This window comes from Anguilla anguilla, chromosome 11 (assembly GCF_013347855.1).
Source record: "Anguilla anguilla isolate fAngAng1 chromosome 11, fAngAng1.pri, whole genome shotgun sequence".
Lineage (NCBI taxonomy): Eukaryota > Metazoa > Chordata > Actinopteri > Anguilliformes > Anguillidae > Anguilla > Anguilla anguilla.
The window spans coordinates 33,152,236-33,728,951 of record NC_049211.1 but is presented as its reverse complement, the minus strand read 5'-3'; the positions used below and the strand labels follow the sequence as shown (position 1 = coordinate 33,728,951).

The 576,716-nt window shown below is 45.8% G+C and overlaps 12 protein-coding genes and 1 non-coding gene across 32 annotated transcripts in view; 5 read left to right on the top strand and 8 right to left on the bottom strand.

Moving 5' to 3' along the window:
• The window catches only part of plxna1a (plexin A1a), a gene marked incomplete at its 5' end in the record, with an annotated part of 177,351 nt that extends 157,513 nt beyond the window's left edge, over positions 1-19,838 (bottom strand). Inside the window, one exon of the mRNA XM_035382246.1 lies at positions 18,657-19,838. Within this exon, the coding sequence (XP_035238137.1) occupies positions 18,657-19,838 (1,182 nt within the window). The remainder of the gene's footprint in view (positions 1-18,656) is intronic.
• Positions 19,839-97,210: 77,372 nt separating this feature from the next.
• Positions 97,211-166,305, bottom strand: LOC118208421 (MICOS complex subunit mic25a-like). Of its 4 annotated transcripts, XM_035383079.1 has the most exons (10): positions 166,214-166,305; positions 165,930-166,040; positions 162,441-162,531; positions 161,945-162,104; positions 161,226-161,370; positions 144,135-144,155; positions 140,377-140,460; positions 128,571-128,641; positions 114,959-115,094; positions 97,211-97,852 (listed from the first exon to the last, which is right to left on the bottom strand). In XM_035383079.1, the coding sequence occupies exons 2-10, from the start codon at positions 165,984-165,986 to the stop codon at positions 97,829-97,831; spliced, it is 789 nt and encodes a 262-aa protein (XP_035238970.1). In that variant the 5' UTR covers positions 165,987-166,040; positions 166,214-166,305; the 3' UTR covers positions 97,211-97,828. The 4 variants fall into 4 exon arrangements, with proteins under 4 accessions (XP_035238970.1, XP_035238971.1, XP_035238968.1 ...); XM_035383080.1 differs by lacking the exon at positions 166,214-166,305 and having other exon boundaries at positions 165,930-166,164; XM_035383077.1 differs by lacking the exons at positions 165,930-166,040; positions 166,214-166,305 and adding an exon at positions 164,942-165,236.
• Positions 112,183-112,256, top strand: trnai-aau. The gene has a single exon. It is a non-coding gene; the product is annotated as a tRNA-Ile (tRNA).
• Positions 166,306-171,534: 5,229 nt separating the features above from the next.
• Positions 171,535-175,318, bottom strand: LOC118207581 (E3 ubiquitin/ISG15 ligase TRIM25-like). 2 transcript variants are annotated; one of them, XM_035381320.1, is made up of 2 exons: positions 172,901-175,318; positions 171,535-172,867 (listed from the first exon to the last, which is right to left on the bottom strand). In XM_035381320.1, the coding sequence occupies exon 1, from the start codon at positions 174,788-174,790 to the stop codon at positions 173,012-173,014; it is 1,779 nt and encodes a 592-aa protein (XP_035237211.1). In that variant the 5' UTR covers positions 174,791-175,318; the 3' UTR covers positions 171,535-172,867; positions 172,901-173,011. The 2 variants fall into 2 exon arrangements, with proteins under 2 accessions (XP_035237211.1, XP_035237212.1); XM_035381321.1 differs by having other exon boundaries at positions 171,535-173,170; positions 173,210-175,318.
• Positions 175,319-177,963: 2,645 nt separating this feature from the next.
• On the top strand, positions 177,964-185,631 carry LOC118208547 (myosin regulatory light polypeptide 9). The gene is made up of 4 exons (XM_035383327.1): positions 177,964-178,101; positions 182,212-182,414; positions 182,992-183,153; positions 184,053-185,631. Exons 2-4 carry the CDS (start codon positions 182,231-182,233, stop codon positions 184,226-184,228), a joined length of 522 nt encoding a protein of 173 aa, XP_035239218.1. The 5' UTR covers positions 177,964-178,101; positions 182,212-182,230; the 3' UTR covers positions 184,229-185,631.
• A 554-nt stretch (positions 185,632-186,185) lies between these two features.
• Positions 186,186-193,125, bottom strand: LOC118207354 (homeobox protein TGIF2-like). The gene is made up of 3 exons (XM_035380840.1): positions 192,759-193,125; positions 190,596-190,837; positions 186,186-189,283 (listed from the first exon to the last, which is right to left on the bottom strand). Exons 1-3 carry the CDS (start codon positions 192,775-192,777, stop codon positions 188,510-188,512), a joined length of 1,035 nt encoding a protein of 344 aa, XP_035236731.1. The 5' UTR covers positions 192,778-193,125; the 3' UTR covers positions 186,186-188,509.
• Positions 193,126-202,617: 9,492 nt separating this feature from the next.
• dlgap4a (discs, large (Drosophila) homolog-associated protein 4a) lies at positions 202,618-355,059 on the bottom strand. Of its 6 annotated transcripts, none has more exons than XM_035383191.1 (14): positions 354,710-355,059; positions 311,854-311,935; positions 253,653-253,722; positions 238,334-239,693; positions 235,687-235,910; positions 234,305-234,391; positions 233,566-233,728; positions 230,327-230,570; positions 212,502-212,884; positions 211,926-212,014; positions 211,090-211,514; positions 206,258-206,349; positions 204,993-205,145; positions 202,618-204,720 (listed from the first exon to the last, which is right to left on the bottom strand). In XM_035383191.1, exons 4-14 carry the CDS (start codon positions 239,579-239,581, stop codon positions 204,493-204,495), a joined length of 3,336 nt encoding a protein of 1,111 aa, XP_035239082.1. In that variant the 5' UTR covers positions 239,582-239,693; positions 253,653-253,722; positions 311,854-311,935; positions 354,710-355,059; the 3' UTR covers positions 202,618-204,492. The 6 variants fall into 6 exon arrangements, with proteins under 6 accessions (XP_035239082.1, XP_035239081.1, XP_035239084.1 ...); XM_035383190.1 differs by having other exon boundaries at positions 311,868-311,935; XM_035383193.1 differs by having other exon boundaries at positions 238,346-239,693; positions 311,868-311,935.
• A 72,814-nt stretch (positions 355,060-427,873) lies between these two features.
• On the top strand, positions 427,874-465,547 carry si:dkey-65j6.2 (pleckstrin homology domain-containing family G member 4B). 2 transcript variants are annotated; one of them, XM_035383039.1, is made up of 25 exons: positions 427,874-428,383; positions 444,637-444,834; positions 446,759-448,103; positions 448,730-448,933; positions 449,483-449,606; positions 450,190-450,283; positions 450,736-450,822; positions 451,196-451,312; positions 451,486-451,584; positions 452,335-452,483; positions 453,519-453,657; positions 454,429-454,551; positions 454,787-454,978; positions 455,721-456,364; positions 456,798-457,058; positions 457,248-457,497; positions 457,895-457,984; positions 459,170-459,394; positions 459,772-459,942; positions 460,248-460,425; positions 460,583-460,699; positions 461,300-461,539; positions 461,878-462,101; positions 462,535-462,597; positions 462,891-465,547. In XM_035383039.1, exons 1-24 carry the CDS (start codon positions 428,381-428,383, stop codon positions 462,574-462,576), a joined length of 5,316 nt encoding a protein of 1,771 aa, XP_035238930.1. In that variant the 5' UTR covers positions 427,874-428,380; the 3' UTR covers positions 462,577-462,597; positions 462,891-465,547. The 2 variants fall into 2 exon arrangements, with proteins under 2 accessions (XP_035238930.1, XP_035238929.1); XM_035383038.1 differs by having other exon boundaries at positions 459,167-459,394.
• A 4,276-nt stretch (positions 465,548-469,823) lies between these two features.
• tgm2a (transglutaminase 2, C polypeptide A) lies at positions 469,824-481,866 on the top strand. The gene is made up of 13 exons (XM_035381407.1): positions 469,824-469,978; positions 471,284-471,463; positions 472,837-473,064; positions 473,585-473,703; positions 475,676-475,804; positions 476,670-476,847; positions 477,409-477,538; positions 477,679-477,782; positions 478,279-478,521; positions 479,129-479,404; positions 480,069-480,229; positions 480,499-480,635; positions 481,230-481,866. The coding sequence occupies exons 1-13, from the start codon at positions 469,969-469,971 to the stop codon at positions 481,375-481,377; spliced, it is 2,043 nt and encodes a 680-aa protein (XP_035237298.1). The 5' UTR covers positions 469,824-469,968; the 3' UTR covers positions 481,378-481,866.
• An 11,609-nt stretch (positions 481,867-493,475) lies between these two features.
• On the bottom strand, positions 493,476-505,100 carry rprd1b (regulation of nuclear pre-mRNA domain containing 1B). Of its 6 annotated transcripts, none has more exons than XM_035381412.1 (8): positions 505,020-505,100; positions 503,634-503,947; positions 503,280-503,409; positions 501,350-501,507; positions 500,089-500,219; positions 496,158-496,284; positions 495,376-495,551; positions 493,476-494,818 (listed from the first exon to the last, which is right to left on the bottom strand). In XM_035381412.1, exons 2-8 carry the CDS (start codon positions 503,782-503,784, stop codon positions 494,669-494,671), a joined length of 1,023 nt encoding a protein of 340 aa, XP_035237303.1. In that variant the 5' UTR covers positions 503,785-503,947; positions 505,020-505,100; the 3' UTR covers positions 493,476-494,668. The 6 variants fall into 6 exon arrangements, with proteins under 6 accessions (XP_035237303.1, XP_035237301.1, XP_035237299.1 ...); XM_035381410.1 differs by having other exon boundaries at positions 504,915-505,056; XM_035381408.1 differs by having other exon boundaries at positions 504,910-505,046.
• tti1 (TELO2 interacting protein 1) lies at positions 505,078-517,496 on the top strand. The gene is made up of 8 exons (XM_035381406.1): positions 505,078-505,194; positions 505,633-507,939; positions 509,165-509,344; positions 510,918-511,066; positions 511,989-512,129; positions 513,166-513,370; positions 515,172-515,259; positions 515,907-517,496. Exons 2-8 carry the CDS (start codon positions 505,662-505,664, stop codon positions 516,088-516,090), a joined length of 3,225 nt encoding a protein of 1,074 aa, XP_035237297.1. The 5' UTR covers positions 505,078-505,194; positions 505,633-505,661; the 3' UTR covers positions 516,091-517,496.
• A 2,841-nt stretch (positions 517,497-520,337) lies between these two features.
• On the bottom strand, positions 520,338-564,858 carry LOC118207294 (V-set and transmembrane domain-containing protein 2-like protein). Of its 3 annotated transcripts, XM_035380718.1 has the most exons (5): positions 564,726-564,858; positions 563,413-563,825; positions 533,058-533,227; positions 530,361-530,405; positions 520,338-521,612 (listed from the first exon to the last, which is right to left on the bottom strand). In XM_035380718.1, the coding sequence occupies exons 2-5, from the start codon at positions 563,570-563,572 to the stop codon at positions 521,289-521,291; spliced, it is 699 nt and encodes a 232-aa protein (XP_035236609.1). In that variant the 5' UTR covers positions 563,573-563,825; positions 564,726-564,858; the 3' UTR covers positions 520,338-521,288. The 3 variants fall into 3 exon arrangements, with proteins under 3 accessions (XP_035236609.1, XP_035236610.1, XP_035236611.1); XM_035380719.1 differs by lacking the exon at positions 564,726-564,858 and having other exon boundaries at positions 563,455-563,825; XM_035380720.1 differs by lacking the exon at positions 564,726-564,858 and having other exon boundaries at positions 563,753-563,825.
• An 8,962-nt stretch (positions 564,859-573,820) lies between these two features.
• ctnnbl1 (catenin, beta like 1) overlaps positions 573,821-576,716 on the bottom strand; it is an 82,652-nt gene continuing 79,756 nt past the window's right edge. For all 3 annotated transcript variants that reach the window (XM_035383238.1, XM_035383239.1, XM_035383241.1), the window contains one exon: positions 573,821-574,107. In XM_035383238.1, coding sequence (XP_035239129.1) covers positions 574,019-574,107 — 89 coding nt within the window. In that variant the 3' untranslated portion in view covers positions 573,821-574,018. The remainder of the gene's footprint in view (positions 574,108-576,716) is intronic.

Here is a 576,716-nt window from a genome sequence, read left to right as displayed (position 1 = left end):
AGCAAGCGGGGGGCTGGAGGGGAGACTGAAGGGTGTGCGTTCAGCAGGAGCGGGGTTGCTGGGGGCTTTGTGTCCGTAGAGCAACCGTAATCCACGCCTCTCGCTCCAGTTGCGCTGTTTTTATTTATTTTAATTTTTTTTTTTTTACAAAAATGTAATACATCGTAACAAAATGGCAACAGCAGCAGCCAGCCACCCCTTTATGAGTTTCCACCAGTGATCCATACAGAGTGTGGCAGGATCAAAATTAAACTAAAAAATACAGACAGAACTCTGTTTAAAGACCGCAGCCAAAAATAAGGAATAAGGGAAAGTGTCATTAGCAACGTGCTCTTTAACACACAGCACACGTCAGCATGGCACTCAGCCCTCTGCAAACACTATAAACGTCACAAAAGGGGGAATTTACTAAAGACATCAAATAAATGCGTTCGAGGATAATGGAAAACAACAGAAAACAAACAATTGACTCTTAATATATGTGTCAAAATGGCGCAGTAATGGTGCAGGGAAGTGAGGCTGTGTATGTATGCCTTTAATAAAAAGCCTTTTAGTGTCTCACAGGACAGGCAAGAGGGCAGAACAGAGGAACTGAGCTCCCGAAAAGTCTCGCTGCCACTACGGGGAACGTAGCCCCGCCCGCTGACGCCCCTCCCCCCCCCCCGCCCCGCGCGTCCACACCAAGGTGCCTCGGACGAGGGACAGCCTCTCCCGATTGGAGGAGCTAGCGGAGCTGAGAGAGCAAGTGCAGGCTAACATCGCCAAACCAGCACAGGCACGGTGCTCCTTAAAGAGCAGCTGAGCAACGTTAAGGGCCAGCTGAGCAACGTTAAGGGCCAGCTGAGCAACGTTAAGGGCCAGCTGAGCAACGTTAAGGACCAGCTGAGAAACGTTAAGGCCCAGCTGAGCAACGTTAAGGCCCAGCTGAGCAACGTTAAGGCCCAGCTGAGCAACGTTAAGGGCCAGCTGAGCAACGTTAAGGGCCAGCTGAGCAACGTTAAGGGCCAGCTGAGCAACGTTAAGGGCCAGCTGAGCAACGTTAAGGACCAGCTGAGAAACGTTAAGGCCCAGCTGAGCAACGTTAAGGACCAGCTGAGCAACGTTAAGGCCCAGCTGAGGACACCGGTGCAGGAGCTGAAAGAGGAAAAGGAGCTCCTGTCCCAGGACAGAAGGGCACTGAAAAGAGAACCAGCAGAGGTGAAAGACGAGGCAAGGTGAGAGCTGGTGAGGCTCAGAGGGAGACGCATCAGAGAAACATTATAATAGAGACTCTAAGAGACACACTCTCTCCACGGCCACCCGAATCCCCCTAACAGACAGCACCCCCATTCCACACCCAGCCACCCCCCAATCCCTCTCACACAGAATACCCCTAGTCCACACCCAGCCCAACTCCCCGAGACAAACAGCCAGACTGTTACAGAGCACTGCTGCCCCTCCCTCTGACCCCTACAGCACCACTCACACACACAGACACCGCTGTTCTCATCGACCCCAATGGAAACTTTCTTCAAGAGCACAATCTCTTCCCAGGACGGGGGGCTACAAAAAACTCAGTGTCTGCAAAACACAGGACGAACGCATTCCGAACTCTCTGACCCGCACACCTGCCCACGTAACAATTCACACCGGCGCCGACGACCTCAGATCCGAGCAGGAGGGAGCAGGAGGGCTGGTGTGCAGAGCAGGAGAGCGGGCCACTGACTCCAAAAGCATCCTTTCTGTTCTACTGCCCTGCAAGGACAGCCATGTGGCCACCATCCAGAGAGAAAACGTGGACGCCTCCAGAGGATGTGCACTCCAGCCTAATGTGCACTTGGCTCAGCATTCCTCCATCTTGCCCCAGGACCTCTATGAGCACATACACCCAAACAAGCACGCAGTGAGCCAGTCTGGCTGAACACTGAAAGATGTAGCTAGCGCTTAGCAGGCACATTCACTCGTTGAAGGAACACAGAGGAGAGCCCACAAGCTACCACACACCGATCAGGACCCCACCCGCCCACAGAGGTTTCCTGAGACCCCGCCCTCCACCAGGACACCAAGCACGCCAGCACAGCCAAACCAGAGCAGAGCACCATCCACCTCCACCCAGACCAGCTCAGCATCCACCTCCAACCAGACCAAACAACTCCACCGCAGTCACTGACAAAAAACTGAGAACTACTTTGATGAGGTACAGACTCAGAGAGCACCACCTAGCCACAGAGACCGGCCGCCACAATAACAATCATGGCTGCCGGAAGATAAATGATTGTGCCAAAAACACAAAGATAACAAAACTGAAACAGTGAAACACTTCCTGATGGAATGTGCCAAATTCAACCAAATTCGCAATCAATTTCACCACAAAATTATCCAAAAATGTCCCCAATTTCTTAAACTTTTATTTTAACTAATCCACAATCTAGCATCCATATTACAGAAAAAGTTTTACTTTGTAACCTCTGCGTTGGCAACACAAGTGCCCGTATTTGTCATGCCAATAAAGCACTTCAAAATGAGAATTTTAAATTTGATAGGGAGACAGAGAGTGAAAAAGAGAGATGAGGGGAGAGGGAGAGAGAGATAAATGGGGGGAGAAAGGAAGAGAAAGAGGGTGAGAGCTCTCCGGGGCTTGCGAAAGCCAATGAGATGCGACAGAGTGACCAATGAAGACGTATGACAGAGTCAATAAGAACTGCACCTGAGAGCGCCAATCGGATGCGTACCTGAGGGCCAATGAGACGCACATGTGAGAGAGGCGATGAGACATGCGACAGAGAGCCAATAAGACGCTTGAGTGAGAGAGCCAATCAGACTCGTGCATCAGCTTCCTCCTCCTCCTGTCACACTCCTGTCCTTTGTTCCATGCCCCTCCTAAAAACACAGCCCCAATCACTGCAGAGGGAACCCTGCATCCCCGTAGAACAGGAAGTGAAGCGCTAATGGTTCAGGGCAAGCGGGGAATTCCCCCAATCAGCTTCTGCTGAACCAGGTCTCCCTTCCAATCTTATCTCGACAATCGTGTCAAACAGCACTTGAGCTGCATATCAAAGGTTAAACTTGATACTCTCCTTTGAAGTACTCGACTGCTTGAGAAAACACCTGCCATTTTAAATGGGCGATGTACTTACAGCATGCAAACTTAAAACACACATAGCGTATTAGCTGTCCAGGACGATAAGCGAAGCATGTAAATAAATAATGAAATTTAATGTGAAGGATTGCATACACAATGCACTCAGGGCGGTGGTGGTGGTGGTGGTGGGGGGGGGAGGGGGGGGGGAGGGTGGTGGTTAACTCTGGCCTGCCCATCATTCTCTAAAACCCTCTCATTCATCGGGGGCCAAAGGTAATCCGCTCTCTCGCGTATCGCAACACCTACAGCGGCCTTCAGATAAGCCGCGTGCGCCGAAACCGGGTCACGGCAGACCCCGGGGTCCGCGGCTTACGCTCGGCGCTTGGGAAACGACGAGCGGCGGCGGCTTCTCACAGAACCGCTACCGAAGAAGCCGAAAAGGCAGCTCCCTCACTGAGCCCCCGGTCGCTAACGGTCGCTAACGGGAGCTAGCGGGGAGGCAGTCTCAGGCTGTAAATGTATGCGCGGCCTGCGATAAGAGGCGGCCGCTGGTGAAAGTGCGATGGCTCGTGTTTACCGATCGCTCGCCGCGCGGTGAAAGATTAACCAGGGCCAGGCACAGCACCGGGCCCCGCCGACAGGACTCTGCGAAGAGGGAACTGTGTCAGCGTGTCAGGCGGCTTATCTCCTCTCTCTCTCCGCTCCGCCTCATCCCCTCTCTCTCTCTCTCTCCCTTTCGCTTTCCGTCCCTCTCTCCGCGTCAGCGCCGAAAGAGATTTTCTGTTTTAACCGCCACCATCGTTCATTTCATCCATCCTGTGGGTTTGCACACGGGGGGGGGGGGGGGGGGGGGGGGGGTAGGTGGGAATTCACTTCACAGACCGGCCAAAACACAAGCAGCAAATAGCCATTGGGGGAGCAGGGGGGCACATTGTGGGGGGTTAGACAGAGCACCCCCACAATGTGCTCAGGTGTGTGCTGAACAAACACTAACCGCATAAAAGTGTTTCTTTGTGACACTACTCACCCCCATTATTGACCAGTATGAGACCTGTGTGTGTATGTGTGAGTGAGTGAGTGAGTGCGTGTGTGTAAGGGACATCCTGTGCCAAGGAAATGCTACTGGGTAAGGGGCAGTGTTACCCCTATCCCCCCCCCCCACCCCCACCCCTGAGGTAATCATTCCCAATGGGCATGTGGAGCGTGTCAGAGGAACACCACAGGAAGGTTCTGGAAGGGTTCATGGCTCTTTGGCGCTGTACAGGAGCATGCAGCCTGCCTCTGGCCCCAGTACCCAGAGCAGCCTGAGGCCCAGACCAGAGCCACAGCACTGACATGCAGGCCCAGCCGGTCACCCACAGGGGAACGATGAGACCACTTTCACAAATTACAGTGTGTGTGTGTTAAGGCTGAACGATTTATCGATTTCAAATCGAAATCGCTATTTGAAACAATGCGATTAGCAAATCGCAAAGGCTGCGATGTAAGGCAGTTTTATACTTCTGCGTAGCACGCGTAAAAATGGGTCTGCGTAGGGGTTGTGCGGACTGTGCGACATGCGCAACGTTAAATAGACGGCTAAAAGCGCTTTTGTCGGGTGAATGTCTTCGTCGCAACAAGTTACATCTAGCTGAGCATTTTTGTGGTCACTGGTGCAGTATTTAGTAGGAAATACGAATGAAGGTATTTTCTTTAGAACTATAACCGTCAGTAACGAAATCTAATCACGTGGCCTGCGCAGCCTGTGCAACATGCCGCACAAGTATGGGTGATCCGCCCGTTCGCGAGCGCCGCAAACTAGGCAAACTATGCAGACTGCGCAGAAGTATAAAACAGCCCTAGGATACGCGTTATGCAGCGCGTCTGACACTGTCGTGTCAACGGTTTCACAAATTCATGCCGTCCTCCTTGTGTGACACTCATGCTCACCAATCAGAAGTGCCGTGCTCCTCGTGTGACACTCATGCTCACCAATCAGAAGTGCCGTGCTCCTCGTGTACCAGTCATGCTCACCAATCAGAAGTGGCCCAAGGTGACTGCGCATACGCCCACCAACAACAAATACAAGAAAACGTTACATTCGTGGTACGGGAAATGGCCTTCGCTGAGTCAGAAGCACTTGAGAAAGCACCACAGGCAGCTATATGAAGAGTGTACGGCCAAAAGGTCAAGTGAAAGTAGTGATGCTCTAGCCCAGTCTAGTAAACAGACTGCTATTTCAGAGTCGTTTTGCGACTGTTACTCCGTATGAAGACGGCTCGCGAAGGCACCGTGAGGTAGCGAACGCCATAACGCACTACCTCGCTAAAGACACGGTTTCAGAAACTCCTCCGAACGCTGGATAAAAGATTCCCTCCCGCACATCCTTCAGTCAAGCTGCCCTCCCAGAACTGTACGCGGAACGTAGGAAAAAAAAGTTGAGACGGAGCTGAGAAACGCGGAGTATTACGCCACGACAACCGGTTTGTGGTCAAGCAGGACGACCGAGCCGCACCGGAGTATCAACGCACACTTCATAAATGATGACTTTCAGCTGAAGAGTCGCGGCCTGCGAACGGCATACTTTCCCGTTGACCACGCGGGAGAGAATATTGCCCATGGACTAAGAGAGTGTTTGTCCAGCTGGTGTCTGAAAGAAGAGGGCCAGGCGTGCATCACCACTGATAATGGATCAAACATTATCAAAGCTGTGGAACTAAATCAATGGACCAGGCTTCAGTGTTTTGGCCACAGGCTGCATCTTGCGATTGGTAAGTGTAGGCCCTTCTCTCTCTCTCTCTCTCTCTCCCTGTCTGTGTGTGTGTGTTTAGTTATGTTTGCTTGTTGTCTTCAGTGTTGTTTTCGCCCTTTTGTCTTTTAGATATTATTGTTTGAAAGCACTTTGAGATGCATTGTTTGTATTATAAGTTGTATATAAATATCAATTATCATTATTATTTAATGTATTATTATTACAATTATTATTATTAATAATAATAACCTGCTTTACGATTTATTTGTTTTACTTATTGTTGTTGATTGTATTGCTTTCTGTGAAGCACTTTTGTGCTCTTGCTAGAAAAGTGCTATGCAAGTAAAGTTTATCATTATTATTGTTATTGTTGTTATTGCATTTTCAGTCTGAAAAATGCAATACTGTACCTTACACAATGAATGTTTTGGTTCATTTCTTTTTCCTTTTTCAGAAAATGCTGTGAAAGATGACGCAAGAGTAAATCAGGAAACGGGACTTTGTAAACAGTTGGTTGGCCATTTGTTGCACAGTTGGAAAATGAAGACCACCCTGAGTGAGGCACAGCAAGAGTTAAATCTGCCAGAGCACTCGTTGATTCTCGTTGTTCTATGCCAATTAAACAAATGTTATAAATACATGTTGCAAGCAATTCATATCTAAGTTCTCATCCTTGCATTAGAATATAGAGCAGTTAATATTTTGATGGTATATCATGTGGTAATGCTCCATCACGTTTTAAATCTATAACACAGTGAATATTGAACTGAAGCTTGACTTAAAAAAATTATATCGCAATCGCAATATCTGTCAGAAAAATCGCAATTATATATTTTCCCCAAATCGTTCAGCCCTAGTGTGTGTGCGTGTCTGTTTGTGTGCGTGTGTCTGCATGTGTGTGTGTGCGCATGCGTGTGTGTCTCTGTGTCTGTGGGGGGTAATGGGCAGGGGGTGACTGAGCAGGGAGTCTCTCCATGCAGGGGGAGATAAACACACTCTCCTGTTTGTTCCTGGTTGGACTGTAATGCTGGTAATGGGGGGGCACCTCCCGGATGTCCTGTCTGTCTACCTGCTTGGCCCAGCTTGGAGGCAGGACCTAAAATTCGGGGGGGGGGGGCATAGTGTTTGCATATCATCTAAAGCTAGTCAGCACAGATTGCTGGTTCCATATATAGTTTGGTTGCAGAAGCACTGAATGTCTGAGGTGAGCAGAATGCTGGTATCCTGGCCACTAGGGGGCTTGTGCAAAGGGGTTGATTATTGTTTGGTCTCTACTTGCAGACTGCCCTGGTCAATGCAAACCACAAATTTTTTAATTGGTTCAAGTCCGGAGACAGATGGCAAAACAGTAATTTTGTGGTCAGTAAACAGTTTCTTGGTTGATTTTGAGGTATGCGTGGGATCTTTGTCTCATGGAAATAGCCATTTGCAGCCAAGTTTAAGTTTCCTGGTTGGGGTAACAACACAAAACTGAAAGAACAATATTTTTTGCAGTAGGTAAGATGCCTTTTGAACATTAGCATTCTTCTGATGTCAATCTTTTTATTCTCATCAGATCATGAAACCCTAATCCAATGAAAGTTCAGCACCGGCTGACCACAGAGCCCCCCCCCCCCCCCCCCCCCCCCCCCCCCCCCCAACCTGCAGTCTACACACACACACACACACACACACACACACAGCTGACTGAAGAGAAATGAAGACACACATTCCACACAGGCAGAAACACTCGTTCTGTTCGAATACACCAGAGGGGATGTCAAAAGGCTGGTTTTTGGTTCTGCTGAGTGTTCTCAGTAAATCAGGAAAAATACTCCTGATTTGTGTGTGCGTGTGTCTTTGTGTGTGTGTATGCGACTATGCTGTGTGTTTTCTGTGGGTACAGGGGCCCCAAGTCCTGTGTGCTTTCTGTGGGTACAGGGGCCCCAGGTCCTGTGCTTTCCAGACCTACATCTGCGCCACCACCCAAATGTGCACAGAAAGCCGGCGTACCACTGTTACCACAGATATTATAAAATAACTAGATCCCCAAGTCCATATTCATAACACTGAAAGCTCTGTCTGCCTTCCACCGAGGCCAAAGCATTTCACCTGCATCTTCTGAAAATTCATTAGGGGTGCTTGGCCAAGTAGCAGTACAGTCTCAGCAAAAGTTCAGAAGCACCGGACATTCCCCTTACAAACTAGTTCTGAAGAAAAGAAAATGGCAGGATGGACGGCGATAACCATCTGGCCCGAATATAACATCTGCCACTTGAAATACTCATCTGTACAAACAGACGATGCTATGTGACATATGCGAATGGTTAATATGCCAGACGTCCAGCGGCACACGTGGATCACGCGTCAATCATACGACACCCAAGCGTGCGCGTGGCACTGCAGCAACACTTGGCTAAAACAGTCCAGCATTCCGAGCTCCGGCATTCCGAGCCACGCCCGCTGCCCCCTGAACACTGTCCAGATGGCACATCAGAAGGACGCTGACATGAGGAGGGAGGTGTTGAATATTTTACAGGCATAACAGTACGGAGGGTCATTTGGCCCCGCTCGCCATTCAGATTCAGGCAGGACGGGCCCAATTCAGCATTCAGATTCAGGCAGGATGGGCCCAATTCAGCATTCAGATTCAGGTAGGACGGGCCCAATTCAGCATTCAGATTCAGGTAGGACGGGCCCAATTCAGCATTCAGATTCAGGTAGGACGGGCCCAATTCAGCATTCAGACTCAGGCAGGAGGGGCCCAATTCAGCATTCAGATTCAGGCAGGAGGGGCCCAATTCAGCATTCAGACTCAGGTAGGACAGGCCTAACTAGGTGAGGAGTGGACATGTCTGTAGGAATATTGCGGGAACAGTTTAGACTGCTTTTGACTGTAATCAGTCAGAGCTTCAGTGAAGACACATTTTAGCCAATCAGTGGCAGGCTAGCAGTCACCTGCTGATGCATTATTTAATTACATTTCTTTTCCTTTCTTTCTTTCTTTCCTTTTTCTTTAATGCATCTCTGTTCTGCATTATTTGTAATGTGTATTGGGACCATGCAGCATGGTGATTCTGCACTTTAAATAAAAATTGATTGATTGATTGATTATGGGTGACCATCAGAGGTCCAGGGCTTAATACGCATACTGGTGAGTTGGACAAGGTACAGGCAACCAGCGATACCAAGGACGGGGGGAGTAAAAAGTAAAAAAAAGTAAAATAAGTTGAAAAAAGGGGCTAGCAAGGGAGCAGGGGTCGCCCCCGCCTCCTTTGCGTCACAAAGGAACGCCCGCCGTCATGACGACGCAAATCTCGCCCCACGCGCGGTAAAGCCATCGCCGATAGGGATGGAAAGGCGACCGTAACTGGCATAATCTGGAACCGCGCAGACGGAGCTAATCCACTTACAGCGAGGCCTTTATTCTCTGTGTTTTTAGGGCTGACCGTCAGGGCCCGTCGCGGTTCGAGGAGGCCGAAACGCTCCTTCCTACGCCGTTATTTAAATAATTCACCCGCTCCGGGGGTCACGAGATGCGACCGTGTCGCCAGAAGGAGAGAGGCGACTCATTATTTGCCGTTTATTACCATGCGAAAAAAAAGCCCTTCAAGTGCTTCGCCGCCGGCGGCCTGAGGGGGTGTTGTCGTGGCAACAGGCCAACGCAGGGCGGAGTCGACCCTGTTGAGCTCGGGGGGAGAGGGGGCCCTTGACCGCCTCCACCGCCGCTCGGCTGAGGGTCAGACCCAAATCAGGCTCTTTCCGCGACACCGCCACTCCCACTTCCCAGAATGCACCGTGGAGGGCCACCGCGAAAAACTCCACTCAAAGTACAAGTGCTGTGGACTACACTTTACTTTGAGGGCCTATTTTCAGAATGGGAAATCTTGTTATTTTACTTGAATTAACCAGTATTTCTTTGTTTACTAATCTATTGATCCATTCATTAATTTTTTTTTACCTTCATTCAATCGGTCAGGTAAGGCTGAGAACAAGTTAATAACAGGCTGGCAACATGGAATCATTCACCACGTCAACCTGACAGACAACTTAGAAGATGCGGCCCAACAGGTTGTTAAAAACACAAGACAATACGAGGGAAAAAAAAAAGAAAACATATTTGTAGTACAGCATCACCAAAACACAACAATGCAGCATGTAAACTTCCAACAGGACGAACCCACAACTTACCCAAGAGCCCAACCCCTACCTTTGTTAAGGAGCTACGCAAGCAGACTGATAATTACTTTGCTACTCACCGTACGTACGCACCCAAATATATTAAGAATGACTAATCAGTCAGTAAGCATAAATATTTCAGGAATTTAAGAGTGAAATAACTGCTTTGAAATTGTGACGGCTTTAATATACCTTTGTTTTAATGATCAGTTGTAACCAGCAATAATTAAAACTGTCAAGAATTAATTGACTTGAACGGTAACAAAGTTTACAAAAGCAAGTTTGAAGTCACTTTTTCCAAGTTTTATATATGCTAAAAGTCAATCTCCTTTACAGATACTTTTTTAAAAAATGCACCAGTATTGACTCCGTGAGCAGCACATCCAGATAAAATGTGACTGCTCAGCTGAGAAGAAGGGCTGAAACACGTCTTCAGATTTTGTGACTGCTCTGAGTTCATCTGGGTTTGTTTTACCAATTTGCTTTGTTGCAGTTCTGTAGTCACTGAAGTCACAGCCAATGCTGAGAAGATTGGACACACTGAGAAGATTGAGTTCCATCAGTTTCTCTTTTTTGTTTCAATTTTATTTTTTTTCTCGCCATACTGTAACACTGGACACTGTATTCCCGCCAAGTGCAGACAAATGTTCGCGACGCGTGCCAAGAAGGCCCTCCAACTGCCGCATGTGTCCAGGAAGTGAGCCGCTGGAAAACTCTGCTCTCCACATGGGTGGAGAATTCTCCCTGAAACGGTTCCACAAAACAAGATGGATGACCAGGAGGACATTTTTTTCCTGTTCAATCGTTCCTAAATTTCCTCACTTTTTCGGTTCAATCATTCCTAAAGTTCTGCACTTTCTCTGTTTAATTGTTCCTAAAGTTGTGCAATTTTTCTTGGTCAATTGTCCCTAAAGTGTATGTTTTAATGTTTCAGCGATATCGAAACATTAATCACCGTCAAGATATGCGAGTAGCTGGATATGTGTGTGATGGATTAGCTACACAATTCCATCACTGCAAATTAGGCTGTGACAGCACACGTTGGATAACAGAGTGTGATACTTCATGGAGACAGCAGGGGGCACTCTGCCAGACACCTGAATCTTCAATCCACTTAAAACTACTAGGAGAAAACACACACTATTTCAGGACTTTGAAGAGGCCTATCCTGGGTTATAGGGTTATAAACGCTGCACAGGCCACTCCAGACACACTATGAATACATTTCTCAGAGAGCCTGGAGAAGCACAACCTCAAAGACAGATGTCGTTAAAGACAGACTTAGCACAGACTCTGGCCAGCTGCTAGTACGTGCGCCTGCAAGCGCATGGTGCCTTTGCAACTAGCCTGTGCACACCCCCTCCCACCCCCACCCCCCCCAGCGCCTCGGTGACATCCCATACTGATGAGTCTGAGATAGATTAATGCTGCCTGGATGCACCGCATTGCGCTCAATGGGAAACGGCAAACCCTGCTGATAAATAACTGCACACCTCCACTTCCCCCCCCACCTCCAGGCATCAATAAATAATTACACTGACGATTAGCTTGTTAGCATCAAACCCGCCTCATTAGGGGCTGGCAAGATCCCCACACCGCCTGCAGAAGGTTAGAGGTGGGCTTTTTTTTTTTTTTTTTGTTTGGCTCCACCCCATATCCAGCTTGCCATTATTGATTCAAAATCGCATTCGCTGGATAAACAAAAATGGCTACAATTAAAATTGCTCAGCCTACCGCCAGCACCCGTCAGGATAGCGGCACTCGCAGTAATGCTATAAAGGTATCCTCCACAAGGACAAAAGCAATTATTCAAAATGTACATCACTTCTCAAAGTGTTTAGGGTGAACCTCGGCATTGTATAACCGACACGAAGGTCACTGTTGTGAGACCTCTGGAAAGAGACAAAAGGGCGCCACTTCCAAAACGCCCCCTCGAGACTTCCCCCGGAGGAAGAGCGGATGGCAGGGAGAGATGTCCGATTCATATTTCCCATTTTTCATTATTGCCCTCCGAAGCGGAATTCTACCTTCGCCGTCCAATTCGACACTTGGGCAGAAAATGCAGGTTCAGAAACAGCGACCGGTACAAATCAACAGTGAGACACACAGAAAGAACACTGTGGAAACTCATAACTGACTTACTGCAGTTTTGTGGATCTGTATATGTATACGGGCTGGGCCATGAATTCTATTAATATAATATCTACTGGAATAAAGCTAAAACTGAACCCAGGATCTCAGAAACCACCACACCTACTACCCAAACGCTCTTTTATCACCAAAGCTGTTTTGCGAGAGCAGCTTCGTGTCACCGGTGAAGACACCTGCCCTTGCCCGTAATGACACAACTCTGAAACATCAGGAGCGAGGAGGACAACGGCGTCTGACGCTGCGGGGGAAAACCTTAAAAGGCCCGTCGGCGATCGCCGGCAATCAAGATCACGCCACGGCCTCATCAGCAACCGCCACGAAGGGGGGGACGGGGTCAACAACCAGGACGCTCTGAGCGTGCGCTTCAGACCCCGTACATTCCAACACAAATGATGTGCAGAGCAAAGCCTGTCAGCATTGCCAACCCTGCCACAGCCAATCATGTTTAAATAACACCAGGTTAAAACCTAGTATATGGCTGGACCTAACACACGTGATCCGGCAGGCCAATGGTGTGTAACTTCATAACTCGGCCGACCAATGGTGTAACTTCATCACTCAGTCACTCAGTCACAGACATTCGTGTTTGTAGGGCTGGCCCCGCTGTTGCGGTCCAGCCAAAAACATCAGTGAAAGGCGACACGCTGTACTCGGAGTCGGACTGGCGTTTCGCCGCCCGCGTTAAGCCCACTCCGTAACCCGTGGCGCTCGACAAAAAACAGCACGTGACGAGACGGGCGAAACCGGGCATGGAAAAAGCCGCGAATCACTCCCGCTATCGCGATTCAGTCGGAGCAGTTTTAATCCGGCAGCGTCTTTGCTTTGTACTGGCTTCTCTGGCAGCTGGAAAAAAATGGATCTTCTTAACAGATTAAGAGTGAAATCTCCAAACTGTGGGAAAATGAGGAGGCTCCCTCCTCCTCCTTCGCCTCCGACTCCTCCTACTCCTGACTGGTAGATAAGCTCGCGCCCCCCCCCCCCCCCCCCCCCCCCGAAGAGCCAAACCCTGATAAACACTAATAAACACCCCACGCAGATTACCCGAGCCACAGAGGTCCATTGTTTCCCTTTTGTTTTCTTTTTCTCTCTGTTGATTCTTTAATGAAATGAGCCACCACGTGTGTGCTCATCGGTACAGGAAACGGAGAAACCACGTACTCACCGGCTGAATCAACACTGCGCCAGTCGGGGGAACGCTCTAAACCGGTGGGAACCAGTCCTGTTCCCGGTGATCTACCGTCCGGTACGTTTTCATTCCAACCCTGACAAAGCACATTTCAAATCGACAGCTAAAGACCTTGTTGAGCCGTTAATTGGTTGAGTCAGGTGTACCAAACTGAAATGCAAACCGACAGGACGGTGGATCTCCAGGAACAGGTTACCGCCGGTCTAAACTGACGGAAGACTAAAATTTGAAGTTCTGAACCAATCCCCCGTAGGTCCTGGAACTCCTTCGAAATTCACCCCGCAACAACATCGGCAAAAGCGTGCGAGCAAAAAGAGTGGGCTGCATGTGGCAAAAAGAGTGGGCTGCATGTGGCAAAAAGAGTGGGCTGCATGTGGCAAAAAGAGTGGGCTGCATGTGGCAAAAAGAGCGGGCTGCATGTGGCAAAAAGAGTGGGCTGCATGTGGCAAAAAGAGTGGGCTGCATGTGGCAAAAAGAGTGGGCTGCATGTGGCAAAAAGAGTGGGCTGCATGTGGCAAAAAGAGTGGGCTGCATGTGGCAAAAAGAATGGGCTGCATGTGGCAAAAAGAGCGGGCTGCATGTGGCAAAAAGAGCGGGCTGCATGTGGCAAAAAGAGCGGGCTGCATGTGGCAAAAAGAGTGGGCTGCATGTGGCAAAAAGAGCGGGCTGCATGTGGCAAAAAGAATGGGCTGCATGTGACAAAAAGAGTGGGCTGCATGTGGCAAAAAGAGTGGGCTGCATGTGGCAAAAATAGTGGGCTGCATGTGGCAAAAAGAGCGGGCTGCATGTGGCAAAAAGAATGGGCTGCATGTGGCAAAAAGAGTGGGCTGCATCTGGCAAAAAGAATGGGCTGCATGTGGCAAAAAGAGTGGGCTGCATGTGGCAAAAAGAGTGGGCTGCATGTGGCAAAAAGAGCGGGCTGCATGTGGCAAAAAGAGTGGGCTGCATGTGGCAAAAAGAGTGGGCTGCATGTGGCAAAAAGAGTGGGCTGCCTGTGGCAAAAAGAGTGGGCTGCATGTGGCAAAAAGAGCGGGCTGCATGTGGCAAAAAGAGTGGGCTGCATGTGGCAAAAAGAGTGGGCTGCATGTGGCAAAAAGAGCGGGCTGCATGTGGCAAAAAGAGTGGGCTGCATGTGGCCACACTGCTCCGAGGTTAACGAGAACCGTTTAATGACTGTTAAGCAGCCATTAAAGAAGAATAGCGGTGGCGAGGCTGTGGTTGTTGTTTATTGTTAGATTACATCTTCAATCACTCCGGAGAGCTCTGAATGGCTAATGAGGCTAATGTTAATGTCGACACGGGTTTGGCACGAAGAGCGCATTGATTTGCCTCAACAGAAGCAGAGCTGACCAGGAACGAGACCCACGCTGCCCCAAACCGGCCAATCCTAGGAAAGAGCTTGGTACCAGGTTGGGATGGTAACAGGAATGATGGTAGAGTAGTGGCTAGAGGACTGGACGTACTGCTGCAGGACTGCCAGTTCGAATACAAACAGCACTTTTACCGAAAGTCAACTCAGCCAATCAGCGATTTGGTTTGGTAAAATGATGATCTGTACACGGTGATTATAGATATATACTCATCATAAGCTATGCAAGTCATGCTGGACAAAGATATTATTGTCCTGGACATACAATACAAATAACATCCTGCCATCAGCCAAACGATCCTCCTATTCATTATATTAACCAGCAATGCATCTATACAGTCATCAAAGTATCAGTCTATTCATTCAGTCATCCATCTCTCAGTCTATTCATGAATCTGATTACCATCTATCTCACTATCCCCTGATTTATTTATAGATATCTATCTATCTATCTATCTATCTTTTATCTGTCTAAATAACCCTGCGTACATCTGTCTGTCTGTCTGTCTGTCTGTCCATATGTCCGTCCAGGATCTGTGCGGTCGCTTCCCAATTTCTGAACCAAAGAAGCCTCTGTGAGCAGCGTAAGAGCTCAATAATGTTGGATTTTACCAACCAGTCACTTCCCCACTACTTCCCAACGCTCCGGAACATTCACCTGTCTCGCGCCCATACCACAGCCCACCCTGTGTCCGACTGAAGTCCCGCCCACCCCGTCTGGCACACCCCACGGCCTGTCTGAGGAGGGGGCAAACAGCCGCACCTCATTTAAAGATCTTCAAAAGAGCGCAATCCAGCAGGGCGACACGCTGTACTCGGAGTCGGACTGGCGTTTCGCCGCCCGCGTTAAGCCCACTCCGAAGGGTAAAGGAACCCAGGGGAAAGTGTTTGGTTTGGCCAGCAATAAGCAATTCAGCTTCCCACTGGGCTGTTATCTTTCCATGACTCACCAACCAAAACTTTCTCCGAGTTTCTCCTGAAAAGCTTTACAATTAGTTTGAGACAAAGCATTGCACGTTCAAAAACAATTGTTCATTTAAAAAAATATATTTATTCCCCCCCCCCCCCCCCCCCCTCACCAGGAACCTCCTCCCCGTGACCTTTAAATGGTGCTGATATTCAAACCCACCGACGGTCATTCTGCTGCGGAGAGCTCTCTGAGGTTTGACTGGGAATGCTTTGGGGACCACAAATATGTCCGCCCCCGGGTTGACACCGCACCGCCAAGTCACGAGCTCTGGATAAAAACGCAATTACACAACTCCCCCGACCCCCTCTTCCACCTCCTTACCAACTGATCCAGGAACAATAATCCTCTCTTGTTAGTTCTGTTCCCTACCTCTTTTTGCCTTTCTTAGAGCTAATCTGATCTAAATCCCATCTACCCTAATCCCGTCCTCTTTGGGATGCCCGGACCCTGCAGGAGTGGGTCGATCGTTACTGGGGTACCCCTGTTCCCCTAAAGCATTGCGTACGGGGAGAGAGAACCGGTCACAGAATGAGCATGCGATGAAACGGTAACTGTTTTCAACACACAATGGACAGCAGTCATTTCATTGGTGCAAATCATTGATTGACAGCACACAGGGTGCATGGTGCCAATAAGGGCTGCAGGTCCACAGAGAGGGGAGGGATGTTCCACACTTCCACAGATGTCACACAGACCTGTCCTGCACCTCAAAAAAGGGGCCCATCCAAATGCTCTGGGTCTGCAGGGTGGGGGTGGGGGGGGGGGCGTGGCTTGTTGCCTTAGGAACGCGTAACTGTAATAATGAAGCAGTTGGCAGAGGCATATCGGGGGATCAGCGGACTCCGACAGCAGCGGGTTTACGGTTTCCTCACTGCGCCGGCACGTGCGCCATCATCACAGCTGTCGTCACGGTTATCGTCGTCAACGGGGATCTCCCGGGGGGTTCGTCAGTGACGCGTCACCCGCCACGCTGATATTTACCGAGGATTTCGAACGCGACACGAGCCAAAACCCGCCGAACGCTGCAGCTCGCGAAAAGAAGAGGGGGGGGGATGAGAGAGGAAGGAGAAAGAAAAAACAAAAAAACGACCGTTTATCCGGTCGGACCGGTCGGGCCAGGTCTGGGGCGCTCCTTTCCCTGAAGGGAAAGAACACATCCTGCCGCGGTTGAAGTGTGGCAGGGGGAGGGGCGGGGGGGGATAATGACAGCTATGGGGGCAATTTGGGGCAGAGGCCCCGGTTACCCAAGTAACTGTAACCGTACGGATATTCCCCAGCAAAGCAGCTGATTTTAACGCGATTGGCCAAATCTGGCCGGGCTTCCTCCGTTGCCACGGCACCGTGACGGCGCAAAGCAATTAAACAGCCGGACGAAACAGACAAAAGTAGTCGTGTCGCGGCCGGGGGGGGGGGGGGTTAAAACGGGATTATTTAACGCTCGCGACCCCGGCCCCCAGACCCCCAGGCAGCACGCCGCGGCTGGCGGCGCTCTTTCCTTAGCGGCCTGTTCGCCGTTTCCCGCTAACCGACAATTCGCAGGCAGCGCCGGCCGCTGCCCTCCTGTGTCCCAGAGGGACCCCTCCCCCCCCACCGCCCCCAGAACAAAAGAAGAAATCACTCAATTACCAGGCGAAGCGTCACTCTGACCTGCAAATTAAAACACCACGCGCACTGCGTCGGCTTGGCTGCGTCGGCACACCGCGTCCGCACCACCGCCAACTGCAGCGCGCCGCGGGGACTTCCGCCCACACCAATAACTCCGATGTGAAAGCGGCAGATTAAACGCGGCATGCTGGGAGAGCAGAGCGGAGAGGAGCGGAGGATTGTGGGAAGGCTTGGGGGTGTAAACGGGGCAGGTAGAGAGACCGTGTGAAACGCAGCCTGAAAGCCTGAACGCGGCGTTAATAAATCCCAGCCATCGGCGATTTATTAACACCCAAAATTTACCAGCACATCCACCCCGCTCTTACACCTGAGCACTGTCCAGCCAACACTCCCCGAGGGCCCCCGACACAGCCGAAACCACAGCATCGAGACTCTGCCAGTCAATTAACGCTGGGGGGGGGGGGGAGAGAGTAAACTCAGTGACAGTTCATAAATCCCTGGGACTTAGGTAATGATGTTCCCCTGTCTGAGAGAACACAAGGACAGAAAGACTATAATCCAGCAGACTAATGCCAAGTCACATCATCACTGCCCAGCTCCTCTCCCACACTCCTGTTTCTATACATCTCCCCTAAAACCCTCTGTACTCCTCTCTCTACTCTACTCATCTCCCCTACTCCTCTCTAATCCACTCCACTCATCCCTCACACTCCTGTTTCTATACATCTCCCCTAAAACCCTCTATACTCCTCTCTCTCTCTACTCATCTCCCCTACTCCTCTCTAATCCACTCCACTCATCCCTCACACTCCTGTTTCTATACATCTCCCCTAAAACCCTCTGTACTCCTCTGTCTACTCTATACATCTCCCTAGTCCTCTCTCTAATCCACTCCACTCTTCTCTCACAATCCTGTTTCTACACATCTCCCCTACAACCCTCTATACTCCTCTCTCTCTCTACTCATCTCCCCTACTCCTCTCTAATCCACTCCACTCATCCCTCACACTCCTGTTTCTATATATCTTCCTTAAAACCCTCTGTACTCCTCTCCTTACTCTACTCACCTCCCCTACTCCTCTCTCTACACTCATCACCCTTACTCCTCTCTCTGCTCCACTCTACTCACCTTCCACACTCCTGTTTCTCCATCTCCCCTACTAATCTCTACACTCATCTCTCTACTCTACTTATCTCCTCAACTCCTGTTTCTACACATCTCCCCTATTCCACACTCCTCTCTCCACTCTCCTCATCTCATCTTTACTTCACTCCTCTCTCTACCCATCTCCCTGCTCCTCTCTCCAATCTACTGATCTCCCCAACTCCTCTCTCTACTATCCTCATCTCCCCAACCCGTCTGCCAATTTAGAAAAAGTTGGGGGTCAGAGAGGGTACATTTTGCCCCTAGCCGGGCGGACTCACCGAGTTGATGCAGGCCAGCTCCTTGTTGAGCAGCCAGGGCAGGGAGAGCTTGCCCTCGCCCCTGTAGCAGGACTGGATGCGCTCCTTGATCTTCTCCTTGATTCGCCGCAGGGTGAACAGGCAGAGGGCCGACTCCTTGGGCGGCTTGGCCCGGTTCTTCTGGCCCTGCGAGAAGACGGTGAAGAGCACGTCCTCCTCCTCCGAGATCCCGAGCGAAGCCGCCAGCTGCCGGCCGGGCCGGCTGAGGAAGGCGTCCTGGACCAGGCGGTACTCCACGCCGTCCTTGGTGCAGCCGATGGGGAACTCCACGTAGGAGTAGAACTTGGGGTCGTCCACGCAGAGGCGCACGATCTTGGAGGTGAAGAACTGCTCGCTGCTGGCGTCGGGCGAGGTCAGCTGCGTGTCCAGCTGCAGGGTCAGGTAGTAGACGAACTGCTCGCTGCTGAAGCTGTAGACGTAGTAGATGTCGAAGGCCGGGAACTTGGAGAGCGTGTCCGAGGGGATCTTGAGCTGCGAGGAGACGAACTCGTCCTGGTAGACGAAGCTGAACATGTCGGCGTTCTCCTCGTTGGCCATCAGCTTGCGGCTGGACAGGGTGGGGAAGTACTCGGACTTGCCGTCGATGGGCGTGCCCACGAAGAGCTTGCTGCCGCGGCCGTCGGCGCCCTGGATCAGGACGCCGGACATGGTGCCCGACTCGCGGACGCTGGAGAGGTAGTGCTCCTTGCGGTGGTGGGGCTCGCCCAGCTTGAAGAGGTCGTCCAGCCGCAGGAACTGGCAGATGCCCTGCGAGGTGCTGCCGCAGGCCAGCAGCCGGTTCTGCCCATAGTCCACCAGCAGCAGCTTGTTGACGTTGTCGGTCAGGGCCAGGTCGTGGGGGCACGACTGCACCCCGGGGGGCGGGTAGCACTTCTCGTTGTCCTGCACGGGGCCCGTCACGTGGCCCCGCAGCTGGGTCAGGTTGCTGGACAGCTTGAAGATCCAGTTGACCGCGCCCACGTAGACGTCGCCCGTCTTCTCGTGGACCACCAGGTGGGTGAGGCCGCCCTCGGTCGGGGAGAAGGTCCGGAGCGGTGCGGTCGAGGCGGTCGCGGTCACGGCGAGCGACAGGGACAGGGACAGGGACAGCGCCAGCGCGGCCAGCAGCGTCCCCGGGAGCGACGGGCACGCCGGTCGAGGTAGCCGCCGGAGCGGCCGCATGGTCGCGGCGCTCGGGGGCTCGGCGGCTACGGGCGGACGGGCGGGCGGCGGACGCGCTCTCCTTTCCGGGCCTGCTCCGCCCTCAGGGCCTGCTGCGGTCACGTCGGAACGGAGGAGAGGGGGGAGACGGCTCACTGACCCGACGTCCTTCGCTCGGCTGTCTTCTATACCATCCTCCAGAGTGCCAAGGCTGGTAGCCCTGCAGGGGAGGGTTGGAGGGGGGGGAGGGAGGGGTGCAGAGAGAAAAGCATTATTAGCCTTGGATGCTGCATCTCCTATTGATTACGCATCGGGGCTTAAAAGCTTCGCGCCATCTGCCAAACACGACGGTGTGGGTGAAGGAGCCGCAACACATTAATAACAACAGATTAGAATGGGGCCTGGAGGGGCGTCCCACTCAACGTTTAATGATCGGGAGATGTTTCAAGCAGGGCTCGTCGTAACGGACCGACGCGCGTACACAGGACACCCTGCCCTTACAGACCTCCGCTCCTCTCCATCGTTTCCAGAGCCGCGGAGGGGACGCTGAGAGAGAAAGAGAGAGAGAGAGATAGAGAGAGGGAGAGAGGGAGAGAGGGAGAGAGAGAGAGGGAGAGAGAGAGAGAGAGAGAGATGCCTAACTCAGACAGTCTCGGCTACTTCCTCTGGCTAATTAGCAGCGCGTTTCCTTCGGAGTGTGTAACTTCACTGAGGCGTGAACCTCCGGCCTCTGGGGACCCACAATAACAAACAAATAAATAAATAAATCGGCTCAAGGCCCCCCGGGCCCCGCCCAGGACCGCTCAGGAGGTGCCCGGAAGATCGCGGCTGTAATCTCAGCTTTGGCCACGCCTGCTCCTTTAAACTCCTGACTCGCGGCGAGGCCGGCCGCCATCGATGCGCCGACGCTCACAGGCGCTGTTGAAAGACATCGCAGTTCTAAATGAGAGCGCTCGGATGGAGATCGATGTCGTTGCAGAGAGGCCGCCCGGTCCGGGCAGGAAATGTGCCAGCCAGTGGTGGCGGTAATCTCTCTCCCCCCAGACATCCTAAATAATGCCACGAACACTCGCCAGACCCAAAAGCTCCCTCAGTTACACCCGGCGAGCCAAGATGGCCGCTACACGGCACTCCAGGTAACTGAATATATACACACAAATGTGGCTGTTTGTCTCTACGCAACTCCCGTAAGTGTGCCGTTACCTTGGGACAAAGAAAGGCTTTTTTTTTGGTAATAAAACAAACTTAATTAAAACTGTATGCAACGTAATGTTCAAGTTGTGCCGGAAATATAATAAAAGGAATATTATTAATAAAATAAGTCGATGGTATCTTTCAACTTTCTGACTTAACTGGGACAAAAACTGGCTGGTGGCACCATTTAAAAAGCAATTCATATTGGACAGAAATGGTTTCACAAAAAAAAAAAGAAAATACAAAAACAGCTTATGAAAGCAGCTTTTGTATAAAAAAAAAAATTAAAAAAAAAAACTGTTCCTCATAGGAAAAACCAGGAACCAGGAATTTTACAAAACTGAGGGATAGGGAGTTGGGGAAAATAGAGAAATGCGAGAGATAGAAAGCGAGGGAGTGCAAGAGAGAGAGAGATAGAGTATGGCTGGACAATGTACCGCAGCAACACCACTTATCTATTGGGTGTTGAGAAAACAGCCACTCAGCAGCAAGGCCTGGCAGCTTCCAATACGATTGACAAAAACACATCACATGATCACACGGAAGCTGTACGGCCTTGCTACGGATCGGCTGTCTTATAAACAACCAATGGTGATGTTTTTTTTTTTTCCAGGAACATTTCACATGGCCTTGGGCATTTGGATTTTTACTTCAGCATCAGGTAGGCCTAATTAAAGACGACTAAAAGAAAAACAATACACCATACGTTGGTGATGACCGTTACTGCATTAAATAATAATTGTGTGTGGGGTGTGTTGGGGGGTGACGTACGGGCATAGCCAAAGATGGCCAGCCACCATAGTAATGAACTCAGTTTGAAGTAATATCCCCTCCTCACGACACACTATACCGGCATACATATCTGAACAGTTGGTTCGCTAGGGGGAGAACTGCGGGGTGTGATGAATTGCACTAATCACAGCACTACCAGTTTCATACAGCAACATGTCTGAGATTGTCTGCTAAATGCGGTTGGCAAATGTAATATCGCAACTGGTAGTTGTTAGACCAGTGAGTAATGAAAACCAATAACAGTTTACAAGACGTAGACGAAAAGGAACCTCAGTTTTCCAAAGAAGGAAGAAAGAAATAAAAATAAATCTTGGTTAAAAAAAAATATATATATATATGTTCACATTCCTGAGACTTTTTCAATTGCATTTCTGTTCCTTGTGATATGAAAAAATAAAAAACTGAGTGGATATTAGCACGTGTGCCTCCACGGGCTGCCCTGGTCCTGCTCAAGCCGTCTGAGGGTGTACACTGCCAGTGGAGAATCATCTACAGCCCCAACACACTACAGCCTTAACACACTGTAGCTCCAACACACTGCAGCACCAACACACTACCACCCCAACACACTGCAGTCCTAACATACTACCACCCCAACACACTACAGCCTTAACACACTGCAGCTCCAACACACTGCAGCCTGAACACACTGCAGCACCAACACACTGCAGCCTGAACACACTGCAGCTCCAACACACTGTAGCACCAACAACCTACCACCCAAACACACTGCAGTCCTAACATACTACCACCTCAACACACTGCAGCCCCAATACACTACCACCCCAACACACTGCAACCTTAACACACTGCAGCCCCAACACACTACAGCCTGAACACACTGCAGCACCAACACACTACCACCCCAACACACTGCAGCCCTAACATACTACCACCCCAACACACTACAGCCTCAACACACTACCACCCCAGCACATTGCAACCCCAACACACTGCAGCCCCAATACACTACCACCCCAGCACATTGCAACCCCAACACACTGCAGCCCCAATGCACTGCAAAACAAATATACTACCACCCCAACACATTGCAGCCCCAACACACTACCACCCCAACACACTGCAGCCCCAATGCACTGCAACCCAAATACACTACCACGCCAACACATTGCAGCCCTAACATACTATTACCCCAACACACTGCCACCCCAACACATTGCAGCCCAAATAAACTACCACCCGAACACACTACCATCCCAACACACTGTAGCCCCAACATACTGCAGCCTAAACACTGCCATGTCTTGGTTCAACATGCATGTCCACACACACAAATACACACACACTCACGAATATAAGGGTATGTAAATGCACAAAGATACACGCACACAAGCGCACACAGGGACTCTCCGTGATTAAAGCCTATGGAAGGGCGGCCCTTGTGCTCTGGACATGCAGTTAGAGCCGGCTGTAAATGCAGCAGCACACACCTGAGACAAACAGAGCCCGAGTACTCAGCCGAGCCGGCTCTGTGTAAACACCTCCACTCTGCAGCGGCTACGCGACTGCGCTACAGCGCGGCGCGTTTGCATACGGCCGCAGGGCAGCGCGGAGGCAGCAATTCAGCAATTCGAGGAAAACACGCCAGTCACATGCAGCCCGGGAAACGGGCTGAGAAACTTACTATGTCACCTCTGCCTGAGACTGCCTGTATACCCGCGCGCACGCACGCACGCGCACACACACACACACACACACACACATACACACACACACACACACAAACACACACACACACATACACACACACACACACACACACACACACACTCACATACACACACACACACGCACGCACGCACGCACGCACGCACGCACACACGCACACACGCACACACACACACACACACACACACGCACGCACGCACGCACGCACGCACACACGCACACACGCGCACACACACACATACACACACACACACACGCACGCACGCACGCACGCACACACATACACACATACACAGACACAGACACGCACACACACACACACACACACAGCACTGACTGTAACTGCCAAAAATGCAGTGAAGTCAATAAAAAGCTGAAATGATGTTACTTGGGACTTGAATTGCAAAATGTTGCATCTTGTCAGACATAATTTATTTTGAAGAAACATGAACCTCTAAGTCGTGAACAGCCTCCTCCCTCATCCCCGTCCAGCACCCCCCCACCGCTACAAATGCAGACACATATTGACCCCACCCACTGCCCCAAGCCAAAAACCATCAGCCCACAGGAAACCGTCAGGACTGTATGTACGTCCTGGGCATAGTCAAGGTTCAGCGGTGAAACTGAACAGCAGGCCTCACACAAGCACCTATTGGCCTACCAAGTCACGGCCCGCAACCTTTACCAAACATGCCACACTGAAGAAAAGAGGGAGAGAGTGAGGGGGGGGGAGGGAAAGACTATGTTTCTATGGTCTGGAACAGACTCTCTCTCTCCCTGGAGCTCGGATATTTGTCCACAGAAGCGGCGCAGGGTTAGCCAGGCCGAGAGCTGAGGTTACAAGCGTGCCCCTTCACCTCCAGCGGAGACGCCGGCCGTTTCCAGGGCCAACGGCCGCGGCGACCCGGGGTCAGAGGTCGGGTGGGCGCCATTTTTACAGCAGGCCGGGGAAAAAAGCAACGCTGCAGCGCTCGCTACAGCGAAACGGACCAGAGCAGCGAAATAAACAACGCAAAATAAAAACCAAAGCTGAACCGGAAGAGCCGAGGCCGCTACGTTCGAACAGAGCTCCGACGACGTTTCAGCGAATTAATCCTGCCAAAAAAAGCCATAAAGCCACACATTTATTTTGTTTTAAGAGAGAATAAAAAAAAGAGAAGAAAATCTCAGGACGGGCAAATAAATAAACGGGACAGAGGAGCGGCGAAGGAAAGAGCGGAGAGAGATTTAGCGAGCCGGGCGGGTTGGCAGTCCTCCCCGGCGTGCCAACCTCTCTTTACAAACAAGCTCTTCCTTATAATGGGGCTGGGGGGCTGGGGGGGGGGGTCGCTGTGTGATAAAAGCAAAGCAGAGCCGGTCTGTCTGCACTCGGAGAGCCTCAGCAAGACGCCTTTACCGACAGCAGAGGTTTATTAGCACAGGGCAGCTAGCGACTGGGTACACTGAGCGCTAGCTCGGGGGGGTGGGCTGAACCAGAGCTGACACAGAGTTTTGGGGAAGAAACTGCTGGCATGATAGGGAAAGAGCATGTGCCAGTGAGGAGGGGGGTGGGGGGGGGGGAGCCGAATGCCATCTGAAGTGCCGCTCTGACCACGGGTCCCCGTGACCTCGCGCGACCCATGGCAGACCCAGGACAGCTGTCCCCGTCTGGCCGGATATTCAGGCCACAGCCGTCTGGCTCTGAGTTTTCCGGGGATGAGCTGCATTAGCCGGAGAGGAGTGCTGTGATGTTACCGTCCCCCTGCAGTGTAGCCAGCCTGGGGGGGAGGTGAGGGGGTATCAGAGAACTGCAGAACACCCTCCAAACAGGTGTCTCCCCCCTTGCACCAGCTATGAATGACTAAGCTTAGGGTTGTAACTAGGCAGCTGTTTCGTAGGTGACTTAGGTGCATTAACTGTCTTAACGACTACTTGTATTTTTTCCATAGATTGCGTGGTTGCTGTTCTCGTTGTTAGTGTTAATTAGTTTAACCATCAGGGTCCAAGTTGAACTATGCGGTTGTTCCCTGCACTTGGACCGGTACTTCTCTCTATGGGTTTCGTCATACTTGTTCCTGGTTATGGTTATACACTTTGTTGTACGTCGCTCTGGATAAGAGCGTCTGCCAAATGCCTGTAATGTAATGTAATGTATGACCGAGGTCCAGGCTAGTCCCTGTTCTTTATGACATCACAGGAGGGGTGGGTCTGTAGTCCCACTGCTCCAATCACAAAACCAAAAAACAAACGGATTAGGGAAGAGAAGCTCTTCCCTAAGTATGCACGCCGCGTGCGTCTTGTATACGGAGTCCAATAAATGATCATTTTCTCCATTAGGCCTCTCCCTTTAATAGCGGTTCAAATTTATGGTTCTGAAGCCTGTACTTCAATATGCACCTTATTTATAGCAACATGCTCACGCACACAAAATCTCTGATTAACCTCTGTGTGACTGACCCATAATCCCTGGGTGACCCAGGTCATCTTAACCTAATCCTCCATGTGGAGGTCCTGCTGGAACTGGAGATATGGACGCTAGCTAGCTCCGTTTTCACATTTCCATTTCCACGTCTCACCCTCAGAAACTGAAACCGGCGCCGCCCCCTTTCCGTCACGCAGCCGAGTCAGCCAATCAGCTTCAGGAACGGAAAGCGGCTCGGCTCCGCCCCCTTTTCCCGCTATCATCTTCCCGTTAGCGCGCGAGGCTGCCTTCTCAACTTGGCGAAACCGGGAACTTGGGGAAGGCCACGAGTCATTAGCGAACGCGTCTTTACGGCGACTCATCGAGTTTGGCGGCGGCGGCGGTTTTTGGCAGGGGGGCCCGCGCCGCGTTTAGCCGCCAGGACGCTGTCGCCGAAACTTCGGGGCCCGCGCTTAAAGTCCATAAAACTTTGTGCGCGGCGCGGAGCTGCTGCGCAGAGAGACGCGGCGCCGTTATAAATCCAGCGCGCGCGGAGCGGACGCTTCGAGGGGAACGCCGTTAACGCTAAATCACCCGCTCCTTTCACTCCGCCGTAAACGGGCGCGGTCGCTCCCCCTGTCCCAATCGCCGCGGGAACAGCGCTCCTGCTGGCGCGTCCGCGGGGCGACGCCCGGGGGAGGGGTCCTTGGCCGCGTTGCGCTCCGCGTCTCCTTAAAACACCTCGAGAGAGAGAGAGAGAGAGAGAGAGAGAGAGAGCATCTGGAAGGAAGAGAGTGTGTCTGGCCCGTGTGTGTGCGTGTGCACATGTCTGTGTGCGCGTGTGTGTGCGTGTGTGTGCACGCATGCACGTTTGTGTGTGTGTGTGTGTGTGTGTGAGAGACAGAGAGAGAGACTAGGTCAAACACCGGCGCATACACAAGCAATCGTGGACCATGTCTGCACGCTCAAGAAAAAAACGCTTTCCAAAGAGTGCGTTCAGAAGCGTCACCGACAAACGACAAAACCCCTTAGAAAAACACTGACTCCTGTTTTCTTCCAGTAGATGATCGCAGAAGCATGCTAAAAATGCTAATTCAGCGAGGTTTCCTGCAAGACAGTGGTCTTCTCTGGCCAGGTGCACCCAGATTTCACCCTAATTCAGCGAAGGGCTATGTTTTGGGGTTTCTGACAGCACTGTCTGGTCTCGTCTAGTCAGGTCTGAATTGGACAGGCCCGGTGAAATCTCCAGAATTGACTGGGGATCGGCACGGCACTGGCCTGGTTGGGTAAATCTCTCAATATGTGGCAGTTACGACGTTCAGTCAGCAGGGAAAAGGAAAGCCAGCACGACAGTCACAGCCAACAGGACTGGCTTCTCCGCTCCATTCTGGGGTTTTGATATTTAATCAGCGTGATTAATGATTTGACGTGATATTCTGGAGAAGCCGTGAGCCGCAGCTGTGGGCTGCACACGCGTGGTGGGTGAGACTGTGTTACTGTGATCCAGGGTGGGAGTGAGCCAGCGTTAGTCTGCATGCAGCTGCTTAGGAAATGAAGACAGTGATCGGCTGGAGAAAAAACAGAAAATGGGACCAACGAAACAATGGAGATGTGTACCCCTGCTTTACCATTTGAATGGCTGAGCCCTTCTTAGACTGTACCCCAAAACCGCACTGCTGAGCACTTCTCAGACCTTACCCCAAAACCGCACTTCTGAACCCTTAACATACTGTACCCCAAAACTGCACTGTCAAGTCAATCTCACACCATACCCCAAAAGTGCACTGCTGAGCCCATCTCATACCGTACCCCCAAAACCGCACAGTCAAGCCGTTCTCATACCATACCCAACAAGACCAGGTCAAAACCTAGCATATGGCTGGACCTCTCCGGCCGACCAATGGTGTAACTTCATAACTCGGCCGACCAATGGTCTCTCTCACACATTTGCGTTTGTAGGGCTGGCCCCGCTGTTGCGGTCCAGCAAAAATCCACACTGCTAAGCCCTTCTCATACTGTACCCCAAAACCACACTGCTAAGCCCTTCTCATACTGTACCCCAAAACCACACTGCTAAGCCCTTCTCATACTGTACCCCAAAACCACACTGCTAAGCCCTTCTCATACTGTACCCCAAAACCACACTGCTAAGCCCATCTCATTCTGTACCCCAAAACCACACTGCTAAGCCCTTCTCATACTGTACCCCAAAACCACACTGCTAAGCCCTTCTCATACTGTACCCCAAAACCACACTGCTAAGCCCTTCTGATACTGTACCCCAAAACCACACTGCTAAGCCCTTCTCATACTGTACCCCAAAACCACACTGCTAAGCCCATCTCATTCTGTACCCCAAAACCACACTGCTAAGCCCTTCTCATACTGTACCCCAAAACCACACTGCTAAGCCCTTCTCATACTGTACCCCAAAACCACACTGCTAAGCCCTTCTCATACTGTACCCCAAAACCACACTGCTAAGCCCTTCTCATTCTGTACCCCAGGTCCCACCACTTGAGGGAGGTGGTACAGCAGGGTCATTTTCTTGAACACAGTAATTACAGCACAGCTTCGGCTATCCGGGCTAAATTATGCAGTAGAACACTGGGTGTCTCGGGCCTGCTGGATGTGGACTGAAAGACTCAGCTGTTCTCTGCTCTGTGGTCCCCCTCTTTAAACATGGTGGAGAGGCTGGAGTTAAAACTCCCACTGCTGAAGACCTCACACACAGGAACTGCATATCTGTGTGAGTGTGTGTATGAGTGTGTGTGAGTGTGTGTGTGTGTACATGTGAGTGTGTGAATGTGAGTGTGAGTGTGTGTATGTGTGTGTGTAGACTCCTTGAATAGAAGCCCTTGCTCAGGCTCTCCTGCTCTAGAATAACTGCACACATTCCAGCTCCATCACATCACATCATGTAGCACCACACGCTCCACTGATGCACAAACTTACAGAGCGAGAGAGTGAGAGAGGCTGTGTGTGTGTGTGTGTGTGTGAGAGAGAGCACAAGAGAAAGAGAGAGAGAGAGAGAGAGAGAGAGAGAGAGCTTGCATGACCACATTCTCTTCAGAAAGTAAGACACAGGAAACATTGGGTAGCACTGCTATGGAAAAGAGCTTGTTTTATTTATGTGAGCCAAGATAGCTAATACCATACGTTGTAACTTGGCCTCATTTTGATATCAATATTTTTAAACCACATGCCAAGATTTTGCAGGTTTTAATTAATGACTGAGACAATGATTTGTATGTGTGAGTAGCTTACCATTGTTGTATGTTGAAAACATTTTTGTTGAGATATAATTTCTTTATGTACTGTGTTTGTTATAAGTAATATACTGTACCTTTATGAACCATAAGATAATTAACTTCAAAGAAAGATATGCATACTCACACACGTATGCAAACACATACATTCTAGCTCAAAGAAACACATAGGTGTGGAGTCAGTCATTATTCCTTAATTTGTCATATTTTTATATGGATTACGGTAAGTGTTTCTAATGGGTTACTGAATACGTGATAGACCTACTAATTGTTTGTATGTCGGTAGACGAAGTCTAAGCCTAGCTAACATTAATTTAGAAATTTGGAGTTTGCAAAGCAGTTACAGTAGCATAGTTAAAAAGTAGTTAACACGGGAAACATCACAGCGGTCAATTTGACCGTTGTCCCTTTAAGAATGATGTCATTAAATCCATACGGCTCCCCCTTCATGACTTGTCCTAAAAATATGTATTGAACATTCTGATATAATCTGAATATCAATATTGCATAAGGAAATAAAGTTATAAACACTTACCTAAATGGCCATGAACGGTCAAATTGACTGTCATTCATCTTGCCTGTATGATTGATCATTTTGATTGATACGTGTAACGTTGGCGTGAAATGACTTCAATAGTACCAAGGCACCATTATAAAAATGTTTCGTTTTAACGAGGGTATAATCAAAATCCGAATGAAACCCATCCCTAGTCATGAAATTATATTATGTGGGGTCTGCAAGTTAAATGATAGATTTCAGAAATATTAGTTTCCCCACAAAGATTGTACAGCTGCAAAAGCAAAGTCCAATGGGGAGAATTATTGATTGTGGGACAGGAGCATTTGCGATGACAAAATAGGCAGGAAAGAAGAAACAACCCAAGTTTGGGGCTTTATTGTGTGAACGTGTGAAGTCGTATCTGAAGTCTGTGTGTTTACACGAGGACAGAAGTTAATGTTCTTACGGGCAGAGAGTCTGTGGTCATTGTAGTTTTTTTTCCAAGGAAAACCTGAAAAGTTCCAAACTCTTGGTGTAGTATAAGTATGGGGCATGCCCTGACAAGCTGGAACTTACAAAACTGCCATCCCATCCCTACAGACTACTAATAAAAACAAGTGACAGATGAATGCCACAGATATATCTCAGTTTCTGTTCACAGAAGATCATTCTGAACAGAATAGGCAGGCGAACCACCCGCCGAAATAATACAGGGACAACTGTATTACTGTTACGTTAGTTTGTCTTTAAAACAGCAGATATTTCACTGAATGGGTTTAATAGTTTTAGCGGCAATGTAAATCCTACCGATAAAACACAGTTCAAGAGTGATAGTTTTTTTAAGATAACTTAGGGAAACGTCTTCAGCGATATAGCTCAGTTGTATGACCCCAAAATAGTGTTAGAATGGAACCACGATTTATCAGTTAAAAATTTAATTGCTGTTTTCAGTAAAACTCAGAAACAATTCTGTTAGCCAAGTTAAATAGCAAGCTGTATTTCCCATTGATATGGCAGTGCTACTCTGAGTTAAAAAAGCAACTTAAAACTGGAAGAACCTGACACAGATGTTTACCAGGGAGAAGAAGGCCTATAGCTATGGCACACGAGCAATTTCTGACGGTGTTTTTTTAATAATACACAAAGCCATATCAAGCAAGGACAGCGATAGTGTTTATCCATTTCTGCAATAAATATTCAAACCAAATCACAATGCAGCTCCAATATCTTTCATTAGCAATAGATTGTGCAAGAATTGTTAAAAGGACAGATTTTAAAAGTATTTATTTTAAAAAAAAAACTGCACCAGAAGGTTTTAAGTAAGAACGTCACAACCTTTTACATGCCTTATCCGTAAATGTTGCTGCTTTTGTTCACACTGGGGCGATGACAGAAAATTTCCATAAATCTGACTAAGTACAGACAAGAAAAATTGGATGAACATCTTTTTTTTTTTTTAAATATGTTTTTTGGGTTTTTCCTTTATTTGACAGGACAGTGTAGAGAGACAGGAAGAATTAGGAGGAGAGAGAGGGAGAGACATGCGACAACGGTCGACGGTCGGATTCGAACCGCTGACGTTGCGGCTCGCACGGCGCATGTGGTGGTTAGCGCTCTACGGGCTGCACCACTAGAGGCCCCTTGGATGAACATCTTAAATGGAAAATCAACTCCAGCTTTGTTCACACAGACACCTGGCGGGAAATTTAAGGCTAAACACGCGTGTGTCTGCAAGCCGGGGCTTCATATTCGCGCGTTTGATTTTAGACACGGGTGCGCTCACTAACAAAACAGAGTCAGCGTGATTGACAAACTGGTGACCAATCAAATTTCCCTGGGGGCAAGTGCCACCATATGCCCCCCCCCCCCCCCGGACAGCCCCTATGTGTGTGTGTGTGTGTGTATGTGTGTATGTGTATGTGCGAGAGAGAAACAGAGGAAGAGAGGGAGAGGGGGGGAGAGAGAGAGAGAGAGACTGTGAGAAAAAGCATGCTTCTGCATATGTTTGCATCTCTGAAAGAACGCTGGCAGCCTCAGACTTCGAACAACACAGCTCAGTACACTTCAAGAGAAAAGCACACAAGGGCACCGCACCACCGCAGACCAGAGGAAAGGAGCTCTGCTCGGCCCTGTGCTTCACACCCAAAACCACAGCCACTTCCACCGCCTCTCCCTCTTCCCTCTCTAAAATAATGTCTCTCTAACTCTCACAACACCTGTAAATCTAATTCAGGCTATGGTATTTTATGGTTTCAGCTCACATTTCCATGGTTTTAGGTTTCTCTTCTTATGTCATGACGTGGACACAGTCTGTATGTATTCAGGATTAGTATTTTGGTACGTAGTTAGCATAGCGACCTCACAGCGGTCCGTTAGAGGCCTTACATACACTTGCTGGCCTGGAAATGTTGTTAGCCAGACCTGGCACTGCTGTTCCTATTAATCAGGTGAATGCACTTACATTGTTTGACCCCAGGAAGAACATCTGCTAAATGAATGTAATGTTATAGCTGTCTGTCGCTCTCGCTCGCACACACAGCCACACACATGCACACATAAACACACACACTAGTCTCAGCACCTCCTTAACACCCTCAAAGCCGGAGGAGGATGTGGTTGGGGGCTAATGGCCAGGGAAGGGGAGACGTGGGGCTTCCCAAACTTTCCGGCGCCCTAGCCCATTTCAGTGATGAACATATTTTCTGGATGCCAACTCTCATGGAAACGCAGGTACGCCAGCCAACACGGTGCTAGGCCAAAAATCTGTGGGAGCGTTTTCTTTTTCAAAAACACACTCGGGAACCATCTACGCACCTTCCGCAGATCACCTCACATGACTAACCACCGTTTTTTTCCAGGGAGGGGAGCAGGGGCCGTTTTAATTGACGGTGTCAAATATCTAGTTTATAGATTATTGCCTTTGAGAAACAGACAATGTAAATTTGATCATAGTCCAGGCAGTGTTGATTAAGTATCTTGCTCTGTTTGACCAAAGGGATGCTCTCCCTCTCTCTCTCTCTCTCTCTCTCTCTCCCTCTCTCTCTCTCTATCCTTGCTCTCCCTTCTCCAAACATCAATGGAAATGTCCCTGGGGGCAATTAAGAGTCATGCAAATGCATACAAACCTGGGGTGTGTCCTGGAATTCTCTCTCCTATGACAGTTTTATCACTTCATTATTTACTTTATTTTATTACTTTATTACCTTATTCCTGGAGAAAACACAGAACACGCAAACTACTGGGGACCAGAGACCCAGCGTGACCACAGAATGCCACAAGGACCACAGTACTTTCTGTTTCTAAACGCAATCTGTGATATTTAAAGGGAATCATTGATTGGAAATCTTAATGTCTATATAGATAATGGTTGAGGCCGACGGATCGATATTTTTTAGAAGCGGTTCCAGTTTTAAGCAGAAACCAACGTGGTGCGTTACATGGAAAATATTTCGCCTGAAGGTAGAGATTACTACTGGCTGGAAAAAAATTATTTGTCTACAAACACCTCTGTTGTTAGAAGCAAAAGTAAATATTTTTTGAGGTACTGAATAGCTAAGCTGGATTACCTTCTAACATATTCACGTTTGTATCGGGGAAACCATGAATCTTTTGATGATAATATCATAGTGCTGCTTACCCCTGCTTCCAACAACAAAAGGCAACTTTAGGTAAAAAAGAGAAGCCAGTCCTCATCTGACCCTTTCCCACACCTCATCAGGGTGTCCCCTCTCTGCTACATGAAATGTGGGCCCCCCTTTTATTGGCTGATAATTTTTAACGTCAGCCAGTTAACATCCGTTGCGGTGGACATCCGGAGGCTGATATCTGCGGTTGCCATCTGGGGAATCTGAACCTTCTATCTGGCCTGGTGTTTCTTGGTGTTTTTAGTGTGTGCGCAGGATCTTGATTGTACAGCTAATCAGGCATTTTTACATTTTTACGTTTTTATTTAATCCTTCATTTAACCAGGGAAGGTCCACTGAGGAAATGTTTCGAGGATGCCCTGGGAGGAACGGTTGCAAGAGGAGAGTCAGAGAGAGAGAACGGGGTAAAGCAGTGGAGCAGTTGGTTGGGTTAAGGGGCTTGAACCCGCAACTCCACAGCTGCCAGTTGAACACCTTTCCACTAGACTACCCTGCCACCCCAAATACCTGTTTTTTTTTTTGAATATTCAGCAGTCTCGGTATCTAAACTTTGGTCTTGGGTGCTTGGGACTATCTTGGGAGAAACACGCTGTGGTTTGGTATTTTCTTTCATTCCTTTCTTTTGTCACTGTAACCCATCCATGTGTGCGACACACATCGTTTAAAGTACCTAAGTCTTCTGATTAGACAATGAATAATTTGTAGTGACTTAAATCTCTTCATTTTAATCTGGTTAGTGGTATATTTTGATAAAGGTTGCTCTGCCTATCAACCAATTTGGCGATTTAACTGATAATTGATATCTATGAGAATAATTACCTAATTAAATTAAATAAATATATTTTATACGTCGGTCGCGTGAGAGATTTAACCGTCGGTGCACTTGTGTTCGGTATTCAGTGTGCCAAACGGTAAACGAGGGTGTGAGCCATGAAAACTGCGGGATTCGGAACACAAACGCGTTTTACTCGATCCTCCCTCCCCCCGAACAGCGATCTGGCGGCCCCAGAAGGCCTCGCGTCACGCCGCTGACCTTTCTCCGACAGGCGCGCGCCTCCTCCCACCCGTGTCTGTGCGAACACAATTACGCCCGGGCTAATGAGCAGCCTGCGCGGACGAAGCGCTATAAGGCCCCGCTTCCGCTTAGCATTTCAATTTCCTTAAAGGCTACATTTGCATCTTTAATATAAATGATATGCCTAATTAAAATGCAGATGGCTGCTCCATTAGCATTTGTCGGGGGGAGAAAAAAAAAAGAAAAAAAGAAATCAAAACCATTTTCCTTCCAAATACGAAGATGAACTCACATTTTAATTTGCGTGCCTAATTCCATTAAGAGCTGTACAGAAGCATGGAAAAGGTGCAAATGACCAACCGCGGCCATAAAATATGAGATTCAGGATCACTGGACTATAAAGGGATTCTCGGGCATTAAAGCAATGTAAAAAATCAGAAGCTTATCTCATCAGAGCCTCGTCTCATCTGAAACCCGATTAGCTCTTCATCGCTTAACTCCATGCGATCATATTACCACGCCTCAGCCCTGTACAAAATAAATCACTGGTGGGGACGAGGTCAAAGGGCACCCCATGGATTAGGCTGCTTACCTCACATGCACAGGCGTGGCGAAAACTGTGAGATGAATACGTACTGGCCGTTACCCAACTGCAGGGTGAGGAGAAAGGCTGCTGAGCACCGACTGAGCAGGCAAACCCTCTGATTGGCCATTCTTAGCGCATACATTATCTCAGTTTAGAGCATGGTTGTTCCCAGGGCTGGGAGGTGCTTCACAGAGTGGGAGGGGACTCATATAGGGGGAGGACCCTTTCAGAGTGGAAGGGGACTCTCAGGAGTGAAGGCGTGAAGTCGAATGTTTGGAAGTGTTTTGCATGGTGGGAGGTGCATACAAACAGGGGGAGGAGCTTCCAAAACTGGGACGGGGGTCAGGAGAGAGAGAATAGACGGTATTCAGATAAACAATGCGCATACACCAGGAGGAGCTACTTTTCAATATCTCAATGCACACCATCACACATCACTAATAACTGTACTATTAACCTCCCCGCTACAACGCAATCTGTCTGTGCCTCAGTCATTTAATTAAATTTGTCTTTTCCCCCTCCTAAGTTTCCCACAGTGAGATTTCTCCAGAGGGACGGGCTTCTGTGTGGGGAGGCAGAGTAAACAGGCAAGCAGCTCCATAGTTACAGGGCCCTTTCCTCGGTACCGGGGAGGGGGGGGGGGGGGGGGGGGGGGGGGGCAGCTAAGTACTGACACAACAAGTCCAGCCGGAAACGGGAATAAAACAAGGGAGTCTATTAAACGTGTGCACTCAATGATTGTGTACACACACACACAAAGACACAGGCACGTGCATGCATGCATGCACACACACACACAGCCGCACACATGCGCACAGACACACATACACACCAAGTGGGGGGGGGGGGGCTGCGTGGGAACAGAGGGGGCTGGGTCAGGCAGACTGGGGAATGGTGGGGTGGGGCCTTCCCCCAGAGCCTGGACCATACAATGCAGCTGGAGAAAGCATTTACCAAGACCCCACACAGAGCAAAACTAAAGCACAGCTACAACAGCAAGTACAGCTACAGTTATAGATACAACAATTACAGCCATAGCTATAGCAACAACAACTACAGCTACAGCTACAAAAACAACTAAAGCTACAACTATGACCACACCTACAGTACAGCTAAAACTACAACTACAGCTACAGTGACAACTACTACTACAACTACAACTATATCAACAGCAAGAACTACAGCTACAGCTCAACTACAGCTACACCTACAAGTGGGTATCTGGTGTGCCACACTAGGACAGCGGCCCTGGCGGGAGATAGACCACCTGGGAACAGGCTAAATCAGCACTGGATTTCCACTACAGATAACAGCAGCCTGCCTGATCCTCACTTTACCATTCACCCCCAACAATACAAACACACCAAGGGACTATCAGCATATAGACACACCGAGTGTAAGTCAACATATAGACACGCCAAGGGAGTGACAACATATAAGCACACCAAGGGTCTGTCAATATGTCTATACACATGCACATGCACAGGTACTCACACAAGCACACAAGACCATACACATGTACACACATGCACTTCAGCCCATGTACACAGAAAATGTACACACGCGTACACGTAAACGCATACGCACACGAATAGCCTGTCTTTATACCCGGCAGGCAAAACTTGATGCGATTCCACCGAACCCCCATCATCGTGTTATTGTCCCTTTCCTTAATCTCCGCTCGAGGCAAACTAGAAAACACACACCTCGTCTGACTCCCAAAAACTCTTAAACCAATAAGGGCCCTCTAAAGCTGGCAGCCGTCTGAGCGTTTAATTAAACATTCCACCAGCTCTCACCGTCCTGCCCGCACGTCACCAGAGCTCAGCTGCGCAACGTCGCGTCGAGACACGCGAGCGAAATTCTGAGGAGGCCGCCGTAGTTCCCCAGGGGGTCTCCAGGGAGGCCTCTCCACTCGGGGCGTGCCGAAAATTCCACGTGCGCGAATTTAAAAAGGAAACGCGCACCTCGCTGGTCCGTGCGCTCTCCACGCGATTCCCACAACTACGGGAATCCCGAACCGCCGTGCCGGCGATGAGGTACGCACTGCTGCAAAACGCCGTGGGAGCGCAGCCGCTTAGCAGACGCTCGCTTCCAGAAAGGCTCGCGGCGTCTGAGATCATGACTGCATCCACCTGCGTAACATGAACAACAGTGCCAGTACCTGGCGATCAACCAGCGAGCGTAAATACAGCATCGCCAAAGGCCGACGGAACCACGACGCAAACTGTGAAACGTACAGACCGCACCGCTGACAGTGCGTTAAAAACACCCACCACGGTCTGAGCCGGGAGCTGGGTCTACCGGGGTTTGTCCTCATCTGTGACTCGTGTTAGATTCCACTTCACAAACCCTAGTGTGGGGAGTAAATATGAACGATCCAATCACTGAAGCCACCAGACTGCGCGTTTGCATTCGATTGTGAGTCAAAGACAGGGCCTGAGTCCAGGCCTGGATTCTGAGTTGTGAGTCAGACGTGTTGAATGAGTCCAGGCCTGGATTCTGAGTTGTGAGTCAGACGTGTTGAATGAGTCCAGGCCAGTGCCTTGTGCTTGTAGTTGCCAGACCTACACTACCTTCTATATCTGTATCAGAGATCCTGCAAAATGTTTTTCTTTTATTTTATTTGTCATACAGCAATAGAACAGACCCCTGGGAATATACATTTCATTTAAAACGTTGAAATGCACTGCTGTTAAGATGCAACACAGCATCAGCAAAAAGAACTGAAACTAAAGTTTATTCACTGTGAAGTGAAAATCAAGGGTCAGACATGAATCATTTCAACTTGACTCTGGGGGTCACCAATCTTCAACTGGAGGTTTGCTTGAGAGTTTGACAAAGCAGGGCAGGGGTGAGTTCTTGTACCTCTCTAACAAAGCCAACACAAACTGCCAAATGAAATCACAGTGCATTAGTTTGGCTGACGCACTGATCCGGAGTGACTTACACAGATTAAATACAGGTTTAAATAGTCCTTTTACATTTTACTGAAGAAATTCTAATTAAGCACCAAGACTGAGGGGCGTAACAGCAGTGCTCCGAGCTTGGAATAAAACCTGCAACCTCTCAGGTACAAGCCAAGTTCCCTGCCCTCGATACAACCCCGCCGCCCCGCCAGCAGCAGCAGCGGCGGCTCAGAGCGGGACCCGCCACGCCGGCGCACGGCAGGAAGTCCGCGCGCGGCTGCAGGGAGGAAGCGAAAGCGGAGGGCTGGCGCCGCACCGAGCCGACTGCGCCGGATCGACCGCATTCCAGGGGCCGGGAGGGTGGGGGCGGGGGAACGGGGCGACCGGCGGTGTGACGCCAAACCGCCACACGATGACGTAACGCTTCAGCATCGCGAGCCGGGATTACCGCCCGATACCGCCGCCGGGGTTTGCACCGCTAAAACGACAGACAGAGCCGCGTGGAATGGAGATGCACTGAGTGTTAAGCAACAGGGCCGGGGGTGTGTTGAGCAACATGGCCGGGGGCGTGTTCAGCAATGTGGCCGGGGGTGTACTCAGTACAGGGCAATGTGGCCGGGGGTGTATTCAGTACAGGGCAATGTGGCCGGGGGGTGCGTTCAGTACAGGGCCGGGGGTGTGTAACTGTGGGGAAGGCACAGTCAGCCAGAGGTCACAGCCGTGGCGGTGCGTTGCCATTCCATACAGAACGACTCCAGGAAACTTCCTGTTTGACGAGTAGACGTGTCAAACAGGAGCGAAGCAGGCCTGCCTGAAACAGGGCACGAGGAAACAGTATAATTATGACACGGCACCGAAACGCCCATGATCTGCAAGGGATGAGCCCTATCAAGTTTAACTGCGCAGCTAAATTTTACTGTGTGTAAGAAGCACATCGTTTGGTCTGAGGAACCAGAGGCAAAGCTGTGCGTGTGTGTCTTAGAGACCCTCCTGTGCGGCTGAGTGTGGAAATGTCTTAGGACAACGGTGTCCCAGAATATCGCCCAGGCAGGGGCTCAACATCTCCCCCCCCCCGGGGTGGTTTAATAGAAGCGCACCTCGATGAAGAGTACACAGTGCGCTTACACCCACAGTGTCAGTTACACCCACAGCCTCAGTTACACCATGAAAAAATAAATTTTGGATTTCGTTACACGCTCGGACATGTGGTCCAGAGGTCCAGGAGGGGGGGGGGGGGTACAGAGCAGACTTTCCTTCCACCAGCGGTCATTTTTGTTCCACCAGTGAGAAGAAATACCTGACCCCTGACCCCTGACCTCACACCCCTGACTCCTCCCGCAGGGCCGGAGCAGTCAAGGCCCCCGATTTACAGATGGTGAGCTAATCACTTCCAGAGCGAGCTGCTCCACACACCCGCCCCCACCCCTGCCCCCGCCCACAACCCCAGGGGCAGGAGAACACTTCAAAGCTGGGCTGTGAAATCAGGCAGCTGGTTATCAGTCCATTCACAGAAACAGAACTGTGATGTGCTCCTCTCTCTCTCTCTCTCCACTCCCTCTCTCTCTCTCTCTGTCTCTCTCTCTCTACCTCTCTCTCTCTCTCTCTCTCTCTCCACTCCCTCTCTCTCCCTCTCTCTCCCTCCCTCTCCCTCTCCCTCTCTCTTCTCTCTCTCTCTCTCCACTCTCTCTCTCTCTCTCTCCTCTCCTCTCCCTCTCTCTCTCCCTCTCTCCCTCTCTCTCTCCCTCTCTTTCTCTCTCTCCCTCCCTGTCCGAGTTAGAGACGAGGAGAGAAAAACAGTGAGAAGAGAGAGGGAGAACATCACAGGATGAGAATTAATGAAAGCGTCACTCATTGACTTGTTCTTTGAGTAATCTGCCGAGTCGGCATATCGGTAATCTTCATATTATAACCTGTTACGGGAAACTGTGACCTTTTTCAGAAAAACAACGGAGTCATATTTACACTGCTACTCCCCCAGCAGAACTGGAAGCCAACACAATTTCAAATGAGTCAATTCAGGAAATGAATAATCACTTAATACGCGTAGTGTTCATCTGATGTCATTTCCTGGGCTGTGCACAAGCCTGCTCTCCAAACTTAAGTGCGGTCAGGTTGACCGTGGACCCCGGCATTCACTGAGCTCCGCAGACCTGGTCGGATTATGGCCTGTGTGGAAATATGACCGGAGAAGGAGGGGCTTCAGTCCCGGTGAGATTCACTAACCGTGCTCGCTGTCCAGCGCGGTCAGGCAGTTAGGACCGGGTGGGGGGGGCGGGCTCAATCCGGTCACCGTGGTTACCGGTCCTGCCACCCGCTGCCCCGTGCTTCCTGACGACCCTGCAGCTGGGGTGTCAAACTCACGGCGGGAAGCTGGGCGCGCTGGCTTTTATTCCAAACAATTACTCCCGGCTTAATTGAGCCAATTAGCGCATTAGCCACGTAAAGCTACAAGGATGCAACCACCTCAAAGCGCACTGCTGGAGTCAAGCGCAAGTACTCTGCGGTGCAAAAAAACAAAAAAAAAAAGCCAAATGAGGTAAAGGATTAGGACAATTACTAAATTATGAGCAGGAGTTTGAGCAGATTCAAAGCCATGCGAGTACTCTCTCACACGCACATGCAAGCACACACACTCACACACTCATCCACGCTCACTCTCTTGCACACGCACACACACATTCTCTCGTGTACGCACATACACCTTCCCACACATACACACTCCACACACACTCTGTGCACTGCACACACTCTCTCTTGCGCACACTCCCTCTCACACACTCTCTCTTGCACAACACACAGGGAATCAAGCAAGTTTGACATCCCTACCCCGTAGCAAGAAAAAAAAAACAAGAAAAACTGTCAAAATAAAAGCTAAAAAAAGCACTCGCTCGAAAGCGCTATCGAGGTCGTGAGTCACAGCGAACCAGCCCGCAGCTAGGACACAAACAGACGAGAACACTTTCCGTCCCACAATGCACTGGGCTACGCAGCCTTGTGTCGCGCCCTGTGCCGCTGTCTGCAGCCGACCCACCGGGGCCCGCGCAGCTCTCTGACACGCCTGCCAAGCCAAAGCGTGCCAACAACAATTAATCTGCAGTCTCTGCCATACCTGTGACACCAGGTACCGGCCGCTCGTGCCAGCACAAGAGAGCTGGGCCGACTTCAGGGCAACCCAGGCCATTACTGAACAGAGGAGGAGGAGGAGTAGTAGCAGTAGTAATTACTTATATTGATGGCGCTGTTGTTATTAATAATAACAATAATAATAATAATAATAATAATAATAATAATAATAATAATAATGACTATTTCTTTACTTCTTCTGCAGGTGCACAAACACTAATGAAATCAAAGTCACACACCAGGATGAAGAAATGTGTCCGTGGGGCGACATAGCTCAGGAGGTAAGACCGATTGTCTGGCATTCGGAGGGTTGCCGGTTCAAACCCCGCCCTGGGCGTGTCGAAGTGTCCTTGAGCAAGACACCTAACCCCTAACTGCTCTGGCGAATGAGAGGCATCAATTGTAAAGCGCTTTGGATAAAAGCGCTATATAAATGCAGTCCATTTACCATTTACCATTTACCATTTACCGTGGCAACAGCTGCAGTTACGGATGAAGCAGGTGGATTCAAACCCTGACAGCAGGGGGCAGCACGGAGGAAGGCCCCACCCATGAGGCTGTTGGCAGTCATACGATAATAGTTTATTATCGTTGTGGGTTTTTTTCATTTAGCCCTAGCGAAAATTACCTTTCGTGGAAGAAATGCGAATTAGGGCCCCAAGCGAAGCCTTTTAAATCATCTCAGATAGATGGGGAAGAGAAGGAAATGGAAGGAGAGGGTAAAAGAAGAGAGAGATAGAGGGGGGGGGGGGGGAAAGAGCGCAGGTGTAAAGATTTCCTCCAGCGTGTGTGGCGAGCTGTGGAATAAGCATTTCACCCAGTGGACAGATCAATACGCTCGCTCAAGGCCTTTAATGGGGTATTAACGATGAGATTATTTCCTCCTTTTTCACCGTGTTAAACAGAACCGCTGGAGGGGGCTCACTGGACCCGCATGGGAGTGGAGGGCTGGGGCGAACCCCCCAAAAGGAAGACGAGCGTGCTAACGCTGGAGGGGGGGGGGGCGGAGCCAGCGTGGCGTGGGCGGTACCTACGCGGCCCCCGCTTCCTGCCGCGCTGTCGGCTTCGCAGGCGGCCACCTGCCTCGAGCCCCGCCCCCTGACCCGCATCAGCCTGACGGACAGCCGAGACAGGGGCCCTGCGGATTATTTAAAGGACCTGTGGCGAGCACAGTGGAAGGCTAGGGCCTATCACAATCGCCCATTTTAACTCTTCATTTCAGACCACAGTTAACCAGAAAACAACCGTACAACAAACTTCTTAAAGGTCAGGGACATCCCACACCTCCTAACTACTCAAAGCCAATGTCCACGCACGCCGGTTCTCACACAGCTAGTAAAACTGATCGATTAGCCAGTTTTCACAGGTACGTCACGCAAGCTCACACACGAAAGCGTGACGCAAAAAACCGCCAAAACGCTGAGCGCCGTACACACTCCGCGCCGGCAGCACAGCCGCGCTTCCGGTAAAGCGGGCGGGAGAGCGAGCGGCTGTTTCCTCTGACACGCTGAGAGGGGGGGCGGGAGGAGAGCAGGGCGGGGCGGGAGGTGTACGTTCGTTACTGAAAACAGGGAGCGTGCGAATGAGCGCGTAGGCCCGCACGCGACCGCACGCGGCCGCTCACAGAGCAGAGGGGGCGGCGGCGCTGCGCTTGTTAGCGATGCCGCCCATGTGCGGTTAAGCCCAGCACAAACGCATTTGGCATGGGAGGGGGGGGGGGGGGGGGGGGGGGGGGAAGATAAGTCAATGTTGGCCTGTCTGAAACTGTTCTGCTCTGCGATCTGTCTTCTTCCAGACCGGCTTCACACGGAACAGCGCAGTGACCGGCGGCGACAGCTAAAACAGATTTCCACCGCTTTACACAGACGGGGTGAGCAACCGAAGAGGGGAGGGCCTTAGACAGACGCTGAAAGCCTGGCTGAGCACCTCCGCAGGGAAACACCAACAGCACCTGACCGCCCCGTCGATTCGCTCCTCATAAGGCGCTCCTCAGATTAGGTTCCGCTCGCGAAAGTGCCGAGCCGGGTCTTAGTGAGGTCAGAGGTCAAAGGCCAAAACGCTAAACCCAGGAATGGATCCCTGCGATTGGTCCTTTCGTGGTCACGTGACCTTGTCGATGCCCTTGTTCAGGGTGGCGTCCGGGTGGCTCTGGAGCCCTAATGGCGGCTCAGCGCAGTCGCAGTCGCCATTAGAGCTGCTCGGCGGGGGCCGGTGCCTGGAGGAAACTCCCCGGCGGTCGGCTCAGCGGGCCAAGAGAAACAGCGGCCTGGCAGATAAGTCACCTTTCTGAAAACACTGTAGAGAGGAGACGGGCTCTGGCTTCAACCCAGCGCTATAAATATGATGGGGGGGGGGAGAGAGAGAGAGAGAGCGCAGGAGAGAGAAAGTGAGAGAGAATGCTAGACAGAGGAAGAAAAAGTGTGAGAGAAAGTGGAAGATAGACGGCACACCAGAGAGAGGAGGCTCGAGGGAGAGAGGTCTGCAGAGCATCACAGGGAAACACGCACAGAGGGGGAGAGGGGGAGAGAGAGAGAGAGAGAGAGCAGGCACCCACTGCTCCAAGCCAAACTGCTCTCAGCAGACATGTCCATCTCCTGTGTGAGCAGTATATCCAACATACACACACTCAAACACATACGCACACTCACACACACACACAAATACACACACAAACACACTCAGACAGAAACACTCGTTCAATCTCACAGACACACACACACAAAAACACATTCACAAACAAACACAAGCACACACTCAGACAGAAACACTCGTTCAATCTCACACACACACACACACACACACACAAAAACACATTCACAAACAAACACAAGCACACACAGACAGAAACACTCACTCGAACACACGCACACACACACACTCGCTCAGATGGACACACACACACACAGATACCCACACTTGCTCAGATGGACACACACGCGCGCGCCAGACCCAAACTCCCCCACCCCCCACAGCACATGAGCTCCCCCACTGCCCCACGGGAATCCGGACGCCCCGTCCAAACAGCAGTGCAATCCCACAATGCCTCCAGCCTGCCCATCACACCGGCTACAGCCAATCAGAGAGCCACTCTCCGCCACCCCAATAACCATGAATTGCACTGTACAAAGCATGAAACTATTACTGCATGAGTCAAGGGACAGGAATTGTCATTACAGTTACAGCACACAAGCCTTCTTTAATGTAATGACAACAGACCAGGGGTAAAAAGCAGGTCTCTACCTTCACTGGCTTCTGTGACCCCCCCCCCCCGCCCGCCCATTTTAGCTCAGTCCCCTTTAAGAACTGTGAAGCAGCAGACAAAAATAACATTCAAATGTTTATTTGCAGGCATTCTACAGAGCAGGAACCTCCTAACAAAAACCATTCCCACACCCCCTCCTTTGGCTGCACCTCCACAGGCAGTTTAGGGAGCATGTTGGGTAAGAGTGTGTGTGTGGGTGTGTGTGTGCATTCGCGCAGGTGAGAAAGAGCGAGAAGGAAAACCAGTCCTCCAGGTTTAGAAAAAAAAAAACTACAAAACACTGCTGTCTGAACTTAAAGGAAAATGTTGGATCGGAGGCTTTTCTCCTCGTTTTCAGGTTATAGACTCGACAAAAGCGGTGAAACCTGATATTGTTAATAAGATACAGAGACACAAAACTGAAGAATACTGTTTCTGGAGTGCTTTATATTCTATGCAGTGGCTGCTTAAACTTTTAAATAAATGTCAATGACTCGCCGGCATGAGCCGAAAAACAAAACACAATTAGGAGGCCTTGACTTGACCAGGGGGTGCAATCTGCGCTAATTAAGAGCAGCGGAACTGGCCGAGACACGTGCGCCGACTGGGGGGAGGCCGGGGCGCGCAGAGAAAACGGAAATGCCAGAGAATAAATGTGTCTGGCAGGTTGAAAACATCTGCCAATCTGGCGAGGTTCGAAAAAATTGGTCAAACGCTACCTCCAACTTACTCGCGACACATACACGGCTGCGCGCAAACCGCAAAAAAAAAAACTATATATTTTTTTAAAACGCTTAAATAAATGTGCAGACCAGCTCAGAACTGGCGCGCAGCTCTTCTCTAACAGTGTTCATGTACACCATAGGTATTCCAGGCACGTAGAAGATCGGCTATTTAAGGATTTATTTATTCTTATTATTTTATTTTCCATTACAAAAAAACATTAAACAATTTTAAGGTTGTGCAATCAGTTAAGTGTAAGGGGGCAAGTACTTGTTTACATAACTTATATGGGTGTTTGATAACTTTTTTCAATAAATAAATAAATTCAATCATATTTTAAAATGTGTTTTGTTTACTCAGTTTCCCTTTGTGTAATACTACATTAGCCCAAAGATCAGAAACCATTCACTGTGACAAATACGCAATAACAGACGAAATCAGGAAGGGGGCAAATACTTTTTCACAGCACTGTATGTCAAAAGTTGAACCGAAGGTTGCCAGACTGGGAGAAAGTTCTCCAGAAGTATTTCGAGTATTTCTCCAACGTGCAAATAGTCATGCAAGTCAATAACAGATGGGGGATTTCATGAGGAACGAGATAAGTCTTTTATTGGAGCCAACTGAAAAAGGAGGGCTGTGAAGGAATATTCGCGCATTTATTTTATTTTATTTAATCGCAGGAATGTCGCAATCTTGCCAATATCACAATCTGAAATCGTGGCCACTTATTCAAGTATTATGCAAACTAAGCCAAAAGCGTTAGAAATGTATTGGCATCCACTGCCAGGCAGGCCAGATTTGTGACAAAAAGGAGAGCGGGCCAGACATTCCCAAATATTTAAAGAGGGGTGTGGAGGCACGGTGCCGTCAGCTGAATGAACATGACGTTCGGTCCGGCACAGCACACAAACTCCCAACAATGCGAGCTTGACTTCATGAAAAGCCTATTTAAACCTCGTGCTGTGAGCTCCGTGTCTGGAATTCCACTGGTGGACGGTCTGCGTTTCCTGCATGAATACTCTTTATTGTGACACCTGGAAGAGGAATTTGTCAGCGCCGGCGATGCCACTTCGCTCGCGCTCGCGCTCCCACTCCCATAAACACACACGCGCGCAGTGGAGAGACTGTGACTCGCAGTGAATTAATACGCTCACCTTTACGTGTGTGGCATTGAGATCCTCAGCTAAGACAGTGTTGTGGTATCATTACCGTCAATCCGTGCCGTCTCACTGAAGCCTGCGCAGCTTTTCACCGAAATTCGGGGGGAGGGGGGGGGGGGGGGGCTGAATTCGCCAAGAGAAAGCCAAATAAACTGCTCTCGCGGCCGGACGGTGATAAAATGTTTCGTGCATGCCGCCATGCCCGACTAACCAGGCGTCTGGCACAGAAATTATTCTTCTATCACTACCCATACACAGCAAAACACCACATCAAAAGCGATACGTCATCCTACAACTACTAGTAGCCTATTATTATTATTATTATTATTATTATTATTATTACACTAATAAAAGTATTCAGGACAGTTTTTTATAGAGAAGATCTCCTCTACCAATGTTTGTCGTGACCCAACTAAAACTGGCTTATATGTGGACGCAAACATTGTGTAGAATAAAAGATCACAGAGAGAGGACACAGTATCGCTGCTACGAGCCGGTTTAACAGAGCTCCTGTGAATACAATCTGCGCGGAATGCCGCGCGAGGGACGGAAGTGCAGGCAATTAAGTCTAAATACTGGCTCTTTCTAAGTCTCACTTTAAAAGATTGTATCACCGGCGTCTCTGCGAATTGGCTGCATGCTCTTTGTGTTCCGGTACCTTTAATGGGCTGTGGAATAGCGCGATGCCTCCAGCTGCCTGGATTCAGAAATACAGGAGTTCATTAAAAATACATATTCAAATCAAGCCATCCCCAGGTGATGGGCTGAACGCTAAAGACCCCAAAACTTTGCAACTACTACCCCCTCTTCTTCACGAGATGCATTTCGCGGCGTACGGAACAATGCCAAAGGCACTGGAAGCAATATTCATCCAACTATGTGGATGATGCCATTGCAGCAAACAAGCCGCAAACATAAAACAGCAGGCCAACGTCGCATCACCGAAGTAAATATGTAGCCGTGCATTGAACGGGAAAGCGTTATCCTAATAAATGGCAAAGTGTGTTCTTGTCTAGATCATAAATGAACAGAGAACGCTTCTCTACCATCCCGACAGTCGAAGCGCGCGCACAGCCACTCGCTGACAAACGATTCTAACAACTCAAGTCATTATATTTATTTAAGCAGGCAACTTGATTCCGTGTAGAAGTAGGCTATCGTTTGTTTAGCGAGGCAGCGTATTCGCCATGGATGTCATTAAGGCGAAGATCCCTCCCACGGGGAAGGAAGCAATTCCATTCGCAATTTAATCAATTAGATTTACAATATTACAACTTTAAAAACAAGACCCCCTGCGTGGATGATGTGAGCTGCCTGTTAAATGAAATGAAATCGCGAGTGCAGTAAACACACCCACTGACACATCCACATGCACAGCCCACGAGCCGCGTCCGAACATACCGTACTACTGCAATACGGAATTCGAATTCCCACGACTCTAGCTGAAAACGGGCATTTCTTCGTAAGGGCGGTTAAATAATTGTAGCCAGACAAAAAGTAACACGGGCACGGGTTTAAAAACAGTGTCGTGGCTAATCGTTTAACACAAATTGGGGCATCGATTTTCACCAAGACATTCCGAGGAGTCCAGAGAGACATAAACAATTTAGAAAAATAATAGTCTGCTTATTAAAAAGAAGCACTTATGCGATTACAGCGTAGGCTATAACCCGAGCGCATAACACTATGTACGAATAATTTCCATGTATGCAATCGGCTACGTGAGACTACATAAAATCCATATTTTGCTATGATAAATAATTTCTAGAACACAGAATTTCAACAGATTTGATTTCTCTGACAAATGACGACAATTTTCCGAGCACTGGAATTTTATGCAAAGACGTTCGTTCTCAGTCCACACCTCAACCCCCCCCTACCAAACCACTTAAGGTATAAAAAATAATGGCATGATGTAAAAATGAACAACTACAATAAGATACGCAAAATGTGGACTAAACATTTTTTTTTAATTACCAAACCTAGAAAAAATAATTACTTGTAATTGATGAAAATATTTCCGAGGGCATTAAACACGAAACACGAACACACTCCTTATTTGGGTATGTTAAGGAGGTTTAATGTATATACGTCTTATGTATTAAAGAAAGCTTCAGAGATTCTTGGCTGGTCATGAACACCGGTTAAGAAATTAAACTAGCTCACATTCCATTCCACGTAGAGAACAGTGCACCCCGAACACAACATTTTCAAAGCAAGAAACCGCAGCTTACATGCTTTTATAGTGTTTCCGAAAATACAAGGATGGCCAGCTACATTTCAACTGAATGCAGACATTTTCTAAACTTAAAGCCGCAAATTGAGAGAGCTCAGCTTGCAAGATCTTCGCCCCTCAACGCACACTTCGGCCGCTCCGGAGCAAAAATAAAAATGTTGAAACCACAGCTTAAAAGATTAAGAAAAACAGTTGGGAGGCAGACACCCGGCGGAAAGGGAAGTCTTGGAGTGGATGAAAAAAATCTCCGATAACAAAACTATGCACTTTCAAATAAAACATTTCAATACACGGAGTGACGACAGACAGGCCACTGGTTACTTACGGGTAAAAGCAATCCTCGGGTTTGATATCCTTGCCATAGTTACATTCCCAAACTTGAAAACATTTCCACTCGTGTGCCTGTACTCACTAGCTTACCGCTCCGTTTCACTGTGTCGAGCTCCTTAGCATGAATGGAGTGGAATGCAGCTCGCGCTTCCAATGGCAAATCAGCCTCGTTCTGAGACGAGAGTGTGGGGAATGCGCTGTGCGGATGTAGTGTCTCCTCTAACGGATAGGGGGTGCCGCTGTTCACGGCGGTGGCCAGGAGAAAGGTGGCTTTGGTCTTCTTAAAAGGGAAATGGCGAAGCGCTGATAAATGCACCTATAATATGTATCCAGAACCGCCAAAAGTAAATTGTCCGCAATACTAGATAACGATGCGCTATCTTTCTACTATTAGTAGTAGCTTATTATTATTATTATTATTAGTAGTAGTAATAATAATAAGAATAAGAATAATAAGAATAATTATTATTATTGTTATTTATTATTATTATTATTATTATTATTATTATTATTATTATTATAACAATAATAATGGTGCAATTGAATTTGACTTAATTTAGAATAGCTACGTTATTAGAGTTATTTTCTGGTTTTGTGTTGAGACAAGTATAAAAATATAGCATCTACCAGAAATAACAACTACCACAACCCTTGTCCGAAATACTAAAAAACCATTTGTTCAAAAGAGGATATTCTCCTTTAGATTTGAAGATTACAGTGTTAGTTAATGTTATCAAGTATATTCTACTCGTGAAAATTTGTGTAAAAAAAGTTAAGTTTATGCTGACAAAATGAAAAGGCACGAGAAGTGTACAGACGTCTGCCCATCTGGGTTTGATTATTAGTGTCCATCGAAATGTTAGGGAGATGGTGACCGTGGCGTTTGCGGTCTGCGCTGAGGCAACCGGCAGCGATGCTTGCGGTAACTGTCCTCAGCATTCCACTTAAAAGGGCAAGACGGCTTCCGCGCGTGTTCGGCAGCAGGTTCTAGCCGGTGGATGCCTTTAAACGGCGTTAGTGTGCCAATTCGTTACCCGCTTCACAATACCCATTTTACTGAAAAAGGTAAATGTTAAGAATTAAGAGTAATATTAATGACAGCAAAAACAAATAGCCTAATCTGCAATTAGAAGTGGCACAGTAAATAAGATGAGAATGTTCTGGGAAGAAAAACACACAAATTATTATTCACAAGGCAAATCTTTTCGTTGACAAATGTAGTATGCCAAAGTACCATTGTCATATACTGTTGCGCAGTGTTATACTGATGCCCGAGTTGGCCTTAAGAAATATGACTTAGCCCCGCTATGGCTGATGACAGGAGCGCACTGAGTGCCGGCACGTCTCGCTTATTGGCGCTTGCAAAGCTGGCACTGGGCGAGCGTTCAGCTGAACCTCGACGTTACTTAGGTTGGAAGTTCAAGCGTCATCCCTGAACGAACGCAGCGGACTAAAATAGACACCATTTGCCCCCTCCAAATATGTTTTGAAACGTAAGTCCAGTGTTTATCGTGGTGAAATTCTAGCCTTCAGATATGGAAATTTAATTTTTAGTTTTCCTTTTTTATCGTTATAGACAGTTGTCTGGTTTTGTTTATTTTAATCTACTCTGTTGTCGCCCCGAGGACAAAAATAAGTGTCCGCATTACAAAAGAACAGTTTCAGTTTTCTCTAACCCACATGCGTGAACCACAAACTTCAGACACATGGCTGTAATGAGATTTATATTTAACGGGTAACATGTTGCGCAGCCAGCTGAGGTTTATCAGACCGCTGTCTGCCAAGGCCTGGCTGATAGATCTCTGGTACCTCATTACCTTCCCTCAAGAGACAGACAGTATCCTGTGTAATTCTACCAAGGACGTCAGACATTTTAATAAATGTGAATGCAGCCACAGACATAATTAGGCGGAACATGTTCAGCTCGTTACCACTTTACAAACCGTATTCATTCATTCATTCATCAAATCATGCATTCATTCATCCATGTATTTACTTGTTGTTAGACCCGTTTCATGCTTTAACGACGTTTTGGTTCCTAGGCACATTGCAAAATAACATCGCACACCAAAACGGCGATTCAGAACATTCAAATGTCAGCGCTGGTGCTGTGGGCGCCAGAGGATGTAGTGAACTCGCTTAATCTCCCACGCCTGCTCTCCGCTCCGTGTGGTCAAATCACATGACAGCCAAACAGCTGTGCACGTCCCTCTGCGCATTTTTGCCACAAGCTCACATTCTGCAAAAGCGTCACGCGTCAAGACTCAAGAGACAAAAGTTGCGGAGAAACGTTAGAGGAGCGCTGGGTGTCGTGTCGTCTCTCTGATCACAGAAACAGCGGGAAACGGCAGTAATGTAATGCAGACGACTCCCCTCACGTCGACCCAAAAGCCCCCTACTGGCGGCTTGATGACACAACCAAAGCAGTGGCAGCATTATTCATATCTATACAGTTCCAAGCATGTCAAGGATCGCGCGGTTCTCAAACTTCAGGCAACCCAACAGCACTATGTTGCATGTCGATATTCAAAATGTTTTCCAGTTTTATTTTATTTTTTTAATGAAACATGCAGAGTAATATGTAAAGTACACCTCAGAAAAAAATTCAGGTTGTTTCAAAAGCAATGGAGAGGAACTCATGCTACCTGTATCTCCTAACAGAATGACAAACAAAGTTAGCAAACCTGTGCCAGTGGGGAATCCCCACCCCACACACCCCACCCAGCTCCACCCCACACACCCCACCCAGCTCCACCCCAGGACAGAGGTACATCTTGGTTGTATAGAGGAACAGACAGGGCAGTCCTGTCTACCAGTGATGGGGGGTTGGGGATCATGGGGGGGGGGGGAGCTTAGTGAGATGCATGCACATATTCATATTTTCTTCTTTTTAATCAGACAAAGTCTTTATATAAACAAAGAAGATCAGTCGTGCTTATTTCTCTTTCTTTCTAATTAGGAACGCAGGACAGCTCTGAGCTGTGTGAGTTTCTGCGGGGGCTATGCAGGTTACACCACAGATTACCGCAACATGAAAGGCAAGGCATAATTGGACGTGGGTTTGAGAACATCTTTAATCAGACCTCAATTAATAACGGACTAATCATTTACGACTTTGAGGAGGGCACTTAAGGAAATTCGTTATGACCTCCCAGATCGCACACACAGTGCAAACCGATCCGGAGTGAGACTCAGAGACCTCACGGTGAGATAAATTTCAGTTTAATCAAACCATCAAACTCTCATTAGACTGAAAGACATAAGCTACCATAAAACCATAAATTATAAAAAGGTTGTATTTCATGAGACCCAACCAAGCAGGACGTGTGTGCCCAGATCAAAGATCACAACTGCCTTTCATACAGTACAGTAAGCGACTGGGTCGTATCATATAGGGGGAGTTCAGAAATGGCTCAGCGTCACAGATTACTGAGACACTTCTAAAACTTCTCAAACCAATCACAGGCCTACTAGGGTATATGTAATCACAGACCTACTACATATGTATCAGTAACTAAACAGTATTACATATTTCAGCTTAATCAAAGCTTAATCATTAATAAACTAATAGCTCATTTGTATAATAATTTAATCTCATTAATGGTTAACTAATCATCAATTAACATTATTTCTGATTTCTTCCACAATTTTCCACTTCAGCACCAGCTCCTGGTGAACATAAAGAACCTTGTGCTGTGTAAATAAAGATCTAAGTTAAACGCTGCTACCAATATGCAACAATACAGCTAATGTAATCAGGGATAACATGCATTCTTTTTTCATTATTGAGTCAAAATTGCATTCGATGGTTTTTTAATTTAGGTAATTTGCATAAGACATTTCTACTTCTCACTTTAATTAAATTTAAGTGTTTAAAATATTAGTAAGTGCTTTTCCACCTCTTAATTAAGGATCAGCATGTATAGTATTTGGGCAATTAAAGATGTGAAATAATTAATAGTCATAATTAAAATGTATATTATTTATGCTGATGCCGAATTAGATAAAGTACGGTCACTACCTGATTGAAACTGTAAACCAACAATCACAAGTGAAATGTTATCGCCTGTTTTGTTGTGTTTATTGTCTATTTCTTTAGTGTCTAAATTAAGTCAGGCTTTGTTAATGAGAAAGAATGTATGTATAGCATTTTCAGTGTGCAGTATAATGCAATGCTAAAATAAAAATGTGGGAGCATGCCTCGTTGGCCCTATCTCCATAGTTTTTTTTCTTTTCTTTTTTTTACCAAAATCCTCAGCAAAGTCTTGGAAATCATGGAAATCTTCAAAAGAGATAGTTACACAAATCAGCTACACGCATGAACTACCTACCTTCGGTCCGGAAACTCTTGTTGCAGCCAACCATTGGTCAGCCTTAACAACCACATCCTCATTCTCAATCAGTCATATAATCACACCACTACGTTTTCATAATCAACCAAATGCATACTCACACGACTACATGTTCTCATACTCAACCTAGCACATGCATGCATCACTAACGAAGCACATTTTTTAAAGAAACAGTCAGACCTCTCAGGTTCTGCTGATAGCCCGTGCTGCTTTTTTCATTGCTACGCTTGCTGCAGCTCATAGAATTTTGCTCACCCTCCACCACCCCAGCTTCCACCTGTTGCTTGAATCTGCTAGTAGGTTCTGGGGGAGGGGTTGCTATTTCTCCCATTTAGTGGGGGATATGCATCATGATCCCTGTTTGATAGGTCACTGCACTAGGTAGCTGTTTGTAGGTGACTTAGTTAATGCACCTGTCTTAAAATACTGCTTGTATTTTTTGCATAGACTGCCTTGTTGCTGTTCTCGTTTGTGTTAGTGTTAATCAGTTTAACCTACAGGGTCCAAGCTGAACTATGCGGTTGTTCCCTGCACTTGGACCGGTACTTCTCTCTAGGGGTTTCGTCATACTTGTTCCTGGTTATGGTTATACACTTTGTTGTACGTCGCTCTGGATAAGAGCGTCTGACAAATGCCTGTAATGTAATGTAATGTCCGCTCGTGCGTGCAGAGACGTACTTAAAGAAGATCCATTCAGCGGCAAACCAAGAATAATTACTTCGCATATTCATGAATACATTTAATTTAAATATGTGAGTTGTCCTGACTGAACTATATTATTCTGAGCTGACCTGAGATCTGAGATGGTGATTTTACAGGTTCTATGTCTCTCTCAAATCTGAAATACATGCTCATGTGCTTGCAGGACATGTGACTGGAGGTTTAGAAATGAACGCCTTCTCTCGATTTTTTTTATGGGTGTGGAATCCAGGAAGCAGTAGGGCTTGTTTGTTGTTTTTTAATATTATTCTGTATCTCACTAATGTACAGACAGCTTCTTGCTCTGATACATTATTAAACACAAAAATAATACCAAACAGAGGAACGACTTTTAGCAGCGGTGCACAATGAAAGACAGAATAGAAATTTCATTTCTGTGTTTCTGTTTCTGTGACTACCGTTCCCAGACCAGGGGGAGGTTTGGCCATTCGGGGTGGTTTCCCAGAGGCTAGCCATGGTCAAGGCGTACCTGGAGCCGTACCTACCAGAAGGAAAGTTCCGGAGTCCCTTCGTTTGAGGACGTTTGAGGTCCCGGCTGTGGTTCGCATTACCACAGCTTTACACTTGCGGGGACCCCCACACAGACATGCAGCTACGTCGCTCGGGAGAGGAATGACTCGAGATGAGGACACAGAATTAGCAGATGAAATAGTCTGGCATCCTCAGACATATGTGGCCCATGGCATATTCCTTACAAATCCACGCTCCTCTTCTGGTGCATAGTTTATAGGTTGCCATGGAAACAGCGCAATGCCCACCCACCTGCCCCCAACTCCCACCCTCTCTGTACACACACGTACACACACTCTCTCCCTCTCTCTCTCTCACACACACACACACACACACGCACCAGCCGCTTTTCCTGTGCATAGAAGGTAAGAGCTCTGTACAAGACTGAATTCAGAATTCACAGATAGCAACTGCAGTTCAGAATCCATGGAAACGCATTCAGCCAAACACGTATGCAGACAAAAGAAATACACATACAGCACACGCAAATCACAGTGCATATTTATACCTGGCGCAGACCAACCAATCACAGCTCAAGTGAGAGCTCCTTTCTCACATGAAACATTAATTAGACTCCATTCTCTGCAGTTAGCTCTTCTTCCTCACCATATACTCTGTTCACACCATTCTCAACACCATGCTCAGAAACGAATTATAAAATAACATTTTTACATAAAAAAAGCATTAAGGTATGACATCAATATATTAGCAAAATTTATCAAATTCAGTTTAGAATGAAGATGGGACAAAAATAGGACATGTTCAATAGTAACAAATATATTACTGCCCCTGATGCAGCAGAAACGTAAACGCCTGCGCCTATGACCTCAGACGCCTGTGCCTATGACCTCAGATTCCTGCTCCTATGACCTCAGACACCTGCTCCTATGACCTCAGAATCCTGCTCCTATGACCTCAGACACCTGCTCCTATGACCTCAGATTCCTGCTCCTATGACCTCAGAATCCTGCTCCTATGACCTCAGATCCCTGCTCCTATGACCTCAGACACCTGCTCCTATGACCTCAGGCGCCTGTGACTATGACCTCAGACACCTGCTCCGATGACCTTAGAACCTAGTTCCTATGTCATGAGCGGTGTTAGCGTCAGTGCACACCGCTGCGTAAGCTTCAGAGCGGGGAGCGGTTCACTCTGAGGAGACGCAGCCCAGCGTGAAGCCGGTTTGGCTGCTTGGTTTGCATCTCTTCACGTGGAGAAGCACCTGGACATTTCATTTTTCACACTGTTCTTCCATCAAAAGAGGCACGGATTGAAGAGGAATCTGGAAGACGGAGAAAACAGTGGAGTACACAAGAAATGTCACGTTTTCGTTTTTTTTTGTTCCCAACAAAAATTGTGATTGATGTCACAGAAATCCGTTTTCTCCTCTCCTCCAAATGAGTCTTTCATGTAGTTTAACCAGGCTCCTGTTGTCAGCTCCGCAGATGAGGAGCCGCGGGTATCATAAAGTCGGGCGCTCCCAGGGGGAGTTTATGTTAAACAGAGCTTTAGTTTCTGCGTGTGGTAATTACACAGCAGCATGTACTGAGGTCTGTGTTTTCACCCAGAAGTGCAGCTTCACACAAACTCCTTGTGTTTTCACATCAGCAGATGTTGCTCCACATGTTCACCCAGCGTTGAAAGAACACCTGGAGTTGCGGGTTTCGACCGGGGTTCGTGGTTCACGAAGCTCACAGCAATGTGAGCTGTCAATCATAGACTGTTTTGGAACGCTCTAAAAACTGTGCTCCCCATAGGAAAAGCATTTAGCTCAAATCATAGAGTCTCTGACCACTCAGGTTCTGAAATGTCACTCTCCCATCACTAGTTATTACCTTAAAACACACTTAAAACCCTGGGCTTTTTATAAGAATAACCCCTGTCTTAAATCAACCCCATAACCTCCAAAACTATATGCAGTGCATACACGGTTTGAAGCTTGAAATAAAGAGTACGTTTATACGAAGAAAATGACTCAGGACATATTCATTCTGAAAACTACAAATAAATCAAAATATCAATTTGAATTTTCTTTATTTTGCATCAGTAATTCCATGTACTTCCGATACTGGATGCAACCAGATTTATTTTCCAAGTGTACCCCAAGATGTATACAACTCCAGGAGAAAAGTTTGGAGTGGATTGAAAAACATGTGTTTTCACAAATGCGGGCCCAAGTGTCCCCAAAACCTCTCCAAATAACACCAAACCTGTCCAAATTGGAATATGGTGCATATCTTTTTTCCCCAGCCATATTCCATTTCCAAAAGCCAATTCTATTGAGTGTGGTTCCCTCTGGAATCCCACAAAACAAATATTATTCATTTACCAATTCTCTCTTTTTAGCTAAGCCCTGTATTTCAGTCAAAAGGTGTCCTTTTGGAGAGTTACTATGTACAACATGTTCATAATGTTTACTTACCACACATTAAATTCACTTAGAAACAATCAAGCCATTTGGTTTTCCTTGCTGTGCACTCTGACCAGCTATCAGGTCGCTGTAAGTCAGGATTCTAAGTAGGAAGCAGGCTGCTGTAATTTGCATATACAGTACAAACAGTGGCTGTATTCAATGAGGCAGAGCCTCCCAGAACCCATTTAATCAGTTATCAAAGCTTTCAAAGGAATTTCACCGGGAAGTATGAAGTGAGGGAACTTATGTCACCAACGGCCTCACATGCAGACACACACACACACACACACACACACACGTGTGCAGCCTGTGCTCTCGACAGTAACAATTGATTTGCCTGTGTTGACCTCTCACCTTAGACCTGTCCACTGTGGTAAAAACATGCCAGGAGTTTCCTCCCACTGGCCTACCTCATAACATCAAAGAGGTAAACAAGCCTCCCTATCATTACAGGGCGAGAGCCTACAAGGAAGAAAATTAGATTAAAAAAAAAAAAAAAAAATCTAATAATAAACTATTTACAATAATATGGTTCCCTTTATCACTGTCACACTGTCCTGTATGCAAGCATTTGATGATAAACAAAGGTACAATAAACAATCAAAAAAGTGTGCGCTAAGCTTCAACTTCTGTGCTATGTGAAGAAAGTATCTCATTACGCAATAGAATTGTTTAGCCAAAATTTCAACAGAAGAATATGAGACTGCAAGGTTACCGTAACATATACGGGGTTACCCAGCCAAGGCAAAAGTCACGACGAATATACCATAGAGTGGGTCAATTTTTTAAGTAGTAGGTTGCATTCGGGTAATTTTCTTAGCACTCAATGTCTAATTGAGATAATTTTTTTCACTGTTTGTAGGGTAAGTTGCTTTTTTAGAAAAATGGAGCTTTGGCATAATAGTAATTTTAAAGTGCTCTTGAGAATGCTTTCAGCTGAACGGAAATAATGCCTTGACTTTTTCTAGCATATGTACTGAGTGGGCTGGTTTATTGTCTCAGAGGAGTATTTCGGTGATGTCAATAGCATCACTGGTATTACCAGTTGCTTGACTTGTTGCACAGTTATTGGATTATAAAATACCACAATTATCAAAGTGGGCTGTCAATTTCAGTCCTCCTTTTGGTAAAGGGACTGCCTTGTTATTTATTTTTTATCTCTAATGGTTTTACCTATCAAGACGGGGTTTTTTGCATCAAAGTGTGAGTCTAAGCTTTACAACTATATACAGGTTACAGCACTGCACCCAGAATCAATGTCAGATAAAAGCAAGAATTTGAGCGATTGTTATTGTTAATAATAATTCACAATAATATCTAATTTCATGGCCAATGGGCTTCAAGGATTCCTGACGCGTCGTGGTTTTGCCCGAAATAATTAACTGGGCCCCGAGCTGCAAGCCGACTCCTCTGCTAACGATGGAGACCACAGCTCCAGAACCGCAAACTAGGTGGGCCGTGCCAAAACTCACCCCACAGGGCCTCGCTTTACAACCCCCCCCCCCCCCCCCCCCCACTCGCCCCGTCGCCTCCCCGCCCCCTCGAGCCCCGGCTCGATAATCGAGGCTCCGCTACGCGGACGGCGCGTTACCGCGGCGAGTAACCGCCTTCCCGCCCTGCCTCGCTGCATGCCGCCCGTTAGCCAATCACAGGTCTGAGTCTCGCCACAGCGGGGGGCGCCTACATGGGTGCCCCCGGCCCCTTGACGGCGGGTTTGTCGCTGGTGCCCATTCCACCGCGACGCATCACCCGTTTACTACTGCAGAGATGGCAACACTCAAAATCGTGCAGTACCCTCCTGCTGCCACGCTATAAATTATGTAGGTCTGACAATGGTACTGATATTATTATTACATGCTACCTGATGACAGCATGCAGGATGGGTCTATGCATGGCTCCAGTCAGGGTGGCATGAGAGGAACCGAATGACCAATGTCACTGCTAAAAGCATTCAGGCAGGTGTGGGCTGCACAGTTCATTTGCGCTGGATTAATAATCTGGCACAGTGGCAGATTATTAATCTACAACAAGAGTTGTGTTCACTCACAGACCTTTCAATTTCACCGTTCATGCTGCTTTTGTTCAAACCTCTGGACGACGTGTTTATTTTTAAATCAATATTCGAGTACGATTTCACTTTTTCCCCCAATTAGAAACAGTTTGCGTTTGTAGGCCTGTTTCTTGGCAAAATGTTAAGTGCTCAAGTGAGATCCAACACCCCCAGGGATTTGGAATCAGGGCTTTGACTGACACCTGGGGGTGGGGGGGGGGGGTCCCTCTATCTTCCATCCAATTCACCCAATCAATGCCTCCAATTAATTAAGGCCTTCGCAGGAACAAAGACCACAAATCTCAGGGGCCCCCCCCAACGGACGCAAGCGGACTGCGGAGCGATTTACTACACCTCCCAAAATTACCCATGAATGACATCACCTTGACCTTTGCACTCTAGCTGTCAATCACTGCGCATTGACCTGCTTACCTCACTGTGACAGCAGTCCTGAGATGTCTGTGGGGCGCAGTCTCCTGCGGGGTCCGGTGGCCTCGGGGAACCCCCAAAGCAAAGCGGGCCCAGACAGGCCAAAGCTGGCCAGGGGGGACAGAAGCGTTCTAAAGGAGGTCAAACGCGAGCCAGGAGGGCCATGACTGGGCAGGCGGGCGTCCGTATCTGAAGTTCTACAGCGGTCGAGCGGTGTTCTGAGGAGAAAAGTGAGCAAGGGCTTGACGGGGACGTTGGAGGATTAATTACAAGCCTCAGTGGCTTCTGAAAGGAAACAAAAGAATCGACTCAGACCCTCCACACCAGTCTCCGCCCATCCCCCAACCACACAGAGAGAACTGCAGCACTTCTCCTGGCCTCCTCGTTTAATTATATTACTCCCAGCTGCATATTTCAAGTGCCCGGGTTCGAATGCCATTGCCATTGAGGCATTTTTTTGAAGCACTGGCTTCCAATGGCTTTTACTCAAATGCGACAAACTGCAGTCTCATGCAAAACAAGCCCATTACATCAGAGGTCCATCGCCATTTCTCACTGGAGGTTTATAAGCATACTGCGGTGTATTAAATAACGGAATATGTTCTGTTTCGGAAAAAAAAACAATGATATATGTCTATTTTTAAAAGGTATGCAATGCAATATCTGAAAGCGATTATCATATGTATATTCACACACATTTTATTGTGCTGCAATGCCTTGAAAAAATATATATACAAAAAAGACCCAAAATAAATAACTATATATATATACACCTCCCATAGGTGTTCAATTGGGTTGAGAACTGATGACTGCAAAGGCCATATGCCATTAGCATATGATTCATATCATTCTTCATACTCATCAAACCATTCAGTGACCCCTCGTGCCCTGTGGATGGGGGCGTCGTCATCCTGGAAGAGACCACTCCCATCAGGATAGAAACGTTTCATTACAAGATAAAGGTGATCACTCAGAATAACTTTGTATTGATTTGCAGTGACCCTTCCCTCTAAGTGGACAAGTGGACCCAAACCTTGCCAGAAAAATGTCGAGAATATGGTGAAGGATGATTCGTCTGACCACTTTTTCCCACATCTCTGTAGACCTGTGCCTAGGGTTTTTGCACCACTGAACTCTCAAATGTGCATTTGTCTTTGTAATGAGGGGTTTATGCACTGCAACCTCACAATAACAACCCTCTCTATATAGTTGTCGACGGACTGTTCTTGCTGACACAGTCTGATCACCTCCTGCATCAACATTCTTGGTTAACTGAGGAAGAGTTGCTCTTGTAATTTTTCCTAACATATTGTACTAATGTACAAGCGTCACGGTCATTGAAAATGCACGTTCGACCACAATTTCCCATAGTTAACTGACGTCTTTCCCTTAGATCTAAATGCAGATGCCACTTCGATCACTGTTCCTATTGAAAGAGTAGCCAGTTGAGCAGTCTTTGTGATTGAAGCTCGTGCCATCTGTGCCCCAATAATGAATTGTCTTTCAAAGTCACAGATCTTTTCCTCTTGCCATCTTGATCCAAAATCGAGGTCAACTCGGCCTGCTCATCATTTCTATGTATGCCACAGAGCATGATTGAATGTTAATTGCTTAATTGTATCATTGTACCATAACACCTGTATGGAAGCACCTGCATTCATTATGTTTCTCCACTCATTTATTTAGGTTGTTCCTTTAATTTGTCACCCATCCATATATATATATATACTATATTCCCTGTAGGGGTTAAACTCTATTTGCGCTGCAGATTTAACATCTGTGTGTATGTTGTGTATGTGTGTGTGTGTGTGTGTGTGTGTATGTGTATGTGTGTGTCGGGGGCAGGCAGGGGGAGTGATGAATTATTATTAACTGAATGAGGATAAAAACACAGAGACTATGGGGGAGCTGGAGACAAAGCAATCGACTAGACTACTCAGCACGGCCTTCAAATCCCGCCCAGGGCGTAAATATTAAACACGGTAAACACTTTTCTTTCTGGGAGGTCATTCAAAGGAAATTGCAGCCCGTGCGAATCAGAATAATAACTCCGCTAATGGTTTAAAAAAAGAAACCTCAATCACCGGTATTAGAATAATAATATTGCTAATCATTGAAAGAAAAACAAACTCAATTTTATTCCATTCCAGGTGACCGGAATTAAAATAGCAGACAGAGTTCTGGAAGGTTGAAGGTTGACCGCTGTTTAATCAGATACCACCAACATCCCCCCCCCCCCCCCCCCCCCCCCCCCCCCCGCCACCCTTCCCCTGGATAAATAAGCAAGAACAGCTCTATCCCCCCCGATCCACTCCCTTTATTCATTTACGGGTTCCACGACAGCCCTCCTAACCCCACACCTTTCAGCGTTCTCAATAAACGCGTGCGGAAATTTGCATGTAGCGCATTGATTTCTACTGCTGACCGGGTGCACGCATTAATCCATGGACTGGTGAGCCGGTGAACCTCAATGGAGGTTCCTTGAGTTCACTCTCTCTCGTTTTTCTTCCCACACCAGAGCCTTTATTTATTTATTTATTTATTTATTTACACATCTCCCCGTGGCGGACGAGTGGCGAGCCGTGGCCAGAGAACATCCCTGCTCGTCGGCTTAACTGAGCGAACTTGCCGTTGCCTTCATCCATTTCTTCTCTCTGGAGCTCCAGCAGCTACGATGATCTGGTAAGTTCGACCCCCACCCCCACCCCCCCCCCCCCCCATTCCCACCGCCCCAGAGCTTATTAGCCTACCCACACTCCACCTCTAGCCGTTCGCCGTTAGCGCGTGCTGCTAATCGCGGCCTTGGCGGTGGAAGCCGGCGAAAGGAGAGTTTCTCGGGCCAGCAGGCGAGAAGCTCTGCAGGAGGTAAACCTCCAGAGGGCACCTTGCGTAAGGCCGGTGCTACGACAACATGGTTTCCACGGAAAAGCGTCCGTTGACACACATTAACGAATATTAATTCGCGCAGGACACATTACCTACGCTATGTAAATTACATTGTCTCAGTGTAGCGTTGACACAGTTTTAGCCGTTAGCCGCGTTAGCCGTTTCCTGTAACATCTGCACTCTTTGAGCGCGGCGTTCACGGCGTACGCTGCGTCGGCGGTGTTTGACACAGTTCAGCGTTAATGTGTCGTGCCCGCGTTCCGCAGGCTTCTCCAGCCCCAGCTGTGGCTCACACTTTAGGGAACTCAAACAGTTCCCTCGTTAGTACTTATCCTCAACCGCCCCGCCCCACCCCCCCGCTTCCGATCACCAATGTGCCAGCACAGGGCCCTCTCTCTCTCCTCTTCACATCCCCTGACACACTCCACCTCTTCTGCCATTCACATACACTCACTACCTTTCTCTCTCCCCCTCTCCCACTCTCTCTCTACCTTCTGTCAAATGTCAGCTTCCCCTTTTTCTTGTATTTGAGAGACAGAGAGAGGAGGAAAGAGAAAAGAAGAAACGGGGGTCCTTTCTCCAGCACATAGAAATTGAGAGGGCAATAATATGTAAACAATACGTAAATTCCAGTTTGACCCTTCAGCTAATCAGGAAATGAAACCACTTCATTTGTTTTCTAGAAAATGTGTTCCACATGTCACTTTGGCTTGCCCAATCATAAAATTCACCAGTTCTACTGTATTTTAGGCAATACATAAAAATAATCATCATCACTCCAGCTGTGCAGTAGCTTCCTCTCTGCTTCAGGGAACAGCACAGGCGGGGGGGGGGGGGGGGGGCGTCAGGGATGGGACGCCCTCTTAAAACCCATCCCTGCTGGGGCTGGACAGAAAGTCTCACCCAGAAGGCAGGGCATTCTATGTCAGGAACTGTCCTGAAACCCCCCCCGCGGTCAGAACTTCCTCAATCCCCTTCCGGCACGAGGAGGAAGACAGCCCTTCGCACGCCACAGAAACCGCTCGCACATTCCCACCGACCAAACTCCGAAAGACAGAAACAAGAACAGAAACAGAGAGAGAGAGAGAGAGAGAGAAACTGAGAGAAGGTCAGGCCAAGGGGGTGGGGGAGGGGTGGGGTTCGGTAGATGCTAGCTGTCAGCGTCAGCCTAATAGAAAATGGCTGTGCTGTCTCCCATCTCATTTTAAATGTAGTTCTAGTTGGACAGGTTTTAAAGTTGCATGCCCTCCGTAAAGAGCAAGCCGTTTATGGTCTACAGTTTCTCTCTCTCACACCACATAGTATGATGGAACCTAAATGGCTTATTTCTTTTTGGGGTTCCTTCAAGTCCTCCTCCACGTAGTAGTGGGAATTTCAAGGTGGAATATAAACTTCACATAGATAAACATCCTTGTTGTTTTCTAATATACTTGGGACTTTTTTTATCCAAATGTAGTTTTTTTTTTTTTTTTTTTTTACTTTTATGACTGGTGAGATGTAATCTTTGTGTTCGCCTAGATACCACCTCTGCCATTCTTAACATGGGCATATTTTCACATTATCAATACATACATGATATATGATTATTTGGACAATTAGAATGGACATAATTGGATATGTTTTTGATTCCATGTTTCGTTTAAAATAATTATATTTTTTGTATTTTTACGCTATTTACAAAATCAGGATTTGTCCATTTTAAACTGTAAATTGAAGAGTACAAGCCCTGAATGTTCCAGCTACTAACAGCGAAGGATCCAATTTTCTTAGCTTTAAGGGAAAAGTGTTTCACAAAGAAGCAACTGATTTTTAATTGAACATATGATATATCAACCATTGTTATTTGGTAATGATGCACTAGTATTTAGTTAGTATATTGGTTGCATTATAGCTAATGTTCCTTCAACTCAGTATTTTATTACAGATTAAAGTAATCAGGTCTCTTATCTGATTTGTGTTCAGTTGAGCAGCTGGGGGCATCACTGTCCTAGCAGATACAGTTGCATGGCTGTCTCTGTGGAATGATGTTGATGTGATTGATGTTGCTGTCACCAGGTATCATATTCCTGAGGAACCTGGAGCGGCGGGGTGTGTGTGGTAAGCTGGGTCTGGTGCCTCTTGGAAGGCTTGGGCCCCTGTGGGGGACTCTTTGAGTGTGGTGGGGGTTCCTGGGGAGCTCAGCCTGACTGTTTGTGCTCTTGGTCCTGGTATGAGCGGTAGGGGTGTTCTGGTCTAAGGCTGCGTCCTCAATGTTCCTCACAAACAGCCTCACACCCCTCGGGTTGGGATGCAGTCAAGTAGAGAGATGCTGGTGGACAGATCTGCCCATGAAGTGCCACATGTACATTTGGTAATTGTACTCATTTTTTGATGCCAAATTTCAATAGCTGGTGAACCTTCCCACCCCTCCACTGGCCTAATGGAAAGGCTAGGTTGGGGGGGGGGTGCCTAAAAATGCATAAAATAAATCTGTTTGGGGGGCGGGGTAGAAATAAATAATTTTGAAAAAATGTTGAAATTCCTTACCGTTGACTGTTTGACTGACAGGTGAATCATCTTTGTCCTACATCTGTATGTAACGCCTCAGTGGTTGCCATTAATTGAAATGCAATTGCTGGGGAATTTGAGGGGAGCTCTCCATCTAAACCACATCAGACCAATTGAGCGAGAATGGCGACACTTACTGAAGGGAGTGTGCGGGAGAACAACCACGACAGCAACGCGGAGGAGGACACAGTGATTATTTCTCATTTTTCTATAACTCTGAGAAACCGATGCACTGCCATTCATTTGAGTCATAATTTACCTGTGGAGAGTCTGGACCGTGCGAATGAGCCCGTGGGTCAGGAAGTTGCGGATTTCGGACCGGGGGCTGCGGTTCGAGCCAGACTTCCAGGGGCCTCGGAGAGACATGGAGGTTTAAGGAGGTGGCCCATTTAAGGAGGTGGCCCGTTTGGGGAACGGGCCGGCAGGTGTAATCCGATCTGATGTGGGGCTGCGTCGCATGCTAGCTCGTGGGGTGTGCTTCCACTCTTTGCCCCTGAGCTGTAAGATTAGATGCACTGACTGCAGTCCCTTCTGTGTGAGACTCGTACAGATTTTGTTTCCCATAGAAAAACTGCATGGAACAGCTCAGAGAGAAAGGTGCTCAGCATGCCTCGGCTTGTGCGTGTGCGATGTCGAGCTGGAGAAATGCTTTTTCGCAAAAATAGTTCAGAGAAAGACTAACGCCCAATTTCCAGTTTTATGGATTGGTTTGGAGGCTGCTTAGTCATTTTCTAAGAGCAGTCCTCATTCAGGATTGAATTGGAACCCTGCCCTTCTGAAAACCTCTTCAGTCCTTTCAGTCCTCCATCTGACAAGCAACAATTACGTTATCGCTATTGGCAACGCTGTTCACCTGCTGATATTTGCATCCTCTCATCCAGAAATAATGCTGCACTGCATTCATCTTTTCAGCAACTCATCCATTCACAATGATCCATTCATCCTTTCACCTGCTTAACCACTCACAACACTCATTCACCCTTTCACCTATTCACTGCACTCCATTAATAATTTCACCCACTCACACATTCACAACACCCTATTCTCACATTCTCCCATTCACAATGCCTTAGTCATCCATTCACCCATTCACAAATCCCCATTCGTCCCTACACCCAGTTACCCATTCACAACACTCCATTCACCTTTTCACCCACTCATTCAGAGCCCTGAAATACCTTGTGAAGACGCCTATTTTCAAAAATATAAAATTAATTGATGGTTGACCCTTGTTCAGGAAACATTCAGATATATAGTTTAAAAAAAGATGTTACCTTTATTTAACCAGGTAGGTCAACTGACAATTCAGAAAACGTTGTGGTGAACTGGGGAATCGCAGTGGGCGGGGAGAGTGCAGGATTCAGGAGCCAATCCGGTGCAAGCCCTTCACCTGCCCAGCGCTCACCCGGAGAGTGAAAGGAGGGTGTCTCGGGCGGTGCAAGGGGCAGGTGGGGGTGTGCGGCCGTGGCGAGAGAGGGCCCGGGGTGTGGCTTAAATTCTGTATGTGGCTTAAATTCTGCAGCGCCCTCACATTCATTAGGACCGGAGCCGCTGTTCTTTATTCATAAAAAAACACGGAGTGGAGAGGCATCCGAGTATGAAATTCACATTCTATCCCCCAGCATTCCCTGCTCCCTATCGCACTGTGCAGCCCTGCTGGGCTCATAACAGCGATTGCGAGTGCCAACAGTGGCCTGGGTGTGGAGGAGGTGGGGGGGGGGGGGGGGAGTTGGGGTGGGGGTTTGGTCAGAGAGCCACTATTGAGGTCACATCATGGGTCACAAACAGTTATATTCACAGAGTCACAGTGCAGTCCACAGTGTTGCTGACTCCACGTACCGACGGCTAACTGATAAAGCAGGTCAGTCACCGCTCGGCAGCTTGGGAAAATGCCAGAGCCTTGGTGGGTGTAGAACAGACTTTAGATGAGTTTTTAACCGTCGGCTGAAGCCTGGCTGGGTAAAGCATGCGGTGTTGTGCTCCCGAACTCATGCCTAACTGCTGCCCCCTACCTGATTCGGCCCCAGTTTAAGTGCTCGGGTGTGATTCTCCACCCAGTTCTGGTCTTCATTTTCAAAAGTTCAGGCAGCCAGACTTCAAACAATTCAACCTCTGTACCTTTGCCTAATCCTATGAAGTGGATATGTTTCCATCGCCCACGATTTTCAAGGCCATCGCGGTGTTCAGAAAGGAACAGCATTTGTTTCTCAATGGTCTTCAGCCGGCCGTTCAAGGGAACAGTAGCGACTCAGGCTTCCTCGATTCTGCCCACCGCTTCATTTGGCCTACACATCCACCGACAATGTTCACTTCCAGGCTACAAGCTTGAATTGCTTCAGTCAGGGGGCTCAAGCTTGTCATCAACAGTTTTACTCAATGCCCTTTTCTGCAATGCTCTGGAGAAAGCAAAATCCAATCCTTCTCAGATCACATGCCCGCCTCCGTGTTCAAGGAAGTGAGAGTGGGAGAAAAACAGGAAGCACTTCCTACCCTAAATCTATTTATTTTTTTCTTCTAATTCTGAGAAATTGGTCACATTAAGGGGGGGGCGAGAGCACTCGAAGTTTAGCACGGCGCTAAACCGGAGAATAAAACAGGCTTCTCACGCACCGGGCGACTGCCTCTGAATACAATGGTGCTAATCCATAATCCTTCGGGCCTGATCCCTATTAGTGATAAATAAGCGGATGCACAAAGGGGCAGCCATAGATTAGGCTATTACGCAGAAAAATACTCGGTGTTACATTCGTTCTAACGGAGGTTATTTGAGTCTAGTAGGGACAAAGTGCATTCAATTAGAGTTTAAAGAACTCGGCCTGAATTGATTTTACACTGAGCATTTTCTATGTATCATTCAAAAGTATCAAACCTGGTCACGTGGGACCATAAACCGAGGAAGCATCTAGAAAAAAAAGGATCATCTGGTGCAAAACGGATAAATCTGATTTCTAAAAGTGTGAAATGACGTGATGCTGCATGACCTCTTGACACAACGTTCCAAGAGAATTCTTAGACTGAAATAATGCAGCGTTATGCTACCTATCCTGGCCGTGTCTCTCCAGCAAGAGCCCGAAGCTGGAGTTGATCACCTGTGGCTTTGCATGGCAGAATTTAGGCCTCTTTTGGTTCCGTGTATTGTGAGCTGTTGTGTGAAGAATTTACTGCTAGATTACCATGTATGTATTGTTGACTGAATGAATTAGTGCATGAATACATTTCAATGAGTTCATATACTTTTTCATATTTGGAAAGACCTTTTCGTACCTCTTCACCTGTCTCATCGCCTTGACGACTTCCGTCAGCACGGGAGAGTGTGGAGGCTTTTCACATGATAGTCCTCTTCAAGAGCAGCGCGGGTGTTGAATGAGAGGAGTAGCCACAGCTGGGGCAGGCAGACTGCAGGTGTCGAATCGACCAGGAGAGGCGCCCTTGAGCAATATCCTCTCCTGAGACCTGGCAGAAAAAAGTTTAAGCATTTTGTTTGTCTGGGATGACAAAATCATGTTGCAGTGAAAATATTTTCAAAAATATCATTGATTTTATTTATGTCGATTGTCCCTTGCAGTGTTGCTTTCAACATATTAGAATATAGGCAATATAGAGACCAGAGAATTATGGCCCCTACAGGTGACAAAAATGATTTGCTAGGTCATAAGAAGATATTACAAAGACACACCCTCTGGCTGATTCGCTGCCTGACTGGCCGATGCTACCGCCAATCATTTCTGGTTATGTGAGGCCACTGGCCGCTGGAGCTCTCATCAGGCCTGCATGTGATATAAGATTATGCTGAGACACAGCGAAACCCAAAGTTTTTCTTACTTCTTTTTTTTTTTTTTTGTGGAAATTTGGCAACTGATGTGGGGCTGAGCATCTCCAGTTCCCACTTCAATTTGAAATTACCCATCTTCTGCACTGGCGCAGGCACATTCATGCTGCGAACCCCACTGCCAATTCAGAAGTGTAGACAGTTCGGCTCCGAAACAAGTGGTGTCGCCAGCTGCTTCTTTTAACACCACAGACTACAGCTAAGCTTGCACAGAGTGGAGTCAGAGGAAGACCAGTCGTATGTGGCTTTAAATTGCAGTCCGCGAGCATCAGGTCGACCAGCGGGGGTCGCTAGATTGCAATGCACCTATCTGACTGATTTCTGCCATTCCCTAGGCAAGGCAATCACCAATTGTGCATCTCACTTTGGAGTAACCAGCACAGGCACGGTCCAATTTCGATCTGTGGTTATGAGGCTCATCCATGCACCATAGTGCCTTAACTGAATGACCCACCCAGCAGCCTGAAATGTAGTGCATTAGGATAAGTCATTCACAAGCCCCATAATGGGTGCTATTCATGATGGTAATTTCATTGGCTCAGTCACCATGATCAGCAAGCCTCAAGTCTTGCTAGCAGGACGGGGGATTGTACACATTGTTAATTCAACACTGAAACTGCTCAGTAGAGCTCAGAAGAGATCAGTGTAAAATGTATTCTATCTGAGTTGGTTTAACAGCCATTTTGTTTTCGAATCACTCCTCAAATCTTCAGGCAACAAAAACCACAGATTTACGTGGCGAGGTTCCAAGAGGTTCACATATCAACACACAAACTAGCCCGGAGATGAGTTTCCACGCGTGGGACGACCCTCGCAAGGGCTTCGTATCGCCCAATCTGAATCAGCCTTGTTAGCGTGTGGCTGCCATGCCGGCTGGCGTGCGTTCTGTGCGCTGTCTCGCCCCGCGGCCGGACGGCAGCCGCCACCGCCGCCGCCGCCGCCGATCTAATTAGCGAAGCGAGCGCCCGCCGCTGGCCGCCCGCCCGCCACGCGCCAGGAGCCTTAACGGATCGCCACGGTTGCTACACGAGCCAAGGCCGCGGGAGAGTGGGTCTCATCCGTCCGCATATCATTAAAAGGCCGCTGATATAGGCTGTTTAAGTCAAACAGAGTTTTTGATTGGCTCTGATGTCATTGTTCTGCTGGTTTGAGGTCGTCCTGTTTGTTTGAATGCCCCACCCCCCACCCCCCGTCCCCCAAACCCCCACAATCACTCACCTAGTCCCACGCCATCTCAGCTGGCAGGGTGCGGCTGGCACTGAACTCTTTTGACAAGCCACTTCCATGTGGTGGGGACTGTTTAACAGGCTGGGGCAGGATCTGGCACATTTGGGCATTTGTTAGTGATTTTTTGGGTATTTCTGGATGTGGATCCAGTTCTAATCACACATGCCATCTAAAAAAAAACAGAATTTGATCACACACCATCCCAATAAAAACAGAATGTGATCATACACACATCATCCAAATAAAGACAGAATGTGATCACATACCCACAGCCCAATAAATGCAGAATCTGATCACATACACTACCTACTAAATACAGAATTTGATCATACATGTTATCCCAATAAAGACATGTCTTGATCACACACACCATTCTCCTAAAGACATCATTAGATTACACACGTTGCAGAACACACATACTGAAGACATCATTTGACCACACATGACATCCCACAAAAGCCATCACATGATCATGCACCATCTGGATAAAGACATCAGTTCATCACACACGGCACCACTAAAGACGGTCTTATCACACACATGACCCTCTAATGACATCATCAGACGACTCGCGCTGTCCCCCTAAAGGCATCGTCTGACCATACGCTATCATCTACCCTGGTCTTACACATCTTACAATATGGCCGCCTAGTGGATCTTGTAATGCCTGAACGTGGCAGGTTAGGAAGATTGACAGCTGACTGACATTAATGGCTTCATCTGCACCCTCTGCAATGCAACTGCTTTTTCTATGGCCTTCCCCACGTCTGTGAAGGATATGCTAACGGCCCACGTCACCAGGAATTAGCCACACTGCTAACGCAATTAGAGATTTCAACTGCGTCCTCTTCTGCACATGAACATGGGCTCCATTTATCTCGCTCAGCTCTGACCCAGACAGAACAAAAACGTATCATCTGAGTTGCCCTGGGTCTTATGGCTGGCTTCCCCACACTGGCTGTATTTTGTCAAACAAAGCCTAACAGTTTCCAGGGTTAAAAGTAGGTCGTAAAAGAGCAGCTGACTTTACTGGCGCTGCCCGCAAATTCTGCAGAGGCTAGGATCCTTCAGCTCGTAAAAAAATCCAGAAATGCTTCTTTTTTAATTTCACTTTTTTTATTATTTGCCCTGTGGTTCCATTAAATTCAAGGTGAGGACTTTTGCCGGCAGTTTTCCAGGAGAAAGAGAGGAAAGCTGTCGAGCCGAGACAGAAGGCTCCCCTCCACGATCGTACCGGCCCTCGGACTCCACCGCCCTGGGGTCAGAGGTCAAAGGGTTTTAAGGAGGGGCAGCGGTCACAGTAAAAGTAAACCACGAGTCTCCGTGCCGATAAAAACCATCGCACGAGGGACGGGATTCGCCTGCCAGGACAGCAGCTGACACCAGCTGTTCAATTCATTCATTTTTATATTGGCATTTGATATTTTATATTTATACAGAATACGGACTTTAAAAATGAGCCTTTCTCCAAGATAAAGACGAAGATGCGTATCATCAGAGACTACCATACTGAGCTTTTTTTTTTTCATTCAATAAACTTCCACTTGCCTACAAATCATTCCTCTCAAATTCTGGAAGGTGCTGATTAATTTTTTTTTTTCCGGAAGGAGAGAGCGAGATTTCCCAGTGGTAATTTAAAGACTGGCAGGCGTATGACGACTCGGGGCCATAAAGGAAAAACCCTCGCTGATTAACAGAGCTTCCAGAGGGTTGGGGGGGGGCGAGGGGAGGGGGGGGAGGCGGGGGCACAGCATCGGAGGGGGGTCCCGTACCTGCACACCCACCACAAGCACAGCAGAACAAACTCAGCTTCGCCATTTGGCCTCCACTCTAGAGCAGCCTTCTGAATGTTGTTTCACACTGCGGATGCCTGCTGACCTCTGCGCTCGCATTAGCACAGTGTAAGTACTGTGCTCTTAAGCATAATTGTTAGGCGTTACAGTATGTCACACAACGCCATTAAATGTATTCATTTTAGCACCGTTTTGATTCCCATTTGCTGTAATTGACTGTTATATGCGTATTACAGTTGCTTCTCTTGGTCTTGTTGCTTTTGTGTTTAATGTAGCATAAAATGTGCCACTAAAAGCCATTACTCCATATTGGCCGTGTAGCCTTCCCTATAAGAGCATCAGCCAAATAGACGAGTTGGTAAATAAATTAAAGGACGAAAGCAGATAAATATACACTAGTGGGGTTAATCATGGACACTGCACTGTAGGTTCTGTGCAGACAGGCTTTAGCTATGTCTCTGAGCTGAGAGAGAGATCAGCCACCCCAACAACCGCACCAGAGATGGGGCACCTGGTGAAGATCTCCAGCTAGTGTTTCTGCACCCGCACCAGGGATGGGGCACCTGGAGAAGATCTCCAGCTAGAGTTTCTGCACCCGCACTAGGGATGGGCCACCTGGTGAAGATCTCCAGCTAGCGTTTCTGCACCCGCACTAGGGATGGGGCACCTGGTGAAGATCTCCAGCTAGCGTTTCTGCACCCGCACCAGGGATGGGGCACCTGGAGAAGATCTCCAGCTAGAGTTTCTGCACCCGCACTAGGGATGGGGTACCTGGAGAAGATCTCCAGCTAGAGTTTCTGCACCCGCACTAGGGATGGGGTACCTGGAGAAGATCTCCAGCTAGCGTTTCTGCACCCGCACCAGGGATGGGGCACCTGGAGAAGATCTCCAGCTAGAGTTTCTGCACCCGCACTAGGGATGGGGCACCTGGAGAAGATCTTGAGTTAGCGTTTCTGCACCCGCACTAGGGATGGGCCACCTGGAGAAGATCTTGAGTTAGCGGTTCTACACCAGCACTAGGGATGGGGTACCTGGAGAAGATCTTGAGTTAGCGGTTCTACACCAGCACCAGGGATGGGGTACCTGGAGAAGATCTTGAGTTAGCGGTTCTACACCAGCACCAGGGATGGGCCACCTGGAGAAGATCTTGAGTTAGCGGTTCTACACCAGCACCAGGGATGGGGTACCTGGAGAAGATCTTGAGTTAGCGGTTCTACACCAGCACCAGGGATGGGGTACCTGGAGAAGAGTAGCGGTGCTGTACACTGCTTTAGATCCTGATCATCGCTCGATGAGCTAAAAGCACTCGGGGTCAAGGGTGAAGGAGGAATAATCAGCAACCGGAGAGCATCTACCCCATGCGAGAGCTCAGCCAGAAACAGGATTGCATCCTGGGTATCCATCAGGGTATTCACAAGTTCCTCATTTCATCCTCATAAAGTCATAAACACGAGGAGTGTCATTTCATTATGACAAAGTACAGAGTACTGAATTTTTATTAAAAATATAAATTTCCATTTGTCATGGAAAAACAGAAATTAATTCTGTACTGTCTGATGGTACTTACGGAAATAAAAAGAACACAGTGCACACAAGAATTGATTTATATTCCTACCTACACATGCATTAAATATACAGATCAAGTAATTGGATTTATAGCTGAGGGGTCTAGTTGTATCATTGAGAAAGTCATTTCCCCTGTGTAGCTTCAACGAAAACCAGGGTTTTCCTATTGATAGCATCTAATGTATACAATATAAGTCACTCCCAATGGATGGTGTCAGCAAAAAATGACCTTGATACAGTAAAATAGCATAAGCAAACACATGTTCTAACATATTCTGTGAGTTCTGACTTCAGATTGAATAAGAAGTAATGTGGGTATTTTGGGCGTAGAATGCAAGCTTCCGGAAGATTCCCCCCCACAGCGCTGTGGGGGCCACGCTGTACGGCCGACAGGACAGCGCTGCCGAGGCACTGGGGGAAAGAACGATAACGTTTCTGAGCATGACCGCACCGCTGGCTTCCCTCCACCGGACATTTCTGGAATACCTGACCGGCACGGGCTGTAGCGAGGTACCTGGAGGTCGCGGTCGGCCGTTGGTGCCAAGGAACCGGGAACCGGCATCCACAAACCAAGAGCCTGCTGATTCTCCACATATGGCCACAACCTTGAGCTATTAAAAGGATAATCACATAACCAAGAATGATCCATTACCATTTCATTGTGACACGGCACAAGCGGCGTTCCACCCACCCGCTCAAAAGTGCTCCAATCCAGCTCGGGCTCCTTCCTTACTCTTAATGAATGCTGCGTGTTGCTAAGTGACAGGGAGAATAATGCAAATCAAAGTGGCTTAATCTATTAGCCTGTCGAGAGATTTGTCCGCAGATGTGGATTTTCCACGGGTTTTTGGATTTTTTTTATTTTTTTTATTAAGCTCACGATTGAGTCCAAGCTTTAGAGCCTGGACCTTGCCACACGTACACTTCACAACTGGCTTACCCCAAGAAATGATTCATTGGGTTCGCACGGCTAATAAGCTTACGGGAAGAGAACAGCTTCTCCGCGACAGCAGAGAGCGTAAAAAAAGCCCACAGCTGTAATCCCCTTAAACGCCCAACCCAGCAGAACAAGGGATTGATTTTGCGTTTGCAACTCGGAGGGGAACGCAATCACACTTTCTGAAGATTCAAAGATTATTTGAAATCATTTTTCAAAAGCAAAAACCTAAAAGGACTCTGCAGGACATGCTTGGAAGTCACGTAACTTGTCCACACTGTTAAATAAGGTAGACCGAAGATGGTTAGTGAATTTTAAACGTTATAGACGCCATTTTTCCTACTTCCTTTTTAGCGGTGCCTGTGGGTGCTGTGAAAGCAGCACCTGGGGTCCGAAGTTTCTGTGAGAGGAGAGCAGATGCCGAGCAAATTGAGAGGCTGCCTTTCGGACCCCCAGCGGCAGGCCAACAACGCCCTAGTTTGACTTTTTTAAGTGCCAATTTTCACGGAAGAATAATAACACCAGCACTGCGGACACATGGACTTAACTTGGTTAACTGTTTCCACACTTTCTACCAGACCGTATTTCTGGGTTTGTGAGAGAGAGAAGCCGACCTTTGAACACGCACACACACACACACACCCGCACTCACACACACAAGCACACACGCACACACACACTCGCACTCTCACACCCACACAGACACGTACACACACACCCGCACACACACCTGCACACAATCCTACCAAGGAGCTCGAATACCCTCAGCATCCCTGGTCATGTGACGCCCCGCCCCCCTCCCCCACCAGTCCTTTGATTGTCCGGGATGACCATCCCCTCGCCAGCTGTCACTCACAGCCCATTAAGGGGTCGGAAGGGTCCCTCTGGGGTCCTGCGTCCCTCATTTGGGCAGCCATTCTCCCTCTGTCCTGAAAAGCCCTGTCCTGGAAGGGACCTTGAGCTAGCCTTAAAAAATACAGTAAAAAAGCTGTGCACTAGCCACAGACTGCGCTGGACTGGTCTGAGCTGCATTGGGCTGGACTGTACCGGTAGGGTTGACAAATTCAGAACTAATCCAAACACGGGGCAGATTAAAACTTGATTGCAAAGCAGGGGGACGGAGGAGGGGTTCTGTCGTAACCGTTCGCGGACCGGGGTGGGGAGGGTTGGGTTGTGCACTGTCGGAACTGATCATGGACTGGGGGGTGGTCCAGAAAAAAAAGTCTGCACCACAAACCGGACCTGTACAAATAATATGAAAACTGAACATTCCGGTTTAAATCTGGGAACCTGGCAACCCTACGTACTGGACCAAGCTAGACTCTGAAGGGGGCAGGGGGTGACAGGTGACCAACCAACCAGAACCAGAGGGCATGCAGGGATCTTTGACGGTCAGGCTCGGTGTCGAGAGATAATGAGTGGGCGTGGCCAGAAGGAGGAGAGCGCGACGCCACGGGTTCACGGCGTCGATCAGGTCAGTGTCCGTCACAGTCTCGCCGTGGCAACAGAGGTGACCTTTGACCTTTTAGGCGGTGCCAGCTCGCTGCGGAAATGATTGTCAGCGCCAGTGAGAGTGACAGGCGCTGCTGGGAGCTCAGGGCCAAAGGGACAAATAAACGAGCGTGAGAGCGGGAGAGAGAGAGAGAGAGGGAGAGGGGGAAGTGAGAGAGAACCATGGGCCTGAGGGCATCTGTGGTGTCTGTGTGTTTGTAGATGACTATTACAGTCTTCACATCAGGCACAATGCGCTCTGTGTGCTACACCGCATCACCCCCTCCCCCCTCCCCCCGCCACCCCCCCTCCCCCACTCCGTACACCAGGCCCCCACCTGAATACGCCTCCCTGACACTCTCCCACCCACCCTGACAGGAAATACAGTATATTTTCATTTTACTTTCTTTCATGAATTACACCCACCAGCATCTGAAACAGGCCCGCTGTAACACAATGGCAGGGTTTTCCCTCTTAAACCCGAGAAGGATTCCCATGAAAACAGAGGCAGGGCTCAATCTTCTGCCTTTTACCCGGCTCTCCTCCGGCCAGGAAGCTGCTCCACTGAACCCCTCGCACACAACGATTCGGCAAGAGCCAGGAATGAGAGGCAAATTACGGGTTACTAAAGGAGCAGTTTTGATATAGTTTTATTTCAGAGAGCTCAGGTTCATGCATGCCTGTTATCAGTCCATTCCAAGAGTAAAGTACTGGAACGTTTCATAATATCAAGACAAAAATAATGGTTTGAGACGAAGAACTGTAATTTTATTTTTGCCACCGCAACGCAAGCATCAATTTGGGATTGTTTGTTAAATGCGCTTGACTGTCTTTGCATTTTGGGGGCGTGTGTGTGCGTGTCTGTGCGTGTGTGTGTGTGTGTGTTTGTGTTTGTGTGTGTATGTGCGTGCATGTGTGTGTGTGCATGTGTACATGTGTTGACCAAAGCAAATTCCTTGTATGTGTAAATGTACTTGGCAATAAAATACGATTCTGATTCTGAAGTGTGCGTGCATGTGTGTGTGTATGTGCATGTGTGTTTGCGCGTGTGTGTGTGCGCATGCATGAGTCTGTGTGTATGTTTGTGTTTGTGTGTGCTCGTATGTGCGTGCGTGTGTTTTGCTGTAGTGTACGTTGTAATGTGAGTGATGCTGTGGTATATGTTTGCCTGTGTGTGACTGAGGTACATGCTGGTCTGCTTTAGCCATGCGGCTGCTGGTTCAAACTTGCGGTTGAGTAACCCCGGGTGAGACAGACCACCGCGAGCTCGCCCGACCCTCCAAGCGGCCATCTCAATGACTCAGGGCACCAGTGAATCACCACCCCCCCACCCCCCCCCCCCCGCCACCCCACACTATAAATAGCACAGTCGCAACAGCGGACCATCTGAATGTAAATCACAGACCCCGTCTCCCTGGCTCCACACACACACAGTCTGACAGGCGTTCTCCACACCAGATACACACGCAAGCGCAAAGGTGGCGGAGAAGCCACGCGGGACGGATGGCGGCTCGGGGGGGTGGGGGGGAGGGAGGCGTCTCAGGCGAATCACCCCGAGTGGTTGTGGGCGGATAAACGGGAGCCGAGCGTGAGGTACACACCAGTGTGAGGGAAAGGGCGCCTGACAGGCGAGTAAATAAGAGCAATGCCGTTTACCGCGAGCGGGAGCCCCAGAGGGGTGTGTTGGGGGGGTGGGTGCGGCTCGGGGATCGGGACCGAGCCTTGCCAGCCAGGACCGGAGAGAGGGGGGTCACCTGAGATGACCCCGATTCGACAGGCAAGAACAGATTTAGCGTTCGGTTGAACGGAGCTGACTGACAGAGGCTAGCATTTTGCACGCCACACGTTCACACAGCTGGAGGTTTACTGAAGCAAGTACCAGGTCAGATATCCAGCGCGAGCGTTACCATGGCAATGCCCCACCAGCGATATGAACCCGCAACCAATGGATTACAAATTCCTTCAGGTCATCGTTACATGCACCTGCTGTAGATGATGTAAGCTCAATAATTAAATCTTCAACCTTCAACCTGTGACCTGACCGATGGTATTCAAACTGCCTCTTCGACCCCTGAAAAAATGTAATAATCCTGTCACCTTACATAGGTCTACATTAATGTTAGTTCATCCAGAGCAGTTTACAGTTAACAAAGAGAACAGTGTATCCACCAGGATTATGTGAGCAACAGTACAGTACCTGCCTAACAGCATTCCCTGATCAGCGAGTTTTAGTGCAACATCATTAAAGCACTAAATGAAAGTTCATTTAAAAACTTACAACCCATTCAAAATTCATAAATCACACAGCTCATATCCATATAAATCCATAAAACATGTTATCATAATTCTAAAGTAAATCCAACATGACTTCTTCAGTTTATGTTGGGTGGAATGTGGTCTCTGCAAAGATACCTACGGAAAGATTTATATGTATGGGCCTTATTCCACCGAACATTAAAAAGGTCATCTTGGATTAATGCACTGGTGTGTGCGTGTGTGTTTCTATGTGTGTGTGTTTGTGCGTGTGTGAGAGATGCAGAGAGAGTGTATGCTTGTGTGTATGAGAGAAAGAATGTGAATTTGTTTATATGTGCACGTGTGTGTGTGCGTGTCTGTGTGTGTACATTGTGTGTGAATGTGTGTGTTGGTGTGTGTGAATGTGTGTGCTGGTGTGCGTGTGTGTGTGCATATGGTGGGAAATGCAGATTATTCTCCTTTTTATGAAGCTGTTACAGCAGTAAAACCACCTGAGAATCGAACCTGCAACCTCCGCATTCCTTCAGCACCACCGCTCCCTGTGATCAAACATCGCGCGTCCGTCAGTTCCGCACGATCAGGCCCGGGACTTTACACTCAGAGATCCGCCTCGCTCCCCGCAGGCGGCTTCCGAAAGGCTGTATCGGCTAGCAGCGTTAGCGCCACCTGGGCTGCCTTTGTCACTGCAGACGGTGACTGGTTGTGGTGCCGTTTGCCACAGTCGTTCGGCCAACGTGGGTTAGCAAACAGACAGGGTTAGTGAGTGAAATCGCAGCATGCGTGTGTGTGTGTGTGTGTGTGTGTGTGTGCTCAATGCCCCAGCATGCCACAAAGGGCTCACTTGTACAGTTGTTATTCACAAAGTAGGACAGCAGCAGCAGAAGTAGCCATTTCAGGGCACGTTCAGCCATGTGACAGACAGCACTTGGAGCATTATGTTTCTCTGTTTGCACTCTGGCTCTCGCTCTCTCTCTCTCTGTCACCCTCTCCTTCCCTCTTTTTCTCTCTCTCCCTCTCACTGCTCTCTTTCACTTTTCGCCTTTCTCTCTCGGAATACTGCGCCAGCTGACTCTCTAAAAATCCAACAGATTTTTAAAAAACTACATTTACAGAACAAACGCGAAGAGGAACAGCTGCCCCGTCCGCAGGAGATGAACGCAAACAGAAACATCGACCGAAGGAGGTGACTCCCACTGTCGCCGGGGCGACAGAAGTGACGGAGAGGGGGTGGTGAGCGATGTGTCACAACTACACAGGGAGGCGTGCATGCGACCTCCAGGTCAGGAAAGAGACAGTTGTGCCCGTCGCCATGGTAGCCCAACCTCAGGGTACGACACTGCCATCTATTGGCAGAGATCTATTTTGCCATCTATTTTCATCACTAGATCCTGCAGATTCTTCTGTCCATCCATTATTCATGCATATTTGCATAGCAGAGACACTAATACAGAGTGCCTAAAGAATCGTGCCATTTTGTTCTTACATTAATTATTGTAATAGATTGGGGTTGTTAACATATTATCCATTTCTACAGCCGGATATGTACTGCCTTGCTTAAGTACTGTACTCGATATAAGTATAAGTACTGAACTCAATAGGAGTGCTGCAAGTACTGTACTCAGTGTAAGGACTGTAATTAGTCAATGCTGGGATGCTACAACCTCAGCTGGGGCTCCAGGCTATAAGCAGTACATAGCTACTTTAGTAGACATTACTGGAGGATTCACACCCTCCCCCAGTGCTACTGTTAAGGTTCTGACCCCGTGACCTTCTCCAGTTTGGCTGCTCACTTGTGTTTGGTACCTGGGTACCCTGTGGAGTACAGTAACCTGCTGAGCACTGTACCCTGAGCACTACCCACATGGAGAAGTGTCATTTGCGGTCCGCTGTGTTTTATTGATATCTGATTGGATCCTGAGGCCTGTGAGTAACTTTGGTGCACTGTTTCGCAGGATCGCACCACCATATTTCGGGGGCCCGCTGACAGAAGGAAAGACAGACAGGTCTAAGAAACAACGGAAATAATGCAAACAGCTTATTTTTACCCCGAGCATCTATCTACCAGGTATTTCCCCTGCCACAGCTGTCGTCAAGGAAACAGCCTCTCCCGAAGCTGTCAATGCTGCCGGTCCCTTTGAAAATGCGCTTTTATTTTTTTGTCAGCTTGAAAAAAGGAGATGTAAATAGAAGATTGCTTTTCTAAACATCGCAGCGCTGAGTCACAGGAGCGTCCTGCGTCCCGTGGCGCCTTCCTGGAGAGCAGCTGGAAGTGAAGCAGCTCGGCGGGAAGATGGCGGAATTACGCGGTCAATACCGGGGAACAAAGGACGCTGTAGGGGACAATGGGATGGGGGGTTGGGGGGACGGCTCCCTCGCTGAAAACATACCAGACACACCTATCCTAACCCTGATGACCCCCCGATTGTGTCTGACCAATCAGGTCCCACATCCACTTACTACTGTGTCTGACCAATCAGGGCCCATTCCCATCTACACTGATGCCTGTGTCTGACCAATCAGAACCCAGACCCACTTGCACTGACCCATGTGTCTGACAAATCAGGACCCAGGCCACTTACACTGATCCATGTGTTTGACCAATCAGGACCCAGACCCACTTACACTGATCCTTGTGTCTGACCAATCGGGAACTAGTCCCTCTAATACTTACCTGTGTATCTGAGCAATAGGGATTTAGTCTTACCAACACCACTTCCTGCAACAGACAAATTATTACCCAAATTACTTATCTCCCGTACTGCGACCTCAGTCTCTGACCAATCAGGACAGAGTCCCACTTAGCTCTTTCAAAAGGACCGGCCAATCAGTTCATGGGCTGGTGTGCAAGTGCACTGATATGGTAGATACAGCACAGAACTAGTGCATGCTGAATACAGGAGAGGCACAGAAGGCACCATCCACTGTAAGGCAACATAAGTGCGTTTATTTAGGAAAATCTAATCTGAGGAGCGCACTGAATCACTCAACGGAGGGATCTGACCCCGGGCACGAGAACACGATCTCACACAGAGTGCCTGTTCCTCTCGCTCCTCTTCGTGTAATTCAGTCAGAAGTGTTTCATTTAAAAATAAAAACATCTCCGAGCGCACCCAAATGAAATAACCCAGTTATGCACAATAAGCGGGAGTCGCTACATTATTTATACGCTCAGCATGCAGGCACTGAGACCCAGAGGGACTCTCTCAGCTCACGGCTTCTGCATTAACCATTTATACAGCCCGGGTACTTTAACTGGTGGGGGGGGGGGGGTTCGGTCCCTTTAAGCCCCGCCCGTTGCAGTAAGGCGGGCGTAGAAGGCGACAGGGCGGAGAACGATGTAAGACCAGGAAGGTCAGAACAGAGCGCCGCTGGAAGTGGCTGACCTTACTCGAGGCTTAGAGGAGCACTGCGATGCTAACGCCGCTAATGCGAATGCTAACGCCGCTACTGCGGCGTCTTGGAAGAGGCGGAGACTAGCGAGACTTGATTGACAGCTGAACGCAGGATGTGTGGGGAGATCACTGCAACGTGGCTGCAAAGCCAGGGCGACAACGGGGTGGAGGGACAGCGTCTGTGGTCGCCCAGGTTACAGGTTTAACCAAATACATCACTCCTCTCTCTGCTGCTAGCAATTACACACATGCACATACACACACTGACTGGCTCTCTCTGCAATAAGTACTCACACACATACACACACTGACTGGCTCTCTCTGCTGTAAGTACTTATGCACATACACACACTGACTGTCTCTCCCTGCTGTAAGTACTTACATACATACACACACACTGACTGAATCTCTCTGCTGTAAGTACTTACATACATACACACACTGACTGTCTCTCCCTGCTGTAAGTACTTACATACATACACACACACTGACTGTCTCTCCCTGCTGTAAGTACTTACATACATACACACACACTGACTGAATCTCTCTGCTGTAAGTACTTACATACATACACACACTGACTGTCTCTCCCTGCTGTAAGTACTTACGCACATACACACACTGACTGTCTCTCCCTGCTGTAAGTACTTACGCACATACACACACTGACTGTCTCTCCCTGCTGTAAGTACTTACGCACATACACACACTGACTGAATCTCTCTGCTGTAAGTACTCACACACATACACACTGACTGGCTCTCTCTGCTGTAAGTACTTACACACATACACACACTGACTGCATCACTCTGCTTTACGTACTTACACACATACACACACTGACTGCATCTCTCTGCTCTAAGTACTTATGCACACAGACACTGTGCGGTAAGCAGTCACAGACACAGACTGGCTGTCTCTCTCTGCTGTAAGTACTTACGCACACAGACACTGTGCGGTAAGCAGTCACAGACACAGACTGGCCCAGCACATGTGGGCTGAGTGGTAATTGCAGCCACAGAGAAATTGCTCTCCAGGGCTTTTCCACGCTTGGTTGGGCCGGCAGGCAGCAGCAGGGCTGTACAGAAATGAGCAGAAATAAGCTGTGTGAGCTGATGGTGGAGGAGCGGGGGAATGCATGTGCCTGAGACACACACACACACACACACACACACACACTCACACACACATGCAGACACACACACACACACACACACACACACACACACACACAGACGCACACACACACACACACACACACACAGACGCACACACACTCACACTCACACACACAACACACACACACACACACACACACACAGACGCACACACACTCACACACACATGCAGACACACACACACTCACATGCACACACACACACACGCATGCAGACACACACATGCATGCAGACACACACAAGCACACACGCACACACCTAGACACATACGCACACGCACACACACACACATTCAGGCACACACACACTCACATGAACACACACACACACGCATGCAGACACACACACGCACACACCTAGACGCATACGCACACACACACACATTCAGGCACACACACACTCACATGAACACACACACACACACGCATGCAGACACACACACGCACATACTCATGCACACACACACATGCATATGCACACAAACACATGCCCACTCACACACACATGCATGCAGACACACACACACGCACACTCAAACACACACACACACCACCGTACAAAGCATTCACAGGCCGAAACTAAAAACAATAATAACTTTATATACTCATTTCACTCAGTACTAGCTGTTATTAAGCACATTTACCCATAGCTGCTTTATTAAGCAGTAATGACACATTCGTAAAGGTGTTATGTATGATTGATGAAGCCTGACCCTTCATTCTCAGCTCGAGGTGTTAGAAGGCAGCAAGTAGGAATTACTGCACAGCTAGCCAGTGCCCTCTCAGGGCCCTGGTCTCAGAGCAGTCACTGTACCGGGTCAGAAGGACAATAAAACATATAAAGAGAATAAAATTTTGATTTCCAATACAGTGGATGGCAGGGGGTCCAGGCTTATCTGAAAAGGTCTGGTGTGGGACGCAGGCTCTTGTTCTGGAGCAGCACTACATTAAACATTACATCACACCTGAGCTACACTACATTACACCACATTAAACTAATCAAGGTCTGGACTGAGCACCGTGGTTAGTAATTACTGTAGCAAATTCAGCGGCCTTAGAGCTGGGCTAGAGCAAAGGTGCGCATTAACCATGGAAGTACACTCCCATACCTCCTTATGACCTGTGCAGTGCCTGTGTTACTCCGTGCTGTGCTGTTTATGCTTTGTGCAGTGCCTGTGTTGCTCTGTGCTGTGCTCTCTATTCTCTGTGTAGTGCCTGTGTTACTCTCTATAGCCTGACAGCCAGGCTCTGCTTTGTTCTCCATCATAGCTTATACTCTGCCGGTGTCGGCATCCACGGGTGCTCTCACAAGCCTGCCTACGGACCCTCTCCAAAAATACTGTTCCAGTCTGCTAGGGAAACAGGAACAGGACAGTGGTGTTGCTCATGGGAGGCTTGGTTTTGGGGTCCCTGTGGTGTTTGACGAGAGAGAGGCTAAGCAGCGTTCGAGGGATTTGTTTCGCTCGGTCGATCGGTGAGGCAGGAACCGGAGCGATCCAAACACACAGCGTGTGAGGGAGGTGTGTACGGGTGGGTGGGGGTAGGTGTTGGTTGTGTACTGTAACAGCCTGAGTGAGAGTGTAGCCACTGTGCTGCTTCACCGGTGTTGCAGGTGGTTGGCTGGTCGGTATGCGCTCCAGATCGTACCTGGGCCGGCCCTCCAGGCCCGGGGTGTGATTGGCCGAAGCCAAGGCTGGAGAGGGTAAGCTTGTCCGTGTCACCAGCCCCACCGCTCGCCGGCGCAGCCCTCTGGTCGATCTGCGTCGGGAGCGAGATTTGGCTGCGCAGTTGGGAACTTCGCGTCGGAGGTCACGTCGAGGGGACACTGCTGAGGGGTACGGGCGAACGTTTTTAAGAAATGTGACAAAAAAGTCAAACCTGGGTCAAAACCGCGAAAACTAACGAGAAGAGAAACTGCGAATCAGCATGTGTGAAAGTGCAGGAGACGTGGCTCGGCTACACCTGGCAGGAGATGAAAGCGAGGCTGTGGCTCTTTATTAATTAAGCGCACCTGGTCACCCCCCCCACCCCATTCCACCCCTCTGGTTCAGGAGCCTCTATTTAATCTCCCTATTCGCTGAGCCGGGTCGAGGCCGCGGAGAGCGCCGCGGCAACCAAAGATTTTCCCTCCTTTTTCATCTCTGATCTGGCAAGAGGTGGAAGGGAGTGGGGGGGCGAGGGACCAATGGAGAGCCCGGTATTTAGAAAGAAAAATAGGCTCTTTGATGGAAATTGAATCCGGAAAGGGGGAGGTCAGGCGACGGCAGGAACAGGAAATATTCCGATAAAAATCCTGGATGATGGAAGCATTAAAACAGGAGGTGGGGAGTAACGGGAGGAGGAAGAGGAGATGAAAAAAACGCCAGAAGAAAGAACAAGGCTGCCCAGAAATAAAAGAGGGAGAAACGGGAGAATCAGAGATAAGGTGACCGGGTAATCCTGGCTACTGGGCGGATGTGTGTGCATGTGCGTGTGTCTGTGTGTGTGTGTGTGTAGGTGGGGGTGTGTGAGTGTGTGTGTGTATATGTAGGTGTGTGTGTGAGTGTGCATGTGTGGGGAGATGTGTGTGAATTTGTGTGTGTGTGGGGTGTGTGTATGTGTGTGTGTGCATGTATGTGAGGGGGTGTGAGTATGTGTGGATGTGTGGGGGGGGTGTGTGTGTGTGTGTGTGTGTGTCTGTGTGTGTGTGTGCGTGCGTGCGTGCGTGTGTCTGTGTGTGCATGCGTGCGTGCGTGCGTGTGTCTGTGTGTGTGTGTGTGTACGTGTGTGTGCGTGTGTGTGTGTGTGTTTCTGTGTGTGTATGTACGTGTGTGTGTGTGTGTGTGTAGGTTTATATTTTAGGCATTTAGTGGACGCCCTTATTTGGCGTGACATTCACAGCTTACATTCATTTAGTAGCCGTTTCCACAGCTGGGTATTTTACTGAAGCACTTCAGTACTTTGCTCAAGGGCACCATGGCTGTGCCCCAGCTGTGCAGATTACAGCCTGGGAGTCACCCAACTGAACCAAGCTACCTAAGCAATACGATATACCGCTGCACTGTGTGTGTGTGTGTGTGTGTGTGTGTGTGTGTATGTGTATGCGTATGTGTGTGTGTGTGTTTGTGTGTGTGTGGTGTGTGATGTGTGTGTGTGTGATAGTGTGTGCATGTGTGTGTGTGTGTGTGTGTGTGTGTGTGTATGTGTATGCGTATGTGTGTGTGTGTGTGTGTGTGTGTGTGTGTTCGTGTGTGTGGTGTGTGGTGTGCGTGCATTAATATCCGTGTGCCGCTCATGTTCCTCTAGGACAGGGACAGTGGAGGATCGTGTCCAGACCCGTGTCTGTGGGCGGTAATGACATTACGGAATGTGGAATTCCTCTATCCGGAAGGTGTAATGTTATAAGAGAGGCGTGCTCTGCTCTGAAGATTATCCAGCTATGCCCAGGGGCCCGGGGCCAGTTTTCGCTAATCTGATAGAAAAAGGACAGAACCCTCAACAGCGGGGGCCTGATTTGGGGGGGGGGGGGCAAAGACAGGACTCCACCGGGCAGGGTGAGGTGGGGCGGCTGCCAGGCCCAGAAAGGGTCTGTTTAACCTAGATGGGTCACGCTGGAGACATGGAGGTCATCGTCTTTTCCGGAGCAGAGTTTGGGTTTAGGGAACGGGCTCTCTGTGAAGTGACAGAGTCCTGGCAGGCAAACAGATGGGCCGCTCAGCCACGACGAAGCAGGGCTAATTACCCGCACCATGTGACCCGAGACGGCGAACGCAACAGGGCCGGCAGCGCCGGCGTACGCGCACCTTGGGCGATGGCGGCCGGGCGGCGAAACGTCACGCGCTGCGGACAAAGTGAGCGACCCCGCTCCCGGGGACATCGCCCCCTGGTGTTCGTATCGGGGAAGAGCAGGGAGTACAGCTGCAGAAAACAGCAGCAGGCCAGTCCTCCCGCCATTGCGCTTCAGGACAGAGAGGTGACGGAGGAAGAGGGGGGAAAAAAGGAAAAAAGTGAGATTTTAAAAACAAAAAACAGAAATATGGGAAAGAAATAAGTCTAAAAATAATTCTAAGAAAAGCAGAGATCCTTTAGCAAAGTACGCTCTCATGCCAGACGCTAATCAAAACTATCGAGTGTGGGTCCAGGGGATGTTTTGCTCGCTTGTTATTTGCCGGGCCTGAAATTGAATCCCCGGCAGGAAAAGCTTTTAAACGGCACCGATTGCATTCGCTTCCCCGGGATTAAGATCCAATTATCATATAGAACGGTCGCTCCACTTGTCGACGGGCTCGGGTGTGCCCTCGCTAAAATATGCGTCTCTACGGCCTTTCCGGCTCCCCCCCCGCCGTGGCCTCTGTGATTTCGGAAAAGGGGCCGTCCCGTCCAGAGTGTCTTGTCCTCCGTCTGACGGGTTTCTCTTTGTTTTTTGACTGATTCACAAGGCGGCCCGTTCTCTGCATCCTCTCCGGCGGCTGAGCCGCGCGTTGTTAGCGTAACACAGCCGCGCTGCGCCTTTAGCTACCAGAGGAGGCGCTCTCGTGTGATGAGACAAGCCCACAGCCTGAAATATGCGCTACTACTCCTAGCCATGGTCAGCGCCGGCTGGGCCCAGGTTTCATTTCCAGGTCAAGGTGCACGTTTCTGCAGAGCTTCTGCTGGGTTTTCCACCTTGCAGGCCTTCTTAAGATGCTGATGACGACGATAGCGAAGCACCGCATTTATGTAGCCGTACTCTTGATTTCAAAACACTTTACAGGGAAGGATCTTCCACGCCCTCCATTTTGACGAGCAGCCCCCTGAGGCGCGGCGGCCATTTTGTGCCGAAATGCTCGTTGCTCCTCAGGCGACCTGTGCGGGCGCATCGCTCATTCGAACTGTCCGACTCTCGTCACGGCGCCCGTCCCGTCTGCGGCTCGGAAGACCGATGGAACGAGCGCGGCAACAACGCGTGTAATTTCCTGCGTCGATTTGCTAATGAACATAATGACGCTTAGTCACGCTTGCTCCGTAACTCCCCCTCCCAAATCTCCCCCCACCCGCTTCTTGACCGAGGATGAACCGAGCCCTAATGCAATTAGCCTCCTGAAAGTTACAGTTCCGAATTAGCACAGATCGTAATGGGCCCGAAATTGAATTAGCGGGAAACTAGGCGGGGGGTGTTGTGGGGCGGGGGGGGGGGGGGGGGGGGGGGGGGCACGTGAGCGGGAGCCGGGGTGCGCTTTAATGAGGCTCATTGTGGGGCCTCTCTTTCAGCGAGGAGGCTTAGAGCGCGGGGAGAGGGGATAAAGCCCGCTTAGATCCGTTTACTCCGTCGGAAAAAACACTCTACGCACACAAAGCCGCTCGGAGCGGGCCTACTGGGGGAACTGGGGGGGGGGGGGGGGGGGATTTCAGCTGCTAATCCAAACCCCCCCATACACATCCACACCCCCCACACCCCCCAACCCACTCGATGCTCGGCCTGCTCTTACCGCACAAAGGCGGTTCTCACGCTGGCTGCCGTGGTCCTGGTCGGGGAGCCTCGGGTCTGACCTGTCACTCAGTGACGATCACCGTGGAGATCAGAACTGGGTCAGTGGGACTCGAAAGGAGGAGCACACCTCTGACTCCTAAAAGCACTAAACTGAGAGAGGCCTTTTAGGCCCCGCCTTCATCAGCCTCCATCCAATAAGGATGGTGTAACGAGGCCGGTGTGAATCTGCACTTTTTAAAAGTAAAGCTCGTCTCGCATCCGTGTTCATTAAACGACCAGCCGTCCTTTCTGCAGCCCCACCCCTCACAGCCCCGCCTGCCACGGCTTGTCCCGCGGCCCCGCCCTTTTATAAACCGCAGTAATGATTACCGCCAGCTTTGGGCTCTCCTGTGAATCGCCTGTTACTTTGTCCCCGCCTGAATTTCTCCAACCGACAGGAGCCGGCTCTTTAAAGAGCCACTTCCGGCCTAAAAGCCGTCACGATGGCGCCAATTACTCAGGCGTAGCGACTGAAATAACTGACAAAGGAAGAGTGAGTCTGTCGCTCGGTTTTGCGTCCGGAGGCGACCGTTTGCTCGTGAGCCACGCCGCCGCCGCCGCTGTCGCCGCCGGTGATCGAGCCCGACGCGGGATCGCTGAGGACGCGTTCGGACGCGACGGCGTCATTTTCGAACCCGACGCCTCTCCGGCTCATCCGTTCAGGCTCCGGTTTCCCTGGCAACCCCCCGACGAGGCCTCGCTCCGTACGATTTCGCTCGCGTAAACACCCAAAAAAAAAATTCCCCGGGTTTTTGTGTGTGATCACTTATGTGTGATAACTAACTGGCAGTACTTGCGCTCCAGCGAAAAAAGGATTCAAGAAACTACTATAGCCTAACTATATAATACAACAATAATCTCCATTTATTTAAAACGTACGATAATGAATATAAGAGTTAAACTGAATGTGTTTCCCCACTGTGGATTTTGATTACCAGCCTATAGCAACCCCAGGCAATAGTGATTTAATAATGAAGGAACAGACAAACATCTATAGTTAAACATCTACAAAAAGCTATTCAACAAATTACACTCTGAAAAGTAAAATCTTTAAAATGCTATTTTGAGAGATATACTAAAGGTTAGAAAGATTTCCTGTGACATAAAGTTGGCCAAATTGCTTTGGGTTATTCGGGCTTAAATTCAGTTTGTCTGGAAGTCCCGCCCGCAGGAACAACAACATCAAGCCCGGTTGCCTATTTTCTCGACTCTGGCAGGGAGGGAAAGACCGAGGTTTAATGGAGCGGAGAGTTTGCACCGCAGACGCCATCAGATCCACGCTCGGCCGCATAATCGATTTTAAACACGACGAGACTGAGCAAACACCTGCGCGGCGGCTGTGACAAGCCGCGCGGGGCGCCGCTAGCACTCACCGCTAACCGGGCGAGCGGCTCCGCTAACCGTTCCGCTAGCGGCGACGGTAAACAGCCAATTAGCGGATTGCTGAATCACGAGTTCAGGTCCGAGAAACTCCACGTCGCGTAATGACAAAGTTTACTGTTCTGGCGCTGTGCGTTGCCGCGGCGTTCCGTGATGGGTTCTGATTACTCTCGGCCCGTTTCGCTTGGCCGAGCCCCCATTCCCCGGCGGGACAGAGCCATCGACGGGGGCGTTCCCGGTAGTTCCACATGGCACTCCGGGACCCCCAACTCCCCCCATTTTTGTAAAGGAGGGCAGACAGTCTGGCTTCATTCAGAAAGGGAAAAAGCAGGGAGGGCTACACAGGGTCAATGCAGCGGAATTTTCTACACAGAGCGCCGCGGCTAAGAAAGAGACTCCGCCCTCTTCGCCAAAGTGGGCTCCCCAAAACGTCCGGAGCCGGAACGGGAGGAGCTTGGATAAAGAAAATAAAGCGATGAAATAAAACGTAACAGACCAGTGCGGTCTTACCGCGACCCGTCCCGCCGAATCTCAGGTTACCGTCCTTAATTACGACTCGTTTGCGACCCCTGAATTACCGCGGTTGCCGCCGGCGATCTCACACGCGCACGCGGCGGGGCGGGACGGGGCGGGGCTGGCTCCGGCGTTCCGAGCCGGGATGTCCGCGTGACCGATCCGCCCTGCGGTCGACGGCGACACCGGAGGCCGGCCGATGACGGACAGCGGAACCCTCGGAGGGGTCGAGGACGCGATGACAAATGACTCCTCTCCGCTTCTCGCCGCCGCGCTCCATCACCGCCGCCGCCGACAGGGCTCCCGAGCTCATATCTCTGCCCACGCCGTTATGAGTCTGTCAGGCTTTATTGTCTTGTGACGGAGCAGTTATTGTGTTAACCTCTGACCACACCCCCCCCCCCCCCCCCACCCCCTCCCCACCCTTGTGGAACTCAAAACTGGAACGTCTTTAAACAACCCCATCAAAGCAGGACCGCTGTGCAAAATGTTCCTTCATCGCTTGAACGTGGCCTTCAATCGTACCGCTTCATGACCGTTCTTCGCCACAAAACATGCTTTTCTCTAAACCCTGAGCTTGTCCTCTTTCGCCTGTTTCCTTTTCTTTTGAATCATTTGTTTAACAATCAAATGGCTTGTCCCCACAAGAGTGGAACCTTTTTTCCAAATCCTGAGCTTGGTTATAAAAATCTGACCCTCCAATCACAAATCCACCTCATTCTTTCAACTGGTCTGAAGGGGATATTAATATAGACTGTATGTCCTGAGCGTCCTGGTTCTCAGCTGATCCTCTCCTGAGCACAACGGTGTGAAGAAAAACCATCGTCTGTCTTTTGAATATTCAAATCCAAGAGAGAAATTTAGGTTCCACTGTGCTGTTAACTCATTCTGAGGTCATTGGTGCCATGGTTGTAGTAGAGTCGGTATAAATGTAACAGTTTCTGGCTGTGTTACATGTGTTATGTGCTACATTTATACTGGCTCTCCCCTACTGATGAGACTCATTTAAGTCACTATCTGTATAGGGCCACTGTAGCGAGGTGACAAGCTATCAGTCCATAGAGGAGTTATGGGAAAAATGGATACTGGAGCTCTGTAGAGGGCAACATGAAAGGGGTCGAGCTGGCAGACATTCCTCTGACCTTCTTTACATTACAATCACTCGGCAGACGCTCCTATGCAGAACGACATACAGTGGAGAACATTAGTGTTTCTCTCAGGAATACAAACACGTGGAATCACCAAGAAGGCACAGAGGCCCATTTATAATATGTCTTAACCTAACAAGCAACGGCTCATACTGTAACACAAGAAAGTACCACTAGACAGATATTTACATAGGTACACCTATAACCGTAATAATAAGGAAATCCATAGAAAGAAAGAAAATAAAAAGAAAATAGAAAGAAAGAAAGAAAGAAAGAAAAAGAAGAGCATCAACACTACGATCTTTACTTAACTCTAGTATGTTTCTTCTGCACCTCTGCACCTTGAACTAATGCACTTGTTGTACGTCGCTCTGGATAAGAGCGTCTGCTAAATGCCTGTAATGTAATGTAATGTAATATAAAAAGGGGAGCCAGGGAGCAATCTGCATAGGCGAGTCTTCAGTCTTTGTAAGAAGACAGGCAGGGTTTCTATCGTCCTGTACTGCAGTGTTTTTACAGGTTATGCAGAAAAAAGAAAAAACTTCATTTTTTTAAATTTTGCTTTGCGAGGTCCATCATTCTATCCATCACAATGAGTCCAACTCCAAGGTGGTGTTTCAGAGCAGCTAACCCGTCATCACGGCTAACGATTGCATTCCACATTCACCGCGAACAAACGCACTTGTTCCACTGGCCCATGCTTTCAATAATGTTTACGTGTGCGGTATCTTCCGTGAAGAGGGGCAGCAGAGGAAACAAACGCTTTAATGAAGCAGTCGACTTAATCAGAGGTTGGCTCTGCCAGACTCGTCCCACAAGATAATTGGTCTTCCAAGCGAGGGATCAGGACTCTAATCAACTCATATTCTTATTGATTTCGATGGATTTTTATGAACTTGTAATATACGTATGACTTATTAACTTTTAAAAACTCTCCAACCGAAGGTAAAATGTTTCAAAAACGAATTTACTAACAATGCTCGCTGCCCAAAATAAATGAATAATTTAAGGATATTGGATCACGGCTCTATAGCACGCTATAAAGAAACCCTCTCATAATTTCAGCTTCAACGGTAAAAATCTATACGCTATTAAATCAGTTTTAGCACTTAATTTGAGCGAAACATAAATCTTTAACCTTCCTTTGAATCCGCGAATATTTATTAGGTGAGAAAACTGAATTGTGTGAAGAACGCTGAGCTGTCATTACCTGACCTGAATACGGTTTATGGCAATGAACCGGGTCAGTGTTTGCAGATAGACCCATGAAACGGGGTCTGGTTCTGTGTTTACAGGTAGAGTCATGAACCAGGTCAGGCTCTGTGTTTGCAGGTAGAGTCATGAACCAGGTCAGGCTCTGTGTTTGCAGGTAGAGTCATGAACCAGGTCAGGCTCTGTGTTTGCAGGTAGAGTCATGAACCAGGTCTGGCTCTGTGTTTACAGGTAGAGTCATGAACCAGGTCTGGCTCTGTGTTTACAGATAGACTCCTGACCTGGGTCAGTGTTTACAGGTAGACTCCTGACCTGGGTCTGGCTCTGTGTTTACAGGTAGACTCCTGACCTGGGTCAGTGTTTACAGGTAGACTCCTGACCTGGGTCTGGCTCTGTGTTTACAGGTAGACTCCTGACCTGGGTCAGTGTTTACAGGTAGACCCATGTAGGGGTCTAGCTCTGTGTCTACAGGTAGACTCCTGACCTGGGTCTGGCTCTGTGTTTACAGGTAGACTCCTGACCTGGGTCAGTGTTTACAGGTAGACCCATGAACTGAGGTCTGGCTCTGTGTTTACAGGTAGACCCATGACCGGGGCCTGGTGCTGCAGTAACATGTAGACGCACGTGACCCTTGTACACCCAAACCAGCTGTCACAGGCGAGGTAAAGACAAGCACAGCAGTGATGCGTCTCTATCCCAGCATGCCATGCTGGTTATTGGCGGGGTTCCAGCTGAAGGCAGCGAGTCGCTGAAACAGTGTCCGTTCATCTAAGAGACACTGATCCCAGCGCCCTCCACCTCTGACCACACGCACAGTGCACACACACACACACACACACTCACACACTCACACAAACGCGGAATCCTTACCCTGAACTTTATAATGAAGACGAACAGGATCGTTCAGCACGTCCTGGCTAATTGTGTCCATAGAATATAGTGAGAATCTATGACTGTGTCAGAGTGGAGCTCCAGAGATCCAATTTTCTCTTACTCCGCTACCAGTCCTCGTAATTTACCCCGCGCATTAATAACTCTGTCTGAATTAATACTGTCTAGTCAGGGCAGAATTTTTATGCTGAACTCATCTGCACCTGTGTCCTCTCGTTCTGTTGATAGAACCTTCTTAATCCCTGTAGGGATTTAAATATTGCAATGAAGGGTGACGCCCCTTTTAACCTTTTTTTATTGAGACTGTGGAGATTACATGCCTTAATTCACTCTTCCTATGTCACCCGCTCAAGCGCAGAGACCCATCTCTTATCCCTTGTGTTATTTCTACAGCTTCTACTGCAGGGATCTCAAACACCAGTCCTGCAGGGCCACAGTGACTGCAGGTTTAACTTCGGTCCTGCAGGGCCACAGTGTCTGCAGGTTTAACTTCGGTCCTGCAGGGCCACAGTGACTGCAGGTTTAACTTCGGTCCTGGAGGGCCACAGTGTCTGCAGGTTTAACTCCAGTCCTGGAGGGCCACAGTGTCTGCAGGTTTAACTCCAGTACAGGAGGGCCGCAGTGTCTGCAGGTTTAACTCCAGTCCTGGAGGGCCGCAGTGTTTGCAGGTTTAGCTCCAGTCCTGCAGGGCCACAGTGTCTGCAGGTTTAACTCCAGTCCTGGAGGGCCGCAGTGTCTGCAGGTTTAACTCCAGTCCTGGAGGGCCGCAGTGCCTGCGGGTTTAACTCCAGTCCTGGAGGGCCGCAGTGTCTGCAGGTTTAGCTCCAGTCCTGGAGGGCCGCAGTGTCTGCAGGTTTAACTCCAGTCCTGGAGGGCTGTAGTGTCTGCAGGTTTAACTCCAGTCCTGGAGGGCTGCAGTGGCTGCAGGTTTAACTCCAGTGCTGGGTGGCCACAGCATCTGCAGATTTAACTCCAGTCCTGGCAGGGGCGCTGTGTCTGCAGTTTAACTCCAGTCCTTAAGAGGGCATTCCATCCATCCAAACCAGCTTAGTGCATTTGTTCATTCACATGCTGATTGTAAACAACGAAGGCTGACGTCCTTCCGCCATCGCATGATTGGCAAGAGCAAATAAATTTAACTCCAGCCTAAAACAGAATCCTATTTCAGCTCACGTCCAAAAAAAAAAATTCTTCCACACGTTCCTCTCGCAGTTTTAGTGCTCTCCAGAAACATCAGATTACGGGATGACTAAGCCGCATGTTCTGCTGCCTGCCATTTCAGCCCCAGCGTTTGATAAGCCCGCCCCCCCCCCCTCCGCCCCCCCGCCCCCCCACCCCCACCCCTCGCAGCCTCAGAGGGGCTCACGTCCTGTGAGACTACAGGCCCCGCTCTTCATGCTGCCTGAAAGCAATAATCGAGGCTGTGCGATAAGCGGGCAGGAAGCGGGGATTGTGATTGGTTATCCCCGCAGGGCAGGAGCTCAAACGCCAGGGAGAGTGTTTATCTGACTGGAAAAGCACCTCAGCTTAGAGGAGGGGGCGGAGCCTAACCCTCCGGTCTGTTCCGCGCGGCGTAGCATTGGAAACTCAGAAAAGCACCTTAGCTTAGAGGAGGGGGCGGAGCCTAACCCCTCCGGTCTGTTCCGCGCGGCGTAGCGTTTGAGATGCAGAAAAGCACCTTAGCTTAGAGGAGGGGGCGGAGCCTAACCCCTCCGGTCTGTTCCGCGCGGCGTAGCGTTTGAGATGCAGAAAAGCACCTCAGCTTAGAGGAGGGGGCGGAGCCTAACGCTCCGGTCTGTTCCGCGCGGCGTAGCGTTTGAGATGCAGAAAAGCACCTCAGCTTAGAGGAGGGGGCGGAGCCTAACGCTCCGGTCTGTTCCGCGCGGCGTAGCGTTTGAGATGCAGAAAAGCACCTCAGCTTAGAGGAGGGGGCGGAGCCTAACGCTCCGGTCTGTTCCGCGCGGCGTAGCGTTTGAGATGCAGAAAAGCACCTCAGCTTAGAGGAGGGGGCGGAGCCTAACCCTCCGGTCTGTTCGGTGCAGCGTAGCGTTTGAGATGCAGAAAAGCACCTCAGCTGTGGAGGGGGCGGAGCCTAACCCTCCGGTCTGTTCGGTGCAGCGTAGCGTTTGAGATGCAGAAAAGCACCTTAGCTTAGAGGAGGGGGCGGAGCCTAACCCTCCGGTCTGTTCCGCGCGGCGTAGCATTGGAAATGCAGAAAAGCACCTTAGCTTAGAGGAGGGGGCGGAGCCTAACCCTCCGGTCTGTTCTGCGCGGCGTAGCATTGGAAATGCAGAAAAGCACCTCAGCTTAGAGGAGGGGGCGGAGCCTAACCCTCCGGTCTGTTCGATGCAGCGTAGCGTTTGAGATGCAGAAAAGCACCTCAGCTTAGAGGAGGGGGCGGAGCCTAACCCTCCGGTCTGTTCGGTGCAGCGTAGCGTTTGAGATGCAGAAAAGCACCTCAGCTTAGAGGAGGGGGCGGAGCCTAACCCTCCGGTCTGTTCGGTGCAGCGTAGCGTTTGAGATGCAGAAAAGCACCTCAGCTTAGAGGAGGGGGCGGAGCCTAACCCTCCGGTCTGTTCGGTGCAGCGTAGCGTTTGAGATGCAGAAAAGCACCTCAGCTTAGAGGAGGGGGCGGAGCCTAACCCTCCGGTCTGTTCGGTGCAGCGTAGCGTTTGAGATGCAGAAAAGCACCTCAGCTTAGAGGAGGGGGCGGAGCCTAACCCTCCGGTCTGTTCCGCGCGGCGTAGCATTGGAAACTCAGAAAAGCACCTTAGCTTAGAGGAGGGGGCGGAGCCTAACCCCTCCGGTCTGTTCCGCGCGGCGTAGCGTTTGAGATGCAGAAAAGCACCTTAGCTTAGAGGAGGGGGCGGAGCCTAACCCCTCCGGTCTGTTCCGCGCGGCGTAGCGTTTGAGATGCAGAAAAGCACCTCAGCTTAGAGGAGGGGGCGGAGCCTAACGCTCCGGTCTGTTCCGCGCGGCGTAGCGTTTGAGATGCAGAAAAGCACCTCAGCTTAGAGGAGGGGGCGGAGCCTAACCCTCCGGTCTGTTCGGTGCAGCGTAGCGTTTGAGATGCAGAAAAGCACCTCAGCTTAGAGGAGGGGGCGGAGCCTAACCCCTCCGGTCTGTTCCGCGCGGCGTAGCATTGGAAATGCAGAAAAGCACCTTAGCTTAGAGGAGGGGGCGGAGCCTAACCCTCCGGGCTGTTCGGCGCGGCGTAGCGTTTGAGATGCAGAAAAGCACCTTAGCTTAGAGGAGGGGGCGGAGCCTAACCCCTCCGGTCTGTTCCGCGCGGCGTAGCGTTTGAGATGCAGAAAAGCACCTCAGCTTAGAGGAGGGGGCGGAGCCTAACCCTCCGGTCTGTTCTGCGCGGCGTAGCATTGGAAATGCAGAAAAGCACCTCAGCTTAGAGGAGGGGGCGGAGCCTAACCCTCCGGTCTGTTCGGTGCAGCGTAGCGTTTGAGATGCAGAAAAGCACCTCGGCTGAGGAGGGGGCGGAGCCTAATGCTCTAGTCTGTTCCGCGCGGCGTAGCATTGGAAATGCAGAAAAGCACCTTAGCTTAGAGGAGGGGGCGGAGCCTAACCCCTCCGGTCTGTTCGGCGCGGCGTAGCGTTTGAGATGCAGAAAAGCACCTCGGCTGAGGAGGGGGCGGAGCCTAACCCCTCCGGTCTGTTCGGTGCAGCGTAGCGTTTGAGATGCAGAAAAGCACCTCGGCTGAGCAGGGGGCGGAGCCTAACCCCTCCGGTCTGTTCCGCGCGGCGTAGCGTTTGAGATGCAGAAAAGCACCTCAGCTGAGGAGGGGGCGGAGCCTAATGCTCTAGTCTGTTCGGTGCAGCGTAGCGTTTGAGACGCAGAAAAGCACCTCGGCTGAGGAGGGGGCGGAGCCTAACCCTCTAGTCAGTTTGACGCACAGCTTCTCTGAGAATATTTGTGAGGGTTACCTCCTGAGAAAGTTCTGCCGCACCTTTAAACCAGTGCCATGCGTTCCCACGGCAACACGCGCTGTCGGGACAGGTGATGGATTTGGCTGGAGTTAATTCCATTTTGACTCTGTCAATTCAGAACAATGAACTTAAATTCAATTAATTTGCTGACAAATCTCCACGTAACACAACGGCCATTTTAACACACTAAATAAAATTCAGATTACAACACAGCATATCATTAAAAAAAAAGAAAAAAAGAAAAAAAAAGTGACCTATAGATTCTGGTTCCGCGCATGTGTGCATTTAACAGGGATGTTGAAGTTTGAAGTGCCGGGTGCATCTCTGTACAGAGAGAATCTCTACCTAAACGCGTGCTTTTCCGACAAGCGTGCGCACCTCAGGTTCGTGAGAACGTTCGCAGCCAGGGCTGAAAGACAGACACGGCAGACGGTGGTGAAAGAGACCCTCAGGAGGGAGCTTTATTGCCGTTACGAGTACAATGCAGCCTTAGGGTTATACCGTTATACAGGAGCGCGCGGTCAGGGGAGACAGAGTGCAAGGCGTCAGAGCGCAAATCGCGTGCGAATCGGTCAGGAAATCCCACAGAGAAAGCCTTTAGGGGCGTGTGTGAGCTAGCCCGTGCCTTCTGATCCACGTGCATCATTTGGCTATTTTTATATCCCGCGAATGTTTACGCTATGTGGGAAACGCACTGTCAAAATAAAGGTTCATGAAAGCAACGATCGTGTGAAATTAAACAGTTTTTTTGTGGATTTCTGTCGGCCCTTGACCGCGTGCCCCTGATTTCGGGAGTTCAGGGTGTCTCTCCTGAGTTCAGCGGCAGAAGCTTCCGGGGTGAACCCAGGACCGGCGGTCGGTCGTCTTCGGCCCGCTGGTCCGCGCGGGCGCGCTCCGTAGTGTGACTCTTAAGAAATGAAGCAGGATAAATACGTTAAAACCATACGGGGAAGGCACGCCGCTTTTCGACCGTCGTCCCGCGGTCCCCCGGTTAAGAAAAGGTTGGCGGTCGCGGTCGCGGCTGAGCGGGTGGACAGCGGGGCGGCTCTCCGCCTCAGCCGTGGTTCACCAGCAGGTTCTGCAAGGGAAGGAAGAAGAAAAAAAAAAAACAAGCGGTTATTACCCATGATTCCCTGCAAAAACTCATTCCCACAATTCCCCGATATACCCTCAGGTTAAATATTTGCTTAGCTCGAAGCTTTAATAAGGGAGAGGCTATTTTTAACTAAGCTAGTGCTAACTCAATATAAAAGCTGTATTTGAACATGCCAAAGACACATAACATTAATGAAAGTGCTGAACGGAAAGCACCGAACACATATACTCTCTCTCTCACATACACACACCTGCGCCCACACACACATTTAAAAACCTTTAATTTAAGTTTTAATGAAGTTGCACAAAGGATGTAAAAAATTCGAAATGCGTTAGCTGGTTGAGTTACATTTTCAGATGCTGAGAAGCTGTTTTCCGATAACTCCAATCTAGAGTCGCAATTGGAGGCATGGATTTCTCTGTGCCAATCAGAAGTCCTCCCAAGCTCTGTTTGAACTTGAAAATCTCTTCATCAGCCACCTCACGTACTTCCTGCTGGGCGCGCCAATCAGCTTACAGCGCTCTGACCCCACTCCGGTTCACCTTGTCAATCACTTTCTCCACAGCGTCCTTAGCTGGGCACAGCTTACATAACTCTTTTACTGACTATCTGTTTCTGCAGGTTTGGGTGGGTGGTGGGGGGGGGGCACTTTTGGGGCACGAGGTAAGAACTTTGTTCAAGGATGCATCGGTGTTGCCTCGTCTGGGACTTGACCTCGCAACCCCCTGGTTGCGAGCCAGCTCCCCGCCTTTATCCTGTCTAAATTGCATGCGGGTTAGAGGCAGAGGTTCTCGAGGAGCCCGAAAAAAGAAAAGAAAGTGAAGAAAGGAAAAATTAAAGGAACAAATCCTAAAAGAATGTTCGTCGGGCTCCATGGAACGCGTGCGGGTGAGCTGTTCCCCGTTATCGCCGAATCCGGATCCAGCCGGTGCCGACGGCCCTGCCGGATGAATCCGGACCCTGCCGGCGGTCCCAGCCCCGCCAGGCTGAACAAAACGCGTCACCTCAGCTCACCTACTGCCAAACCCTAAGGGCCTGATTTACTAAGACCTTTAGCATGTGCAAACCCTTTTAGCACAAACAAAACTAATAACAGAACCAATGATTGGTGCAAAGCTAAGACCTTGACCAATCATTGGTCACCTTACTGATATTTCATGTGCTAAAAGCTTTTGCACATGTTAGTCTTAGTAAAGCCCCAACTGTTTTTCATGGCTTCACCAGCACAACCTATGCTACCTCTAAAACTGCATCCCCAAACTTTCTACTTGAAGCACTACATTCTCAGCCTCCATCTTCCACCTACTGTGGAAATTCACAGTAGAGCAAGAGAGAGGCGTGCAGACATTATCCCGACCTACAAGTGACCAGTTAAAATAAGCTCCCATTCACAGGGATAAGGATCTCTTACTTACACATTCACATATTCTGAGGAGCGCGGACAGCTCAGAGCTAGCATCGCTAATGCCTAGAGTGATCATAAACGCGGTCACGTCAAAGACCGATCGACGTCAGGCCGGTCAGGGCCGGTTCGGTCCGGTCTGAAGCCGCGCCGTCTTCGGCCTCCGCCGCGAAGCCGGCCGCTGGCATCTGGCCGGCGGGCCGCGCGGGTCCGTCGGGACCTCCGGGGGTAAATAATTATCTTTGGCTCGGCGCCGTGCCGCCGCTAAGCCAGGGCAGGGCAGCAGAGCCCGCCGCCGCCCACTGCAGAACAGGAAACCGCGACGAGGCGACAGGGACGCTAAGCTAACGCTGCAGCTAACCGCTGCCCTCGCGCGGACCAGCCAATCAGAAGAGGATTCATTCGCAGGTCTGACACCAACAGTGTCATTTAACAGAAATTTCCCACTATGTGTTTGAAAAAAAAAAAAAAACCTTTGATTACGCAGCAGGCAGTTCCTGAAACAAGCGATTCTTTTTTCCTCACTATCTTACTTTAATAATGAGAAACGTGTGATAATATCTGTAGACAACGGACCGGCTTCTGCATTGCTTCCACAGTCTTACACCAAACTTTTAAAAATAAACCTAAAAGACTCATGCTGGAGGCAGTGTGGTGCTCTGACATCAACCTAAAGTGAAGTTCAGGCATACAGAAATCTGCAGAAGGATTTTCAGATCTATTTAAGATGGAAAGACAAACTGTACACAGTTTCAGAATGGTCTGCATATGTGTGTGTCCATGTTTCTATGCACGTGCAAATGTGTGCAGGACACGTATGTGCGTGTGTATGTGTGCCTGCATACATACGTGCATGTAATGTGTGGGATGTTTGTGTACGTACGTATTCTCCACACAAGAGCGCTGACTCATTATTCAAATTTACCTGCTCGCTGCTGGTGGCTGCGAACACCAATCACAGCCCAGGAGATTGAAGTCTTTACCAAACTAATGTGAGCTGTTTCCCGGCACCCAAATCGGAGCTATCTGTTTAATCTGGGCTCTCGCGCGCCGGATCTGATTACAGCTGAATCAGCCGTTGTCTGAGGCTCTTAATAAACACACCGTCCAGAGGTGCCAAGGCCCTGCCTCCCAACTCAATTAAGATGAAGAAACGCAGTGTCCACTCATCAGCGAGCTGCGTGTGTGTGTGTGTGTGTGTGTGTGTGTGTGTGCGCGCGCGTGTGTGTGTGTGTGTGTGTGTGTGTGGGTAGGTGTGTATGTGTGTGTCTGTGTGTGTGCGTGTGTGTGTGTGTGTTGGTAGGTGTGTATGTGCGTGTGTGTGTGTGTTGTGTGTGGGTGTCTGTGTGTGTGCGTGTGTGTGTGTATGTGTGTGGGTGTCTGTGTGTGTGTGTGGGTGTCTGTGTGTGTGTGTGGGGGGGGGGTCTCTGGGTGTGTGTGTGCGTGTGTGGGTGTATGTACGCGTGTATAGTATGCATTTATGTGTATGTGTGTTGTATGTACAGTATGTGTTTTATATGTTTTTGAGTGCATGCATTTATGTGTATGTGTGTTGTATGTACAGTATGTGTTTTATATGTTTTTGAGTGCATGCATTTATGTGGGTGTGTGTTGTATGTGCTTGCGTGCGTGTGTGTTTGTATATGTATGTTTCATGTGCTCGTGTGTGTGCATGTGCGTGATGCAGTTGGAAGAGGAGTCCTTGCACGTCTCTCATACACAAGCAAAAACAGTCTCACAAACAGTAACATTGTCATGCACACACACACACACACACACATGCACATACAGACACACAAATGTTCAACTTCAACATTCATTGCCTCTCCATTACAAACACGCAGTACTTTTTCACCCATTTAAACACAGTAACACACACAGAATGTGTTCACACATTCAGACGCAACAGTGAGAAACTGTACAAAAACAACAAAAAAAGCTATTTTAAAAAGCTGCAATGTCAGGAACATACAGTACTCAGAAGAATAACGTGTAGAGAGATACCATGGTAACGCATCGGTCCTCAAGGTGAAAGAACGAGGGGGGGGGTGGGGGGGGGCGGGAAGGGGGGGGGGGGGAGGTGGAAGAAGCAAAACTCTGATATTGAGACCAAGAGCTCCCTGTGTAGCTTTTTTCCCATAACAAAATCTTAGAAGACTGCAGCCCTGCAACGGATTGGCGGCCTGTCCAGGGGGTATTCCTGCCTCTTGCCCAATGCACCCTGGGATAGGCTCCAGCACCCCCCTTGTACCTGCCCAGGATAAGCGGGTATGGATAATGGATGGATGGATGGACAGTGGACTGCATCTCACCCGCTCACCAACGCAGGATGCGGTGTGAGACAGACACAGAACAGGTGCGAAGAATGGCAATTTCCCAGAGCGGCGATTTACCGAAACAGTGATTTACCACAGCGCAGATTTTTATCAGAATGGCAATTTACCAAAACAGCAATTTGCCGGAAGGGCGATTTACCAGAATGGCAATTTACCAGGTGATTTACCAGAACTGAGATTTACCAGAACAGCAATTTACCAGAAATGAGATTTGCCAGAACGCCAACTTGTCAGAACACAGGCCCTCCCGCAGCTCCATGTCCCAATTAACTAATGAAAACATTTTCCAAGGCTGCTGTGCTCTTTACAAAATATGAGCGTAAAGCTATAAAGCAGTCATCCACAGAAGCTGAGATAGCAGGCTGCCCGTACAGAGCCCAGGATGAAGGGCTTAACCTGGGCTCAGGAAGGCTGGGCTGAGTACAGAACAGACAGGATTAAAGGGACTGGTACTGCCTCCATGTCTCCAGACCAGCTGCTACCAGAATCTACCTGTGAGGTTTTTTATTTTATTTTAATTTTTTTACCTCAACTGTAGGTTTTCTTGAGGATTCAGGCTCAGTTTTGCACAATGTTTCTCATCTCCTGTTTTTCTGGTAAGGTTCTTTTACTCTTTTTTTCTGTAAAAAGTGATCTACAAATAATGAAACTGAATTGAGTACACAAATTACATTGGCATGGCAAGGTATGCCATCTGCCAAGCTACGGCTTGGCGGATCACGCCCTATACCTATTACAACAATGAGTTTGGCACTCTTCAGGGTTCCCTACGGAAATGACTACAATGACCACAGATTCTCAGCCTTTAAGAGCATTCATTTCTGTACCTTCTGATCTCATGTAAAGACCTCAGATTTCAGATACAACTTCACATGTCCACATTTAATGGCGGGCCTAGATTTGTCATGCTTTAATTAATGACACTGCTTTGCGTGCGTAACCTGGCATCGTTTGGATGTTGAAACCATGTTTTTGTTGAGATATCATTTCGTTTTGTACTGTAATTGATAATTAACTATAATGTAAGGTTTATGAGTAAACTTTAGTATGATTGCTTCAACAATTGTTTATCTGTTACCAGATGAACAAGATTAAGAGCTGTAGCATCTTAAAATTTTACCAGTAAAACCTTACGACATTACAACCTAATGGATTTTGTAGACTATCAAATAGTGGCACCGCTGAGGAATCGCTTATAACACATTGCTTATAACCCATTGCTTATAACCTGCCATTCACACACATTCCACACTACATCCACATTCAGGCTTTGAGCAGATGCTCTTATTCAGAGTGACTATGAGTGCACACAAATGGGTTTAGACAAGGAAGAGCTGGTGCCAAGTCATTAGGCTCACAACCGATAGTACCCATTAATACATCGCTTACTCAGAAGTAATAAACACATCAACCTACAACATAACATTAAGTGGCACACAGGTGCAAGAGGGAGACTGAGAATGTAGTGGCAAAAGGGTTTGAGGATACAGCTAAAGCCAAGGGCTAGTAAAGTCATGTTAAACAGTTCACCAATAGGACACTTGTGCGGGTTAATTAATGTTCATCTTATTGGCTACAGTACATATTGGTTTCCGATACTGCTGGAAGTGGTGAGGGTCAGCTATAAGAGGTCATCGTCCCTGTAGCCAAATAAACCCCCATGCCCCAGTGCAGTGACAGGGACACTGTGCTTTAGGAGACACCGTCTTTCAGATGAGACGTGAAACCTGTGTGGTCATCAATGATCCCACGGCACTTTCTACAAGGGTCATCATCCTCCATTTTAATTGGCTGATATGAGTTGAGTGTGCTGCTGCTGCTGTGGTGGTTGAGGAGATTTTCCCCCTTATCACTGAAAAACACGCTATATAAATGAAAGGAATTACTATCATCATTATTATTATTATTATTGTACTCACCCAAATGTGCCATAACCAATCAAACTTTGATTAGATAATAAGCCAATGGATTTTTTTGGGTAATAAACCAATAGATTCAATTAGCCAATACAGCAATGAATTTGATTAGTTAATAAACCTATGGGTTTGATTAGCTAATAACCCAAAGGTCAGGTAATTAACTACTAACGAATCATGATCTCATGTAAGTGAGATCAAACCCGAACGATTTTACTCCGCTCATCCACTGACCTATACTATAATGCTGGCTAACACTTTTTCGAACCAATCATATCGCAGGATTTTTAACAGGATGCCAATGACACATACTGTAACCTTGTAGAGCTGATAGTGATGGAGAGTCTGGGCTGAAAGAGGGAATCTGGTTTAGCATGTTTCTCTCACGAATTCAGATCTGATTCATCACACTGCATTTGGATTTAGCAATTCAACAGACATTTTACATATGAAACTTGTGTAAAATTGATATTTTCTAAAGCAATTCAGACCAAGCTCATTCATCATGGGTACAAGAGCTGTGTCCCACCTGGGATTCAAACCAGCAACCAGCCCAGTTCTCGAACCTCTATGCTACACTGCCACCTTGTTTTTTGGTCTTTGTTCCCGTCGGGCTGGGTGGGTTTTGGTTCTGTTCTGACCGGATTCTGGCACAATCATTTGGGCCCCAACGTTCCAATAAAGGCAGGGCAGCCATCTTCCATCACCACCCGCCACGTCGCTAAGAGACAAGCCCAGACTCCAATAGCGAACTTGCACATACTGGCTGTGAAATTGCTCTGAATGGCGTTAATGAGTAGAAGCAGCAGGGGGCGATGTGGTAGATTAGGATTTCACAGCAAGGGCACTCATATCCCCTTAGACATGCACAGTCAGGCGTTACAGTGCAGTGGGAAGGATAGCGTATTAAAAAAGCATCACGTGAATGTATTTGGTAAATATTTTCTCTGTTGCGTGCGGCGTTGTCTGGGAGACGCGGAGAGCAGAAGTGTGGAGGATGGCGGTGCGGCGGCCCACCGAGGCCTCGCGGGGCAGACGACGTTTGGCCCGAGCCCAGGGTTCCGTGAGCTGAGCGGGTCTCGTATGCCGTCGAACACTGCGTCCAGAGAGATTTTTTTTGGGGGGGGGGGGGGCAGGGGTGGAAAGAGCTGTCAGCCACGAGTATCTAGCACTGGTGGAACATGCCTGCCCTTTGACCTTCTGATCAGCACCAGAGAGAGAGAGGGGAGGGAGGAGAGCCGGGAGGGGGACGTGGGCACTCGGCATTCTGGGATACGGACCCCAGCCACAGCTCTGAAGCAGAAAACAGCCAGTGCTGTTACAGAACGTGATAAAGATGAATAAACTGTTTCAGTGCACACGCCGTTTCTTAAGATTACCATGGTGATAGCTGAGCGAGCCGGACTGTGTTTGTGAAGAAGAAAATAAACGGGTTCAGTAAATATTGATTCAAAGTTAAGAATAAAATGCTGTTGGAATCCAGGCCTTTGTGCACAGAATCTCCCATCTATGGCACTATTCTCCTCTTTCAGAACCATGGACAGCGTGTGCTGCAGAGAATGACACTTTTCTGCATTGCATTTGAAAAATATAATATTGATAATTATAACAATAATAGTACTACAGGTACTACAGGAAAGCCAATGACTATTTTACAACCTACAGTCCACACAGTACTACAGGAGAGCCAGTGACTATTTTACACCCTGTAGTCCACACAGTACTACAGGAGAGCCAGTGACTATTTTACAACCTACAGTCCACACAGTACTACAGGAGAGCCAGTGGCTATTTTACACACTACAGTCCACACAGTACTACAGGAGAGCCAGTGACTATTTTACACCCTGTAGTCCACACAGTACTACAGGAGAGCCAGTGACTATTTTACACCCTGTAGTCCACGCAGTATTACAGGAGAGCCAGTGACTATTTTACACCCTGTAGTCCACACAGTACTACAGGAGAGCCAGTGACTATTTTACACCCTTGTTGGCAGCGGTTACTCTAGAAACACTTGCCAAATGAAACTCACACGACCGCTGGCAGGACAAAAGCAATTATGAGCCATCACCGCAGACACAGTGAGCTGATGTCCGAGCCCAGACTCAGGTCCGTAGGCCCTGCTGCACTGACGGGAAGAGGCTTTGTTTAGCACACAGCTACATTACGCAGCCCCTGAAACTGGGCTGGTTTTTAACACCACACAGTGCTGTAGTCATCTAGGTTAAACACGCTGTTCAGGGGCACGACACCTGGACCCCACCTCAGGGTGGAGCAACCGGACTCCACACCGAACTCGTTTCATTTACTGCCTCAGTGACCCAGAACGCGTTCCCTGCCCCCGTCCGAGCTTTAAAGGGGTCTCAACCCAGGACACTGACCGCTGCAGGGGTCGCGTTTCGGACAGATAAACATCTCGGCCGATTTTGAGTCAGGTTGCCTGGACAGTCTCTTAATGGCGAATGATACTGTACTGTAGGCCGTCACATGTCGTAACACACAGAGCTTATCCATCTGCAGTCAGACACGAGCGTGACTCTTCACCGGTAGAGCACGCAGTCGTTCCTAAAGGAATGAATTAAGCACTCACAATGGATCTGGTAACCAAGGCCAAGCATTTTTATCCGCCATCACAAAGCTTCTGCGCTGGAATGTCCGTCACAGGTTTCTGTTCTTCGCCTCGTGGACGAACGGCATTCAGACAGCGATTCCGCAGGTCATATTTTCATACCTTTTGTATATTACTCCTGAAGTCAATAGCGACAAAAAAAAAAACCGGCTGCTTTTAAAGGAGGATATTCAAATGTTTGCATTCAAATCGCTCAGAACTTTCTTAACAAAATATAAAGAAAGCATTTTTCGCCCAAGATTGTGAGGAGAGGTCACGCGAAGCGCGTCGGACGGACGTAAGCGCCGGTATGCGACACGGTCGCTAGCGCCCGGCGTTAGCGCTCTTTCAGACGGAACCGCGCGACGCAAACGGAACGAACCCAACAGGAAGTAAATGGTAAATGGTAAATGGTAAATGGACTGCATTTATATAGCGCTTTTATCCAAAGCGCTTTACAATTGATGCCTCTCATTCGCCAGAGCTGTTAGGGGTTAGGTGTCTTGCTCAAGGACACTTCGACATGCCCAGGGCGGGGTTTGAACCGGCAACCCTCCGACTGCCAGACAATCGGTCTTACCTCCTGAGCTATGTCGGAAGTAAAACCGCCGCGGCGGTCGGGCTGTTTTCGACGCGGCGGTGCGGGTCCCGAGAGCCGGCTCCGCGGAGGACCCTTCGGAGCTGGTTTGAGCCGACGTTTACGTGCATTCTGGGAAACGTTACCGTGGGAGCGTTACTCCGAGCCAGACGTGGCACGCTTACACACACGCTACGGAAAAACAGCCCCGTTTACTCAAACGGCCTGGGACTAGCTGACTGCCTTTAACCGTTTGAGTACTGGAAGGTCTTCACCTTTTCAGTTAAGCCCTTTTTAATGCCTGTAATTACGTTATAATGACTTATTCCATTTTTGACGATGAGACCGCTAATTAGACTGTACTAATTAATATATTAAAACCGCAGTCATAATTTACACTGGAGCTGCATCTGTGAAATGTTGATTAGAGCGTCACTGTCAAATAAAAATGTTAAAAAAATGTAACCGCCACACACAAACAGCACAGTTTTTCAGTGGAGGTGACATGGGTTTTTCTCCATCCCATTGAAGGCACCTTTCTGTATCACACCTGGGTACCCCAACATTACCAGTCCCTACTCTATCCCCAGCGCCTGCTCTGCTTGAGTCACTGTTTGCATGACGGAAAGGGGGGGGGGACTCTGTATTGCTGCACATCCCCCAGAATCCCTTGCATGTTTCTGACCAGGAGAGGGGGGGGGCTAACCCACACACCATACTATTCATCCCCAACCCCCTCCCCTTCCCCCAAAAAGGAGCCCGGATGAAAAAGAGCACCATAAATATAATCAAAGGAATTTATGAGTTCATAAAAAATAAGTGTTTGAAACGCCGGGGCTGGGAAATGTGCTTACAGGCAGCGCTCGACTTAAAACTGCAATTCTCTCACAAAGAGTGATAGATTCTGAACGTGTCCTTCATGGATAGATTAGCACCCTGTACAAAGGGGAGAGAGGGAGGGGGAGAGGGGGAGAGAGAGAGAGAGAGAGTGTGCGAGAAAGAATCGGAGAGAGAGAGAGAGAGAGCGAGTGTTAGAGAGAATTAGGGAGAGAGAGAGAGAGAGAGCGAGTGGTAGAGAGAATTAGGAAGAGAGAGAGGAGGAAGGCAGAGAGAGAATATATTAAATCAGGAGTTGTGTTTATTCTCTGCGCTGTTCTGTGATGTTGGGAGAGGATGTGTGAACAGTGACCTCGACGCACACACGTCCTGTATGGAGCTCCAGGGCAGAGGAGGAGAGAGATGACTGGCTTTCATTCACACCCGGGAGCTAACAAGCTTTAGAAAGTATCAGCGATGAGCCAATCTCGCACTCTCTTAATAAGTCTGAGGAAGGAAATCATTGAACTTCTCAGCAAACGTCCTTCATCAGGGGACTGGCTTAAGGCGAAAAATCCAACACACACAAAGGGGGCCCCGGAACCAAGTTTGAGGACCCCTGTTCAAGGTCAAAGGATCCCGAGAGGCCAAGATGGGGTAGCTTCACTTAAAAATGACCACCGCCCCCTCCCAATCCCTCTGGGCCCGACCCCAGCAGCAGGGGGGGGAGGCGATGAACATCTTAGAACATCGGGGGGCCCATCGCCGGGCCAGCAGCCGGCTGAGAAGCCGCGGACCGGTGGAGTCAGCCGATCGGCCCGGCGCCGGCCCGCCGCCGGCATGCCTCCGTCCCCAGAGAGGCTAATCTCTCAGGGCCAAACGACCACGAACGTTTAAATAATCCCCCCGACCGTGACGGGGGGACAGAGCGCAGAGACTGAACTTTTAAAAAATCCTATTAAAGTCGTGCTAGAGCACGGTCCCAAAGACCCCGCTAATTACATCCTTTTATATTTACTTATTTTTCTGAATTAAGGGGGGGAAGTGTGCACAGGACAGACAGGGGGCAGCAGAAGAACGCGCTCAGTGCCGGAAGGTTCTCGGATTTCGCGGCCTGCGGTCACCGGGCTCTGAAACTCCAGAGGGGATCAGGCGCTGACGTGCGATAGGCTCCCTGGCACGGCTCTAGGGCTCCCCTAGTGGACGCGGGAGAAAGAGCGGGAGTTCTTGTGCTGCTGGCCACAGCCAACTTTGAATTCACACTTGGTTCAGCAGAGGATATCCCACCTGTCACCTTCCTGTATCTATCTCTCATAAGCCCCACTCCAGCAAAAATCCCTCCCTGAACAATGACACCTAGAACAAGCACAGCCCTGGGCAGCTATGTGTATGTGTAGAGTTTAGATAGAATAGTATCAGCCATTTACAGCATATAAAGAGCTGTTAATTCAGCTGCTGTCTGGAACAGGGGGCATGTTATGCACACCCAACTGACTGAATAAGTGACTGGTTGATTGATTTATTGATTTATTGACTGACTGATTGATTGCTTGATTTATCGATTGACTGACTGACAGGAAAAATGACCATGCTGAACGTCCCTATCCCTGGTGACGGAAGTCAAACACCTGCGTTTGGGGAATAAAGATGTAACAAGCGATGGGCTTGGAGTCGTACCCATGTTCTGGCCCTTCTCGCTGACCGCGGTGCATGGGTGGGACGTCCTGGATCGGAAAGCGTGCCGCTCGTAAAGATCCCCAAAACGCGTCTGAGGACGATACACCCCCAGCCCACCAAGCCAGCTCTGAACCCACAGCTGCGGCTACTGAACCAGAGCACAGAGGCTAGCGCTCACACAGTAAAAACATACGTGAGTGCATAACAGGGATGTAGTTTGCTGGGGTGTGAGCCTGAACACAAACACGGGCTAGAGAAACCCCAACATCGTCCACGGGTAATCACCTGTGACTCTGTTCGTTCCTCTCTCGCTCCCTCCCTCTCTCTCGCCCAGCACCTCCTTCTCTCGCTCCCTCCCTCTCTCTCACCCAGCACCTCCTTCTCTCGCTCCCTCTCTCTCGCCCAGCACCTCCTTCTCTCGCTCCCTCCCTCCCTCTCTCTCACCCAGCACCTCCTTCTCTCGCCCCCTCCCTCCCTCTCTCTCACCCATCACCTCCTTCTCTCGCCCCCTCCCTCCCTCTCTCTCACCCAGCACCTCCTTCTCTCGCTCCCTCCCTCCCTCTCTCTCTCTCACCCGGCACCTCCTTCTCTCGCTCGCTCCCTCCCTCTCTCTCACCCAGCACCTCCTTCTCTCTCTCCCTCCCTCTCTCTCTCTCACCCAGCACCTCCTTCTCTCGCTCCCTCCCTCCCTCTCTCTCACCCAGCACCTCCTTCTCTCGCTCCCCCCCTCTCGCCCAGCACCTCCTTCTCTCGCTCCCCCCCTCTCGCCCAGCACCTCCTTCTCTCGCTCCCTCCCTCTCTCTCACCCAGCACAGTGACACTTTCAGAAAAATGGGGGCGGACTGTTTGCTGCTAGACCTCAAAGCACATAAACACTAGGAGAAAAAGGGGAGAGAGAGCGAGGGAGAGGGAGAGGGAGAAGGAAGGAGGGAGAGATAGAGAGACAAAGTGAAACAGAAACAGATAAGAATGTTCAGACCAGAAGAAATTATTAGTCAAATTTGCAGCTCATTTCGGCTAAAACATAGCTAAGAAAAGTAAATGTTAACTTTTGTCATTATCACGATTTTTATTTATTTATTCAGAGCTTATTCCCCCCACACAATACTAATCTTCACCTTATTTTTCATTTCCATTACATTTTATAAGTTATCTTATCCAGCACCGCTCCAGTGATGTCATGTGCTGTTATTACTTGTTAGGCTCACAAAAATGCAGAGCAAAAAAAATATGGTGCCAGTGAAGTCCAACTGAAATTCAACAGAGGTAGGGAGGAGCTGCAGGAGAGAGATGAATGGAGCGGGACAGAAAAGAGAGAGGAGACAGGGAGGAATAAAGGAGCACTGAAAGGAAGAGGGGCAGAAAGGAAGAGACGGAAAGCGAGCGAAAGGTAGAGATAGAGAACAGAGGGGGCTGGTGAAAGTTAAAAATTAAAAAATGGGAATAGTCCGTGAAAGGCAGAGAGAGAAACAGAGAGAGAAAGAGGGAGAGACAGAGAGAGATGCAGGGTAAAGAGACAGAGAGAAGGAAAGAGGGAGAGGGAGAGAAGGGAAACAGAGACAGACAGGGAGAGAGAGATAGGAGAGAGAGAAAGAGTGTCTGAAAGGGAGGAAGAGGAATGGAAAGAAAGAGTGTGTTTGAAAGGGAGGAGGAGGGAGGGAAGAAAAGCGTGTGTTTGAAAGGGAGGAGGAGGGAGGGAAGGAAAGAGTCTGTTTGAAAGGGAGGAAGAGGAATGGAAAGAAAGAGTGTGTTTGAAAGGGAGGAGGAGGGAGGGAAGGAAAGAGTGTGTTTGAAAGGGAGGAGGAGGGAGGGAAGGAAAAAGTGTGTTTGAAAGGGAGGAAGAGGAATGGAAAGAAAGAGTGTTTTTGAAAGGGAGGAGGAGGGAGGGAAGGAAAGAGTGTGTTTGAAAGGGAGGAGGAGGGAGGGAAGGAAAGAGTGTTTTTGAAAGGGAGGAGGAGGAATGGAAAGAAAGAGTGTGTTTGAAAGGGAGGAGGAGGAAAGAGAGGGAAAGAGAGGGAAAGAGGCAGGGAGACGCCCAGGTGAGGAGAGGTAATTACTGCTCTCTGACAGGCTGGCTGAACGGCGCTGCCGTGGAGACGGGCGGAACGCTGCCGCCGTGGCGACAGACAGAAGACTCTCATTCTTCTTCATTAGCTCTGACTGATGAGGGACTCGTCTCCCATCCCTCCATCTCTGTTCCCTCCCTTCTCTCAGCCCTGTACATACATCTCCCCGTCTCCCTCTGTGTGTGTGTGTGTGTGTGTGTGTGTGTGTGTGTGCGGGTATGAGTGGGTGTCTGTGTCTGTGTGAGTGTGTATGTGTGTGTGCGGGTGTGAGTGCATGTGTGTATGTGTGTGTGTGTGTGAGTGAGTGCGTGTGCGTGTATGTGTGTGTATGAGTGTGTCTGTGAGTGTGTGTCTGTATGAGTGTGTATGTGTGTGTGCGTGTGCAGGTGTGAGTGTGTGTGTGTGTATTTCTGTGTATGAGTGTGTGTCTGTGTGCGTGAGTGTGTGTGTGTGTGTATATGCCTGCAAATTCGTATAGAAATGCTCCAACATGAAGTATAACGTCTTCCCAGAAGAGAAGAGATGTTATAGCAGCAAAGGGTGGAGCAACTCCATATTAATGCCCATAATATTGGATGAGATGTTGGATGTCAGGCGTCCACATACTTCTGGCCATGTATTTCTCAGGTGTTCTATGAGGTATGAGAATCCTAGGTTTTCCCACCTGAGTTTATTCAATAACAAAGTTCCTGCTCCCTGAGCTGAAACGGACTCCTGGGGACCCAGATGTTAAATGAGCACTAAAATGACTCTCCAGCATGTGTCTGTCCCCACCAGCAATTTGGCAGGAGAAGGGCTCCAAACCCGGAAATACTTCCCTTATTTTATTTGTGTTCGGCTCCTTGGTCCTCGCCTGACCTGGAAATCATTTGAGCTCCTCCATCTTTAAAGACGTTCCTAACGTGCACACCGGCCGGTTAGCTCAGTTGGTTAGAGCGTGGTGCTAATAACGCCAAAGTCGCGGGTTCGATCCCCGTACGGGCCACTGTTTTTGCATGGCTTACAGGGCAGTACAGTTTAACCTCTTCGTTCGCATGCCAAATCTGGCCGATCTTTGCCCATTTAGGGGGTACCCTATTTAAAGCTTTATAACTCCAGAAGCGAACACCACAGAGACTTGAAAAATAGCTTAAACAAAAGAAGACATTTACAATACTAACTTAGATTATTTCTTCCCAAATTATGAATATAAACTGAACTACCACAAATGAAATTGTCTAGGCAAAAAATCTAAAATGAATTTGCTCTTTGTTAGTAAGCAATAAAACACTGAGAGATTGCATATATACAGGCAAAACCGCAGATTTTTCACTGAACAAAGACAGACCCTGCCCCCCCACCAATGTCTCCACAGACACACACCTGAACAGCTTTGCTAGATTTTCACCAGATTGAGGATTCTTTAGTATTCAGCCCTTCACTTTGACCAATTACGATTCAGACAGGTGTTTTATCTCTTATTTTCATTTTATGCAGTACACAAGACTTTTACATTTATTTCAGCGATAAAATGAAAGTGCGATGCGATGCTGAGCCAATAATGAAAAAGTGTAATGGCTGTGCGCTTGGCTTTGGAAGCAGACCGCAGAGCGGTGAGACTGAGCGTCAGCGCGGGTGACATTCAGGGGGCCCCTGGGATCTGAACCCCGCAGCGTGGAGGAGCGTGGGGCTTTAAGGCTTTAAGCAGCTGCCTTCCCTTTTTAAAGCGTTTCTCCAGCCGAACCTGGCTGGGGTGATGCTACAGGACCCCGGCGCTGCTGAATTTCCAGTGATAAAGGCGTCAGGTGCTCTTCAGCTGCTGGCGAATGAGAGGAGGCTCACAAAATGGATACAAGCAAACGTGAGTGACTGAATATGCAATGTGTGTGTGTGTGTGTGCATGTGTGTGCATTTGTGTGTGTACGTTTGTGTGTGTGAGTGTGTATGTATGTGTATTTGAGTAAGTGTGTGTGTGTGTGTGTGTGTGTGTGTGTTTATGTGTGAGTGTGGGCGTGTGCGTGAGTGTGTGTGTGTCTATGTGTGTGTGTGTGTGTGTGTTTGTATGTGTGTGTGTGTGTGTGTGTGTGTTTGTATTTGTGTAAGTGTGTATGTGTAAGGGTGGGTGTGCGCGTGAGTGCGTGTGTGTATGTGTGTGTGTGTGTGTGTGTGTGTTTCTGTGTGAGTGTGGGCGTGCCCGTGAGTGTGTGTGTGTCTATGTGTGTGTGTGTTTGTATTTGTGTAAGTGTGTGTGTGTGTGTGTGAGTGTGGGCGTGCGCGTGAGTGTGTTTGTGTGTACACACACAGCGATGGTATCAGTGTAAATGGCCAGTATTTGTACATCTGGACAGTAGCAGGTTAGGGCAGATATGCTGAAAAGTAAAAATAATTACTTAGATGTCTTTGGTAGATAACACTGAAGGACAACAAACTCATTTTAACTTTCGGCAAAAAAAAAAAAAAAAAACTTTTCTAAAATGAAGCTGAAGATGTAAGCTGAGGTAAACTGAGGTCATTACTGAAACGGATCATGGAAAGCATCGTTTTACACGGAAGTGTCCAGTGCTCCTATCAGCCGTACATCCCCTTTCAACGCCTGTTTACTCCAAAACCAAAATGGCTGCTTTATCTCTCATTATCTCACCATGGCTAATATATTCAGCAGAGCTTCACTGAAGCGTCTGTCCTTAATTAGTTTGTTTTTGGTGGATTTGGCGAGGTGACCGGTATTCACAAAAGTTTGTTTTCACACTCCAAATACCATTTGAAAAAAGCTATAATTGGGAGGACATCCATGCTTATTTTTCTGAGAAAACCCGGCAACAGCGTATTTCATAGAAAGACAACTGCCTGGAGACAGCAAACAATGTCGTCTGACGCGATAATATTGAGCGACATATCAAACCTAATTTTGAAGACACTTTTTTGGATTTTAGGCGCTTTCTCTTTTACGTTCGGCGTGCAAGTTTTTGTGTTTGCGTCATCACATTTGAATACTTTTACTTTTTTGGAATACAGGATTGTTGCACCTGACACCATCAGTGGAAAATAGCATGTAGAGGAGTAATTATAAAATGCAAACACACTGAATCCACATTGCTACAAAAATGCCACCGTGAAAAGGATTGACACTTCAAAAACTGGAATACTGGATCTTAATTTTTTTGCTGAAAAGTTATTTCCTAAAATCAGCAGCACTGGCAGCTGTGGTGATGGGCTTTCTGGAGTGAGTTTTATGGCACACCTAGCAGGAGTAGTCGTGTTTCGGCTGATGCAGCCAACTTTGATGGCAGAAAGCAAACCAGGACTGCAGTTCACAACTGGCTGCACTCCTCTGTGCGATGCCATTTGCCATGGCAATGTGGGCGGGGATTATATACCCCTGCGCAATGCCATTGGCCATGGCAATGTGGGCAGGAACTATACACCTCTGTGTGAAGCCATTGGCCGGGGCAATGTGGGCGGGAACTATACACCTCTGAGTGAGGCCATTGGCCGTAGCAATGTGGGCAGGATTGTACTCCCCTGTACAATGCCATTGGCCGTGGCTATGTGGGCGGGCCTGTGTCCCTTCGTGTGAAGCCATTGGCTGTGGCTATGTAGGCGGGGCCTGTGCCCCTCTGTGCGAAGCCATTGGCCGTGGCTATGTGGGCGGGGCCCGTGCCCCTCTGTGTGAAGCCATTGGCTCGTGGCCATGGGGGCGGGGCTCACCTTCTTGGCAGCGTCGATGCACTGCATGTACTCCTTGGCCAGGTCGGAGCAGCGCAGGGTCTGGTCGCGGTTGTCACGGTAGCACTGCAGGATCTGGCCCTGCAGCGTGGGGCAGGCGGGCGCTGTGCTGCGTGGCCTGGAGGAGCGGAGAGGAGACGACATCATCGTCAGGTCACACCACAGCAAAGCTAAACAAACCCAACACAAAACTATCAAACGGTCAAAAAGCCAGAACCAATGATACACATCATCATGTATCGTAATTAAAAGTACATTTTATGGCACACCAAGCAGGAGTACATTACATTACATTACAGGCATTTGGCAGACGCTCTTATCCAGAGCGACGTACAACAAAGTGTATAACCATAACCAGGAACAAGTATGACGAAAACCCTAGAGAAGTACCGGTCCAAGTGCAGGGAGTAGGTGTGTTTCGGCCGATCCAACCTTAGCAACGATGCTTTTAGCATTGACGGGTGGGCTGACCGTAATGGAGTTACAGGCTACGTGACAGTAACACGTTCCTCCGTGAACGGATGGGAAATGAACACAGCCGGGCTGCAAACGTGCAGCACAGATGAAAGACACATGATGACCTCACTGCTCGTACTGGATCCATCGCTGAAGAGTGCACACTTGAAGTGAGGCATGTAAAGAAGTGACAGACCTACAACTCATTTGTTAAACCAATTGTCGGTGCTTTACGTTTCCATTTATTTAATGTCGGTTTTGTATTTAAATTGAGATCAGATTATTTTTTCCCCATCTGTGAAACGCATTGCTGCATTATTGTCCAATTAAATCTCACAATGAATCAGTGGTGCAATGTTAATGAAAAATAATAAGCTTTGTCTCCAAATTAAGACATTGCAGGCCATTTTCTTTCACGGGGGCTTTGTTCCACATTCCGACACTTTCATTTCATTCATCAGAAACGTCGGTTGTGCGTTTATTGACTTTGAGACAATAGGCTACTACAGTAAATGGATTACATGCAACAGCCTATCCGCTTATTAAAAGCCTGTCACAGGCAAAAGCCTACGAGCTTATTGAACGTTATTGTTTTGGCTGCGGTCCGTCCTGCTGGCGCATGCTTTTACGGCCTATCGCGTTACGCGTTTTAAAAACAGGACGTCTGACTTTATCGACTGGGTCCTGCCATTAACGGATCGATGAAGGTAATTGAAAGCGTTCGTCCCTGGTGCAGATCGACACAAGCGTTCAGTGCCGCCCGTTCCCGGAGCTCCTACCCAACGAGCACAGGACAGACGAGGGTACCTTTCCCACACCGGACCTCGTTGGTTTTTCTGCACGCGGCTCATGCTCGCCGCTTCCAAAAACGCGACGCCATCCGTTGACGTCAATTCACAGCCAATCAGACGAATCGAAGGTACCGCCCGTCTTCGGAGCTCCGGGAGCATTTCATCTCAGGGGGGAATTTGTTTGTGTAACGCGGTCAGCGTTGAGAGCGACGCCTCTCGTCTTCCTGCCACCGCCCGAGGAAAAAAAGTTTCCGGAAGTCTCCGCTGCTCCAAATCGAATTCCAGAGGTGGAGCGAGCAAAAGAAGACCATCCCCTTTAACCCCACCGCTTCCCCCGAAAGAACATTCCACACGCCACTCGACAGGAATCACGCAAAACATCTGCTTCGACTTTTTGCTTTGACTGCCTTTGATCGGTGCAACTGAACTGTTTGCATTAGGATATTATGGAGCCTTAGGTCCTGTGTCTGTGGAAGCTATGCAACACATGCGACAAGAGACAGAGAGAGAGAGAGAGAAAGAGAGAGAGACAGAGACAGAGAGAGAGAGACAGAGAGAGAGAGAGAATACTCTCAATGTATTGGCAGCACAATACATTGCCACTTGCCACAAACTGAGGGACAGGGAGTAACATTGACACCAGAAAAGTAATATTATTATAGTTAATTGACACTTTGTATGCGTTATGTTCTAGATGTAGAATTTTATTTCTGTGGATTGTCTGGATTTTATATTTTTTCTGTTTATCGTAGTTAAATTGTTATTGCCTGTCTGTCATATTTGTCATGTGAGTGAATGCTTTGGCAATGTAAGTGTACCCTTACCATGCCAATAAAGCTTATTGAATTGAATTGAATTGAATTGAATTGACAGAGAGAGAGAGAGAGAGAGAGAGAGAGAGAGAGAGAGAGAGAGAGAGAGAGAGAGAGAGAGAGAGAGAGAGAGAGAGAGAGAGAGAGAGAGGGAACAAACTTCAATCCACTCTTGTTAAAGGTACGATAAACAATGTTTATCCGGCTTTTTTTTAATTTATTTTTTTTAAATCAAGCGAAGCTCCATTTAATTATCCTCAGAGAGAGAGAGAGAGGGGGGGAGCAGAGCAAGCCGTGTTCTCTGCGCTGGCTGATAACAAACTGCCCTTCCGTGTCACAACTGCCCCCCCGTCACTGCGAGGAAAAGGCCTCCGATGATCGCAGGAGCGGCTGAGCAGAAACGGGCCAAAGGTCTTCAGTAAAAATCTAATGTATCGGTGGAGCTTCTGACTGGCCTGGAGGGGGGGCGGGGAGGGGGGGGCTCAGGCACGGATTTTCGGCTGAAGCCTGTAACAGTAATTGTGTGGAACGCTCAGAGATGAAGGGTCTAATTAACACCATTTCTCCGTTAAGCTCCACCCCTCCCCAAAAAAAAAAACCCAAACAGGCAACTGAACACAACCAGACTTCTGAAACTCAACTCAGATCTGAAAATGGAACGAAGGAAGGTCATCGGCAGGACCAGGCACCACGCTCCTGCAGCAGAACAGCCTGGTTCGCTGTCGATTCAGCTACAGTGCCACGAAAATGTATCTGACCCTTTCCTTCATTTCCTCTATTACTGCATATTTGTCACATTGAATGGTCTCAGATCTTTAGTCAAAGGGAAACTGAATAAAAAAGTTATGAAACACCCATATCACCCATGTAAAAAAGTAGGCCTAATTCCCCCCTTAGTAATTCACCCAACCAATTGATCAAATTGAACTGACAATTAGATTCAGCCAATTGAACACAGCCATGGCGCTCTACCAAAAAGGGTAGTTTAACCTCAGCGGATGAGGAGGGGGAACTGTCAGTCAGTGGAAAAAGACAGAGCCCCAGTTTCAGTATCCCTACATAAGGTCTGCTTTCATAAACCTCACGATTAGCCAGTAGCTCGCATGATCAGGAACTTGACTGGCATCCGGGTGCACTGTGGGAGAACTTCAGAGCAGGGTGTAGCATCTATAGTTCATTTTCTGTCTATACTACATTAATATCTCATTTGGCATAAGAGCCTTCTTTGAGGGAAAAACAACACCTGATAGTCTGTACACAAGGTGGGAGAGGTGTGTTTTCAGACGGTTGCTGTGCTCAGAGTTTGGGAACAGGGTGCACTGTGAGTCTGTGACCCATAGAAGCACTAGCTGGCGCTGCATGCTCAAGGGCGAACCTCGCTCCCTCCCTCCCTCCCTGTGTTCCTGTCCCTCCCTCCCTCCCTCCCTGTGTTCCTGTCCCTTCCTCCCTCCCTCCCTCCCTGTGTTCCTGTCCCTTCCTCCCTCCCTCTCTGTGTTCCTGTCCCTTTCTCCCTCCCTCCCTGTGTTCCTGTCTGAAGCAAAGAGCCTACAATGTGACACATTAACTCTGCCAGAAGTTTAGCCCTGTGTACCACACTGTAGCCAATATTACTTTCAAACAGACAACATTAGTCGCATGCCGAGCGAGTAGCATTAACTCGTATCCAGATGTATCCACGCTTTTCTTCATAAAGATTTAACGGTTTCCACTGTGTTCCCCACAGCTTGGGGTACTGTGGGGGGGGGGGATGTGGTGTGGTGTGATGTATCTGTGAAGGTCCGAAGACCCGTTTTCATTAAAACCGCACTTCCGTTAATATAATTCGGCGTGCCTTCGTCGAGGGAAAGTTCAAACTTTGAGTCTGCGAGAAAGATGAGCGCGGAAGAGGTGCAAGATAACAGGACCTGTGTTGATGGAGCACACGGAAGCTGGATGCGCGCCTAGAATAAGATTTCTCTTCATACACTCGGCGCGTTCTGCATAATTGCTCTCCTCAGCATAGCTACAGGCACCTATTACTCGCCATAAAAAAAAAAATGAGAGATGTTAAACCAGCCAAAAGAAATGCTACATGAGCTTAGCCACGGGACAAAGGTATAATCACAGTCCTCTATGAAAACACTAGTAGCTGATGTTTGAATAAAGCCAATAAAATTCCCCCCCGAAGGGCATATATGCTAAATTAATGTTTATCCAACAGGACAGGACCCTCAGCTTAATGTGAACTCCAGTTCCCTTGAATGAGCACGCTGCGCCCGTCTATGGGTTCTGCAGGCGCTGCTTCTAAATAAACTCCACATCCCACCACTAGTCTTGGAGGAGAGATCTTTTTTTTTTTTCTGAAGAATGGGTTTTCCTTCAGATTGCTCACAGACTCACAGACCCCCGACAGACAGGAACTGAGTCACGTTTTTGAAAGTTTAAACCCCTGCAGGTAGTCTGATGGAGACGAACTTGTGGTCCTAGAGCAGACCTGGGTCAAGTACGTATTTGCTTTGTATTCAAATACCTTTCTGTGCTCTATTGGTCTTGCCTGGTGTAATTTTTGAGAGTATTACATTGGTTCCAATACACCAGAAAAGATCAGTAAAGCGTAGAAAAGTATTTGAATCCAAAACAAATACCTATTTGACCCAGGTCTTGGTCCCAGAAACAGGTGATACAGCTGAAAATCTTTGGCAAAAAAAGGAAAAACAGTTTAACGTTTAACAACGCGAAAGCAGGGGGGGGGCTTAAACGAAGCTGATTGGCAGCGTTTCCATGGGCACCCCTGCTCCGCCCACCCGTCTGAAGACAGTGATGGCGGTCATCTTGGATGGCGGTTTTGCTGCTCGGCTCTGGCATTTCCTCGTCTGACCGGGCGGGGCCTTCTCTCTCCACTCACCTGTGAGCGGAGCGTTTCCATGCCCACAACCGTCACCTGGGTGACGTCAGGGGTCAAAGAGGTCGGCGCCTCCCAACAGCACCCATAATTCACCCTGCCTCAGCCTCCACTGGGGTGGAGTGCAACGGGACAAGCTTCACACCTTTTTGAACGTCTTTAGGAACGATATAAGATCTTTTTTTACTTTTACCACAGGCAGTTACATTCTTTTTTTACGTACGATCTGGTTATACAGCTGGATATGTAACTGAAACCTACTCAAGGGGACGAGCTGTGCACAAGCTGGGAATCAAACCCGCAACTACCAAGCAGTGCGCCATGCATGTACAGGCATGTATGCAAGTATGACAAACAGTAACTTGTTGGTAGTATCCTAGGGTAAACAAAACTTTCTTAAAAGTAATTTTGCTCTTCTGTAGTTAGTTAGAAATGTATGCTCTGTTTCTGTGATGGGGACAGGAGACCTAAGCCCTTCACAGATTAGACCTTAGGCTGAGGTCCTGACTCACCATTTTAATAATAACAATCCTAATAACCAAAGTAGATTTTCTTGTTGACCAGTAAATTAGAATCTTGCCAACCGTATCCACAGAGAGCAAATACCTCTCGGAAAAACCACTGACTGGAGCTGCCATAACTTCAGAGCGCAACTATCTGCAGAGAGAGACCGCGCTCCAGGAAAACTCTCAACTCGCATCCGAACTCGCCGCAGCCGTCCGCAAACGTGAAACGTACTAAAAAGTACCAAAAAAAAAGCAAACCCGTAATCTAGAGCAGAGGAGTCCTCAGGAGACGCAGGGAGTGGAAAAACACACAGACGCCACAGGGACAGGGGCTGCGGGCGATAAGGACACGTACGCTAATCCACGCCGCGGCGTGACTACGGCTGAGGGGCGGAGAGGGGGGGGGGGGGGACGCCGCTGATGAGCTACGGCACGGCTGAGCGAGCGCGCTCTCCGCTTCCCGCCGCGGTTATTACGGCGGGAGGGGCCGGGCGCCCGCCGCCCGCGAGGGAGCGCCGTCAAGCGACGCCTCCTGCCGGCCTGCCGATAAACGTGGGATTTCAGAAAGCCCCAGACCCAGGGCCCCGTCTTTTACGATGAACGCCTCCCCACGGGGGAAAAAGGGCAGGAAGTATGCAGAACTGAAGAAGGAGAAGCAAGGCTGCGAGCGGGCCGGGGTCGGCCGGCCGTGGGCCTTTCTGGAAGGTTCTGTCGGACTGGAACATAGCTGTTGGTCTGAGGGTTTGACCTACCGCTGGTCATTTTGGGACAAGCCCCCGTGCCCCACACAGCCCCCCGTGCCTGAGACACCCCCACCCCCCCCCCCCCCCCAAACCCGGAAACAGCCCCAGTGACCGCCACCGTGTGACGACTTCCTGTAGCTTCCGGAAGATCCAGGGTGCATCTACCCATAACGGGGAGAGAAAAGTTCCGTTTTCTTCTTATTATTTTTCTCCAGTTAAAAATGACAAATATACTTCAATGGCATAAGTACACAAAGCCCTTATAATGGCAGGACAGACAGAACAATATCTCAAGGAGAATTATCAGTGCCCTGCACAATCCAAGGACAGCGCTTCTGCTTTGGTTCAGCGCCCTTCCAGAGAACAGGACTGGAATTCTGAGATAACCCTGCTAACGTTTCCACAGCCAAAGAGTAACATCGCCAACTGCTGAAACAGTAGCTAACAGTAACCCTGCTAACGTTTCCACAGCTAGAGTAACATAGCCAAGCACTGAAACAGTAGCTGGCAGTAACCCTGCTAACGTGTCCACAGCTAGAGTAAAATAGCCAACTGCTGAAACAGTAGCTAACAGTAACCCTGCTAACGTTTCCACAGCCAAAGAGTAACATCGCCAACTGCTGAAACAGTAGCTAACAGTAACCCTGCTAACGTTTCCACAGCTAGAGTAACATCGCCAAGCACTGAAACAGTAGCTAACAGTAACCCTGCTAACGTTTCCACAGCCAAAGAGTAACATCGCCAAGCACTGAAACAGTAGCTGGCAGTAACCCTGCTAACGTGTCCACAGCTAGAGTAAAATAGCCAACTGCTGAAACAGTAGCTAACAGTAACCCTGCTAACGTTTCCACAGCCAAAGAGTAACATCGCCAAGCACTGAAACAGTAGCTAACAGTAACCCTGCTAACGTTTCCACAGCCAAAGAGTAACATCGCCAAGCACTGAAACAGTAGCTAACAGTAACCCTGCTAACGTATCCACAGCTAGAGTAAAATAGCCAACTACTGAAACAGTAGCTAACAGTAACCCTGCTAACGTTTCCACAGCCAAAGAGTAACATCGCCAAGCACTGAAACAGTAGCTAACAGTAACCCTGCTAACGTTTCTCCAGTCAAAGAGTAACATAGCCAACTGCTGAAACAGTAGCTAACAGTAACCCTGCAAACGTTTCAATGACCAAAGAGTAACAATGCCAAGCGCTGAGAAAGTAGCTAACTTTACTGTTTCGGTTTTGGTTTTCAAACGTGACATCAGTTACGAAGACTCATTTTTCTACACGATGTAGATATGAGTTTTGAATTAAGCATGCAACAGGTTAAAAATTAAAATCTGGGGGATAGGTGCACCTTATATGTGAAAGGTGTATAATTCAGTTGACTTGCTTGCTCCAACGTGTAGTGCAAATAAATAATGAACTGCTGTTTGTCTGAAGGTGTGGTGGCAGGACTAGAGACGTGGCACGGGCTGGTACTATAACACAATGAAGAGAAACAAGGAAATCTGCAACAAACAAAAATATTTCTACTTTGACGGGCGCTGATAGGTACTTGCTTATTCCCTCCTGCACTTAGCATATAACTCCCGCTCCCAGCAAAGTCCCTGAGAAAGCACGCAAGTCGAGACAAACGGCGGCTCAACTTATAATTGGCTCCTCGTCCGCAAAAGAAGTCCACACAAATCAGGCGGTCAGCCGAAACAGCTCAAGGTCCGAAAAACAAATCCGCACCGCTCGCCAAGGTCTCCGACGTTTTCCCTGCGCGCTCTTTCCTTTTGGCCGCTTGAAAAACGTGGACCGGCTCCAGACAACCAGGGAATGGAGCCATGGGCACTGAACATACTGTACTACCCCCCCCCCCCCTCCTCTGGCCCTGTTACAAAGAGCTTTGTGTGTACACAGCACAGCAAGGTCCACTTGCTCTATTTGCAGGGCAAAAGGTTACATATTCAAATCAGGTTGAATTTGTCAGTGGAAAAAGTTCAATTATCTCAAGAGAACAGAATTCCTTTCCCTTCAGGTTTGTATTTTTGAAGGCCTCAGTTCAGTCAGCACTAGTTCTTTAACCTTGACTCACGACAAAATGCAAGTGAAATGTTTTTCCCCTCACGCACACAGTTGGTCGATTTCATTTTGATTTTTAAAGAAAAGAAACGAATGAAATACAAATAAAATAGCAATTTTATAGCGAGTTAAAATGAAAGGAAACGAGTTGACTGAATTCTGGTATGAGTCAGAGGTAACTCCAGAGAAGACAGCTATGCTGTGTTCACGGCAAAATCCGAGCAGCTTCAAAGAGCTTCAGGAGTGGAACTCTGTGGGACCGGCGTCTGGCGTCGTGGGAAATGCAGAGAGACGCATCTCGACGCTCGGCTTTACAGCGCGCGGCGTCCTCCCTGACAGCTCGGCGCGCTCCGGTAACCCCCATCAGAAAGCTCCGAGGGTCAGGATTTAGGTAGGGGAGAGAGAGTTCCGTGTCCGTCGGCCATCTTGCTTTCAGTGCAGACTTCGCCGCACCTTGTTTTGTGGGCGGGGCCAAACAACACATAGATCTGCCACAGCAAAGCTCAGCCTCATTCCAGACCCATTCCATTTAAAAACCTTCCATAGCCGATTTAAAATTATAAGTGCTAATTAGGATGACAAAGACTGAACAGAGCTGGACTCTGAAGACCAGAGCTGGGCACTGAAGACCAGAGCTGGGCACTGAAGACCAGAGCTGGACTCTGAAGACCAGAGCTGGGCACTGAAGACCACAGCTGGGCACTGAAGACCAGAGCTGGACTCTGAAGACCAGAGCTGGACTCTGAAGACCAGAGCTGGGCACTGAAGACCACAGCTGGGCACTGAAGACCAGAGCTGGGCACTGAAGACCAGAGCTGTGCACTGAAGACCAGAGCTGTGCACTGAAGACCAGAGCTGGGCACTGAAGACCAGAGCTGTGCACTGAAGACCAGAGCTGTGCACTGAAGACCAAAGCTGGGCACTGAAGACCAGAGCTGGGCACTGAAGACCAAAGCTGGGCACTGAAGACCAGAGCTGTGCACTGAAGACCAAAGCTGGGCACTGAAGACCAGAGCTGGGCACTGAAGACCAAAGCTGGGCACTGAAGACCAGAGCTGGGCACTGAAGACCAAAGTTTGGCAATGAAGACCAGAGCTGGGCACCAAAAGACTAGACCTGGGCACTGAAGACCAGAGCTATGCACTGTGCCGTTCCTGAGGCTTTTCCAGGTGAACCGTGGCTCCGCCAACACCTGGTGTTATTTGGCCCCACCCACAGGCTTCCCGTTCCTGTTATTTTTTCATTTTTACAGGAAATTACACCCGGAATCTCTGTCCCTCAGCCCTCACTGCCCTACATACTTATATACACGAGCTGGCTAAGACAGTCTGTTTTACTGGCTGGTTTAATACCTCAGGCTATAATCAGCAGAACCACTCCAACCATTTCCTCTGATAGATTCCCCATTACCTCCCTATTACCATTTAACCTATCTTTAACTTTTGACACCAGGCCAGTGAATGGAGGATGGGAGTTTTTATTTTACTTCACTTGCTGATTTTGTGAGAGGGTTAATGCTCAGTCTTCCCCAGGCTATCCTATTTCCTGCTTTTCTGTAAAGCCTTTATGTGACATCATCTCTGTAAAAAGACTTCAATGGCCCTATAGGAATCATTTTGAACTGAGCGTGTCCCAGAAGGGTGACTCCCAGTGGCAGAGGGAGGTATTGCGGGGCTCCTGTATAAAGCTCTTAGCAGGCAGCAGGGCCGCCCTGCTCGGCTCGCTGGCCTGAGTTTGGCCTCAGACTCCCCGCTGGGGCCGCTCCACCGCCTCAGCCGCGTAAGAGCCTTTGCCGTAATCTCCTCAGCCTGCAGCCGGGCAGAGCAGCCGGAGTCAGAGCGCTGAGCAGCGAGCTCCCGCTTCAAACGTTCACCAGAGTGCGGTGTGACATCAGCCTAAAACATCACCCACTCCACCCCGCCTTCACCCCCCCCCCCCCCACGCCTCCTTATCCCTGAGGCCAGAGGAGGGCAGGCTGCAGCCACCCCGCCTAACCCCGCCCTTTTTTAGAAATGCGATGGACGCAGGGATAATAATGTTAAGCAAACGTTCAGCGCTCTGTACCTAAGAGCCTGAAAGACGCTACGCTGATGCCGGCGATTACGGAGGGGGGTAGGGGCGAGGTTAAGGGTTCGAGCTGAGTGGGGGGGGGGGGGGGGGGGGGGTCAGGGAGAGCGCACTTACCACACCGGGTCCCGAATTTCCGGCAGCTTCATCATGTGTGAGCGCCTCGCCATGTTGCCCTTCCTCCCCCCCCCCCCCCCCAGCCCCCCCGCCCGCGGGCCACGGAGCGCTAGCAGGATTAGCGCTGTAATCCGCGCTCAGCATGAGTAAGCGCAGGGCTTCCTCTGGCGCGGCTCGGAGGGGCAGGAACGTGTTAAAACCCTGCCGTTCCGGTCGGGTCCCCCGCCATAACAAGGCCCTCTACACGCCATCACCAGAGCGTGAGAAACCCCCTCAGACACACCAAACAGCACAAGCGTCTGAGTGCCGAGGAACCTGGTGCTCACCTGCTTACCTTACACCTGGTGCTACTGGAGCGAGATTCATTTAATGCTATCTCAGTTATCTGACTCCAAAAATAACGTTTTAACCTTTTCCTCTGTGCTGACAGTTGAGCATAAGAGGAGATTGCAAGTGATCTGCCAGTAGAGTTTCCCTATACGGCTCACTATCTATCGTAAGCTGTAGAAGCGTACGTGCCTCTGGTGTGTGTAGTCTGCGTAGATACGGTAGTGTATCTTGCTACGGCACTAGCGTATAGGCGAGTGACTACGGGGTACAGATATCCTCACTTCTATGCCCATGTTAAGACCCTGAAACTGTCAAAAAGGAATGCCAGGTTAAAGTGAATGCAGTCTATTTAACAGTATGTGTAATGACAATAATAAACGGATGAAACAGAGTGTGTGTAGTGAGATGGCTATATGCATATGCGTGGGAGGTCATATTGACGAGGTTCCTCAGAGCATTGTACTCTTCCCCTTATATATTCAAAGCAAAACACGTCATCAAATGAAGACACAAATGCAAAACATGAGTACACTGTATTATTATGGAGAAGCTTTACATTACGCCAGTCCATTAGGATGTTTTGCAACTGAGCACTGTCTTTTTATCAGACCCTGCTGACTCCCTGTCAACTCAGTAAACACAGTCTGTTTCCCTTTAGGCCCACTTCTGTACACCGCCATACAAGAGCATCCTCCTGCTTCTGATTGGCTACACAATCGCCAGCATTCCCCGCCCATTTCGGTCAGTCAGCAGGTGTTTTGTTGCCAATGCTATCTTGGAGGAAGGAAGGTTACATCATTCCAGACCCCACCCTCCACCTTTCAGCCAATAGGGTTTTGTTTTTTTTTGTTTTTTTACACTCTGGTCATGTGACATGCCACCGATTCCCAATCACACATCACGCAGCCCCGCCTCAGCAGAGAATGCTACACTCAGCGTTCAGCGAGATGCTTCAGTGAGGGGGAGGAGAGTTTGCAGCAAAAGCCATCTTTTAACGCGGATTAATTATACACTCCTTAATTAAACACCTTTTACATTCCAGGACAATACACTAGAGAACGTTTATTCTGAATAGGCCAGAAAAATAAACTGAGAGAGAGAGAGAGAGAGAGAGAGAGAGAGAGAGATATTTATTTTCCAAAGATATTATCTCCTGAATAACAATTCCACAGAAGAAATGGTAATATCTATGATTATTAGGTTTGGGACAAGTGAAAGGGTGGTTCTGAGGTAAGAGTGTGTGTGTGTGTGTGTGTGTGTGTGTGTTTGCATGTGCTAGAGCGTGTCTGTGTGGGCATGTATTACTATCTTTGTGAGAACTTTCTATTGTGTTGGTTTACTTTCCATCTTTGATTATTATGTAACTAGATTTGTATGTCTCCTTTTTTACTGTTAAATAAAGGAGAATCAAAGGTCTTTGTGAGAACCAAATGTCCCCACAAGGATAGGAAGATGAGGAAAATTACGCAAGGTGGGGACCTTTTGCTGGTCCCCACAAGTTCAAGAGGCTGTTTTAGGGTTAGGACTTAGGGTTAGGGGTAGGGTTACAATTAGGTTAAGGTTAGGGTTAAGGTTAAGCATGTAGTGGTCGGGGTTAGGGTTAGGGTTAGAGGTTACGGAATGAATGTAAGTCAATGGGAAGTCCTCACAAGTACAGCAATACGAACATGCGTGTGTGTTTGTGTGCGTACGTATGTTTGTGTGTCTGTGTGTGTGTCTACAGATGCATGTGGGTGCATGAGTGTGTGTGTGTGTGTGTATGTTTGTGCATGTGTTTGGGGGGATGGGGGGTCACTCTGGGGAATTATATCCACAAACCCCACACTGACTGAACGAACCAGGTCAAAATGTTCTTATGAGAGACATACTGGGCTTTACCTGCCCAGAGCCTCTCACCCTTTATTCTGAACGATTAGAACATTCCGACATGCAAATCTGATTGGTTGATTGTTTTATTATTACCAATGCAGAGCCATGAATTGCCACACCTGGTTTACTAATAATTTGCAATAATTTATTAATAATTTCGAATAATTTCCTTCTGTCAAACACTACTTCCTCACCCTGGTGAAAGGGGCTGACCCTGTCACGCGTCAGTCTTTCCGGGTCAATAAACATCCAGGAAGGGAGAGATCTCCCCTTTTAACCTCACGTTTATACATTTCGCGCCCTATCTCAAAAGCAAACGAATCTCCGCCCCTCTACTGCCCGGGAAACAGGGGGGGGGGGGGGGGGGGGGGGGGGAGGGGTTTCAGAGGGCCGTCCTGGCGCTGCCAAGCACGCCGATACTCGCCCGCCAAATTTAAGCGGGGTTTCACCCCGTGAGCATCGCTCTGAAGCGGTTTTTTTTTCTTGTGTCCGTGTTTTATGTATCGAGTGAAAAAATAGCTATATAGATTTTTTTTTCCCTATGGTAGATTTTCGAGGGGAAATGAAGTCACAGTTAGTCTATTACCATAGTTACCCAGATGGCTGATGGTACGCGCCGAGCTCTGGAAACAGCTAGCGTGTCAACGATGACGACAAGCGGCTTCTCTGGAGGTTACCGTGACGAAAGCCATTCTTCTCAGCGAGCACGTGAGCCGGCGCCGAGCTCAGACGCGAACGATCCAACCGAAATAAACAAAAACAAAAAAAAACTCTGCTGGCACAGACGCGAGTCTCCGCTCCCAGAACAGTGTGTAATTAGAGGAGAGATTCATTTGCAAACAGATTCGGCGGCACAATCGCACTCCCCCCCCCCCCCCCCCCCCCACCCCCCCTCCCCCCACAGGGACGCGCGGATTCACCGCAGATCGGGGGGGGGGGGGGGGGATCGGCGTCGGTTCTTACTTCACGCGCGCCTCCATCCTGTTGGCGGCCTCCCGAAACTGCTCGCGCGCCTGTTTGTAGTACTCCAGGTTCTGAAATGCAGGAAATAAAAACATTCAAATAAAAACCAGAGGAAAGAACGCCTGGAAGACTAGAACAAAAGGCGGAATGAGTGTTGTAGAACACAATGAGTCCTCCATAAGTGCTCTAGAACGGAATGGGTAGATACTGAAATTAAATGGTATACATACAGTATTTAACTGGTTTACATTAGGATATTAAGTTATTAACATTAAGTGGTAAACACAGAGTTTCCCATCAAGTATATTTACATTTGTACCTTTGGGAAAACTAATGCCCTGCCCGAAGAGCTGTTGGAAGGCCACAAGGGGGCACTCTTCCCCCTGCCCCAAAAAGTACTGCAATGCCCCAGCACAGTGGCGGTGACACTGTGCTTTAGAAGGTGTTGCCTGACAAGATGTTAAACCAAGGTCCTGACTTGCTCTGCTCATTATAGAGACATTTTTCAGAAGAGTAGGAGTGTTAACCCAGTGTCCTGACAAAATACCCATTAAAACTGTCCATCGAACCATCCTCCCTGCATCTGATTGGCTGCACATTCCCCTGCATTCCCTGACCCTTTATATTTCCCTGGTTGTGACTGCAAGAGAAATTAATTCTCAGACAGTTCCGGAGTTAAGCTATCTGGCGAAAGAAGGGGAAAAAATCATTCATTAAATGTTGTGAGCAATGTTACAGCACCAAGAATGTCTAGGGAACTGGGGGGGTCTATTCATACATATACGTATAGTGTAGACAACAGGCATCTCCTCATCCACGTAATCCCTTCCCATGAGCCACACCTCCAGCAGGGGGGTTTGGGGGGGGGGGGGGACTGTCATTAACAGGTAGACCATCACACACAAGTAAATGAAAAATATTCATTGAGTAAGGTGGAAAAAACAGAGCTTCATTTTTCAGTTTGACTATCATTCCGCTTACTGTTCTAAATGGTATTCTATTGTACCATGCATGGTAATGTCAGGCGAGAGGAACAGCTGTTTGTACGCCCTGTAATTCACAAGCAACACCGCTGACCCAGCGCTTCTCGACCCAACGCTAAGATACAGGTAGATTGGTAAACTACACGTCCCTTCTCGAAAGAGAAGAAAAGTTTTCTTCCTTTTTTCCTGGTTTAGAAACCATAATCTTCAGATCGTTGCTTTTTGACCGAACATTCACTGAAAAACACTTCACACAACCCGCACAGAGACAACAGATGTTGCCGTTGCTCGTCTGTTGAAAAAAAAAACAAAACGTTCTGGCGTATTAATGCCTAGGTAGCAGAAAGCTATTTTCTTTTTTCTGCTCTTCTGTAGGAGCGCAATTGTAGACCTAATCTCTTTCCTACACAGCTAAATGCTCCACTAAAGATTTTTTTTTTTTAAACGAGAAGGAGAATTTGTGGGTTTCTGCGCTTCTGAATCGTCTGAGTTTTTTAAAAATTTAGTTTTGTTTACCGGTGTCAAAGCCATTCAGACACGACACGTGTCACCAAGCCGCACGCGGGCGCGAAGGAACGCTCCGGACGCGTTCTCACGAAGCCGCCGAGCGCCGCGACGGCAGCCTGCCTAGCAACGGACCCGTCGACCGGGGCGGCGAGCCAGAGAGGACAGGCCTGGGAGAGCGGGGGCCCGTTAAAAAACGTTGCCGCGCTGAGGCGGAGAGATAGAGTCAGCCCTCCGGGGGAATTACCTTCTTCTGCGGCAATCTCTCCCAGAGATCAGGCCCCGATCTCTGGAGACGAGCTCCCGGCTGAAATGCTAAGGGTCCGGGCGTAGAGCAAAGGGGGAGAAAAAAAAACGTTAAAAAAACAGGCTGCGGTTGTATCGGTGATAAGCGCAGGGCTGACAGCCAGCCTGATAGGGGGGACGTTTATCCTGTAGCGGCCAATGGGGAGGCAGGGCTGATGCCGCACGGATACGGTTCGGTTACGCCTGGTTTACTGAGGAGCGGGCTGCAGGCCTGGCGACCCGGCCTGACCTGCCGGGCCAGCGGCGAGCGTGGTGCATCGCCTCCTCCTACAGGACTGAGAGGGGGCTCAGCTCATTCGACAGAGGCAACACAGCGGACTGCGGAAGGCTGACCGATTTCCACTGTCTAACTTACATAAAAATTTAACACGCTACACACAACCATTCAACTTCCATTCATTTGACAGATACTCTTATCCAGAGCAAATTACAATCCAACCAATGAGTCTGTAAATGAATTTATGGATGTTAACAGTACTATCGTGTTGCCCGCTGTTCGATTTCAGTGTCGTAAACACACAAATACTGGATTAACGAGGCTACTTCTTATTAATTCTTTTTAACAACCGCGGGAGAGAGATCAACAACCAATCCTGGCGCAGACGAGGTTGAGTCAACTGCACAATCAACTGCATTAATAGATCAATTAAGGAGTGAGTAAACACAAAAAACCAGCAGCCCCCACAGAGGAATGTTTTTCTTAGCTACGGCGGACAGCTCATTAAGTTGCTGGTTAGTAAATTAAGTGATTAGTTTGCCAGTGAGATGATTAAAGTGCTTAGCTGCACACTGGTGTGGTACACGATGAGGAGTTAGCAAAAGCATAAAAACAGTTTTAACGCGCTCAAACGTTTGAATGCAGCCGAGGGTTCCCAAACGCAGCAGCAGCGGACCCGACTGCTTGGATCGATGCGTTATTAAACCTGTCAAAAAAGATCTCACGACCAGAAACGGCCACTTTGGCATGTTACAGACTAAACGGCCTCCTCTGCGCGTTACGGAATTAATTTGTCCAGGCAGCTTAAACGAAACAGGTGCATTTCCACCACCTGCTTCATTTAAATTTTTCAGACATGAAAAATTTACTCCGGCAAAGAAAGTTCTGCGGAGTTGCGCTGAAGGAAAAAAAAAAAAAAACAGACCGGAGAGACAAGAGGGGGTGGCGGAGAGGAGGTGTAAGAAACGCCGCCTCGCTCGCTATCGCCACGGTAGCAGACCCTCTGCCACGCCCCACCCCCCCACCCCCACCTCGGCCGCTGGGCTACGCAGCCCAGGCCGCGCGGGTGGGTGAGTTTTTCAGGCGCGCGAGAGCACGCCTGTCTGCGAGGAGAGAAATAAACACAGCTCTAAACGAAGCCCGAGTGCACACATCAGCACAATGCGGGGGCATCGTGGGAAATTAGCTAAATGTTCACTTTGCAGTTACACAGGAAGTTTCTCTTCACAAAGGAAGCTATTAATGACTGGAATATCTAACGAGAGCTCTCGGCCCTCTGGGAGCTGGCTGCCAGGCTTGGCACAGTGCTGGGAGCGCTCTAGACAGAGGGAAATATTCTATGGTCTAGACAGGCTGAGCACAACGCTTCCACATCCAAACATTCCCATGCTACTGTATGTTGCCTTATAAGGGAACCTCACAGCAGAATACTTTCAGTGATTCAATTTGCCCAGTGATAATATGGTTAAAAAAAAGCACCCATTTCAAAACCCTGTATATTTGTCGCTCAAATTGGATGATGCTTTTCGCATCACTGGGAAAGCCGCGCCCATTCTCAATCTCAGAGCCAACAAAATGCATTTGAATAACACGGGAAGTACTAATATATAGGCAACCACAACTAAGGAAAATGATTTTAAACTTTCGAGGTTAAAGTAGAACGTGCAAGTGAGGAGTGAACTTAGTAAGAACATAAGCTAGTTCATGTCAAGCAAGCAACAGCGAACAGAACTCTCTCACCCCTTTCCTGGGAAGTTTAGTAAAACCACAAGTAAGCCGAAAGAAAAGATCTCTAGCATGTTTGCCAGCCAGCTAGCTAATGCTAGACGCAAAAACATAACCCGACAACATCCCAGAAGGTTCCGGAGCCGGAGCGGAGCGGGCCAATCATGCGTGAGCAGTGACGCTACTGGGCGGAGTCAGCTGAAGCTCTGCAGACCTTCACCTCTCTCTTTCCATCTCTCTCTCCATTTCTCTATATCACTCTCTCTCCCTTTCTCCCACTCATTTTCTCTCACCTTCTCCCTCAAGCACTTTCTCTCATACTTTGTTTCCCAGCATCACTATCCCCCTCTCAATTTTACTTGTTCTCTCCTCCCTCTGTGGTTCCCCCTCTCACTCTCTTTCTTACTCAAGCTCCAAGTCAAAATGAAAAATATTGTATTTGCGCAAGTAAACCTGTGTTGCCGAAGCGCTGAACAAATAAATCATTTTCTCTCTTTCTCTCCCCTATTTCCTATCTCCACACCCCCCTCCCCCCCCCCCCCCCCCACTCTCCGCACGCCTGCCAAGCAGCGATGCTGACTCTGATCTCGGCGCAGTTTCCACAGGCCGTTAATCCCAGTGATATCTCAGCCGCCTTCCGAAAAAAAAAAAAAAACTCCCTCCGAACTCTCGCTCGCTCCCTCACTTTTCACTCTCTTTCCCTCCCTCCCTCCCTCTCTCTCGCTCTTTTTCGCACTCGCAGATTCAGACGAAAGTTCTGATCCAAACACGGCGTATCTGCGCGAAACTCAACTCGTTTCGCGAGGACCGTTTACAGGCGGATCTTTCTCTCTCCGTCATCGCAGGAAAATGAGAAAGTGGCGCGCGTTAATTGCCTGATCCTCGAAACGCAGGATCAGACAAAGAGCGCAACCTCGCCGACACCCTATTTCCGCTGACAGAGTCTAAATTCGCTTCCGAACTTCCGCGGGAAGTCACCGACGCAGCAGAAATGTCGCGTACAGTACGAGGAAGAGAAAAAAAACCTGCGCCGTATTTGCAGTATTTTAATTATAATAATTCCCGTACCCCTCCAAGGAGACAGTGTGCGCTCCATAGAGTGAATAACTATCCACCATGTTCCCCGGTCCCCAATTTCCCAGTACAACACTTTCTGTGATCCCTCTCTGCTTACCCTCTGTCTGAATAAAGTGGAAAAAACACATCTGGGGGGGGGGGGTGGGCTGTCTGCTAAAAGAGAAAATGCATTTTTACCCCTCTCAAATCCAGTACCTGCAGTTCAAGTGGCAATTACACCCCCCCAACCCCCACCCCCCACCCCCACTGCCTCATGTACTCGCCCGAAAATTAATAGCCAAAGAAGGGGGTGGTGGCGTGTGGAGGGGGTGGGGGCGACAAAATCAAAATGCATTCACTTCCCTTTCACCCCCCCCTCTATAATGGTGACGCTGTCACTCTGCCTGCGTTTGTGTGGATAAACCGCACGCGATTCCCGCGCTGGTGGCTCGCTACACCAGGACGCCTGCGAGGCCTTCTGGGGGATTATCATCTCTGACGCACGCGCAAGTGCTTCAAACGAGATTCGCCAAAAAAAAAAAAAAAGAGAAGGAAAAAGACGGGGAAAACATAAAAAGAAAAACTACCGGCGGAAAAGTAAGGAAAGAAAAGCGAGAGTGTGAACTGTAGAATGCAGCAGCACGCTGCGGGGACCGCACCTGTGAACTAGTGGGGACCGCACCTGTGAACTAGACGACCGGTAAACTACAAAAACCCTAAAACTGCTGACGGGTGGGCTACGCCACGGCCTCCCTTGGCTTCTGCTCTGCACCTCAGTCGGAAACAGTCCCAGGACGCGAGCAGCTTGTGTTGTTTTCTTTTAAAGGCGAGCCCTCCTTCAGTGTTCTACTTTACTCAGACCAGGGGAAAGTGCAGAGGGTCACAGACAGAGGAGGGATCACAGCTCAGAAGCTATGCTATGGTAGGGGATCGAACCCCTGGCCGTGTGGGGGGGACTGGTGTATAACGTGAGAGCTGGATGCCCTGTGGGCTGTGCCGACACATCTCGCCAGGATCTTCCTCGCTTTCACTTTTGCCGAAACTGAACACTGAACATGGGTGTAACATTGGAAACAAAGCAGCAAACGGTTAAACAAAAAACTAAGTTCCAGAACAAACAAATATAAGAAATGAGTTTGCCATGACGTCCTCCTTCGGTCTGGGTCAGCTTGGGTTCTAAACACGCAGCATCATCGCCTATCAAAGCTTGACCGTGATGGGCGACCATCTTCATCATCCCTTCAGCAAATGGCGGATTCTGGTAATGAGTCAGCGCAACTAATAACCGAATAAACGAATGCAAGGAGACGGGGAGACGGTTCGGCCGAGGGGAACACAACTCTTATCAAGTCAGCGCACCTCCTACGGTGCCAATTTGCCGAAGAGAACGAGCGACCGAAAATAAATAATAAAACGATTTCAAAAGCCAACGGGGGCTAATTTGGGCTCCGCGGAACTGGCCGCGCCGGGCGCGAAACGGTTTCCCTCCGAAAAGACGGGAGGAGATGAAAAGCGTCCGTTGGGGCGAGGCGGCCGCCTTTCCTCCAGCTAACGAATCACGCGGGCGGACAGCGGGCGGGAGCTCTCCCCGGCATTAACTAGCGGAGTTGGTTCCTCGCTGGAACTCGCACAACAAACAAGAAAAAAAAAAAAAAAAAAGGCCGTTGGAAGTCTCTCCCAGTGACGGGGAAAGGGCTGGGGAAAGAGAGCAGGCTCTGTCGCTCCCTCGTTCTCTCTATCTCTCTCTCTCCTTCTTTCCCTGCCCCGCCATTAATTAGATGACAATGCAGAGGGGGGAGGGGGGATTTATCACACTGGAAGGCAGCCAAAAGGTTGGATTTGCTCTGAAAATAAGGTGTTTGATATTCATCATGCAAATGGCACTTTCTAACAAACAGGGGAAGAAGCAGACAAAGAGAGAGTGAGAGAATGTGAGAACACCTGAGACAAAAAGAGAGAGAGAGAGATTGATTAGCATTATGAGGGGGCTTGAAGTACCCCATAAGGTGAGGGAGAGGCCAGCTCCTAGCACAGCTGCAGCCACTGAGAAGAGGATTGTGGGAAAACTGAATTCCAGGCTGTGCCCTCCTGTAATGCCCTGCACCCGTATTTAAATAACCATTTTAAACGCTGCAACACTGCAGGAAACACTACCCCCAATGCACACCAGCCGGAGCCATTCCGGGTCTTACAAGCAGGATAACTTCTTTCATTAAACGAGCCCTTTATTTAACCGGTATCTATTCTCGGAGATATTAAATCTCCTTTATAAGAGAAATCTCGCCAAGAGGGCAGCGCTCAATCAATTACAAGTGACAGCGCAACTATCAATCAAAACTAAATGGCGTGCACAACGTTGATGAAAAGTTCCACTGCAAGAAAAATGAAGAAGATGAGAGCACGTAATTAAAAGCGCTAGCAAGCAGCCCTGCTACCATCTTGTGCTCGGTCCTCTATCCTTCTCCTAGTCAAGAGCAGGAGTGCTGCTTCAAATATATTGCGAATGTTATTTATGCCAAACTGGCCTGCGCGCTCCATATTTTGGAGAATGATTTCATCACCGGCGGTGAACGGGCCGGTTCCACGTGTCCGCCCATTTAATCGAACGAGCAGATCCCCCAGGACCGCGGTCCCGTTCTGCCGGAAGATTAGTGCTTCCAACATGAAGTATGGTCAGATCCTCAATCAGCGATCTGTCTGCCGCGACTCCGTAAAACTCGGATGATGTCGCTCCTCAGCCAAGTTTCCCTGTGTGAAGGCAGTGCTGAACTGATTCGGCAGGGCCCAGTTTGTGAGACCTACGAACATTTCCTTTAGTCTGTGTGAGCGTTTCCTTTAGAGACCGTGTCTGTATGAGCGTTTCCTTTAGAGACCGTGTCTGTATGAGCGTTTCCTTTAGAGACCGTGTCTGTGTGAGCGTTTCCTTTAGAGAGCGTGTCTGTATGAGCGTTTCCTTTAGAGACTGTGTCTGTATGAGCGTTTCCTTTAGAGAGCGTGTCTGTATGAGCGTTTCCTTTAGAGACTGTGTCTGTATGAGCGTTTCCTTTAGAGAGCGTGTCTGTGTGAGCGTTTCCTTTAGAGAGCGTGTCTGTATGAGCGTTTCCTTTAGAGAGCGTGTCTGTGTGAGCGTTTCCTTTAGAGAGCGTGTCTGTGTGAGCGTTTCCTTTAGAGAGCGTGTCTGTATGAGCGTTTCCTTTAGAGAGCGTGTCTGTGTGAGCGTTTCCTTTAGAGAGCGTGTCTGTGTGAGCGTTTCCTTTAGAGAGCGTGTCTGTGTGAGAGTTTCCTTTAGAGAGCGTGTCTGTGTGAGAGTTTCCTTTAGAGAGCGTGTCTGTGTGAGCGTTTCCTTTAGAGAGCGTGTCTGTGTGAGAGTTTCCTTTAGAGAGCGTGTCTGTGTGAGCGTTTCCTTTAGAGAGCGTGTCTGTGTGAGCGTTTCCTTTAGAGACCGTGTCTGTGTGAGAGTTTCCTTTAGAGACCGTGTCTGTGTGAGCGTTTCCTTTAGAGAGCGTGTCTGTGTGAGCGTTTCCTTTAGAGACTGTGTCTGTGTGAGCGTTTCCTTTAGAGAGCGTGTCTGTGTGAGCGTTTCCTTTAGAGAGCGTGTCTGTGTGAGAGTTTCCTTTAGAGAGCGTGTCTGTGTGAGCGTTTCCTTTAGAGAGCGTGTCTGTATGAGCGTTTCCTTTAGAGAGCGTGTCTGTGTGAGCGTTTCCTTTAGAGAGCGTGTCTGTGTGAGCGTTTCCTTTAGAGACTGTGTCTGTGTGAGCGTTTCCTTTAGAGAGCGTGTCTGTGTGAGCGTTTCCTTTAGAGAGCATGTCTGTATGAGCGTTTCCTTTAGAGAGCGTGTCTGTGTGAGCGTTTCCTTTAGAGAGCGTGTCTGTGTGAGCGTTTCCTTTAGAGAGCGTGACTGTATGAGCGTTTCCTTTAGAGAGCGTGTCTGTGTGAGAGTTTCCTTTAGAGACCGTGTCTGTGAGAGTTTCCTTTAGAGACCATGTCTGTGTGAGAGTTTCCTTTAGAGACCGTGTCTGTATGAGCGTTTCCTTTAGAGACCGTGTCTGTGTGAGAGTTTCCTTTAGAGACCGTGTCTGTGAGAGTTTCCTTTAGAGACCATGTCTGTATGGTGTTTCTCAAACTCCCCTTCCCTCACTCCCTCACCCCAAAAAACCTTAGATGGAAAACCAAAATCACAAATCTCAGAGAGCGTGTTCCAACTTCGTTTAGCAGGTGTTCTGCTTCTGACCCGTTTCACTGCACTCTTACCTGCATAGCCCCCCCACCCCCCAGCTTTATCATCTGTTTAATGTCCTTTTCCACTGATGGGGGTCAATCGAGGTTTAAACCCTCCCTCCTTCTCCCGCAGTCCAAATATACTTCAACTTTATGGCCCCCGAGCCCCCCCCGCCCCGGCCTTCTCCATCATCCCGAGTTTGACTGCGGGAACGAACTGGGGCTCTCACAGCCGCACTTCTCTTAAGCACCAACTTACCTGGCAACAGAAAGACCGCATTATCTGCATCGACTCATCAACCGTTTTACTGCTTCCTGTGAAGCTTTTTAAATCCACTGTGCCAGAAAGAACTCTTGTGCTCGAACCGAACAGCGAGGGAAATAAGAATCATCAATTTCAATACCTCACACGTCAGATGTAATCAGGAATAAGTTAGTAGGGACGGGATCCTATCACTGGCTGGAACACGGTGAGGTCTGTAGGGTGTAAAACAGTCCCTGGCTCTCCTGTAGTACAGTGTGGACTGTAGGGTGTAAAATAGTCCCTGGCTCTCCTGTAGTACTGTGTGGTGTGTACTGTGTAAAACAGTCACTGGCTCTCCTGTAGTACTGTGTGGTGTGTACTGTGTAAAGTAGTCACTGGCTCTCCTGTAGTACTGTGTGGCCTGTAGGGTGTAGAACACTCATAATGGGCACACACCTCTGCTGTAGGTGTTGGTAGCATGGGGCGTCTCGAGAGGCACTGAAGCTCCAGAATCACAAAACACGCTTCTCCACCCCCCCAGTCTAGAGAGAGACTGAAGGTCCTCACGCCATCAACTTCACCCGCTTCTCATTTTATTCACGTCTTTGCACCCGGTCCCTAATCCCCACTGCCTCGGCTTTTACGGAGAGAGACTGAAGGTCCCTACACCGACGGGTTTAACCGCTTCTCATTTTATTCACCTCTTTACACCCGGTCCCTAATCCCCGCTGACTCGGCTTTTACGGAGAGAGACTGAAGGTCCTCACACCGACGGGTTTAACCGCTTCTCATTTTATTCACCTCTTTGCACCCGGTCCCTAATCCCCGCTGACTCGGCTTTTACGGAGAGAGACTGAAGGTCCTCACACCGACGGGTTTAACCGCTTCTCATTTTATTCACCTCTTTACACCCGGTCCCTAATCCCCGCTGACTCGGCTTTTACGGAGAGAGACTGAAGGTCCCTACACCGACGGGTTTAACCGCTTCTCATTTTATTCACCTCTTTACACCCGGTCCCTAATCCCCGCTGACTCTGCTTTTACGGAGAGAGACTGAAGGTCCTCACACCGACGGCTTTAACCGCTTCTCATTTTATTCACTGCTTTTTATTTACTTCTCCTCACACCACAACGTTCACCTCCCAGAAATGTGAAGGACAGCTAGGGGGACGGGTAGGGAAAAGAAAGCTCGGAATCATAAAGCTGGAAAAGCACCTCGTAATGTTTTTTTTGGAACGCTGCCTTTTCGGGTTGACCTTAAAAGAGAGAGCGTGTGGCCCTATTCTGCTGGGTGGCTCATCCCTGTTAAGGCGTGTTTCGAGCGCGCGGGCGGGCGGGCGGGCAGGCCCCGTGGTCTGATGTCGAATTTGGGCCGTGCCAGCAGGCAGCCCCGCGGGGTGACGGGCGTCTGGCTCTAGCGTGTGATGCTTCTGGTCGGCTCGAGGCGGCAGTGTCTCGCTTGCGCGTGTGCGACCCCTGCTGGCCGGGTGGCTGCTCGCAAGTCGGCCCGCTGCGATGCGTGCGGAGCGACTTCCTCTCTAGCCAATCACTGCGCAAGCTCCTCCAGCACCACGTGCGATAAGTAGAGGCTGACATCACCCGCTCCGGAGCACATAGGAACTGGAGAGGGTAGGAGTGGCCAGGCTGTGAAGCCCAGGAAGTAACAAAGGAAACAGCCTCTACTGCGCATTCCGAGGACAAAAGAGCTTGCTGCCCATTGAATTCAATGTAGAAATCCAAGGGGATTTAACAACCAAAGAAAACCGTTCATCGGTCAATTTTTGGCGATCACAAATTTCATTATGTGCAGCAGTTTCTAGAACAGTGGCTGTTTTGGTCCAGAAGTCCCGTGAAAATATTCATTAAAACGCGCATATTTTATTACATCGTTTATATTTTTCAACCTGCTTTTCATACGAAACGTAACGATCGTCAATCGAGTTTCAAAATGCCATCGAGGACGTTTTATTTTGCCTTCAAAAAGTCTGATATTCCCCATTCACTTTAATGGGGGCTCCAGTGTTTTGCCCTCAACACGCGCAGTACAGGCTTACTTCCGAGACTTCACAAGCTCAGGTTAGCTGAAGGCACGGTCGCCTGTTAAATATGCATGTCTGTGATCCGTTCCTCTGAGCTGACAGCGGAGGCTGCAGGAATGAGCACTGATGAATATGAATGTGACTGGGCCTTCCAGATAGGGGAGAAGAGAGAGAAAAAAAAGAAAAAAACAAGAGCAAGTGCAATTCAGCATCATCACTGCCCCCTCGTTAATATTAGCCTAGTGGGCGGAGTCCTGTGTGGGCATGTCCAATGTAGCCATTTATCCTCTGAGACTAGCGCTTTGCTGGGGGTGATAAATGCATGCGGAAGAATGCCGCTGCTGCAAAGGGCAGAGAGCAGGGTTTTTAAGTACTGAAAGGCTTCAAGGGTCTTAAAGGGATCTGGCCAGAGTGAGCTAGCCAGGTCAGTGCAACTGTAACATGGAGGAAAGGGTCAACACACAGACACGCGCATGAGCGAGTTTTCTTTATCGTGTAAGGAGGCACATCTTACCTTCTTTTCCAGCTCGGTCAGCTTCTCCCTATAAAAAGCCTCCTGCTTCTTAAGCTCCGCCTCTTTCCTCTCCAGCTGCTTCCCCTGCCAACGACAGAACGGTCACATCCATCAGAACGGTCACATCTATCAGAACGGTCACATCTATCAGAACGGTCAGATTCATCAGAACAGTCACATCTGTCAGTGTGGCTTCCGAAAAGGGAAAAATAAAGAAAAGAATAAAAAAAGGAAAAAAGGTTGAAAAATAAAATCATCCATCAATGGGAGACCTTTAAAAAATCACTGAAACAAAATCAGTGTTTAGCCTTTGCCCACCACAACATGAGCACAAACCAAAGTGTAATGGTTATGATTTCTGGGGAGGAAAATCTTTAGACTATAGCAGCCATGTTTCCTGAATATTTATGCTAAATGTATTCCCATAAAACCTTCACCAACTATTTTCACACCTTTATTAATGCGTTATAACATATTTTAGAATATTCCTAAAAATTGCTATGCTTATTACTAAGGATGAAATCACACGTGCAGAATAATGGTATTCCCATATGTGATATAACAGATTTAACATCGAGCTCAGCCTAAAGTCCTGCACAAATGCTTATGAATGAAAGACATTATGCTATGATAATAAAGGTGTTATATTTGCTTTGTTAAGACTTTAAAAAGCCTTTCACTAACTCAGAACACCTTACAATGCAGGAATATGCATAATGCAAATAAACAAAATGTGAACAAGTAATGGACAAGAAAACAAATAAATAAACATGTTTAAACAGTACACAGCACAGCAACAGGAGTAAAATCAATAAAATATGAATGGAACATAAAAAATAAAATAGACAACAAAAAGTAAGCTTTCATTTGTCTTAAAACGTAAAAATTTGCTGTGGACACACTGATCGAAAAAGTTGAATCTTATTTTTTACTGAGTAATTGCGCATTCATGTTTATCCAGAAAACCCTGCATTCCAGGTAATTTACAAACCTATCAATAGCTGATCACAGGATATCTATTATTTTACATGTGATGTGACTGATTGCATGTATGTATGACTGAATTCCTGCGTCTAACTGCAAAACGAGTTCACCTGTGGCAATTAAGCCCATTTAAATCCCGGTCCAAGGCTGTAAGGAGTAACCTTTAGAGTCACTTCTGTCTGTTTGCAGGTTGACAACTGTTCAAAATAAACAGTATTTTTGAGGGAAAAAAACTATTTTTATGCATGACAGTGTACCATTTTTTTAAAAACCTAGGAAATATCAGAGACCACAGAGTAGCGTTTACAAGTGGGGCAGTGGGGTGGTAAAGGACAGATGAAATCGGTGCATGTCCAAGGCTGCTAAAAGCTCTTATAAGGAAGGGTGTTTGAAAACGAGCCCTGTCCCCTCAGGAGCGAACTTTGACCTTCTGAGCTGATTGGAGGTGTAAATCAGCTGACCTGCCCTGAGTGAGATGAAGCACCGGGTCAGTTAGACACAGAGCGAAAGCCCTGTTTAAAACAGCAGGGCTCTGGATTGGCACCTCGATCGCTACGGAAAGGGTGCAAAGTGAAAGAAAAAACTTTCGGGACATACTCTTTACACACTTTTAAAAAGGAGCCCAGAGTCCTGCGTTTGAAAATGGCTGCTCGTCCGACTGCTGCTGGAAAAAGTTAACAGAACACGTTCGTAGTGATGAGACAGGCAAATTTAGGCAGGCCCGCAAATTAAAAAAAAATAAAACGGAGAATTGAACTCAGAAGACTGGAAGGCCAAGAGAAAAAAAACTGGGATGTGTGTGAGAGCCCTATGGTGTGAGAGCCCCCTGCAGGCCGATAGGGGAACAACACGTAGTAAAAAAATGGCCGAACCAAACAACAGGTGTTTTTACCTCATGCAATTCGGTGGGGCTAAAGGTTAATGAAACTGTCCAGAAGAATCACAGGACCAGACTGAAAGGAGGGCTGAGGAAGAGTGGAGAAACACCACAGCCCTCCACACAGCTCTCTTTCCCTAATATGTCATTTCGTCTTGGTATTTAGCAGACACTCTTAACCTCTTAACACGCTTAGTGAGGCCATTCAGGTTGAGCACCTTGTGTGCAAGGGTACTACAGCAGTGCCCCAGCTGGGAGTCGCACCTGCGATCTCTCAGTAACAAGCCCAATTCCTCACCATCAGACTGCACTGCTGCCACATGCGTTCATGAAAACGCTTCCTTAAAGGGTGGCGGCCAGGTATTGCAGCCTGGGCCTGAGGAAGTGCCACACGCCCACACCCTGGAGTGCTTGAGAATGAGCCTCAGGTGTGTTGGGCTGCAGGCGAGTCCATTATAATCTGAGGCCCTAAAGATGTCACCTGGTTCGAGAGATGCCAGTGAACCCCTGCATCAGCCACAGAGGAGCAGCAATGCTCTCCTTCACTCTCTCCACACGCTGTCCCCACAAGAAACCTTTCCTGACCTCACAAGCAGCCAGCATCAGACAAAAAAATGTGTGAACTGATGGGCAAAAGGGCTAAATATCAAAATAAAACTGAGCTGCCCCTGACATAACCAACCCCGCCCACAGGCACACCTCCATGGCTATGGCGACGGGCGGAGCGAGGTTCGACCTAGCGCAGGTGGGGAGGGGAACCCCAGATGAGTCCTAACGTGTGCCAGACCCCCTCCAGAACCCCGGTACATCCTTTCATCCTCACTCAAATAAAGGGGTGACCCAGACGGGTCCCGGGTTCGAGCCTGCAGAACTGGCAGCAGGCTGTGGGCTGCTGCTGCTGCAGTGCTGGTGACACACACAGCTCATCTCTCAGTCTGTCTGAGCAGAGTCACAGGGCGACGCCACAACGCCAGCCAGGGAATAAGAGCTCAGGAGTACTGCCATCCACAGAGAAGCTGTGACACACGCGTACGCACACGCACACACACACACACACACACACACACACACACATACACACACACATACACACACGCGCACACACACACACATACACACATATACATGCACACACATACACACACATGCACACACACACACACATGCACACACACACATGTGCACACACACAAGCACACACCTACACACACACACACACATACATGCACACCCATACACACACATACACACACGTGCACACACATAAGCACACACGCGCACACACACACACATCTACACACAGAGACACACACACACGCACATGTGCACACAGTCATACACACATCCACAGACATGCACACACACACAAATACATACACGCACACACATAACAAACACCACTAATGTATATAAAATAAGCAATAAAATATAACGGTATTTGCATGCATGCAGAATTGTGCTTGCGAGACAAGCATCAACCACTAACATGGGGAAAAGCATCGAGACGGAGGGAAACAGAGACGGGGGAGAGAGAGAGAGTGAAGTATACAAGCACAGAGTGAGGAAGAGCGAAGGAGAGGGAGAGAGAGCAGCAGGTACACAATGACGGAAAAAAGCAGCCCCTAAATTACATACAAATGTAATCATCCTCTTTCTTCCGAGGCCCTGTCTTTTGCCGGCTAAGAGAATAACCTCAATCGGCACGCAGATGATGTGCAATTTTCCGGCTGAATACCCCTCAAAGCGACAGGAAGCTCCGGCTCGCTCGCTCCCGCTCTCCGGTTTTACCGCACGGCCAAAACATGACATTTGAATATAATAATAATAAAAAAAAAGAAAGAGAAGAGGAAAAAAAAAAAAAGGAAGTGAAGATTAACAGCAAACAGGTGCGGCTTACCCATTCGTCCAGTTCGGCAGGCTGCGGAGGAGGAGGAGGAGGGGAGAGAGGGAGGGGGGGGAGGAGAGAAAAGGAGGTGAAGAGTGTCGTGAGGAAAGGAAGAAGAGAAAAAGTGATTAATTGAGTCTGGCTCCGAACGCCGCCTCGGAACGGGGGTGTGATGAGAGAGAGATTATGGGACTGGAATTATTTCTCATAATTAAAGGGACAGCTACCAACCCCCCCCCCCCCCCCACACCCCCCACCCCAGAAACATAAATGAAGGGTTGTGCTTTTATCTTCACCAAAAGCCGAGCGCGTCCTGTCAGCTCCGCTAGTCTTGCTGCTAGCCAGAGGCCGAATGAAACCGCTCGGACTGAAGGCCCAGAGACCGCAGTAGAGGGCAGGAAAAAAAAAGAATCACCTGTACAGGAAGGACGCGGGCGTTCCGAACAGTCGCCTGCTTTGCTCGACGGCCACGTAAAAACCCTACAGCTGTAAGCCGGCAGCCAGTAAGCCGATCTCACTTAACACGGACGCGTGTCTAACATCACATTTCCTCTAAAGATCGGAAACCGTTCAGTGAGACAAATGTGCAATGAAATAGGAAATCGGGAAAGGGGGCACACGCGCTTTTTCACGACGCGGTATCCGAAGCCGGTCGGCTTCCGTGTTAAAAGTGGCTCCCGTCAAAGAGCACCTCGGGTCAGCTCGTTCGCTGTGCGCGCCGTCATTCAGAAAGGCTTCCCGTGGAGTTTTTCCGATTGCCCGCCTGTGAAATCGCCCCGTCTGTGTTTGTATATTCGGAGAGAAGAGAGAGAGCGGGAGAAGAAAAGAGGACTGAGAACGGGAATGATTAACATTCGGCTGCGTGACGTGGACGTTTCGCACCAGAGCCCGCCGGCTTCTCACCAAAAACCGGTGAACTTTAAAGAGCCCGTTTACGCACGGCCGGCCGGCCCGAAAGTTTCGCCTTCCCACAATGCCGCAGCAGGTGCTTTCCGCGGCAGCTGATGATGTGTCAGTAATGACTTGGGTCGTGTGCTGCGGGCGATTCACGCCTCTACAGGACTTCAGAAATGCTCTGCGTGTGACTGGTGCCCTCCACAGTCTCTGTGACTCACACAGTATCACAGGTGTGACTGAGGCCCTCCACAGTCTCTGTGACTCACACAGCATCACAGGTGTGACTGAGGCCCTCCACAGTCTCTGTGACTCACACAGTATCACAGGTATGACTCTACAGGCTCTGTACATGATATGATCTAGTAGCCATCATTCGCCCACATCTACCTCCAACAGCCAAGCAGCGAATTACCGCCATAAGTCAGCCCAGCGCCCGCGTCCTTGGAGCGCAAAATTAGCGCCGTTTCCACACACACATAAAAGCGGAGCAGCGGCCCCATTATTCTAGCATTCCCAGGACCGGCGCAGTGATATACGCTGCAGGCACATGCCGACGGCGCGTCTGAATTAGGCGGTCGCTTCGCTCGTGTCAACATGAGAGTCTGCATCACATCAGAGCAGATGTGCTGCGGTCCTCACGTACTGCAGTAATCTAGACTATGCGTGTCCCCTGTCTTTCTCATACATGCTCTCTCTCGCAATATCACTCTCTCTATCTCTTACACAAACACACACCAGAACGACAAGACATTACCCTCTCCGACCAAACTCACAGTGCCTCCTCCTGGAATCAATGATGCAAATTGCACTCCATGCAAAATAAGGATACATTCAAATCTTTGAAGACACATTATTGGGAGGGAGAGGGGGTTGGACAGGGCTCATCGTGGGCACCTGTCTAAGGGAACAGGGATTCGCGTAACGTGCCGTCTGAAAGTGGACAGGGCGACATGGTGAACAGGAAGTGAAGAACGCTTACTTTCAAAATCGGAAGGCTTGTTAGAGGGCGTGGTGAACAACGAGATGGGGTGGGGCTTCCCAACAGCCCCGCCCTCAAAACTGCAGGCAGAATACAGAACTCCCCTCCCCCTTTCAGCGTTTTCACATTTTTCTCTCAAATGAACAACCGTCCGATTTGCAGATACAAATTTCAGACAAAAAAAATGAAATATCACAGCTGGGGCATGTATCACCTGATACAGTAATGGCCTTGGATCACATTGCCCACATGGAGCAGCACCACAGGGGTCTGGGGTTATAACTGGAAGGTTATGGTTTGAATCCTGGGATGGCACAGTGGGGGTTTTTCCCCCTCCCTATAGAAATGCGATGTACGGCACTGTAAATATCTCCTCTCCCAGCCAAATATCACGATAAATATCCGAATGTCTGAAAAAGGTAGAAATTTGCATACCTATATATTTGTGCTGCTTCCTGTTTTACGATCTTGACAATATATTGTATTTCAATATACCGCAGTACCTTCCCTTCTTTAGTTTTTTTTAAAGGAGAGCAGGACAGCCTGCCCACCCTTTGCATTTTATTATTTTTATGGAGTAGGCTATAAGTAGAAAGCAGAGAAGGTAACAGACAGAGAAAGGCACCAGGGCAAAGAATCGAACCCCTGGCCGTGCGCGCGACTCCTACAGGGTCTGAGAGTGCGCTGCCCTACGGACTGCACCACACATCCCGCCACGCACGTTGGCTTTTGGTCAGGACTATGCGTCCTTTATTTAACACTACAGAATTACCCATAAAGTCCACGATTCCCACTCTTCATGTCCAGTATAGCGCTGTGTCCAGCTGTCTCTTCAGGTCTCAACCAAAGTTTGAAGGGATTCTCCAAAGCCTTCACAGATTGTGTGACGTCTTGTGTGACACCGAGAGAGTACTGCACACACAGCTGTTTAACATGTATGTAATTTCCCACAGTCCCACTATTGTGGGAACTGTTGTAAAGAAGAACAAAAGCGTTTGTTTCTTCCATGTTCCCCACAAAAAAACTCAAAAACCTACCAAATTAACATCTTGAGTGTGGTGTTAAAATGCCAGCAAGCACTACCGGGCTTCACGGCTTGCAAGGACACCAGGCCGTGATTAGAAAACTCCACAGGGGTCATATTACACTCTCTAACTGCACAAACTCGACGTCCAAACACATAAATTCTGCCTAGCCTCGCTACTGAAACAACATTATCTCTAGCGTGTGTCCAAGTGTACTGTTTCTGAGGCCCATGGACATGCCTCCAGACATCACACAATTCACGAGTCTCAATAATCTCACAAACCATTCTGCGGCACGGTGCCTTTGGCTCTGGGTGATTCCTATCCAGAGTGTCCTGTGCTGTACAACTAAACTCACCAGCAACATTAAAAAAACATCATCAGTGCTACAATCAGCTAACACGTCATTCAGTTTATTTAGAAATAACATTACTTATTCGGGCATAGACATCAAGAAGAACTATTTTGCTACCACCTTCAAAAGTCTATCGCCCACCATCTCTACTCTATCATATGACGGAGCTGAGAGGGCCTTTGAAATCAAATTATCCACGTCTGCGCCGTGGAGCTCATGTGGCAAAGAAATACATCACTGTCCCATTCACGAATAACTTTAAATTTGGAAAATAATCTATAACCCTTTAGACTTTTTGTTGCTTTCAGAAAAGCTCTAATTTGTTCAACACTGCACCCACCTTAATCCTAGCCCCACTGGCTGTACAGGAATCAGAGCCACAGCCGACCACCGGAGAAACTGGCTCCTCCCCCTAATCTCCCACTCCCACTGGTGATTGGTCCACTTTTTTGTTTTTGCACCACGTCTGCTTGTACGCCTGTTTTCGGGTCCCAACAGCGGGTACTTTAAAATTCACCCCGTCGTCTACAGAGACACCACCCTCGGCTTCACCTGTAACAGTATTACCTGTCATTGACCCTCCTACTTTTTTGTTGATTCGCCTCCTCTTCCTCTACCATTTCTTCCCTAAAACCCATCATGACTTCTCAGATGAATCATAGCCAGGCTCTCCATTGCTCCCCTGCCAACCATCAGCACTTCCCCGGTTTCCCTCTGACGATTCCCCGCAGTGCCCGACGTCGAGGCTCCTAAATATGACGGCTCTGGTGTTCCTGTAGCCGATCGGTTGTTATCCGTTGGTTCCTTGCACAGGCAGGATCGGGCTAGCTGACCATCCACTATGCTCTTCAAGCTATCAGAAGTCGCATACACAGCATAGTCAAAATAATCTATCCTAGAATTAGACGACATAGCAAAGTGATCTGTGTCGTTGTTCAGAATCACGTGCACGTCTTCTAAAAGACAGGGCATGTTTTAGGCTACGTGCGGGGACTGAAAACCACCTGGCAGTGCTTTAGGACACTGCCGTTGTACCCTTGAGCAAGGTGCTTAACCTGCATTGCTTCAGTACATATCCAGCTGTATAAATGGATACAATGTAAATGCTGTGTAAAATGTTGTGCATGTCACTCTGGATAAGAGCGTCTGCTAAATGCTTGTAATGTAATGTAACTAATTTTCCATGCTGAGACAAAACCTGCGTTAAAGTATTTATTTCATTTGTTACCGTCGGCGGCATATTTGACAGAGCAATCCGTCTCGCTGGATTGATGAGAGCAAGCACCACGATAAAAGTATCTTTAATAACTATGCCGTGTTCGACAACGGCGTTTACTCTGTCAATGCTATCAACAAACATCACAAAGCCCTTATTTATTCTGGATGCTAACTTCATGTACGTGTGCTACAGCTACTGTACACTCCTCTACTGAACGAGGCGCACACGGGGGAGGGGCTACGAGGCCTTCCCTGCCATGTCAACTTTGCTGCCCTCTTAAATGCTCCCCACTACTTTTAACAGCGCTGGAATAGTAAAGCACAGAAGAGAATGGCAGAGTTTTAGAAACTCCACCGGGACGAAGTGAAGGAAAGCTCGTAAAGATGTCCTGCTCCAGCCACTCACTCACACACCCAGAGAGAGAGAGAGAGAGGGAGAGAGAGAGAGAGAGAGAGAGAGAGAGAGAGAGAGAGAGAGAGAGAGAGAGAGAGAGAGAGAGAGAGAGAGAGAGAGAGAGAGAGAGAGAGAGAGAGAGAGAGAGAGAGAGAGAGAGAGAGAGAGAGAGAGCCTTTAATTGCGTTTCCAAATGTGATGCCATCTGTCACACAAGAAGTTCCTTGACAGAAGAATAAAGTTATTCAAGTCAGAATTGAATTGAGGGAAATTTGGAGGATTAAAAGTTGTTTAAAAATCAACTTCAGAATTGAGGGAAAGGGCACACACTGCGTAAATGAACGCTGGCAGATTAAATTTAAACTCAAGTTTAAATTTCAGGCTGTGAGCAGTGGGCTCTGGTCACCAAGCACAAATAAATCATTTAGCACTATATAAATATGCAACAGAGGTACACATTCTGGCAGCTGATTTTTAACTATTCTCCTTTGAAAACAGCACTCTTTTCTGAAAGCATTTAGCATTCTTCAGCGTTCAACCCAAAAACGCATAAGTGAACAGATCAACTGTTGGATGGAATGACGACTAGAATAAGTCAACGGGTCCAGACGGTATATTGACAGAGATCAGTCACGGTTTTCCGACAGTTCAACCAATACATAGATGCAGCTCCAGATTAATAGTGTACAAGCCCTCTCCTAGATGGGCAAATGAAATATAAATCGTTGAGTAACTGGTATGTACATATACTGTACACACATAAATACCCACACACACACACACACACATATATAGATCGATCAGCAGACATACCGACAGAGCGAGATAAACATAAAACATAAAACAGAGAGAGGCAGCAGCATTAATTAAAGTGGCTAATGGGATATATCCACACACAGACTGCACACATGCCTATGCGTTGAGTACTGACTAAGCTTAGGGTTGTAACTAGGCAGCTGTTTCGTAGGTGACTTAGGTGCATTAATGTCTTAACGACTACTTGTATTCTTTCCATAGATTGCGTTGTTGCCGTTCTCGTTGTTAGTGTTAATCAGTTTAACCATCAGGGTCCAAGTTGAACTATGCGGTTGTTCCCTGCACTTGGACCGGTACTTCTCTCTAGGGGTTTCGTCATACTTGTTCCTGGTTATGGTTATACACTTTGTTGTACGTCCCTCTGGATAAGAGCGTCTGCCAAATGCCTGTAATGTAATGTACTGAGAGCAGTCTGCCATGTGATCATGTGATCTGATCCCGCATTCTGCGCTTCCCTGGATTTCGCACACGCTCTGTGTTTACCTAGCGCCTGTCTCCAGCACGCATGGAGTCACAGGCTAACGCTAACACAGGAGCTGCAAACAGGACCACCTGCCCCCCCAACCCTACCCCCACCCCCACCCCAAAAATCTAACGCCTCTCTTCAACGCACACAGAGCCACAGGCTAACGCTAACACAGGAGCTGCAAACTGGACCACCTGCCACTCCCCCCCCCCCCCCTTCAAAATCTACCACCTCTCTTCAGCACACACAGAGCCACAGGCTAATGCTAACACAGGAGCAGCAAACACGACCACCTGTCTGTGGGGAGAGTAGGGGCACCCCACCCCCAAATAATGCAAGCGAATAAACTACAATCTCTAAACCAGACCAGACACGGGTCCGAGCCCCTCATCCCCACCACATCCAAATCAGAGCAGCAGGACTGTCCGGCGCACACAGGCGGCAGGAGCTGCTCTCGCCTGGCGAGGCAGGGGGCGCCCTGTCAAACTAAACCCCCCCTCCCCGAGGAGACTCCACGCTACAGCTACGCTCTTACTCAGCGCTCGTCACTTTCACAACTCAGAACGATCCCCGGCCGGCCTCCAGCGAGAAGGCGCCGCCGCGCGTAACCTTAGAAACGAGCTGGGAATAATGAAGGTGAACGGATGCGTTTATACGCCGTATCTCGGGGCAACCGGAGAAACCCGGGCGCCATTTTCTTTTTTGCGCTCTCGATTCCGTTTGACTCCCGCACACCTGAAGAGCCGGGATTAGCGTGGAGAGCGCCCCCCGAGGATGAGATCCGCGCGCCGCGGTCAGCAGGCTCGTCAGCAATTACCGCCACCCCGGCCGCCGCGGGGGGCTTAACGGCTTTGCACGCGGACGCGCAGCTAGCGATAAGACGCCGCCGCGTCCGCGGAGACGCTCTCCGTTTCGCCGTCCGGATTACGCGCGCTGGGGCTCCCGCGAGACCGGGGGGGGGGGAGGAGGCGGCCTGTCTGAGGAGCGGCGAGCCGGGCGGGGCACTGATGCCCCCACGGCTGCGCGCCATGACTCGGCCGCCAGGGCATGGCGGTCACGGGGGAGCGGGGCAGTGACCTCACGCGCACGCTGTGTGTGTACGCCCATTCCTGACCCCCTCTGGGCCCGCCCACTCACCCCCCGCCCCCCCCCCACTGCAAACCCATACACTGTGTGTGTATCCCCCGTCCTCACTCTCCCTGGGCCCGCCCACTCCCCCCCGCCCACTCACCCCCCGCCCCCTCCCACTGCAAACCCATACACTGTGTGTGTATCCCCCGTCCTCACTGTCCCTGGGCCCGCCCACTCACCCCCCCCCCCTCCACTGCAAACCCATACACTGTGTGTGTATCCCCTGTCCTCACTCTCCCTGGGCCCACTCACTCTCCCCTACTCACCCCCCCCCCCCCACCGTGGACCCACAACCCTGAGAGGACGGCTTTGGCCAGCTCCGCGCCGCTCTCCTGCGCACAGTTCCGTAATCTGTCACACATGACAGCTGACAGCGGGAAGGTAAGTCCGGGGTGGGGGGGGCGGGACCCCGGCTGCTAAACAGCCCTCCGCTCCTCATAATTGATTTCATTTTAACCTTGACGGCGACGCGATCTATATTCATCTGCCCGAGTGTCATTCTCCGGTGTGCAGCAGTGCGTCTCTCTGTCTTTCTCTCTCTCTCTCTCTCTCTCGCTTTCTGTCTCTCACTCTCTCTCTCTCTCTCCCTCCCTCTCTGTCTCTCTCACTCTCTCTCTCTCTCTCTCTCACTCTCTCTCTCTCTCTCCCTCCCTCTCTGTCTCTCTCACTCTCTCACTCTCTCTCTCTCTCTCTCTCTCTCTCTCTCTCGCTTTCTGTCTCTCACTCTCTCTCTTTCGCAGGGCGCTTGCGGCTCCATGATTCCACCAGGTGGGAAACAAGGAAGACCAGTGTCTGAAAACGTACTGACTGGTGTCGGGCAGGGTACAAACAAATGAAAGGCAGATCTGACGCTACAAAGGCATGCCTGACGCTACACTACAAAGACAGGTCTGATGCTACAAAGACAGGTCTGACGCTACAAAGGCAGGTCTGACGCTACAAACGCAGGTCTGACGCTATAAAAAGCTGGTCTGATGCTACAAAGGCAGGTCTGACGCTACAAAGGCAGGTCTGACGCTACAAACGCAGGTCTGACGCTATAAAAAGCTGGTCTGATGCTACAAAGACAGGTCTGACGCTACAAAGGCAGGTCTGACGCTACAAAGGCAGGTCTGACACTACACTACAAAGGCAGGTCTGACGCTACAAAGGCAGGTCTGACGCTGCAAAGACAGGTCTGACGCTACAAAGGCAGGTCTGACGCTACACTACAAAGGCAGGTCTGGCGCTACAAAGACAGGTCTGATGCTACAAAGACAGGTCTGACGCTACAAAGGCAGGTCTGACGCTACAAAGACAGGTCTGACGCTGCAAAGACAGGTCTGACGCTGCAAAGACAGGTCTGACGCTTCAAAGGCAGGTCTGACGCTACAAACGCAAGTCTGACACTACAAAGGCAGATCTGACGCTACAAACGCAGATCTGACGCTACAAACGCAGGTCTGACGCTACGAAGGCAGATCTGACGCTACGAAGGCAGGTCTGACGCTACACTACAAAGGCAGGTCTGACGCTACAAAGGCAGATCTGATGCTACAAAAGCAGGTCTGATGCTACAAAACTGTATTAGTTTTGCTTAAAGAAATATGGCAGCAACTTTTTGGGACTTCTGCCTTTCACCAAAACCATCTGTGTATAAGGATTGTTTACTCTGCTGCGCAATGAAACATTTAGCGAGCAGACAGCATAATTAAATTCTTTCATTAGGCAAAAACGATAACGCACATCCAAAGAAAAAGACAGGATTACTGTACAAATCAACACAAACGCAGCTCTTTGGAACGTATTCATAAGTGAAATTGGTGAAATGTATAGAAATGCATTACGAAGAGCTGCATGTGGACCTGTTATAAGATTGTATTTGTGTTTAGATTGCTGTCTGATGGCCACTATTATTTAACACCTATTAAGATAAAGTAAAAGATCAAAACTGCATTCCAGGTGCTTATTATTCAAGGCCTATTTGGATGCTCTCTTCCCCCCCACTGTTTTATATGTGGCTATATATTTAGTTATTGTGCAATAAAAGAAGAGAAATTACTGCAATATATTTAAATATAATACATTGTCAAGATCGTAAAAGCTAAAGCAACACACACACACACTCACACATATATATATATATATAGGTAAATTCAAATTATCACCTCTTTCAGACTATTTATTATAGTATTTAGCTGGAAGTGTGTAAATATTTACAGCACTGTATGTATCGTTTCTATCGGGAGGGATACAACTGCCAGTACTATTCCAGGATTCAAACCTGCAACCTGCTGGATATAAACCTGGTCCCCCATTTAAGGCCCCAGGCCTCCATTTAAGCCCCCGGGCCTCCATTTAAGCCCCCGGTCCCCCATTTGAAACAGGGCTTCTCTGAGGCCTGCTGGGTGCGCTGTCAGTCATACTGAGTTACTGGGCGGAGTCATTCGCTCTCCCGTTGGCCCAGAAGGAGCTTAACGAGCTCTGGGTGGCCGAGCTCCGCCGTTGGTTAATAAGACGCGAGCGCGCTCACCTGAGGAGCAGCTGGAGAGGGAGCTGGGACCAGGGACCAGGACGCAGTGTGCAACTCGCAATAGCACAGCGGGCCAGCTGCTCTGCACCCCACTGTGACCGCTATAGCAGCAAGCACTCGGGCCAAAGGCAAAGACCAATTTAGATGTCTGGGACAAGGGAATATTTTTGTGACCTATTAAATAATGTTTCAATTACATCACACCCAGGCTGTGAGTTTGCTGGTTTGAATTGGATAGGGATCGGATTGATCGATTCAAGATAATGGGCTGACCAGCGAGTCGCATTCTCTTTCTGCCATCTGGTGTCCAAAAGAAGGAACTGCAGCTTGGTCTTTTCCCTGTCTCCCAGCGCTCAATCTGTCCGATTCAGGTAATCTATGAGAAACCCACATCCCCCATGTTCTAAATTAATATAGGTCCACAAAACTTGAGCTCACAAGCATTAACAAATAAATACACCACAAAGAAGAAGAACACTAACTTAAAATCTCACGGATTCCTAATTACTCTGCTAGAGGGGAAAAGTGTTGCTCAGCACAGTACATCGTAAATCCTCTACTGCATGTACTTATACCAATAAGCATGCTCATTATAATTACATACGTGCCAATAATACGTGATAAATAATTAAGACTTTAATTGTGACTGCGTTGAACAGCCACCGGTGGGTAATGTAAATGCTCTAATGAATCCCTGGCAGGGACATTAACGCTGGTGAATACGTTATCACTGTGTCTGCGGGCCACATAGGAAAAGCCTTAATGCCTTTCTGAAGGGGAAGAAAATTCCTTTGCTCTTTTCTCCTCTGCCCTCCTGTCCATTAGACAGTTTGGGGGAAATAAACTGGAACCATGGGGGGGGGGTTGGAAGGTGGGGGAAAAGAGCGGGTCGAGCAGAGAGACGGGTTTGGGTGTCCGCACGGTGAGGGCGAGGTGAGAGAACGGGGTGAGAGGGTTAGGGACAGGTGAGGGTCAGAGGGTTAGGGACAGGTAAGGGTGAGAGCGTTAGGATTAGGGACAAGTAAGGGGTGGAAGGGAACTTCAGACTGAGCAATGCTGAGATCTCACAACATGTCAGAACTCTGAGATGCACTACTCACCAAAACTAAGCACTGATAAATCACAGCATAAAATACTCGTTTTTTTTTCAAGCCTAGAAATCACAGGGTTCTAACTGCAGACATGACAGATTTGAAATGCTTAGGTTTCCCAGTCTCACATTATTGGACCGTTTACTCTAAATCATTGCAATATCAGGCGTTTAATCTCAAAGTGACACAACAAACAGTTTTCCCACATCAATAACAATTTTTTAAAGAACTTTTTGAAAACACGTCATTGGAAGTTGAAGGTCACATTGCAGCAGAGGTGCGGAGTAGAATGTTGACTCATTCCATGTCCATGAATTTCTTGACAGTAACTTTTTTTATCCACTGATAAAAAAAAAAAGGTTAACTCAACACAGCGCGTTGACCAGCTCGCCAGCAACCACAATGTTGTTTAAATATGATGACGTCATTCAGCCGCTAGAACACTCTGTGTCTGTCTGCCTGTCTGTCCAAAGCAAAACTAACACCGCCTTATGTCCACTCAAAGCCAAAACTGTTCTGAGTAGAAACCTGTAGCTGTGGTTATGGGGCCAGATACGTAATCTATCAGAGGGGCCCTGAAACGCCAGGCAGCTGGAGTCACAACACAAGGTCTGATTTCACACACACACACACACACACACACACACACACACACACACAAAAGAGCCAGTATTTACGAGACAGGAAGATAGTACAGTATCATATATTATTTCTGTAAAAGCAGCCCAAAGCTCCTGAACTGAACAGAAACCCTGTCACACAGCAGTCTCCACTTGTGGTGGAGAGGCGAAGGCAAACCTCATGATTACAGAAGCTGCATCACACAAATGCACATAAATGTACACATGCACACAAACACGTACACAAACGTGCATCTTACAGAACTGAAAAAAAAAAAACACTTTAATTCGCTGACATCGATGAGTCATGGACATGAACCCCTCCCACTTTCCAATGCCTATCACGGACATGTTGTCAGGATGGGAAGCGGGGGCGGGCCTCTGGCTGTAGCAACAGCGACCAGGAGGGGGTGACTGGGGTGGGGGTCGGCCAAAGGGGTACAGGGGGGAGGGGGGGGGGGGGGTGCCAGGGATCTCACGTATCTCTGTTAATCACACACTAGAGAGACTCTGGGTGTTAAACGACAATTACCCCTCCACACAGCCCCCCCTGCCCCCCATTCCCTGCCACGGAGTTCCCGTTAGCGCCCGGCGCGCGCCGCGGGTCAGATAAGGCGGCGCTGGCGCGGCTCGCCGAGGGGACATGCTGAGAGAGGGGCTGTGGGTGAATCTACACCCCGCAGAGAGAACACTCCCCGGGTACAATTTACCTCTCACGCACCTGAGATAACAGAAACCCCAGGGGAACAGAGAACAGAAATCACTATCAGAGAGGGGGGGAGGGGGGAGAGGGAGAGAGAGAGAGAGACAGAGTGAGAGATGGGGGAGAGAGAGAGAGAGAGACAGAGTGAGAGATGGGGGGAGAGAGAGAGAGAGACAGAGAAAAGGGGCGAGAGAGGGGGAGAGAGAGAGTACCACTGTACAGATAAACGGTAGTGTGTCACCAGCTCCACGTGTAAACGTTATAATCACAATTAACTAAATGTAATTATGTTACAATAACAGTTAACTTTCAATAGTTCATATATATTTATATTTTCTATAATTCTTTTCATTCCGTTTAAATTTTGTTTTTATATATAATGCTTAGGCATTAATAATATTTAATAAAGCAAATTGAATTGAGATGGAGCGAAAGAGAGAGACAGAGAGAGAGAAAGGAGAGAGAGGGCAGAGAGAGATTGATAAAGGCAGAGAGAGGGGGAGAGAGAATGAGAGAGAGAGAGAGAGAGATAGAGAAGGGGGTGCTTGCATATGTCAGAACGTTCATATGTCAGAGACAGAGCGAGTTCAACATCTGAGAATCAAGTGGAAGGCTAGAGTGTGTTACTGCGAGACTGATGATAGTGTTTGGGTACTACAGAGTAGACACTCTCAACCAAAGTGTCTCAAAAAAGGGCACACATAAATATTCAGGCAAAGATCAGACGCAACGGCAAGCCATCAGTGTGAAAGCCAATTACGGCAGTCAGCAAACAAACCCGCAGCATAACTTCAAGTGCCGTAGGAGGTGCAGGAGGGTGATCGAGGACGCAGTGATTCAGGTGGAAAGCGTTGGTTGTGGCGTAAGGTGCGCCCAGTAAACCCATAATTAACGCGCGGCGTTCAGCGTTATTGGGGCCGCGTTAGTCGCTGGTGTGTTTTCAGCGTTGGGCAGTGACTCTGCAGTCCTGACTCCAGTGGGGGGGGGGGGGGGGTCGTTCCCCCACAGTCTTCTTCAGGGGAAGCACAGACCGGTAACGCACGCCTTATCGGATAATGAATGGGCCCTTTACACCCAGGCTCCCTGGAACACCGCGCGTTCCATCAGCGCCGAACTTTGGGAAACGGGGGCCCGACAGGCGGGCCGCAGACAACAAAACGGCAGCAGCATCAAAGAGAAAATATTTTAAAAAATACTGAAAATATTCAAATCGGCGAAAGACTGAAATTAGCATATTTAAAGCGACGGCGGCGGGTTTGCGGGGTTAAAGAAGAAGCGGGGCCCGAAACAAATTCCAACCGGTTTTCCGGCGGCCCCGGCCCCGGCCCCAGTCCCGCTCCCTCGAGCGCGGCACTTAAAACATCCAGCTGGGCGAGGAGATAAACGCGCGAGAGGCGGAACCGCGGAAGCCGCCGCGGATAAGGGCGTCGGGGCGCCGGAGAGGCTGCGCGACGCCGTTTAACGCGCCGTTACATATTTGTCAGGTCACGATTTTTAAGCGAGCGAGGGATTACCAAGAGTCCCGCGTGCGGGGCGTCTTATCTGCGCCGAAAAAGCCTCCGCGCAGGAAAATTAAAACGATCTTCTGGAGGTAGGCGCAGCGGTCCGGGGCAGAAAACCCGGTTATGCTATTAAAGGGCGATTCGGTGAAGGAATATAGAGCAGTTAAAGGAGCAGCGGGCTGCGTTTCCTGGCTGCGGCTGCGGGGGACTGCGCTTCTTTAATCGAATCAGATTCCCTCCTCTGAAACGCGCGCGTGCTGTGAGATTAGGGAACCCGAAGCAGACTCGGGGTTATTCACGGAGCTTTTCAGCGATCACAAGCCTATCAGGAGGGAGCGTTTACTGTAAACAGGGCGATTATTTTCCCAAGAACATGCGCGCACACACATACATGCACAAAATACACACACACACACACACACACACACAGACACACGAACACACACACACAACACACACACACGCGCACATGCAGGCGCCCTCACGCACAGGCATGCACGCACACACACGCATGTACGTACGTGCGCACACACACAAGCGCATTCTCACACACACATACACAGGCACATACAGGTTCTCACACTCACACACATACACACACGTTTGCACAAAAACAAAGGTATTAGCCTATGTCAAATTTTCTTATTTCTCAGGCTGTGGTTGAAGGGAAGAGTGGAAGGATTGTCAGTTAGGTTTCAGGTCATCCTTGTCATTACAAAATTACTGAATGGCATTACTAAGACATGAATATAACAAAAACCCACCAAAAAAAACTTGAGTTCCTAGTTCCTAAGGTGGCATTCAAACTCCTCTGGAACTAAAATCAGTTCATTTCAAGGTTTTTTCTTTCTCCAAACGAGTACGTGTGCCCTCTAAATTCAGTTTGAATGGGAGATCTGAAAGCTTTTACCAAACCAGGCAGCAGAAAATGACTCTGGAGTTCATTTGTTCTCAGGGGTCCCGGGTCAGTTCAAAAGAGTAGAGGACTGCTTTTTAGCTGGATAGAAAGCAATTTGCTCCTGTCTGCTAAAATTGAAGTAAAATTGGATGTTAAAGGTGCAATAAGTAAGTTTGGAGAAATGAGGGAGAGAGAGAGAAAAAAAAAACGTTCCACCCCCATCCCACCCACCCCCCCTCCTAAGCGCTTCCTCCCAAGCCCCGCCCTCCAAACACATACATGCGCTCTGCCTGAGTACTGGAGAGAGTACAAGAGCGCAAAAGCGTTGGAAAGAAAAGTATGGAGAATGCAGCGCATCATATCTCAAAAATAAAACGCGTAATGTCATCACGATGAGCGTAAACGATGAACATGGCAGCAGTTTTTATCTGCAGCTATGGACAATTGGCAGTCAATAAATGCAGACACCAGCGTTCTTGTTAAGTTCTCAACAGGCTGTTCTTCGTTAAACTGCCTAGCTCGTGCTTTAGATTGATATCCGCAGTCATCATATTCAGAGCTGCTTGTCCGTTTCGCCCTGCATCTCAAACCAATGCACTGGCATCACAGTCGAGGAGAATGCACTTTCAGCCACAGTGGCCCCTAACTGATCATGTCTTTCCATCAGGCTTCTATGCCAACATCGCCTTAGCCGCTGGCCCTCAGGAAGCATCAGCAAGTTCAGCAGTCTCAGTCACTGAAGCTCCTGCTGAACGTGCACCAACCACCCCTCCATCACAGTCACTGAGATCTCTTTTTCTAGCCACGGCAGCCAAAATAATGGGAAACTCTGCCTGCCAGCATTTTAATACACACCCACGAGCATGCTGGGAGGTTAACTGTAATTAACTCCGGAGCCACCCTGTGCGGAAGAACTTGTGCTCAGCATAGTTTGCATCACTCATTCAAATCTTTCCATTCATTTCAGCAGTCATCTGTACCTTAATTCTAATTAAGGTAGCTTTGTTCTTGTTCGTATAAATCAGTTTAATATTCAATAGGGTACGTTGACAAGCTGTCAATAGGATGTGCACTTCTTCCACTTGTTGTCTTTCTTGAACTTACAGTGAACTGTTTACTATTGAACTGTATACTGTCCCCCTCTAGGGAATTACTGCATTTCTATCCTGCTGTGTCTGTGTCTGTCTGCACTTGTGTCTGCATTGTAAGGCTCTGGATGTCTGCTAAATACCAGTAAAGGAAAGGTGGCAACATCGTCACCAATGCACTACCCACAAATTTCACAATGTGAAAACTGCAGACTCAGCAGAATTAGCCTTATGAGGACCCAAACTAGCCAGGATTGTGCGACAAAATGAATGACAAACAGGTTTGAACTCCAGCATATGCTGAAGATGTGAAAAGAGAGTCATTTTAATTTCCACAGACAGAAAAGGCTTCTAACTCAGCCATAACTTGGCTCATAGCCCGAGTCAGGTGTTCTCCTGAGATGCACCTACACATCACAAAATAATGTACAATCTTCTGACGTGAACGTATAGACATCTGCTGGGTCACATAAGCAACCTGAATATCTTTTTATGTTCGTTTTTGGATGTTTGCATGCAGTGAAAGCAGCAGTCCAGCTCTATGCACTCTAAACGCTCACATAACTCATGAAAATGCACTTATATTATGTCACTACCGTGCAGCGTCTCAATTAAGACCTACATGTAATACAGTGAGCTCCATAATGTTTGGGACAAAGGCCTTTTTTTTTGATTTAGCACTGCACTCCACAATTTTAGGTTTGTAGTCAAACAATTCACGCGTGGTTAAGGTGCACATTCTCAGCTTTCATTTAAGGCTGGTTTCACCGTGTAGAAATTACAGCACATTTTATCCATGCTTTAGGTAAGCCTAAAGATTGGCCTATATTTCTCAGCCTCACACTGGGCTGGGTTCCTTGATACAACTTTGGTCTGCATGTAGACAAACACCAGTAACAGACTCCAAAGGCAACCAAGAGCCTAGAATAAAGGCTAGATACTGAAAGCTCTCTCATACCTGTAGTCAGGAAACAATTGATCTCACCTAATCAAAAACACCTGCGAGGTAATTTGTCCCAAACATTATGGTACCCTGCATAAAAAGTGCCGTAATTTCTACATGATGAAAAAAATGTATAAAATATACCCTTTAATAAAGCCCGGGTATGTGCACTTTAACCACAGAATTGTTTGATGACAAATCTAATATTGTGGAGTAGAGTCAAATCAAGAAAAAATGAGTTTTTGTCCCAAACATTACGAAGCTCACTATATATTCAATTCAAACCCCCCATATATCTACATCACACTACTGAGCTCACAGAGAAAAACACTTTTTTATGTGATACTGAAGACATGAAAGCATACAAGAATATGAAATCACACAGAATGCATAAACATCCCGATCCTCCAGGACCATGATGCTTTGCTGGCCGTGAGAGCGCTGTGTGTACTGTGAGGAACTCACCAGGTTTTTGGCCCTCTCTGCCTCGGTGTGTGTGACTCCCCGTTCCCTCCTCAAGGCCTTTCTCAGGTCCTCCCGCGCAGCCTCCCTCTCCCGCCGTGTGATCCGGACCAGCTCCTCCCTCATGATGGCCTGCTCCCGCTCGTACCTGAGAGAGAGAGGGAGGGAATAAGCACCCTTACCAGAGAGACACTACTGACCACCCGCACTACAGACACACTACTGACCACCCTCACTACAGACACACTACTGACCACCCTCACCAGAGAGACACTACTGACCACCCGCACTACAGAGACACTACTGACCAGCCACACTACAGACACACTACTGACCACCCGCACTACAGACACACTACTGACCACCCTCACTACAGACACACTACTGACCACCCGCACTACAGACACACTATTGACCACCCGCACTACAGACACACTACTGACCACCCTCACTACAGACACACTACTGACCACCCCACAGTACAGACACACTACTGACAACCCTCACTACAGACACACTACTGAGCACCTTTACTATAGACACACTACTTAGCACCCTCACTACAGGCACACTACTAACCACCCTCACTAAAGACACACTACTGACCACCCTCACTACTGACACGCTACTGACCATCCTCACCAGAGACACTACTAACCAAGGGGGGAGAGAAGGGGGGTGGAAACGGAGGGGGGGGGGGGGTTGGATGGTGCGGGACCCACCTCCTCCGTAGTTCCTCCTGCACCTCAGCCACAGAGGGCCGTGGTGGTTCAGAAGGTAGTGGTGATTCAGAGGGTCGCAGGGGTTCAGAGGGTCGCGGGGGTTCAGATGGTTGTAGTGGTGGAGAAGGCCGTGGCGGATCAGGGGTCACGGGTTTCAGAACTGCAAACAGCACCATCCATTAAACCCCCGTGTACAGACCACTGTTCATGTTCAATATCTGCATGTACAGGTACAAGCCTGCATTGTGCCCTAGTCCAGTCATATTGAACACGGGAGGAAGAAGAATCTAAAACGAATCAGGTTTATCATTACTTGCTTCATTTTTGCTCCAAACCTCACTTGTAATTAACTCTTTAAATTGCTGAGCAAGGAAGCTCAGTCATCTAACTGTAACTGCTATGCAAATGAACAGAATGATAAGCAGAGAAAAGTCAAAGGGGTGGGGGGGGGGGGGGGGAGAGGGAGCACGAGGGGGCGTGCGCTTGTGAGTCGTACCAGGCTCCTCCCTGTGGCTGTCGCCGGGCGGCGGCCTGACGTCCGCCTCCCGCGTCGCTCCCCGCATCCTCTGGAGGACTTCCTCCGAGAGCTGAAAAGAGACGGGGGGCGGAGATGAGCCTGGTCCAATGGCGCGTCCGCGTCGGCGCTCGGATCAGCGGCCGGGCGTAACGCTTCACAGCGATTGGCCCGAGCGACACCACGGCCACTCCCTCTCTGAACCAGGCAGCAGTGCACGAGGGCCAAGCAAAGACATTTTCACCATCCTGTCCACAGCCAGGAGCGTACGGGTCCTACTCAGAATCCAGTCTTACAAAAAAGAAGGCTGAGTTAAGGTCTATTCCAACATATCAGGGGGAAAAAAAGGGGTGGGTCAATAAAAGCCTGATTTTGTATTGAGTTGTGGAAAAATTCTCTGATGTGTACAGTCTTATGTCAACTTCCATTCCAAAATATGCACTTTGCTAGTTTCTTAAAAATATATATAAATCTCAAAATTGCATCAAATATCCTTTCTCCACAGGAAGTTTGTTTGTGGAAAATTAAAATCTGAGATGTCAAGGGAATTATTAAAATTCAGAAGGATTGTCCCTGTAGGGTAAGGGTATTGGTCTTTTACAACAGGTCAACTTTTGATAAAAGGAACACTTGTCATCATCTATAAACACAAAGAAACAAATATAAAGAAGGTGCACATATGCACATAATATAGTCTTGGAAATGTCCAAGGATACTTCCAATATGTTGAAAAATGTGCTGGTATTTTAAGCAAGTATATGCAATTAAAGTCATCTTTCAGTGGATATTGAAAATAGACCTTTGAGCTCCGCCACTTCCCAGATCAATATTACACTGCTAAAGCAACCAGCAGCACACAATCAATACTCACACCAAACAATGCATGACCAGCCATCAAGTCTAACAGGCCTACACTAAAAAAATAACATAAATAACATAAACCTGAACATGTGTTATTGGAGAGCATGGGTTTTACACAGCCGGCCTGTCCATTAGGCCATACAGGCAACTGACTAGGGCCCTGCCGTGGTTAAGGGGCCCCGGTGGGGTCTTGGTTATTTATTAAAACGTATTATTTATTCTTTTGGGGCCCATTTTCAAGACTCAGGGACCAGCTCCGGTTTCACAGTGAGAATGAATAAATCGCGTCAAGCAGGCTACAGCTCTCATGTGTAAGATTACATTTAAAGTATCAGTAGCCTACTGTATATAGGGACATATAAATCATTACCTAATCTTGGTCTGGTTAGCGCTTTGGGTTTGGTCTGTCAAAGGGGTTTTCTTTTTTAAAAATATACCCTCAAAAATTTAATTAAATTAGGTTTTTAATATTTTGGCCCACGGGTCATTGCTAAGATTCTGGTATTCACCACTAAGCGCAAAATCTGCCGTATGCCAGTTCATTAATCAGGTTTGTTTAATGAGTAGCCTACTTGTAGTCTGTTTGGTCACACTGTAAATATATACACAAATATATACTGTATACGCCTATTTACATCACCGCGCGTTTCCCTCTGCACTTGCAACCGACAGCGCTTTTAAAGACCATCACGTTAATTTGTTGCAACAGTAGTCACTGGCCTTGCAAGAATTCCATCTGACGGCAGAACATGTAACGTTCATGTAACAAGTCGTAGAAATTAAACGGCTATATGAATCACATAATGCTTATGTGCGGTACAAAACATTGCTCATGTATCTTCTATAGGGAACACACTTACAGCACAACATAGATTTTGATAAATAAATATAATCTCTTTAAAAAAGACACGTCTAACCAGCTAAGTGAAATAGGAAAACCCCAGGGCGCCCGACAGGTGCCTACTTTTACGGCTCACGTGTTTGACTGTCGAGGCGCGAGATTCGTTTCATCCTGGATGTTCCCTTCCGTACCTTGAACATTGAAGCTACCTATCTTACTGCCTTTCTTATGAACAATTATCAATGCATATATAATGCCTATATAAATTGTAATTATGTGCACGCATCATTAACCATTTGCGGAGAGGTCGTGCCGGTTACCCATAGAATCCTAAACATCCACTAAGAAGGAGACAGTGGTCGTATGACGCGAGCCGTGGTAAGCTACTCAGTGCTTTAACGGCGAGCTGAATGGGCCTTGTATTCTCATGACAAACGGCCGTTTTCCTACCCTTGTCTATCAATAAAATGCATCATGTCAGTTGCACAGCTCACTAGACGTGTAGCTAAATACGCCACACGTCCTCATACAATGCTTTATGTCGTACCTCGCCCAGTTCAAATGAGGTCACGGAAATGTTACTCATAGTCACAGTTTTGCATGTAGCCAAACGGCAAACTTGACTCATCTAGCTGGAAATAAAAGCACACCGCTATGAACACGTTCAGTGGTATAGAGCAAGCGATAATTCATGCACGGCCATTTGCACAAGACGAATTGTTTAAACTTGTTCAAAATCAGCTCCCTGGTTTGACAGCCAGCTATCTCGCTAACCAGCTACCTTAACTCCATGCAGAACCCGGACATTGTCCTCCTCATCAACAGCGAAAGACACTTTCCTGGTGCTCTCAGTGCCCCCCATCCTGCGCACAAATCTGCGTCCACAATATGAACTGTCTGGATTAGACAGCTATTTGAGAGAAGCACGGCGTTGTTTTCCTAGTTAATTGATAACGTATTCCGCACTACTCGCAGCGGCTCGATAACGTCACGCCGTACAAATGAAATGTCAGTCTGGAGAATACTGTATTCTCAAAGCGTATAGGTCGATAAAATGATACGATGTAACCCAATTGAACTGTACCCTGTAGCGTATGCGATTGAGGAGGCTGCTGGGAGGTGTAGTCCACAGTTTACGTCATTAATCGTACAACAATCAGCTGTATTCCACACACTGCTTCGCCTACATTTAACAAAATTTTGTTTTTTTCTGGTTATGGTTGTTTTTCAAAAGTGAGATGCGAATAAACACCATTGTTTAATTTTACAGAGCAATCTGTTTTACATCACTTACTAAAGCGACATCAGAAAAAGTAGACACGCTGTGTTTCTCCTCTTGATGCAGAAGAACCGAGTTACGCCACACGAGGGAGGTATTTTCTAACTAATTCAATACACAGGCAAGAGCCGAAACGTTTGTCACGTTTTCTTACATTTACTCAACTTATTTCTAAACTGATTTTAAGACGTTCACATCCACATGCCCATAGCACTCTATACCACGCAAGTAATTACAATAACATTACAGTTGCAGTAACATTCAGCATTTTTTTAAATTTTTAAATGAATAAATATAGCTAGTCACTTGGGTGTTCAAAATAAATATATAATAAAATTGCACAGAAAACATAATTATGCCTGCTGACCATTTTAAACAAAAATGATTCCACAAAAGCAGACAGATCATACCGGGAAGAAGAAAATAAAGTTTAAGGTACAAAAAAAAATTAAATTATGTGGCATGGTGGTGCAGTGGGTATCACTGTCACCTCACAGTAAGAAGGTGTTGGGCTCAAATCTCTGCCAAATCTGTGTGGAGTTTGCATGTTCTCGGGTTTCCTCCAGGTACTCCGGGTTTCCTCCACGGTCCTAAGACATGCCTTCAAAACATTAGCCAGATGTCATTTAATCATCACAGTCACAATCAAATCAACAGGAAAGACAGGTATGCTTCACAGAGTGGGGGAATTCTGTCACCAAGCACAGATCCCAAATCAGTCTCTACCCGTTCAGGAAAATTGTACAGTTTGTGACATAGAGTGAATTGGCTGACCCCAGCTCAGTTCTTCACGGGTGCTTTTTCCCCCTGCACAGCTGCCAGCAGTTTCTCACACGACACTTCATGTGGCCCAAAGAGAGGAACTGTGTGTTGTCACGGGGACCACAACAACGTTGAATAATTCAGCTCTCCAACCGATCTGAAATTTCCCATGAAGAATTATCCCAGAACAGCAGCGGGGAAAAGTCTGGGGTCAGGAAAGGGTTGTCTAATGCCTGGATGCACACATCAAGCAGTTAAACCTTATCTGCATGCAGAAAGAAAAGCTGCCAAGGAATGCAGTGGAGATCGGACCCAAACACTACAGGAATTTGGCTTCGGCCTTACAGCCATTAGGCAAGAAACATACAGTCACGTACAAGCTCTGCCTTCTGAGAGACTGTCATTTTCACACCACTGAAACTGAAATAATATTTTAAAACCCAGAAAGTGAGCTGTCCCTTTGAGAATGAGACACAAGGTTTAGGAAACAGACAAAAATCCAGAATCAAATTTGCTTTAGTGATGCTAATAAAGCAACTTCACCTAGCCAACAGGAGCAGACATAACACACATTTAAACAGAGGTAATTAATATAAGCAAAAAAAAAAAAAAAAAAAGTACATGTATAGCCGTTAACATCTCAATATTATGCATGCTATAAGAAGAAAATGTATCAAAACACCTTGTAAAAACCAAACACACAGGCTGTAGTTTTTTTTAATCACAAGGTAGACACCAATAGGCATTGCAGTAACTTACTGGAAGCAGGAAGTAGAAGCATTTTTGAACTGTGCTGAACTACAGTGGATTGCTAAGTGGCCTGGGAAGAAATCCAATCTCCTGGGAGACCATTTTGCGGTTATACCACAACACAACACGTAAGGTTTTTGGTTGGCCACACCCAAACATTTACAAGCCTGCCTTGATTTCTTTGCTTGAACCTGGTGCATCCAAGAAAATGTATTCCTTGTAGTACATCTTCATGCAGTTTTTTCTAGCCCATTTCAAATTAATTTCATGGTTCAACGACGCCTTTAACACACTGAAAAATGCAAGGTGAACCCACTGGTATTTTTTGGAGAGCAGATCCTAGCACATCTTAAAATATGCAAATTAAGGGAGATATTCCACTTTAGGTAAAGGCCCAATCAGCAAAAATTCATAGCCCAGTCACCACCACCCCCACCTCCCCAGCCTGGTTTGGGCACAGACAGAAGCACGTGGATAGGCTGGTCCTGCCACAGTTAAACCAACACTCTGACAGAGCACAATCACAGAGCTGTCAAGTTTGGAAAATTCCAACAAGTCAGACAATTAGTGTCCTAAAGAAAATGGGGGAAAGTGGGCGCCTGTTTCTGCAATGTTATCGCTGATTAGTTGTCAGTCACCAGCACTGAGGCATTTGTTGTTATGTGTGAGATTTTATCAGCGGGGCATGGAATGCGGGCATGAGCTTGGCCTTAAATCCTCCACACTCTAACACGATGCCTTACACTTTAATCAATAATGGCTGAATTTGTTTCTTAAGTGTACAGGAACTCTAGTGTTAGTGTTGATTTGACACTGATCGTGGTGCTCTGCAGCTACAAAACAGAGAGGAAGCACAAAATATTTAAATTCCTTTCTATTCCCTTCCTAGCCAGGTTCTGAGCATTAGCCTATATTATGCTACATCCATTTGGCAGTCAATCTACTTCACAGCAGCTCACAAAATGAAGAGCATACATGCATTCAAATCAGCTAAGAGATAAGAGCAACAGTAGAAATTGCCTTTGTACAGAGGTAGATAAGTAGCACATTATATTCTTCGCACACTATGTAAACCCTCCATAGAGGAACCTAGCACCTCTCTCTATATTTATGCCCTTTTTTTAAGATACTTTGGATAAGATTGTCTACTCTGCGGTACCTAAACACTCTCTTCAGTCTTGCAGTAACACACTCTAGTGTCGCACTTCATTTTCAGATATTAAACTCTCTCTCTCTCTCTCTCTCTCTTGCTCTGATTGGACATTTGTCAGGCAGCAAACCTAATGCAGTGGAAAGCAATGACAGAGCGCATTTAACCTCTGCTTATTGGCTGGTTCCACTCCTCTGGACTGTTGGTAGCTGCTGTCCTGTTTCTGTGTTTAAGCATTCCCTTGTGCCTGTCTCGCCCCATTGCTCAGACCTGTCACTCTTATAAATTACCCATAAACACTCCATAGCACGCTGTATGGTTTATTTAATGAATAAGGTGTGACCCTTGGCCATCTATCAGGGATAGTAAAGTAGGGATAAGACAATTGTGGATGTCACATTACTGCTAGGAACCAGAAAAGAGCTCCACCAATCACAAAGCGCTTTGGTAACAATTAATAAAACACTGCTGAGGGTAACTGGTGGCCTCCACCTCCTGGATACCCAGAGGGTGCACAGAAATATAGCCAGAAAGTATCCACCAATCACTGTGGCTGTTGTACTGATGGTTGTTACCAATGTACTCTGTAATTGGTGGATCTCCCCTCTTTTCCAAGGTGACAACACAACTGTCCTATCTTCTTATCCCTGCCAGTTACCAGGAAGGGCAAGCATGGGCTAGCTAGCCAGAATAGGTTCCTCCCCAGTGGCTGAAATGTCGATGCCATCAGTGAAATGGAGCCGGTCGAGTTTTGTGAATTGAATTGGTCAAGGTGCTACTGCATAGTAACTCTCAGCCTCCCCACACAGTCACAGTCACAGGCGCCATTCGCTTCGCCATCGACTGCATCTGCAATTTTTAGCTGCCTGTTTACAAATTATGCTGGTGCCCCCATTCCAGTGTCCTTGTCTTTTGCTTTGCTGTGCAGCGTGCCCTTTCTGTATTAAAACGTAGGCACAGGACAAGTTGACAATGAAAATGTGTCAACAATAAAGAGCAATTGCACCAGCCTGAGCTTCTTGTTTCTTGTCCTTCTTGTTTGGCAACTAACCGGCTCCCTTGCTGCAGAGAAACGGAAAACAATCAAGGTGCTAAACATTTTTGTTCTACATTCTATGATACATTTCAAGCATGGTTTGTCAATCATGCAGGGTAACAGCAAAAAGACCTTTTCTTGGTAACACACTGCAAAGTGTAAAATCAGCTCTGAAAGTGTTTATCTGAACCATTCTGCTCTGTCGAGCATTCTAGCATGTATTTTTCTGATGGAGAAATTTCTGATGAGAGGCCACCAGAGCCACCCCTCCACCTCGTAGCTATAATAATAATAATAATAATAATAATAATAATAATAATAATAATAATAATAATAATAATAAATGTATTTTATATAGAGCTTTTCACAGTCTCAATGAAGCTTTATAACACAGGAAAATCAAGGAAACAATCAACAAAATAAACCACGGTACAAGCATAATTATCAATAAACAGACAAAGATACAAAGATACAATAAAAAACATACAATACAGAAAATGCAGTGGGACCAGTGGTGCAGTAGTGGTAGGAGGGGGTGTGATGGACAGAGGGGGAAGACAGACATCAAGGGAAGGCTAGGGAAAAGAGGTGGGTTTTAAGGTGTGATTTGAAGGAGTTGAGTGAGTCTGAGGTACGGATGTCAGGGGGGAGGGAATTCCATCCAGCCATGGCTGCCAGCACAAGGTCATGTGCGACGTGGGCTGTGGTGACATCATCAGCAGGACGTCGTGCAGGGGCTCTGTGAATTGGGCCTGAAAGGTGTGGCGGTGTACCTGGGGGGGTTCCGGCTCTGTAGAAGGAGACGCCGAGCTCTCCCCACTCAGCCGAACTTCCACCCGTGCAGGGCAGTGTGCCTCATCAGAGGGGCGTCCCGGGGCCTCAGGAAGTTCTCACACCACATCAGACACCAGGAACCCAGGACCCCAGGACCCCTGTCTGCACTCCAGGCCACTGGCCAGCTCCACCCGCACCACGGCCCGGCAGCACACGCCCACCACACACTGACACCCGTCCCGAGTCAAGCGAGCACGGCCGCTTGACTGGACTGAATGTTGCCGCTTTCAGGTCCGCTGAGAGCAAGAGGCAGGGGCGCACAGCATCAGGGATCTAGACCTCCCAGAGGTTTACTGCCACCCGGGGCCCCCGCTGGGCATTGGCCAGCCCCGCCCGCAGGTCTGCGTTCAGGGCCTCCAGAGCCCCACGCCGATGCCTGCTGCCTCAACCTCCTCTCCCGCAGCCGGCGGCTGAACGTTGCAGAGCTTGCCGGAGAATGCTAACGGAGGGGTTCGCCGGCTGGCCCTGCAGCCGTAGGCCCTTCTCTCCTGCACAGCTTGGCATTGCCACGCGTGCCCTGTAGCAGCTCACCAACGGCACCATCTACTCTAGAGTTTGCGTCGCCCTCTCCCTCAGCGGGCGTATGCCACTCAAACTGTCGACTCCTCCTCCCGCTCCCCCCTCCCTCCACGAACCGCAGCCTGCCCGTCTACTCCACCAGCTGGGACTTACCTTCCTGCACCAGCCTCGCGGCAGACGGCCACCTCCAGCTTCGCCTCCACAAGCCTGTGTGCCCAGAATGCCTCCTCCCTCTTATGCAGCGACAGGTGGAGGGAGCACATTGTGATGTTACAATTGCGGCAGGTCTTCCCCACCAGCAGAGGGCTCCTCAGGCAATGGTCACAATATCTCGGCAATCTGCCAACCCATCACTTCCCAGCCAACAGAGCTCCTGCTGGTGTAATGCCCCCAAAGGAGAAAGCTGGCACTGCAGGCCGGCCTGCCAGTATGACAAGCTTTCTTCATCCAACATCTCATCTTCACTGTTATTACTCATTCTTAAAATGAGTAATAATCCATGGTGGCATTTGCTCCAGCACTGACCCCCAGACTTGCTCCTTTTGGGATGGGAGTTTAGGAGCACGGAGAAACATTTCCCTACCCCTCGTGTTCACAGGACACCCTCTCAAGATGAAAGTGAAAATATGAAATAACAGAATGAAGAAATGTTGGTGGCAAGGAATGTGACTGATCCAGCTGACGGCTTGGGACCGGGGCCAAACTCCACAGCTCTTTCAGTATTTACTCGAACTACCAGCCCCCACACGTTTATATAAACAGGTACGTCCAGGTACGTACAGAGAGGCACAGGAACTCATGCCACCGAAATGTTGACCATTTTCAGCTCATCTGCAGCCCGTTTTCCTCAGATTACCCATCATGCTCTGCCATGAGCCTGTCACCTTTGCAGTTGCAGATGCAAATGGCCAATCCTTCCCAACAATCAATGAGTAAACTTTTGAATTTATGGCAGTTAAAGTTCTGCCGAATAGCAGGGTTCATGGAAAGCTCTGTTGGTAAAACGTTGCTGACAAAAAAGAAACAGAACACAAACGCTGCCTTAGTGAAAAAGGTCACACTCTTTATTGTTCTTCAAAGCTCATTACACTTAAACCCGGTGCTCCCATTTTCCACTCTATACTCTAATATTCCCTAACAGATCATTCATTCTGTATCACTCAAGTATATTAGCATCCACGCTATGATTCACTGCTAAACCTATCAAGACAAGCGTTACGATACATTACATTACAGGCATTTAGCAGACGCTCTTGTCCAGACAAGCCTGACCTTTACAAGAATACAGGTTAAAGAGGAATATACTGGCCAGCGCTTTTAAAGCAATAAAAGTGTACCTCCAGAGTTATGCAAAGCCAGGGATTCATGCCGGCTATTCATACAGAAGCTTAAATTAGTTAATAATCACTGACATTATCACTGCATCTTCTGCAGTTCTGCTGTAATTTCTGCTCTTTATTTAATTAGCCCCAAACCTGATATTACATCTTTGCTTATCAAATCACGAGTAGCTGCATGTCCCATTCTTAGTGCACATTTTTGGTTGGATATAAGAATTAACCAGCATTGGTGGACAGATAAACAGAAGATTAAGTCAGAAAAAGAAGGAACCAACACACAGAACCCCCCCTTGCGTCAGAAGACCATCCCCCTCAGCCTCTTAAGACTTCTTGTATCAAAATGTGCACCTGCCACAGAGAGGAATATGATTCATAAATATGAGGAACTCCAATGAATCATGGTGATGTGTAACATACCATGCGCTGTCTTTTCAGGAAAATTGCGTTCTCATAAGGAATTTGGCCAGTCTGCCTGTCTGAACTCAGTATTTCTCAGCATTTTGTCAAGGGGCCAAAGAGATCTCACTGTTCAAGCGCTACATCAGTGCTGGCCAGAAGCCCAAACCTCGATTTGCTATAGATATTTTTTGCTATAGATAAGTTATTTTTATGCATGTTTGAAAAGTGACTGTGTTGATCTTCCTAAGACCTGCCAATTCATTTTTGTCCCCTGTAAGGAACATGAGTCTCTGATCTTAATCTTGAAAACCACATACTCTACCATGCTGAAACCTACACTACCAGGGACATTCAATAAAAATGGAAAAAAAAACTCGGAAAAATGAAAATCCTTAAACCGTTGTTCTGCCTGGTCTCAGGGGGATATACAGTGAGAGTATTAGTATAACATTAACATCAGGCCAAATATGTACATTTTAAAACAGTTCTCATCCCTCTCTGTGAGCTCTGTGACCGTAAATTTCATGACTAAACTTTTTTGAGAAAAGGAAATGTATTATTATCATTATTTTTTTGTTGCTATTCTTGAGAATTTTTCATTTTTTGGGAACTACAGTTTTCTACGTTGATGACTGCACCTGAACTACAATTTTCTACATTGATGACTGCACTTGGCAAAAAGCAACCCCCCAGCCTCCTTACCCCATAGTCCCTGTTCCGAAAACCTGAATTGAGTGGGGTGTCCCGGATAGGGGGGGGTCATGCCCCTGGGAGGCGGGGGCTCAGCTCTGCAGGGTGATCCAGGACTGGGGGGTGGTGGAGTGGATGCTGAAAGCGGGGTACACCGTCTCCCTGAAGGTGGCCCGGAAGGTGTGCAGGTGCTGCCGGCCCCCCGCGACGCTGTGGAAGCTGAGGGTGCCCCCCTCGTAGTCCAGCGCCACCTCCACCCGCGAGGGCGGCACCGCCTCGGCCAGCGCCACGTTGCAGGAGGCGTGGCACGCCGTCAGCTTCCTGTTCTTCCACTGGACGCGCCACGAGACCGGGTTGTGCCCCAGCCGGCTGTGGTCGCCCCTGCGGGGGACGCTCTTGTAGGACAGGCCCACGGACCACATGCACTGGCCCATCTCCACCACCCAGACGTGCTCCCCGCCAGAGAAGCCCTGGGCGCAGAGCACCTGGGGGGCCGTCTGGAACCTGTCGGGGTGGTCCAGCTGGGGCAGCTTGGCGGCGCTGTACTTGGCCGTCCGCAGGTCGTTGGAGAGGAGCAGGCTGGGGTGGGCCGTGTTGGGGTCGAAGGTCAGCTCCAGCGGGCAGAGGAGGACCACCAGGGCCTGGAGCAGCCGCGCGACCTCCGCCCGGAAGTGGTCCGTCCGCGCGCCGGCAGAGAGCTTCTTCACGTCCAGCGGGGCCGGCATCGCCGCCGGGGCCGGCGCCGGGCCCCCGGAGGCGGTGGCGGCTCTGATGCTAGGCTCCGCCTCCAGGAAGAGGCGGACGAAGCGGCGCCGGTCGGACTCGCGCAGGACCGCCGCCGCGTCGCGCTGGGCCTCCCGCAGGAGGCGCTGCTGCTCGCCGGACTGCCGCAGGCTCTCCCGCCAGCCCTCCTCCAGGCGCCGCCGGTCCTCGTCCAGCAGCTTGACCAGCCGGGCCCGGTACCCGTCCACCAGGTCCGCCATGCCGCCCAGCAGCGCCAGGGCCTTGGCCCCCAGCTTGTCGCCGGCGGCCCTGAAGACGGCCTCGTCCCCGGAGCCCCGCTGCGCCAGCAGCTCGGCCATCTGCAGCCGGGTCCGCGCCTCCTTCTCCTGGCCCTCCAGCGCCCGCCGGAACTCCGCCTCCGCCGCCTCCAGGGTCTTGACGTCGTGGTCGCGGTGGCCGCCCTGCGCCAGGCAGGCGTCGCAGAGGAAGGCGCCGTCGCTGCCGCAGAAGTACTCGGGCTCCTCGCGGTGCAGCGGGCAGGCCGACGCCGGCCCCGCGCCGCGCCGCGGCTCCACCAGCGAGTGGCGCTTGGCCGCGTCCCTCAGCAGGTGGCGCTGCAGGTGCTGGGCGCACAGCGACACGTCGCACCTCAGGCAGGTTTTGACGGCGGGCTCGCCGTCGCCCAGGCAGTGCTCGCACCGCACCGCCCCGCTCACCGTCGCCGTCGTCTCCTCCGCCCCCGCCGTCTCCGTGGTCTCCGCCGTGGCCTTGTAGCTCTCGATGATGCCGCGGAGCTTGAAGTTGGGGCGCAGCGCGTCCGCGCCGCCGTACTCCGCGCGGCACTCGGGGCAGCGGTGCGGCGGGTCCCCCCGGGCGGTGCCCTCCGCGCACGCGCGGCAGTAGTTGTGCCTGCAGGGCAGCATCACCGGGTCGGAGAACAGCTGCAGGCAGACGGGGCAGCTCAGCTCCAGGGCGAGGGTTTCCAGGGCGACGGTTTCACGGGCGAGGGTTCCCCGCGGTTCGGAGAGAGACATGACCGCAACCGCTGCTTCTCCTCGGGGCTCTGCGCCGCGCACTGAGCCGGCAGGAAGTGGGAGCGTCGATGCGCTTACTGGAAGAGACGGATGAAACGTCTTGCCGAGCCGCATTCCTGGAGGTGGATCCCTACACGCACCGCGACTTTGCGCGTACGGGCAGTCCCTCGAACCCGCGTTACACCCACGGCTTACATGAAACAAGACCGTTCAGGAAATTCTACCTGCCGAATCGTGGTGACGCCACCGCCATCCGCGTAGGTCATAAATTTCACTTAAACAGCGCTGGCACTCTGTCTTCAACATGAGGTGGAGAGCCTGGCTAATGTGAATTAAAGACAGCCACTTCAGTCAACTGTGGACACATTACACTCTAGAGTTCAATGCAGGATTCTGCTATTGTGCGTACAAACAGGACATGATCCAGCAAGCTCTGTTGACAGTAAGCATTATCGCACGAGCCAACAATCCTGTTTGCCCCGTTCATTGTCAGGGATGCTGTGCTCAAACAATGGCTTTGTGGTTTGTTCTACATCAGCAGTTGCACGCTGTCTGTCGGGAAAGTTATGAAACGTTTACACTACTACGCTATCCTGGGTATTTTTATAGAGCAGAAGGAGCTCTCCCACTTATTTGCCCTTGCTAAATGGGTTGTACAATCTTGGCTCAGTGGGAAAAAGGTGAAAATAGGGCAAACTCAGAACATTATAATCCAGTTAAGATTTAGGAAATCCATAATAATTGCCATTATTAACTCAATAAAGAGGCATTTTTAATAAGCATGTGTTAGCCTTGTGCTAATAAAGTAGTTTAATCATGTCATAAATCAGTTTGTCATCCACACTCACATCAAACTGTCCCAATGTACTTGTTTAGCATTGTGAATATCATTCTACACTCAGACTGCCATCTAATGGACATTTTAGGTACTCTCACAGCATGTCAGTACCCACATATCACACCTAGAAACTCATTAATGGGCTCTTCTTCGGACTTCCATAGAAAAGTGCAGGATTACATAAAGAGCCAGTCAGATCAGTCAGATATTAGGAAGCCAGTTTATGTATTTAATTCCAATTTAATCATCCATTATTTAATTACTTTCATTATTTATTTAATGAAGTACCAATTATCACTAATAATAATAATAATAATAATAATAATAGCTGCAATATCAGGGGTAAAGCACCAAGGGTGAGCTGTAGAACATTGGGGGGTATGTTGTCATGGCCTGCAAACCTAATCCAAACACTGTGTATATCAACATCGGTGTGTATTGGATGTGAGGGTACATCTGTAATAATTATTTGGATTTATTTGGAAATTGCTCATTTGAAGTGGTGCTGTAATGCCACTTATGGTAGTAGTGGAACAAAATTCAGCACACATGACCTGCACAGGTCTGTCTATTTGTACATTTCAAAAAATTTGAATAGAGGCTGGATGTACAGGAGGTGTGGTCACTATCTCTTGCACAGTGTATGCATATTCACATTTATCATTATCCTACAGTCCTGCCATTTGTTCCACTGGTGCCTTTCTCAAACTCTACGCTGCTTAAAAGAGCATGACAATGCAGATACATACATCAGCATGCAAATTCAATATAATGATTCTGAGACATAGACAAGCCAAAAGGAGTTACTCCTTTCCTGTGGGTGGCAGGTTCTAGAAACATCTGGAAAACTGTGGTGCAGCATGTGATGTGAAAGTCCAAAAATAAACGTCTCCAAAAATAAAAAACACCATAAACTTTTGGTTCAGATCCTTACTCAGAATGGATTAAATGCATTACATAGGTAATGCATGAGCCTTCCTAATATAAGGACTAAAGTCTGTGTAGTTCTAACCCTCCTTTAAATGCTTTTGAGATCAGAACACTTGTGACAAGGACAGGCCATTCAGCCCAACTTGCTCTCCACTGACCAACATACAGAAAGATACCATTCTATTGCATATTTGGTGCTTCCCATTCATAATTAAAGTTAATTAAAAGGAAAATACCATCTTAAGTCACCTTATATGAAAACCGTTTGGTATAACCCTATGCTTGTCTTGTGTGGCGGTTATTACAGTATATATTATGAGTGATGCACGACATGCACTCCAAATAACGATTTACCTAAACTTAAAGGCAATGCTTAAGACAGAAATAACAATGAAACATCAATTAAAATACAAAAATACATTAAAATGACAGCAGAACTCAAGAGAATCAATTGTGTTCGAAACGTGACTGCTGGTAAATATAAAACCCCACCAGACAGCATTTGTTGTGCACTGTGCAAAGCCCAACATCCGTTGTAATATAATGACGAACGGTCAGAACAGTCATCTTATGAACAGTCAGAAAAGGACTGCTAGGCGTATCTGTGAAATTATTTCAGCCTCAGACAAACGCAACCGTGATGACAGACTTTTGACTTGACTTTTAGCAGAAATGAGAAGACTCAAAAATTCCCCATCAGTAAAGGAAACAGCTCAGAAATGTTAAATCGAGTGTCATACACATAGCCTAAATCCATCCGCACGCTTTTTTAAATTAGCATGTCATCGATGTTTCTCGCTGAATCTGCTTCAAAGGTTTGAGAAAATATTCTGGCTTTTGCATTGCTGAGGTGAGACGAAGAGTAAACCCGTTCTCGTTTGCATGCGGCAAATGTTTTCTTAACACCGCTATGTGTCTGCTGAATTGTAGGTCTACTACATAGCAAGTTTTTTTGTCTGCAGTCATTTTTAACCTATCTTCGAGCAAAATAAAGTAGGCTACAGTCGAAAATAGTCTGAAATGTTGGCCTCGGTGCGCTGTAGCATTAATTACGTCCGAGACCCTGCAAACCACACAGCCTGGTATCTGTCAGTTCAACAATGGGCTACATTCCACTGTAAAACGGCTTCAAGAAAAACAAAGCCTTCGAGACACGGGCTGCCTCTCTCTTTCTCGCTCTCTCTCTCATATTTCAGATTACGGGGACATTAAACACACTGAAATGTACTGTAATCGAATGCAATAAAGCTCATATAATGAACAATCAACATTTCTGACAACAAAAGGGACATAACAAGACAAGAAATACTGTATGCTGTCTCTCTCTCCCTCTCTCTAAATAAGGCAGCCCCTATCGGAGTTCCTGGAATTATGACCAAACTCCTGAACGCTGCATCCCAGCAGTACACATCCTCGGACGGCAACAGGGCGCATTCCTGACCGCACATACTTTTCCCTTCTATGGGCAAATCCAAGCGGTGGGCCAGCTCCAGTTAGAGTAGCCTCACACCCCATTGGCTGAGAGGTAGACGGGGGCGGGGAAAACAGAGCTCCGGCTCTTCCAAACTAACTTTTCAGATGACAGCGAGTCTTGGAAGCGAACGGAGACGAAGGCGTGGCGGTCCTGGTCCAGAAATCTCCCGAAAGCTACAGTAAGGTGAGTCTGATGAACTCTTTTTATTGTTGCGTTGTTATTTATTGAGCTTTCGAAGTTCTGGCTATCTACGGTATGAATTGATGATCACGGTCTGGAGAAAAATCGGTTTGACATTTGGTACCTATTACAATGGGAAAACGGAAATACAACTTCCATTGGGACTTGTTATTAGGGCTTAAGTGTGTGTGTGTGTATACAGTGCAGTCCATAAGTATCTGGACAGCGACACAATTTTTGTTGTTTTGGCTCTGTACTCCAGCTCATTAAATTTAAAATGAAACTAAGTATGAGGTTAAATTGCATACTGTGAACCATGTTGGGGGAGCAAAATGGGACAACTGGCTGCACAGCTGTTTCTTGACCAGTTGAGGGATCGTGCACAAGAAAGCTAACAAAAGGTCTACAGTTTATTCTTGGTGTGGAATTTGCATTTGGAGTTTTTTGCTGCTGCTCTCAACATGAGGACCAAAGAAGTGTGTCAATGCCAGTAAAGCAGGCCATCAGGGGTGGAAAAATCATAATTCATAGATCAGTGACATATCCCAAACATTGGTCAAGTCAAAAGCAACTGTTTGATGTATTGTTAGGAAGCAGGAATGGACTGGTAAACTCAACAATAGCAAGCAACCTGGTAGAACACAGAAGACCACTGTAGTGGATCCCCAGAAAATACTTGTAATTGTGAAGGAACAATGTCAAACAGATCAAGAATGCTCTCCGGGATGTAGGCGTAGATGTGTTAAGACACTAAAATTAAGTGAAGAGGAAATTGTAGAGAAAGAAAGAAACTGCTCATGATCCAAAGCACCCCCCCCCCCCTCCCCAAATCTGTGAAACATGGTGGAGGTAGTGTTATGGCATGGGCATGTACAGTGTCATAAAAAAGTATTTTCCCCTTCTTGATTTCCTCTATTATAGCATATTTGTCACACTGAGCGGTTTAAGATCTTTAGACAAAATGTGATATTAGACAAAGGCGCTGAGTAATCACAAAACACATTAAAATGATTATTTATATACCATTATTTATATAACAAAGCATACCTCATTAACCAGCTAGAGATCTTGTCGAGCTGCTAATTAGTAGAATCAGGAGTGGCAGATTAGGGTTGAAATGAAAGCCTACAGGATGGTAGAGTTTGGGCAGGCCTGACTCACGGACTGCACTGTATGTACACGTGCATGTATACCCACACAGACACATACACACAGTCTTGTTAATGTAAAGCATTTGTTATTTTCGTCTAAGACACCATCTTGTCTTATCCCAAACGTCAATGGTGGTCAATTTCAGACAGCCTACAGTATGAATTAAAATCCTGAGTACTTTGGCTGTCCTAGGACCACAGGGGATGCATCCACCCCACCAGGCACAAGATTACTCAGTATCTCCCAGGATAGCACAAGGACCGAGCCTTTGAGATTGCAAAAATTAGGTCATGTAACAGAAATAATCTTCTATCCTGAATTTAATCTCACGGGATAAAAAAAAAAAAACAATAGAAGTGACATTTTGCCAAGCGTTAAGGACTGTGGATCCTTTGGATGAGGTCACGGTTCATTGGGGGGGAAGGGTGGGTTAGCTGACCTGGGTGTTTGCGTTCCAGTTCCTTCCCTTGCTAGCTGGGCCAACCCAGATCCCGGGGATCAGACAGCCGACAGTGTGCCAACAGCACCCAGCAGCTCTGCCTCTTATATCCCTGCAGCCTGAGAGAAAAACAAGTGACCAATCTGGTGCACGGCCATAAACACCAGGCAACCGACTCGCCATTACACATAGATCAAGATCACTGGCAGAAGATCAACGGATTCAACTATTTCTGTCAGCATTGCCTCTGCCTTAAAAAACATTTCCCAGCAGAATTTAAGCATACTATTGTAGGGTTCTGATCACAAAGAAACAGCAAGACACCTGTTGTGCTGTTTTAATGACAAACGATGCACGGCTGGATTGAATGCCAGGCAGGCATGATGAGTCTCGGGTTCCAGACACAGCACTTCTGCCCACAGTGGAGGGAGCACACTGCTTGGGTGGTTTGTGATGACGGCAGACGGTGTACAGGCATCACCACCAAGGGATGCAGGAGAGAAAGTGAAAGGGGGCGGAGAATCATGGGTGATGTCATGGTGTGGCGGTGTGTTCACCAAGCATGCTGCTCAGATGAGGCGGGGACGGAGGGCAGAGATGGGAAAGGGAGCCTCCATTGGCCTTTGCCCTCGTCAGTCACAGCTTATCTTCAGCTGACAGAGACACTGAGGGGTTGAGCTCAGAGCTCTTTGCAGGCCAGTCAAGTTCTTCCCCACTGTTCTCAACAAAACCATTTCTATATGAACCTTGCTGTGTTCCTGGGGGCATTGTTATGCTGAAACAGGAAAGGGCCTTCCCCAAACTGTTGGGGAAGCACATAATCATCTAGAATGTCATGTATGTTGTAGCATTAAGATTTGCCTTCACTGGAACCAAGAGGCCTGGCCCAAAGCATGAAAAACAGCCCCAGACCAAGGGGTAACCAGATACTTTTGGTCATATAGTGTATGAGTATTTAAGTGAATAGTGTGTACTCTTACGATCGGTTGCCAACCTGTATTCCTGCCTCTTGCCCAATGCACGCTGGGATAGGTTCCAGCATCGCGGCCCTGGCCAAGAATAAGCTGGTATAGATAATAGCTGGCCTCTCTGTTAGCTTAAATAAGTCTGTCCATTCTCCTCTGATTTCTCTCATTAACAAGATGTTTTCACTCACAGGACTGTTGCACGTTGGGTGTTTTTTGTGCTTGTTGTGCTGTATTGCAAATTAATTACATTTGAGGTAAAGTTGTTTTGATCAAATGAAAGACTGAGGTTAATCAATGGACTCTTAATTAGATTTCTGGACACATGTTTAACTTACAATGCTGGTTTGGCTTGTCATCATTTGCTTTGTCTTTGAATTTTTCCAGATCAGTGGTAAAAAAAAACTCTGTTTCAGGTATCCTGTGGGTTTTCATTTAAACCCTAATTTGGCACACTTGATTCTACTAATTAGCAGCTCAACAAGAATTCTAGCTGTTGAATGGGGTATGCTTTCTTACGGTACCATTAAGAGTGAAAACCTACGGGGTGGTAGATCTCCAGGAACAGGGTTGGTTACCACTGTTCCAGATGGTTAGTTTTAATGGTCAGGTGTCCACACTTTCACCAATTAGGAGCCTATTAATTCACCTCAGTCTTCCGTAAAATTTTTTTTTACTTTATTTGCAATGTAGCACAATAAGCACTATAAACAATGGAACTTTATTATTTTCTAATTGAGAAGACTTGACTTAGCTTGTTAAATGTCTGGGATTGCAATTGTGGTTGGAACAAAAACCAGCATATACAGATGCCCCCGGACTGAGTTTGGGAACCACTTCTCTAGGGCAGAGGTGGGCAACAAGGGCTATATCTGTTTCTAGTATTCATTCCAAATTCTGGCCTTAATTACTAAATTAGCCCTGACATGTATGCCTTCTGAGATTTTAGCAACATTTCTTGATAAGCACATGAATGACTGTTCTTGTGTCCCTATATGAAAAGTTTTACTGTGATCTTATCTACAAGCAAACCATTGTTGGAGTATACAGCTAATTGGCTCATCTAGCCAAGGTAATTGGTGGAAACAAAAACCTACTCACACACCGGCCCTCTGGGACCAGAATTGTCCTCCCCTGCTCTATAGACCGTAGTGCCTGAAAATCTCAGGAGAGCAGCCATTTCTGGGAACTGGAATCACCACATCTGGCACCAACAATCATACCACGGTCAAATTAGCTTAGAGTATGTGTCTTGCCCATTGTAATGTTTGGTCTAAACAACCAAATATCTTCACCAAATGTGCAAGCTTCATATATATGGAGTTGCAGCCACATGCTTTACTGTTTGGAGGAGCGGGCTACTTGTGTTAACAAGCAGGTGTACGACTGTTAGTGTTGGAATAAGCCCTTTTGCTTCTGTTGAGCTGTTTATTGTAGTCCCTGGTTTAGAAGGACAATTTGAGCGATCAAATTCTGAGTCCACATCTCAGGCGCCCCTCTCTACAGCACTGTCCCTAACCGTTCAGATCTGCCCCCCCCCCCCCCCCCCCCCCCCAGACTCCATCCAGCCACCACCATGTCCAGCAAACGGGCAAAGGGGAAGACCACCAAGAAGAGGCCTCAGAGGGCCACTTCCAATGTCTTCGCCATGTTCGACCAATCGCAGATCCAGGAGTTCAAGGAGGCCTTCAACATGATCGACCAGAATCGCGATGGCTTCATTGACAAAGAGGATCTCCATGACATGCTGGCCTCTCTGGGTGAGGAGGGGGGAAGGGGGGTGGGGGGTGGGCAGTGGCTGGTGGTGGTGACAAGGTTCTCAGCTGAAACAGACCTGACAGGAAGCTAAAATATGAAACCTCCCTGCTTAGCAACCTATCAGAAATGTAAGAATAAATAAGATATCATTATTTCATACTTTTAGGAATAGTATAAGTGAAATCAAGTTCAGCTATTAAAAGGAAAAGGTCTTCTGGAAACTCAGTACAAATGTACACACATAATATACAGTATACTTTACAAATACACACACACACACACACACTTTTCACATGTATGATTTTTGCCACTACTTTTTCAGTAGAGACATAGGATATCTGACTCCATACTTTGACAATAACTGAAGAACTGGCATCCCATGCCTGTGAACACAGCATAGACCCTGGATCTTCCAACGTGGCCTATAGGAAGGAATGCAGGGGTTGTGTAGTTTCCACTGTGACCTATGATCGCTTGGCGAATCAAGGTCTTGTCACTAGAGGAGCAGGACCGTAGGCAAATCAACCAGGGCCTTTCACCGCAACAGTGATTGTGATGATCTCTGCTGTCCCTCCCCAGGTAAGAACCCGTCGGACGAGTACCTGGAGGGGATGATGAATGAAGCTCCGGGCCCCATAAACTTCACCATGTTCCTCACCATGTTCGGAGAGAGGCTCAACGGCACTGACCCCGAGGATGTCATCCGCAACGCCTTCGCCTGCTTCGACGAGGAGGGAACTGGTATGGGAAGGGACTTAGATTAGTGTCATAGATTTTACATATATATATATTTTAACAACCAATGTTTTGGTTGTTAAAAATGAAAATCAAGCTATGCTTCCACTTCGCTGAGTGCTATCTATCCATCCAGCTCAAATCTGACAAGCTTTCTAAATATATGCTGCAGTTGAGCCTGATACAATAGACCTCGACAAGGACAAGAGATGTTGCTGTTGAGTTTTCGAATGTACATTTTTGGCACTTTGAGTGCCACAAACATTGCAATACAATGTTGAGGTCCGTTGTATTAGGGTGAACTACAGTGGATATCTAGAAAACTCGTCAAATTTCAGCAAAGCTATCTGGATGGCGTTCTGTGTAGGAAGAAATATGGCTTTATTTAATTTTTGGTTGAACTGCCCCTTCAATACTTATATTTCATGTATTCTTTTTTAAAGGAAGGATTCTTGCTGAAACAGTGAATTGTGGGGGGAGAACATTAAGGGGGCACAACAGCTGTGCCCCCCCACTTCAGATGTGAACCTGTATTCTCCTGACCAGACCGTGCTGATGGATTTTGTTAAAGACAGCTTACACATTTCTACTTTTTACATTTTAAAATTCAAAAGTATTTCTGTTCAGTTAATATATTTATGCCAGTAGATAGAACTTCAAAAGTTTATCCAGAGGGCAATGTGACATGAAAAAAAACATTCTACTCAAAAATCAGACACATAATGTAGAAGTCCTTTTGATCATCCTAACCAAACCAAACCTTTCCAGCTTGCTCCAGAAAACATTATTACCATCTGAATCCCATGATTCCATAAAATGTTAAAGGATATTAAAAGAGGTTAGGAGAAGGTTCCCGAGTGCTCCTGTGGATGAGTAAAAGGTGTGCTGGTGTGCTCCGCCCCCAGGCTTCATCCATGAGGACCACCTACGAGAGCTTCTGACCACCATGGGCGACCGATTCACCGACGAGGACGTGGACGAGCTCTTCCGGGAGGCGCCCATCGACAAGAAGGGAAACTTCAACTACGCCGAGTTCACCCGCATCCTCAAACATGGTGCCAAAGACAAGGACGACATGTAGAGGACCCCCTCCTCTTCCCCCCCACCACCACCACCACCACCACCACCCCTCCCACCCCAAAATGTTAACATAACAGCACATAATGGTGACCACTGCAAAAGAACAGCAGGCGGAGACTCAGCTCATTAACTATGCCTGGATCTCTACCCTTCTATAGCCATTCCTGAGCACGTTAGACAGTGATTAAAGTGTGATGAAACGGCCGCACTGTCTAAACACTGAAGAACCTTTAGGCTTACAAACCTAAGCTATGCTAGCTCTACGGTATGAGCAAAGTTAAGAGAGAGAGATGCATATTGGACCCAAAAACTCAAAAGACAGAATGTTTCCTCAACTAGCAAAAGCTGACACATCGGACTCCATCACTTACCAACACTCGCCAGGTCAGTATTAGGTCCAAACAAAATGGTTCTGTTCTTTAAGAGAATGGAGGTCACTAGCAACGGCCGTATTTATCACAAGGAGACAAAGAATGAAGAGGCTGGGAGTATCTCCTAAGCATTTGTATTTAAAAAACATGGTTAGTTTCACTTCATAGATGCAGCTAGCAAGTTTATCATCAAGTCATTTTCAGAAAATTATGAAGTCACTACATTTTTAATGGAAGAAATTCTGTCCTGAGTGTGTAAAAATATTCTGGAAATGCAGCCAGAAAATTTTAGACTGACTCTAGTAAACAGTAAAAAGGAATCACTGTGATTTTGAAGATGGCTATTACCAACTTCAACAAATTTTTTAAATGAAGTAATATTTTCATCTGTAGTTCGCGACTTTTGTACTCCTCATATTATGCAGGCTATCTGGGTTAAATTGAATATGTTAATCAACATGGTGTATGTTCTGTGTTTGCATGACGTTTCATCAATCTCAAATGAAGATTGAATCACCAGGATCCACTAGGGTCATAGAGTGAAAGTATTTGGCATGAAATGCAACGTGTTTTAATTCGTTAAAGGTACCACATCTTAGAAATCCGTTTGTACCTAGTTCTGGTAAAATATGAACTTGGTTGAACTTCACTTTTTAAACATGTACTGCAATATTTTTCCCTTAAAAAACCTTATCAACATGTTTGGTAGACTTTGCAGAATAATTAAAATAGCTGAAAAATATTATAATGGGGACCATTAAAATTGTTTCGTTTTTTTTTTTTTACCATCCCCCATGACGTCTTAGTGTGAAATTTCTCCCAGGTCAAGTAGTAGTTCCAGTGCTGTTTGTTGGCTAATTTTGACCCGGGACATTATTTGGACCCGCCGATTCCAGACGACAGAATATGAATGTTTACAGTGGACCTGCCTCATTCCAAATGCTCAGCATGGAACACTTTTCACTCTGCATTTTATCAACGTTGTCAACCTTTGCATTCTGTATAATAAAAACCCAATTCATATAAAGTTAAATGGTATCTTTCCTTTTTACATTGTTTTAATGACTACAGACAGGTTATCCTCTACCTCTACCTGCCAGGCAGAATTGATGCCTCCCTGATTTTAGCTGTGATCAGCACCTGCTAAATGAATGGCTTGGAAGCGCACTGAGTTCATACTGTCGCTCGCCATGTAATTTACACAAACAAACCGCTGCCATCATTTTTCTTTGCTGCAGTAAAAATGATTGTGTTTGCTTGGTTCTGGGTGGTTGCCTTGAGACCTGGCTATTTGAAAATTACTAGGGGGAGGGGGGGAGGTGGTCTCAAGGTGGATTCTAATCTCTGCCACCAAACAGACTCCCCACTCACCTTCCCATGCTAAAGGACCTCACAAAATCATCAACTGCATTCTTATTAGCATCTCATGTATGCCTTTTTTTTTTTTTAAAGTTCTATTTTTTTAACCCTTTTGAGCAAACCATCAATTATCTATTTAAATAATGTGATGTTGAAAGGGATGCGTGTTGTGTGCACATTCAGACTACACCCAGCCGCCCAATAACAATCAAGTTTTAAAAAGCAGAATTATGAAAACGGACCTTTTATTCTCTGAAACTCTTGTACAAATCACATTGAATGTTAAGGCTACAAATATTGCACACTATCCAACAGTTTATCTGAAGAGAGAGGATGCTTTCCTCTTGATCCCAGATAAGGCACTATTGCCAATCCACTTACTAACCCATGCTAAGATGAAATAGCATATAAAACATCTTTAGAATGCATTTCTTCATTTAAAATATGCTACACTAACCCATTTGTACAAAGGTACAAGCTTCTGACTTGGACCCAGGAACAAAGCATGCATTTCAATCTGGCTTTTTTTTTTTGGTACATCCATTCATTCTTTCATTTCAGAATAAGATAGCTGCTACAAAGTATTTTTTTTCTGACGCAAAAGAAACGAAACCAAATCTAAATGAATGTCATCACAGCACGTAGTACAAACACACAGGGTCTTGGAGGATAACATGCAGTCTAGCGGTCACAGAACACTGACTGGTCCACTTTTTCCCGTGTGTGCAATGCCTGAAGGCCCGAAACGCCCTGGCGACAAGCAAAGGAAAAGCTTCCTATCTCTACCTGAAGGACAACAAACAACACGTTTACATTCAAACTAAAAAGAAGTGGGGAACGCCAGAGACCCCAGCGGCGCCGAAAAGCGCAGCGTTTCTGCATGAGGATTCAAACTGACATCTTGTACTCTGGAAGGGTGGTAGGTGGCGGTTTTACAGTTTTTAAGACTTACTGGATGATTTCGAGACAATCGTTCGTTCTGTTAGTATTTAACGCGAGGCAGAAAAGGCAAAGAATAATTTTCCTGAAAAATTTTCACGTCGTCTGTGCCGGTTCACAGCCGAGATTACTGATGTAAAATCCGGTGCGTAAATTGCAATATCTGGAACAAGTATCCAAAGCTACCATTTCGTTTCATTGAAACTACTGCCGTCTAGGAACAGTGGATGATAGAAAAAAACCGCAACATCGCCGGGCATGGTTGTTTTGTGACCAGTTAATTTTCTTTTAATGTAAAAACATAGCCATTTTCTACAAGGCGAGCGCCAAATGCAAATTTAGACGGTTGATTAAAACATCGACATTACCAGAGCCACAACCTGAAAAAATCCTTATAAAACAGGAATTCGATTTCTCAACAAAATTGAGGGAGATTGATGAAACAACACGAACACACACGAAGACACTAATTAACGCAAATCAAAAAATAAAATGGTTACGGTCTACCAATGTAGGCCACCTCAAAATATTCACCATACAAAGAAAGCGATCGCAAGGGTAGCGCGCAAACACGTTCAAAAGTAGAGCTAAGAACTCTGGAGATGCATATTTTGCGCATGTTGACGGGACCTCCAGACAGTGGAGAATTTCTCTGAACTACAGTAGAGATCTGGCTCCTTCAACCTGCAATGCGTACTGTCGATAGGTCTGAATAACGGATAGAAGCCATTAATTCAGCTTTGGGAGTTCATCTACAGCTGAAATTGTGAACACAAACAGTAATAATTACATTCTGTACTACTCAGTTAAGTCGCAAAACGGAGTTACACCCGAGAGCCTGAATAACAATGATTTCCCCCGCCAGATTAATTTTTAAAGTGCATATGTGGATACAAAACGAAGCTGAAATGACTGCTCCTGCAAATGGGAGGAAAGAACACTCTGAATGGTATTTCACCTCAGAAGAGAGTGGATGTAGCTCAGATTGCCGTTCCATCTCCGGATAAAAAAAAACATACATTACATTCAACTTTTCGTGGCACAACAGTTGAGAGACTTCATTGCGTGTCTGTATGTGCCAGTTTGAGAATATGAGAATACTGTCCAGCAGGAAAAGGCCCAGTAGCGCCGAACCGTCGAAAAGGCAAAGATTGTGCATTTCTCAAACAGTTTCCCCTCTAGCCCTGTATGGCCACGCAAAGCCTGAAAGTTTTCATGACGCGTCAGGACACCGCGAGAATGGGTTGTGGCCGTTGTGCTGCCTTAAAATGGTCTCGACATCTAATGTAGTAATAAAATAAAATGTCTTACAAAAAAAAACCTTCAAAATAAAAAAGGCTTGTGTAAGCACAGGTAAACACATGCCCATTATAGATTCTACCCTGGTAACTGGGCCAATCTTTCCATCTCAAGAAAGCAAGATACAAGACCCCTTAACTCCTATATCAGTGAGGAGTTTGGTTCTAGACTGAAAAAGAAAAGCTCATAGATGTGGCACATCCACACAGACCAATGCAGATGTAACATTTACAAAATGACCACTTGGCTAAAGGCGTTTCCCACAAGTCATAGCGCCTACATTCATTTCTCAGTACCCCCCCATCCCAATCCAGCTAGTTGACAGCCTCTTGCACAGCGAGCACAGAGTGAGGGGGGGCCCAAACACAAGGGGCGGGGCTTGGCTGTGGGGTGGGCGGGGACTCCCTGCACGCGACAGCCCACACGCTGGGCTCGTAGGCACTCAGGCCGTGGGATAGGCCCGTGACCTCCGACTTCCTCGCGTCGCTCAGGACTGTCGCCGTAGAAACGGCCTGCAGGCGGGGGGCCTGGGGGCCAAGCCCCGTGACCGTGGAGGCATCCGAAGCAGCGCCGCCCGGGGTGTCCGAGACCCCCTTTTGGAGGGGTCCCCCTCCGACCCTCTTCTGGAGGTCCAGCTCGGCCGCTCTCTGCATGGCCGCCTCCACCAGCAGCCGCAGGTCGCTGAAGTCCTGGGGGCGGAGCTCGGGGGGCGTGGGCGGCGGGGTGTTGTACAGACCCCCCGCGGGGCTGACGCCGCACGCAGCGGGGGGCGGGGCTTCTCCGGGGCCGGGCCGCGTGTCCGTCGGGGGCGGGGCCAAACAGGTGGCGCCAGTCAGGATGGCAGTAGCGGTGCTGCCCAGCATGCTGAGGTCCAGTGTGGGGGCGGGGCAAATGACGGAGGGCCGGAGGTGAGGGAGGGGGACAGGAGAGGGGGCGGGCTCTGGTGACCCGGGACTCCCTCCCCCCCCCAGGCGGGCGTCGCCCTTCCCTGCCCGTCTGGAGATGGTGAACTGGTTTGGATCCTTCCCATCTTTCCGTAAGAGATCGGGGAGCAGACGCCTCCGAGCGTTTATGAACCAGTTACAAATCTGGAAGAGCAGATTAACCATTACTGACCTGAATATGAGCATACAGCATTCCTAATACTGAATTACCATCAGATTAACCGTTACTGACCTGAATCTGAGCACACAGCATTTCTAACAATGAATTGATCATGTTTTATGATCATCATTAAGAATATTTTAAAATTATTGTATTATTGTTTGTATTATTATTAATATATTAATATTTCAATATGTATAATAATATTTCACTTGTATAGCACAAACATCTTTATAAGCAGAAACAACAGCAAAACATCAGAGAAAAAATTAAAGAAAGAATACAACTAAGTTAGGTGGAAAAAGTAAAATGAATGTAAATGTCTAAGAACTAAAATTTACAAAATGTACAAATAAAAACACAGAAGCGGTCTACAAAAAGTGATAATAATAATAATAATGATGATGATAATAATAATAATACCAAATGTGTAAAACTGTGCCTCCTCCAGGCAGTGGTTCACACAGTAAAACAGCAAGGCTTTCAGACAGCTGGCAGTAATCAAACTGCGGAGCTGGACAAAACTGACGCTTCGCCTTCGTAATACACGCACAGCCGACTACACGCTGGACCTTTCTGTGCTATCAAAGCCAGCTACGCCTTATTCGCTACCTGCTCGTGTGCGCTTTGAAAGCACGGAGAGAGGACCGCTGAGCACACCCTTGCAGCCGCGACACTACCGCGTCTCGCGGGGGTACAGGGTGACGCGCGTGCGCGTTGGGGAAGCTGTCATTACAGCAGTACGAAGCGTGTCAGCTCCAGAAGACGTGGCACAGAAGGTAACGATCTTGTCCAAAAATGCATTGGGTTCTGCTGCCACTGAACAAACTCCAGCCAAGGCAAATGCATGCTTATAAAACAAATAAAACACAATCCACTACAAAGGAAATGGCTGGGGTTATGCTAGGTGCTCAGCCATGTGGAAACCGTCAACAAAGGGCTTCATCCTTTTGACCTGAGCTGTGATGGTTTACCATTCATAAATTTGACTTTGCCGTTTATTCAGACTGACACACTGAAGCAATTCAACCCCAGAAGTGAACTATGAGCAAACCATAAAATAGTTAGTTTGAAGCTGCTAGCACAAAGCTTAGACTTATGTGAAAAAGTCAACTGTATCAGAAAAGGTTTAGCTGTCATGGTCACCAGTAGAATTATTTGCAAAAGACTTGATCAAAGATGACATGCTCTGTACTACATTTCCCATTATGCCATGTGTGAGAGGTAGCCTACTGCTGCCATTTGAAAACCCCCAGGAGAGAGTTTGATTCCAGCATAAACAGATAGACAAATCACCTGCAGCACAGAGAGGCCGGTCTGGCCTGACAGGCTCAGTTTCTCCTGTTCGGACGGATAGGCGTTGAAGCGATGCTGGTACAGCCAGCTCCGCAGCACCTGCACGGCCTCCTTCGGCAGGTTTCCACGGCGACGGCGCTTCCCGGCGCCTCCGGACAGGTCCAGCGGGAAGCCGCTGCTAGCGTCATCTTCGCAAGCATCGCTGTCTGACATCACCGAGAGCTCGCGCTCCTCCTCCCTGACTGAAGCACATAATGACAGAGGGGTGGATTTAAGTGGACCGTCAAAGCCTCGACGGACACACTGCGTCATTCAAGCTTTTGTTCCCGATTACATTACGACGGTGAAGACATATTTGTTTCTGTAATAACGCTGATGACGTCTCACAGAATTCGTGCATATTAAGGAAACATGTTTTCCCCTTCCCTTACAGCCTATAAAAAGTATTTTAGTTTCATGGTCGTGCACTGGATATTTGTACCAACAAGCGAATATTGCTTGCATTTTACGCACGTGATACATATTATAAAATTAGGTTTAATCAAACTTTCATCGTCACTATTAGAATTATTAACACAAAGTGTGCGGACCAGCGGGATTTAGAGAGATTGTATACTGAAACAGTGGGATTCATAAATGCGACTGACTGAACGATTATGATCTTAATCCACTTTTACTTTACATAAAACAAAGAACCCCTTGACACCGCTTAATTCAAGCGTTGCATACACATTAAACTTGATTGCTTATTCAGGAACTCCCGTATACAGCAGGAGCTCAGAAAGCCTTATGTAATCGTCTGACTTTTTTTCCCTTTTCGCCCCATGTCGTCGGAGTTGCTCTCTGTCGGCCAGTCCCGATGACATATTCAAGTTGTTGGGTTTTAACTGATCGCGGGGCTCTTGACTGATGCTCGCAAATGACAAAATGATGTCGAGTGCCTTCCTTTGTGTTACAATTAAGCAAGCGCTTTCCCACTTACACGAGGTACAAAAGTAATATTCCACACTAGACGTGCGCTCTTTCTCATTGGGTCATGCATGTATAACACCATTTATTCAAGAAAAGCAACGTGATGTTACAGGAAGAGAGTTTGACTGGATTGGCCCAAAGAGACGCGGCCACCACCTACACTTCACATTTCGTGTCAGGTTTAAATGAGACATGATATACGGTCTTCTCCTCAGGCCAGAACATGGGACACATTCCTGACAACGCCGAAACACAAAGAATCACCGCCTGTGTGGAAGGAGGGAAGTGTGCATGTCTCGCGCGAAGATGAGTACAGGTTCTTGTTGCACCGGGGGGCGGGGGGGACACTCAACTGTTACCTCAGTCTACCAGCGTCAATCTGCGTGGGAGCGCTAACGCTACAATCAAGCCGTCTGACACACCAGGATGAGAGGGTGAAATATGCTGTACGTTTTCTAACAGCATACTGCACATCATGCAGAGTTTAAATAAACATACAAATATTAGCTGGGTAACTCGCAAGCTATTTTATCAGCCAGTATACCAATAGCTGGCTTCTCGTGTAACACGCAAACAGACTGATGACCAAAAGAACAATGTTTGCACCAATAAAAGTTGCTAAACAATGCTAGTCGACGCACAAATGAATGTGCGATGTGCAAAATATACACATGAAGCTCTAACGATAAGTAGCTAGTCAAGCCAATCAACAATAACGAAGCATTTGTACGTTATACCAAACTTCCATCTGGTCTTCACAGTTTGTCGATTGGGAGGAATTTTATGAGCCCCTCTCTTTGGTATGGTAGGTACATAGCTAGTAGCCTATATTTAGCAATCTAGTCAGTTTGATAGTCTAGCCGTTCTGCTGCAATCAATCGAGCTCGTGAGCTTGATTGCTATCCGTTACAGCATTCGCCGTTTTAACTAAATAAATCCGCGATTCATGCAGTTGTGTTTTATAGAATGGTCCATCAAGCAGATGTATTCTCGCTTGCTCCGCCAAATGGACACCATGCTTTCTGAGAACAGTCCCTCCAAATTCAAACACAAACACGCTGCATATTCCTGCGACAAAACGCCGTATTTCATCTTATATCAATACCCCAACACGCTCGTCAAGGCCATGAAAATAGTACAAAATACGTCAAAAAAAAAAACACACTGAAAGCCAGTATACCTGTAACCTACCTCTCTTTAAAGCGTTCATTCTTCGTGATGGTAGCTAGCCAGCTAGCTTGATGGGTTTTGTTTGCTGGCTGTGATTTTTTGTGAAGTTCCTTGCGAAATGCGTGCCTCTCCACAGCTCTTTCAAGGCTGTACCGATATCCCACGCTTTCCCACAACTGCCTCGGTTTCTTTCAGTACATTTCGTTTTGAGACGCACAGCCTTTCCAACCAGGCTAAACTGTTTTTTTTTTCTTAAAGTGAATTTCTATTGTCAGGCATTAAACCTATTCGTCTCGTCTACCTGCAGACAGACAGCGGCACCATCTAATTTCTCTGTTTGCAAATGTGACAGCCTGCCCAAAGCCAAGAACATCCCTCCTCCAAAGCGAGCCCGATCCAATCACAGGACTGACATGGATCTCGACATCCACTTTTCACCACGGAGTGACAGACCGTCAAACTACCAGGCTAATTTAAATGTCAAGATGGCCCTTATTTGACCGAAGCAGTTACCTTATCCAGACAATAGCCTACAATCCTGTTATGTTTGTTGTCTCGTTTATTCATTGAAATCTCAGTATGGATGTGTCCATTCAATACTACATAGGCTACTTTTAGTGCGGTCTCCGTTTTGTCCATTCACCATATTTCCCCAGTATTATGGATAACTATCCTACAACTTACACAGGGTAGGCTATTGGGATGGCAGGTATGCCATCCCGCCAAGTTACGCCTTGGCGGGGGCATGCCCCATATTGTATTTACGGTAATGATCATATACACGCTGACATATGCAAAGTAAAAACCAGAACTGTATCGAGGTGGCTCAAACTGTCGCGCCTGCTACAGGCTGCTGTTTGACGATATTCACTCTCATTATATCTTATGAGGGATGAGGTGATGCACAGCGATAATATATTTTATATTTTGAGCTGAAAATACTGAGGTGAAAAAAGAGACCGCGGCCTGTAATCAGATTACTCGTAACAAACATACGAGTAATTAACACCTCAGCGTTGAAGCAAAGTCGCGGAATGGCCACATTCGCACCTTTTCACATGTTAAGACTTCCTCTGGGACAGGCCTGATTGACGTTGCTTTATCTCTAGCGATGGCCTGTTAATGTTGAGAATCATTTGAATTTGAAACGAATCTATTCATGTCCTCTTAAGCCGCGTTTCCACCAAAATTACCCGGAACTTTCAGTCCCAGGAACTACTTTACCAGGAACTAAAAGGTTCCTTCAGCCAATGGTTGTCTGCGTTTCCACCGGGGTCTAAAGTACCGCGAAGATTAGGCAAATTAGCCCACTGACGTTGTCGTCGGTCCATCTGTCATATGATTTCTTCTGTAACCCCATACTACCACCGACGTAGCCTACATTATTTTCTAATAACCGGGACAGCCCGGAGGGGTTTATTCCACTTATATACAACGGGTTACCAACAATGACTATATATGGTTACTTTTGTATTTATTGATTTTCATATATCCTCTCAAACACATTCATTAACAGCAGAAAACATGCACACCTTGTAAACAATTTGCTGTTTTATTACTTTCTCGTCGTCAATTCCATATAGGCTAATCGCAAAATGACAAGAATAGAACGAAAACTCGGACTTGCGTGAAAATGTAAATTAGTAGTGGTACAGCCACCGTTTGCTTTCCTTCGAAGTTACTGCTAGCCGAGCAGCGAAGTGTGCCCTCCAGATGCGAACCATGCACCATAAATGAGTCCATAGTCTTCCTGGTCTTTTCGTGGAATTGAAAAATGGCAGTAAAATTGAGTAAAATTACGGCAGTCTGAAAAAGCTAAAGGGAAGATTACTAGAATTAACCTGTTATTTTGCCCGGATAAAAAGTGCGGAAGGTGATTTCCAGTTTGCTTGTGCTGTATCACCAATGTTAATTATGCAGAACTACCGCATAGCTCACATAACTGTATCAAACGTTTTGAGTCAATTACAACGGGCTAACAAAGAAAATCCGGAAGAAAATATTCAGCAACCGAATTAATCCGTTTGAATGTTTTGGTAGCCTACGTAGGCTAATATGCTGTCCCAGAACGAATGCTTAGCATTGTATAAAACGAATACTAAAGCAAGAAAAGAACAGAACGTTATAATTCCAAGACGTTGACAGGCTTTAACCAAAAGTAGGCTACTGCGCCGCATAACATACAAGTTTGATTTGAAGTTATTATGAAAATAAATTGGTTTGCCGCTGCATATTTTCAAACATGGCGAGTAATGGCGGAAAATAAATACAACACAAATGCTACGAGTACTCGACCAATCAGAAATGTTCAGCGCTGCAAGCTCCACCCAAAAGGTTCCTGTACTTTCGGAAAGTACTACCCCCTGAGCAGGAACGTTTTGGGGGGTAAAACAAAGCCCCCAGAACTAAATTTAGACCCTAGTTCCTGCGGTGGAAACGCACTGAGTTCCTCAAAAGGTTCCTAGTTCCGGGGTATAGTTCCTGCGGTGGAAACGCGGCTTTAGATGGACGCCGACCCCTTAGAGAAAGCTTTTAGCCAAGTTGTTTTTGTGTGGAATGGGAAGTAGGATGGAGGCGGTCCTGTTCTGCGCTTAACGTCGATAGTTCAGGATGCCAAATCTGTTAGTCATTAAAATACAAGGTTCTACCGTAGGCTACATACACATAAGATACCTCTGCCATTTGCAGTTGAAGTTAACGGACAGGATTACATTTGCTGCTGCATTCACTGGTTATGTTTCAGCGAACATGGAGTCTGAACTAAGTCAAACTTCAACCACTATCACAGTGCAATTTAGTATGTAGAAAAATAGTGTCTAACACATATATGAATATATTTGACTGTAACATTTTGCAGGTTCAAAAGTTTAATGTCATTATAACTGTATGTATCTATGCAAGTATGAGAAAGTACTTGCCCACTTCCTGATTTCCTCTATTGTTGCATATTTGTCACACTGAATGGTTTCAGACCTTTACACAAAATGTAATATTAGACAAAGGAAAACCGAGTAAACACATGTATTTAATTATTGTTTCATTTATTTAATGAAAAAGTGATCAAACACCCATATCACCCATGTAAAAAAGTAATGGGCACATTAGTTACTCAATTAACCAGTCAACCAAATTGAATTGATAATTAGATTCGGCTGGCTGCAGCGTCTTGATTGCAGCTCCGTTAAACCTAAACCTCACTTATATTGAACCTTACCACCATCAGGGTGAAGTAGTCACCACAAAGGTTCTTCTATGCCCCGATCAAAGGAAATTCCAGAAGAGATGAGAAAAAAAATGTTGAAATATGTCAGTCTGGAAAGGGTTACAAAGCCATTTCTAAGGCTCTGGGAGTTCTCAGAACCGCAGTGAGATCCACTATCTCCAAATAGACAACATTTGGAACAGTGGAATCTTCCCAGGCCTGCCAAAATTTCTCCAAGGGTTCAGCGACAACTCATCCAGGAAGTGACCAAAGATATCAGAAGAACATCCAAAGAACTGCAGGCCTCTCTAGCTTCAGCTGAGGTCAGTGTTCATGACTCCAAAATAAGAAAGAGACTGGGCAAAAATGTGATTCATGGGAGAGTAGCAAGGCAGAATCCACTGCAAACCAAGAGAAACATCAATGCCTGACTTGCATTTGTAAAAAAAAAAAAAAGCACCTGGATGACCCCCCCCCCAGCCTTTTGGGATAATCTTCTATGGACAGATTAATCTGTGGAACCTTCTGGGTAACATGGGCCCCGTTATGTCTGGTGTAAAGCAAATACAGTATTTCACAGTAAGAACATCATACCAACAGTCAAACATGGTGATGGTAGTGTGATGGTGTGGGGATGCTTTGCTGCCTCGAGACTTAGATGAATTGCTGTTATTCAAGGAATCATGAATTCTGCTCTGTACCAGAAAATTATTAAGAAGAATGTCAGTCATCTGTCTGTGAATCGAAGCTGAAGCGTGATTCAAGTATGCAGCAAGACAACGATCCAAAGCACAAAAGCACATCTACATCTGAATGGCTGAAAAGAAACAAAATTTAAGTCGAACCCAATAGAGATGATGTGGCAGGACCTGAAGCAAATATTTTGTCTGAATTAAAGCTGTTCTGCAAAGAAGTGTGTGCTAAAATTCCTCCACAGTGATGTAAATGACTGATATCAAATAATAAGACGCGTTTGGCAGCAGTTAATGGTGCAACCAGGTATTAAGTTTAAGGGTCGCAATTACTTTTTCAAATGGGGGTTTGATAACTTTTTTCATGAAATAATGTTTTTTTTATGTAATTAAAAATGTTTAGTGTTTACTCAGGTTGCCTTTGTCTAATATTTAATTTTGTCTGAAGATCTGAAAATACCTTTTTTCTTCTTGATTTGGCTCTGCTCCACAGTTTTAGATTTGTAATCAAACCATTCACATGCAATTGAACTGCACATTCAGTTTTTATCTAAGGCTATTTTTTTATACACTTTGGTTTCACCATGTAGAAATGACAGTACTTTATATACATAGCCCCCCCCCCCCCCCCCCCCCCCCCCTCCAATAAGGCTGGCACATATCCTTCATTGATATTGACCCACTAATTCCCATGTTGTTCTGTCATATTTTTCATTAAAGGGTTAAAATGATCTTTGTGTCTTATCCGTCAAAATGAGGATGGCTGAAACTGACATTTTGAACCCCTCCCGATAGGTAGGAGATACTGCCTTAATGAAATTTGAATAAAAACATGAAGAAATTCCTGTGATTTTTGTGAGCTGCCAGTAGGTTTTACGTTTTGATTGGTACATAAAAATGAAATTTGACAAAGTAATGCAATGCCCATGTGACACCCAAATGCACCTGATGACAGAGAAACAGACATCCCACCATTCGCCTGAAAGGCAGTTCAGTCGTACGTTCACAGATTCCATTGAGCTGAAAATAAAACCACTCATTTAATTGTTACTCAGTTTATTTATTATTTTCATACCAAAAAAGATAAACCCCCTAACATATAGTGTCTAACTAGTATAGCATTATAGATAGTGAATAAACCTTAGTCTGTAAAACATGTGCTTCATTTGTAAAATAATGTTTGCCGGTAATATTAATAATGTCATTTTACACTTTTTGTTTGTTTTCCTGTTGTTACAGTAACTCCTGCGTAAAGTCTGGTCGCCTTGTCAACGGAGACAGAGAGAGGGAAGGCAGTTGGGGGGAGGAGGGCAGGTGTTTCTCCATCTGATGCCCAGGATAGCGGAAGAGCCAAAATGTGGGGCAACAAGGAACTACTGCATAGAGTACCTACATCCATACCACCTTCCTCATGAGTGACTCCTGATATTCCAACCAGAGGTGTCAAAATCCTTTCCTAGAAGGCCAGTGTGCATTTCCATTTGATTGCTCCCACCTCTGCAATGATAATTTCAATTTAAATATTATTTTGCATATGCACAATTTGTCATTTACTCATTTCTATCTGGGTGATACATCACAGCTGAAGACTGAATGGAACAACATCTTTATAACAACATAAATTCTACTGCAGTGCATTCCGGGTGTAAATAAGAGTAATGTATATTGCTAATTAATCAAGCAAATCAACCTATGCCAACATAAGTTAAAATATAATACACACCAGCTTTTTAGGAATGGAGCTTTGCACCTTGGTACAGCCAACCTCAAGAGTCGTAGCTCCGACAAAACCAAATTCCTGTGTGAATATGGTTTCCCACCTGTGGCAAAACTGTGTCCAGAGGTTCACATTAAAATTGTCCCCTTTTGCAAAATGTAATAATGTCAATCAATCAATCAAGCAATCAATCAATCAATCAATCAATCAAACGTATCTTAGTGCAGGGCCCTTAAGGAAGGAATGGCGACTGGGAGCTTCACATGAAAATAACCACAGAAACAGGAGGCCATTTTGTAAAATTGTCCTTTTTGTGTGTGACAAGACAAAATCATGTGACAACTTACACTCTGCCTGTTTGAGATCTCATCAGTTATAGCCCTTTAATATTCAGGCCAGAGTAAGCTTAAGGTCACCGATCAGTCTCAGAAAAGTGTGTATGTGGGGGGGTGTGGGGGTGGGGTTAAGCCAGATTTTGCAGTATAAAGACAATTTGCTATGCAATGTGTGAGAGCCATCACCTGAAATCCTCTCATCAAACATGTTCCATGGTCAAAAAAAAAAAAAACCAAAACAAAACAAACATGACTATGATGTGTGTATGTGACCTGACAGGAAATTTAGGTTGGGTTCAAAAGGGAAACAGAAACAGAATTTTTAGAGAATGGTCTGTGGCTGGTGGACTACTAACTTGTTCTCACTCCACAGAAGTCCCTTTGCTTAGAATTTAGTGGAGCTGTACAGGAGGAATGCAACTGTTTTTCTGTAGATTTTTGTAGTCCCGCCTGCATCTTTTTTCAGGAGAGTATTGGGAAAATAATTACCTAGTGCTACTGAGCCACCGTGACCTCACATTCCAACATTTAAAATCTAGATTTTTCTGCATTCTTTAACCCTGAGAAAATAAGAACCACCAAAGAGTGTTGTCCCCTGAATCAAATCAGAGTGAGTTAAAGATAAATAAAAACTCACGTTAAAGATAAATAAAAATTACATCACACCCATTTACATTTTCACTCAAGTTGGCCTTCTTGAATCTTTTACATACATTACATATTTGAAGGACAAAAAATAAATACATAAATAAATACAATTAAATATGAACCCTGAATCCCTTTGGATTGTTATATATGTTTACCTCAAACTACACTTTCAAGATGGTCCCTTACCTCCAGCTGTACTATGTACATTTATAATAATATTTTAATTTTCATGTGGACCAGAGGTAATTTAAAAATAAGTTTCATATTTGTGTGTTTGGAGAAGGGCTTGGAGTTACATGCCTGGAGCACTTCTACTCATAAGTACTTGCAGTACATTACTTGCAGTAATTAGATGTTGATGCAGTAGATGCATTTAGATATGAGCAAACATTTATGACAATAATGTCCCTGATAACTGAGAACAGCCACAACAGGTGGTCCTCAGGCCCCCAGCCAATGGGCAATGGATCCTCAGGATCCCACAGGAAGAGAAATGTCCAAAAAACGCCAAACCAGAGCTGATGACACACAAAGCATGAATGGCAGCATGATCGGATGACATCATTAGCTTCAGAGAAGATGGAAGTGGCTGCATCATCCATTCAAGTGTGTGGACACTAATGCAGATGCTGTAGGATAGATCACCATACTACTGAGCCCAATCTTGAAAGGAATGTATAATAAAATTAAAATAAAAAACGTGATTTTGTGTGCACAAAGTTACACAAAGGTAATGTGCGATTGACCATTAAAAATGATCAATGTAACAGTGATCAATCAATTTAAGCCATTAAGCAGTGCATGCCCTTCTTATGAGATCTGTTTGCCCTTCTCAGCACTAATACCTTCCTTAAGGTCAAAGAGCAATGGAGTAGAGTGGAAACTTCCGGACTTTGATTGCGTAGCACTTACGGAAGAAACCAGCTTTAGCTTCCTGAAACATTTCAAAAAATGTTGAAACCAGCTGATTCCTGAAACGTCTCAAAAACAATTTAAACTAGGTTATTCCTGAAATGTTTCCAAAGCTGCTGAAAACTAGCTGATTCCCGGACCGTTTCAAAAATGATTGAAACTAGTCGATTCCTGAAGTGTTTCAAAAACAGTTGAAACTAGCTTTAAAACAGACCCCAAAGACCACAGCTATAAAACAACATGAGTTCAAAGTAAGAAAAAGAAAAGCCCTTCACTGAAAGACCCCGGGGCATTCACAACAGTGCCCACTCACCGGTCGAGCAGTTAGGCTGGGAGTGATACAACAGAGGGAAACTTGGGGCGTCTCTGCAGGAGGAAAGGGGCAGGACCTCCCCACGTTCTGCTTCAGCCATCCTAATCCTATTGTAATCTGGGGGGGGGGGCTGCTGGGTAATATACAGTGAGCTGTAAGTAATGTTTGGGACATTTATTCTTGATTTGGCTCTATATTCCATTATTTTTCATTTGTGATCGAACAATTCACACATGGCTGAAGTGCAGATTCTCGGCTATTAAAGGGTGTTTATTATACATTTTGGTTTCACCGTGTAGAAATCACAGCACTTTTTATACATAGTCCCCATAAGGGCACCATAATGTTTGGGACAAATGGCTCCACAAGTGTTTGTCAGAGTGTGAGTCAGGTGTGCTCAATTGCTTCCTTCCTGCAGGCATCAGAGAGCTTTCAGAATCTAGTCTTGATTCTAGGCCTTTGTTTGCCTTTGTTATTGGCGATTGGCAACATGAGGACCAAAGTTGTGCTAATGAAAGTCAAGGAAGCCGTTATGAAACTGAGAAATAAAAAACAAATAAATACCAGCCAAACCATAGGATTAACAAAATCAACTGTTTGGAACATCATTCAGAAGAAATAGGACACTGGTGAGCTCAGTAATCACAAAGGAAGACTTCTATGGTTGATGAATGAAGAATTCTCACCATAATGAAGAAAAATCCCTGTCCAACAGATCAGAAACACCCTCCAGCAGGGAGGTATGGATGTGTCAGTGACTACTGTCTACAGAATACTTCACAAACAGAACTACAAAGGCTACACTGCAAGATGCAAACCATTAGTTAGCTTCAAAAACAGAATGGCCAAGTTACAGTTTGCTAAGAAGCACTGAAAAGAGCCTGCAGTTCTGGAAAGGTCTCATCTGGGTTCATTTGTATCAGAGTGATGGCAAGAGCAAAGTCTGCAGACTGAATGGAACTACCCCCCACCCTTTCCCCTCCATCTGTGAAATTTAGAGGTGGGGGTGTTACGGTTTGGGCATGTATGGCTGCCACAGGTACTGGCTCACTTGTCTTCATTGACAATGTAACTGCTGAGAAGAAGTGTACAGAAGCATCTTATCTGCTCAAATGCCTCCAAACTCAATGGACAACAGTTCATCCTACAGGAAGACAATGATCCCCAAACATACTGCTGAAGCAACAATGGAGTTTTTCAAAGCTAAAATCTTGAAAGTTCTCAGTCTGAATCCAACTGAACATGGGTTTCATATGGCGAAGAGACAACTCAAAACAACTAGCCCTAAAAACAAGCAGGAGCTGAAAATGGCAGCAGTGCAGTCCTGGCAGAGCATCACCAGAGAAGCACCTAGAGATGCCCATGGGTCACACCCATCAAGCAGTCACTGCATGCAAATGATATGCAGCAAAGCAGTAAACATGAGTACCTTCATTCACATAACATGAATATCTTCAAAACATTATGGTGCTCTGAAATGGGGGGGGGGGGGGGGGGGGGGGGGGGGATGTATATGTGCTGTCATTTCTACATGGTGAAACCAGCCTTAAATGAAAGCTGAGAATGTGCACCTTAACCATGAGTGAATGGTTTGACTGCAGATCTAAAATTGTGGAGTGCAGAGCCAAATAAATAAAAAAATGTCTTTGTCCCAAACATTATGGAGCTCACTGTAAATTTAAATGTGATTGCTTGCAGCTGAATGAAACAGAACTGAGGAGTTTGCTATTTCGTTAGAAGGCACCTGAAAAGACGATTCTATGAGAATATTTTCACACGTATTGCTTCTCAAAGTCTGTATGGCCCACGGCTGCCATGATCTACTAAACGATTTCCCTGGATTCCACTTCCAAATACTTAAAATAGATAATTAATTAATTACATTATTAATAGGTATATATCGCACATCTAAAATACATATGCATTACATTTATATATAAAAACTCCAATTGGATGTTTAACGCCGATACCGGCTACATTTTAACATTAACTCGTTTATACTATCGTTTCAGCCATTGATGCTACATGTGATACTGTGAATAATGAACTTCTGATGGCAAATGTGTATCAAAAGATGTTTAATGACTTCTTTTTGACAATGAGAGGTACATGTCAGTGGTCTGCTTGATGTGAGAAAAACAAGAACAAAATAATAATAATAATAATAATAATAATAATAATAATAATAAAAATTAATGGCAGGATGTGTGCACAGCCACATCCCCCCCCCCCAAACCCCAATTGCCAAACATGGCACCCACCCCCACCGCCCTTATCCCATGCCCTCTGGTACTCCCTGTGTCTCAGAGTCAAGAGGGATGCAGTGCAATAGGCAACCAGCAGGGGGAGTTCATGCTCTCTCTTCAGGGAAACTCCATCAAAAAGTCACACTCGATTCCCTAAAGCGATTGGTACCAAGGTCAGTATGAGCGGACACAGACTGACACATTAACAAACGAGAGGTTGCATGTGTGCGAGGAAACGGTGCTCACGATGTTACGGATTATCCAAAACTGGCAGACTCTTCAACCGGTCCGTTATACACTGTGTGTAAAATAAATATGTGCGTGTGCAACACCTTCAGGTTACTGAAAAATACAAAATGAGGACAAAAACCATTTTTAAAAAGACAGGCTATCTTCCATTGCCTTCAGTGCCACGGCATTGTCGCAGCTGTCAGTCGGTGTAGTGTTTCTGCAGTATGCTTTGGCCGTGAGCAAAACGCCCGGCTGGGCTGTGGGCAGCGGTGCCTGAGAAGAGGAAAGCCGTCTGCTGTCAACCTGCACCTCTGTGTGGCTGTGTACCTGTGTGTGTGTGCGCGCGCGCGTGTGTGTGTGTGTGTGTATGTGTGTGTGTGTGTGTGTGTGTGTGTGCGCGTGTGTGTGTGTGTCTGTGTGTCTGTGTGCACGTCAGTTAAACACAGTATTAAAATCAGAGGGCTGCCGCTATGTCATGGGAGGCCAAGGACAGTCAGTAAAAAGTGAGAGAGACCATCGGCGTAGGGTGGGAGAGAGAGAGACAGACAGAGAGTTTTTGAGCTTTAACAAAAAGAGAGAAGCAAGAGAGCAAGCACTGGCATGAGCAGGAAAGAGGGAGGACAGCCGAGAGAGAGGGGGGACAGAGAAAGAGAGATAGAGATAGAGAGAGAGAGAGAGAGAGAGAGAAAAGAAGAGGGGAGGGGAGAGGGAAAGACAGAGAAAGAGAGAGAGAGCGCATTGGCAGGATGTAGGAGCAGCTGCCTGAGTCTGCAGGGCACTGGCAACAGAAGGAATGACGATCAAAGACAGTCTCGTCTCCCACAAAAAAAAACAAATTGTTACCCCCCCCCTTGAGTAATAGAACGACCTGATCCTTGTCTAAACGTGAGTAAAGGATACTCACCATGACCGGCAGCTATGACACAAAAATCTGCTACAGGAAGACAGGATTAATGGGTAGCAAATGCATGTGCGCGTATGTGTGTGTGTGTTTGCAAGAGGCTGATGTGCCAATGAGGGTGTAGGAAGCAGTTGCTGGGGGGCGGGGTTGAGGGGCGTGTGGATGCTGATTGGATACTGATACTTCAGTCCACCCAGCTCTGGGAGGTGGACTCATTCCTTTCAGATCTTATAACATGTAAGACATAAGTCTGATAATAGCTTAGGAGACAGTAATAATAATAACAATAATATTAATTATACCAACAGTAATAAAAGTCTTGAGGTGTTTCCATGGCAGCCATGTAAAAGGAGTGTTTTTCTTTTTTTAGTTTTAGTTTTAGTTTTTTTGTTTTTTTGCGTGTACTCCTCCACCCTCTCCTGGATCGTCGTCTCTCCTCCTCCTCCTCCTCCTGCTCTTTGGGCTGCCTCAGGGACCAGCCTACACCTCCGCGCACCTCCCGCCGAGAACCAGAGCCAAGATGGCCTCCGTCTTTCCGTTTCCCTCCCTCCCTCATTCTCAGAGTCGAGTCTGGGCCTCAGGGACGTAGATCTCGATGCTGTCGGCGCTCTCCGTGGCCGAGTTCTGCCGCACCGATGCCGCCCGCTTGGCCGCCATCAGCCGCTTGCGCGCCTCCTGCCGCTGCTTGTCCGTCGAGGGGTCCGGCTGCCCCGCCTTCTCCCGCCCCGCCGCCACCTTGGCCTTTGAGGGCTTCTTTGGCACCGGTGGGGGCTGCTTCTTTTCTTCCTGAAACCCAAAAAAAGAGAAGGGGGATGGGGGAGGATGTGGGGACAGAGTAGGGAAAAAAAAAAACATTTGAAGACGTTCCAAATTAGACCCCTGGTGCACATCTGGGCCACCAACAGTAAGTTGGGTAAAAGAGTCCAAGTCTGAATTAGACGAATGAACTTGGTGCAAACCGTTTAATAGAGCAGACAGAGGCACGCAACTACTTCTATTGCCCGCTGTTTTTGATTTTTATGGATTTATTTACCAGCTGAATCGAGCTTTAAGTTTACCTTCTTCTCGGGGGAGTCGGCCAGTTGCCAGTCGTTGGACTTCAGGTGGTAGAGCTCGTCGAACTTCAGGCTGATGTCCTCGATGGAGAGCTGCAGCAGGTCCCAGAACCCGGCCAGGTCCTGCGCCGTGGGCCGCGGGTTGGCGCTGAGATTCTGTCGGGAAGGGGGAGGAGTCAGAGCATAAGGGGGAGGAGTCAGAGCAGCCCAAAAGCGGGACTTAGCCAAGAGGTAAGCGACCGAAAAAAAAGCCCAATTTGACATGGAATTATGCTTGCAAACAGTGCTGTAATTATGTAGCACCATACATCTTGTCAATGGGATGTCCAGTTTGCAGGATCGTTTGTGCTGGAAGTGCTATTGTGCTTTGAATATCCTCCAACACTAAAGGGCAGTCTTGTACAGCATCTTTGCAACTGGGAGGATCTCACACACACACACACACACACAAGCACTTGCGCATGCACACACACACACACACACACATGCAGATGCACACACACATACACACACACACGCACACGTACTTAGTGAGTGGGCTGAATGCAGTCTAGGGCTGGAAGTGATCCAATTAAGATGCGGCACACACACCTATGCAGGCGGGAAAAGTGTTCAGCCCATCACTCAGCATTTATACAGCCAGCTGTGCAGCACAACCATCTCAGGGGCTGCGGGTTTTACTCCCATTGGGGCATAAGTTATTCAGTTGCTTCAGAAAATATACAGCCGGACGCACGTACACAGGATGGACAGGCATTGTACATGAGTCGTGTCCATTGAATTAGAATAATAATGACAATCTTGACAAAGATGAATCCTAAAAAATAATCAAAGTCCACATCACTGAATTATGGAAGGAACACGGGAGGAACGGGTTCTGAAACAGTCCGTACAAACAGATCTATAGTCCGGGCAGAAACAGGCTACGGAAAGAAGAGAGCACGATTTCTGCAAGACATGTAGAGCTGCAAGGGTCAGTTTGTCCTGACCGATTTACGCCCGTCAGCCTGATGGGCAGGACTAATATGCTCAACTCGTTGCTGCTTGGGGGAACACGACTGCTGCTTGGGGGAACACGATTGCTGCTTGGGGGAACACGACTGCTGCTTGGGGGAACACGACTGCGAGTGAATTTGTCTGGGACAGCTGGTGATGCTTGACGTTGAGGATGTGGGCGAAGGCTGGGCGGGATGAGACAGGGAGGGGACGGGACGGGGAGGGAGGGACGGGACGGGACGGGACGGGGAGGGAACCGGACGGCAACTCACCAAGTTTTGGTCACAGAGGCCGCGGAACTGCTGGAACTTCTGGGACATGAGCAGCTGGGCGCTTCCTACAGCGCTGCGGACCTTCCCCAGAACTGTGGGACAGAGAGAGAGAGAGAGAGAGAGAGAGAGAGAGGCCTTCAGATACACCCAGAACTGTGGGACAGAGAGAGAGAGAGAGAGAGAGAGAGAGAGAGTGGCGTTCAGATACACCCAAAACTGGGGGACAGAGAGAGAGAGAGAGAGAGAGAGAGAGACGTTCAGATACACCCAGAACTGTGGGACAGAGAGAGAGAGAGAGAGAGAGAGAGAGAGAGAGAGAGGGGCGTTCAGATACACACAGAACTGTGGGACAGAGAGAGAGAGAGAGAGAGAGAGAGAGAGAGAGAGGGGCGTTCAGATGCACCCAAAACTGTGGGACAGAGAGAGAGAGAGAGAGAGAGAGAGAGGCGTTCAGATACACCCAAAACTGTGGGACAGAGAGAGAGAGAGGCATTCAGATACACCCAGAACTGTGGGACAGAGAGAGAGAGAGACACCGCACAACTGACCATATTTACACCCTACACACCCTAATCAACAAACATGTATACCAAGAAAATAAAGGAAAAATCTTTGCATTCTTCATTGACTTCAAAAAAGCATTTGATTCAATCTGGCATGAGGGCCTATATTATAAAATCCTACAAAGTGGTGTAGGGGGTAAAGTGTATGACATAATTAAATCAATATATGTAAAAAACAAGTGCGGAAAAAAACTCGGCAAAAAAAGAACTGATTTGTTCACGCAGGGGGGTGGGGTGAGGCAGGGCTGCAGTTTGAGTCCAACATTGTTCAATATATATATCAATGAATTAGCGGTGTTACTGGAACAATCTTCAGCTCCTGGCCTCACCCTAAACAACACAGACGTTAAATTCTTGCTCTATGCAGATGACCTGGTCCTGCTGTCACCCACTAAACAAGGATTACAGCAGAACCTGGATCTGCTAGAGCAATACTGTCAGAACTGGGCACTGACAGTAAATTTGAAAAAGACAAAGATTATGATCTTCCAAAAAAAGCCCAGATCTCAGGAAAACAGATACCTCTTTACTCTAGGAAACACCGTCCTAGAACACACACTAAGCTATGATTACCTAGGACTAAAAATCAGTGCGTCAGGGAGCTTTGGCCTAGCAGTGAATGCATTAAAAGAAAAAGCCCGCAGGGCTTTTTATGCGATTAAAAGGAGATTCCATACAATAAATATTCCCATTAGAATCTGGTTAAAAATCTTTGACTGTGTCATCCAGCCTATCATGCTGTATGGAAGCGAAATATGGGGTCCACTCAGTCAGCAAGACTACACCAAGTGGGAGAAACATCCAGCTGAAACCCTGCATGCAGAATTCTGTAAAAACATACTAAAAGTACATAGAAATGCCCCTAACAATGCATGCAGGGCTGAATTAGGCAGATTTCCGACTCTCATTCAAATTCAAAAAAGGGCATTAAACTTTATTGAACATCTAAAAATGAGTCCAACAGACTCCTTACAATTCTTGGCACTCCAAACCCAAGAGCTCAGCCCAGGAAAGTATCCCCTCAGTCAGCTGGTTCTGAACCTCTCTAGACTAACATTAACACATACTAATGCAAACCAGCTTCAGATCAGCACTGCTTCACAACAGCCCATTAGAGTCAACCAAATTATAAAACACATCAAAAACTCCTATCTGGACCACTGGAACAAAGAAACACAATCCCAAAATAAACTGAATTGTTATCGGGCCCTAAATAGAAAATACACACAGGCAGAGTATCTCTTCTCTGTCAGAGATACAAAGCAGAGACGGATCCTGACCAAGTACAGGCTCAGTGACCACACGCTTGCAATTGAAATAGGCAGATACAAAAACTCATGGGTACCAAAAGAAGAGCGAATATGTGGTCACTGTAAGACAGGAGAGGTGGAAACAGAGATGCACTTTCTCCTTACTTGCACAAAATATTTACAAATTAGAAAAAAATATTTCCAAAAATTATCCCAAATTATAAATAATTTTAATTACAAATCAAAAGAAGAAAAATGTGCAATTCTTTTGGGGGAAGGATCAACAGCCCCAATTGCAGCACAGTTCATTTCAGCCTGCCATAACCTGAGGGACAGTGAGTGACCACCCACCCCATATAAACATTGTACATACTTATTGATTTACTTCTGTTGCTGTTATTGTATATGCTGTTATCTGTATATATTGTTACATTTATCATTATTATTTTAATATTACTCTTATTTTACATATTATATATGTATGCTTTGGCAATAAATATGTCTGTATTTCATGCCAATAAAGCAACTTAAATTGAAATTGAAATTGAGAGAGAGAGAGAGAGAGGCGTTCAGATACACCCAAAACTGTGGGACAGAGAGAGAGAGAGGCATTCAGATACACCCAGAACTGTGGGACAGAGAGAGAGAGAGAGAGAGAGAGGCGTTCAGATACACCCAAAACTGTGGGACAGAGAGAGAGAGAGGCATTCAGATACACCCAGAACTGTGGGACAGAGAGAGAGAGGGGCGTTCAGATACACCCAAAACTGTGGGACAGAGAGAGAGAGAGGCATTCAGATACACCCAGAACTGTGGGACAGAGAGAGAGAGAGGCATTCAGATACACCCAGAACTGTGGGACAGAGAGAGAGAGGGGCGTTCAGATACACCCAAAACTGTGGGACAGAGAGAGAGAGAGAGAGAGAGAGGGGCGTTCAGATACACCCAGAACTGTGGGACAGAGAGAGAGAGAGAGAGAGAGAGAGGGGCGTTCAGATACACCCAGAACTGTGGGACAGAGAGAGAGAGAGAGAGAGAGAGGGGCGTTCAGATACACCCAGAACTGTGGGACAGAGAGAGAGAGAGAGAGAGAGAGGGGCATTCAGATACACCCAGAACTGTGGGACAGAGAGAGAGAGAGGCGTTCAGATACACCCAGAACTGTGGGACAGAGAGAGAGAGAGAGAGAGAGAGAGAGGCGTTCAGATACACCCAAAACTGTGGGACAGAGAGAGAGAGAGGGGCGTTCAGATACACCCAGAACTGTGAGACAGAGAGAGAGAGAGAGAGGCGTTCAGATACACCCAAAACTGTGGGACACAGAGAGAGAGAGGCGTTCAGATGCACCCAGAACTGTGGGACAGAGAGAGAGAGAGAGAGAGAGAGGGGCGTTCAGATGCACCCAGAACTGTGGGACAGAGAGAGAGAGAGAGAGAGAGAGGGGCGTTCAGATGCACCCAGAACTGTGGGACAGAGAGAGAGAGAGACGTTCAGAAATCTACCGTGAATAAGGGCATAGGCTAAGCTAAATAATGTTAAAATTTGGTTACGTAATGTAATGCACGTGACCAAGTGTGTGGGGTGGCTAGGAATGAACGGCCTCCGTTTAAACATAATAAATCCTATCATGTGAGTATGAAAGCTACTGCAGTTAAGATCCCAGGGAAGACCAGGCTGTTCCCAGATCTCACTGTCAGAACTGATCCAACATCGATTTGATGCTCGTCATTGGCGTCCAGCATCTTACTCTTTGCCTGTTTATGAATCATTTATGCGATGCTTCTGTCAAGAACAGATTCTCAAACGCTAAACATTTTGGCACATTTCAACCATTTTACACAGCCAGACTTCCAGCAAATCGATTCAGGCTCAGTGTCTTTCTCAGGCTTGTGCTGATGCTTTAAATAGTTACTTTTTACTGGGAGTTTCACCAGAGAGGAGGTTATTAAGAGGCCGGAAGGCATATTTAGCGCTCAGAATGCATTAGCAGATACTGAGATAGGGGATGAAGAAGTACTCGATAAATTACTTAAACTAAAGACAAATACGGTAAGGCAGCAGGCCCTGATACCCAAGGGTACTCAGAGAGTTTGGTGAGTTCATCTTAAACAATTTGCAGATATTTTTAGACAGCCTTCAGAAACTGGAGAAATACATGATGACTGGAAGCGAGATAATGCTTGTAAAGCTGTGGAATCTCTCATTAGAGAAAAGTTAGAATTATTTACTGAAAATGACAACATCCTAAAGGATAGACAACATGGTTTTTGCATAGAAAGGTCATGCCTGACAAACCTTTTGGCAATCTTTGAGGAGGCTACCAAATGTTTTGACTGTAGCAAGGAAAAGACTTTGGAGGAATAGGTGATCAAATCCTTTCAGGTTCTAGACACTGTGCTGTAGTAGTAAAAAGGCCAACAGGATTCTGGGATATAGCCACAAGTATTGAGCATAAATCCAAGGAGGTTATACTCATCTTGTACAAGACCTTTGTCACAACACATTTAGAGTATTGCCCGCAGTTCTGGGGACCATAGATAGATATAGAAACTCTGGAAAAAGGTTCAAAGAAGGGCAACTAAATTGGTTCCTGGTATAAAAGATAAAAGCTGTGAGGAAAGACTTAATATAAAAGGAGACTTGATTGAGGCCTTTAAATTCATAAAATGGATTAACAAAGTGAACTGCAACAGATTCTTCAGGTTGAGTACAGTCAGTAGAGTGAGGGGGCATAAATGGAAATCAGCAAAAGGTAAATTCTGCACAGATATTAGGAAGCATTATTTTCACACAGACAGTAGTCACTGTGTGGAATAGTTTGTCAGGTCATGTAGTAGAGGTAGAAACTCTGGGGGTTTTCAAGACCAGGCTTGATGTGGCTGTAGATACTATCTGGTCCGTAAGTAAACTGAGCACTAGGTACACTTTAGTGGTAGGGAAATGGCGAGCATTGTTGGGCTGAATAGCCTGTTCTGGTCTTTATACTATGTTATGTTACGTTATGACGGGGAGTCCTCACCCTCCTCCGTCAGCTGGTTGTCTTTGGTCTCCTGCTCCATCTGCTGACACCAGCCCTCCATCCTGGCCGTCTCCGCCTGCAGCAGCTTCAGGAACCAGTGTCCGTCGCGCCGGCAGGCCGACGCCCCCGGAGGGGCGGGGCCGGAGGGAGCGCTGCCGTTCCCGCTCTCCAGCCAGGGGTCCGGCGGGGGCAGGGAGGAGGGGTCCAGGGCGGGGTCCAGCGTCTCCGAGAAGGAGGCGGAGCTGGTCCGGCTGGTCAGCGGCCGCGGGGCCCTGCCCTCGCCGTTGTTCTGGAGACGGTGCGGGGGGGAGTCCGCCGCATGGCTGCCCGTGCCGACGCTCTTCAGGGAAGGCTTGGCGGCGGGGAGGTCCTGCGTGTCAGTGTCCGCCTCCTGCTTCGACGCCATGCTGTTCGAGCGACTCTGCCTGGAGACAGGGCGGAGTCAGAGAGCCTCCGTGAGTGCGTCACATGACATCGCCGACTCACGCACTCCAGTGCTCTGCTGTGGAGATCTATAATCTTTTAATTGGTCCACTTTTTTAAGTGGACCTGCTGGCTCTACCCACTTGGAGGTTCAACGAGCCAAAGAGGCTAATATTAGTGAGAGAGACTGGGGGCATAAAACAAACTGAACAAATATGAGGACAAAAGAAAATAAGGGTCCATTTTCAGGAGCAGGCACACCCTTAACCCCCCCCACCGGGCACCCTGCCATGCTGTCCACGAGCGACACCCATGGTCATTCGGAAAAAAGTTTGATTTCATCATTTAAAAAAAAAAAAAAAAAACCTTCCCCAATGTCAATGAAAGGAAGTATGGTGAAGTCCCCTACTTACTGCCAGCCGTCCTCCACCTGCACGCCGATGGACTGGAACCGGGCCAAGGGGGGCGTTTCCTGCTTCTGAGCGGGCTGGTTGCAGTCCACCTGCCCAGAAATCACAAACACAGTGTCTCTGTGTAGAATATCTATTTACTCAAGCAACACGCCCTGCAATGCCACGAAGAGCCAAGGAATGGCGGAAGAAATGTTGGCGTCTTCCAGCACATTCTAACTGCATAACAGCATGAATAACATGAAGTTTTCCCCCACAGAACTGGAATTATTTCCCACATGAATCACGCCAGGCAGTTTTATTTACAGTGCAGAAATATTTTTTTACAAAGCTATTTAACACGCACATAATTCTGTACAAAATAAATTAGGATGCATGAAATGATCTCCTAGAATGAAATAAAATGCCTGTGGCTGGTCCGGTATAGCCTAGTTCATGAAGTTGAATTGGGGACTATGGAAACATCAATAGATTGTGACATCAGCAATACGAGATCATCTTTCAAGGACATAATTCTAAAAAGATCGCCCTTTATGATGTCACAGTTTGTCTGTGACATCGCGCCGGAGCCCCGCCCACCTGGATACCGATGGAGGAGAGCTTCCTCTTGGGCAGGGGGTCAGCTCGGGCGCAGGTGGTGGTGATTTTCAGGATTTCATGTTGGGGCGGGTCCCCGGGGGGGCTGTTGGGAGGCGGGGGCTCTCGGGGCGCGGGCGGGGGCGCAGGCGTGGCCGGGGGCGGGGCCTTGGCCGGGCCGCCGGCTCGCGTGCTGGTCAGGCTGTCCGACGAGTTGCTGTGCCCCGATTGGCTGTTGGCCTCGCTCTTGTGGTCGTGGCCGTCCAGGTAGGTGTCCTGCGCCGACTCGGTGCTGCTCTGCACCGTCACCGAGATGAAGGGCTTGGAGGTGGTGCGGGGCGGCACCGGGGGCGGGGCCTTCTTAGAGGTGGTTATACAGGTGGAGGCTGCGGGAGGGAGAGGGGGGCGGGGTTAAAGCCACAGAGTGAGAAAAACTGAGCACTGGAGGTTTTCAATAAATGACATCATTTAATAAGGAAAAGAACCAGAGTGGGTTTCCAAGCACACAGACGTGTGGAGGCTGAAACACCTACATTTTGCAAAGAACATACCAATATATTTGAATCTCTGTTTTAAATTTTTTGGTCCAATTGAAAGCCCTAACACACACATTTTAATACATTTATTCATGTGCACATACAAAACTAACATCAAAGTAGAGACACACAATACATAATAATGCCATGAGAACTTGCAGGTTCATTAGGGATATAGGCCAGATTGCAGCGCCACCTCCAAACACACGCAGAGGTCTGCCTCTGTTGCTGTGGGTAAAGTCCGGCAGCACCCCTACAACGCTGCTGTGTGCAAATGAACAGCTAAAAGCCCCTCGAGGGGTAATCACCTCTCACATTACACACCGGGGAGGGGGGCGCCCGGAACTCCAGTCTGTTCCGCTGTCACCCCCAGGAGGGGGCTAGGCGCCCCTAAAAACACCTTGAGCAACAGCTTTTACCCATAACCCCTTGATAAATTCCACAGACCGAGCGTGGCCTTCCTTTCCGACCAACACTAACTATTCCCACAGGAATCCCCCCCCAAGACAACACCTTATTAAAACTCAGCCTGGTTACCCCGGGAGACACTGCAATTGTGACATCATCGGACCTCAGTGTTCTGTAAACAGAGCATAGTCGGGGGCCACGTGCCGGTGTGTGACGGGGAGGGCATAATTTCAGCAGAGGAAGGGATGGGACCTTAAAGGGGGCGGGGGGGGGCAGAGTGGCGGGGGGGGGGGTCTCTGCGGAAGGCTGCCCGCTGGTTCCGCTCCCTTCCGCTGTGAGCTGGCGTGTTTACGTTTTTTTAAAATGGAAATAACGGGCGGGAGGGCTGGATTTCCCCCCCCGGGCATAATTATCTTCATTCCTGCGGAGGGAAAGCCAGAGGGCTGTGGGATAAACAGCTGGCAGGGCGGTGGCTGGCACACGCCCCCGCAGGGACTCTGTGGCTGGGCATCCGGAGGAATGTAACTGGCTCTGCGGCTGCGGCCCCCACAGTTACAGCAGGGCAAGGCTGAGACCCCGCCCTGCAGCAGGCCCACCGAGCCCCGCCTTCACTGAAAACACCGGCAAGCAGCCTGCCGAACTGGGACAACGCCCTCTCCAAACGGGACCCTCCCGTCTGTCTGGACTAGGGCTGCACCCTAATATTTAACTCACGTTGGTTTCAGCGCATAATAGCTTAAAAGAAACTTATCAGTGTTTTTGGCTGGACCGCAACAGCGGGGCCAGCCCTATAAACACGAATGTCTGTGACTGACTGAGTGACTGAGTGATGAAGTGACACCATTGGTCAGCCAATGTGTTAGGTCTAAGTGTGTTAGGTCCAGCCATATACTAGGTTTTGACCTGGTCTTGTTTTAGAAGGAATAAACTGCATTTTTGGGCAATGTTGACAGCCTTGATTTGTTTATGTGTTTTATCGTTTACGGACATACTTCACGGCGCCGAATCTTAAAATATTTTTCCTTAACAAAAAAAGAAAAGAAAAAGAAAATGAAAACTGCCAGCAATATGCGGCCAAACTGTCAGCAATATTTAGGAATTTTGCTGACGTCAAAAGTGTTTAAATATTTAAAACAATTATTTGACCAAGGCCTTGCATGCACAAACAGGCACATAACTCAATCCCCCACAGAAAGCTCGCAAACGGACTGATGCTTACTCTGGAATCCACAGCCAGCCTGGCAGTCTGGAGACCATCCCTCCCCCCCCTCCCCCCCCACCCCCGCCACCCCCCCGCCGGCACCGAGCCAAGGACAATGGGAAACATAATCAGCCGGGAGCGCAGCGGATTCCGCTCGTGCCTGGGATAGACGCGAGCCGTTTGCGTGGCCGATTACCGCGACGAGCTGGGCCCCTGGGGGGGGGGGGGGGGGGGGGGGGGGGTTTGGCCCTGGGACGCGGGGTCAGGGCCCAGCGTGGCCCCTCCGCGCCGGGAATTCCCCGACTGTTGAAGGCTCGCACGGCGGACGCCGGACACGACGCCGTTCCACAGCAGGGGGGCACATTCCCGCCAGCGGGTGACCTAGCCGTGCTGTCGCCCAACCGTCTCAACCCTGACCGGAGCCTTCTTTCCTGGGGTAATGAGTGCAGTCCCTCCCGCAGCCAGGGGTGCAGAGAACCACGTCGCCGAGGTAACCACGCAGAGAACCACGTCTCCGAGGTAACCACGCAGAGAACCACGTCTCCGAGGTAACCGTGCAGAGAACTGCGTCTCTTAGGCAACCGTGCAGTAAACTGTGTCTGCGTCTGCATCTTTATTCACTGAACAGCAGAACTGCAAAGCTCACTGACAAACACACAAGGAAAACACCAGGAAGTGGGCTTCAGGAGGAAGGGCCTGAGGACACCTAAGGCTAACAGCGCCGAAGCTGCTGACAGTGAGAAATACAGCAATCAAGCGCTAATCCGCCAGGACTGATGGGAAGTGGAGTTTTTTCTCTGCTCGGTTATTGATCGTTCCCACGGCTGGCACAGAGATTTTGGCTCTCACACACCTGCTCTGATCAGAGGGGTCTGAAGATGAGTGGGGCGCACCGAGAGCAATCTCCAGCTCAGGCGGCCGTCAGCTGAAATATTTTTAAAAAATGAGAAGTCCCTTCCACCGTTTAATACTGGACACATGCCTGACATAATTGTGCAAGCTATCTTTATAAAAGTGTCAGATGACAACAGCCATGAATCACAGAACTTTTCTGTTTCATTTCATATACAGGCAGTGGGGCCGTTGACCGGATTGCAGAACTGAAATCTGATTTGAGCTTGTGTGACTGGTTTGAGAAAAACAATATATCCATTGTCCACCAAGGCAATGGGAGAGGAGAGCACACCTGGGGTTTCCACGGAGACAGGTAATTCCTCAACAGGTGTCAGTGAAGCCGACTCGCTGAGCAGCGTTCTCTCCCTCCCTCTCCAACAGCCGCGAGCTCAAAACCGACTGCGCCGCCGCTAACGGGCTAACGATTAGCACGTAACGCAACGGACGGAACGGAGCCGCCGGAACGACAGCGTGCGGCTGCAGGCTCCGCCGCTGCCAATGGCAACCGGCTTCGTGGGAGGGGTTAAACGCCACCCCGCTGGGAATAAACGGGGGGCGTGGCCAACTCGTGTCCGGAGGAGGGGTCACGGTCACATGCAAATGCACCAAAAGGAAGGGCTCTTTTGCATCTGTGAGTGTCGTTCCCCCCTCCACCCACCAGGTGGAAGAAAGCTTTAGCTTTGCAGGCAAATCTTGATCCAGCACCCATGAGTGTCGCATAATGAGACATAATTACACTCCTTCTATCTATCCTTCTATTAGCACCTTCATCCTGTCATTAGATCTGTACGAGACACGTAGCCATTTAGTACAATCAGCTCAGTCACAATATTGTCAAGGTAGGCCTGTATTTTAGAGTATCACAGCTTAGTTGTTTACAGGGAGGAGGGAAGAGGACCTCCAGTGCTTGAGTGACTTCTGAGACATGGTGAAAACAAAGACGGGAGAAAGGGCAGCCCGCTCTAGGACGGTTCTTACGAGGGAGAGGTGGAGCCCTGGTGCATGATGGGAAGGCTGGCAGCGAGCATGACCGAGTAAGCGCAGTGGGAGGTGGGGCAGAGCCTTGCCGTGACCCCGCCCCCGCCTGTCCAAGCCCTGAGAGTATTTACTGTGACGGCCCGCGTGTACAATTCCTTCATCTCAATTCAGTCTAATCTGTTTTTGGGAGAAGACATTTAGGAGGACCCTGCCGTAACTCAGTAGGCTTAGTAGGAACTGACCATCTGACCAGGGAATGTTCAAAGCAAGGCACACCATGTGCTAAGACAAAAACAGTGTACTCCTTCCCCGCGCAGAGCTGATGAGGCAGATGAACGATTCTTAACTATTTCCATTGGTGGGGACCTAAAACGTGTCTCCCTGGCTGAGAACCAGCGAGAGGTTACAGTGAAAAAAGTGACTGTAACGTGCTGCGTTCGCCAGAGGAGTAAAGCTGCTGTGTGATACAGGCAGAAGATGGTGTACTGTCTCACGAGGGCTGACCGCTGGAGGAGCTGGTGAGAGAGCGGCTAACGGGCTGCGGCTAACGGGCTTAGCGTAGCTTCCTAGCCACCTAGCGGGAACCCGCTGAGCTCAGAGCAGCAGGAGGGCCCGGGCTGAAGCTAGCTAGCTTAGCGCTGATACCGCAGTTGCAGTGCTGTGTGCTACGCGGTAGCGGGGAGAGTCCCGCTGCTCAGGCTACAGTGTGCGAGGGCACACGGAAGGGGGGGGGGGCGTTAAAAGCAGGGTTAGGAGAAGCGGCGGAGGGACGGGGCAGAAGGACGGGACAGCGTTTCTTTGATTGAATCTCATGAATGGCTGCAGAAAAGCTGATCTTACCGAGCAGCAATGCCGTGCGTCACTTAGGACTGCTCCCACGTGCGAGTGACTCACCGCCTGCCCACGCAGTGTGTCATCCGCTTCATTCACAGTGTCAGTGTGCGAGTTTACGTATGTGTGTGTGTGTGTCAGTGTGTGAGTGTGTGTGAGTGTGTGTATGTGTGCATGGTTCAACCCATGAGATGACATCACTGCATTACGTTTCATCCCCTTTCTGCAATGACTATATTTTTTTCCAATAATTTTCCCAAAACTAAAGGCACACCCGTTCATAAAACTTTAAAGGTTTCAATCAGTACAGCCACCAATGCACTGGCTGCCGCTCTCCAACCTGCAACTCACACTGTATCTACAGGAGCGAGCCGCCAGTCTGTACTGAGCACACAGTGCAGCACAGTAATACAGACAGTCGGGTCTGTACTGAGCACACAGTGCAGCACAGTAGTACAGACAGTCGGGTCTGTACTGAGCACACAGCGCAGCACAGTAATACAGACAGTCGGGTCTGTACTGAGCACACAGTGCAGCACAGTAGTACAGACAGTCGGGTCTGTACTGAGCACACAGTGCAGCACAGTAATACAGACAGTCGGGTCTGTACTGAGCACACAGTGCAGCACAGTAATACAGACAGTCGGGTCTGTACTGAGCACACAGTGCAGCACAGTAATACAGACAGTCGGGTCTGTACTGAGCACACAGCGCAGCACAGTAATACAGACAGTCGGGTCTGTACTGAGCACACAGTGCAGCACAGTAATACAGACAGTCGGGTCTGTACTGAGCACACAGTGCAGCACAGTAATACAGACAGTCGGGTCTGTACTGAGCACACAGTGCAGCACAGTAATACAGACAGTCGGGTCTGTACTGAGCACACAGTGCAGCACAGTAATACAGACAGTCGGGTCTGTACTGAGCACACAGTGCAGCACAGTAATACAGACAGCCGGGTCTGTACTGAGCACACAGTGCAGCACAGTAATACAGACAGCCGGGTCTGTACTGAGCACACAGTGCAGCACAGTAATACAGACAGCCGGGTCTGTACTGAGCACACAGTGCAGCACAGTAATACAGACAGCCGGGTCTGTACTGAGCACACAGTGCAGCACAGTAATACAGACAGTCGGGTCTGTGCTGAGAGCGCTCAGCAATACAGAGAGCCTAATTAGTCATGATTTACGAGCCTAGCTTTGCATACATTTCCACAAATCGCTCTTTAATGTGCTACAGGGCTTTACAGCATGTTTCTCTTAAACCTCTGTGGAGCTGTGTGCCCCTCCCCACCACGCTTACCCCCCTCCCCCCCCAAAAACCCCCCTCCCGGGTCATGGCCAGTCATTTTGTGTGGCTCCAGCCAAATGAGTGTAACTAACTGAGCTGGTGAAAATGAACCAAACTGCTACTTCGTAATTAGCTTTTTCCACCCTGCAAATCTGTCAATTGGCAAAGCCTAACTGGCAAAACCTAAACACGGCCCCCACCCCCACCACAAAAAACCTGTTACAACAAATCAAGGGACTTTCACAGGCTATCGGAGTCTGTGAAGTTCCAAATCACTCCCTTCCGTGAAGAATCGGAGCTGTTCGAAAGGAGAAAAGACCTGCGTGTTCTGGCAGTCTGACCCATGCGAACGGGATTAAACAAGCACGACTACACACAACGCAACCGCTGGTGAACCGCTCGGTTCTGCGCTCAGTGAGCCTCTCCCGGTTGTTCTGCGGTTCTGTCTCCGGAAAGAGGGAAGGTAGCCCACCGCTCCTTCGCATGTGCGCCCTGACCCGTAAACAGAAACGGGCCTCATCAAAATAAATAACGAGGAGGCTCCAGAAAGGACCCCGAACTCGAGAGCCTATTACACTCTGTACGACGCACGAGGAAGGAGCTTCAGGCTTCAGCCTACTGTAGGTAAACAGCAGCTTCATACGGCAAAACAAAATTAAATGAATGAATAAAACCGACGGATTGTTCCGAAGGCAATTTGTAAAATTCGAGCGGAGTGCGCCAGCGAGACGAGGAGCGGGACCCCTTTCGCGGGAGACGTTCGCGGGACGAGCGCGTCTCCCGACGTCTGACCGCGGCGGAAGCGGGTCGCGCGTCGAGCGCTCCTCCAGCAGGAAGGCGACATCGACTTCCTGTAACCGCTGAGGATAAAAAAAAACCCCTCTGTCCCGCACCACTTCAGCGCTGCACCGCAAAAAGCAGCCATTTACACCGCTGCGTACTGACCGGAGTCAGCCCGCCTGGACGCCTCCCTTAGCCCATTGTGTCTACAGCGTAAACACCCACGCAATCTATGCAGGCCTTATAACTGCCCACAACTGCTAATAATGCTGAATGGAAATTCAGAGCACAGGCTGCAGAATATTAAGGGGCAAAAATCTCCTAAACTGGGTGTCTTCCTACTTCCTACAACGCAAATGCAAAACTCTGGCCTGAAAAAAAATTATTCTAAAAGTAATTTCCTTTGTAACCTCCCTCTCTAAATGAACACTGCGGCCTGTGTTTAGCGGGCGAGAGCGTGTTCAGATTTATGTGCCAAATTGCTGGCGTGTTTTTTGGCCTGGCGCGAGGGCGTGACTTGACGCAGGTGGCCAGAAGGTATTTGTTTGGGCGGGTGGCGAACTGGGCAACGATCTGAGCGACACTCATAAAATGGGAGTGCCCGGGTCAGGAGAAGAGCCAGCAGAAGAGATATGGAGACGGTTCCTACCACGGGCTTTCCAGGACGGCACTGGAAATAAACGGGCCCTGCCTAAAATTGGCGACAACCATGGTGGGATTGTTCCCCCCCTCGCACCTATTTCCCCTGCATCTCTCTCCCAATTTTTACATGTGCAAGAGAAGTGAACCTTTGATGATGTCATAATAAATGGTATTTGGAAGTGAACCCTTATGATGTCACACTGAGCAGTATATGGAATTGCACTTTTATGATATCACAGGGAATAGTATTTGGAAGTGAACCTTTATGATGTCACAGTGAGCACTATAAGGAATTCCACCTTTATGATGTCAAAGTGAGCAGTATACGGAATTGCACCTTTATGATGTCACAGTGCGTGTTGTGTGTGTGTACAACACTGACACCAGACCCACCAAGACCCACTTCAGCAGTGCTCTGTTGGCGAGCGGCTCAGCGTTGCTACAGCAACGGCCAAACAAACCTCTTCTAAGCACAAGCAGCAGAAGGCAATATGTTTTTTGTTCCGTTTCCGTTCGCCTTTTCGACCGATACAAAGAGGACGTCTAGGAAGCCATGCAGCGCCCAACAGCGGGGAGGGAGAAGCAGCCGCGTCACTGGGAGGGCGTCCGATTATGCAGTGATTTCTGGCTTTGCCCCGCGCTTCATGTGGGTGGTGTGAAGCAGCGGCTGCTAAATGGATGCAGCGTTACAGATGTGGTCCCATGAAAGGCCCTGCTTTTCCTCTCCCCTTCTTTTCACCGCGTGCCAGCCAGCCGCCAACGCTCTGGATTTAAACGCACCCCGCCGCGCGCTACCCACGGGCGACGAGAGCGCCGTTTCCTCCCGGCTTGGCGGAGATTTTTAGAAAAGACCCGCCGATTCAAAGCGGCTCGATTTGCGGCGCGAAAATATCCGTGTAATTTCGGGCACGGCGACTGCTTGGCACAGACCGCAAGCGCCACCCTACGTGAAATGAATGGCGCCGCTGCATCCTGTCTGCGAAACCTGGCGAAAGGCAGGAGCGCATCTTCTCTGTGACTCAGAGCTCTCGCCCCGTGAAAGTTCACCCGCGGTAATTCCCAGAAGGCGCGTGAATCACCGCCTTCTGAGAAACGCGCTCTAGCCTCAGCTCAGGCTCCGCTCCGAGGCGTCAGGACGGGCGAACCGGGTCAGGTTTCTCACCGGGGGACAGCCGCGCTAACGCGATCACAGAGCAGGTCGCGCATCCCGCGCTGACCAATTGCCTCCGGCGTCTTCGCGTCGGTGAGCCGTGAGACGCTGACCGAGTTCTCCGCACCGCAAGTCAGCTTTGCGTCACATTACTGCCACTTAGCAGACGCTCGGGCCCAGAGTGACTTACACCGAGACTAGAAAAAAGGCGGGACCATTACAAGGTCATGAAGTCCAGGCAGGGTCCGGGCACAGTGTGATTGACAGTCCAGAGCCATTACTAAACGTGTGAGACACCGCCCTCCCTAGTGTCATGCAGTGATGCAAACTGTCCCTGACTGGTCCACAAAATATGAAAAAAACAGTCCAAATGATACAATAACTTAACAAACCAGCGCATGGGGAGACATTAAACAAAGAATACGCCTATTGTGCTACATGTTCTTCTGGGAAAAAAGATTTACTTGTATTTTGACTGTATTGGTACCAATGAACCATTGAAATGTGGCTGAGAGACCTGTACTGGAGCCAGCTGCACTAACGCAACAGAGCAACATCTCTCAACAGTACCAGGAAGTCAGCTTCAGAAACGAAGCCCGGCATTGGCTGCTTGACCCTGACAGGAAGCCGGTGGATTATCGATCCAGCCAATGAAACCAGATGCATTAAACCAGCCTCCGAGCAGGAGGCCATCAAAGCTGAGAACGAAAAGAGAGAATAAAAACTATAAAGCACTCCGGAGGCTAAAGATAGCGCCCGGATCCACCATCAAGCTTTCAGCTCTCATGGCAGTCAACAGGCAGAAAAGCACTCTGGGATAGGTTAATGTGAGTATCTGCACTGGAAATCCCCCCCCCCCCCCTCACCTCAAACAGCTTCTGCTGCTTCACCCATCTGCTGGATTCACCAATCATAAATTTAAGATCAGGAATTGTTGAATCGCTAAGTGTCGAAAATCCCATTTTGACAAGAAACAAGCACGTTCTACTGTAATACAGTGCCAGGTGGAACAGAATCAGTGGCGATCCAACCCACATGTTTGCTCTGAAAACCCAACCCCAGCACCACAAACCACATATGTGTATGACTAAAAAAAGAATTGAAGTAAAACAGATTCATAAATGTTTTTTTATATCCTGCTTATATTTTTTTATTTCTCCAATATGCACACACACTCACTTAAAGGGATAAGGCCAATACAACAATGTCTTTCTGAATCCCTTGAGTACAGCTGAAACTTGGGCAGCCACAGAGAATCTCTTTAACAGACTTCAACACCCACAATACAATGTGTTTCCCAGGCATCTGGAACCTCAAACCAGAGGCCTGCCAGATCAAATCACATTGCATCAGTCAAATCGCACGCCTACTGTCACTTCAACAAAGGACTCAATGCCAGCCATGGGACAGCGAGGTTTTTTTAACCTTAAAATTGGTGAAGCAAGAACCAGCTGTTAGTCATTGACTTGTTTGAGCCAATCATTTTTTTTTATCTCCACCATCAAACAAAATGATTGCTTTAAATCAGTGAGTCATTGATTGCACTTAATAGGCTCCAGTTAGCAAAGTTAAACTGACTGCAGTCAATTAGCAGAACAGGCTAAACAAACCGAGACCCAACACTTGTACAAATTAACAATGGGCTGCCACCAATCATCAAGGTTCTTGCCAATCAATGTTTCTGACACCATAAATTGACAGGAGCCATGATGTTCTGCAATTTTTTAACAACACAATACCATCAGAATGATATATTCTTCTGATGTGCCTTCTGTTGCAATGGAATTAGCAGTTACAGTTGTCTAAAGCAGTTAAAGTGGCTATCAGTCATTTTTTAATTTTGGTAGATTTGGCGACAATTGTGGTGACTGGTGGTCACAAAGGTTTGTTGTCACACTCCAAATACCAGAGTTCCATTGGTAAGAAAGCTATTACCAGGAGCACACTGAGTGCTTTTTTTTTTTTTTTAGAAGATAATCCAGAAGTAGAATATTTTGAAGAAAGAAGACAACAAACAATGTCGCCTGACACTGTAATATTGAGCAAAACATAGCCTAAACACTAATTTTAAAGACAGGTTTTGGATTTTAGATGCTTGCTCTTTCCCGTGTCTGCATCATCAAATTTGAATACTTGGCCGGACTGTCACACCCGACACCACCAGTGGAAAACCGCATACAGAGGAGAAATTTCAGAATGCAAACAAGTTGAATCGACATTGCTACAAACAGTGTGTCGGTATCGCATGTGTGAAAAGGTACCGCAAATGGCATTTAAACGTGTTCTGCTCCCTGAGTCCAAAGGAAGCTTCTCAAACTCCATTAGAAGCGCTGCTGGTACCCTCGCATCCGAATCGGACATCTTGCCCCAGTGGAGCTTTCCCACAAACACCTCTCTCCCTCGAGGACGGGACTGGCATCGAAACTGACAACAAATGCAGAACAATAAACAAAAACAAAGAGGCCTATTAAATATGCAGTGGGTATATTTCCCCTTTCTGCTAACGAAACCGTCAGTTTATACTACACATTGTTTTAAGTCTTAACATCACGGGAGGACCTCACATTTACTGACCATGATTGCAGTCTTGCCCCTGTCAACTGTGCACACACAAGGCACAGACTTTTGCACGCGTCGCCTGCCAACTAGAAGAGGAGAGGGTCGCCATGGATGAAGAGCAACAGACAGCAGTTTTTGTCAGCACCTTTAGTCTACTGGCTATGCACAGAAAAACACATTTAAAAGAAATCTGGCACATCGATGGTTGGGCTTGACGTGGCCAAAATGGACTCTCACAACTACAAAGAGAGTTGTAGGTGACTCATTCATTCATGGATTCGTTCACCGGTTCCTTCACTGATCTTGTTCAGAGTCCCAAGAATGAGAGTCATGCAGTGACTAGTTCTGACTTAAGGCCCTCGTTCTCGCTCTCATTCACTGACTCCAGTTCCTAGTGAAGGGGAACGAGAGTTATCCAGGGATTGGTTCCAACTTCGCAAACAAGAAAAAGATCTGTGCAACGACTGAACTCTAGGTGGCTAAAGAGTACCCAACTCAGTCGCGCAGGCTCATTCTGAAAAACTGCTCAGAAATAAGTCATCACCTGCCCTTTGTAGGTGAATTCCAACAGCAAACCTTTGTTATGCTCAAACGGATCAATGCCGTCATTGGCTAGTGGCTACTACAGAGCCCAATGGTGAAAACTGTTAAACAGGAGTAGCTGTAGCTTCAGCGAATGGCAAGTTTGCATCTTACTGAGAGCTGAACCAAAGGAACGAATCCATTCTTTCCCTAAAATGATTTGTTCAAAAAGATGCCACACCACTAAGACAAAGCGAGCGATGAGCCAGAACTGAACCACATCGCACTGTATGTTAGGTGTCGCATGCAACCAGTCAGGACAAAGCAATGGAAAGTTGTTTTCTATTATTATTATTATTATTATTATTATTATATATTTTTTTAGCGTCTCTCAGTCTTCAGTTCTGTCGCATCGCGGTATGTTAGCAATGAGTGTAGGCTCGCGACATGCCGTTTTTCGTCCGATCTTGAACATGTGTTTGGGACGCCCAAATCGGCTGTGATATCTTGCAGTGTACGGGCTTATGGCTCGACTAACAACACGTGTTCGCTCATTTAAGGGTCACAGCATCGTATAAGCCTTGGACAAAAAAAAAAACAATAGTGAACGTACAAAAAACATACAAAACGTTGTGCCTGTGACTAAGAAACGACTAAATAATATACTAAGGGGTAAAACAGAAAGCCTGCCAAAACTAAGCAAAAACTTTCTCTCTTTTTTGAGATAAGCCCTTGCCTTCGCTGTAACTGCCGTGGGTAACCACGTTTCCGTCTAATGCCACTGGGGGAAGAACTATGCAATCAGAGCTGGATGCGCTGGCCTCCCAAATGAAATGACACATGCGGATGATTTAGACAGCAGTTACCTTATCTGGTCATCAGAATAAACTTTTTCGCCACATACAAGGGTTGCCAAATAAGAACAACAACACGACAATCGCCAGCTGCTTGTCAGTCCAACATTTAATCGGTGTAGGCAAGGAGATAACTGAACTTTAGACTACCCGGTTTTCCAGAATACAACACCAAAATGATCAAGTAACCTTAATATGTTAGCATTACCTATGATTGCAAGCATCGTGCTGCCTTGCTCACAGCATATAGCCTAAGTACTAAACCCGCGATAAATACTGTATTTAGCTCGCTGTGTATTTGTTCGTGTCGTGTATAGACAGTTATACAGTCGGCTAGTCAAGGTATAGCAAGCAAACAAGCTAGTCATCGGACTTAACTACCTAGCTAACAAGTGATGCCAAAATTCCATTGAGTTTTAACTAACGTTTACAGCGTAAATAGTTTACAGTAGCTAGGACACTAGCCAGCTAACACACGGAATGGATAGTCAAGCTTCATGAGTGCCAATTCTGCAGCTATAGCAACTATTAATTGCCAGCACGTTTAATTACATGTAGCATCATCAGTTGGGTTAACTACGTCTAACCAGCTACGTAAATAACAGCAATGTTTGATGATATTTACTCACCAACAACCCATCATTTTCTTTCTGGTTTCTTGATCGATGGAAGCGTCTGTAACTTCAATATCCGAATTCCAGTTCTAACACATTCCTCCCACTGCTTTTCCGTTTGACGGGCAATTATCAGTTTTTTCCTAATTTTTTAAAGAACATTTTTTTTATTTTTGGTTATGTCTTCGTAATTGATGTAGAATTGCTGCCTGGGTCCCCGTGACCGCACAATCTCTCCAGCTCAACAATCCACGTCGCGGAAAGAAAGAAGCAATTTGGAAACACCCTCGGTAAACATGATTGGAGAATATTTTTTAAAAACCCGCCCTCATTCTAACATCATTGGACACATGGTGCCTTCAATCTCGTTAATGTACCAATTGAATTTCCGCTACATTCTTAGGGTTTTAGCCCTACAAATATGCATCACAAAAACAATCACCCCCCTAATCCCCCCGCGGTTTATTTGTTCGTGGACGATAATAGACTAAGATCATCTTCATTGGTCTTTGTTTCACCATCACACGACTACAACCACGTTTGCGCCTGCTCGCCCCAAATCAAAATTTGATTGGTTTACACAGCTCGTAGCATGTTTTTTTTCTGTCATATGAACGCAGGCGGGGGGTGTGTCACGTTCGAGATAACGCAAGCAGAGGCTAGTAGCGTTCATAACGGTTCATTGTAACAAAGCAAGAGTAGGCCTAACTGAATGTGGCGTCGTGTATACACAGAAGGAAATTAATAATCACAACAATTACGACGGCGTCAAGGCAACAAAATAACAACAAGAATCAACACATCAATAATAATCATAATAGCAACCACAATAAATCATAACTATTATGATTATTACATGTTGTAGCATCTCCACTGAAAAAACAAAACAATCATACATATAAAACGACTCCCATAAAATCTGAAAATAATAGGATTAAGAATGTCAAAATATTTGTAAATTAAATAAATAAAAATGACTCATGAATTATATGCCTAGGAAAGGGTCATTGCGATTAGTTAGAGACATTCATTAGCTCCGGTGCTGCCATGTGCATTGATGGATAGGGCAAATTAAGACTCACATGCAGGCCATTAAATTTACCTAGTGAACAAGGTAAATAAGACAGGAAGGAAGGAAAGGGCTATAGTAACTGTACTGAGAATTAAAATCTTCTCTTCAGCAAAAATGAGACTCATTATTTTTGCATTCATTCCAGTTTTTTCCCCATGACTCACACTCTCATATTGTTATATTTCACACAAACTGGAAATCCCGCTATTGATTTTTCTAAGCTCTGCTTGAGAACATTATTTTCCCCCGTTTCTCAAATTTGCATTTGTCCTGTAGACAACTCCACCTTCGGTTACTATGGAAACAGACCACATGCAAACCAATTTAAGTATTATCCAAATTAACTGTCCATTGATTTTATTCTTTTAATTGAATAGGTTACTTTTCTAGTTACTGTTTTCATATTCAAATATAATTTGGAAACAAGCACTGTTTTGATTAAATGCTCCATTAAATGACAAAATAGATCCAATTCATTTATTAATAAATCATTATTTTTAAGGGAAAACCAAAAAGCAGAACCATAGGAAGATGAATAATCTCAATCCGCCCACATGACTGTCTGCTATTTCCAGTTTATTCTAAAGGCATATTTTCACAAAGTGCTCTTAAGTGAATCAAAGCATGCCCCATTACCACCGGCACCACTGACTCTATAGAGAGAAACCCTCCGGCAGGCTCTGTCCTCTTGGCCTTGGATTGTGTCTGTGCGTTAAAAGCAGTATTCAAGCACGCTTGCTAGGCACATGCCTTTTAAAACCCACCCGCTGGCCTTTTCACCTCTGCCAATGGCAGTCTCAACAGCCTTCTCATTGGTTAGAAGGGTGGTGACTCACAATCGAGAATCTCGGGCTCAACAATGGACCACATTGACTCCATGGTTCCAAGGGAACTTTGAGAATGTTCATCTGAAGGGCGACTAGTGAATTTTAACTTAATGGTCCAGGAAACTGACATCCGTGAATTATTTGTTGATGTGTTGTTTTCATATTTTTTTGCATTCACATATGGCCCAGAAATATTTTAAAATGATTCTTACAAAAAAAACCCAACAACAACATAGAATAGCCTGTGTTGAAATCAGCTTGCTTTGCTTTCCCCCTTGGCAGGGTTTCAGTCATTGGGGTTACAATGTACATCGCTAAAATGATAAGACCAGTCAAATCCTCTCTAATTGTTATATGCAAATGATGCTCTGGCTACTTTTGTGCGGACACGCTAAGTTGGAAATGCCTAAGCACCGAGCCTTCTCTGGACGCAGAAAAACCAACACAGTTTTTTCTTTTCAAAAAAAATGAAGAGACCCACAAGAAATAGGTTTCATTTGTGGAGGCCCACAAACACTGCAATATTGCAATAACCCCAACAGTTAATATTTGTCGTTCCCATTATCCCAAGGAGGACTTCCCAATTATCAACAACGTGCCTTTGCTTAAAATAATGAATAATCAGGTTAAAAATGTAGCTGGACAGCCCTTTTCAAACTCCATCATGTCATTCACTGTTTGTTTTTCAAAGCAAAATGAGAAGCCACAATGAGTTCCATGGGAAGGATTTAACTAGATCTCCTGCCGTCGGTTAAATTTATGGCTGCGCTCTCTTTCACAGTGAAATACGAGTGTTGACCACAAAACTGAGGTCGAAGAATTCCATTTTCAATAAAAACAAGTAAAAGCCCAATTTGTTCTACATTAGTACACAAAAAAGGCCAATCTGAAGGATTCGTGGGGTGAAGGTAAACCCACTAATCGCTGCAGCTCTGCCAGTTTCACAGACGGAAAGGTTCGGCGTGTAACTGAGTCAGCGGGGTTCATGTGAACCTCTCCGCAGAGTAGCGGTGCGGCGATTAATCAAATCCCTCCCCTCCAGCCAGCCGCCGAGCCCGTCAGATTCAGCGTGTTAATTTGGCAGGGATGGCTGTCAGACACGAGGCTCTTGGCTCCGATTTTCAGCACTTCTGCTCAAGCTGACGAGCTAAAGATGTAAGAGAACCCCCCCCTCCCCCACCACTCCCACCCCACCCTGCCGCCACCATTCCCCGCTCCACTGCGCTCCAACAGTTGTCTCTGCTGTCAGAATGTAGGTCAGTGCTGTCTGTGTGTGTGTGTGTGTGTGTATGTGCACATGAGTGTGTGGGTGTCACGGGGGAAAAATGGAACTAGCTGTGTCAGTGGGAACCTGTCAGGCCACATTAGGCAGAGTCAGGCCACTGTACACTCAGTTTTTGCTGCTGTTCAGACACCAGCTAGAACCTGTGGCAAACGTATTCTCCCTGAGATCCAAACACCAGGTGGAACCCACGGCACCGTACTCTCTCTGAGAACCAAACACCAGCTGGATCGTACCCTCTCTGAGACCCAAACACCAGCTGGATCGTACTCTCTCTGAGAACCAAACACCAGCTGGATCGTACTCTCTCTCAGAACCAAACACCAGCTGGATCGTACTCTCTCTGAGAACCAAACACCAGCTGGATCGTACTCTCTCAGAACCAAACACCAGCTGGATCATACTCTCTCTGAGAACCAAACACCAGCTGGATCGTACTCTCTCAGAACCAAACATCAGCTGGATCGTACTCTCTCTCAGAACCAAACACCAGCTGGATCGTACTCTCTCTGAGACCCAAACACCAGCTGGAACCCGCGGCACCGTACTCTCTCTGAGAACCAAACACCAGCCGGATCGTACTCTCTCTCAGAACCAAACACCAGCTGGATCGTACTCTCTCTCAGAACCAAACACCAACTGGATCGTACTCTCTCTGAGAACCAAACACCAGCTGGATCGTACTCTCTCTGAGAACCAAACACCATCTGGAACCCGCGGCACCGTACTCTCTCTCAGAACCAAACCCTATTGGTGTGCGATTGCCCCTTTCCCCACGGGCAGGTTATCACCTCCTAGTGTTGAGGGTAGGAAAGAGAAGAGGGTGGAAGGCCAATGTCCAGAGGGCCCCAATTTGGCCCCCGACTGTGGCCAGGAGACCCAGGGCCCCCAATGAGTGCTCAGAGACACACAGGGGATGCCACAGCCTGTGCACCTCTACCCATAGAAAAGGAGGAACATGTCCCTCCACGCAGCCACCCACAAGCCCATTTTATATCCTCATTACACCTCCACAGCTGGGTCTCTTTAGCACCTATGTTCTGTTTACTTCTGAGCTCCTGTGAAAATGTTAGACTGGGCCAAAAATACCCAGGAAATTATTGGGATTTTAAAGCAATACATAAATAAGATTTAGGCATGAATACTCAATATACAGTATGTTATGGTTATCTCAATTCCAAACAATATAAACAATGCATGTGCTTATTTTTATCTGCTTTGGAAATAACTTTATGCTCCATGCTTGAAAGGTGCTATATAAATAAAATGTATTATCAAATTTAAACGCAATTAAATTAAAAAGCATTGGGACAGTAACAGAATTTCTTTGGTCTATAGTCCAGCACATTGGATTTGAAATAAAAATGAATACGAAAACTCACTGGTGCTGGAGCTGTAGGTGCGCACGGTGGTGGTAGGGGGCGGGGTGTCTGAGTCGGCCGAGCCCGTGTCCTCGTCCTGGGAGCAGCCGGCCTGGATCGCCCTCACGTAGCTCTGGCTCCGCGAGCGGAAGCAGGTGGCCAGCGGCAGGTCCAGCGGCTCCAGCGGCGGCAGCGCCGGCATGGGCGCCGGCCCGCAGCCGGACTGGCGGTACGCCGACTCGCTGTACGCCGACAGCTCCTGCATCTGGAAGGACACGCGCAGGTTGAGCCAGGGGGGCTGGGGCCCGGGGGCCGGGGCAGGATTTTGGGGTGAGGGATGGGGGTAGAACCAGGGGTATTGGGGGGGCAGTGAGAGGGGAGGGGAGGGGGGCCCGGTCGCAGGCCCTGGGGCGGGTGCTGGCAGCCCTCCTGTTGGGACTTCCCATGGCCAAGCTGGGCTCTTGAGGCATTCTGGGATGGGCCATTATTAAATGACCCAGGGGGGCGGGGCCAACCCTGTCTATTACGAGGTTGGCTCCTCCTGTTAGCAGCAGGTGGGAGCAGTCTAAGGCAAAATAAGTCCCAAAGGGCTAAAACTGTAATTAGGGGCCTGGTGGACCTGGTGGCAAATTTAGGGTCTTTCCAAGATCGATGTTCAGTCCTAGGTCTGCGGCTGCATTGAGAACGTACATTAGGGTGACCGTAATTGGCTCACAGAAAAACGAGGGTAACGGGAGATTGAGGCAGTTAGATGAAAATCTGCACTCGCTGCTACGCTAATGTGCACAATTCTGGTGCGTCTCCCAGCTCTGTGTCCTCAGATTGAACCTGTCAAGGAGCTAGCCGCCAGTTGGAATATTAATTTTTCATCAGACAGGCTCGGTTCCGCTGGCGCCTGTCCGTAAGCAACTGCCACTGACGGAGAGCAGAAACAGCGAACTCAAAAGCCACCAGACTAAATTAAGACAAAGCTGAAGGCAATCATGTGAACTTTAGAGAGGTTTCTGGAACACGCTCAGCTGGTTGGAGCTCGCCAACAGTCAGGGGGAGGACAGAAAAAACAAACGAACTAAACAGCCAACCTCTGTAGAAGCCCCCTCCTCTTTCCGTCTGGCTCTGAGCACAAGTCATGGTTCACAGGTCAAAGTTCACAGGGGAAGGGTCACAGGATTTGTTTGTTGACGCTGTGCTTTCTCAGTTTGCTGTGCTGTCAATGTGATGTTTGCACACAAGTGCCGATTCCATCAGTGACAACAAATCATAGAGAGGGGACAGCTGGGGGACGGGGGACAGGGAAAGGGGAGGGGAAACTGGGAAGACAAAGGGACAAACAGCTGAATTCTTTGGGGGCATCCATGGCCCAAAAACAGCCATGCAAGGGGGCGGGGGGGTTGACCCTCTACAAGTCCTCAGGGGGGTTGGGGGGTGAAATCAGAATGTTGGAGGGCTTTGAAAGCTTGAGCTAGTATGTACCTGTCCAGGTTTAAGAAGCTAGCATTTGCAAAGGCATGGGCACCACTCTCCTGTGGGGAATGGCTTCCAGAACATGCACCCCCACCCCCCTTCTAACCTGCCTCAAGCAAACACAGCCGAAATGTGACACGGAGTGGGAACGATTGACTTACCCTGTCTGCCTCTTGCAGCTGTCAAGAATTTCTGAAATATACTTATAGTACGTGCAAAATAATAATACACCAAGGACCATATTTACTGAGGATATGCAGGGCTTTTATAGACGCTAACAAGTCAAGTCAATCACACAACCTGAATCCAACTGAAAATGCGTTTCACTTGCAGAAGACAACACTGAATGCAAAAACCCCCAAAAACAAACAGGAACTGATGATGGCTGCAGTACAGGCCTGGCTGAGTACCACCAGGGTAGATACCAGTGTCTGGTGATGTCTAGGCAGTCATTGAATGCAAAGAATTTGCAACCAAGAATTTAAAGATTATGTTAATTTGTTCAATTACTTTGTATAATTTGTTAATTTGTTCAATTACTTTGAGTCTATGTATAAAAGGAACTGCAACTCCTACACGGATCAGGATATGGATGCACCCTTAAATTAAAGCTGACAGTCTCCACCTCATTGTTGTTGTTTCATTCCAAATCCAATGTGCTGGAGTACCGAGCCAAAACAACAAAAATTGTGTCACTGTTCAAATACTAATGGACTGCACAGTATATATATATATATATATATATATACAGTCATTTTCTCTCTAAATTGCTTGCTTCCAGGGCAAACATCTCCCTGTTCCTGCCGAAGAGTAGGCTACTATTTACGTTCGTTATTTCGAGAGCCCGTATGACCCCATATTGACTCTCATCTTATGAATACTGATAATGCTGTCTGCCTCCGGAAAGAGATGACTGCGGGTATCATCTATGAATTATTCACACTGCGTCAAAGTTTACTTTTCTCCCCAAGGTGATTTATGAAAAAATAAACATGCATTCATTTACAGAGCCCTGAAGAGCAGACTATTAGCACACTGGGTGCTCACGAGAAAAACACGCTGCGTTTTAATAAGTTTAAGCTTTCGCTGGGCAAATCATGTTGGGATAACTCCCACCCCCATAGATACAGATCTCCGGATCTCCTTTCAAAGCCATTAGTCCGAGTGAAGACTCTGCATGGACCCTAACCTGGTGATTTCCATGGCGACACAGACAGAGAGAGGTGGAGAGGAAAGCACTTCGCAGTGTGGATTAATTGTACCTCTCCAGTGCCACTGCCCTTAGCTGCTGAGTGAGCGAAAAGGGAAAATGAAAAGTCCCTAAAATTTGATGCAGGGGTATTGGGGATTGATCTGCTCTTCATTCCAACAGCCAGACAAAAAAGTCAGTGAAATAAAATCTAACCTCACCTGGGTTGGCTAAGATGAATGGAAGAAAGGATGACTGCACTGCACTGTGGTAGTTAGCCCCTGACACGAGTGCATAAGGGGTCGAGGCTGCCCTCGATACGTTATTCTCTCTGTGAACGTTAGCACCATGAGAAAATGTTTATGGGAAGCAGAAAAAATAAGGTTTCTTAAGTTGGCGAAGGTTAGCTAACATAACCCTTAGCATTAGCATTAACGTTAGCCCCGTACGTCTGGCACTAGGACCTGTGAGGCTCTCCTTTTAGTGTTCTCAGTCCTGATTGGTTGAGGGGGTTCTCAGGAAAGACTCTCAGAGAAACGGTAATTGGGAGGGGGGGGCAGGTGGGGTTCAGAAGAGACCGCGAGGCGCAGGGTGGGAGGGGACTGACCTGGCCCGCGAGGCTGCTCCTGCCCAGCGTGCCGAAGCCCTGGCTGAAGTCCATGTCGTCCCAGGGCTGGAAGGGAGAGGTGGCCGGCCCGTCCATGCAGTCCAGGCTGTCCAGGTTATCCAGGCTGCGATTGGTGGAGAGCTCGCTCAGGGAAGGGAGGCAACTGAGGGGAGGGGGGGGAGAGAGGGGACATATAGAGAGAAAGAGAGAGAGAGAGAGAGAGGGACAGACAAGAGAAAAGGGGAAGAACAGAAAGAGAAAAAGGGTGAGAGAAGGAGAAAAAACAGAGGGGGAAGAGAAAGAAGAGAAAGCAAATGAGCAGTCTGAGAGTGGAGTGACACAGATGAGAGAGGATCGTCCTTGCTGGAGATGTCCAAGGGCTTTTTTTCGCGGCCGGCCAGATCCATAAACGCATCGATCTGACCCCGCTCCGGACATGCAGAAGCGAGCGAGCACGTAAAACAAAGCGCGCGGGGTAAAGCAGCCGCGGTGACGTCGCCGAGGAAACCGTCGCCGCGCTCCGAGCTCCGGAACTTTCCCCGCGTCAGCTGCAAGCGCCGGTCAGCGGAGATGGTTTTGGACAGGGACACAGACAAGGGCGCCTAAAAAACACCCAGCTACAGCGCGGAGCCGCCCCCCGGGGTCGGAGGGCCTCCCGGGGTGCGCACGGGACGGGATGGGTCGAGCGGCCGGATGCTGGCCCTCCCTCCCCGTCCCCCCCCGTCCCCCCCACACTGACCTGCCCAGCCGGTGCAGAGACGTGATGCTCTGCAGGGGAGACCACAGTGGACCCAGGTCCTCCTGCAGCAGCGAAAAATCCCAGCAGCTGCAGGTTCCCGTCGCCGCAAGGGGGGCGGGAGGGAGGCACACGGAGGGGGAGGGGGGAGCGTTAATGTCTCTGCCGAACTCTGACCTCCCGGCTTCGCCACTTACCTCGGGATTCTTCCATGTGCAGCATTCTACAAACGTTTCTATGGTGAAGTAAACTATTACTCTACTATTTGTTTTCTGATTATATTCATTCATTTACTCAACCAGGAAGCCCCACTTAGACTAAGTGAGCTATTATTTTCAAGGGGGGGGGGTTGTCAATTTCATAGTCACTGTACTGTAGTTGTATTGTCCATAAAGTGTCCTGATAACTACTACACTTATCAGGACTCCTGTGAAGCGCTGTGACTGCCTTGTTTGTATACGGCACAGCATAGAAGCAAGGATCGCTTCTAGATCTTTCGGGTTGTCATCAGTCTGAATGTTACCAACAGAGTGAATGACTACTGTAATTCAAACAAATCTGACCCATTTTTGTGGGACATATTTGACCCTTTTCCTCTGAACGTGTTCGGATACGAACGTGACCAGCGCTTCCTGGGGATCTTGTGAGAACGCTGCCACCTCGTGGCTGCTCAGGAAACTGACATTAAGGTGAATGTTAAGGATACAGTCCTTTACCAAGGTTATAGGCATTTATCTCACTTTGGCACACAATATGGATGAAAAAATGGTAACTTAGTCTTGAATGCTTTTTTTGAGTGCAACTCACAGAGCATAAATCTAAACCTGCTTCTTGCTTTTAAGCTGTGTTGCAGGAAACCACATATGATTGGGGAAGTGTTGAACTGTAAAGAACTGTTTAATTAAGACAGAATTTGCCCTGTGCAGTGGGGATATTGTGAATTAAAATGTCCACTGGCAATTTATTCATCCTTTGTTCAAGCAAGTATTCCGTGCTTGCAGAATTTTGTTGAAAGCATGCAGACCAAAATTTTTGAACAGGACACTTGGTCAGTATAAACCACAGGACAGTAGGTGGCAGTAAAGACCAATACAAACCAACATTTTCAAAATGTCTTGTGGCATTACTTCAGAGTTTATCTTGTGTGTAACAGAGTGATGCGTGCAGACACACACACACACACACACACACACATGCATGCACACACACGCACACACACATGCACACACACACACACATGCACACATAAATACACACACACACACACACACACACACATACACACACACACACACACTTCACCCTCAGCCAGCTCTGGAGCTCCATCAGTGTCAGGTACCCCTCAGGTGTGTGTGGGTGCGCGGCGTGTTTGGCGAAGCTCTTACTTGCGCGGTGGAAGCTGCTCGCTCAGGGAGTGCTGGGTGGCCCTCTGGTAGCTCTGGCGGCGGGCGGCGCTTTTGGGCGAGGGCTTGGGGCTCCCCTCCGAGTCCTCGCTGTCCTCCAGGTCCCCCATGGCCTTCACGTAGCTCCCGCTGCGCATCCTCCGGCACGGGATCTCGCTGGAGCCCCGCGACGGGCCCAAAGTGCTGTTCCAGTCCCCGAGGGGAACCTGCCGAACCGGGACACACCCCTACCATCACGGCTCCGCCCATAACTCCGCCCACACAGAGCCCCCAGCCTGGCCCATAACTCTGCCCGCACCAAGCCCCCATGCCTAGCCCATAGCTCTGCCCACACCAAGCCCCCTGCCTGGCCCATAACTCCGCCCACACCAAGCCACCATGCCTGGCCCATAACTCCACCCACACCAAGCCCCCTGCCCCACCCATAAATCCACCCACACCAACACATTTATTACAGCTGCATTTCCTACAGTCATCAGTAAGGCATAGTTTGTGTTCAGGAATTCTGAAATAAGGAGCTATACTAATTATACTAATATTTTATCACAAAATTTACAAAAGATTTAATTGAATCTAATTGAATTTCCCCACACGGTGGTAGTTGGGCTCATTTTAAAGAGCCACTCCTCTCTTTTTCCTCTCTCCTAGACAGGCCTGCTTTTGCCCCACACAACAGTGCTTCGAAGGTGTTTATATTGTGTATTCATGTGTTAAAACAGCCCTCACTGTGACTGTATCGCTTAAGAAAACAGACAACTCCCTTTAAAAATTATTCCATGAAAAATGAATGCAAAATGAGTCACTTTCATATGCACTAAATAAAATACACTCATGACACCAAATAATTCTGTTATTCATGGTTATTCAGGATGAAGGTGAAATTGCTGAGGCAGAACACAATGATAGAACAAATATTATGCATTGGATGTACTTCCGTGCTTCTGATAATCTTATGATAATCTTATCTAACTTATTCAAGGGACTAAATAAATGTATAAATCGCCCCAGTAACGTTCCAAGTTTTGATTGCAAGTGCAATAATGGCACCCGGAAAACTTGATCTTTGTTGCAGACACTATTAGCGACAAACACTGTGAAATGTTTGCATTTCTCAAAAGACTGGAAATGAAATTGATCAGCCCTTACGCTAACATCAGAAACAATATGGCCACCATCAGCCAATCACTTGTCAGTGAGCATATGAGAGCCTTAGCAGTGATCATCATGAAACATGTATGTATGATGACTTCTGAGCTGGGGAATATTATGTCAAGTTTTGGGACAGCGACAGGAAATGTTTGTACCATTCATCCAACCATGTGTCCTTACAGCTTAAAAATGAATAATTGCCGCATGCTGCTTGGACCCTGTTAATTATGGTTATATTTAATACCTGGTATAATTATGCGTGTAACCTTCACCCCCATACATGTGGTGTAGATGAGCCTTGACTCACAGTACTTTCTTAAATCTCCACCCACACTACTTCACTGTTCTCTTGCACTGTTCTCACCAGTAACAATAAATATATCTATTAAAATAAAGGTTAATATACTGTATTAATAAAAAAATATTACTAGCAAGCTGATGTATAATATTATATTAATTCTACTACATAAAACTTTATGTGCTGGTATATTTACTACAATAATCATACCTGTTATGATAAGCTATAAATGATCTGCTAACAGTCCACATTTATCGTTGGACACAACTGAAACACTTGGCTTTGGGTTGCTGTGGGTTAGAACCATGTGTAGCTGAAATCCTCAAAAAATGCCTCACTCATGCAGTGTCAGGGAGCCTCAGAACTATTTCCCCGCTCCTCTCCCGAGCCAGCTGGACTTGTAACCAGCATATGGCGGGTTCAAATCCCAGGTGGGGGAGGTCTGAGAAAATATCCAGCAGTGCAGACAAACTCTGCTCATATGACAATTTCCACCAATAAATCATATCCCGCTCATCAAATTAATCCTGGCATCAATTTGAGAATTTTCATTTCATTTCAGATTCTGACTAATCCAAATTAAAAGGTGTATCGAATTGAAGCTTTACAAAGCTAAACAAATCCATACAGACAATTAAATAACAATGCCACAACATGGGAAAACCTCAATGAGCAAACCAAATACGTCTTATTTCTGGCTCCAAGACGATACACACACATACAACAAGCAGGACTGTGAACAAACATATTACAGCAATCACCAGCAATCAACAGATCCATGGAGTATAGTGAACATCTGGTTGAAACTGGTGTGTGTGTGTGTGTGTGTTTGTGTGCGTGTGTGTGTGTGCGTGTGTGCAGAGCGTGCATGTGTATACATATGTATATGTGCGCGTGTTTGTGCATGTGTGTATACATATGTACATGTGCGTGTGTTTGTGCATGTGTGTATATGCTTGTATGTATGTGTGTGTCTGTGCATGTGTGTGTGTGCGTGCATGTGTCTGTGTGTGTGTATATGTGCGTGTGTGTGCGTGTGTGTGTGTGCATGTGTGTGTGTGCGTGCACGTGTCTGTGTGTGTATATATGTGCGTGTGTGTGCGCATGTGTGTGTAAATACCAGCCTGTATAAACACACAAAGAGAGTTAAAGAGGAGTCCGGTCCCTGGCTGGGATACTCACTCTCCCTCCTACCTGCAGGTAATGGTAGGCCAGGTCCTGGTGGCACGACTTGGACTTGAGCATGGATTTGTCCAGAGTGGCCAGCCCTTTCTGGCACACCTGCCGGGCCTGGGTGAGCGTGAGCGTGGACCAGGAGCCGCGCTTCATCAGCTTGGCCTCGCCGGCGCCCCCGGCCCCCACCGCCTCCCCCCGGGGCGCCGGCAGGGCGGGGCAGGGCGGGGGGCACTTCAGCTCGTTGCTGATCTTGGAGGCCTTCAGCATGTGGCCGCTGATGGTGTTGTAGCCCTGCGGGAAGTAGCGGGCGGGGCCCTGGCCGTCCGACACCGTGCGGCCCAGCGTCATCATGGTGCCGGGGTTGCGGTGGATGCCGATGCCGACGCCGTTGCCCCCGCCCCCGCCGCCGCCGCTGCCGATGACGGGGACGGGGTCGGCGTTGTCCAGGTTGTCCTCGGAGGTCCAGAGGCCGGACATGTTGGAGCGCGGGCGGCGCTTGGCGCCCTCGGTCTTGGCGCGGTCCTTGCTCTTGCTGCGGCGGCCCTTGGCGCCCTCGGCGCCGCCGTTGGCGTTGGCGGCCTTGGCGGAGCACTCGAGCGACTGCGACTTGGTGAAGAGCTTCTGCACCGAGTGCATGAGGTGGCGGATGCGCCCGGGGCTCTCGCTCCGCTGCTTGGCCACGCGCCCGCGCTGGAACTGCAGCGTGCTGAAGCCGTTGCGAGGCCCCGCCCCCGGCCCCGCCCCCCCGCCGGCCCCAGCCCCGCCCCCGCCTCCGCCTCCCTGGACCCGCCTCTCCAGCTGGTCCAGCAGGTTGCCGGGGAGCCGGTTGGCCTTCCCGCCGCCCGAGATGGTGGCCGAGCCGCTGGTGATCATGTGCCCCGCCCCGCTTTGGCCGAGCCCCGCCCCCATCCCCATGGAGACGGAGTGGCCCGCCCCGCCGGTCTGGATGCCGCCCCCGATCCCGCCGGCCCCCAGGGCCATGGGGTCGCCCGGGTCCAGGGAGTTGTACTGCATGCACGGGTAGGTGGCGCTGTTGGAGAGCTGGGCGCTGAGGGACATCAGGCACTCCGGAGGCAGCGAGGTGGGGCTGGAGGGAGGGGGGAACTCCAGGGTGCCGTAGTGGTCCATGGTGGGGCTGAGGAGGTAGGCGGTGTGGGGGTCGGGGGCCAGCGGGTACAGGGGCTCCTGGGGCCCCGCCATGATGTCACAGGAGTCGGACAGGATGCGGCTGCGGTTGGCACCCAGCCTTTTCATGGCGGCCAGCAAGGTGTCCTCGTTAGATCATGGCTTCTGATTGGTCCGGTTGGTGGGGGGCAGGGGGGGTGGTGGAGGGGTAGGGGGTTAACTACAGTCAGGGGGGGTCCTCCTGGAAGAGGGAAAAGACAGAAGACGGGGGTGTGAGAGACAGACACCCTGACGACACACAACAAAAAATGTTCTTGCAGACAGCATGTTCACTTTGGCACTGAAAACCTCACTCAGCATAGACTGAATGTTATTACAGTTGTATACTGAATGTTATTACTAAATAAATGACTAACAGTGGCTTAATTAATGGAATAGACTTTGAACAATTAAACTGAAGATTTATAAGTAAGGGATAATCCACAATGAGATGGACTGCTATCGAAAGATAATGACCAACACGATGGCTTTAATTCCGATAGCAGACCACCTCAGTGTGGATTACCTGCCTTTAACACAGCTAATTACAAAAACAATCTATGCCATTTATGCCCGTCAATACTGAACAGCAGCTAATAATCAGAAGAAATAGGCCTATTTAACAACACTAACTGCATAAAACAAGTAAATAACCAAGTTATGAGAGCATGTCATCTCATACATACACAATGTAAAACTTACTTTAAAAGGTTATTAACTTTTAAATAACACAATCACAAACTTTGCAGTTTTGCATCTAGGTGTTTTAAATGGAACTTGAAAGGGTACTACATATTGATATTGGGATTCTGGTCCTCACGGGCTTCCGTACTTGATACAGGTCTGTGCGCGAACAGTGTAAGAAAGCAGTTTGATTTACACTAACATGTAATGATAAGAAGGTGCGAGAATGACTGTCGAGACAGGAAGAGTTGAGCTAAGACGATGCTATCAGGATTTGAAGGCGTAATGAGCGGATGGGGAAACGTGTGCGTGTTTGAACAGGTGTCTGTAGCTACAAATGCGGCGGAGACTACTGCTGTGGACAGAGTATTCAAGGCAAGTTAGAGCCACCAGGACACTGACTCTGCGGCTGGAAAGGGGTATGTCACAAGCTGTAAACCTTCTGGTGACGAGCATCCCTTCAGACAGCGTCCAGCCTTTGGAACAAATTGCATGCAGGACGAGAAACCACTTCGCAAAAATGTGCTTCTTCACAGGAGAAAAGTTTTAAGAGATATTAATATGATGAGACCGATGAAGAGATTAATACTATGTTCACTTGAGTAGTAGAAAATGACTTGAGAAAAAACCCAGAATGAAATGGAATAAACACAATACAAACAAGCAAATGTGTGGTTCCTCTGAGAGTAAATGTCACTGTACTGAATAAGAAACTTGACTGGAAATCTGATAACAATAAAAGACTATAATGCCGTGCAAAGCAAACCACAAATAGAAAAAGGTGGGACTGAAAGCATACACTGAGCTAATGATAGATACACGGGGGGTTGCAAACCGCAGGTGCAGAACAAGCCCTAAGGAAACTTCCAACTAAGACCAGCTGGGATTCTAAGCTGGTTTAAGATGATTTAAGCTGTGTCTTCGACACTTCAGGCTGGTCATAGCTGGTTTGTGGCTGGTCAAAGCTGATTTTTTAGCTGGACAAAGCTGGACGAAGCTGGTTAAAGTTGGCTAAGCTGGCAGAGTAAGTTGGTGGTCAAACCGGTGGACCAGATGACTATATAGGCTGGTCAGCTGGTGAACAGCTGGTTGACCAGCTAAAAGCATTAACTTAAACCATCTTGACCAGCTTAGGCTGGTTTAAGATTGTATTTTCAGCAGGGAGGAGAGAACCTTAGCATTTGCAGTAGTGCCAAAGGGAAGAGTTATTACTCGGTGATTAGGCTTCTGAAGACATAGGGCTGGTCAAGCGTTTCAAAGACGTAGTCAAGCGTTTCCAACAATCTCAGGCCTGGGAGAAAGCCAAGCACCACCAGGCCAGAGGTGCGGGCTCCGAGACGGGTAGCAATTACACCAAGGCAAAAACCGCACAGAGAAACGGACACAGGACTGTGCGTGAACAGTGTGATGAAGCAGTTTGAATTATACTAACATGGTGGTCAGTTGTCAATACATTAATACATACATTTAGAACCTAAATAGAAATTAAGGTGATTTAAAATAAAATGCATAAAACTATAATCTTATTTAGAAATAATAGCCTAACCTATAAAAAGGAACGGTGCTGATGCTTCAAATTGCTGGGTGTTCCCCGTTCAGCGATACATTTTTTCCTGCATAAGCGACAAATCGCTTTGTCAACATTTTTCCATCTGGAGTAAAACTAAAATGTGCTGTGTAGATAAAGCATTTTAAACACCATCAGATAAGAAGTCTATTAACACAGAACAGGCATGTTAAGAAATGAACAACTATAATTTTTATTCTAGCACATATTGATTTAAACAAGTTGAATACAAAAAGTAAATACACTTTTCAAATGAATTAAATGCCTATGATTACATAGGCTATGGTTAACAATAACTTTTTTTTAGATTCAACATGTATTGTGTCACTGAATTGTCCTATTAAACTACTTAGATGAAACATAATTTAATAATAAGTGAACAGAAGACTACTAAACCATAACATTCATACAATATTTTTAATGATTAATAACTTGCTATATCAGCACCACTCCCTCAGTCTAAATCCACTCACTCCTGCCCCATTCTCTCTGGCGCATTGTGTGCCACTACAATGACAAACAGCAATTCAGCTTCAAAGAGACACATACAGTAAGGAGAAAGTGTCAGTTTAAGTACAGCCCACTCGCTTCATCCTCTATGGAGTAGATTTATAATACATCTGGCCAGTACATTTGGGTGCTACTTCTGTCAGTATAACGACAGAAAAAATTACTAACTGTATTAACCCAGTAATTCATTCATCACAGTGAAAAAGAAAATGTGTTACCATGGTGACAGGTAATACCGAATACCAGCACAGCCCTAGTTGCAAGTAGTAAAGTGACTTCTTTATGTTGTTTGGTTTAGTCTACTGATGGCCTTATTACAGCTTCTTGCAAGAAATATTAGATTAAAGCTATGTTTTATGTTTTGGCCTGGTCCAAATATTGGGAATTTAAAAAATATTGAGAATTTTTTTTCCTTACGATGTTTGGATGTCCCATCATTTACATTATTATTATCAATAATTACCGGACGTCAGTCAAGACAGGGAAATGATTATCAGTTATCACGTCGGCTAAAATTTGGATATCGGTGGATCCCTACAGGTAACCATTCCCACCACCAGTGCCCTGCCAGTGAGCCATGCTGGCCCTCAAAACTGGCCCATATCCCCACTGGTCCCCAGTCCGGGCCAGTCTGGTTCAGTGGTCCCTCCCAGGTCCATTGGCCCTTCTCAAGGGCGCCTGTCTGGTTCAGTCCCCCCCCTTCCCCCAGTCCCTGACACATCACACAAACCCAGCTCTCCACTCCTCACACAAACCCAACCCTCCGCATACATCACACAAACCCAGTCCCCCACGCCTCACACAAACCCTACCCTCCTCATGCGTCACACCAACCCAGCCCTCCACATAGGGCACACAAACCCAGTCCCCCACGCCTCACACAAACCCTGCCCTCATCATGCATCACACAAACCCAGCCCCCTCCCACTCCTTAACTCTGACAGCTCCCCATAGAGAACACAGCACAGCAGCCGTAACACTCCTCTGCGATGTATTCACACGCCTCACCGTGTTAGCTTAGCATGCATGAACGCACTCCCTCAGCCTGCTTATAATAATACAAAACAACTTTGCACAGATTCACTTTCGAACTTTGAAGAAATATGTAATGCCATTTCAAGCTCTTCCAGTCTATAAATGTAAAACAATATTAGTAAGTAGCAGCAGCGAAGTGAAGCAGTTTGTATTTTTATTTCTTTTTTCAGGGAAAATCCCAAAGGTTCGCCGTAAGTCTCCAGGATTTTATTTCTCTGAATTCGGGATTTATTCCTACATAAAGCCACAAATTCCAATTTGAGTCACAATCGCCTGCATAAGTCACCGGAGTTCCTTCGTAAATAGAGTGTCTTTGTTGTAACCGCCTGGCAGGGAGCCACGTGATACCTTAGCGCCGCTTGAGCTCTCCGGTTGATGGGATCTAAGCCAGAGGCTCTGAACTAAACTTGGGTATGTCGGTGTATGCTCAATTAAGGTTGTTGAACACGTGCTCCTCATTTGTTCCTTAAACTTATTAGCACAGCCCGGCTCGTTTTCGTTCGCTTCATCTTTTAACTCTTCGTTAGGCCTATCTAAGAAATGGTTCGTTTTAGTAGCCATATGTCCACATTTTCACCAATTAGGTGCCTACTGATTAACCTATGTATTTAATTTAATCAGTCTTATTTGTAAGATGGCACAATAAGTAGGCCTATAATGTGAATCCATGCTAATCTCTTTCTGACATACTGTATTTTAAGAGAGTATCTTATATAATCCCTTAAAATATGAAAGCAGTCTAATTAAGAAAAATGATCGGTTTACAGAATTTTTTTAGATTGTAATTGTGGAACGAAAACCAGCATACACAGGGGTCTCTATAACTGAATTTGAGGGCCATGGATCTGAGCCGTCATCGCTGAAAGCTGCGGGTGAAGGCAGGGAGTGACGTCGGGGAGGACGGACATTAATTGCGGAAGAGCGGCGAGGCATGGATGAGCAGTCGTCACGTTTCACCGTTGATATCCCAGGACGTCCAGGTCTCATCCTCGTTCAGATTAGTTCCAGATTGCCGTCTATTAGCGAGCATTCATCATGCTCAAGGTCCGGATGGAACTGAAACCACGGCGCTCGGAGGAGCCATCATTCCGAAGGAAAAGGTCTTTAGAACGAATTGTCGACAGAATGCATCAGAGATATCTCATTAACGAGGCAGCCAGCTGCAGCTTCCACATTATTAATAATCCTCGGGCTTGTTCACTTAACGTCATTACGGACTTGGTTGTACACGATCTTCGTAAACAGCTGAAGGGTGATCTTATCTCTGGTTTCATGTCTCCAATGTTTAATTCCATCGTCCAGTTTAGCTCCTCAGCCTTGTGTAAAACAAAACAACGGCAGCATTGAATAACAATCATTATCCTACCAATAATGACCAAATATTTAGGCTACACTTAGCCTACTATATTTTATTACCCTCTAACCTTAATTCTGCGAATAGGTTTAGTCACTGCGTTTGATACTGAAACTCCGAAGCGTATATATGAGATGCAGGAGGCCTGGAACGGGCAACTGCAGAGTAAATTATTTATTTACTCTGTAATTAAACAAGTGGATTCAGATAAAGAGTTGAGTAAACAGCCTGCTTCTATCGCCGCGACACACAGCTGTTATCCTCAGCCATTTATGTCTTTGCCTCAAACATTATGGAGTTCACTGTGTGTGTGTGTTTGTGTGTGTGTTTCGGTCAATGTGAGAAATGACAGGTGGAGTTGTTTTGACATGTGCATGAGACGTGTTCCACCTAGCTGGTGAGACCAGAAGGCGACCAGCGGGACACGAGTGAGAGGAACAGCGTTGCGCACGGGCGTGCAGGAGCTCACCTGTCTTATCACTTCAAAAAGACATCTGAGACATGACCTTCTGCAGCTTTTACTGACGTGTGCTCCAGTATTTCATCTGTAGCTTCGCCTACTTTCGACTTGAAGCACGAACTACATAATCTAGGCTAAAGTCGGCTTCACGTCATATGGCGGGGCAATTGGCTCTCCACAGAAGCGACCGTTGGTGTGTGTGTGTGTGTGTGTGTGTGTATATGTGTGTGCTTACACCTTGTGCTGTGTGCATATGAAGCAGATTTTGCTGCCCCGTGTACAAGGGAGCAACCATCTGTCAGTACCGTGAAAGCAGCCCTCTCCCGTCCAGCCGCTGACCTTCCGTACAAGCCGCACGCAAGAGCGCTGCAGTTTCACAAGATTACCACCAGGTGGGGGCAAGGGGACACCAATATAGACTGCGCTCGACCTGCGGATCCACGAGAAGCAAAACAGCTGACACTCCGCAAGAGAGAGTCCAGGAGAATTCTTACCGTAATAACACGCTCATTTCGATACGGCTAAACGCTGTCTCCGTGACGCAGAGCAAATTAATTGAGGCGATTCAAAATGACCAGCTGTCTGGTGTCTTCTTCTAAATGGATATCAAAGCACCTTGAGTATGCCTTGTTGGCTTTGGAAGCTATTAACTAACTTAATTATTCGTTGGGACAAAATGAAAAATGAAAATGTTAATTATTTTCATGGGAGTAACACACGGATGCTACCGGCAGTTACAGGTATTCGAAGGTAGTGGTGGACTGAGACAAACTCAGTTCCTCCTGAACAAGGTGGTGTCTGGTTTCTCCCTTTTGATTTTCTATTACACTGTTGTCCCCCCCCCCCCCCCCAACATGCAACATGCCCCCCCCCCCAAAAAAAAAAATCCCCCCCTCTTGGTGTGTAAACCCATTAGCAATAAACAAACCACAGAACAAACCACAAATCAACCCTAACGTCTGTGTCATTTAATGCAATTTCAGCAGCAGCATAAAACTGCAGTATAATTACACTCACAATTTCACACTTCTGTGCCTGTTTAACTTCACTGCAATAAAAGGTGCCGGGTGTCACACTCAGCGCATTTGGGTCCCGAAGTAAGAATCTACCGGCAAGAACATTCCATAAGAGGCCCAATCATCAGTTAACCAACCAGAATCTATTTTCTGCCATTTTATTATTATTATTATTATGGGGGTTCAGTTTTTATCTATTTGGTATCACTATAGTCGTCCACTACAGTACGAGTCATTAGTGATCTATCTCCAGGATAAATTCATATCTTGGCTGAGAATGGATCACAGCTCACTAACCCCCCTGTTTCCTCTAGCACACACCACTGATCCACATCACAGCCAAACCTTTTCTCCTCTTTAGTGCTCTTCTGTTGTGACACTTATCAAATTAAAATCACACAATGCGAGACATTTATTCTAAAGAGGTCTGAAAAAAAGTTTCATTTTTCTGTGAGCCAGATAATTTCAGTGATTTATTCAGATTATTTAAATTTTAATAAGAAAGTCACACTTCATATGAAGTGTGTCTCTGAAGTCTTAATTCAGCCTGTGCCATGCCTTTACTACTGCATAATAGCATGCATATAAATCATTTGCAAACTTCCACCCAGGCTTCATAACCGCATAATAACATATTTATAAATCATTCATAAAAATGCACAATGACTTCATAAGCACATAACATTTAAATCATTCACATATACAAAAATATTCATCAACAGGTATGCTAAAATTTTGGCCTGAGGGCTGACTTGAAATTAAGTGACACCCTGTGTTATCTCATTCTTCATAAAGCCTCAAATTTGCTTGTTAAAGATTAATACTTGAATAAAATATTACAGCAGATTAACAAAGGAAATACACCAGCCACGGGAATGTCAAAGGAAACACACTTTGTGAATAAGGACTGAATGGACTCGCTGTGTCACAATTAGTCGGGCGGTGGTGCTTTTAGAAAGGAACCCTTTTTAGATGTGCCACAATTAGTCCGGCAGTGGTGCTATTAGAAAGGAATCCTTTCGCAGATGAACAATACGCACGTAACAGGTTGATCTTATCAGCCCTTCAGTGAAATGCGCTCAAAGAGAGGCCAGGACATCAGCAGGAGGAGTAAGTGTCAGGACTGTGAGAGGACCAACAGGATTGATCTCACGTCTGCAGCCTATTGGCTCACACACTCAGCCTCTGGCTGACCTTTCGACCTCAAGAGCAGCTCCCGCCCGTCCGGCGCCTCGTCCTCCTTGGATCGGCGGTAAGTGGATGGGCAGACCTCAGCCCTTGCCCCAGTGACCCGAGGGGTCCGTCAGTTTTCAGCTCTATCCAGATCAGATCTTGATCAGATAAAGCGGCTGATTGCACAGGTAACACACAGGTAACTCCCCTGGTTTCTCATGGCCTGTCCCAGTGCTTCTCCAGGAATGGGTTTGAGGACCAATGGGTTGTAGAGTAACCCAGGGTGGGGGGGGGTTTAAATTAGGGGGACTATTCTCCTTGGGTGTCTGTGCACTGGCTGTGAATAAAAGCACAGCCCACTTGTTCAGTGTATCTCAACCTGAGGATGAATGCAGTAATGAGTCCCCCCCCCCCCCACCAAAAAGGCCATAAAACAATACAAGATCAAAACCAAAAAAAACAGATGACTGGAAACTGGTGAGCTGTTGAAGGCAATGATGAAAACCTCTGTCAGCACCGTCGCGGCAACACCGCAACAGATTTCACTGCTATTCCCAGCGGTGATCCAGGCCGGGGGGTTGGGGGCGGGGTGGGGGCGGGGGTGGGAGGTGTGTGATGTAGGCCGCAGGCGGGACAGACCTAGCGGTTAGCACATCAACAGCCCCCTCCCCCCTTTACAGTGAGCGCCAAGCTCTCTCATGCCCATGGCTATCACAGCAGGGGTCCACACCAGAACAAACACACAAACCAATAAAAAATGCACGCACACGCTTTGGCTGCAGATGCTACCACGGGCAACTCATTCATTACCATTACCCTTCATGATATCGTTCATCACTGTGAGGATGAGCAGTTGGCATCGTCTCATTGGACCACACACCACAGGGCTCTACAGAGTGCCATGACACAGAGCCGGGTGGGGCCTTGGGTTTCACCCACAGCGCCGGGCGGTTATCACTGGCACCCTCCGACCATGCCAGCACGATCACATGTGGCGGAGGCCTTCAGCACCGCAGTTCAGTCCTCCCACCATGCGTGGGCGCCCTTTATAGGTGTATGCCTTGTAAGACACCTGAGCCAATGATGGATGTCACAGATTTAACTGGCTAAACAGATGGTCATCATCTCCATATTCTTAACAACTGTCAACTCCCTCATTGAAACGGATGTAAGGACAGCACCCTGGCAATGGATGTTCTGTCCTTGGGCTTGTCTCTTCATTAATGAATATGCACTGCGTCCTGTTGTTAGAAGACAGGGAGGATGGATATAAGACAGGATCTGACAAATCTGGTTGGTCTATAGAATCTGTGCTTAATTAAACTGAGTGCTTGTAATCTCAAAGGTGAAACAGGCTGAACTTGTTCTTTTTGAATGGCTGGACGGGGCAGAGCGCAGGATCGATGTGAGCCCTTGTTGTTTTAAAAGTACAAATCCTTGTGCTCGGCAGGGAGAGAGACGTAAAGCCGGGGAGCCCAGGGACCGTCCCCTCCCGAAAAGACACTTCGGGGGAGCGGCCCGCGCCTCCGTCAGATCGGGTTCCAGGTACACCGGGCGGCAGTGAGCCCCCCAGTGGGCCTGTCTGTCAAAAGGATAGTGGTTTCCAAGGCAACAGGTACCTTCTCTATTTACAGCACCTTCCCCAGATAAGAGGAGACAGACAGCCCCGAGCATCTCTGTTAAAGTGGGGAAAACCCTGCCAACAATGGACCAACTGAACAGCTGTCTTTGGGGGCATTGTGAGCTTGACGCTTCCACTTTCACCTCCAACTCGGTTTTGGAACAAACTTCAATCGGTTTGCTACAGTGGGTACATTCTTCCGAATGATTCGGGAATGCCCAGAAGTGAGTTTAGAGAGATGGTCTCTTCTAGGCTTTCTGAATTGTTATCAGTGACAGTACTCCCTTCTCAGGTTTTTGTAGATTCTTAATGACCTATCCATGTTACGCAATTCGCAAACAAAGGAACGGATCTCGCTTGCTGGCCTGACAGCTGCAAAGAAAATGGCTGCCGTGCGTTGGAAGCCTCCTCGTTCTCTTTCTTTTCAGCAGCGGGTTTTACTTTCTTGGATGTGGTTTATCTGGAGCTCTTCACAGCCTGTATTCACGGTGCTAAAGAGGAAAATGTCAATTTATGAACTTCTGTTGCTGTTCATCTTAAGAATCTTTTGAATTGAGTCTTTTTCTTCTTTTTTTAATTGTGACTTTGGGTCTCTGGGGTGGGTGGATTGGTGGTGTTCGTGTTTTTTTCTTCTTTTTTTGGGATATGTTTTTGTTGATATAGATTCATGATTAAAAGAAAATGCAACAATAATGTAAATAAAATAAAAGTTTGTAGTTTCTGCTTGCCTTATTTTGAGATCAAAGGGGGAACAATGCTGAAGAGGGCGACCTGGGGTGGGAGGGGGGAAAAGGGGGGGGGGTTTGGGTTGAGCAAACTTCTGACTGCACAGAAATCCCTGCTTGTGCCCCTCACAGAGTTAATCACAGCATGTTCCTCTTCATGCAATGGGAAGACAAGGCTAAATATCTTTCTTTACTCTCTCCCTTTTGATGCTGCATAAATGGAAAGCTAAAAAACCGTCTTCCACTGTCAACTTACTTGGAAACCGTTTGCACAAGAAGTCCAGCATCTGTGAGATTCTGGAACTATGGCAAAATGAGAAGCTTTATTTATCTGCTGTGGAAGGCTGCCGATATGGATCTTGGAAGGTATTTAGAGGTACTAGTAGTACCAGCGGCAGAGGCAGCAGGAACAGCAACAGTAGTTGTAGACGTAGTTGTAGTAGTACACAGCAGTAGTATACTCAGGGATGGAAGCAGAGGACATAGCAAATAACAAAGTAAAAAGTTTCTGTCAGTGATTTATCAGTGACTAGCCGCAGCTGACTCTGTGGCCAGAGTTGCTCAGTCTGCCACCACATTAGCTTCTCCCTGAAATACACCACGAGACTACGGGTGACCAGTTGTCCGTAATAGATAAGTGCTGTGACAAGTCCGGGTAGGGGGGACCCAAACGCAGAGGGAAAAAAAAAACACAAACTCAAAAGGGAAAATTAACAAAGACTTTACTAACACAAGGTGAACAAACAAGGAACAGACAAGGCCACAATGGGCTAAAACACAAACTCAAAAAATAATCTAATGAAACAGAAAACAGGAACTCAAAAACACAGACAGGGCAGAACACGGGAAGGCAGAGCACAAGGGAAGGTCAAAAACACAAGTCAGGAACAAAATACAGGCAGGTGAAACACACGCAGGCAGGTACAAGAAAGTCGGGAAACAAACACAAGAAGGCAGGTACATGAAAGTCGGGAAACAAACACAAGAAGGCAGGTACATGAAAGTCGGGAAACAAACACAAGAGGGCAGGTACATGAAAGTCGGGAAACAAACACAAGCAGGCAGGAACATGTATGTCAGGTAACAAACACAAGGAACCAGCACCCGAGTCAAGGGAACAGAGAACTTAAATAGACAGGGGTAACAAGACACAGGTGAACTCAAAAAACAATCAAACCAGAAGGAGGGGATAAGACACAGGTGGGAACAATGATGGGATAACGAGACCATGAAACAATCATACAATTAACAGGAGGGGAGCAGGACACAAAACAGAAGTGCCGCCATCTGGCGGCCCAACAGGGGAAACACAGACAGGAACACCGGAACATGACAAGTGCTAGTTAGGGTTAGGGGTTAGATAAGTTCTAGTTAAGCTCAGGGGTTAGATAAGTGCTAGTTCTCCTGTAGTAAAGTGTGGCGTGTAGCACTGGGACACTGGATTGTAGGTGAGAGCTCAGGGGGAGGCACACATAGAGCTCATAAAGTTTTAGCTTGAGTTCCCTTGTGGAAATTATCCCAAGCCAGGACAGTTTTCTGGTGGTGTTGATTGTTGTGAATCTTGGAAAGCTCTGTAGGTCTTCTGGGACAATGAGAATGTGACAGGCGATTATGGTGTGTATGTGTGTGTGTGTGTGTGTGTCTTCAGGCTTAGCAAAAGGAGAAGAAGCAGTTTTCAATCCATAAAATGGATTAAGAATGAGTGTCGTTTGTAGAACAAGCAGGCATAAGAGGAAATTAACTAAATTTCTTGGTAACACTTTACATTAAGTTGAAGCTATGCCTGTGTAATTAAATTGTTACAAATTTGGTAACAAGACGTTATCACTAAATAGCTCCAACATAGGTAACATGGAACAACAGGTTGCAGTATTTTTAATTACACAACGTGAAACAAGGCTAGCTGTTACATCTGTCCTGCAAAAATGAAACCATTCCATATCACAAAGACACGTTGTGAAATTAACAATCAAGGATTATTTGCTATGTATCATGAAAATATGACCTATGAGTGTAATAACAACATGTAAAATATTCACATATTTTAAGAATGCTGCAGACTGTTGTTCCATGCTACCTATGTTAGAGCTACTCAATAACGACCTCATGTCACTAAAATAATTACAATTTAACTACACAGGTACAGCTGCAACTTCTTCATCGGGAAGCATTTCACACAAATTTACACACGGTTTCCAGTGTGTGGAACAGCTTGGGAGGTCATGCTCTGGAGACAGAGCCCCTCAGGGTGCTCAAGTTCAGGCTTGATGCAGTGCTGGATACTCTCTACTGCAGAGTCCAAAGGACCAACCAGTTCTCACCATCATGTTCTTGTGTGTGTGTGAGCGCGTGCATGCGTGTGTGCGTATGTGTGCATGTGTGTGTGTGTGTTTGTTTGCATGTGCGTGTGTGTTCGTGCGTGTGTGGGTACGTGTTTGTGCATATGTGTGTGTGTGTGCGTGTGTTTGTGCATATGTGTGTGTATGTCTGGGTGTGTGCGTGTGTGTGTCCGTGTGTGTGTGTATGTTTGTTTGTTTGTGTGTTTGTGTGTGTGTGTGCATGGGGCTTGGAACAAAAGTGTGAAACAGATGGGAAATGAAAGTGCTGCGCACTGTAAAAATAAAAACTATATTCGTGCAGTACAACGTTTTTAAAAATTCACAGGTTTTTCAAAACACTGTCTTCATAACAACGATAACTCATTATTTAATGATCAGCTCATAAAATAACAGGATTTATACAGTTTTCTTTCCCTTCGTTAATTAAATAGTTTTGGCAACATTGTTGCCGTTTTTTAAAGAGATATTTATTTACAGTGGAGCTTTGAGCTGCAGTGCTTTCCACACACAGCCACTGCTAACCGTCAGGCTGCAGTATGTGGGGTCAATCCAGGCAACGTGCTCTCACCGTTTGGGGCTTCCGCTATCGCCGTTATTTTCATAGTTTCGTGTTGTTTTCAAGTTTTTTATTGCATGGTCAAAAATTGCTTTTTGAAATATCTTGTTATAAGAGGACTTCCCTTCTCCCCAGAGACTCATTATTAACACAATAAACAAGATGTTCTGCTGCGACCAAAATAAATCACACAGGGCAGGATGGTAACGTGGCTAACCTTTGCGATATATACTGTAAGTGTTAAACTTACTGACAGAGTACGTTCGATGAATCATTAAAATATTAGAGAAGAGATCGTATATTTAATCAGCGCAGAACCACCGGTGTCCGGCATTCCTCAAATAACAACAGGAAAGCATTGATACACAAACCTGGAAACCATTAAAGCATATGACTGCATGATTCAAATTTATTAAAATTTATTCAGAGTTCTTATAAAAAGCAGGAAAATCATACTCAGCAGAAAACCAATTTGGTTCCTTGTCACAGAAATAAAATTTGTGCAAAAGTTGTACTGCAGCAGTGATATAAGGCTCAGGAATACACGACCATGCCACACAGCCATGAAAGGGTTAAGCCCTACTTCGGTCGTACGATCAGTGTGGTGGTCACGGATTCACCATCTGGCCTTATAAACCGGTCATATCACTGCATGACTGTATCATACAGACGATTGCCGATCTCCCCATTAATACATTCAAAAAGTTAATAAATAACAATGTCACTGCAAGCTTTGTTTTTTTTTATAGTAAGTATGATCGATTTTAGTGTGAAGGCTGGCAGTCATTCGGTGATAATGCAAGGATTGAAGCCCCACGGAGAAGATGCAAAAAGATAAAGAAATAAATCCTTCTACTTCCTGTTTCTCTTGCATAAAGACTGGCCTGTCTTAAGAATGAACCATCAAAGTGACACAGTGTCATGACATGTCAAAATATGCAGTTTAGCCTGCCCAGTCAGGATGGATAGATGTAGCGGCTTGTGGTTTTGCCAGCGAGCCTCGCCCTTCAGTGACCCCCCCAGCTTTCACTCTGAGGGCCCCCAGAAACTGGCCCTCAGTCAGAGAAACCCCCCCCCCCCAGCACCGCCCCAGCATTTTAAAAAGAGAGCGAAAGACTCACATTGGAGGTGCATTCTCTGGACGCCGAGGTTCAAAGGAAGAGAGACCTCTTCGTACGCTTCTGTCCTGCCCTGTCAGACAACCAGAAAGAGGGAGAGAGAGAGAGAGAGAAAGAGAGTGTTAAAAAGACCCATGGGGGGTGCATTTAGAATGTCACATTTTGACAACTGACAAAGCAATTTTCTGCTCCACAGCGTGCGAGGACCCCCCGGACAGCCGCGGCCCACTCCGCCATGGCGCCGACGACCTGCTGGCTGCGCAAGTTTAATACGGAGTCCAAAAACGGAGGGAAACGGTGCTGAGAGAGCGAAATGTGACGCACGTAAGAACCGAAAGGGTTTCCCCATGTTAAAAATAACATGCTCAGGGTTAGCCACCAGCACTAATTACAAATTCAAGTAAAAAAAAAAAAAAAAAAACCCCACTGAAAAAAATTGCAATTAACTATTGGCAAAATGCTGCAAATTCGAGCCTCAGAAAATTACAGTACAGACTCTAAAATTGGTTATGATTTAACTGGGCACTGGAGATGCAGTTAGTCCATGCCAACACAAATCACAGAAGCAACACTAAATACTGGTTTTAAAAACAATCCAACGGTACTGAACTCTCAATGCAATCAGATGATATTTCCATTAAATCTAACTGATATACTGTACCCTTTTTTGCAAGTCATAAACAAGCAGCACCTTGTGCTCATGTAGGGTGACATTATTTGACTTAAATTTGCCAGTGTTACTGTGCTGTGCCAAATAAAACAGTAGGACTCTAGTTAATTTGAGATTCTGTACATATAGCTTACTGCCACAGCTTGTCATTCCCTTTTAAAAAGATCAATCCACTTGTGAAAAGTAAGTCCAAATACACGTAAAAAAAACCTCAATAATTCTGCTGCAAATATGGTTGGATGTTTTGCAAATACGTTTTAACCTAAATCTACAATACAGATAAACCCTGAAATCAAAACATGCCCCATATCTATACAGCACCAAGAGTTTGGCACTTTTCTGGGTTTCCAACAGAAATAACCACAATGACCACAGACTCTCAGCCCTTAAAAACATTAATTTCTGTACCTTCTGACCTCATGTAGACACACGTCAACTCCACACACCTGAACTCCACATGTCCACACAATAAAGCCTAGAAATTGGGTTCTTTTTCCTGTCGATTTCATCATCACAAATGGTCCAGTCCCACAATCAATATTTCTCCCCATTGGACATTTACCTACATCTGCTGATAACAACATCTGACATCCGAAAACATCAATATTTCCAAACTTGACATTTACTGAACCCCTAATACTTTGCTATATGTAACGTGTCGCAACATAAATATTCGCTAAATAAAACTGCTTTTTGTCTGGATGTTTAACGTTAGCTATTAGTTTTGTGAATCAACCATTATAACCTGTAGCTATAAGATTACTCCTAGGAGCAGTTCTAGAGAAAGCGATAAGCTTGTGCCTTGAAAGCAATGTAACGTTAGCAGTGTCACTTGTCCAGTTAGCCAAACTAATGCAAGGCACAGCTAACCAGATATATAATACACTGTAATACACAATAGGTTTTAAATATGTGACTTTTGAGCTAATGCTTCATGAGTTACAGTCTTGGCATGTGTGTTGCAAACAGGTAAATATGTAGCATTCAGTCAGCTGTGTAGCTCCCTCCACATAACTATCTTTTTACATTTAATTTTCAAACACTTAAATATGGCACCAATTCCTAAAACACATGAGGTCTCCAGGTAGTTCCAGTCCAGTGTGAATAGGGTATAATATATTTGCCTGATAAATCCGCTTTTTTTATCAGCATATTCATATATAGCATCATATGTAGTGTTATTCCTTCTAAAAGTTCTGCTATTTCAATACTTTAAACGAATATGCCTTCGAATCTACAGTGCTGTGAAAAAGTGTTTTTCCCCTTCCTGATTTCTTATATTATTGCATATTTGTCACAATGAATGATTTCATATTGTTAGATAAAATGTAATATTAGACAAAGGGAACCTGAGTAAACACCGGTTATTTGATGAGAAAAGTTTTCAAACACCCACGTAACCCAGGTGAAAAATAATTGCCCCCTTAAACTTAATAACTGGTTGGACCACCTTTAGCAGTAATAACTGCAACCAAACGCTTCCTATAATTTGATATCAGGCTTCCACATGGCTTTGGAGGAAATTCTACTCCTCTTTGAAGAACTGCTTTAATTCAGTCATATTGGTAGGTTTTCTAGCATGAACTGTGCTGCCACAGCATTGCTATTGGGTTCAAGTCAGGACTTTGACTAGGCCGCTCCAAAATTTTTATTTTGTTTCTTTTCAGCCATTCAGATGTGGACTTGCTTTTGTGTTTTGGGTCATTGTCTTACTGCATAACACGATTATGCTTCAGCTTCAGCTTACAGACAGATGACCAGACATTCTGCTTAAGGATTTTCTGGTACAGAACAGAATTCTTAGTTCCTTCAATAATGGAAAGTTGCCCAGGTCCTGAGGCAGCAAAACATCCCCACACCATCACACTACCACCACCATTTTTAACTATTGGTATGATGTTCTTACTGTGAAATGCTGTATCTGCTTCACACCAGACATAACAGAAACCATGTCGTCAAAAAAGGTTCCACATTTGACTCATCTGTCCATAGAACATTATCCCAAAAGGCTTGAGCATCATCCCGGGGCATTTTTTTGATGCTTCTCTTTCTCTTTACACACTATTTTTATATATTATATTGAATAGAACAGTTAATACCTGGCCTATACAGAAAGCTGAACTTTTGCTGAATCAGAAAACACAGAGCACTTGATGATAGCAGAATATATCTCTTCTATACAGTCATAAATACCAAGACATGCCCAAAAAGCCACTTTTAGGCTTAGGCTTAAAAGGGTTAAATGAAATCATTTTTAAAAAGTATTTTGTGTTTATTCAGTTTCGTTTTGTCCAATATTACATTTTGTCCAGAGATCTGAAACCATTCAGTGTGACAAATATGCAGCAATAGAGGAAATGGTGATGGGGGCAAATGCTTTTTCACAAGCACTGTACTGGTCTAATGTTTGGGAATGTGCTGTCTAGGCTACACTTTACAGATAGCCTATTTACCACAAAGTGTTTACTTTGTGCCTTAAAAGCAATGTAACGTTAGCTTTATCACTCATCCAGTCAGGCAGTATAATGCAAGACAGAGCCAACGAGGCAGATAACACAATATTATTCTGTTAGCTAGAATTACCAACAGGACGAGCAGTTTTTCCATTTCCTGCCTCCGTTAATATTCGACCGAATAAATGAGCATGCCAACTCTTAATTCTTATTAATCTCTATTATTATCATTTAATTAGAGCTATATTCTAGCTACATTTCAGTTGGAACCATTGTTATGAAGTGTTTTATTCATCAGCTGATTAAGATGAGGCCCTGCGATAGATTGGCGGCCTGTCCAGGGTGCATTCCCGCCTCTCGCCCAATGCACGCTGGGATAGGTTCCTGCAGTCCCCCGCGACCCTGCTCAGGATAAGCGAGTATAGATAATGGATGGATGGATGATTAAGATGAGTTTTCACAGTGCTGATATTCACAGACAACGTTCACCTCCTCTGACACCTCCATGGTGTGTCCATAGAGGGTACTGAAACTAGCTGAGGGGAATGGGACGGTAACGTTAGCTCTGGATATAGCAGAAAGTCTTCCTTCCTCACTGGGGACTGCATGGCAGGCTTTAAACCAAGAAGCAGAATCTCTTTCTCATTGACATTTACAAAGTCTAGCTCAAGAGACTAAAAGACCGTTTCATAGAACCAAAATGGGCTTGTGCACTATAAATGTGCAATTACAAAAAGTGCAATATAAATACAATGAATTATTATTATTATTATTATTATTATTATTAATACTACTACTACTACTACTACTTATAATAATAATAATAATAATAATTAGCAGTTAGAAGCTAATAACCTTCATTTAACCAGTACAACCCAGAAGTCAATTCTTATTTGTACTGTAACCTAGAAAGGGAAGCAAGGGATTGTTCCAGAAGCCAGTTGTTCAGGAAGTGCAGGAGAAAGTGTTGTGATTGGAGGAATGGAGGAGGATTTCATCACCAGACTGGGGCTAACATCATTGTTGTTTTGATAAGTGCTGGGAGATCTTTAAGAAGCCAGGGCTTTAATTTAGCACACCATTCACAGCACACTGGAACCTCCACCTCCTACAGTTTCCATCGCTGTGTTGAGGTGGAGAAATACTTTTTCCAAGTGTTCCAGAGTCATGGCTCTGGGGTAAGTGATTGGCTGGTCATCCCCAGTATTTTAATTTCATAAATGAAAATTTGGAGATGTTTAAAAAAAAAAAAAAAAAAAATTTAACTTCAGGTGGCAGCCATGAACCTCTCCCACCGTCACTCATGGAAAAGGGAACCCAGAGCAATTCCACTGGGGTGAAGTAAAACACCCTTACAGCCATAATTCTTATGGACGTCTACTGCCTTGTCCACAACCAAGAAAACAATACAATAAACCAAAAACACAACTAAGAAAGAGATGAAAAGAAGGAATAAAAAAGACCATGAAAAACAAAAATTAAAAACAGAAGAAAAATTCTCAGCTTTTAACTTTACCCTTCTTCTATTGAAAATAAATGTTACAACACCTCTTTTAAAAATAATGTAAATCATTCTCAAATAATACAAAAATTCTGTTGAGCCAGTATTGTCCACATGGTGCTGTTTTTACCCGTGCATGTTTTACTGTGCACAAAACAACACAATATGGATCAAACCTGGAAATGAGACAGGGAGGGAGGGAAAGTGGGAGATGGAGTGGGAGAAATGGAAGGAGGGAGAAAGAGAAAGAGTCAGAAGCAATGAGGGAAAGTGAGAGAAGGAGGGAGCGAGTGAGGGAAAGGAAGGATGGAAGGAGGGAGAAAGAGAGCATGAGAAGAAGGTAAGGAGAGGGAGGGAGGCAGAAGGGAGGGAGAGAGAAAGAGAGTTTAATTCTGAGCTGTTTCAAATGCTTATTTACTCAACTTGCCAAGTCTTTCAGGCAACTTGGAGACATGTTTATAAGACAAAAAATGCCAAATGGCCCAGGGCCTCTTTGCCTGAAGGGTGCTAATGTTTTTGCTTTGCTAAAGCCCTTCATGCTAGTGCCACTCAAGAGGAGAGACTTGGTTGGGTTGTGAACCCTGACCTTTGAGTTATTTAATCAGAGATGTACAGCTACTGATACAATGGGATTGTGATGATGACTGAGAATGCTGTGTGCCTACATTCTCTCCTATGTGTTTGTTTTCTTGCATCATGGCTTATTTTTCAGTCGAACTTAAGGATAAAGGCTTATTCGAGGACCTAAGATTTAGGAGAAACAGAAGAGAACAACACACACGTCGGTGATTTTCTTCACAAAACCTGCTTGGTGAGTATAGCAATCACAACAAACGAACTAGTTTTCAGATATCAAATGCCTGGAGCGCACTGCAGGATAATCAGGCCGATGTTGGGCCCTAATAGCCCCTTGCAGACATTGGGCCAGTCTAAACCACATACCTGCACAGATTATCCTGTAGTGTGAGGTGCTTCCACACAGAATCTCCAGATTGGTTTGGGGTCACCCCAATTTCAAATCATAAGTATCAAACCTATTTGATATTTAACACCAGAGATCCTGTAATTTGAGGGTAACAGCGATGGAATCTTGAACAGGAACCTGAAATAGCCAATGAGAGCCAAGCTGACTGGGAAGCAGAAATTGCTGGACTCATAACAGAAACATGGTGGTGAACGAACACAGAGGACTTTGATTGTCTCCCGAGACCGGTGGACTGTAGGAAGGGAAAACAAGTCAGTAGAATTACATATGTGAGAATGAATGCTTATATAATGTTGCAAGACAAGTTGTGTCTGACTGTCCGCCTCCATGTTTGTTTTGCACAAAGTCATGTTGGATCACACAAGTTTCTGTTAAATCCCAGGTTCTGAGAATTAGGACTCTGATTGATAATGAGTATAACTGTTAATGAGTATAAAGGTTAAGTGTGTGATGGTCCATCTTAGCCAAACTGTCTAGCGTGTGCGTTCTGACAACTGAAAGATAAAAAAGTCGGTATGTTTGGGGTCTCCCACGTTTTCAGTATCGGTTAGGATTTAAAAAGTCCTGTAATGTGCATTAATCATAATGAATCCAGGGCCTGCATTCAGAAAGCATGTCAGATTAGCAGAGCTGAGCAAGGATTATATTTGCATATGATCATAATTCTTTATAAGTAATTAGTCAATCAGCACTCCTACTCTGCGATTTATGAACACAAGCCCTAATCTAGGATCAGTTCAGCCTCTTAGCTCATAGTGGATAAGGTCAGAATATGGACTGATCCCAGATCAGCACTACTATCCTGAGACACTTTATGAATACAGGCTTTGATGTTTGGCACTCCTACTCAGAGATGCTTTATGAATACAGATCCAAGTCTTTCTCAGTATTTGCCACGAACAGCAAAAATGAGCCAATTCAGGACTTGTACCCTGAGTGAAACCTACAAGCTTGGAGTGCGATATCTGTGAGTATTAGATACTTTCTAGAGGCCTTCTATTTCCTGCCTCTGCTTGGGTGAATAACAAACTATACTCACAGGCAGGTGAAAGTGAGGTATATCAAAACAGAACAGACTCTCCTCATGGAAACACGCTGGTATGAGACAACCACAGTGACCAGGTTTGGAACACAGAAATAAAAATGAAAATAAACGCCAAAGCTAGTCTCCAATGGCGTCTTCCTCGGTGCTGTGGATTATGCAAACCCCACCGCAGCTGAAGACGCCGAACGAGGAAATGGGCTCCTCAAGGTTAGCAGAGCTCTAATGAGCACTTTTCTCCATCTCATGGTGCATAAACTGGACTCTCTCTAGGGTCCAGAGACATCAGTAAAAAATAAATTAAAAAAAACAGGGGAGAGAACGGGAGGGAAAGAGAGACAAAGAGGGAACCAAAAAAGATAAAGTGCACCAGGACATTTTTATTCCCCGTTTCTCTGAAGATGGCACACCCATTCGGTGCGGTTGGAACTGTACTGGATGTTTCTTTAGAGACGTAATTTAAAGCCTCAGCACTGGCTGAAGCCTGAATATGAGTCTCAGCTGGAAACAATACGACGCAAACAGAAAAAAGGAAAACATACATTTTATAGCACTGCTGTTGAACTATCAGAGAATTTCGATTTCCTAAGGAGTGAAACAAACGCTGCAACCACACACACACACACACACACACACCTACAGTAGACACACACAGAACCAGGAAGCTATGCCCAGTAGTGAATGCTCTTCCCACAACAGTCAGATCAGCAGAGATGTTGGCCTTCTTCCAATGCAGAATGAAAACCCACCTCTTCAGACTGCACCTTGACTTCTCCACCTCACCCCTCTCGAGCTCTCTTACCAGCCCTAATTCCTGATTTAGTGTGACTGCTCTGCTTTCAGAGCCTGTGGGTCTTTCCTGTCCTTTCCATGACATAGTACAGTTTTCATTTGGGTATTCTTTTCTAGTTCGTATAACTGTACTTTCCCCCTACAGCTAATTGCTGCACTTCTAGCCGTAGTCTTCACGAGAGCAGAAAAGGTACAAGTGCATTATTTGTGAGTGAACATGTGCATTATCTGTGAGTGAATATGTGCATTATCTGCCGGTAAACATGCATTATCTGTGAGTGAACACATGCATTATTTGTGAGTGAAACTGTCACTGAAATGTGAAGGACTGATGTTAATTAGACCCAGGCTACAGACTTTGCCATCATAGTGGATTAGAGGGTCGATATCAGAAGCCTTGGACCTAGGCCCTGTAGGGGAGCCCGGGGGCTACACATTTTCTGAATGCCATGCATTAAATCACAGACTGGGGAGGAGGGATTGGGGCAGGGATAGGGGAATTTACCATCGTGAACCGCGTATAAATACGATTTGGGACTATGCGGCAAGCCACTGGCACACAAAATATGTTAAAGCAAGTGCACTGTACCAAAAGCCAGCGAGCTGCTGGTTTTTGGTTGTCCGTAACTTTAACTCAGCAATCAAAGTCCGCTATTTGTAATTTAAATTCAATAACTGAAACCTTTTTAATATACACACCTGATTACTACCTCATTTTATTGTATTTATTGGATTATTTTTGCATTTCTATGGCAATGTCCCTCTGTCCTTTGCTATAAGGTATAAGATGCAGCTGGCCAGTGTAGATGAGAAGGACGTCTAATTCTAACTAGGGAGATGTTTATAAAATGTCAACAAAGGACTTGCATGTTACTCGCAAGGAATTGCATGTAAACAACTGTTGCAAAATAAGTCAATGCAAGAATTATTTTTATTTTGTCTTTCAATGAAGACAAACACAGTTCCAAGTTCTGCAATTAACTGAAATCAACCTAAAGCTGTTTGTGAAGCAAAAAGAAAATTTGATCAGCGTTGATTGAATAGGACACAGTCACATTTTCAAGTGATTAACTAAGAGGATAGAACCCTATATGGCCCCTCCCCAATCACTAATTGCAGTTTAAGGAGTAAATTAGCAAGCACAATTAGCAAAATAAAAAAAAATAAAAAAAGCTGTTTGTGAAGCAAAAAGATAATTTAACCAACATTGATTGAATAGGTCACAGTCACACTCTCCTTCTCCCTCTCCCCCTCCTTCTACCCCTCCCTATCCTTGCACTCTCCTTGCCACTCCTGGCAACAACAAGTCTGGAGGATTGTAGAAGATAACTACATTAGCTATCTACAAGTAGTTACTAATACATTGATTGAGGTCCACTGATTGATCCGTGATAAGGATACCAACTTTACCATTTGTAATCGCGATTCCTGTTGTCTATGGAAGGTGGGGACACCTCAAGCCTAATTTGCCTCCCCACGTTAGAAAATAAGGAACTGTTGTTGCTACAACATTGGCTTTGTAAAATTGTTTAAAGAGACATAACCCTAGGCTGAAACGCTTTCAAATAGACAAGATCGATACAAAATTTCACAGTAAAAAAGCGGAATGAATGCAAATAAACCCACATCGCCCGAAACACGGGCTAATGCACAAAGACCATGTCAGATCACATCTGCCTCGTCCAATCAAAACTGGTCTCATCTGTGCGCCCAGTGGCTGCCAAAAACGCCCCAGGTCTGTACGGAGGCGAGAGAGGACCCTGCCAATCAGGAGGAAAAGAGCCTGCCGAGGGCCTCTCTCTCCGCAGAGAAATCTCCGGAATCAAAGCGTAAAAGGGGCCGTGGCTGTGAGTGTAGTGGAGCTCAGAGACGGCAGTGAGCTGCTGATTGGTCTATAATGAGGCACAGCATCTTATAACTCCGCCCACAGTACAGTATGATCCCACCCTCCAAAATTTACATCCACATACATCTGAAACTTTTACATCCTTGGACTTCGGCAAATGCCGTTCAGAGACGGGAGTGAAGAAATTTGGGGTGACAAAAGCTGACCAGCTGGAGAGGGCCACAGTGCGCCCTCACTGATCTGTGTAAGCAACCGCAGCGGTCAAATGGCAGAGGAACCATCATCCCCTTCGGGAAGAATCGCACTGATAAGCGCTGATACATCGTCCTTAGGCAGTCTGTCCTGCACAACTTCCCTACACAGCCCGTTTAGCAATCAATTCTGCCAGGGTGCAGAAGGAGATGCTGGGCAGATAGTCCCTGAGCCGGAGCCCCTAAACGGGCAATGGCGTCACCCGGGGAGGAGGCATCTCAGCCAATGGGCTTGCCCCGACATATGGTGCAAGAGCGCCCCCTGTGGTCGATCAGGAACCTGTGCCAGCTGCGCATTAAATGCAGACCCCTCCCTGCAGTGACTGCACAGATCAGCGGGGGCCCATGGAGCGAAAAGAGCCGCTGGCTGACAGAACCCCCCCTTCGGAGGAGAGCGCACCCGTCTGGATCCCCTCTGTGAGAGCTGCACCAATGCGCATATTCGCTAACTCCACAGGATACAGAGTGGTATAAAAGCCCTTAATGTACTCAACAACTTCCCCAAGTACACACACACACACACACACACACACACACACACTCACACACTCACACGCATATCCTGCTAATAGAATTTTATCTGTTACAGGAACTCTTTGTGCCATCAAATCAATCGCTTTGACCCATTAGAGTAATCCCGGCTCACAGCTCCGTTCATTTGCTAGCTCGTTCACTTGAGTGTAATTGAAAACAGAAAGGATGCCGGCCTACATCTCTAAAGGGAAATTTACACACAACCTCCCCATTACTGGTTTTTGTTTAATGATTCTTTAATACTCGAACGTTCAGCGTCGGGTCTTCAGGGCTGCCTGACTGCGGGAGGGCATCATTCTGCTCCTGTATCTGCTCGGTTAGCAAAATTAGCACGTTAGCACTTCAGCGCGATTGTTCCCAGGTCGAGCTCGTTGGACCCTCGAGCAAAGCGCTCATCCCAAATTGCCACTGTAAACATACGTATCAGGATAATATTAAGCTGTGCAAGCCGTCCTGGACTAGTGAACAAATTGAAAGCATCGATGGTAAAATATGTGAACAAATGAAATGAAAGCAGTGATTGTAAATGCACTTACTGTACGTCGCTTTGGATACAAGTGTCTGAGAAATAAAATGTAAAATGGGCATAAAATGAAACACAGTTGCAGCCAATTGAGGAGTGACACTGGAGATCTACACTGGAAGAGGACGAATTTATCTGTCTTGGTTTTGGCCTTGACATTCACTATAAATCTCATTTGAATGCACGAGGGATGAGATTAATCTCCTGAGAAGCCACAGAACAGCGGGGGTTCCTAGACAGCGATGAATCACGGACCCCTAACCGACTGAACCCTCCCATTCCCTAGACAATGCGATCACCAATTTCACATTTGCCTATGGGGCTAGCGGCCACAGTCAGTGCTGGCACGGCCCAAATTTGATGGAGCCCTCCCATGCACCATAACATGATGTGTTCACCGAGTGAGCCATCTAGCAGCCCACAGGTTATTAATAATGAATTATTATTAGTAGCATACACATAATACTACAACTACTATTAACTACTACAACTAGTATGAATATTACTTGTAGTCCTATAATTCTTAAAAATAAAAAACCCACATTGCTTACATTTAGTCTAACATTAGTAAATGTCTAATTTTTAAGAAAAGATTTTTAAGTGATAGTTGACTTTTTGGGTTTACGACCTCTAGAAACACGCCGCCGCTGTACAAGCTACTTTTATTTATTTATTTTATTTTTATTTTTCAACCGCAATGCCCGAATGCCCCCATACCTTCCACTTGAAAGCACTCCCTGCATCAGAAACATCTGTTTCTAACATTTCCTTTGTCACACACAAAAACAGTTTGGCCCAGCAATCAGGCATGCTATAAACTATTTTTGTAAATGGCACAGTATTTTACAGGATATTGGGCAATATGATACTGTGAAATTACTGTACAGTTTATTACTGTGAATGACAATGCATTATGGGCAACCATTTTGTATACATGGCATGGGATACTGTACCATTGGTTGTTCTGTGAAACCATTCACAGTAAATGTTTCGACAGCGAAAAACCAACCGATGACGAAAGTTTTTGAAAAGCTGATAGGGCAGCAGAAGCATTACATACAGGTACAGAGTCTGAATGGGTGTAGAGGTGGGTGGGGGAGCTAGCTGGTGCAGTACAGAGTCTGAATGGGTGTAGAGGTGGGTGCAGCAGTTAGCTGGTGCAGTACAGAGAGTTTGAGTTGGTGTAGAGCTGGGTAAAGCAGCTAGTTTGTGCAGTACAGAGTCTGAATGGGTGTAGAGGTGGGTGGGGCAGCTAGTTTGTGCGGTACAGAGTCTGAATGGGTGTAGAGGTGGGTGGGGCAGCTAGTTTGTGCGGTACAGAGTCTGAATGGGTGTAGAGGTGGGTGGAGCAGCTAGCTGGTGTGGTACAGAATCTGAATGGGTGTAGAGGTGGATGGAGCAGTTAGCTGGTGCAGTACAGAGTCTGAATGGGTGTAGAGGTGTAGAGGTGGGTGGAGCAGCTAGCTGGTGCGGTACAGAGTTTGAATGGGTGTAGAGGTGTAGAGGTGGGTGGAGCAGCTAGCTAGTGTGGTACAGAATCTGAATGGGTGTAGAGGTGGGTGGAGCAGTTAGCTGGTGCAGTACAGAGTCTGAATGGGTGTAGAGGTGTAGAGGTGGGTGGAGCAGCTAGCTGGTGCGGTACAGAGTCTGAATGGGTGTAGAGGTGGGTGGAGCAGCTAGCTGGTGCAGTACAGAGTCTGAATGGGTGTAGAGGTGGGTGGAGCAGTTAGCTGGTGCGGTACAGAGTCTGAATGGGTGTAGAGGTGGGTGGAGCAGCTAGCTGGTGCGGTACAGAGTCTGAATGGGTTTTCATTGGACAGGATTTCACAGCGGGGCTTGATGTTTACAGAAACCCCAGCGAGCGAGGGCCAGCGGCCGACTGCAACCCCGCAGGGCGGACGGCTGATTGGTCCAGACAGCAGAAGAGCGGTTCAGGTAATGGAGGGGAAGCATTTTGGAGGGGAAGGGGAGGGAGGAAGCTGTGCAGTCACATTTGATGAGGACGCTCACAGATAAAAACCAAAGAGGCGGCACAGACTCATGGGCTCAAGCAGGGGCGCTCCAAATTTTACCTTATTAAAACATCTAGAACAGAAGGATGTGGTAAAGTATAAATATCGGCTGACGTAGACGATGATATCTTTATAAAGCCATGCGGGGTCTCAGAGCCCTTTGCACCGAAGCACATTGCAGCCTGTAATGCTTTCACCAGCTAAACTTGGGGATGATCGCATCTGAGACAGCAGGTTCATCTTTCCACTGTACTGGAGTGCCAAAGCGCAGCCCGCACTAATCATCATTAAGGAGTGTTTGTGTTTACGGCCTCTGGGGGGTCTCTGTACACGCTACATACAGCTTCAACAGCGCTCATAATCACTTTGGTCTGACCAGCCTGTTTATTAAACAATGATCTGGAAATCGCCTGGACCGTCTGACAGATGTGTCTGTCAGCATGTTTGTTTTTATGGAGCATATTGCTCCGCTCGTGTTGGCTTTCTCAGGCCACTCCCCCATCTGCTGAACATGAACACTGTCCGATTAAGATAGGCTCGTCATTCGATTCGTTGAGCCTGGACCTGGGGTGCTTCAATCTGAAGTGGTGTTCCTTCTTCCTCTCTAATCTGGTGATGGATTTTCAGTGTCTCTGTCCAAAATCCATTACCCCTCATGCTGTCTTCATAGTGTGCATGCACTCTGTGTCCACAGGGTCAAAACTGAGCCACTCTCACTGAAACCCCTGTGAAAAAAAGCCTCTTCATTGAATTTTTAACCATAAACCAATATTTTTCATGTAGAAACAACCTCTCACTCATCAATAAATCAGTGAATAACTGCTTTCTGACTTCATGGTCCGGAGAGACTGTATTTCTCACAGTTTAACTACAAAACACACATAATTCATTTAATTAAATACATTTTTGCTGTAATAGCCATGTGCTGCTTAGATTTGGACTTTAGATTTCATAACTGCAGGGCTAAAAAGACTAATATGACAATCTTTGTACCCTGAGGGGTACTGTTTTTATAAAAATATAAAAAATATATAAAAAGGCAATGTAACGTTTGCTATACAAATTAAATTGAATTGAATGTTCTGTGGCACACTTGTTACAATAAAAAAATTGCACACCACACCACGATCCCATTAACTACTAAAATGTTTTAAAAAATGTCACACGCATGTTCAGTTTCTAAAGTGCACGTCATCAGCTCTGATGGCACATTAGCGTGCAGTGGCACAAAGGCCGAAAAACACTGTCCTAAGCAGCTCAATCAGATTTTAAAGTGCGGTTGGGACCAAAATTAATATGCAGTACATGGCATGTTCCCAGCATCCCAGCTGGGAAATACTGTGGTTATATCAATGGTTATAAAATGGATAGCTCCTGTTCCTGCATGCTGATTGGTCAGTCAGCCTTGCTGACATTGCTGAATTCATGATGCAGCACAGCTAATAGGAATGCTTGCACACAAGCTTAAGATCATCGCACCTTAGATATCGAAACATCATAAGCAGTCAACTGTAATGGCTTTAACCATCTCCCTGCTCTGTGTTTTACTTATGCGTTTGAAGAGAGGGACAATAGTTACAAAGCAATGGACAGGGGTGAAATTAATAAGATTCTGTATGGAGGCTAGCTAAGTTCAGGAATGAATCTTTCATTGCTTAGTGACACTTTAGCCTTTTCTATTTAAAAAGGTCATGTTGCTCCATAAGGATATGTGTGGATAGATCCCCTTTAGAAAAGAGATTTGGAGCAAATGTTATACTACTATCAGGATGACTAGTGGGCTGTTGCCATGCAGTTTCACCTCATGCTAAGCAGTACCGCCTAGCTGGGCCCAAACTCATGACAGAACAGACGTTTGAGTTACGTATCGATTCGACATGACATCTACTCAAAAGGTTTCATTGTGTTGAGTGGATCCTTTGGAGAACAGCTCATCTGCACATTGTGCGTGATGCCTGTACGCTGTAATGCGTTTGCTTGAAGACGTGGTGCGGATGATGAAAAAAACAACCGCAAACCACCATCCGAGATACCAACGAGCAGCGCCGTCTTCACATCTAATTCAGTCCCCTGCAGATACTCACCCTAATGTGGTGGGGGTGTATTGGGCCACACTGTCACACTGACAGCTGCGTACCCTTGGATTATGCCGTTTGCCGCTCTCCAGTGGAACAAAGACTCTTAATCCCTTTCCGTCTGTACCTGAACATTTACAGCAGATAATGGGTAAATTGGAAAAGAGCTCTGCGGCAAGATTAATTGCCTTTCCTTTCTCTAGTCTAGAGAATATCTCTACCAAGCACAGAATAGCAAGGATAGATAATTAAAACGTGTCCATCTTGACTGTCTTCATACGTGGCACCAGTTACTGTATGTGGGTGTCGCAGTATAAATTCAATAACGAATCAGTCTCAGAAAATTGTTGTTATGTGAAATATCTAACTATAAATTTGGAAATTCAATGAATAATTAAAATGACCAATATTAATAGTCACATTTAATTAAATCTAAATAGATAACCTGAAGGATGGAAAGTGGTCTTGGAAAGGCTAATTTGACTCGGCTTTCATGTTCATGTAACATAAAAACAGACACCAGATCTAATAATGTTATTTATTAAACAAACATACAAAAATACAGCACATACACAGGCTAATTTATCCCGGGAAAGATAAGTAGGAGAAGGCAGGAGAGTTTGTATGAGTGTGTGTGGGCCTTGTCCTTACCCTGGATAAAGGAGAGAGAAATTTTGCCTCACTGAGGGGACACAAACAGTGGCCTATGCCAACTGAAGGATGTTCACCTGGTTCCACAAAATATTTGTTCTCCTTGTTTTTCCCTACCCAGTAAAAAAAAGGTTCTGTGTTTGTTCTGAATTAGGCTGCTCTGCTGGGGCGTGAGCAGAAACAGGCTTTCAGCGGAGGGCAGTGGAGAGGCCAATGGGCTGGAGGGAAACCGTACACGCAGGAGCGTGGCGGGGAAGAGACGGCTAACACCATCTGCACCGGAGTCATGCGCTCTCCACAGCATATCACCTGCAGCCCTGCAGGCCATAGCTCACGCAAACCGTGATGCTCACTGAGGGTTCTGCTATCCCAGCAGCCTCTGCTCCATGAAGATCTCCCCTTTCATCAGCGATCTGGCTCTCGCAAGCACGGCTAATGGGAAACGAAGCCGTCCCACACGTGAGACGCGTCACTGCCAGAAACGGCAGGAAACTCCGCAGAGAGTCGTTTACCTGCGAGCACAGTTCCTGAAGTGGAACGTGAGAAAACCAACAGCATGCCTGGCTTTTATTTCTCTGTTTTTAACAGCGGGGTTCCACTGCTGTACGGCCAAAGACATCACAGGTCCTCCTGGTCCCCCCTCCGTGCCAGACTGCAGGGAATCTCATAAAACACACGGCCTAGGAACGTAGTCCAAGGACGGCTAAACAGGCACAGACTTAAGGCTTAGTCTATAAGTACAGGGCGCATACGCTGTGCGGACGGACAGTCTGCAGTCGTTTGCCCTTTCGTAGTCCAGTCGTACCACCGCATACCCAAGCCCTACATTTCCCACAGTCCTACAGTGCGCGTCGTTTTCCTTTTCTGCCGGAAGTTACAGTCTGTGACTGTAACTGTAACAACATGGCCTCGTCCTTGCCCAGCGTTGTGCTTATTTCTCTCTATGAATTGTTTTTCTTCTGAAAATCTTTATAATCCCGTTGGGATGATTCGTATTGGTGCCTGTACCTTCTCACCTCTTCAGCCAGTCTCTCTTCAAATGTCGACTCCATGTCTGTTTTGTGTATTCCGCATCACCGCGTGTTTCCGGTGCCACATGAAATGCATGTCGATGTGAAACAGTTTCATACCGAGCCATGATTTGTGTGACACCGGTACGCGTACGCTAGGTACGCGCGGTCACAAAAATTGAGCTTCGCGCGGACATGCCCAGGCGGACGTACGCTGAGGTCCGCTATTTTGTCATTTTGACCGCGCGGACCCCAGCGGAGTCCGGTCCGTGTATGCTACCTCTGGACCATGAATTGGCCTTTACTGAAATTAAACACCAATGGAATTAAAGTCCTTTTTCTGTTCTCTTTGTTGAGGTGATGACCATCTGAACCGTGTGAACACAGCCAGTGCTCAGAGTGGAAGGTTCACCAGGGGAGACCATCCTTATTTGCCTGCCTGGTTTCACATCCGTCTGGCTGGTTTCCCATAGGAGTCACGAGAGGTTTCCCCATTTAGTATATTAGCTGAGGCGGTTTACCCCAAGATAAACCCTGAAATGCACTGTAAACAGTTTTTGTAAATTACACAGTATTTTACACTACATTGAGCAGTACGATACTGTGAAATTATTATTTTTCTTATTAAATTATTATACATTACTGTGAATAGCAACGCATTATAGGCAATCATTTGGTACAATATAAGGGTAGTAAAAGTCTAGCAATTAACTGTATATTTTACAGTACAGTTTTATGTTTTACAGTAATGTTAGCAATTACAGCGTTATACTGTGTTTGTATTTACAGTAAAGCAATGGTTACCATATTTCACATTACAGTAATAACACTGTAAATTTGCAGTAAATTACAGCAGTTACTGCCGGTTGCCATTACTGTATGTTGCTGTAATTTCCACAGCAACTATTTTATAGTGTGTATCAAAGTTTTAACCTTATCATGAATCTTTATCGTGACAATGATGGTGATGATGATCATAGTTATTATTTCACCCTAAGGTTCACCCCCATCCCAGGGAGCCTCATTACACCATTGCAGCTCCTGAAATGGTGTAACACAAAATCAAAAGTAATCTTCTTGTCCCAGAAACTGCCTCTGCCTTGACATGACAAAAAACATTATCGCTATCTGCGCTGGCACAAAAAAAGTGCATTACCACCATCTGCATCGGTAGGCAGCCAGCTCGCAGATGCTCGGAAATGAGCACGAAAGTGGTGTACTGCACACTGATCATTTAAATTTTTCATCTGAACTGCCTCCATCTGCTGTAGTGACAACAAACATAGACTGCAGCGATGGAGCAGTGGGCCTCATGAAATCAGTGGACAGCACTACCGTACGCGGCACTACAATATCAGATACTTGCCAATTTGAAACAATCATTAGGCATTTCTTTGAAAGGAAATACCTTTTGATTGGCTCAGTCAAGTGACTGACAGCTCAGTGTAGAGTAGTCCACCCTTTATAGAGTTCACTTTCACTCTCCCATGTAGCCTCACAGGATTTAGCCATCTTTAAATGTTCTGTGATATGCTGAACTGCATAACTAGAACAATTTCTCTCATTTTTTTGCCTCTGTTGCTTTAGCACCTACCTGGAGTAAAGAGCCTTAATCTGGCAGGATGTTTGCGAAGGAACTTATGAACATTTTGTTTCTGAACAAACTGAATCTGTTTGTCAGGCGACTGAAGGATGATGGATATGTAGGGTGACTGACAGATGACTAATGAATTTGGCCTCTTTCACATTATATTTTGTGTGGGCATATTTTTAAAAATATTTCTTGGAATTAGTGGAAAGGATTTTTGGAAGGTACCCCCTCACACACACACACACACACACACACACACCCACCCACAAACATAGACACACACAAGCACACTTTTTTCAGGAATCCTAGGGGAAGCAGTGAATGAGGTAAAACTAAAAATGCATACATTAATCCTTCATCCTAAACTAACCACTCTATGAAACCTGCTTTCTTCCTCGTTCTGAATAACAAAATGATAATTACATCGACTTTCAGACTGTCGAGTACAAACATCACATAACAAGCATATTGCAGCTTAAAAAAACTGTCCTCTGTTGAGCTAAGGGGCATTACATGGATCTGTAGTTCTTTTCAAGTGGTTTGGGGTTAATTGCATTTACTAGAACACTACAACTCCCTGTGTGCGTTCCAGTTCCAAGGTGAGGGACACTTTATGCCAACATGAATGCAGACTAATGCTGTGCAACCTGACACATAAATTACAAAATGGCTTTCAAGTCCAACGATTATTTTAAAAAAATGAACACTGTGTAGCAAGCTCTGAGAATGACAACAGTACACTGGAAACAAATTAGGTCCACTTCACAAAATGATAAATGGATGAGCTTCTCATTCAAAAGCATTGAAATAGCTTTCAACTCACTCTCCCCAATAGAGCACATTACACTAAAGCTGAGCACCTAATCTTAGAACCCATCCTACCACCGACCTTCCTTCATGCTGTGTAATTTAGGCCAGTCTGATTTTTTAATACATTTTTTTAAAACAACTTCGCCACAACACAAGGATTTTTCAAATGCTCTGACATGCTAGTCTCTTTGACTGTCAGAATTAACTTTTTCATAAACGTACAGCACACGCGATTTGCAATTGAGAAAAATTTGTCCTTTTTTTGAGCATGTTTTGCCTCCAGCACTTTCCCTGAACTCTTGTGAGTGTGTGGCAGTCCTCTCAGTAAGCCGCGATAGCTTAAAAAACAAATCCACCAGACAAGGTAGAGCAAACACGAGGGCTCATTTCAATAAATAAGTGAGACATCGATGGGTACAGCAAGAAAAGACCTCTGGACACGCTTCCTTCTGTGTACCCCATAAAGCAAGATTTCTCTCTCTGGGAAAATATGGTTTTCATTTCAGCCTACCTCTTGATTAGTTAAGGTTAATGAAAGTTCAAGCTATTCCACAATTTTCAACAGAATGACCAGGTGTGTAGCATTAAAGACTTTTCATCTGTAAATATATCAGTGAATCAATTAAAGATGCGACCTCATTGAAAAGGAATCATTTGCCTCAGCGCATAATTGAAAGCATTAATTAAGTCTGACAACTGATCTGATTAAATGTCTTAAAATGAACATTGAATATTCATTTTTTGTAATATGAATATCTGTTTCTGACATTATGTGGCATTTCGAGGGCAAATCATCCCTGATTAGACTGTAAAGGTGTCTAATTAAAACCAATGAATAACTTGTTATAATTCAGAAATTGCAATTAGGGCTGGAACACCCACACACTTGGGGGGGGAGGGGGTTGGGGGAGGGCAGCTCCTCCTTCTGTGAGGGGGAGCGAATGGGGGAGTCTTCAGACAGGAACATCATCCCAGTCACAATAATCTCAGCTCTGCAGCGGACGTTCCCATGGGAGGAGCCGGCCATGTCTGAAAATCTGAAAAGGTCCACGGCCACGCCCCACTGCCTCCTGACACGGCTTCCTGAACGCAGAAGAACACAGATAAATGGGGGAATGGGACGAGAGAGAAACAGGGGCGCTAGGCTAGGCTGGTTCCCCTGATTTCTCCACAGGAGCACACATAGAAATGTCCTCCAGAGAACTGGAATGAGAGAGGAACAGAGGCGCTGGGCTAGGCTGAGCTAGGCTAGTCTGTTACTGGCATAAGAGAGAAACAGGGGCGCTAGGCTGAGCTAGGGTAGTCTGGTACTGGGATAAGAGAGACACAGGGGCGCTAGGCTTAGCTAGGCTAGTCTGGTACTGGGATAAGAGAGAAACAGGGGCGCTAGGCTTAGCTAGGCTAGTCTGGTACTGGGATAAGAGAGAAACAGGGGCGCTAGGCTAAGCTAGGGTAGTCTGGTACTGGGATAAGAGAGAAACAGGGGCGCTAGGCTTAGCTAAGCTAGGCTGGGCTGGTTCCTTTGATTCCCCACAGGAGCTGCTACTGCAGGCTTTCTTTCTTTGCCTCCTTAATGAGCTGCAGGTAAGCTGCATTCAATGCTCTGGGTCGGGTCACAGCTTACGCAAACGAAACCCCTACTTTCACTCATACTATAAATCATCTTGTGTAATTGCGCTACAAGATTGCACTGTCCTAAAAAAAATACCATTATGAACCATCACACGCATGAAACAAAGGCCTAATCCACAGCAGGTAATTAGATTTAATCTCTTATGCAAATTGACTAATTGACTGAGCTTGAATATGAGTTCAAAATAACAGTTTTTTTCCCACGTGTATCCCTCCTACGTCGCCTTCTATAAGGAGTGACAGATCTCATTAATTGTTATTCAGCGAAATCATAGTTCCCATGAAGGAAATAAAAAAAACTCTTAGAGCTGTGTTAACGTTGCCATTCGTGACCGCTTTCAAATCGCGATTTCAATGAGGAGTTCTTCGAGAGCCTCATCGTGCCAAATGCCACAAGTCCCTGCACATAGTAATTTGACGGTTGTACATTTGCACATTTGCGCGGTGGGCTTGCATAACAAGTAACCCAGTCCCGGGTACACAGATATTGAACTCTTGAATATCACCAAAGAGCATCGAAACAACCACATGATTAAATTGCAGTGTAAACCACAGCTGGCAGCGCTGTGCATATTCTACTCACTTATCCAGAGCCACTTCCACAAACTGTATTGTCTTTTTAAGATAAAATATCCAGCCGGGTATTTTACGGAGTGAACTGGGCCAAGTACCTGTCCAATTGTGTAAGTGTGCCCCTTCAGGAGATATGAGCCTGTAACCACTTCTTAACTGCTGTATTAGATGACATAATTTAAACATTAGTCCACATTTAATTCAAAAGATTCTTTCTTTACTTTCGAGTATTGTGTGACATTTTTATGATAGCTAACATCACCACTGTTACCACTTCAAACCACTGAAGTCATTTGATTTAATCATATATTCAACTAACAATTGCTACTGCTGTGACTAATAAATAAGTTGGCTTTTCTCATTACTGTTTCTGTTTTTAATACTTGGTACATATACGGAATACATTTTTGTTTACACTCAATAAAGAAAACCCAGTAAAATCTAACTTGCCCAAAAACAGGTTTAGCAAACAGGTAAAGAACTATTAGAGACAGAGACTGCAAATAAACAGACCAGTTTTACCGCAACCGCACAACATGAATCCTGGCACTAACCACCACTGACTGCCACCTGCAGAATTTTCTGGTCAAGTACCCAAAGAATTGGCCCGCTATTGTGCCCAGCAACCCGCTGGGACCCGGGGGGGTGCTCCAAATGCCAGGAGTAAAAACTGGCACACGCTGCTTTGATGTAGGTTCCCTGACAGCGCCGACCAAATGCTTAGCGCACGCCCTAGCACGTCAGAACTCTATTATCAAACGCATTAACGTGCCTCTGTCGGCCATTTTTGCTTTGATTCTAACCTTTAGCTAATCAGCGAATCCCAGAGAAATACGGGATCTCTCTCTGAACAGAGGCCCGGCTGAAAGGGCAGCGCGCTGAACGAACGGAAGCGTCTGTGGGCAGGAGGGCCGGCGGCGGAGCGGTCTGCCCGTCGAGCGCGCGGGCGAGCTCTCTCTCCTCCGGCATCCGCGTTGGAAAGCGAAGCGTGGAGGAGCTGAGTATTTATCCGTTCATAATGGAGGCCCTGCTGTGGGGTCCCGCAGGGGCATACACACACACGCACACACACACGCACGCACGCACGCACACACACACACGCGTGCGACGGCCTGCTCTCACGGAACCACTGCCGCCGGCTGCCGAGCCGCTTTGCAGCAGGGAGCTGAGATTTTCACACACACCTCAGATGGCTAGCATCCTGTTACACATGAAGAGAGAGAGAGAAAAAATCCTTCTACACTGCAGCAAATATACTGAAATTCGCAATGATTTCTTTGAAAAAATATAAATAATGCATACAAATTTTGCCACACTTCCGGATGAACAAAAATTACCCATCCTACTGGATACAGTGAAGGACACACAGCCCCATTAGCTGAGCAGTATGTGACCCAACTGTCATCAATACAGAAGCGCAATGACTGTCGACACCGGCAGATAAGTATTTACATACTGTATATTATATGGCACAAATATGTCAGTATGTTAATGTTGCTGTTTATGTCATGAGCGAGAGAGAGAATGGGAGAGAGAAAGAGAGAAGGAGCAAAATAAAGAGAGAGAGAACGTGAGAGAATGAGAAGTGAGCTGAGGGCCTCCTTCTACATGACTTGGAAGTTAAATTCTATTGGTTTCTGCTGTAACCCACTGAATGAGGATTATAGCACAACCTAGCTCTGCTGGAGGGTTTCTGTCAGAACTGGGCACTGACAGTAAACTTGAAAGACAAAAGTGATGATCTTCGAAAAAAAAAAGAACCACATGTCAGGAAAACGGGTTCCAGTCTTTTTTAATGCTTTAAAATAAAAATCTTGATGAGCACTCAATGCTATAACATGAAAACTTCAAAAAATTGTTACACCAATTAAAATTGAGTTTAAAATCGTTAATAGTGTTATCTAGCCCATATTGCTCTTTATGGAAGTGGGGTATGGGGTCCACTCAGCCAGCAGAAGTACTCTAAATGGAACAAGTATCCAGTAGAGACCCTGCATGTAGAATCTTGTAGAGACATCCAACAATTACAAAGAAAATCACCAAAGAATGCATGCTGGGTAGAATTACGCCATTATCCCTTAATGAGTCATATCCAAAAAGAGCATTAAAATTCTGGATGCACCTCAATTCAAGCCCTGCGCACTGCAGTTTAAGGTAATGAAAGCCCAAGTGCTCAGTCATGAAAAGATCCTCCTCAGTCAGTTGGTAATGGAACTGACTAATCCATTAACCCAACTATCACAAAACACAGACCAGCTTCATACCAGCAGTGCTTATGGAGAATGCAGAGTCAACCAAGCTATGAAACAGACCAAAGTATCTTACTTAGAATATTGGGATGATGTAACCAAAACTCAATGCAAACTAGATTGCTATTGGACAACACATTAACTGAGTATCTCTTCTCTGTCAGAGATAAAAAGCTGAGACAGACCCTGACCAAGTACAGGGTCGGTGACCACACAATTGAAAAAGGTTGACACCGGAATACAAGGTCACCAAAAAAATAGAGTATATATGTGATTACTGTAAGACAGGATAGGTGGAAACAGGGCACTTTCTCCTACATTGTAGAAAATATTCAGAATTTAGAACACATGACCTCAACCAATTATCTGTAATTATAATAGATTTATATTCCCTAACAAAAGAGAAGAAACTGAAAATCCTACTAGCAGAAGGCCCAACAGCTCCAATAGCAGGAAAATACATATTTGCCTGTCATAAACTGACCACTAAGAATATATTCAAGAATATATACATTTAAAATCATTATTATTATTATTACTCTGATATAGTTGTTATTGTTGTTGTTACCACAGTAAGATATTATTAGCAATTATTCAGATTCATTTAAATTCTTGTTCTAGTGTATTTTTGTATGCACAGCAATATTTACAAATGTATATCATGCCAATAAAGGATTTTAAATGTGTAGTTGTGTGTGTGTGTGTGTGTGTGAGAGAGAGAGAGAGAGAGAGAGAGAGAGAGACGTCTGACTAAAAATAAGCAATAACTTATCCCTGCATTTAGACTTATTCTGTATGTGTCATACATTCCGCCCTCTGAATCCCTTTACTAGAGGGACAGAAAACAGAGGACTTTTTCCACTAGATCTCCACAACAACAAAAAACTAAACAAAACTACAACTTCCAAGCCCAGGGGAGGGTGTTGATATTTCAGCACAAGAATAGGTATACAACTCGAATTCAACAGCATTCAGTATATTTCCATATATTTGGACAGGCCACTCAAAGCCAGCGGGCCTGATGGCATTTGAGCTGAGCTGCTACAGAAAGAGCAGCAGCCCCAGGGTGCCATGCGCCACACTGCAGTTCTTCCGCCTTGTGCTCAGAGCTGGACATTTCCCTCAGACCTGGAATCAAAGGCTAATAGCGCCAGGATAGCATCTGTGTGAACGGTACTCTGGGGAAGGACTGCTGCAGGATAGCAAACACCGTACCGTGATACTGGCCTTCCTTATCAAACACAATGCCTTGAGTAACAGCCAGACTGGCTTTCTTCCCACTCGCAATATTTGCACACCTGTATATCTGAATAAACAAACCTATCCACAGAATAATCAAGGAACCATATTTGCTTGCTTTGTAGATTTTAAAATAGCACTTAACTCAATCTGGCTCAAAATACTATTTCTCAGACCACTTCTTAAAAAAAGTACTCGATGATGTAAAAACATCAGTGTATTTAGAAAACGAATGCAGTGTGAAAATTGTAAATGGAAGAAGATAATTCTTCACCCAAGGGCTTGGGGTGAGACAGACGGGGCTGCAGCCTGAGTCCGACACTACTCAGCATCTATATGAGCGGCCACGCAATACGGGTTTCAGCAGAGCCTGCTTCTCTCAGAGCAGGGCTGTCAGACATGGGCCCTCACAGGGAGGATGAATAAAACCAGAGCCATGATATTTCAAACTTTCAAAAGCCAGAACTCAAGGAAATAGGTTTTGCAGGTACCACTATCCTAGAGAACACCACTATTTACACCTGCCTGGGTCTGCCAATCAGTTTGACTCGGCAATAAATGCACTGAAGGAAAAGGCAGCCAGGGCTTTTTACACCATGAAGATGAAACTATACAATGTAACCCGTCCCATTAAAATTTGGCTTAAATATCTGAAAGTATAATTCAATCGATTGTTCTTTCTGCAAGTTAAGTGTGGTTTCTCATCTCCAAACAAGATTCATGTGTACTCTTAATTCATACTTGAATTAACACTGTGCATATTTTACAGTAAATATTCAAAAATGGACATTCAAAATTCTGGGCTCACTTGAAACACAGTGATCCAAAGTCACTCTATTATAAAGCCCTGCTAATACCAAGAGCAGCACCTAGAAAAGAGACCCCTGAGTCCGCAGGCTCTGAATGTCCCTGAGTAGAGCAACACCCAGATCAGAGGGCTATAATACAGAAGAGCTACAACACCCCTTCGGAGAGCTTCAGAGCAGCAACAGTCCCATCAGAGCTTCAGAACAGTAACAGGACCCCCATCAGAGAGCTTCAAAACAGTACTGCAGCAACACTTCCAATTACAGTCAACCAAATTATCCAACTCTAAAAACTCTTATCTGGACCACTGGGATACAGTCACTAAAACACAAAAACTGGAATGCTGTTGGGCCCTAATCAGAAGACTGGCAGAACACCTAAGTACCATCAGAATGTTTATTGTCATTATTTTATTTGTTAACAAAGGACCCAACCCCCATTGAGGATCCAAACACCATATTGTTTACATTATTGCTCGTATAGTTGGTGCTGTTGTTGTTTTATGTAAACAATTGCTTGGGTAGTACTATGTGACTATACCAATAAAACTTATTTGAATTTGAGAGCGATAGAGAGAAAGAGAGAGAGAGCGCAAGGAAGAGGAAGAAGGAGAGAGTGACACAGCTATACAGCATTAATGAAGGATGCATAGCTACAGATGGTTTACAGTCTCCTTTATGCCCTGTGGTTTCTCTCCACTCCTCCCCTCATGCCCATCACTCCAGGGCTCTGACCTCATCTCTGACCCAGACACACACACACCAACCCGACCCCCCCCCCCCCCCACCGCACACTCAAACCATCTCACACTCAACCTAACTCACACTCAAATCAAATCATACTCAAACCAAATCATACTCAAACCAACTCTCACTCAAACCACCTCATAATCACATCACCTCATACACAAACCATCTCATACTCAAACCACCTCATATTCACATCACCTCACACTCAAACCACCTCATATTCACATCACCTCACACTCAAACCACCTCATAATCACATCACCTCATAGACAAACCACCTCACACTCAAACCACCTCATATTCACATCACCTCACACTCAAACCACCTCACACTCAAACCACCTCATATTCACATCACCTCACACTCAAACCACCTCATACTCAAACCGCCTCATATTCACATCACCTCACACTCAAACCAGCTTGCACTCAAACCAGCTCATAATCACATCACCTCATACACAAACCAGAAATGCCTTCGCCCCGTGCTGTCTTTCTCTTCCACTTTTTTTCCCTTTTAAATTAGCGACATGGTCTTGCAAATAAAGCTGGTCACACTTATTAGCCAGAGGATCTTCCTGCAACAATGAAACCATTAATATCGCAGCCGGCGTCATTGATCCTCCGCTGGTTATCGTCATTTGCCTGGGTTCAGTCTCTGAGTTTAATGTGCTATTACAAATGGCTGGCTGATTAATGGAAACACGGCCTGCAGGACATTGGGGGGAGGGGGGGCTACAACTGATATCACAGACCCCTGGGAAAGGCGACATCATTAGCTCCCAGAACCCTCTGCCCTGTCTGATGGATGTTTTTTCTCAGGATCTGGCATGCACTAATGACTTTAAATTTTCTTTTGATGGAAAGCACATGTGATTGGCAAACGTTTCACTGCTAAGCCTACTACCACATACCTATTTTAATTCTGCAAATGGCCATGTTCATAAATAATGTGTTTCCTTTTGATTCACTGTACTTATTTTTTTTCCACAGTGGAGATATTTTAACGCGCAAACTGCTTGATTATCTCGGCGATTGAAAACTGTAGGTCAAGGGAATTTTCAGGTACAGTGGGTGACTGTAAGAAGAATGCTTCGCCATCCTAGCACAGGCATTATGCCACAATAGGGAGAACTCTGAATGATTCTGGATAATCTGGTCACACTTTTGAGGGGGGGGGGGGGGGGGGGCAGGTAAGATACAGTATATGGCCAAAAGTATGTGGACACCTGACATCTAACATGTCATCCAAAATTATGGGCATTAATATGAAGTTGGTCCACCCTTAGAAGAAATAACAACCCCCCACTCTTCTGGGAAGGCTTTATACTAGATGTAGAAACATTGCAGCAGAGATTAGCTTTCATTCAGCCAGAAAAGCATTAGCGAGGTTGGGCCCTGGTTGGGCGATTAGGCCTGGCTCACAGTTGGCTTTCCAATCGATCCCAAAGGTGTTGGATGGGGTTGAGGTCAGGGCTCTGTGCAGGCCAGTCAAGTTCTTCCACACCATTCTCAACAAAACCATTTCTATATGGACTTTGCAGTGCGCCCGAGGAGCATTGTCATGCTGAAACAGGAAAGAGTCTTCCCTAAAGTGTGGGGAAGCACATAATCATCTAGAATGTGATTGAATGCAGTAGCATTAAGATTTGCCTTTGCCTGAGTGATAAGGTGCTGTCATCCCAGCCTGAAACGTTCCCTCGCTGGGAAATGCTGGAGCCAATTACTCATCCCCTTGTAGGCCGGCCAGAGCCAATTACACATCATCATGTGGGGAGGCCAGAGCCTGTTACACATCACCCTGTGGGGAGGCCAGAGCCTGTTACACATCACCCTTTATTGCTGCCAGAATCAGTCACACATCACCATGTAGGGCTGCCCGAGCCAGTTACACATCGCCCTGTAGGGCTGCCAGAGCCAGTTACACATCACCCTGTAGGGCTGCCAGAACCAGTTACACATCAGAGCCAGTTAAATATCACCCTGTAGGGCTGCCAGAGCCAGTTACACATCACCCTGTAGGGCTGCCAGAGCCAGTTACACATCACCCTGTAGGGCTGCCAGAGCCTGTTACACAGCACCCTGTGGGGTTGCCAGAGCCAGTTAAACATCACCCTGTAGGGCTGCCAGAGCCAATTACACATCGCCCTGTAGGGCTGCCAGAGCGAATTACACAACGCCCTCTAGGGCTGCCAGAGACAATTACGCATCGCCCTTTGGGGCAGAGTCAATTACACAACGCCCTGTAGGGCTGGCAGAGCCAATTACACAACGCCCTGTAGGGCTGCCAGAGCTAATTACACAACTCCCCATGAGGCTGCTAGCCACAGCCAGCACTGACACAGTCTGGATTCCATACTGTGGGACCCAATCACACACTGGAACAGTGCCTTAACAGGTATCCGACCAAGGGGCCCATCCATTGGAAATGTGCCTTAATGTACGATGAGCAACCCGGCAGCCTCCAGTGAATACTCTCCTGAACATTTGACCATGCAGGAGTGAGACCGCCTTGTGGTCTTCCTTTAAAAAGCTAAATATAGTCTGGGCTGAGTTAAGTCTGAAGAGAAACCTCTTAGGAAATCCAATCTGTTTCAAACAGCCAACTGCCACCGGAACTGTCTTTCAGATCAGCTGTGTAACAGTCCAGAAAAAATGTGACCCAAGCCATTGCAGAAACAGTGGCCTGGATTGAGTTTGCATTTGACCCTTGACAACTAGTTGACAATATGTCCTTTGATAGTGTTTTTGTCTTCTTCACAAAACAGTTTGTTGCAAGATTTTTGTAAGTTTTATTTAATGACTAATTTAAAATGTGTTTCTGTTGAGATATTTTCAGAATACTCTACATAGACATAGAATACTGTGCATTTCATGGGCAGGCAGAAATATAAAGAGATGAAACAGAAGGACCAAGAGATGAAACAAGAAACACAAGGGGTTTAAATATTACAACTAACAGTTGAACCAAACTTCAATAATGAGACAGACGTGTCCAGAAACCAAAACCACTAAAACAATAATGAGAACTAATTGAAGTAACACAATGAGACCGGAACAATGGGAACGGGTAGTGGGCGCCATGACAGGACCCCCCTCCCCAATGGCTCCCAATGTTCCACAAGTAATCTCAGGATGCTGTTGATGGAAAGCAGGATGTCACGAGTGCACAACCAGGAATGCACACAGACTTCCCATTTCACTAGATATTGGAAGCCACATCCGAAACAGCACCTGGCGAGGATGCATCTGACAGTTCCCACCAGTAGCCCAGCGATGATCCAAGGTGGAGGGGGCTATTGAGATACTGGGGCAAGGCGACTGGTTCAGCACAGTCTAGAAACATGGAAAGTGGGATGGACACGCATAGAGCTGGACAGGATTAATGCACCTTTCAATCTTGAAAGGTCAGAAGAAGTGGGGTGCCAGCTTGCATTACTCAGCTGGCAGCAGAAGGTCACATGTTTAATAACAAACCTTTTGTGCAGGATGGAATAGGGGTACTGACAACAGTTGGCATGCTATTTGTCTTTGGCCGACGATCAGATCAGGGCAGCTTGTTCCTTCCTTCAGGTGCGATGACATCACAGATTGAAATCCCAGTCTGATGGCACACGCACCTTCTTCTCCAACACTGAGAACAAGGGTGGCTGGATCCCAAGCTGGATCCGGTTCCCACCGGTACTTGTACCTCCATAACAAGGGACTCAACTCTAGAAGATCAGGGCGATGATCATGGAACTAGAGATAATGGGTCCAGAACTTCTGTCCCTCTCTGCCAGGATTAGGAATCCCACTTATCATTCTTGGAACCTCGTCTGTAAGATCGTAAAATCTAAATAAAAAAGTAAATGTTAAACAAAATAAATCTGATCTGGCCTGAAGAGGCTTAAGCAATTTGGCTTCTTGAATGTAGGTTAAGTTTTTACAGTCTGTAGAAACAATGAATGAATATTTGGCACCTTCAAACCAGGTCCTCTATTCTTTGAGTGCTAGCCTGATAACAATTGCCAACATCCTAATTCTTATCGGTGGGGCTCAGCCACATAGGAAAAAAGGCACAGGGATGAACGTTCTGGGACTTGGCATCACGCTGTGAAAGCATAGGTTCAGCTCCCATGTCTGAGGTGTGTACTTCTACTAAAAAAGGTGAAGATGGGTCAGGGAGGGTAAGGATTGGTGCAGAAGTGGATTTCAGTTTGAGATCAGTGTGAAGGCTGCTACTGACTAGGGAATCCAGTGAAACTGAGCATTGGTTTGCTTTGTTAGGGCTCATAATTGTGTAGCAAGTGAACTGAAGTCTTGAATGAACATTTGATAGAAACTGGAAAACTCTAAGAACCTTTGTACTTGCTTGAATTATGTGGGATGGGGCCAGTCATAGACAGCATGCAACTTCCTGGGATCCATCCGTATACTTCAGTGGGAGATAATAAACACTACAGATGCCATAGTAAGTGAAAAAAGTTCACATTTTTCCATTTATTGTCCAAGGCACATTGAGGAACCTGACGGCCATACTGCCGATGTACAGAGACAGATAGATAAAAACAAAAGAAGTGCAAGAAGTCTTTTAGTCAATGCCTGGAATACAGCAGGGGAGTTACATAGCCCAAATGGTATCACCAAGTATTCATAGTGGCCAGTCAGAGTGTTGAACACCGTCTTCCACTCGTCCCCCTGGTGAATGTGCACTTAGTGATATGCATTGCATATGTCCAGCTCCCTGCAAAGATTCAAAACCTCAGGACAGACCTGGCAGTGGGTATTGATTCTTGACAGTGATTTTATAGAGAAGACCACCATCGTTCTTCCCAACAAAGAAAAAAACAGTTACTGCAGAAGAAGTGGAAGGGTGAAAGTGACTGTTAAAGCAGCTTATTATAGTTTTCCATAGTTCTGGTTTCAGGATCAGTCAGGGACATGATTCTTCCCCAAGGGGGGATGGTTCCCAACAGGAGGTTGATTGCGCAATCATAGGGATGGTGAGGAGGTAAGCCCTTAGCCAGCTGATTGCTGAAAACACGTCACAGTTTCTAGGACTAGGGGGGCACTCGGGGTAGTTCAAATCAATGTCATCACTTGGAGGTGTCTATGAAAGAAGTGGGGAAGAACAGATAGCACTGGATGCACAGGAAAAAGAGGCCTCTAAGCATTTTCAACCGCTCTCTCATACATTTCCCTCAGACCAGTCAACCACAGGATTGTGTTAAGATACTCAGGGGTGTCCAAGGCTCTGGAGAGTCCTTTAAATGAAACGGAACATGCTTTGAATGATTTTTACAAAGTGTTAGCAGCAATGGGGAGGTAACAAATTGAATAGTTCCTGATCCCAGTGGTCTCCCATCTAAAGCAGTCACAGACAGAAGCTCTGACAATTGTATTAGAGGGATGCCTTGTTGTTGGGCCAATGCACAGTCTAAAAAAATTCCTGCAACTCCAGCGTTAATAAAGGCTCGTAGCTCCAACTCGCCCAGTGACAGCATGAAGCAAAGCACCTGATGGTGACAGGGTGGGAGACACAAGCTGACTTGCCAGAAGTCTCTCGGTTTCTGATGAGTCTCCTCATATCCCGGCAGTTTGGGACAAGTGTCATAAAAGTGTCCTTTAACACTACAATAAATCACTTCACTTTAATTCCTTCACTGCCTCTCTATGTGAAAAAGATGAACATGTCCTAATTGCACGGGCTTTGCAGAAGAGGCAGAACTGAGCTATGAAAGGACCTTTCCAGGTTTCGGTCCGGCATTGGGAGGTTGGATACTGGAACTGGGGGCAAGTCCAGGTGATCTTGGTGGCTGGGGTGGAGGGGTATTGTGTCGAGGCTGCCTTCTCCGCTCTCAGTCTCTCTCTCACGCAGTCACCTGTCTATGAATATTAACAAGGAAAAGAGCTGGTCCAGACTGGATGGTAAATCTCTGGTGGCTAATTCATCTCTTAACAGCTTAGAAAGTCCATACAGAAAAAAGGTCACTATGGCCTCCTCATTCCAGCCACTCTCAATGGCATGCATGTGGAACTCTATGGAGTGGTCTGCCACAGTCCATGAACCTTGCTGAATGGAGATGAGTCTTTTTCCTGTCTCATGACCACAGCCAGGCGGATCAAACACCTTACTCATTTCATTCATAAAAAGCTCAATGCTGGAACAGGGGGGAGCAGGCTGTTCCCACAGCGCTCCTTCCCAGGAGAGTGCTCTTTCAGAGATAAGGAAAATTACAAGTGCAACCTTGGAGCATTTAGTCTGGAAATTGGATGGTTGCAGTGCAAAAATCAGCACGCACTGATATAAAAAACCTCAGCATTTTCCCAGACGACCCTCATATCTGTCTGGAGGAGGTAGATGAGGTTCCCTGCTGGGAGTGTTCTCATTGCTGGTGGCAGACCCCAACAATAGCATTGCAGACGGGGCAGGCATCTCTCCAGGAGGTGCTGGAACAGGGAGCTTCTGAACCACTGCGGTGATGGTTTGCAGGTTTTCTGAAATTGATTATATGAATTGTTTGTGATGTTGGAGAGTGGCTCCCTGACTGGAAAGGGCATTGTGAACTTGGGTTAACTCTGCTGGGTCCATGACTGGCTTAGTCTTTTCTGTCACAGGGAATCATGAGGTGGAACCAAAATGCAGAGTAAAGCTCAAGAAGCCGGGGATTCAAATCTTCACTGGAGGACTCAGAAAGAATAAAAAACAACCAGGAGAATACACAAGAGAATGCTCGAGATTAGACATGGAATACTGAGCTTTTCACAGGCAGGCCAACACAAAGACTAAGCAATGAAAAAAGAACCACAAAGGGTTTAAATACTACAACTATCAGGTGAACCAAACTATGCTAACGAGACAGACACATGTGAAAACAAAAACCACTAATACAATAACAATAACTAATTAAGGGAAATCAAGGAGACAGCTGTGCTGGGAATGGGTTGTGGGTGCCCTCTTGTGGTTGCTAGAGGGCACCTTGACACATAAAATCACAACCACCGGGTAAATGGGTGTACCATAGAGTGACTCTGCTCTGGAGTCAGTTCACATTACCCAAGAGGAGAATTTTTGAGTGGAAACATTTACAGACAGCATTGGTAGAATGGCAGAGCTATTCAGCACTTGAAGGGGCAGGGGGTTACATTGGACCGCATGTGGTTCTGAATTGCCAAGTGATGGGAGCAAAGCCTGTAGTATTTGGGGGGGGGGGGGGGGGTACAAAACAGAACAACTGCAACAAAAATGAACTGCAACAGAATGTTGTGGGTAAGGAGTTGGTCTTGTAACCTAAAGGTCATAATCTATAGCAGATGCTCTTATCCAGGCTCCCTGCACCCTGCATAGAGGCCAGGCCAGGCCAGGCCAGACAGACAGACACCTTTGATGGAATTTGGCAGCACTTTAAAATGATTTTACATGGCACAGAAATAAATGCTGCAAACTACTCGCAAGGCTTTTCTGCAGTATAGGACATGGGGGTCTGGCGTCATGCAACTGCCCGACTGGTGCCATTATTCTGCCTGTGATGTGCTGTAGGCCTTGGTGGGTCTCCTCCGGAACCTTCCTTGGCCCAAGCATGGGAACGTCTGCAAATCTTTGATCTGAACATCTTTGAGGTTTGCGGCTACAATGTAACCGAGAAATGAAAAACCACTATGTGGCTGCCGCACTATGTGCCCTTTCACATCTCAGGCCCAGTTTCAATCTAAGCTCAGTGTGGCTTCTGTTGTTCTGAATTATCCATGTTGGATTTAAGATGGCTTTTATTTCACATTTTACTTAACATTTATGTTTTTTAATAAGTGTTCTTGCACCTCCAAACTCAAATTGTATAAGCATTAAAAAATAACAATGAATGAAAAATAACACTTGTCCAAAAAAGGACGCACTGCTGTTAGACTGAATAAAAGCCTTAGTCTAATGTATCAAACTATATTATGCTAGTCCTGGAATTTTTATATTCTGTGTCCCAGTTGCATATGAAGTCTGGTATGATGGCTGCATTTTTACTCTTTCACTGATCAGTGGACCTGCCAGTTTGAGCACTGCCTTGTTACTCTTACTGTAAGAGGAGAAGATCAGTCCTTCCTGCACTGTAGTTATCTGCTCGGCTAGATCCCTGCAGATGCTGCAGTGTAAATGTGGAGTGAGCACTGAGCCTGGGGGGGGGGGGGGGTGGCTGTTCTATGGGCCCATTTAGGGAATAACAAACAGCATTATTACTTTTTAGACAAAAGTCTGTCCTTTTTACCTCCCCAGTTGTGTGTGTGCGTGCGTGTGTGTAAAAGGGAGTATACATGTGTGTGTTAAGGTAAAGCTAAAAGTATCTCAGCGGACCAACACAAATGTACTGTATTTGCTTGTAATGCATCATTTTCAACTGTGATCCAGTTCAAACACAGACAGCACCGATAGATGTTACATAAGCAACACATACACATAAAACTCTTCTCAGAAACACAGCTGCCACCCCTGTACCAAGCAGACATTTGCTGATATAAGTTCAGTAGTTCATGACTGCTTCACCCCTGGTCTTGATGAGAGTCCCAAAGCTTCGTAAAATAGTAGGCATTCTTCCTTTTTGGTTTGTCATGAATTCATCTGATTTTGTCACTCACACACAGAAAGTGCCTTACAGCAAGTGTTGAAGAAAGAGCGGGATAGACTTTCACCCTGTCCTCCTAACTTCCTTTTATCTTTGCGAACGCTCAACTTTTCAAAAATGTTCTCTTGAACCGTAATGCTGAATGTCAGCTCCCCAGTGTTCCCTCTTCACACAACTCCTGAAGGAATGACCTTTAGAGGTTCCATCAACATTTGTCCTGAACACTAACTTAACTAAATAAATATACAAATCACTTTTTCTCTTCAAAGACAAACTGTATTGAGTTTCTCAAAATAAACTTGACGGTGTTTGTGAACGCCAAGCTCAGTTGTTACTAAACACGCTATCCTTGTTCTCCTCAAGACTGGGAGACAGTTTTTCTAAAGACTGCCAGGCATCATTCCCACAGAAGCAAAAAAACAACTATTCAGCATTTGTTATTTGCTTTTCCAGAAGACACATTTTACATACAGTAATACATCTTTGTTTACTGGAGCTGCCACTGATAAAACTCTCGTGAACTGGTATTGTCCTTTCCTGGGTTCACCGCATTGCAGTCTGGCAATGATTCAGTCAACCCCTTTCTCACTTCAGCAAACGGAGGTTGCTACAGTGTCTCTCTCTCTAGTCAATCTGATTATGGATGTGCTTGATTCCTTCCCCAGCAGCAAGGAATGTGAAGCCTGCTATCTGAGTTCACCTAGAAGCTATGAGAGTACTGCTCAGGCAGCAGAAGAATCAAGAACTCAGACATACAATTCAATCCTGTAATCCAACGGAAGCAAACAGAACAAATTAAAGCAAATCAATAATAATTGATTTACCTTGATCTGACATTAAGTTCATCAGTCAAAATAGTAATAAATCAGTGCCGATTGTGACCAACGCATGCGTGACACTAACACCACTGAGGTTCCAGGGTTCCAGCTGGCTGGGGTGATGATGTTCAAATGCACCCGAGGGCCCCCCTTTGGTCATTCGTGCACTTGCGGCTCACCCATTGAGCACCAAATGAAGTGTCTTCCTCTGAGTCATTTCTGAGATCTGCAGGGCAAAAAAGGGGGAAACGCTTCGTGCTTCAGAAGAAAGGACACGCTTTCCTTTCTGCGCTCTCCTCCATCGACAAGAGCGAGGCGATGAGCGTCAAGGCGCAAGCGTGATTTAGCATATCAAACCGGGAGAAAAAGGGGGAAAAGCAAGCACTCTAACACAATAGGAAAATCATGAGGAATACACGCTGATTTTCTCTTATAAATCAGGCCCTCTTGATCTTGAGACACACTCAGCTTTCTTTGCTCTGTCTTCTTGCAGTCACACACAAGAGGAGGCTCACTGCTAGCAGCAGTCGAGCTCCTAACAAGTCAATCAAGGAGTAGGATGAATTAGACAGGACTCCAAGGTTTCAAATAAGGCCTTGTTAGTGTTTATAAGTTCTAGGGTTGTCCTCTTATCAGCCAGCACATCAGGGTGGATTAGTATTGTCTTATAAAATATAGTTTTTATACTGACTATGGAGGATACTCAAAGATAAAAGGTTTTTCACTATAGCCAAGTCACTGAAGAACTTGACAAAAACAAAACTTCAAGATGAAATGTAGCCTTTCCTTGGAAACCCTTATTCAATTTGAGAGCCTTTTGATATCTGCCCAGTTAGTTTTTCCAGTGGTGGAAAACATGTTGAGAATGAACTGTGTACAATAATTTAACCCCAAGCTGATGTGGCTTTCAAGAAACAAAGAGTAGAGAAAATAATTAGAAGTGCTTTATGGTATAAAAACAACATTTTAATGTATATTTTGTAGGTACCATGAGTAATTCCCCACCTATTTCATGGGTTTATAGGTTTTGATACTTTGCCTTGATGCTACACATATGCCCTTCAAGTACTGCCATCTTCTATGTCTCTCGAAGTTATAAGGCTTTATTTAAGAGTAGTGCAAACCAGGCAAAATGAAGTGGAGTGAGTTTACCCTGCTTCATTCGTGCAGTATCAGTGGTTGTCTCAGTCTAATGGCGTCTCTACTCAGTGCTGTTGTCAACTCAGAATGCTTTGAGGGGGGACAATTTAATAAATGTAAACTCATGGGGGAAGGCGGTGTTTTAAAACAAAGTCAACTCATGTTTGACTCAGCTAGATAAATAAAGGATTAATAACAAAATAAAAAGGTTGGCATTGGAGGTCTGGGAGTATAGGAGAGGACATCTCTGACTCCAGCCCCAAGAGTTTTCATACAGCTATGAGGTGGCGATGGTCAAATCCAGGGAGTATCTCAGCTCTTCATCCAACGATGGAGAGTTCATCTTTCGGAAGGCAAGTAGTGACATGCAGTGTCATTCACAGAGCCTTAAATGGGGGACCACAGCAGGGCTTGTGTGAACCATGCCTGTTTGGCCTGTCTGATTTGCTGGACATAGAGTACGGTGAGGATGAACCAATCGGAACCCAGGCTTTTAAATGATGTCGACAGGAGATATTCATCAGCTTTGTGGAAGGCAGCCAGGGATGGCTAAACTCGATAGCGGGCTGGGACCAGGTGCGTACCATGTGGAACCGAAAACTGCTGACTCAGCAAGAGATCCCTGAAATCGCTGCAGCTGAGATAGTGGAAAAATGGGGGGGATTCTGGGTATGGGAAAAAGGTAGGAAAACTCAATAATAATTTGTGGGATTTACGATGCGTAGCTGAACTAACAATGAGAGCAGTACAAAGGGGTAAGTACCATAATAGAGAGAAACGCTCTGTTAAACCAAGCATCATCACATGAGTGGTGTGGGTGGGGTGACCTGGCAGAAGTAGAGGGCCTGGAGAGTGGGCTGTCCAATTGAGGTGTGTCAGCGAGCCACTGGCCCAAATAAATTTCAGGGATATTTTCCTGCTCTTGAGCTTCAGTGAGTTAACCCCCCCTCCCCTCCTCCCAGCTTCCTACAAAATGGAATGGTGCTCATAGAGGATTCTGGGTAACAGAGCAGCAGCTGACCAGGCATGGAGATCAGTATCAGCAGGCGGTGCATTGGGAGCTTTTCATTGACCTTCCGCTACTGCTGGTGCATGGCCTCCAAGCAGCCATGGCCTCTCCCCTCAGCCTGGGATACGGATGCTCTGATCACTGAGGTGGGGGAGACGTGCCCCATTGGAACTTTTACTTCCTCCTTTCTCACTCTCTTTCTCTCTATCTCCCTCTCTCTCTCTCTTCCCTCCATCCCTCGCTCCCTCTCTCTTCCATACCTCCACAGCCTGGTGTGAATTTCAGTTGAGGCATCATGACTTCTGCAGGAAGGCTGCAGATTTTGCCCTCAACCTCCAATCGCAGTCTAAATGCATCTCCATAGGTATGACGCAATACTGCAGCAATTCTGTAGACTGTCAAAAGACAGACTGAGGCAGAAAAACTTAGCATGAAAGAGAGAAGAAAAGAGAACAAGACAAAACATACAGATGTGAGAGGGAATGAGTGAACTGAAATAAAGACAGACGGAGAAATACACAGAGAAGCGGAGAGAGAGTAGAGGTCTGCATCAAGCTGCAAACGAGGACTGAGCCCACCTATGCCCAATATCTTTACTGCTCGACCCAAACCAGCCCGACAAACTTTAGGTAAATTTGAAGCCTGAACCCAGTAGAGCCTGATCACTCAAATAACAAGCCAGCAACACAAGAAACTTCCACCAGCTGCTACCAACCATCAACAACAACAGCATCAAGCAAAACTTCTTGTTTTTGTAATGTATCGATGTTCAACTAGGAAAAACAGCAACCATATTCGAGCTGTCATGCATTTTTAAAACACATTTTCCTTCTGTCAAATGTGACATTAAGTTTGTCACTTACACTTCTGCAACAACCAGCACAAAAGCGACTTCCTCGTTCTTTCAGTTTGTGTTTGCATAAAGTATGCTGGTCAAATACTGAAGTAATTTCTAGTTTAATGTTTGTTTGTTTTGATCAGAACAGGCTAGGCTGCTGTTGTCAATTGCTGCTAACAGCTGGCGGAAGTGTTGCTATGCTACTATTTGTAAACTTCCGGATTGGCAGCGCTTACTGTACGTGAGAACGGTCTATAGGACTGTATCCAAACTGACCCAATGTCACAAATCTAAAATACCCGCCAAAATCACAGAATACCTTCGGGCCCCGTCAGGCTCGGGTTAGGATACAGACCTCTAAGAGAGAGAGAGAGAATGCTTTTTTGAGTGTCTTTAAAGAGTTTGGTCTTTGCTGATGTTAGGGCTTTGTTTTAAACAGATGTGCTGATGTCTGCATTCATGGTTCCCCAGGTTACAGCGAGATCCTTTTAGCATTCCCTAAATGTACACGCAGGCTCATCCCAGATAAAATTGCACACACATACTCACAAATACGCACACACACGTACACACATGCCAGTGCACGATCTCACAAACACACACACACATACACGCATACACACTTATACATATTCACATGCCAGTTTATAATTGCACACACAATCACATGGAGGCGACAATGTGTGCAAATACATATTTATGCACATATGCCTGTCTGCATATGCAAACACACATTCACACGTACGCACGTACAGACAACTGCGTAGGTAAAAAGGACGGACTTTGAAAGTGTAACGACCTTTAATATAGCGTCCTGGTACGGAAATCTCACTGTGCGCAATAAATCAAAACTAGCACAAATAATAAACCAAGCCAGTAAAATAATTGGCATTAAGCAAACACCACTGCAACACCTATATGGTCTTGCCATGAAAAGGAAAGCCCTACATATCGTGGGTGACTGCTCCCATCCACTTTACTCGTCATTCCAAAAACTACCTTCTGGTAGGAGACTAAGGGTCCCAAGGGCAAGGAAAAACATCTACAGAAAATCATTTGTCCCCTCTGCAATCACTATCCTCAATAATGGACCAACCAGAGACTTGGGCATGTGGATGTAGCTAACAGTAACCAGGAGATATTTGAAGGACTTACGGTGTTGTAACTTGAAGGACATTATAGTGACCGTATAGTTGTCCAGTGTTTGCTGTTATGTTTTTTAATCCGTGTATACCTTAGTCTGTGTCACTTGCAATGAGCATCGAGCTGAAGGAAAATTTCCATTTTATTTTATATTTAACGGACAATAAAGCTTTCTATTCTATTCTATTCTATTCTTGCTTTTGTCTAAAAAAACAGTAATGCAGTTTGTTGTGCATTTTCTCCTGGGCCGATAGCACAGTCACCCCCCCCCCCCCTTCCCCGGGCCCCAGGCTCAGTGCTCACTTCACATTTACACTGCAGCATCTGCAGGGATCCAGCAGAGCAGATAACTACAGTGCAGGAAGGACTATTCTCCTCCTCCTACAGTAAGAGTAACAAGGCAGTGCTCAAACTGGCAGGTCCGCTAAGGAATTAAATGAATACCATATTCATTTTTTTCTATAGAAAAAAACCACTGGCATCTGGACAATTGCATCATGTTCAAATTCAGTACCATTTACAGACTAAAAAACTTGCAGGTGGTGTGGGACTTACGTACCCACAGGCTCCACTGTTTGAAGCAAGAACTATTGCCGGAGGTGCCAGAATGTTCACAGAAAGAATGATATTTTTTTTATTCTAGAAAGGGGGGCATTCTTCAAGAACAGAATTTACATAATTTCAAAGAAAAACAAGACAAAAAACAAGTCCAAGCAACCCTCAACCCCCAACACACCCAACCACCGATTCAGAACATAAGAACTAAGGTCCTGTTATTGGGGTTCCTAGAGCACAAATATTCCCCAGTCCCCCATAAAGCATGTAAAATTGTCCACCAGTCTGTAGTACCAACAACAGCAGCCACAACCCCAACATGATATTCTTGGAATCCACTGACCCCTTCCCCAAGGTACAATTTTGCTGGTTTTCCAAATGGCAAACTTTGCTAAAGGCAGACGTATTCTGGAGCCAAAATAAACCTTTTAAGAGTGAAAACCTGCCCAGAAGACATTAAACACTGCTTAATGGCTTAAATAAACTACCTAAGCAAAGCATTTGATAAAACGATGTTCCAGAGTCTCGACTTGAAACTCCTCCCCAACCCTTGGATCCAGGTGTTCCAGATGTTTGCTCGTAGCTACAGGCCCATGAACAATCCTCTACTGGAACCCAGCTGTCCATTTTTCAATTGGACACTTGTACAGGGACCTCCAGCTGCCTCTACTGAAAGAGTCTGGGCTAAAGGCCTCAGTCCACTTTCAGGCACTAAGCCGGATTCCCCAACTTTTTTTCTGATGCAACCACATATGAATGCTCACAGATTTACACGCTCCCAGCACCCCACCCACACACGCCTAACAACCTGTTTCGTAGGTGACTTAGGTGCATTAACTGTCTTAACTACTGCTTGTATTTTTTTTCCATAGACTGCGTTGTTGCCGTTCTCATTGTGTTAGTGCTAATCAGTTTAACCTTCAGGGTCCAAGTTGACCTGTGCTGTAACACACAGGCTGCAGGCGAAACAAATAAGTGCTTGTACAACTTGGGTAATGCCCAAATGTGTTGTAAACCTGTAATGCACATGTAATAACATATTTTGTGGTGTGTGTAGATGTGTTTGTGTGTGCGACATTTTTTCATTGCTCACAAAACATTCTTAACTGATTCCAGGCACAACACACAGACACAAAAATCATGTAATGACAAACAATAACATGTTTACTAAATTTAATGACCATATAACAAACTTCCCACAGTGGCCACAGGCACTCCACTGTACGTGGTTGACCAAGCGAGTTCATTACAAGCTTATTACAAACACTGCAAAAGATGTTGGGCTCTAGGGGCAATTGTAATGAACACAATATAAAATAACTGACAGTGGCTTCACGAGCACTGCAAAACCTACAACATTAACTTTCACTAACAACATTAACAACTGACCTTCATTAATGACATTTACAACTCACGTTCAACTGCCATTTCATTTACCCAAAGTTTCATGCAATATACACGCCACCTTTTCCTTTCCTTAACACAGTCTCAAAACGAAGTTTTCCTTAACGGAGTTAATTTTGGTTATCTCCGAATGAACGCGAGCATCTGCAGTTAATAGCGAGTGACAGAAGAGAGCGAATGCGGTCTGAATCACGGCTGCCGTTTGACGCAGTGTGACTACGCGCCCGGTCCTTCTCTTCTTCGACTCGACTGTCGAGTCGACAGCTTCCTCCCCCTTCCCACAAGCCCACGCCGCCAAATAGGTGTAATAGATGCTAAGGCTAGAGGCTAAGTGCGTGTGACAGCGAGAACCAGGATGAGAGGAGCAAATTATGGGCCGGTGCCTGGTGCGCTAAGAGAGTCCGCTTGGATCCGTTTCCCGTGGTGTCAGAGCTGGGATGACACGCACATCGCACACGCTGGCGTCCGGCCAGGGTCGATGGAGTCGTCGCATGACATGTGAGATTACATGATGTGGCTGGGGTTTCTGCAACATCTGATCCGTGTGCTTCACTGCAGTATGAGCGTGCTGAGCAACGCCATGTTAACGGTGGGAGACGGACGGAGAGGCTGCAGGCAGACTGGTAGGGACAGATTGAGAAACTATGTGCAAACACACATAAAAGCCCGGCTTTTATACCCCCTTAGTTTCGCCCCTGCAGACCCTCATGCGGAGCCATTAGCTTGTAGCACAGCAGGTTTGTCATGACACATACACACACGCACAAACAGACAGACACACGCTCTCATTAGCTGGGCAGGGCCATGCTGCCCTCAGTGTGATAATGTTAGGTCATGCTTGCAGGAGAAGAACTGCAGACAGTAACCCAATGCACACACCCCCCCTCCGCCCCCCAGGGAGCAAAATGGCCAAATGGCACTTCCCTTCCTATCTCTGTCACTGCAGAGCTCCACGTCTGGGGGCCCGAGCCTTTCAAATGGTGTCGCAGCAGGAACAGGGGGATCCGCCAGGGCGTCCCACAAAGACTAATCAGCTGCAATCCTCGCGTCGTACAACTTGTGGGCCACGCACCAATGCTTGGAATCACTCTCCAAAGCTACTGTAGGTACAGAGTTGACTCCTTCTGTTGGGACGTCCTGAATTGTTCAACAACTAATTAAGTAGGGCAGTGATTCACTTGGGCCACTATACTGTGCTACACTGCTCCAGTGAATTAACAGCATTATCATTACAGTTAAGCTGGGGGCTAAGGAGAATGACTGGGATTCCAGATATTTGTGATGTCCGCTTTATCCCCTCAAAGACAACTTACACCCACACCAGTTTTCATGAGTCATTTTTCAAGAAAATTTGATATAACAGTCCACGTCAAACTCAAGGGTGGAAAATACCACAATCTGGCAACCAGTGCAAGAAGACATTAACAGTGGAGACTTACAGTAATGCAGATTAGCTGGCATGCTACTGCCCATGGCTGGAGGAACTGGTGAGGAACAGTAAAGAGATATGCTAAAGGGCTTCAGGCAAGAAAACGGCAGAGAAGCATGAAACACAAACGTGACTGGGTTGCCAGATGATCCACACCAACAGCACAAACACAACACACAGAGCTCAAGGTAAACTAGAACATGAAAGCATTCTGCATATGTATGAACTACTGTAGTAAAAAATACCCGCTGCAGTGCATGCTGGGGATTATGCTAGAGTGCAGTCACAGGAACGCACAGCTGCCGGGAATGAAGCTTGGTTCAAACCTCATTACAAGGCCCCAGTCGCACAACTTCTGCGTTACGCTTCTGCACAAATTTAAATACTCAGAAAGAAACTTCTAGAAAGTCCCATTTTTAGTGCAGACCTTTTCGCTTTCATCCAGTTTCTGGGGAATTCACTCCTGTCAAACCAACTATTTTTTATAATTTTTAATTTATTTTTGTGCTTGTGCTTCTACAGAACATAAAAACAGTGTGTCAGTTCATAAAGGCACTCACAAGTGCAGGTTGTGCAGGTTGAGCTATGTACCCCCAGACTGAAGCTGGGGATGGGTTTTTAAATAATCATGGCCTTAAATCTTCCAGGGTTCCTCAGGTGACCTCCTCCCTACGATGTACATCCAGGCTACCAGCTCTCATCAATAAGAGACCTGCCTCTCTGCAAATCTGTGAATCCCATGCAGTACAGCTACCACTTCATTAGCCAATCAGGAGACACAGCAGCTGACAGTGGGGAGAATGTTCTGCTACATGGAGCAGCTTGATGCAAAAACTGAAAAACATGGAAAATTAGAAAGCGGTATTGTCAATTGACGTCCCGCCATGTACTCAGTGCTGGCCAAATGGCTGAAGCTAAGCAGGTGTGAGCTTGGTTAGTACTCAAATGGGTGAATCTCAATAAGTTGCTGCCGGAAGTTCTGTTGGTGGGCCAGTAGGGGGCATCTTTGCTCTGGTCAAATTAACCCCAATACCACAGTGCAGTGATGGAGACACTGTGCTATAGGAGACACCGTCTTTCAAATGAGACCGTAAGCCTGACTCACTGTGGTCATTAAAAATCCCCTGACACTTTTCGCAAAAGAGCATGGGGATTCCCCATTGGGTCCGGGCTAAATGCCCAATCTGCCGATCTCAACCTGTCATCTGATCATCCCCCAATTTAATGAACTAAAAAACGGTCTGTCTCTCCATCTCAGCTGATGTGTGGTTTATTCTGGTGAAAAATGGCTGCTGTGTGTCACCCAGTAGGGTGCTACACATTGGTGGTGGTTAAGGCGAATTTCTCCCTCATCACTGTACGGCGCATTGGGTGTGAGAAAAGCACTATGTAAATGCAAGGCATTATTATTAACCATTATTATGGATCCATTTAATACTTCTAATTTCTCTTCCAATGTATAAGTGGGGGGGGGGGGGGGGGGGGGGGGGGGCAAGGCAGCATCAAAAAAGGACAGAGAGTCAGCAGGAACCAGCAATCCCATGGTGCACTTTGTTTAAAAGCAAAGCCCTTTTAAATGCAAATAACCAAAGCAAGAAATTATGAAACGGGAACCCTCTGAGATATATTCTAAATAAGCTATTCTCTGCTACAATTCCAGTTTGTTTTAAGAAATTACTTTATATTATTTATCATGGGAACCTTTATCAGTGACTCAGCATATCAAGACACTCCAGTTTACTAAAGCAACCATAACCGTCACATTTCCTAACATTTCTAACATGAGAATTTGAGCGATAGACAGAACCATATTAGAACGGGTGTGGAGTATTAGTCTCTTAGTTTCTTATGTGAGGCTTAAAGAGATGTCTCAGTCATTGGTGGAATAATGACTCATGCCTTCATGCCTTTCAGGCTCTGAGATATTCCCTGTCATCTTAAAAGGCAGTGGGCTTTTCTCATGACGCGATGCCTCTGGAGAACTGGGATTTGAGCGCACAGAAGTAAAGCTCATTTCACTTCGTCTCCGTACTTATTTAGGTTAGAGGTTGCAAGCAGGACAGCATGTCCAAGTGCCTGTGTGTGTGTGTGTGTCTTTGTGTGTGTGTGTGCGTTGTGTGTGAATGTGTGTGTGTGCGAGTGTGTGTGTGTGCATGTGAGTGTGCGTTTGAGTGAAAATGTGTGTATGTGTGTTTGTGTGTGTGTCTGTGGTACGTGTGTTTATGTGTATGTCTGTGTGTGTGTGTACATGTGTGAGTGTGCCTGTGTGCATGCGTGTGTCTTTGTGGGTGTACAGACATGGGTCCCTGCGTGTGCATGTATGCATATGCACAACATGTGTGTGAGTGTGTGTCTAAGTGTGTTAGTCAGAGAAAGAGACTGCATACAGTATGTGCATATGGGCTTTCACGTGCGGTGCCTGTTTGCGCATGTATTTCTTGTGGTTGAAATTGCGAATTTTCTGTGTATGTGCATGTGTGTGAGTGTGTGCAGGCATGTGTGTGTGCTTGCGAGTGTGTTTGTGTGTGACTGGAGCTGTCATAACTGTTCAATTCCCCAGCTGGAATTGCAGTACAATGTTATGTATCTCTGAAGTCCCTTCAGGAGACCAGAGTAAAGGTCACTTTGTCAGATGATGTAGTGTTCACGCCCTGTTCCCGATTCCTCATTGCCCCAAAACAGGGTCTGCCTTAAAAACAAGACAGTCGGCGTGTTAGTAAAATGGTCTCCTGTCAGATAAGAACAGTAAAACATCAACTTCTGCATATTGCTGAGTGATAGATATTCACATTATCAGATTACCCAGCATGCAATTTTATCACCCACTAATGAGGTGTTCTCTCTCATTGCATAGCCTGCCTTCTCATTTTATGTGATTAATAAGCACCTTGGCTCACCTAATGCTGAACATCTCACACGGGTTTACCTGCCGTACCTGTGCTAATTATAAAACTACATCCCCAAACCCATTTGCTTCTGAATAATGCTACCTTCTTTATTTCCCTGTTGCACCTGTTATGGCATCTAACTTTATCCTGTAAAATTAGGTATTGAGTATTGATATTGGTTGTTACCCTGATGAAATAGCAGCAGCACTGTCCTTTGTCCTAGCCTTCATGCCTGCCAAATGCCTGTATGTGAATGCAAATATATATATATATATATATATATTTATATAGAGGTGTATCCAAAGAGGACATGTAACCATTTCCGGGGTGACAAACTGGAAAGGAGTTGACAGTTGACTAGTGTAAACCCAACTCCATTGCAGGGTTAAATATAAACAGGTATTTATAGACACATTTTTAAATGAACATAAAAGTACCGTACACAAAGTATACTGTTACATAACGGTTTCTGTTGCACTGGTTCAACAACAGAACAGCTTGTCATCACAATGATTCATATTTGAATTTATCATGGCCGCTGCAACTAAAGATACACATGCACCAGGCCCTGAGTTTCACACACCACCTTCACTTCAGTACACATTCAGGATGAAGCGATAAGGATGTGAAAAGACAGGATTAGCCACAAGCACAGTCACTTCATTAAACCCAACAGGGCCAAAAAAATTAGGCATTTTAGGCGCACTGACAAGCTAGATTATGCAGTTCTCCCTTTGATTATTTTTTACATGTATTCATCATTAATAGGAGCCAGACATATTCTATGAACATATGTGACATATTATCAAATGTTAATACAACATGAAAACAATCTAGGGAAAGTGTCTTGGTTGGACATGCCAAGCAAGCACCACACAGAAGCAGAAAGTGTAACTGGCTTCTTCTGCATTAAGAGCTTACACAGTAGAACCATAAGCGCACTATAATATGTGTAGATATGAAACATACTGATTGGATATAAAGGTTGGATTGTATTACATTACATTTAGGCATTCTGCAGATGCTCTAATGCAGGACGACTCGCACAGCTTACCTTATTTACATACAACGTGCTTACACAGCCGACTATTTACTGAAGAAATTCGGGTGAAGTATCTTTCTCAAAGATACGACAGCAGTACCCTGCCGAGGAAACAAACCTACAACCTTCACATGACAAACCCACTTCCCTAACCACTAGGCTGTACTGATTTACAATTCAAGCAAAAAAAAAGCAGTTATTTCTTCTAAAATAGAGAGATACACTTTAAAATGTTTTCTCATTAAATTTGCTTTCATTCTCGGGTATACAAATGAGATATGACCTTTTCAGGGAATGGATGCCTCATTAGGTTACCATTGGTTACCTTTATGCAAGCAGCCATTCTACAAGACAAAATGGAGGAAATAAGTCAATATTTATTTACATATCAAAATATATTTACATGGGTGCTTTCTGACCTGAGACGCCTTGAGAAAGGTATGACCCAAAACACAAAGTGAACAAAAAGTCAATAATGAAGGCAAAAAGGGGTTGAATGAAGTTTAGTTCTACTTTGAACACAGAGCAATTAGTAAGAAACCAGGTGCGGGGTAGATGTGACTCATCATGTCTGAGAGCTAACAGAATTATCCAATGACAACGAGACATGTAATTGCAGGCTGACTAACTTACTCCTTTGTCATTATATGCAAGTGAATAAGGTGTGGATTACAGGCCTTTACCTCTGTATGACATTAAAAATATATTTATATATTTTGGAAATATTTTTGTGTTTTACATTTCTACTATTTTACTGGGGATCAGCATGAACCCCTTAACTCAGGCTGATAACTTATACTCCAGCCCCCTGGGGTTGTGGGTGCTGGCACCCACAGATTTTAGACTTGAGAGATAAAGGGAGGGGCAGAAAATGATTTAATGAATTTATAGACAGTATATTGTACATCAATGCATATATTGTTTACAACTAACCATAAATTGCTGTTAGCACTCAATGCTCCTATTGGAAACGTGCATTCATGCATTTCTTTTTTTTATCTCTAGTGGTTTTACCTATCAAGTATTTTGCATCAAAGTGCAAAGAGCCCAAGCTTTAAAACAGTATGCAGATTATAGCACTGCACATTGAATGACCCATAAAAACAATTATTCCTGGCAATGTCATTTTTGGACGCCAGGGCCTAATTTCATGGCCACTGGGCTTTAAAGGTCGAAACACAACAGGAAAACTATATACCCTACAAAACGGATTCAATCTTTGACCAATGGCAGCAGCTGTAATAATGGAACCAAAAGAGCACGTTGGTCGAGGGATGGGAAAACCATAGCTGTCAGCTGAAAACCAGCTGCTTCATGCTGCTAAGAAAACAATTAGCTAAAGAAGCAGGTTAGCCCAAGCCTGCCGACAGCGAGCGCAGGACGTGTTTCAGGAAGAAGAAGCTTCTAGCGCCTGTCAACAAAAACACGCAGATGGGTACGGTCACCAATTTAGCAGGGAGCAGTCAAACAGAAGCCTCCGCCAGCCCATTCATTTGGACGCACAATTGCTGTGAGTTTTTATTTTTATAAATGCCAGGGAACCGGCCGCTTCCCGTCCAGCACTTGCCCTACCGGGGGCGGAGCGCCCAAATCTTACTCCTCGGCTCTGTGGGGGAGCGAGCCGTGTGGTCGGGAAGGAAAGGAAATTAAAACGATGCACCCAAGTTCACGCCTCCTCTGTGCTTCTTCAGAGCGGTGAGGCGGAAGCCGTCCCACACGAACCAAGTCATTTTTATACCAGACCGAACCGTTGCTCTCTCAGGAAACGAGCGGTTTATTTTCGGAATAAGAACATGCAGCTAATCTCTCCGAATGGGGACTGTGGACGGCCAGGGAGAGAGAGAAAACGAGTCTGATGGGATTAGAGTAGATTGACTGCAGACACGAAAATCGAATAAAAAAAAATAAAAAACTCATAACAGATTAAACGGATTCTGATAACCGACATTATTGCTGTCTCTTCACCACGATAATTAAAATTTGACAATTGTTAAAAGTGGTCCTTTATGTCTGCCGATCCTAATGCGGAAATAAAAGGGCCGCTCTTGAATTTTGTTTGATTAGCCTCGAGTCATGTCAGTGCACCATTGGCCGGTGCACTAACTCCCTCTTAATAGTAGGCTATATTCTTAAATAATGTATTAAGTATTTAAAACAGCATCTTATTCTAAAGTGTTACCGCTGGGTTTTGACCCACATATTGCATACAGCACAGTTATTAAAAGCATAACCAGAAGCCATATAAAGTGCTGACTAAAATGTACTATACGCAACAAATATATAATATATAAGGTATTCGGTGTTTATAAGTTATTAATAAGGTACTGTATTTATTTATTTACTCTTATGCACTTTAAACTGTATCCAGACTATGCACATATAGTCTGGCTGATACTTGATACAGCCAGGGGCAGAATAAGTTGGGTTTTGATCATGTACTGTTCGTGTCCAGCAGATTGTTGTAAAATGTTTTTTAAATTATTATTATTATGACTATTATGGAGATGCGATGATGCAAAAATATCTGAACAAAAGACAACAGATCTATCTGTCCATTGATAATAAGTTCATTCAGAAAATTTGAAAAATATGCTGTCATTATTTTTGCTGATAAATGTAACATTTTAAACAGAAAAGGCTACACTATGGCAACTTATTTAAAGTTGTGCGTTGACTGTGAATGGGAAGATTGATGAATGTTTGAATAGGCTAATATTGTTTTTGAATAAGTAATTGTGTAACTGTTTCCAGTGGCCCTGATGACTTGTTTCTAATCTGACTCAAAAAGAATCACACTTGTGAAACATACACAGAAGCATTTAAGGTATTTTTTAAACTTGTGTAAACACACACACACAAAAACACAGACCTACACACATTTTTACTTGCCTAAGCATGGACACACACGTGCATGCACACATACATGCTTGCCTAAGCCTGCACACACTTATATACAGTATAAACACACATACACACACACAACATACATACAGCATGTTGGATTGCGGGGATGAGTACGGTTCGGATCCTCCCGGTTTCGATTAGGCAATGCAAGGCTCCTAAACCCCCCCCCCCCCCCACCCACCCACCGTGAGGGAGAGCCGTGTTTCCCTGACAACCGTGAATGAAATCCCGGTTCCCGTGAGCAGTTGTTGGAGCCTGTACAATTCACACAACAGTAATGATGCGCTCATGCGGGGGTCAGCTTCCCCCCCTCCTAATATACCCCCCCCCTCCCCCAGCACTGAAGGGAGGCAGCGTGGGGGATTTCAGCCAACGTTTGGGGAGCAGCATGTTGGAGGAATGGCAAAGCTTGTCCTAGGTAAACACACATGAATCACCGCCTGGGATCTTAACAATCACAGCTTCAGCGAAAACACTCCAAACTTCAGCTGGCCTTTGGTGCACTGAACAAACGCTCTTATGAAAGGCAGTTTACACAGCTCGCATTTTACATCCCATCAATATACAGTATACACCTGGATATTAAAAACCTAATAGTCAAACTTGTGTCCAGGTCCCTATCCACTGTGCTGAACTGCCACTCCATAGCTGCGTATTTCACTGTAATGTTGGTATAGAATACTTTACCAAATCCAGGATTTGCAGCTGTGGCCACCTGGTGCCAAGTACTGTTTACCCCTCCGCTATCCCACAATTCCGTGTTGAGAGACCGTGTGATTTCCTGTTGGCGGATGTCTGTGCATTGATTACCGGGAGCGAGGCAGATATGCAGTCCAGGATGGTCCTGTTCTCCGTATTCAGCAACAACTTTGTACTTTCCATCAGTGCAAAGTAGACCAAGGTCATGTTCCAGACTGCTCCTGGAGAGCCCCACCAAGACCCAGCAATCACAGTCAGCAGGCAGAAGCTGAAGGCAGAGGACAGATTCACCTGTCTGGGCAGCGCTGTCTCTCTATCCCACTGCGCAAACGTCAATGATGAAGTGAATGCTTCAGACTCGCTAAGGCAAGTTCATGCTCCGGAAGACTTAGTCAAACAGTTTGGAAATGAAGGGGAGTGAGTATAAAAGCCATTTTCCTCTCTGTCCTCCTGTGTGCCAGTGAGGCATTGACCAGAAGTGTGCTAAAAAAAAAACTCAATAGGTCCCATCTCACTTGTCTTCACAAGCTCCTAAAAATGCACTGGCCAGACATAATCCTGATACTGAGGTCCTGGGGTCCTCATACTGCACATGCCAAGCATCTATACAATGCTGAGGCAAACTCAACTCGGATGGGCAGGCCATGTCTGTAGAATGTCTGATGAGCATCTACCCAAGCACATTTTCTATGGAAACTACAGACTGGAGCACAACACCAAGGCGGACAAAAAGCACTTTAAAGACACTGAAAAGGCATCTCTTAAAGACTTCCAAATAGACCCTGCTACATGGGAGCCACGTCCCCAAGATCATTCAGCCTGGAAAAGTGCAATTTTGAAGGTTGCCAGCAGTTATGAAAGCCAGTGCACAAGAGCAACACAAGGAAATGCATGCTCAAAGGAAAGCCTGTGCAACTGCAGCCTCCTCCTTACATCAACAGACCCTGCTGTCTTGCCCTCACTGCGCCCAAGTCTTCCAAGAAAGGATAGGCCATAACCACGCTATAACCATATGGGATAATGATGTAGATGGTCATCTTCAGAATTGAAGTATAAATGACATCCCACAATGCACCTGCCTGTTTGGCAGCGGCCCATTGGATAGAGTTCATTAAACATTTCCTTCAGACGTGGACTTCAGAGGATGTACAGAAAGTATGTGTGTGTTTTTGTGCACACACGTGTAAATGTATATGTGAGTGTAACTGTGCATGTGTGTGTGTCTGTGTATGTGTGGGCGTGTACTGTGTCCGTGAGTATGTACGTATGTGTGTGTGTGTGTGTGTGTGTGTACTGTGTGTATATAAGTGTGTTTGTGTATGTACTGTGTGTGCTGTGTGTGTACCTTATGTGTATGTGTTTTGTGTGCGTACAGTGCTTTAGGGTTTTGATGCAATTACCTCTATGGCACGCATTCTGCCATCCAGAGCGAAATATACGCGTCTCAATACTCAAAAAATGTATCCTCCTTTCCTCCACTGCCACCTGTCTCCTCTGTGCTCCAGAAATCAATCTTTTCATGCCCTCTTTCCCTCCAATGTCAAAGCAGCTTCAAACTCCGCCTCCTCCCGGTGAAGGATACATCAACGTATGCTGCCACAGAACCCTTTTCACATTTCTGTGTGACATCATCGTGCTCACACCCACAGAGACTGAAAGACCACCCCACAGAATCTGACACTATCCAAACTTTAGAATGCAGCAGAGAACATCTTACCATGAACCTCCCTATCAAGCAGAATATTTAGCTTAAATTTTATGTGTCTCAGTTGGTTATCATCACACAGCATCTTACCCGCAGGCCTGCGGTGGATAACAAAATGCCAGTTCACTTTCACGGCTCATATCCTGCAGACAAATTCAGCAATTTAAATCGGGGAAGCAGGTTTATTTATTTGCTTGTCCATGAACGTTGCTTAAACGAACATGACTCTAAACATAAATAAGCATGACAGCTACCATCATTTCAGTTTGTGAATATGCATGAATGGATTTATTCAACCAACCGTTTCCAAAGGAGTTTTTATTCCCAACAAATTAGATTTCAGATGTTACAGTGGGAAATAAATTGTTTTTTTTTTTCAGCAGTGAACACAGCCATAATAGGAACTCTGGGAAACAATAACTCTTCCAAAGATGAATTGACAAATTCATTTCACTAATTACCGAAATGTTTCTGAATTAGCCTATGCAAGTTGCAGTGAACAGGCAACAGAACTGTATAGCTTCAGTATATGAGCTTAATTAATGCCCTGTATGTTCAGACCTTAGGCACATCGGGATTCTGCAATTACAGTAAATTGTTATATGTTTGCTTATACGATCAGATGTTTTATATTATGTTGCTGATCACATATTGATTAGTGTCTCGACGCTAACCACAAAATCAGGTACATATTCGTGTACTGTATCTACAGCTACTTGTGCTTGAAATTTTAAGCTATTTTGCAGCTTTAAATCGGCTGACCATGTGTAAGATCTGTGATTGGTCATAATACAATTTGTGGGCTCGGCATCAGTCAGAGTTAAGATAGAGCTACTAGATCAATTTTCCACGCTGACTTTGATGACAAAGAAGCAGACAAGCTGTCTCAATTGTCTTCACGCCTCCTTGTTATCTCCTTTCCTCCACCCCCCTCCTTTGCTCCACACACTTGTGGGTAGGAGATGAGTGGTAGAGGGGGAGTGGAGGAAAAGAGGTGTGGAGTGAAAAGTTTTTGGACACATCCAAAATGTCCTCCTGTCATCTTTTCGTATTAGATTTCGCACTCCGACACAGTCTCTCTTTCACTCTCCCACTCTCAAACTTCTTTAATTAAATGAAATAATTTAAAAAATGTATTTCCTGTTTACTCGGGTGCCCTTTGTCTAATATTACATTTTGTCTAAAGACCTGAAACCATTCAGTGTGTGAAAAAAAATGCACTAATAAATGGAATCAGAAAGGGGCAAATGCTTTCCAAGGCACCGTGCATACCGTTAATGTGGGTTGTATTAACATCCATAAACACAGTATGATAATAACAAGCAGCTCCTGAAACACAGGCTAACATTCACATCAATAATTGAGCTGAGACATTAATATATCGTGACCCTAGACTGCATGACAAAGTAGGCCTAAGAAGCATGTTTGAAATTAATGGGACGGGATAGCACTAGCAACTAGAATAAATATTATGCAAATTGCTTTACAGCTGTGAAATATTAACTCATTATAGACGTGGCTATAAAAACCTATGTGTGAGCAATTCACATTCGAGGGACCATGGCTGCACTAGCGCTGCTGGAAGCCCTTGTAAGCGAAGCGATACACAGTTAGCGCGTTTTTAGCGACTGGGCAGATTTCCTTGCGCATGAGGATCAATGTCTCATGAGTCGACACAGTTTACCCAGAGCCATCCTGTCACAGCTAGCCAAACAACATATTTAACTTAGCTGGATGCAGTACTGCTGATGGGACCGAACAATAGTTTTGCTCGTCTGCACCTCTATCAACAGCATTTCAATCTAGCATTCTGAGAATTCTTTTTTACTCTCCTTTCTGTGACTATGTTTCCTTATATTTTACTGCCGTTACAACTGCTTTATTTAGTAGTGTTTTACTGCCATTTCCAAGCGATTTAAACTGTGAAATAAGATGTATGATGCCACCATATAAGGATGGGCGTTCAATGGGTTGAGTTGTAAAGCTTGTTCAAGAGCACACACACTTTAGTGATCGATAAATAAAACGTGCGTATGTTTGATTTACAAAACTTTAAAAAGATTTGCATACACAATGAATTTATGAATCATGAGTACGCACAACTTTTTAACTGGTCATACGATAACATTTAGGATGAAATCCACGTAGATTCTATGCATGAGGCCCAAGGGTTCTGTCTGCCCAGTCCCTCCAGATCAGCTCTCCACATGAAATTAGTCGAAGAAATCAAAGTGCATCTCACGCCAAGTTGAGATAAGATGATTAGAGTTCACAGCCTAGCATGGTTTGACTTTGCATGGTTTGGCATTGCATGGTTTGGCATTGCATGGTTTGGCATTGTGCGAATTGGTGTTGCATGATTTGGCGTGGCGTTGTTTTGCATGGTGGCCTCTGATTTGGTGTGACATGCTCCCAGTCACATCTGACCCCCGGTGTCACCTCCCGCCTCCATAGAAACCAATGGCCTGCGAACGCATGTACAGTCAGGGGGAACATGCCGGAAGGAATCCCCCCACATCTGCTGAGCCACGCCCTGCCTTTGACGCTCTGTCTGTACAGTCATTTCCCAGTTCGTGCAGCCATGAATCTCCACATCTGCTATGGGGGGGTCTCTTCGTCTTCTCGCGTTTTCTTTCTTCCCTTCTGTCTTTCTCTTTCTTCCCTCTCTCTCTCCGAGCGCGTTCGGTGGAACCCGAGGAATGGAGCGTGCTGCCCTGGACTCCCGCCGGGGTCCGCACGGAGCTTGTTGGGACTGGGATTGGTGCGTCCGGAATGAGAACGGGCTCCCCCCTCCGCAGTTGATGCAACAGTCTGGCGCTGCAGAGTTTTCCGAACAGGGAGGGGGCCTGTTTTTGTTTTCCAAAGCCATCTGGGAAATGATTCACCTGCATCTTCCACTAAATGACCCAGAGAATGCTCAAATTCCTCACAAGTGGAATATTAACCGCTGCTGTTTAGTGAACAACAACAACAACAACACACACACACACACACAGAGCCTCTATTCCTTAGTTTTTTATCATTGAAATGTGTGTATGTGCGCACGTCTTTGTGTGCATGTGTGCGCATGTGTGTGTGTGCATGAGTGCATGTGTGTGTGTGTGTGCGTGTGTGTAATTTTGTGTATGTGTGAGTGTACGGGGCTGTAGCTGTCCAAGGTCCTGTAGGCCTCCCTGGCTGTCGGAGGGAACAAGAGTATCTGAGAGTAGCCAAAGAGGAGGAGCCGCCCTTTCTCCCTCCCTCCCTCCCTCCCTCCCTCCCAGTACCTCAAACTCCATCATGTGTGATTAGTGTGACTCTGCCCTCTGAACATGGGCCTTTACATCTCTGAGGCATCCCTCTCTCGAGCGTTTGCTTCATAACTGCTACTGTGCCCCCCACCACCATCCCCACCCCAAGGCAATGATACAATCCCTGGGTCGGCCACTGGAACGAGCACATAATTACAAAGCGATGATGATGATGATGCACGTTATACACAGCTATTTACTGTGGTGAGTCATTCTCCCATGAAAGCATAACTGTTTTCTTTTGAAAAATTGATTGATGATGGTATAGGAAGACCCAGAAGCATGCAGCTAAACCCAACACTTAGCAGTGGTGTATTTGCTGTGTTAGGATCACTTGGTTAATCATGCCATGGGGAGAAGGGAGAAAGAGCGTCTTTAGGGACCGAGCGGATACGTTTGCGGTGATTGGCTGACGTTTGCACATAACCCTGCAGGCAGCATGCCTCTTATGGGACTGCTGGTGTGTTTCATTATGCAAATCAACATGAACAGGCATGTACACTCAATATGCAAACAGTTGGCATTCATGCTCTGATACTCCTGGGATACACACAAAACTGAAGGTCTTTTGCATGTTTCATGAATCCCACATTTGTTTTTCATAGGAATAAAATAAATCCACTCCTCAGATACCCCTTAAAACCTTGGCTTCCGACACTCGTGGCCATCCCACATAGAGCAGAGGAGTGCTGAAATTCTGTATAAAAACGCAAAAGTTTGATACAAAACCAAAACAAGGCAGGGGGATTAGAACAATAGCTCATTTACCAATTTTCTATGTGTATGCAGTTTGTGACATGCATTTGAGAATTGCAATTTCTACATGAAACACACCAAAAAGCAAAAGAGAAATCTCGCATTTCCAAGATCTCAAGATCCAAAAGGTAGTATAATTAGATAATTGTTCATTCAGATGAAACACATGAAATACAGAGTAATATAGCCTTTGTCTTTGACCCCACCCTCTGTGGTGTCACCATGGAAACCCGTCCAGGCCTTCTACTGATACTCAGGATGCCAGCATAGTTAGGGTTCACCTTGCCAGCATAGTTAGGGTTCACCTTGCCAGGTGAAGCCTGCCAATAAAAGCGTGCCACACTCGAAGGTTTGGTTGATCTAAAATCTTTAATAAAGCACATCTCTACTTCCATTCAAACCAAGGTTTTACCTGCTTCTGCTGCTGCTTCTTCCCAAACCTGAAGCAGCGAGCGTTCTGACAGTCACTATGTCAACAATGGGCGGAGCCAGGACTGGCCAGAGGGAGAAGAATTCAGCTGCTTTTCTGAAGGAAGCACTAATTTTAAAATACCAATCGTTTCACAGGCACACCAGAGAATCACATCGATGACCAAGCAGCTATCTAATTGTGGAAGTAATGGTGCAGAAAATGCTCACATCTCTGCATCAACCGCAAAATGGCTGTACGGTCCCATGAGAATGCAACCTGGAGAGGCTCTGATTGTGCACGTGACCATCGACAGACACACAGGGAAGCAACTAAATGTTCTGTCCATATCCAGGGACTAGAAAACGTTATAGTTTGTTTAGTCATTCCATGGTGCTCCTTGCGGATAATGAGGATTTGGGAGAGGCGGTGATTACCCAAAGCAGATGGTGTGAATTAGGGAAATCTAGCTACTGTATTCACTGATATACAAGGTCTTCAGCATAGCAGGGAGTATCATAACAGCAGTCAGAGCCCAGAGACATGCATGAATAACCACAGAACTTAAAAAGATAAAGGATAAAATCAGCATTTTGAAGTTGCTTTTAGACATCGTGTGGTTTAAAAAAAATAAGAATATTTCTTTTAACACTGTTAGAACAACAGCTGCATGTCCTGCATAAAAAGCTGCATAAAAATGTAATGTGTCCTTGATTTAGTGGTAGTAGTCATAGTAGTAGTGGTGGTAATAATAATAATAATAATAATGATAATAATAATTCTCACAGGCAGTGGAATGTACAAATAATATAGAAATAATGAGTTGACAAAAAGGTTAAAATTACAGATAAACTGGGGTAAAATATACAGTGATAAACAGGCAACATAAAATATTAAAAAAAATAAAACCTTTAGAAGTCAAACAGAAATGAAATTTGTAATAAGCTGTAAAAACAAGCAAGACTATTTTCACATGCATGACCTCTATGGTGAGTTCCCACACAAAACTCTCTGCTCTCATCCTCTGTACAGTACCCGCTCAGAGCCAGCAGGGTGCGCACATTGTCGTGGCGCAGGCTGGTTTTTACGTCCGCGGCCGATGCTGCGTTTCTTGCACAGTTGTTTCTTTTGTGGAGATAGCAGCTGCGCTAGCTCCCCTGCTCATTCCTCAGCCTGGCTGAAAGCGGGAGCTCCGTCAGAGGGCCTCCTAAACTCTTAACCTCACGCAAGGACGCCGCGTTTCCCCCGCAGAGGGTCCCTTTCATGGCCCTTCGGTAGACCAGGCCTCAAAATGGCAGTGAGTCTCCCCCTCCTCCCCACCCCCCCTCTTGCCCCCGATCAGGGGTGATTAAAAATAAGCGACTGAAACGATTTCATTCTTTAAATAGTTTTCAGGGAAATGCAAAAATGTGATCTCCGTGTAAACTCACAGAACCGGGCATGCGACACATTTTAACTCAAGTGTGAACACGCGACCACATATGTATGGAATATACAAAAACCCCGCTTGCCAAGTGTATCAGGCGTGAGTGTAAGTGCAGGGTACGGCTGGAAGGTCATCTCAAGGCCAGCGCGTTGGGGGCACACACCTTTTGGCACTCACCCTGTGATGCGGTGTACGGGAAAATCCGTTTTCAGTTGGCGGAAATAATCCCAAAACAGCCGAAGGTCCTGCAAATGAAGAAAACAGGAAGAGTGAGACTCCTTAACTTCACTGAATCAGGGCAATGCCCTGGATTCTATCAAAAACTGTCCTGCACTTATTTTATGAACTTGTCCCCATTTTTTTCTCCCAAATTTAGAACGCTTGCTCGTGCTCACACTGAAACGCTATCCACAGCCTGTGTGGTCCATTTAGGAAGGAGCAGACAACACACGGAGCTCAACAGACAGACTTGTAGGTGCTTGACTGACTGATAGGGGGTGCTGGTGAGCTTTGAGAGCAGTCCTCTCAGCCGACTGAAAGCCTGCCTTTCCTGAGGGGGGGGGGGGGGGCGGGGGGGGATTTCTGGCCATAGTTGGCACTGGCACTAGAACTGACACTGCCACTGGTGCTGGCAACGGAACTGCCACTGGTGCTGGCATGGTCCAAATTTGATACCAGATGGTGGAACCCATTCATGCACTAGGATGATAAGCCACATAGCAGGCTGATAAATGGGAATCTTTTATCTATCTACTACGCAGGATTTTTAGCCTGAAGCTATTATAAAATGTTCATTCATATCTGTGATGCACTGGCAGTCTCTGTCACCAAATCGCAGCTCCTCTGCCTATATTTCTTCTTCTAAAATGTTTTGGGACATTTCTGAGCATGACACTCTTTTCTTTGTGGGGAGAGGAGTCAACCTTGGAACTGGAATCTCCTCAATGACAACAGCTGAAGTTCACAAAGGCGATGAGAAGCGTAGTGTGTTGGCATGTTTTCTGCAAGTATCATGACCTCTAGCTATTTGTCTAGCTATGTCAGGTAGCTGGAGTGCCGAAGTCAGGTACTTGGGGTGAGTGGGCGGGGTTGAAGATGGAGGAGGAGTCTTTTTTGATTGTAAAAACAGGACCACAGCGAGACTAAAAACATCCTGCATAGTACGCCTTTAAGTATAATCCAGGGTTTTGCCTGGATTTAATCAACATTTATCCCTCACTCTGATAAGGTGAGAGTGCTTCTGAAGTACTTTATCGCATATAAGAAAACATCAGTTTTTAAAAGTTCAGAACTGACAAAAATAAACTTCAAACGTCAAACTGTGTTTGTGAAGAAAAAAACAAACATTTTTGATTTATTTTTATTCACGACATAAGAACATACATTTTTTGAGTCCATTACAAAGTGTGCATCTTTCAAATCTGACAGCCCTGTGAAATAGTCAAGGATGCTTAAACACTTCTTGTTCTTTTGACTGCTTGTTTAGAGCACAGAAGTACAGTTGTGCTTTGGTTGGGTTCTGTGTCTCGAGCAGTGGCCCAGGACTGTGGTTTTTCAGGGCTGTGGTCCATGACTGTGGTTCTTCAGGGCTGTGGTCCATGACTGTGGTTCTTCAGGGCTGTGGTCCATGACTGTGGTTCTTCAGGGCTGTGATCCAGGACTGTGGTTCTTCAGGGCTGTGATCCAGGACTGTGGTTTTTCAGGGCTGTGGTCCATGACTGTGGTTCTTCAGGGCTGTGGTCCAGGACTGTGGTTCTTCAGGGCTGTGGTCCAGGACTGTGGTTCTTCGGGGCTGAGGGGTATGCTGGCTTTAGCTTCTCCCTTAGAATCAGCAATTTCACCTGAGAAACCAGGTCAGGTGAGTTGCAGCACAGATGCAGAGCTTGAACAGTGCGATCTCTTCGGCCTCTTGACAAAATGGTGAGGCTGAAATCTTGGAGCTCAGTAACTGTAATAAACAATTTTACTGATAAATCAAATGCTGAATAATGAAAACCAGCAGACCCCACAACTCTAGGACTAGCGCTGAATATAGACACAAGGCTTTTTCATTAAGCTGTGTCAACTTTTCAGCTTTATGGTTTTTTTTAAATCTCTATAAATGTGATGCGCAAAATCAACCTTTTCCTCATTACAGCATTTGTCACAACTTTCATCCTGTTGCCAATGAATCCCATTAAAAAAAACAAAAAACTTTTTTCTATTAGTGCTAAGCATAGGAAGATAATAAAATGTCCGTTTAAATTCATTTGGGTGTAGTGATTAAGCTAATAATATAAAACTTAAGGAAAACTTTTGCCTCTGTGATCCATGCCAGTTTAACTGATTTTAGGCAGTCCATCATAAAAAAATAATGAACTCATTGAAACAGAGTAACACTATAGGTAGTTTCAGAAAATGCCACAAAAAAGCTAAAAGCACTAACAAAGTACATATATACAAGCGAAAACCACAGTTACTGAGCAATTCAGGGTTAAATATACAAATCCAGGAGGACAAAATGCGAGACCTAATTATAACTAATTGTTCGCTAGTTTACGTGCTAGTTCATTACATTGAACGTGTAAATTTGTTACATATAAACTTGGTTGCAGCACAGCTCAAAGTGTGTAATCCACACTGGTGTGGAGTTGAATCAGGCTCATGTACGCCTAATAAACAAACACCAAAACGACATACTGCAAAGGATGAACCCTGAACACAAACTCCAGAAATCTAACATTTCACACTTTTTTTGGTCTAATTCCAGATTTTTGAATCCCAGAAATGTGTCGTGTAACAATAAGATAGTGTTTGCATGGGCTACAGTACAGTTGAGGCCAAAAGTTTACGTACGCCTAGGCTAAAGATATTCAAACTCAGCTTTTCACAACTCTGCTCATTTCATGTTACCACACTGTAGGCTTTGAGCTGTGCGCTTCTCGCCTCTGGTGACAAAAATAACGAATTAAGTAGCCGCGCCCGGTGCATCTGTGTGCTATGCCATTGACTGTGCACATGAGGTCTGGAACATTCCAGAAAAATAGAGCCGCAAAATGTGTTTTGTAAATGTAAAGACCATTCATATTTAACTGTAATGGACTGCTACTGAATACTGTTAATGCTTTCAAATACTGTGTGGCACATTTGGCAGCCATTTACAATGTTGGTAACATACAATTAAAACCATTGGGCCAACAGCAAGTGTGTAATTACGTAATCAATGCTTAATAAATGATTAATGATTGTGCATAAAACTGTTGATGGCTAGTCAACATTAATAAATGTTAGCAAACACACAATTAAGGTTGGCCAGATTGAGAAAACTTCGCACAAGATCACAACACACCCAGATGAGACAAGGGAATAAATATTAATAAAGCGTGGAAACCCTATCCAATGTTACGAGCTTAATGTATCCATCAGGAAACTCTGGCCTTCATGCTAATCAAGGTTGAATAAAAAATCAAATCAAGCAAAATAAAGGAAATATTATTCAGTCTATAATGCTTTTGTAAATAATTTCTTAAACATTTGAAAAAGTCAGACAATGAAGTACAATTCATACATTATCAACTATTAATAGATACAGAGAGACAGAGAGGTTGTCATGCAAAGCAAACAGGGGAAAGGCAGAGACCAGCCGTCACTGGAGTTACCCGCCCGTGCTCCAGTTTCCATGGTGTCCATGACCCCCTTATTTGTTCATATACAAACCCCCCCCCCCCCCCCCCCCCCCCCCCCCCCCCCCGCCCCCACGATCATCTCTCCCCCATGTTCATTTTTACGACCAGCGTGTTTCTTTACACTTGTTATATTCTTTCTATTGCGGAAACTTCCGTACACTTTTCTTTCTTCTTTGTGAAGAGCTCAGCACACCAGTTTTGCATAACATATTGTTATTGTAGGACAGCAGGTTTTACACGTCTTTCTTTGTACACTGCATTTCCATTCAGTTTATTCATTCATTTCATTCGTCGGACTCTCTTATCCAGAAAGAGAACACAAGTATATCCATCGGCATTTTATGAGAAATAGTGGCAGGCATGGCTTATAACAATTCTCAGACCAATGAGTTTAAGCTCTAAATTTAAGTTAATTATGCTAACCATAATACAAATTGTGAATAATGAATATAGAATGCTTATCAAGCTACACAACAATAAAAACTATTAATACAAACGGGCAATATGATAAATAACAAGTCATTACAAAACTGGAAAATCATTTAAAAATGCAATAACTTGAATTAATTACATAAGTTAGGAGTGTCAGGGGTGGGGAGGGGAGCCAAGATGCAGACCGAAGAGGAGTGTGTTTGTGTGTGAGTGTGTGTGTGTGTGTGTGTGTAGGTGCGTGCGTGTGTGTGTGAGTGTGTGTGTGTGTGTAGGTGTATGTGTGTGTGTGTGTGTGTGCGTGCATGTGTGTTTGTGTATGAGTGTGTGTGTGTGTGTGTGCGCGTGCGTGTGTGTGTGTGTGAGTGTGCGAGTGCTCCAAATGTTCCAAAAAGAGAGTGTCATGGTACCTTGCTTTCAAAAATGTATCTGTGCCATCACACTTCATATCATCTTTTATTCATTGTGTTAACTCCCTACCCATTGGCAACCTGCCTGAGGTCAGTCCACATTTATATTTATTGATCTAATGCTGAAAGGTCTTAGTCCTGCGCAAAACAAAATTATCTTTTTTTCATAACCGCATCTTCTCCACTCTTCCGGAAGCCACCGCGGTGGAGGACTGTTCATCTTACACAGGCGCTCGACAGGCCAAGAGAAGTGTGACTGGTTCGGATTTGTTCCGTATGGAGAACCACTGTGCTACAACTTTAACTTGTCTCTTAAATTTCAAAGTAAAAATAAAAAAACAGTCTGGTTCCCCTCAAAGAATTTGACATACAGTGCTGCGAAAAAGTATTTGCCCCCTTCCTGATTTCCTCTATTATTGCATATTTGTCACACTGAATGGTTTCAGACGTTTAGAAAAAATGTAATATTTAAGGGAACCTGAGTGACTCAAACCACATTTTTTAAATGATTATTTCATTGATTTAATGAAATGTTATCAAACACCCATATCACCCATGTGAAAAAATAATTGCCCCTTAAATTTAATAACTACTTGCACCACCTTTAGAGGCAATAACTGCAATCAAACACTTCCTATAATTTGATATCAGTCTTTCACATCACTGTGGAGAAACTTCAGCCCACTCTTCTTTGCAGAAGTTCTTTAATTTAGACAAATTGGTGAGCTTTCGAGCATGAACTGCTTGTTTCAGGTCCTGCCACAGCATCTCTACTGGGTTCAAGTCAGGACTTTGTGTAAGCTACTCCAAAACTTTGTTTATTTTCAGCTATTCAGATGTGGACTTGCTTTTGTTTTTTTTTTCTCTGAATTGTATGATTCATTGTATGTATGTACCATAAGTGTCTTTGAGACCATGAAAAGCGCTATATAAAATAAATGTATTATTATTATTATTATTTTGGATCATTGTCTTGCTATATATAATGAAAGGTGACCGGGCATTCTCCTTAAGAGGTTTCTGCTACAGAACAGAATTCATGGCTCCTTCAATAATGGCAAGTCGTCCAAGTCCCGAGGCAAACCATCCCCACACCATCACACTACCATCACCATGTTTGACTGCTGGTAGTTGGTTCTTACTGTGAAATGCTGGATTTGCTTTAAGCCAGACAAAACGGGACCCATGTCATACAAAAAGTTCAATTTAGACTCAGCTGTCCATAGAACATAATCCCAAAAGGCTTGGGGATCATCCTGGTGCTTTTTTTTTTTTTTTTTTTGCAAATGTGAGATGAGCGTTGATTTTCTCTTGGTTAGCAGTGGTTTCCGCCTTGTTTCTCCCATGAATCCCTTTTTTCCCCACCCAGTCTCCTTATTGTGGAGTCAAGAATGCTGAACTTAGCTGAAATTGAGAGATGCCTGCAGTTCTTTGGATGTTCTGGGATTTTCTGTGACTTCCTGGAAGAGTTATCACTGCGCCCTTGGAGAAGTTTTGGCAGGTTGGTCTCTCCTGGGAAGATTTATCACTGTTTCAAGTGTTCTCCATTTGGAGATAATGGCTCTCACTGTGGTTCAGTGGACCCCCAGAGTCTTGGAAATGGCTTTGCAACACTTTCCAGACTGATGTATTTCAACATCTTTTTTTATCATCTCTTCAATTTCCATTGATCATGGCGTAGTGTGCTCGTAGAATCTAAAGTAGTAAGGTTCAACATGAGTGTGGATCAGATTCAACAGGGATGGCTGCAATCAAGCCTGACGGTGTTCAGTCAGCTGAATCTAATTATCAATTCAATTTGGTTGACTGAGTAACGAAGGGGGCAATTACTTTTTCCACATGGGTGATATAGGTGTTTGATAACTTTTTTCATTAAATAAATGAAATAACAATTTAAAATGTGTTTTGTGTTCACACAGTTTCCCTTTACATAATATTATATTTTCTCTAAGGATATGAAACCATTCAGTGTGACAAATATGCAGTAATAGATGAGATCAGGTAGAGGGGGGAGTACTTTTTCGCGGCACTGTAAGTACGGGGCATGCCCGCGAAGCCATAACTCGGCAGATGGCAGACCTGCCGTCCCAGTCTGGCCATTGGAGCTCTGGCCATTTAGACGGATCACATACCCACTGACACGTGGGAAGGGAGAAGGGATCTGGCAGGCCGGTTCCATCAGAAGGAGTGAGTTTACTTAAATTTACTTAAAAGGTTTTGTCTTGAGCAGACAAACTATTGAAGTGCTCCGACCAAGTCTCTTTCTAAGACATTATTATATTTAACAAGCCTTTTAGACAATTTAATGTTCTACAAGCTAGTTAAATATTTAATTTAACTAGTTAAATATTTAGTTTAAATTGTTTCAATAGCATTTTGTTCTATTTAACAAGCTTGTTGAATAGCACAAAATGCTACAGAAACTCAGCAGCTCTTCAGGGGTTTTCTGCCACCATTTTGTGCTCAATGTTTGAAGACACTGACATTGGTCTATACAATTAGTAGATTGCCTCACCCCTCCTATAAAATTATAGCAGGAGCAGGAGCATAGGTAGCAAACTAAGACTAGCAGAGTTACTGACATCAGGCCACGGCCTCCATGCACCAGCCACTGTTGTCTGAACAAGATGAGTAATAAATCGCGAAAGATAGCCCAGTCAGTGACTAGGTCCAGCCCCGCTCAAGTTGAATGACAGAATGTCTTAACCATTTTAAAAAAGTGTAATTATGAAATGAATAATGGATTTCATAAATAAAAATGGCATTTGGAAATAAGTCGTTCGGGAAAGTATCATTACAGCGCAGGGGCTCCAGGGCCCTGTTCCTTCCCATAGGGGCCATGAGTTTGGGCTAGTGTTCTTTTATTCCCAACCCTCATGCCCTCATTTTAGACCCTCCCCGAACCGCACAGAACTATGGGCTGTAACACAAGTCCATTCTCAAATATCTGAGAGGCTTCAGATTTCTAAAAATCCAAAAGCAGAAAGAAAGAAACAGCCCTCACTGCAACACTGCATAGGGCTCACGCTGCAACTGATTCCCTGGAAACTCTGCACTTCCTGGCTGCAGCAGTGCAAAGTCTTTCTGTGCATCAGTCGCTGCAACTGCAATGTCACAGCGGCTCTCACTGTACAGCTGCAATGCATCCTGGGTCTCCAACTGTCCTATAATAACTGGGCCTATAATAACTTTAGCACTTCAGCTAAAAATGTAGTCCTATAAAGTACCCTTCCTCTGACTCTACTCTCTAAATTTGAGTTGTAAAATACAACACACCCACTCCGCATCATCATCAACGATATAGAATCTACTCAGTGAGTCACTTTAGTGTGTCAATGAACATGACTGACAGTGAATCCGTTCACCTTAGCACATGTCACTGAATCTGTTCACTTCAGCACATGTCCCTGAATCCGTTCACCTTAGCACATGTCACTGAATCTGTTCACTTTAGTGTCCCTGAATCCGTTCACTTTGCACATGTCACTGAATCTGTTCACTTTAGTGTCCCTGAATCCGTTCACTTTGCACATGTCACTGAATCTGTTCACTTTAGCACATGTCACTGAATCTGGCCACTTTAAGGAGCATCCCTTTCATATGTGGTATATTTGGGAAAAGGAATGTTGTGAACCCTAAGCACCTGACACTGTAAAACAGCAGTATATCTCACTGGAGCACTGCACTGGCTCGAAATTTTACTGCCTGCTGCCATGGTTACCACCACTGTCACACAGAACACTAAATACATCACCGTGAATCTTACATCATTCAAAACCATCAGGAAAAGAGGATATACTGCATTTTAAGTCCCGATCCGAAGCGAAATCAACCCCACATCCTGTCGGATCCCAACTGAAACCAATTTATCCGGTGTCATTGAAGGGGAAAAAAGGTGCTTTTTCACTTTCAGAATAAAATGTTGCCTGTCTGCTGTTAAACGTCCGGACCATAAATAACGTTAAGCCGCGCGCCCCCCCCCCCACCCCCCTTCCCTTTCGACACTGCGGAGAAAGGTGATATTTTATTAAGCAGCAGCAGGAAAAGGAGAGATTAGCCTCTCTGCAACACTGCCGGGTCTCTCGATGGGAGCTTCAACCATGAAGGCTGAGAAGATTCTTCACTGAGCGATGCGCATCGAGCCCTTGGCCTCAAATATGGCGCGAGGGCCACGCGGGGTGAATCTACCAATAAAAGTTTGGGAGAGGACGACATTGGCTCGCTCGTCAGACAGAAGGGGGAACGAGTACAGAGAAGTTAAACCTGCTACTCAGCTATTGTCATAGGTATATCTGTAAATATAGGTTATCTCTCTAATCGTGCCTTCTTTTGTTGCAATACAAATTGTTATTTCTTTGATAAACATTACATCTATAATAAATGGGCCTCTCTAACTTCTTGGTGATGACGCATTTTTGTATTCCTGAGAGAAACACTGTTGCTCTCCACTACTGTACTGTAAGAATGTCTGCTGAGTGATCGTAATGTACTGTAATGTCCAGTGTAATAGAAAACAGAAGAGCCTGACAGGGTTCTAGCCTAATCCTGTAAAGGGTGATAGTCACAGTGCTAATAGCTAGCCTAGCATGAGCATAATTGAATAGAGAGCCTTACCTGGGAGACTTCATCAGTGCAAACCCTCAAAGTTAAGGAGAGCTTAAGCACACACAGGTTTATGCTGAGCACATTTAATGAAGTCTAAGTCCTTCCTCAAAGCCTAAACACCATACAGCACCCAGAGAGGGATGTTATGCCACGAAGGCTCTTCTTATCTCACGATGAAACGTTACATACTACTATATATTCTCACGTTTGTTGTTATCAGATTAACAGACAAAATTTATTCACACTAGGGGCTCAATATTTCACATTTTAAAGGTGGCTAAAAATTACATTTATACTAAAGCAAGCAGGTACGTAATTTAAAAATGGCACTAGAGAGAGAAGCCGAGAAGGTAGTTGAGAGAATTGTTCTGTGTAACAGTAAGAACGAAAGTCAGTATTCCCAGCAGAGTAAAGTGCTCAGAGTTAAATTAACTCTGGTAAACCACTAAAGAACTCTCATAAACTTTGCTTGAGTTGGATTAACACTAAACTGTTTACTGTGTACTAAGGGACAACAAATCTAGGGATGTTAATTATATATTTACTTAACTTTTATTACTTGATTCCCTGCTCATAAATGTTGTCCATTAAACAGTGAAATGCATCTAAGAGGAAATTTAGGGGAAATCATTAATGAAGGATTCTACAGCGTATACGGAGCCAAGGGCTTTGAGCAGCAATTTTACGCGCTCTTCCTCAACCGCAGCAACGCCGCACGCGTGCGCTCCTCAGTTATCGCAGTCCCTGCACCTGTGCCGGAGCAAATTAACCAGCATCACAACCGACGCACGCGCCGAGAATATCGCGGCCGCGTAGAAGGGAGAAACTCCCTCAAACAAAAACCGTACGTACGATCAGACAAACGACGGCTCTCTGTCTCAGAGGTCATGGGTGACCTCTCTCCGTCTCCTTTCCGTCACGCGACGGCGCTCGCCGAGGTCAGAGGTGAAGCTGACCTTTTTTCCGCGAGGTTCCGGGAAAACGGTGAAGTAAAAAAAAAAAAAGAAGGTCGCCTCGGTGTGAAAAGCCTGTTAGTGTCAGTGGCTGATGAATGACAGGGGGAGAAAAAGCTGAGCGCGGCGTTTGACGCGGGGAACTCATTCATGTATTCGCGCGGAGCTAAATTAGCGCTCTCCATCTCCTCCGGATGGGAACAGGAGCTGTGGCCCGGGTCTCCACTGCCCGCTGCATTTCCCGCTCCATCTGAATCGTGCTGCATTTCCCGAGGTGTCTGGCGCACTCTGTTCCCCTCCTCCTGAAATGACCTCATCAATCCCGCCTGTCGCAGAGGGGGGTGGGGCTGTCACAGCATGTGGGCTCCAGAGTTAGGGGCTCCAATCCCCGGGCAGCACCAGAGCCCCCTAGGGGCGGAGAGGGTGCATGAAGATGAGGGTGTGGGGGAGCTGTGCTTGGTTGTGTGTGTGTGGGAGAGAGAGAGAGAGAGAGAGAGAGAGAGGAAGGGAGACAGAGAGAAGAAGGGAGAGAAAGGTAGAAAGAGAGAAAAAAGTGAGCAGAGAGAAGAGAGAGGGAGGGAGACAGATGAAAGCACAGAGAATGAAGAGTAGGTGAGGCAGAGCAGAGATGCAGAGAGAGGCAAGAGAAAGACAGATGATGTACCAGAAAGGGATAGAAGTATGGTAGAGAGAGAGAAAGTGTGATTGGAATAGAGGGAGGGGGTGGCGCAGATACAGAAGTAGATTGAGCTCTGGGGCTGTGTGCGTGCAGCAGGTCTGTCAGCGTGTGATGCACGATCGCATTACTGCTGCAGAACGGTCGCATTATGAAAAATGCAGCAGCGCTGCTCTGCGGCCACGTTGCCAGCGCGTCTGAGGGGCCTGACGTGCTCAGCTGGAGCAGCTGCAGGGACAGTCCGTTTCCACCGTCGGCAGGGAAACACCGACAGCCATCTTATGTGTGAACACCTCACTGGACAAGTGTTACAGTCAGGTTGTACAGTCAGGTCTTACGGTCAGGTCTCATGGCCAGGTCTTACAGTCAGGTCTTATGGTCAGGTTGTACAGTCAGGTCTTACGGTCAGGTCTCATGGTCAGGTCTTATGGTCAGGTCTTATGGTCAGGTTGTACAGTCAGGTCTTACGGTCAGGTCTTATGGTCAGGTCTTATGGTCAGGTTGTACAGTCAGGTCTTACGGTCAGGTCTTATGGTCAGGTCTTATGGTCAGGTTGTACAGTCAGGTCTTACGGTCAGGTCTTATGGTCAGGTCTTATGGTCAGGTTGTACAGTCAGGTCTTACGGTCAGGTCTTATGGTCAGGTCTTATGGTCAGGTTGTACAGTCAGGTCTTACGGTCAGGTCTTATGGTCAGGTCTTATGGTCAGGTTGTACAGTCAGGTCTTACGGTCAGGTCTTATGGTCAGGTCTTATGGTCAGGTTGTACAGTCAGGTCTTACGGTCAGGTCTTATGGTCAGGTCTTATGGTCAGGTTGTACAGTCAGGTCTTACGGTCAGGTCTTATGGTCAGGTCTTATGGTCAGGTTGTACAGTCAGGTCTTACGGTCAGGTCTTATGGTCAGGTCTTATGGTCAGGTTGTACAGTCAGGTCTTACGGTCAGGTCTTACGGTCAGGTCTTACGGTCAGGTCTTATGGTCAGGTCTTACGGTCAGGTCTTATGGTCAGGTCTTATGGTCAGGTCTTATGGTCAGGTTGTACAGTCTTACAGATTGAACCCCCACACGTGATGGGGCTTGAGAGTCAGCTTCCACGTATCTCGCCTCTTGATCTTTAGTTTGCATTTCAAATAAGCTGTTTTATTACAAAGCTGGACAGCTGTGCATACTCAGAGCTACAATAGCTGGGGTTCAAGACACGCCACTTCTGCTTATTAGCACATAAAAAAAAAATCAATAAAGATATTTCCTATAGGAAACCTTCCTGCCCACCATACCGGTTTGTTATCTTTCGTTCTTCTTTTACGTTCAACACAGTCACAGAACTTAGCTAGTTTGTCAACTCACCATATTTGGCTACCTACAAGCGCAGATCTATCTGCAGACTTAATAAACAATCTTACTCACCTCCTCCACTGAACTTTTCAAGATGGACAGCCTATCCCGCAGCCTGTCAGACAGCTATTTTTTTTTCAGTTCAGTCCACGCCGGTCCATGATCAGAACCCTTCTTGCCTACTAAGTGATGCATACTATGGTGTCAAACATACTGAAATGTTCACATACTAATTTGGTGTACTAAGTAGACTGCTAGTTCGCGATTTAAGACGAAGCACAGCCGAAACAGCACCTCAAGCCATTACGTCATTCCACCCACGCAAGCCACCACAGCCCCTGACATTGGGTTGCCAGGTCCTTGCGCAAACATTAATAGCACATTTCATCAGCATCCTCCAGTCACTGCTGCCAACACCAGGATGCCAGCCAACCACCCCATTTTTTCCTTTGGTTAATGCTTCTGGCACTGGGTTTTCAGTCTTCTGTCTTACCACAATAACTCCTCCCCAGCAGCCTCTACAAGTTAGTGTTTCTGGCACTAGGAAGCCAGTCTCCCACCATAATATACTGCCCCCTCTCCAGGAGCCTGCTCCAGCTAATGTTACAGGCACCAGGATGCCAGATTTCCCATCCTAACTCACCCCCCCCCCTCCGCCTCAGCAGCAGCGCATTCACAACTTCAACCGTCTGAGTGTGCAATGTTCGAAGTGCATTCATAACCACAACCAGGGCTGGACATTAACTTCACCACCCACCAAATGCAGGTAGAATTCGGCAATGCCGAATGTAACTCATTCTCTCTTACTAGCAGCTTTGGTGGGTGACCGTTTGGAAGCATTTTGTATGAATAAAATTGTTTACAAAAGGCATCTGAAATAGTTAAGTCAATTTGTGGCGGTACTGCATGATACTACAACTCCATCTTGTGTCACCGCCCTCTGTTTCGGCTACCTGCTCCTAATGTCGCGTACAAGCTGGAAACCTTTCTTTCTGCCAGCCTTCTTGGTTTCCTACAATGCTCCAAATTCACTTCCAGAGAATTTGACCCCTGTCCTGATCCATGTATCTCTGATCTGACCATCATCCCAGTGTCTGGCTTTCTTGCTTACTTTCTTTCCACACCCCATCTTTTACTTCAGGCTGAACTCTTACCTAAGTCCATATGAACCTGTCTTCTCTCCCGTCTCTGCAAAGTTCTGTCTATATCTGGCATCTCTCCATATTACTTTCTGGGCACTTTTTCCGCATCGCAGCTGCAACTACATTGGGGGTTCACCGAGCCCCAGTGATACAGTGAATCCATATCACTGTATCCATATTTTATCGCTTTCCATCATGGATACCTCCAAAATAAACATCGTTGCTAACGTTCAACCGATTCTGTGGTCCTTGGGTCATGAATTATATAATATAATAGCTGAGGTTCCTGCAGCAGAACCACACCTCAAACACTCCCCGTCTGCTATTTTTTATATAAGAAACTTTCTGACAACCATATAGGACTGTTCTCTTTCCTTTCCATTTTATGTGCCCCATCCTCCCAGCCCTCTCACTCTCTCTCTCCCTCTCTCTCTACTGCAGGGTCCAGTGGAGGTTCACCAAGCCCCAGAGCTAAGGTGAATCCTCAGGCGAAGTCTTCTCGACACTGCAGTCTCGACATTCATACTACTATTTATTGCTTTCAATTGTGAATACCTGCCTAATAAATATCCTTGCTTCCATTCAATTGATGGTATGGTCCTTAGCTTGTGAAAAACTAGCTATCGCCTTCAAACGGTGAGAAAAGGCACTGTCAGTGGCACATTGATTCTTGCCTGCAAGCCAAGTATGGCACTTTCTCAGAGATTGCTCAGACATCATACAAGCCAACAAACCTGCCTCTTTATTAAATATGAAGGAGAGGCCATTTGTCCTGCTACATTAAATTAAATGAATGTCGCTTTGCTCAGACCATAGAAAGCCATCCATTTGTTTTTTCAGCGACTTTCCCTGACCGACTGCTGAGCTGGTGCCAGCATGTTGCAGGGGAAGAACAGAAGAAATTACCTGGATGTACATCCTCCGCTGCCATTTACGACAAACAGGAACTGACAGCTCTCTATTCACCCCCTTTATTGAGACACACACACACGCGCAGTCGGGGATAGGCCTCCACCTCCGCACGTGACCGAACGTCGGTAATGTCATCGCAGTCCCCCAGATGCCCTCGGCCCCGGGAACCTTCCCCCCGCTCCGGCACCTCATTTCCGCACAGTTATGCCCCGCGCATCTCCAGCGATTACGATGCGACACGGAGCGATTGCGAGAGTGAGATTAATGCCGCTGTTTAACGAGAGCTTTCACGAGCCCGCTCGGCATCTGGTCCCCCGCTTTCCAGCTGGCTCTCCACCAGGCCCGAGCGCACGGGGCCCCAAAATATTTGGCATGGATCTGATGCGAATTTTGGGGCTGTGCATTTCTGGACGGGGTGGAGGGGGTGGGGTTTCCACCAAAAGGAGGTGACCTTGGGAAAGCCTCTGGTGATTGCCATGGAGACAGGGGTGGGGCATAGGGGGAACACAAAACAAAGGCAAGTAGGGAGAGATAGGAGGAGAGAGAAGGAAGGATAGGGGCAAGAGAGCGAGAGAGAGAGCGAGAGAGAGAGCAATGGAATTGAACACGGTTCTGTTTCATATTACCCTAATACAACCTCTACCTTCTCTGCCGTAGCAGGATGCATTCTGGGAACATGACCAGAGGTCTCATTCAAGCTGCCCTTTGTCAATAAAAAGGCATGGGCCACACATGGAAACGCACCATAGCGTAGGAGTTTATTTCCAGAATGTTCCAGAAAAAGATTTGTACTGCCGGTCAGAGACGCTTATCACATTTTACTGCTTCATGGACGATTAGAAACCTCACACAGAGCATGATCAGGTTGGCCAGGAAACAGTCTTTCCCTTTTGAATTTGTTGTAGCACATGAGTTTGTGTGTGTGTGTGTGGGGGGGGGGGGCTTATGAAGGGGAGGGGAGGAGATTAACTGTTGGATTAGCACTGGAACATGAACAAAAAAATAAAAAAAATTATACACAAGCCTTTGCCAGATACTGAGAATGTGAGCCAATTACAACAGTAAAGAGGAATCACCATCAGGTCTTCATGTCATAGCATCCATTGCACCGTCCACCTTTATGAGACAGTGGTGGGCAGAGTGAAGCTTTCCGAAGCAATGACACGGTTGAGGCGATCGTGTCGGTCGGCAGTGTCACGAAGCATTTGACATCTCTCGTCACATCACCTGGTCAATGAATATGCCTGTCATTACCCTTCACGGCAGTGCTAAATTGAAATTACTGCCACTTGACATTTAACTGTAAAATTAAGTCAATTGTAAAATGAATATTTTAGAATATTAATGCTATTGTCATGTATTCTCAAATCCCTCTCCAATTGAATCTATTCATAGAGAGTGTTGTACAAATTAAACTTGTCATAATGATGATGAGATGATGATAATGAGCATAGTGCAATCATACTGACCAATATCTCATATATTTCATTTTGCATGCCTGGTAAAGGAGATCATAACAATACATTGAATGATTTGAAAAAAACAATTCACCATTTATTGAGTTATATTAAATAGGATCATTCAGCTTCTCCCCAGCTCTTTGTAGCATTGCGGAAAGGAAATGCATATATACAACAGCACACAGATCGGTGTGTCATATTTTATTCACATTGTAATTCTTATCATTAGTAGTAGTCATACTATAATTATAGGGATCTTTTCTTTTATGTTTTCAGGGCTATCTTGCATAAGAGGACTGCAACCTTGATTTACAGCTAACACAGTTATTAAATAAACAGCATTAGTCGAATGCGCTCACGCATGTGGGGAACTTCTAACTTCATTAATTTGTTTACCTTGCATTTTTAGACATTGAGATTTATACATTGAGAGTTATACCTTACTTAGATGGTCCAGCTTGAGTTACAGCAGGATTCGATGGTGCTGCTGCAACACTGGGATGCGTTTACCACAAGTGGCAAAGCATTCACGTAGCGGTAGGCTATTTTATGATCGGTCGCGGAAAATCAGGACCCACGCCTTCGATGAGGTCTCTTGTTGGAAATGATCCCATACAAAAGATGTCTTATATGAACCTTCCATTAACAATAGGCCTATTTCGCTACAAAATCTGAAAGCACTCTGAATGCCTCTGTCCTCTGATGAAAACCCATGAATGATGCAGCATGGAACCATTTTCACACATTTGGAGGTTTGTGAGCGTGAAAGGAAGAAGCTGATCTGGAATCAGAGGGGATTTGCACAAATACACAGGAATCCCGTACATCCGAACAGAGGCTCATATGTGAGTGAAAGAACCTCTGATCCCAGATCTGTCACATGAACAGGTATTAGTTGAGCAGCCATTGGTACGAGACGCCACCCAAAAGTACTTCAAAACAGCAGTGGTTTGAAAGCTTGACACCGTGTCGACACGTGAGTGCTGAGTGCCACATCCATCATGAGACACAGAGCAACAACAACCAGGGCTGTGCTACTGAAACATAATTACACCAGACATTACACTGGACAGTGCATTTTCACTGCTCCACGTGCTTTTTTTTATGACTAGCTGAGTCGGCCAAACAGCTTGGCATGAGATGTGCGCACGCACACACACACGCACACACACATGCATGCAAGCACACACTCACATACACTTATACACATGCATACTCACACACACTCACACACTCTTTAATGCACACTTATGAACTCTGACACACATACATACACACACATTCACGCACACTCAGGTGTCATACTTCTCTAGGATGTTTATTTTATGAGGCAATCATTGCATCTGAGGGAAAATTACAGTAAAAGCCATATCACATATTTAGTGGAACCCACATTTGCTACAGTGGTTCTGGTGTCCAACAGAATTGCGAAAGAGAGGAGAGGGAAAGAGAGAGGAGAGAGAGTAGATGGAGTAGATGGAGAGAGAGGAGATGAAGAGACAGAGGGAGAGGGGAATAGGCTGGCTGAGTAGTGCAATTAATTTCCCTCCTATTTCATTACCCCTGTGTAGAAGATGATCAGTATTAATGACTGACTTGTACACAGATCCAGCGTCCCTTCCTGACCTCTTCCCCTCTCTCTCCTGCTGCTCTGTACCCCGAGAGGGAAGGGGGGAGGGGGGAGGGGGGAGGGAGGGGGGCTGTAGTGCACCAGGTTTATCACACAGGCCCCCCCCCCCCGCCCGCAGCAACGGCATTGACCATATGTCTTCCTCCAGATAAGGGCTCTCTGGTGATCCCCTCCTAATGTCATTTTGCTCCAAAGTCCAGTTCACATCCACTGATGACATCAGAGAGGAGACGAGCCAGACCGGTGGACGAAGCGGCGCCCGTCGTCATGAGCCTGTTACCACGACGCCCCGAGGCCGCGATCCCCGCTCAGTCCAAGCCCCCTCCCGCTCGAAACGCCACCGCGCATTCACACGGACGTGAATTACGGTGGCAGTGAAAACTCGGTGCTAACCTTTCACAACATCACGGCGACAGGGACTGCAACACTGCAACTTCTCGCACATTAGAAAGTGAGAACGTTCACAAAGAGCTGAACAATATTGTGAGCGCTGCTCGCCTTTCTTTAATTAATGGGTGAAACTGACATTTTTTCCCACCCCAATTGTTCACCTCAAAACTCTTCATTTACTCTGAAAATTGTTTTTTTTCCCCAAGAGATGTCCAGAAACTCTCCCCCCTCACCCCAATCAGTGATTATTCATCAGATGGGGGTCCACATTACCAGAACTTTTTGTGCTGGCTTTGCTCCAACTCTCTAGAGGTGACAGTGGAAGAAGGGCATTCTGGGACACTGAGTCTTCCATGTTGTTAGCGCACACACGCTCATACGTACCAGCAGGTCCCGGTTTGGATTCCCTGGGTTATATTGCGGAAGCGTGACCTGCTTTGGGACCCCATTACGACTCGGGGACAGCCGTGAACCGGCGAGACCTGATGCGTTGAGGCGTGAAGGCTAACCCAAAACCTGCCCGCGGTTCGTTTTATGACGGCTTCGCCCCTTCCAGACGGGGCGACCGGCTTCTCTCTCCGTGAAAGGAGCTGAATGCGGAACGCGGCCCCAGTGCTGCCCTGGCGGTCCTGAGCACGGTGAAGCTCCAGCTCTCCGTCCCGGAACCCGCATCCCAGAAGCAGTCACAGGATAATTACATACACACTCTAGCACGCACACACACACACATGCACACACATGCACACACACACACACACACAAACACATATGGTCTTACACACACACAAACACGTGCACACATACACACAGACACACACATGCACACACACTCATGCACACGTGAACACATACTGTAAACAAACACACACACACGCACACACGAACACACACACACACAAAAGACATTGTGCAGAAAACATTTTTCCATCGTACCCTGGAGTGCTTGTGCAGAAGGGGCCCTGACTGATCGAGGACTCGTGCGTTTCCTTCAGTAAATCCCTCTCTAATCTCACAGATGCTCGGGATCCAACGCAAACGATAACAATCCTGTTAAACCACAGCAGCCAAGTCTCCATTATTTCTTCTGCTTATTATTATTATCCAGAGAGCCTGCCATTAATACACAGATGGTAAATGGTAAATGGACTGCATTTATATAGCGCTTTCATCCAAAGCGCTTTACAATTGATGCCTCTCATTCACTCATTCACACACACACACACACTCACACACCCATGGTGAAAGGCTGCCATGCAGGGTACCAATGAGCTCCTTGGGAGCAATTAGGGGTTAGGTGTCTTGCTCAGGGACACTTCGACACGCCCAGGGCGGGGGATCGAACTGGCAACCCTCCGACTGCCAGACAACCGCTCTTACCTCCTGAGCAGATGAACATGTGTGTGAGCCTGTGCTTGTATATACATCATAGAGACAGAGAGAATAAGAGCAAATAAAATAAAACAATAATTTAACAGTCATTTTGAGTGCATTTGAGACAGAAAGCCCTGCAGTTGTTTGACAGGGTCAGCTGACCCGAAGCCCCGTCTCTGGCGAGAGATCGGCTGGCGGGCGGCTCCGGGGCGGCTGGGCCCGGGACGGATGCGTCACGGGAGGGTTGTGACACGCTGAAGACAGGAACATTAGCGCAAAGCTAATTAGCGGCAGAGCACCTGACAGTGCCCTCTCTCAGGGATTTAATTACAGTCCCGCCACAGAGGTACTAATTATACCCAAAAACCCTAATGTGAGCACGGTGCGCCGAAAACTTTCCTCCGCTGCATATATGTAACCGTCCTACCCAGCTACACTACAACGGCGGGAAGAAAGACGCGCTAGCGCGACTCACCAAGGGCCAGGGTCAATCTAACTTCAATGCGTTGTGCAATGAACTTTGCCTGCTGTTGAAATGAGAGAGAGACCTACCACTGTGTGGAAAACAAAAAAATCTGGGCGCAGCTGACTTCTGTCAGCAACATATCTGGTTAAGGAGACTTGAACCTGAGGATCTTCGCCTTATTGGTAGAAAACAGAGAGAAGCTACACAGAGTATGCTGGTAACAGCCAATTGAACAATGCCAGTGGTGACTGTGATGGATACTTCCTGGTTACTACCTGGTTAATCATGCTCAGTGTCTTTCTCAAAAGCCTGAAAGTAGTGCTAAAATGCACAAGAGACCTCAAGCTCTGGTTCTGGATGGTGTCTGTATCTGCACGCACTTCTCGTTCCCTTTCAATAAGCATCTAGCTTAGGCCTTCAGTTTGAGATCAATAAGGAGGAGCAAAATATGTGAGTATTGGCTTCCACTTGGCTTCCACCAAGTGCACCCAATACTTCCTGAGTCATCCATAGCTGTAAGGGCAGTTTTCTGGGGTCTCACTGTGCGGGTCAGCATTCCTTTAAAGCAGGGGTTCCCAAACTGTGGGTTGTGGCCCCATGTGGGCTCGCCTGATTTGAGGATGGGGCCACCTGAACATTTTTTGGGGAAAATTTTTTTAAATACATTTTTTGTCTCTAAAATATGGCAGTGTTGGCTACAGCATATCGAACATTACAACAACCCAACTATAATACAGCAATGAGGCATGAGAGGTTGTGGTATATTGTGTGTGTGTGGGTGGTGGTTGGGGTCACGTAAATGTCTGAACATTGATTTTGGTGTCGCATCAGATAAAAGTTTGGAAACCCTTGCTTTAGAGCATTGTTTTCCACGTTCTACTTCCTGGGGGCCAGATTCCTTTTATAAGTAGTGCATACTGTTGGATGGAGCACCTTTCACACACTATTCATAGACCAATGCAAGAATAACATGTATTTGCTCTTGTTTGAAGAAAACACACACCTTCCTGTAATGTGCATGGCTATTATTTATCATTCTGTCGTTATAATGGGCGTATCTGAAAAATAAATACTTATTCCTATCCAGTGTTCTCAAGGGCCATGTCTATGTAGCGACCGCATTTGGCTCCTGGGGCCATCGAATGAATAGCCCTGCTGCAGAGAATAGCTTTTATTTAATTATCGTCCCCGCGCCGAGGTGACAATTCCACTGTGCCATTATTTCAGGTGTGAGGCAGGGCGCCCCACGCACACACACGCGCGCGCACGCGTTCAGCCGCGTTAATGAAAACACACATTTATCTCGGTGTTAATGAAACGAGATGACCTTGAAATTGCGGCCTCGTGCCGGTGCCACCCGCTCCCTTTAAAATAAATCACTTGGCATGTGAAGGGAGTTCAAGATCATAAAATACGCTAGCAGCTATCGCTCGCCTGTTTCAGCACGGAACGCACCCGCTGCTGGGGGAAAGGACAATGAAGTTAATCAGCCGGTAGAGTGCGGGTAGGCCCAGAGTGAACAGGAAATACAAGCTGTGTCAAGTGGCACTGTGTGAAGCCCCACCACACACACACATGCACACACACACATGCAAATGCACACACACGCACACACACGCGAGCACACACATGCACACATACACTCACACACATGCACACACACACACGAGCACACACATGCACACATACACTCACGCACATGCACACACACACACACACACACACACACGAGCACACACATGCACACATACACACACATAACATAACATAACACAACATAACATAACATAACATAACAACATAACATAATGACGAGAACAGACCAGTTAGCCCAACAATGCTCGCCATTTTCCTGCCACTAAAGAGTACCTAGTGCTAACTGTTCACCTACAAACTATATAGTATCCAGCACCATATCAATCCTGGTTGTAGTGCATCGCTATAGGAGAGGGATCTGCTTGTGCTCAATGCTATGCAAATGAAAAGAAAACAATATATTTACAGAGCCATTCATTTGATTCATTGCATGTGCATTTTCTTTTGCATGCAGGGTGAATAAATCAATTTGGAAAAACAATAAGAATGAAATGCTGGCTAATCTGCTCTTTTGTACAAATAAGGCAAAGTAAAAGATATTTGAACAGAATCTTAAAGCCTGTTGCCTCTGTGAATAAAAGTGGTATTTATGTCTTTACATTTAAAAATGAAAGGATAAGCCATGTGACTTCTGTGTTAATTCTGCTCTTCTCATACAGATTTGAAGTGGAGGGACCTCCTGGGGTTTTATGTCCATGTGGATTGATGGTATATGCTTGTCATGGTCAGGGCATGTGGATTGATGTCATATGCTTGTCATGGTCAGGGTGTGTGGATAGATGTTATGTTTGTCATGGTTAGGGCATGTGGATTGATGTCATATGCTTGTCATGGTCAGGGTGTGTGGATAGATGTTATATGCTTGTCATGGTCAGGGCATGTGGATTGATGTTATATGCTTGTCACGGTCAGGGCATGTGGATAGATGTTATATACTTGTCATGGTCAGGGCATGTGGATTGATGTCATATGCTTGTCATGGTCAGGGTGTGTGGATAGATGTTATATGCTTGTCATGGTTAGGGTGTGTGGATAGACGTAACATGCTTGTCATGGTCAGGGTGTGTGGATAGATGTTATATGCTTGTCATGGTTAGAATGTGTGGATAGACGTAATATTCTTGTCATGGTCAGGGTGTGTGGATAGATGTTATATTCTTGTCATGGTCAGGGTATGTGGATAGATGTAATAGGCTTGTCATGATCAGGGCATGTGGATAGATGCAATAGGCTTGTCATGCTCAGGACATTTGGATAGGGACATCAGGGATCTGGGTTTGTAGGTTGTAGGTCAAATCTCACATGGGCCTATTGCCACTTAACATGAATTGCTTCTGTAAGAGCATCCATGAATACTGTCAAAATCATTCCATGGCTCTGGATGAGGTCATTTGCACAGCACAAATACAGATGTAATCAATGATACTGAACTATGAAATAGAGGGGTCATTATTTCTTAAATATGTTTTATTTACAAAACCACTTAAACATGTTTTTTTTTGTTTTTTTTGGCCAACCCCACGAGGCCTGGGCAGAATAGGGAGTTCTGAGAGACCCGGTAGCCCCATAATTAGCGGGGGGCCTCTCTGCTTGTATCGCGGGCCCCGGTTCCCCAGCTGAATCAATGCTTTTATTCTGGGGCTCCAGGGCCTCCCGATCAATGACCTTCAAAGGTCCTTGAGAAGTTCTTTTAAAAAATTCATAATGGACTTGCCGAATTATCGACAGGCCTGTATGTGGCACAGGTCCTGTCAATCAGTACGGGTCACAGTCTGTCCCAAAACCTCAGGGTAAGACTTTGACAGGTGCTTTATTTAAGAGACTCATACAGACAGTTTGCTGCCCTACGGACTGTGCCACAATAATGTCTCTTTCCCCAAGGTCTGGTATTGAACCTGGGCCATGGCAGTGCCATCTACAAGGGAACACATCCATCCACCAGGGATGAAGACGCCTCACTGCCTGCCAGTGCCCCCCACCAGCCGATCAGATGCCCACAAGCTGGCACATTGAACTGCACATGAACTTGTCTTCCTCCAGCTCCTGTCCATGTGAGCCCGACAAGTGAACTGTGTTGACTGAAGTACTGGCAGCTCGCATCACATGGTTGGGAGGACAGTACGTGCTTGTCTTCGCTCTCCCGAATCGATAGTGGAGGTTACAGCAATGTGCGCTCGCACATATTCAACCGGGGAGATAAGGGCAAAAAGCTTTAGAAAAGATCAAAAATATTAATGCATATTTTACTGGTTCTTAAATTGCACTCAGTTTTAAGGATCATGGTCCACGTGTGCACTTAGTTTTAACATTAAAATCTTAACAGCATGCAGCAGAGCGTTTCACAGTAAAAATGATCTTATGGCTAATTCAGAGCTCACAGCTCCTTCAGACTTGGGTGGTGGAAACTCCCATATAAAAGGAAAGGACATCATATCAGTATCTGGATGAAAGAGAGGTATTTTATTTGAATTAAAAACCGGATGAAGTGATGTAGCAGGCACTGTCGTTTCCGTGAACACCAGGGAAATGTGAAGCGAAAGGGGGGCAAGAGAAGGGAAAAAAAAAACCTCATACTTAAAGAGAAAATGGGAATCCACTATTATGCAAATGAGCCAGTTGGGATCTGTAAGCTCCAGATGAGGAAAATGAGCTTAATTTAATGAAGATTTAACTGAAGTTTTAATACCGTCCAACTGCGAGATTAAAGAGTCGGCCAGTCCACAGAATTAACGTGCAATGACTGCGTGCATGATAAACGCATGAACCTTTCAGTAAGGGACCTGAGACGGCTATAGAACAGAAATCTTCTGGGTTCTCCTACAAAGGGGGTTGGCCTGCTCCGAGTTTTGCACCATGACCCTCCCTCATGTACAAGAAATTACAATTACCCCACTGAGCTAAAGTCTGTACATACCTCCCCTCTTATCGCTTCTCCAAAGCTTATGAATGACTCTGTGTGAACCTTCCCGTGCTAACACATGTCTGTGAACTCTACTTAATTCTGCAGTAAGTTCAGCTGACTGAAAAGCACTGGTAGTATTATCTGAATGACTGGCAGCTTTGTACTGGGGAGTAGGTTCAAACCACATCCAACAACGATGTGAGATACAATGAACCTGCTCAGGGCTCCAGCCTAGGGGAGATATCACACTTTTATACTTCCTCCAGCGGTGATGTCACATTCCGTGGTAGAAGTTCACATGCTAACTTTTGTCTCCCTGCTCTGCATCACTCCTTTTAAGCACGACATGTCCGCCGCCACCTCTCATCACAACGCGGCTTGCAGGTCAGGCCTGCACAGATACGAATCAGTAGAAGACACTTTCATGTATGAGCCAACATGGGGCATCTGATGGACCAGTGGGCATCACTGGTGTATGATGAGACATCGCCTTGCTGGCCAGCCGAAACACATTAATTCCAGGGTGACCCAAGTGCATTGTCCTCTAGGGCTGCTGGCCACATTTGGCATTGGCATGGTCCAGATTAGGTACCAGTTTACAGGCCCATCCCCACTGAAACAGCACCTCAACAGGATGAGCCACCCAGCATCAGTTCTTCATGGATAACTATAAAAAAATCTTTTTGATTGGCAACGGTCTTTAGGTCGGCCAGAGCTCATTGGATAACTGTATCGGTTTCTCTTCCCAGCAGCCTGGTGAGTCGGCACAGGTCAGCAGGTGTTCTGTACTGCAGTACTGCAGGGCAGCCTGTAGAGGGGGCAATGGGCAGGGACAAGTGCATCGGAGGACAAGGGGGCGATCCGTTCAACTGCAGTGCTCCTGGCGTGTCCACGGGCGACACCGCAGTGACCCGAGAGGCAGAATCGGTGATCAAACACAGGAGAAAAAAACTGTGAAGAAACTGTGCAAATGTTGAAAAGACACGATTGCCGGTTTGATATTCGAGGTCGTGAACTTGCTTTGCTCCCCGAACGCCCCCCTCTGCTAAAGCGCTCATTAGCATGTATTCCAGCATTTCTTCAAAAACTAATGAAGACATCGAGGAAACAGAAACTGGGATTTTGTAGAAACTACTGTTTCTAAGTGCAGTTATTAATGAGCACATTTGTAATTCAAAAAACTGTGATTCTACTTTCATCTGATGTTCCTGTCGAAGCGCTGTCTGTAGCACTCTCTCTGTTTTCCCCCTGTCTGTCTGAATAAAGAAAAATGCACTAGGAGGACAGACTATCGCTAAAATGTAATTCACAAATTAATCTTGTTTTTCTTGGCTCCACCTCTGTTGCACAGTATTTTACCTGGGCCATCCCATTTGAGGTTTAACAAACATCTAATGCTAGATGTTGCATCAACTGGGGGCGCAGCGTGGTGCTTTATTCACACAGAGCTGTTGCGTGCTGGGTTTTAAAAATAGTTTTGTTACCTTTCTCTCAGCAGCGCAATGCGAAGCGATGGTCAAGAGGCATGAGTGCTGCTCCAAACCTCTGGGGCGAGCATAGCATGCCATAGCATAATGTAGCATAGCATAGCATAACGTAGTGTATCGTAGCGTAGCCTGGGCTCTACATCAGAGTAACAGACGGAGAGTGACAGTGCGTTAAGCTGAGCCGTAAAGCTGAGCGCAGCGGCCCGAGGTAAGACCGGACCGTAAAACCCAGGCTCAAGGTGACGGCCTCAACGCGCTGTAGAATGCGGCTTCTCCCTCCTCCATCTCTGCTCACTTACCTCTGAGATTTAAAGCACTGGCTGACCTCTGACTTCCTTCAGCTACACAGTGAAATCACTTTTGCAGATTGCGAACAAAATACAGCTAGTGAAACTCAGTAAGGTCACAACAGATATCGATGGCTGTACTGTTCAATCCTCGAAGGCAGCTCGAAGCTGAGGGGTCTTACTTGATCCCCTGCTGTCTTTTCAACCCCGTGTCATTAATCTGGTCAAAACATCCCTTTTGTACCTGAGGAATATTGCTCACCTTTAACCTTCACTGTCCACCTCCACTACCGAATGCTTAATTCATGCTATTGTTACCTCCCGGGTTGACCTCTGTACTCTTTGGCCTCCCGAACACTCTACTGAGCAAACTACAACATGTCCAAAGCTCCACTGCCAGAATGTTAACACACACAAAATCCTGGCAACACATCACACCAAAAAAAACCTACACTAGCTTATTATAAATGCACATATAATAATGTCTTGCATTTATATTGCACTTTTTTCATATTCAAAGCACTTTATAACGATGAGAGAGAAACTCTCCTCAACCACCAGCAATGTGTCGCACCCACCTGGGTGATGCACAGCAGCCATTTTGCACCAGAATGCATGCCACACATCAGCAAAGGTGGAGAGGGAGAGAACAATTTTTTCCTATTAAAAGAGGGATAATGAGGTGGCAGGTTGAAAAAGCCAGGTAGGGAATTTAGCCAGGACACCAGGGAACCCCCTACTCTTCATTAATGACCACTGTGAGTCAGGACCTCAGTTTAACATCTCATCTGAAAGACGACATGTACTACAACACAGTGAACCCATCACTGCACTAGAGCATTGGGGTCTATTTGACCAGAGGGAAGATCACCCCCTACTGGCCCACCAACACCACTTCCAGCTGCAAGTTGGAGGTCTCTCATCCAAGTACTAACCAAGTCCACAGCCACTTGAAATGAGCAGGGTACATGGCGTGGCTGCTGGTGTATCAATTTCGAAATTCTTCTACTCACCTACTCACCCACACTCCCTAACAGTCCGCACTCACACCCCATCACTGTCCCTGCCCACAGCCCCTCCCTGTTCCCACCCACACTCCCTAACAGTCCCTGCCAACACCCCCTCCCTGTGACCACCCACACCCCCCTCCCTGGGGTGGAAGAGCATTATGGCCAATTCTGAGAGTGTGAGTGTTGCTCTCGACTTCTTGCAACGTGACCATTATATGGGGAGTACAGTCCATAGCAAAATATTCAGTCAGAAATCAAATCTAATAGAGTGCTTTAAAATGTAATGGAGCACATTTACTGGCTGTTGGGCTAATATAAACTATCAGAGATTTAACACTGAGAATTGTCCTGTGTATATTCTAATCACTGTCATTGAGCATTTGTTATGAGGCTAAAAAGGAATCTCAAGGCGCTCTTTCTGGTCTTAATTAGCTAATGACTCTTAAAGAGTGCCTCATTAAAAATTGAAATTTATTCAGCCATCAGTACACTCAGTTCGCAGAACAGAAGTCTTGCCATCAGAACAAAGGAACAAAGAAAGGACACATAAGAGAACCTGAAAGTGTGCTCATCCTGATAGCCATTGTCATCTTGATAATCGTCTCCCCAGCGTAAAACAGATGAGAGATGAAGAGGAGATAAAAAGAGGTGGTGAGAAGGGCGGAGAAAAGGCCCGGAGGAAAGGCTTTCCATATCTGCGAACGTTTCGAGAGAAGAGGCGTGGCTTTGGGTCACCGGAAGGTTCCATTCCTCACAGCCACATGACAGATGGGGCACAGGGAGAACAGCTCTGTTTCTGCCTGCACAGCATGATGGGAATGTGTGCACTGATCTGCTCAGATGACAGTGACAGAAGCCGTGGACAAACGGCTCCACAGACAGACACAGAGCAATGACAAATGGGTCTTGAGGTGGACCACCAACCTGCTCATGGAGCAGACTGCATTTGTACATCCAGTTTTTCTCTGTGCCACAAAAATCAGAATCAGACATTTCGGCTCAAAGGGCTTCACAAAGTAAAATGATCACCAGCCAGCTTCTATGTGACACTGAAAAGTAGGTGTCAGTCTGGCTCAAACAGCTTCCAATGCCAAATGATAAACTGCCTGGTTGATTGTGACACAAAAGTATAAGGAGCCATTCTGGATCAAAAGGCTTCCGGTGTCAAATTATCATCTGCCAGCTTGCTTGTGACATGAAAGTACGAGGTGCCATCCTGGCTCAAAAGGCTTCCAGTGTCAAATGATTGCCAGACTCACTGGTCGATTTACTGGTAATACTTGAAAATAGTTTGTATAGCATTGAAGTCTGAATAGGCAATTAATACCAGTGCTATACACCACTGCAAATACATGCTATCAATGTGGTTGGTAAAAATGAATAAATGTAAGTAAATTTGTAATGAAGACAACCACTATGCAGTGCTATGTTACACTATGCACTGTTAAGACAAGCCAACCTGTAACAGTACTCATTATAATCTTATGAGGCAGCTTTGGCTTTCTTCCCCAAATCTAAAGTTAATTAATATCGGACCAGAAAAAGATAAACAATATATTTTTATTTAGGTACAATGGAGTCATTAATGTTTCATTGTCCATTAAAAAACCAGATGTATCCTAAAGAGTTACTGATTTTCACCGTGTTGAATAGAGCTGATTAGCCAAACTGAATGCCCCACTCCTGTCGTTACGGTCCATTGAGTTTTTGTTCCTATGCTCAAAGACATTAAAAATGATCATCATTACAGGCATTTAGCAGACGCTCTTATCCGGAGAAACTTACAGAACTTATTATATAGCATTTACACTGCATCCATTTATACAGCTGGATATATACTGAAGCAATGCAGGTTAAGTACCTTGCTCAAGCGTACAACGGCAGTGTCCAACCTGGGAATCGAACGTATGACCCTTAGGTTACAAGACCAGCTCCTTACCATCATACTACACTGCCGCCCAAAATTGTTACTGGCTCTCTTCCTAGCAAAAAAGAGAGGGATCAAAGGTAACTGGTACTGCAGTAGACTGCCATCTGGTCCAGGAGGCGTAGTTATGCGCCTATACAGGCTATAACTAAACCCACTCCTGAACCACCCAGAACATTCCATATTCCATCTCCATAAGACAAGCCAATGGAGGGCAGACATTTTCAGGTAATGTGCTGCATACATATCACCTTAAATTGGCTGATTGCTTGAGGATATTTTACTCAGGCAAATCAGGGGGCGCGGCTCGCTGGAGGACACAGCGACGCCGTCCCATCTGGGAATCTCCCCCTTTCCAGAAAGGGTTCCATAGCCACCCAGGAGCTTTCATTTCTGATGGATGTTCTCGCACGTTCTCAAAGGGGAGCTGGTGACAGACGGTGTGTGTTATCGGCAGGCGTTCTCCGCACGGAAAATAAGAAGAGCTCCCATTGGTTATTCCGCTACCGCAGTCCCCGTTTTCCTGCTTTCTGTCAAATCCGGGGAATTATTAACTGGTGGCAATACTGAGGCACTAATGATTTCCAATCCTTTTTACTGCAATAAAGCTTCTGTTAATCTACAACTTTAAAGGGCAGAGAATTCCTCAGCCACCGGGCTAACAAATCCACACTTGGGCCTTCACAATAATCAACAGCTCTGCTCTTTCAAAACAAAAACTACTCACCCTGCAAATCTAATGAAACTTCCACTTTCTTTTTTTAATTACTGGAGAAATCTCAATGAAAGGGCTTTAAGTCTGACAGCACATGGATTAGACTATGGGGAAGCCAAAGCAGATCAATGCTGGCCTCATATCCCTGTTTACACCAACTTCCTGCATTCGTCTTTTCGATGTCATTTCCAACAACAAGTCCTGCTCCATCCTATGGTCAATCCTAGTGAATCCGTAGGAGACTCCAATGGATGCAAAAGGGATGCTTTGACAGCCAACTACTCTAGGATTAAACCCAAATCCGGTAAAAAAACAACAAACATTCCCTTCCCCCTAAGCTTCCTGAAAATTAACCCCTTAAAACCCAGGTTTTTTTTTTTTTTAAAGAATCCTGGTTAATGCAGCGTTAACTCCCGGAAACAGCCACTTTGCTGAATGGCATGTTCTCAGTATGCATTCTTATAATCGTATGTTCTAGATGAATGGCTTGTTCTCCTCATGTAGTATTTTGTTCTACTGTATAATATTGTAGAATATTGTATGCCCATTATTCTCCAAGAGTGGCAAAAATGTTGAAATCCTGCCTAACCCAGAGCACATTCAGAGAGCACCCCAGTCTGCATGCACCGTCTCTGAATAAACCCATCCATCCATGGGGCTGCAACATTTCAAAAGAAGCTTCATCATTAAGCGAAAACTCTAGTGCACTGCTCTGAGGGAAACAGTCTTCTGAAATCAGGGACGTTCCTGAAAGAGATCTGCACATCGCAGCTTATTCCTTTTCAACAATAAATGCAGCAAGATTCTGATAAGAATGGCTGGAACTACCGCCATTTTGTAATGGGGGAGAATAAATGGACTCAAAGGCATTTTTTCCTCTGCCGTTCAAATAGCTCAAGCTATTTATTCATCTGAAGGGGTGATGCAGTTGAGATTGCACTTTGGGCACAAAACTAAACAAACTCTTCCAAATATGAACCACTAATGAACTGCTTGGAGTTGGAAATGCCCAGTAAGTGCTTAATAACCGCCCTATACTCTATGCCTGGGTGTGTGGCTAAGTGTTGCTGCTGTTGCACTAGTCTCTCCTCAAGCTCAGTTTCTTTCCATTCAACAAGGCCGCCCTGTCCAAAACGTCTTGAGCAAAACCAAGGCAACCATCACTATGGAGATGTTATCCTGGTGATATCCTGTTGGACGATGGCTGCACAGTTTCTAGAGCGAGGCACCAGATCCGTACACGTCACTTCTCCTCCACTCACAGCAAAGGGCCCAAGTGTGTTAATAGGGTGCACTACATGTCCCATAAACCCCTGCTGTCCACCAACATTTGTTCCAGGATGGTAATGTTCGCAAATGTAACCTGGCTCCCCAGGAGGATAATGGGGGAATCAGAAAATGAGCCAGCAGCAGTATCACTGCAGTGGTCCAGATCCTAGTGAGTGTTCTGGCTAATTACAAGGATTACATGCTGTGTGAATGTGATGTAGCCATGAGAGTGTGTGTAGATTCTCTATCACTGCTGATTTTGTACACACACAGGCACACAAACAGGCACACACACACACACACGCACATAAGAAAATGTACAGGAGAGTGCCACAGTTACTAAAGAGTTAAATTCCACAGCTTCTCCTCACTATAATTACACCGCATACTTATCAACTCATGTTCATGTCCATATTCACATTCAATCATTTTATACCTTTCAATGAGAGCCACCTACGGCTGAATGTGACAAGAGCATCTTCTCTTTCATCGCGAACAGAGAACAGAGACCAAACCCTGAAGTAGACGTCCTATTTGTCAGTCACGTGTGCTGGGTACCGTTGTGCTGCTCTGGTTAGCCAGAATCTCAGCCAGCTTCAGATCTGCATCACCCTCCGTGCATCCCACAGTGCTGTGAAAAAGTATTTGTCCCCTTCCTGATTTCCTCTATTATTGCGTATTTTTCACACTGTGTGGTTTCAGAGCTGTAGACAAAATGTAATGTAGACAAAATTTTAAAATAAGGGAAACTGAGTAAACAAAACAGTTTTTAAATTATTATTTCATTTATTTAATGAAAAAAGTTATCAAACACCTATCATACAAACACACTTTGCCCATGTGAAAAAAGTAATTACCCCCTTAGTTGCTCAATCAACCAATTAACATAATTTAATTAATTATTAGATTAAGCTGATTGAACACAGTCAGTCCTGATTGCAGCCGCTTACCGCTTATATTTAACCTTACTGTCAGAGTGAAGTAGTCAGCACAGAGTTTATAGAAGCACACTGCGCCACGATTAAAGGAAATTCCAGAAGAGATGAGAAAAAACTGTTGAAATATCTCAAGTCTGGAAAGGATTACAAAGTCATTTCTAAACCCCTAGGACCACACCAAACCACTGTGAGAGCCATTATCTCCAAATTGAGAACACTTGGAACAGTGCAAAAACTAGCAAAAAACAGGAAGAGGAGGCTACGGTGGGCACATGATCACCAAAACTGAAAGATCAAAGACTGGAAAAAGGTCACCTGGTCTGAGAAATCTCGATTTCTGCTGTGACATGCATACGGTAGGGTCAGAATTTGGCATAAACGGCAAGAATTTATGCGTCCATCCTGCCTTGTGTCGACGTGGCAGGCTGGTGGTGGAGGTGTAATGGTGTGGGGAATATTTTCAGGCCCCGTAATACAAATTGTGCATCGTTTTAATGCCACAGCATACCTCAGCACTGTTGCTGAGCATCCCTTTATGGTCGCTGTGTATTCTCTTTTAAATGAATACTTCCAGCAGGATAATGCCACAGCGCCATATCACACATCATCTCATGCTAGTTCCACGAACGTGACAATGACTTGACAGTTTACTCCGATGGCCTGCACAATCCCCAGATGGAATAGCGGTCCAATAGAACACCTTTAGATGTGAAACGATAGTTAGGTTTGCAATATGAATGTGTGGCTGAAAAAATCACATGATAGTTCTGTGTGTGTGTGTGTGTGTGTGTGTATGCCTGTATCAGAGATAAGAAGAGAGCTGCCAGTCTGAGCATCTGTATCGTGTGAGAGAGATGAAGTAGGGAGGGGGCGGGGCCATTAGCTTGAAGCAGAGCAGGTCTGCCATGACTCATACTGGCACATATGCACACACACGCACACACACACACACATATACACACAACACACACGTACACAAAAACACACACACACACATACACACAATGCACACGTACACAAAAACACACACATACACACACATCCACATATACACACAACACACACGTGTGCAAAAACACACACACACACAGACACAGACACACACACACACACACATATACACACAACACACATACGTACACAAAAACACACACACACACACATACAGACAACACACACACGTACACAAAAACACACACACACACACACACACACACATACAGACAACACACACGTACACAAAAACACACACACACACACACACACACACACACATACAGACAACACAAACGTACACAAAAACACACACACACACAAGTCAGCATGGCCTGTAGCACAGGAATGAGAAACAGATGTACCCACACGACTTAGGCACACTGATTTATCGCTGTGAACGATGAGGGAAGCTCAGCTCTGTGGCTTCCCATTACTCGGGTCAATTGAGACACATTTGTTCAGTGGTAATGCTTTAATGGTTAAAGGTTATAAACAAATCACCACGAAAAGAGAAATGCACCATTCCTCAGGTCTCTGTCTATGGGAAGAGACTGCGATGAGAATGTTGACTCCTGCGAAGACACGACAAAAAAAAAAAAAACGAGAAGATACCAGAAGGAAGACTGAGGAGATGAAGAGGAGAGGAGAGGTGGAGGAAAAGAGGAAGTGGGAAAATGGAAAAAAATAAAGGGTGAGGAGGAGCATTAAGAAACGTTTAAAAAAAATGAGTAGGAGGACAAGAAATAAGATGCTTTAAACAACCAATGGGAGTGCAGCCATCTGAGACATCTAGTTCATGCAGACAGTTACACTTTAAAAGCAAGCCCCAAAATGTGCGCGTGTGTGTGCGTGCGTGCGTGCATGCTATTTGAATTAATTCAGGGTGACCAGAAATGCAAGTAAATTAAATACTGTCTTCCTATTGTGTGAGAGATGGGCATTTCACATGTTCCATACAAGACATGAGACATAGGCCGAACATGAATGCTGTAGCTAGGCATTAATGTACATGGAGAAACCATAGTGCAACCCCATTGAAATAGAATAGATCTGCCAGAAAACACCCACAGACACCAATGCCAGGAGATGTGATTGGGGTTTGTATCAGGAAAGTGGATTCCCACAGCCCTACAGACCACACAGTACTACAGGATAGCCAGTGACTACTTTACACTCTACAAATTAAACAGTACTACAAGAGAGTCGGTGACTATTTTACATCCTACAGGCTACACAGTACTGCAGGATAGTCAGTGACTATTTTACACTACACAGGCCACACAGTACTACAAGAGACTCACTGACTATTTTACACAGTACATATTCAGTATTTGCGGCAAACCCAGTGTCGGGCTCTAGACCCCCGAATGCATTCGTCCATCAAAGTGCCATGATTGTGTGATACTATTTTTTGCACATATTATAAAATACAGTATACAGTCTACAGCCTAAAACACCAGAGCGTCACATTTGCGCTTTGCTTCTGGCAACCGGATGTGTGATGACATCAGAACCAGAATGCTATATGATGCTGGTGATGCAGACAGATGCACAAATCTACCCCCAAATGAGATTGAAGTGAGCTACACAAAGTTAGCTAGCAGCCAGCTTTCGCTTCGGCAAGCTTGTTCATCTAGAATGAAACATCAAAATATGAAATGAATTCACTCATGAATCTTATGACATCATGCAGTAAATGGCAGATCTCCAATGCTTTTTTCCCATAGGGATTTCGATTTCTGCAGAAAATAAAGTCTGTGGTTAACATAAGCTTAAGAGAGTTTCACGTTTTGTTTTATAACAAAAATTACACCCTTTAATATCTCACTCATGGATATCCAAAGCCATTAGGTGCTTTAAAAAGTAAGCTGCTAAGAAGTTGTTGTATAAAAAGGTGTAAAATCGAAAACAAAAACAAGAAATCAAAATCCCTAAGGGTGAAAAGCAATGGAAATCTGCTGAGGGTATCCATGGTAGAAGAAACTTGGTTGGCTTACAAAATGATGTCCTCACTGTAACACTCTATTAGCCCGCCCCCCCCAAGCCCCCCCCCCGACAGAGATGCCTGGTTGCCCACCTGCTCATCACTCTTAAGATTTGAAAAGAAAATTGGTTGATTTTTTTTCTTTGTCCTCACCGGAAGAACTGGGCTTCAAGAAAGTAAACAACAGTAAATGGAACGCATATTCAGGTCTCTTTTCGGATTTGTTCTCATTTCAAATGTATGAAAAATAATTACTCACCCCAGGACACGGGCTCATTAACTGTCGTGTACCGATTAATCGTCCCAGACGTACGCTGTCCGACTTACGTGCCACACAATTAGTGTCACAGGGTCTGTTCTCCACCGCTGTACCACAGCCAAGACTGCAAACCGAGACATCCAGTATAGTACCAGGGTCTCTACCCCTGTACCACAGCCAAGACTGCAAACCGAGACTTCCAGTATAGTACCAGGGTCTCCACCCCTGTACCACAGCCAAGACTGCAAACCAAGACATCCAGTATAGTACCAGGGTCTCTACCCCTGTACCACAGCCAAGACTGCAAACCGAGACTTCCAGTATAGTACCAGGGTCTCCACCGCTGTACCACAGCCAAGACTGCAAACCAAGACATCCAGTATAGTACCAGGGTCTCTACCCCTGTACCACAGCCAAGACTGCAAACCGAGACTTCCAGTATAGTACCAGGGTCTCTACCACTGTACCACAGCCAAGACTGCAAACGGAGACTTCCAGTATAGTACCAGGGTCTCTACCCCTGTACCACAGCCAAGACTGCAAACCGAGACTTCCAGTATAGTACCAGGGTCTCTACCCCTGTACCACAGCCAAGACTGCAAGCCGAGACTTCCAGTATAGTACCATGGTCTCTACCCCTGTACCACAGCCAAGACTGCAAACCGAGACTTCCAGTATAGTACCAGGGTCTCTACCCCTGTACCACAGCCAAGACTGCAAACGGAGACAGTACAGTACAGCACCGGGGGCTAGCAGACAAACTGAAAGAGTCGTCAAACCGCGTGACATTTCTCCCGGTCCTCCGGCTGAGTCGGGGTGACTCGTTCCCCTGCACTCCGGGTTGGGTCGCGGTGTTTTAAAAAGGGGGGGGGGGGGAGGGAAGATAGATGTCAGAACGCAGAGCTCAGATTCTGTCAGGTCGTCTCGCCCTTTTGATCCCGCGGCGTCCGTCGGACCCCGTGCGACACCGGTGCGGCGGTGTCATCGCCGAGGTCTGCGGCTAATTGGGTCTTCGAGACTGAGACACAGAACGCGCAGTCAGAGAAACTCAGTTTGTCTTTATGGACCACTCCCGGCTAACTCCCAGAACATTCCCCCCTGTTTTCATGGGGGGGGGGGGGACTGCTGCTATTATTAAGGGTCCCTGGAAAGTATCGAATATTCTGGTGCCTTCCATGAACCAAAACGTGAAATCCAGGAATGATGTTTGCTTGTACAGGCCACAGAAGTGCTAAGAGGACTGTCCTTACAAGTACTGATTTCTGGCTGTTTAATGTGTTCATGTAAACATTTTCCCTTTTTTACAGAGAAAATCCATAGGTGTCCTTGAGGCCTCTAGGTGTCTTGCTGACAATTCCATTACCACTTTCTAGAAAGACAGAAGGAAAATAAATGTATAAAGGTACTGGCACCCCACTTATGTTACTCAGGCAAACGGACTCAGACAGAGAGAAATGGGTCAAGGGTGTAGTTAGCAGGTGGCTGAACAGTAGCGAGGACATGGAGAGGGAGCACGGCGGGTCACAGTGGGTGCAGGGCGATCAAAATGGTGCAGAGAGCTTGGGGTGGGGTGGGGGGTGGGGTCTCCTCTGTTTCCCTCTCAATTACTTTGCTCCATCTCTCAGAGAACTTGCTTTCTGTTTCTATGGCGAGAGCGGAGCAAGGGATCCAAGAATAAACATGGTGCGGTCAAACACCTAAAAATACGCTCAATGATACTCAATGATAGCAGTGCATTTAGAAAGAAGGAAGGGGGAGAGAGAGAGAAATGGAGAGATAGAGAGAGAGAGAGAGAGAGAGAGAGAGAGGCCCTCAAATGTCCCCCCCCCCCCCCACCATAGACCTTGATGTGTGGAGTATTTTTGGGACTTTTAAAGTCATCAGAATGTGCTACAAAACTCTATTTTGTAGCCCTAGATTTTTTTAACCGCGTCCTGCTTCAGATATGGCTGCGGTACGACGGCCGCGTGGAGTGCGCTTCAGAGCGATAGCGGGCGAAGCGTCGAGGGGCCCGGCTGGCGTACCTCTCCTCGTAAGCCGCTGACCCATTTTCGACCCGCCGCCGCCGGAGGGCCGGACTGAGCGAGAGAGGGGGGACTTTAAGAGCCCGCAAATCGCTGCGGAGCAGGAATTACACGAATCGCACGCTGTTTACGAGGATCCCCGACTCTGACTGTTTATCTGGCGGGGTTAAGATGCCGCAGCACTGAGCAAATATCGCCTCAGACGTGACTTAGCTCAGATATGAAAAGTGTGTGAGAGAGTGAGCGAGAGATAGGGAGGAGGAGCGGGAGAGAGAGTGATAGAGAGAGAGAGAGAGAGAGAGACTGGAACATATTTCCAATTACGAGCCACTTAGCCCCTCTGGGAATGAGGGATGAGAGGGAGGATAGATGCTTGGGAAGAGCTTAGGGTTGAGATAGACTTCAACGAGCCGGTGCTGGACGGGGGAGAGATCCGCTTTGCGAAGGTGGCGGCTCAGGAGCTGTGCTCGCAACCGGGTCGCCTAAGGTTCAGTTCCCAGGCGCAGCTTACATCAGTGGTTTGCAATTTGTGGGCCGGGACCCATTAGCGAGACGCGGGAGGGGTTCAGGTCATGAGAAAGACACACAACAGTAATAATGCACTGTATGTACACGCTGCATTAACACTGCCACCCGTCACACCATTATTACGGAAAGTGCTGGCTGGAAACTGCCACTGTACAGGGCCGTGTCCTGCTTCAACTGTGACACCACGCCACAGGCCGCAGTACGATCGCTGTGTGGAGTGGGCCTCTCATTTAAACTGACAATGGTTCAGTTAATGTCTGAATAAAAAACAATATCATGTAAACTATGACATGAATCCTGGATAAGTAGTTGACTAAAAGGTTAATAATATGCTACTACTACTAATCGTACTACTGCTACTACTACTGATAGTACTACTACTACTACTAATAATAATAATAATAACAATAATAATAATAACAATATTATTATTATTATTATTATTATTATTGCTCTACCACATAAGTCTAGCACCCGCACAGGCTAGCCTCCGTTAATAATAGATCAGCAATGCTTTCCCTTACTGCACATCTGTTTAATCACGGCAGTTAATCAAAGCCAGGTGAGTCCACCAATGCAGATTTGGCCTGAGGCGTGGCAACCCGGGCTGTTGCCGCAGATCCGCATCAGGGGGGATTTACGGAGCCCAGGCAGGTCAGATCGGGCACTGCACTTGAACCTCTGCCCGCTGCGTTTTCCGCTTCCTCCATAACAAGCTGAAGGTGACGTTTATGGCGGGAGGCAGGGAGATGAGTGGAACGGACTCCGATTCAGTCTCTCCAAGAGGCGCACTTCGCCAGCTCGTCCTGAATTAACAAAGTGTCCAGTCCTGCCGGCCCCATTATCGCAACATTATTATTCCTGAAACTCATGACCTATTGTGCGCTAGTAATTAACAAGGAAATGAAATGCAACTCTGGCGCGAGTTCATTTTGTTAAGCTGAGGACAAAATTCAACCACTGCATTTTGCCCGTGGGCAGCTCCGCTACGGCTAACGCTGTCCGCCCTTAGGCAACGTAGCTATGGCTAACTGCAGTCACAGTCTGCCCATGGGCAACAAAGTTACAGCTAACTGCAGTCACAGTCTGCTCATGGGCAATGTGGCTACGGCTAACTGCCGTCACAGTCTGCTCATGGGCAATGTGGCTACGGCTAACTGCCACCACAGTCAGCTCATGGGCGGCAAAGTTACAGCTAACTGCAGTCGCAGTCCACCCTTAGGTAACATGGCTACGGCTAACCACCATTACAGTCTGACCATGGGCAGCGTGGCTAACTGCCGTCACAATACACCTGTGGGCAGCTCCGCTACTGCTAACTGCTGTCGCCGTCCGCCCATGGGCAACGTGGCTATGGCTAACTGCCATCACGGTCTGCTCATGGGCAGCGCAGCTAACCGCCATTGCAGTCTGATCACGGGCAATGTGGCTAACCGCCGTCGAAGTCTAACCATGGGCAGCGTGGCTACGGCTAACTGCCCAACTGCCATCACAGTACGCTTGTGGGCAGAGCGGCTAACCGCTGTCACAGTACGCCTGTGGGCAGCTCTGCTACAGCTAACCGCAGTCGCAGTCCACCCTTAGGTAACATGGCTATGGCTAACCACCATTACAGTCTGACCATGGGCAGCGCGGCTAACTGCCATTACATTCTGCTCATGTGCAGCGCAGCTACGGCTAACTGCCATCACTGTACACCTGTGGGCAGAGCGGCTAACCGCTGTCACGGTACGCCTGTGGGCTGCTTCTCTACAGCTAACCGCCGTCGCCGTCCGCCCGTGGGCAGCATGGCTGTGGATAAAAGCAGTCACAGTCCCACCTCTCAGGCTGCCAATACAACTCCCACAAGTAGTTTGGGCCCTTGCCAGTCTTTCTTTGTTTTGCAATTTTTTTTGTTTTTATTCCCTTTTCTCCAGAAAGAGCACTACTGCTAGATGTGCCATTAAATTCCTGGCAGGCAATTTTAACGGCAGCTCAGGAATGACTAAGCAATGCACCTTGGGTGAGAGAGAGAGAGAGAGTGAGAGAGAGAGACGTTTTAATCAGAGCACTGCAAGCACTGATGGGTGGGGGTGACAGTCCCCCTTCCAGCACTTTCCGCCCAAAAAATAAAAAAATACGACATGACATGACACAGCGCAAGGGCAGAGGGCAGGACTGAATGTAAAGGGACTCAAAGCAGCAAACCAGAGAAACAAGCACATCATTATTCAAAATAATACTAATAATACTAATAATAATAATGAAAACCAGCACACCAGCCTCTAAAAAAGTATTGAAAAGGCTAAGGCCTCTGTTCGTTATAAAACCGCAGGGTATGGGCATAAACTGAGAGAGGATTTTGAAATATGCAGCTTTATTTCATTTCTTTGTAAAGTTTTCCAGCGATCTGGCCAAAGCAGCCAAACCATAATGCCAAGTCAGCAACAAAAAGTGGAACCGTATAAACAAATAGACCCCAAACAAAACTATAATCACAATTGATTAGATTCGGGCATTCGCTCAGCGTGAAACTGCAGGCTAGCATTTAACTCCGCTCTTGCGTTTCTCCCCCCAACCTCAGGGAAACAGATCTGACGGACATCGGCCCCGTCCTGCAGCTTCTCAGGGAAAAAAAAAGAAAGCAAAGAAAAAGTAAGAGGCTTGTGGCCCTGGGGAATGATTCCACTTCAAAAAGAAACCCAAGTTATCAAAGCTCTTCGCTCCTCTGACTCCAGGAACAATTTCCGCATTCCGAACAAATGGGATTTGATTCTACTTTTTTAAAAAGTTTGATGCCACCTGTAGCACCTATCCAGCGTGTGCTCTAACCCAGGGTTCTCAATCCCGGACCCGGTGAGCAGTGCGGCGGCCAGCTTTCTAAATTAAGCATTTCAGTGCGTTATTTAAGCTATTTATTGGCAAAAGAGTCTGCGCACCTTGTTTCCAAATGCCTAGATTGGCTGCTGATCAAAGGGAAATCACAAAAACCAGCAGAGACTGTGGCCCTCCAGGATGGGAGTTTAAAACTCCTGGTATAAAAAAACCCAAGAACCTGTACTTCTCCAGGAACATGGGTTAGATTCGATCTCTCAACCTTATCTGAGAAGGGCCGGTGAGGCTGCACGTTTTTACCAACACTTAAAAAACTCTGATTAAACTACTCAGTGTATTCACTCAAGATCATGATCGTTAATTATTTCAACTGGCCTATATGATTGTTTATTAGTTGAATCAGGTGTTTTAGTGGCAGACTAGAACAAATGTCCGTATCCTCACAAGACCTTTTTGGGACAAGACTGGACAACCCTGATCTCTAGCGTTATAGTAAACCTCAAAGCATAGCTACTCAAATCACGACCTGGAGGTCAGAGGTGCTGCTGGATATCTTTTTGCCTGAGAGTGAATTAAGGGGTGATGTATAAAGTGCCACTGTAGAGGGTGAAAGAGAGAGGTAGGCTACTGTTGAAGAAAATGGATTTCAGTGGTGTCATTAGTATATGCGTCTGCACATATACCGTACGTGCCATGAGGTTGTCAGAGCCAACACTCTACTCACAAGTATGCGCTCACGAACAGAGACATTACACTGTCGCGTTTCTGAAGTACGTACGTTTTGCTTTATTCCAGTGAACGTGGAGGATAAAAGCTCGTATGTGGGTGAAATAAATATAACTGGGTCTGTCCGTTGTCATTTGAGGTGCCTTGGTCACTGGTCAGGGTGTCTGGCATAATGCCTATAAGGAACAAAGTGAAAACAATCCAGGTTTGATGCAAGGAACCCGTGATAACGACAGAAAGGCATAGATCGTTTACAACCGCGGGTAGGCTACTCAAGATCGGCAGGCTGTTAGCGTTTCTATTTGAACAGGAGTTGGTATTTTAGACTCAGAACTCTGGGAGGCCAGAAATCCAGGTCACTGAAACAGTTATAACAATTTTATTGAGGTCATTAAAAAATTGCGCGTCAAAATGGGGACGCAAAACCATGTTAATTTGACAGCTCCTGGAGTTTAATAGAGGGAAAGATTAAAAAAAGAACAGTGACCTGGTAGGCTACTATCGGATGTGGAGGAAAGCATTACAAACCGGCGTTGTATGTCCTTGTATGCTCTAAGACGTGTGGGAAATGCCAATGCAGTCATTTATATTATTATTGTTATTATTATGCCTTTTCCGTCATTAGCATTTGTTTTGACAACTCCTTCCTGGGGACCAATCTGTCACAACAACGCCGTCCACTTAACAATCTAGGGATGCGTTGTTGGCTGCCAATGAATTATTAAACACTACGTTCTTCAAATGGGCTTTTAATTGTTGGATTCCTGGCGGATACCAACGGTGCAGGCACACGTCTCTTTTCACTTTCAAATTAGTATATCCTTTTACCAATGCAGGGATTCCGCTCGCTGGGACTAACCCACCTCTTCCTCCCCAGCAGTGGATCACACTGCCCTGAGATTCCTTGTGTCACTGAATCCCTGTACGACCCAATTCCTTCCCTCCCTCCCTATTCGCTAAACGCTGCATTAAGTTTGAATCAACGTGAAAACAAGCTGCCTGCCTATGTAACGCGTAAACAGGAATATATATGAATGAGAGAGAGAGAGACCTTTACAACCCTGTTCTGATCTTCACCAGATTAAACGGGGAGTGAATTGGCACGTGTTGGCTCCCTCTGGTTTTAACATTTTTAAAAATGTACCACAAAACGCATGTTTCCCCCATCCAGTCTCCAGTTAGCGCCTCTCGGACGGACGGGTTAATGATGTAAGGTGAATTTAAGAAAATCCTCAGACACATTAAAAGACTGTCAAGGCATTGGTGGAACTCGACACCTGTGTCATTGTGACCAATCCGTTAATACGCTGCTACCACACAGCTGTTTTAGTGGGTAGCCTACACAGTAAAGTGTTCAATGTGAAATCATTTCTTCAATATACATATCGTTGTTATTTAACTCACATGTACTCTGTTAGAGCTGAATTAACACTGGACATTTCACTGTGTATGCTGACGTCCTGGGTCATAGACTGACGTTTCAATTTTGGATCTATGCGTGAGCAGACTACGCAAGAGTAATGCTGCTGTACTGTATCTCCGCTGACTTCACAGAGCTTGCATGTCGGCGTAAATAAACTTGAGCACCCCATAAAGCATTCCACTCCGTCATTGCGTCAGTGTAAAACCAACAAAAACGGAAAATGTCAACAAATTCACTTTTTCAGTTCCATTTCACCAAGGCACTGTCAAATGTCCCATCACATCCCCAAAATGAAACAGTAATAACAAATAAATTAAATTCTGTTCATTTTTGTTACATTTTCGTATAAGCAACATATTCATCACAAGTTCAAAAATGCAACAATGAATATATAAATAACATACGAATACATGACTGCCGCCAAATAGCAGTTAATGGCGAAAAAAAAGCATCTTACAGCCCACTACCGAATGAACCGCTATTCCTTCCCTTCAGTCACCGACAGTTACTGCAGACGTAATAGCCTACATATTTCAGATATACCAAACACCTACAGTATGTGTAGAATAACATATCAATCTTCCTCTTCTCTCCAGCATTCGTATGAAACGATGGACATGACATAAACAGAAACTGTCTTGTAAATCAAAACCACCAGCAATTCACGTACCCAGCGCTAACACGTAACGTACCTTTTTCCGTTTTTTGTTTGTTGTTCCGTTGCAATGTAACCAGAGGTGTTATCCTGATCGTGTCTGTGAAGAGTCCGCGATGTGACAGAGATTTTGAAAGATCGGAAGCTCGCGTAATTAATGCAACAATTTGACTGCAATACGAAATGTTTTGTGGTTTATTTTTAGTTTTTTATTATTATTCTTATTGTTGTTTATCTTTTTGGATTTTTATTAGCGTACGTCAAAGACGGCAAGGGAAATGCGAGCGCCCCGGCTCTTCGTGATCCCCATTACAGCAGTTCATTCACGTATGCCATGAGGAGGGAGAGCTCCGCGAGGAGGGCAGTGATGCTGCAGCGCTCAATGGACCGTTGGGACTTGGGATGAGAGAGAGAGAGAGAGAGAGAGAGAGAGAGAGAGAGAGAGAGAGAGAGAGAGAGAGAGAGAGAGAGAGAGAGAGAGAGAGAGAGAGAGAGAGAGAGAGAGAGAGAGAGAGAGAGAGAGAGAGAGAGAGAGAGAGAGAGAGAGAGAGAGAGAGAGAGAGAGTCTGGAAGCGAAAATACGGGGGCCGTTTGTCGAAACGTGCAAAGTAAGCACCACTGACAGCCACCCACGACCAATAGTGCAATAGTTTCGTCATATTTTCAGGAGTAACACTATATCGCCATTAATTTCGCGTTCTATTTTAAATCTTTGGTAAGATTAGTTTGCACGCTAAACATGCTTGTGGTCGGAGACTGCCTCTCACGCAGACACATATATATACTTCGACAATGATGAAGTAATACAGTGACGAATATTGTCCATTATTTATTGCAAGAGAAGTAGGCGTACGAGTCTAACCCTGATATGTCTGCCAACACTGTAAACACGTATTCTCCCTCACCTACGTCCAGAGAGAACTGCCAGAATGCTGTTATATCAATTTAAAATACATTTCTATAGTCTCTGACATTATTTGAATTCATGCAAGGTCAAGTCCTGGACTTGGCCAAGCATATGTACTCCACATGCTGAGTAGATATGGATACACCCCAGAGCACCTTGCATCTCAAGAATTACCACCCAAAAAAAAAAAAAAAAAAAAACTAGTAGGTCATTAGTTGAGACAGTGGTAGGTTCATTCTGGTGCCAAACTGTGACCAAGTTCCTTCATGTGGGAACGTTACAACTTTCTTTGACACCAACACCGAGAGATGGGAAAGGCCACACTGACTTTAACACCCCTGTTGCAGTATTGATATTGGCAAAATGAAACAGTTTATAATGAAATGGCAGCTGCAGGCTGCATGGTGTGTACCCCCCCCCCCCCCAAGATATTTTGATAAAAGGAACACTATCTGAAAGTCCAATGTAAGGCACACACAGAACGCACTGGTGAAATGGTTGACATGCCCGTTCTCAAGATAGATTTTTCCTCCTTTGTTTTGTTACCCATTTCACAATGTCAAGACAATGTCAGCATGAAGGTTATTGCATGTTTTTTTTTAATTATTATTTTTAAAAGCACACAATAATCTAACATATTCCACAAGGTACAGTATTTAACCCATCCCAGCCCAAAATTATTTTCTAGACCTCCCTTTGGTAAAAACAATCCATTTGGTACACATGCTTAAAATGTGAAATGCAAATAAAAACAAAAAACAACAAATAAAAAAAAAAAACTTTGGGGGGAACAAATGGTGCTGCACAATCATTTTAACATTGTAACAAGACATGATGCGCTTAATTTGAAGAATATGATTTAATCTTTTTTCAGTTAAGTCTTTTATCACGGATAACTCTAACCTATTTTCATGCTCAATCTGCTTTCGTGTGTGGTTTCGAGTATGCACAGTCCATTTTTAATACCTTCTATGCATATACTTCTTTCTATTGAGTGTGGAACTCTATAAAGCTATTCATGTCATGGCTTATGATAAGGGCCAGATCGCACCTGTGGGTAGTTCTTTATGCACAGCTTGTAATATTATATTATATTAAATTATATTATTACCTATATATAAAAACAAAAGAAAACTAAAAATGCATCAAGAAAATTGCTTTACATCAGGGTTGCCCAACCCTGTTCCTGGAGATCTACTGTCCTGTAGGTTTTCACTACACCCCTAAACAAAGCACATTTCATTCAACAGCCAGAGATCTCGCTGAGCTGAAAATTGGTATAGAATCAGTTGCCAAATTAGGATTGAAATGAAAACATAAAGGAGGGTAGATTTCCAAGAACACGATTGGGAAGCCCCGCTTTAAATGTTTTTTTCGCTAAATAATGAAAACATAGTCACGTATACACTATTAGTAATATGAAATAATATGCAGAATGAGCCTTCAAATGATATGTAAGGATATGTGACAGACTGGGGCTCAGCTGGAAAGCTTGGAAATGAAGGCACATGGCACCATTGGGCTGGAAAAGGCTAAATATAATTACCTCTTTAAGTGTCTGCAGTGTTTGAGTTTTGGGTGCACATTACTGTGGTTCTGGATGTTCTGTACTTGTTTCTGTCATTCTTCGCACCCCAGTGAAAGGCATTCAGTGTACTGCACCACAATGGCTCTCCGAGTCTGTACAATACATACTAATCATAATTCAAAAGCCGATAATACAGTCATCTGCCTATAACTGCATATTGGCATATTGGATGGTTGTATATTCTCTTTTTTAATTTGCTACGGTACAGAGGTTGTCCTCATGGGTGCATGAGGGTGGTGTGTCCCTGTTTCCTTGTCTGGAAAACATGTGTTCTGTGTGTCTGTTTGTGGAAAACACATGTTCTGTGTGTGTGTGTGTGTATATATATATATATATATATGACACAAATGACACAAAAAAACATTTAAAGAGAAGCATCATTGCCATCACTTGGGGTTTATATGCCTGTGTGTGTGTGCGCGTGTGTGCGTGTGCGCGCATGCGTGCGGGTGAGCGTTCTTTCCTGCCTAAGATCTCACAGCTGTCTCTTTGTGTACTGATTGACATGACTGACATGCAAATGAGGGATTGGCGTAGGACTCCATGTCATCCGTTCAGCTCATATCTCTCCCCTGATAAAACCGTGCAGACAAATCTGAAAAACCTTGCAGGGGGCATTACATTAAGCCATCAGGGAAGAAAAAGATTCATTAATAACTCCCCACAATTTTGAAACTGACAATTATTATCAGTCCCTGCTTGCAAATAATTCCATATGAAAAAGGCCCTATGGGGGAAACATTCAGAAGAGGTTAATTGGATAAGACCATGACTAACATAAGCGTCTGGGCTGAAGGCATGCAAATTGTGAATGGAGCTTTTCCGTTCCACTCTTCCTGTGACGTTTAAGTTCAATCAGGAGAGGTAGTTCTTTAAGGTAGTTCCTTGTTTGCAAATCCCTCAGACCAGAGAGCTAAAATTCTATCTTGCGACTGTTTACCCAAGACGGGGTTCTGCCCAGACCCAGATGACGATCCGGACTGCGTCGTGTTCAATGTGCGGACGATGACAGGGACGCTGAGGTTTCTGGGCATGCCTGTCCTGAATTCTGTTTGTTCTTGTGGCTCGGAATGCGTAGCGTCACACAAACATTGCCGATTTACACGCACTTATTGTATCAGAGTGGCTGCGTCTTGCAGGATGGTGAGGGGGTGGGACTGAATTGTTTGAGGAGGGTCCAAGACCTCGACTTTTGGCCTCAGTCACCAATATTACATCAGGCTCATTTACCAGATTATTTGTGTTTGAAATACAGTAGTGCTCGAGCTAGTTTACAACATTCCCAGACTAGCAAGTATAAGTGCAATATCAATAAAGCACTAAACTTAAGTGAACATATTTCAACCTAAAACTACAGAACATATTGTAAAGCATGCTATAACAATCCTAGATTATATTCGGGATGGGTTTTTGAACTTCAAAATGCAGTTTAAAGATACTTCACATGATGCTCCATTATCCAAGTGAGTCTTAAGACTCCTGCAAATCGACTCCTGACCTTAGTCTAACCGGGTCTTAGACTCCTGCAAATCGACTCCTGACCTTAGTCTAACCAGGTCTTAAAGTCCCGCAGATTGACTCCTGATCCTCGCCCAACCAGGTCTTCCTCCGGACGAGGCTGCTGGTGCTGCTGCTCATTGTACTTTGTAAGATCCTGCTAATGTAGGGCTAATAGCAGCTAATTGAACGCTGCAGCCCTCTATAAAAGGACGGCACTCATCTTCTCAGCTGCGCAGCACCACAATTAACACACATTCAGAAACCATCTGCACTCAATGTTTTCAGCTGAGTTAAGGCTAAAAGATTCAAATGTTTTGGCACATTGCCTTCATCTGTGAAACGGCGTTGTATGCTGAAGGCAGTTTCATATGCCCAACTCTCTCAGTGTCACTACAGGTGTGCAAGCTAATTAGAAATGAACTACCAATCACAAACAGAGCCTCTATTTTCAGGTAGGCTATTAACAAATACTTAGCACGTGGTAGAAAATCCAAGAAGCATTTTATATTTTAAACAGAAATGGAGCTCTTATTTCAACCTGCTGGGTTAGAACAAAGGAATTTGGTGGCTACAAAAGATCTGCACCGTCAAAATGCATTGAGACATACAGTATACACAATAAATTAGATCATGCCCACCTCGTTTGGAAAAAAGTCATAATAGCGTATTATCTTTAGGTGTATGAAAGCTGTGTTGATCATCACTGAAGTGGCTAAGTGTCTGTTTATAAAATCAGTTAGTGCATTGAGTTATGCCAAATGATTTTAATGCAATGAGTTATGCCAAATGACTGTAATGCAAAGTAATGTAATGTAATCACAGCCAAAACCAGGGGCATTCAGAACCTAGGATAGAGCCCACATGCAGAGTACTGATCTTTTTGTAAAGAACTCTTTTTGCATAATTAATACTGTACATTAAGACAGGTAAGAGCACCCCCCTCCCCGCAACCTAATCTGTCAGAAAACCCACAAAGTATCGGAGGATCTCTACCCTGGAATACATGACAACCCGATCGTTTGAGCAGGCTGTGGAAAACATGGCCTGTGATGACCTTCACAGTGAAATGTCCGGTGCCAATTCAACTCTGACAGTGTTAATTCAACTCTTAACAGATAACATTTGGTCCCGCTGGAATTTTACGGTGTAGTTCTCAGTTATATCACAACTGAAGGTGTTGTAGGGAAGGGGGGAGGGGAGCGAGTTTCTAGTGTGAAAACAGTTATGAAACACATCTGAGGAAAAAACATGCCATCAAAGACGAGGAAAGGACAGAGAGAAGACATTGAAAAAAAAATCGATGCCTCTCGGTCCTGAACACGCTGGTCATGGTCAAACCGCTTATCGTCCGGTGTTTTTTTTTTTGTCGATGCTTAATCACGTAAGCGTGTCTTCCAGCTAAGCCCGAACACCTACATACAAGTAGCTTACAAGGACTGTGAATCTATCGGATGCGAAGGTCCTCATCTCCCTCCAAATGGCCTTTAATATAAGAAAGCCAGATGCACGCGGAGAATATTGATCTGGCTTTTTTGCGGGAGTGCGACGTGGCATTTCTTTGGCAGACCCGTCTGTGGATAGCAGCATTTGGCAACAATGCGGTGGACCCCGGGGGAGGCGGTGCCGTAACTTTTACCGTAAGCGGGACGAGCCGGCTACGACCAGGCGCCGGACTGCAAAAAAACGATACGGCCGCCAGGCGCGCGCAACCGACGGCCAGCCGGTCAAAGACACGCGCCGAGAAACGGGAAAAGCAGACGGCGCGACTCGCCGGGCTTGGGACGAAACCGCATTGGCGTAGCCCGGCATGGAAAGGGAACGCCTCTGTCGCACGATGGCGGAGAGGACTTTAAGAAGGAAGGACAGACAACGGATCTGCGCCGAGCCTCTTTACTTTTCCCCGACGCGCTGCCTACTGTATCGGGCGCCGCGCAGACCCCGGGTAATTAGCTCAGCGCAGACAGCTTTCAGGAGTCAGGCTTAATTCATGCCTCGGCTGGCTCAGGTGTTCCGGGGTAAATGAGCTGTCTGCGCATTTCTGCCTGCCAGGCTTGTGTAACACAGTCAAAACACAGCGCTGCGTTACAAACGTGCATCGCCAGGACTTGTTACATGAGCGTCACGGGCCCTGTGCTGAACTTGACGTTTTTCTAAAAGCTTACATTTATTTTTTATTTTTTTCTACTGCCACCCTTTCAAACAGCACTGTTCATTTGCGAGTGTATCACCTATAACTCGCACAAATCGCCACCGAAAACTCATGATGCCATGATATGCTCCCTATACATGTTTCCACATCTAATTAACTGATTCTGTTAGCATCAGTGCAGGATGCCATTGTTTACTGGTGGATATAGACTATAGGCCCTTTTCATCTCTCTCCGCTGGCTATCTGTATCAGGCCCTATGCACCTACCCCAGACCCCTTCGTTCTGCTGCCGCTGGACACCTGCCCCTCCCGCATGCCTGCAATTCCAGTTCACGTCTCCTGTCTGTCCTGGTGGTGGAATGAGCTTCGCACTACAGTCAGGCCAGCTTTCTGAAGGCTCACCTTTTGCACCATGGCTCCCCTGACCCCATTTATACATCCTCTTTCTTTCTTTCTTTCTTTCTTTACTTTGATTTCCTTTTGAGGTAATGTTATAGGTATATTTGTGTGAAGACCGATTAACTGTCAAGTGGTACTTTTTTATGTTACAATACAAATTGTTGTTTGTTAGGTTACAGTTACACTTATTGATTATGAATGGGACTCTGTGGCTTCTTGGTGAGATGATATTTTTGTATTCCTGAGAGTAACACTGAGGTTCTCCACTAGTGTATATCGCTCTGGATAAAAACGCCTGCTTTGTGGTTAGATAGACCTTTATTTGACCTGGGAGAGGTCAAGTGATGGCAAAGCTCTCTTTTACAATAGCGTCCTGAGGATACAACAATGTAACAAATACTCAAAAATATATGAAATGTCACAAAAATATAGTGAAAAAACAATGTGAAAATATGCAGATAAAATGGCAATTACATTATGACAAGCAAGTATAAGTTTCCTGAAAAACATCACTTTAAAACTATACCAACCTCCACCCTTCTGGGAAGGCTTTATACTAGATGTTGGAGCATTGCTGCAGGGATTTGTTTCTGTTCAGCCAGAAGAGCATTAGTAAGCTTTGGCACTGATTGGGCGATTAGGCCTGGCTCGCATTTGGCTTTCCAACTGATCCCGAAAGTGTTGGATGTGGTTGAGGTCAGGGTTCTGTGCAGGCCAGTCGAGTTCTTCCACACCATTTTCGAACAACCATTTCTATATGGACCTCACTGTGTGCCCGGAGCCATTGTCATGCTGAAACAGGAGGGTTCTCCCCCCCCAAACAGTTGGGAAAACACATAATTGTCTAGAATTGTATGCTGTAGCATTGAGATTTGCCTCCACAGGAACTAAGGGGCCAACCCAAACTATGAAAAACAACCCCAGACTAAGGGGTGTCCAGATACTTTTGCTCATATAGTGTATGTATACATTGTAAATTTAACAAGGTAGCATACAGCTAGATGGCCAGTGGCTGCAAGAGTGGGGTTTCTTACTTGTAGGTCCAGCTAGACTTCTTAAGAAAATAAATACTACAGTCTGATATTTTACAACATTTTCGGACTGAGTTTACTGCAATGGTTGGCACTATGGTAATAAAATAGCCAGCTAACAGGGCAGATGTGTAAGGTTAATGCATGCCGGGGGGATTTACAGACATGGGTTCAAAAAGACAACTGTTGCAGTTTAACAGGTTGATACATAATTTCTTGCATCAGACACTGTCCTACCGAGTCTGATACATTTTAAAATGAGCCCAACTGCAACCTGTGGCTTACATTTTGTCGCTACAGATTTTATAAAAGTAGCTCACTTGGGCGGGAAACCCACGGAGCTGCCAACACCGGATAATAGTTGCATAATATTAAACTCATTCTGGAGAAACATTTTAAAAACTGAGAGAAGTCCAGAGGCACTGGACACCATTTTTCCCAATTACTAAATTAATTTGGCTTCTGTGATAATGTCAAACCTACAAATGTATCACAGGCACTCACCCTTAATCAAGGAGACAGTTTTCAGCAGTGTCTTTTCCAGAACTAATATTTAGCTATACAGTACATCATTTAAGTTGAGTCAGTCGTTTCGACTGGTTCACATTCGGTTCTGATCCATATTGACTATCCGAAGCCTGAGCTGTTCTAAACAGTGGGGCGAACTCTAGCCAGCGCTGCACCCCCCTCTGCAGACCGCGGCGTCGCGGCGCTGTTTCAATCCGCTCGTCGCAGGCGCGCATGCGCGCACTCCCACCTTATTGGCCAGCTGGAGCGGCGCGTGCTCTTAGCCGCGGTCTAAAAATACCGGCAGAAGGAACAGTGCTGGGATGTTCAAAATATCAGGAACATGTCCCCTGGTTGTGTCGTTTGAACATTAATTTTAAAGCGGGGTAATGATGGCGCCCGATATGTCACCGAACGGGGACGTGGGAGACTGTCTGGGGGACTGGCGTGGTGGAACAGAAGGTCGACCGGCCTCTCGTGCTCCACCAGCAGTGCTTCACACAGCCTGGACATGTGCTGTTTGGCCTGAATGTGTGTACGGTAAGCGCCGTAATGTTTGGGACAAAGACTTTAAAAAAAAAAATGTGACTCTGTACTCCACAATTTTAGATTTATAATCAAACAATTCACATGTTGTTAAAGTGCAGATTCTCAGCCATTCTATGCATTTTGGTTTCACCATGTAGAAATTACAGAACTTTTTATTATAGTTGCTCAATTTCAGGGCAACATAATGTTTGCGACAAATGGCTTCTCACTAATTAAGCAACTGAACACACCTGACAAATCAGAAACACATGTGAAGCTATTTGTCCAAAACAACTTTAACCACCCGTGAATAATTCGATCATAAACCTAAAATTGTGGAGTACAGAGCCAAATAAAATTAAAAACCTCATGTGACTATGTCACACTATTGAGATTTTTTACATTACAATTCTATTGCCCCTAATTTTGCATGCAGAATACAGTAGGTTGCCTTTCTGAGCACAACTTGATTGGTCCCATGTGTTTTTTGTGGTAACTTCAAGTTTAGAAAAACAAAGTTATAGACACTGTGCACTGTTATGATTATAGACCAAAGGCTTGCGTTTAAGGCGATGTAAATCAATCAGATGTAATTATTGGCATATGTATCTGGCTCTGGTATTTACTGAGCAGGAAGGACAATAATTATCTCCCAAAATATACCAAAAGGGGAAACTGAATAAACCCGTCAAATCTGGTTCTGTATTTTAATTAGCCATACACAGTTGGGCTACAGAGCTTGCATACTTGCATATTTTATCCCCTTTCATTGCTGCATTTCTACAGAAAAATATTTTTTTAAATGTAAATGAATATGCGTTCACCGATGATTTGAGCTCTCTTCCCGCAACAGAGAAAGAGTTGTTATCCTTTCCCCGCGTGCATGAATGAGCCCGCGAATAGCGCAGGGAATCATTAGCGCATTTTACCGGATCGTGTTTTTGTCTGAAGATACTAGCTCTGCACGGCGAACGGTCGCACAACGAATGATCGTGTCAGTTGCCTCGGTTCACCCTTCCGCGCACTGCGCTGACAGATACGAGGGCTGTAGAGGCTAGCGGAAAGAGACAGCGCGCGCTAATACCCTGCTCCGTATGAAACAGCCTACACACCTCTTACCGCGTGAGCGAGTCTCCAAACGGCCACCACAACGGACACCTCCGTGCGCCAGCTGAGGGAGGGTACAGCTTGTTCCATGTCCCACAACCCAAGAGCTTATTACTGAGAAATCCCTGCACTGCAGATTGAACGCCAGCCATTTCATTATTTATTTTTGACTTCAAGGATGCCTTAATCCAGGGTTCCTTGTACTGTCGACACAGAGAGTTGTCAATGCGTGGTACAGCTTTGGTGGGCTGTCTAGCAGAAGCAGGGATGCTTGGCATGTTACAGACCGGGCCTAACGCAGTCTCTAGGGCTGTAAGAATATGATACTCAGAACGGGCCACTCAACCCACGGGGTAATGCTAGTTTGTGGTCTCTCAAGGCTATCCAGGACTGTGTCTATGGTCTATACAGTAGGCAAAATTGGTCTATTCCAGGGCTGTAGGAGTAAGTTTGACATTTGGAGGGGACACATTTGCTCCCTAGCCCTTACACCTCTACCTGCCCACACGATAAATATTAATGTTAGTGGAAAAAGTTCATTAGTTCCACCAGAGCCAGCTATGGGTGTTAAAGATGCAGACACAGAAAAGACTACATGGCATTCATGTACAGTTAAATGGAATTCAAGCCATGGCATTTTGTGTGATATAAAATGCAGGGGGACAATTGCAAAGATGAACAAAACTATTTTTTTCCATCTTCGGGGAGGATCTTCAACCTTGCAAAATAAGATATTAGTGGATCCTATGTTTTATAAAAATTCCAATTTGATCCCCTGGTAGAGTACTTTGTCTTTTCTAAATCAAGGAATAATATAAGATCTTGGAGCCATACTGTTCACCATCCTAGCAGAATTCTCCTCCGTGTGAGAGTGGCAGATGCATATGCATCTTTCCTTTTATTCACCATCACTATACCTTCTCCTGGAAGCACAAAAGTGGGCATTTCAGTGCTGGGTTGTACATCTAGGTTAAATGCCTCAGACAGGATCATGAATATGGCAGCCCAAAAGTCCTTCAATCTATTCCTAATGTTTGCCTCTGGGCCGTCCCACTTTTAACCTGACTCCAATGCTTTCTATTCTTTGATCAACTTAAGGCACCCATAAATGCATGTTCAATGTATGAAGTATTGAACAATACATATAACTTGATAATACATATGTAGTACAATTTGAACAATGCAAGTAAACAACTTATTTTAATATGTTATCAGTAATAGCATATTTACTTTACCTTCCTCCCATACGCCTGCAACCTACTGAGCCTACTGGTTAGTAGGTACCTACTGCATGTTTTTAATGGGGTGATTTTTTTAAAAGATTGGGCTCCATTAAAGGCAGTGGTATTTGCTGTATCGGGTAGACTTTTTGACTGCACTCCTGCTGCAATTCCTTTCAAAATAAGAGTACATGGTGGATGTTTTTTTCCCAGTACAATTATTAGGGGGGGGGGGGGGAAATAATTCCCACTTCTTTCCCATGCCCCTGGTTTATACTCATCATTCTTATGTTCTTACCTCTGCTTTTTCATATCCACTTACATAACTGGATTTATATTGAAGCAAATCAAGTTACACACCTCTGCAACAGCATCACCCAATTCCACAGCGACTGGGGTCACATGCTGGCTTGTATTTATTCTGAAGCGTAGTCACTTATATCGTGCTAACCGCATAAGTGAGGCATTAGAATGATAGAGCAATGCTCTGTGCAATAATTTCATTTTAATGAAACTGCATAATCTCAAGACAAAATGTACCTTTTGCCCCTTTGTACATGTACCAGAGCATGCTGGCTGACCTGCACAGAGATGGCAATGAGTTCGCTTTATGACATCATTGTAAAGGTTTGTGTGTGTATGTGTGTATGGGAGGGGGGGGTTAGCATTACCCATGAGGCATTTGGAAGTTTGCAAGCCTCTTTCATGGTTGATTAGCAAAATTGCCCAGCTTTTGCTTTGTGCTGCTCAGGAAAAAAATGCATCATCATTTTACCAAATGCAAATCTAACCAAAGAAATCCAGTTGGCTCAGACAATTAACATAGATGGTCTGAACCAATAAGAGCACAAGCACTTTGTTCAGTTGAATCCATGATTCAATGTCCTTGTCCTCCCTGAAAAAAAGCTGTACCGTTGGATTCTTGTTTAATTAAAGCTCGAGGGCGCTTGTGCCCATATTGGACTGGAATATCGCTATTTTAAGAGACTGAAAAGCCTTCACAACCCAAATGGCTTTGTCAGACAAACATTTGGCTAAGCCTCCTGCCAAATCTTGTCCGCGCTCGTCTCTCGCTACCTTCTGCTCATCTGTCAAACGCCGCGATGCTCGAACAAACCCCTCCTGGGTCTCTCGCCGTCAAGTGCAAAGGGTAATTTACAGAGCTGTCAGCGGGGCTAACCAGGACCAGCTATGCAGTACCAGGAGGAAAACAGCCTCCGCTTGCTTACTCTGCAGATATGCAGAACCAAACTCTCTCAGTAATAATAATAATAATAATAATAATAAACATGGCTACCAAAAAATCTGAATTCATCGCAAATGCATACAGTATTCAGTATTGCCTGTTAATTATTGGTGAGATGTGAAAGCTCTCTCATCCAAAAATGCAGAGCAATCAGGAATTATATCCTATCCAAATACTCAACCACATATGGGCTCTAGAAATTTACACACTGTCCAGCCTGCAAACAGGCAACGCCACGGTTGATATCTAGGAAGCTCAATGTAGCGTGTAATCATGAGGTGTTTTCCTGCATTGCGGTAGGCCAGAAGTGGAACAGAAGTGGATGGAAATCCGCTGTTCAATAGGAGTACATGCATATTTAACTGGGGCACTGACACAGCACAGGACAAACGTACATTAGACCTATAGGAAACACAAACCCCACGTTCTCTATAGCGCCCACTTCAATAACCCCACACGCACCACCAGGCCCTGCTATTTAGGCAAAAGAGGCATGTCTCCCCACCCTGTTCTCATCTTTCCTTAATTAAGCCACAGTTGTCTTTTGAATATTTTTCCCCCAACATTCTTTAGACAAGCATGTGCTCTCCACTGAATCCTGTGAAGCCTCATCACACAGCAAGATGGCAGGATGGGCGTCGCCGGCGGGCGTCGATGCGCTGTCACCCTGGGCGACCCAACCCCAGCGAGCCAATCGGCACCCCTCTCTCTCTGCATTTATTTTTAGGATCTGCCATTTTGAAACGGACCGTGTTTCTGTCAGGCGTGAGGCTTCGGGGCGGAGGGAGATCAAAGGAGCCCGTCTGGCGCTCCCACGCCACCGCATCGCGGTTCGCGTTTAACGCGGGGCCCCGTCCCGCATTTAATGAGGCCGCCGTCAGGCCCGAAACTGAATCTCTTCGGCGGACCTTTTTAAACATTCCGGATAAAATGTCAATACTCAAGCGGGCTCTCTTAGCGCTGTCAAGTCCAGCGCATGTCAGGAATACAGAGTGAGCCGGGAAAAAAAAAAAAAAAAACTAAGCGAGATAAATTAATTCTCGACAACGTTTGTTCAGACTGCAAGACGCTCACGTCCGTTTCCACCGACTTCAATTTGCGAATACGTGAAGACGTAAAATGCAGATTTATTTTCCCTCTTGCTCTCTTGCTGAGAATGGCAAATCTGCCAGGCCATTCTACTTTAATGGTGTCCTATAAATTTCCCACTTCCCAGTCAAATTCCATTTTCCTAAAACAAACCCGTCACCAAAATCATCCATGTCGGTGCCCGATTCACCCATCTTGATATTTCAGTCTCTTCATTGGCTGTTTTCATATCAAAATTGGTGGGTTGTGAAAAGATTCGTTTCAAGGAGCCAATATAATTGTACGACATCAGAAGGTTTGGGAGGAGGTGGAGAGAGAGTGCTGTATGGATGCTGTCAGAAATCCCTGTTCCATTCCACAGCCAGGGAGGCCTACAGGACCTTGGACAGCGGCAACCACACAATTTGCTATTTAGTCATTTGGCAGACGCTTTTATTCAAAGTTACTTAGGCATGCCCAGCTGATTCTGATCAGCCAACAGCAACAGGCATGCTCACCTGAGGCTGATCAACACTCACACACAGGCATGCTCACCTCAAGCTGATCAGCCATCACACACAGGCATGCTCACCTGAGGCTGATCAGCCATCACACACAGGCATGCTCACCTGAGGCTGATCAGCACTCACACACAGGCATGCTCACCTGAGGCTGATCAGCACTCACACACAGGCATACTCACCTGAGGTTGATCAGCACTCACACACAGGCATGCTCACCTGAGGATGATCAGCCATCTCACACAGGCATGCTCACCTGAGGCTGATCAACACTCACACACAGGCATGCTCACCTCAGGCTGATCAGCCATCACACACAGGCATGTTCACCTGAGGCTGATAAGCACTCACACACAGGCATGCTCACCTGAGGCTGATCAGCCATCACACACAGGCATGCTCACCTGAGGCTGATCAGCACTCATACAGAGGCCTGCTCACCTGAGGCTGATCAGCACTCACACACAGGCATGCTCACCTCAGGCTGATCAGCACTCACACAGAGGCCTGCTCACCTGAGGCTGATCTGCAGTCAGCTCAGGTTTTTCTCATCAGTTTCTTTAGGCCTGGTATAAAGGCGCATCCCGCTGTGTCTTTACAGAAGAAATGCTTTTGAAATGCTGGCCCCATGTTTATATCTCTCGAGTCCTCTAGACTGCCTAATTGGATATCCTCTCTGTCTTTGCCAGAGGTTATTCTTTTGTAATTTTTAACCCTTTTTTTGTTCAAAACAAACTCTGGACCATTGATTTTGTCCATGCTGGGTGCTTTCATACTTAATTACCACCCCCTACTGTGACAATACCTACGCGGAGTGCACCTAGGCAAGGCAATTGGCCCGCAAACAGTAACTGGGTCTATCTATACTTGAAGGCTTTTGAGATCTGAAATTTTCTTGGAAATAAAAAAGGAAGTAGAAGAACAAGGATCATGATAAATAAATAAAGAAAGAAAGAAATAAAAAGTGTCAGGGAAAGCAAAGAGAGCGTAACGCGGTTAGGTAACGTAAGCGGTGTGAGTGACAACCTCAGCGAGGACAATTTTCCACCCTAATGACAGGCTGCTATAAATTGCTCTCAATCAACACCCTTCGTGATGGATGCTAAAGGGGTTCTCAGAGCTCCGCGCCTCTCCATTGTGTAATTATCACCTCCCATGCCGGGTGTTTAAAATGACACAACTATTCTTAGTGTTGGTGCCACACTTCTCTCCTCTAAACAAAAAAGCCGCGTGATGAGTTTGCTTTTTTTAATATGCCCAGATGTCTTGCGAAGGGCGAAGGCGCGTCGCCCGACTTCGACATAGGAGGCTCCGCCGTTCACGTCAGCCGGAGCGGAAGACGCCGCTGGCCTCCCGACATCGCTCCGGAGCGACTGGCGCAGGGAAAAGCAGCCAGTCATGCTGACTGGCTCGTCAATCGACAGCCGCTGCGGCCCCGTGAACGCCATTGATTCGCCCAGCCTGGGGCAGGCCAAGCTCGGAGAAAAACACAGCTGGGATTTGAAGCGGAGGTCTCTGTCAGGGCATCGAGCGGGGCTGCGTTAGCATTGCGGCTATTGGTCCTCTCGTCTGCGTCTTTTCACAGCCAGTGAAAGAGCCCATCGAGTGGGGTCTTAATCCTCGTCTTCCACCTTCTTCCTGGTACATCTGTGTCACATTCGTGGGCCTGGCCAGTCGATGCCACAGCCAGTGGTGAGAGCACAGGACATCAGACACATCTTCAGAAACTCATGTGGCTAACATTCATCTACCCCAGTAGTCCACCATCTGAGTTGTGCTTAAATGCTCAATGGGACCACACAGGGAGGAGCATGAGTCAAAGCCACTCCGTCGTGTCCTGAATTGGTTAATTTTATGAGGCTCCACCACAAAATTGCAAGAATATTTACTCAGGAGTAATTTGGTTCCTGAAGGTTATTATATGATCGATCCTCAGCTTTGCAATCATCACTTTTGGCATGCAAAATAACTTACCTGCCACTTTACGATGAAAGATTAATAACAAGTGTCCACAAAACTTCTACTCTGTACAAACAAATTTAAAGAATATATCTCTCTAAGGAACAGCAAGATAAAAAAATATTCTATTAGAAATGTAGGTTAGCCAAAAGAGTGGCAATTATCGTAAATTGGGTCATTTTACATAAAAAAATAGATATTGGGATTTCCAGGCCAGTCCAGAACAATGTGAATGTGAAGATGAAGGAAGGCAGATCGAAACATGCAAAACAAAAGTGATGTGGGCACTCTTTCACAGACACTTTCGTGGAAACATTGATCACATTGCATTACTGTTTGACGGATGCTCTTGTCCACAGCGACTTACACAGATTGCATTTAGCATACAATCCATTTATACAGCTGAAAATTTTAATGAAGCAATTCGGATTAGGCACTGTGCTCGAGGGCACAGCAGCAGCACCCCAGCTGAGAATCGAGCCCACAATCTTTGGGCTAAAGGCCTGGTTCCCAAACCACTATACTACACTGCCACCCCCACTCCTGATGAGTAAAATAGAAATGAATCATTCACCTGTGGACACATACAGGGATTGTTCTGTTCCCGTTGCCTGGACAGGACTCGCACGTCTTTTTTAGGTATTACTTTGGTCAATAATGACAACAAATGACGTTTCTCTCTACGGTAAGATTTATGATGCGCCTCGATGAGACAACTCCTCAACTGCCTCAACTCTCACCAGGAGCTCCCCCTGTAGGAAGGCTCACATCATTACAGAATGGCAACAAAAGGTGCTGTGCACTGTCTCTGGTGTCTTCAAGTTCCAACTTCATTGGTAGCCTGTTCTTCACGTGGGACATTTGTACAAACCTGTATGTTTTCAGATACAAAAGTAGTAATGCAAATAAAATACGTCTAAGAAAGTTCTCTGTTGTACAACTCAATTGTACTTATTTGGTAAATATATCCAACAGAACTTCTGTTTTAACGTGTTACATAGCAACAAAATTGCAAAATGTCAGCATATCAGCTCATTTAGTGAAAAGTAACCGTTCTTTGTATGGGTGTTGCTAAGCAATGCGATTTGTAATTTCAACAGTCCACTGTTACTGCAAAAATGAAGGAAAAAATGAATAAGTGGCAAATAAAATGTATACTGAAAGCAGGCACTTCCACACAGGTGTGGGTCCGAGGTTCATTAAGCCATTAACCTCCCAGCATGCTCTTGGTTGCGTATTAAAATGCTGGCAGGCCCAGTTTCCCATTATTTTGCAGCCATGGTTATGAGAAGAGACCTTGGTTGGTGATGAGGGGTGGTTTTTGGGACTCATTTGGCAGGAGCTTCAGTGACTGAGACTGCTAAAGAGAACAGGACGAGTAGCACAGTGGGTAAGGAACTGCGCTTGTAACCGAAAGGTTGCAGGTTCGATTCCCGGGTAAGGAGACTGCCGTTGTACCCTTGAGCAAGGTACTTAACCGGAATTGCTTCAGTATATATCCAGCTGTATAAAGGGATACAATGTAAAAATGCTATGTAAAAGTTGTGTAAGTCGCTCTGGATAAGAGCGTCTGCTAAATGCCTGTAATGTAATGTAATGTATTGGTCTAAGGTGTGAGCTGGCAGTAAATATCAAGATCAGTCCACAGCCCTGCAAAACCTTCGCAGAATGGGATACAATGGTCAGTGTTTCCTTTATTTTGGCAGTCACCTGTACTAACTACCTTTCACGCCAATTAATAATAATGGTGTAATATCCCAGCAGAGGGGGAGTGATATGTTTCTCATTTTACATTTCTATTCTGTGAATCACCTTAATGCCATGAACATATACTGTAAACAGGAGGCATTTCCCGTGTAAAATCAGGCAGCAATAGTACAGCAAAAAATCCCAGGCAGCCACCGTTTATGAACTAGAAAAGTGCCTTTTTGTAGCAGTGTCAGCCTCTAATGTTGCGCATATATTGTTTTTCCTGAAGAGTGTATGAATAACCCATTGACAGTGTAATAACACAACAGCATATATTCCTGTGCATTGCCTATTCTTCCTTGCTGCTAACAGAAAACAAATACAGGTGATGTTGTTCTGTGACAGAACATTATTTCTGGTGGTGGAGTATAATGGAGAACAATTTATCTGGTGTTCACATGTTCCTAAGAATTACCGGGTATCATTATAGTGTCTTTAAATAGTAACCTGCAGCCCCTAGGTCTATTTGACCATCTGTTGAGGTTCTGGATTCTGGAGTGTGAAGCAAGCAACTCATATTTTCGGGACCCTACAGCATTGGTGGTTAGCCCTTTAACTCACACATCCCGTCTTTTTTTTAGGTATTACTTTGGTCAATAAGAACAGCACACAATGTTTCTCCGACTGACCACACAGTTTTCAAATGATGACCTGCAAACAGCCAGTTGAATTGTCAGTTAATAGAAGAACAAGTTCCTCAAGAGTCAAAGTGTGGTCTGCTGTGTGGCTGAGTTGATCATTTAAAGGGCTAAATTACAGCCTCTATCCTGATGGTTGAATCCCCACTGAGATACAATGTTTCCCTGAACAAAGCACTCCTATGAATCAAATTCAGAACTAATGGACAAACAGACAGGCAGACAGACAATAGGTAAAATTCTGCAGCAGAGGTAGGGGAGCCCCTCAAACATCAATAATATAATTACAGTTCATAATAAAAATTAATTCATTAAATAATAATAATTTTATTTGTAGAGTGATTTTATTGCATAGCGTACAGAAGCACTACACGAAGCATAGATCATAAAGCAGTAATGAGTAACAAAGGCAATGCATATTAAATAAAACAGAGACAATTAAATGTGAACACAAGTCTGAACATGACTTAAAACACGCATTAATAAAATCTGTGGACTGCCAGAACGCTCAGTAAAGGCTCTCTCAGTTTTGCCGGTCGCTCTGCGGTGCGTCTGAGTCTGCAGCCTCTTCCCCCGGCCTGCGCTGCAGCCTCTTCCCCTGGCCTGTGCTGCAGCCTCTTCCCCCGGCCTGCGCTGCAGCCTCTTCCCCCGGCCTGTGCTGCAGCCTCTTCCCCCGGCCTGTGCTGCAGCCTCTTCCCTCGGCCTGTGCTGCAGCCTCTTCCCCCGGCCTGCGCTGCAGCCTCTTCCCCCGGCCTGTGCTGCAGCCCTGCGTACGGCGCAGGAGGAGGCTGCGTGTCGCCGCTCTGCTAAATGAGCTTTTCTGCACCATAAAACTGCGTGGGCCGAGCCGGCTTACTCACTGCGGCTACGCGGAGCTGTGTCATCACCGAGAGCGGCGGCGACGCTGCAGCGTTTCCCTCGGCCTAGAGCTCCCAGGCGGGGGGGGGAGCGTCTCCTCGTCTCCCTGGAAACGCTTCGCTGGGCTCGGGTCTGACTCATCACTACAGACAAACAGGCTGTGAGACCTCAGCTCCTACCTCTGCACCCTCTCTCTGCTTGTACAAATGGAGTACACCGAAAATGTATACATACATTCGCTATTACAATATCGCCAGACAGTATGTCACAAATGTGTCCTCCCAGGAGCCGGCCTTTAATTTCTGTCCCTTCTGGGGGACATGAGTCCCTGATCTTAATCTCAAGAACCATACATTCTGCTGTGCTGAAACATACACTGCAAGAGACATTCAATTAAAGTAAATGAAATAATATTTTTGAAGGTCTTTTCATGGTGATATGTTTTTGTCATCCAAAACACTTGTCTTATGGGCATACCTCTGGCTTGTGTGGGATGCATAGATACAAAGGTTAGGACCTTAAAACTGCAATGTGTGACACTGTAAGAGTCAAAGAGGAATGCCAGGTTAAATTAAAAGCAATTTATGGTACAGTGTGCTCAATGACGGCAATATTCAAATCAACGCGCAGGAGACCGTGTTGATGAGTCTCCTTGAACCATTCCACTTTTCCCGTTTTATACCCAAGGACAAAATAAAAACCCCGCTCATCAAAGAAAGACAAGATCACAACAAAACAGAAACATGAATGATCCTGCTAGTGTTATCTCTGTAAGCCTATCAAACCGAGTTAACCCTTGCAGTACAGCAGGCTGCTGACTCATAGCTGTTCACTTCTGAATGGTGTTCCAAGATCTTCATTCAGAACCCACTGTAACCAAACCATCAATGACACCAACTTGTTCCCCATGACACCGGCTTTCCAAACAGCACCAAACATTGATTATACTGAATATGGAAAACCTAAGGTTTTTACATGTTGCTGATCCAGTAGAATGTTTTGCAGCTGTGCAGAATCGGGGCCGTAGCGGTCTCTCTATCGAACCCTTCTGACTCCCCGTCTGCAGCATAAACACAGCCTGACTTCATTTGGCCGTTTGATGTGTGGCACACTTTTGTAAACCAGCCTACAGTTTATATCGCAAATATTTGGACAAATATATAAATTGTCACGACTTTAATACTGATTGCCACTTTACAATGTAATGTGTTGCTGGAGTGTAGCTCAGTGGGTAAGGAACTGGGCTTGTAACCGAAAGGTCGCAGGTTCGATTCCCGGGTAAGGACACTGCCGTTGTACCCTTGAGCAAGGTACTTAACCGGAATTGCTTCAGTATATATCCAGCTGTATAAATGGATTCAATGTAAAAATGCTATGTAAAAGTTGTGTAAGTCGCTCTGGATAAGAGCGTCTGCTAAATGCCTGTAATGTAAATGTAATGTTGCTGTAAAATATTTCCCCCCAAAAAGTCCACATTTAAAACATTGCCATTACATTTTGCAGAAGCTCTCACCCAATGAAAGAGAACATAAGCGCAGCCAACAGAATTATGTGAACAGTGCCAGACCTGGCTAACAACACTCACAGACCAACTGGTGCATGTACAACATTATTAAAGTGTGAAATGTTACTGAGAGTTAAATTACGGCAACCAAGAACCGTGATAAAAATCATAGATTCATACAGCTAGTATCCAGATAACATAAAACCACAGAGCGTGCGGTAGCAGTACTAAAGTAATTATGTTAGAAAAGACTGCTTTTGGAATATTCCCCATTCCCATTATATTGCAGTATAATCCATTCCTGGAAGAGCAGTTTAACATCTCCTTCTCTCCTTCATGCTGCTTGGGGGGAGGATCAGGCAAAGGAGTCCAAGGTGAGCCCAAAAATAGCAGTATGGCTATTTTGAGTTATTGATGACTCGCTATTTTTAGCGAATCACAGCTATTAAAATGTCTTAGATATTTCTTTTTTAAAAAGACTAAAATGTTTCTTATGGGTGTATACATGTCAGGGACTCAGAATATGCTTTTAAAAACATTCGTTTTACATGTAGCATTTGGGAAAAAAAACCCCCATATACTTATGAGTATATATAATTAGAACATAATTAACACGAGTTTTTTTAAGCGGGTGCAGAAAAATTGAATGTTCAGACCATTTGCATTAATTACACAATCCAAGGCTGAAACTGGTGTTGCTTGAGATTTAATCTTCTGCGTTTGATTAATTGTTCTGTTTACTGAGCACAAAGTGGTCGCCTCTAAAGCAATCGGAGCGGTCATTAAACGGTTGTTTTCCCCCCTCCTGTTTAATTCTCTCGCGTTTGAAATGAGAGCGCTAACACACAGTATCAGGTAGCAGTGGGGCGCAACATGGACCCAGGCAACTCTGACAAAGTGGGGGGGGGGGGGGGGGAGAGAGGCTGAGGAGCGTTGTTCATTTCGCATTCTAATGAAACGCCCAGGGCTACGAGTGCGCGAAGCAAAACGGTCTCAATGAGATCGAAACAAAGCAATGAGGTGGATGTGGTCCGTCGGGGGTTAATTGCGGGGTTGGCGGATCAATCCTCTTTTAATCCAATCTCTCGATCGCACGCGCGGCCGCGCCGCGCCCCGGCCGCTGGAAGCATTACGCTGCCGCGGTGCATTTCAGCCGCCCTAATCAGATCAGGCTTTACCAGGGACAGCAAGGTCTCCTGGGTGAAGTCTGACTAGATTAACTGCACAGCACAGAGGTAACTGTATAATGCACTCATTGTGCGAGGTTGCAGGTTTGATTCCCAGGAAACGCACCGTTGAGCAAAGGTCATTAACCCTAATTCAGCTTCAGGTGTATAAATGCATAGTATATGCAACATGCATTGGTTGGGTGAACAGTAAGAAAACACTCAGGTTATTGTGTTAGCCCCGAGCCCTCAGAGGGCGAGAACGCAATGTCACCCATCGTCGCGATACACCCTCTTCGACAGTTCACTCAAGCTCCTTTGACACCGTGCCAGAATACATCACTCAGGCTTATTCTGAAGCGCAACGAGAGCATTAGAATCGGAGTGGGCGAGGCCCTCCCAGGTGACGTCATGTTCTCTACCTAACGCCCAAACTTTCTCTTTTTGGTCAATCACTACTATCACAGAATCATGTCCAGACAGCAATCATCAACATTTTAAATATTTTATTTGTCTCAAGAAATTTGCTCTAGTTGGGGGTCAGTGAATTTCTATCTTTAGTGCACTGAGCATAGAAAACCCTGCCCCCAACCCCTCCATGAAACGTGGCCTTTGGCTCGTTTCTGTAACACGCTGCTCTAAAGGTTTGGCCTGAACACACAGACAGCTCGCCTTGCTGGTGCCCTAAGCGGTGGAGCCAATTCCCCACCTCTACAGGAGTGGACTACACACTACAGCCTATTTATAGAGACATTTTTTTTTTTTTACAATAAACACGGGAAACAACTCCCATTACGCCATCCAACCCAAGCCCAGGGTACTCCGGGCCAAGGATGTGATATCATTGTCATGTGACCCGTGGATCTGGCCTTTGGTTCCCCCCTGCAGATTTGCAGAAATGCCATACTGTTGCTTCCCCATCCACTCTCCAAACATGCTTTTCGATTCACCCTATGACACATAAACACCTTGTCTTCTCGCCCCTTCTCCAAAAATACATTTCTATAAGAGGCCTTCTATTTTAGAGCACAACGCAAGTGATGATATGCCTTATTTGAATAGAGAATGGCTGCCCCCCCCCCCCCTACCTCTTACTGTGTGTCTGCCTCCACTGCAGTCTCTGGGACATGGGGAAGCAGGGTCGTGATTTTGTTGTGGGAGTGTCATTCCTGAAATGTATTTGCGCAGCCTCTGCAGAGGAACCAGTTTGCAGATACACCCCCCCTCTGCCCCACCGCCACCCCCCACCCCCCCTCACTGCCACCAGGCTGGTGTCCCGCCACCATTTACATTTGTCCTCAGTCTCCATTCAGGCGCAAAATGAGAGTAACTGCCCTCAACCTTAAACCAAATGAGTTTCCCTGCCTGTACCTTGAGTAAACAAGGAAACGAGGGAGGGAGGGAGGGAGTGAGAGAGAGAGAGAGAGAGAGAGAGAGGAAGATTTTGTACAATACACAGTGAGCAACGTAATGTTTGGGACAAATACCTTCTTTTTTTTTATTTGGCTCTGCATGCCAAAATTTTAGATTTGTAACCAAACAATTCCCTTGTGATTAAATTGTGGATTCTCAGCTTTTATTAAAATGCATTTTTATGCATTTTAGCTTTACAGCACTTCGTATACACAGCCCTTCATTTCACAGCCTCGTAACGGCTTCAGTGACTTTCACTGGCAAACCGGTTGTCTTTATGCTGAACTCCAATAACTATCCTAACACAGTAATCCTAAGGCAATCAAGAGCCTAAAATCAGACTAGATGCTGAAAGCTCTCTTATTCTTTCCAGTAAAGGAGCAATTGAACACACCCAACAAATCAGAAACACCTGTGAAGCCATTTGCCCAAAAAATTATGGAGCTCTGAAATGGGGCAACTGTCTATAAATGTGCTATTATGTCTACACGGTGAAACCAAAATGTATTAAAATACCCTTTAATAAAAGCTGGGAATCTGCACTTTCACCACAAATGAATTGTTTGATTTCAAATCTAAAGTTATGGAGAGAGCCAAATCAAGGAAATGAGCCAAGTCAAGGAGAAATATGGCAGCCAGTGAGAACATTGCATAATAATAACAGTGTTTCCAATATGACAGTACTACAACAGAAGCAGTTCTATTGTGAGGAAATGCATTACTTATATAGACATTGACAAGAAGCCTCAACCCAAAGTTCCAATAATTATTAAATACCAAACTCAACACCTCAGCAGGCTTTGCTTAAAAACACTACATTTTTATATGATTTAATAACTAGGCCATTTGTAATCTGATTTATATCAACAACCAAAAGAACTGGGGAAATGCAATTTCATTTCTAAAATCGGTGCAATTGCTTTTCTGTTGAACAGCAGTTATTCATTGAGGTTTTCATGTGCATTGGTCAGCGCAATATGTTCGGGCTGCAAGGAAATAGTTCTGTATAGGACGTATTTACTAAAGAAGAGGAAGTGGAAAGAGTCAAAGGAAACCCTGCCAGTAAATAAATCTTTTGATTGTTCAAGACATTAGCACCACTCTCACTGTACATGGGATGCTGTTGGGGAACAATGGTGAATTTATAATGTAATCATCAGACTGAATACATACATTCATACATACATACATACAGTACATTTCCAAAAGCATGTGGACACCTGCATATCACACCCATCCTGTACAGTATGTACTTGTTGAACACCTCATTCCAAAACCATGGGCAATAACATTGACGAATCCGAGTTGATCAGGGGGGATGATGAGCGGTGTGATGGTTTCAATTCTTGTAGCTAGGACTTCACCGATAATTTTTTTTTTTGTCAGTGTTAATTAAAGCTAGACGGGAGGTTTGGGTCTTTATCTGGTTTTAATAGGACTGAAATGATAGAAATGTTCATGTGTGTGGGAATTTTTGAGTCATGGTGAATTACTTGTGCCATTCTGAAAAAGAAAGGTGAGATGGTTTGCCAGAAATGTTTTTAAAAAATTCAACAGGGATGCCATCCAGGCCAGGGGCTTTATTGTTAGATATTTGAGTGAGTGCTCTGTGGAATGTGTTTGGTGTAATTGGTGTGTCTAATGAGTCTGCTTGTTGTGCTTCTTTTATTAATTTTGGAAGTACAATACTATTCAGAAAATAAATTACATCCAGTGGGTCTGGTTCAATATCTCTGGAATAAAATTTGTTGCAAAATGTCTGAAAATGTGTTGTTTATTTCTTGTGGTGATTTTACAGTCTTCCCTGCAGATCTTTTATGACTGGAATAATGGATTTTTATTTTTTCTGTTGTAACTTTTTTGTGAGATATTTACCTGACTTGTTATTATATTCAAAATTGCTGTGTGTCTGTGTCTTTGTATTAAAAATTGTATTTTGCTATTTATTAAACAGTTTAGTTGGAAATTACATTTCCTCAGTTCCTTAAAATTGTTGTGTGTGGGGTTTCTAACACATGTGTTTTCCAAGTTTCAGATCATTTTCACATTCTCTTTCTTTTGTTTTCTTAGTTTGAGATAATATTTCCCCATATAACTACTTTTGCTGTTTCGCAGAGCAATGCTGGTTAAGTGTCCAGAAAGTAATTTATTTCCAAGGATATTTCCACTCTCTCTTAAGGAAATTGTCAAAATCAGGATCTTTAAGCAGTTGTATTGAAATGCCATCTTCTGTGTGGTTTAAGAAATTGCTTCTTGGTTAAGTCTACTGTTACAAGAGCATGGTAGCTGATCAATATGGGGCGAATCTTGGTGTTTGTAATATCTGAATAAGATGGAATTGCTTGTGAGGGAGAAGTCAATACAGGAAAATTGATGAATATGAAAAACATGAATATTCTTTTGATGGGAGGTTGAATAATTGGCAGGAATCGCAAAGACCGAAATCCTCCATATATTGTTTTATTACAAGTTTGACGTAAGAGATTGAAATCACATTTGTTTCTAAAAGTAAATAACTGTCACTGTTTATTTGTTATAGGATTGTTATTTCAAAAGAGCCTCCCTGGTGTTATATAGAATCACAGAATAACTGTCCTTTGATGTATAATTTGTCCACTACCAAGTAGGTATGTTTTAGTCTGTTTTCTTTAGTAATGGAACCTGTGTTAAGTAGTTGTCTATGACCATGAAATGCACTTTTTGTACGTCGCTTTGGATAAAAGCGTCTGCCAAATAAATGTAATGTAATGCAATGGGGTACGGTACTTTGCTTCATTCATTTATTTCTCCAGGGAATTGGTCCTTTTGTTCCTTTAAGCTCCTCTTCCTTGCTTTTAACCATCTCTTTTGGCTTTAAGTGTTCACATTTTGCAATGAAAGGGGGAGGAGCTTTATTAAAACATGTGTCATGGTACTGAACTTGGTGAAAAGATATTTTATTTACACTGTCCGTTGGAAGTCTGAGTTGAGTTGTCAGGAAACGTCTCATCAATGTCTCAGGGTTGTCAGATGAACTTTCGGGAATGCCAGAGAAGATGAGGCCATCATGCGTACTCTCCCTCTGGCTGCGCTGTACCATGGTTCATCTGTATATTGTATTGAGAGTTGTAGTGGAGGTCGACCAAGGCTTCCAAGTTGTTGTTTCCAACACTGTATAAATATTCCACTTCCCATTCATTTCAACAGTGGAATCCTTGTAGTGAGTCAATGAGATTTTCCGTATTTATCACAAAATAGATTTTGTTTTTCTTTTCCCTTGGCAAAGGTCCATTTGCTACTGATACCATGTCGCCATGTTGAGTCTCACCTCCATGGACTAGGTCTCGTGATACTCAGACCTGCATCAAACCGGTCCCCTGCTCCCTGCTTCGTCATCTTGGCAGAGAATGGAGGTGGAGACATTTTTGATTGTAAACACAGCAGCAAAGCAAGGGAAGAAATCCTGAATAGTATACCTTTAAGCATTGCCATTGACTTGGGGGAGCCGCTGATGCTGTGAGTGGCCTAAAGGGCGACAGCCTGTTTTCTTGAGTTGTTCCGAATGTTGCTGCCGAAAACAGCAGAGGCAGTCATCCTAGCATGGAGGCTAATGACAGGAAGTGGAGGAGAGAAGGAAGTGGACCTGTTAATAAACTGGAGAGTAGGATGAAAAAAACAAGGCATCCCAGCATGCATTTGGATGCAAGGAGGCAGCCATAAGTGAGAACTAAGAGTCCTTATTGCTCTCTGACAAGTGGAAGAGACTGAGCTTTTGATAATCTTGACTTTCGGGCGACTCTGCTCTGGACTTGGGGGAGCGCGAGTGATTTTAACCTAATTAAGTACCCATCCTGTTCCAGCCTGACAGCGAGCAGCCCGGGGTGCCGACAGGTACACCCTAGTGGATCAGACAGGTCACTTTGGATTTTATTAGCTGTTGCGGGATTTTAAAGGGCTCTGTGACCTTTCCTCTGACAGCAGCCTTCGCTGTCCCTCCAGAGGGCCCCCCCCCCCCCAACCCCCTACCCACCCACACACACACACACACACACACACCCTCAGTCACAGTTCTCTGTGCTCGGTGCTTTGGGAGTGCGCTACGCCGCTGTCTCTGCAGGCCGTCAGCGGTACTGGCGGGCTTTGTCCTCGCCCAACCCGTACGTCGCCTCAACGTTTCCAGCGGAACGTGCGGAAAGGCCAGCCGGTTAAGGTCTGAGGGAAAGTAACCTCACCCATTGGTTCCATTCACCGATTGGTCCTTTAATTATTGTGTCTTCAACTGCAAGTCTGGCAGGCTAGCAGCATTTACTGTTTCAATGTAAGAATACATAATGAGGAAAACGGGCCATTTAGCACGTTTCAGCTCACAATTTACCCACAGACGAGAAGAGTATCCAGCACTGCATCAGGCCTGAACTTCAACACCCTGAGGGTCTCTGACAACTCTGTGAAAAATAAAAGCAGTTCCTCATATCATGATATTATATTGTATATCAGGATCTATTTTTATCCATTTAAGGAATTTCCGTTTTTAGGTGTGTAAAACACACACACACATACGCACACACATACCTCACTGAACAGCCCTGTGCGTCAGTTGGCCTGGCAGCGTTAGGATACGGGCTCCAATGTTTTAAAACTTCTCCTTTCCTGCCAATGCCTCTGTTTAATACTCAGAGGCTGCAGTAAGCCTTTGGGCCATTAAAACTATGTCACAGATGGACTGCGAATACAGGCATGAACTGAAATGGGCAAAATTAATTAGAAAAGAAGGTGGGGGGGGGGGGGTGAATAGAAAAATGAAAACAAGAACATGATTGGGGGGAAAATATCAGCAAAAAAGAACAGCAGATGGCTTTGATTGGATGGAAAATGGAAGAAAAATTCTGGTTGGCTCTTGGGTGGAAAGTGTATGCCAAATTCTGATGGTTGTTGGATGGAAAGTGTTACGAATAACCAGCAAAGTTAAGTTATGAGCAACCAGCAGAGCTGTTAGTTGGTTTGTACCCTGTCTGTAACATGTCGTCAACCACATATTCACCATAATATCGGTTCTGTTCCTCATTGTTATTGTGACAGGCATGTGCATGCTAACATATGAGCGCTGTGGGTAACTGATTTCTCCCATATACATGCTGCAGTAATGTGTCTAGCCCTGTTAGCATGTGTAGAGAGCGTACAATATGTCCTTGAAGCAAATCAAATCAATAACGACTTTTCTGACTGGTTTTACAAATTGAAAGCCATATAATGTATATTAAAATACATTAAATGTGATTAATGTTCTACGTTTCTGAAGCATAAGCAATGGTATTGGATAAAGCTCTGACTTCAGTTGAAGGGATTGTTTCCCTTTATTGTCATTTCAGTTCCAATCTCTACTTCCTGGTTGAAACAGGAAGTAGATTGAGATCTGTTTAGCTTGGTTTAATTCAATGTCTTCTCACGTTTAGGTACAGTGAAAGCAGCCGTGCAATCCACAGCTGTCAGCCTTGTTTACTCCGCCTCTGACAGAAACCTTGAGAAGAATTTATTTTAAGTGTTCAATTGTTCAATAGAGTATGAAGACTGCACTCCAAACACCCCCCAAATGATGTATGCTGGCAAAGAATGCTCAAGGCTAACCTAAGCTCAGAAATATGAAAGCCCATACTTTCAAAGCTGTCTTGAAAGCTGCCTTATTTAGAGAAACCCTTCAATGGAGAATAAAAGAAAGTCCTTCTTGAAAAGGTGTGAACTTATCCATTGGTGTGGTTGTCGATATTTTGAAATTAAGACATCCAGCCGAGCATTAACAACTAAGTTAACAACCATTAAAACCACAGCCCTGGACACAAAGAACAGTCAACACCCCTTCAAAAAGGGTGACATTGGAACAAGTTGAGCCAGCAATCCATCATGTTTGTGAAGAAAGGCCTCTGCTTCTTTAAATATTAATAATAAAAACAGGAAGCAATTCTGAACAGGGAACCAAATGAGATACTTTATACATTTGCCATTCTCCCCATTTTGAGTTTTTCAAGGGTGTTTTCCTGTGGTGGTAAGGTGGAAGATGGAACTCTTTGTCTACAGACTAACAGATTTGTTGGCTAAGCCATTCAGGACAAGCACGATGGAAGTGTGGAAGATTCAGCCCAGGTATCCAGGGTTGCTGCATGGAAAAATAGTCATAGTTAATTATAAGGTAAGAGCTTACCTTGTAATTAACATTCAGCAAAATCTGCTATACTTTGTGACTATAAAATACATAATTGGGGTTTCGTATTTGTATCGACTCTTAAACCAAACAACTGCGAAGTGTTTAATTGGATGTATCACGCTTGCGGTAAGTCAATAGTTCTTATGCAGCAAGAATAATTTGTGACAGAAACCCTAGGGGTTTTTAATCAATCAGAAATACCCAACAGAGCAATATAATCTGTGCATTGTTGAACAGAGGGACCCAATGTTCACAAAAGCAGACAGGAATGTTTAATTACACAGCTGGGTGTGGGAGCACAAGCAAGTTGCAGCGTTCACAAACAGCAGGTGTGGTTCTCTTATGTACACGTAGCACAGTACATTTATACTAAATCTGGAGGAAAGAAAATGCACCAGCCTTTCAGAAACTGGGTATGGTCATCCGTCCATCTCTTTCACTTTGGATCTTTCACACTGTCTCTCCTCTCTCCATCTCTCTCTCTGTTTCCTTCTCTCTCTCCTCTCTCTCTTTCTGTCTCTCCCTCTCCTTGAACGAGGCAGATATTAGAGCAGTGAGAGGTAATCTCCAGTACCTCATTACCACTGCCCATAGTACTGCTCACACCAAAACAGTTCCGCCTGAAACACAGCACCCCACACCCACCACAAACTGAGCTCAGTCACACAGATACACAGAACACTGCACCTGTCACACAGACTTCTGCCCATACACAGGTGTAAGAAACCCCTCAGATGCACCAAATGCACCAGAAACCCCTCTGCGTACTGTGTGTGCTGCCAGAGCAAACGGGATCGTAAAGAGGTTCTCTGCTGTGAACAATGATCTAGCCGGCTTGTATCTTAAGAGTGATCGAAAGAGACGCTTTAGTTATGAACGTGTTTGGGAAAACCCATGTTATTTTGAGAGCGATTGTAGGAGGCATTTAAACAGGCTCTTAGCTTTAAGAGGCTTCTGGGAAAGGAAGGCGGCTCCATAATGCTCACTCTTGTGACTACCTAGAGTCTCCAGTCCAGATGGCAATCGCATTATTTACTCATATGCTCCTGAGAGATCGGTGTAGCAGAACACTCTCATGCAGACACTTCTTTACAGCTCAGAGATGGGAATCATATCTGGATATCAGGCATCTGCCAACACTGCTAACCTGGGACTGAGAGTCAGTCAATCTGGTCTAATCACAGTTCAGTTTTAACTGAAACCACAACCACTAAGTACATACAGTACAATCAAGATGGAGCCAATTCCACTGAGGCATGTATAAAAGTATTTCGGCTTTATATTGCATTTATTTATCATCTGTTTTATAATGTGGTGTGGCACTGCCACAGATAGAAGCTAAATAGTTTATGTTCTATTACAGTGGATTTGTAAATGAGTCACAGTGAAATATTAAAATGTATGCCTGCATCCGATACTGGGGTATAGACGGGATCCATTTTACTGCTTCACGAGGCAAACTTTAAATAGGCGTTGGCCCCTTTAAGGAGGGGTTACCCTCCCAAAATGGCTCCCTCGGAGGAGGTGGGGTGGAGAAATAAAGGTAGGACAGGAGGGGGGGGGGGGGGAAGGCCTGTTGTTATTTGAATGTGTTTGGCATGGTGAAAACCATGCAGAGAAACTGGGGGGTTCTACACTGCATCCTCAATGCCTGTCTTGGATCAGATGCATGGTAATAGATCATTAAGTTACTCACTGCTGGAAGGAAAAGGCCCCAAGCACAGAATTAATAAAAAGGTATTGGGTGGGAAAGTACCTGGGAATCTTTCCTCTCTTTGCTTTCTTCTCCTTTTTGGAAGGCATTGCTGGTTTAAGATATTTTTGCATTTTGTTGTGTTTATTTTTTTTTTGTTGCTTTTTTACTTTTTTGTTGGATTGTATTACATTGTATTGTATTGTCTTTCCATGATCCATACAGGCGCAAATGAGCAGCAATAAGTATGCTGTAAAAAGCGGCAACAAAGGCATAGGGGTGGGTTTCCCGATAACGTTGGATTTCAGGATCAGTGAGTGTGTTTAAAAGGTTCTTTAGCAACAGATTTTCTCTCGTTAAGTGAGTTTCCCAAATACAGTTATTAGACAGACTCTTAAGAAGCTTAACAAAGAGCTCCTTTGCGAAGTGCATTTCTGCTAGAGCGTGAGTATTTGATAAATTGATGTCATGAGTTGGTATGTCACTAATTTTTCGCCAATCAGCACTGAACAATGAAGTTCAGTGTGGAAACCCCTTTGTGGACATTGGACTTTGTTACAGACTTTCCATGTTTCAGTTGTATACACACACACATACAGTATATATACACTCACAGAACACACCTGTTCAACTGCTCGTTAACGCAAATATCTAATCAGCCAATCACGTGGCAGCAACTCAATGCATTTAGGCATGTAGACATGGTCAAGATCTGCTGAAGTTCAAACCAAGCATCAGAATGGGGAAGAAACGTGATTTAAGTGACTTTGAACATGGCATGGTTGTTGGTGCCAGATGGGCTGGTTTGAGTATTTCAGAAACTTCTGGGATTTTCACGCACAACCATCTCTAGGGTTTACAGAGAATGGTCCGAAAAAGAGAAAATATCCAGTGAGCGGCAGTTCTATGGGCGAAAATGCCTTGTTGATGGCAGAGGTCAGAGGAGAATGGCCAGGCTGGTTCAAGCTGATAGAAAGGCAACAGTAACTCAAATAACCACTCGTTACAACTGAGGTATGCAGAAGAGCATCTCTGAACGCACAACACGTCAAACCTTGAAGCAGATGGGCTACAGCAGCAGACCACACCCGGTACTAGCAAGTACCTAATGAAGTGGCCGGTGAGTGTGTATGTATGTATGTGTATATATACATATATATATATATATATATATATATACACACACATATACACACACACACGAGTGCCTTGTCCAAAATATATTGTTTACACTGGTATCTATATACTATATATATATGTTGATGTTTTGTTGAGCAGTGCCCTCACACCTTATGGTTTTATACACAGTGGCCCTCTGGGTGTATAAGTAAGCAGCTCTGAGACTCAGGCTGTTTGTTACAGTGCAATTACATATCTACTGTACACGGGGTCTCATATGTGAAACGGACTTACGATCAAATTGAATCTGAAACAGTGACTTACCCAAATTTCATTTGAGATTTATGTATCACTGGTGTATGAGAGATGCCATTTGAAACTGATGTGAGCAACAGTTTTTGGTTTGCTGTTTTTATAAATCGTGCTGGCACAACTTCGGAAGTTATTTTAAGGTTACGTGTAAGTTCAAATCGAAGAACATTTTTAGAAAAGAGGCCCCTGGAGAAGAAGAAGAAGAAGATAAAAAAGAAGGAAAAAATAGGTAAGAGGAGATAAATCAACAGGAGGAGGAAAAGCCAGACCTTTAACCGAATGCGAATTTGTCCTGAGAGATTCTTGAACTCCCGGATGTGCCCTCACCAGATTTTAGGCACCTTGTGTTCCTGTTTCTGCACTCGCCCCGGAGTCTGACCTACTGCTACGCCTCTGACTGTTAGCGGAAAACGCTTCCTTCAGCGCCTACAAAAAGTCTGCAAACTCAGTTATATTTAACCCCCCCCTTCATTTGTCTTCTAGGACAGAGCCTCAGAGAGATTAATTTCTCATTTTGGAAAGTTCCCAGGGGGGTAAAGACGAGACGAAAGGCGCGAGGGAGAGAGAAGAGGAAGGAGGAGCGCGGAGAGAAACGCGATGACTCACGAGCGTCAGTCTCGACACCAGCGACAGACGACGCATCCGGCCCAGCGTGTGGCTCGTCTGCACGCAGATAAAAATCAACAAACAATATCTAAAATTAGACGGTGATCTTTCCGCATTTATGGTTATTACGTTCTACCTTTTCATGTGAAAATGATGTACGGTTAGAGGACAACTCGATGAAATGCTTGAGGTATTTATTTTTTTGTGGTTTTTTTTTTTTTTTTTTAGGAAAGAAACTTTCAGTAAAAGAGCAGATGAGTTGAAGACTTTAGCACATTTCATCCATCTGTCCATTGCTTGTCGTTTATTCTACTGTGTGGGTCTCTGAGGTGAACATTTACAAGGAGTGCAGTGCTCTGTACTGTGGCCTTTGGTCCCCAGCCATGCTGTACTGGATTAGAGCCAGTCAATCAAGGTCATGCGTGGAAACCTCTGTGCGGTTCCGCTTTGGGACCGGTCGGCCTCTTAATTAGCCAAAAATTACTGAATTACTGAGGCGCAGTGTCGGCTAACGTCCATTGGTTTCCTGTTTTGTTTTAATCAGGTGGTTACAGTGAGCTGCTGTCCTCTCTTCCAGTGTGTATGACTGAAGTGTTATTGGCTCAAACAATCAATCAATTAATCAATCGACCAATCAAGCACAATAAAGTGCCACAGAGTATATTATGTTCGTTGTCTGGGGAAATGTATCTGATTGATTTGCAGGCTATTAAACAAACATGCTACGCACATGTAGGCCTATTAATGTGGCCTTAGAGGGCAACCCCATTGGAAATGGTTCATGGGCTATGTACTTGAGTTTAATGAGTAAGTCACTTTTGGGAATTGCATTTTTATTTGAAACTGCTGTTTGGGCCTTCCCGGAATAGGACAGGCCCCTCCCTCATTGGAGAGATCAGTCCAGCAGTGGTTGACTGTACGAGAGCTAACGTTAGGCCGCCATAATCTCAGAGAACATGGCAGCCTTACATTGAATTTTGTGAATGGAGCAGTGTGTTTTTACTTGTCTTATAACAGAACCCGTTCAGGTTCTCTAATCAAAATATAATACCGGTGGCCAGCTCATTTCCTTCACTTTCTGTTTGGTGATGACATGATAGCCACGCTTTCTGTTTCCACGCAATTACTGCAAAAAATTGAGAGAAGGGACAACGCCGGGGGGGTTTTCTCCGCCTTCAGATCTATTTGCTTTTCATTTCTCGAAATAAAATCAGACCTTGAAAATGGCCTAATTGCAAAGCCGCAGAGGAACCGGTCACCTACAAGCACCGCCACATGCTGCGTAGTTACCTCTCCCCCTGCAGATAACGGATCGTTTTCTTTATGCGTTTAAGCGCGGAGCTTCATCTGCTTTTATTAACAGCCACTGGGGGTGGGAGGAGGAAGCAGGCTTCTCGGAGGAAGACTTTCCTAATGAAATCAACGCAATGAAATACTGCCTGTAGACTTACTACATTATTTTATCTCCTGTAATGGAATTAGGTGGTTTTAATGGGTCTGTCTGATGCTCAGCTTACTGAGAAGAGGGGGGGGAGGGGATGGGGATGGGGGATTGGGGGTTGCCCTGGTAATCCTAGCTTTGCACTTAGTGGACTCTTTAACACTGAAAGGATGAAACGCTCATTTGCAGTACATCTTGCATATTACCGGATGCATTTCAGGATAATTACCTTCAAAAGTGCACACGTCCCCCAGGACTTCAACCTTCAACTTTCCACCGGGGGTGGTTGCGCTGTATAATGGTTAGGCAAACTGGGCTTGTAAATGCAAAGGTTTTGGGTTCAATTCCCAGCTGGGGCACTACCATTGTAGGCTTCCGCAAGGCACTTAACCTCAATTTCTTCAGTAAATTACCCAGCTGTATAAACAGATTATTTGAAAAAATTTACTCTGTGGATAAACATCTACTAAAGGCCTAAAATATAGATACGTAAAATATAGAGCATAGTCCCCAGACTCTCATGCCCCTTTTTACCGTCAGTTATCAATTATGAATAGTGAAATAATAATGTTTTTTGTGTGTCAGTTGCCTATGGTTATAATACATGTGAGAGTATTTGTGAAGATGAGATGAATGATGAGGTTCTGGCCTGTTTGAAATGGAGAGCTGATTCTTCAGGTCCATGTGAAGGACTGCAGAGTCAACAGTGGGGGGCAGCTTGTGTGTGTGTGTGTGTGTGTGTGTGTGTGTGTGGGGGGAGGGGGGGGGGGGTGGAGAGTGTGGTAAATATGAATTAAAAAAATTCAGGGGTCATGCTAAATATAATATGAGGAAGTGTGTCTCCGAACTAATTCTGAAATCAAGCCAGTGGAATGAGGAAAAGTCATTAGCTCCAGAGCACTGCAGATGTGGAAAGATGTACAACAACACACATGCACACACATGCACACACACGCACGTGCACACAAACACGCACGCACGCATGCACACGCACACGCACACACCCACTCCATTTACAAGCAATTGGAAGTCCTTGTTACTTGACCGTGAAGACGTGGGTAGCGGGAATGATGTGAAAAGCAAACCGAAGGAAATATTTCCCATAATGCAGTGCGATAATAAGATCTTCCCCCAGTAATAACTTGGAGCCTGAAACGGCTCCATTAAGCTCATTTTGCCGTCTCTGACTCACGCCTGGCCTCGCGAGCAGAAATAGACATGAAGGCCCAAGGTAAAGAGCTGGGATATTGAGCACAAACAGCACTGCAGAGAGATAGGGAGGTTACTGAGGCTCTATAGCTTCCTAATTGTGTAAAATGGAAGGAGGTCCTGGAGCGGATCGGAAATTCAATCTTCCCCTCCGGTATAACCCGAGAATGCACAATTTAAGGGATTATATCCTCTTAGAGAGATCGTGATAGAGTGTGGAGAGAGAGAGAGTCTATGGGCTTGCCACGGTCTGGTATTATGAGTTCAGCTGACTGCTCGGCCTCGACAGCGCGCCCGTGGAGGGCGGGGCCGGGTCTTACAGGGGCGGGGCCTATCTAGGCCAATGAGCCCATCTGCAGGCAAGGTTCTGAGCCATGTGTTACACACTGAAAATGACATTACATTACAGGCATTTAGCAGATGCTCTTATCCAGGACTTTTTAAATGACAAAATATGTCATGACTGGGAAAACAAACATGGTGGAGCGGTTCTCGCTCTCACAAACCCCTATGATAGATTTCTGCCCCTGTCACAACATGTTCTCTCTCAGCAAAAAAAAAGTCTCCATTATTTTCCTATTCTTGACTCTTGTTCAGCTCAAACATCTAATGAGTGCTGCATATGTGAATGCGTAATCATCCATGACTCACAAAAGTGACGTTTCCTCTGGTAGTATTTTCTCTTCCCGTTCATAAAAGGCAGAAGTGCTCAGATGATCCTTTTCCCTACATAAAGCCAAATTTGAAGTCAGAGGAACCAGGGAAGATAAAATGGCAGAGAGATTCAATAAGAGCTTAAAATATACACTGAATTTAATGAGACCTGAGCCAAAGCCTGTAGCATGGCTGACTTTTGAGCCACACGCAAGTCCCATTCTCCTTTGTAAAAGGAGGACACATTTAAAATAGGCACTAAACTGGAGAAAGATACATTTAAAATATGCACTAGAGACTGTTTGTTGTTTGAACGAGATGTACGCTGTAGCCTACTTGGCACTGTTGAACTTCATTTTCCATTGTTTCTGCCATTTTCAACATCCATCTCCTGAAATGTCCTTTTGGATTGTTATCAGCTTTTCAGGGCTCATGTTCTAACTGCCGAAGATCTACCAGACTCAACGTAATGGCTTCTTTTGCTCCTCCTGTCTCTCCCATTCCTCTCTCTGTTACCCATTCCTCTCCATCTTGGGCTATCTAGTTTGGGAACATAGTCGCAAACATAAGCCCCCGGTGCACCACCCACCACCCATTCACATTTCCAGCAAGTTCTCTGCCCTCAGCAACGCACCTGCTGAGAAGCCTGTTGAAAGAGCTCTGGTAATTGGCGAATCTATTTTGAGAAATGTGAAAATAGTGACTCCAAAGACCACAGTTCAATGCATTCCTGGGGCAAGACAAGAGCGACTGACATAGAGGCAAATCTAAAAGTACTGGCTAAGGCTAAGCGTAAATTTTTATACACGCCGGCGCTAATGATGTCTGGTTGAAGCCGTCTGAGATCACAAACGATTTTAAATCGGTGTGTGAAGCAGCAAAACAGATGTCTGGTTCATCATATGCTCAGGCCCCATCCGCTCTCAGCGAGATGAGATTTAACTAAACTGGAATGTGCTCTGTTTGAAAAAGACTTGGGAGCAGTAGTTTATCAAAGCCTTTCAGGTTCTAGGCATTGTGCTGTAGCAGCAAAAAAGGCCAACAGGATGCTGGAATATATAGCCTATATAAATACAAGGATTATACTTATGTGACACGATACCTTTGTACCATACTACAAGAAAGATATAGATGATCTGGGAAAAGTTTAAAGAAGGGCAACTAAAATGGTTCCTGGTAGGAAAGACAAGTTATGAGGAAAGGCTTAAGGTACTCTAACGGCTCTATTTTAACAATGCTGAAGCATGGTCTGAAGTGCAACAAGAACGTGCATTCAGAGCGTGGCCAGATCCACTTTTGCTGGTCTAGTATAGTTCGAGTGCAAAGTGCGTTACAAGTTTCAAGCGTTGAAATGAGTGGCTTTAGTAAGTAATAGGTGTGGCTTGGGCGTAACACCCCTTAAATCAGAGTGTCATCACTCATTCCCTTAAAAAGCCACCTGTGTTCGCACCTTGCCGGATTGCTAATATACTGTAATGGTTGACACAGCAAGGCTTTGAATAGACAGATTTACCTCTAACATAGAAAGCCCCGCTCGTGCATGAGTCCATTAAAATTCAACAGAATTAATTGTGTAATGTGGTGCAAATTTGTTTTTGTGTCAGATTTTTAAAAAGGTTTATTTTTCTTAATTAGACTTTTAGCTCTTTTCAAAATCCATTTTGTTCAGCTGTGGAGTAATTGCTGAAAGCGTGGAAACCTGGTCACTGTAATTGAATAAGAAACGAGAAGAATGAAAAACAGGGTTAAAAATGAAATTTTAATTAATCTTTGTTTTGAATCATATCGTGATGTTAAAAAAAAAATTCCATGTACAATGAATCCCCGGGATCGTATTTGAAAAACATTACAGTGTCCAGTATTAGGTTATGTAAAATGTCCATACAAACGCAACATTTGCAGTAAAACGTTTTGGACTTCTTTTCAATCAGAGTAACCATTCCGTCTGCTTACCTGGCTACAGATGAAGCGGCTCTTTTGCCAGCAGATTCCTCCTCGCCAAAGGCTGCTGGGGTATGTCGGTTCATTAATTGGCATCGGCTCATGCATTTCACTGTCAGGCTTTCTAAAGTCCTGTAACGTGTCCTCACTTGTGTCTAAGTCATCCATGGCTTTTGGCAATGTTATGCAAAATGCCACACACCACAAACAATATTCAGACCGAAGGGCTGTATCGTAATGTTGTGCCTGACTTATAAAAACATCTGAAGTGCATTTTCAGCACTCCGAACTCCTCTCGATTAGACCACAGTACGTGTTTTCATGAGTCTTCGATTGAATGTCAGTTAAAGCACCATATAAGTGTCATCAGGGAGGTGCCCAGGGAGGTGGGGGGAATCTCCCTGGAAGACTGCAGGAATGACAGAGTTTGCCAATATAAATAAGTCACATCTTGATCCAGGATAATTTGCACATACATTTCTAACCTTACACAAAGCGTCACAATTCACCTGGATGTTGAGGGAGTGCACCGTTTACTTACAGTTACATGACCAATTTGACTTTGTCATTACTGCGACTGTTTAATTTGGATCAATATTATGACCTTCCATTATGACATGCTGTATTTGTATTGTGTATTTTCTGATGTACACAATAATAATCTTTAAAATTGTAACCTTGATATTTTTATGCATGTTTGTGCGTGCCTGTGTGTGTGAAAGCTGGATGTACACGCGTTGTGCTCTCGCCAATGTAGGTGCACATTTCTGTCTTAATATTGTGCTCTTAAAGTAACAATAAAACTGCGATATGACTTAAGACCAGGTTTGTTGGTCATAATGCTAATGCTTTCAGCTGCATCCAAATAGCAATTCGGCAACAATTACCATGACCACACCTCATTTTATGACCAACCCTCCCACATGGGCACAAGGTCATTATTTAAACAGTGTGTGCACTGGACAGGAAAATGAGGACTGCGTCGGTCTGAAACTAACAAAGACACTTGCATTCAGGTTACCGACATGTTGCGTCAAGTGTAAAATAGAGCCCTTAATCTCTTCAAACTTACAAAAGGAGACACAGGGGTGATTAGATTGAGGCTTTTAAATTAATAAAAGGGATTAACAAAGTGAAGAGATTCTTCAGGTTGAGTTCTGTCAGTAGAACCAGGGGACACAGATGGAAATTAGCAAAACATCAGAAAGTATTATTATACAGAGAGTACTCGCTATGTGAAGTAACTTACTAGGTCATGTAGTAAAGGCAGGAACTCTGTTGGTTTTCTAGTCCAGGCTTGATATGTGTGCTGGATGCTGTCTAGTTTGTAGGTATACAGTGCGCACTAAGTATTTGCTTATAATATAGATTGGCAGCCTGTCCAGGGTGTATTCCTGCCTCTCGCCCACTGCATGCTGGGATAGATGATTGATGGCTCAGGAGTCAATGCCCTTTACAAGGCAAAGATAGCACAAATCTGCCCTCAGGTCACATGATTCCCTTCAGATCTTTCAGTAGTTTTTAGATCTTAAGAACATCACGATCCTTAAAAAGACACGCAGCAAAAAAGAATCAATACCAATAAAGTTCTCAAAATGAAAAACCACTACCTCCCTCACGATCTAGCCTTATTTGTGTATCGCAGACCATGATGCCGTTAGAAACCCAGTCTTTTGAGAACTGCACAGCAATTCTGTTTTGTATGAGGCTTCACATCTTCACCAATTAAACAATCTCACGAATATTTTAGAGCTCACTCTTCTTTCAAATAGATGATTAATGGCATTCTTTTCAAGTGAACACAAGAGACAATTAACTATAACAGTTGATTTTTAGCTTTCCAGGATACTGATGATAAGTGGCCAAAAAAAAACTGGGCCCCCTTCAAATTAAAGGAAACGAAGTGGAGCATTGTGAGTGCAATATGGATATGGATGCCATTTGCTGTACCTCTCTCGTGGCTAACTCCTTTAGCTAAGCAACCATACCACCCTTTACAGACTGACCACACCTGACATTTTTGCTCTGAGTGCCCTTGTTTTCTTAAACTTTCATTTAACCAGGTTGGTCCGTACACCTAAGGAGACACTTCTATGCTTAATTTTTGCTATAACGACGCACAACATGTATGACCTAATACATGCCCACACCCCCCAGCTTAGGTGGGGCCCCACACTGGTGCACGAGGAGGAGGTGCCCTCATTTTTTTGCCCACTTTAACCTCATAGTCATTGTTTCATTTAAAATGTGCTGGAGTACAAAGCCAAAACAGCTAAATTTGTGTCACTGTCCAAATACTTTCACACTGACATGGATGCTCACCTCTGGATTCCGGATTGTAAACCATGGATTCCAATGTGCAACGATGCTGTTGTACTGATGCTGGTGTTTAATCTTCAAAGAGTAATTGCACTCACTGTTTCACTCTGGCTCCGCCTACTACACAATTTAGAAAAAATTATTTCTGGTGTGGTTGGAGTAGGTGTGTCCATCTCATTTGCATAAAATATTCTCAATGCAAATTCATTTGTACAGCGTAGCCGCACCTGGCTCATGAAACTCAGATCAAACAGTCAAACTAGGCATTGCAGATCAAGTATGAATCAAGACTCAGAAACATGTTTCCGGGGACTGTTCAGGTTGAATATGAGAAAGTTTATGACCAGTCTGCCATGTTTCTTTCGTTTGAAAGTGATGGCCCGAAATCCAGCCAATCACGTGCCGGCAGTGTTTCATCGTGTTAAAAAGTAAACTGAAGAATCTGTGGGCAGCAACGATTTTCCCGGCTGGATATCTTGATCGACATTTATATGACATAGTAGTACCTCTGACATCATAACTGGGGCAAAGCTACAGTGCAATGCAGAAAAAAAAACGTTAAATGTTAGGGAGCAGCACAAATATGCTTTTCTACAAGTTTTTTCTGCCAAATGATATTATTTTCAGAAATATTGAAATAACGGCATGGATTAAAATGTTCCATAATAAAGTAGGCATGGAAACATGTTTACAGCTTTAAAAAAAACCAAAAAAAAACCCTGATCTAGAGTGTAATTACTCTTTTAGTACTCCAGCAGTGTCACCGGACAGTCCATGAGCCGTGAGCTACGGACGCCACCCAGAGAAATACGGTTATCCGCCGAGCCGACTGGTAATCACAGCGACAAGAGGAGCTCCAGGAGGGACAGATTATTGCCTCGGAATGAGATCAGAGTGGGCGAGGGTGGCCGAGCGGCTCTCCAAGACGCTAGGAGAGGAGCGACAGAGCGAGCGCGGCCGGAGCAGAGCTACAGGTAACCCACCCCCGCTGAGATTAACAGCAGACCCGTTACTGGCAGGGCCCTTCCGTCCTAGGTCACCGAAGAGGAGCCGGAACTGGGGCGTGGCAGCAAACGGCCCCCGCCGTCGAACTCGCCGAACTCGCCAGGGCTGCTGAAAGGCTAGCAAACATCACATGACCGCGACCTGGCTCTGCTGCTCAAACAGGAAAGCTTTCAGAAACACAACCCGACCCCCCTCCCCCCACCCCCCTCCCCCGTCCGCACCCACAGCCCCTCCGCCCTCCCTCCATCACCCTCCTCTCCTGGGGGGTGAGCGTTTCCCAGCACTGCCTGGCAGAAGCCCCACCCCGGCAGATGGAAACCAGGGTCACACGCAGATGGAGACGGACAGTGTTTTTTTTATTATCTCGGCCCACTAACCACTCTCTCTCTCTCTCCCTCCCTCTCTGAGATTAAAGCCCAGCAGGCACTGGAGGCGGGGCACAGCATCAGAACCTAACCCTCCACTCCCTTTTGCATCCATTTTACTCTCTGTAATGTACCAAACCCCTCTGCCCCCGGTGGGACTGGTCCATGCTCAGTAATGGACACTCTCTCAGTGATCTGGGCAGAGCTCATGGTAGCCGTGGCCTTGGAGAAACTACTCTGAAAGTGTAGTTGTACAAACTACCAATTACTTCACACTGAACGTGGCTGAACACCAGCCAATCTACCCAAAAGAATAATGTTGCTTGCAAAGCTACAATCACTCAAAAAATGTAGTTCAAACTACCTAAAAATTATTATGAAGTTCCGCAGACAAGACACTTGTGAGGCAATGCATGTGTTTTGTACATGGGGAGAACCAGCAATGTGTGGCAATTTGGCAGTTGACTGTTGGTAACTATTGCAGAGCAGAGATCTTCTCAACAATCAGGATTAGAGGTAAAGGAGGAGGCAATGTTTAGTCAAAGCCAAAGGGGTTTGAAAAAAAGGAGTTGGTAGTTCCTGCAGTGAACTACACCTCAAAATGACAAAACGTAATTAACTACTACAGCCACTACACAAATTTGAGTGTAGTTGTACTGCCAGCAAACTGCTACAAAATGTAAATAAACTACAAGTTTAACTAGATGTAGTTAAACTACTCCCCAACACTGGGTATCCTACACGTTAAATATAGTTCACCCACAAGAGGTTTAGATGAGAAGGTCTAGCCCATCTGTCACAGCATGAGCCTGTTATTACGAAATTAACTGGCAGAAATTAAACCAGCTTACATTTATCCCACCATGTTTATGCTGTTCGCAACATCTGTTGGAAGGTGACCACTTTGGCAGGGGGGCGGGGCCGGAAGGAACAGCCAGGCATATACATGTATAATTGACAATGACAAGGGTTATCAGCATCTAAATAACATAAATCCATGGAAATGAAATCAGACAGTTCACAGAATGCTGAGAATAGTCTAGAGTGGGGGGTGACCTCCCCAGACACAGCCTCTGAACTGCTCTTAAGTATGGACGGGAATGAAGGGCAGTGGTCAAGGAGCTTGTTGCCAGGATTCTGCCAGTTTGAATCCCAGGCAAGCTACTGTTGACATGCCCTTCAGTAATGCACCATTTTAAAAAGCACACGCTTAAATGCACGTGAAATTTGTTAGCCCTGAGCGGCGCCAGATGTCTGCTCATTTAGGAATCTGTGTACCTGCATGAGGCTCACTTCCGGCTTCACGTCGCACTCTTCTGCATTAAAGGCTTTTAAAAGAACATTTGGAAATGCGCCTATAACCACCACCAAGAATCGAAAACATCCGGAAAACCTCCGACAACGCAGCCTCCACTTTCCCCTTTCTTTACGCCATAACAGATAAAACCTGAATAGCACTTTTTTGTTCTTCTTCATACATTCCACATTCCAAGCAAGCATTCAAAAAGTCATTCTGGAACTACACATTAAAAGAGAAACAATTTTTCCCGTATTGTGCAATTATGCCAGTAAGTGCTGTACATTATCCTGGCATCTACAGTTGATCTGGACCTTTTATCTGGACCTAAGTATCATACCCTGAGGCAGCTGTGTGTTAAAAGATAACTCTCTGCCCATGATTAGCATCAGGACCTTCAAATGGACCACAGCAAAAAAAATACAGAACTGCATCATTCCTGGATGGATCCTTGGTTATCCTTGCCCAAAACTGAAACAAAGAAACAGATTAATTCATCTGTGCAGGCTACTGTAGGCAATGTCTGATACAATTTTCATTTCAACAACATACTGCAGACAGCAGACAGAAGACAGCTTTATCCCACACTACAATACGCTGCAATACAGCGTGTACATAACACTGAAAGTACCCCACATGGCAAACTGTCAGAGAGGTGTTGAGAACAATATAACTATGTATTACAATAATCATAATAGTTCCAAGAATATTGAAACCAGAATATTTTTCAACTTAGTCTTTAGAATATCTTATGAATATAAGATATTATTTATATGAAGTTAAAACATCTCTATAAAACGTGTATTAAATATGAGAATGTTAAACATTCATACTGTGCCATGGAAATGTTTATTAGCACACTGAATGGTTTCAGATCTTTAGACAAAATGTAATTTTAGACCAAGTGAAACCGAGTAAGCACAAAACACATTTTTAAAATGATTGTTATTGTTATTTAATGAAGAAAAGTTTACAAACACCAATATCACCCATGTGAAATAAATTATTAGTTACTTGATCAAGCAATAAACCTAATTTGATTGATAATTAGATTCATTAGATTGAACACAGTCATGCTTGACTGCAGTCAGCCCGAATCTAAACATCACTCAAATTGAACCTTACCATCAGAGTGAAGTAGTCACTATAAAGATTCTACAAGCACACTGCCACAGTAAAAGGAAATGCCTGAAGAGATGAGAAACAAGACCAGGTTAAAACCAAGTATATGGCCGGACGCAACACACGTGATCCGGCCAACCAATGGTGTAACTTCATCACTCACTCAGTCAGTCACAGACATTCGCGTTCGTACAGCTGGCTCCGCTATTGCGGTTCAGCCAAAAACATTGTTGAAATATATCAGTCAGGAAATGGTTAAAAAGCCATTTTTAAGGCTCTGGGTCCAAACAACAATGAGAGCCATTATCTCTTAATAGAGAACACTTGGAAGAGTGGTGAATCATACCAGGAGTGGCTGACCTCCCAAAACTTCTCCAAGGGTACAGGAACAACTGATCCAGGAAGTAACAAAAGATCCCAGAAGAGCATGCAAAGATCTGCAGACCTCTCAAGCAAAGGCCAGTGTTCATGACTCCACAATAAAAAAAGAGACTGGGCAAAAGACTGGGTAGGAAGATTTCAAGGGTCCTGACTGACAGGTGCCCTCAAAAAATATGGTGTGGTTACAGTAACTGTGCGTGGATGGGATGGTCGGGCTCAATGTGAGATCTCTTCACAGGGCCAAACATCCCTGGTGGCACTCCTGCTTGAGAGGTCTCCAGCAACCCCTGGCTCAGCAAAAATCTAATTGCCTGGTGACATTAATAGGCTTATATTTTACACACAGGCCCTTCGGCCGTGCAAACGCATACGCAGAGAAGCACAAGAGCCCCTCGCGAACATCGCTGGCCTGCCCAGCAACCCACAGATCACAGGCTCTACGTAACACACAGCGAAGATGACTTAAAGCCGGTGCCTCTGCCGTGTTATGCACGCGCCGCACTGCCTCCGCATCAGAACCACTGACACAGCCATCCCAGTGCCCGGCGCGCAGAGAACCAGAGCTAACGAGCTGCGCGAGCCCATGCCAGACATGCACCGGAAACATTTACGCGCCTCGTTCGTGCGCCAGAATATAAAGCGTCAAGAAAGATCGCGGCAGTCTGGGGTGTGACTCGTACAGTTGAAAAACATGCACTAGTTTGAAAAAAAAAGAGAAGAAAACATGCTCATGTTTCAGAAAGAATACGGTTTGCCCCAGGTGCTATAAATCTCCCAGCTTTTTGTCAGGCTGCTTGGCAATGAAATTGGGTTCAGTTGGAACACAGCTCACTGCCTAGCCTACATGCATCTTGGGAGCGACATTCGTTTTAAAATCGGCCACTTCCAGCAACTTCCACCAGCAGTTCGCTTAGAAAGGCTAAGCAAATCTCTGAGGCTCTTTGAATGAGGCCAGCACAGAATCCCTCTGGGCAAGGTGAGGTCTGCTGTTTCTTATTTCAACATTTATTTTAAAAAGTGAACGCTTTTACTTTTTAACATGAAACACTGTATAAGACAGAGGAAAGAATACGCCCCTAATGTTTTGATCCATCAACCTTGTTTAAAATATCATGCAAGTTGAATACATAAAATACTGTATCGCCATCTAGCGCACATTATGAAGAACTGCAGCAGAAATAAATTCTGAAGGACCTTGTCATGGACTACAGTCCCATGAAATATTTATAACTTTTTACAGTTTTACAAGTGTGCTTTTTGTAACAGAAAAAAAAGTGTAAACAGCTCTCATACTGACATAACTCTTCAAATGTTACCACAGTGACCCAAGAACTTGCTGTGTCAATAACGTAGTTTTTACACTTTATACCAGTCTCAATTTGGGGATTATTTCTCAGGCTCCATGCTAAAGTTAAATTTAAATATGGCTGAATAAATGTTTTGTGGATTTTTTCAAGTCTTTACTCAACCTGAGAAATGGTAAGACCGTTTTTGTGACTGCGCTAAATTAGTTCATCCATTGTTGCATTCTGTGGGTTTCAAATAATTCAGTTGTCAGCAACCGCTAATCGTACCTTACTCTTTAAGGCTTTTTTTCTGCACAGAGAATAAGTGCTTCTCACAACCGCACTGATGACAAGATGTGCTACTTCCATGGAAAAGGCGTGAGCCGTCAGACATTTTATTTTAGATCGTGCGATCTGCCATCGCACGTCCTTGAAATGAACACGTAAAAAACGTGAATGGAGAGAAACAAGGTGAAAGTGATTCTATTTAAACAGTAACGGGTTAGTTCACACGTGAAGGCATGATGGCAGCCAAGCGAAACTCAAAGCCTTAATAAGATCCACAGCTCTATTCCCGGCTTGTGGTGCAGCAAGTTGAACAGCACCCCCTTACCTACAGTCTATTATCAAACCTTACGGTCACACCAGGCTACTCCTCTCCCCACCCATGGGCGGCATTACAGCCTCCTCCCAAATGGGTGGGTGGCAGTGTAGTAAAACTGGTAAGGAGCTGGTCTTGTAACCTATAGGTTACAGGTTCGAATCCCAGGTAGGACACTGCCGTTGTACCCTTGAGCAAGTTATCAGTGTATATCCAGCTATATAAAATGCTATGTAAAGTTGTGTTGTGTAAGTTGCTCTGGATAAGAGCATCGGCTAAATGCTTCTAATGTAATGTAATGGGCCCTTCTCCCACTCAGAGCTTTTCTTTATCCTGCCCCCTAGTGGTGGAACGAGCTCCGCCACAGTCAGCAGAGTCACTGCCCATCTTCAGCCACAGGCTGAAAACACGCCTGTATATGCTGCGTCCCCGCTCACCTAATGCTGACCCTGAACATTTTTTATTGCTTTACTAGCCTCACCTGTGCTACATGTAAAACTATATCCACACACCCTTTTGCTGCTTTAAGCGCTACATTCTTGGTCCTCTCGTGCACCTATATGCCACTTTATGCTGTAGGCCAGGGGTTTCCAAACTTTTTTGGCTCAGCACCCCAATTTTAGGTCTGAAATTTTTCGCGATCACTGCTAAGAGTCAAGTAAATCACAACAGTGATAGTTCATTTAAACTTACCATGTCTCATGGGATGGTCGCACTGCAGCTTATCAAAGTCAGGAGGTGTAGTCGAGAGCTTCACACAAATATGTCCTTGCGAAGGGAACCTTTCTAAAGTGCATCCGCAACCTGCTCAGCTCATCACGTTTTCTTTTGAAATATGATATTGGCTTGCCCATGTATTCTTTGTGTGTTGTCTCAAAGTGTCTTTTAAGTTTGTTTGGTTCCATACTCTCCGTAGACAGCACATTACCGCACAAGAGTCATTTGGGCTTTTCCTCGTTGTTCTCGTGACGCTCGTAAATCCATACTGAAGAAATGATTAATCATAATGTTCGAGACCGTTTTGAGGGTATATGTTCAGTATCAGGTTCGCTTGATGACGTGCATGGGGTAGCTCGAATTAAGAAATCGGTCCACTTGCTGCCCGCGCTGCATAGGACAGTTTGCGTAAATTTACGCGAAGTTCAAGGTTCATACTGCACACCCGGTAATTAATTGTTTTAAACACGTATTTATGTTTTCTCATTTTAATTAAACATTTTAAACACAAACTTGATTTAAATCAACTTAATATTTGTAAAAATATTTATTTTTAAATTTCCATTATTTAAAAAAAATTATTTTAAACGTGTTTCTATTTTAAGCTATTTTCTTGCGACCCTATTTGCATATCAGACGACCCTAAGGTTGGGAAACGCTGCTGTACGTTGACGTATTTATTTATTTATTTATTTATTTATTTATTTATTTATCAATGGGTACTAGTATCGGTTGTGAGCCTAATGACTTGGCACCAGTTCTTCCTTGTCCAAACCTGGTTGTGTTCACTCTGGAGCACAGCATCTGCTGAAAGCCTAAACGCAAATGAAAGGTGAAGGCTGCATCAGAGACATAACCACATGAGGGCGGTGTTCACAAATCTCAAAGACAGTGGCCTCTCACTTTTCAAACATATGACTTTTTCACTGACCAAGCCCTGAAAAACAGGTAGCTTGACATTAGCGTTGCCAGTTTTGAAAATTGTGAACTCGCCCCAAAGCCATTTACATACAAAAAGTTAAATTCTGTACAAAAATAGAGCCAAACATTTAAATTTAAAAAGTCATCAGTCTTTTCCCTATATACAATAAGCTCAAACTGTATAAAACATTGAAACATGCACTTCTACATAATCTGAACATAAGTAAAAACAACTGCAAGCACATTGCAATAAAATTTGTGTTAAATATGGCTGTTCTGAACGTCAGTGGTGGGCACTATGCTTTTTTTTTTTTTTTTTTTTTTGCATCCTCATCCATCAATGCATCCTCAACCACTTCCTTAAAATACATGTTATGCCTATATATATAGGCAAATTGTAACGCAATGATATTCTCGACAAATCTGTGCTTCCAACTTGTGGCAACAGTTTGGGGAAGGCCCTTTCCTGTTTCAGCATGACACTGCCCCAGGGCACACAGTGAGGTCCATATAAAGATGTTTTTTGTTTTTTGTTTTTTGTTTTGGATGAGATGTTGGATGTCAGGTGTCCAAATACATTTGGCCATGTAGTATATATATATGAAATGTTTCATGCTTTGGATTGTGCATGTGTGCGTGTGTTTTGTGTGTGTGTGTGTGCGTGTGTGTATACACTAATTCATACTTTCCCATGTGAAAAGTATCAAACAGATAAACCTTGGAATGTGAAGCACCACCAACAGACCAGGGGTCAAGCTGTTTTGAATGGGAAAAGTCTTCTATTTAAATGTCAAAACTAAATAATAATAAACAGGCAACATATTTTCAGATATGAGTTTGCATCTCACAGTTTCTTATGGATTTCTATATTTGTTTTTCTTAGTTATAGCTCTTCCAAATGTCCTGATCTTCAGACCTTTGGTTCTGGAGCCAGGCCAACTTCCCCACACACAGTATGGCTAGTGTCTTTCTTGTGAAGTAGTGTCCCATTATACAGTCATATGTTTTGTTATTCACTGATGGTGGTCGGTAATTCCCACTTCACTGTTGAGCACTTTGAGAGACATGCTGCATAAATGCTCTTTATTACTGCTAACTTCATCATTGTCAATCATTACTAACATAAATATTCCCTGATTATTTTCATAAATAAGTTTGAACATGATTGAACATTGAAACAAATTGCACACTAAAATGTGCTTGTTTTGAAGGGCGTACGTCATAATCTGATAAACACTATAGCACACACAAATTCTGCGCCTACATGAATTGCAGTCCAAAATGTGTCACAATGAAAATAAATCTGTGATAAAAAAAAGTTCAGCATTACTAATAATTAAAAATATATAATAATAATAATAATAATAATAATAATAATAATAATTACATTATTAGCCTACTATTGCTACTGCTATTGTTGTTATTGTCTTTTTTGTTGTTATGTCATAGGCAGAGAATTGATATCCAGGCTGGACAAGATAAATGCAATATGACACAAAAATTAGATTTAAAAAAAAAACTTTGAAATGTAAAACATCAGATTGGTTAAAATCATAACTCATATATCCAAACTGGACGGTTCAGATGTGTGCACTATCATTATGTAACTATTTTAAATGCAAGCATTCCAATTTGCGTTGTGAAGTCGGATTGTTTCTACAAGCGCAGCAGTTTCTGTGACTCTTCGACGCGTAGCCTACGTGGCTTGTGGTTGAAATTGTACAGAAGTCCAGAAATAGATACCCTTAACTAAACATCTTGCTGGTAGCCTTTCAAAATGTTCCCACACTTTCCGTTTAAAATACGATTTTCCCCTTTCCATCTTTTGAATGTGTATTTTTAGATTGCTGAGAAGTTGTGACTTTGGTTCTGTGTTCTGTTGACAGAATGCGCCTCATAGTATTAAGATACTAATACACAAAGATTAGGTATGCCATGTTAAATAACCAAATCCGTCCGGCGTTATTTCTATCAATAGACTACCGTTTCATTTGAACAATGGGAGAAAGTCTGTGTCGATAAATCTTAACTTTCCCACAATATGTAACAGTTTTCTCTTTGTGAGATGTGAATAGGATACTGGAGACGTCATGGCACCAGAGCGGCCACACCTACCCTGACCCGAACAAACGGACCTGTCATTTAGCGCAAAATTGATCGTAACATAATCTCCGAAGGCGTTCAACTCGTGGATCTGTGAGTCTCGACCGGAACAATGTATCAGATTTTAGGACCAGCCCATACCGCCCACCTATTGACTCTACTGCGCGGCGTGGCGAATCGCGTTTGAGAGAAGCGAAAAGCGGCAGCTTACAGTAGCTAAAGTACAACGTTTAGGCAAAGTGAGAGGCCACTGGTTTTGGACACTGCATTTTGGGGGAAAGGGATTTTGGCTTCTGGTCATGTGGACAGACTGATACGGGGTAAGATTAATGGATTTAAAAATATTTATTAAATTTTTTCGTGAATGTACACTACGCAAAAGTGCCTACAAAGGTACAACACTTGACACCTGGGTGGTACCCCATACGCACATATATTTGTACGCCTAGCAATGGGTTTAATACATTCATTTCTACCTCTTTTTTTTTTTTTTTTTTGCTTCTGAAGGTACTTCAGTAGTACCCATTATTAGTACCCAAAGAGCATGGCTGAACCTTTCAGGGTAGATTTGGAAAATGTTTCCTTAAACGAAATTGTACCTCCTCTGTACCTTTATTTCTGAGAGCCTTTACGCTTACATGTTTTTTCTTTGCCTTTTGTCACCAGAGGGTAGCTACGTCAAACAGATGGGCTGAATAATGAAATGTTCCTTTTATTTGCGCATCTCGCAAATTGTTAAATTGCTGCAGTAATCTCGAAGCGTGGGCTTTCATACATACAACATTATTATTTTTTAATTGTGCGGGTTTGTGTGAATGATTAGGCTAATATTTTAAGCACCCAAATATAGCCTCATTCATGATTGTTTCCATGAGCTGCATGGAGTATTAGATTACAACTGGCAGAAAATAAAAGGAGGAAAACTACTGATATGGCAACCTTAGAACTGCGGGCCCCTACCTACAGTCTATTATCAAACTTTACAGTGCTTTGTGATTCAATACTTGTTATGTAACAAACTGTTGAGGGAAATCTGCAAAATGGCCCAAGTGTAGCCCATGTCCTGTGTGTATGATAATGTTCAGAAACATACAGGTTAGGGTTTTAAAAAGCTATGACACTGAAAATAACAAGAACAGTGGTATGTCAGGAATTTAACAGTAAACAGCAGCTAGTCCTGTCCTTCACATGTCTGTATCACCTGCTGTCCTGTCTTGTCCTTCACATGTCTCAGTCACCTGCTGTCCTGTCTCCTCCTTCACATGGACATGTAGTCAAGCAAATGATAAGCATTGTTGGGCTGAATGGCCTGTTCTCGTCATTATGTTATGTTACGTTATGTTATGTTATGTTATGTTATGTTATGTCATGTTACATGACTCCAGGCCTGTGCCCTCCTCTGCTGCCCTCAGTATCCAGGCCAGCCGGGGCTGCAGCCTTGGCCTCTGATTGGGGCGTTGGCTTTACTCTGACCCCTTAGCTCCCTCTCCCCCTGGGCTGTCCTATTCCCAGCCGTCTGCTGCGCTGGTGCAGAATACTTAACCTGCATCCTCCTCCTGCAGCCAGGTTTTTGAGTGTTGGGAGCAGGTTCTGTGGCTGGCTGTCAAGGGGCTGTCTGGTCTGTTGGTTCAGCCTTCACCACCTGGTGCTTGGCCTCTTGCTCCTTGTCAAGCTCGACACAGAATGAAGGCCAGAACACGGGTGGTGAAAAAGATGCTGTAAGGTACAGCAGATAACTGATATTATACGAGTGGAAATTAATTTTTGTCTTGTTACTTCAGCTTTCGTTATCTCTTTGATATTCTTATTCTTGGCATCCTCCTTTCTCCAGTCTTGCCTACATACGGATTGTAAAATCAGGGTGAGATCTGAACCGAACACAACAGTACTTCATCAAAAAAACCCAATCTTCGTATCTTTATTTTCATTTTCTCTTTTGCGTTCTTCATCCTCCTCAGTAAATGCTTCAAAACGGCAACATAAACAGTGAGTCACATTTGACTGCACCTGGATTAAAATGCAGGCGATTCTGCAGAAACCTGCATGCCATCATGGCGTGGGGGCCAGTAGTCATTGGCCCCGAGGCAGCGGTGTGGACTGGAAAAATGCAGTGCTAAGTGCTAGCACTGGAGAGGCTGCGGTTCCAGCCAATGAGGTATAACCACACCAGGACAGGAGTGAACCTGCCTTGTTATCTACCTCAGTCGAGATGTTGGAGATTGGTTGAGGCCAAGGAGGGACCTGTTTCCTGGAAAGGTTATTAGAGTCGCAAACTGAAAGGGATGGATGGTTGCAGCCGCTATAGTGGTGGCGGCAGCGTTCAGCACTGGGACAGGAGTGGACCTGTCAGGGGTTTACCGTACAGTAGCAGGTTTTCTATGTTTTCTGTGTATAACATTACATATCCAAGTCTTAATGAAAATCGGCAATGTGCCTGTAAAAGCTAGTAATATGCATTAGCTCGCATTGTCTTAGTGCCCATTGAACTGCTTATTCATTTGGCCTGGTCTCAGCTAGCTACCTTATCACACAAAAAAAGACTTTCATTTTAGCATTATGGACTGTATTAGATTTCATTTGTATGTACACACTAATTTGACTGTAAAATTACATTTGTGTTTGTTCAAATGGGATAGGTTATCATTAAAAAAGAAAATTATGGATTATGGTTAATAACCATTATTTAATGGAAAATATTTTAAATTAAAGTTAATTGCTGTAATTTTACTTACATTTGTTCATCATATATTAAAAAAACTGCAACAATACAGTATATATTCGATATATTTTTTTTACAGTGTAGGCTAATATATGGGGATGCTGTAGTAGAAGGTGTTTTTATTGCTTTAACTTTCACAAACAAGCCTGGGGAAACCATACTGAATCCGGGCCTTTCCTGACTGCTTTGCGACGTGCACTCACAGGCGGCGGTTTCCGCTGAAAGAGATGCATCGGAGCGTGAATTGCATTTTCTCCGCGTGTGGGGGTCCGTTTGATAAAAGACGTAAATATAAGGCGTGTTTGGGTTAACGCGGTCCTCAGAGCAGCCCAGATTTCGGGCAGTGCTGGTAGCGGAAAGATAGATGCGCGGGTGCGCTTACGGTAACACAACACCGTGAATTTGCTGATGTCTATCGCGCAAACACTCAACAGTCCCCTCAGGGCTTTTCCATTTAAGGCAACGGCTTTTAAAGTTTGAACAAAGCTGAGCATCTGTTTGCTTGAAAGTCAGAAGTGGCTCTTTAAACACAACTCGTTTATTCAGCTTGGTAGAGAACATTAACCCTTGTGTTGTCTTCATGTATGCACCCCCATGTCCACGTGGGTCAAAAATGTACCACCCTCGCCAGACCTCCTGTGATAAAACATATTCATTGAATTTTAAACCCCATATGAATATTTTCCACATAGAAATAACCTGTCACTCATCACAAAAAAATCGACGAATAACTGATTTCCTACTTCAGTCGATTTTTCAGTCTACAAGACTCGTTTTTATGCAATACACACACAATTATTTATTTATTTATGTATTTATTTATTTTATTTTTTGCTGTGGGACCAAATAGATGAGTGGTGCTTCACTTTGGTTATGACTTCTGCTTTGCTTGCTTTTATTAAAAAAAATATTAAAAGGGCAATGTTTACCTTGTTCTAATGCTACGGTCACTCCAGGAAATGTCGTCAAATTTTATGAAAAACAACAGTGTGGGGGAGTTTTCACTTCTGTTAAAATCAAGGACCTCACAAAGGTTTAACCATGGGAAATGCATCCTATGTCAAAGATAAAAAATAAATAGATTTAAGTGTGTTCATCTACTAAACATTGGCTTTAATTCAATTTGATCATCGTGGTTTCTTTTCTATTTTTCAGGTTTTGAGTAAGATTTAACTAATGGCAATGCAACCATTACTGTTAAAGAAAACAAAAAACTTGCATCTCAAAGATACATGCAGGGCCCCATGGTGGCTAATGTGGATGATCCCCATGGTATCAGTGCATATATGAAAGAGAAAGGGCCAGCCTTGTGACTGGCTTAGTTTAGCCCCCGAGCTGAGGTTCATTGATTTGAAATGCACTCCCTCCATGTAGCAGCTAGCTCCGTGAATACGGATATAATGAACAATAGAATTGCACCTGGAGGAACGGTGTTCAGCTTTCACACCGGTATTATGACTATACTGTTTATAGGGGGTCATGACTTTTATCCCATTGTTGTGGCTAAGCTGGAGTAAGCAGGGTTTTGGAAATGGGGGGGGGGGGGGGGGGGGGGGGGGGGTTGTGAGTGGCAGAAAAATGAATCATGTTCATTCACATTATTTTATGGTGATACTGCCCAGGTGGATAACCCCGAATAATGCAGAGTGAATACGTATGCAAAATGGAGATGTGAGCTTAATTGCAGTGCCTTGACGTCTTTCACCAGAGTCTTGGCTTAAATGCGGAGGTTAAGACCAGAGGGGTGCACTACGAAGCGAGATTATGGGGTTAGCGAGCTAATTTAAGATTTAACCCTGGGTTTTTCCGCATCACGAAGCTGACTGACTTTAAATCGGGGTATATGGAAATTCTGACTTTCTGAGTTGAGTCTGGAACGCAGCATGCACGTAGAGCGTACATAGGAACTGGAGCGGGTAGGAGGGGCCAGGCTGTGATGCCTAGGAGGTAACAGCAAGGAAGTGTGGCTAGTGCCACAAGGTTTGAATGACCACATTGTCTTACGATGTTAAGATGAAAAAACACAGGGCCAAGTTACATTAAATAATTTAGGAAACAAGAGCAAACAACGGGAACACAAATAAACAGTATAAAAGGAAACTTTCCTCACAGGTGATTAGTTAAGTTATCCAGATACAGGCAAAAAAAAAAGGTGTTCAATACATTGGTAAGTGGTTTATATTTTGATTTATTGGGATGGCAAGTAAGCCATCTGTGAAGTTACGCCTTGGCGGAGTGGCATGCCCGATATCTATACAGCACTATGACCACAGACTCTCAGCCCTTCAGAACATCAACTTCTGTACCTTCTGATCTCATGTCAACAGACAGAAGCCAAAAAACAACTAAACACGTCCATACAATAAAGTACCGTACAGGTCGGCCAAGGAAAACAACTGCAGCTGATGATAAACAAATCATGAGTGCTTTGGAGAAAAAATCCTAGAACAAACGTTGCTGATATCACTGGCAGTCACCAGAGGTCAGGGGTGAAAATATCACAATTCACCGTACGCAGAAGACTTAGAGCACAGAACAGGTACATAGGCTGCCATGCAAGATGCATACCTCATCAGCGGCAAAAATCTGAAGGCCAGATTAGAATTCACCAGAAAAATACAGACAGGAGTCAGAAGAGTTCTTTGATTTACCTTTAAGATCATCCTTTAACTTAATTTTGCACAGCTGAAAATGGGGGAACTCAACACAGAAACAGCTGTTTCTGTAAAATGGTAAAACATGCACGTGTGTAGATATGAAATATAAGCTGATTGTTTGTACTTTTGTACTCATTCATCTTATGATCTAAAATCAAAATGACATAAGTATACAGCAAAATGAACAGATTTCGCTTTACCATTACCATACTTTCGGAGGCCACTGTAGATCTTTGGAAATGCATCATATTCAGGGAGGAAACCTGGCTAGGAAGGAAGAAGTTTCTGGAAGAAAACCTTAGGAAGGAGGCTTTTTTATGATGCAAAAGTATCATATGCATCTTGATCATTCAGTTACTCAACCTGACACTGTGTTTATATGTTAAATCAATGAAGACAGTTATGGCATGCAGGTTAGACATATCCGCTGAACCATCTTGCCTATTATTTATGGATGAGAGTTCATGGCAGAAAACTTCCTGTCGAGATGCCAGCAAAATCCACAAGCTTTCACCTGCGTAGCATCTGTGTGCTTGATCTCATCAACATGCCCTGTTCACCTTGCTTTGTGCAGAGGAAAGCAAATGTTCTCTGCAAATATATCTTCTTTTTTTGTTGTACATTTTGAATATGTCATTTGGAAGGAACCTTAGAAGGCACCTGGTGTTATTATAATACAAAAGAATAATAAACCCAGGAAACATGGACGCTTACTAAGTGAATACAAATAAGACTTCTAAGGCCCATACGTCCGGCTTGGAACTTCCAAACCGGACATTCCCTGGGATTTGCTTTGAAATACTTTCCTGTATTAGAATTGAGCTCAGACTTTGTTATATTTGGCACATGATAATTACATCATGGTTAAGCTGCAAAGGCAAAATACTCTTCATCGGTTAAAATGGAATTACCAGTACTGCTTTCCCTAAAGGTAGTGCTAAGACCACTATCGCTGCTCTTAATTCTAAAATAACCATCACTGCTCTTAATGCTAAAAACTCCATCACTGCTCTTAGTGCAAGGTTTTTATTAACAGACATTTACATGTGACTATATAAAGTACTATCTAATGCCAGCTTCCTGAGAATTTTTCATCTTCTATTCTGACTATAATTCTGCATGTAAAATACTGCAAAAACCAAAAAGTTTGCTCAACACAAACCGTTTGAGGAAACCACTTGCATTGAACCTTTTGAGTTGGGCAATTTAATCCGTTCAAGTATTTACTGGTCTACAACTTTTATTTTGTTTGATTGAGTGTTAGCAACCAGGTTTGACTACTCAGTTCAATGAGTAAAATGGCTTTTAGGTTCAGTGTGTAGTATAATGGGTAAGGAACTGGTGTTGTGACCTAAAGGGCAAAGGTTTTATTCCCAGGTAGGACACTGCCATTGTACCCTTGAACAAGGTATTTAATCTGAATTGCTTCGGTATATATCCAGCTGTAGAAATGGATGCAGTTTTATGCTGTGTAAAAGTTCTGTAAGTCACTCTGGATAAGAGCGTCTGCTAAATGCCTGTAATGTAATGTAGAGTGTACATGAATGTATTTTTAATCATATGTTTTTAATATAGGCCCAGGAGATGGCGCCAGTGTTTTTGGAGACTTCTGGAATTTAGAACTTGGACCCACTTCAAGCCCAATTTTGTGCATGAAGAGACACCCATTCCCCTCTCACAGTTAATGCAAAGTGCAGGATGGAAGTCTTTTCAGCCACAACAAGAACTGTAAATTAGTTCAGCATCGATTCACAAAAACAAACTTCCCACGTCTTACTGACCATATCATGTGTCTGTACATGGGGCTGTCCTTGAGCTATTAGGGGCTCTATACAAAATTTTATTTGCCCCTCCCCAGTGTCTTTCTGTTAAGGGAATGGGTGGAGGTTCAAGGGGAGAAGAGAGATTCCAATCACAAAGCAGGGTGGGTGGGGCGGGGGGGGATACGATCAGGGAATGGGGAGGCACTGCACTGTTGCTGTCCTTTTCTGGGCCCTATCCAGTAACTGTCCTTAAAGCCCCCCCTCCCCATTATGTTCAGGCATGTCTGTAATTGAGGCTTAACTCATGGAAAATTCAGTAACAGCATTCTATGATTTTAAATTATGCTGTATTCGTATTTCTATTGGCATAATCTACCATGCAAGTGGTAATGTAAATGTCCCCCCCCCCCCCCCAACTACCATCTCCAATTAAGATGAAACTCTTCAATTTAATTGCATGAAACATTCCCAAGATTTTCCTCAAATGTACACTCCATTTATCATTTCCCTCATCCACCCTGCTTTCATCATCCCAGATTCGAATGTGCTTTATTGGTACGACCATAAAATTTACGTCGTCTCCCTGCAGTTTTCCATGGATTAAGAATGACTGTGCACGACTCGGCTGCTGTAACAGATAATATCATTCATAAATGCATTTTTTCCAAGAAAAGCCCTAACCTCGCATTCCAGTGTTTTTTTCTATTCCTCTGTTTTTCACTGTTTCTTATCCTCCCTCTGTCCCTGTCCAGCTGCTGCTGTCTATACCGCTCTCCACACAGCGCTGTGCAGAAGGTTATAAATATGGTATCTGCAGACTGAAGCCAGCAGGGCGTCTCTCTCTCCTGTTGTTTAGGCAGCTGCGGGCTGTCATTTTCATCGAAGGCAGGCGGTGCTGATTGTGGGAGAGGTGATTCGGGGTGAAGAGCCACCAAATGGCTCAGAGGCCCCTGACCCCCCCCCCCCCCCCCCCCCCCCCCCCCCCAAACACACACACACTTTAGCAGAGCTGTAACTGACATGCCGCTATTAGACTAACAGCATTGCGCTTTCAGCATGTCCTTGAACAGCTTAGCTTGAAGGCTCTAACGGACGTGTCTATAGGACTGAAAGGGCAACAGTTCGATCACTATATTATTATTATTTTTTTAAGTAAAAAATTTTTTTAAAAAGGGGGCAGCTGCACTTCAGCCTTTGAAACTTAAACGCGGCGTGGTGATTTACGACGGCACGTCCCCGCGAAAGGTGGGGTGAGGGGGGCGCGGAGGGGTCGCCGTGCCGACCGAAACGCAGCTAACCCAGCGGGAGGCCGCGGCTCCCCTTACATCTGAAGCAACGGTGAAACGCGGCCGTGAAGCGTCTCGGGTTTCCAGACGACCGTTTCCGTTTAGGCCGGCGTCGCGCGTTCGAATTCATTTGCGTACCGCTCCTCGGAGGTCAGCCCGCGATCCGCCGTCGCAGCCTGGTCGGCGCGGCCGCCTCTGAGCGCTCGAGTGAAGCGCCGTTTGTCCGAAATCTTCACTCGTGCCACCCTCACATGAGGCGGTGCATTTCGCCATGCGTGGACTGTCCAGAGGCGTAAAGCACCCGTCCAGTGCATACCGCCATCTGGAAAGCCTTATCACGCCAACTTCAATTATTCAACACCCCACCTCACCTCCCCCCCCCCAAACACACACACACACACACACACACACATCTGCTGGAATGTCACGGTGGGTTTCTTGGATTACCGTGCGTTTGTAAAACAAGCAGAAGGTTTTTTATTTTAAACCTCTCCATTAATTGCGGATTTGTAGTCGAAGCCCTAGGAGATCTAAAGCATCAGCAGTGCCTACTGATTAAAAGAAAAATCGAAAAGGGGAAACTATTAGAGGGGCTTGGGCTTGCTCTGTGCCACTCTCTGCAGCGACCAAGTCTAGTGGAGGTCATGTGATCACTATCACGTGGCTGCCTGCAAACAATTTACAGAAAGTTATAGAAGGATATGGATGGATCTCAATGAAATGAAATGAAGGTTGCAAGCCTATTATAATGGGCAGGAATGAAGTTGAGAGTAAAAGTATATTGTCTTCCAAGCTTAATTTCTTTGGAATAAAGTTTTATGAATTCCAAGTTTGTGTCATGTGCTTTTACTCCTTAGAAATTGCTTAGAAAAAGTCTCTTGTGGTGGGTGTGTTTTCATAGGAAGCAACTTTTCCTTCTAAAATTTGGTTAAAACTAGAGGAAAGTGTAGGGGATCACGTCAACTACGCTTCATGAGAAGAAGATTCTTAACTATTCTTTTTTTCTATTGAACAATGGGTATAAAGGCTGAACTTTACCTCACCTTTTGAAAATAGTGCAGTGTAGTGCTTAGGAAAGTGGGCTTGTATCTCAGGGGTTTGCAGGTTCAGTGCCCGGTGGGTCACTGTACCCTCGGTACATAACCTGAGTAGCTTCAGCGAGCTCTTGCTATTTAGGCAATAAGAAATGAGTGCAGATTCCCCAAAGAGAACAGTCATTTTAGCGATCATCTCATATCCTCTGTGGGCTGACCTTTCAGAGGACTGTGGCCTTTCAGAGGACTGTGTTTCAAAACAAGGCATTAGGCTATTGACTTGGCTAAATGAAAGATGTGGCAAGTGCACTCAGTTACCTTTACAAGGCATGAGCCCAGTTTGAAGGCGGTCACACAAACACAACCCCAGATGCCCTGTTTAATGTTAGTCTGCCACTACAGGTGAGGTCATTGGCTGCCAGAGGCTAATGCATGCCACTTTTAGGATGAACGACTGGGCACATCAGGCCCATACAGAGCTGGTTGCACTGGCAAACATTGACTCTATTGAGAGCAAAACAAAAAATAAACTCCTATGATATGATATGATGTCTTCAATACAGACCCACGTATTTACAGTGTGTATGAGTGTCGGTCAAAATTCATATGCCCCCTCAGTGTCTGACCTGTTCCCGCAAAATATAAAAATAAAAACTGAGCAGGCTGACAGGAAATGAAACTGGCCAACGCTATGAGCCCCCTTTTCTTGGCTTCACTGAAATGAAGAGACTTCGGGTCAGTGGGTCACGCTGGAAATACTTGGGCCCGTTCTCTCGCACTGCGTACGCCTTGATGTTCCTAACCTCGGCAGCTCAAAACAACGCCCTGAAAGGATGCAAACAGTCAGCGGCTCGAAGGCACCAATCAGCGTCCGAACTCAAACGCCAGCGCCAAATATACCGACAAGATGAAAGCATTCCTGAGAAACTATTAAAAAATCACAATGTGGTTTTTTCCATCCCCTGTACAGGTGTTTCAGATTAGCGTTCGCTGAGGAGTGAAATGGAGTCACTGCTTCAGCGAGTGTGTAAAAATCAGCTGTACATTACGACCTGAGAAAGCGTGAGCCCCTCCCCCCTCTTAAAGGAATTCAGATTTAGACTCCCGAGGGGCGGGATCCAGAGAGACAGTCCAGCCGCAAGTTTGTGGAGGTGCAGTCCGCTCTCCTATTGTGTTTTTTTTCCACTTTATTCCAATGTTCAAAACTTTCCACTTTTTACCGCTGGTCAATGCTTTGATTGCATAGGCAGCGTGTTTGGGTTCATTGCCTTACTGCAGGATGAAGTGCTGGCCGATGAAGTTGGAGGAATTCCTTTGTACATAGCCAGATACAATCTGTACAAAAAGTCTGTACACTTCCAAGTTCATCCTCCTGCTGCAATCCTCTGTTACATCTTTGATAAAGATGAGTGAGTCAGAATCAGTTGTACATGCCCAAGCCATGACACTACCTCCTTCATATTTCAGAGATGATATGCTTTGGATCATAGACTGTTCCTTTCTCCACAGTTATTGCTTTCCATTGCTTTGGTAAAGGTTTATTTTGGTCTCATCTACCCTTAGAATGTTGTTCTAGAAGGCTTGTCTGTAGTTTTTGGTGAACTGCTGATGAGAGGTTTGCACCTTGCAGTGCAGCCTCTATAGTTCTGTTCTTGAAGTCTTCTGAGTATGTTGGCTGGTTATAATTTCACCCCTGACCACTGGAGACTGCTGGTGATGTCACTGACTGTTGATTTAGGATTTTTCTTCATAGCTCTTAGGATTTCTCTGACATCAACTGCTGCTGTCTTCCTTGGCCGACCTGTGTGGTGTTTATTTCTGAGTCCAACAGTGCTTTCTTTCTTTTCCTAAGACTTTGCAAATTGCTGTACTTGATATACCTAATTTCTGTGCAATCCTTCTTAATGAATTGTTCTGTTCTCCAAGCTTATATATTAGTTGTTTTTCTGCCATAGTTATTTCTCTGGGCTTCATGATGGTGTATGCTTCAGACTCCAGATGCAATCTCTGCGCATGAAAACAGCCTATAACCAAGACTAGACACATGCTGCTCTTTTATTTGTGAACAGTCAATGCAAAAGGAAACACCTGAGTGACAGTTAACACCTGTCAGTCATCCGTCAACTTAATTTTGTGTAGCTGAAAATGAGGGAACTCAGCTGTTTTTCTGTCCTTTTGTCTCATGTTAATTATATGGCAAAAATAACTAATTTCATTCTACCATTACCATAGTTTTGGAGGGCACTGTGCTTGCACTTGAAGAAATGTGATGTAGAGCTTTCATGAACCACATAATGGGTGGGTCACTGACTTGTTTGGACCAATCAGGGGGTAAGGGTCTCCATAACAACATGCAATAATTGGCTCAAACAGTTAGTCACTTAAGGCACATTGTGTCCCTGCCCATTTCTTGTCATGCTGTCACCTGTGCCAGGTAAGTAGTAGTAGGTGAGGCAGCACATGCACACAGCCTCACTGTGGAACATTCAGAACTCTGTGGCTGAGGCTTCTGGGTATCTGGCAGTCAACAGGTCCCCCCCTCCCCCCTTTGTTTAGTTTGGAACAGAGTTTATCATGGCTGGTGCTGCCCCTTCCTTCCTGAAGTAAACAGCTGTGTTGTGGATGTCTCATTTTCAGTGCCCCCTTTATGTCCACTGTGAGACCTCTGGAGTTTGTTTTATTAAGTAACCCCCCCCCCCCCCCCCCCCCCCCCCCCCCCCGCCCCCAACAGTTGCTAAGGCCACAGCTTCTCCGGCACGGTATTTCCAGCCAGAACATCTGCTGTCTCCAAACCATACTCGGTCAGGGACTTTTTTTTTTTTTTTACACCCTCCCGCGTCTAGTCTGAGGATTAGCAGGTCCGTATGTTACTGGAAGGTGATAAATCAGCAGGAGATTAGAGCCTCTCCCATTAGGGCTCAAACTGGGCGTTCTCATTCCCGTCATGTCTGTCCAGCCCCCCCCCCCCCCCCCCCCCCCCCCCACACCTCCACCCCCCCAAGGACTGCCGAAAACGTCCAGTGCACTACAGTAGTGAATCATCGTGCTTCAGCTGTGCTGCTGCGCACAGACCGTGAACTCACCGCATAACCAGATCCAGACGGCAAGCCCACAGGTTTCTTTGCCTTTTGTCGTTTACAGTAACAATAAGCTCTGCATAAATTAAAAAGCTATAATGCTGGGCAGAGCTCAAGAAAAGAAATTCCTGGGAGCTGCACGAGTTCAAGTTCCCTGACAAGCCGCTCGACAAAACCGCTGTCCACCTCACATCTTTTAGTTCAGTGCTGGGCAACTGTATGTACAGGCTGAGTTTAAGCCTCAGTTTCATTCACTGAACGGGGGGCATCCATCACTTTTTAATGGTTCCCCAGCTGTTCCCGTTCAGTTGCAGAAGCTGAGCTCTCATCTCCCTGCAGGACAGTGAAGCCCCGGGAACCTAAGACGAGTGTGAGGGTTCCATGGCCACAAGTCTCCTCTGGGACCCAAACGCTCTAAGCTGGAGAGAGAGTGAAGCCACTGACTCTAGAGACTAACCAGATGGCCAGCGCCATCGTTTCTGCTTTCTAACACAGAACTTCCTGTTGATCGATTAAAGTACAGGACATCCAAGCCAATAGCACTGAACTTCGACACAGCCCTTCATTAATATTTATAACATGCATCAAACTGGAACATCTCAGGTTCAACAGTATCAGGAGGGAGAATATTCAAAGTTGTGTATCTTGTGGGCCTCCAGAATCTGCAGCGAAGTATCATGGACCCCAAAATCAAAATCAGTGGAGGTATCAAATGCTGACAGCTGCTCATGATCTGAACCAGTCACAGCACCTTGCAATGGCTATAAGAGCTCAACATGGTTTGATTGGGTCAAATGATCAAGTGATTTACAGAAATGTGAACCTCCTCCTATTCTGAAGTTTCTTGAATAAGCCATTGATTGACAGTATCCTGTGGTTCTACCAAATGCTGTGGGCCAACAAATTGTGGGGTCGTCACTGTCCTGTGCATAATTTAAATGACATCTCTATGGGATGGGAGAGTGGTTGCTAAGAGACCCTTGTGCTGTTTTGCAGATATAGTTATTTCCTGTCAGCCACAGCAGCCTCAAATGTAAACCACTCCAGATGTGGTCGAATCACTTAATCAGCCACAGCTGTGTCCACTGGGGAGCTGCATGTTCCTTTGGACTTGAGATCAAATTGCGGTTATTCTGGGTTGTGAAGCAACCCAATCGAGGGGAAGCCTGAATCCTTAGCAGTTGCCTCAGACCTCAGTCTGTGGGACATGTCTATACAGTGCCATGAAAAAGTATTTGCCTCTTCCTGATTTCCATTATTTTACATTTTTGTCAGACTGAATGATTTCATATATTTTTTTTTTTTTTTTACAGGAATTTACTGAACACTCTTATCCAGGGCGACTTACACAAGTTTTACAGCCACCTTCTGTAATATTAGACAAAAAGAACATGAGTAAACACGAAAGACACATACATTTTTTATAATTATTATTTCATTTTGTTAATGAATAAAGTTATAAAACACCCATTTCACCCATGTGAAAAAGTAATTGCCCTCTTAAACTTAATAACTGGGTGTACCACCTTTTGCAGGAGTTACTGCATAATGCTGAAATCTGCGCTTCCCTCATTCTATTTCCTCAAAGAGCGAACGGCCAATCCACTCGAGTCACTGGGAAAACTCTCCATACCCATAATACCCCTGGGCGTGGGCATGTCTCAGAATGTATGTGTATCTATGAGCCTGTGCCTCATGGGCTATTTCCAAAAAGCCTGGGTTTACAACGTATCTCCCCCACAACTGGACCTGTGCTGTTAAAAGATAAATCAAAGATTAAATTCGCCACTCCCTGCGATAAGCGTTTTTGTCATCAGGAGATCTGCAAACAATTTATTTCAACGACCGACATGTTGAAGAGCATTTGGTATACTGCTGTCGTCCTAATCTTCCTGCCTGAACAAAAAGGCCCCCCCCCCACTCCTTCCAATGGTCTGGTATTGCTCCATTGTTGTGTCTGAATGCATTATGCGCAATCCCCTCACCCCCACCCATCAAATGTTTGTCAGTGTCCCAAAGTACAAAATTTTAAAAATACATTTACAGAGAAAGGGCCAAAGCGACAGCAACTGCTCACAAGAAACGATTTGGAATGTGTTCCAGAATGTGTGCTGGTCTTTTTCCCTGCCAGCTGCCTGGCGTAATTCTCAGCTGCAATTAATCAGTGCCAGAAGTGCAACGGTCAGCGGTGGGGCTCAGAACTGCTCTTCACAAGTACAGACTTCTCATCACAAGTACAGACTGCCCGTCACAAGTACAGACTGCTCATCACAAGTACAGACTGCTCGTCACAAGTACAGACTGACCGTCACAAGTACAGACTGCCCATCACAAGTACAGACTGCTCATCACAAGCACAGACTGCTCATCACAAGCACAGACTGCCCATCACAAGTACAGACTGCTCGTCACAAGCACAGACTGCCCATCACAAGCACAGACTGCCCATCACAAGCACAGACTGCCCATCACAAGTACAGACTGCCCGTCACAAGTACAGACTGCCCGTCACAAGTACAAACTGACCGTCACAAGTACAGACTGCCCATCACAAGCACAGACTGCCCATCACAAGCACAGACTGCCCATCACAAGTACAGACTGCTCGTCACAAGCACAGACTTCCCTTCACAAGTACAGACCGACCGTCACAACCTCCTTGAGGTTTTACAAATTGCTCATGTTTAATGCAAAAGGTACATGTACATTGTCATTCATACACTTGGCTCTGACATTATCGTTACCATTTCAAAATCAGTCCTGCACATTTGCAGGTAAAAAATGACATGTCAGAACGATGATTCTGTGATTTATAGACAGGATATGCAATGTTTTTTGCATGACTTTCATTGCCTGGAGCTCCTATAGCTCATCGAAAAAGTCTCTATCCATTATGTCTGAGATGCTGGTGAATTTCATGATGGGAATTTTACAACAAATTTAAAGCTTATAAAAATTAATCAAGCTAAGAAAATAAATTTTCCAAAATTTCAGATTCCAGAAAGGCAGAAAAACAGAAAAACAATGAAAACTTGATAAAGAAATGAAGATGTTGGTGAGGAAATTATTAGTTCTTAAGCACCAGAGACAAAATTAGCATATCCTTCTGGGAATGGGCTGCCCTGGCTTGAATTAAGCAACACTCCAAACCTGTAACAGTTTGGACCCGCATGACAGAATTCCCCAAGGACAGTGCGTTGCCCTCATTCAGCTGGAGCGTTTATTTTGCTCAGCCCCCTCCCTGAGTCACAAACGGGTCACACGATTCAGAGCCCCCTGCTGGGTGCGTGTGACATCTCCGTTGGGCATTCCTGATGCTCCGATAAGTCATTCCGTGCCCTCAATGCCTCTGGTGGGCAGCTTTTGGGGGGGGGGGGGGGGGGGTGTTGGGGGTCATGCACTTCAGATGTTAATCAAAAATGTCTGGCGAGAATGAGTCAGGATTGCTCAGCGTGCGCTTTCCTTCTGTAACAGAACCCAGACATCTCTGGGGCCCTCTTTTCATGTTCAAAGCTCACATCCCCCCCCCCCCCCAACGCTCCCCCTTCCCTCCGATTTCAGATTCATTTCTATATAAAGGCTTCCGCTAGCCGACCGAAGCCAACCCCTAATAGAATCCATGTGATGTTCCCAATATGAGAGATGTGTCCCGGCACGATGGTACCCTGCACCCCGCACGTGACACCGGGGGCCCACTGCCGTTCAAGAACATACACCTGGCCTAGTACGCCCCCCCCCCCCCCACCCCGAAATATCTCATTAAGTTTCCAATGTCTGTGTGAAATTTCATTTCACACAGACCAAATTCTCATAGCATGTTTGGTGCCATGTTTTGGTGCCAGCCAGGAGCAGATGGGTTCACCTCTCTGAGTCAGGTTCTGCTCAAGGTTTCTTCCTCTTACCAGTCAGGGAGTTTTTCCTTGCCACTGTTGCTCTAGGTGTTCTCTTGGGCGGTTCAGATCCAGATCACTGTAAAGCTGCTTTGTGACAAAGCCATTTGTAAAAAGTGCTACACAGATTACATTTAATTGATATATTTGAATGAGTGAGTGAGAGAACTGGATGTCTGAGAAACCGTTTTTTACTGTGAAACAAATTCTCAATTTGTAGCGCACACACACAAAAGCCTATACACAGTCTCACACACTCACACACATGCAAAAGCCTGTACACCATGACACACACACACACAAACATATACACACAAAGCATGATGATCTGTTAATAAAGTCAGTAAATAAAAAGGTAGGCTTGTCCAGATTTAGTCCAGCGACCCAAAGGCCTGTCGAGTCTCATTATGACCTCACAGATCTCACGTCTCCGTGAATGATCGTCAGTCTGCCTGGCACCCTGAGCGAAACAGAGACAAGGACAGACAAGGGTGAAGAGAACCATGTACATGCCATCACCCGCAGTAACAGCACGCTGAGCTTAAATAGGCCACGCCTGTCATTCACAGTCCTAAACGATGTTCACCGCCAATACATTATTGTTATTACTGCACTCTAATAGACATCTTGATTGAGAACCGCATTACATAATGTTCATGTCTGGTTTTTTGTCCAGTTTCCATTGTAAAGTGTCTTTGTGTGCAATTCAAATAAAGCTGAATTGAATTGAATAATGTTGAGTTTGTTTCAAAGAGTCCATGCTCTTGAAAATTAGACTGTGCAGCTGGATCAACCAATCATGCGCCAGGCGGACTACCTTTACTGTGGCATCTGGGAAATGTGGGGTGTGTCCATACAAAAACAAACTGCCTTTTTTCTCACGCAGGGCCCTTTCTAGATGATTCCATAGAGCTGGACCATATCTTCTGATGCATACCATTTTATTTATTCTTTCACTGACCATTGGGCCAACTGGCTTACACTATGTGTTTTCAGCTGAAAGTATTCTTGAGCAAAAGAAGCCAGATCTTGAAAAATAAGGAGAGAAATTGTTTGTAAAGTGAGGCCGCTCCAAACTGTACAGTGTGAACAATCCAGCTGTCTAATGCTGGCCAGAAGTGAGCAGTGAGGATGATGTCATGCCGTCTTCTCCAGAGGAAGTCTAGCCCGGGCCCTCTTCCTGTCTGTGAATGTGTATTTACATATCTCGACTGCTTTTGGCACTGTCGGCCCCGATAATGCGTCCAGCAGCCTAAACAAATCTCGGAGGCGGTAAACATTTCGCGATATCGCCCGGAGATAACGGGCGGGACCCAGAGAGGAACCCTGCCCTGCCCGTGACCCGCGAGCCCTTCACAAAGCCGCTACCGCACGCAGAGCGCCACCCTTCTTCATACAGGGGCGACATAGCTCAGGAGGTAAGACCGATTGTCTGGCAGTCGGAGGGTTGCCGGTTCAAACCTCGCCCTGGGCGTGTTGAAGTGTCCTTGAGCAAGACACCTAACCCCCAACTGCTCTGGCGAATGAGAGGCACCAATTGTAAAGCGCTTTGGATAAAAGCGCTATATAAATGCAGTCCATTTACCATTTACCATTTACCATTTACCATACGGGCCGCGTAAGGGGTGGGACATCAGGATGCGAATTAGGGAGGAGGACCGCATGCGTGCAGTCTGTAAACGGTGGTTTTCAGGGGGCATGTCGAGGGGAGGGTGATGACAGGAACGGTAGGGGAGGGGCTTACCGCAGAAGCCTGGCCGCGTATCGCTCACCGTCCGCGTGAGCCCCTCTCACCATGGAAACCTTTGACCCTGACTGACCTGTTTACCTCAGATAACGCGTTATGTCCACTTTTCCCAACATATGAAGTCACAATTTTTTATCACCTTTTGTGGCACTGCTGCCTACAGAACCATCGTGAATGGGTAGAGCTGCCACGTGCTGTCAATCGAACAACTGTATGAGCCAATCAAAACTTAACTCACCAGACTAAAACTAAGGGATTGGTTCAAGGCAGCGAGCCAGGAAAGGGCACTGATGTGAGTCCTTGACAAAACCTATAATAGGTGGAGCTTCCACTGTCAATCAACAAATCATATACTCAAACTAAAAGGCTTTGCCCTCCACAGAAAAAGTCTGTGATTGGTTCAAGTCAGTGAGTCAGAAATGTAGCACAATACAGTTTACCCACCTATTGTGTTCTTGAGCTCCATGACTTGCACATTGCTATGTCTTTTTTTATGGCTTGCTCTAGTTTTGAACTTTTTTTTGTTTTCACCTTGTCTGACTCATACCAGAGCCACTGGGGAGCATTGCACATTCCTGTGAGACGTGTTCGATTCACATTCTGGGGGGGTTCCCCCCTCTGAGATTCGGGGGGTGGGAGGCTGGGTGTTCGGGGCTTGTAAAAGATGATTTACCACTGGCTTGCTTTGTTGACCGAGCTTCAAACCGTTATACTGTCAGAAGGTGCACTACCCCTCACGGAAGCAAAGTTTCTCCTGAAAACTACACTAAGCACACGGCCTCTATCTCATTTACACTATATGTACAAATGTAGTAAGATCACTCATAATGCACACATTCACAGACATGTACACACATTGTAACATATGGATGAGCACATACGTTCTTATATACACAAACATTATTACATACAGATGGACACATACATTCACACATACACAGACATGTACACAAACATTCTTATATACAGATGGTCACATACATTCAGACATACACAGACATGTACACAAACATTCTTATATACAGATGGACACATACATTCAGACATACACAGACATGTATACACCATCAAATATCAGTGTGTTGTTTCTAGAACCCCCACGCCTTCTGCCCATCAACACACGCACACACAGACACACAGGTCAAAATCACTCAGAACTAAAACTGCTTTTGCGAAGCCCTCCCTCCCCCTTGGAAGAGAAATGGGGGACACATAATCAAACTCACAGAGGGTTGTGAAGCCTCACCTCCGCCCCCGCCCCAACCCCCGCCCCTGCCCCCAACCATTTAACAGCCAGACAGGGAAGTGGAACATCTGCCTGTGTGATGGTCATCATGGGCCAAGTTTAGCAGGGTGGTCCTTCGTCCGCTTCAGAAGGAAGCATCTGGATGCTGGGGGTGGGGGTGGGGGGGCACCAGTGGAACGCCGGAACCAGGCCAAAAAAGCAGCCAGATCCGGTCAAATGATAACAGCTCCTCGGCCAACCGGTTAGTTCATGTCTGTTTTTTGTCCTTCTATCTCACAGAGGAGCGATGCAGGATGCATTGCATGGTTCAGGTCCTGTAGGCTGGGATTTTAAAGATGCGGGGAGGGGGTGGGAGGGTTACTGTGCTGTCATGGAGCCGAACAGAGGGGTCTGACCTTTGTAAAGAAGGGGGTCGTTACATGGAGGAGAATGATTACAGGTGTGTGTACATAAGTGATCTGGCCCCATATAAGGAATAGTCCAACTTTTTGGAAAATTTGTATCTTTCCCATAATTAGTTGATAACATTGATGCCAATTTCATCCCTGTGCCCTCCAGTACATAAATATTAGACAATATCTATGGGCTGCATGCTAGCTGCATGACGTCTATATGAATGGCTGCGGACAGAAGCTGCGTTAGCTTTCCTGAACGAAATGATGGAAATACACCTTCCAGCCTCTCCAAAAGCTGAGTTATTTACATGTGTATCTTGCGTGTTTATAATGAGTAAAAATAAATAGAAAATTAGATCTTAGTTGTTTTAGAGGTGGAACTTTAATGGACAAATAACCATGTATCGATCCTCTGGGCGCAGTGGTCAGTAACTGCACAATGCCACTTGAAGTGTGTTTTTGGGGTTTGCCAGGTGCACAATATTACTGGAAGCAGTGAGAGTGGCAGTGGGGAAGTGCGTAATTAGTGACACACATACCTGGCCACCCCCAACTCTTGTATGTAGGTGTGTAGTTCAGGTAAAATATCTAGTATGAGTTAGGATTGCATCCCCGTGCAGTGTCACAATGCCCAAAACTGGAGCCATATTTACACCACACTTCCTAAAGACCAGTTGGCTATGAGAGAGGGTACACTGTGGATCTGGGTTGCCCTCCATAACAGGTGGTTTTAAGGTTTACAGAACAACTTTGACGGAAAATATCACAGGCACTCAAATCTAAATAAACGCTGTTCCGGCATGCATTGTTTATTTCAGTTATAAAGTTGAATGTTTTTGAATTGTCTAAACAATTTATGCATTGATGCAGCATTACACGGTTAGCGATTCACATTATATACAATGCCAGAGAAGTTATGCTGTTGTAAATGAAATCGAAAGTTTTAAAAACGTATCATTCTAAAAATATAGTGATCTCCATAATGTTTGAGGCAAAGACACATTTTTTTTCTTGGTTTAGTTCTGTACTCCACAATATTAGATTTGTAATGAAACAATTCATATGTGGGAGAAGTGCACATTCTCAGCTTGTATTTAGGGGTATTTTATGCACTTTGCTTTCCCCATGTAGAAATCCCCCCCTCCCCCCCTTGAAGTCTGTGACCCAGGTGCTGAGTCTCTTCTCTGATGATGCCATCTTCAGCTCCTGCTTGTTTTGGGGTCGAGTTGTCTTAAGTGTTCTCTGCAACAAACGAAATGAAAGTTCAGTTGGATTCGGATCGAATGAATGACATAGCCAGTCAATAATTTTCTAGTTTTTTGGCTTTGAAAAACTCAAACTCAAACTCAAATTAGTTTGGAGGCATTTGCTTGAACTTGAGTAAAGAAGATGCTTCTGTACACTTCATGTTTCACAGATGAGGGGGGTGCTTTGGATCTTGGGAAGTTCCTTTTGGCCTCCACACTGCTCTTGCCATCACTCTGTCCACATCTGTCTACAATACCTTGTGCTAGAACTCTGCAGGCTCTTTCAGGCATTTCCTTTTTGTGGCAAACTAGTTGTTTGGATCCTGCAGTGTAGCCTCTGCAGTTCTGTTCATGAAGTTTTCTGCAGACTGTAAAAAAGAAGGATTTTTTTAGTAGCTCACTCTATGAACACACCAGTTGCAGTGCATGAATGAGCACCACAGTCTTGAATCAAATCTGACCCGTGTCAGTGCTGACTAGCTGCAGGAACGGGGAGGATTCAGTTGGCAGGGATAGCAGTGTTCACTGCTCCAGCGGCTACTGTTGGCTGTCCGGGTGAACATGGCTTGTTCTCCGCACACGCATACTGCAAAAAGAAGCAGCTGGCTGTTTCCAGAGGAGAACCACAATTTGTCTTCACTCCTCCAAGCCAGCAGCAGAGAGCGACATTCCAAATTCGGGTGGGATTGGAGACGCCAAATTTAAATGAAAAACATGGAGCTTCTTACACTTCCTGTCACCTGCCCCCGCCACTGCCACTACCACTGCCACTGCCACTGCCACCTCGACCAGGCTGGGGAAGGGGGGGTCTGTCTGTCCCACGGCCCCTCGAGTCGAACCCCTGATCCTCTCTGAGGAGCATCTGCTCCCCCTTAACTGCTCCCCGGTTCACGCCCGGGGTGGCGGACTTGTTGCGGCCCCTTTCTGGATGAACGCACGCGAAACGTACACGGAGCGTTCCGCCAGCGTTCTGTGGAAGTTCATCCGCGCGTTCTCATGCGGAATGCTCCGGTCACGCCCACCGACTGGCTCCTCGAGGAGCCTTTGATGTGCATTTAATGGAGGACAGCCGCTAAAAAGCTCTGAGGGGGAGTGGACCTCTGGTGTGTGTGTGTGTGTGTGTGTGAGTATGTGTGAGAGAGCACTGTGTGTGTGTGTGTGTGTGTGTGAGTGTGTGTGAGAGAGCACTGTGTGTGTGTGTGTGTGTGTGTGAGTGTGTGTGAGAGAGCACTGTGTGTGTGTGTGAGTATGTGTGAGAGAGCACTGTGTGTGTGTGTGTGTGTGAGTATGTGTGAGAGAGCACTGTGTGTGTGTGTGTGTGTGTGACTGCCTGTGTCTATGTGTGTCAGAGTGTGTGAGAGTGTGTGTGTGTGTGTGTGTGTGTGAGTATGTGTGAGACAGCATTGTGTGTGTGTGAGTGTGTGTCTGCCTGTGTCTATGTGTGTCAGAGTGTGTGAGAGTGTGTGTGTGTGTCTGTGTGTGTGTGTGTGTGTGTGTGTGTGAGTATGTGTGAGAGAGCACTGTGTGTGTGTGCGTGTGTGTGAGTGTGTGTCTGCCTGTGTCTATGTGTGTGAGAGTGTGAGTGTGTGTGTGTGTGTGTGTGTGTGTGTGAGTATGTGTGAGAGAGCACTGTGTGTGTGTGCGTGTGTGTGAGTGTGTGTCTGCCTGTGTCTATGTGTGTGAGAGTGTGTGTGTGTCTGTGTGTGTGTGTCTGTGTGTGTGTGTAAGGATGGTCAAAGAGAGAGTTCAAGCCTCCCTGGTCCATTCTGAAGAAACTGTGCGAGAGAGGGAAAGGAGGGGGGCGGTGGTGGGAGGGAGAGTAGCCGCTGAGAAAAGTCTGTAAAGTCTTAAGGGGGATTTCCGCTGAAAGAGAAAGCTTTCCTCCGCCCCCCTCTCAGACTCTCTCCCTCCCCGTCTCCCTCCCTCCCTCCCTCCGTCTCTATCTCTCCGGCTCCCTCGCTGGCATGCACTGCCCTCTCTCTGACTCCGGCTGAAAAACATCGCGAGTAGCGGGGGAAGAGGGACGAGAGCCAGCTCCACAGGCAGCTCTGGACCTGTGTGGTCGGGGCTCCCAGTGCTCGCTTATGGACTACCAGGAAATCGGCAGGAGGATGGCTTCTGCCCTGTCCGTCAGTCGGGTGCCTCCTCACACAAAAGTGCATCAAGGGTCTCCATCGAACGCAGTTTATTTAGTGCCTAGCCATGCGGACTGAGGACTGAATTGACTGGATACGGGATATCCACGGAGGGCTTCCTGGCCATGACTCAAGAGAACAAGATGACCGCTCACGGCTGGATAGTTGAGATTCTTTAAGAAAGATGGTAACTGCACTTTTCATCACTTGGTGTTTTGTGTGTGTGGGTCTCTTTCCAAGATTCCTTCAGGAATGCACTTGACCGACTTTGTCACAGGAATCTCTCTCTCTTGATGTTTGTTTTCTTCCTTCAACTTTCCAGAAAGCTGAGTGATTATGGGTCTCGCCAGTCTGAATGTGCGTGCGTGAGCAGTGTATTTCATACCGTCTGTAGCTACAGGTAGACACCCTCTTCATAAGCGCATGAAACATGCTTTTGTTAACAGTTTTTCCGCTCCTTCTAGTCTGTAATAGTTACAAGGCTCTGTATCTTACTTTCAGGTGAGAGATTTTGATATCCATGCGTACTTAAGAGTTACAATGCAGCCCAAGTGTCTGCACCACTGTGAAGCAATGTCTGCAGTGTGCGTCCTTTTTCGAAGCCTGCCCTTCTCATTAAGAGAAAAACAAAACTAACGCCAGGAAGAGAGAGCGTTTCTGTACGCCGCTGCGGTCTGCAATCGCAGCAGACTTTCAGGTTAGACGAATGATGCACTGTCTGCTCCAGCGACTTCAAAGCGCCTAAGTGTTTCGCACGCGAAAGCCCAAAGTTGGTCCTGTGAGGTCATAATTCCCATAATTCCCGTGTTTGTGTTTCCAGTCGCGTTGTCTCTGCGATCGCGAGGGCAGATTGGCTATCGGCTGCCAGTTTGCGCAACGTGTTTTAATTTGATTACACGGGAACAACCGCAGAGGCGATTATGACGATAGAACTGATGTCTGCCTTAGAGTCTGTTGGTAGAAACCCTCAATGTAAGTGGGTTTTAAGTTGACTTAAATTACATGACTACAGGTCTTAGAGCCGACTTCCAGTGACACCATTGATTCAAGAGGGCATGACTGGTATTTTGGTGTGAGAACACCCCATTTCCAAAACTTGTGAGGGTTGTAAGTATAACGTTTGCGGTTGGAAACCCAGCGATTAGATCTTCAAAGATTATGTCTGAATTAGTTATTTTTCCACTATAATCTATTTGTTTTCACAGGGTGGAGTGAGGGAAGGGGGTGGGTGGTACTGGCACATATTCTAAGCTTTTGAACCTATGAGAAACTTTTACTTTTTACATGGAAGTATTTGCATTTGAGTGTGTATCCCTCTGTCTCTCACACATGTACATAGTCTCTCATACACATACACACACATGGGGACATACACTGTCTCTCACACACCAATATGACGTCATGCACACACATACATGATGTATACGCTCTCACACATATAGACACCTGGACATACACTCTCTATTGCACATACACGCACAGTGACATACACACACATACATGAACAAGGGTATACACAAGGGTATGTCACTCTCTCAAGGATATACACATTTGCACACACATACAAGCACACATGAAGACATACAATCACACACATATGCACAAGGACAAACACTCAATCATACGCATATGTACACATGACAAAAATACACTCTCTGTCACACACACACACGAGGACAGGAACTCTCTCATACACACATTCACAGACACAAAGGTTATAATCTCTTTCACATACATACACAAGGACATACATTCACTCAGTAACACACAATTACATTCTTGCACACACACACACACAAGCACATTCTCACATTTGAAACACACGCACACATCAAATAAGACATATGCACAACTTACGCAGTTGTGCACTAATGTACTCACCGTGGACCCACCACACACACACACTTGTGTTCACGAAGGATACGTTCTTGAACACAGGTTCTGTCAACCTTCTTATCTTATCAAGGGGAAGTTAATAAGATTATCATACAGTTACAGGTGCTTTAAAAACTGGCTACTGACTAGGACCATCCACTGCCAGTAATGTAGCCTTTTGAATCACCCTTAAGCAGCACATTTTTTTGCATTGACAGCAATAAACATTAAGCAGCATATCACCATTGCACAATACTCTCGACCCCCTTTTTTCTCCAGCCAGCTACAATATAGCTGTTTGAAATTTGACTGCTTTAGCACATTCAAAGTTTATGTAAACCAACTCTAGCTCTTATAGAGACGGCTGCGAAAAAGATATCATTGTTCGTGTTTTGGACCCACATCAAACCAATCCGCTCAAAGCAATGCGATTCATCTTTAATGTTTTCTGGAAGACTTCTGAAAATGATGTTTGAGTTAAAAAAAAAAACGGTGACATAGTCTGTATAAGTTACGTTGATAATAAAAAAGCAATTTTCACAAAATCCCATAAAGAACCATGTTTGAATTCTACAAACTTACGCCATGATTTAAGTTACCTCATCTTGTCTTGTTTAGATTTTTCACACTGAAATTATGGATGATGTTCTGTGTGTATTTATGGGTTCATTTAGTTTTGTTTGTAGCACATTGACACTTATGTGATTGTCTGAAAAGCTGGGTTGCCAGGCGATTTCTTGATTGACAGGAGATCCATTTGCACATAAGACTGTGACTCTGCCGGTAGGACTGACTCTTCAGAGCCTTACTATTTGGAAGCGTTTTGCAATCACAGCAATAACACTCGAGAGAAGAGAGCTGCACAGCCGCACCATTAAACAACCGTGACTCATCAGGATTTCACTCCTCAGTCTGTTACAACTCATCACAGCTCAACAATAAACTCATCAGTCCTCTCCGATTGGCTCTTTGGTCCAAGCAGTGCAGCAGGAGAGGGTGTTTATTGGGCGTGTTTGCATTCCTGTCATTTGGCTTTCCTGTCGAGCCAAACCTTCATTTTTCTCAAATGGACTGTGCTACTAAATGACAAATCTCCATGTAAAATTGAAAAGTGTCAGGTAGTTACAGTCTATATAAGTTTTGCAAGTGGTAACTTTTTTTCTATATTTCCCTGAATGAGGACACTGTAGATGCAGATGGGTCACATCGATTTCAAGGTTATGGTTTTCATTGGAATATACAAATTATTTAAACCTTCATTGTACAGTCAAATCAGAGAGGGGTTACTTGGTGGCAGATTGTCCTGAGGAAATTCTCCCTCTCTTCTTCCTTTCTTGTTGTGTGGCACCTGTCACACCCCTCCCACCCAAATCTGCACAGAAAGGATCAGAAAACAGCAGCTGCTTCACACACAATCTCTGTCTTTCTCTCACACACACACACACAAATACACGTACACGCACAAAGACACACATATCCAAAGGCATCTTCACAAACACATACACAGTAGCTCTCACAATTTCACAACAAACTCAGATTTGAGTTTTAAACTGCACCTTTGGCACTATGACGAGACAGACTCTCATAGCATACTCTCAACGCAATCCTTCAGTTGCAAAACAGAAATTGTAACAAGTGGCCAGCGGAGAGACATTCTAAAATTCCTGAACGGCACACTGCAGAATTTATAACAACACCATTTAACAGATACACACTGCAGGCCCCTTCGTTCAGATAGCTGGCAGAATACAGAGGAGAAAAACACAGGCTCGCATGCTAACAGAAGGCTGTTTAGCAGTGACCTTGTCTCTGGAAGGTGTGTAAATATTAAAGGGGCGGCTCCTCCTCCTCCTCCTCCTCCTCCTCCTCCTCCTACTCCTCCTCCTCCGCTGTGTGTGTTTGACAGGCATTAAGGGAGCTGGCCTTCTGGCGTAAACACGCGGAAAGCGCTAACCCCACCCCTCAGGAGAGGCTCGTTGTCCGGAGCACAAAGGGGACACTATCTCCTAAAAGTGTGTTTGGGTCCTCCCAGGCTGGGCCAGGGCGGGGTCGAGGGAAGCATACAGCTGCCTTTCAGCTCTGGCCCGTGTGAAAATGGGGGCCCTCCTTAATTTCCCTGGCGGCTGCCCCGTTCCAGCGCGTGTGTTATTCTGAACCGCCGCCAGAGCCCTGTCAGTTTCCAGATGTGTTCTGGCCCGTTGGTTCACAGGTGCGGTTGGCGTATTTAGCATGCTGGTACCCGATTGGTCAAGCCCCCGTCCCTCTGTAGCGCTGGGACATTTGTGGTTTGTGAGCCACGTACTGAGTGGGGCTACAGTGAGCAGCAGACATTTTCTCACTTTCTAACCAATCAACAGGTTTTGGTCTCCAGTGTAAATCACAACGATTGGTTTGAATCGATCCAAAATGTTTTTGATTTGTGAAGCCCCCGTCTTCCACGCCACTGCTGCTTAAAGCTGAAAGTTTCCGAAACTTCAAGGGCTGCCCTGGAGAATACAGTTGAATTCCAGAATATTCCAAAGCCCGGGCTTCCCTGCAGGATGTGCTGCACAGTGGTGCGAAGCCTCTATTTTTCCTGGAGTTCACAAACCTGTGTGGAAAATGATTTTAAAGCTGTAAAAAGAGAAGGAGCTCTCACAGGGGGTATGCTGGCTGTTTTGAGTTTGGTTCATATTGACTCGGGGAGGGGGGGAGGGGGTGGATGGGGGTTTTGGGGGTTTGGAAGACATGAGAACGCTGCTCAGTTATGACCAATAGAAATTCTCATCCCTCCAGGGGTGGAGGATTTTGGCGGTGGGGGTTGTCCAGACGGATTTACTTGACATCAGGATGTTGAACTTGGAAAGTATATATATATTTTCAAGTTGTAAACAGAAAAAATCTGAAGCCTCTTTTCATCAGAAGTTTTGGGTCAAAGGTCGCAAAAACAGTTTACATTCCTTGACAACAGGTCCCATATGGTGTCCCCTGAAAGTCATGCGCAGTCAGAATTAATGTACAGAGCTGAATCTCCAGTGTCATATTTGAAATGAAATATTACTTCATTTCCCCTTCCCAAATCTCCCAGAAATAGCTTCTGTTGTAATGATGAATATATATTAAAAATGGTAGATTGAGGAATTAGAAATTTCTCACTTGTGTTCAACTTTTGCAGTATGTGTCTAGGATTGGATGGGAGGAATAAGAAATAGCCAATAGCAGACTTTGTTCTTGGGATGTTCTGGAACACTTGCCACTGCATAAGAACACGATTGAGTAGAAGCCCCTCAGGCTAATTGGAGACTCTAAATTGTCCATAGCTATGAGTGTGTGTGAATGGTGAGTGAATGGTGTGTGTGATAGATTTGTGGCCCTGTGATAGATTTGCGGCCTGTCCAGGGTGTATTCTTGCCTCTCACCCAATGCATGCTGGGATAGGATCCAGCACCCCTGCAACCCTGACCAGGAATAAGCAGGTATTGATAATGGATAGATGGATGGAAGTAGTCATGTTTAGTACTTTGCCACATATCATCTTGAAGTATGTAACCCATGGACATCATCAGGTGTTGAGTATCTTCTCTGGTGATGTTCTATAATATAGCCATCTTCAGCTCTTTCCTGTTTTGGGGGCTAGTTGCCATAAGTTTTCTCTTCAGCATATGAAACACATGTTCAGCTCGAATCAGATCAAGTGAACGACTTGGCCAGTTAATCATTTTCCAGTTCTTGGCTTTGAAAAACTCCTTGGTTGCTTTAGCAGTATGTTTTGAGTGATTGTATTACTGTAGGATGAAGCACTGTGAAATGAGTTTGGAGGCTTTTGGCTGAACTTGATCTTGGGCAGTTCCTTTTGGCCTCCACATTTTGCTCTTGCAGTCACTCTGATACAACTGAATCTTGGTCTCATCTGTCCACAAGACCCTTTTCCAGATCTCTGCAGGCTCTTTTAGGTACTTCTAAGCAAACTGTAACCTGGCCAACCTGTTTTTGTGACTTACTAGGAGTTTACATCTTACAGTGTAACCTCCTAACTGTTGTTCTGTTCATGAAGTCTTCTGTGGACAGTAGTCACTGACATATTCAACCCTGCTCCCTGAAGAGTGTTTCTGATTTGTCGGACAGGCGATTAAAACTTTGTCTTCATTGTGATGGGAATTGTTTGGTCATCAACTGTAGAAGCCTTCCTTAGCCTACGAGGGTCTTTACAATTATTGTCCTCACCAGTGCTCTCTTTCTTCTAAATGATGTTCCAAACTCTTTATTTTGGTAAGCCAAAGGTTTGGCATATGTCTCTGACTGTTTTTCAATTCTTATTTCTCAGCCTCATAATGGCTTTCTTGACTTTCATTGGTACAACTCTGGTCCTCATGTTGACAAATAACAAAAACAGACTTCGAAGGCAATCAAAAGCCTAGAATCAAAACTAAACACTGAAAGCTCTCTCATACCTGCACTAAGGAAGCAATTGACCACACCCAAACATTATAATGCCCCACCCTCCCCTCCCCATTTCAAATGTTTTTACATTTCTACATGATGAAACCAAAGTGTATATTGAACTTGAACCACAAGTGATTTTTTTGATCGCACATCTGAGATTGTGGAGCACAGTGCTAAATCAAGAAAAAATATGCCTTTGTCCCACACATTCTGGTCAGTCTACCAGAGACTGTGTGGCTTATATCAGCCACCAAACCCTGTCCCTCAACAACAGGACTGGCGAAGAGTAAGTCTCAAGCCTAGATTTAAATATAGAGAGAGCGTCTGCACCCCATGGACAGGCAAATTCTTCCATAGGAAATGAACGAAGCACAATAGGAAAAGGCTGTACCCCTTATGGTACTTTTAGCTACTCTAAGAATAACAAGGAGGCCAGTTCTCTGTGAGGGGAGCGTTCGTGAGGGATTAAGGGAAGAAAGGAGGAGATCATTCAGATATCCATGGGCTAAATGAAATGAACGAAGCAGTCTCCATTTAAAGAATGGGATAAATTGCAATAACCAATCTGTTAAAACAACTTAAACACGAGTGAATATAGGAACAGATTAAGTTGCCATATTCAAATGGGTCGAGGCGATATGTATTCTCAAACGATTTAAGTAAAATTAATTTGTTTCGTTTCACATAATGTGTACCGCTGATATCCCAATCCTTCAGCCATTTAACAATATCTGGATTTATGTAATCGTCCCTCGCACATCAAGGTCCGCGTCGATAAATGTCAACTTGCGGCTTTTTGGCCAAATGTTAATCCTTCTTTGGAGCTGTTTTGTTTGTCGACTCGCCACTGTTTTTCCCACCACATTCTCCCTGGGTCAGGGAATCTTTTCCCACTTTTACACATGACTGGCTCTGCGGTTTTATGAGTTTCCTAGTTCCTTTCAAATCCCTCTGGAAAAACACACTTCTGCACTGTGCTTTGTGAAACCTTTATAGTAAAAATTGTGGATGGGTTTTGATTGACTGACTGACTGCCTGGAGACGGGACTTCGTGTGGGAAAGGATCCCAAATCGTCCCACTCGCTCAAAACGTGCAGTGTCTGAGGCAGGATGGGAGGAATGACGGACAACCAATAACAAGCCTTGTTTCTAGTATGTTCTGTTGTGCCATTCTGTGCATGCGAGCGCACCAGAGACATGCATATATAACTAGACAGGGAAGCACGCCTTCAGCTAACCTGAGCTTGTGAAGTCCTGGAAGTAAGCCTGTACTGCGTGTGTTGAGGGCAAAACCTCGGAGCTCCCGTTAAAGTGAATGGGTAATGTCACACTTTTGAAGGTAAAATAAAAAAATTCCCTGATGGTATAGTACTTTGAAACTCAATTAAAAATCATTACATAATGGAATTTATGATCACAAAAAATTGGCCAATGAGGTTTTCTTTGTGAAGTCTCATTGGTTTTCTACATTGAATTCAATGGGCAGTAAGCTCTCTTGCCCTCAACATGTGCAGTAGAGGCTGTTTATTGTTACTTCCTTGTCCTCACCGCTTGGCACTCCGTAAGGATTGACCTCTCCCCTCTCAAGTCTGAATCATTCCCCAGGGTCTTCGTAGCAGGTGAACATAACACCTGTGGAATTCAGGTCTGTGATTAACATTATGCGCCATTGTACTCAAGATTCCTCGGCCTGATCTCACTGCATTTAATGGCCTTCAGAGTAGCGCTGGTCAATGTTTAAACAACAGGACAGACAGAATATTCAAAACCCCCAACGGTCCAAAGGCAGTTTTACATTTGCAATTTTCCATGATTAACATTTCCATGGTCCGTTGGTTCAAAAGAGGATTACCAAGTCTCGGGTGATTCTTTTATACTGAATTGAATCTGATGTCATAGCATTGCTCCTTTGTGTTCTTTGTATCACAAGAATTAGAATTACTACATTCTATGTGCAGAGGTGACCAATTAGAAATATAAATCTGAACAATTTTCAAGTCCTATGTCGTAGCTAAAATTGCTTTCAAAGTTTTAACATTTTTCATTTGTGGTGAATAGATTGAATTATGATTACTATAATAAACGTTAAATACAACAAATATACTGTATTACTTTAAGTAATTTTGACTTTTACTAAGAGATGAGGCTTGGTGTCAGCAGCCTATAAATTATTGCTTTTTTATGTTAATCTCACATTAGTATGTAAAATGCTTATTGTGTCACATGTGCTAAATGATATACCCACAGTCTGCAGTTAAATTCTCATTTTAGCAGGGCAATGCAGGTGTGGCTTTAAGAGCTGTCCAGAGCAGGAAGGAAATGGTTGGTAGGGTTTCTTTTACTTCAACATGCAATAGCGCCCCCTCTGGTTCATTGGGTACCTGCAGCCTGCGCAATGTGCACAGTTGTCCAGCGTAATATCTGCCCAGCTCAGTTGTTGGTCAGCATGTCTGCAACACAGAAGGCAGGATTAATCTGCACCCTCTCGCGTTAATGGCGGATGTTTCAGCAACAGGCCAACAACTGTGATAGGCTGTCCCGAACGGAGAGTAATGAAAGCAATGCCATGTGAAGCACACAGAGCTGACGGCATCACCTCACATGTGACCGAGTGGCCCGCTGTTGACGGATGAGCTGCATCAGAACAGACAGCGCTTGTTAATCACACGAAAGGTCCCGAATTGTAGCTCACCCGACCACCAGAAGGTCCTGAGCCGTCTAACGTTCCCATAGGTTTGGAAGCCGAAAAAGACAGCACTTTCTGACCTGATCCGTTAGATCAAACGCAAACCCACCTAAAAGCAATCCCAGATGGCGGGTGGCTCTGCTGCGGGGTCTAAGTGAATCTCTCTCTTTCAAAGGATGAGAATGATTTACGGCGTTCTTCTCCCAAGAGCAGCAGTCCTTTTCCCACAGCGGACACTGGGCGGTAGATTTACACAGTGCAGTCATCCTACGCTGTTACTTTATTACTAAAGGTGCTCAAGAACGCTAAGCTTATCCGGGCCTTCAATTCTACTGGAACCCTGCGAGGGTGATATCTGAAGATTTTGTCAGCGTTCGAGAAGAAAACATCTTTTTTGGTATTCTGTTGCTCCCCAGTTGAAAATTTATAAACTTCTGAAGACTGCAACAGACATTCCTGGTGTCAATTTAGGATTTGGAGCTTTGTTGCGTTGTGAGCGGGGCATTAGCTGGACGTGCCACCAGACATGCCCCGCTCAGGACCTTTTCAGCTCCCTCAAAATGAATGGGGGAGTCGGCTGCCATATAAATGAGGAAAATAAAATCGGGACTTCCACAGTTTTAGTAACAGTCGAATCAGCACAGCTCTTTCACGGGTGACATCAGTCTGGAGCTCGAGACAGGACCCATCCAGCCCTCTCTTTTGGAAGGCTCTCTTTATTTACGGTCTCTATAACAGCGTGTTTGAGTCAGGCACATTCTGCCAAACCCCCCTGAGCTTGGCCTATAGGAGCCCGGGACACAAAGCAGGCACTGTCCTACCGCCATGTTTCACACCCTTCCCAAATAGCTGAGGAAAAAAACAGAGGGGAAAAAAAGAGGACGACAAGGAGGCATTTTCTTAAATGCAGCTGAAAACACCCTTTTGCCCATTTATTTTTTGTTTTGACCATTTTAATGACTAATGGGTTGTTTATCTTTCTGACGGAGTCCAACTGCCCTCTCTCTGCCTCACACGCACAGATACACACGCACACAAACATCCACACATGCAGACATACACACACACACACACACACACACCTATGAGGGCTGCTCCAGCAGCCAGACATTTTGGGGTGCATTTCACAAGCCTGGCTTGCTGGCCGAGGGGATCGGTCTTCACTTCCTGACATGCGTCAGTTCTGCTTTCTCATTGAGTGAAAAGTCAGCTTTTGTCAGTAAATTCAAAAGGGCAGGCCCGACTGGCTGAATTTCTGCAAACGTTTGCGAGGAAAAAAAACAAAAAAACTCCCGAAACCTAATCGCCTCAGTATTTGGAGACTTTGCTGCCGCATTAAATCACTGAAAGCAGTCCGTTAACCGTGAACAGGAGAAAAAGAGGAAGAGAAAAGAAAGAAAGGGAAACCTGTAATGGCTGACACTTAACCCTGTGGAGGGAGCGGAGGCTGGCGTGATTTACAGGCAGTCCAGCGGCAGCCTGATGAAGGCTCTGTTGCGTCTGTGGGGGAAACCCGCTCGCAGACGCGTCGTGCGATGTCCGCGGCGGCGAAAACACGAATTACGCGCTCGGCGGGAGACGCGACTGTAATCAGCGCGGGGTTATGTCTGGGGGGGGTGGGGTGGTGGGAGGGCTACCTACCCTCTGGCCGACGGGCCGTGAGTCATGCCTGAATCACTGCCACCCCGTCACCGTTTCTCTCACACGGCGGGTTCCTGCTCCGCTCCTGACTTCGTGTGTTAGGCTCACCCGGTTTGTTTTGTCTTGTTTGACTGAAAGAGTGTGATTTTATCTTCTGTGTTTTTGTATTGTGGTTGGCGGTGATGGCTCTCCCAGCTCTTAAAACTAGGGCTCTGATGTCAAACAAACTTGTCTGGAAGGTCCCGGCTAGCCAGTGGTCGGGGGGGGGGGGGGGGGGGGGGGGGCAGGGTGTATGTGGGGGGGTTGTGGGTTATGGCACCAGAGGGGACGATCCATAAAAGGCAAGGGGTTTTCCAGGAGAGCCATTATGTCTCCCCAGTTCCAGAGAGAATTGGAAGATGGATGAATTGTCAGGGCGATTTGGAAATCTGTCTCCGCCTTTGAGACGGGTTATTTGTTCTTCCACACGAAAATATATTCATTTGTTTATGAGATAGGGACTTTCCAACGTGCATCAGCACGATGCCAGGACAGGTGTCAGATTCACTTTTGTATAGCTTTGTGTATAGCTCTGGGTAATCAGCAACACCTGCCACACAATGTGGATTTGGCACAGCGACAAGCCGTCCATGCCCCAGGCTGCTCTCCCACAACTTGAATAAATTAGGACACTTATATTTTGTTTCCACGGGTAGTTTGACCTCACACCTGGGATTACCAAGGGTAAAATACAAGATTAGGCAATGTGACATTAACTGTTCAGGTGAATTTTGCAGCACAAAAATAGTGTAATAGTTTTTAAGGCCAGTGACTGACGTCCTGAATGTTAAAACTCACGTGACTTCTAATCCTGCAGTGTTTGGGGCAACGCAGGTGCAGTTATCCGGTATACACGTCTCTGGAGATGGATAGGGTTTATTTAGGAGCCCTCTGGGCAAAGCGTTGGGGGTAGAAAAATAAATAATTTGTAAAAATTGGCAGTGATTTCGGCTGCTGCTTACACTCCCACAGGATCTCGGGCCTCTGTGACTTTCCACTCTTCAGCAGTGTAGAGGCCTGGGGTAGAGCGCAGGGAAAACCAAAACAGATCACCTGAGGGAACCTTCCGGAACCTGCGCCTGCGGTTTAAATAAGGGGGGGGGGGGGGGCTGCTCAGAATCTGCGGCCCGGCATGAACGGCCAGTGCCTCAGAGAACTAAAACACCCTGGCTGGAGTAAAAGGTTCTATTCAGGGTGTTTTAGGAAGGCCAAAATCCCATTCATTTCTGCAAGCATAATGTGGACTTTGGGGACTGGGGTGAAGTTTTAAGGTGTGTTGTAGGGGTCTAGTTGAGGAGGGGCAGGGGGCGGGGGGGTCGGGGTGACATTCTTGAGAACAGAGACCCTCTAAAAATAAAACAGCAGCTAAACTCCAGAGAACATAAACAGTGAGCTCTACTCAAAACACTGGTGGACCCAATAGCCTGGTTACTGCCCTGATTCTGTAGCATATGGCAGGGAAACAGCCTGGTTTAAGACACACATGCACACATATACACACACACTTACACGGGCACACAAGTACGCATACACACATGCACACACACACACACACGCACACACGTGCATACATACCCACACACACGTGCACACACACACACACAGACACACACACATACACATGCATGCACACACACACGGCCACACACACACGCATACACACAGGCACACGCACACGCACATGCGCATATCCACACACACACACACACACACACACAAACACACACACGTGCATACATACCCACACACACGTGCACACACACACACAGACACACACACATACACACGCACGCATACACACACACACGCATACACACAGGCACACGCACATGCGCATATCCACACACACACACACACACACACACAAACACACACAAATTCATTTAATTCAGTTGCAGATGCAATGCCTGCGATCTTCCCGGTTCATCACATGCAGCTGGTTGGGTCGTGCAGAAGGCTGATGGGGCGCTTTTCCAAGCGCACGTCATCTCCATTTACCCGAGCGCCAGCTCGTCCGCCTCTGAGGAGAAACACAGAGCTCTCGCGGACGCCGGCGCAGCACGCAGAAAACCCGCCGCCAGGCCACTCCGAGAACAGGGCTTGGACGAGCGATGCGGAGGGGGAGCGAACTGTCAGCACCCGAATAAATAGGTTCCATGGAGCTGCCGTCCCTGGTAGAACTAGTGGGACGGGACAGGATGGGGCGGAGCCAGGCAGGGCGGTGCTGGGGGGGGATGTTAAACAGACCTAATCCCTTGTAGGCAGAGCCTATCCCAAGAAAATCATGATGGTTTTCTCTTCCTGGGAGTTTGAAAGGAAACACCCCCACATCCAAATGCACAGGTGGGTCTGGTCTCATGGGGGTGGGAGGGGGGGCAGTGAGGTAAAAGGTCAGGCCAGGAGATTTTTGGGGAAGGAGACATGCCACGCCCGGTCTCACCCCGCTCTCTGCTCCTCGCCGGTGGGTGGGTTGGATTAAGGCCCAGGCAGAAATATGGACGCCGCCTCTCCTCTCTAGCATAAACATGCCTCCCCGCAGACTCACACAGCTGCCATGAGGGGGCGCCATGTGAGCTAAAGTGATATGCTGAAATGATGCCATGGACGTGGGCAGTCTGCATGGAACACGGTTCTCGTTTTGTGCTCTAACACAACCTTTGCAGCTGCCCCACATTAGTGTGTGTCTCAAGTTCACTACCCTTACAAAACTATCAATGCACTTTAAGCTGTCACTCCATTCCAAGAACATCAATACATCATATTATCATCATATTATTCCCTGGAAAGCATGAGGGTGGATGTACTGAACCACACCTCACCTAGTGTAGGTCACACAGCCTGCTGGATGCTCAAACCCACTCAGGTTCAGTGAAATTCTGGATTCAGATGTATTTTCCACCTCCAAAATGCAAGTGCATTCCTGCAGTCTCTTGCCAAATGGCGGAGCCATGGATGAAAAGGTGAGAGGAATGAAGGAGAAAAGGAACAGAAAAAATTTGCTAATGCCCTGGTAAAATCAACTGAGCTTAAGGTGTGGTCTGTCCCCATTTTCTCTAAAGCAGCAGCATCGCTAAATAAGGGAGCGGGGTAAAAATGTACTTGCTGTGGACTTGCTGTGTCAGAGCTCAAAGGTCAGAGGTCGGCAGTGATTGGTGGGGTTGTTGTGTCAAAACTGTAATCCTCTAACCCACCCCGCTGCCCACACCCTACCTGCAGAGGGCTGCTGCTTTTAAGTGGCCAGGGGAGTGGCCAAGGGGAGTTCTGTGAGAACGTAAAACTCAGGGATTGGGCAATATTAGGTGTTCCTCATGGGTCTGATCAGGGGCCATTGAAATGATGAATTTTAGTGTACAACTAAGACACTATTGACAGACGCTATGTGTCAACTTGTTTTATTTAGCTTCTTTCTCAGAAACCCTGGAACTGGTGATAACATGACAAATGTACTCTAGGCACATTTGCATTGTCCTTGATGACACATGCAACTGTGCTGTAACAAATGCATTTTGATTTGCTGATTTATTGGCTGATCATTTGAACAATGCGCAGCCTATGCAATTCTCCTGGTCTCTGTAACACATACTCATACTTTGATCTCCAGGAACACATCTCCATGATTGACTTTTCTTCCTTTTCTTCTTTTTTTAAAATAAATTTGTCTCTGGTAAAACGGAGATTGGCTCTCTTTTAAAATGCACAGACGAAAGATGCAATCTGAGACGCTCTCTCAATTGTTTCAGCATGTTGATTTTTTTCCAGTGCAGCTGGCTGGTGAAAGATTGCAGAAGTGTGATATCAGTATAAAGCATAAATCAGGCTCCAGTTTTCCCGCATGAGTACGATTGCCTAAAACAGACCAGTGCTGTCGGCTCCGTCTCCCCAGCAAGTCTCCAGATCACATCTGCGTCTGTTTACACCCTTAACTCATCGACTGGCAACACAAAAGAAAAGCGCACATTTCTGTCCTGCAACTTTCAGTTTCTCTTTCTTCTTTTTTTTTCCAAACTTAATGAAAAAATATTTCTTCTGTCACTATTATCGCATTTCAATATTGACATCCATTTTTTCCAATTTTTCATGACATTTATTTGTTGTGGTAGTTTTATGTGTTCTTGCTTAAGTAGGATAAAATTAGAAGCACTTTATCACTAGTACACCACAAATTCCCACCCAGAGTGACGTATACAAAAAAGAATACATTTTTAATTGATTCCTTTAGTCACATTCCAGTAGTCACTTCGAAAGGATAAGTTTTCACTGCAGAAGCCGACGTCTTTAATGCATCTTTTTAAAATATTGGCAACAAACATTCGACTGCACATGTCCAATTCCCACACTAATGAGAATTGTCCAATTAGCTATTTTTTATTAACCACAGCTATGTTCATGTGCAGTCCCCACTCGCAATTCAGGAGAATGCAGACATCTAAAGTTCTCCTCCGAAGCATGTGATGTCACCAGCCTGCTTCTTTTCACACTGTAGATTACATCAGTTTTGTGTGAACTGGTATTCCGGCTATTGTTAAGATCCTATTCAAGAAGACAAGGGCTGAGGTCTCTGTTCCACCTAAGAGCAGAGTGCTTGGAACAAGGTTTATTCTAACCATAGAGTGCTTGGAACACGGTTTATTCTAACCATAGAGTGCTTTGAACATGGTTCAGTCTAACAGTAGAGTGCTTTTTAGCACAGTTAAACCGAACAGTGTGTTCTGAACACGGTTAAATCTAGCAGAAGAGTGCATTAAACACAGTTAAATCTAAGAGCAGTGTGCTCTGAACATGGTCAAGTTTAACAGCAGTATGCTGTGAATGCAGTTCAATACAAGTTTAACAATTTTTTCCCTAGACCTTCCTCAACATACACAATTAATTTCAGAAACCATCAGATAAGTCAGATAATTGTGTCACTTGAAGGTTAAGTAAGAATTGCATTGTTGTTCAATTCAACGTAGCTAATTAGGCACTGCTGCTCTGGTTTGTGTCGGTCGCTGTTGCATTCGCCAGGGAAAGCTGCAAAGTTATTGGACGGAAGTGTGTCACATGACCTGTACATCACAGCCAGACTTACAGGGATGTACAGCAGACATGGGTGAGCGTTCTCAGAGAACAGTACAGTACTCACAGATCTGATGCAGCTTCCATAACGGAAGTGAAGAATAAAAAGATGCCTTTGTGATGGCTTTATCATGCTACGCCGTTCATTCTCGGGGGAAAACCAAACTTAGACAAGCCTGCGTTTGTTCAAATTTTGGGGTGCCACCGGCGGAAATGTCAATTTAAACAGCTACAGTGAAGGCAGAAGAAAAATTACAAAAACTTCAAAAACAGGGATTGATGGAAAGTCCCAACAGGAGAACACTCAACTTATTATTCAAATATTGAAACTATTTTGTTCAATAGTGTGTGTGCGTATGTGTGTGTGTGTGTGTGCGTGGGTGCGTGTGTGTGCAAGTTAATCTGGTAATTTTGTAGTGGCCAAATAGCCAAGAAAAAAAAAACATTGTTACTTGATTAATTGCCCTTAATCAGCCCTAATTACCTCATTAAAGAAGTATATGAACACGTATAATTAATCTTATATTCTGGACAGGATGAAAAAATAAATAAAAATTAATCCAGGGTCCCAAGAATCTGGAAAAAGAGTTTTTTGTTTTGAGTGTGTTTCCTGCTATGCTGGGACCATAGGAGACAGAGCATCCAAAGTAATGGCCTCCACTTCCTGTTTCTGTCCTGCCGGGCTGGTCCTGACACCCCGTTTATTTTCCTTTCTCTTTCAGAACCCAGAATCCCTGGACTCGTCCATCCAGGGTGCCCTCGCGGCCCTGTACCCCCCCTTCGAGGCCACCGCGCCCACTGTCCTCAGCCAGCTCTTCCGGGTCATCGAGGAGAGTTACCAGGGCGACGCGCTCCAGTGCCTGCTGGACTTCCTCATCCCAGCCAAGCACATCCTCGAGAGCGTGCAGCAGGCCGCCTGTGTGAGTGTTTCCACGGCGACTACTCTAAGCTCCTCCCCCCCAGACCCCCCACTAGAAGAATACAGGAAAGTTAGACTCCCAAAGGCTGGATTTGGCAGGACAACTGTAACTTTGGGAGTTTAGTTGTCAAACTGGAAATTTAATTTGTCCTGGACTGATATCCTTTATGTTCATAGGTTGATGATGTCTGACCACAGTGCCATCAGGGGATAAGATCGGGATGATCTTATCCCCTGATGAAGTGCTGCTATTCTTTTCAATGCTTGTTTAATGTACTTTGGAAATTATGCACTTAATAGACAATAGTGGCTAGTTAGAAATATGATTTGGCTATAATGTAAAAAAAATATTTTATTATTTTGTACATTAAATGTTGTTTCAATAGTAGCTACTTAGTTTTCTAAGCTGGTTATCCAAGAGAGAATGCTTATCTGAATAATCCTCAAGGACCTACTGAAACTCTGAATCAAGCAAATTCCTTGCTTCCTCCAAAGTTCAAAACACATTCACTTGTTGAAAAAGGGTTCGTTTGTTCTGTGGAGAACATATGCCGGAATGCCGCCATCTACTGCTCCAGATGGCAAACTACAACGATGAAAACCACGAACACCTGAAGTACACTGCAGCACGTAGAAGCCTTTTTTAGAGCTATCATTTCGCAAAGGTTTTTCCAATGAGTCAGTTCATATTGAGCAGATGTATAGCAGGCCGTAAAAGCTTTGATAAATCCGCGGCATGTCCAATTTGACCATGGAATCAACCTTCAAAGTTCAATAATAACCCACTTAGAATGGAAAAACATAGGAAGGCCATTATGAGGCCAAAGGCATTTAAAATAGACGCTGTAATTTAGGATGAACTCAAGGCTGTAGAGTTTAATGCCAAAATCAATAACTGCACTCAATAAAATGCCCACGCACCTACAGTGTCCTTTTTTACCAAAATCCATTTTCTGTTTTGAACAAATGATGACATTGTCAAGCTGAAATATCTTGCCAGGGAGGGACAGGATGCCACAGAAACTCATTGTTTCAGTTGCCAAAAAAACAGCAAAAATAAGATCATGACTAAGACGATACTCGATATTGTGCACAAACAAAGGTTTTTGTCTGGCGCTGGTAGGGACACAGCCAGTTCATTGAGTGGACCAGAGGTATAAATGCATGGGAGCCAGGCAGACAGACAGGATCTCCAGAGGTTTGAATGCATGGGGCATCCAGGCAGACAGGGACACAGTACTTCCTGCGAGTCACATTGTTTTACCAAATCTGCTGACTCGGCTGTCCTCCAGCATTCCAGGGGCATTTTGTCCGCAGAAGTACCCGAGTTTGGCTCGCAGCTCTGCGTGAAAGACAGACAGGCTGCACAGTGTTTGCCGAGTTGATTGTTTAGGCGATGCCTTGTTACACACTCATTCCCAGCCCAGTGGTGCTTCAGGAAGGCTGGCTAGGGGGGTGGGGGGGTGGGGGGGGTGGTGGTAAGGTTTTAATTTTGGTACCATTCTACGTCAGAAGCCAGTGAAGTGACATAAATTAAAATCACTTCCCTTGGGTCAGTGTCATGCAGTATCTCTGGAAAGTACATGCGTTTTTGCATTACATTTTCCTTTCATTTACACGAAACATTCGCACATTCAGACAAGAGTCTGCCAACTCTTCGCTCATTCATCCCAGTCAATGAGTGACTTCACAGTTACGAACCTGAAAGACAGCGCTGTAAGCGTGATTGTATGACATCAGTATAACTTCCTTCTATTTATACTCAGTGTCTTTTCTGTATGTCCCAGCATCCTGTTGACCTTGTTTTTTTTACCGCTGCAGGAAAATTCCTGTAGCGATTAGCTTTGATGGAGTCTTGCTGTAAAGTCTTTTTGTCAGTTTTCTCAGGGCAGTGGCTGATGGGATGTCTGTTTCCCGCCTCGCAGGCTCCGTACTCGGACGTGGTCTTCCGCTGCGAGGGCTGGCCTCTCTGCCTGCGCGAGCGCGTGGTGATCCAGCTGGCCTCCCTCAACCCGCTGCTCCTGCGCCCCGGCGACTTCTACCTGCAGGCGGCGCCCTTCGCCGACCAGGCCGCCCGCATCGTCCTCAAGAGCCTGCTGGAGGAGCACCAGGTGGAGGTGGAGGAGACGCCCGTCCCCGAGACCTCCTACCCCTGCATCTTCACCCAGGACTGGCTCCGCGAGGTCAACCACGGTCGCCATGGCACCCCGCTGCGCCGCTGCCTGCTGGCCACGGACCAGGGCATAGTGAAGGTGCCGTGGGAGGAGGTGGCCCGCCCCGAGTTTGTGGACAGGCCCAGAGCCATGGCCTCGCCCCCTGAGGGGCCGCCCCGCCCCCTGCCCCGAAACGCCGCCGCCGCCGCCGCCCCCACCGCCACCGCCTTCGCCGTGGAGACCAGGATCCTCCCGGCCAAGGACGGCATCGCGGTCTCCCTGCGGCTGGTCGACGGCGGCTGCCCCCGCCTGGCCCGAGCGGACCGGGCCCGGCCCGCCCGCAAGCCCGTGGGCTGGGTGGCGCCCAACACCTGGGACAGCCGCCAAAACCGCGACATGGAGGGCGACTACGTGGACCTGGTGGACTTCAACAAGGAGAAGGAGGCCCTGGCACTCAACAGGGTCCCGTCGCAGCCCAAAAACCTCACCCCCCTCCGGCCCGTCAGGCCGGCCCCCCCGGCGCCGCCCCCTCGGGGCCCCCTCCCCGTCCCCTGCGGGCGCACGGCGAGGTTTTCGGAGGAGCCGTGCACCCCCTGCATGCGGCGGCGCCTGGCCCAGGACCTGCAGTCGGCGGACCCGCAGTCTCCGGACCTGCGGTGCCGGTACCGGGAGTCCTACCTGGCCGCCCTGCAGAACCCCGTCACCCTCGAGAGGGGGGAGAAGATGCGGGCCGTCCTGGAGGAGGCCGGCTGTCCGGAGGAAGGGGGCGGAGACCCCGGTCGGGCCCCGCCTCCTCCCCCTCCCCCGCTGTGCTGTCAGCCCGGTCGCCCCTGCCACGCCCCCGCCGCGGAGAGCGTGCTCGCCGGGGACGCCGAGGAGGGAGACACGGGGCTCCGACCCGCCGCGGAAAGAAAGGGGAGGCCCCTCTCCCCCTCCCCCTCCACCGCGTCCGAGCCGGGAGCCAGGAGGTTCGTCCTCGTGCAGAGGTCGAGCGGGCGGAGCCACAGCGACGTCTACCCGGAGATGATCCCCCGCGTGCACGTGCTGCAGTGCAAGAAGAGCACGGCGTTTGGGCTGGTCTCTCCCAAGACGGACAGACGCAGATACGGTAAACAAGGTGAGGGCTACTTCGCTTCACCTTCCACTGCCATTGACCGTAATCTTATCAAGACCTCACTGTGCTGACAGTGCAACTGATTTTTACCCTGTTACTACCCGTCTAGTTACCCTGTCACTGGCTGAAAGTTTTAGCCTTAAGTTTTAAATCTGTCTATAGTCCGGTTCCTAATTTTGTGCTAACGCACTGGTACACTTTCCTTTGCAGATCACTTAGACAAAGTGTGTCTGCAAAATGAATGAAATGGCGCAGTGTAAGACATTTATGTTTATGATTCCCATCCAACACTGTGATTTTACTGCCTGTTTGTCAGAATCCAGTGCTGGAGGGCTGCAGTGTCAGTACACACACGTTTCATAGCCAGTCATTTATTTAATTTGTATTTGGCCAAAGAATCCAAAAATGATTTTGATGCCCCTGTTTTTCACCCCATGATATCAATGCATCAGTGCATGCTGGAATCCATTTTAAATTCCAAACTTCCTGTTCTCACTATGGCAATCATCTGACGCTTATGGTCTTGATATTGTATTTTGTATTATACCCCCCTCCCCAGAGTCCACAACCTTTGCTCCCCAGAGATTGGCAGTACTCAGGTGACTAATTTGAATTCCTCTTGTCTGTAGCTCTTATCCAGATAGGCCACGCTGAGGCCCAGACTCCTCCCCTTCTCATAAACGGACAGAAAAAGCTCCAGACACCCCCAGGAGAGGGGCCGCGGGGGCCCCCGGGAGACCACGCCCCCTCACCCAGGTCCTGGGGTCCGCACCCTGCCTCACCGCAGGGCCCCAGCAGCTCCCTCCTCCACTTGGGAGTCGCCTGCCTTCCAGGTAAAACCTTGTTCCAGAAGAGGATTTACTTGCTAAATACAGCTACACGTTTGAGTGTTCAAGGAGGAGGTCATCACTGCAGTATTTATGTCTCAGTGGGGTAACACTTAGCAGCAGTGTACAGTATTCTAATTGGTCAGCCTATTGGAATCAATCACAATGTGTGAAGCACCTTAACTTCACATTTATTAATTTTGATTAAGATGGCATTATGGTTACAAAACATATTATCAAATTTTAGCATTTTTACCATAGAAAATGTAGTGTTATTGTGTTTTGTATTTGTATTTTCATGCTAAGCCAAAAGCCAAAAGATTATTGTATTATATAAAAGAGAGTGGCATTAATGCACAGCACTGCCATACACACACGCGCACACACACATATATATGCACACACACGCACATACACGTACACATACACGCACACACATGCACACACTAGTCTCACACAGATTTACCTTCAGGAGAGTTTAGTAATCGCACACTGTGAGTGATGTTCTGGAACACACCTGGTTGTCATGGACACCCCTCACCTGACCCCCGACAGGCAGCAGAGACAGGACGGGCCGTGCTGTGGTGGAGGTGTACGGGGATCACAAGGGCTGGATGTCCCCCTTCCTTTCCAGCCAGGAGCTGTGCAAGTTGTTGCTCTACTTCCATTCTCTTCCCAGGTATAGCGCCCCCTGCTGTTCTCCAAAGTGAACACAGGACATAAAATTCCAGTTGCATTCTTTTAACATTTAGAGGGCAGAAAAATATTGAGGAAATGAAAATCATTCTGATGACCTCAAGAAGACCTTTTTTGCAACTGTAGGCATTCTTCTCAACTTACATTGGGAGAGAACTTCAGTAGGATATAAGTGATTTATGATTCTAAGAAAAACAAGCTGCACTTAAAACTAATCAATCTGACTAAACTTATGTGCAGATACTTAGCACATGGCACAAGGTGAAGTTCATGTGGAGGTTGACTCAGTAAAAAAAATGTGTCTTGCGTCGAGAGAAAGGCATGCAATGACATCACCATGCCTGTGGTCTCCTGTCTGGTCTGGCTTTTTAAAAACTGAACAGCATATTTCCCTTAACTCAATTAGCTTTTGCTAACGCAGCACATCTTCATGTGGGAAAATCAACAGTAATAGATAAACAGTAATGAACAGTTTATGTTGTCATGGGACCAATGTGAGGATCACTGGAGTGTGATGGTGATGTGATTGAAGCTGACCTGAGACCTCTTTGTTTCGCATGTCCCAGGAAAGAGGTTCGAGACCTGGGGATGACCGTGGTGACAGATGCCAGGAAGACACCTCCTCCCCCTGCGTTCTATAAGTCCCTCTTGATGGTCCAGGTAGAGTGACTCTTTTGCAGTGTTCAATACTGCAGTACTCAACACCTTTTTTTAAATGCATATGTATTCCCGAGGTAGAAGGCGGCCACTCTGATGATATTATTAATGTTGGCCTGAAAGGAGAAATCTGAATCAATAGTTATTCCAACATTTTTAACACCAGCATTGGCGATGATATAGGAGCCATATAAATTTAAAGAGAACTGTATGAATTTTTCTCTAACAGAACTGGGACCTACTAATAATAATGTCTTATCTGAATTCAATAAAATGACATTTTCGGACAAGCCTTTACATCTTCAAGACAAGCCTCTGGTTTGGCTAGCTGGTCAACTTCACCTGGTTTAATTAATATATAAAGTTGCATCACCTGCATCTGAATAAACACATCTACGTGTACTCCTGGGACATTGCTGTTGAACTAGTGCTGCTCTCTTGACCATTGGCTCTAGGAACAAGCCCTCCATGCAGTCCACTGTGTCCTGATGCTGGTGGACAAAGAGACAAACCCTCGACCAGAGAGACAACCAGGACTGCAGGTCAGGGCCCACATAGGGTCAGGGGTCAGGGGTCAGGGGTCAAGGAGTGGGTGGGGGGTGCAGGTTGGATGACTGGATGTTTTTTCTTGGCATGTCTCCTTTTAATTGGGATGTCTCTTAGCGTTTAGCGCTGAATGAGTCCTTTTCTTTGGTGTAAATTGAATTCTGCGTACTTCTGCACCTGTGAAAAGTTTGATATGGTTAAAAGGAGCAGTTCTGAAAATACCTTTTGTTGCGCTTCCCTGGGTAGCTCATATTGATATTAGGTGCAAAATGGCCAATTCTTAAACATAACACTTTAACACATGCCACATTGTACACAATTTATTTTAATTCACGCACCATAACCTCCTTTATCTCCATTATTCACCAGATGGACGTAGTTACCTCACTGAAGGCCCTCCACAAGACAGTGGAGGGGCATCAGCTGACCTCTGCCCTGGAAGGCACCTATGCATACAGCCACAGCGATTGGCTGCAGCTTTATCAGGTGTGTAAGTCATGTGACATATTCCAGCCAATAAGAAAATGGTCCGTCCGACAGGCTGCACGAGGCCACACGTGAAATCATGGCTGCGTTCCAACTGCTTATTTATGGATTTCGTTGTGCAGCCATTGGGAAACTTGCTCAGTTGGAGTGACCCCCCGTCCCTGTGTTTTCAGAAACTGGATCCATTTGTGTTGCACCTCCAGGAAGCTTCCGGGCTGCTCCAGAAGGCCATCGGGAAGTTCGAGGGCGCCAGTAAGATTGACACAGTACAGGTGCAGACAGCCAGTCAGTCCACCCATGCTCATTCATAAAAATAGAAAAAGGCACTGCGCCAAAGCATTCCAGGTCATATTTCATTCTGTGGAAGAGTGTGTACCTTGAAGGGATCATTTTTAAGTACACACATTTTTTGTGTGGGTCTGTGTGATCTTCGACAGTAAGAACAAACCAAGTTGATTTGCCCTGACGTAAGATAATGATGTTTTACTTAAGAGCGGATTCAAATGGAACACAAAGAATATGTACATGGTTGGAACAATGTAGAATGTGCAAAGTATATAGTATTTATATCAGAATGCTTGCTTCTTTGTTTTGGAGAAAGGACCCTACTGATGTACTGTGAATTTTGTCCATGCTGCATGTAGTAAAAAGCACCTTATCACAGTGGTCCTTCTAAAGTCAGAGTGGATTATTTCCTCAACGATACTAAGTACAGAATCGGCAGAAAAGTAATATCCTAAGGGCAAACATTGAATATACATCTGTTAGGATATCAAATACTATAAATGAATTGTGAGGAAAAGAAAAACGTAGGTAGGGGAAAAAAAGTTCAGAGAATTTACCCTCATACTGGATTATATTTCAAACTTGGGTCCTGGGAAGATTTTCAACCAAAAAATAAAAATTAAATAAATACATTTTTTTCTCCTTATTAAATCTTTTAAATATTTCCCTATTTCGTAAATTGCATATTTTATGGCTCTAGATCACATAAACCTTGTCTGACACGTGTGATGTCACAGGACGTGCAGCAGTGCATCAACGAGCAGAAGGCCATGATGAGAGAGGTGCTAGAGGACGCCCAATTGGTCGCTTTGCAAAGGGAGGGCGGGGCCATGCTGGCCAGACTGCGGAGGGAAGAGTTCCGGTTTTCACACTCGGAAGATTATCGGTAAGCTATCGGCCTCAAGCAAACAAGATTCATTCATGGCCAATAAAATTCATTCAGGAGCAAACTAGACTAATTCAGGAACGTACAAGTTTCATTCACAAGCAAATTAAAAGGTACTATTAAAGGTGATGAGAAGTTTAACCCTTAATTTCAAATAAATTAAAACATACGGAAGCTCTTATCCAGAGCAACTTACAAAGGAGAGAAAATCTATCTCTCTCAGGCATACAAAAGTACAAGGTCACCAAGAAGACACTGTAAACAAAAGTAAATAGCACCACTCAGCTAAACCTAAAGGTGAATAGCTAAAGCTGGAGTGAGGAGCCTTGCAGCAGTGTGAGGAGGTGCTTCTTTAGTCCCACCTCAGTTATCCCAATGTTTTTCAGGGCCAGTATATGAAAAAAATCGAAACAAGGCAAAACCGTAACAGTAAAGGCTAACGGCTCAAAACCAACCACACTGGGGGCTGAAAGGACAAAAGGCAACAAATATTAGTCTATTACAAAAAAGCTTTCCCTTACAGGGGTTCATACCAGACCCAATCCGCCGCCCCCAGCTCTGCTGGTCTCTGTTGCAAATTAAATTACCCTTTAGATCAGTTATGGATTGGTCCGTTGTTTGCTTATCCTGTTAAAGAACTGGCTTCCGGTGCAATGGTGTACCCCACTGTACCCCTAAACGCCTAATTGCTCACCTTTAGCAGGAAGGTTTCAGCTGGTGAGTACTGCTGCATAATTGTGAAACAGCACCACCTCTGGTCGATCGGGTAATTGCAGTATACACGTGAGATGGGTGGCCCAGTTAGCTGGTGGACGGCGCAGCAAAATGACGTGGTGGCTGGTGCTTCAGAAGATGCTTTTGGGTCTCCAAAACTGACTCGGGACATTGCAGCAATGAGGACGGGCTAACAAATGCGATTGGTTCTTCTGAAATTTTGAAAATAGAAATGAGAAATAAGGCGATAAAGATTTTTTCAAAATGCCAATGAAGTTGGGGTGATGTGACAGACCGCTGCCTGTCTCTCTCTCTCTGTAGGGATGCTATGGACTTGGCCAGTGGACTGTATAACCAGGTGGAAGAGCAGGTGCACAAGCTGGTGATGAGGTCTAACCAGTCCCTGCAGCACCTGGACTTTCTGCTCAAACTCAGGCAGCTGGAGGGTAGATTCATACAGGTGCAGTGAATCTATTATACCATCCCCAGCCCTGGTTCTGCATGGAGCTGCAGTGCACTGTACTCTTATAACAAATGCAGCCCAGTCCTGTGCAGTGCACGGTGCACTTATACAATCTTAGATGACGATGATGTGATTGTGATTCTCTGATGGCTTTAGATCAGAGAGTGGTTTAATGCAGAAGGGGTGCTGGGGGTGATTATGGTGATGATGATGATGATGATGATGATTCTCTGATGGCCTTAGATCAGGGAGTGGTTTAATGCAGAAGGGGTGCTGGGGATGATGATGGTGATGGTGATGAGGATGATGATGATGGTGATGAGAATGATGATGATGATGATGATGATGATGATGATTGTGATTCTCTGATGGCCTTAGATCAGGGAGTGGTTTAATGCAGAAGGGGTGCTGGGGATGATGATGGTGATGGTGATGATGATGATGATGATGATGATGATGGTGATGAGAATGATGATGATGATGATGATGATGATGATGATTCTCTGCTGGCCTTAGATCAGGGAGTGGTTTAATGCAGAAGGGGTGCTGGGGATGATGATGGTGATGATGATGATGATGATGATGATGATGATGATGATGATGAGGATGATGATGATGATGATTCTCTGATGGCCTTAGATCAGGGAGTGGTTTAATGCAGAAGGGGTGCTGGGGGTGATGATGATGATGATGATGGTGATGGTGATGAGGATGATGATGGTGATGATGATGATGATGATGATGATTGTGGTTCTCTGCTGGCCTTAGATCAGGGAGTGGTTTAATGCGGAAGGGGAGCGGCGGTTGCTGGAGGCGGAGTCTGTTGAAGATTCGCTGGAGAGAGTGGAGCGGACTCTGGACAGCTTCAATACCTTCCTGACTCAGGCCAATGTAGGTCACAGTCCACATTCTCATCATTAATGGATTATACTCTGCCAGTGAAAGTCACAGTCTGTTCACATTCTAATCATTAATGAGTTAAACTTTTATTTAGCGCCTTTCATGACCTCAAAGTATTATTTACTTACTTGGCAGGTCAGAGAATGGTGGCAATCATGGGGAACCCAATGGACTCAGATAGTAAAATATGACAATGCCCAATTGGCTATCTTTCTCTACCTTTCAGGAGCAGAAGCACCAGGCCATGACCCTGGTGACGGAGGCGGAGAAGATCCAGGGTGCGTCCTACCCCGAGACCGAGGTGTTCCGGACCACGGTGTACACCTTTAAGTCCAGCCTGGCCGACTTCCTGTCACGAGCGGAGCTCTGCCGCGCCGAGCTGGAGACCATGGCAACGCTGTGTCGCTTCTGCGGACGGGTAATGTCCTACAACGGTTTAAACGACTGAAATCGTTCCTTTAAATTTAAATGTTTAAATTCAGAACAATTAATGCAAAACCATGGTAATAATAATAATCAGTTTTTTTATATAGCACCTTTCAAGCATAGAGAACAAAGTGCCTTCCAGAGCAGATAAAAGAATAAGGTATAAAATTACAACACAAGATGTACAGTAAAAGCAACATAAAAGGGAGGAATGAACAGTAAACAAAATGGCAATATACGAAAGGCAATAATGAAACACAAACAACAAAACAAAAAGAAGAAATATAAGCACAGTAAAAGTAAAACAGAATTGAAAACAATAAAAGGAAATGTTAAAAGATTAATGTTAAGACCCAGCTATTAAAAAGAGAAGAGCACAGAAAATCAGCTATCAGTTATTACAGAAGATAATGGTTTATATGTCTTACATGTTATATATTGCATATGCAAAAAGTGAATGGTCAAGACTGGCTTTGACCATGTTGGCCCTTTCTTTCTGTATCTTAAGCACTGACATCCCATGTGAAAAAAAACTGTATGCTGATGCAGTACACTATTTTATACTTAAGAATACTTGAAGTATAACTAAAGTTCATATAAGTATGCTTAGTATTCTATTATTTCACATGGAACACATAATGCCTTAGACTGACTGTAAGGTGTTCTTGAATAAGTAATTGTGACCACATTAAATTACCGGAATAATTAAATAAATCATGAATGGTTGTTTTCAGGCCACGGAACTTGCCAAAGACTGCAGACAGTACCTGGAGCAGTCGCAGCCCGGCGGCCAATCAGGGGCGGACGTTCAGAGCGCGCTGCAGGGGTACCGCGAGCGGTTCGCCGAGTTTTCGGCGGAGCGTTTCCAGGAGGCGAAGGCGCAGGCGTGCTCTCTGAAGGGGTCCCGGGGCATGAGGGTGTGGAACGTGGCCTGGCTCAGAAGCCAGGAGGTCTGGGGACAGCTGGAGGAGAGGCTGAGCGACCCCGGCCCGTCCCAGCGGCCCGTAGCTCAACCCGAGCCCGAGCCCGGGGGCGGGGCGCGAGAGGAGGCCGGCTCCCCGGCGCCCCCCGCGGGGGCGAGCTCGCCGCTGTGCGGGCCTGGGGGGCCCGGCTCGGCGGGGAGTCCCGGGGGGGGTCTCGCCCAAGACAGCGATTACGGTACGGTCACGTGCTTCAAGATGAGCTTCAGGCCCGACGGCAAGAACGGCAAGGGGGCGAAGGGGGCGAAGGGGACGCCATTTTCCGGAAATGGGTTCGAGGGCCCCGCTAAGAAAGAAGAGAGGAGGTCCGCGGGGGGTTTGAAGGAGATGACCACCCAAGAGCCGGTCGGAAATGTGGACTTCGGGCAGAAGGAGTGGTTACAACAGCCATTTGGCAGGTCTTTACCTCACATTGATACATTGCATTTTTCCCTAAATGCCTTTAATCCAAAGCAACATAGATTTTTACATAATAGGCATTTACACAGCAGGATATTTTGCTGAAGCAACGTATTTTGTTTTTTCAGTTGATCGCAATACATATTTTATATCACTAACTTTGTACTGTCCAAGTTCAATGTTGTTTTTTGAAATGCTAACCCAGGTTATTACCGAAAAGGAGAGATGGTTCTTGATTAACAATTAACCCGGTTAAATAAAGGCAACATAAAAATTGAGAAGATATCACTATATTAAAATAAATACAGGTCAAAATTACCTTCCCACAAGGCCATACAAATGCAGCTCCTCGTTCTGGATTTGAACCCCCAGCCCTCTGTAGTTGAGTTCCTCTGGGTTTCCCTAACAGTGGTTCTGTGCCCCCGCCCCCAGGTCCCTGAGCGAGGGTTCGAGCACCGGATCCGTCCGGTCCGAGCCGCCTGCCCCCCCCTCGGCGCGGACCCGCGGCCAGCCCTCCCCCCGGATCCTGCAGGCCGCTCAGAGCTTCCAGATCTCCCGCCACGGGAGCTTCTGTTCCGAGGAGCTCGGCGGCGGCGTCCCCGGCGATGACCGGCAGGAGGCGGGGCCCTGCGTACGGAGGTGCCCGGCGACGGCGTCCCTGGCCGCCGAGGAGGAGGGGGGAAGTAACAATCTGTAAGGGGGCAGATTTCCTTTCAGATGTGTTTTGTGCAGGAATGTAGGCACTCTTTTTCAGGAGATCAACATGCAGTACTACTCTTTCAGGACTTGAATGAATAGAATATCATGGAGGATTAATGTGGTGTGCCCTGGTAGCGGTTGCCTGGTAACGGTCGCTACGCTAACATGGCTGTGCCGCTGCAGGAAGCTACAGCGGATCATGGAAGAGCTGCTGCTGACGGAGCGGGAGTACGTGCGCTCGCTGGGCTACATCATGGCTCACTACTACCCCCTGCTGGAGACGCCCGACGTGCCCCAGGACCTGCGGGGCCAGCGCGGACGCATTTTCGGCAACCTGGAGAAGCTCCACGACTTCCACCGCCACTCCTTCCTCAAGGAGCTGGAGGGGTGTCGGGGGGAACCCCTCAGGGTGGGCCGCTGTTTCCTCAGACACGTACGTTCCCAGAATGCACCTCTTCCATGTCTGTTCCAGTCATCATTAATGTGAACATTTTGATCAGATAATCGAGTCTAATCTAATGAATACCACCCAGAAGAAGGCTTTTGCTTTATAAATATTGACCCATTGGTCATGCTGACACAGTAAAATTATTCATGAAGTTATTGAAGGCCTTTTAAAATTTGGGATGAGTGAATTTAATTTTAATTTCAATCTTGTTTGACAAACAGACGTCCCTCCCCTCCCCTCTGCCATTTCTATACTCTTTGAGCTGTGGATCCAAAGATAACCTCATATAAAGGGTATATTATGTATGATATACCATACATAAGGGCACTCTCTGATTTCTCCACCCATTAAGACCAATATGTATTTTGTTAACCCTACTCAGAAAGAAAGCTTCAACCTGTACGCCCTCTACAGCAAGAACAAGCCGCAGTCCGACTCCATCCTCCTCCACCATGGAAACGACTTCTTTAAGGTGAGGGAGGGCCACGTGCAAGTTGGCAAATGACTTGGTTTTCATTTTGCCTGGTCTTAAACTTGTAATTCTCTGTGACTACAGCCTTTTTCTTCTTCTATTCTGCTGTAAAGGAACGCAAGTAAAGGGATGCTTTCTTACTCACAGGACAAACACACGCCTTATGAATCTCTGAGAATCACAGCCAGCTGTTATAGTTACACGATATGTTTTTAATCCACACTGGTTCCGAATGGGTCAATGCTATTTAGACCAGAGTGTGAGTATATGCATATAAACTTTCATAACTTTAGTTAAATCATGCTTTTCTGTAGTCCATCTAGGGACTGCAGGTGAAAATCTTTCAAGGGCTTATTGATGCTTTTGCTGATGTGCTGATTATTGTGGATTTAATTAATTTTATTTTTATTTATTTATTTATTTTTTCTCTCAAATTTGAAATGCCCCTATATATATCTAGAGACAGCGGCTGAATTTATATTTGGTCACCAATGCCAGAGAGAACACTGGTTTTGGTGACCTCATATCTATATGTGGCATCATTTATCCAAATAGGATTTCACCACAGTTAGCCAAATGGAGGAAGGGAAAAAGCAGCACAGGTCCTGAATGGCTGGCTATCCATCAACGGGATCTCTAACTCCGGCAAACTCCAGTCTGGCAGGGCCACACGGTCTTCTGGGTTTTAGTACTTCAGCTGTCATGTGCTTGATTTAAGTACTTGACTTACTGTAAGTACCTGGCTTAGAAGCCAAGTACCATATGTTTTGGCCCCAGTAGGGGGTCTGAATCCCTGATACTGGAGAGCTGCAGGGTCTGCTGGTTTTCATCGTTACTTAGGAATGAATTAATCAGTTAAATCAGTTGGTTGCACAGTTAACTCACCTCTTTACTTTAAGCTGGGATTGGTTGCTGATTTTTAACAGAAAACAAAAACCAGCTGGTCTTTTTGGCTGTCCAGGATCAGGATGGGTCCTTACTGATTGAAAGGAAACCACAAACCTGGAGGCACTGCAGCCATTTGGGACCTGGGTCTGATATCCTGGATTTGATATTGTTTTCCTTCCTGTCTAACCCTTTAAGGCTGTTGCTTAGGGAGGCTATCTTGCACTTGGGTTTGATATCCTGGGTCTGATATCATATTTCTATCTGGCCTTTAACCCTATTGCTTGTGGAAACCAGCAGAAGCAGCAGGCGTTGAGTGATAAGATGGACCTGTCGTCCTACCTGCTGAAGCCAGTGCAGCGGATCAGCAAGTACAGCCTGCTGCTGCAGGACATGTTGCGCGAGTGCAGCGGCCCCCAGAGGGGGCGCCAGAGAGCCGAGATCCAGGCCGCCCTGCAGGCCGTGCAGTTCCAGCTTCGCCACGGCAACGACCTCCTCACCATGGATGACATCCGCAATTGTGACGTAAGAGCCGCACTTCTCTTTTGTTTTTTCTTGAAAAAAAAGTTTTCATTGCTTAAAAGAGCTCCTTGTCTAGGGCCAACAGCCCAATATACGCTACATGGCCAAAATTATGTGGAAACCTCACAACCTTTGGTCACATAGCGTATATTAAATAAACTCTGTACAGTGTGCAATGTTACTAGTGTCTCTTGAAGTTATAAAATATGCTTCATAACAAAGCATATAATATAATAAAGCATATAACACCTGTATAATGTGATGCGCCTCGAATCATCTCATTTCCTATCATCTGTGGCCCACTGCTATGCCAAGTCAGGGATTGCAGGTTTGAAACATGCCTGGCGGTGAGTCATCTTTTTGCATTCCGTCCCCGGCAGGTGAACCTGAAGGAACAGGGCCAGTTGATTCGTCAGGACGAGTTCATGGTTTCCTTCCGCAAGAAGAAGTGCTTCCGTCACGTCTTCCTCTTCCAGGACCTCATCCTCTTCAGCAAGACCAAGAGGAACGACGTGGGGAACGATGTTTACATCTACAAGCAGTCCTTCAAGGTGCGCGCCTGCTCCCGTTCATTCCACCTAACGGTTTTGTAAAGCAGACGCATTTCTGAAAGCAGTATCCTGCGTTCTTTCAACTCTGGCCATCAGTCATGCAGAGAGAGGCTCCAAAATTCTCCAAAATGTCACCTGGGGAGGGATGGTTTTGGTCTGTGGGGTGTAATTGGACAGTTGTGACTCATGCGGACGGCTTAATGCACGCAATCTAACCGCGTGACTGCGGCTGCTGCGTAGTACTCCGCTGCAGCTCAGGACAGCCGGCATGTTCATGCGATAGCTTAAACCGCTGTGTTCCGCAGACGTCTGACGTGGGGATGACGCACAACTCCGGAGACAGCGGGCTGTGCTTCGAGATCTGGTTCCGGCGCAGGAAGTTCCAGGACACCTACATCCTGCAGGCGGAGCGGGCCGAAGTGAAGGACGACTGGACCCGGGACCTGGAGAGGATCCTCTGGGACCAGGCTGTGCGTAGCAGAGGTTAGGAGTCCAAACCGATGCCTGTTCGAAATAAAGGACCCCCTAGTGCTGTTCTCTGATAAAGCAAGGCAAAAAAATAAATAAAAAATATTTAAAAACCCTCCAAGCATTCTTACAATTGAGCGTGGATGTCTCTACTACGGGTTGTGTTCTGCAGAGATCCGTATGCAGGAGAGGGTGTTCATGGGAATCGGCAGAAAGCCCTTCATGGACATCCAGCCCAGCGAGGCGGCGATCTGCGACAGGGCCGTCAACTGCTTCCTGCCCGGGAGAGGTACTGTCAGCAGGGGGGGCCGCTTGTTTTCAGATTTCACATAGGAAGAGAAACTGAAACGCACTGCTTAAAAGATAACCGATTCTAGCACTTCTGCTCTGATACTGGCTACTTTTCTGTAAGAGGTGATCTTAACCAGAAGGGCTGTTTGCTTTGAGCTTTGAACTAGAAAGTAGGCTGCACATACATAATTTCATTTCTCAAAATTTACCTTTCTTGATATCAGGCAATTTAGCCAGGCAGTAGATGTTTCGGCAGGGTCTTTGTCAAGGAAAGCTGCGATTTGAGACAGAGCAGTGCTGCTCATTCTAGAACTTTCTGTTGCTCTGCTGCTGGTTCCAAGAATGTTAATTAATTATATTAGACAATGATATATTAATAAGAATAATATTTTCTTTATTATTGTATGTTGCTGCTGCTTTTACAAACCAATGGAATGCACAGGCGTGCCAGGATCAGAGAGTGCTTGCTAAATGGATGTAATGATAATTGGATTGAATGTAAAGTTGAGGTTTGATTGGGGCTCACCTTTGACCCTTGACCCTTCAGCATGGGCCACCCTCCTGCATGTTGTCACACTGGGTGTCTGCCTATTCATAGAATGCAAGGCGTCGGCTTCCTCTGGTGTCACCTCCTCGCTGGGAGATCATGAACTGCCTCGGCCAGACTCCATTGGTTCAGGCAGCAGCTCGTCAACGTCTTCCTCCTCAGGACGAGGGTCCCTCCCCCCCACGGGCTTCCTCTGCGGCCAGCCCCAGGAGGGGGGTCACAGGGATTCCTCAGGCTCGGGAGCTCTGGAGGACGACTTGGACAGGGAGAGCGAAAAGATTCACCTTCTCAGTGAGTTTTTCTGCAAAACATTAGTTAATATCCACATCCATGTCCAAATGTCTCATTACAGTGACGACGGGGCTTGATTCAATCAACAACTGTCCTTAGTTTTGTCAGGCAGACAAATGCAAGTGATCAGCCAAGTGTTTTGGCGAGTTCAGTGATAATGGAATCAAATTTCCTCACTGTTTAAGAAAAAACAAAGTGAAAATGGTATATATTGCATTATACTGAAAAACAATATAAACAAAAGAAAAATCTATTTCAACGCTTCACAATATATGGGTTACCATACTAATCATTTATGACTAATAATGTAATGTATGACTTTCTCTGTCCAATCACAGTGGACAGCTCAGAGTCTTCTGGGGAAAGTGTCAGCGGATTCAGTCTCTCCGATCGCAGCTGCCTGTCTGTGACTGGTGGAGATGCAGATGACACGTCCTCCATCATCTCTACCCTGCGGCCCAAGGCTGGACACGCCCGCCAGACCTCGGCCTCAGACGAGTTCAAGAAACCCACCATTGCACCCAAACCACAAGCTCACAGTGCCCCCCAGGGCCCAGGACAGGTAGTGCATATCAATCAAAAGTATTTTATTTGTTTTGTCAGTATCATGAAAATATCTTGAATGTAAATTTTTTGTAATTTATTTTCACACATATTGAAAGTTAACATAGAGCTCTACATACTGTCAAAGTGTCATAACTCAACAGCTAATAAAGTTGATTCAAAACTTCACCTGACTAAACTTAATGCTGATCGGTAAATGGACAATAGAAGAATTGTTCCTGAGAATGACATTTTTCTAGGAATTCAAGAATATTAACAGGACACCAATTAATTGTATGAAATTGCATGTATTACTGTTAATGTGGCAGATGTTTTTGAACAAAGCCGCTTCCAAGGCAAAAACCTACGGTTCTCAGTCACTATAACGCACTCTGTTCAAATCATTGATTCTCTGAGCACAGACTGAGAAGCCAAACTTCTCACCCCTGCAGGTCCAAGCCATGCCAGCCAGCGGGAAATCCACCGAGGTTTGACCTGCTGCTGAAACAGACTTTGTAAGTGTAAATCACTTACTTGATCAATAACAACCGTTAGTGATCATTTAAGAAATCAATAGTCTAAGGAGCTTTTTCATTCTTTGACTAGTAATTTCTCTGGGGTTACTGTATATATTTTCTAACAAAAACAATCTTGGACAAAATATATTATTTAAATAATATATAATTAAATCAAATCTAATGTGTGATTACCAGTTACTATCTCCTGAAATATGTCAGGTGTTGAGTATTTATGTTGAGTATTTTACAGTATGTATGATACATGACCATTATTACCATTGACCCTACAGGTGGGAAGAATAGTTGCACTCTGTACGCACCCATTGGAGCTGGTCCAATGAAAAGTCAGCTCCAGGAAAAAGAAAGACACTTCTATTGTAAAAAAAGGGAATATTTAAATATTAGATAAAAATCAAACACAGACTTCAGACATCCTCGTCAAGGGTGGGAATTCTACATGTATGCCCAGGAACTGATGTGTCCTGACCTGACCTTTAAATTGACCTGCTTGGACACCATTGCTGGAATCTGAGATTTCACTTCCTGTGCAGATACTAATTGGAAAGTACTGTAAGTTGTATGCATTTGTTTTGCAGAAGTATGTACCGATTTGGAAATCCCCCGTTTTATTATTATTATTTTTCTCTGAGAAACGTTATGTTACAGTTGTACTGTGCTACAGATCTGATGTTTATTATCTTTACCACAATGCTGAAAGGAAGATGGACAGGAAGGAGATAGAAGCGTAGCTTTTGCAGTATTATGTTGGTACAGTCAATTTATATCATGATGTTGCTTATGTCACAGTCATGTGACATCAGATCAAACCTACCTATGCAATGTGGCATTTCATTTCAGTAACCTTACTGCCTTAAAGCCCTTTGTGATGTAATCGAACCTCTTCCTGCATGCTGTTACGCCCTTTTTCTCCCAAATTGGAACACCTGACCATGCTCATGGTGTGACCTCATCAAACTCTCCTCTGTGGATTGGAGAGAGCGCGGATGATGCCGGCTCACCTCTCAAGCGCATGACATCAGCCGCTGGTTTACATCGTGCAAGACACGTCGGGAGCAGCTTAACGAACGGGCATGCAGGCACGCAATTCACTAGCAGGGGGCGCTGTTGCACGACAAAGGTCCCTCAACATCACTTGCTAGCAGGTGAAAGAAGCCTAAAGACTAAAGCCATCGTGCCTTATCCCTGAAACACGTGGAAGTCGTCCAATCACAGTTTAACTCGCCAGTGAAATCATGAAATGGGAACATCATTGGAATGCACTGATAACTGTATGCGGTTGGTTTTGTTTTCATTTCTGACATATAAATGTATCTGTTTTATGTGAAATACTTTAAAATATTTTCTGTGCTTTGCTTCAAAACATATTTCATGTTGCAACTTTGTTAGCACTATGGAAAGACCTTCCCATTCTTTGTGAAAAAGTGCACCACTCAAAAGCCACTGTTTTCATCTTATTTTATGAACGTGAACTGTGTGCATTTCTTTCTGGGACCATTCTTTTTTGCTCTTATCTTTTTCTGGTTGGAAAATGATGTCCTGTTATGCTTTATCTTGAAAAACAATCAATTAAATGTCTGTTTTACTAAATGAGAGCAATGCAATGTAATGAGTTGAAACAATGAAATGAAGTAAACCCTGACACTTAACTTTTACATAAGGTTGTGGATACAACTGTTATGTCCCAAACTGATTGGATAGCTATATTAGGCATGTGAATGTAGCATGCAGAATGTAGTCAAATTGAAGCTTGATTTAACAGCTTGACTGCTTCATGCCTGACTCTTTCTGGCCTAGCAATGTAACAGGATGGATGATGGAAAACAAAACGGATGATTTGCTTCAAGACTGCTAAATCTTCATAATGAATCTTTCACAGAGAAAATGCAAAAGTGCATCATCACAACATTTCCCCTCATTGTTTTTCAATGAAGAGAATAGTGAATGGGCTGTTCCCATAGCAACACAATGCTCCAAAGTTACATTTATTTGCTGAAGTGAGAAGCATAAAAATATTTTAACATTTAAAATTTTAAGATGGCTGCCTATCAAAAGAATATTTAGATGTTAAAGGTGTATTCTTGAAATGGCATCCTACTTTTTGGTTTAATTAAAAATATTGTATTGATGTTTCATTCATCCTGAGATTAGCTAGCTCAGCCATATGCTCTTAACTTCTCAGAGTTGTAAATAGCTGTTTGCCAGCCATTTATCTATGGAAGATTCTTTCTGTGCAACAGTAAGGCTGCTCACCTTCAATAGTCTGATGAGTGACAGGACTCTTTCAGCTCGTTCTTACGGAAAGCTGAATGGTTCTTGGCACTTCACCTTGTAGAAGATCCATGAGGCTTTGCGCTTCGGCTCACTCCAAGGCAGCCAATCATCAGAGAGTGGACCATGGTCTGGTGCAGGGTGGATGGCCAAAATGGACACTACTCCCGGAAGTAGACATTACCGTTCCTTAAAGAGAGAAACAGTAGGGTAAAGGCTGGAGGGTAGAAGCTGACACAACTATTCCTCACAGAGAGAAACAGTAGGGTGAAGAATGACCAGTCAAAGGGGACAGTGCTGTTAGAAGTAGACATTACTGTTTCTTAAAGAGAGAAACAGTAGGGTGAAGAATGACCAGTCAAAGGGGACAGTGCTGTTAGAAGTAGACATTACTGTTCCTTAAAGAGAGAAACATTAGGGTAAAGGCTGGAGGGAAGAAGCTGACACAACTACTCCTCACAGAGAGAAACAGTAGGGTGAAGAATGACCAGTCAAAGGGGACAGTGCTGTTAGAAGTAGACATTACTGTTTCTTAAAGAGAGAAACAGTTGGGTAAAGGGTAACCAGTTGAAGTGGACACTACTGTTCTTTACAGTGGGCCTCATTCGCGAAAACAATTTCTTTCTTTTGTTCTGAATAAAAGTTCTGAAAAAACTTACATGGCTTCTGAAAAACCAACGTGGACTTCATGAAACACATGCAGACCTTTGATTTTGTGGATATCCCAGTTGTATCAGGGCATGAATGCCAATGATTGTAAACTGAAAGGACATGCCTGTTCATGTTGATCTGCAATCCAGCATTAAAGGCACACCAACTTCAGGGTCATGTGCAAACATCGGCCATTCATCACTCTCCGCAAGTGCATCTGCACGGTCACTAAAGACGCAGTCTCTCCCCAAGGCACGCTTAGCCAAGTAATCCAAAAGCAACATACACCATTGCTACCCACTAATACACAGCCATACACATGGCTGTGTATTTGTGGGTAATTTCTATGCAATTATCAAATCATCATCATCAATCACTGTTACCATAATAAGCTAAATGAACTACGTAAAAAAATAATAAAATAAAAAAACACTGTAAACTTACATAAAAAATTTTTTTGTATGTTTTTTGGAGTTTTTTGGAGATAAAAGACTAAACTAAATACTACTAGTACTCTTAAAATATATTTTAATATTAATATAACACTTGTATTGATAAACATTTAATGAGGTCTGTAGCTGCTTAAAATGACTGCATGAATAACAAAGCATTATAAATAGAAACGTCTTACATGAATGCCTTTACATGTATTTCCAAACACACATAAATGTTGATCTTACCAAAGAACAAATTCAGGAAAAAAAAAAAAAATGATGAATATTTTTTTTTTTAAATGTATCCCTAATGACTGTACAGACTTCCTTCCCTGTTGGGTAGTTGTATTAAAGACAACTACTCAACAGGGAAGGAAGTCTGTACAGTCATTAGGCTACTCAAACCACAACACAGAAGCCTAATTAATAAATAAAATGAATGAATTGATTGATTTACTAATCTATTTGTTTATATATTTATTTAGAAATGAATCATTTGCACATTTATGTAAATACTCCCGCATCTTCAGTTCATTTATTTATTGATTGATAACCGCTGTACGTCACAACAGCCATATAGATTTGTGAGGTGGCGGCGTGGTTGTGGTGCCGGCTGCAGGCGGGGAGATGGGGGCGTGGTTTAGCCGGGCAGCAGGCGAAGAGATGGGGGCGTGGTTTAGCCGGCCAGCAGTCACAGCTGTGGGCAGTTACGTGATTAATTCTAACTTTGTGCTGCCTGCAGTGAGACCGGGAGTTTTTCACGACGGATGCACACGGTGACAGACAGCAACAGCTACTGCTATGGCAACAGCATCAGCTACAGCAGCAGCAACAGTATCTACAGCAAATGTGCCAGCGTTCTGTTGCAAACCAATAACTCGTGTGCATCTTACAACTCCGTGCCTGTGTGGTTCGGTGGGACATATCACAATATCATTCTGCTGTAATGAGGCCCGACAGCCCTTTGCCTCTTTCGGCTAATTTTGCCTCGTTTAGAAATAAAAGATGAAAGTCTTTTCAACGAATGGGGCAGCGAGTAGGCTACCTGAATCATCCGTTGTCCAACAAGAAGTGCACCGCAATCTATACAACCATACTCAATATGACTTCATTTTGATTCGATTTTATTTGTGCTTTTCACTTACCACTTATTGCTTTGAGATACTCTAGGAGCTAATACTCTGGAGTAGTGCCTAAACAGATACCAGACCATGGGGCCCATCCACAAACTGGAGCAGTGCCTAAACAGATACCAGACCATGGGGCCCATCCACACACTGGAGCAGTGCCTAAACAGATACTAAACTGTGGGGCCCATCCACACACTGGAGCATTGCCTAAACAGGTACCAGAGCGTGGGGCCCATCCACACACTGGAGCAGTGCCTAAACAGGTACCAGAGCATGGGGCTCATCCACACACTGGAGCAGTGCCTAAACAGATACTAGACCATGGGACCCATCCACATACTGGAGCAGTGCCTAAACAGGTACCAGACCATGGGGCCCATCCACAAACTGGAGCAGTGCCTAAACAGGTACCAGAGCATGGGGCCCATCCACACACTGGAGCAGTGCCTAAACAGGTACCAGACCATGGGGCCTATCCACACACTGGAGCAGTGCCTAAACAGGTACCAGACCATGGGGCCCATCCATGCACTGGAACAGCATACACTGGAACAGTGCTTTAACAGATACCAGACCGTGGGTCCCATTCACATCCTGGAACTGTGCCTTAACTGTGATTGTATTCATTTTGAAAACTGTATACAAAAAAATGTTTTGCTTCAAGTAACCAAATTATCAACACAAAATTAAATAAACATGGTCACAACCACAACATTCTCAATTTTGATATGGTAAAATAATACATTAAGATGAAATTCTTATTAAGTCTTGAAGAAAAAAAAATGCTTACAGCCTTCAGTTACACAAACACAACCAATGAAGTATTTACTGTACGTCTGGTGCATTGTAGGCCTACACAGGGCCTTCTTTCTCTATAAAAATATCTGCATAAAGACTATATCACTGTAAAAAAAAACATATTTGTTATGGAAATGTCTGAGAAGAAAAATGCTTCAATGGATGAATCAAAATTTTTACTTCATTTTGTTACACCGATATTTTTTAGGTTTTCTGAACCATTTGAACCATTTTTTTCCCCACTGTTTTCAGAAATGGAATAATCATAAATGATGCTTGATAAGGCTGTGAAATCAGCGGCGCTTCTGAAGATACAGTATATTACCACTAGGCTGCGCAGTTGCCTTAAGTGTCCCCAGACACTCCCACGTCACTCCCTGCTCACTACCCTCCACTGGCTGCCTGTTATAGTTCGCATCAAATTTAAAACATTGGTCCTAGCATACCAGGCAGTCAAGGGATCAGCCCCAGCATACCTCCACAAGATATTCAAACCCTACATGCCAGCCAGACCCCTCTGTTCTGCTACCTCAGGACGCCTGGCACCTCCCCCTCTTCGCACCTGTGCTTCCCAAACACGTCTCCTGTCTGTTCTGGCCCCACGAGGGTAGAATGACCTACCCGTGGAGGTCAGAACAGCTGAGATGCTGACCCACTTCAAGCGACGACTGAAGACTGACCTCTTCAGGCTGCACCTCTCCCCATCCCTCCCTACCTCCCTGTAATCTCTTAAATGACTGTAAGCTTAGGATTGTAACTAGGTAGCGGTTTCGTAGGTGACTTAGTTAATGCACCTGTCTTAACTACTGCTTGTATTCTTGCATAGACCGTGTTGTTGCTGTTCTCGTTTGTGTTAGTGTTAATCAGCTTAACCTTCAGGGTCCAAGTTGAACTATGCGATTGTTCCCTGCACTTGGACCGGTACTTCTCTCTAGGGTTTTCAACATACTTGTCCCTGGTTATGGTTATACACTTTGTTGTACGTCGCTCTGGATAAGAGCGTCTGCCAAATGCCTGTAATGTAATTTAATGTCATGTAATTACATTTCCAAAAGCTGGCACAAGTTGTTCAGTCATAAAACCTACGACGTGACAGCCACCGATATGTGTCAAAATGCAAGAAAGGAGAACATGAGAACAGGAGACCTTCAGAGAATGTGAGGGTGGTGACTGCCAGATTTATTCTACAGAGATGCCACCAGTGGCGCCTGATATCATATGTCTACAAACACACTCCAGAGATCCGGATCTTTTTATAATCTGTATGACGTCCAGTAATGGCTTATGGCTTTAATGCATGTAGTTTACTAAAATTACCGCCGGCATCATTATAATCAGCATTACCGTTAGTTAGTCTACGCCCATACATGTACTGATAATAGACCTCTCCATTGGTTTGGACTGCAATATTTTTAAAGTAAATAGTCTTGTCATTGAAAACACGACTATTGAATGCAATGTTGTTTTTTGTTTGTCTTTGTTTAACATTTTCACCGCTTTGTAAGCACTTGCTTAACTGTGATTAACTTATTTACCTATAACTTAGAAAAGCTTGCAGTCTTTAATACTTAACTTCTTGTGTGAATACAATTCAATTATCACCTTCAAGATTTACTTACTATTCACAATAAGAGTGCATGATTATATAATATCATGTAATTAAATTGCATTTGAAAACATAATTTGAAAACAAGAATAATGCATCATAATAATAATAATTCTTACATAATTAAAAACAAAAAGCACAAATAAATATAGAATATACAGAATACAATAACTATAATAAATAAGAATACTTTGCCATGCCAGCTAATAAGACTATATATATACCATGCTGAATTTACATTTCAGTATTTCAACTATTTAAAGAAAAAAAAAAGCTTGCAGGAGGACTTCCACCATAAACGAAACCCAGTAGGAGGTGCCTGACTAGTTTGATGATTCAGGATATGTTAAAAGGACAGTCTTTGACCTAGGAGCTCTGCAGAGCCACAAACAGAAAGTACAGGCAGACGAACAGGGAGAAAATTATTAGTCTCTGTACTCTCACTCTCTACACTCTCATAATGGCTGAAGGTAAGTCTTGAGATCCATAGATGCGTCAAAGATATTTTACAAGAGCAAAAGCTATGCCAGTACTAACACAGTGCACTAGGGTTAAACTATATTTAGTCAGGGTGTATTTTTGTTGCAGCTGTAACAGATGAAAGGAACTTCACTGTTATCTAGGGTAAGAACTGGGCTGAAGGTAGTCCTTTTCCACCACCTGCTAATGGGCTCAGAAATATATTCTTTTGTTGTTATTAGAGTGACGCCAAATGCAGGTTGCCTTTCCATTTCAGCATATTAAACATTTTGAACTGCCAAAGAGATCTCTGCATGTGTTGAGGTTTCAAATGTACATGCACAGAAGAACTGTCTATTGAAAGAACTGATTCACACTTCATTATCAGATTAGTCATTTTATTTTAAACTGGGAAAATTGGTGATAAGGAGGAAAACAGAGGATACCCGGGAAAAAATGAAGTTATATATCATGTATAGTATTGGGACCCATTCACGAAGCATGCATAATATCAGATTTCATTGCTAACTGTGCTTACAAACGTTTCCACAAACATTTCAGCATTTTTTCTTATCTGAAATTGTTGCTGAAATTGTTGATCCAAATCTATGTGTGTTTGGAAACAAGCGTGAAGGCATATACGCAGAAGCTGTTTCTACTTATGTAAAGTCAATTTACAGTGAGTAGTAACAAACGTCATATTAACAATATAAATGTTATAAATGCAATTATATTATTATTATTATTATTATTATTATTATTATTATTATTATTAATAATAATAATAATAATAATAATAATAATATTAGAACAATATAGTATGTCATAATACAGTATATGATGCTATAAGAATCAATGTTATAATGCAGATTTTAACTACATTAACTTGTATAGTGATTGCACGCAATATTATTAAGTAGACTCAAATAAATTGTTGGATGTGTTATAATATTCTGTGCAACCACTGTCTAACGATTTAAAAAAAAAATTGAGTATAGATCCAACATAGTGAAAAGCTATGCTCAGTTTGTTAGTGATCTATGCTAGTTTAATTTGCAAGTATAGGCTTGTAATGTTCAGTCCTAGTAATTGACAGGAGCAATTTACCAGCAGTTTGTAATGGTTTAATTGACTCCTTGGTGAATGAAATAATGACTTCTTGGTCCGATGATGGGTAGGAACTTTTTTTAAGAGCAAAAGTAAGAGGAATTTAGAAAAAGTTTTGTGAAGGAGGCCCATTGTATATGAGTGTGTGTGTGTGTGCGCATTACACAGTTGGAAAGAGCAGATTCATGTTTTGTATCTTTCCCTCTCAGAACTGGACCTTGCCAGTTGTGATTTGGAGTTTAAGTACAACAACGAGGAACATCACACTGACCTTCACGGGGTGGACCGCCTGATCGTTCGGCGGGGTCAGCCGTTCGCCATCACCCTGCACCTACGATCCGGAACCCTCCAGCCCGGGGTCAGCGCCTTCCAGCTCATCGCCGAGACAGGTAATGTGGTAGCAGTACACGTGCAAACATATATATATATATATATATATATATATATATATATTTATATTTATTTTATTTTTTTGTGGAACTCACCACATTGTATTTGCGTCGCGTGAATACCAGCAACATCAGTTGTCTCTGTTGACCCTTGAAGGCATACTATGCAGTATTTTTTACTTGAAAATATTGTAAAATAACTGTGTAAAGGCATATCTATGATGCACTGCCAATATCAGTCTTTATGTACTTCTGCCAAATGTATGCACCTTTTACCCGTATTTGTTATTCTAAAACTCGAGATGTTCAGGATGTTTCGTGGTGGTGCTCTTTTCTGTATGGAGATGGGTGGGTGTGGTGACAGAGTCCGTGGTTTGGGATCAGATTCCAGCAAATTGTTTATTGTTAGTTCCTTGCTGCTAAGAAGCCTAGGTACAGCAAAGCAAAAAGACAAGCCGAAACGGTTAGTTCAGAGCCAACCTTGGAACTGCTAACAAGTTGCTATAATTGAAACTAAAACGGTTGTAGTGTGCAGGTGGGCTAGTATGGAAACTTGAGTAGCGGTTGCCAGAATACGACCGTTGTTGTAGTTTGAATATAGCAACTTGTTAGCGCCTCAATTTTTTAAAGCATATAACGACTTCGAAATTCACGGTTGAGATATTAATGTGTGTAATTTATCTTGTAGAAAAAACGTGAAATTTGGGCTTATGTTGACCACAGACCTTATTTTCCCCAAAAATCGAAATTCCCGTGTAAAAAAAAGCATTGAAAATCTGCCAAGGGAACCCATGGCTCAAAAATGCGAACTCACTTTTGCGTTTTAGGACTATGAACTGTAATCTTTTATAAGGCAAGTCAGATATTAAAAAAAAAAAAACATTGACCACTGGAGGCTAGTACTCTCTTTTAACAATCTATTATCCTCTTTAGTTTGTTTGTGCTTTAAAACTTAATTTGGGCAAAGTCTCGGAAATGGAATGGAGTGAATGCGCATGAATTTGAAGCTGGACATGGGGTAAGCTCTGTAGAATGACTTATATTATACCAAAGTGAAATATTCTTTTAACTGGTGACAGTACACTGCTCGCTGTGCTTATGGTAAGCCTGAATAGGCCTGGCGTAAGAGGTAGAGCGTTGAATGTACCACACCACTGTGCATAGGCTGCTTGTGTGAGATATAGAGTCAATAGGCCAGTAAGGCATAGATTCATACGTTAAAAAACTGTTGTACAGTAATTTCAGAAATAGTTCATCTTTTTAGTATTTTTTATTATTTGTAGTAATTTGTAATAATAATAATAATAATAATAATAATAATAATAATGTTGTCAGGATTCTGATGAAAGCTAATTTAACCCCTGCATCTGAAGGGCCAACCCCTGAAGAGAAATGGGGTACCAAGGCAACCTTCGGTCTGACCGACACCATCAACAAAAAATGCTGGAGTGCATCAGCGTCGTGTTCTCCTGGAAACATCGTCTCCCTGCTTATCTGTCCATCCCCGAAAGCTCCCATTGGACGCTACTCTTTGACCTTGGACCATGGACACAAGGTCAAACTGGGAGAGTTTGTACTGCTTTTCAACCCCTGGTGTCTACGTGAGTGAACCAGTTTTTTTTCCTTGAATGTCTGACCTGGGACACATTTAACCCGTATTTCAGTCTCTATAGTCTAGGTGTCACTGTCGGCACGCTAAATGGGATTAGGGATTAACCGTCAAAGAAATGCTACCAATGATCAATTAAGGACCAGTTAAGGAGCATATTGGCACTCCTAACTGAATGATTAATTGAGAAGAAAATGACTAATAATAATAATAATAATAATAATAACAATAATAATAATAATTATTATTATTATTATTTGTATAAGATTTTAGCACACAAAAATCAGATCAAAGTGCTTTACACAAACATAATATGACGATCAGGGTGATTAAGGTACTACAGAAAAAATTAAGATACCAAAATGTGTTGATTGCTTATCAAGTGATTTCAGGTCCTGTATCGCCCTCTGGGTGTTGGACAAAATGACAGCTTAAAGAATAGATGAACGGGAACATCTCACAGCTCTGTTCACATGTCACTAACTGCCACTACTTGTTCCCACCGGCAACAGGAGACGTAGTGTACATGGAAGGTGAAGAGATGAGGAAGGAGTACATCCTGTCCCAGGACGGTCTTATTTACAGGGGTACCCCTAAGTGCTTCAACATTCTCCCCTGGAATTTTGGTCAGGTACCAGAGCGTCAAAAATAATGTTATAGTAAAACTATAGATCATACGATCTAGCCTGACACATGAAATGGAAGAGCAGCAAAGTGGAGGATGTAGGACTGGGTTAGAATGCACTGCCACATTGTACATATGTTTAGTGCTCTTGTTAAAGATAGAGTTCTAATTAATATCAGATGAAGATTTGACTTGACTCTTCAGCCTTGTCTCCACCCTTTTTTGCAATCTAAATAGATTTCTTGAATCTGAGGTACTAATATATTTGATGTCATCTTTCAACTGACCAAAACATGGAAGATGAACATCTGAACGGCTTGAAACATTTCCCTCATCAGCCATATATATATGTATAATATTTAGCGTGTCCACCCTTTTCCATTATTTCAGCTTCCATTCCTTTTGAGTTTTTTGAAGAAATCTGCAGGGATATTTTCTTGTAAACACCTCCAAAAGTTCAGTCTTAGAAGTCGGTTGCATTTTCTGCTTGTCTCAACCAAAGTAACCCCAAACACATTAAATTATGTGGAGGTCTGGACTCTGCCAATGCATTGTTCCGAGAACACCGGCAGCTTGATCTTTTTAGCAGTGTGCATGGGGTCATTATCTTGCTGTCGAATGAATTTGCTCCCAATCAAACATAGTCCAGAGGGTATTGCATGATACGTTAAGATTTGTTTGTATTTCCCAGCATATATGATTGCCATCAATCAAAACCAAATCACAGACTCCAGATGTTGTTACATATCCCAAAACTTGCAATGATCCTCCATCATGCTTTCATTTCTTCAGCGGCATAGATACTGCCTTCTCTTATTTCCAAAAATTCCAAATTTAGACTCATCGGTCGGTGAAACCTTACAGTTGCTCTTCTGGAATTTTCACACACTGCAGTTTCTAGAGTTTACAGAGAATGGTGTGACAAACAATTACCAGTGAGTGGTAATTCTGTGTTTATGGGAGAGGTCAGAAGAGAATGGGGTGACACATTCAGCCTAAAAGAAAGGCCCGACATGATCAAATGGCAGCTGTTCATAAGTGGTGTGCAGTAGGGCATCTCGGAACAGAAATGTTGAACCTTGAAGCGGGTGGGCTACACGGCAGGGGGAGACCACATTGGGTTCCACTCCTGGCAGCTGAGGACAGGAAGATGAGCCTACAGTCGGCAATTGGTCATCAATCGTATAACAGAAGAAAGAGCGCAGATATGGGTTTAAAAGAGTACTCAGCTTCTTCTTGAAGCTTAGGGTTTCCATAATTTTTTGCCAGTACTGAGCTCCATTACATTTGGGAGAAAAACATATTTTCTTCTTGATTTCGCTCTTTACTCCACAGTTTTTGTTTGCAATCAAACAATGTACATGTGATTGAAGTGCACATTCTCAGCTTGCATTTAAGGGTATGTGTATACACTTTTGTTTCACCATATTGAAAATAGAGCAGTTTTTATACATAGTACCCCAATTTTAGGGAACCATAATGTTTGGGACATATTAATGATTGGTCTGTAAATTAAATTAGACATGTTTAGTACTTTGTCGCATATCCTTTGCATGCAATGACTGTTGGTAGTCTGTAACCCATAGACATCAGCAGATGCTGAGTATCTTCTCTGGTGGTGCTCTGCCAGGCCTGTACTGGAGCCATCTTCAGTACAGTTGTTTCTCAGGCTAGTTGCCTTAAGTTTTCCCTTAGGCATAAGAAATGCAAGTTCAGCTGGATTCAGAAAAACATGTCCGATCGTTGAATGACTTGGCCAGTCGGGAATTTTCTCGTTTTTGGCTTTGAAAAACTTCTTTGTTGCTTAATGTTTGGGATCATTGTCAGGCAGTAGGATGAAGCATCGGCCAATGAGTTTGGAGACCTTATAATGTTATAATATTTTGGCTTTCTACAAGTAGTTTGAATCTGATCTTGTAGCTCTTCCACATTGTCACATGCTATAATATCCTAATCGTTCAGTCTTCTCCTTGCATAGTTTGAACCTGGGATCCTGGACATTTGCCTGAGAATCCTGGACGAGAACCCCAAACACTTGCGGAACCCGGGGAAGGACTGCTCAGGGAGACGGAATGCCGTGTACGTGACCAGAGTTCTCAGCGCCATGGTGAGCACCTGTCCGTACACCTGTCTGCTGTCACTGGTGCATTTACGAAGTGCCAAATTCCAATTAGGCTTCCCTAATGCATTCTGTTTTTAGATATGAATTAAATTTGCAGCTGTAGAGTCAGTAGGAGATTCTTGGCACGTTACATGAGTGGATAAATGGAAGCTTAAAGTTGGCAGATGCCCAGACAGCCTTTATGTGCTTCGCAATGGCCAAATTACACGTACACAAGAGGAGCTCCAGTCAGTGACGCCCCGCCCTATATGCAAGATGAGCACTCCGTTTGGGGCCCCCCCTCTCGTGAAAGGACGTGATCCTAGCTTATACTGCAAATATGAAATATATATTATTTAATACATTTTTTTTCCAAATTCATGGACAGGAAATGAATAAAATTTACTTTTCTTAGAGAGATGGAGGTCTGAGATGGTGTTTCCATTCTGTATGGATATTCACTTTAAGTTCACTTCTGATTGGTAACCCATTAAACTGTCACACCACTTATTGATAAATACCATGTTATTTACACAATAAATATGGTTTTCAGATGTACAATACCAAATTCTGTTGTATTGCCTAGTGTAAGAATTAGTCACTTTCCTTTCATTTACATTACATTACAACCACCTGTGGTTCATAACCCCACTGGGTAATGTACAGCCAAATGTAGCGTCGCCCTGGGAGGGGTTCAGACAGTAGGAATGATGATGTCTCATTGTGCACCAGCGACCCCTGCTGGTCGACAAAGTGCCTGCACGTAACAGCATGAGCATGATTGACCACTCAAAATTGAGGAGAAACGAGGAGAAAACTCCAAAAAGTGCGGATCTCGTAAGGGAACTGACAATGTTTTCCCTCCTCTCAGATCAACTGTAACGGCGACAGAGGGGTTCTGCAGGGAAACTGGTCAGGAGACTATGAGGACGGCACGTCCCCCTCATACTGGAACAGCAGTGTTCCGATTCTGCAAGAATGGAAGTCCAGTGAATGCTGTGCGGTTTGCTATGGGCAATGCTGGGTGTTCGCGGCTGTGGCATGCACAGGTAACTCCCATGCACAGGTAACTTTCATGCACCGATAACTCTCATGCACAGGTAACTCCCGTGTACAGATAATTCTGTCCCAGGATCATATTTATCCATTTTGAGCCAACACGTTTCTTTCTTTTACTTCCTTTTCTGCACACTGTTTGTTCTTTTCCCTCAATGTTGACATATACGTCAACCTCTTGAGACTGCCGCCTGTATTTCAAAGCTTTCTGATCTGTACATGAAAACCATACATACTCCCGCTGATGTGCTAACTAGCTACAGCCACGATAGCTCAGTATATAGCAGCTTGTTAACTTTGCGTTTTAGTTTGAAGATCGCTAGTCAAGTACTTCAGCTATCCAGCAGACTACATCAGCATATGTGCAGTCAAATCATTTATTCAGACTAAACGGAATGGTGTTATTCTGGCCATTGTCTTAACCATATTAGAATCAATTTCCATACTCCTTTGTTAGACTTTCTATACCTAAAGAAAAGAAGAGAAAATCTTTCGCCCATTGCAGTCTGCAGGGATGCAGTGGATCTATCTAACGGATGCGTTCCAATCTGCAGTGTCTCGTGCCCTGGGGATCCCGTGTCGCGTGGTCACAAACTTCGAGTCGGCCCACGACACCAACAGCAACCTCCTGATCGAGTACTACTACACCGCGGACGGAGAGAACGAAGGCGACGATTCCGTTTGGTGAGTCTGTCGGCGCGAGCCTCGACGGGGCTCGCGGGGTGGCGCAGCCGGGGTCTTCGGGGAAGGGGGGGGGGGGGGGGGTGGGAGGACGAAGGGTTTGCCTTCAGGAAACGAAGCGGCTCTCTCCATCCTCTCCGCAGGAACTTCCACGTGTGGGTGGAATCCTGGATGACGCGCCCCGACCTCGGCCTCGGGTACGAGGGCTGGCAAGTCAGCGACCCCACACCCCAGGAGAAAAGCGAAGGTGCGTGAAGAATGCAGAGAGAGATGAGATAAGCCCAGGGTGGCAGAGTAGTATCACGGTTAGGGAACTGGGTTGGTAACTCAAAGGTTGTGGGATCAATTTTCTAGCTGATTCAGTACCCTTGGGGAGGGTTATTAACTTGAATTGGTTCTGTATATATATCCAACAATATGAATGGGTTGTATTTAAAAGTGTAATCTGTTGCCCTGGAGAAGATTGTCTGCTAAATGTAATACAGTAGTATTACATTTAGTTTCAAGTTTCAACAGGAAGGGTTGTTAGATGGCGCATACTCTTAATGAAATTATTTAATTCACTGATGGGCCCCACGGTCTGGTATTGAATCCAGACTCCATTGGTGCTTATTGTGGGCAGCAGTCCTACAGGGTGACGCATAATTGGCTCAGGTGTTTTTGCCTGCTGGTTAACAAATTTCCTTATCCAGTACAGTACCCCACTGCACTGTTGCCATGACGACCATGCTGTCTCCTCCCAGGTGTCTACTGCTGTGGCCCCATCCCACTGAAAGCCATCAAACAGGGGGAGCTCACCCTGAAGTACGACGCCCCCTTTGTATTTGCGGAGGTCAACGCCGACGTGGTCAAATACATAACGTTAAAGGATGGTCGAAAGATCAAATTCGGTGGGTCAACAACCCGTGTGGGCCAGTGCATCAGCACCAAGTGTGTGGGCAAGGACAGCAGGGAAGACATCACGCACCTCTACAAGTACCCTGAAGGTACAAGCACCTCTATGGAGAACCACACCCCCCCACAGGGTGGGCCCATATATGGCCAAAAAAATCGCATCACAGTTTTCAGACCACTCGGTTGGTGAGGAAATATACAGGCTAACACTGATTAATTCTGTTAATTCATAGCAGGGCTTTTATGCTACTCATTGATGGCCTGATACTGTGTTTAATTTTCCTGGACTGCTATCATACCGTCACAATCCCATGCTAGTAGCAAGTGACCATAGGTGGCAAAAAAAAAGGTAATATGAAGAACATACAATAGAGTTTTACTCCAGTTCTACTTCACTATAGTGAGAAAATCCATCACCACTAAAATATCTACAGATAATTGAAGCCTTTCAAAGCAAGAAACACTTGACAGAATATTAGCTGGTAAGCAATCAGGTCCGAAGCAGCTTTTCAGAAAAGTCTGAAAAAGCATATTAAGGCTTGAAATCACATTGGTGACTAGATAAAATAATAACATCCCATCAGACACATTCCCCCGAGGAACGGCTGCTCTTCCTCTAACAAAGAGCAAAGCACTTTCTTAAGCAGGTGACCTGAGGCCTGTGAGAACAGCCCCTCACGCCACAGCGGCCTTTTCCAGGTTCGGAGGAGGAGCGGATGGTCTTCGAGAAAGCCAGCCACCACAACAAGCTGCGCGAGGAAGGGCTGGAGCCAGGCCTGAAGCTCAAGATCAAGGTGTCCCCGGACATGAAGAGGGGCTCCGACTTCGACGTGTTCGCCGTCATCGCCAACAACACACCCGTGGCCAAGACCTGCCGCCTCATGTACCACGGCAGGGGCGTGACCTACAACGGGAAGCTGCGGGGCGCCTGCGGACTGACGGACATTTCTGACCTGCAGGTCGCGCCCGGGGAAGGTGGGTGGGAACGACCTGAGCTGCTCGATTTCTGCGCCCCTGTCATCTTCACACTGTGATACTCCTCCCTGGCAAAACATACAGGGTGACATTGTTTTGATTCATTTTTACTTTGCAAAATGGTGACAGCCCCACATCATGTCATCTCCCCCAACCCCTAAAGTACATCAAAACACGTTGCTGAACTAATGAAACCAATGTAAATCAAAGCATGAAACACATAAAACGCATGAGACACATGCATAACACACCTAAATAATGCCAGGGCAATTTACGCTAGTTCATAAGGAACATAACACCTAGAGTATTGTTGGTGCTATATGCGACTGGTGTACGTAACTATAAGAAAAGCGCCTCCCGCAGCATTCTTTTGGAGGTCTGGGAAGAATCTCACAGAAGTTTATTAGAAAATTGTTTAAAAATTGTCATTAGAAGATTATTAGAATTGTCTGTATACCTGGAAGAACTTTGAATGCACTTGGCATGTTTGCTTCATTTATTTGGTGAATTTTGCTTTTCATAAAAAGCGCAATCACATCAAAAACAAGTTTTTTTTTCTTTGAAATGGACCAGAGTGGAATAAGAAGAGAAACTGTCCAGTGCTTTTGTACATGACTTTGTTTTCTGCACAATCCAGTGAATAACTGTGTGTGACTGTTTTCAGAGAAGAGCCTCCCCCTCAGCATGTGCTATGGCAACTACAACTCAGTGATTACCCAGGATGCCATGATCCGCCTGATGGCCATTCTCATTGACGTCGATACCAAGGAGATGTTCAACAAAACCAGGACAATAGTCCTGGAGGACCCAGAAATCAACATCAGGGTACGGCATCTGAAGGCCCAAGTTACTGATAAAGGGTGTTACTGACAAACTGATAGGACTTGTAACACTGAGTCTGCAAGTTCGATTCCAAGGCAGGGCACTGCTACCTTGAGACAGAGGTAAAAGTGTCTGCTCAATGCTGGAATGTAAACATTCCTTTGAATGTTTCCTTTGGCCTGGGATTTTACTTATATGGTGTGTGTGTGTGTGAACAGAGGAATAGAGGTCTCTGCTACCTGATCAAACGTTCTTGTGCCCTTTTGTTGCAGATCCTGGGGGAACCTAAAGAGAACCGGCAGCTGACGGCAGAGCTCTCACTGCAAAACCCTCTCCCTGAGCCCCTGATGAAGTGCACCTTCTCTGTGGGAGGAGCCAATCTGACAGACGGGAAGACCATCACTGAGACGTATGTCCCAAAGAAAGCCTGCTGGCTGAAACAGAACCTTCCAGATAAGGGAATATGTCGAAAATACAGAAAACAAAATATATGATCAAGATACTGCAACACTTCAGTATATGGGAAAATGTACAAATACAGACGGGTGACAAATTAAAGGAAAAACCAACTGCATTATGAAGGCTGGCTTCAAGCGAAGTGTTCAGAGTGTGACTTGTGTTTGGGGAAATTTGCCTATTGAGCTAGACATTTTATTTGCCGAATATAAGACGGAGTGTAGCACAGTGGGTAAGGAACTGGGCTTGTAACCGAAAGGTCACAGGTTCGATTCCCGGGTAGGACACTTCCGTTGTACCCTCGAGCAAGGTACTTAACCGAAATTGCTTCAGTATATATCCAGCTGTATAAATGGATACAGTGTAAAATGGTATGTAAAAGTTGTGTAAGTCGCTCTGGATAAGAGCGTCTGCTAAATGCCTGTAATGTAATGTAAAGATCAAACAAGGTGTATATCCAGTCTATATAAGCTTAAAATATTTTTTTATGTTTTTAAAGAGTGACACTGTTGATCTGAAGGCTCCAACCCCATGTTTCTGTCCACAGGGTTGAAAGTGTAGGACCCAGGGAGACCACCACGGTTAAGATACGTTTCACGCCTACCTACGTGGGACTGAGAAAGCTGGTGGTGGATTTCAGCAGCGACAAGCTGAGCAATATCAAGGGATACAAGAACGTTATTGTAGGAAAATGAAGCACAAGGGCAGCCCTACTCTATGACTGTAATTTCTTGGTTAATCATTAATATTCATACTTTATTAATATATTCAAATTCTTGCATTCATATTTTTCTGATTCCACCAGCAATTGACTGACAAGGCTTTCCTTTTTTTTTTTTAAAAGTCAAACACGCTTGTTAATAATAAGATAAACGAAGCCACTGTGTGTCCTAACAAAACAGAACCTGATCAGAGCAATTCAAAGTTCTGTTGGTCTTTTCTCTATATCATAAACATGGAAAACACCTTGTTGAATTATGTGAAAGAGGGAGCTTCTCTTTTACACAGAACATTAACTCTGCACTTGAATAAAGGTTAGTAACAGAAATGACTGTAATTCTCTATATGATTCTCTTCCATTGTCCATATACCGTATCTTTAAACAGGAATTGAGATAACTTTCACTTATCATTTCTGAAAATTGCTTATCAAAGGTATAATAAATCTAATAAATCTACATTTGAGCAAAAAACGTGTGAAAAAAAATGTGTTTGTTGAGTCCAAGTCCAGCTGAGATAACTGTTCACTGGTATTTATGCAAAATGCATTGTGTAGTAGGAATTGGAGGACAGAAGCTACTGAAGAGGTGGTTTTCATTGTTCAGCAACTGCTTGACAAATAATGCGTGACAAGCACAACCATAACTGGCCAGTGTGATTTTAAGGTTAGCTTTGAAGAGCTGGATTTGAATCAGGAGAGGGTCAAGGCTGGAACCCTTTAAGGAAACCGAGTGTGTCAGCAAGGGACAGGCACACCAGAGAAGAAAGCAGAAATGCGCGTGGGTTATAGGCAATGATTAATGGACTAGAGGTCAAGGCCATCAGAGCGCATTCCTGTTATTGCTCATCACTATATGATTGGCTGGGTTGTTGTAAGACATACGATATCAAACAAGGCAGCTGGTCTAATCATTTGAGATGTTGGATGTTAGGTGTCCACATACTTTTGGCCATGTAGTCTATAATTTCTATTCTGGAGACCACAAAGTGGTGCTCAAGCCTCTCAACAAAACCTCCACAGTCCTACACCTTTGAAGTCATAAATGTCACAGATGTTAAAATGCAGCGGGATGGACAATCAACAGTTCGACAAGCAAGACATGGGATGTGAAAGCTTTCTGGTGAATGGTGTGGGATGTTCTCGCAAACCCATTTTTTGGGAGTGAGATGACATTCTCAAATTGCCAACCCACTTGGATTGCTGGACCCTAGGGTGGGCAGAAGGTCTGCTCATACACAGCGTGTATAGACAGTGCTACCGTGCTACTACATGGTCAGGTCACCTTTATACAAAATCCTGGTAAAAGCCACAACTACAGCCCAGGAACACAAGACCCTCAACTCCCCATGTTCATTATACAGTATTACAGTATCTTCTCCAGTTATCTTACTGGAGAAGGTACTGTAATCTATCTTCTCCAGTAAAATAACTGGAGAAGATACTGTAATACTGTATGGGGTGGGGATGCTACACTATGCAGTCTCTCATCCCAGAGGAGAGGGGGATCTCTTGATAGTGGTACTACTACAGCACAAATTCGGTCTTGGACTTATTTTGGAAAACTGAGGAAATTGTAGAATGTGGAAGGTTTGGTCAGGACAGATTTTAAGGTTAGCCAACTAGACATTCAGGGAGAATCTGCTTAACAGTTCTCCTGGTACCATAGTCATGTCCATAGAGTATCATCTGGTTATGTGCTTTGTTGGTAAGCTTGTTCGTGTTTACTAGCCTTAGCCAGTCAGTCATCCTGTGCTATTCAATAGGTATTGAATGTGTTCATATTTGGTATGCATGCTTGGTTCTCTGAGCTAGGGCAGCTGCCATCCCAATTCTGAACTGGGCCAGAACAGAAGAATCCAGCCTCTGAGTACCGAGTCAGGTTCACAGTTTAGGACCTCTGAGATCCAACATCAGAAACCAAGTGTTAATGAATGTCTACGGAGATGTGAATACCAGTTCAAGTTCAAGACCTGAGACAAAGACAGAGGAGGTGCCAGTCCCATGGTCTGGACATAAAAAGTTGAATAGTTGACCTTCTTTCGATTCTATATAAACTTTCCATGTGCTTGGCAACCAACGTTTCGTACTGCAGGAAGCTACGGCAGCACTTTGTGGTTATATTGTAACACTGCCCTGAAATGAGGAACTGAAGAACTGTTTTTTTACACTTTCTCTTAAGCAATCAAGAATAGCATGCTTAGCTCAGCAGATAGGTCTACTGTAGTTCTATTACTTACAACAATAAATTACACAATGAGTGTGTTTTTTTCTGAGCCCGCTGAAAGTTATCAGTCATCAAAACTTACATCCGTTTTCACTTTATCTCCAGAGATCAGATAGGCCACCCATCATCCCTCTGACTCTAAACAACTTTACTTCCAACTTCAGACTTCCTGTCTGTGTTAAAGTTCTAGATCTTTTATTGTTTTGATGCCAAAGGTTTATCTGTGTTTCTCCTACAGAAAAAGGTACAAAATATAAAATCAAAACGTTTTTTAGTATTCTTATGGTCAAGGTAGCCCGCCAAAGAGAGGATGCAGAGGCAAGCTACTATGTGGGCAAGTGCATTCTGAAAACTGACTGCTGGGAGGCTGGTAAGGCTCTGTTCAGCATGGATGGGCCCTGCGGTGTGGTACTGAATCCAGTGCCGGTGCTGGCTGTGACCGGCAGCCCCGCAGAGTGAGGCACCATCGGCTCTGCTGTCTCCCAGGGAAGGGAGTGCTTCCTGTCTGCATGAACCCATGTTGTGTTCCAGCGCAGAGCATGTGTCTGTCTGTATGCTTCTGAATCGATAATGGAGGCTGTGGCAATAAATGCTGATGAATTTCAACGTGGTGGAAAAAGAGGGGTAAATAAGGCATTAAAAAACACAGAATGAAGGGCATCTGCAACACTGAACCTTGCAAAAGACAGCTTGAGCGCGACTAGCCAGTAGAGATTCTCTGAGTGAGAAACTGTATAAATTGTTATAAAATAGGATGCAGCAAGAACTCAACTTGAACTGAACCTTTACCGCCTGGACTTCCTCTACAACAGGAAGATTAGCAAAATGTAGCGGTATACAATACTCATAGAAACCAAATATTTGTGAAGTAATGAGAGAATTAGGAATGTACTTTCAGTGCCTGATCACTACAGCAATCAAAATACAAAAACGTAACACGTTATTAGGCAATGAAGATATACAAGGACCCCAAGCAGATCATTGAGCTGAGCAGATCGTATGCCGACACCGTCCTCGTGGGTGTGGAAGGGAGGTTTCCATGGTTATGTAACTTCCCCCCTTATAGCTTGTCTAACTTCAAGTCATCCTACAACGCAGAATGCACAACCCCAGGTCAAAGGTCACTGAGCCTCATGTGGAAATACATAAGAACTGCTGGGGTGATGCCCCATTGAGGGATGTGAAACCAGATTGCAAAACACCGTCCTTCTTGAAACCAGACAAGTACCCAGCAAATCTAACGGGATAACAGTCTGGGCATGAAAAAAGGGGATGGACACCCTAAGGTTTAGCCGGAAACCAACTGAGCCAATGCATTTCTATAAATACACACAGTGGAACCTTAGACATTTTAACACTTGGGGAATAGTGATGGTTAATGAGAGCCTCTATTTTCAGCAAGTCTGTTGAAAGTGTGCTTAACTTCTGCCAGCAAATCCAAGAAGCAGTACACACTAGAAATTAGTAGTATAGAGCACACATTCGCAGCATACATAAGAAATAGAGCATACATTAGTAGTATACTTCACGTTAGTAGTACACATTATAAATAGAGCATACATTAGTAATACACATTAGAGATACAGCACACATTAGTAATAGACATTAGAAACAGAGCACACACTCTATGTCTTACACTAAAATTTGTGTTTGGCCCTATAGAATTAGCCAAGTCCAATAACCACTAAAATATCACAATGACAATAAAAAACAAAAACAACGGAAATTAGGATATATTGCTAAGCCTCAAAACACAATTGAAATACAGTTCAATGTGTCTGCCAAAGCCTAGACTTAGGTTGAATGACACAGTCTAAGCCCTGCAGGAACCATAGCCTCATACCTATGATGGGCCGCAAAATTTCTCAATACAATGTTAGCCAAAGAATATAAAAGTTCAAGGTTCACCAGACACCCACAAAATAAGAAAATACTGGTTGTTGTAAGTCCAGCATTTCTGCCCCAGCAGATACTCCTGGAATTTCTCCATTAGAGCCCATTTCAAGACTGAAAACTTTAGCTTCATGGAGCTGTAATGCAACATGTTCTGTTCTTTTGGGCTAAGGCTATGACTAGCATAAGCTTCAGGCCATACCTTTCCATCCTGTCCTGACAAGACGATACACTGTGGCTGGCATCTACCTGCAGAATAAAAGGAAGGGATAAGTTTGTATATCCCAAGACAGGGGCACTCACCAACCTTGCCTTGAGAAGCTTTTCTCACATTCTTCCACCCAGGCATCCTTGAATGGCCTTCAATGACTCTGGTCCTTCATCTTGTTCAGCTCTGCTACCAGGTGGTGGGTTTGAGAAGCAAGCTCGGAGAACCCCTCCACAAAATGCCTGTAGTAGCTGGCAAAGCCTAAATATGAACATGGTTTAGACACATGGGTCAGGCGGGCCTAGTTGGGGACAGCAGAAATCTTACTGGGTTCAGTGGAGATGCCTTCATTACAGATTATGTGTGCAAGGTGCTTTTAGCGCTTGCTTGAAAAAGGCACACTTGTTTGGCTTTACCTTCAAGTGCTCTGGCTGTGTACATCCGTTGTGCTAATTCAAGGTGGCTCACCTGTTCCTCCACTGTGTAAGAAAATGCCACCACATCATCAAGACACAAAATTGAACACCGGAATGGGGAGTTGCACTCCAAACATCCGCTCCATCAACTTGTGAAAGGTGCTTGGGGTATTATAGAGACCAAGTGGTATTCTGTAAAATTCAATGAGGCCAAACAGTGTGCAAAAGGTGGTCTTCATCTGATCACTTTCAGACACAGGGACCTGATTGTAGCCCACAAAAAAAAAAAAAAAAAAAAAAAAAAAAAAAAGCGAATGCTTTTGCTCTGCGACCATTTCCTTAGTAAATCTGGCCCTGAATGAAGTTCTAACAAAGTGGTGGCTACAAATTGTGCTACAGAAGCATAAGGGTTCAAACAGTGTCACTTAATTCAAATCCACTAATGGACAATTCCCTTAGAACAGAAACACCAATGCGAGTTCTGACCGCAATTAGGCTAATGATGGCAGCTACACAGTAGACAAGGGAGTTTAACTGCCTGCTCAGCCATGGTAGACCACATTTGATTTCTAGTTGAAACCCTTGTGGGACAGTTAAAGGGTTATATAAGGGTCGATATTAAGCATTTTTGGAAGTTAAATTGTAACTTCTAATTTCAAAATATTCTGCCTTACCTTATCATATGGAACAGCTGTTTTTGGAAGGTCGTGTGGAATTTGTTTTAATCAGTGAGATTAGGCCCTCTGAACTGCAAATGACACATCCCTTCATTTGGACTTTACCAGCAAGTTTCATGCCTTTCTCTGGAAATCGTCTTTGTGATAGTTCTCTGGAAAAAGCACTGTACAAATAATATTGATTTGATTTCATTTGAAACGTCCTTTTCCTTCGTCCTTGGCCCCTTTCCTGGCGTAGAAAATTATTTTGGGCTAAAACACACACAAACCCCAGAACTGCACTTGCTCTTCTTGAATTAGTTTTGCATACTGCGCTAAGCTTAATCTTTGTAATCTACTCTTGATCACATAAAGGTACACATATAGCCTTCAAGCTGTCTGCAAGCTACTGTACAGACAATGTGAGGAAGTTTAATTTTTTTTTAGAAATGTGTTTGACACATCCTAACAGGCAGAAAGGAGCCAAACAAGCATTACAGTGACTGTAGGTAGTCATAAAACAACAGACAACAGAAATAAAGCAACCTTTTGACCATTTTATCTTCTGGAAAAGGTGTAGTTTCAAGGGAGGAAAACATGTTACTATATGAGTAATAATATATGAAAAAGAGTAAATAATATCCAATCAAGTCTGTACCTTTGTTTGAACTAGCTAGTTTTAAAACTCGCTAGAAGGTGGAAGTTCAATTCATAACATTTATGAGCAAAATAATTTAACATTTGCTACTGGACCATCACTTTTTCTACTCGGAAATATACACTTACTACATGTACATGTATGTTCAACTGCAAATGTATTTATCCATATTGGTATTTGGGTTTTCATATTTAAAATGTATATACAGTTACAATCATAACTGAGATCTGATTTCCAGGCCTTTGACACTGTTTCAGATGGTGGGGAAAGGACAGAATACTACAGACCTGGCTGTGAACATAGGGTCTGGACTGAGGTACTCCTGTTTTCTGAGTTCTGGCACTGGTGTTCCCAGCTGTGCCACAATGTGTGAAAGTAATTTAGCCAGGGTATCATAAATTGGACTTATTTGCTTATCAGCTTATTTGCATCATATTGCCCCATTTGGGTTTAAACGGTCCACACCAATATATCGAAGAGACATGGAATATTCACACTAAGTAGCGGATTATCATACTGATTTGAATAGATAACCTTTGCGAGCCTGGTCATTCAAATACCTGGTCACGGTCATTAAAGCTCAGCCTCCTGTACTGATGACGACTGTCCACCGACCTCCAAAACACAGCCCTGACCTTTTTATTTTTGTTTCCCAATTTTATGTCACACATTATCACCAACCATGGTGAGGAGGTGTGACATAAGTTACTCCTATTTGGAGATTTTAACTTCCACGTAAATGATCATACCGATTCTAAGGCAATGGAACTCATGGACCTCAAGCTTTGATCTGATTTAACAATTTAGACTGGAACCCACGACCGTGGACATACTCTATACTTGATCATAACAAGGGGTATAGAAATTGATCTTTTCTTTTGATGAGGTCTCTTCGTGATAATTTTTGTCCTTTCTCCAATGGTATGGTTTGTACAAGAGTCTGCCCTGATAATGTTGTAAAAAAAAAAAAACGAAGTGAAAGATCCAGGTTGAAAGATCCTCCCCAGCATTTTATTCCAACCATCTGCATTTGCTAATTAGCACACTTCGTCAGCCACAAGGCAGAACTAATTAATAAAATCATCTAGCTCATGGGTGGAAGAAACACATCGCAGGACTATTACCTTGGAATTTCCAACTCTTTAAAAAACATAATCTAAATGCCTGCAACGTTTTTTGAAACTCTCATCCTGTGTCAAACAGCCGCTCAGAGGATGAAATCGCCAGAGGAGAGAGCAACTCGTTCACACCTGGGTATCAGCACCTGGCAGGGGGGTTTTGTGAAGTAAATTACACAACATTCCTGTATTTCTTTAATGAGTTGATTTTTAGAATTCTAACAATGCAGTTATTTTAAGCCCAGCTATTATAGAAAAAGTCGTAGGATGGTATTGCATTTGCGGTGTTGGAGTAACTTGCATTTTAAAATCCAAATGCTCGATGGCGTCGGCTCTGACCTTTCTAGCATTGAAGATACCTCATTATGCCTCTTCCAAGACACAGTCAGGATTATCAATTCATCTAGAGCCTTAAATACTGCTGTGATTTAATAGCTACCGGGACAGTGTGATCCATAACAATTATAAATTCATATCCAGTCTTCCCCTTCCTTTTTAAAGTTTTGGAAAAGATTGTTTTCAGTCCACGTCTTCTGGCCACTCACCTGAACGGAAATAATATATTAGCCTCATTTCAGTCAGGCTTCCACGCCATAGTACTGACACTGCCCTTAAAGTAGTTCATGACCTCAGACTTACTGTTGAGGACAGCAATGTGGCTGTGCTCATTCTTCTAGATCTGAGCACTGCATTTGGCACTATTGACCACAGAAATGGGTTGGCTTCTCTGACAGTGTCCTTGACCGGTACAGTTCATGTGTAACAGGGAGGCAGTTCTTTGTCAGTCTGGTTGAACATGTATCTCAAACAACTGATAATATTTCCTACAGAATTGCTCAGGGAAGTATTCTTGGTCTGATTTTATGTTCACTACATATGCTTCTCTTAGGTCACCACATAAGACAGCACAATGTGGGCTATCACTGTTATGCCGATGTAGTTGTACATCAGCTGTACTTTGAGTGCATTCATTACCTCTCTGACTGATATTAATATGTGGATCAGCAAAAACTTTTTTTAAAATTCGGGCTGATGTCTGCTGCACTCATGGCAAGGGAAATATCCACCTACGTTTACATCAGACGCTTCCTGTGGCATGCATCTTCCAAGGAAAGAGGAAAAAACTGTTACCAAAACCACAAAGTAACAAGGCCAACAGGCCAATGGTGATTCAGTCCCGGTACTAGTATGCTCTGACGGGGGGTGGGGGGGAACTTTTTACTCAGGTCACAGCGTGTGCCCTACAGTTTATAGGCTTTTTTCATTCTCTGTATGCTACTCTGTGTATCATATACAGCACGGTCTGTAAGCACTTGGACAGGAACACAATTTTTGTTGTTTTGGCTGTGAACTCCAGTATATTGTATTTGAAATGAAACAACGAATATGAGGTTAAAGTGCAGACTGCTCTACTTTGTCCCCCATGTTAGGGACCATAAATAATTGGACAAATGAATATAATCTTAAATAAAGTCATTTTCACTATTATTTAGAAATTCTTTATCATCTTCCGTTTCTGTTTGTTTCAGGGGCTTTTGCCATTACTCTTGTGTTCAGAAAGAGAAACACATGTTCAGTTAGATAGGTCAAGTGACTGACTTGGCAAGCTAAGAAAATTCCACTCGTTGGCCCTGAAAAACTCCTTGGTTGCTTTAGAGGTGAAGTGCAAGGTGAAGTGATGTCCAATGAGTTTTGAGGAATTTGGTTGGACCTGAGCAGATGTTTCTGTACACTACAGAATTCATCCTGCTGCTGCCATCAGCAGTCACATCATCAATAAAGAAAACTGAGGCAATTCCTGTAGCATCCGCTCATGCACAAGCCATGACACTACCTCCAGCATGTTTCATGGTGTTATGGATCATAAGCAGTTTTTTTTCTCCATACTTTTCTCTTTCCATCACTTCGGTACGGGTTAATACCTCTCATCTGACCATAAGACGTCCGTGGGCGATACTTCTAAGCAAACTCTAACCTGGCCAGTCTGTTCCTGAGGCTCGCCAGTGGCTTGCATCTCGCAGGGAACCCCCCGAGGTTATGTTTGTGTAGCCTCTTTATGGTAGTCTTTGACACACCCATGTACACATCCTGGAGATTGTTCTTCTCTGTTCAGTTGAAAAGAGGTTCTTCCTCAGAACTGAAAGACTTCTGCCGTCATCTACCACAGGGAACTCCCACGGTCTACCAGGTTGTCGCGTCATGCTGAGCTCACCAGCGTATTGTTGTTTCTTAATAATATATCAGATAGTTTATTTCGAAATACCCCGTGCTTTTGGTGTGTCTTCAATCGATTTATTCTGGTTTTTCAGTCTCACAATGGCCAGCTTTCCTGACATTTCCTGGCATCTTTCATCTTCATGTTGAGGAAAACGGCAGCAAAAGACTCCACATGCAAATGCCACACCCTGGATCAACTCTTTGAATCAGCCCTTAGATTTCTTGTATATCAACTAACTGTGTTGGCAAGAAACAGCTGAGAAGCCTACTGTCCAATTACCTCTGGTACCTTAAAGTGGATACACTGTATAAAAAGGGCTCAAATTAGAGCTGGCAGTGAACTTTTAACTTTTCGTTTCATTTCAAATACAATGTGCTCGAGGACAGAGCCGAAACAACCAATGCTGTATCACTGTCCAAATACTTACCAACCATACTGTACATTATTTTTTCTTTTCTCAGATCGTACTTAAGGTCAAATTTACTTTCGGTAATGATAAACTGTAGAGGCTAGCATTGCTTACTGATTAATTCGTTTTTCAACTCAAAAGCAACTAAAATAATTTTATACACACGCCCAGTCATGTGCTTGTGGTCAAGAGGTTAATATTAGACTGCTGCCACAACTGTTTTTTGGCCCATTTTTCTTTGGGATTTTCCCACACAACCTCCTCCCCTCTTTGGTGATTATTGTTAATGATGAGCTACAGTATATTTAGATCTAAAACTACACCATATCCTAATTATGAACTAACTATACACAGCATGCAACTGCATACGGGGTTTCCTGCAGCAACGTATAGACATGATAGCCAATCTTAACTAAACAATGTGTCAACAGCTGAGAAGCCTACTGTCCAATTACCTCTGGTACCTTAAAGTGGATACACTGTATAAAAAGGGCTCAAATTAGAGCTGGCAGTGCACTTTTAACTTTTCGTTTAATTTCAAATTCAATGTGCTCGAGGACAGAGCCGAAACAACCAATGCTGTATCACTGTCCAAATACTTACCAACCATACTGTATATTATTTTTTCTTTTCTCAGATCGTACTTAAGGTCAAATTTACTTTCGGTAATGATAAACTGTAGAGGCCAGCATTGCTTACTGATTATTTCATTTTTCAACTCAAAAGCAACTAAAATAATTTTATACACACGCCCAGTCATGTGCTTGTGGTCAAGAGGTTAATATTAGACTGCTGCCACTGACTGTTTTTTGACCCATTTTTCTTTGGGATTTTCCACACAACCTCTTTGGTGATTATTGTTAATGATGAGCTACAGTATATTTAGATCTAAAACTACACCATATCCTAATTATGAACTAACTATACACAGCGTGCAACTGCATACGGCGTTTCCTGCAGCAACGTATAGACATGATAGCCAATCTTAACTAAACAATGGTGTCAACTTGATTATCCACTCGTAACCTGACAAATTTCCAGCAATTATCTTCTCCTACAAGGCTAAATAACATGAAACCATAGAACACAACCTTACATTACCAGTAAATACTAACAAAAGTCGACAATTTCAAATATTTTTGTGGAAGGAGCAGGACACTCTTGTAGCTGAAAGTATATGTCACCTACACTGAAAAGGACAACAAAAACCATACAACCCAACTTCATATTACAAAATTCAGTATTTATCCACTTCAAACTCGAAAGCATGGCTGAGCGTATGCAAGATGGCGGCACACTGGAATGGCTGTCCACAAAAGGGACTGGATATGCAGTTTCCAGCAAGAAATTAAACAGCAAGCACTTTAAAAAGGTAACGCCTAAAAAGTTGTATGTTCTCCCTTATACGTTTTGAATCTAGTTAAATTATTTTGAACAGAGAATTTTAATCATTGGCTAAGCCTCCAGAGCAGAGAGAGCAGGAAATGAGTAAAAAGTGAAAAATATTAACCAAAGAATGTTGTGTTTTTACTCAGAGTAGATCAAAATAATTGATTATTCAAAGTCAATGGTCAAAATTTACGGTGCAATGCCCCTCCCATGCCCTGTCCCCTGCCCCCTACCCCCAAATCCAGCTCGACAGTCACAGTGGAGTGCAGTGAAGTACATAAGGCACACACGCACGCACACACACACACTCATGGTTTTTCATTCAGTCCCACAGTGCAGTAAGACAAACCCTTACCTTGCCAACACCAGGATGCAGAGGAGCTCAATTCCCATCCTTTCAGCTGAGTACTTAAAGCAAATCATTCCAGTTAGACAACAGTCACATGATAGTCATGTATCCAGGACAACAATATAAACTGTGTCAAGATGCAGAAGACCGTTCACAATAACAAACTACAGTGTCCGAACCATGATTCAAACCCGTGATTTAAACCTCTATCAGGTTGAGTGTACTTAACTATCTATACTACACAAATTTAAAATAAACATTAAAATATCAGTTTCTACAAAATCTGGATAAATAATACTTCAAATAGAACTAAAATGAGTTGGAAGTAAAGCAAAAGGTGGATAACAAACTGCTGAAATAACTGTCGGTCCTAACGAAAAACATGTCGAGCCTAACTTCACCCTGCTTTTCTTTCACTGAAACTTACATTTCATTTGAGAATGAAACCAGTTTTCCAACAGAAAGACACGGAATATAGACTATTAACATAACCGGGTTATGAAAAAAAGAGGACTTTTGTTTGTTTAACCTGACAGCCAGTGACTCAGTTTTTTTATTAAAACTCATCTCTCTCCATTCTCTTCACCAAAAAAATTAAAATAAAATACTTCAGCCAAAGGACACAATCTTGCTCACACGCAATACTTCTAGGAAGCAGGTATTCACCAATTCCATACTAATCCCAAAACTATCAGAATGTAAACACCGTTCAACACAGCATGTCTAAGCACACATCTTATCGGTTTCATTCGAAGCTGACCACTGGAAACATGCCTGTGGCGAATAATAAAAACATTTTTTTAGCCCAGGAACGCTGAGCTTTATTCACTTTCAGCGTGTGAAATTAGGCTTTGCTCGGCTAATGTTGACCTGGGAGACCGCAGCCTTTTCCCGCTCTACAAACTGGCATACACACCACAGCGTATCAGACTCCTAATCTTTATACAAATATTTATACAAGAAAAGGGGGGGAAAAAAACACACACACACACACACTATGAACTCATTCAGTGGTGAATCCATAATTCACTAGAATCAAGTCTCTGGGGTCCGAAATGCTGAGTTTTGCTTCCTTCTAGTTTCGACACAAGCGCGGAGAAGCTGAAAACACGGTTTTATGGCAAAGCGCGAATCACGCGGAGCTCGAAACGCGTCGCGCTTCGCAAAGTCCGGTCCAGAGACCGGAGCGAAGACGCAGGACGTCATCCGTTGCACCTCCTCAAGGACCCGGCGCCGTGCCAGACCTCTGACCCGCAGGACTTTGTTTATGCTCAACCAACGCGACCACGTCAAGCGTTTCTGTCACGGACGAGGTGGTCGACAAGAATCTCCACTGAGTACATTTTTCATCTTCTCTAGTACAGACCCCGCCCCTTGCTCCCCGTCCCTAGAACAGAAAAGCTGTGAGATGCTTAAAATGTTTGTAAAGCCCAACTCTTGTAGCATGTGTAGCTATAGAAACCACACAACTCTGCTACTGCAATAAGTCAATGCCCACTTCCAATCACAGGTCTTTTCCAAGAGAGGCGGTGGGGCTAAACCAATGAACTGGACAGGCCAGGTGCAAGTCCAATGGGGTCTTTCACTGCTGATGAGCCTGTTCTGTGAGGGAGGGGGGGGTAACATCATTGCTCACTGGGGCTGAAGGCAGAGACAGTTTGGGGGGTGTGCTATCTGCTCAACCTAGAAGGTGGGGGGTTGGGTGGAGTTTCTCAGGGCCAGGGTGTCTCAGTCCGTGGAGAACAGGTCCCCGGCAGAGGGGAGGGGGGCCAGCCCCCCCGTGACGTTGGGCAGCAGGGAAAGATCCGGAAGGCTCTGGATGTGGGACTTCAGCTCCTTGCGGACTTGCGTTACCCGGGCCAGTTTCTGCTTGTACTCCTGCGGAACATACAGTGGATTCCCCAAATGTATCAGTTTTACATAATACCCTTAGTCGCCATGGACACGCATCTTGCAGATATGGCTAACCCCTGACACTAAGGATAAAGGCATTAAGACACTAAGTAGAGGCCTTCATCCAGTTAACCAACTTGCACTCATTTACAGAACAATAAATATAACATATAGAAATATGCCGTTAACACCCCTAACACAGATGTAAGAGAGTGAGAGAGCGCTGCTGGGTAGTGTAGTCCCTAACACAGATGTAAGAGAGAAAGTGAGCGCTGTTGGGTAGCGTAGTCCCTAAAACAGATGTAAGAGAGCGAGCGACCGCTGTTGGGTAGTGCAGTCCCTAACACAGAAGTAAGAGAGCGAGCGAGCGCTGTTGGGCAGTGTAGTCCCTAACACAGATATGAGAGTGAGCGCTGTTGGGTAGTGTAGTCCCTAACACAGATATAAGATAATGAGCACTGTTGGGTAGTGTAGTCCCTAACACAAATGTAGGACAGCGAGTGAGCGCTATCGCGCAGCGGGCCGGTTTGAGGGGCTCTTGCCTCCAGCTTCTTCTCCCGCTCGGACAGCGCCTCCCTCTGGCTGTGGATGTACTCGGTCAGCATGCGGGCCAGCTGCCGCCGGTCCTCCAGCTCGGCGGCCAGGCGGCCGTTGTACTCGGCCAGCAGCAGGCAGGCCTCGTCCACCGTCTTGGACAGGCTCTCCGCCGCCTCCTTATCTGCGGAAGGACCCGAAGGGTTAAACCTGGTGGCATGCTCGCGGAAACCCAGGAAGAGCCAACCAACTACCCATCTATCTATCTATCTATCTATCTATCCATCTATGTATCTATAAATCTATCCATCTATGAATCTATTTATGCATCTATCAATCCATCCATCCAGAGAGCATTCCATTGCCCACATGATAGCGACCAAGGTCATGTGACTAAACATTTGTCTGTTTTTTTTTTTGTATCTCATGCTCGAGATATTTTTCCCATCAGACTGTGGGCCTCCCACAGCAACCATTACTAGTCTGCGAGAGTCTGGGAGAATACTTAACTAGGAGTGGATATTTCACACCCAATTATTTCATCATTTATGAAGCAAGGAACTTACTGAGAAATTGTAGAAGTACTCTTAATATCACTTCATCCCTTTTAATTTTGGCTACGCCTGCTCAGGTCATTTTTGCAAATGCAAGTTTATGTGGTTGTGTGCAATTGTGGCTTAGCGATCGTTAGCTTCCTTTTATTTAAAAAAAAAAAAAGCATTCCCTCACCCCGGGACTCAAACCCAGCACCCTGCGGACAGACCTCCCTGGGCCAGGTGTCCCGCCCTACCTGTGATCTTCTCCAGCAGGGAGACGTCCTGCACTTCCTGTGGCAGGGACGCGATCTTCTGCCGCACGGCGGCGTCGCCAGACGCGGCGTTCTCCAGGTCCTGCAGGGCTTTCACCAGCTCCTCTGTCTGCCAGCAAGAGGGGGGGAGAGAGAGAGGGAGAGGGTGAGAGGGTGAGAGGAAGAGGGAGAGAGAGGGGGAAAGGGAGAAAGACAAGGTGGATAAAGCAGGAAAGGGAGGGGAAGAAGGTAGAAAGCAGTTGAGAGAGAGAGAGAGAGAGGGGAAGAAATGGAGAGATGGAGAGAGAGAGAGAGGTCAGTGTCACTAAAGACAGACTTAAAACTGTCAACTGTCCCTGCCCTTCTAATGTTTACAGGGTGTGAATTCCAGAGCTTGGGAGCCCTGAAAGAGAAGGATCTATCATCTTTAGCACATCTTTAGCATATCGTCTGGAGCACAGGACAGTAAGGAGATTACATTACATTACAGGCATTTAGCAGACGCTCTTATCCAGAGCGACGCACAACAAGTGCATTGGTTCATGATGTAGAGGTGCAAAAGAAACACTAGAGTGAAGTAAGGATCGTAGTGCCAGAAGTGACCACATCGATCAGGACTCCAACCCTGTAGAGTAAGCTGTTCAGCAAGAATCCTACCAAGTACAAACTAGCACTGGAATCACATCTAATCACACCTAATCAGACAAAAAAACAATCCTGCCAGATACACTAACATAATCATATTATCCTAACTAGGTACAGTGAGCTAAACTATAGGCTAGGGAGGGGTGGGGAGAGGTGCAGCCTGAAGAGATGAGTCTTCAGTCTGCGTTTGAAGGTGGTGAGATTCTCTGCTGTTCTGACCGCCACGGGGAGGTCATTCCACCAGCGAGGGGCCAGGACAGACAGCAGACGGGAGCGGGAAGTACAGACGCGAAGAGGGGGAGGTGCCAAGCGTCCAGAGGTGGCAGAACGGAGAGGTCTGGCTGGTGTGTAGGGTCTGATGATCCTCTGGATGTACCCTGGTGCTGACCCCTTAGCTGCCTGGTATGCAAGCACCAAGGTCTTAAATTTGATGCGAGCCATAACAGGCAGCCAGTGGAGGTCAGTGAGCAGGGGGGTGACATGGGAATGTCTGGGGAGGATCACTCTGTCACTCTGTCACTCTGTCACTCTGTCACTCTGTCACTCTGTCACTCTGTCACTCTGTCACTCTGTGAGGACCTGGGCAGTCTCCCAGAACTATCAGGCACACAAAGCTCAGAAATGTAGGCAGAGGCCAGGTTGAGAAGAGCTTTAAAAATAATCAATAAGCCTGTGAAGTGTGGCACAGATTGGGGTGACAGGCGCCATTTTACCACTCTGGCTGCTGAATGTTGGACAAGCCAGAGGGGGTCATTCCTATGTTCCCAGGGTCCTACGTTCCCATATTTATATGGCACATAATGGGAACATGACAAAGGGTCCTATGTTCCCAGGGCCCTATGTTCCCCAGCTCTACATATGTGCTCTCCCAGCGTCCTATGTTCCCAAGCTCCTAGGACACTGGGAACCATAGATACGCTCCCAGCCAGAGCCTAGGCAATGCGTGCCAGCTTAAAGAGCAACTGCACTCACCGTTTCAGCCTGGCTCTACAAGCCTGAGCCACAGCCTGGCTCGAGTCACTACACAATTTAGAAAAATGCTTCCTGGGGTGGGAGGCGTAGGTGTGTCCATCTCATTTGCTAAATGATCTCTGGGCAAATTACGCAAAGTACAGCGTAGTGGCACTTGGCTCACGAAACTCATTTTAGTGGACTGCTTAGGCGAAATATGAGAATGTTTATGAACAGGTTGCCATGTTTCTCCAGTTTGAAAATGTTGGGCCCCAAACCAATATAGCTAATCAGGCGCTGGCAGTGTTCCGTGCATTAAAAAAGTAAAACAAACAAATTTGTGAACGCCAACAATTTTCCGGCTGGATATTTTGATCGACATCTATAAAATGTAGTACCACCTCCAAAGAGATACTCTGACATCAGGATTGGGGCGGGGTTAGAGTGGAACACAGAAAGAAAATTTCTAACTTTAAAGGGCAGTCAAAAGATGGCTTTCTACCAGTTTTTTTCTGCCAAATCACATTATTTCAGAATGTTGAAATAATGGCATGGATTAAAATGCTTCATTATAAAGTATTCATACAAACATGTTTTCAACTAAAAAAATGTTACCTAGAGTGCATTTACTCTTTAAGCAGGTGTATAGAGAGATGCAGTAATCTCATGAAAACGAGATTATAAAGAATGAATTACTTTCTCAGTGTCTGAAAAAGATAAACATGGCCTAATCTTAACCACGTTTCTAAGCCGATGGTAGAAATATTGCACTACCTTTTTAATGTGAGAATCAAAAATTTTCCCCAAGGTACCGAGAGGCAAGGCCTCACATTCAATCTGAGAGTTTAGTTTACGTGACATAAATTCAGACTCAGGCTTGGGACCAATAATTCATTAACCTCAGTCTAGCTGCAGACTGGTTAGCAGCGTTTCCCTTTGAGAGTGGGTGCAAGAAAATCAGAATTTTTTTGTGGCAGCAGTGGATACTGAATATCCAGTTTTTAATAAAGACATTTTTTACAACTGCATTTGGAAAACCACTTCCTCTCCATGCGTCTCTGATCTGTATGTCAAAAAGACAGCGAGAATGTGAGTCTGGGTCCATGGCTGTCCATTGGTGTTTCAGGGAGACCGAAGAACACTGAATGAGAAAACTCTCCTCTCCCAGTAGCACTGCCTAGACTACGCTGCCATCTACAGGTCAGAGGGCTGAAATACACTTACAGTAGTATTTAAGCCCTCACCGTTGGTAATACTGTAGCGAGGGATTGGTATGGAAAAAGGCAAGACGGGTGTAGGTATGAAAGCAAAGGCAATTAGCCTACAGCTTCTTTCAGCTCCTGTCAACATGGACAGAACAGGGAGTCTACTGTGACCTGCTATGCAGCAATATCTTCACTGAAAAATCAACACTGATAAGGCTTCGAACTACAGTTCCGACAGGACTCATAAGCTCTGCTGGAGCTGACTTAAATTTTATAGTGCAGTGGACCCCAGTGGATTAATGGAATTTCATCCCTTGCAAAGGATGCCCGCCTATGTTTGAGGAGCATTAGTCTACGCTCTCCTACTTGACGTACCATAGCAACAACGGATCTCGCTATCAATGACCTGATCTGCACAAGAAGAGCGAATCCTTCTCAGTGGCCAACACTTTCAGCTGGAGCAGACATTGATTCTGTAGCTGGCCGGAAGTTCTCTTAAAAATGGGGGTTGGGGGGTAATCCAAAAATGGTTACATGAACTTGGAGTTCACATGTAACCCGTAAGGAAGCAGGCATGTCAGCTGGGTTTTTTTTTTTTTTACTTCGTCCATTAATGGAGTTACTTCAGAAGACTAGGGCCTATTCACACCTGCAAATGTAAACCTAATAAGTATAACTATGGGGCATATAGGCCTTTTAGTCTTTTATTTTTCTTCAATCATGCATGATGTGGAGAATAAAAACTAAATGTCAGAGGCAATGTGAAATGCTTCAGGGAAAACAATTATCACAGGATATCTATTGGGTGTTTATAAGAGAGCCAATCAGCAGCAAGGTCGTACAGCTTCTACGTGATCATGGGATTCGTTTTTCCAGTCTCATGGAAGCATCAAGGTCATGCTCCTGATTGGCTGTCTAATCAGCACCCAATAGACAGTGAATTTTTGTTTCCCCCAAAAGCATTTCACATGTTTGGCTGTTAACTGCCACATCAGATGTGATGAAAGAAAAAAATGCAAAAGATTGCTTACACATCCCATGTCGGGATTACCCATAAAGAAACCTGTGATTCTATGTGTTGTGCTGCCCTAGCAGCCTAGGGCGTGATATATCAGGTTCAGAGCCAAACGCACCAGCTGCGGACCCGTGCTGTCACTCTCCCGCGGGGAAAAGTGGCCCCTGTAATCGTCGTCCTCTTCCTCCTCCTCCTCTTCCTCTCCCTCTTGGACCTTTTGGTACGAACGCTTTACGGCCTTCTTTTCCTCTGAAAAACAAAGAAATGAAGAGTAACCTAGCACCCTTTTGTGGTTTTGAAACCCTTTAAAGCCGTATTCAGGAGCGTCAAAGCATTGCGCGAATGAGTTTAAAACTGAAACCGGACTGAACTGAATAAGTTTAAAATTGAAACCATTTATGTACAGTAAGTGCATTCCGAAAGTCATTGGAACAACTACTGAACACAGGTCAGATACGGTACTATACTCATTATGTATCAGCTATCCATACTCATGAAGCTCAAGTACAGTTCACACAGTAAGCAATGACTGGGTCAGAAAGTCAAACTAGAATTTTACTGTGCAAAACTGCACACTCACTGCAGTGTGCAACCTCACCACCAACCTTACAGATCCAACATTAACACCTTACAACAAACAACATACCACCAACTGTACACACCCAACATTCACACCCTACAACATACCACCAACCGTACACACCCAACATTCACACCCTACAACATACCACCAACCGTACACACCCAACATTCACACCCTACAACATACCATCAACCGTACAGATCCAGCATTCACACCCTACAACATACCCACAAAACATCTCACCAAGAGCATTGCAAAATTGTGCAAACCACTCAAACCATTAATCTGCATTCTGTAACCTAGGGGTGCCAATCAAGTCCCTGTTACAAAATTACAATTAACTAATCAATTCATCATTTTAAAATGTGGCACTAATTGAACACATTGGCAATTGAAACCTGAACAACATGAGTCACTGTGCACAAATGATGGTAAACATTCATGCAAGATAGGAGAAATGATTTGTCATAGACTATTGACACACAGTCCTGTCTCATGGGTACTGGATGACATTAAGCAGATACTCTAATCCAGAGTGGTTTACACAACGTAGTAGTTTTTACATAGTATATATTTATACAGCTGAAGCCTGTCATGTAACTTGCAGTGTCAACCCTTACAAGCTCAGTTTTCAACATATTATTCTACACTGCCAACCAAATTTGAAATGAATCATTAGTGCAATGGCATTGATCACTTAATTCAGACAGTTAAGGAAGGTGTGACATCAGAGTGTTGTCAGTATTGGATCGAGTGTCCCCCTTCACCTGTCCATCTGTCCCCTCTTCGTGCTTACCTGAGGGTTTGTGCCGGGGGCTGTTGGAATCCTCTATGGCCAGTTTCAGCTGCTGGATAAAGTCGCTCCGATAGAGGTTGCGCTCCTGCCAGATGTTGAGCAGCCTTTCCATGTGCTTCTTGGAGCCATCGTCCGACTCTCTGCGGGAGAAAACATAACTACTCCCAGTGAGTAAAAAAAGCGCACCCATGCATTCAGATAGCGCAACATTTCAGACCGAAGTGACTGCGAAGGCAGGTGCTATGCTTGTCCATGTCCAAATCATTTCATTTGCATACTATTGAGCATGTTATTTGAGTACACTTTTTTAAAGAATGCTGTAAGTATGCTAAATTTCTGAAAATTGAGTACACTTAAAAATACCTGGATGAAATTCTTATTTCCACAAATAAGTTAAGTATGTAAAATGTACTCACTGTTTTAGTACAGGATGGGCAGTATGCGAAGATCATCCTCCTAATTTCGAACACTACTGTGAAAGTGTTCTAAGACATTCTGCTGTCACAGCACAGGTGCAGGATCTTTACGGCCGGACTACTGTCACAGCGTCACACATGTTTCAACCAATCAGGGAAGAGTAAACAAGCTTTTCTTTTTTATTGCAAGAACTGAATGTACGTAGGCCTAAAGTAACTGGTCTTTAAAATGAATGGTGCGAGAAGTACTGGGACATTTCTTCTAAATATATACATTCAAAAAGTCATTAGAATAGTTTGGGTTGCCTGTGTCCAAAGTACCAGAACAGTGTGGTTGCTATTTATCTTAAAAGAAACTGGTTAACTCAATTGATGTAATATATTCTAAAGTAACTGGATAATTTTGAGTTGTTCAGAAGCACCTGGGTAGTGTTACTTTGAATGATTTGTCCTGGTTATTTGGTTGTATACCATAATAAGCTTAAATTTTGTTCTTTGTTTGTTGGTCGTCTTGAATTTTTTAAGTAGCCTAACAAATATTCCACACCATTGTAAATCGAGACGCAATCATTTTGCTCTATAACATAGCCTACTGGTCCTTTCAGAATAAAACAAGATTGTAGCTATGCATGCGCTGATTATTCGTTATATTGTCAAGCACAGCAAATCAGACATGCAAAGAAATCAGAAGCCAAGAACAGCCTTATAGATGGGCTTTGCTCAATTTGACAGTCATCCCAAAGACGGTAAATTAAATAAAAAAGGGAAAGCTATGGCAGCATTGCAAGGCCTTCTGGCCTAAATTACAAATTGCACAGTTCGAGTTTAAAGGCCCTTGATGTGGAGAAGCATATTTTAAAGAAACAAATTAAAGATGATCAATCAGCCATTAAAAGTCACCAAATACACAACAACTTGGAATGCAAAAATGCAGCTGGATTTGCATAAAGAGGTTGCCATTGTAAATGATTTTAACTTGTAGTTACAGCGCAAATTACATAACACACAGAAGAAAAAGGATTACAAACTGCATATGACCACCTATTCAAGAATTTAATAGGAACACGGTAGGTGCCCAACTGGCTCAATCTCAGTCACAAACAGGGGGGGATTGAATGTCCTAGGGATGATTTCTGTTTGTCCCAAACAGATTTTATAGCAAGGTTAGAATAGTACGGAGGTACTTTTCAGTACACACTTTGGACACAATGTAATTATGCTGATTCGTACACAGCCCTTGTGACAAAAAAATAACTTGCTTGACCTGGGAATCTGAAACTTCAGCCCTGGAAAGCCACTGGTTTTGTGGCTCATAATTTATTGTCAAGAGTGCATGTAACTGTCTCCCCAGGACAAAATTTGTTATTGGTTGAAAGAGGGGAAAACCGCAGAAAGGAGTTGTTTGAGTTCACCGCCTAAGATCGTCTTTGATCCCAACCGAGTAGTCAAATAAATTTCAACCATAGGTACATGTGCCAAGTACGAAGAATAGAAAGCACGGCTATGCGTATTACCTGGCAACATGGGAGCAGGCGTCTACCAGGACACCCTCAAAGTCTCGAGTGAACTCGGGTCCTTTCTTCTTGCTGTTTTGGATCACGTCATTTGCAAGATACAGGAACGTCAGTTTCCTGCTTCTTTTCGCTGGAAAGGGATGTAAGCAACACCTGAGTCAACTTAAAGTTAGCCACATAGAAATGTTCATCGTAAAATGTAAAAAAAAAAAAAAGAAAAAAGATATTAGTTTGCAAACAAACAGCATGGAACAGACTGAACCACTGACGTCTGTGGATGATTTATCTACAAAAACCTACGAAGCACAAGTGTCAAAATAGCATTATTTCAAATTAACACAATTTTAGCTTTACCTTTTTTCAGTTCTCTGTGCCACACACGCACAATGAGCGATGCGTGTTTACGGTGGTGAATAATCCACAGCGAGAGAGTCTGAACGCTCTGCTGCGAGTTGCTAAGTTCCGAAAGCTTCTTCTCCAGGGCAGATTCAGAGAAAGATGACATGTTTGCATTTAACGAAATGAAGACTGTCCACTTTCTCTCCACGTTCCTAACACACTATCCTGGTGGCAGCGGCACCATGCAGCAATAGATTCCTTGATCACAGCTTTGACGTAACAACTTGCCAGCAACGCTCGCTAGGCGTCCACGCTTCTGTAGTCCAAAACTGTTGAGGTAAAAGGCAATATATGAGAGCAAATCAACAAGAAATGATAGATTAGATAACTGAGCGATCAACTTTAAGCTGACTAACAGCTAACGGTTAACTGTACACAAGAAGCTCCAACTATGTCAACATTAGCAAGTCAAGAAACACGAGAAGTTTAATGTTACTCGCCGAAGGGAAAGTTAACTTCCAATGATCACGCTTCAGTTTCACAGCGAAGCTAAATGGCTAGCTACCGTTATATGTCATCTAGCCGGCTAAATATAGCTATAACCATAGCTTACCAGATAAATAATGTTTCAGAGACATCCGGCCTTCACTAATGCTAACCCGTGTAGTACTGCACGACTTCCACGGACAATTTTAGATAAAACGCAGCTTAACTTAATTACAAAGTTAGCGAGGTGATGGTGTCGCGCAAATACGTCTCTAATCTGCTTACCTATCCCGATTACTCAGCGCCGAACTCCTAAAGTATTGTGCTCAGCATGATTTAGCTGGCTAGCTAACGAATGCTAGCTGTACGCATGCAGACGCATTATGCAAAAAAGATCCCTGGTTACTTAAATCGCAACACTTTTATTTTCGGTAAATCGTTGCGACTAGTGATAATCAATTATGACTATCAATTTTGTCATAACTCTGTTGCCCAGTCGATTTGGTTCAATATTAGCCTACGGTAGCTTATGCAACTGCTGGCTAGTAGCAGCACAAACACAACAGCAAGATGGCCGGTGACCTTTACCATGGAGTTCAAGGGGTAGCATAAACAAACACCACGCGCCCACCAACAATCAAGCACTTTACTCTTATTTAAAGCTGTGCGAATCCATTTTTAAAAGAACAAATCATTTATTTATAGAGTTAATTCGCTAGCTGCTTATGTAACTGCATTAAGTTCCGCAGCACAATGAAAGGCTAGCTAGTAACTTCGTGCAAGTTAGTCAGTAAACTTAAGTTACATTACGCTTGGAGATGGAGGTTCAAAGCCTTCATGGACTCATTGATGAATGTAACTTGAATGGACACCAGACAGACGTTCAGTAAAAAAAAAATAATAATAATAACGCACTGTAGCCTTAGATAACGTTATATTCCTCGAGTAAATCCATCTGGTTATTTTTGTCCGTGCAACTGTATAGGAGACGCTTCATCAGCACGCGACGCGTCGCGGAAAACTGACGTAGTAACTGCAATACGACTCTCTGCTGCTTTTCGGCATGCTTTACCTTGGTTCATCGGAAATGGTAGGCTATAACGTTCGTAAATAACTGATATTTATTGCCAAATTTTAATGCATGTAATAGGAAAATTTTCAAATAAAAATATTCATACAAACTCTGGGATCACGTTGACGTAGACACAATTTAACTCGTATTAATATTCATACGTGGGCTACTGTAATGTACTGTACAGTTAGTTAGCTATTTCGCTGGCTTCTGTTGTTTGAGTGCAGCTATATACCTAAAGTCTTTGGCTAGGACACTATATTAAATGAAATTAATTACCTACCTGTGTTTGCCATCTCGGCTGTATAGACAGTTAGATGCATTAATAGCATCCACTTTGTTTTATTGTTCTTGTTTTTAAGTAGCTGAGCTGTTATGAATTTTGTTATCAGTTTGTTGCAACTAACTGAAAATGAAGGCCTGTGGTCATGAACGTGTGACTGCTTTTCCCTGCAGTTCGATCTCTGAGATCTGGGACGCCGGAGATGGAGCAGATCGACGAGCCCAAAGTGGCGTTTGCGTTCCTGCGGCCGGCGTGTGTGCTGCTGACGCGGGAGCAGACTGCGGCTAACGCCCGGCGGCTGGCCGAGCAGCTGCGTCTGGTGAGCGACGGCGCCCTGCAGCAGCTGCAGGAGTACGTCCTGTTCCCGCTGCGCTTCGTCCTCAAGACCCCCGCCCCGAAGACGGAGAGCCTGGCACAGGCGGCGGTGGAGGTCGTGGCCTACGTGCTCTCCCGCACCTGCGTGCGCAGCTGGGACGTCCTGCGGGAGCTGTTCTCCGAGCTGTGCCTGTGCCTCTGCTCGCCGGCCGACCCGGGGCGGCCCGCCGAGTCTTCGGAGGAGCTGAAGGCGGCGGCACTGCGGGGCCTGCTCGCGCTCGTGCACGCGGCCTACGGGGATGTGGTGTGGCGGCTGTACGAGCCCGCCATGCTGCCCGGCCTGGGGACCGCCGTGTCCCTGCTCCTGGCGCTGGCGGAGCGAGAGAGGGCCAGGGAGGTGCAGGCCGCCGCACTCAAATGCCTGCAGGCCCTGCTGCAGCGGTGCGACTGCCCCGAGGAGCACGTGACAGTAGGCCCCGAGGAGGAGCGGGCCCTGGGCGCCGCCTTCGCCTCCTTCCTGCCCGGGATCGCACTCGCCCTGTCGCGGGTGGTCGCGGGCGACGTGCGGCAGGGGCACGAGGTGACCGCGAGGGCGGTCAGGGTCTGGTACGGGACCGTGGGCCTGGTCTTGGCCGACGACCAGCTGACCGACCCAGGCGCCCCGGAGCAGCCGTCAGCGGAGCTGGGCAGGGTGGGGCAGCTGGTGGTGCGGAGGACGGCGGATTGGGTCAAGGAGACCTCGGGGAAGCTGGCGGTGATCCTGAAGAGGATCATTTCCTGGATCTCCGCCCACCAGCACTGGAGGGTGAGGCTGGAGGTGGTGAGCCTGTCGGATCACCTGCTGACCACCAGCCGCGGGTCCCTGGGCGAGTGCGTCGGGCCCCTCCTGGACGCCCTGGTCACCATGGTGAACGACGAGGACCCTGTGGTCAGGGACAAGTGCGGTGCGGCGCTGGAGAACGTGGCGTGGATGAGCTGGGAGCACGGCGGACAGGCCTTCGCCGACGTCCTGTCGGAGAACCTCCACTCCCTGGCCACGTCCCTGCCGCGCCTTATGAGGACATCGGACGACCGGCGCAAGCTGGCCGTCCTCGGCGCCTTCCTGGGCTACCTCAAAATCCTGGGGCCGGGGGTGGAGGGGGTGCTGAATTCGGCGTCTCACCTCCACCGGGTCTCCCGGGCCCTGATGCAGGTGCTGGAGCTGGACGTGTCCGACGTGCGCATCGTCGAGGAGAGGGGCGCCGCCGATCCCGTGGGGGGCGGGGCTGGCGAAACGCCCGTGCGGAAGAAGAAGCACTTCCTGTACTTCACGGACGAGAAGGTCTTCTCCATGCTGCGGGAGGTCTGCAGGTTGCTGGGTTACTACGGGAACCTCTACCTGCTGGTGGATCACTTCCTGGATCTCTACAGGGAGTCTTCAGCCTACAGGAAGCAGGCCGCCATCGCCCTGAACGAGGTTATCGCCGGAGCGGCGGGCGTCGGCGTTGACGCGACCCGGGGGCGTGTCCCGGTGAGCCGCGACGACCTGAACGCGGCCGTGACTTCGGTAATCGAGGAGTACACCAGCCTGGACAACTGGCACCTGCCCACCTCCAGCGAGGACTCGGACCAGGGGGAACAGTTGCATTTCGGACAGTCCGCGATGCTGTCGATCGCAAACAGAGCCGAAGGAGAGCTCAACCAACTTCCCTCTGCGAGGAAGGGGTCTACTGTCCACCAGCTGAACAGCAACATTTGGCAGATCTGCATCCAGCTGGAGGGGATCGGGTGCATGGCTCTGGCGATGGGGACGGACTTCCAGCCGTTGCTGATAACGACGCTGTACCCCGTGCTGGAGAAGGCCGCGGAGCGGACGCTGCTCATCGGCCAGTCGGCCCTCGCCGCCATGTTGGACGTCGCCCGGGCCTGCGGCTACGGCTCCCTGAAGGAGCTGGTGGTGGGGAACTCGGACTACCTGCTGAACGACGTGGCCCTCAACCTGCAGCGGCTCGGCCTGCACCCCCACGGGCCGCGCGTGCTGGCCGTCATGCTGGCCCACGCCGACGCCGACCTGCTGCCGCTGGTGCACGACGTGGTGCGCGATGTGCTGGCCGCCCTGGACCAGAACTACGACGAGAGAGCGGACGTCTTCTGCGCTGTGCTCCACTCTCTCTTGAAGGCTTTGGGTGAGCTTCGGGTTAAAGATGCAGGGGGTCATTTCTGGGGTAAAATGGCCCCTTTTGAATCTTTTGACCTCTCAAGTCTTTCTGATATTTGACACCCATAATGTAATCTTGGAGTAATGACCATTTGTTTAGTGACAAAAAAAAATCACTAAGATAATTAGCAACAAAATATCCATATTCATTTCACTGTTGGCCTATCTACCTCTGCTTTCGAGAACTACGGTTTGACAACCATATATGGTAAAAACAATATCTTGGTCTCATTGTAATCACAAAGACTGTGCAGATCAGAGAGGTCAGGAGTCAAAAGCGGCCATTTCCCTCGGAATTACCCTAGTTTCAAGCCTTGAACGTAGTTGAATGCAGGCATTAATGGTTGTCTCTTCCACTAGACTACAATTTTTTTTTAAGGGAGCAAGCAGTCTTCCTTCCTTTTGTATTTTTTAAAATTCGGACAGGGAGAATGCAGATAGGATCACATCTGTGAAGGTGCCATGAGGGGGATTGAGCCTTTGTCCACATGCGGCGGAAACTTACTGCTCAAGGGTTAAATTTGGCCGCTAGTGTAAAAGCTAATGATGTTGCTCTCTTCCAGAAGTAATTTTAAGACAACTCAGTTCATGGTTGAAGAACTTTAAATAGGTTAAGCTCCCACCCACTGTTAATTTAGAAATTTCACATTTATGTTTTGATTTTAAAAAAACCTCTGTCTCCAATTATCTTCTCTAGTGTGTGCTTGTTTTTTTATTTTATACCTCATTAGTCTTAGATTTGCACATTTCACTTCTGATTAGAAACTGAGTAGTGCAGTTTAGTTGTGGAGCCATCACCTTATTTTCATGTTTGTGCTTTGTTAAGTATAAAAAAACTCCCACAGCTATTTATCTAGGCTAATACAAAAACTTGACAATTATATTAACAGCAAGATTTGCTTTTACAAATGTTGCCCGGTTACAGTGTGAAGGCAGGATTTTTGATAGAAACCATCATAACGTCTGCAGTGTTTTCTTCTTTATAAGGTACATGGGAAATTGTCCATAAAGATTCCTGAAAAGGAGCAGTATTTTTGATAGAAATAGTCCTAACGTCTTCTGAATATCCTTCTTTATAAGGTACATGGAAGATTGTCTGTTAAGATTCCTGGAAAGGAGCAGAAATGCTGTGGGACCCATGCAGGCCCCTCTGACGTGGTGGTAAAGGCTTCTGTGGATTTGTGTTTCTGCAGTGCGGTGGTTCCCTGTCGGGGCGGGGGTGAGGAAGGCACCCCCAGGACCGGCTGGGGCCAAGAGGGCGGAGCCCTGCTGGGAGGAAACGCTGGACGTGAGGCAGTTCCTCCTGGACTACCGCAGGGAGAAGCAGCTGGCGGAGGGCATTGTGGGAGATGATGAGGATGCAGAGGATACAGGTTAGCATTGTTTTTAGCATTAAGAAGATTCTGAGGTCAGCTCTATTTGCGGAATTCAAAATGGAATTGACCTCAACCCTGATATTAAACCCCCTCAAGTGCTATGTTGGGGGCCAGCTTGGTGTAGCAGTAAGACAAGGGTCTGGAATTCAAGTCCTGGAGGACTTCAGTGCCTCTGGGTATTTTTGTGGTTTCTTTTTATTCAGCCGTCACTTTGGGCCGTAGAAACCAGGTGTGTGGGACTCTGTAGCTGAACAGTGACTTCAATTACAAGCTAACGTTGTGGCCCCCCAGGAGTCTGACACCCCTGTTGTAAGGGAACTGGATGTGGAACTGGAAGGTTGTGCGTTCTACTCCTAGGAGGGCACAACTGCTGTACCCCTGAGAACGACACCTGTACTGAATTGGGCCGATAAATATCTACCTGTACAAATAGGCAGTAAGCCTACTTTCCAAGCGTAAGCTGTGCCAGGCGTAAGCGGAAGTTTTGTCGACAGTAAATGAACACCAAAGAACCACGCTGCAATGACATCAGAGCTTTGTTGTGCAGCTTCGAGATTCACAATGTGCTTTTGTTTTTATGCATAAGGAGAAACACGCTGACCTGTTTCTGCTGTTTCACTGGGCCGAATAGGTGCCTGGTTCTTATGGGGAACAGTGCAGCATAGACATTTTAGCTGCTGACCCATTACATGTTAGAATCCCTGATAAAGAATTGCTAGTGGCTTTGAGGAAGGTACTCAACTGTAGTCGCTTCCGTAAATATCTATATACAGAAACCCTGATGTGAATGCCTACCATGTACAATTTCAAGGATTATAATGTCTCTTAAGCAAATGCATTATGTCAGGGCTTTCTGAACTTGGTCCCGGCGCTCCCTGTGTGTTCTGGCTTTCATTTCTACCGAAGGTGCAACTCCCGAAAAGTTTTTAATGAGACTCTCATTTCTAATGTTGAATGTCTACCGAGGGGTGAATTACTCTCCTAAGGCCACATTATGTCAGGAGTAGCTACACCTTCCATAAAGAATGAATATCAATTTTCACTTACCGGGACTTTTGCTTAGTCAGACTGTTTCTTAAGCAAACCCGTTTTCAGCAGGGTCCTTTGGAAATACAGGAAATTCTGACAAACCAAACCTGCCTTGTGTTCAAATAAAGTTATGGGGAACAGCAAGAGAAGTGTACACGTTTTCAACAATTATTATTATTTACTGGTCAAGGCAGTGACCTTAACAAAAACCAGCATACACCAGGGAGGGAGGTTGGGAAACCATAGATATTTAAAAAACACTTACTGTTTTTATTACATCTGAACAAAGATCTACTCTTACTTTTTTCCTCCTCACTGGTTATACTGCTGATTGGTAAAATGAACTGGCAGCCAAATACCAAGTCAGCCTGTTGTGGGCCGTATAGGAACTCCAATTGACTAAAACGGGCTTAAAATAGCAGTTTCTATTTTCTTTAAACTTTTATGTATGATATAACTATTAAAGTAATGATTAGGATTATTTGAATTGCACAGGGTCTTAATCTGGGACTTGGCTCATAGTCTTACCTGTGTTTTGCAGAAGTGCCCCCGTGTGCAGAGGAGAGCGACGTAGACATGGGCATCCCAGACGAGAAGGCTGAGCTCCCCTCCCACATAGCCATAACCAAGGAGGTGATGGAGAGATGCGTCCACCTGCTGTCTCACCCCAGCCTGCCAATCAGGCTCAAGGTAGAGTGGAGAAGCGGCCAATCGCGAGGAGCCACAACAAGCCGCACCTCTCCGTTTGGTGCATTTCATTAAAAGTGAATTTCGCATTAACAAAGCAATCTTACTGAAGTCGAGTGACACACAGAAGTATGTTTAGTTTCTACGGGAGCATTTTCAGTTTACTCTTTTTGGTCGACATGTACAACTCACAGATTGTTACTGGAACTGACAGCTTGTATTTATTTATTTATTTATTTATTTTTTTGAAACATGAAAACATGAAGAATTTTAGGCATGTTGTCATTTACATTCCGGGTGTTTTAGACCTTCAAAGTCAATGGTGTGTGATTCAATAAATGATGCATATATGGAGTTACTGTAAGTAGTTAGCCTTCAAAAAAACTTTTATGTAATTCCCATATACTCATACATTTTTGATGTTTTGTTATTTTGTCACAAATAAGCCTGTTTTTGTTCAGTTAGCATGTAGTTCAGCTAAATTCCATTATGCGATTCTGTTGCCTCTTTTTGAATTATTACAAGATCACTGACTGACAAAGCTGTGATTAATTGATTAATGTATTCTAATTTGAAGAAGAAAACAACCGATCAGAACACGTATTATTTGATTAATTGAGTAGATGTAGTTTAAAAATGGAGTAAGTCATCACAACAGTAAAACTATAATGATATAATAACACTATAATAATACATTCATATGTGATCACAGTTAAAAATAACTAAATATTTAAACAGTTCTCCTTAAATGATCCTCGAATGATTCAAGATAATTTGTTTTCTAAAACTGTTTGAGTAAACTGAACTTAGTTTCGTTAGTTTTTTTTGTTTGTCATAAATCATTGTTAAGCCAGAGGACAGGTGTAAAAATAAACGGTGACCCAGAGGGCGTTGTGGGTAATGTAGTTCTTTGTCCTGGTGGCAGGTTTTGGACGTGCTGGAGCTGTGCGTCCTCGTTCTGCACGCCCACACGAACGAGCTGCTACCACTGGTCCACCAGTGCTGGCCCGCCCTCCTGCAACGGCTCACCAATGACGACCCCCTGGCTGTGTTGCGGGCTTTCCGGGTACGGCCCTGCCCCTGGCTCCACCCCCCACTCCATCTAGGCCTGCCCCCTGCACAGGCCACGCCCCCAATCCACCTGGGCCTGCCCCCTGCACAGGCCACGCCCCTAGTTTGTTTCAGAACAGACACTGATGCAAGCTCTGCTGGGGAGACCTTCAAAAAAAATGTATATTAGGGATGAAGCCCAGAGATGATATTTATACTCAGCGGCTACTTGATTAGGTGCACCTGTTCATTAGCGTTAACAAATAGGCTGCTTCTCCAAACAGCGAATCGTGTGGCTGTGACTCAGTATATAAAGCATGCGGACATGGTGAAGACGTTTAGTTGTTGTTCAGCCAGACATAAGAAGTGGGCGTCATGCGTGATCTAACCGACTCTGACAGCGGTAAGGTTGTTCCAGCGTCTCAGAAACAGCTGTGTGTTAAAGTGTGTGAAAAAACAACAGTATTTTCACACACTGCAGTCTCTGGGGTTTGCAGAGAACGGTGCGATAAACAAAAAAATATCCAGCGAGCAGCAGTCCTGTGGGTGAAAACACCTCGTTATTGAGGGAGGTCAGAGGAGAATGGGCGGACCTGTTCAAGCTTAGTCAGGAATTATACAGAATTACAGAAGGGCACTCATTTGGTCAGTTAACCTTACGGCTTCATTCGGCTGTCTTTTTACTGCGATAAACGAAATGCCTGAAATTGCTGTCTGAATATGTTTAAACATAAATGAGCATGGTACAAGTGAACGCTACCCTATGGAACAAAACCATGCTTTTCTGTGCCGATTGGAGATCTGTACTTCTAAGCCGTCAAATATTTTCTTTTCTTTTTGGTAATGCATAAGAATGAGGTGTACCAGCAAAGACCAGTTCAAAAGCGCTCCGTATCATCTAGTGAGTTCTGTGTGTGCTTAGCTGCTGTTTAATCACCGTGTGATTTGCTTGATTAAAGTAAGGCTGGTCTAAGCGTATGCTTTCCGTGCCTGAGTGACATGGTTTAGGCTGAATGACATGGTAAGAGACTGACCGCTGTGGCTTCCCCAAGGTGCTGTGCACGCTGGGGGAGACTTGCGGGGACTTCCTGAGGAAGAGGGTGTCCAAGGAGGTGCTGCCGAAACTGACGGGGTCGCTGCAGAGACAGGCGCCCGTCAGCGCCAAGGCCGGCCCCATCTATACCCACACCCTGGCCTACAAGCTGCAGGCGGCCGTCCTGCAGGGCCTGGGCTCCCTCTGTCTGCGGCTGGACCTGGGTAAGCCCCGCCCCCAGAGCCGGACGTCCATTACGGCTCTGCGTTCGCCCGGTTACAGCAGCATTAACGTGCGACTGTGCCTCCAGCATTAACTCATAATGAGAACTCCCTTTCACTACATTGCATATTTGTAATAAAGCACCGAATTCATATGTACGTATTATGTTGACAAAGGGTAATGTTCTTGTGTGATTCGCCTGTCTGAAATGGCCTTTAGCCGCCCCCTGCCCTGACTCCCCCCCACCCCCCCCCCCCCCCAATGTGTGTTTGTGTCTCATCTTTGGTGTTTTCGTTTATCTGCATAACCTTTCATTCTCCGTGAGAGATTCAACATTCAACCCCTGTCAACCTGTCTTCAGTTTCAATGGCTGTTTCCCATTTTTTTTTAAATAGCCAAGGTGTCGTTATTTAAAGCAGTAGGTGTCACTATTGAGCCAGAGAAAAATGTGAATGCCAGGGAAAGGCTGGCCTGACTGCATTGAGCAGCGATTTTTCATTCAGATTCACGCGCCTGCCTTTCTTCCACACGGAGACATCACAGCTGTTTTTGTCAGGGGCAGTCGAGTCGAGCCAAGCCAGGCGAGACCGTTATTAAACCCATTTTTCACGAGCAGAAGCCTTTAGAGACCCCGGGAGCATTACGTGCTGTTCCGAGCGCGCTCGACCCCGAGCTCCGTCTTCGCTTCGGAAAAAGCTTAAAAACACAAGGCAGCTCTTCTCACGACCTCGATCTCGATTGCTGTCTGAACGACGCCTGAAATCCCTTCACCGACAGCCTCGTAAAACCCACTAGATTTTGAGAAATTATTTTGCCCTCAAGCTGGCTGGACTGGCCTCTAGTGATCTCGTCAATCTTTTCCTCAGATCCTAATGGGAAGAGGCATTTATGTGAGCGAGCTTAAACACAAAATAGCCCCCTTTCCCTTTTCAAGCGCATGTAGATATTCTGACAATATTCAGACCCCCCCCCCCCCCCCCCCCCCCCCGCTTTCAACCAAAACAGCTTCAGTCTCATTGGTGTGCACCTTACGGTGTTCTAAGTGAAGGGACTGATGGGAAATTGTGGGTTGAATTGGAGGAAATGGGTCTGTGTTTATGGGGAGGCAGTAGACTGACTGTGGTTATGAAAGGCACTTTGACACAGGAATAGATGTGTGAAATGGGAGGAGGCGGCCATGTTGTTTCCCCCAGCCCACATCAGTCCCATAGACTCCAGCCTGGTCCGGTATGTACCGGGCTGGACCAGACAGAGGGACGGACCTTCTCCACTTTTTAGGAATTTATCCAGCCAAAGGGCTCAAAGAGTCTAGAATAGACCTGGACAATAATAAGTGAATTTCATATTAATGCATATATATATACAATTTATGTAAATAAAATTGTGTATTAAAGAAAATACTTTTACATATATACTGTACAGTGAGCTCCATAATATTTGAGACAAAGATATATTTTTTCTTTATTTGGCTCTGTACTTTTCAGAAAAAAACATCTCTTTTTATATATAGCCCCCCCCATTTCAGGGACAGTAATTAAGCGGTTGTGAGCTAAATTTTAGTTTATCAGAGTCCAGTGTGTTGTTGCTACTTTATAGATATTTTTGCATAATTTTTATTCAAACAGTTTTTTTTTTAAAGTAAGACTTCCTAGGATGTCTAATCAAGTTTTGAAAAACACTTAATTTCTGGGTTTGCTATTTAAATTTTTTACTAGTGGTATAATAGTCTGCATAATAGCAGAGCATATTTAAAACTACATATCCCAGGTGTGGATCTGACCTCTGACCTCTCTCTGTCCACAGTGGACACTGATCTGGAGTCAGTGTCTGAAGCCTGCCTGCCATACCTGAGCAGCAGACAGCCACCCAAACTACAAGAAGCCTGCATCAGGTAACTGCATATACAAATATGGCTTTGAAAAACTGTTATTTCTTAAGAAGGAAGATTGGGATCGTCGTCTTGCTGTAGGATTCAGCCATCCTATGAGTTTGGACACATTTGGTTGAACTTGAGCAAATAAGATGCTTCTCTACTCTTCAGAATTCATTCTGCTGCTGCTACCAGCAGTTACATCATCAGTGAAGACAAGTGACCAGTATCTGTGGCAGCAATGCATGCCCAAACCATAGCACCCCCACCACCATATTTCACAGATGAGGGAGGTGCTTTGGGCTGGTTTTTTTTTTTTGGCCACTTTGCTCTTACCGTCACTCTGAAGTGAATTGTGGTCTCATCTGTCCACCAGACCAGAGCCCTGCAGGTTCTTTTAGGTGTTTCTCATTATTTAACTGTAACCTGGCTATCCTGTTTTTGCAGCTAACTATAATAGTTATATTAATAATTATAATTAATAATTATAATTATACCAATAATTGGTTTGCATCTTGCAGTGTAGCCTCTATATTTTTGTTCGTGTAGTCTTCTGAATTATGTTTTCTTGCAGATCCTCAAGCAGGTCTCTTACCACTGAGCTCAGTTCAGTATGGTGGCTCGAGGGGACCAAATTTAATTTAAACATATTGTTTTATGTATTTCAGTGTTTTCCAGCACCTAATCCAGGTGGACCCTGATGCCATGTGGTTCACCCTGAATGAGCTTCACTGCCCGCTCACCTACGAACCCCCACATCCGGACCTGCACCCCATTACCCTGGCCGGGATGGGCCAGCCCAGGACAGAGTACACGGACAACGTCCTCAAACTCCTGGAAGACGTCAGCTGACCGGACCGGTTAGCATGACAGCTAACCCGCGGAACCGCGAGAGGGGGAGATGTACGGTTTGTGGGTGGGGCCTTTCTGCATCGGGTCAGAGGCACCGGCTCAGCTGAGGAAGGAACGGGCCGAACCGTTCCTCTGGACCGAATAATGAAGCATGGCTGTAGTCCTGCCAGTACAGAGGCAGAGAAAAGGAAACTGAAACGGACCTGCTCCTCCATGAAGAATGTATAACAGGGTCGCTTACAACGACACCCAAATCTCAACAGATTTGTTAAGAATGGCTGTATAATGATGGGAGGTATAAAAAATGCAGTACTTTAAGCGACCACCGGGGGGAGTTTCTAGCTTTGATGAAGTCGTTTAAAAAAACGGCAGCCAAATACAGCTTGTAGAGCACGTGTGGCTTGTAGCTTTGATGTTAAGTGGAGGGTGTGTATGGTGGTCCAGAAGCTGTTCGTTGTTGAATGTTGGCAACTTAGCAAGAAGCTATTTTCCAAGATTATTTGCACAGTGTTTTTGCTTAAGTGTCTGATTCAGGGGTTGGACAGCAGTACCCCAGTGGATGGGATTTGATGGGCAGCCTTCTGGTGTACCCCATGGCAGAAATTTACATTCCATGCTCCACAGCTGTGCCCCACAGATCTGAATTTGGGTGTAAACCCCCGGACTCCCAAGTTACTCAGTTGAAAATGTCACTCACCATGACTTGTGCACTCTGTTCACAAGTTCGAGGCCTGGCCTTGGCTGACTATGACTGAGAGCAGACAACGTCCCTTATGGCAATGCAATTTACTGAAATAAAATATCATGTTCAGAGAAGATACTGCAACATTTCACAATAAATGGGCAAATACACACTGTTTCTGCTTTCAGGTATTCCTTATTCCTGCAGTATATGTTCATATGTGGACTTTTTGGAAAATATAATGATAAATGTACTTCTCAGTACAATTAAAGTGAAGTTGTGGGTTGCTTTACAAAAGGGCACCAAGGTATTAACTATATTAGAGGTGTGTAACTGCATATTTCACAGTAATTAAATGTTGTTTATATATATATATATATATATATATATATGGCCTGTACAAATCTTTTTATCTGAATGATTTTCATATTTGCCTGTATATTTTGAAGAGTGGCAATATCTTCATAATATATTGCAGTTAATTCTGTGCGTGTACAAAAATTGCTGTGAAATAAATATGTATCATATTTTCCAAAACGCCCACATACCTCATTTGCGAAACTGTTGCAGTATATTCAATTTTCAGAGGGAGCATTGCTGTGCTATATACACTGATGTTTAGTATAAAAGCAGAAACTGGACTGAACTGTAGCTTAAGATGCAAATGAGGTACTGCCTGATCATAACGCTATCTCATACTCAATAAACACCTCCCTCATGAGAAGGCCTTGTAATTATGTTCTTGGAGTAAAAAGTGTTTGCTCTTGCTGTAAATTGTTTAATCATCTCATCGTTTGAAGTTTTGTGTAATTTGTGTTGTGCAAGTCTTTTCCTTGAATTACTAGCATCCCCTCTGTGTGTTGTTCCTTTATCCAACCTAGGAAGCACCATGATATGCATTTGAATCAAATGTAGCATTTAGCATCCGAAATAGCATTTAGCATCGGATTCTGCGGTGTCTGAAAATTGTTTTGTTGATCGATCACTCCGGATGTGACTGAAAGAGTAAATACATACAAAAGGTGGAAACAGCATTTTGGGTAAACGCAAAGTGGAAGAAGTATTATTGGTGAATGCAAAGTATTTTTCTTTGCTTCTGTCTTGCATGTGATGGGACCCAGCTTACTGAAGTAACCGAATCACGGTTGATTTAATGGTGATATCGTGTGGGTTGATTGCTATTTGTCCTTTGCAAATGTGCATGCTAGGTGAAAATGTATTTGTGGGAAAAAATAGTTAAGAGAATTGCTGGCCCTTAGCAGCAATCACATCCATTTGTTTATTTATTTATTTATTTGTTTATTTGTTTATTTTATTTATATTTTGCATGTGTTCCGAGATGAGTTTTCTTGGTTAAGTAAATCAGTTGGCCCGTCTGACCTCCCCTCTTAATTTGCGATTCAATTGCGCCAGAAGTTTCCACCTGACTGACCTCCCGCCCCTTTGTAAGGTAGCCTCAAATTGATATGGCGTGTCCTTCGTGCAGAAGTCAAATCTTTATTCTCCAGATGCAGTTCAGCTGCCAAGCCTCATCCATACGAAATTAATGTGGGAACTTCCGGGAAAGTACACTGTTTATTATGTCTCCTTAGAGGTTTAAGTGGTGGACAAACTCCTTCGTGCTGGCAGAGTTTCGCCTTTCAATTAATCTTCCTGACCCGGAATGGATGATGCAGCCCAACAAAGATGGATCTCTCCGTCTCTCCCTCGCTCAGTCACTGCTTCCGCAGTAACGACGTTTTCTCCGCTAGCGTTCGAGGCTAACGGAGCCGTCGCGGTCAATGCGTCGGCGGTCAACACCGGCCGTCCAGCTCCCGTCTCCCGGAGGTTAAGAGCACTTGTCAGATCCAAAGGTCTGATGGCGCATAACTGCCATAGCAACGTATGCATGGGCGACGGGACAAAGGTTGCCGCCTTGTTCGTTTTTTTTGCGTTCGCGCTCAGAGCGTTTCGTCTCGTCCATACTTGGTTATTCATCCCGCTGCCAGGTCTGACAGCGGTGCCATTAGTCATCAGCGAGTCGCGGGCAGCTGCCGCGTTGGGCTAATGCGATTTCCTCCCCGAACAGCCTGGGCTATGATAAGTAAGCTCGTTACTGTGTCACGTTTCCAGTAATTTGACAGAACTGTTGTTCGGCGGATTAAAAACACCAGTTAACATGCCTTTTATGCGCAACAATTTGTTTTTGCGTTGGCGACAAATGGGATACACTGTTAAGTTAGGTGAGATACTAAAGCCGCTTTTCCACCGCATGGTACCCGCTCGGCTCGACTTGACTCTACTCAACTTTTTTGGTTTTCCATCGGGCAAAAGTTGTGGATAGTAAATGGTACCTGGTACTTTTTTTGGTATCACCTCTGTTGAGGTTCCAAGCGAGCTGAGGCGATACCAAAAGGTGACATGAAAACACTGCAGACCACTGATTGGTCTGAGAGAATCGTCACTTATCCTCTTGCGTCGCCTTTGAGCAACCAGAGTCGTCTCGTCGTCTGAGCTCTGATGTAGGATTTCCCAAACTCTCCTGTTTTTTTTCAGCAGTCTTTTGTCTTGCTGCCTTCAGCCTCTTCTGAAACAAAATTTGTCTCCTTGCTGTGACAAACAGCCACATACCGAGAATCAAGAACACCGCCCCTTCGATATCCTCCATTGTTCCTGTGTGTGTGTCGCGTTGAAGGTGACGTCACGGCAGTTTCATGCGGCGTTGCTATGACGCCCAGCTACATTGAGGGGGGTACAATCTTCAGTGGAAAACAAAGTACCTGGCACCAAATAAAGTAAGTCAGTAGAGTCCAGTAGAGTCGAGTTGAGCCGGTACCACGGGGTGGAAAAGCGGCTCAATTGATGTTTGACTGCTTAATTGATCTGATAACGCACAATGACTGGGTTTGAACAGAAAGCTGGCCACCATCTGCAGGCCCCAGCACGGAATGTGCTTTCAGTGGTGTTCGATTCTGTTCTTTACTGGGACCTTTAAATGAAGCTTAAAGATAGACTGAGGCCAGTGTTCAAGCGAGCCGAGAGCATTATTCGAAACATCACTTTAATCTTAACGGCAGCATTTTATTTCGTGGCTTTATATTTACAATAAAAAAAAGTTTTACGAGCTCTAGTGGCATCACAGTTCCAGGGGTGTCCGTACCGAAGAAATGATTTGCTTGTGGACCGCGATGAGAGAGACTGCGATTGTGGCGGAAACGGGGGGGAGCGTCCGATTTTTTGGCGTTCCAATCAAAAAACGGGATGTTACTAGGATACCCAAGACACCGCGGGTTGCCTAGCGACTACGCCAGTCATTAGCATACTCAAATACAGCGTGTAATTCAACAGACCCTCGTGCTGTGCTGTTTTGGGCCATGATGCCAGCCTTTAAATAGAGTACGATTTTTAACTGCTTCGCACAAATGAACAAATGAACTGCTTTGCTGAGCCAGGCAGATTGACATTGTAGTTCTCCAAATAATTAAATTGCATTATTACAACCTTGGTTCAGACCATTGAAAGCACTCCTTGGACTTTTCAGGCCCTGGAAGACAACATGAAAACAAGTTAAATGATGAGATCGCGATCATGTACGGTTCATTTAATGTGATAAAAGCATACATTTATGTCGAGACCAACATCCTAGAAGTTTAAAAATGTACAACTTTTTTTTACCTTGATCTCTTACAAAACAAAGCAAAAATATATGAACGGAAACTGATCCTTCAAATTTACCTGTCACAAAGCTCAAAGAAGTTTCTATCCAAAGCATAAAACATTAATTTACAGTTGCTTTTTGTCACATACGATTGTTTTGGGTCCAGGACTGATAAAAAAAGGTGGCACTTGAAAGCAACTTCTCCACAGACATGGACACCCTTTTTTTAAACGTACTGTGCAGAATTGTTTTTAGCGTTTTGCTTCCGTCGGGCTTCACACTGGTGATAGAGACATTTACTAAATCAAAAGATGAGAAGGTTGATTCTGAGTAGCAAAAGATACTGATACTGAGCTAATCTTGGAATACAGCTGTTCTGTCCGCCTAGCTGAGCAGTTTGAAAATTAAAATGGACTACAGAGACAACTGAAATTTCCTCAAAAAACAGAACTGGATAAAAGAATATTTCACTTTGGCCTGCCTCTCCCAAGAATAAATGTCATTCTAATAAACATATTTCACATGCAAACCTGTTTTTTTTTTTCTTCTTCTTCTTCTTTTTTGTATACAATAATACACAGGGCCCTGGCTCTCTTGCAGCACTGGAGGAGCGAGTCACCGCGAGAACCTCAGAATGGGGAGACTTACCACGTGCCATCAATCACCGACAAATAACGAACCGATAAAAAACACCGCTCTCCACATCAAAACACTGATTGGCTTGCACCTGGGAGTCACTGATAGCATGTGACAGCTCCTCCCATTTTGTGGCACTTGCGATGACCCACTCTTCCATCACTACCTTCTAGGGCTGTTGGGAGGAGGGGCAGGGTCTGGGGAAGAAAGGATGGGGGGGGAGGGGCTTATGCAGGAAGTGATCTACAGCACACAGCTGTCAGTGCAGTCATTGGGGGGGTCTGCAGACCGCTTCTTCAGTTCCCTCCCCCCTTTGTGGTGGTTGTGAGCGGAGGAGGGGTGCTTGGGGTGATCAGCCTGGTTGTCCTGGGGGTGGGGGGCGGCACCTGGGTGGCGGGGGGCGGAGTTCTGCTCCGGCTCCACCCGCAGGAAGGCGTGGACCCGGTGGTGGCGGGCCTTGCTGTCGCTGAAGTCGATGACGCGGCATTCGTAAGTGCCCTCGTCCGACGGCTTCACGTTGGACAGCCGCAGCTTGTGAGAGATGTTGCTCCCCGCCACCTTCACCACCTGCGACAAAAGAGGAACCGCACTCAGGATTAAACCCGCATTTAAACTGAACCACCCTCAGTGAACCAGGGATTAAACCCACGTTTAAACTGAACTCCATTACAGTGAACCAGGGATTAAACTGAACATTTAAACTGAACCACCCTCAGTGAACAAGGGACTGAATCTGTGTTTAAACTGAACCACATCACAGTGAATCAGGGATTAACCTGTATTTAAACCTGCATTTAAACTGCACTGCATCACAGTGGCGCATCCGAGGAGAAGCAAATTGTTCCAGCAAATGGAGATTTGAACATTTAGTTTAGAACATTTGGGGTTGGAAAGGGTGACTAATAGTTCTTTCATCTGAAATATAAACACACAATTAGGTACCGGACAGACCAATCAGGTTGTACAGAAGTATGCGGTGAGTAAGTTCCCCTTGGTTTTACAGTGAGGGGTAAGAGTAACATGCTTCTGCTTTAGGGTACAACCAGAGGATGAGGAAGTAGATGGAGAGGAAGAAGACAGTGGAGGCCCAGCAGGATCTCTCTCCCATGTAAAGTGTGATAGAAGTGGTAGTATATCCTCATGCATTTCACCCCAGAGTGTAAATTAATGGACTATACTGGTGCACAACAGTCAGGCCAACCATATATGACCACAAAAAAAAATCTTTACCTGGGTAGCTTTGAATATTCCTAATTTCGTCACACATATACTTTGTAATGATCACTGTTTTGCGTCCATACAGGGGGGATGTTGTTGGCAGGGTCCTGTCTGACAGGGCTGGGCCCGATTTCCTCATTTGCAGCAGGATTGTCCCGTGGGGAGAGCATCTGTCCTGTGTGCTTTATTCCTGTACTGCAGTTTATAGCCAATAACACCATGTGTCCTGATCCCCAGAGACTGAGGGAGGCTTGCTTCTGTTCCCCACACACACACCCACACATGCACACACCCACATGTGCACACACACACACATATGTACACACACGCACACACACACACAAATACATGCCCAAGCACACAAACACAGAAACATACGCACACCCACACAGACAGAGACACACGCACACACCCGAACACACAAACACACAGATATACACGTCCAATCACAGACACGCACAGAAACACACACAAGCATACATACATATACGCACATACACACACACACACACCAGCAGAAGAATACATTCTGCTATTCCTGCTTTTTTATTCTTCATTCAGTTTCCAGAAAAGGTCCTTGAAAGTGAGGACAGTGCCCAGGGACCTTCAGCTGCCGGAAGTTTCCGCTGAAGCCGAAGGTGTCTGAAAGCGTTCGCCTGGCCCCGTAGATTTTTAACATTTCTTTCTCCCCCGCCCCCCCCCCCACTTCTCGCTACCCTTTCTCAGAGCCTTGAAGGCAGCCGCTGCAAATGACCCCCGTCACGATTACGCGGTCGATAAATCTGCCCGCCTCCATCTGCCTGAGGAGCAGGGCGCCCGCGCACAGCCGGGTGACACACAGCCGCCAAGCCGTCCGCGATTTCCCAGGCTCGCATTTTACATATCTGTGAACCCGTTCTGAATTCATTCTACATATTTGCGAATCGCATATTACAAATTTGCGAATCCATTCTAAATATTTGTGAAACATTTACATATTTGTGAAACTCAATTTACATATTTATGCAACCCAATTTACAGATTTGTGAAGCTGTTTGCATATTTGTGAAACCCCACTTACAGATTCATGAGAACATTTACTAGTTGTGACTGCTACAAAAATACCTCCATATCCAGGCTGCAGCCTCAGTCCACCATCGTGCCCGTTGCAATGAAAGTGATGAAGCATCGGTGGTCATCATTGGCTAGCGTTAGAGTAAGCAGCTGGCTGGAAAAGTGTAATTGACTGGGTGGTAGCTGGTCCTTGTGGAAAACGCTGAATTAGAATATCTGAAAAATTATGATTGTTATTTCCTTTGAACAGATCAGTACTCTAGCCAGGCACCTAGCCTGCTAAATGTTGAAGATTTCAAAGAGTTCATCCTTACAGCCAGGATTGTCACACAAAGCCAAACTAAAGGTGCTAGCTTAATCCCAATGTGTGTTGTGAAGCCCACTGAAAGGCCAAAATGCAACATATTGCAGGTGGCATGTAGCTCATTACCATATACACTTTCAAGAGTGAGCTTAAAAACAAACTGGAAAAAAAACCACTTGCCCTATAGTTGCCCGGGGAACTAATCCCTGCTATGGATTTGACTTCAATATTAAAAACAGAAAAAAACAAGTTTATTTTTTCCTCATTTTGCTGGGGACCGCCTGCAGCTCCGTCACGGACGCGGGGTTGGAAATCCGCGCCTAAAAAAGGTGGTGCGGAGCAAATGCGAAATGTTGGAGACCTGTCGGTTTTCCTGGCGAGAGATCCTCGGAGGCAGAGCCAATCAAAGAGCGGAGTTAAGTGGGCTCGCTGTCGCCCGGGAGCTGGGAAGCGATATTTTCCTCTGAAAGCAGACGCTGCGAGAGTGCTGGAACGCCGCTCCGCCGCGCGCGAGCAGCTGGAGACCGCCCCCGTCCCCTCCCCGGATCGCTCTCCACCCACGCAGGTGTGCTGGGGGGGTGGGGGTGAGGGGGGGGGGAGTTGGGGGTGTTTGGCGCCGGACGCTGTCGCTCCATCGGCTGCGGTACAGACAGAATTCATCAGGCCAACCGCCAAACTCAGCCCAGAAGCCCGATCCCCTCTAATAAACGCTTTGCTGCACTGTTTGTCTTTTCCCTCCTAATGTGGATCAGCCTACCCCTCTGTTAACAGACACCGCGTACTGGCTGCTATGAGAATAGAAAAGCTTGTTAGTAGAGTCTGGGTACATCTGTAAAGTGCTCATAAATCTGCCTTATTAGGGATGGATTTGGCCTGTGTTGAATGCTTTGTACTGGGTACTCTGTGCTTGGTGCACTGTACTGGGTACTCTGTGCTTAGTGCTCGGTGCTAGCTGCTCTAGGCAGTGTCTGACTCAGTCATTCCCCAAAAGGCTCATTTTCAAGGCACCCACTGCCATTCCAAAAATAAATAAATAAATAAAAATCAATTCAGCCACCAATTACATAAAACCTTATGAAATGAGTATTCTTCAGAGTCAGATGGAGATTGTGGATTCTACACAGACCTCAGATCTGACAGCAGGCACTCACCGAATTTCATCCATTGGTTCTGACTTCTCCACCTTTGACATGAAACCTGCTGCACTATGATACGCCCCCTGCAGGCTCTCGTGCATATCGCGATGCGCTCCATGGTCTGGCATTGAACTCTCACAACGCTGTTGCTCACTGGGCCCGGCATCCCCTTACGGCAGCGTGTAATTGGCCGTTGAGAAGGACTATTTTTTCATCGACAAGTGCTGGCTTAAAAACTAAGTGTAAATTCTCTAAAATTGTTACTCACATCGGCGCTAATGATGCAATCAGAAGCCATCAGCGATCACCAAAAATAATTTTAAATTGATGTGTGAAGAAGAAAAAATGGTTTAGTTATTCTTTCAGGCCCCATCTCTTCTCAGCGAGACAAAATTTCCAGCAGGCTGATGTCACTAAATCATTGGTCATCGGGGTGGTGCCCCACTAATAAGGCGGGCTACATAGATAATTGGCATACTGTTTGGGGGGAGGCCTTTAGAAAAAAGATGGTGTTCACCCCACATGAGTGGATGCCTCTCTTATCTCTAGTAATTTGGCCTATGGGCTTATGAATTCAAATCCCTGACTAACCACAGCCAAGGCCAGGCATCAGACCTACTGTCACACACAATATCTCTGCCAGTTCCCTAGAACTGTTGCCCAGGTCCTATCCCACTGAGACTGTCAATACCCCAAACTTATAATTTATACTTTTAAAAAACAAAAGTACCCCAATTTGGAATGCCCAATTTGCGAACAACAGTACGCACGTAAGCGCGTTCTCCCCTGCTGCCAGCTCGGGAGCGTGAAGGCGATCTGTGGTTCTTCTCCACGCCACGCGCCTACCTGCCACCTGCTTCTTTTCACACCGCAGCCGCAAGCCACGCACACGCAGGGCGGGGGAGGAGGAGGCCCAATCATATGCGTGCGCAGAGAGATAGCCATGGGCGCCAGGGTGCGCAGCAGGAGTTGCTCCACCAATGAACACTGCTATATATCCCTACTGACTGTATCCCCACCCCCCCCCCAGTATCCGGAAAAAGCCGAAAAAGCCAATTGTGCTTCACTCCTGTGGGGCTGCCGGTCACAGTAGGCACTGGTTGGATTTAAGATTGTGGCGCTCACTTTTACAGAGTGAGCTACACAGCAGCCCCTTAAATGATCATTTTTAAAGAAACCCATTAGGGGGCATTTTGTTTTAACACAGAAAAAAATAAATAAACAATCAGACACTGTAAATGTACAAGTAATGTATTCGACCAAATGGAGTTCAAGATTGGGTTAATTAATATAAAATCACTGACACAAAAGGCAATTCTTGGCAAGGAATTACTGATTACCAAGTCAATACTGTAACATGGCTTGACTCCACTCTCCTGCTTAAGTCAATACGTTCCCCGTATGACAGGTCGTGGTGGTGCAGTTGTTGCTATATATAATTCTGAACTGGGCTACCTTGAAATCTGACTTCAAATTGAATTCATCAGAACAGCTGAGTTCTTAGCTTTGCACATACTGACAAAAAAAAGCAGCCCATCCATTTATCCTTATGATAGCGCATAAGCCGCCCGAGCCTGAACCACGCAGTGGATTTTTACTCACAGCAATCTTATCTACGATCAAGTAGGCAGTTTTGTGCTTCACTTCGGGGTGCTTATTCCGCTCTTACGGCTAGTTTCCAGCCCAAGCCACTGCAAAGAAAGCCTATGTTTTGTCAATGACATTTTCTTCTGATGTCCACGATGGCGGTCGCGACCACAACATTTATTTTGCCTTTTTGTATAGCTATTTCCATGGATATGATTATTTCTTCTGTTAAAAACATTTAATTCATATCCAGGGATTAAATCCAACTACTTTCAATTTAGATGGCGTGGGTAGCAGTTTACTAATACGATTGTATTTCAGGCTGGGAAATAACCTGTTCAACCAGAGAAATTACTGGGTTGTCTTAGAATCGTTATCTCCACAGTTTGTAGCAAGCAGGAAGCGTCGGCATAGCAACGGACGCTGTTACAGAACTATACATACGTCACAAGGGTCTATAACGGCTGTTTTATAATGTCATTACGTCACCCTGATCATGTTTACAGCCCAGATCAAATTTGTTGTGACAATACAACCCGGCCAATATGCATTCCAAAAAGTATACTCCTCCCCATGCCAGCAATCGATTTGGAATCCAGAACATTGGACGATCGCTCTATTTGAGCAATAATGGAAAAGTACCATCCCTAGTCTTAATACTATGACTCTGAAATAGGAAATAGGAAATATAGTAGTCATGCCCTATAATCATGTCTTGTCAGACCACTATTTTATTACTTTCAAATTATCACAGGTCTGTCTGGCGATAGTAGATTCCATGTACTTCTTCAGTAGTCCATTTTCCTCCAACAGTGCAAATGCTTTAATTGACAAAATGCCTTGTGCAATGTGGGGACCCTCTCGGCCCCAGCTTCACGGCATACTCAAGCTCAAGTAATGGCTTAGTTGATTAGGTGATGACAACACAGATGAAATACTTTGCAGAACCTGTCAGACCCCTTAAGAAGCAGAAAGTCCGTCTGAAGAAGTTAACACCTTATAATGACCGTGCTCATGCCTCACACCCGCTTGAACATAAATGGCGTTCTTCTATTAGAAGTATTCCTCCGTGCCTAGGAAGAAAGCCTTTTTATTTATAAGCATGCTTTCTCCTTGGCACACTCTTCATAATTATCTGCCTTATTAGGCAATCCCAGGTATCTGTTTAACACTTGTCAAACTGACAAAAAAATCATGCATTAGTTGATCCATGTCTTCCGGTAACATTTAGCAGTAATGATCTTAGAAATTTCTTTAATGGCAAAATGATCACAATCAGGGACAAGATTCAGAGTTCTTCTACTGCCCCTCTGATAAGGCCAGTTCTCCCATTCCCTGAACAGAAGGTTGTTGTTGTTCTTCTGGAAGACTGACAGCTTACTTAGACTCCTTTGTTCCAATTGATTCCATGGAGATTAAGACTGTAGTCAACTCATGTAAATCCACTATGTGTCTACTAGACCATATTCCTACAACGTTATTGAAGGAGTTGTTGTGAATGATTGGCACACCAATATTAATTCATCAACGTCACTTTAGCACCAGGACGCATAACTCAAACTCTTAAAGTAGCAGTCATTAAGCCCCTCCTTGACAAGCCAAAACTGGATGCAAATGATTTGTCTAACTACAGGCCAATCTCAAACCTTCTGTTCCTTTCTAAGGTACCAAAGTCTGCCTCAAACAACTTTGTTCATTTGTGCACTCCGGCAATATCTCGGAAGGCTTTAAGCTTTGGTTTTAGACCTTATCACAGCACCGAAATTGCTGTCATCAAAATACTCAATGGCCTACTCCTCTCCTTTGACAGGGCCTATATTTTCATAATTGTGCTCTTAGATTTAAGTGCAGCTGTTGACACTTCCGATCACCTCATTCTTCTTCCGGATAGGTCTAAAAACCTTTGAGGCCTGCACGGACAAGCTCACTACTGGTTCAGATCATACCTTTCAGACCGACATCGATTTGTGGACATTAACACTAAATCCTCTAATCAATCTAGGGTTAGATATGGAGCACCATATGGATCTGTGCTGGATCTCTGGTATTACCTATATATATATATATATATATATATATATATATATATATGCTTCCCCTAGGACAATTTATCCACAAACATGGCATTAATTTCAGCTGCAATGTAGCCAATACTCCAATGTATTTATAGGTCAAGCCTGAAGTTGTTCAACTGTCAAAGATGGAAGCCTGTGTCACAGACATAAAGCTGAATTCTGTGTATACAATCCCTGCATTCTGCAATTGTATTTCATCTGATGAAGGATATGTATGAAAAATCATGTTTGTAGTACTATAATAAAGTTTATTTTTATATTAAAGAACAAGCATTACACCTCTTTGGCTTCCTCCAAAAAGTACTATACAAATAACTTTGAATTGAATTTAATTGAATTGAACTGAATGGAGAAGGAGGTTTGTCCCTGTCTCATCAGTCATGAGTGAGTCCTCTGGTTAATCTATAGATCTGCAGTTTCCTTGCATCGGCAGCAGATTTAAATGCAGTGAATGTGGAGCAAAGAGAAGAGCAGTAGAGATTCGCAGGATGTTCTTGTTCGTGGAAGGGCTTGTGTGTTCTTATATGTGCGCTCCCAAACACACCGCCCACACCGCATCAATGGGGCGGGGCTACAAATGCTACAGGCCATTCCAAATTGGGCAGAAAAAAAATCAAGCAGGAAAACAAGCAGGTTGCATTGGGATGTCCACATTTGCAGGCGGGACGGTCAATCACAATAAGGCTGCAGTGATTATGCAGCAATTTCCACTCCAGGGCAAAGTTCAAAGTTCAGAGTGCAAAGCCGCGCTGAAGACAGAGTCCCGAACGTCGCGCCGCCTCGCCGTCTAAGTGACGGCTGCCGCTGCTCCCCCCTCGCCGCGCTCCGCGGGCCGCTAATTACGCTACGACCGGCGGAGAGAGACGGATGAGGACCGCCGCGGTCTTCGGCGGCGGCGGCGGCGGGAGAGAGCAGGCGCACGCTCCGTGCATGCTTAAGAGGGCCGTTCTAACAAGCGCTTTCACTGTTAACAAATAATTACCTGCATCCTGCCAGGCGCCGAACGGGGGAGGAAAAAAAAGCGCCATAAAGCACCCGCCGCATTAGCGCATTCGCGTCTCCTCACGTGACAGAGAGGCGAGTGCCTCGTCATGGTTACCACAGCGCGCGGCAGCACAAGCGCACGGTAAAGTACACTTCGGCAGAGGCAAATAAGGACTTTTAAATCTGGTCAGGCCACGGGGACGTTATCCATTTTGCAAATGCATTTTATTAGACGCTACAACAAAACGGGGGAACGCGTGCAGGCCATTGAGGGGCGGGAGGGAATTTCATTGCTATGATGTCCTTCATGAAGCATGAAATCTGGGCTGGGTTTTTTTATGGAGGCATTATTCATGCTTTGTGAAGGCTTTAGGACGAGGATGGGCATGGAGGGTCATATCTGCGGCAGTGTAGTATAATGGATAAGTCGGGTCAGGTAACCTAAAGGCCACAGGTTCGATTCCTGGGTAGGACACCACCGTTGTGCCCTTGAGCAAGGTACTTAACCTGCATTGCTTCAGTATATATCCAGCTGTATAAATGGATGCAGTTTAAATGCTATTCAAAAGTTGTGTAAGTTGGTCTGGATAAGAGCGACTGCTAAATGCCTGAAATGTAATCTGTTTCTAGATTTACTTTGACACTAGCTAAATGTATTTATGAACTCATGAGTGACAGCTATATTGTGTCTTTATATGAAGCATTTTACTGTGACTTAATGCGGGAATGAACCTGCACTGTTGTACAGTGCTGCTAATTAGCTAACTGAGTCAGGGTAATCGATTGAAATACAAGCATGCAGACACTTGGCCCTCCAGGGATAGAACTGACCACCCTTGCTTTAGGACCCAGTGGGAACAGAGAGTCAAACTCGGCACTTTCAAAATACCACAGTCCAGGGCCAAAAAACTGACTGGGACCGCATGAACTGAATTTCGACATTAAAAAGAAAACTCACACTTATTTTGGTTGCATCCTTTGCCAAATCCTCCTGGGGAACAACCTGTACAGAGAAAGAAAATTCATTATAAAAAAAATTAACGTCACATGATTAAGCAACATTAAGTTAGCTGAAAAACTAGAACTCTCCCTGATTATCTGATTCCAGCTCACATCCAGACCCTGGTGCTAGCGTAACGGACATTTAAGGGCACGGTCCTTCCCTACCGCACATTCACATGGTATGTTCAATGTACAAACCAGATGGCCAGCCCCTGAAATTCCTTCTGTCTTGTCTACGTCTTTAATAATGAAGGTTACGGCACAGATATTACTGCACACTAACCAGATAGTTCACCTCCATCTTCTGTTCTTAATGACAGGAGGCACTGGTTAGTAAAAGGATTTCCCATTGATTCAAATGACCACTGACACTGGATTGTAATTTTCATAAGACGCATCATCAAGAGAAGGGAAACAGTGCTTTGAATGTTAAGACAACCATCTGATTGGTCTATAATAGTATCCGTGGTTAACATAGGTGACAGGCTGTTGCAGTGTTGCCTGTGTTGCTCTGACATTGTAGAGTCTTTGACCATGCTCCTTCCCCATGTATATGCATAACAAACCAACAAATCAGGACCCCGAGATTAAAGATGGCAGCAGGACAGAAATGTTCAATGTTAAGACAATAGAGATAACCATCTGGTTAGCACATAGAAGATCTGTGCTTCTGTAGCGGATGTAGCTCGTCTAGTTCGCTAGTGAGATGCAGTGAAGGGAAGATACCATGACAACACTCTCTGGCGACGCAACCCTCCGGTTCAAAATAATGACGTTTCCCTCCTGGGCGACTTCACCTTTAGCTGACAGGTAATGCATTCGTCTTCGCAGCGAGCGGCCCGGGTTCAAATCTCCCCTCGGGTGAGTGCTTCCCTAACTCATAACAGTTCCACTCTCCGCCATCAGTAGACATAACCTACACGGGCTTTTAGTGTGATGTCGGCAAGGTGCTGTCAAGTAGACTACTGTATTTGTACAGCAAAGCAATGACTCCCTCAATGTTTAGACTTGGACTATATCATAGCCTGATGCTAATTCCTGTGCAATCAGTTGCTTGGCACCAATAGGATTGTCAGTCTTCGCGTCAACACAACAACATTCTTTCATCACATTTACTGTATCTTTACTATAACAGCACTGCAATTCTGTGAATGATAGCTTCTGCCAGAGGAAGTTTTTTGTCATTAGTATTTTCGCTCAAAGCGCTTGAGAGACAGAGGGAATGTTACATCCGTTCTCCATGATTCTATTTCTGGAATCGGTTTGTAACAACCGATCGGGCTGCCGGCTGCCATCTGAGCGCAGTTCACCGTGACCGCCGCCCTTCAAGAACGGAGCCAGCCAATAAACGGCCGTCGAGTTTCGTTTTGGTCAAAACAGCCTCGTTTACTGCCGGGCCGCGTCCGCGGGAGGAATGCAAATCGTCGCGGGAGACGGCGGTTCCAGCGCCGGGCCATGAATTATGCAGGAGGGGGAAGGGAGCGGAAGTCTGCGCGCATCCTCTCCCCCCGTCCAATTAAGTCTTCTGACGACGCAGCGGGAGGTCGGATACATTCAGCCTCGGAGAGAAATCTGCTCTGTTTTTTTATTTTTTTTCTTCCTCCGCAGCAAGATTTTTAATCTGCCCTTTTTTTTTTTTCTTCTCCCCGATGCCTTCGGGCGCCCGGGGGACCGGAGCTATTTTCTGCTACCGTGATGAATGTGCGCCGAGCTACCTGCTGCACACCTCGCTCAGTTTACACCGCTACGGTATCCGCTCTCCCTGCTCGCCTCGCAGGTTCGGCTTCTCGCTCTCTCTCTACGCGAGGCCAGTGGGGGCCTGCAGGAATAACGCCCGGCGTACGCCTTTAGGGTCTCTCTGAACGGCGTGCTTCGATTGGCGCGACCGTCCGAAAAACGGCGCATGCAAACCGCAGGGATTCAATTCACAAACATGTCTGATCTGCGTTTGAAACTCGGGAGAAGTTCGCTTCTGCGTGGCAACTCTTTAAATTAGCTCATCGATGGTGTCGCCACACTAATGGCGGCCTTGTGTTTTAGCCAGGGGGCCAGGACTTCTCTCCTAGCGCGTGCCAGCAGAAGTAACGATTTCTGGGCTTCTCAGTACAAATAATGACGTCATAAACCAGCAACCTCAAAGGATTGTGCTGTAACGTTCGAAGAATAAGCCCTCTAAAAATCCTGAAACTCTGATGGAGGATTGTCGTATGGAAACTGGGAAACTATTATCCACACTACATATTATAGCGAGGTACTTTGAGAATGAGGAATAATTTCACACATCAAAATGTCTACGATGATTTGCGTTATAAACTCAATGCTGTATCCTAACTAATTCTACAAAACAGCTACTACAAGGAGTAAATGTTTTGTATCACAAACCGGAGACTTGGTGCCTGTGCAATCTTGTGCATTCCCAGAATCCATTGCACAGGAAATGATACGATCAGCTTCCATTCTTGCCCATTGAAACTAGCGGTGTCCCGTCGTCCATTTATATGCTGTCATTGGTTTTAGCACCAGGATGGCTAGGCTTCCTGTCAGGCTGAGTATTAGTCACATGACCTTGCTCTTTCCACACAAGCCTCCCACCCACCTATCCCAACGTCCCACCCCACCACACCTCAACCCTGCACGTATCGTTCCACCTCACCTGATTGGTCGTCCAGGCCTGCTTGTCCGTCCAGTCTTTGTGGCTCTTGAAGTACCACCACTGGATCTCCAGGGAGTAAGAGGGCGAGCCGGCACCCCTGAAAGAGCACGCCATCTCCACGTCCCGTCCGCTCTTCGTGGTGATGTCATGGGGAACTTCGGTGAAGAGTGCTACGAACAGAGCGGGACTCAAATTAAAGTACTGGCGAGGAAGAAGATCTGCCTTCAATATCCTCAAATTTGTCCTCACAGATGCACAAGAAATACTGAGAAACATTTGAGAAATATATACCCATTATACCCATTGAGGCTTGTTGTGTATTAATTTATTTGTGACATTTGATTATGCACAAATAGGAGAATTAAAATATATGATGCAGTAACGTGCATACTGTATGCAATGACTAGATGCAGGCCACAGATAATGGAGCTTCCAGTTTAGGGTTGCCAGGTTTATAATTTGCGAAAATTGGACAAAATGCAGGGCTGCAGGCTCAGCCATAAACAAGGTGGGGAGCTGTTGGAAGCGATGGCAGTATGGGTTGGTGGGTGGTGTTGGGACCGCTGGCAGACTGGGGGGGTGGGGGGGGGTACCCCTAGATATGAGTGTGTGAGTGAATAGTGTGTGTGCCCTGTGATAGTTGTGTGAGACATACAATAAATATACAAATGTTTTCATTTTATGAAATTTTATGAAATTTTATTTTTCAGAAGTACATTGGGTCTCCAACAGTCACATGATGGTAACAGTTTCCTGCTTGATTTTAAATCAGCAGGTTTGTTTGGTGAGCAGTTCTGCATCAACTGCACAGTGAAGGCGGGGGGGGGGGGGGGGGGGGCTTCATTTTGAAGAGGGAAGCCAGGGCAATGGCATTCCTAGTTCAGTTGTGGTAGTTACGTGAGTCCATTCAAAAAGGTACCTGTAGTCTGAAAATGCACGTCTCAGATTTTAAAACCTCTTTGCTCTGAAAAACAATTACCCCTGTGATGAATCCAGATCGATGAGGGTGTGCATATTGACCCAGATAACATCATCTTTGCCTGCTTGTATTTCAGTGCCAACCGGTCGGAGAGAATCTGCAGTGCCAGTGAGCCAGATTTATCACCCCGCTGTGAACCGCAAGAGTGTTTACAGACAGCAAACCTCAGCAGAATGCCTTTTCACCGGATTTGTTTACGGTCTCAGGTTGTCCTCTGGCTGCAGACATTTTTTGGGCCAGGCTGCAAACTTGAAAGGTTCTGTTGAAGTTGAAAAGGTAATCTGCGGATGGGTTTAGACACTTTTCTCGTGAACTGATGTCCTGTTTTACCCGGTTTCTCTGGAATTTAAGAATATCTTTTCCCAAATTATTACATACCACAAGGACAATGACTCATTTTACCAAGAATGCATCCTTCAGTAAAAAAGGCAATTTACTGCATGGCCTGTCCATATTGTAGGATTCTAAATACCATGCTGAACAATAAAAGAAGAACTTGGGCAGCCTTGGGGTAATTTCCTGCATCAGTGCTTTTTTCTAACCGCAACCAAACTGTGCGCGCGCATTAAATTCCTAACCCGAACCAGACCGTCTTCAAAACAAAGAAAGGTACCACGACCTCGACCTGTATGAAATAAATCACAGACCAAATCGAAATTTCAATACAAACTATTAAAATTATCTTTACATAAAGAAACTGGTGTTTTAAATTGCCATTTATTGTTAGTGTAGCAAGACAGAAGGGGGGACTATTCAAAATCATGAAGTGAAGCTGTTCCTCTGCCGATTAGCCACTTTTCTTTTGCGTACTGGAAGCAACCCTGCTCTACTCTACGACAGTTGTGCTTACCTTCAGTCGCCAGTGAGGTAGAAATTGAGAATACAATAAAATATTAGCAATAAGATGATGTACTGTATATTGACATACGGGTTCTTCACAGGCATTCACAGTTCAGAGTTCATTAAGTTCCATTTGAAATAAAAAAAAATAAAATTCTTGTGAGCTACTGTCCAAAAAAGAGCGAACAACCTCCAATAGAGTCATTTCTTTTCCGTCCTCAAATTGTTTTGGTCCCCCTCTCTCCAGTCTCCGGTCCTGAGTTTATCTCAGCTGTACGCCACAGCGGATCCATGGTAACTGTATCCCTGCTAGTTGAACGCAAAATGCACTTCCCGCAGACAGCGGGGAGCCCGAAGTCATATCTCGTCACAAATTGATCGGACCACATCGTATTTCTCATTTGCCGTAACACGCTTTGTATTGATTTGACATTACGTGGCGGTAACCAGCAGTGATGGAACGCGTCCCTCCCGAGGGCCATATTTCATGTGCAAGGCAAACACATTTGTTCAAACGAACCCCGGATTGAAATATGCACAGATATTGGGAGGAAAAATCTCAACCGTGCACAGATGTTCAGAGGAACGGCCAAATCGCGTTCGCTCCTTTGATGATGTCCTCCGTGACCGATAAACGCTGTACTTGTCTCCGGACCACCACGTGCATCGGGAGAGCTTGTACTGATCAGAGAGGAAGCGGATGACAACTGGTACCCCGTGTGTGGCTGGTAGAGCACTGGTAGGGCTGGATGCAGAACACCTGGCCTGTCCATCCAATGCTCGGTGAGATGAAACGACTCATACCCCACTGCTGCAGAATTTGTATTGAGCTAAAGACAGAACCCAGGTGGTTAAAAAGAGGGGGGGTTAGGGTTTTATGGCCTAGCCTTTGCTCACGGCCGGCTCCTTTACAGACAGATCCACCGCAGAACTGATCTTTTTTTTTTTTTTTACAGATGTCTTTGGGAACACCGGGAGCTGCATTTGCATGCTGGGAATGCCAGCGCCAGGCCGCGGCGTGTAATCACGAGAGCGGCGTCTGCATATCAGGAGCAGTAATTAGGGCCCGGAGGAAGCGCAGACGGGCAGAGCTCATTAGAGCCGAGGGGCCCTCGTTATCGTCCCCGACAATTAAAGAGAGGCGATCAGATTGCGCAGAGCACTTTAGCCCAACACGTGTCGCGCAGATCGAAATCGGGGAAGCGGCCTTTCAATCGCGCCGCCGCCGCCGCCCGCCGTTCGCCGTGGAGAAAGGGAGCTGAAACGAGACGCCGCTTCTGATTCCAGAAACGTGCCGCCCCCCCCCCCCCACACCCCCCCCCACCCCCCGCCCCGGCTCCTTCACACAATCTGACCTTTATTTAACCCGGCCGTCACGCAGAGATTAAAATCTCTTTTCGGGGGGGTAGAGAGAGAGAGAGCCAGATTACGGATCCTCGGAAACGGCCACCCGGGGAGTCGCGCTGCGGCGATATCGGGAGACGCGAGACGGGCTCGAGCGGACGGCGGGAATGTCTCCGCTCAAAAAAAAAAAATGGGAAAAAAGAAAACCGTATAAATCGTAGGCCTCAGGACCGGGCGCGGGGCATTGGGGGGGGGGGGGGGGGGGGGGGGGCATAAATCAGACGGCATCAAAGCTGAGAAAGCCGCTCGCCGCGATATTGCGGTGGACGTGAGGATTTATCTGCAGGGAGGTGCGGAACGCGTATTCGGTCCCCGCGCCGGTGCTGTGATTGAGGTGGGTGGGGGGTGAGGGGTCCCCCTCGGGAGCCCTGCCTTACAGGGGTTCGCATCCTGAGCGAGAAAGGGGGAACTCTCCCATCTTGACGGCGCCCGATGCTCAGACCACCCACCGCTCAAATGCACACCTCTGGCGATCAGCCACAGGGCCCGGAGGCGAGGCCGGTCTGATCGGACCGCTCCGGCTCTCTGGGTGTGCCCGCAGGCTGCTCTGAGTAAGGCTCGTCTCTGGCGCAGAGCGGCAGCCTCTAGTACCCACCCCCAGGTCACATGATCCCCGCAGAGAACACGCTGTCCGCAACCCCAGCCCCCCCCCTTTTCAAAATAACACGGCTTGCCGTTCCACCCCAGACTTACCCATCAGCTAAAAGACCTGATCTGCAGTCACTGTGAAAAAAAAAACACCCAAAGCAGCGCTGTGCTGAAATCCTGGTTGCTGACAGAGTGATCATGTACCGTGATGCTGATTCTTACATGTGTCACTCGCCTCTTCTGGCTCCACCCCCTGAACCAGAAGAGCTCTGTTGTCACATCTCAAAGACCATAATGACGGATGTCTCAGTCATTTTGGTTGGACATAGTGTTCGAGCCCTGGTACTCGTTCGCTACAAAGAAGCATCTGCTTCGGTCTGGTTCTTTGAGCAAGTGAGTTTATTGCAACAGAATAATGGTAAACAAAATAGACACACGGCCTTTTATTTAAGTTATTGCGAGCTGCTTCTCATGCTGATTGCTGTATTGATGAGTAGTGTTGTTCTAGAACTCATTAGTCTGTCTACTCTGCCTTACAAAATAAAGCTTGCGCTTCTACGCTGTGTGCTTGTCCCATTAGTGACACTAGACCATAGTTGAGTACAAAGACACATTTGCACTATTTAGCAGGTCTAACTGTTTTCTCCTTATTTTCCGGGGAACTTATTTTGTATTTACGGAGTACATATGATGATTACTTGGATTACTTTTCAAATTTTAAATTCTAAATTTTTCAAATCATGAAACTGTTAGCTGCTCTCACAATGCAAGGCGAGACTCTCGAATCGAAGACATCGATGCTATTGTCTTATTGATCGAAAAAAACAACAACCGTGAAACAGGAATGGAGCGGTTTTAAGCTTCTGGACACTGTCTGTGGACCGTAACCAAGAGTCCGAATAGCGTACCCCACAGAGAGTCCAATTTCCACCCAGAGTCACCTTCAAAAACAACAAAGACATTTAAACTGTCAAAGCAAAATACCAAAATAGTATCTCGATGGAAGGATTTGCAATTCAGCTGGGAACACTCCTAACTAACCGGAGTCAATATGTGCTGAACAGAACGTCTAGACGAGAGTCGAGGTCAGATTGAATGAAACACACAAAATCCACTCTGTAAACAACCTGGAAGGGCTAAGCAAGAATCAAAGTCGAGCAAAACAAGACCAAAGGTCCACAAAGTAATCACAACCCACAAGTAGCATAGCAAATAGGAATAGGAAGTGTGCACCGGTGAATGGCAAGAAAATGTGTCTTTTTTAAACAGAAACAAGACAAACAAATGAAAACACAAAACTTACAACAGAGGTTATAACAATATGGCAAAGTAGATATATTTCACTGTCCTGAAAAGAAATACAGCAATATCTGAAACTGGCTTGAAATTTTATGTTGCAATATGTTGATCTCATATTGCACTTTAATACAATTCAGTGTATTCTATTTCCATAAGGAGAAAAATACTTGTACAGCATAGCATGTACACCCCCCCCCCCCACACACACACACACTCTGAACCCCCCCCCCCCCACACTCTGAACATGCCCCCCCCCCCATGCTCTGAGACCTTTAATGTCAGAGACTGCACCCTGTGAGATGCATGCGGATGTGAGCCAGGCAAAAGTTCTGGATACCCTGCTTGGAGGTTGAGAGACTGCTTAGATAATTATATCACATGGGTACTGTCCCTCCAAACAAAACAAGCACGAAACCGTCCAGACCCACAGCGCACCTGTACAAAGTGTCATGAGTAAAACTTGTCTAACTATACAGCTAGCTAGCTATGGCATGTCCTCACCTCTGTAACGTTATTTGTTGTCCTCCATGTGTCCACATATCTGTATCGGTGGTACGCGCTAACTAGGTTAGCTAAAGCAGGCGAAATGCGAACATGTTAGGGTTAGCTAAAGTAACGTTAGGCGATCAAGCTGTGCTTAAAAACTTAATGCCATTCGAAGTGGTGATTTTGGGAGATGCACCTTCACATGCTTCCTACTAAACGAAGCACCACCTGCGCATGCGTCCCACAAAACGTCCCTCTCAGGTCATCCATGAGTGAGTGACCACAATTTGCCATGCATAGCCCACGGCGGCAGTTCCTGCGCACCGTGGGGAAAAAGAGTAATTTATGATTTAAGAGGATGTCATTAGGTTCATTAGGATGTACATTTGCCAAATATATAATTTAATCCTGATCCCAAACAAGCAACTGTTTCAAACACTGTTTGATATCAATATTTAATACACGCAGGCACAGGCAGATTTATAGAATTTGCTAATGTCTTCATATTCTATCAACCTATCATTTCCCATTATCTGCACAGAAAAACACAGAAATGAACATCTGAGGCATTGGCCAAAGGAAAGAATCACAGACACTGGAGGTGGGGGGGGAACTGAAGATACAGATCAGATGCTATCATTTTGCATCTTGTGAATGAACTCCAAGGCCTCCGTGTAGAAAAGGAATAAAATGAGTCTGCATTCAGAGTAGCGCTCTTTTTTTAATAAGGGCAGTGAATCCGGCTTTTGACCGGGGAGAACAGACCATAATAAGAGGTGCTGCGGGCTCTGTTTATGAGCACAGAGAGAGAGAGAGAGAGAGAGAGAGACGACAGGCAGGCAGGCAGGGAGGAGATGAGCCATGGGGCTTTGCACCTTGTTACTATGGTTTCTATCTGAGAGCTATCTGCTGATACGGATCGCGGCCGCGTCTGCAGCTGCAGGAATGTCAGAAAACGCGCGGCTGATAAACTCGACCAGCAGCACATAAACTGCTGATTTCCATTCATTTTCCTTCTGGCTTCGCACCGGTCGCTTAAAAAAAGAAAAACGAAGAGAAAAGAAAGGAGAGTGAAGAAGGGGAACGGAAAGAAGGGGGAGGACCGGAATGACAAAAATATCGCAGAGCAATGAGAGTGCGAGATGGAGCGAGAGAGAGAGAGAGAGAGAGAGAAAGAGCAAGAGAGAAATTGAGTGCAGGGCATATCGGGGGGGGGGGGGCGGAGAGAGGTGGGCGAGGAACTTTAAAGGGCTTAAAAGGAAAGAGCGATCAAGGTAACGCAACGACAGATTGGAATGCCACCAAAAAGCTGAGAGGTGGGTGTGTGGGAGGATGAAAAGAGGGGAAATGAACAGAAGAGTGAAATGAAAGGGATGCGGAAAATATCAGTTAAAGGAGGGGCACGACTTCAAAAGGCTTGAAAACAGAACAGAAAACGAACTGTGATCACCGACAAGTCCTAGGCCCTGTGATCAGGTGTAAAGAAAATTACTTATTAAAATGAAAGAACAGGACAGCGCAAATTAACAAGCCGTGAAAAACGATCAGCCACTGCTCCCCTTAATAAGAGGCAGAAGACACTGAGATAGCCCTTCCTTTACACATCGCCTTAATTACCAGGAAATGCCATAGTAAATAATTAATATTACATAGTCATTTCATGGTAACCATTTAGCAGGCAACTGTAAGATATCGTATTTAAACCAAAACAAAAGATGATTTAGTTTTTTATTGACAAATAACAACATCCTAAGGGAAAGCCAACGTGGTTTTTGCAAAGCAAGGTCATGGCTGACAAACCATTTAGCATTTGTCGAGGAAGCTACCAAGTGTTTTGATTGTAGCAAGGCTTATGACATTATATATTTAGATTTCCAAAATGCATTTAACAAGGTACCAAATGAGAGACTCATTATCAAAATGAAAACAGTCGGAATTGCTGGAGGTATTTCAGAGTGTGTTCAGAACTGACTACACGGTAGTACACAAAGAGTAGTAGGAGGTATCTTATCTGAGCAGTGCACTGTGGGAAGAGGAGTCCCACAAGGGTTGGGGCTGGGACCACTGCTCTTCCTTATTTATATCAATTACCTTGACAGCAACATTGAAAGTACATTAGTTAAGTTTGCAGATGATAAAGCTGGGAGGTTTAGCTAACAGTTTGGAATCTACTAAAGTAATCCAATAAGATAAACAGAATCCAGAATTGGACAGAAACCTGGCAAATGAAATTCAACATATATAGAAGGAAAGTTCTACATGTGGGAAATAAAAACATAAAGCAGTACTACTTTTTGGTAGGAACAAAATTGGAATGTGGTCAATTTGAAAAATATTTGGGAGTAATAGTTGACCAAAGCTTTTCAGATTCCAGTTATTGTGCCATAGCAGTAAAGAATGGCAAAAGGATGCTGGGATATATAGCCAAAAGTACTGAGTATAAATCCAAGGAAGTTACACTTATTTTGTACACTGGGTACCCTTTAGTGGTAAGGGCAAGCATCTCATCATTATGTTATGTTATGATTTGATGAAATAGTTTAGAGATCATAGTTCCAACTTCAAAATGAAAGTACTACATTTCAGCTGGAAAGCACAATAAAATAACAATGTAATTAGGTGCTAACTGGCAATAAAAGAAAAAATAGTTCACAGAAAAGGCTCATTTCTGGGTGTTCATAAAGTACTTGAGAGTTATCCCCAGAAAATTTAAGAAGACAATGAAAGCAATAAATGGCAATAAATTATAATTAAAAGCCAACTAGTGTATGGAAATTTTAACTTCTGGGATCAACAAATCCTTGCTTTATTTAAAAATGTTCCAATAGTTAATAACCATATTTATTAGCACTGTATTAACAGATATTACCATGTAATTAGATAGTTATAACATAGAGACTCTCTGCTTAACAAAGTAAGCGAGTAGATATAGTTTTTTAGGCAAAGAAAATTTGTTACATTTTTTTCCCAAAAGTTGACATCTGTGCTTATCTAGTGCACAAAGCACAGACGTTCTCCCACAAATGTGGAAATGTCACTGCAGTTTGTATTTGTGCTATAGATAGCCAGACATAGTACATGATGATCACTGGCTTTTGTGGTACTCAGCCCCCAAGTCTTTCATGATTAATACAAAACTGATTCTGATTACAGCTCACAGACCTTGGAGAAATCATTTCGCTCTTCCGAGAAGACGAGGAGTTCGGAGGTCTTATTTTATTGCGCTTTCTTCTGCAAAAACATTATTTATTCATGTCTAAGTGGCTGAGTACATGAAATCCCCACTTCTCCGGTGGCATTTTTATTGTAATGGCGAATGAAATTTAAGAGTTGAAATATCACATCACGGTTTTCAACGTAGCTCCCGTAAAACAATGTGCATTAAAAAAAATGGAGAAAATGGAGGTGGAACCAGGGTCTCACGCGAGGCCATTCTTTTCACCCTCTTCCTAATTAGCGCAGGATATGAAAAATTATACCTCTGCGAAGGGGCCTTGTAACAGTATCCGTAAAACAAGTCACTGGAAACACAATGGCACATAATTAACCTTCATCTTTATCGCCGCGCGTAATTACTGCTCATTGTGCCACGTAGACTGGAAATGGTGCACCGCTCATTTTAACGGGCGTGGAGCCTCAGACGGTCGCAACTGTCAGCCCCGGGTATCACTTCCTGCTCGGCGCTGACGGGTTCATTTAGCCCCGTCCTTCCTTGAACAGTAAATAACAGTTGCTGACAGATGTAAAGACAGTTCGATTAAGCGCGGGGATCGTATGGTAGAAACAGTACAGCGCTACAAAATTGACTTCAGAGTTAAATCAAGGCAGGCTTGGGGTGTCTCTCTCGAGTAACAGCTAGTTTGAATATAGAATGCAGGCCCACAATTAATCGTCATCAAAACTGGTCATCGAAGTAGCCACCTGATAGAAGATAACAGGATGTAAGATTCGTAAGGAACCGAAATCTCATTCGGCCACAGATGTCATGTGGAACCGGCCAAGATTCCTCGTCAAGGAATCAAGAGCAGAGAGTGACCGCGGTCACCATTCAAAAACCCGGTGAGTGCTGGCTTTGACGGGCCCGTTGGTGTGAAAGGTGACAAGACGCCACCACATCCAGTCATTCGTGGGGTGTGCTTGCGAGGTCTTCTGATACAGTCCGTGTCTGAGGAGGATTGGCTCTGCACGTCTGGGGCTTCTTTTATAACTATCCCTCCTAGAAAACTGTTGCTTACAAAAGCATTCACATGCTGGTTTTAAAATAGTAAAAATGGGAGCGCCACGCAGTCCAGGTTCTCCTCACACATTTTCAACACCCTGCTTTTTCTTCAGGAATCTGCAGTGAATGCAGTTTGTCTCATTGGATTCTCATTGGACACACACAGCATCCGTTGTTCGCTTAGCAGACGCCATGGAGCAAACCTCTGTGCGCATCGAGATCACCACACTATAAAAATGTAAGGTTCCTTCAACTACAAAAGAACCCATTATTTATTCATGTTTATTTAGTGACTGACTATGTGAAATCCCCACTCGCCTCAAATTTCACTTCAATAAAAATGCCATTGAAGAGTTGAAGTATCAAATACTAGTTTGCAATGTAGCTTCTGTAGAAATATGAGTACATTAAATAAAGAACATGGAGGCGGGTCTCACATTTGGCTATTATTTCCATCCTCTTTCTAACTGGTGCAAGATATGAAAAATTAAACCCCTAGACTGCATACAAGTTTTATAACAGCATCCGTAAAACAAGTCACTGAAAAAAAAACATTTATTTTTATGCTGGCCCAATAATGTACAATTCTTAATCATGTGAACTTGGTTTTGTATTTGAACGGAGTAATAATATGTAGTTCACAAAACAACAAATATTTTACTGGAGCTATTATTCTATTTAGCTGAACATAACAATATGAGCTAATACTGTACAACTTATTTATGGTTGCTCTGCCATAATAAAAGGCTTGTCACTGGAGCTTGGAATTATATTTTGCAATCCAAAGAACCTAAATTGAGCCAATTTAAAAGGTGCACTGTAATCAGTTACTTACACATACATTGTAACCAGGGCTGTAAGGTTAAGCTTTTTATACAGCGCAATAAAGAGATCCAAGTTTCCTAAGTCCACAGCATAAGAACTCCTCACACCCCACCTCTATTGAAATCCTGCTTTATAGGGTGAGAAACTCAATTCAGACACAAGGTCCGGGGGAAACGGTCTCTTCTAATGAGGGCGACTGCGGCAGTTCTCGCTTAAGTACTCTCATCATAAATAATGAATCATTTTTATTCACGACGGCACATTGTCCAAGGCTGCCAATGAGAGAGCAGCCCTCTGTTCTACACTATAACTGAAATAAGGGAGCACATTTACTCACACAATGGAATGAGTAATTTGTAATAAAGACGTTTATAACATAGGTCCGTGGGCAGCAGCCAGTTACTGTAACAGGCAATAAAACTACTAAATGGTTTTAATACTGCCGTAGATCACCTCTGATGGTTTTAAGGGCCTTGTAAAAATTCCAAGAGCGGGGCACTTGTTCTTTTGTACTCAACCATTGTTCAACTGAAAATAGATTGTTCTGTTGCCATGGTAAAACATGGAGTAATAAAACTAGCTTCTGGAAGTTTCTGTCTTTTACAATTCAGATCTCCCTATAGTTTTATGGAGAAGCGTGTACTTTAAGCTGCTTGAGTATCATTTTTCCAACGTTGCCATAGTGGTTAGCCAGTATCTTGTTAGCTGAGGATAGCGGTTAGCCAATATTGCATTAGCTGAGGATAGGGGATAGTATGCATATAAATCTGAGGATCTGAGGATAAAAGTTTTTAAATATAATTTTTAACAATCATCTCATATATGAAGCAGAGAAAGAGGTTGTGTAATGATTTGCTCATGAGAAGATTTTAAGAGTTTTCCCCAATGGGAAATCCCATTGCTTTAAATTACTTCCTAGGTCCAGTCACTTTTTTGTGATGGGCGGGACTTTAACACTCTTTAGTAGTTAGCCATTATCTTCTTAGCTGAGGATAGCAGTTCTGATATCTGATTCATTGAGGACAGTGGTTAGCACCTGGTACACCGTAGCAACCATCTGGTAAGACCCTATTAACACCCTCAGAACCACCAAGTTAGGCTGTACCAACAACCTAGTCCACCTCAGCAACCACCTGTTAAGACCCTAACAACCACTTAGCATACCTTAGCAACAACCTAGTAAGACAGGGCAACCACCTAGTAGCACTCTAACAACTACCCAGAAGCCATGTAAAAAAACTAAGCAACCACCTAGTGCATCCTAGCAACCACCAAGCAATGCACTAGCAACACCCTAATATAACATGGAAACCACCTACTGCTATAACAGCACAACTCAATTCAGGATCTTTAATCTTAGCAAGCAACCCCACATTTTCTACAGAAAATGTAAGCTTTTCTAGGTTAGAATTAGTGTGCTAAAGCCTTAGGCGCACCCAACATAATGAATAAATAAATACCCGACCCCAAACCAAAACTCAGCACAAGCTTGCACAATATTCAGCAAAGAAAGACAGTAACATAGGGCAGTAACTGCAGGGCCAACATTCTCTTAGGCAGAACCCAGGTTTATGTTGCAATGAACAGCAAGCAGGCAAAAAAATAATCCACCACCCAACTACCGCAGCTGTGACATGCCATTTTGCAACCTTGTAAATTTCCTCTTGGTGATACAGACCGTTTGTCTGAATCAAAACTGCCCCCCCCCCCCCCCAATTCCTTTTACATGTAGAGACGGTGACGGCCTGGCGAAATAGGGCACTGATCCCTGGCATGTTATGCCCCGCAGACTGCCACAGTCAATAGCAATTAAAATATTTTTCCTGAAATGGTCGATGGGACTGCTGCTGCTGCAAAAAGAGAGAAGGCGAACAGCCTCCTTCAGAGAAATTTAATCAATATGCGCGACCGCGCAGGCGAGAGAGGACACGGGCGCCATTTCACAGCTGGGTGCCAATGCCATCTGCATTCAGACTGACGACAGGTACCCCCCACACCCCACCCCACCCTCCCCGTGTACAATCTGATTGTGCTTGATGTCAGAGACTACCATTCTGTTTGAACCAACTGAGGAAATATAAAACACCCAAATCTCTCTCCCCGCCTCTATCTCCTCTTCTCCCCCACCTCCTTCTCTTTCCCTCACCTCCATCTCCTCTCCCCCCACCTCTATCTCCTCTCTCAACCTCCACCTCCTCTCCCCTGCCTCCATCTCTTCTCTCTCAACTTCCACCTGCTCTCCCCCACCTCCTCCTCTTCTCTCTTAACCTTCCTCTCCTCTCCCCCCACCCCCACCTCCTCACCACCTACCTCCGTCTGATCTTTTAGCTCTTGTGGCTGCACTGAGACAGGAAACCAGAAAGTGAGTCCATCGCACCAGAGATATCAGGGTTAGAGTTGTATTTCTAATCGGCCTGCTCACTTTATGAGGCGGTAGGGGTCAGGGGGTGGTGGGGAGCGGTGGGGGGGGGGGGGGGGGGGGGTTGTGTGACTCACAGACAGTGGATTTTGCTGAGGACCACTTCCCTCTGGCTGAGGACTGGCAGTGATAAGTGATAATTGCTTTAAAAAAAACATGTTTCTCCATTCATCCTGACCTACAAACAACGGCTCTCCATTCCAGATTTATTGTGATTTTTCTTTTTGTAAAAGGGGACGATTCTAAGCTCAAGGGACTAAGGATCGTGAGAGAGTTATTTTGGAGGGCGCGACAAACAGGGAACAAGAAAAATAAATAAAATGAATAAGACATTCTGCTGCCCTGCATTTGTTTTCCCCATCACCTCAGAACACGAAGCCATGTGAATTCAATTCAGAAGAATTAGTTCACAAGTGACATCACACAGGATCGATTCTGAGCAGTTCCTTCATACAGGCCAATTGTAAATCGATTACAGTTCTAATATACACAGCCCCTTTGATTACAGCTGTTTTTCCTGCTCTGAATTAACCATGCAGCCTACCTATCAATCAATACAACAGTGCACTGCTCCAATTGGGGTTAAAAAGAGATCAGATTTCATATTATGTACATACTTAGAATGAGGGAAAAGTTCTCACAGCACTTTTTAGCCATATTATAAATCCTCAGGCACAACTGATGAATCATCATGGGCAGTGTTTTCTGTTGCATCCTCTTCTTGGAGTTATTCCTCTGAATTTGGGCTATCCCGGCTTTCTGTCATTCCGACTTGTTAATCAGACGGGACAGGAATATGTTCCTTTGACAGGCTGGTAATGGAGCGGGTCTACGGTGACTTGAGCATGCTGCATTAAAAAGAATAACAGCGATGAAAAGTGTCACATTTAATCTGCTGCCACACGTCAGGAGTCTAAGGGCCTGTCTCTGAGTTGACCTTGCCGATTATTACTGGGGCCAAATCGCTGTCACCAAGACTGAGGAGGAGGGGGAGGAGGAGGAGGAGGAGGAGGCTAAAATCTTGCATTTGATCTTGCATTAAAAGCCCTACTCTCGTGTCTTTGTAATTACAGCTGTGTAGATTTCCCACAAATTATTATCCAAGGTTTACATTAGCATTTAGGCATTTAGAAGGCCCTTATCCAGAGCGATTCCACAAAAAAAAGGTTTAGACAAGGAAGCGCTGGTGCCAAGGGCCAAGTCATTAGGGTCACAGCCGATAATAGCCATTGATACATCGCTTACTTAGAAGTAATAAACACATCAACCCACATCATAAAGTTCACGTGCCATAGTAGGTGGAAGAGGGAGACTGAGAATTCAGTGCTTCAAGTAGCAACAGGGTTTGAGCTTATAGTATTAAATGATCACAGTATTAAACTTTCAGAGCTTTAGAAGTCCTCTTTTTTTTCCCCATTCTGGAATGCCAAAATAAGTTCATAGACAGTCCAATTACCCAACGTCCACTGCTACCGTGCCATTTGTGGACAGCCACACACTCTGAATCAGCTTCCTGCCAACTTTCTGAAACGGCTTCCTGCCAACTGCCGTTTCCTTTCATGTTGCAGTCAGGAAGTGACACTTCATGCACAGGCAGAGCGGAGAGGCGGGATAAGAACACCCGATGGAGCCGAGGACTCAGTCTGATACAGCGAGATAGGGGGAATCCCAGCAGACAGAACCTCTGGTATCCCCGGGTGATGCTTCAGCCAATTAGGCGCAGCCTCACGAGGCCGCAGTCCACAGCCAGCATCGGCACAGAAAGAATTCCTCACCAATATCGCCTTCAGTTTAACATTCATTACACGCTCAAACATATTTGCCGTAAGAATTCATAAATTCAAACACTATCCCAGTGGCTCAGTTCTCTTAATAGTAACCTTTACCTTAGGTTTCAGAAGCAGGTGCTGACATAATACCTTTCCTTGAAAACATTGCGGTTGATATCAGTGGCGCCCCCCGGCTGTACACAGAGTACACACGCTGCATTCTTTGGCTACATTAAAATTTTGAAATTCAACTGCCTGTAAACATAAAAAGTCTGCATATCGATATCTAAAAATGTACATTTATTTAATGGAAGAAGTGCTGTCTCTTTCTTTCTGCGTATCTTCGGAAGAAATCCAATGGCCACCTATATTTGCTCACAATTACTTTTGTTCTATTTGATTTTGTCCATTACCCTCTTATACCCACATCCAAGCATCTCCCTTTGGTGTCTAGTAAACCTGTGCACACTGCTTTTGAATACAGTCTTCAGCAGAAACCTTGCTGACGGTGCATCATTAATCACAGACGCACACTGACATGCATGCAGCTCAGGTAACAAGAACACATTCCCAGCATGCATCTCAGCTCCCTTCTTTTACAGTTACTTCCACCCGCACGTCACACTCCGTTCTTTGGTCCGCGTCCCTCCCCCACATCCCTCTTTGTCTCATTGATTTGTGGGCCGTCGGGTAAGATTTACACCGGATGATTTTGGTGGGGGGACGAGCGGCGACTTCCGAAGTACGGCTGTTACGGTGCGCCCCGGCGAAAGCGGGGCACGTAGTAAACGAGCTGCAGCCTCCCGGTCCGGCGCTACACCTTCAGGATCATCGCTTTGCACGTGCAGGCCAGGCCTCCGGCTCACATCTACAACAGGGTACCCACCCCTGGCTCCGGTCACAAAGACCGCAACCGACGCCAACTGGAGCTAAACCAATCTTTTCCTCCACCGTGCCAGAAAATAACCGGCAGAGAAATGAAACAATAAAGAGCCTCCCACCCGAGCGCTTCTCTTTTACTCCTCTTTTTTCTTTTTTACATAATGTAGACACTCAAAAACTGCGAGGCCCCAGATCCTGTTCCTGCATGATCCGGCACCAATTAAGCACTGGTTACAGGCTCCCACATCCCACAGGCTCGTTACGTTTCCCAGGTCTTCCCCCTTAACCCCGGCTCCTCACCGAAACCGCAGACGGGAGGGGGCCGAGGCCGCGCTCTGAAGCCTTTAACGATGCTTCCAGTCCCAGAGCTCCGACATCCGGCTGAAGCATTAGAGGAGACAAAGTCGAAAAATAAATAAATAAAGGCTGGCCGAGCAAGATAACATCTGCACTAACCACTAATGCGGGAGAGGGGAGCTCTGTCAAGCAGCAAATCAATGGCAGGGGCTGCACATGCAGGGTGTAAAGTCAATTAGCCGCAAACAGGCCGGCTTCTGTCTGGAGCCCAGCACCACAGTGACGGTTAACCGTTCGGAAGCCCTTCCACAACCCCAATCCCCTGAAGGCAATGGCCCAAAAAAACACATACATGAGCCAACAGGCCTTGTGACATCCACACCTCATTAAAAAAATGGCTGACATAGCCCAGGCACCTCAAACACCTGCAATTAGGGCATGTTAGGTCCATGGAATTGACAAAAAATATCAGAAAACTGAAAAATGCTGACATAAATCTAAGTCATTTAATTTAAAAAGTCCTTTAAGATTTAGTCATGCATGCTATCAATTGCTGCAGTTCCCGTGGAAGATGTTTAATTTTACTGGGTATGAACGTCAGAGGAATGCATATCTATGTACAGCAAGTCATTTTTAGCCATTTGAATCTTATAACCCTCTGACAAATCAGGAAGAGATCCTGTTCCACAGTCTGGGAGGCGCCCGGCCAGATGCTCTGGGAGCCCTGGTCACAAACGAAAGCCCTTCTTCCCGCGATGACTCGGGGCCACTGCTCACTCACGGGGAACATCCTAAAAATATCCCCACTATGAGCACGTCCCTGGAAGTGACATCAGACTGAGGCAGCAGGACCGTCCAACAGCTTGAAGAGCATTTGGCAGGAAGAAGGTCCTGAGGGATGAGAGTGGTTTTTTTTCCCCCGCCGTATTATTTAGAGGTTTGCAACGCAGAGATTAGTTTTCATTAAGGGAACATGAGTTACATAAACGAGTGTTAGCTCATTTTGCGGTTATGACAGGTGTGCAAAAATGAAAGAACTTCTCTCAAACGGTTCACTGACCGTATCAAATCTGGCCAATTGCCCAAACCTTTATAGACATAGATTTTATGTGTCAACACTACAACAATAGAACTACAGGATTCTATGGGGTTTGTTGAAATGTCCGTCTTCAATAGCTTTTTGTGTAATTTATGTAGTTTTTGGTAAATTGTTACCAAAATGATAGATGGATGATTATGGAGATGGCGTGGATACAACAGTTATGCATAGGGCCACCAGTTTGTCTCCTCTTGTTTTCTTGCATTGTAATTCAGTCCTCCACCAGCTAGAGGTTGCCATAGCCACTTTGTCAAGCCCCGTCTCAAACAATTATCCCATTTGCACCACCTCAATAATCTAATAGCCAGTAATTCAACACAGATGATGGTTGACAGCAATGTTTGTAAGTGACACTTACATGTCAAATTGAATTTGATTACTTAGTACCGTGGACATGCAGCAGTATTTTCAAATGTTGTACAGGAGCATGGTAGGTTTTGTTAGAAGCTGTGGGAAATGCCCACATTTAGCTTGCACAAAAAGTTTACATTTAAAAAAAAAAGATTTATTCATGATTCAACTAATTAAATAAACATGGTCTTCAAACCTGATGAGGCTGGACAACCCTGCTTTATATGATTACATTTTTATTTTTACTGTAGTGATACTCAATCCTGGTCCTGGAGAGCAATAGAGTCAGCTGGTTTTTGTTTTTCCTTGAGATCAACGACCAATTCAGACCCAAGAAACCAGGTGACCTGAGTCAACTGTGCAATCAACTGCTTTAACTGATTAACTGCTGTGCTACTCAAGTGCTGAGTAACAATGAAATCCAGCAATCTGTAGTCTGAAAACCAGACTATGTGGCTGTCTAGAACCAAGAGTGAGGCTCAAAGACATGCTTTACATAGCATTTAAACTTCCATCCATGTTCACTAGCCTTCCTGACTCTCTCCATTATAGATCAACTAATTGTTTTTTAGATTTAGAGATTCTCAATTAGAATCTCAGTTTGACACTGGACTGTGCCATTGGAGAGCCTATGGAAACCCTTGGAGGATAACCATTGCAATACAAGTTTAAATCCCTGCAGGTCACATGGTGAAAACAAACATAACCCTAGTTATGCGCGCTGTCTGTGGTCAGGGACAGAACCCTCTGTGATGGTTTGGGCATGTACGGCTGTCACAGGTACTGGCTCACTTGTCTTCACTGCTGATGTAACTGCTGGTAGCAGCAGCAGAATGGATTCTGAAGTGTACAGAAGCATCTTATCTGCTCAAGTTCAACCAAATGCCCACAAACTCATTGTCCTACAGCAGGACAGTGATCACAAACATACTGCAAAAACAACAATTTGTCAAAAACTGGAAAATTCTTGACTGGCCAAGTCAATCCCCCGATCTGAATCCAACTGAACATACTTTTCACATGCTGAAGAGAAAACCTAAGAAAACTACCCCCCCCGAAACAAGCAGGAGCAGAAGATGGCTGCAGTATAGGCTTAGCTGAGAATATGCACTTCAACCACATATGGATTGTTTGATTACAAATGTAAAATTGTGGCATACAGAGGCATATTAAGAAAAAAAGACTTTGTTCCTAACATTATAGAGCTCACTGTAATAAATGTAAATAAATCAATAAATAATGCTAGTCCCTTGACAGCTCTCCTCCTTCAGGTGAGTCCAGCTGAAATTGAAATGGCTAAAGATGGCCGCCAGCCACCCAAGCGCTGTATCTACGCACTGAATTTATAGTGCAGGGGTGTCAGAGTCGTCACTGTGGCAACGATAATTAGCAAGATTCTGAGTGTTATTATTAAAACGTTTGTCATTTCGGTGTCAAGCTGCCTGTGGCTCAGATTAGACGACGTGACAAAATAAAATTTGGACAGATTCACACACTGTCACACTCTTTCTCTGTCGACCCGACTGGGTTTCTGATGGTCTGGAGCAGATGGTCTTCAATGCACCTTTTCACTGCCACTGTCATTTCCTCATCACTTCTTGAGGTTTCCAACCAGTTTTTAAGTACCTTTATATCCTTGTTTGAATAGAATAGAATAACTTTATCTTTCATTTTTAAACTTTGGGTAAAGTAGCTGGCATATCATTTTTAAAAATAATTTACATAAAGTACATTAAGAAACAAAATTACAGAAAGTGTATTTAGAGATTTCTAAATTACATTACTAATACGTTACATTGGGAATTGTTACATTGGGAGCACCCAAATGTACATATTTTATTAGTGCTCATTACTGCAACCTCCACAGTCAGTTTGGGAGAGCAGAGACAAGAATCTGTTCTATAAGCACGATAACAGACGCCACTCTTTATCACACTGCAGTTTGCAACTTCAGTCTGAGAAAGACACTTGATGTACAACTCAAGAGACGGACTGCAAGCAGTCCACCAACCAGCAGAGGTCGCTAGTGATGTGATGCTGTTAACCTGGCTGACTGAAGCCCACTCTTCCCTGGGCAATGCTAGAGCCACCCATCGGTCTGGATTCGATAGCAGAAAAGAAAATGGAGAGGCTCAGAAACAATATGAATGTCTGTAAATGATAATACGATGATGATAGTACAACAGAGAAAAATAAAATACTTCACAACGAATCATAACTCACCCAGAGTCAGGGAGTCTGTTCTTTCCCACGTTTGCTTGAACAGGATTTTTACAGTTTATTTTATTAAATCTATCGATCGCCTCGGTGAAACGTTCACTCTGAGGTGTCGTGTGACAGCCTGACTGTAGCCGCTGCCGTATGAAATAAAGATCGATTGATTGAAGGGAGGAGAAACGCAGAAAAACTCTGGCTGAGGACGCCGCTGATGAATCACCCCGGGGTGTGTGTGTGTGAAGGGGCAGCTGAGACGGGTCTTTCAGAGAGCTGAGGATCACGGCAAGTCCAGCTGATTATGCTCCGAGGAGGAGAGCACGCATTTCAGCTTCACTGTCACAGGTGAGTGTGTGAGCAGAGAGCACGCATTTCAGCTTCACTGTCACAGGTGAGCATGTCAGCAGAGAGCACACATTTTAGCATTACTGTCACAGGTGAGCTCACCAGCAGAGAGCACACATTTCAGCTTCACTGTCACAGGTGAGTGTGAGCAGAGAGCACGCATTTCAGCTTTACTGTCACAGGTGAGCAGAGAGCACGCATTTCAGCTTTACTGTCACAGGTGAGCAGAGAGCACGCATTTCAGCTTTACTGTCACAGGTGAGCAGAGAGCACGCATTTCAGCTTTACTGTCACAGGTGAGCAGAGAGCACGCATTTCAGCTTCACTGTCACAGGTGAGCAGAGAGCACGCATTTCAGCTTCACTGTCACAGGTGAGCGTGTCAGCAGAGAGCACGCATTTCAGCTTTACTGTCACAGGTGAGTGTGAGCAGAGAGCACGCATTTCAGCTTCACTGTCACAGGTGAGCAGAGAGCACGCATTTCAGCTTCACTGTCACAGGTGAGCAGAGAGCACGCATTTCAGCTTTACTGTCACAGGTGAGCAGAGAGCACGCATTTCAGCTTTACTGTCACAGGTGAGCAGAGAGCACACATTTCAGCTTCACTGTCACAGGTGAGCAGAGAGCACGCATTTCAGCTTCACTGTCACAGATGAGCGTGTCAGCAGAGAGCACGCATTTCAGCTTTACTGTCACAGGTGAGCAGAGAGCACGCATTTCAGCTTTACTGTCACAGGTGAGCAGAGAGCACGCATTTCAGCTTCACTGTCACAGGTGAGCATGTCAGCAGAGAGCACGCATTTCAGCTTCACTGTCACAGGTGAGCATGTCAGCAGAGAGCACGCATTTCAGCTTTACTGTCACAGGTGAGCAGAGAGCACGCATTTCAGCTTCACTGTCACAGGTGAGCTCGTCAGCAGAGAGCACGCATTTCAGCTTCTCTGTCTTAGTTGATTACGTTGGCAAAAAAGTACTCAACAATCACTGACAAAGAGTCAAAAGGGTGTGGTCTTTTCATTGAAAGACTTTTCCTTAATAGTCTTGCTCTAATTATTCAAAAGCAAGCTATTTCCCCGTTTTCTCTAGTAAAAGTCATACGAAAAGCGGTTTTATGTTCCGAGTCATCGAGCTGAACTTAGGTCAGTGCCTCTGGGAATTCCTCCCTCAATATCCTAAAGCAATCTGCGGGTCTGTGCACATTTTGCGCTGATGAAAACCAAAATCAGCCATCACTGAATCTCCTCGGGAAAATATCAGCTTTGGCCGGGAGCCTAATTGGTTCTTCAATTAAAAAAGGTCTTCCCGAGTAGCAGGATAATGCACCCAGCCTGTGGTTGTCATAACAACCGGAGGAAACCGAAGAAAAATTTAAACTTTGGGTTTTTGAAAATCGAACTTGGGAGAGCAGCGAGGTGACTCGGCCCCCTACTGCGAGAAGATAAAAGGGCTTGAGAACCTGAATTTGAATCTGGCCCCTGAGGTCTCCTGTGTGCTTCGTCCGCTGCCCGAGTGAAGAAAGCTACCCATTCGCAGAGCTGCGTCTTGGTCTTCAAAGCCTCTCATTCCAATATGAAGGCGAGGAGAGCCTGCTGGGCCTAGACAAAGGACGTTCGACTTCATTGTCTGTCGTTCTTCAGTTTTCGTTTCTGTTAAATACCAGAAACACTTCAGGTGGTAGACATGGCAGCAGGTGCGCAAATGCACATATCCCCCTAGCACACTAGCTATTGCTTACGTGTGTTTAAAGAAGACCTGCTCTAAATATATAACTTATGTGGCATCTCATTTGTCCCATAACTATGCTGACAGGGAGGAAAACAAAATTAAAATACACTGCAGCTATGGGACACCCCAATGTCTTTAACCGACCAGTCCTGTATGCACATCAGTTTTGATGGACAGATATCTATCACAGTTTTACCACTTTAAATTTTCTATGATATTAACCTTATATTTTAAGATTTTCAGAATGCACCCATGCTGAAATGATGCTCATTCATTTACATGCCTTGATAACAAGATATCCATCCCCTAGCTGTTCACGAAAGACCTTTAATTTTATTGATACTGTAAGATGAGGAGTGGAGTGGGTTACCATGACGATCACAGATATTCTGTAGCCCATGGGAGCTCATTTCAAAATTTGGTCATGAGCCCCTCCCCTCTGTTCAGCTTTTGCCACACCAGCCTACAGGACACCGGAATTTCAACACCAACAAACGCTCAAGAAGTAAAGCTGAAACTTATTCACAAAAAAATATTTAAAAAACTGAAATCTTTTTGTTTGTTCTATGAAGTATTCACAACTGGAAAAAAACTGGAAAAGCTGTTTCAAAAAACAAACACCCATTTTGTGTAGACTGTGCACTTCCATAGCTTTTCTAGAAGGCAAAGGAGGTGCACCTCGATCTGAGGAGCATGAAAGCTATTTTTGTAAATTTAAAAACAAGTTTTAAGAAATTGAAAGTTCATCTTGGAAGAAAAACTGGTACAAGCATAATTTAAGAATTAAAATAAGAATGACCAGTTCATTTCAACAGGCTATAACACATCCAAAATGTCCTCGGTGAAAAGGGTAGTATATTTTGTAAATATAGCTTGTCTGGAATATCACTTAGGTTACTCTTTTAATTCAGAAACAAATTGCACATTTCTATTTTAAAGGAGGCTTTCATTTTTTCTTCAAGAATGTAAAAAAATATAAATTCTCTGACACATTGTCTTCATCACTGAAATGGTGTAATTGCGTTTGCTGATTGCAGTATTGTTAGCCCAACTCTACAGCATCAGCGCAGGTGCACAGGCTAATTAGGGAGGAACAACCAATCAGAGCCTCTATTTTCAGGTTGGCTGTTAACAAGTACAGAACGTAGAGCTCTTAACGGCCTATCAGAAATGTAACCGTATATGTACAAGCTAATTGGGGAGAAACTAGACTTTCCAGAACCTCAAAAAAGTGCTGTTTTTTTCTGAATTTAGCGACTAAATTCCTTAGATCGATGCTCCCCTGTTTTAACTCATAAAGAAGATATAAGAGTATAATCCAATAACATTTAAAATGTATATAACGTTTTTGATTTGCTGCGATGTGCTAATTGCTCATTAACAGCCTACCGGAAAATCAACACTCAGATTGGTAGCTCCTATCTAATTAGCCAGTACACCTGTCTGTGGCGCTTTAGAGGTAAGGTATAGAAGACTACCATCAGTGTACTGGCGGCAGTGTAGCACAGTGGGTAAGGAACTGGGCTTGAGACTGAAAGGTCATAGGTTTGATTCCTACACTGCCGTTGTACCCTTGAGCAAGGTACTTAACCTGAATCGCTTCAGTATATATCCAGCTGTATAAATGGATACAATGAAAAATGCTAAGTAAAAGTTGTGTAAGTCGCTCTGGATAAGAGCGTCTGCTAAATGCCTGTAATGTGATGCGTACAACACCGTTTTACTGATGAAGGCAATGCAGTGAATTGTTTAGTCTCCTCATAACTAAAAATATAGACCTCTCCTGGCTGTGGCTCATTTGGGCTAACCGAATGAGTTCATTACATAATTAACTTTATAGAGGACAGGGGTAAAAATCTGTGCTCTGTCCTTCCATAAGACTAAACTGTGAACACAAGCACTATTAACCAGACAGTGGCATTATACTGACAACAGGCCAGGCATAGATATACCTCGCTGCATTACCTCAGACAGAGAGAACGGCTACTGAAACACCGGCTATCTTCTGACACAGACCAAAAACCCACCTCTTCAGACTGCACCCACTTGATTTCTGAATATCTGGTTTTCATGGCTCGTGGGGACATTTCGTATTCTGGTTTCTGGTTACGCTTGCATTCAGCCCTCAAGAAAGGTTGTGCTTACACTAGCTGGTCTGGAGATGTTACCCCCGGTCTGCCATTACTGCTTATATTAGTCATATTAACGCATTTATGTTCTTTCATTGTAAACAGCTCTAGAAAAGAGTCTGCTGAAGGAATGGAAGCTATTGAAAGGGAACCAGAAACCTGCCCTCTAGTTTCCAGTCCACGCTCGTAGATATACGCCAGAGGTGCTTCACATCCAAGCGTATCTTCTCCTAATTATGTTACCACTGAAAAAAGATTTACCCAGGTGATTAACCCCCCCCCGATTGAACCTTAGTTAAGTAATTACGGTGTTACAGGAAGGGAAGTAATAGACTAAAGCTATGCAAGAGCACCCTTTACACAATTAGTGTAATTATGCATGCTAATTATTTCAGGGGATGGGGCTGCATTATGACTTGGGTTCACATTAAGGTGGGGCCACTGATTCTGCATACATCTGCGGATTCTGTAATTAAAATAAAGTGCAAATCTGTGTTCAGCAGAGATGAGTTTGTCACAATACATGTATGCGAGTACCTGAGTCATCACAAAGCAATAATGCAGATAAAATGACCCAAATCAGGGCTAAACCCAATCCCTAATAGAACACTCTGAGCCCAATCCGAAAAAAGAACACTCTAGGCCCGATCTCAAACAGATCCCTCTCAGTCCAATACCAAAGAGAACTCTCTCAGCCCAATCCCAAACAGAACCATCTGGGCCCAATCCCAAAAGAACCCTCTGGGCTCAATCCCAACAAAACCTTCTGGGCCTAATCCAAACTGAACTCTCTGGGCCCAATCCCAACAGAACACTCTGAGCGCAACTCCAACAGAACACTCAATCCGAAAGAAGAACACCCGGGCCCAATTCCACCAGAATCCTCCGGGGACAGGTGAGTCCAGAAGTGGACAAGGGTTTCAGTGGTACATACAGGGTGAAATGGGACAAGGTTTCTGTTTCACCGAACACATTACACACTGCTGAGAGACAGAGATGCAACCTCACTCATATTGATATGATTACAGAGGAAGAAGCAAGATATATATACTGTACACACATACAATATGCTTATGGATTTACGCAATGTATACAGGCTCTCACATACACGATGCCAAGCATACACACACGTTTTAAGGGGCAGATCCTACAAAATGTCACCGTTCCTATCTCTGAATCTTGAGTTGACTTCCCATGCACGCCGGCAAGATAACCAATTTCATTCTTCCGACCACAATGACACCCAAAGCAACTGTTAGGGGGAAGAAAATCTCCAGTCAACAACCATATCAGCGAGACATCTTGAGCAAAGCCGACCGCCAACAGACACGCAGAGCAAGCAGTGGCATCTGTTGTGGTAATGTGTCGAACCGGAGATAAGCTCGCACAGGCTCCATCTCGCTCACCCTGCGGAATGCTTACTGCTCAATGGTGTCTTTACCCAAAACTCGTGCGTTCTCATTTACAATCCTCCCGAAAGGCACCGTGGGATTGATTTGGCTGCTGGACGACAACTAAATCCACCAGGAGGGACTCATTCATCAACTGTACTTAAACTCAAAAGCATGTATTACATTCAAAACCACTAAAGCCTTACAAAAAAAAAAGCTTCTGGTATGGCTATCTGAAATGCACCTCCTTGGATGTGCTCAGAACTTTACAGAGAGAAAGGCTGAGTATAACCTCAAGATGTGCACGCACTGGGAAGTGTACCAACTGAATCAACGTACGCGGGTCATCCTTTTGTCCATTCCAACCTCGCCATGCTTCCCAGCCAAAGTGTGTCCGTACATCTATCCCATAATTCCCCTTCGGTGTGCAGGAAGCTGTCACGGCCTACTGCTGAGACTTGGTGAGAGTCCAAACAGTCAGCTCTTCTTTCCCCATGCACCGAACCACATCCATACTAAAAATCCTCAGTGTCAATTCAACTCTAACACTGGATAAACGATTCTCTGTAAGCATAAAATGTGCTGGATCGGTGTCAAGCATTCTACCGCATGTTTAAAATGTTGCCCTTCCTGATTGGGCCAGCATAGAGGCAGTGGTCGGTTACAACTCACAGATTAATACTCCGTAAAACGCACCATAAAAGATGCACCAAAAAGTAGGATATTCTGCAAGGGTTTCTGGGCGATTTCAGAGGCCCTCATCTCAGTACCAGCCCCCTGTACCTGACAGAAACCCGCCGGAGTGGAAACGCAGGCGCCCGTACGTGCGTGACGGCCGACTCCTCGGCCTGCCTCCGACGTTCCGCTAGGGGTTGCGGCGGGGGGCTGGGGGCTGGGGGGGGGGGGGGGGGGGGGGACTGACAGAGCAGCAGCGGAACCGGCTGCCAGGTGTCCCGGCCCGACCCAAGCTGCTGGAAGCGGTTCTGGCCCGTCGCCAAGGTGCACACCTACATGGCGTCATGGCGGGGGAGCAGCAGTGGTTGCTACGTCTGCCGCCCGACGGCCCGCGCCGACTGCAGGACACAACGAAGCTACTGCGAGTGCTCATTAGGGTACTTTTTTTGTTCTAGTGTGCTTCATTTAGTTTAATGTAGAATAAGGCAACCTGCAAGTCATCATTTTTTTGCTCTTGCCGTCTCCTTTATAAATATACTCTCCCCCTCTAAGGAACTGCTGTGCTTCGGTCCCTGGTCTTTGCACTTGTGTTTGCTTTCCAACTGACCCTGGATAAGAACGTCTGCTACATGGCAGCAAATTAAAGTAAAGGGCATTTTTGGCATGGTTATGATTTGATTATGAACTGTCGAGGAAAATCTCGCCATTCAGAGACAGTGCTCACAGAGCTTTAGCTGGCTATGCCACCTCAGACACCATCCCACGCTTACTCCCTTATGCACAAAAAAAGCACCCATATCTGAAAAATAGTTTTGTGGTTAAATACCACTTTAATTAACTTCTCTGTTCCCTGTAGTAGCAATAACCGTTAATTGATTTTGCTGCAAGAAAGTCTTTCTAAATTCATTTGGTTTGATATGAAAATGGTGGACCGTGTATCTCCATAGGACAGAGATTTTTCCCTCATACACAACTGAAGGACAGGAATTCGCATCTGTCCTGAAGCAGCTTTTGGATAAGGGTTTTAAAAACATATTTAAAGGGAACCCCACCTGTTAAGACTTGTCGGCCTTAATATGGTGTAAATGCTTTCAATTATATAAATATGTTATTAAAACCACATGAAAGATTTTAGTTATTTTAAAAAAATGTTTAATCCTTCAACTCATAGGTCACCATTGTTATTACCATAGCGATGCACTCTGAGTAGTGACTTCAAATGGTTGCACGGGTCTCAGTCCATTGTTCATGTCCATTGAGCGGCATTGAAAACGTCTTCTGTTCAGCCTTTTCAATTCGGGCCAGAGCAGGACATTACTCAGGAGGAAAGCACCGAGGACAGCCCTCGTCAAATAAATCAAAACGACGAAGATCGGAGGAGACGAGAGTAGGGCATACGACTAGAGGTGGTGTCTGTGTGGCAACTGCTCGCCTGTGCCAACAGTGATGGAAAAGTTGCCTGTTGTAAAAGAGCAGCGCTTTCCAGCAGCAGCCGTCCAAAGTCACTTGACCATATGGATCAAACTGTCGATTTTGGTGAAACTGACACGTGTCATCATCCCCATTAATTTAACTGACATAATGTTATTGATCCTCATCATATATATATATATATATATATATATATATATATACGACATGAATCAATAATAATGTTACAATATGAGCTTAAACCGGTGATAATACCTCATTTAAATGTATAATCCCTAAATGAGAATATGTGCTGATACACTAAGATGTCTATTGAATCCACCATATTCACAGATATCCCATGTATCACATCACACACAAATTCTGTGCCACTGTACTGATATTTTTCACTATTAATAACCGCAACTACTGGAAAAAAACAACTGAGTTAACCTCCAGTGCAACCGTTTTACGTCATCTACCCGAAGTGCACTGCAGGGCTAAAATAATGCCGGCCTCCATGGGTCACAATTTCTATTAAAGGCAGGGTTTAAAAAAAAACTGAAATCTTTTGTGTGGTTTTTACAACATATTTCCATAGTTAAGGGCATTTACAGCACATTAGGCCATACAAGTCTTAAAAGGCAGGGTTCCCTTTAACAGAATCTCATGAATACTCTCGTTGATTGCAGCAAAAAACATTCTTTCTTCTTGATACTCTGTCCATCTGCTTTTTGTACCTTTCAATAAACGGAACCGAACTGTCTGCATGTGACTCACTCTTTCATTCTATCCACGGTTTTGATGCTGAAGATCACTGAGTTTCTCGCTTCATTAATATAGGTGTCCTTGATACTGGTTGTGCACGGGTCTCCATTTGTATTATTAATTGGACTCTTATGCTTTCTCCTTTTACTTCTGAATGATGTGGACATTTGTCTTGCTTCCCTTTCTAACACCTCACGTTTCCTATCAAATGTCAGAATGACTATCGTCTGTCGTCTCCCCTGCCTGCTTTCACCTCAGTCTTTCCAAATCTCCTTTCTTCTCCCTTATTTCCCATCAGTTCATCTCTGTGCCCCTCTGGAGTCTCAAGCTTGTGCCCTTTCTCCACTCTTAAATCTTAAGAATCCCTTCTCAATTCCTCCTGTCTGTCACTCAACAAAATCTCTTCTAGACACATTTCTTATATATAAGACATACATCTTGTTTTCCTGCCATACTCCACATAATGCAAACACATATAAGCACTATTAATGTATTTGCATTGCATGTTATGTGTAATATGTTCCAGAATTATTATTTCATTAATTGTATTCTCCACTTTGTTTCATATTGTATTTTCAGTAATAATGCCATGAATGTCAGTTCAGACAATCTGCGTAATTAGTTATGTAGATGAGTTACTAATATTATTAATGCTAAGTGTAGTTGTAGTAATTTGGATATGTAAGGTAATTCTGCTGAGGAAGACATCCAAAAATGTAAAGAAATGAATAAATAAATTCAGTTACTGAAAGTTACACGTGTCAGTTACACGTACAGGATTGCACGTTTCAGTTGTTTCTGTGGAGAAAAAAAGGAGAAAAAAAAAAACACCAGTAGTATTTGTACCAATACAGGAGCGCATTTTTATGTTGAAAAACGGAGCGTCCACTCAGCACCCACTCTCAGACAAAAAGAAAACAAATCAATCAATTAAATAGATATTTGTGGGAGTTATTAGGACACTACTGTAGTCCATTGCAATGACTGGCAAACTATTAACAAATCAAATGCTAGCTACAGATATGCCTTATAACTAATGTGTTCCCAATTGTATACATTAAAAATACATACATTTGTGTTATTTCGCATATGCTTTATTCGTATTTTAATATATGTTGAATAAACTCTCGGTAATGTTCAATTAGGGTAGCCTATTTCATGCTGTGGGAGCAGCTTCGAACTTTGGCCAGCAGTTCGACTCCATAAGGTTGTGGGTTCGAGTCATTGGGCGTTCGATTACAACGCAGGCTATAGGTCTTCATTAACATTGATAGCATGCGTCCTTTTTATAAAGAATTTAGGGTAATATCTATACGCGTGGCAGGACTCGGTGTTCATGGTTCTGAATGACTGGCAATAGATATTGCGAAAGCAAGCATTTTTTTTTACAATAACAAGATAGTTAACAGTAAGGACTTGGAGTCGAAATTGCACGCAGTAAGGTTCGTATCCAGGTATAGCTCCGATACATCGCATACTAGTTTTCTGTTATGCAATGAATTTCCATATGATTAAAGGCTGAAAATAGGAGCAGGTCATGGAAATTTTATTAAAAAATTGTTTTGAAAGCGTGCGCAAATTCAGTGAAGTCCATCTGCTGAAACTGCCAACCCACAGACATCGCCAGCAGCAAACCCCCCCCCCCCATAAATAAATAAATTTAATACATACATAAATAAATTCGAGAAACATTGCATGCATTCACGTATTTAATACTTCTAAAAGAGTAAAGGAAGGTTATTATGCAAGTAGCCTATAAGGACTCAAATAGGCTATGTTAATTAAAATATATATAATGACGTAATAATCAACTGTGTTCCTTTATTAAAAAGCAATAAAGTAAAATGTTGTTCAAGAGATTGTTGTAGTTATACAAAATGCAAAATATCATTCCACTACTTTTATTTGAATGTTAAGCAAGAAAGCGGTCATTTGTCGCTGCATTCGTCAGTCGTAGGTTCAGTGGCAACCTTGCTGTGAAAACATCATTAGTGCAATTTGAAATAACTGGTTGCAGATATCGGACACATATCATGTAATCTGAAACACCAACAACCAGCCCGCAATTCGACATATCACGATTCCGGGTGTTTGTTGTCGCGTTCCTTGTCAAATCGCGTACAGCGAAACACTGCAAAGACACAATTCAACACCTTTGCAAGATTAATGATAAAAGCGCCACCGCCCTATTTCTATCATCATTCTTGTCAGTCAAAATATGGGGTTCACGGCCGGGGCTACCTTCAAGAGTAAACAGCCTGCGTCTGGCTGCGCCAAACGTACCGTTTCCAGAGATGTGGTTCTCTACCTCGGCATGTCCACCTTGTCTGGAAGAGGCACTAAGTTGGATGTAGAGTCCCGTGTAATGTAAAATCCCTATTAGTACTCCAAAGGCTCCCATCGCTTTTGTTTGAGGTTCCAATAACGTAATTCTTTTCCACTTTTCTCACATTAGGCGTAATAAATCTTGTACACCCAGTGTAAACCTATGTCCCCGGCTTTAAAAGAAAATCACCCCCGTCGCGGGTCAGCGGTAATAAGTGCCTTAGCTGGTATGCGTGCTGCAGACGCCCGTTATTACCGATCTCTGTCTTTCCCAGCGACAGCCTCCTCGCATCTGAGGGCTTGCCAACTGCGGCGGAAGGACATCTCTTCTGAAAAGGAAAAGAGGAGTAAGCCGGCTGGCAATAGGGAATATCAATTAGGCGGAGGGATCTAGCCAGTGATTTATTCATAAAACTTTTACAAGGCTGTAATTCTTAAAGCTATAGGGGGTATTGCACAACGCGTCGCCAGGAATAACTGTTTGATCATCCTTTTGGGGTTTGGAAAATAAACTACGCGATTTCGATTTGGAGCATATAGCAAAGGGGTAAGGGTGATCATTAATTAAGCAACGGTAATCGAACAAAACAATACACATGTGCATAATGAAGGCACACCCACACAAACGGTATCACTAACTTGTCCTTCGTCTCACGTTTTAGACACACGGCGCTGGCTTGTAAGCGTGTGAAAAGAACTGCTGCAGTATCATTCACTTTTTCTGAATATTATTAGAAAAAATTAAATGATTATTCCACCCCATCCGAGTGCACTAACATGCATTGCTCCTACCTATCTACTGTTGCAGTGGCCACCTTTCCTCCGGGGAATACTGACCCCAGCAGCAGAGGTGAACCCGGCACAGTGCCGAACAGAAGACGAATGGGAAATTCCTATGGGGGGCACAAGCGTTCTGGCTGCGCTTGGCACAGAGCAGGTAGACATGCCAAAGCCCGCGTGCAGCAACACCATGCATAGTTAATGTTTACAGCTCAACCAGATGGTTGCGATGGGACCGCAGAACAATGTTGAGTACGGAAAAAACAAGAAATAGAAGGCAGAAAACACATTCTTTCTCTCCTCACCAAGGAATAAAATCCGCTTAAAACATTCAGCTTTTATTAGAGAAATCACTCATTTTTATGCATGGTAATAATTTCGGGTAGATTACTTGAAGATAAAGCAGCCCACTGAAATCAAAACGTGTGTGTTAGTGAGACGCAATTTACCGTTAAAGCGCGTACTGAAGACAGTTGGCGGGTATTCAGCACCACAAAGGCTGAACAGCTCCCAATGAACCTTCAGGCTTGTGTAATATTGAAACGCCAAGAGCGTGCAGCTGGCTGTACAACCTAAGAAAAGAAGCAAAATCAGGGCCTGTTGAAGACTTAAATCAAAAGGCTGCCAAAAAAATTACGGAGCTTAAGCCTGCGGTGTTCGTTCCTCTCTTTTTTGCCAATATGTGTGTGTGTGTGTATTATATATATATACATATATATATATATATATATATATATAATAAATCAGTAATTGACGAACCATATCAGTTTTTATCCGATATGTATTTACTAGCAAAATGGTTTATTGAACTTATTTCACGGTTTGCTAATGCAGGCGAGGTTGATTGTCAGGTCTGTGCCACTCTGAGCCCAGCTCATCTACGTGTCAAAAAAAACGCATGTGGTTTACTAAATCTTAAAAAGCACGTGCACGTACATGTGTGACCCACACGTTTTTTGGGGCCACGGCTGCAAGTACAAACTAAAATGGCAGCCTTTGACAGAGGTATTTAAACTGTTATTATAATCGTTTTGTCCAAACGACCCCAACTATAGCTAACATTTTAAAGCCAGGACGATATGGAAAAGATTCAGTGCAGGCTCCTGTAACGATTAGGGAAGTGAGCTTGTTGATTCGATTGTCGTGTGGGCCAGAGCCAAGTTCTTCATTGGAATTGCTTCAGTGAAAAATAACCCCCTGCGTGCATGGATTGTATGGAAACGGGTTATCTGTGCAAGTCGCCCTGGATAAGAGCGTCTGCTAAATGCTTAAAAGGCAAATGTAAATGTTTTAAGTTCCTTCCTAGAGCGACGAGGTCGGCAGGAGAGGCAGACAGTTATCGACTGGGAAATAACCTTGATCATTACAAGATACTCTAATCTGAAAATGATATGCAGTTGCACATATTATATTTGTTTTATTCACAAAGACAATCCACTGAATGGTTTCGATCAAGAGGAGGTATGGACGGGAAGGCTATTCCAGAATGTCATTGTTAGCCTGTTTTTATTAGCGTTTTCAAAATGCCGAAATTTCAGAAATCCTCATACTCTATTATTGGACAAAATGTTTGGTGAAACCGTCAACATTCAATCATGAATGTGTTAAAACGGTATAATTCAGCCAGTGAGAATATCTATCAAGTGCGTAATGATCCTGACGAGAGATGTTATTAATTAAAAAAGAATAAATAGTCTCAAATTTCCATCACGCTTTATTCCGAATATCCAAAACATATCGTATTATTGTCAGAATAAAGGAGCCATTGCTGTACTCTGCTCTCATATTCTTAAGCAATATATACTACATGGCCAAAAGTATGTGGAAGCCTGACATCCAACATCTCATCCACAATTATGGGCATTAATATGGAGTTGGTCCACCTGTTGCTGCTTTAACAACCTCCACTCTTCGAGGAAGGCCTTATGCTAGATGCTGGAGCATTGCCTGCAGGGATTTTCTTCCATTCAGCCAGATGAGCATTAGCAAGGTTGGGCACTGATTTGGCGATTAGGCCTGGCTTGCAGTTGGCTTTCCAATTGATCCCAAAGGTGTTGGATGGGACTGAGGTCAGGGCTCTGTGCAGACCAGTCAAGCTCTTCTACACCGTTCTCAACAAAACCTTTTCTATTTGGATCTCAATGTGTGCCCATGGGCATTGTCAGGCTGGAACAAGAATGGGCCTTCCCAAAACTGTTGCGGAAGCACAGAATTGTGTAGAATGTGATTGCATGCTGTAGCATTAAGATTTGCCTTGACTGGAACTAAGGGGCCTAGCCCAAACCACGAAAAACAGCCCCAGACCAATGGGTGTCCAGATAGTTTTGATCATATAGTGTATGTCTTTGTCCCAAACATTACATATTGCTTATATTATATGAAACAAAATGCAGTTTTCAAACCATTATGGTATAATAAGAAAGGAAATAATAAACACCCCATACTGTGTTCGATTCATTCATTTGGAAAGACAATTATTCCAGAGCCTCTCAGCTGTGAAATTGCTCTACAACCACTGTTAACACACTGGCGTCATAATCAGTGATTACATTTCTCTGCCACACGCACCCAAGGAAATGGTGCAGACGAAGTCTGTGCGCGGGGATACGTGTTATTAGCGTTATGGAGAGCCGCGGATTTCATACGCCAGATGCTCGGCTGCACGCGAATCAACGAGAGCTCCAGGTCAACCAATGAGCGGTCGTTGCCACTTAGACGCATTGCGTGCTCTTGACAGGCGTCACTACGCAGACAAATGCCCTTGAATCTCCATATTCGCACGGCCTGGCCGCTAGGCTTAATTCTGATTTGCATGTTGAGTTTCTCGACGGTGCGAGCATAGCGCCAACAACACAGGGCCTTTCACTGACAATATGGGTCCATAAAAACGGATGAAGAAATTATGCCCTGCAACACAAGTAGTCTTTTATTCAAACCTCTGTTAGTTTGTTCGACAAATGATTTGTTTCCATCCTGTTCGGGCACTAATTATGCAGTTTTACAGTTTCCCGGGAGACCGAGGCTTGAATGCTTCTCTTTCTACCCCCGAGGGACCTGGGAAAGCAACAACCCGCGGCACTGGGATACCGCTATCTCTGAGTAACTGAAGAGCTACAAGTGTAGCAGGAAGAACTTATGTATATAATTAGATAGGGCCTTGTCAGGGTAATGTCAGTCCTGCCATGTCAGACCTTTATTTCTATCCGTACAAAACAAAACAAAAAAGAAATCGGCCAACTGTGCTACAAAGTTTGGTTTCTTGTCCTTGCATTTTGCTCCACATTTTTGTCGTGCTTTGCTCAAATTGCTCACACATTCAGCAAAGTTTTGTCAACTTTGACAACATCTTGCCAATGCGGACTAGCACACCCAAAACCCAAAAAAAAAGCCTTGTGTACACACACACACAAAAACTACATTGGATTGCAGTTCTGGACGAGAATAGAAGGGAAGCCCATCCTAATAGACAGGTAATGGGGAGTCTATTGGAGTAAACTGACCGGGTGGAAGGGTCGATTAAAACCTGAGGTATTAAAGTAGCAGCTAAAATGGAAAGTGCAAGCTAGGAAATCATATTAATATGCAGATAAGGATGGGTGAGGTAATCTTGGTCTCTAGGTGGTGTGCTTGATGCTACAGGTTTGAATTGTCTGTGAACTTGGGGTGGGGAAAAGGGGGGGCAACTCCCCAGGGAAGAAACACAGACTCCTTTCCCACTTGCCACAGCCAGGTAGTTTAAAACATCTGAGTAAAACCCGGAACGTCGCCCCCACACACTGCACTCCAATTCAGGTTTACACCCAATCGACACCATCAAACCCCAGGCAATGATGAAAAGACCTTAGAATTCACCCGACTTAAATCTACCAGCCAGGCCACGCCGTGCTGAACCTCTCTCTCCCCCAGCCTCATAATACACATATAACAGAAACACATCTACCGGACTAAGGCAGTGGTGGTAGACGCTGAAAAAATGTTCAGTTGTGGCGAAGCTGTCCGAAACCACTCAAGTCTCAAAACTTGATCAGCCCGATTAGCCGTGGCTATCGCCCAGATGGCCCCCAGGAACACTCAGACACTTGCAAGTCAGTCATGCCTACCGAACAGATGGTTAATCATAATTACAATGCAGCTGAAAAGTGTAAGCAAGGACTCCTAGCAACTGATGGGCTTAGCAAACAATTACAGAACGGCAACTGGGACTCGGTGACTGAAAACTGCTACAACTGACGAGACTCGATTTAATTACGTTGATAACTGTACCTAACTGAAGTGTCAGAAGCTGTAATGGTATTAACATTTAGCCTTAGACAAAGCTGTCTAAACAATATAAGAAGCCAGCCCCTGCTGAACCAAGAGTGCAGTTTGTGACTTTTCCAATGTTGCAGTTTCGGTAAAAAAAATATCATTTTTATTCATTAAGAGAAAAATGTGCCTCATTCCCCTTATAGCAAGGACCAATAACCAACAAGGACTTACGATAAATACTTTTCTCTACAGGGTCTGGGGCTGTGGGCAGGGCCCACAGGGAAGAACACGGACAAACAGCAGGCAACAGAGCAGGACACTTGGCTACACTACAGACCACAGACGCTACACAACAGACCACAGATGCTAACTACAGACTACAGAGCATATACTACAGATGCTATGACACTTGGCTACACTACAGACCACAGACACTACACTACAGACTACAGACAGTACACTACAGCCTCCCGAGGCTACATTATTGACGCTACAATACAGACTACAGATGGTACAATAAAGATTACAGAGGCTACACTACAGACTACAGATGGTACAATAAATATTACATAGGCTACACTACAGACTACAGAGGCTACACTACAGACTACAGAGGCTACACTACAGACTACAGATGCTACACTACAGACTACAGATGGTACAATAAATATTACATAGGCTACACTACAGACTACAGATTCTACACTACAGACTACAGATGGTACAATAAATATTACATAGGCTACACTACAGACTACAGATGCTAAAGATGCTGTAGAGAACCAAGTAGCACTCCTGACATTTCACTCTCCTGCACTCCCCCTATTAAGAGAATAGCACCGTGGCTCCTGAGTTTGGCTGCAAAGTCCAAACGTTCAGCCCAAGCCGGGGCTGCCCTTCCCCAGCGGGGCTGCCATTCCCCAGCGGGGCTGCCCTTCCCCAGCGGACTCCCTTTGTAGACTCCCTAAGCTCCTCACAGATCACACACCAGCACACAGGGTCAGCGGTCCAAGCTCATCTTCCTCCCTCCCACAGAAGCACACAAAACAAACGCCGCCGCCCCGTTCTACAAACAGAAGGACCCTCACACAGGAACCAGAGGAGGCCCTTCACAACGGCGCCGCGTTTTTTCCTGGCAGAATTTGTCCAGGCAGCCGCTCGTTCTCCTGGTCCCCCCGGGGACAGAGAGAGCTTTCCTTCACTGCCCGCTTCTCCCAATCTCGCCGCAGCAGAGGGCGCTAACGAAGGAGGCCAGCCCTCCGGCTCGTTCGCCGCGTACCGGCGCTTAATTGCCGGTCATTAAAAATGCGTACGAGCCGCTTCCTTCGCGTGACGGGCCCCCAGCTGGAAAAGGCGGTGGGAGTGCGGAGGCACGTCCTCGCTGGCAGTACAAACCACAGGCTGACACCAGCGCCAGGACTACCGTGTATTTTACACATACGGTAAAATACTGTTTCGAGATATATTCCTGCTGTAATTTATCGAATTAGTTTGGGAGGACTAATGGTGGGTGCAAACAAATTAAAGTAATTATCAGAAACCTTAATAACGACTTTATTAAGGCCTCTTACACCTTGAAATGAGGTTGAAAGAAACCTTTTTGACTCGCTTATAACCTTATTTAGATAGTTTTGTGGTTTTGTTTAGTGTATAATGCCTTAATTTTCTCTCTCTGAAAACGTTTCAGCAAAGTGTTTCTCAGCCCTGGTCCTGGCCACTGTCTATGCTGGTTTTTCTAATTTTTGTCAATCTCTTGGTCAATTACGGTTGTTGAAAGTGTGTTCCACCATAATTGTGTGGTTAAACTAATTTTAACACAAAGAAGGTTTGGCTTGATGCCATTTGTTCTCGGTTAACTCCATTTTACACAAATGGTTTCAGGTTTCCATACTCTGAGCCAATGGGACGAAACTGATTTCACCTGTCAATTCAATCAAAGATGGAACCTCTTTCAACTGGAATTATTTGTCATATAGTAGATATAGCACAGTAAATGAAACCATAATTCGTCTGACCGTTCGAAATTCCTGGGATGTGAATATGAGACATACATAGCTATTTCTGGCATAATAGAGGCTTAAGAGGTTAATTCGCCCTTCAATAGATGTAAAAGTCTAACAATTAGTGTCTAATTAAGAACAATAAGCAACTCATTACGATACAGAGCTTATTACTATGGTTGGAACAAAAACCAGCATATACAGCGGGTTGGGGAAGCTTTAGTATAGCTATACTAAAAGGTAATGGAGGCGTTCTTGCCATCAAGTGGCAAAATGAAGTACTGCAGTTACTGTGCTGGGAGCCAATCAGAAAGCAAATAAATGAGGCACTACTCTTTTTTTTGTAGTGTTATCCTCCAGACACAGCCAAATGGACCACACCAGGGCCTGTCCCCCTGTCTCTCCCCCCCCCCCCCCTTCCATTAAAGCCTGCTGTTGCCTGGAAGATCTTAAAAGGCATCTCTCACCTTATGTTCCCTCTGGGAACTCAAATAAAGGAGGAAAGAAGAAAATCTCACTTCTTCCCCCCCCCCCCCCCCCACCTCTCCCCAACACCAGTGTGGGCGAGCTGAAGGCCATGTGTCACAGAGCTCGTATAGGGATACTCAGCGTTCAGAGTTACATCTTGCTGAAAGCTCGCTGCGTGTTCTTATGTCCGGGTGACTCATCCTGCCAAGACGCGGGTTCCACGGGCCCATGCCAACACTAGAATAATGAATCACTTGGCCTTCTGTTGAGCCGTTTGCAAGCAGGCTGTCTGGGTGGGCGGCGCTATGAGCATTTGGGCAATGCACCATTATTGCATCCATTACAGGTAACCTATAACGAGAGCTGCGCGTGTGGACTAGAAATCCTCCCCCGCACCACTTAATGGTAATCTGCGATAATGTACTCCCCATGAACACCACCCACAGTAGCCCAGTATGGAACCCCACAGCGTCGAATACTTAGCTGCAGCGTTGACCTGAGAGGTTCTTTTAGTGGGCAGGCACAGTTCCAGTGCGTGGATGGGCCCCACAGTTTGGTATCTGTTCAGGCACAGTTCCAGTGTGTGGATGGGCCTCATGGTCTGGTATCAGTTAAGGCTCTGTTTCAGTGTGGATGGGCTCCCCTGGTATGTACCAGTAATGACCATGCTCCACTGTTGTCTGCGTTTTCCGGTTGACTCGGCAGCTGTAGTGTGATAAGCAGTGGCGGCTGACATTGTGCTTCAGAGCAGAACACATGCTTGTCTGCGTTCTCTCCGAAATCGCAGCGAAGGTCACCTGGCGGAATTTCAAATTTGGGAGGAATAACGGTGGATGTAAAAAGGCGTCTGACCATCTTTTAAAAATCAGGTCGAAAGAATCCTTTTTGGCATGCTTACAACCTTATATAGCCAATTTTTGTTTTGTTCAATGTCTTTTTTTTTGTTGTCTTTATACTTTTCCCTTTTTAAAATATGCTTTTGTTGTGTAAAGCCCTTTGTGCACTATGCAAAAAAAGCACTCTACACAGATACTATAATTGGTAATCTTGCGCAAGATTTTTTATTTTATTTATTTTTATTTAACTTTTATTTATCCAGGGTAGGTTCGCTGAGCACGGATGCTCTTTTGCAGCAACGCCCTGCTTCACACTCATACACATTCACACCTGGGAGCTGCCCAGTACAACCACAATCCTCTATTGTTGGCCACCGAGCAGCTCCACTGGAGGAAGAGAACATTTTTTTAGCCAATTAAATCAGGGGATGATGAGGTGGCAAGTTTTTGCGAGAGCCAGATCTGGAATTTTAGCCAGGACACTGGGGAACCCCCTACTCGTTGCAAATAGTGTCATGGGATCTTTAATGACCACATTGAGTCAGGACCTCGGTTTAACGTCTCATCCGAAAGACGGCATCTCCTACAGCACAGTGTCCCCATCACTGCACTGGGGCATTGGGGTTTATTTGACCAGAGGGAAGATTGCCCTCTACTGGCCCACCAACACCACTTCCAGCAGCAACTCAGTGTTCCCTGGTGGTCTCCCATCCGAGTACTAACCTAGCCCCCACTTGCTTAGCTTCAGCCAGTCGGCAGGAGCAGAGTGCGTGGTGGTATGGCTGCTGGCCAGCAGCCTAAACAACTAGCAGTTTGCCTGTGCCAGCGAAATCTGAACTGTTCTCCCAATGCACTCAGTGTACTCAATGTGAACAGCAAACATACTCAACATGTACTCAGTGTATCCACAAGGCATACCAAGTGCGTATCCCGAGCATACTGTATGTACTCAATAGCGTATTAGGTGAGCACACAGCTCAGTTAGTCGGCCACGGACTTGCTTCCGCTCGTTTGCGTGTAACTTCCTTATTTGATGGAGGACCGCCTCGGTGCAGAAACAGGTCTAAGAGTGGAAGGATGTTCCCACTTGGGAGACAAAAGTGTTAGAAAGCCTAGATGTACCAAAAGCTCCATTTCAGAGGGAAACTGGCATCTTCTCCTGGCCCAGTCAAGCATTTTGTCACCTTCAGCCAACCCTAATAGCTGCTGCATTGTGTGATTAATATACAGGTAATTTCATTGTAGGCCAAGTTTATTTTGAAGAATCTACCATGTCATTTGCACACTATGTTCATCATAGCAACTTTATATATAGAGACACTTTTATTTTGGTTGCAAATGATGTCTGTATATTTTCTGTCTGAGCCTCATAGGTACATATCTACATTAAGAGCGTGCCCTCCACTAGATTCCTGTTCCTGTTTCTACTGCAACGCAAGACGCCTTCCATTTAGGTCAGAGACAATACTCTGCTCAACATATGAAACTTTTATTCAGGATAATCCTTCCTCTCTATCCATTACTAAAAGGATGCAAAGCGTGGTTGGACCGCAGTCAATGACCAAAAGGTGACCGCAACATGCACACTTCATACCACAGAGGGTGGAAATGTAGTGCAACGTTTAGGGAACTGCATCTACGAGGTCTCTGGTTCGAAGGGTGCTGGTGTTCCCTTGGGAAAGGTACTTACTCTGAGCTGCCTCGGCATAATGAGCATGTTATGTTTTATCCACGTAAAATTAGCGTCTACGTTTAGCTACGTGGCTGAGGATAAATGCACGCATTAAAAATGACACCATAACCTCCCAGTCGGTTAGAAAAAGATCTTCCACACGCAAAACGTGGACCAGTGTAAAAGACGACTGAATTTGTATGTTTGCCTTAAAATAAAAACACCTACTTGGCCCTATGCTTCAACAATATTAACAAACATTTATTTTAAAAAGGTCATTTACATAACAGGGCAAAAAAATTAATCTGAGTACGGCAGTCTTAAAAAAAGGAAATGTTACCCCAAAGTTTAATTCTTTGAGTGGAAAAATCCTGAGGTTTTAAACAGGTCTTTTTTTTTTTTTTAACAGGGTGTTAAACGTGGTGTCCCCTGGACCGCTATCCCACAATCCCAGGGAACCCCATCTCCCGGAGGGTGTGGGGGGGTGGGGGTGTAAGTTGGGGGAGGTTGGAATGGGCCTAGAAGCACTCCAGCAGGTCCATGATTCTCTTCTGTTCGCTCTCCTTGAACTCCTCGCTCTTTCCGTCGCCGATGTTCTCTGCGTATTCTGAAATACAAAAAACACACACAATAAAAAAAACTGGGTGATCGAGAGATTCAGAAAACTGGGTTCGGTGCAGAATTCAATCAAATCTTTATATATATATATATATATTTTTTTTTTCCACTTCTGGCTTCCATTTCCCTAAAGAGAATCGCTTCGCAAATCTGCAAATCAAAAGTGGAGTAAATGTGTTTTTCCCCAGCAGCAGTCAGGCCTTCCTGCTTCCTGCTCTGCTCAGTGAGCTGCTGAGTAATCTGGGGGGGGGGGGGGGGGGGGGGGGGGTGAGTATCAGAGTGCGTGAGAGAGCAACGTGTGAGGGTGTGTGTGTGGGCGTCTGCAAACGAGCACATAAGCCTGTGAGCATTTGCGTGTGTGTGTGGGTGTTTGTGCGTGTGTGTGTGTGAGTGCGTCAGTCAGTGGGTTTACATAATGTTTGAAAAAGTCGATTTATTGTTTTAGTCCGGCTAAAATTGTACTTTTAAAAATCGCGTAAACATTGCAGTCCGACTGAAATCGTACTAAGTCGATTTTTTTAGAGTCGGACTAACATACCTAGATAATGCGGTTGGGGGTGGATTTACGACGGCATGTACACGCTTCAATAGGCCAAAAATTGGCCTAGGCGTTCTGCGCATGTTCCATAATTTACATAGCAACTATACGCTCACGGTGGCCAAGCAGAATCGATAACGTTTCAGAAAATATATAACTTTAAAAGATTTGATTCCATCTTCTCCTGGGACTTTTGCCGTTTACTGAGGGTGTGACAGAAAATTTTGGAGCCGCTGACTATAATGGAATGTTTTTCACATTTACCGTTCGATTGAGCAAGTACCATTCAAAGTACATTTTTATGGGTTAGTGCTGTCCGATTGTGCTAGCTACTTCAGGTTAACCTTGTACGGCGATCAATAAAGGCTAACAGCACAGTACCACTTAATTATTGTCACTTCTATCACCACTGCAATGAACTAAAAAAGGCGACAAATGACCAAAAGCACATTTTTGGACGGACGAGGAGACCAACTTCATGCTATCACAACTAAAGGAGTTAAATATCCTAAAATACATGGATGGAAGACAAACGCGAAATGGCGAACTATTCAAAAAAGTTGCGACAAAATTGGAGGAAGCAGGATTTATAAGAAGCCTTCGTCAGACACACCTCAGTCAATAAATCGATTCTTTCCGAGTCATATATACTGGGACGACGACAATGATCCAATTAAATCTCATCTTTGGCCAAATCGAGCTATTAATATATATGTCGATTTCAACTGTGCATGTAAACGGAGTGACAGTCCATGTGAAGGCGAGTTGGTGCGTGTGCATGTGCATCTGCGTTTGCGTGCGAGTGAATATGTATGTGTGTGTTAGGGTATGTGTGTGTGGTGGGGTCAGGGAGTGTGCACTATTTCCATGGTCAATAAGACCGTGTACTCAAATACTCGAGCTCTGAAGCCGTTATAACAGCAGTAGAACCCAGAGCAGGGACATCGGCCAGACCCTTTCAGTGGACCCGCCCTCCAGAGAGTCTCGCCCTATCAGAACGGGCCGTGTGTTTCAGCCCGTTCCCATTACCGGCAGCACAAACAGCAATGGGGGACCCTCCTCTGTGTTCTGGAGGTTTAGAACATGAGGAAACAGCGAGTCTTGGCAGGCCGCTTGCTCGTGTGAGCGTGAGATGAGTCTTCACACGGGTTCGACAACGAGGTCTCTGAAGGGGCTTCAGCAACAGCAGGACTGAAGTGGGATTTCTCGTGACCCCCCCCACCCCCCGCACCCCCACCCCAGCTCCCCCCCATGCAGCCTCTCGGAAGGAGAGGCACGCGAGCATGAAATAGCACAGGCGTTACTCGTGAAAGCGAGCCCACTTGTGAGTCAGACGCTGACAGCCGTTGCCGCGGCGGTGCCCAGGTAACGATCGCCGGGGATTAGAACACTAAGCCGGAATGGATGGAGGAGAAGACACGGGGATAAACCCCGATGAGAAAAGAGAAGGGAGAAATAAACGGATAAACCCCGATGAGAAAAGAAGAGAAGGGGGAAGAGAGGAGAATACGGGGCCTAAAGGAAAGGCAGAATCCTCGGAAAGGAATGTGCTCACTAAGACCCAGACGACGCTCCCTGGCGAGTCGGCGGTTTCCATCGATGCTCGCCGCGCCCAGCCTTCCCGCCGTGCGCACCAAACGCCAATCAACACCCTCCGGGCGGCTGCACCAAACCGCATCTAACGCATACCGCCTGGGAACCGGGAATCCTCCTCGGGGGACCACGCCTACTCGTTAAGCAGGCACACGCACCTGGAGCGCATCACTAATCAGTCCAGGCATCTAAAAGTGTGTTCTCTTCCCAGCAGGGGTCTGTGACCGAAGGATTCATAACCCCAGAGAGAGAGAGAGAGGAAGTTACCAGCAAGGAAAAAACTGAAAAGCTCTTTGCAATTTTGTTTATTTTTGTCTTTGTTATATTTGTTTGTTGTGTTAGTTTATTATTTTGTTTACCTGGATCCCGTGAGGGGTGAAAAGCTCTCGCTCTCTCTCTCTCTCTGGTGAATTAGAAAATAAATACCGGAATATTCCGGAATTCTTGCATCCCCCTGTGTCCGACTC

Coding starts and splice junctions, on each gene's coding strand:
- tti1 (XM_035381406.1), top strand. CDS start 505,662: ATGGAGCAGATCGACGAGCCCAAAGTGGCGTTTGCGTTCCTGCGGCCG. Junction 512,130..513,165: donor CTGTGTTGCGGGCTTTCCGG/GTACGGCCCTGC, acceptor GGCTTCCCCAAG/GTGCTGTGCACGCTGGGGGA. Junction 513,371..515,171: donor CTGTCTGCGGCTGGACCTGG/GTAAGCCCCGCC, acceptor CTCTGTCCACAG/TGGACACTGATCTGGAGTCA.
- dlgap4a (XM_035383191.1), bottom strand. CDS start 239,581: ATGAAAAGGCTGGGTGCCAACCGCAGCCGCATCCTGTCCGACTCCTGT. Junction 212,885..230,326: donor CACCTACAGCTCCAGCACCA/GTGAGTTTTCGT, acceptor TCCCTCCCGCAG/CCTCCACCTGTATAACCACC. Junction 206,350..211,089: donor CAACCAGCTGACGGAGGAGG/GTGAGGACTCCC, acceptor TCTGTCCCACAG/TTCTGGGGAAGGTCCGCAGC.
- si:dkey-65j6.2 (XM_035383038.1), top strand. Junction 452,484..453,518: donor TCACACTCGGAAGATTATCG/GTAAGCTATCGG, acceptor CTCTCTCTGTAG/GGATGCTATGGACTTGGCCA. Junction 454,979..455,720: donor TGTGTCGCTTCTGCGGACGG/GTAATGTCCTAC, acceptor GGTTGTTTTCAG/GCCACGGAACTTGCCAAAGA.
- LOC118207354 (XM_035380840.1), bottom strand. Junction 189,284..190,595: donor CCGGCCTCTCTGTGCTGCAG/GTGATTTGTCTA, acceptor CTGCTCTTCCAG/ATTTGTAACTGGTTCATAAA.
- LOC118208421 (XM_035383077.1), bottom strand. CDS start 165,022: ATGGGGGGCACTGAGAGCACCAGGAAAGTGTCTTTCGCTGTTGATGAG. Junction 144,156..161,225: donor CAGAGAGGGCCAAAAACCTG/GTGAGTTCCTCA, acceptor CCTCCTCCGCAG/CCTGCCGAACTGGACGAATG. Junction 115,095..128,570: donor AGGATGGAGGCGCGCGTGAA/GTAAGAACCGAC, acceptor CCGCTCCTCCAG/GCCACGCAGCACAGCGCCCG.
- LOC118207294 (XM_035380718.1), bottom strand. CDS start 563,572: ATGGGAGCCTTTGGAGTACTAATAGGGATTTTACATTACACGGGACTC. Junction 530,406..533,057: donor AGGCCTGGACGACCAATCAG/GTGAGGTGGAAC, acceptor TTCTCTGTACAG/GTTGTTCCCCAGGAGGATTT. Junction 521,613..530,360: donor AGGATGCAACCAAAATAAGT/GTGAGTTTTCTT, acceptor CTTTTGTCGCAG/GTGGTGAAGGTGGCGGGGAG.
- rprd1b (XM_035381412.1), bottom strand. CDS start 503,784: ATGTCATCTTTCTCTGAATCTGCCCTGGAGAAGAAGCTTTCGGAACTT. Junction 496,285..500,088: donor ACAGCACGGGTCCGCAGCTG/GTGCGTTTGGCT, acceptor TCTTGCTGGCAG/ACAGAGGAGCTGGTGAAAGC. Junction 494,819..495,375: donor AGCGGGAGAAGAAGCTGGAG/GCAAGAGCCCCT, acceptor TATGTTCCGCAG/GAGTACAAGCAGAAACTGGC.
- LOC118208547 (XM_035383327.1), top strand. CDS start 182,231: ATGTCCAGCAAACGGGCAAAGGGGAAGACCACCAAGAAGAGGCCTCAG. Junction 182,415..182,991: donor TGACATGCTGGCCTCTCTGG/GTGAGGAGGGGG, acceptor GTCCCTCCCCAG/GTAAGAACCCGTCGGACGAG. Junction 183,154..184,052: donor CTTCGACGAGGAGGGAACTG/GTATGGGAAGGG, acceptor CTCCGCCCCCAG/GCTTCATCCATGAGGACCAC.
- LOC118207581 (XM_035381320.1), bottom strand. CDS start 174,790: ATGCGGCTCGGCAAGACGTTTCATCCGTCTCTTCCAGTAAGCGCATCG.
- tgm2a (XM_035381407.1), top strand. Junction 473,704..475,675: donor TCCCCTGGAATTTTGGTCAG/GTACCAGAGCGT, acceptor CTCCTTGCATAG/TTTGAACCTGGGATCCTGGA. Junction 479,405..480,068: donor GCAGGTCGCGCCCGGGGAAG/GTGGGTGGGAAC, acceptor GACTGTTTTCAG/AGAAGAGCCTCCCCCTCAGC.